Source organism: Mustela putorius, unplaced genomic scaffold (assembly GCF_011764305.1).
Source record: "Mustela putorius furo isolate JIRA1106 unplaced genomic scaffold, ASM1176430v1.1 tig00000151_pilon_pilon_pilon, whole genome shotgun sequence".
Taxonomy (NCBI): domain Eukaryota; kingdom Metazoa; phylum Chordata; class Mammalia; order Carnivora; family Mustelidae; genus Mustela; species Mustela putorius.
The window spans coordinates 11,149,688-11,726,403 of NW_025421296.1; the positions used below are offsets into that span (position 1 = coordinate 11,149,688).

Sequence of the window (576,716 nt, forward strand, 5' to 3'; positions counted from 1 at the left end):
TATGACAAACACGCAATTATAGGCTGTCCATAGGGATTTAAATGTAAAGACAGATTAATTAAAAGAATAAGAAAAAATATACTGTGCAAACACTTGAGAAAACTGATGTGGCTATCAGACAAGCAAGAACTCAAGAAGAGTGTTACCAAAGAAAAAGAGAACTATTTTAGATGATTAAAGGGTAAATTCAAAATCACAAAAATCCTAAATATGTAGGTACTTAATAATAAAGTTTCAAAATATATGAAGAAAATTGACATAAATAAAAGAAGATAAAGATATATCTGTAGTTGTAACTGGAGAGTTTATTTATTTTTTAAAAAGATTTTACTTATTTATTTGACAGAGAGAGACAGAGACAATGAAAGAAGGAACAGAAGCAGGGGATGGAAGATGGAGAAGCAGGTTTCCCACTGCTGTGCAGACAGCTCCTTGTGGGGCTCAATTCCAGGACCCTGGGATCATGACCTGAGCTGAAGACAGATGCTTAATGACTAAGCCATAACTGGAGAGTTTAACACCACTTCTCGAAAAAAAAAAAAAAAATCAGTGTGAAATCAATAGTTTTGAAAGCTGTATCAAATGACCCAATTTTCATTTACAGAATACTATATGCAATAATGACAAAATGTACATTTTTTCAAGTGAACTTAATATATTCAGCAAGATATCATATGCAGAGTATAAAATGTCTTAAAATACTGAAATATTGTAGAGTACATTTTCTGACTACAACAAAATTAAATTAAAAGCCAATAACAAAGAGATACCTAGAAAATCAAAATTTGAAATTTGTTTGGAAATTAAACAACACATTTTAAAATAATTTATGGGTAAAGAAGTCACAGTGGAAATTAGAAAAAATTTTTCAGTTAAATGATAATGAAAACACATATAGCAAAATTGATGTGATGCATTTAAAGCAGCAATTGGAGTGAAATTTGTAGCTCTGAAGGCCTGTATGAGAAAGAGGAAAGATGTAAAATCAAATGTTTCCAGAAATCAAAACAAAGAAGAAACAAAGAAAAGCGACAAGCCAAAATCAGTTATTTGAAAACATTAATAAACTTAAACTCTAATAGAGACATATAGAAAAGAGAGAAGCAACACAAATTGACAATTTTAAAAATGAAAGAGGGGAAATCGAACCAGGAGACAAGATGGCGGGCAAGTAGGAGGAGGCGGCGTTTCAACCTGTACCCTAAAGTGAGCTGATTACCTACCAAAGAACTCCGATCACCCATGAAATCAGCCTGAGATCAGAACTATACAAGTCTGGATCTCTACAGGGGCAGAAGATGCCAGTGGGCAGGTAAAGCAGAGTGGGAACGGCAGACTGATATCTGAAGATAAACAAAAGGGGGAGGGAGCCACCAGAGGCCACCATGTGATGGTAAGTAATACCATGGAAAGTAATACCCTTAATACGAGAGTGCCCTGCATCTGGGGACCAGCATTAATTTGGAGACTTGTTGAAAGCACTCAGAAAGAGCAAAGGATCATGCGGAGTGGGGGGGATTGTGGGAATCCGGGCGGCTACAGATAGGGGCTTAAGTCCCCAGACCCAGGACAGCCTCCCCTGGCACTGAGCCAGAGAGAGTGCGGAGGAGAAACCAGGTCTTGGTCCCTGAGCCGCCTTCTGGCTCCTGTGAGGGGCTGGGAGCCTTGCCAGCCGGCAGAAGGCCGAGTCGTGCTACAGAGCCTGAGACGAGCTCGCCCCTCACCCTCCACTGAGAGAGGTGTGGGAAGACCCAGCCTGGCGCTCTCGGACCCCCGCGTGCTACCAGAGCCTGAGGTGCGCTCGTGACCCACAGCCTCCCCTGAGAGAGGTGCACGCAAGCCGGGAGCTCTTAGACCCAGAAAGACCAGGCACTCCCAGCTCGGGCCCACGGGAAAATCTCAGTGTGCGATCGCTGCTTGGAACCTCTCTTGCGGTCTGGAGCTGCCCAGACAGCCACCGCTGCTGTGGTTTTGGGTACAAGCAGAAGATCCTGTGTCCCCAGAGACCGCGACGGGGAACCTGCTCTGCCAGAGGCCAAGGGGGAATTTATATGCAGCACCCACAGGGTACCAGGCTGAGGCTTCTCTCTGAGAGGGAGGTCAGGGTGCGGTTTGCTTTCCTCTAAACCCACAAAAACCATCAAAAGCAGTCAAGGCGAGAGGAAAAAAAAAAGTGAACAAACATAAAACCTCCAGAGAACAAAAGCCTGAAAAAAACTGGTTTCCTCAGAGCTCACCCCCTTGAGGGTGGCGGAAGGACTTAACTAAGGGAACATCATTGACTGAAAACCCACGTGGCAGGCCCTTCCCCCAGAAAACAACCAGGAAAGAAAAAGAAAAAAAAAAAAAGAGAATGCAAGAGAACAACCACCACTACTTCATAGGACAACTTATATTTTTAACTTGTTCCCACTATTCTGGTTCATTTTTTTTTATATATAGATAATTTTTTAACCTATTTGCCATCACAGTGAGATGTCCAGTATATCAAATTCCATAATACCTTCTAACCTAAACTTTTTGATACATACACCTGTTTTTCTTTTGCATTTCTATTTTTAAATTTTTTTCCTAAATTTTAGTTTAGTTTAGTCTAGTTTATTCCTTTTTTATTTTTATTTTCTAATATTCATATAGAGTTAAACTTCAGGGTAATCCCCTTTCCCCAATCAATGCTACCCCTATAGGTAAACCAATTTTTATTCCTTCTTTATCTTAGGAAAGTTGAGTCCTTTAACAAAGATATCAAGATACATCCAGGAAGAATCAAAACAAATTTCCTCACCCACACTGAGAATTTATAACCACTCTCCCATCTTTTGCTTCTGCCAGTGTTTCTGTGTTTGTCCTGATAGTATATAAATCTTATACTTGGGGTTCTTTTTGATGAGGTTCTTCCTTTATTTGCATATATATATATATATATATATATATATATATATATATATCTTGTCATATACTTTTATCAGTCTTTTTGTTTGTCTGTTTTTGTTTGTATACTTCATCAGTCTTACCTTGGGGCCCATTTGGGCTGAACATTCTCTTTTATCTTCCCTTTTTTTCCTGTCTCTCTCTCTCTCTTGCTTTTTTTTTCTTCTTCTTCTTTTTCTTTTCTTTTTTCTCTCGTTTGGGTGGGGAACCCTGATTGTTCAGAAGTGTTCCAGGGTGCACCTTGACTGCACCACGATCGATACATCCAGCTACATTCTTTCAGTCATCTCTCACCAAAATGACTAGGAGGAGGAATGCCCAACAGAAGAAAAATACAGAGGATGGGCCTTCTGCAACAGAGCTAACAGCTATCAACATAGACAATATGTCAGAAAGAGAATTCAGGCTAACAATTATCCAGGCAATAGCTAGGTTGGAGAAAGCCATGGATGACCAAATGGAATTGACTAGGGCAGAACTGAAAGCGACCAGGGATGATATTCACAATGTTAGGGCAAAACTGAAAGCCACCAGAGGTGATGTTTACAATACTCTCAATGAGTTCCAATCTAATCTAAATTCTCTAAAAGCTAGGGTAACTGAGACAGAAGATAGAATTAGTGATCTGGAGGGCAAACAGATAGAGAGAAAGGATCAGGAGGAAACCTGGAACAAACAGCTTAGAAGCCACGAAAACAGAATCAGGGAAATAAATGATGCCATGAAATGTTCCAATGTCAGAATTATTGGAATCCCTGAAGGGGAGGAGAAAGAAAGAAGTCTAGATGATATACTGGAACAAGTTCTTGAAGAAAATTTTCCCAATCTCGCGAATGGAACCAGCATTCCTGTAGGCCAAACAATCTCCACCCAAGATTATAGATTCCAAAAAAAATCAAGGCACATTGTAGTCAAATTGAGCAATCATAATTGTAGATACAATCTCTTAAATGCCGCTAGGACAAAGAGGCTCCTTACTTACAGAGGAAAGCCTATCAGAATAACATCAGACCTGTCCACAGAGACCTGGCAAGCCAGAAAGGGCTGGCAAGATATACTCAGGGCACTAAATGAGAAAAACATGCAGCCAAGAATATTTTATCCAGCAAGACTGACATTCAAAATGGATGGAGAGATAAAGAGTTTCCAAGACCCGCAAGGCTTAAAAGACTATGCAACCACTAAGTTGACACTGCAGGAAATATTAAGGGGGGGTTCTATAAAAGAGGAAAAATCCTAAGAATAGCATTGAATAGAAATATAGGGACAATCTACAGAAAGAAAGACTTCAAAGGTAACACAATGTCAATAAAAACATACCTATCAATAATCACTCTCAATCTGAATGGCCTAAATGCGCCTATAAAACAACATAGGGTTGCAGATTGGATAAAATGACAGGACCCATCCATATGTTGTCTACAAGAGACCCATTTTGAACCTAAAGATACACCCAGACTGAAAGTGAAGGGATGGAGAAGCATCTTTCATGCCAATGGGCCTTAAAAGAAGGCCGGAGTAGCAATTCTAATATCAGATAAATTAGATTTTAAACTAAAGACTGTGGTCAGAGATACAGAAGGACACTACATAATTCTTAAAGGGACTATCCACCAAGATGATCTAACAATTTCTATGCCCCCAATATGGGAGCAGTCAATTACATAAGAAAACTGTTAATCAAGATAAAGAGCCATATTGATATGAATACATTAATAGTAGGAGATCTTAACACACCTCTCTCAGAAATAGACAGATCATCGAAGTAGAAAATCAGTAAAGAAACAAGAGCACTGAATGACACATTGGACCAGATGGACCTCATATATATATATATATATATATATATATATATATAAAACATTCCACCCTAAAACAACAGAATACTCATTCTTCTCAAGTGCACATGGAACCTTCCCAAGAATAGACCACATATACTGGGTCACAAATCAGGACTCAACCGATACCAAAAGACTGAGATTATTCCCTGCATATTCTCAGATCACAATGCTTTGAAATTGGAACTCAATCACAAGGAAAAGTTTGGAAGGAACTCAAACACCTGGAACCTAAAGGCCACCATGCTTAATAATGCTTAGATCAACCAGGAGCTCAAAGAAGAACTTAAACAATTCATGGAAACCAATGAGAATGAAGACACTTTGGTCCAAAACCTATGGGATACAGCAAAGGCAGTCCTAAGGGGGAAATACATAGCCATCCAAGCCTCCCTCAAAAAAATTGAAAAATCCAGAATACACCAGCTGTCTCTACACCTTAAAGAACTGGAGAATCAACAACAAATTAAACCAACTCAACACATAAGAAGGGAAATAATCAAGATTAGAGCAGAGATCAATGAGGTAGAAACCAGAGGTACAGTAGAATGTATCAATGAAACTAGAAGTTGGTTTTTTGAAAGAATCAATAAGGTCGATAAACCACTGGCCACACTAATCCAAAAGAAAAGAGAGAAAGCCCAAATTCATAAAATTATGAATGAAAAGGGAGAGATCACAACTAACACCAAGGAAGTAGAAACAATCATCAGAAGTTATTATCAACAGTTATATGCCAATAAGCTTAGCAACCTAGATGAAATGGATGCATTCCTGGAAAACCATAAACTCCCATAATTGAACCAGGAAGAAATTGACAACCTGAATAGACCAATATCTAGTAACGAGATTGAAGCAGTGATCAAAAACCTCCCAAAAAACAAGAGCCCAGGACCTGATGGATTCCCTGGGGAATTCTACCAAACTTTCAAAGAAGAAATAGCACCTATTCTCCTGGAGCTGTTTAAAAAATTTGAAGCAGAAGGAAAACTTCCAGACTCTTTCTATGAAGCCAGCATTACCCTGATCCCCAAACCAGGCAAAGGAGAATTTCAGACCAATATCACTGATGAATATGGATGCTAAGATTCTCAACAAGATACTAGCAAACAGGATCCAACAGCACATTCAAAAGATTATCCTCCATGACCAGGTGGGATTCATCCCTGGGCTACAAGGATGGTTCAACATTTGCAAATCAATCAATGTGATAGAACAAATTAATAAGAGAAGAGAGAAGAACCACATGGTCCTCTCAATTGACACAGAAAAAGCATTTGACAAAATCCAGCATCCATTCCTGATTAAAAAGCTTCAAAGTATATGGATAGAGGGAACATTCCTGAACTTCATAAAATCTATCTATAAAAGACCCACAGCAAATATCATCCTCAAAGGGAAAAAGCTTGCAGCCTTCCCGTTGAGATCAGGAACACAACAAGGATGCCCACTCTCACCACTCTTGTTCAACATAGTATTAGAAGTCCTAGCAACAGCAATCAGACAACAAAGAGAAATAAAAGGCATCCAAATTGGCAATGAAGTCAAACTCTCTCTCTTTGCATATGACATGATTCTTTATATGTAAAACCCAAAAGACTCCACCTCCAAACTACTAGAACTCATACAGCAATTCAGCAATGTGGCAGGATACAAAGTCAATGTACAGAAATCATTGGCTTTCTTATACACTAACAATGAAAATACAGAAAGCTAAATTAGAGAATAGATTCCATTTACTATAGCACCAAGAACCACAAGATACCTGGGAATAAACCTAAACAAAGAGGTAAAGGAACTGTACTCGAGGAACTACAGAAAACTCATGAAAGAAATTGAAAAAGACACAAAAAGATGGAAGACCATTCCATGCTCTTGGATCGGAAAAATAAACATTGTTAAAATGTCTATATTGCCTAGAGCAACCTATACTTTTAATGCCATCCCGATCGAAATTCCACCAGTATTTTTCAAAGAGCTGGAGCAAATAATCCAAAAATTTGTATGGAATCAGAATAGACCCCAAATCGCTAAGGAAATGTTGAAAACAAAAATAAAACTGGGGGCATCATGTTACCTGATTTCAAGCTTTATTACAAAGCTGTGATCACCAAGAGAGCATGGTACTGGCATAAAAACAGACACATAGACCAGTGGAACAGAGTTAGAGAGACCAGATATGGACCCTCAAATCTATGGGCAAATAATCTTCAACAAAACAGGAAAAAATAAATAGTGGAAAAAAGACAGTCTCTTCAATAAATGGTGCTGGGAAAACTGGACAGCTATATGTAGAAGAATGAAACTCAACCATTCTCTTACACTGTACACAAAGATAAACTCAAAATGGATAAAAGACCTCAACGTGAGACTGGAATCCATCAGAATCCTAGAGGAGAACATAGGCAGTAACCTTTTCAATATCAGCCACAGCAACTTCTTTCAAGATTTGTCTCCAAAGGCAAAGGAAACAAAAGCAAAGATCAACTTTTGGGACTTCATCAAGATCAAAAGCTTCCGCACAGCAAAAGAAAAAATGAAGAAAACAAAGAGGCAACCAATGGAATGGGAGAAGATATTTGCAAATGACAGTACAGACAAAAGGTTGATATCCAGGATCTATAAAGAACTCCTCAAACTCAACACACACAAAACAGACAATTATATCAAAAAATGGGCAGAAGATATGAACAGACACTTCTCCAATGAAGACATACAAATGGCCATCAGACACATGAAAATATGTTCATCATCACTAGCCATTAAGGAGATGCAAATTAAAACCACATTGAAATACCACCTTACACCACTTAGAATGGCCAAAATTAGCAAGACAGGAAACAACATATGTTGGAGAGGATGTGGAGAAAGGGGAACCCTCTTCCACTGTTGGTGGGAATGCAAGTTGGTGCAGCCACTTTGGAGAACAGTGTGGAGATTCCTCAAGAAATTAAAAATAGAACTTCCCTATGACCCTGCCATTGCACTCCTGGGTATCTACCCCAAAGATACAGATGTAGTGAAAAGAAGGGCCATCTTTGCCCCAGTGTTTATAGCAGCAATGGCCACAGTCGCCAAACTTTGAAAAGATCCAAGGTGCCCTTCAACGGACGAATGGATAAGGAAGATGTGGTCCATATACACTATGGAGTATTATGCCTCCATCAGAAAGGATGAATACTCAACTTTTGTAGCAACATGGACGGGACTGGACGAGATTATGCTAAGTGAAATAAGTCAAGCAGAGAGAGTCAATTATCATACGGTTTCACTTATTTGTGGAGCATAACAAATAGCATGGAGGACATGGGGAGATAGAGAGGAGAAGGGAGTTGGGGGAAATATGAAGGGGGAGGTGAACCATGAGAGACTATGGACTCTGAAAAACAATCTGAGGGTTTTGAAGGGGCTGGGGGTGGGAGGTTGGGGGAACCAGGTGATGGGTACTAGAGAGGGCACGGATTGCATGGAGCACTGGGTGTGGTGCAAAAACAATGAATACTGTTACGCTGAAAAGATATAAAAAAAAAAGAGGGGAAATCATTACACATCCCATAGATATTCGGATTAAATAATAAGGACATATTAAGAAAAATTTTATGCTAGTAGATTTAATACTTGTAATGAACCAATATTTTGAAAAACACAAACTACCAAAGCTCACTCAAGAAGAAATAGAAAGTTTAGTTCTATAATTATTAAATAAGTTAAATCCATAACCACAAACCTTCCCAGAAAGAAAATTTCAGGTCCTGTGCCTTAGCTGATGAAATCTATCAGTTACTAAAGAAGAAAAACAAGATAATACCGGTATTACAAAGCTCTTTCAGAAAATAGAGGAAGAAGCACATCCTAATTCATTTCATGAGATCATCATAAGCCTGATATCAAAACCTGACAAACATACTAGAGCAAAGAAAATTACAGATTGATATTCTCCATGAACTTGGGTGCAAAAATCCTTGACAAACTTTCAACCAGTTTCTTCTAACAATATATAAAAATGACAACACATCACGAAGTGAGGTTTATACCCAGAATAGAAAGGTGATTCAAAATTAAAAATATCAATCACCTTAATTCATCGTATTAATAGGATGAAAGAGAAGCACTCTGTGATCATTGCAATAGATGTAGAAAAAGTACTCCATAAAATTCAGCACACATTTATGATAAAAATTCTCAGCCATGTGAGACCAGAACAGATATTTCTCAGCTTGATATGGCTAACATCTTAGTGGTGATATATTGAACATTTTCCCTCCAAGACAGGGAGCAAAGCAAGGATACTCTCATCATTTCCATTCAACACTATTTTCTAGCAAATGAAATAAGGGAAAACAAAAAAGCACATAGATTGGAAAGCAAAAAGTAAAACTATTTTTATTTACAGATGACATGATTTCATATACGGAATATCATAAGGAATCTATCAAAATAAAATCCTCTCAAAATTAACAGGTGAATTTAATAAGGTCAAAGGATATATACAAAATTATCAATCTGCAAATCAGTATACAAAAAGTTAGTTATGTTTCTATGTACTAGCACCAAATAATTGGAAAATGAAATAACAAACTGCTTTCATAACAGCACTAAAAATCAGTAAATACTTAGGAATAAATGAGCAAAAGATGTACTTCCACTTGGGAAATTATCTTCAGGCTATCCCAAAGGTAACAGAACAAAATGGCTCATAGGCTAAGTTAAAATATTAAATTAAAGCTCAAATCACATAATCTGGGAGTTCTGGTTTCCAGTTCTGCATGTAAGGAGCTAGGAAGGTGTCCCTGTGTCCTAATGACAAGTGAAAGCTTAACAGATTGAAAAATTAGCAATCTGAAAAAGACTACAAAGTGTATGATTCCAGGTATATGATATTCTGACAAAGCCAAAACTATGGAGACACTAAAAAATCAATCAATCAATCAGTGGTTGTGAGGAGTTGGTGCAGGAGAAGGCTGTAGGAGAAGGAGTAGGTGGAACACAGAGGGTTTCTAGTGTAGGGAAAATACTGTATGAAACCATAATGATGGATACATGTCATTATACATTTGTCCAAACCCATGAAAAATGTACAACACCCAAAGAGAAACACAGTGTTACTGGACTTCAGATGATTATGATGTGTCAATGTAGATTCATCCATTTTAACAAATGTACCACCTTGTAGGGGAGACAATGCAGGTGTAGGGGTAGGGAGGCATATAGGAAATCTTTGTATCTCTCCCTCAGTTTTTAAAACAGCTCTCAGAAATTGTCTCAATTACAAAAAGAAAAAATCCCACAAATCACATGGTTTACAAAATCAATTAACAATACGGTGCAAGAAAAAAAAAAGATAAGGGTATTTTAGCACACTTTGGAGAGTGCGCAGGCAGGTGGAAGGGCCCCATCCTGGGCCATGTTATGGTCACTTGTCCTATCCCTCTGCCTCATCGGCCTTCCCCACTGAGGGTGTGGGTATAAGGACAGGAAATGACGTTTGAGCCAGAGGATTCAGACAAAAGGTATCCTGGGCCAGTGACGCACCTAGGTCAATGGCAGAGAGGTAGGCACAGTAAAACCTGGCCATAGGTGTAGCTTGCTGTTAGCTTGTCAAACAGCCATAGGTTTGTTTCTTTTGAGGCCAGCATGGATGTCACTGACGGGTGGCGAATTAAGGCCTTTTGAATATTGAGTACTCATAAATATTTAGTGCATCCCGAATATGTTGAGCTTCTTATATATTTACTACTATATATGCCTCATACATGTTTAATATATGATGAATATTTAGCACCTCCAGTGTATTTAGTGTATTATGAATATTTAGTATTCAGGTGCTGCATGAACATTAGGTATTTTTTGCTCTTTGCATCCTTTTTACCTATCTTTAGCACGTACATGCTTTACCTAACACGTTTTATGAATCTTAACATTTTGTGAAGTGTCTGTTCTAACAAAGATTTTGCTTACTAAGTTAACTATACTTAAAACATCTTTAAAGTTTTTGCCAGTATTTGACAAATTACAAGCACTTTCATCTTTTATAATGTATTGAACATTTTCAAAATTTAATGGACACTGCTTGTGTAAGACCACTAGGCTGAAGTTATAAAATATTGTTGGGAGTAATTTAAACAGGTCTATATAAATGAGTAATTTAAACAGGTCTATATAAATGACGTTTTGAAAACGTCAGTATTGATAAGTTATCACATCTCCCCAAATTGATTCATAGGTTCAACATTGCCAATTACAGAGATTCCAACAGAATTTCTTTCAAGGGGGGTGGTGGGTAGAAATCCATAGTCTGATTCTAAAATCGATACGGAAATGCAAACTTATTTTGAAAAGGGAAAGCCACCTGGTTTCAAATCTTACTTCAAGTGAAACAAAACAAAACAAAAGTTACTTCAAGACTGAGGTATTGGGTACATGTGTAGAATAGAGTCTGGAAATAGATTCACACATACATGGTTAACTGATTTTCAACATGGTACCTAAGTAATTCAATGTGGAAAAATATAATATTTCTATAATTGGAACTGGTTTAACTGGATTAAAAAAATTGCATTGCAACCCACACCTTACACTATATATAAAATTTAATTTGAAATGTATTCACCATAAAGTAGAGGCTAACAAGGAGAAAATTGCAATTGCATTTCACATTCTTAGAAATTCTTGCTTTCTTAATTCACTCTCTTCTATTTTTCCTCTGTGAGATTACATTTTTCTGATTTTGACCCTATTTCTCAGATTGTTTCTTTTTGCTTTCCATGGGGTTCCTCATTGCTTCAAGAAATACTGTTTGTCCTCAGGGCTCCCTCACAGGCTCTTCTCTTTCTCTCTCTCTTTCACCTCCAGTTGGAAGTATCTTCTGTATATCTATATGTCCCACCCATATCTGTGTCCTCAGCTTTATACTGGATGTCCAACATACCATACTTAGTTATGCCACAGGCTACCCATCTCAAAACACACTAAGTGTTTTATATGCCTTTGCTTCAAACTAAACTTGCCAGACCTCTTGTTTGTCCTTATCTTGAAAAACCAGGGATCACCCTCAACAAATTGACTTCTCTTTAGATGGTCTCCCAGAGGGTTTGTTGGCTTCCAGCAGAGCTCCATGAAAGCTGGCTATGGCCCAGTTCTTGTAGCATTTGGTCCTGGGAGGGTGTCCAGGTGGTGAATGGGGAGGGAAGCCCTGGTCTACCGTGTTATGCAGTTACAGCTATGTGGACTTTACTGTCTGCTTATTTCAGGAAGACCTTGAAGATTCACAACAAAATAACTGAATGAAAAAGAATCTGGTATAATAAGAAAAATAATTTAGTTTCCAAACTGATAAATACCTCATTTTGAGCTCTTAGAGATGAGAATAAATATAAAGGAAGGGGAGATGGCCCAAATAGTGGAATTGTTTAATTCAATTTCCCTCTCATTGTTCATCGACATGGTTCATGGATTTCCAAACTAATCTCAGAAAAAAAGTAAGTTGTCTTGTTGGGGAAATATCTCACCCCGGGCCTTTTGTCATGTCAAGGCAGCAAAGCAAAACATCTGTCTAAACATAAAAGGAGTTAGAGAGACCACAACTATAGAAATAAAACTACTAGTGTTTATAATGATGGTATAAAGGAACCGTAGAAACCCATCTGGTCGAGAAGGGAAATGAAGAACAACTCAGGACACACCTGGGATGCTTATAAAACTGGGAAGAAGGGAGCCCAAGACAGTTATGAAAATTATCAGGCACAGAGCTCAAAGAGATGAAAAATGAATATTGCAAAAACTGTCTCAATAAGGAGTTTTCAAATCACTGAATACAATACAGATAAAAGATAGTATGTCTTCACCAAATTGGTTTTTAAGGGCTCATTTCAGATTAAAAAGGAATGCTAGAGCAATGAAATGGTTACTTTGCATTTGTTTTAGAAAGGGGACAGAGAGAATTAAGATTTACTTCAGATCAAAAAGTCAGTGTTCTCCAGGAGCTATGGAAACAGAACTAAACAGGGCTTAGAGATAACAAAGCGATTGATGCTAAGAGAAATGCATTGTTTTGTTTCCATTTTCTTCTGACTGTGGGTTTTAGAGCAAAGCATTAGTGAGTTCATTAGAGACAGGGCTAAGTATGGAAGTAAATATGGAATGATGGATTTTCATCCTGGCCTTGTTACTGAAGAGGTCCTTGATCTTGGCTAAATCATTTCAACCCCCTGTGTCTCCTTGTTTTAAATCCACACACTGAGATTTGTTTTGTTTCTTTAGTAAGCATTTATGAAGCCCCCATTGTGTGCTAAAGCCTTATGGCCTTGGATATCCTTACAGCTATGTCTTCAGCAAGAGACTCTTCAGGCTGGTACGAGAGACTGTTTTTCCTTCACACACTTTAAAGATGGCGTCACCTGAGACCCAGAAAAGTTAAGCAAGCTGGTTAAGATCTGCAAGCTAGGGAGAGAGCCGCTGGAGGACCCTGGCCTCCTGCTGCCAGAACCCCTCGCCCTGCTGCAGGCTGTATAGTGGAGGCTCCACTGATTCCACTTCCTGAGACATGGGAAGTTCCAGGTAACATGAAGTTAAGGTGGATGGAGCGAAAGCTCCTATACTTCAGGTGGTAGAAAAATAATAACACTAAAGAGTTATTTTCGGTTTTAAAATGTGTCACAAAACCTCACTGCCTTCCATTGTGGTAAAATATAGACCTGTCAGAGGAGATTGGATACTTTAATAGAACTAGTTAATATTTGCTGAACATGCCTCCTGTGTGCAGAAGGGTATCAGTTCTGCGTTGCATGCAAAGCACTGTCTTGTGAGGTCGGTACCAGGCCTGTGAGAAAACAGAGACCCAGAGAGTGAAGGAACCTGTCTTAGTCATGAGACTGCCCCTTGAGGATGTCTGTGTTGTCTACTGTGTAAACCGCCGGGGCTCGGAAAGATGTGGAGGGGTGTCTGTAATTCCAGAACACAGCTCCAGTAGGGAGAAGGAGTTTAACCATGGATTGACGGGTCGAGGATGGAAGTGGGAAGAAAACGGAGCCTGGGAGGTGGGGATGGATGCTGAAGAGGCCGTGGAAAGGGATGACCCGGAGGACCCTGGGGTGAGGGGTGGCAAGCCAGGATTTGAACCTACTCTGTCCCATCCTGGGCTTATAGTTCTTATATCCCATTCCTCCTTCTAGAGGGACACACATCAGTCCCCTCACAGTCCAGGAAAGACTATATCACCCACCTGCGGTAAGAGTGGTGGAGTAAAGAAGAAAGGGCAGGTAAAGCCTGGAAAGAGATTAGAATCAGCATAAGGTATTTAATAGAGAGATTCTCAGTATGTCTTCTTGAAGCTTTGAATGTTTGCATGTGAAGGACCCTGGAGATCAGTGTGTTTGGGGAGTCTTGGCAGCCCCCAAGTTGTTCCCGCGCCTACCAACCTTCCCAGCAAGAACCCCTGAAGTTCCAGGTTGCCCACGGCTGCCCTATCCGTCTCTTGGGTTACAGAGGTAAGCACCAGTGATAAATGGTATTGAAGGAATATCATGGTGTCCCTGGGGAGGTTTGCTTTCTAGTAACTCGGTGTTACCCTGGAAAAGCGATATGCCTTTCCAGAGCCTTCCTGTAACCAGCCCCCACCTCTGCCCCCAGTAGGAGGAAGAGGTTGAGGTGGAGGACCAGGAACCATTTTTCCAGCTTAGCAAAGTAAGAATGTTAACTCTGCGGTCTCTGCCTTGACTGTCTTCTGTGTGATCTGGAACTTTTAGCTTAACCCCTCTGAGCCTCAGTTCTGTCATCAGTAAAATGGGAATAATGATTTCTACCTCACAGTGTTATTGTGAGGATTAAATGAATCTTGCCAGTCCGGTGTTTTCTATCTCAACAGTCACTTAAATTGCTCAAGTCAGAGGCTGGGGACTCACCCTTAACTCTTTCCTCTTTGGCACAAATCCCATTCCTCATCCTGTCCCTACCTGTCTCAGTGAGAGTCCCTTCTCTCTAACCTCAGGACTACTCCTGCTTCTCCCCCCTACTCATTGACTACTTTGCAGCCAGAGCGGTCTTTCAAAAATGCAATTTTGAATATGCATTTTTATAATATTTTAGTGAGTGCTCACTTCTCTTGAAATGGATCTGGAGACTGCAGGACGTCATACCCTCTGAGGCCTCATGTCTCCTAGTCCCACCCTGATCTCTCTGCTCTGGTCGGACTAAGGATCTCTGAATTCTTGTACCTCCTATGACCCCTCTGCTGAGGTCATCTGATTGACCTTCTTGTCTTCCTCCTCTTTTGGCACCTCCCCTTGCATGGAGCATCTCCTCTTGGAAGAGTTCACTTAGCCCCAGATATGGTCCCTCTGGACACATGTCACATGTATCAGAGCTGCCTGTTTAGTGGTCCACATACCCCACTGAGCAGTGAGCACTGTAAAGTCAGGGCTGGTGTCAGACACAACGATCTCCAGCACCTGTGGTGCCCATAGGATAGAATGGTACTTTGTAAATATTTGGCTTAACATAAATATGAAATGCCACGGGATGGTGCAGAGAGTAGGTGCTAAATAAATGGTAGTGGTAATTCTTTATTACCCCAACTCTAATGTCCTGGGATCAGAGAAACCTAATTGCATAGCTGACATCTGGGTGGGATTGATCTTACTTCTATGAGCCTCCAGATTGATCTTACCTCTATGAGCCTCCAGATTTGCCCCACCAGGGCAAAGAATTCCCACTTACAAGTGGAGACATGCCAATGGTGTGCTGATGATTGGATGTGGAGGTCTGTCCCGACAGTAACCCCCTGTGGCTTACACTGTGCCCCTGGGCACCTGTTGGGCGATGTGATGCTCTCTCTGGTGTGCCTGCTCCTTCATGTGCCCTGTGTTTTTCTTCTCTAATTGTCAACCCATGATTTGTGCCCAAGAACCTTTCTTGATTTCCAAGCTAGGCATGATTTTCTCCATGCCCAGAGCACCTCTCCTTGCAATGCATTTTTATATTGGCAAGCTACAGCAAAGACAATTGGTGGGTACTGAACTCCTGCTAGTCTCTCCATGCAGTCATGAACATTCTGTGTCACATATGGTTTGCATGTAATCCCAACAGCAACTTTTGAAGAGGATACCTTGTTTTCTGCCCTTTACAGATGGGAAAACTGAGGCTTGGACACTTGCTCAGACATAGAAGAGCCCTGGGTCTGTCTTGAGCTAAGTTCCATGAGTTTCAGCTCTTCCGTAAGACAAGGTTGTTTATCGTCTTCCTTCCGAGTAATAGGCATAGTTTTATTTTATTTTTTTTTCTGTTTATTTTTTTTCTGTTCAAATAATTGAAAATTATTTAATGCAGTTGAATTCCTTTCCCTCCTTTAATTAATTAATTTTTTAAAGACCTTCTCTCCCTTTTAAATGGCTCCTGGATGTTAAGTCTTTATTAGAAGAAGTCTTTTCCCCTTTGGGATAATGAAACAGTTTCCTAGGGTTTCCTCTGGCTCTCTTATAACTGTTTCATTTTTTTTAAGGGTTGAAATCTTTCAGACATCTGGAATTTATTTTGGTATAAAGAGGGAATTAGAGCTCTAACTTATTTTTTCCCCAATAGCTACTTTTGATGCAGATGTCCATCTTGTCCCCACTAATATGCAAAGCCACCCTCGTTCCTAACTAAAGGATTATCTGTAAATGGATTTATTTCTGGATTCTCTCTTCCCTTCCAGTCTCCTATCTATCCATGCAACATTACTACACTGTTAATATTTATAGCTTTGTAACATATGTAACTCTTTGGAGGGCTAGATGGCCCTATTCTTGTTTTTAGAAGAATTTTCCTCACAATTTTTGCCTGTTTCTTCTGTAGTTCTTCCTTTTTTGGGGTCATTTTAAAGAGGTTTTATTTATTTATTTGAGAGAGAGATGAAGAGAGAGACACACTCACAGAGGAAGAGGCAGAGGGAGAAGGAGAAGCAGACTCCCCACTGAGCAGGGACCCCAATGCTGGGCTCCATCCTAGGACCCCAGGAACGTGACCTGAGCTGAAGGCAGATGTTTAAGTGACTGAGCCACCCAAGCGCCTCTCTGTAGTTCCTCCTTAGAACTTAACTCTACACAAATGATGCATGCATGTACACATTAAGCACACTGATGGCTTTGCTTTGGGTTTCTGGATACCCATGTGCTGCCTTTAAGCTGTAATCTGCTTGCAGGTAGAAGAGATGCTGTGTCTGCTCTTTCTGGTGTGGAATTCAGGGCAGTTAACCAAGGAACGGGGACTGGAAAAAGAGACCAATCCACAATTGCTGGAGAATCAAGAATATGAGAGTTGGAAGGGCTTCTAGAGATTAACTTCTCACTTGATAGTTGAGAAAGTGGAAATATTTGGCATTAGTGTAAGATCTTACAATTCTTTGGTGGAAAAATCAGGAGGATAGCCCCCATCTACTGTCTATTAGTTGAATCTGCTTTCTACTGCTCTGTGCATCACCCTCTCTCAAATCATTAGCACAAGGTTTTTGTTTTTAAAATAAAAGTGGGGGAAGACTTCTGTTCTTTCTAGTCTCTCTCCTTTAAATTGCCTACAAAAGGTACATATTAAAGAAAATGTGCCAGGTCTGAAAACTGCTGGATTTCTTTTCATTGAAAGCCTAGTTAGCAAGTGTTGAAGCATGAAATGAAAATGGAATTCTAGACTTCTTTTCCTTAACCTGAATTAGTAACATACACTTTATAGAACTGTATACATCTCTACCTCTGCTTTTTATTTTTTTTCCCATTGATAAAATATCCTAAACCATCTGGAGAGAGCTGGAGCTTAGTTTCATTTCTGTTCAGCAGAAATTAGGCTTTGGGCTGTGAGGGAGGAGAATGAAATGTCTCTGGAGTAATCATTTCCCTAGCCAATGATGCTAGGTCTAGAGACAACTTTATGTTTTTCTCTACAGTGATGGAGCAGAAGTTTGCAAATGGACCCCTCTGAGAGCTTGGTTGGAGAGAAAGGTCTCCCAAATGCATACTCACTTTGCAAGAAAAAAAAAAAGGAATGATATTTTCAGAAGGCCAAGAGCAGAAATTGAAACTGGTGAAAAATAACTGAGTGGGCAGCTCAGTTTATCTTCTAGGGTTAAATGTGAATAAAAAAAATTAATCTCTGCATTTCATGCTTATTACTTGGGTGATATATCTCTGTGTTAATTATTTTCTATTTATGTGAAGGGAGGTTTAAAATGTGCTAAAATGTAAACCAAATGCAAACAGCTTTTCTTCATTTGAGCCAATTTTTTTTATGCTCCATTTTCCAATAATATATCTTATTTTGGGAAGAAGTCGAGATATGTGGCCAGAGTTAAGTATATTGGATATTAACTGTCTGTGAGTTGCATGTGGCTATTTATAAAATGTTCTATTTTTGCCGTCTGTTTCCACATTCTCTTGTCTCATTCTATGTCCTTCTTTTCCTAAAGTGGTAGCTATGGCTCTTAAATTAATTTTCAAGTCCTTTTTTTTTTTTTTCTTTTGGCTAAGGTTTCTTTTTGATATTTGATATCATTCAGGGATTTTAAAATACAATGTTATTCACTTTGCCCAACCCTTAATTTTATACCTTTGTTTTCATCCTTCCTTCCTGGAATGTCATGGAACCTCTCCTCTTTGTTTACCTCAGACCCAGGTTGAGCTGGGGCATACAGGGGGCTGCCGGAGGCCTCTTCCTGAGCTGGAGAGCCATGAGGACAGTCGTTCTTTCTGCTTCTCTTCCCAGGCCAGGCCTAACTGCTTCTTAAACAATCCATTTTTATTTTTATTTATTTATTTTTGATTCTTTTAAAATTTTTTTAATCTATTTATTTGAGACAGAGACAGGGGTGGCCGAGGGAGAGGGAAAGGGAGAAGTAGACTTCCTGCAGAGGCCAGAGACCCCAACCCAGGGTTCCATCCCAGGACCCTGGGATCATGACCTGAGCTGAAGGCAGACACTTAACTACTGAGCCACACGGGCGTCCCCTAAATCCATCCTTAAATCACTGATTTCAGAAGAGTATTTTCTTAGAAATCACAAAATAGAGTCTATCCATTTTATGGATATAGAAACTGAGACTTAGACATGGTACATGTTTACAGAAGGGTACCTGAGTATTGATAGAGTAGAATAATTTAATCTGTAGATTTTTACTCCATGTTCATGACAGATTTAGAACATATAAGTGGAAAGTAAGATAACAAATCCTACAAACCAATAATAGTGAAACTCATGAACCTGTATTTATCCTCACAATAATCTTATATATTAGTTTGCTAGTGTTTCTATAACAAAATAATGGGGACCAGGTGACCTACACAACAGAGGTTTATTTTCTCATAGTCCTAAAGGTCGGGTTCAAGATCAAGATGTTGGCAGGGCTGGTTTCTTCTGAGGATAATCTCCTTGACTTGTAGATTTTGGCCTTCATACTGTGTCTTCACACGGTTTTTCCTCTGTGCACTCATCTCCCATGTTCCTTAGTGTGTCCAAATTTCCTCTTCTTATATGAGAACACCAATTAGATTGGATTAGGGTCCACCTTAATAGGCTCATTTTAAATTAGTCACTTTTAAAAAGACCTTACCTCTAAGTACAGTCCTATTTTGAGGTATTGGGGATGAGGACTTCAACATACGAATTTTTGGGATCACAATTCAGCCCATAACACCCTGTTAGGTCAGGATTATCAATATTCCCATTAAATGATGATGAAAGAATGACACAGAGATGTTAAGTAACTTGCCCAAGGTTGCACAGCAGATATATGGTGAAGCCAGGTTTTGACACAGACAATCTGGCATCTGAAAATCTGCTGAGAATGTAGTTCAGTGCTCAGAGTCCTTCTTAGAAAATGTTCCAAAAATATATTGTTATAATCTTAAGAATCTTCCCCTGAGCACTTTGTGCAACATAAAGATATTTTTCTACAAAGGATATTTTTTGTTCATTTGCCATGACTTATTCTAGTGCACTTAGTTCCTCACTGTATATAAGAAGGTCAGGGTCTTTGTCATCCAAGGAGTGTATAAACACAGCCATGTTACCTGAGACTGCATGAGGAGGCATAAAAATGTACAGGAAACCTTCAAAGCAGATAAGAAATTTTCGTCAAACACCTAATCTTAGATCATCCATAACTAATTACATTTGATATGAAGGGTGTATGAATAAGTAATTTTAATTCCAAAATTATCACTAAGGATACTTGACTATACCTTCATTTTGTAGAAGTTTCCTATAGCCAATTATCATAAGAAATAGAAGTGGTCCTATAATCTGGAGAATATCTCCCAAGGAAATTCAATAACACAACCAAAGGAGACTTGAATATCTATTAAAGAATGATTTTCTCTATGGGAAAGCTGTAGACTCACCCTCATTCCTGGTCATCCTGTCAAAACCCTTCTTAATTGTAACTTTGACACATTAGTGACAGAAATAGCTGTCCTTACTTCTTCAGATCTTCCGCAGGAAAAATGACCTGCCCGGGCCCTGCTATTATAAAATTTTCATGGTTTCTGTCGGCTGGATGAGCTCCTACAACATAAAGTGAAAGCTCTGAAGAAGGAGTCAAAGCCTTTTACCTTCACTTAACACTTATTGTTGAAACAAGATGAAAAATGCACACAAATTTATGCAACAACAGGAAATTTTATAAAATAAAAGTAAGGTCTTTATCAGCCATTAATTTCCAAAGCTCTTAGGGAATTAATAAGAAAATACATTTGCAAATGCATTCAAGTTTTAAACCCTCTACTTCTCGACTTAGATGGTTAAGTGCAATATTGCAAAAGAAAATGTAAGCCTGTGCTACGGGAAAGCTGTCCATGGCAGACAAATTGATGTTTTATTTCCTCATTAATAATGGAATTTCTAAAATAAAGCAGGGTATAAGTATGTGTAATATATGTCTCCATTTTAATGATTGAAGTCTAGAAAAATTAGTTGTCTCTCCTTCATTGTTTTCATTGGTTGGCTTCCAGCTCTCTGAATGAGATCTAGCCTCCCCACAGACCCTATACAGGACCATAGGGATTGTCGCATCAGATTTCTAATTTGTTTATAAAAATTTTATGACCCAGAAATTTAGACTCAGAGTGTCTAAATCACACAACTCCTGCTAGATGCTGGTAGAAACCCTACAATTGGAGAATCTGACCTCCCTTGTCAGCCCTCTGTCCACATCTGTCTTTATGGGAAGATAGTAATGGAAAGTGGCACAGAAACACTTCCCCCGGCACAAGAACTTTATTGTCTTTTAATCTTAGAGAAATTATGATCCTTGTCCTAAGGACAGTTTTATCTAAGGTAATGATATCATCTCTAGGTACTTCCATTAAGCCCCAAAATATTTTCCCCTTGTTCCTAAAATCACATTCATGAAGATATTTACAATTCTAAAACCAGGTGCGGCTTTTATATCTTGCACAATAATTAAGTATGGGAAGCAATCTGAAAAATCCCAAAGCGTGCAGGTTTTACTGCAGCTGCAAACTTGTAAATAGAGTGAGTGAATACTTAAACACAATTGCAGCTGATTAGTGAGAAATGCCAGCACACTTCTTTCTAAAAAGGATTTGAAGAGCAAACAAATACCTGCCCATGTAGAAACTTCCACAGAAAATAAGAGACATTTATGACATTATTAAGATGGTGCCTTTGATGATAAAATAATGAAAGGTAGATTGGATCTCTGCATAAGACCAAGATAGGTTTACAAAAATGCGCAAGCTCCTCGCATAAAAACCTGAAGTATGCTAGTCATCTGACCTTGATGTATGGCCTTGAGATCAGGCTACAATTCCACTTAGGGTTGTAGAGACCAGAACTAGCCCTTGGAATCTGCCCCCTGAAGCCTGTGCAGAATGAGATGTTTGACAAGAATGGCTAAACCTTTCCTGATTGCCCAGGTCTGTTTAAATATTGTTAATCGTCCATGGGCTACTTGTGGAAATGGAGCCATGTGCAATTAGATTATTTGGAATTTGAAGGAAGAAGAGATTCTGCATGGGAGTACTGGGGAAATAGCTACCCAGCTGGAGTTTGAAAGATTGTCCTTAAGGATGAATCTGGAGTGTTCAGTCAGGCAGAGCAGGGATGTCAGGGAAAAAATGGGGGGGCTTCCAGGGAGCAAACTACCTGGGAAAGGCATGTATGTGTTACAGTGCAGGGGCTGGTCAGCGATGGCAGGGGGTGGGGGCAGAAGAGCACAGGTAGCAGAGAATAAGGCTGATTGGAGCTAGCATGTAGCAGCCTTCCCTTGCACTCTCATGGTGCACCCAATGGGGAGGAGGCCACCAGGGGAGTTCCCACTGGGTTCTGTGATATCACTGTCTTCTGGTTCAGCAGGTGTCCTTTCTTTTATGTAGGTCTGGAGGCCATGAATCAAATTACCAAGGATACTCAGACCCTGTGGCAACACACATTTCAAACTAAAGCCACACCCGAAACAGAAAGTGAGTTACCAATGGGCTTTCTGTTTGAGGGACACAGTGGTCAGTCTTCTGCAGAATGTACCTCCTTTCTAGTTATATGTGAGTCTAGGAGGTGAAATCATTGTCTTCTAGACTTTGGGTTCCTGCCCATTTGGATCAGGATCTCTGCATTGAGTGATTGCAGAGAACACTATGACAGGCCCTTTGTAGCTCACAGAGAATATCTATATCCACATATATATACACATGAAATTTATAGCTATATCTATATCTTTATTTCTATTTATCTTATTACTTATCTTTCTTTGGAGAACTCAGACTGACATACTTCAATACCTCGGAAAGTGACACTTTTTGGAAATAAGGTGATTAAAGATATAATTGGTTAAGATGAGATGGACCCTAGTCCAACATGACCAGTGTCCTGATAAGAAGGGGTTAATTTGGAGATAGACATGCACACAAGAGGAGAAAGCCAGTTGAAGATGAAGACAGAGAAGAAAGTAATGCTTCTCACAACATGGACTGCCAGAGGTTGCCAGCAAAGACCACTTGGGAAGACACAGAGAACAAAATCTCTCCCTCACAGCCCTTGGAAGGGTGTAGCCCTACTGACACTTAGATCTGGGGCTTCTATCCTCCAGAACTGTGAGACAATACAGTTCTTCTGTTTAAAGCACTTGTTGTGGTTCTTTATTATGGCAGCCCTAGCAGATGGATAGAGGTCTACCAAGTAAGAAGGAGACCTGGCCTGGAGGAAATACCCTCAATGGCACAAGGGGTGCCTTGAAAGATTGTTCGTGGAAAGAGGCAGTAACTTCCATATGTTGTTATTTTTTTCCCCCCATAATCAATTACAGGACCCCTGCCTTCTCTTTGTGGAATTTCTGCTGTTACATTTTATCCATTTTATATGTCAAAGTCCTCTATGTTATGGAGAGGTTGGTTAATTTCAATCAAAGTCTGAACTGTGATGTATTTTTGGTTATTGTTTACTTTTCTGTTGCTGTTGAGAATCTGAAAATTTCCTCATGTTGTCTAAACTAGAGCAGTAGGTCTAAACTAATTAGAGTAAAGGTTAAACTAGTTAATTCTTTATTAAAACTGTTATTGCAGGGACACCTGGGTGGCTCAGTTGTTAAGGGTCTGCCTTCGGCTCAGATCATGACCTAAGGGTCCTAGGATGGAACCCTGCATTGGGCTCTCTGCTCAGTGGGAGGCCTCCTTCTTCCTCTCCTGCTTGCCTGCTTGTGTTCCCTCTCAGGATGTCTCTCTCTGTCAAATGCATAATTAACAGAAGAGGAGAGGTGACAAAGTAGTGGGGAACTACTAAGTCAAATCTAAGAGTAAGTTGACCCTTTAACAAGGAGGACAACCCTCCAATTCTTCCCCTCACTCCCAAGCTCCAGTGGAACTGAATAATAGCACATGATCTAATCAGAACCAAGGCGAAATATTGTATTTGGAAGGGTTTGTATACTATTCCTTGGATTATCTTGGAACCATGAGCCATGAGGTATGACCACTATTTAGCATATGTAAGGGGAGGACATCCTAGAATGGTGCAAATAGTAATAAGGTGGATCTAAGAGAAACCAGGTTCTGGAGGTTTGTTTGTTTGTTTGTTTTTTAAGATTTTACTTATTTATTTGACAGAGAAATTCAGAGAGCACAAGCAGGGAGAGCAGCAGACAGAGAGGGAGAAGCAGGCTTCCCACTGAGCAGGGCTCTATCCCAGGACCCTGGGTTCATGTGCTGAAACAAAGGTAGGTGCTTAACTGACTGAGCCATCCAGGCATCCCTGAAGATCTTTTTAAATCTTGTATGACACTGTGTCTGGAGTGTGTTCAGTTACAAAAGGGAATATATCCCCTCCTTTGCTAAGTTGGTTTTGGTTCCGTTTTATCTCCCATATAATAGAAAAATCTTGAAATGGGAGGCATCTTTGTGATGGAGATACAAGTCACGATTTGGATGGGGTAATTTTTAAGCTGAATGACCAAGGACAGAGATCTGAGAAATATCTGCCTTTAGGCTCTAGGAAGAAAATGGGAAGCTAAACATGAGGAACAGCCTCTTAGACATCAAAGATATGAATCTGGAGCTTCTCCACAACCAAGGCAGAAGAGGAAGACATCAGCAGTGCCAATTCATGACTCAAGGACCATGAGACAAGTGTGTCTGAAGACAGGGTGGGGGTGGGGTCATTGGTAACATTTGGGAACACCTTCTCAAGGTAGTCATGTGAGTGACAATCTGACTTCCAAAGCTCAGAAACACATTGGAGGAAAAAGGGAAAAACAAAACAAAATGAAACAACTTTCTTTCTTTATGTTGGAGAAAAGAGGATTGGTGAGGGGACAAGAGTGCCACTTTGGGCAGGGCAGCCAGAAGGGAGGGGGTTGAGGTTGAAAGGAACTTTTTAAAAAAGAGAACACATGTAAAAAGTCTTGTATAGATAGACAACAGATGAGAGATACAAAACAGAGTAATTTAGTGGAGAAGCTTCTGGAAGTGGCTACAGGAAATGAGACCAAAAAGGAAGGATAGGAAAAGGAAGGACAAGAAACAAAAGGAAGAATAAAAGAGAGCTCCTTCTTATCTGGAGGCAGGGATAGAGGTGGGATGGAGCCAGGAGCAGTGAGGGGTCCACTTGTGCTCATTACATGGAGGGAAGACCTGGTGGAAATGAACGCGACAGAAATATTAACCAGAGGGACATACATGCACTGTCAGTTCTCAGGCACTGGGAAATAAAATATTTTTCGAGGAGATAGAGGAGGGATGAACGGTTACTTAGAACTCCACTGTTTTGGACAATGGTACAAAGGGCTCTTGTGGAGCTCTGGGCAGCCGAAAGGGGCTGGTTTGCCTTATCTCAGGTCTCTCCTCACTTGCCTAAGTGCCTGAGGAGGCAACCCTGGTACTTGTTTTCCCAAGGGGAGTATTTTTGTAGGCAAGAACCAGGCTTAAGCTTCTTGAAATTCTGTTAGTGCGCTCTTTGGGAGATACTAAATACCCACTTCCTTATAATGGCTTCCACTGGCTGCAGGTCCTTTCCATTTTCACTGGAACTTTTTGATAATTCCACCTTCAGATCCAACTAGGTCCTTTCTTCTGATGGGACAGTATCAGAGGGAAGCGCTGTCTTGATAGGTGAATGCATGCCAACACTAGCAGACCAATTTGGGTTTCGGGCAGAGGCTGCTGTGCCCCTATGTTTCAAAGTTCAGTTCCACAAGCAACGTAAGAACTCCTCATAATGCAAGATGCACAATCAAGGAAGAGCTCCTTTTTGCTGAGACAAGTGACACCATCCGTGTGCCACCTTCTGTGACACACGCTGTTTTTAGAAACACATTAGGGTGTGAGCTCTGGGGAATATTTCTATCTACATCTAAGGCGATGCTAATGTTTGTAACTGAGCATCTAGCTGTGCAGTACGTTTTTATTTATATTCCTGGTTTTCAAAGGGTGCTGGGAGGAGCTTCTTTGGAAGCTACAGTAGGGAAAGAGTGAGGAAGGAGCTGGGGAAGGGGCACTGCTGTTTCATAGGGAAGTTTTGGCATCTGAATAGCATTTTATTTAAACAAAGCTTCTAAGGGGGGCGGGGGAAGAAAGCCACTATTTTAAATCAACCAAAGCCCGTTACCAAGTACATTATTAGCAATTAAGCAAGCAGACTTTTTTTTTTTTTTTTTTTAAGGGCAGCTATTATCCTGGTCTTTAAATAAGAACCATATTGGATAATAACTTAAGAATGTCAATGCCATTAAAAGCAAACTGCTTTTTTTGCAGTTTAAAACCTTAGTGAACTCTCCAAAGCTTCATCTTTTCTAGCTGTTAAGATTGTACTCATCTTTTAAAGATATTTCTTACCCTGAAGGCCTTGCCCAAACACAGCACTTTGAATGGCACATCTCAGATCCCCAAGCTATCATTAATTCTTTCCTCTCCAGTCTTTCAGCAGCCTTTGTAAGTATCTATATTACTCTACGAGTCACAGCACACACCTTGCCTAAGGTTTGCTTGTGGTTGTCTTTTCTGGAAGATTCTGAGCCTTTGGAGGGTTCTCATTCATCTTCATATTCCCCATTGCGCCTGTCTAGGTGTGGAGACTTGTAGTGAAGAAACCCTTAATAAATGTTTGCTTTCCTGAATTCTCAGCAGTCATATTTTTTTTTCAATAAGATAAGGTAGCTGAGCAAATATTCATCATAATGGAAATGAAATTGCTGCCCATAATAATGAAAAGTATTTAGAGGAATGTTCTCACCTATTTAGAGATGTCATGGATGACAAAAATCACTGTGGTAAAGAACAGGACGGAATCCTATTTAGGCCTAACCTCTCTCGACTATTCTGTTTCTGGAAAGTGCAAAAGTATCTAGTATGACATGTACCAGGGTACCTCAGGTAGAGTTGACCTCTTCAAAGGACTCAAGGGCTTTAAAATATCTTCATCATCTTGAGTCATTGTTGACCTTGTTGACCAGGTGCTTATTTTCCTGTCTGTGTAACTCAGATGATCTTTGATATCCTTTCTAATTCTAGGTTTTATGGATATCTGCATTCTATGTCTCTCACATCTTTCTTCACCTTTTAAAAAAGATTTTAATTTTAAGTAATCTCTACACCCAGTGTGGGGCTTGAACTCACAATCTTGAGATCAAGAGTCAAATGTTCTACTGACTAAGCCAGACACTCTCATTTTGATTTAGGAAGAAAGTCTTTGAAATTGTTTGAATAGCTGAGCTTGGAGATGAAAGTACAATATATTTGTATAAAATTTTCATTATGTAAATATGTGTCAGACAGATCATTTGTCAATGATGAGAAATCCTTGAGCTGGCTTTATTTTCCTATGCTTGTGGAGCTTTGATAACATGTAAGAATCATTAACTTGTTTCAGTTGTGTCTATATTAGATTGGGTAGCAAAAGACTCTTGGAACACTGGTGTACTGAATAATGGCCACCTAGGGATGGCCACATTCTAATTCCTGATACCTATGAATATCTCACCTAATATGGCAACAAGGACTTTGCAGATGTGATTACATTAAGGATTTCGAGATAGGGAGATCATCTGGGATTATCCATATGGACCCAGTGTAATCACAAGGTTCTTTATAAGAGGAAGGCAGGAGACCAGAGTAGGTAATAGGGGATATGACGATGGGAACAAAGATTGGGCTCATGCAGTAAGGCCGTGATCTGTGGAGGGTGGACAGCCACTAGAAGCCAGAAGAAACAAGGCATAGATTCAGCTCTGGAGCCTCTAGAATGAACCGGCACTGACCACACCTTGCCTTTAGCCTTGTGAGACTCATTCCAGGCTTTTGATCTCCAGAACTGTTAAGAAATGAAATTTGTATTGTTTGAAGGCACCAGGTTTGAGGTAACTTGTTATGGTAGCTCTAGGAATTATGTGTACACACAATTCATTTGAAAGTTTGTTATGGGGTTGCACCATATATGTATATATATGTGTGTGTGTATGTATGCATGTGTGTATACATTCCCTGTTACTTTTCCCTGAAGTAAGTTCACAGACCAAAACCTAAGAAAATGGAAACATATGAATATCATAAGTTTAGTTTTTCTTCAAAGACCAGAAAAGCACTGGAAGTGAGACATACTGGCAAGTGTAAAATATATATATATATATATATATATATATATATATATCCTTGTCTGTATCCCTTCCTTCCATTAGACTTCCTGTATCTTTGATGGGAATGTTCCAGTTGTTGTTGGAAAACAGGTGCTAATTAGAAGCCTTACTCCAGAAATAATACAGAACTCTTGGTAGAATTGTTGATGTCATCACAGGATGAAAAAAAAGTGGGGGCACTTTGACATTTTCACAAAGGAGTGTGTTTTATTCAGACTATTTTGGTTACAAAAGACACAGATTGTAGATTCAATCAACTTAGATTGTAGAGTTAGACATTTTTGGTAAGTGGAAGTGGATTGTTAAGTATGGCAAGTATAAATTTTTTTCACAATGCTGGGATGAAGGAAATTAATATTTTCTAGTTTTTCTAAGTCAGATAAATTTGGCTTGATCCTCACTTGCCTGAGTTGGTAGGAAATTTACAACTAGTCATGGTTGAACTCTTCTTTCTTTCCCAGAGTTCCAAGAATCTGGGAAAGAGTCCCAAGAATACAAATTCCAGTGTGCACAACTGTCTCTGCTTGCATCACACTGGTGTCTCATTGCCCAAAGTAGTCATACGGCTGGGCCCAGAGTCCAGTGAATAGAAGGTATTACACAAGTCCATAAACACTGATTGGTGGTGTTTGTTGGAGGGCGTCACACTCTAAACATTCAGCACAGACTGACCTAGTTCATTCACTTAGACTAGGTCACTTCAGGTTAAATTTCTCTGTCATGCATTTTTTTTTTTTTTTTTTTTGGCCCTTGGGGCCTATTGTCTTTATGTTTTATTAGACTGTGAATGCCTGAGGTAGAAACCATACGGGTTTGGTTCAATGCCATATCACTACCAAAAAGGCACAGTGCCTGGAGCATCACAGGAAGAGGTCCTCTTGACCCAGTAGAATGTGACCATGTAGACTATAGGTGACACAAAAATGTCCCACTAGATTGCCCTATAAGCAAGTTTTCCTTAGACCTAGCAGTCTCTGGAATGGGCACTTCGAATACAGAGAGCTTAGGAAGAAGTTTGGGGCAATAAGTCTTCAGCATTAATTGAGGGAGCTCAGATAAGGTTACAGGAGAATCAAGTCCTAGGGCAGACCAAGTCCCATAGCACTTTACCAATCCCCCCTATCAATAACCATCACATCCATAAAACAATTCTTGGATGCTTATTTGGTTCCCCAATGGGTTCCCAACTAAAAAGAAAGATTTCCCTCTTTATCAAGTATTATGTCCCTCCTCCCACATACAAATCAGTGTCATATGGATTAGTTGATACAATCAATTCTCCAAACTTGACCAATGACTTGTGGTTGGGAAGAAGCAAGGTAGAGCAGATTGAGGCTATGTATTAGAGTAAGACAACCCAGGATGTGAACTTGGGTTCTGCTGCTTCTTAACTGCCTGGTCTTGGCCAACTTGCTAAACTTCTCTGGGTCTCAGTTTCACCAGTTGCAAATGGTTATAATAATAGCTTCCCATTAGAGTTTTAATGAAGATGAAATTAATGACATAAATAGAACTACCTTCCTCCCCATCCCTTTGCCTTCCTTTCCTTTTCAGTTTGTCACACATTGACAGGTATTAAGGATTCTTAGAATGACAGATACAGGCCTTGAGAAGACATATTGTGGTATTAAAGTGGGGACTGAGCATGAAGCATTTTAGTATACTTGATTAAATCAGCTTTTTTAAAAAAGATTTTATTTATTTATTTAACAGAGGGAGAGAAAGAGAGAGAGAGAGATCACAAGTAGGTAGAGAGGCAGGCAGAGAGAGAGGAGGAAGCAGGCTCCCCGCTGAGCAGAGCCCGATGTGGGGCTCATCCCAGGACCCTGAGATCATGACCCGAGCCGAAGGCAGAGGCTTTAACCCACTGAGCCATCCAGGCACCCCTGATTAAAACAGTTTTAATCGTAGGGAAGAAAAAAAATTAAAATAGTTTAATTTTATAATCATTGTGAAGGCCCCAAGCCAAGAACAGGGTTCCCTATTTATTAAGTTAAAAACATGAAATATGAAGTAAGAATAACTTAAAAGCTTCTATGTACTGACCTGGGGTGATTAAGTACTCGTCTACATAAGTATTCTGTGCCTTTCTTGTAAGTGGTTGTAAAATATAGATAAAATTGGAAAGAGACACAAGTCCCACTCATACGAAGGAAAGGAGTGTTATTTTGGTATGGAAAACAACACAATGATAATTTTTAGATTTTTATTTCAGTTTTTATTGAAGAATAAAATGGGAAGATTTTATGCTCAATCATCTTTTGAAGCTGATGGTTTTAGATAATGCATAAGATGTTCAAGATCCAAATGGCAAAGTAGACATGAATTAGAATGATGGCTGAAATTCTCTGAATGATTTTGGAAAAAATCCTTTTTTTAAGTGCTTTGTCCAGATGCCTCAAAGTTTGTATCATCAGGGAAACCTTCTACTTGCACTTATTCCACTATATTGCTGCTCATATAGCTTTAAGAACTATTGTTTAGTTTAAATAGTTTCTTCCTCACATTTAGACTTGCATTTCCATGAACTTCTTTTGATATCATTTTCTTCAAGTTGGAGGAGTTTCTAATGAAACCATCACTAAACTATATGGGAATTATGTTATAAAATCACTGGAACTCAAAATGAAAAAAGAATATCCAATCAAAAATATTTTAGAAACATTTTTGGAAGAAAGGATTTACAATGTTCCCAGAGCCTCTGTCTTTGCTTCTTATGCATGTCATTAGTTTTCTATTAGATAACTTTGCCATTCTAGATAATTCTTAGTATTTTCTAATATAATGTACTTATCTTCATGAACTACATATAGGTTGATCAATTTTTAAACTCTTTCTTTAAAAATTATTTATTTCCCCTGCACTATGATTTATGCCTGAACATTTTATTTACTGTCCTGTTCCAGCAAATTGTTATGGTGGTAATGGACAGAATGAGCTCTGTCCTACTCCACCCCACCCTCCATGATGGTTTAGGAGGAGGGGCCTTTGGAAGGTAATTAGGTTTAGATGTGATCCTGAGGGTGGAGCTTCACCATGGAATTTATGTCCTTATAGGAGAAGGAAGAGGGCTCTCTTTCTCTTCCATGCGAAGGGACAAGAAAATCAACTGTTGCAAACCAGCAGAGGCCTCTCATTAGAAACGTAGGAAGTCAGCACTTTCATCTTGAACTTCCCAGTCTCTGAAACAGAGAAATAAATGTCTGTTGGTTAAACCACCCAGTCTGGTATTTTGTTATAGCCGCCAGAGCTGAATAAGACATGGATTTTCTCTCCTTTTAAAGAAAGCTGGATTTGCTCAGCTGCTTGTTAACCATCCTAAGTGGAATGTAGCTGATAAACAAGGGAAAATGTTAGTTCATGAAGTTGTCTAGCCAGGTGGGAAGAGGAACACAAGGTTAATACACACCAATGAAAGTTTGCTAAATATAACGAGTGGATGATGTGAACATTCCCTGATAAAAACCTGAAGAATGATCCAGAAGTAATGTATCAAAAAAACACAATATTTTTTTCTCCAAATTAATGAGCCATCCTATTGTTTTGGTGTCACCGTCATGGCCATTTTAGTATCTTTCTATGATTGATGGTTTCATCATCATTTTGCAAGTAAATTTTTAAAAAGTTGTTATATTTGATACACTAATGAACTTCTAAATGAGAACATCTGTTGTTTTCCTGTTATTCACAAATTCTGTTAATCTTAAAAATAGAGCTATCGAATTTGTTGGAGATGGTTTATTAATTTTATGAACTAGTGGTATTATTTTCTTATTACTTTGATATCCATCGGTAGGCTCCAGAGAATTAAATCAAAAGACTGGAAAGCTCTTCCCTCCTCCCTGCTTGCCTGTCTCTTCCATTATTATTACTGTGTGGTCAGTAAGGTCCAGGGTCAGCAATACTAAACTCCCTTATAAATCTGAAAGAGATATATATTGATTTCAACTGTCTGGAAATACATCTTAAGAATGGAGATAAGCAATGAAAGGACAATTATTAAATAGTCAATAATGCCATTCCCTTGGATAGCAAACTGGGAAAAATCCCCCTTGGCTTATTGCAGAATTTACCACTTAACATTATGTGTTTGTGTTGATAAACGACTTCAGCCCTGTATTTTCCTTTTTGATTCACGCAGTTTTCCTGGAAGGAATGAACTACAGGGGAGGCAGGTTTTCCAGTTGAAAATTCCTTACAGTTGAAATTTTACGAGAATCTATAGTTTGTGCAAAAGTGATATAAACCATAAATAGTGTGTACCCTTAGGATTTGCTGGTGAAATAAAAAATAGGAAAATCACCTTCAGAGATAATTTGTTGCTGATGAGACCAGGAAGAAAGCCTTTTAAATCATATGAAAAAATTCTCCAGGAGATAATATGAATATAATTTAATAAACTTGGTCTAATTAATGATGACATTTATTATTGTTGAGACAGGAGGGTGATATTTTGCATGGAGATTGGAAAAGAAATAAGGAGGAGGAGGAATTTTTCAATATTTCTTGAGTATAGTACAGTTCCAGGTGACTCAGGAAGAAATATTTTTCCTTAGAGCAGAGAATCAAAATTTATCATGAAACTATATATCTTACCAGTTCCATTGCCATTGTAAATGCATAATTTTGGCTTTTTGGTTTCCAAATACGGATCGTGGTATATTAATCAGAATCCTCTTGTGAGCAAGTGGCAGAAATCAACTCAGACTAAGGCAGAAAGAGTTCGTATGGGCTCCTTCTGCAGGCTTCATGCATTTGTGACCCCGGACTGATGCAGGTCCCACACTCAGGAGAGCCGTGCCCTTGGCGTGTAACGCTCTGTGGTTGCCACTGATATTCTTAATAATTTTACCTTTGAATTCGTGTTTGTAAATGAAACCTGATGCGGTAATGGAGCCTGGGCCAGATGCGTGGAGTTTTGGCTCACGGGTACCTCTACCTCCCCAGGATGAGATCTCCACTGCTTCCTTCTCTGGTCCCTGGTGCTCAGGTCTGGGATTGCCAAATTTAGCGGAAATAAACCAAAACCAAAATCAAAACAGGATGCCCAGTTATTTCTGAATTTCAGAAAACAATGAATCATTTTAAAATGTAGGTATGTCTCAAATATTGCCCAAGACATAATGCAGGATGATCTGATATCCAAATTTCACTGGGTGTGCAGTATTTCATCTGACACCTCACTCCTGCCAAGTCACCCACCAGGGCCTCAGCCACAGGCAGGCAGAGATGGGGAAGGGGGAGGGGTGGGGCAGGCGCGGTCCGTCCGTCCGCTACCGGCTGGCGGCGCTGTGCGTTCCTGGTGGTGAGCTCGTCGCTCACCAATCCTTGTGATACCCGGTGCGTCCTGGCGCGGAAGTTGCCCTTTGAGAGTCCCCCGCTTACGGCGAGACGGGGAGATCTGAGTTCGTTTACTGTGAGATTGGGGTGTGACCCTGGACCTGAGTTCAGGCTCAATAGCCTTGACGGTCAGGGCTGGCTCGCCCGGATCTCTGCACCCCTCCCCCGACCCCCCGAAGAGGAGAGTGCGACATTAACCACCAAATACAAAACAGCGTGACGGATCCAGAATGAGACTGCGGAAGAAAGGCAATTGCGCTATATTTTAGTACCTTTAATGACACGTTTTTCCTGCTTTTGAACAAGAGGCCCCGTAATTTTATTTTGCATCATAGCGGGTCCTGGGCTCTTTTCACCGGGAGGAGCTGTGGTATTTCTGAAATTTACCGCAGGTGGAGACAACATTGACAGATTTTCTCCAGCTCACTTTCCTGCTTCTTTATGAATTTACGGTTTCTTCTTAGAGCACAGCTGCCATGACCTTACTGACTCTTAGAGCACAGCTGCCAGGACCTTACAGCTAGGACCAAAGGAGAATGGTCCCCTTGGACCATTCAAGTGAAGTGGCAATTGCACAGCCCTGAGTCCTGCCTGAGGTCATCTCTCTGTTAGCAGGAGAGCACTGGAAGAAGGGGTCGAACCAACTTAGTTATTTTAAGAAGTCACTGTGAGGGGCGCCTGGTGGCTCAATGGGTTAAGGCCTCTGCCTTCAGCTCAGGTCATAATCTCAGGGTCCTGGGATCAAGCCCTGCATCAGGCTCTCTGTTCAGCAGGGAGTCTGCTTCCTCCTCTCTCTCTGCCTGCCTCTCTGCCTACTTGTGATCTTTGTCTGTCAAATAAATAAAATCTTAAAAAAAAAAAAAAGTCACTGTGAGGTTATTTTTCTACTCTAATTTGATTTTCCTACATTTAGTTAAAATGACTCTCTTTCCTAGGGCTCTTTTACTGCCGAATTAATTCATACAATTAATTTTTTGAAAGTACAAAGTTTGCAGCAGGATGCCCACCTGCTATGACATAACTAAGTGCAAATGTCCTTTACAGCCCAGCCAGAGGAAACTTCTGCAACTCTAACTGTCTCTTAAAAACTGTATACCTTGGGGGGCGCCTGGGTGGCTCAGTGGTTTGGGCTGCTGCCTTCGGCTCAGGTCATGATCTCAGGGTCCTGGCATCGAGCCCCGCATCGGGCTCTCTGCTCCGCAGGAAGCCTGCTTCCCTCTCTCTCTCTCTCTCTGCCTGCCTTTCTGCCTACTTGTGATCTCTGTCTGTCAAATAAATAAATAAAATCTTTAAAAAAAAAAAAAACTGTATACCTTGGGGGCACCTGGGTGGCTCAGTGGGTTAAGCCTCTACTTGCGGCTCAGGTCATGATCCCAGGGTCCTGGGATCAAGCCCCACATCACATCTGGCTCTCTGCTCGGCGGGAAGCGTGCTTCCTCTTCTCTCTCTCTGCCTGACTCTCTGCCTAATTGTGATCTCTGTCTGTCAAATAAATAAACAAAATCTTAAAACAAAACAAAACAAACAAAAACCCTGTAAACCTTACATTTAGAGTTCCTCTAAAATTACGTTTGGGAGGACCCTCAGATGTACAGATTACTATTCACCCTTCCATCTATCCTTTCATTTGTCCATTCATCAAATACGTAGTTTAAGCCAAAAACAAGTCTTGGGGTTGAAGCTTACTTGGAGAAGAAAATTCTGTAAACTGATAAATTTTATGAAAACTATTTAAAATGTCTCCTAAGACCACAGCAGAGGCACCAAAGACAGGTGGAGTGCTTATACTTTTCCCCTTGCTTCCTTCCTGCCTTCCTTCCTTCTTAGGATTGAAAGAAATGGGCTTTGGATCTGAAGTTAGAGCTCAGTCCAGCTGTTATAATTATTGACATTTTCTAGGAGGTGTGTGGAGGAAGAGGAGAAACTTTGAGGGACTGAGTAGTGTAATTGTGCAGTTGCCATGGTGACTTGTGGCCAGGAAGATTTTTCTGTGTTGGTTCCATTGCACCAGATGTAGGTACAGCCAAAAGAGCATAAATCAGTTTCCTAGAAAATTATTTTAAAGGCATGTCCCTACTGCAAAGGAAGTCAAAGGCAGTTTTACTTTTCTGTGTCTAAGAGGGCACATTTCTTGCTTTTTCTTATGCACACATATAATGGCTCATTATTTTTGCCAGTCCTTTGCACACACACACAAAACAGGTAATACTTTGAGGTGTGAGAAATGTCGAATGGATTTTGGCTGACAGTTACTAAGGTCAGTCTCTTTCAGCTTTTTCATTGTAAAGAAAAAAAATACTTTTGACCTCAATTTAACTTGAAACTTCCCTGTGACAGTTACTGGATCAATTTATAAAGAATAAAACATTAATGACAAGGTTCATCTCAGGGCAAGGTGCTACAAATAGTATTTTCCTTTTTTTGAGTGCTAATGTAAATGGTATTGTTTTTCATTTAAAATTTCCCTTGTTCATTGCTGGCATGTACAAAAATGATTTATTTTTATTTATTAACCTTGTATCCTGACTCCTTGCTATAATTACTCATTAGTTCCAGGAGACTTTTTTGATCATTCTTTTGGATTTTCTACATTGATGATCATGTCATTTGTGAGCAGAGTTTTATTCTTCTTTCCTGTTATGGACTGAACATTTGTGTCCCCCCAGTTTCATATGTTGAAATCATAACCATTACCTCTCTCCCCGCCAGACAGTGGTATTAGGATGTGAAACTTTGGGAGGTAATTAAGTCATGTAGGTAGAGTCCTCATGAATGAGATCATTGTCCTTAGATAAGAGACTCCAAAGAGCTTTCTAGCTCTCTTTCAGCCATATGAGACTACAAAAAGACAGCAGTCTGCAAGTGGGAAGAGGGTTCTCACCAGAACCTGATCCTCTGGGACCCTGAGTTTGGACTTCCAGCCTCCAGAATGATGAGAAATAAATTTCTGTATTTTGATAAGCCAGAATACCCAGTCTCTGGTATTCTGTTTAGGAGCCCAAACTAAGACACTTCTCAATCAGAATACTTTTTCTTTCCTTTTCTTGTCTTATTGCATTAGCTAGGATTTCCAATGTGATACTGAAAAGAAGTGGCGAAAGAGGACATCTCTATGTTGTTTCTGACAGTGAAAATTTAAAGTATCATTTCAGAGGTCATCATTTAGCTTGATTTAAAAAAAAAACTATTACGTATTCCATATTGACAAGGATGAAAAGATAATGCCCAAGTTTGGTGAGAATGTCTGGCTAAAGGTATTCTGTTACTCTCTTCATGAGATTACAAGCTGGTAACATTTTCAGAAGACTTCTGATTTGGACTGTCTTCCCACATTTGAAATTTAACCATTAAATTTCTAGGCAATGCTCACACAAGTGCAAATATTTAAGAATAAATATTGCAATATTGTCTTTAGAAGCAAAGAATTTGAAACAACCCATCATCTGTCATAATAATGGATCAAGTAAATTATGATATATTCACACAGTGGAATATACTATTCAGCTTTTAAAAAGAATAATAGATTTCAACTATGTATTGACATTGGGAAGATGTTAGTAAAATATGTTATTGGGTTAAAATGCAATTTTCTGGACACTATATATAGTATGATTCTATTTGTATAAAAAAAGGATGTTTGTAAGTATGCTTATATAAGCACAGACAACATTTAGTACAACTTATAAGAAATTGTTACAATTAGTTACCTCTGATTGGGAATGAGTAGATCACTGGAAAAGAAAGAAGACTATTTCTACTCATTTTGTATTTTCTATATGTCAATGGAAATTATGTAAAATATTTTGAGTGGGTAAAAAAAACCATTGTAATTTAAAAATTGTAATATATTTATGAAACATTTGAGGCCTGTGCCTTGTAAATTACTAACAAAATATTCTTTCTCTACTGATTTGCCTCTGGCCATTTAAAATAGCAAAATATTCTTTTTATGTATTTTGAAATCTTATATTCCCTCATCAGAGCTTAGAAAGGATTTTTTTTTGGGGGGGTGACACAGTAATATATATTAAAACATCACGGAGGCCTCCAGATATTCATTGGTATTCTTGTTTGTTTTGTTTTTAAAGTCTGTCAGGTATATTTAATCTGTTTTCCCTTTCTTTTCTTTGAGGGGGTTGACGAGTTGAAGGACTTTTTCCTTTTTTTTAGTGGGGGGAGGCTTAAATATGCTTATCTTTAGGGGAGAAAGAGTAAGAAAGAGACAAAGATTAAAGATTAGGGTAGAATCCCAAGAATGGGTGAATGAATAAAGGCAGAGATTTTTTGGAGTGGAGAAAAGCAGAGAGAACTTTGGTAGATGATTATTCATCTGCTACTTGGGGTTCTGGCAGCTGTGGGAGCATATGAGGTGTGTCTGGGCAGACTTATGCCTGTAAGTATCATACAATGGGCTGTCTGGGGAAAAGTGTCCTGACTGTACTGTTATGCCCATCTCTGAGGCATTAATGTCCCCATCAGGGACAATTTCAGGATACTAATGGTTTAACAATGGGTTTATCACATTCCTAGAGATTTATTAAACAGAATTCATGAGCTGGCAGACGGGTGGAAGACATGAGCAGACATTTCTCCAAAAAAGATATACAAATGGCTAACAGATATGAAAAAATGCTCAACAGCACTTGACATCAGGGAAATACAAATCAAAATCACAATGAAGTACCACCTCACACCAGTCTGAATGGGTAAAATTAACAACTCAGGAAACAACAAATGTTGGTGAGGATGCGAAGAAAGGGGAGCTCTCTTATGCGGTTGGAGGGAATGCAAACTGGTGCAGCCACTCTGAAAGATGATATGTAAGTTCCTCAAAAAGTACCCTACAGCCCAGCAATGCACTACCACATATCTATCCAAAGGATACAAAGAGTGATTCGAAGGCACATACGCATCAAATGTTTATAGCAACAATGTCCACAATAGCCAAAATATGGACAGAGCCCAGATGTTCATTGATTGAAGAATGGATAAAGAAGATGTAATATGTATAAGCAATGGAATATTACTTAGCCATCAAAAAAATGAAATCTTGGCATCTGCAATGACATGGATGGAACTAGAGTGTATTATGCTAAGCAAAATAAGATAGAGAAAGACAAATAACTTTCTCTCGTATGTGGAATTAAAGAAACAAAGCATATGAACAAAGGGGAAGGGAAGGAAAAATAAAATAAGATGAAAATAGAGAGGGAGGCAAACCATAAGAGACTTTTAAATATAAGAAACAAATTGAGGGTTGCTAGAGGGGAGGTAGGTAGGGTGATAGGGCAACTGGGTAATAGGCATTAAGGAGGGTACTTGAAGTAATGACCACTGGGTGTTATATTTGACTGATGAATCACTAAATTCTACCCCGAAACTAATAATAATAATAGTAGTAGTAGTAGTAATAATAATAATAATAAATATATATATATATGAACTTTGGAGGAACCCAACTCAGCCTATAAATCCATATCAATGAAGCAGAGTTGGCAGTGGGGGCTTAGGATGAGGCTGGAAGGGAGAGAGACAAGGTTGAAGCAGACATTGATTATTTTGTGTTGTCCTCCTTGCCCTGCCCACCCCTACCTCCAGCTTGCCTAGACTACCCCTCATCCTACCAGGTGGTATGGTGCCTGGAGAAACTCAGGCATAAAAGGTACAGAATTCCAGATTGAGTTTATGCATCAGCAAGGCAGGTTTGGCCATGCTCAAAATGAGGAAATCTGGTAAGACAGGTAGAAAGCTGACAGGTGCTTTATTTTGATAGAGGTCATGTGAAGGTTTCTTTCTAAACTCTTCTCTGCACATTTTCTCATTGGAAATCAGCTGCACACATGAAGGTCACAGCAAACCACAGAATCCCACTGGGTTTCCAGGCCCCCATATCTGCTCTCCCATCTCAGTAGTACTTCTTCAAGTGTTGCTTTGCATGGAGAATGGCAAGAATCAACATTCATCCTCTGTAAGCCCACTTGAATATATTTTCCAAAATATCATTGAATATCTGATTCTGTTTGAAATTATCGTGAGAGTAAATTTATAAATAAAGGAGTTGCTATTTGCCAAATGTGGCTGCATTAAATTGACTTGATACTGAAGTACATATGTTATGGGGGAATTAAAAAAAAACATTTTATGTGAATCTCATTTGAAACATTTTGGGATCAGCTGCTTTGAAGTGTAATGCCTTTACCTGTTACGACATTTCCAGGACATTATTTTACCTGTCTTTAAAAAATTTTTTTAAATCAGTTACTGCTTTTAGCAAAGACTTCCTTACTTTCTAATTGCCCTAAATTTCTTTTCTTATTGAAGACATGTTTAACAATTGAATTCATTATTTTAGAAATTAATAAGACTTTCGTTTTTTAGCAACTGCCCATCATGGCAGAGCTCCCACGGAAGTACTAATCCAAAGAAGTCTGTAAAAATGTTATGTATCTAATTAGATTCAGTGAATAGAGAATAAAATTTCAAACTTGAGAATGGAGGGCTGTTACAAATTGCTGGAACTGAACTGTATAACTCCCAAAATTCATATGTTGAAGCCCTGACTCCCAATGTGATAGTATTTGGAGGTGGGGCTTTTGGGAGGTAAGTGGGGCTAGATGAGGTAATGAGGGTGGTGTCCTCAAAATGGGATTAGTACCCTGAAAGAAGAGAACAGAGCTTGCTTTCTCTTTCTCTAGGGCTCCTGAAGGGTCATGTGAGCACACAGAGAGAAGACAGTAGTCTGTGAGTTGGGAAGTGGCTCCTCAGCAGGAATGGAATCTGTCAGCACCCTGATCTTGGATTTCCCAACTCCCAGAACTGTAAGAAATAAATGTCTGGTGCTCAAACCCATTCAGTCGACTTTGTTAGAGCATCCTGAGCTGATGAGGACACAAATATTCTTACATGATGATCATATCTGATAGCATTCTGCAGTTCCAAGCTTTCTGAACTTCAGGGTGAGGAAAGCGTCCAGTCCATGTAAACACTCTGTTCCTTATTAGCTCAAATGTAAATGCTGATCAGTCTGTTTGTTCTGTCATGATCCCATTAGCATCCCCCAAACAGGAACAAAGTAAAAAACATGAATCAGCAATGTGGCATTGAGATTTCTTTGTGTTCCATGCGTCTAGCCTTCTGTGAGTCACTGGGCATGCAATGGTCAATAAGACAAAGTGGTCCCTGATGTTGTTGTGCTTATATGCTTCTTGGGGAGATAATGAGAAAATAGACAATATGAGGACAATTGTTCTGAAGGCAGAGGAACTGGATGTAGTGGGAGATTCAAGAGCTCCTAGAAGGAGTATACAGAAAAGCTGAGATTAAATGTGGTCAGGAGCAGGAAAAGTTAAAGGGGCAGGAAGAGTTCCAGGCAAAGAACTATTTGAGAAACTGAAATAATTTCTTTTTGACTAGAACAAAGTGAGGAGAAGGTGAGGAGAAAGATGAACCTGAAAAAATTACTCCCTTAGAGATGATGCTGATCTTTCTAAGCCACAGGAGTTTTATGTTATTTTAAGGGCACTGATGAACAACTGAAATTTAATGGCAAAGACTTGATCATATTGGCATTTTAGAAAGGTCCTTCTGGTTTCTATGTGAAATGGATTGGACCGGAAGAAGAAAAGAAGCTAATGATTCCCAGTACCTGGAAAAGTTGTTAAAATCAGGATGGATGATAGAACTGGGCAGAATTTAGAGATATTTAGGAGGTAAACTCACTTTGGTAATAGGATGCTGGATGAGGTGAGGAAGAAGGAGAATTTAAGGAAGACATATGGATTTCTGACAATTACACATAGATCAAATAAAGGAAAACAATAACCCACTGGACTTTTTAAAAGGTCTATGGGGACCTTGTGAGAACCAGACTGAAATGGCCTGAGGAGTTAGGGGGAAGTGAAGAAATGGGGTTAAGCTGTGGGGGGCATTTTTCATCAGAGCACTGTTCACTAAAACCCATCATTGCCTACTTGCCACATAGTATATAGCTGGGAAAGAATGATGTGGGGGAATACCAAAATATCATGTTTCTATGATACAGGGCAGATGGATTTCTAGAATTGGGATTCTGTGAATTGATGATATTTCTTATGATATTCTTCTAGGTTCTGGTGAAGTTGGGACAGGGATTTTTTGACAGGTCTTTACTCCTGTCATTCCAACACTACCATGTTGATTAGAGTGGTCCAACTTAATGATTGTTTACATTGAAGCCAGAGACCCCAAATCACTGTTTATAACTCTCAGTTTAATTGAAAATAAAAAGATAGATCCTGGTTGAACATCTGGTCAACCAATTCTTTTGGTCTGATCGTAGGAAGGGTTGGGAAGAGGTATGATTTCCTCTGGCTTCCCAAAGAAGTAACACTGTTTGCTCAGAGAAATTTCAAAAGCCCTTACTCAATGAAGAGTCATTCGTTACAGTCTCAGTTCTTCTAAGACTGGAATGGGTATCTCAGAGGGAAGCTATCCTAGGTAAATTTCTCGGGAAGGAGTCAAGTTCTGCCTTCCGACATGCCCCCCTACCTTTTTTTTACCCCAACCCCTTTCTCTGCCTACACAGTCCAGAGCTTGGCAGACACTTCCATTCCTTCCTCCAACTCACCAGTCCTGATGAGGTTTCTTTATGGTGCATGTTTTCCTCCTCTGGCCTGTCAGGCAGGTCCTCCATTCAAGTCACTTGTCTTCTAGTCACTAATTCAGTGTGATCCCAGTCCGCACCACCAACTGTGGTATTAAGTTCTGCTCTCAGGTTTTTTTTTTTTTTTTTAAATATTTTATTTATTTGAGAGAGAGACAGTGAGGGAGAGTATGAGTGAGAAGAAGGTCAGAGGGAGAAGCAGACTCCCTGTGGAGCTGGGAGCCTGATGCGGGACTCGATCCCGGGACTCCAGGATCATGACCTGAGCTGAAGGCAGTTGCTTAACCAACTGAGCCACCCAGGCTTCCTCTGCTCTCAGTTTGATGGTACTGGCATGTGTCTTTCTGACTCAATTTTGATACTGTTCCCCTGGGGTTGTCAAGAACACACCCTGCCCTTGCCCATGCTTTGCATCTCTGTGGTCAATTTGTATACTGCTATGTGGACTGTGGGGTTTCTGGAGACTTTTGTGACTGACATGATTTGGGTTTGATCATATAAGAAGATGGAAAGTTGTCTAAACCAATTAACTAGAGTTTAAATAAAAACTTGATATGTTAAAAAAAAAAACCCAAAAAACAAAAATAAGATTTATGGTCATTTAAGTTTAAAAAAAGAGTGATCTAAACAACATCTTAGTTTTCTTAATTTACCTATTTATTTGCTAGTTTTTTATTTACCTATTTATTCACTCATTTCATAATCATAGATTGGTGAGGGTCAGACATATCAGTTAGATGTGTTTTTGAAAGTTCTCTGCAGTGTATTTTAAAAATGCTCACATGAGGGCTTGGAAGAGGGTTAGTTAGCCTGGGGAACTCAAACAAAAGTCAAATTAGTAGTTCAAGTGAGAAGTAAGAAAGAATCAGTTTATTTGTTTATTTGTAAAGATTTTATTTATTTATTTTTGTGAGAGAAAGAGAACAAGCACCAGCAGCAGGGGGAGTAGGGGGAGAAGAAGAAGCAGACTCCCTGCTGAGCAGGGATTCCCAGGACCCCAGGATCGTGACCTGAGCAGAAGGCAGACACTTAACCAACTGAGCCACCCAGGTGCCCAACAGTCATTTTAATAGTTTAAGGTGAGAAATGATAAAGATGTGAAGTAAAGCAGCTGGAATAGATTTGAGACATTTCAGTGCTATATTCAGCAGGACTGGGTGACAGAATATTGGGAAAGAGGATACAAATAGTCGAAGACAAAAGAGGTCTTTAGCTTGATGTACCATTTACAATGGTGCTAACTGAATAGAGAGGATCTAAATGACAACGACTTAAGTTCTTTACATGTTGCATTTCAGTTGCTTATGGAAAGATTGAGGAGTAAAGTCTGGCCAGCAATCAAAGTGATCTGTATACAGTCAGGAAAGATAGTTCAAGGCTAAGGATTAACATTAATAATTTATTTCATTTTTTGTTTTTTACATATTTACTTTTGTTTATGCTTTCAAATTTGAAAATCAACCAATCTGAGACAGTTTGCAAAGATACCGACACACCATTAAAAAAAAAATTAAAATGAGAAATTTTCAGAGTGGATTTGTCAATAGACAACTGAAATGTAAGTTTTGAAAAAACCTAGAGTCTGAAGTACATACCATACACACACACACACACACACACACCCCTTTACATATTGCTAGAGGTAGGCTTCACTGAATTTCCTATGACCCATTGCATAGAGGGAAATATTTGATTCACCATATAACTAAGACAGAAGTGCTCTCTGGTGTTATAACTATCCTTGGACTGAGGTCTGAAAGACAATTCTTCTGCGTTCTCTAGAGAGAACAGTATTCTTAATGATATCCACAGAACAAATTTAATAAGTGATCTTATGTTTTTTTTTAAACCATGTAAAATAGTCCCGTGGCATAACACAAAAAGACAGTTTGTTCAAAGTGACTGCTTATGGAGAAGATGATGAAATCCAGGTTTACAAGCTGTCTGGTTTCAACAATAACAACAAAAAATAAAATCAAGATCTAGAAAGATCACAAAAGGTTGCCATAGACCATATCTGGTTAGTAGACATTGTTTTTGACATGTAAAATTTAGAAAATGGAATTATATGAATTATTTAAAAGATCATCAAGGATTTTCAGATTAAAATCTATATGATATGATATTATATGATATGATATATTTTGTTTCTTGCTTCTCTTGAACCATTAGAAGACCTTGTACCATGGAGTCTGCTTCCTGTATGGCAGCCACTGGGTAGCTCTGTCTTTAGATGAGGAATGTGTTTTTTATTCAGCCATAGACCTCATTCATTTATGTTATTTACCTGCCCCCACAGATATGAAATTTGCAACTTTTGCTACAGAGAAAGATGTAGACTGCATGCCATATAGGCAATCCTTAATGTGCATTATTCATTGCAACTTTAGATAATTATTGTGTGACAGAGACTATAAGGTTATATACTATAATAAAAATTTGGAACACTGGTAGTACATATATCATTTTTTTTAAAGCAGAGCTATACATTAACAGCCAATTGCAATTAATTGTTTTGGATTCCCACTGACGTAGGAAGAATTATTGATGGAAGTCCCAAATGTCTAGGTCTGATGATGTAGCCTTAAATACATTGAAGTTGGTGTTCTACCCAAAGAACCATAATTATGTTTAATGTAATTTCTTAATGAACCCTCCAATTAAGCAAATTGTATCTTAGATAATTGAATATATTGCTTGCTAGATATATTTACATATTGCTTAAATTTAGAGGAATATTTACAACATTTATGATCTGGATGTAGAAATCTCAATCTACTCAGTCAAACACTGATTAGCTAGACATTAGGTTTTCTGTAAAGGCTTGACCTAATTCCTGCTAGTAAGATAATTTTATCAGCACATAGAATGTTTCTTTCCTATATTAGAGTTGAGTTGGAAGAAAGGGAATGTACTCAGTTCACCCAAAATGAGTATCAAGTCCTTAACATGCGAATTAACGAGAAAATATAGGGGCAGAACACATTCTTGTTTCACCCACTGGAAAGACTCACCAAATAATACTTGATAGTCTTGCTGTTCACAGTATTTTTGCCTAAATCTCAACAGAGATGGAAGAAAATTGAGTTTATACAGGGTATGAAACCAACAGGTAAGCCAAGGTCAATAATACTAACAATCTTATGCGATTCCTAACACGTTTTTCCTGAAGGCAATAGAGAATGGGACAGAAATCAGTAGTCAAATAACTAAACCCCAAATTTCTGATTTGTTTGGAAATTTATTCTGGGTAATTCATTCTTGGATCATTTCAAAAAGAAAATGGGAACATATTTGGGATGGCATATCTAATGAGTAAATGGTTCTAAAATCTGAGGGAATAGATGCTCTTTTATTTATTTTTTAAATAGGAACTTACATGTCTGAGCCTACTGAGTTGAGATATTGTTAGTACTCTTCTATGTACAAGAGTCATGAGAGCCTTAGAAGTGGCCCAGGAGCTAGCCTTAAGACAAGAAGAGGGCTGAGGAAGGAGCTTCGAGAATCACCACATTTCAGAGAAGTCCCACCAAGAGAGGAAGGGGAGAACACTGAAAGGTTGAAAGAGACTCAGTGGGGGAATCACACCCTTACTTGCAGCCAGAAAAATCAAGTGGTAGATAGAACAAAGAGGTCATTGAACTTGGGAATAAGCAACCTATTTAGATTTTTGAGACTTAATTCAGTAGCAGTAACATCTTACCTATTACTAAGTTACAGCCACTGAACTGGTTGATTTCTTTACAGACTTGACTACCACCACCCCTTAAATGAAGAAAATTAGGTTGCAAGAATTTAATGAATTTATTTGTCTCTGGTAAGGTTCATTTATTCATTCCATCAAAACCCAAACCATGATGTGATCTCTACTCTGAAGGAATTGACATTTTTAAAAATTTATTTATTTTTGTTTTTGAATGAATAAAGAAAAGGGAGAAGATAAGAAGAGGAGGAAAAGAGAGAGAAAGGGAAGGAGGGACAAAAATTAAGGTTTTAGTTTTGTCTTGGACGATTTTGACATGATGGTAGACAGAATGAAAACAGTCCCAGAGAAGATGTGAAATACGGGGTAGAGGAGTTGGAGTGATATCCTATAAATGAAATAAAAAGTCATGGATTCGTAAAACACAGGGTGAAGTTTAAGTCCTGGGAAAAGACATAGGGGTATCTTTTTGAGACAGTGGCAAGGATAGTTGTGAATACAGATAGATTCTGATTTTCAGGAGGAGGGCCAGAGTTTATGTCTTTTACTTGTCTGTGAGTTAGAAAGGCAGAGAGGGTTTCTGTTATGTGAAGGGTAGGTGCTACTTTATTTTGACACTACTGAATAACCACAAGTGGTTTCTTTGCAAGTCTCCTCCAACAATCCTGGCTTCCCACACGCATGTTCCTTCTCAAGGTGACCATTTCTCATCTCCTGTCTTTTTTATTTTATTTTATTTTTAAAAAACAATTTCTTTATTTATTTGACACACACACACACAGAGAGAGAGAGAGAGAGAGAGAGAGAAGACAAGCAGGGGGAGCGGAGAGGGAGAAGCAGATTTCCTGCGGATGCCTGATGCCAGGACTCCATCCCAGGACCCTGGGATCGCTACCTGAGCCAAAGGCAGACACTTGAAGACTGGGCCACCTACGTACTCCCTCCTTTTTAAAGAACTTACTCTGATTGTCTGAAAAATGCAGACTTTTCCTAAAGTCTTTCCATTCCTAATCACTTTTTGTAAACCAGCTCTCAGCACAAATAGTTCTGACAAACTTCCAGTTGCTGTCCTACATGGTTACATCTTTCTTTTAAAATTCTGTCAAATAAATTCAATTCACACTTAGCGTAGCTGCCAATTTCATAGTCACTGATCACGTGGTGTGTCAGACAAGAATATTCTCAGGTAGCTGCATATTTATTTAGAGCCAATTCTCTCCTTTCGATATTCTTTTCTCATTATACCATTATTTGCTTGGTATTCACTGCATTTTTATTTATGGTTTACCAAGACACTTGTTTCTTTGTTCTTTACTTTCAAAATGAGGTGTTAATAATTGATATTGTTATTGAATACAAGAAAGATATTTTACAAGTATTTTTTATTTGTAGTTGTTATAGCATATTTCATTATAAGGATACACCATAACCTTTTCCCAATTTTCCCTGTTATAAAGATCTTTGTATGTCTATTTTAGGATATTTGTCCAGTCTAGTAGGTTCAGTATTTTTTTTTTCCAGTTGATTTTTGGAAAACTGTGTTCTTTCTTTAAGGGAAGTAATGGAAATATATATCTCCTTAGCCTATTTCCTTATTGCTTATAATCTTGTTCTCTCTTTCTTTAATGAAACTTGGAAAATATTTGCCATCTCAGGTGACATTAATATACTATTTTGTAGTTTTACTTTTTCAGAGTCCTATATTTAATATGTATGATCTGATTTGAGAGTAAGAGGTGTCCCTAGTAGTGAACTGGTTATTCTAAGACCACTTATTGAAGGGGCCATCATTTTTCTACTGATTTAAAATTATCATTAGCATGTACTAAATTTACTTATATAATATGTACAGATTCTTTTTCTGAACTTTAAAATATATTCTTTTGCTGGTTGTACACTGTTATTGTAACTTATAACAGGTTGGGAGGGCAAAGTTCCATCACTACTCTTATTGAAAAAAAAATACTTGGTTATTTTAGTGCTTTTACCCTCCCATATAAGGTTTATGATCATTTTGTGAAGTTTTATAAAATGTATTTTGTAAAATATAAAATATATTGCTTAGTGGTTCTGTTTTATGTTCAGTTATGTTTCTAGCTTAATCAGAGGCAAACTTCATTTTTCACCAAATTTAATTTTTACATTTAGGAATAGAACATGTTTTTCTTTTTAGAAAATTTCCCCTTAAATGTAAATCTTATTTGTTTTCAGATGATAATAACAATACCCACTCATTGTAGAGAACATAGAAAAACACAAATAGCCATTTCTTTTCCTCCTTGTTTTTTTTTTTTTAAGATTTTATTTATTTATTTGAGAGAGAGAATGAGAGAGAGAGAGCATGAGAAGAGGGAGGGTCAGAGGGAGAAGCAGACTCCCTGCCAAGCAGGGAGCCCAATGCAGGACTTGATCCTGGAACTCCAGGATCATGACCCGAACTGAAGGCAGTTGCTCAATCAACTGAGCCACCCAGGCACCCTCCTCCTTGTTTTTGAAACTCAGGTAGGGAGTTGAGCTAATTATACTCATGACTGAGCTAACTGTACATTGCTGGTTCATGGAACACTCCTCTAAAAGTCAGATAAAGCTAACTGCTGAAACAAACAACCCCAAATGTCAGAAGCTCAATCCAGTAGAAGTTTACATATTGCTTGTTTCCATTTTGGTTCAGGTAGGGAACTCTGCTCCATCTGCTCATTCAGGGATCCAGGCTCCTTCCTTAGTGTGACACCCTCCCCGTCCTATCTTCTTGCAAGCCGTGTTAGATGCTCCTGGCATAGTCTGTGCAGAGCTTTACTTTTACTACCAAATAATGTATAATTAATGTATCTGGACTTATTTCCCTATCAGACTGTATCCTTTAAGAAGATTATGCATTTTATTCATTTTTATAACCCCAATACCATGCATGTCAATGGCTGTGATTTTCAAAAATACTTGTAAAATCACAGTGTAAAAAATATAAATTCTTACAGAAAAGACTAGAAAGAAGTGCATCAAAATGGATTTGTATTTTTACATTTAGCACATGTTACTCTTATAGTAATAAAGACAACTAATAAATTACTCTGAAAAGAAACAAGTGAATTCTTGAAATTTTTTTCATTGTTCCTTCTAATAGTTTTATCTGCTTCTCTTTGGTATTGATAGTAGTTTCTACACATATAGTTAGAGTTCATGCTCTATTTCTGTTTTGTAAAGGAAGACTTTTATTTCTTTTTAAAAGATTTATTTATTTATTAGAGAGGGAGAGTAAGCAGGGGAGGAGCAGAGGGAAAGGGAGAACAAGAGAATCCCAGGCAGACTCCCCAATGAGTGCAGAGACCCATATGGGGCTCAGTCTCATGGCCCTGAGATCCTGATTTGAACTGCAACCAAGAGTCAGATGCTCACCTGATTAAATCACCCAGGTTTCCCTAGAGGAAGGCTTTTATAAACCAGTAGAACTCTTACTGAACTGTATAGAAAGTAGAAAATTTCCTTAAAACAAAAACATTACACTATTTTAAGAAAAACAATTATATAAAGCATAAACTCTACTTTTGTAGAAAAATCAGGAATTTAGACACATCATCTTTTTTTAACAGTACTTTTGTTAACTGACAGTTTTTCCTTTTATTAATGTTTAGAAAAGTTATTTAGATTTTTAACCCTCTGTGATCTGAAATAGCTCTTTGCTTTTTTAGTGGTTCTAGAGAAACATTCTTTAGCAATTTTCAGAAATAAGTAAGTGAAACATATCTTAGAAATTGATATAATTTCATTTTAAATTTATTTCAGATTCAACAGAATTCAGCTTTGTTTATTTTCAGGTTTAAATCATTTTATCTTGAGACTATACCTGAGAATATGGTCTTCTTCCCCATCTTCCTGCCTTAGACCTGCAATGACTGCTCTCTTCCTAGACTTAGAAAGAATCAAGAACTCAGACATCTGTTAAAATGACCACAGTGTACTTTATTTAATGATTTTGGTACCTTGTGTTGCAATAAAATAAAAAAAAAATCTACAAAATCCAAATATATAAAATTTCAAGTTTTTTTTTTAAAGTTTTACAAGAAAAAATCATGTAACCAAGGAAATTTGTTCATTATGAAGCACTACTTTCCACTTCATTTCATCACAAATTGCAACTTACTTAACAGACCAAAATAACTATGGTATTATAGTACATCAAATACTCCACACACTGTGCTTTCAACTAGAGCACATGGGACCATGGCCTGAGACGGCGGCCTCCAGCCAATAAAGACACTCTTACAATCTGAACGCTAAAGGAATGTTTGGATACATGGAGTTTGAATATATATATTTACAGGAAAGAAAAAAATTAATAACTAGTTTAATTCTTCATTTCAAATAAAATTCCAAATACATTTGTACAATGTTTACAAAGTAAAAGCACAAGAAATGCCAAGGTTATCATTCGGGTCCAGGCACTGTGCTCGTACTGGGGGAAATGTCTACACCGTTCCCTAAACACACACGTTCGGTCTCTCAGACCTTCTGGAATGGTCATGGGAGAGAGAAGCACAGGAATGGCAATTTTGCACAATCAGAATGTCATGCAGAGTTGAAAACAGGGAACTGAGAAATGATTGGTCCATTCTCTTGTTTGATGTTCATCTGCCACCTGTTACATTTTCTTTTCAGAGATAGATTTAGAACAAACAAAAAAAATTGAACAGGGAGAGGAGCACAAAATTTTTAAGGCAAATTAAGCAAATATAGAGCAGCTTCTCTTCGTGTTACGTGGAAACGAGATTTTACCCCAATCGAACTTAGAAACAAACAAAATTAAGAACAACCTCCTGAGGTTGGGTTTCTTATATCATATACAAATTTTTGAAAATTGCTTTGCACCAAGTATCCTTTTGAAATTTTAAATGAAAAACTTATTGGTTACAAAGTGCATGATTTCATATTTCTAAATAAAAGAACGGTAGCTGAGGTAGTTAGATGTGAAAATTAGTTACTTAAAATAACTGCAGAATGAAGAACAAATGTCAGTAGCAAAAATCCTTGCCATTTGGAAGCAGTTTTATATTGTGCAATGGTTTAATGCTGAGCAAAATGCTCTTTTTTTTTTTTAAACTAGATGTTATTAATGAAATCAGAATATTAAGTAGTATTTGTTTCCAATTTGCTAGGTAAGGTGTCACTACAGACCAAGTCTGTATTCCTGGTAGTTTTGTTTGTGACTCATGTTTTCACCATTTCTGCATTGAAGCTATAACATAAAATGGCATTACTTATCATTACTAGAATCTTCTGATCTAAACTGTAAAAAGAATTCAATAAAAACCAAGGAAAGAACCAACAGGAAAGATGATGTTGCTCATGCTTTACAACGTTTGTTTGTTTGTTTGTCTTAGCCCTAAATTCCATGTACTATTTGGTTTCAAAGGTGTGGTAACCTCTGGCTCCTTGGTTGCCCTCCTTGCTCTGAGAATGGGAAAAATCCAATTTGCATGTCTTACATCATCTTGTTTTCCGGGCTACTGAGCTGTCTGGTAACTGAGAAGAAAAGCAGAGACAGTTTAATAGAGGCAAGGTTCTTACCCAAGTCCCCTCTCCTCCTGCCACCTTCACTAAAGAGAAGCTTCAGGTGAGACATTCAGTAAATAATTTGCTGAAAACATTTTTTAGCTATCTCATACCATCTAGATATGAAAGGAGCTTGGTGATAATAATATACCAGGGATAAGAGTGGGTATAAATAAGTTGGCAGGCATTACTTTGGAGCAAAAGAGAATTTTCTATGTGTTTTCTGCCACATGTTATGAGATAGAATTAATTAAAAGTAATAAAAGTTGACAACTGCATTTATGAAGCATCACATACATGATAATTACATATTGGTTGGTCCATGGCAGTATAGTCACATGTATCTTTGCTAAAAATTTGTTTCCTTATTAAGTCTACTATTTTCAGGGAAGACTGGCCAGTTTCATGTGGGCTTTCCAGACTTAAGGGTCAATATAGGGGGCTCAAATTTCCCTTTTCCCAGTAATTAGATGTATAGTTTCTGTCTAATAGCATGTTGTCTCCACCTGTTTTTTCATCTCTTTGGTGAATAATTTCATTTCTATCATTTCAAAGAGCTGTTCAGTTCTACTACTTTTAGACTCTGTTTTGTGCCGTTGTTGTAAAACCTCCCAATTATGAGTTATCCCCACTGCACCTGGCCAACCCCCCTCAGAGGCTGCCACACCTCTTCTTATTTGCATACCCCTGAATCTAGTGCAGTTAACTTCAGTTTTCTTGCACAAAAATAATGGAAAGACATGTATATTTCCCTTTGAAAACAAGGATATTCTGCTGCACTTTTGGTTTGAAAAATATTGATGCTTGGGACTGGGAAAAAAGATCAGAGAAATTCAAATAATCTTGACTCACTATTCTCATATTTTGAGTCTGAAAAATGGTATTTATCTTAAGTCTGATGTGGCAACATAAACATTTTTTTAATGGATCAGATAATTGCCTAGGTTAAATTCATGCTTCAGAAAATTTAATTCCATGCATTAGAAATGTTTCACCAATCTGAAATTTTAAGCTATATACCAGAAACTAGATTTTAGAATCCAGAAGAGATTATGTTGAATGTGTACGTTATGTTATCTCCAGGCACAACATGATTTTAAACCCACTTAACAAGATAAACTTTCTGAAACCTTAGTTCATATTTTTAAAAGCATGCATTTTTTTTGGCAAAAGAATATAATTATTAACTAAGGGCACAATGACAATATTTATGTACATAACTTTCTCCTGTGAAGTCACATCTTTCAAACACTACCTGAATGGTTAGTATAGTTCCATGATTGTATTCCTACTTTACAATATTGCCTCCATGACTCAAAAATGACAAATATTTATAACCCCAAATTATGTTATTTAGCACTAGTTCTTACCAGGACTAAATATTTAAGTAAGAAAAAGCATTTACTTTTGGGAGAAGTTGTATAGGATTTTCCCTATGGTTGTTTTCCCACCATCTCCTTTGTTCTATAGTTGTACACTCAGATCTATGCATGTGTAAGTATACTTGTAAATCACTATATAGAAGCCCTTGTGTAAACACTTCTCTGAAAAATTTAAAATTTATTTATAATCTGAAAATAAACCAACTCAGAAGTTCCAGGAAGAAATAAGGCTTCACATTCTTTTATTGGGTTGCAAAGGGAGAGATGTACCATCTTAGGGATGAAAAAGAATGTCACCGTAAACAACAAAATCTAATCCCAATAATATCTATTAAAAATGTTCCCTCCTGGTAGCGGATTCCAGAACACCCCTTGGCAATCATTAGTCCTGAACTCAGGTATTGTGCAGGCATTCTGGAAAATGCAAGTTGGGATCAGGCATGTGAATCAGGGATTAGGCATCAGAAGGAGCCCAGTCCTCTGGATATATTTAATAAATATTTAGCAAAATGCAGTTTGGCTAAGAGGAAAATTGCCATTCTATATGAAGCTTCTCAATGTTTGTATGAAAGGAGTTCCTTTTTCTCATTAAAAAGCTGATAATTAAAAAAAATATATATAGACCTTTGAAGAAAAGGTTTCACTTCTGTGAAGTGACCATGAATAATCATACTCTCTGCCTTGGTGACTTATTGCTGTCGTGTTGCTAGACTGTCTCCACCCCCCCACCCCACAGCCTTTTCAGGGCTGCACACAGGCCTCCTTTGTGCTGATGCTAGTTGTCAAGTGTCAAAGCACTTTATCAACTTAGTTCATCTTCACAACACCACTATGAGGTAGGTAGATAAAGATTCTCTCTCTTTTACATATGGAACAAAAGAGGCTGAAGAGGAGTTTCTGAGGCTGAAGTGACCAACCAGGAATGAGGACTCCAGTGACTCAGCTTCCAGGCCCCTGTGTTTCCACTGGTGGACCAGGGCCCCTCCATGTTCTTGTCTCCAGAAAGGAACAGACTTCATAGTGTAAAAGGATACTGCTTCAGAGAATATATTTCAGTATATTTAAAAAAGTCATTATATTCAACACAGGGATTTTTAGCTTTCTACTAAACCATTAATTCTATTCAATTACTACATAATAAAAGATAACTGAAACAAAGTGCTTGATGTTTTTGTAGTTGCCAACTGATGGTTCCCTCTTCATTGCCAGCTGACTGAAACATTGAACTAAATATCCTGTCGGTAACATGAAGGTACAAAGATTTCTAAGAGGATTGAGTGAAGTACAAATCTCAAGGAAAAAGGAAAGCGGAGCCAAATCAGGTTGGTATGTACATCTGTGACAGGAACTAGCAGCTCTCTTGGCCTGGAAGGCTTTCACAGGTGTGGGACTAGCAAACCGTCCAAAGGAGCATCCAAAGAGCACCCAAAGGAGCATGGACAAAACACAGCGCAGAGCAGTGACACCTAGCGGCCGGAAGCCCTTGCTACACAAGGTGGAGCACCCATTTTGATTTCAGGGAAACTTCTGCAACTAATGGGAGGAGGGAGCCAACAAGGGTGAGGACAACTTACCCCATGAAGTCATTCTAAGTTGGCGCGGAAATGGAGAATTTGACACAATCAAAACACTACCTAAGAATGGACAAAACAAATATTTAGATTTTCTCCGGAAATCCTCTCATGACCTTTGCATAGCTGCATACCTTCTGTGTGCCTGCTTACAGTTAATGCCTCAGAGTGAGTTCTGCAGCATAAGCTCACAGAAAATAAAATCAGTCTGAATGACTTGCCTGCGTTTCTCTCCGGCTTCAGAACAGTAAATGGGGTAAGCACACGATTTGAGGAAATACACTCACCAATCCAGAGCCCAATCAGATGAAACAAGGAAGAAAATGTCCACAGATAATCACAAATACAAGAGTCGCGTGACTATCGCAACCTCCTTCTTTCCGGAAAGTGAACTTCCCTTTGATGACATTTTCTCTTTTCCATGATTACAAAGGAAACACTAAGGTTCCAATATGTATAACCAGAGAGTCCTTGACAATCAAAAGGACATCAACAAACCAAACAACAACAACAAAAATAAAACCAAAAAACGCTTTTACTTCTATCAACACCAAAACATGCACCATAAAATAACTGCATTGAGACATTTACATTATTTTTCTGCTTGAAAGATATAATCCTTAAAATGAAAACTTCCTATTTGAAGAATAAAAAGTTAACAAACTTGCATTTCTCCTGAACAGTTCTGTCAAGTAGACTTTGGGAACAATGAAGATTATGTGAAGAACAGGGGGCAATTATAGAATGAGAAAGGATGGAAAGGAACGGAATAAAAAGTTTCCTTGGCAGGAAGAAGCAGAGTGGCAGGCCTCCAAAACAGTCTTTCTGAAGGAGGTCTGTGCCATAATCACATCTAAATACCCCTGGGACAACCTCCCAAACCTCTTCCATTCACGTGTTTGCCAAAAGTAAATAAAAATCAAATAGCATTTGCTCTGCATTATTTATTCCTCTTTGCACAACAAAGAGATTTTGAGCAGCAGAATATCACCAGCAATAGATTACTGCACGAGAAAGTTAAATCTCATTACCTACAACACCTGAGCATTTTCTGTCTATCTAGACAACACCAGACAACCAGATGAAAAATTCTATCATTCAAACACATGGATTTTCCTAAGTATTCAAATGTTTGATGTCACAAAGACCAAATTTACTGCTTGAGTGACTTACTTCTTCACTTTTCATTGGATATTTGCTTTCATGTGTACAGTCTTTATTTTTTAACAATGCCATAGTGTCTACTTCAGTTTAGTGAAGATGGTTCAGCGATCATTTGGAAAATTCAGATGTTGAAAGCCCTAAGTAAAAAGAAACTTACTCATGAGAAAAGAGAAAAAAATCAGAGCTTTAGGGCTATCAGCACTCTAGTGGTTTCGTGGATGGTGAAAAATTACTCAACTGTCCACTTTTTTTTTTTCACTTCCATTATTCTAAAGATCATTCTCAAAAAATTATTTTTTTCCAAATTGGGGATAGATACACAGACCTAGGACATGTAAACCTGGTTTAGTGAATTTGAACACAGAGGCTATCATGATGTCATGATATATTTACAATGGGATGATGTGTAAGGCCATAGTAACCCTGAATCTGGTTGCTGTTGAAAAGGAGGGCTAATTCAGTGGTTCATGTTCTACAAGCAAGAATACTTACGATACCTTTAAATATCTCATCTTGTAGTCCATCAGAAGTTCTTGGCATGCAGAGCTAGCTAGCAGCATAGGGGCCAATGACCAAGGAGAGCTGTTTTCTTAAAGACAGAGTTAGTCTCAGACATGAAGGCCCTGATATCTTCTCTGTCTTCTGCCTTGGCCCTTCATATATGGATGTATCTATCCTCATAGTTAGGGAACGGCAGGGGCTACTTTGAACCTCTGCTCTATAAAAAGGCAGATATTCCTGATGAGCAACTGGTAGACATCCTCTTCAATCACCTTCTGTCCCAACACAGCTTATAGCCTCTCACTCATGAGCCGTGCTTAAGAGGATTGTTTATTGCCCCTGCGTCCCCACAGTCAACCAGCTCATTGTATGTTACAGAGTGTCTTTGTGCCCATTTTGGCTTTGGAGTTCAGGAAATTAAATTTTTCTTCAACTTATTAGTTTTCATTGCCTTGCAATTGAAAATAAATTACATGGTAGTAGGCCAGTTTTTGCCATTAAATTTCAGTGCTGGTGCCAAGAGTTAGTTCTGAAAAATGACTTTGACAGAATAGAGTATGCAGCACAATACTGACACTTCTAACTGGGACTACCATTCAGTAGCTCTCAAATCACTAAGATGGTCACTTAGCAAGGAGAAACGTCTTTGAAACCCAAGCAAAAGGATCCCTGCTTCTTTTCTAAAATTTTTCTGCTAGGTTGCTCTTTGGATAACCCTGATGACTTTCACTCATTGATCTAGGGTTCACTCCTGAAATTGTTCTACTAGAAGGTTAGACAGAAACTTTATAAAAACATAGGGCAGCCTGATACTTGCAAACTCTGAGACAATGATGTGAAAGTATATTCATTCTTATCTTGCAACTCAAATCTTTCTTGGAAAACAGAGAAGCAAGTGGGAAAGAACCATGATTTTTTCAAATTATGAGACTATTAGTTTACTTTGAAATGAACATTTAGGCAATAAGAATCTCTACTTGATCTCAGAGTTTGTAACTGATGTTTGGTCAGGACTCAGAAACAACAGGAGGGCCAATACTGTAAACTTAGGTACCTCAGTTTGAAACAGGCAATGTCACCACCCAATTGTAGAAGGTTAATTGCAGGAAGGCGGGAATCAAATTACTTAACAGTTACATCCGTGCAGATTTTACCTCTGAAATGGAATTACAGATTCAATTTTCATAAATTTGTTATTACAATGCTGACAACAGTACTCTCAAGAAACCAAGTGAGGGCAGCCACGGTACTCAGACAGATCAATCATTAAAGAGATAACAATGACTTTTTTTTTTTTTTTTCATTTCCAAACAAGTAGATTTGTATTCATTTAAGGATTCTCCATGACCCAGAACCTATTCTCTGAGCTATGCAAGCCCCAGGAATCCATTGACACTTTTTTTCTTTCAAAGCAGCGCTTACTGTCAAAAACAAATGAAGTAGATGAATATTCATTGCATGAATGATGAGGAAGCAGGTAGCACGAATTCATTAGTGCTCTACTTCACAGAGGTCTTTCTCTTCAGGCCTGGGTACAGCTCAGCACGGAACGAGGGCTCCTTCCCACTAACTGATTAATTTTCCCTCGCGGTAGCTTGGCTACAATATTACAAGTCAAGAATTTGCAAGATTAAAGGGTCTGTTGCATTAATTAACGCAAATCACCTTCAGTAAAGCTTGACAAGTTCCAAGATGTTTCTGTAAAAAAAAGAAGGGAATCGATACCATCAGCAACATACATCTTTGTGACAGTCGAGCTCACATTTCTGAGTGACTGGCTTGTCCCCGTTCCCTTTCCTCGTGGCACTAGAGAGATTTATTCCTCTTCCCAGGGCACAAGCCTCTGATTCAGACCAAGGCAAAGGCTACACTCCAGGATTTCAGAATATATTTCAGCGATCCATTTCCTTTTCTATGTACAATACATTAGAAAGGTTAATAAGGAAAGTTGAATATTTGAGTTCTTTGAAAGAGGGATATAAAACGACAATTCTTTGACTAGCCGACAAATCTCCTTTGGTTACAGGATGGTGTGCTCTTGCTCCCAGTTTCAATAGAATAAGAACTCACAGTGGGGCCCACAGAAAGACCAGGTCAAAGGTTAATTGCTAACTTAACGTAACAGAACCCGACACACTCATTTTCCAGAATCACAATGGACTGAAATGCTGATGTCAATTAAGACAACGTTTTACTGGTTTGTAATCAAAATAGGAATTTCACACAATGATAGAAACCTGAACTATATTTTCAATCCACTCGGGGGTGATGTAGAACTTACTGATAAATGGATTAATTTGGAATAATAAGAGTGTTGAGTTGATACAACCCCATATCAGAATGCCACTAGAACAGTTAACTTAAATTAGCTCAAACACAACATCTCCATTTGTTAATATTTGTAGCACTTAAATGAAATAAGAATTTGATTAATTCCATTTTAATGCAAATCAAGCAGAGAGAGGAGAGGGCCACTAGCTTCATCTGATAGATGGAAGTATAATAAAAACATGAAACTTTACATTTTTTGAAATTCTAATAACAGAGTTAGGTGACAGGTTTTAATAAGAACATAAGAAAACATTTTGTGTTGGTACTAGGCTGGTAATATTTACTTATCAAATTGATTAATTAGTTTTGACATTGATCTGTTTTATTATTATGATCTTTGCTCTGCAAACATCATATCAACAACTGTACTCTTCTTGGCTAGTGCAATGGCTAAAATAGCAGTAATCACAGTAATGAACTACTTATAGTGGCTTGAACTTAGAAGCCATGCCTCACACTTCCCACCGTTATTACACCAACTGTTATATTGAGGCTTAACAGGACTCACCAAGGAATTCTTTGAATTATTATGCCTTATACAAATTTATCTTTTTTTTTTCTCTTTCCTTTTACTCCTTAGAGAACCTTTGGGTTTATGCATTCCCTGATCAGAATTATTTCACTTGGAGCAAATTAGTTATGCAAGTTAATAGTTACCTTGAAGCAATATACTTCCTGCATCTGTGGGGAGCCAACCACCTGGCCATATTGCAGGGAGAGACATGGTTGCGTATGTCAGGATGGTTAATGAGGTGAGTCTGGCTGTCCTGACTTCTGAATGTAATAGGCACAGTGTCGCTCTCCTGGGCATGGGAAGCATGGCTTTAGACCAACCTCTCAGGTTGCAGTAATGGAGGCTTAGTTCTGAAAATGTGTTATTCCTAAATAACTACTATGCTGGAAATATAGCATAGGTGCTAATGAAGGGTATTTCTCTGGAAGATCAGAGAAGTAGCCTATTAGAAAAGTCTTCAGACTCTTCCTCATTTCATGCCTCTTGTTAAAAGGAATATCTCCAAAGATTATTCAGTTATGATTGCTTCGAGTCAAGTGCTGTGTGCCAAAAAAGTATTTCAATTTCTTTTTGTTGCTTTGGGACCTTGATTTAAAAATGTCTAGTATTGAAGAGACATAAAAATAAATCATAAAATTACTTTTCTCTTTATAGACAGTCAACCATTGTCATCTTATCTTTATATGTATATCATGATCTTATGTTTGTCATTGTGTGTGGCCATTGTTTATTATGAAGCTTCCATAATATAATATTAGAAAAGCTATGTTACTTTTTTGCTCTAGTATGGAATTAAATGTAGATATTAAAAATAGAAGCTGTGTAATAGAGCAAAAGGAGTTGAAGTCTGAAGACTCTATTCTGCTACTAATAATCAAGGTAGAAGTGAGAGACTCTTTCTGCACTTGGCTGTGTTTTGCCTGGCAGTGTTAGTCCTGTGGGTGATGCTTACGGAACAGATGAGTGAAGGAATCCTGATTACAAAAACTACCTGTTCTCTTTGGATCTTGGTAGTCTTATCCATAAAAGAATGTGTTGAAGTAACACTTAGATCTCTTTTAGATGCTACTGTCTATAAAAATTAGTAACTTCTAATTCAACTTATCTTCATCAAGATCTGCTTAAATCTTATCAAAGTAGGAAGAGAGATTTTGTATTTTTCATACATTAAAGTCAGACTGATCACTGTATATTTTTCTAATATAAACACCAAGGTTGAGAAAATTTGGGGTTTATTACTGGCTATTTGTTTAGAAACAATTCATTCAACATCACACACAACTTTCTATACAATGTCATCAAATGGGTTTTGATTGTCATCCTGTAGAACTCAGACATATTACATCAAAAGTGAGCTGGGAAAGGACACATCAGTCATTTTATAATCAATTCGACAAATATTTGGTAAATGTTTGCTTTATTCTTTACACCTAACCTTTCAATCTTAGCTAAGATTCCTCAATTTATATGATGGGTCAAGCTAATGGTATAATAATCCTTTTAAATATTAAATTTTATGAACTGCAAGACATAAAATTTAGAGAAAAATCATAGCAATGGGATAGAATAATGTCACTTCAAATGTTTGTTCATCTATCTTTCCTCCCTCCTCCCTGCCTTCCTTCCTCTATCTCTTTCTCTGTCTCTCTCTCCGTCCCAGCGTCTAAGTAAGTACTGGAATTTGGTTATTTTTCCATGTGCCTGACTGGATGCCAGTATAGCACATGAATAGAATACAAGAGAAGAACCATCTGGCTAATTTATATTTATCTCTTACTTGAGTGTAAATTAGGGCCATGGAGGAGGTCAGTTGTCCAGAATGGAAGGATAGCACATATCTACCTACTGTGAATTAGGGAGTGGCAGTAAAATTCAATTACAAGTGATAGCAATTTCCATTTCTCATCACTGATTTTTATTTTTAACTTTTCATCTCGGAAGACATATTTGACTTTAAATGCAATTTGCTCTGGAAAATTTCATCATCAGACCATGATTTTATTTCTCCTGAAAACTTGCCAAATCAGAAATTGATGTTGGTGGGAAAATATTCCTGGGTCTTCTAGAAAAATTAGCAGTTGTTAAAAGTTGTTATAAGTTGTGTTCAATTCTCAGCTCCACTATTTCCTCGTTGTGGAACCTCTGGCGATTTGTTTAGCATCTCTGAGATTAGGTTTTGTCATCTGTATGTGGTACTTAACTCATAGATGGTTGTGAGGACTCAAAGAGATCATATAGGTTAAGTTCTATAGCCCAGCACTGAGCATATGGTAAGTTCCTAGTCATGGTAAATTACCATCAATATGGGGAACTGAACTACAAGAAAATCTAAGGGTAAAAAAATAACCAAAGAAAAAATTTGAGTTTGTCAGTATTTTTGACATATTTGTCAGTATACTATTTGCGAGTAAAATATTTTAGCAAAACAATGAGGCATTTCAAGGACATGAAACCATTCCTTACTGAGCAGAACATAGACCACAAAAGTTGACTGGAGTTTTTTTCGTTTTGGGTTTAGATCACTGCATGCCATGTAACAAGAGTCTGATTTCTTTTCTTATGGGATCTAGAAAAAGGGCTTCAAATGGATGATCAAACAACATGATACCTTAAACACTCAAGGGAGCATTTCCGAACCCCTCATTTCTGTGGGCAAATGGCTGCTTGCCATTTCTTCCACTTGGCTTTCTGCTGTGAGCACAGAGGCTGTGTTCGAGCTAGCCTAATTGCTACAATTAACAAAATTAAATGGCTCATTGTGTTTTTATACAATTCCACCCACATTTTTGAGGAGTTTTCCTGTTGAATGAGTAATCCTACTGTTGAGACTATTGATTGCAGGCCCAAATGGAGTCTTTCTGTATGCCCATTTCTAGGATAGCAACTGGACCAGACATAGATCCAGAAAGAAAGCTCTGTGGTGGACAGTGAAGCCTGCTTGAGTGATCAGGGGAGATTCAACCCAACCTGAGATCACTTCACAGCCTGAGACAGGCCAGGGCCAGAGACTTGGAAATGGAGGTATGGTGCAGGGGGTGAGTAGGCGGTAAAAGGAAATGGTCCTTCCTCAGCCATGTTGAAATGCCTTAGCTTCAGATGGGGAAGAAGGGTGTTATGAGTCACAAGCTGGCTAGAAGTAATAATTTTGATTGTTTTAGAAGTGACACTGGACTGTTGAAGATAAATGAACATGAGTTGATCTGCATCCATCACTGAGTTTATAGGAACAACTACCTCAGATCAGCTGTGTTTTAACCATGGACTTCAAGCATCCTCTGAGCTCTATTTCTGAAAGACAGTCTGAGCTATTTTTAAAAAGGCTTTAAGGAATTCTCCTTAGAAACATAAAAATGCAGACATCTCATCCAAACTTTATATAGAAACAGTAATGGCTAATGGCAAAGATGTATGCAAGTGCAGGGGAGCATATATTTAGTCTAGAAAATGGTTCATTAAAAAAAAAATGGATCCTTGTCTAAACAGTGTGGGAGAACCTATTCCACTCAATGGCATTTGGTACATTGAAAGGCGAACATGTAGCCTTACACAATCCTGCTAAGAACACAAGAGTTTTTCTTGGCTCGATTCAACCAGTTGGAAGAAACCGAAATGATTCAAAACTATCCTATTCAACTGTTTAAAAGATGAAAATTTTAGGAGTGATTCAGGTTATTTAAGCTCAAAGTGCTAAGTTGCATCTAGGTATTTCCCATCTTATAAGTATGTGGATGTCTTATAGACATTGACTGTAAGCTTGGGCTGAAAAGGAGGAGAAAAAAGCTTTTCCACTTAAATTCTTGTGTCGGTAACATACCAGTTAATATGCATGGAAGGGCAGTATATACTTCATCTTTTTCATCTCTGTTCCTTTAGTTGTGTGTGTGTGTATATATATGTAAAATATACATGTGTATTATATATACATACATAACATATATGCATGTCACAATATTTTAAAAAACAGTCATTGAGATTTCAATGATTCCCATTCAATTTTAAGTGGTTAGTGCTATCACCCCATTTATTCATTGGGCAAACTAGATTGTGCATTTAGGAATTAAGCATACATATGTCATTATACATTTATCTTCGGGTTATCTTTGTATTTTATTGTGCTATTTTATTGTGTATTTTATTGTGCTAATACTTGAATTGCGTGTTCTTGCCAAGTCAGTAAGAAATCTATTTCATTTGCTGGGTTCGTGGCATTATCATAAGTGGATAGTAACTGAGTGTCTGCAAAGTCAGTGTTATCTAATGAGACAGCACATAGTTAAGTAGGACAATGTTAATGGCCAAGAGAATTTAAAGTACAGTCATTATGGGGGAACCAAACTTTGATTTACAAAGAAAAAAATTTTTTTCCTCCACACAAATACTTAAAAATCTCAGTATGGTTAAATATATATGTTCTTTAAGCTTAAATATGGTTTCATTTTAAAATGCTAATTTGAAAGTGAAAAAAAATGTTTAACATTTTCTGTCAGAAAATTTTATGGTCCTGTGCAAAAAGTGAGTGCTAACAGCAGGACCCTCTCCTCCCCCTCAGAGAATCCAAGTAGACTCAGGCATGGGAGGTTGGGTCCCACAGAGGAAGAATCCAGCATTTCCAATCTATATGTTAACCATAGCATGTTCTTTTTGGATTTTCCGGTTACTGTCTGTGAAGGGTTTCATAGCAGATTGAAAATGAAATCTCAGGAAGAACTAAAACACAAAGACAAAAATCAAACCTTGTTCCTTCGTATATTGACAATATCTTTTTAAATCCTAATACTTTAAACTCTCTGTTATCTGTGTACCTAGAAACTAATAACGGTTCTCATCACCACATCATCTGAGGACAATGAAGTGATTTTCTGAATCATGGAAAGAAGATTAGGTCACGATTTTCCTCAGAAGTAAATGTTCTTTTTGGTTCTTATAATCTTGAGAAAGTTTGGAATTTATGGTGGAAATGTCATTTCCTTAGCAAGAATTTTTGACTAACTGAAACACCAGTCTTCAAGTATGTTGGATAACAAAGTATTCACAGTATTTGGGAAATCACTGAGAAATGCAAACGTCTTAGACCCTCCTAACTGTATTCTTACCTCCAAGACAAAGCGCAGAACATTATTGTTTATTCATACAGCACTCATTTCCATTCTTCACATGTTAAATGAGGGATCAAATTGAGAAATAACTCAGGACTTACATGATTGAGGCATGGTGGGGCCTGCTGAGTTTGTGTTGATCGATCACTCTATCTGTAATCTGGTATTTACTCATGGAATCAAAGGTATAGTTCAACTGAGCCATTCAATTTCCAAAGATCATCAATTAAAAGTTTTCTTGGAAATAAGGAAGCTAATAACTCATGGTCCTGCACAAAAGTGAAGAATTTCTGCCAATATAATAATTTTTTTCCTTCTACAATGGGGGTGCAATGTTTTCACCAATTGCTGACAAGAAGAGCGTCTTCCTGGGCCTCTACTGGCGACTAGGTAATCTTTTCACATCCGAACAAGAGGTTATTATTTTTTAGTGGAAATCTTGCTTGGAGGATCAAATCATGGAGTACTAGGAAAATATGTCTACTGATAAAAAACAAAAAACAAAAAACAAAAAACAGCTATTTTTAAAATATTGCTCTGGGGCTTTGTACCAAAGGAAGTCATAGGTTGAACCCTCTGCCATTTCCTGTGGATGTGACGGGGACAGCAGTCTCTATGACATACCCACTACAGCAGGTGGCTATTGAACATGACTAATTTAAGTGGATTGTACAGTCCAAATAACCGAATAATTAAGCTAAATGGACTTTTTCTCTTCTCTCCCTCATCATTTTTTTTTTTTTTTTTAGTGACTTGACTAATAGTTAATATATAAGTTGGGTTAATATAAAACCAGGGAAGGAAGTTTAAGACATCTTCCACTGTGGTCAGATTTGTGAGAATGGATGGATGAAAGTAATCATTTATAGCTTTCACATCCTGGGAAACATTGGCCAGTCTTGACAAGCCCTTTCTAGTTAAGCTGATTCTCTTGTCACCTGATATTCTGATAGCACCCCTGGCCAGGTTCCTGGGGGCACCAACATTGCAAAATTGGGTGATCTTGCAAGACACAAGCGTTCTTAATGTGCTGAGGCAGGCTGACGAAATTTGTGGATCAGTTTCTGACATCCCAAGTAATTATGATGCTTAAAGTATTTTAAACAATTCCAGGTCTATAAAAAAAGTGATGATGCCTATATGTATACCCTATATTTTTATTACAAAAATATTGAAATAATCCATGAGTTATTCCACTCTGCACCAACTATAAAAAAATACTATCAAAGTTTGACCGGCACTTTTAATGCAACAAAAAGCACCATGACCGAGGACACTGGGAACAGAAAGCAGGGAACGTTTACTTGCTGTACGGAGGTATTTAAAACCCAGAAGTTTGTTGTAAGAGTGCGACTTTACAAATGGTTCAAATACAAATCTTAGCTGGATCTAGTGATAAGCCCTCAATCAGTTTGGAAGGTTTTCTCATAGCATATTCACTGCATTGTCTGCTTATACTTACTAAAAAGTGTCCCAAAGCCTCTAAAAGACACATCACTTTGACCTTGGATTGGGGGGGTTAGCCTGTACACAATGGGGAACGTGATGGTGTGCTCTCACGTCCACGTTTGGGGGGCTCATGCCGCTCGTTCTTCGGTGTTTGGGACTTCCACGTCAGTCCTGTGGTTGGATGCTATTTGGCACTAGGAGGGTGTGGCATGGCATGCTCCGTAGCCGTCACACAGAGCCACGCTTTTCTGTGTCTCGAAACACCCAGTTCAGCATGTTTCTCTCCTGCCGCTCTGCGCCTCCTTGCCCCGGTGAACTGCGGCAGGCTGGGAAGTCAGATGCTCGTTGTTGCCTTGTTTCCCTGCTTCCTCTTCATGTACTTATTAAATTTTTGCAACTGAATACTGAACCATGATTTTCATTTAATTTACATCATGAAATCACTGAGCTCCTTGGTCTTGTCGAAAGCCATAGATGTGCTGCATAGGATTTCTGTCAGAAAGGATGTTCTCGACTGAAATTTAAAATAAAAAACAAATCCTGAAATGTGTTGAAAATGAACCATTCCATTGATTTGAATACATATGTAAACGACAGTTGAGTTTGCTGTCCGTGGTAGGATTTGAACGCATGGTAGTGGTTTCCAAATGAGAATGGTCTATGAAATTCTTTTCTAAGTAGTACTATTTTTTGTTTTGTTTTGTGTTTTTCTGGAGTCTTGAAGGATATATTCTCTCTCTCTTTGTTTTTATATTCAGAATCAGAGCTTTGCATCTAGAAAAGAAATCATCTAAGCTATTTTGACAGAGGACTGGTGCCGTGTGTGTTAGCATGTGTGTGTATGTGTGCATGTGTGTATGTGATTGAGTATATTTTTATGCAAAGATCAGTTAACTCCATCAAAACACCCTATTGATTGGAGGCAATGTTTTCCGTGCTCATAGTACCCTCTGGTGGACACGCTAAAAGTGGGCAGGAGGGGCTGGTAGCAACAAGGAGTCCTACTGAGCAGGCACGGTTCGGTTCGGTTCTTTCCCTTCAGCTGCTCTTTTGAAAGGAGGCCAGCAGCAGGCGGTCAGCTGACGGAGGGTCCGACGAAGCACATTACAGCCCGTTGCCCTATTCTAGGACAGTTTCATTATTGCCACGGCCCTGCTGTTACCCCTTCACTGGAGGTTGTGGCTCCTCCGAGGCCTTCTATTTTATAAAGTGGTTTCATACTCCAACCGCTCCTGAATAAGGGCATCATCTTTGTACTGCAGCCTTGGAGGAGACGGGGAACATTCAAAGGCTAGAATGGCCTTTCGAAGGCTTCGGTCCAAAACGTGTCTTTCCCACGCCGGGTACCTATTCCTGAACAGGTCAATTTTAATGACAGATTCTTCAATCCGTGGTGGGCGAGAGGATGGTGTGGACGGGGCAGTGGGCCTCACCTGAAAGACAGGGACGCACCCATCCCGCTCTGCGAATTTCTGGTCGCGGTCGCTGGCGACGCTGCGGTTGTTGGAGATGGACCGGAGTGTGCTCGTGGCCACTTCTGGAGGCAGAGTGAAGGCAGCGACTGGGTCCTCACAAGCACAACTTGGTGACTGCCCGAATCGGGGTCCATTGGGGTGAAAGAAGGCATAGTACATCAGCATAAAAACGACGCCAGTTAAAAAGCTGCTGAATACCACACACAGCGCTGGGATGGCAAACGCATCTGCAATCTGGGGAGCCTTGTAGAGGTACCAGAGGGCACTCAAGGCTGTATTTTCCAAGAGGATCACAAAATAGTAAATGAAGAGCCTGCAGCGTGTCCTGCCTTCCTTGACATTGAACCAGCTGAAGATGTAGATGATCCCCACCACCATGTCGAACACAATCTCTTCCCATTTGGTGATGCAGAATTCTGTCTCACAGTGGACGATCCAGAAGGTCATGATGCACCAGTGGAGGACGATGAAGATCCCAAAGTACAGCTGGAAAACCGAGGCAAAGAGGGCGAAGGTGATGACTCTGGCGGCAATGGTAAAGAAGTGCCAGCAGAACTGGATGACAACCGCCATGTAGCTGATAGGCTTCTTGTCATCTCGAGAGTCCCGGAGGGCCTTCTGGTAGGAGGCCAAGGCCCAAGCCAAAGACACAAGGGAGGCTGCTGCTGTGAAACCTACAAAGGCAAAAAGGAAGACATTCTGTCAAAAGTGAGATGCAGTACTGTCCCCTGAAAATAAGGCATGTGGTACTGGGGGCTTGGGACAGGCTAGCTGTGACCTCAGCAAAGCTCTTTATTTCTCGGAGTTCTATCTCAGATGGGGTTCCTAGTGTCTGTCCTCTGTGGGCCCAACCATATGGAGAAGTCATAACATTAAGTGGGAATGCTGCTCATAACACACATGGGGGTGTGGGATCAGGAAAGCAGGTGGGGGCTGAACTTTCTGTGTATATGGTGGAAATAGATAAACTTAGCAGGTGGTTTTGTGGAATTTGAAAACGACCATGAACTGGAGGTTGACACACTGGGTTGCTCTGTCAACTCTGTATGACGTTGGACAGTCGTTTAAACTGGTGTCCTCATTTAGAATGGGGATGTTGTGCAAGGTTCCTGACAGCTTTGAGATTCTATGGATGAAAGAGATAAATAATCACCAGAAACATGAGGGGCTAGCTGGTTTACCTTTCTGCTTCTAAACAAGAATAAATGCACTTCATTCACAAGAGAAAGTTTATTCTTCTTACAAATAAGAACAGGAGGCCATAAAACCTCCTTGGCGATGTTTCTTGTCTTACCTGGGATGTAGTTTGTCCTGCTATAATCTGAACATAATTCTTCCTGCAGCTTTTGTCTGTTCCTTACTGCTCTTCCCTTAGAAGAAGGTCTGTCTGCACCATCACTCACCACTTACTCTTTTGTAGGGGAAGATTGTACTTCTAGAGAAGTGTGTTTACAAATTTTGGGAAAGTAACTTTTATTAATTCCCTCCACTTTTCCTCCCTCTGTGGTGTCTGAAGCATCACTTGGTTGGTCCAGACATGGACTTGGTTTACCTGAAAACACACTGGCCTCCTTTGGGAGAGAGCTCGTATGGAGAATTCACTTTGCCACAGAAACATTAATCAATCTGCATACTACGCAATATGCTGTGACAAGACTTATCAAGACTAAGAATAGGTTTTATGTTTTAAGGTCCAGCTGGTTTTCCTCCACAGATACTAATCATAACCAGGCCACATTCTAGTCTTTGGAAGAGAAGGGAAAAAGTAGAGGGAGGATTGCCAAGAACTTGTGGTGGAACTGGTACTTTGCTTTTATATTTTGATAGAGAAAATCTGTTGTCTATGATCCTTGAAAAATGAATTGGAAAAAAAAATTACTCTTGTGGGAACGAGGCACACTAATTGATGGAAAAAACAGTCAACCTCAACAATCATTTCTTACACATTCTCCTTGAGTGAGGTGAACTCCAAAAGACAATATTGACAAGAAAATATTTTCCAATGGCCACTTCTCATTTCCACCCCCAATCAAGCTAGCAGAATGCACACATCTTACTCTGGATCTTTCTGGCCAATACAAAAGTCTTCCATTATCATAATTCTCTAGTGGTTATGGCAATATTTTAAGTCAGTTAGAGATCAGGACACAAAGGAATTTTTGATAATATAATTTCTTTTCTTTTTCTTGTGCTTAAAATATTTCTCTCTTTTGTTGTTGTTGTTATTTTTAATGGTAATATAATTTCTATGGGGTGGAAAACACTGACATCAGTTGTAAAGCAAATTTGGAAGTGAAAAGAGAAGGTAGGAAGAAAAATTAGGAGAAAAAAGGCGAGACAATGGGAAATAAAGGTCATGGAATAATGACTTTGAGAACCATAGCCTTATTTTCAGTTTAGAACATAAGAACAAAAGGTGGTGCTATTTTAATCCCAACACCTTTGAGTGGCATAGGAGCTGCTCATGACCTTGTTCTTTATCTGTACCATCTTTTTCCGTAGCATTTGCTCTTTGGATTGTTCTGAAGAATACCCTGTCCTCCGTGTGTGTGTGTGTGTGTGTGTGTGTGTGTGTGTGTGACCCCAGCGTGGAGACGACAGGGGAAAACCCCTTCCTTTTCAAACCCCATGTTCTGGGGACGTGCTCACGCACAGCGCCATCTTCAGGAAGATGGCTGCATTGCTGGTCAGGTGGATAAAGCATGAGAAGTGGTCATAATCCAGATGGTACCAGTTTTCACAGGCAGACCTTATTAAAGACTGTTTTTCAAATCAGTGACAAATAGTAAAAAAAAAAAAAAAAAAAAAAAAAAAAACAACCAACCAAACAAACAAACAAAAAAACCTTACATACACAGCATCATAAGATCACCTGTTGTCTCACTTAAAAGAATTGGAAAATTGGCTTAGTCCAGATTCCTCTGTATTCTTCACCCCTTTTATTGCATGTCCTAAAAAAGTAATTCAGCCTGCTCCAGGACACTCTAGGAACTTGGTAAGACAATATCCTTGCAGTAGAAAAGGAGAAATTTTCTATTAGCTTTGCTTTCTTTGTATCTTAAAATTTACAAAGTCAATTTTTTCCTATAGCCAAGGCAAAGTTCATGTCCATTGATGACCATCTCCTTTGTGAATTCTCTGCTTTAGCAACAATTAGAATTTCCCTGATTGATTTTACTTTCCCCCTTCTGTTTGGCAATTAATTTTTATAAGACAAACATATGCCTGACCAGAAAATGTGGACAATCTTAGAGTTATTCTTTATTACAAAATCACATTACCACAAAATGCTTAATTTTTTGCTTGCTTACACAACTTATATCAGCTTAGTTGCTTCAAGAAAGAGTCCCTCAGTAAGGCACTGCATTATTGTTAAAGTAGAATTCTCTGGAACTTCTGGGGCTAGCACATGAACTCTAAGCACCACTTTAGCTAACAATGTATATTTTAACTTTTTATTTGAAAATAATTTCAAACTTAGCATAAGAATTGGAAGAATTTTAAGAAGTACATTGAACACCTATGTACTCTTTGTCCAGATTATCACTTGGCCTCCTTTGCTTTATGACTGCCCACCCCCGCCTTTTTCTCTCTCAACCATTTGAGAGTAAATTGCATACATCATGACAACTATGGCCTGAATGTTTCTGTCCCCTTCCATTCATATGTTGAAATCCTAACCCTTAAGGAAGATGGTATTAATAGAAGGGGCCTTCTTAAATTATGAATGGGATTACTGCTTTATAAAAGAGGCCCCTTAGAGCTCCTGATGCCCCTTCTGCCACCTAAGATTACAATGACAAGTCTTTAACCCAGGAAAGAGCTCTCACCAGACCCTGCCAGTACCCTGATCTTAGACTTCCAGCTTCCAGAACTGTGAGCAATATATTTATGCTATTTATAAACTACACAGCCTATAATATTTGTTATAGCAGCTTAAAAGGGCTAAGACGATGGCCCTTTACCTTAAAATATATCAGTGTCTATTTATTAGGAAGAGGTATTCTTTTAGATAGCTACAGTAAATTTATCAACTGTAGTCAATTTAACATTGATATAATACTTTTTTCTTATCTTCTGTATCCACTATCAATATTCCAGTTTCATCAATTGACTTTAACAGTGTCCATTATAGTATTTTTTCCTGTGGTAGAGAATTGAGTCTGGAATCAGATATTGCATTTAGTTGTCTTATCAGCTTAGTTCTCTTTAATCAGGAATATTTCCACCAACTTTTTTTCTCTGCCTTTTTGACATTGGCATTTTTGGGGTGAGTACTGTACCAAAAAAAAAAAAAAAAAAGAGTGTTCTTTGTTTTGGATTTGCTTGTTTCCTCATGGTTAGATATTCAGGTTACATATCCCAAGCTGGAATATTACACAAGTGACACTGAACAATTCCCCCCCACACACCCTTAAGATATCAAAATAATAAGGGTTCTCTCAGCAGTTCCAAGAAATATAGGATGTGTCCCTCAGTATTTTGCTTCAAAATAATGAATAGCATATGAGTTACAAAACTTCATTCTAAAATCAAACTCTCAAAACAGCTATGGAGGACTCAGTGAGATTCTATTATTTATTAAAATGTTAAAATAGATAAGATCTCAAAGCTTATCTAGTGCAACGATCTCATTTTATAGAAAATAAATCAAGTCTCCCTTAGAAGGGTTACATGATTTTCCCTCTTTTCTTCCCAAAGCTTGTTTCTGATGAAAATTTTCTTTCTACTTCAAAGCTAACCCTCTGCTTCCTGGAGAAAAGACCCAGTCAGTTATTCTCCTGTGTCTGTATACCAGCTTTTCCTCCGCAGGAGCTACCTCCCTGGGGATTACAAACTCCTTTTACCCCAACAATTGTCCTTCGCTTGACTGAATCTCTTATCCTTTATTTCAGACTTGTTGTTTTCCCGTTTTTCCTTCTATTTGTTTCTTGTTTCTCCTTTATCTGCTCATCCTTGAGCTACTGGCATTGGTGGGGATGTTGCTCCGGGGCTCATCCCCTCGAGGCCTCTCCCTGGGAGATTCCCTGCTCTCCTGCATCTCCACCCATTTCATCCACCTCAGCACTCAGTGAAACCATCCCTGCACCAGACTTCTCCGACCCCAGAACTGTGTGTCTAATTATCTCCCTGAGAACCTACAGGCCTACAGTCTGAGTGCTTCGTGTACCCTTGATCCGATGCCTCAAAAAACTCTGGCTGTAGATGACAGTGCTGGCTTTCTTGTGGAAAGAAGACAATTCTTCTTCCTCTATGCCCCTATTGTTAGTGTAATACCCTTCTCAGAATGTGAGAGAACATGAATTTTTGGGTAGGCTGCCACAGTTCTAAGAAGATGATTCGGTAGGCAGCTTGACAGACTGACAAATAACCAGATTGTAAATCCATCCAAATCCAAGTGTTCACAATATGTGCCATTCGGTTGCGTTGCATATGAAGGGGTCCAGAATAAACCACTGCGGAGTAAAAATTATTTTGAGCCGAAGGCATTTGAGTTCCTGGAATCTCTTATCTGCCTAAAATCAGAGCATCTTAAAAGAATTCGACTGTCATAAATGCTCTCCTCCCCAGGAGCAACTTGAATCTTCTTGGAAAGGAGAAGTTGGCACCAAACCCAAATAGACTATCACGAAACTATTATATCTCCCATCTACTTTCTTAAGTGCTTTACATTCCAAAAGTCTTTTGTTTTTCCATAAATGCCCTTTCTCCACTGCTTTCAAGAAGTCATTTGTTCTCCCAGAAGTGTCCTCTACCCCACTACATCCCCAAAGATAAACTCCAAAATCTAATGACCTCCTTGGGGTCACATTTCCCTGAAAACTCCTGTGTGTATATACATAATTACATACATAATTTACATATTTATACACATGATTACACACGTGATTATATATGTAATTAAGTCTGTATTTTGTCTTGCATTATATATGTAATTAAATCTGTATTTTGTCTTGCTAATCTGTTTGTCGATTTAATTTGCAGGCCCTCAGACACAGAACCAAGAGGATAGAGGAGAAGTTGTTCCTTCCAATAAACCCCTGCCACTGAATTGAGTTCAGCTGACCCCAGGTGTTTGTTTTTGTTTTCGCATGGCAGCCCAAAAAATTGATCTGACTTTGAATAAGATAATTCAATGACCATAAAGTCAGGGTGACAGTTTATTCTATCATTTTGAGCTGAATATCTATATATTTGGATACGGTTTGGTAAGGGATGTAATACCTTTGGAAATATGATCCAAGAGTTTTCTTTAAAAACCTCTAAATGGCGTGGGGACTACTTCTAGCTTCCAAGAACTGTTATAGACATTGCTTACTAATTCAGAGACTAGTTCCTCAGAGGAAGACTGAGGTATTTTTCCATTTTGAATAAAGATTTTTTTTCAGAATGAGGATTTTGAGTCTAATACTAGCTAGTCAGCTAATTAGCATTTCAAGGGAAACTGATGGAAATCAATATCGTGTGGTCTAAGTGAACAACAAAGTTTTTACTTTTTTCCCTCTTTTCTCCTTACTTCTTATATATGTCTTTTCCCCTCCTGGTGTTTCCATGTCTCTTTTATGTCCTCTTCCTCCTTCTCTTTCTTCTCCTGTCAGTCAGTCTGTCCTTCTCCCCTGCTTTGCTTCTGCTTTGTTCTTCTTCACTTTTTCCCCCCTTTCTTGGGGGAACATGACATGGGGTAGAATTATTTTTTAAACAGTAGTTGTATTAATGAACTAAGGTTTGATGTTGCCCAAATGTAACCTTCCAACTGTTCCTAAAACTCAAATAAATTCAGAATGAAAAAGGAAGTTACTCTATTTCAATGTCCATGGTCTGTTCTACCTGCTTGTCTCCAGCCCTTACTCTGAATCCCATGGCTTTGATCCAAATCCAGATTTGCCTTCAAGGAGTTCCCATTGAAAGGTTTCATCACTGTTAACTTTTTTTTTTTAATAATAAGTGACTCGTTTTCTTATAATTTTGCTCTAAGTTGGATCTAAATGTAGTTTTTTTTTTTTTTAAAGATTTTATGTATTTATGTGTCAGAGAGAAAGAGAGCACAAGCAGGGGGAGCAGCAGGCAGACGGAGAAGCGGGTTCCCTGCTGAGAAGCCCTATATGGGACCGGATCCCAGGATCCTAGGTCATGACCTAAGCAGAAGGCAGAGGCTTAACTGACTGAGCCACCCAGGGGTCCCCTGAGTGCAATCTTAATGACAGCTGTAAAATTTTTTTCACATTTTGTTTAGGACAAAATAACAGCTTAGAGTATGGTTGATGGGGGATATGGGAGGAGGTTGTGGGTAAAACCTCACCATCTCAATTTAAACATTTCCTTTCTGAAGGAATGGAAAGAAAGGGGGCTGATATGGGATATAAGAACTTTGAAAATATTATCATGCAAGAAACTGTTTTGATTTGGGGACCTCTAGACTAGGAGAGGCTAATTCTGCCTCCTGAGTGTAAATTCATTCTCTCTACAAACCATGTTTTTTTTTTTTAAAGATTTTATTTATTTATTTGACAGACGAAGATCACAAGTAGGCAGAGAAGCAGGCAGAGAGAGAGGAAGGGAAGAAGGCTGAGCAGAGAGCCCAACGCGGGGCTTGATCCCAGGACCCTGGGATCATGACCTGAGCCAAAGGCAGAGGCTTTAACCCACTGAGTCACCCAGGCGCCCCCAAACCATGTTTTCATATAAGGTATGCCATACTCTTCTTTCAGGGCACATATCCTGGTCTAAAATTATGTTTGATTTTGTGCTTTAATCTATATCATGTTAATGTTAATTATTTAACTTAAATTTAATTTAATTATGGTGTTGCTTGCTAGAGTGGACATTCAGGTAAAGATGAGTACTCTGCTTCATTTACCTTCCTGTCCCCTAGTGCCTGGTATGGTGTCTGGTATATCATGTTAAGAATTGGCACTTCGAGGGGCGGCCTGGGTGGCTCAGTGGGTTAAGCCTCTACCTTCTGCTCAGGTCATGATCCCAGGGTCCTGGGACTGAGCCCCACATCAGGCTCTCTGCTCAGTGGGGAGCCTGCTTTTCCCTCTCTCTCTCTGCCTGCCTCTTGGCCTTCTCATGATCTCTCTCTGTGAAATAAATAAATAAAATCTAAAAAAAAAAAAAAAGGAATTGGCAATTGGCACTTTGAGAGAGAGAAAGCAAGGCAGAAGGAAAGGTAGAAAGGAAGGGAGAGAGCAAGAGAGAGGAAGAAATAGGGAGAGAGAGTATTCCAAATATAAAGCTGGAACCACAGAGAGAATGAGCTATTCAAAAAATGTGCACAATTCTTCATTGCTCTCCTCTGCCTTTTTGCAATTTCAATCTGAGCTGCAAATGCCAAAACACTGAGAAATAAAGTCTGTACTCCTGTCGTGTTGTTTGTGGTCTGGGTGTAAACAATTCTTGGAAATCCCCAGAGAATGCTTCATAGGATTTATAGCCCAATTCTCCAGATGTAGGAGGTTCGGGGAATTGAACCAAGTACTCTAACTCTGATTCTTCAACAAACAGAATGAGCCTGTCTCTTTTCTCCTCCTGATGGAGGGCAATTGCAACCCTTCCCCTGCAAAAGGCCAGCCCAAGTTTCGGGTCTCAGGGAAACACCTGACCACTGATATATGCTTAGAACCAAATTGCCACTGGTAAGAAGGGGCTCTTTTATTTTTAACTTAAAACATTCATTATTATGCAAAATTTCAAGTATCTACAAAAACAGAGGGAATAATACAATAGAGGTACCGTCTCTGGAGAATCAGTAACCATCACCAGGGAAGATGAATTTGGCCAGCAGGGGACGCTTCTGGACGTCCCCTTGAATCCGCTCCTTCTTGAATGTGAATCTTCCTGCGTCCTCCCTTTCCTGAACGTCCCTTTCCCTGTATTGACTAAGACAGAAGGCCAGAAGGCAGAAGGACTGAGCTAGAAACTAACTGGCTGATCCCTGATGTTTTACCAGCACATTTTGGAAAGCGTCGCCCAGTAGCTCTCAAGACCACCCGACCTCCCTGTCTCATCCTGTCCCCTCTCCATGCTTCAGATAAACTGCCTTGTCTCCATTCTTTACATGGTAAAAAAGACTGCATTTTCAGGTGCCTGGGTGGCTCAGTCAGTTAAGCGTCTGCCTTCAGCTCAGGTCATGATCCCAGGGTCCTGGGATCGAGCTTTGCTTCAGGCTCCTTGTTTAGGGGGGAGCCTGTTTCTCCCTCTATTCCCCACTTGGGCTGCCCCTTGCTATCTCTGTCTCTCTTTTGCAAATAAATAAAATCTAAATAATAATAATAATTTTAAAAAGATTGCATTTTCTTCCTAGAGACAGGAAATGCTGGGTGCCTTCTTGAAAGCTACTTCTTCCTGCATCACTCCTTAAGAAAATCTTTCCTAGCCTCCAACTCAAATCCTGTTACTTGTCACCCAAATCCTGTCATCTTCCATTTGTTCTTCGTGCTGCACCCCAGCATACCTGCCGTCGTTATATCTTCGTGTGGTCAATGACGGACATGTCTACCCAAAAGGGCTGGATCTGTGTCCGATGGCTGACCATTGTCCCTGACATCTGTCTCTCTTTTGTGTATCAGTTTCTGAAATTAGTGCATTTGTCATCCAGTAGGGGCTCTCATATTATGTATTTGCCTATTCTCTTGATTTCACACATCTTGATTTCCCTTCCTTTCATCCCATTTTTTCATCTTGTCAATTTCAACATTTTTGATGGAAATTTAAGGTAGTTCCTCACCAGTAATTTGGCAACGGATGACTTACAAACACCACCCTTCTCAGCTAAGCAGGTGAGATGATCATTTAACAATTCATACCATGTACTATTTTACCATCACTAACACAACTTTTTCTCCTAGAAGTTCAGTCCCTAACCAAACAAAGGAGACATTGAATTTTAGATGGCCATATAATATTGATTTCCTGAAGTCAAAAACCATTATGGTTTCCTTAGCACATGTGAGGCTCATAATCATCAACAAATAAAGGAAGAGCAAGCATTTTTTGGGCCCTTGCTTTGTGCACTGGGATGTGCTGGGTATCTACATCCTTTGTTGCATCTGAAGTTCACGATAACACTTTGAGGCAAGTGCTGTTTTGCACTCAGGGAAACAGAGATGCAAAGTGTTAAATAACTTGCCCAAGGAGGGCAGGCAGTGGGACTCACAGATTCTAAACTCTGTCCACTATGAAGACGGGTATGGCTATCTGCAACAAGGATGTGAGGTATGAACGAGTGACGTGAGCTCTCAAATCTCTCACGGATGACAGCATGGAGAAATGGACACGACCCTGGAACAGTGCCACCTCTTCAGGCAGCGGGCTCCCACAGGGTTCCTACCATATCTGCTCCATCAGGCTCACAATGACCGTATTTGTTCCCAGGCTAAAGGATCCCATTTTGGATTTTTTTTACAAAAAGGATCAGAAACATGAGCACTAGGAGGAAAATAACGCTTTTCTTTCCTTTCCATTTTCTGGACTAAAACAGCGCTCCTGGTTTCCCTGCATTTTCACCTGAGGAAAATCGTTTCCCAATTTCAGTTGATTATATGATCTAAGAGTAGGAGGTCACAAAGTGAAGATCCACACCCAGAGTGGTTTCCTATTTCTTTAGCATGCTTATAATTTGCCTTAGTTATAGATATAAAAGCAGTAAATCCACTTGGCTGGACTCATGTTGAATTCACATGGTCGGAAGAATGTGATAATTGAAAAAAGTGGAAAGCCCTCTGTGCTCTGATCTTTGCTGAGTACAGTGAAGGCAGTAATACAAACTCCACTGGGTCTTGGATGTTCCAAGTCTTACATTGAAACCATTTATCTCTGTCTTAAACCTTGTAATAGTTCTGATTAAAAATATTTAAATGCTTAATATGTTTAGTTTTGGTAGGGATATGCATACTTCTTGTAATCCATTCTGAGGATTTCAACTTCTTTGCAAGGCAAATTGTAAAGCTGCTAAGGTGTTGATAAGGGAAACACTGAACTGAAATTTAAAAGAGTGTTTTAATATGAAAGTAGTTGAAGAAAGTTGTTAAGAGAAACAAAGTGCCTTAACAAATGTAGGAAGTTATTTCTTTCTGATCAGAAAAAAATCCGATGATTTCACATAGCTCCATCCACTTGATAATTTAAAATTCTGTTATTTTTAAATTTTTACTAATATTTCCCCAAAAGACAAACATTTTATGTGGGGTACTTTGAAAACATCTCATGCTTTATCTAGGAAAAAAAGTTCTGTAAATAAGAGAAGGCAAGAAGTCACCATTCTCTGTACAATATTGCAAGTTGCATGGTTAAAGTTATACTGAAAATAAAATAATGATAGAAATTACTACTCAAAAGACATAAAATAAGTAACCTGATAAAATTCAACAGGATTGCATTTTTCTTTAGGTTTATTTTCTATCCCTTTAAAAATGTTTTAATCACCACACTATTTTTTTTTCTTTAAATTTTTCTCCTTTGGAGGGTAGGAGGTGAAATGGGGCAAAATGAAGAGAAATAGAGAGGGAAACAGGGGTAGAGACAGACATCTCCTACCCATCAAAGAGGGACCTGGCTGGACAACAGCAAAACTAAAATAATAATTTAAAAAAATCCCAGCATGTATCAATCATTGCTATGTGACTTTTGTCACAGTTATTATCTTATTTATTTCTCTCAGTATCACTTCTTTGATGTATGTGATTTTGCCCATTTTACAGATGGGGAAACTGAGAGGGGTGAAATGATCTTATCGGGCAGATGGCAAACTTTTCCAGTGAAAAGCTAGACTGTCAATATGCTGGGCTTTGTGGGCCACAAGGGTCTCTGTCACAATCATTCAGCTTTGTCAGTGTAGCAGAAAAGCAGCCATAGACAATTCTTAAACGTATGAAAAACTAGGCAGTGGGCTGACTTTGGCCCATGGGCCTTCATCTCTGGGTACTCCACTAACCCATGGGCACATTTTTAAAAAGTAGCAGAGTTAAGATTTACGCCTACATTTTTCAGACTTTAAAGCCCTTTCCTTAAACTCATTTGAAATATTCTGGGCCAATTATGAGACCCAGTAACGTTGGGAACGCTTTTTTAGGTGGTTACAGGGTGAGCTACCAACCAAATGAACAGACAGAATTGTAGGAAACTTCTTGGTCTCAGTGTATTGAATGCACAGGGTGAAGTTGGGTCATGAACACGATTTTGCACCTGGAGTGATGTGATGAGAAGCACAAATGCCACACCTCAAATGTTTCCTCTGTCCTTTCAAGGAAAGCAGGTAGCATTTGCAAATGAAAGGGCACATGGCCCGAGGGCAGTTTGGGCTGGTCTGGAAAGGCCAGCTCCAGCATGTGGCCTGGACAGTCAGTCACACCAGCAGAAGCATCTAAAACAGGATCTTTTAGTTGTTTCTCTTCCCTTATGTTCCCAAAGCACCTTTGTGGTCTGCCATGTGTGCGAAGTTGATGGCTCACATCACCTGCGAGCGTCCCTGGTATTTACAGTTACCAGCCTACTTAGGGGGGTCCGGGATTCAGGGCCTCTGTGGGAGAAGGGCGATCTGAATTCCTGGGGTTTATAACCAAGTGTTAACTCTAATGGGGACTACTGTCTAGTCCCCCACATATATAGTTATTCTTGCTCAGAGGACTTGGAAGGGACCCAGAAGATGGGTGCCAGACACGGAGGACACCAATGCAGTCCCTAGAGGAAATGCAAATCAGTGTGGGAGACAGACACAGAGTCACAAGCCCATGATTATGACTTGGTGAGCAGAGTGTGGAGAAGATAGAAGAAACCGTCTTTGCCTAGAGGTTCTGTCCTGCAGGGGAAGCAGCCCAGGAAGGGGCAGGCAAATGCTAAAGCTTCCAGGTGTGGTGAGGGGCTTTGTGGGGAGTCTGTAGGAGGACCGTGGACACAGTGTACCAGACATAAGGATTTGTACCCGGACTGCAAAAAAAAAAAAAAAAAAAAAAATTTTGTACCCTGGAGGCAAAGGCACCTATATGGCAGGGTGTGTACTATCCCTGAGGGGCAAGGTGAACTAGACTGGGGGGAAAGCTCAGGCAGGTGTGGGAGGCTTTGCCACATATCTGAGGAAGGCAGCAGTGTGGATGGGGGCTGCTATAACAGCCAGCCGTGGGACTCTGGGCAAGTCACTTGATTTTACTTATTCTTCATAGGCTTTAGCAAGGATCAATGAAATAGTGTCTATCCCAGCATTTTGTGAGCAGAAAAAGTGCTATATAAAAAAATAAGCCATTCTGAATCCTAGCTTTTCTCCAGATTTTGCTCCCTTCTGCTCATCTCCTGTCTCATTGTGCCCAGGAGCTCTTCTATACCTGAATTCAGAGGAAGTTTTACCAGAGGAGGTTGGCTTTAACAGAATAACAGGACAGAGAAAGAACAGGATTAGAAGTAAAATCTGTAGGATAAGGAAACATTTTTCCTCCTCTTTATAGATAATAAATAATTTTTTAACAAGATACAATTTCTAAAAATCATTTCAAAAGAGGAAGAAAAAATAATTAGTATTATTTACCTAACTGAAATATGTACTTCATTTTATTTGGATTAAAGGGCAATAAAGCAGAGGCCACTTGGTTACAAGGAAGGAGGGGGCACAGAAGAAATGGTTTCAGGGTTTGCAGAAAAGTAGGAGGCAGGGACAGATTTTGCTGTCATGCTCTTGGGAAAGCCCAGGTCACTGGGACACTGTTGGCGCACAGGATTTGTCTGAATTGGATACATGAAAAGAGGGTTCTCCAAAAAGGGTAGTGCACAGGCCCTCTGGAACCCTAGCAGATCTGGGTACCAGCTGGGTCCTTCCTAAGACTGGAGAGGAGGTAGTGGAGACAGGGCAGAGGCAGCCAGCTGGAGTAAGACAGGGAAGGAGAGGAGATGGTTGCCCCCAAAGCATGTTGAGGTCCTTGGGAAGTGCAACATACACTTCATTTTGTAAGGACTTATTTAGCAAGAGGCTTTCATTACAGTTAAACTGTCCCTGCTCCCCTTCCCCCAGGGGATTTACTTGGAGACAAGTCCCGGAAACCCGCCTCAGGTAACAAAGCTCAAATACAGGGGTTGGGCAGGCCAGGTGGAGACATCTGATCAGTGGGGGGATGCATACTGTCTCCCTAGTTACCAGGGAGTATGGGCCCCACCCTTTGGGAGCCTTTTGGACGCCAATCCCAACCAAGGGGATAGGCTGGGTCAAATGTCTACTAGGGTAAATTGTAACTCAACTGGTCACCTAGCATCACTGTGGAATTTCCTGTGTGTGTTATAATCTCATGGCCACCTGTGCGTGGCCAGGCCCAACCACATAGCCTTTGCCCTTAAAAGCTAGTCTGTGAAACAGAGAACGGTCACCCTCTCTTGTAAGAGGTGCGTCCCCGAACGTTCAGTTAGATTCTTGATGCTTGGCACGAGATAAAGCTTTGCTTGACCTTTGCTTTGTATCGGTCTTGCTCCTTTAATCATGGACCCATTATTGGGGCATAACACATTTATCTGCTTTTGATCACTTATTTTTTTGGTTTCATGCCTCAATTTCAGCACAAATGGATATACTTTAAAAACACCTTGCCTTTTTAAAAATTTTATTTTTTTATTGGATGTAGCTTTCTCTAATTCTCTCCAACCTCTGATTGTTTCCTTGGCTGGCAGGGTGGGAGCAGAGCAGGAAGAGGCCATGTGGGAGGTGGAGGGGGTGGGGGTTAAGGGTGGGGGTTAAGGGTGGCTTCTGCCCTATTTTCCAGTGTCTTTGCCCTTTGGGTTGCCTCATTTTTATTTTGTCAATAAAAAAGACAATGGCTTGCTGCTGGGACCATTTAATAATGCAGCAATAAATTGTGCTTTCAAGTCCCGAAATGCTTTTCTAGGTGATTTACAAAGAATGACTCAATACCCTGAGGCCACGGATTTGTAGCATTATCTGTTCTTATGGTTGGACTGGCTCAGAGGAAGCTCACCCTGGGAGGAACCCTAAGGGTTCACAAATGGCACAAAGCCAGGGAGCCTGGGTTCAGCCTTCTCAGCTCCCCCTCCCTTAGTCCCTCCTCATGCCCTGGGACCTGTGTCCTTTCTCCTCTTCTCTTAGGGGAAGGGGCTATCAGTTGGCACACCCCTCTGTGAGACGCTTATATCTTTGGGACAAGAAAGATGAGTGTCTCAGAGAAGGGCTTTGAGAGCATCTAATAAGATGAGGAAGTCTGCCCAGGAGAAGGGGGTAGCTGGCTGCTCTATTTCCAGGAGCCCCAGCAGGTTTTGGGGACACTCCTCTGCATCCCCACCTGCCCCTCCTCACTGGGCACAGCCTCCCACCTGGCCTGGTCTCCAGTTCTCCACTCCAGTGGCTTTATTCACTTTGTGGATGAAGTGAATTGGCTACAGTGTACATCTGATCATCTTTCCTGCTGAAAATCCTTCAAGGCTTCCTCTTGCCTCACAGGATAAATGAAGAAGCAAACTCGTCCAGAACCCGCCCTTTTCAGTCCCTTCCAGGTCTTCGTCATTTCCTGCCTCACCCACTCAGACCCTTCCTCTCTCTTGCTTGGGTCTCTGTGTCCCCTCTTCCAGCCCCCCTCCCCCGAAGGATTCATGCACCAAGGGCCCCCGTTCCTGGCTTCCTGGCTGGGAAGGCTGCCTGGTCGCTCCCCATCACCCGAGCATTACCTTCCTACTACATCTGTTATGGCCAGGGGACCTGCCCCCCTTCCCCGCAAAGCCCTCATCCCTACCCCTCATCTATAAGACAAAGAGGATGGTGCCATTCTGCCTGTGGTGTGTGGGTGCTTCTGTAGATAGGTTCAACTCCCAAATCCCAGGCCTGTGGCTAGCAGTAGGGACAGTGGCTTTGGAAAGGCTTTGTAACCTGTAAAGATTACTGAGAGATATTGTGAACATTTTAATACATCTGTGGGTATGAAAGAGGCTTCCCTTCCCAAAAGGATAGACTGTCAGACCTTTCAAGGATCCTTCTCCGCTAAGTGTCTTAGACGACAAAATGCCTGGTACTTTGAGTGTCCTCAAAAACTTGTGAGTGATAACTGGCTTCCAGCTCCTCTGTGCAGGGGTGCTGAGACCAATGGAAACATCTTTTCTAGTATAATCTTACTTTAGAAATAAGTAAACCCTTCAAGAGCTCAGACAAACTAGTTTTATTTGTACCTTATGTGATGATGGCAAGGTTCCTCACAATAGTCCCTCCTGAGAATACAGGGAGTTGCCTCTAGCTGATCGGTCAGAGTCTGAGGTGCTTTGTTGGTTCCTGCATGTCTGAACCTCAAAATTTCATTTAGGAAGACACATTTACTTGAAATTACCTACATTACTGCTGGATTATGGAAACTGACTCACAGAATCAGTAAAAAGGGGGAAAAAAAAGAAGAAGAAGAAGAAAAGGGAGGTAAAGAAATTTAATTCAATTTAAGAATTATTCCTGGAAGTATGAGTTCTCCTTTCAGGTTTAGGACACACAACCCCAAAATGTGACACCTGGACATATTGTTTGTTTCAAGATGAAAGAATTGTTGAAACAGCAGATACAGAAGGGATTTTCTGACCTTTCCCTGAAGCTAGTCATAAAACTCTTTGGTGAGAGGTGTCCTCCCTCTACCTGGAGGAAATGAACCTCCTTATTTCTGAAGACGGGGGGACTCGAGAGGAACCTGAATGAACAGGTCTTGCTAAGTTTCCCTCAGTTTACTAAAGACCCCTAACTCCTCCCTCCTGGCTCCCTTTCCCATTTCCCCATGACTTTCCCATTGCCATAAACCTAGAGTACAAATATGCAGTTTTATTTCTTCTTTGGTTTTCCATTTCCTCAGAGAGATTCGTGTATCATGTAAAACTTTTATTAAATACATATGCACATTTCCCCTTGTTAATCTTTCCATCTAAAAAAATTCAGAAAGGTAGGAAAAAAAAGATGTTTTCCCTCTCTTATAGCTCCTAAAGTCAGCTTTTTAAAGCAATGTAGTAAGTGGTTACAAAGATTGATAGTAGCAGGTGAGAACCTGGGTCATGTGACATGGGGTGTCCTGAAAGCGCCCGAGTCCTGTCCCTGCAATAGGCAGGATCTTCATCAACGTGGGAAGAGGGGGGAAGCAGTGCTCCTGAAGCTGTCCTAGATGATGAAAAAATGGTGACTAACATTTCTTAGTCTGTGGATGGTTTGATAGTCTGTGACTAAATGGAGTCAAGTGGCATGAACAGACATTGGAATATTTCATCTCCACCCCCAAAAACTTATATATTGAAGGTGGCTTTCAAAATTTTTTCTATTGCCTCCTTTCATTGAAAAAAAATGGAGGGTTGCTTTTATGCAGAATTTCTTCAAAATCAGGTCGATACACTAATCCCCAGTTTAAACCAGTCTGCAGCTGAAAGTGGAAACCATTTAGAGACTCAGTTAAGTCAATAATGATCACCTGCTAGTCAGTAGTTGTCATGTGCTTCTTTTTAAATTCCTTCATTTTCTCTTGTTCAATTCCATAGACATTTACTGGGCTAGGAAAGTTCCCAGCTAGTGCCTGGACCACTAATCCCCCTCTCTTTTGAAACTTTTTTTTTTTTAAATGTGTATCATGTTTTCCTGACTACTCTGTGATGTCTGAGCCATCCTCTTTGGGACGTTATCCTACCGCCTCTCCACTGGTGGCCAGAAGCTCCTCTTCTTGTTCCCTTACTTACCACCTCATGTATACCTTTATTTTATTTTTAAAAATGTTTTTATTTATTTAATAGAGAGAGACACAGCAAGAGGGAACACAAGCAAGGGGAACGGGAGAGAAGGAAGCAGGCTTCCTGCTGAGCAAGGAGCCTGATGTGAAGGGGCTCCATACTAGGACCCTGGGATCATGACCTGAGCAGAAGGCAGATGCTTAACAACTGAGCCCCCCAGGTGCCCCCACACCTTTATTTTAATTTTCAATTATTAGCCTTTCTTTTTTTGTGGAATTTGTGGAAGTAGAGATTGAATTTTATTCATAGTTATATTCCCAGAGACTCAGAAGATGCCTAGTGCACTTGATAATTACTTGATAAATTGCACTGAATTCAACTGAACTGAATTTGGAGATGTTCTAAATTGAGGTATTGCTTGGATGTTGTTGTTGGCTATAATAAAGAGATACAAATGACCTGGATCTGGGACTATTTATTAGTGTCCTGGGGCTGAGGTAGCCTGCAGGGACGGACTCTATAAAAACACAAATTATCAAGATTCCAATGTGCGTTCCTTCCCTGACCCAGACATGTTCTTAATAGGACAGAAGTAAATTAAATGCATGCCACCACTAGGTGTAAAAGTTTTTCAATTAGGATTTTGTATGCTAGCAAGCAGTAGAAGAACAGTAATTTCCCAAGACAGAGACTTTTAAATGGAAATGACCAACTCCAGATTCAAAACTATCTCTAAATCTTCCAAAGTTGACCAGAATAAATTAGTTTAAGCTTTCTAAAACACAGATAGGGGCGATTTTAATTGTATGAAGAGAAATATAAGTCTGAGTTCTCATCAAAAACTCTGGGGTTATAGATGTCTCAGGATTTTTTGATTAGTACAAAACAGGAACTGTACACTTTGGGGCTACTGATATCCAAAAAGGACTTGAAGCAAGTATTTGTAAAATAAACATATCTAAGTAAGTTATTAACAGAGAATAATGATAATAAAACAGGTATACCACAACAATAGAGAAATATTATTATTCTATCAGAGCATGGAAATTTATGTCTAAGCTTCCAAGATGCTAATTAAAAAAGAAAAAAATATGGGTTAAATTATTTTCATTGTTGGATAAAAACAGGTCATACTTGTCCTGGTAAAATACTGTGTAAGGAGTGAACAATCATAGTCTCTGTAGTTTTCATGTGTTCAATCCTGGCTGGGCTCACAGACTATTGTTTCCATTATAAAGTTCCAAAAATCTAAGCCAGCTCGGATACACAGTAGGTCTGTTCTGCATGTGCTTTTCCTTTCAGGAATGACACATAGGACAGGATGGACCTAAAGTGCATTAAACTGTGCACGAGGGGAGGAGTCAAAATGGCGGAGAAGTAGCAGACTGAGACTACATCAGGTAGCAGGAGATCAGCTAGATAGCTTATCAAACCATTGCAAATACCTACAAATCCAATGGGAGATCGAAGAGAAGAAGAACAGCAATTATAGAAACAGAAAATCCACCACTTTCGGAAAGGTAGGACCAGTGGAGAAGTGAATCCAAAACAATGGCAAGATAGACTGCGGGGGCAGGGGCCGACTCCCGGCAAACGGTGGAGCAATGGAGCACAAAATCAGGACTTTAAAAAGTCTGCTCCACTGAGGGACATAGCTCCAGAGGCTAAACCAGGGTGAAGCCCATGCAGGGCCAGTGTGGCCCCAGGTCCTGCGGAGTCACAAAGGATCAGAGGTGTCTGAGTGTGGCAGAGCTTGCAAGTATTAGAGCGGGGAAGCCGGCTACACAGACATAGCCGAGGAGTGAGCTCTCAGCTCAGGGTTACCTTGAACTGATTGCAGCTGGGTGGGTGAGCTTGGAGAGTGGCCAGAGGCCAGGGAGCCGGGAGTGATTGGGATCTTTTCTCTGAGGGTCCACTGAGGAGTGGGGCCCTGAGCTCTGGGCCCCTCTGGGCTGGAAACTGGGAAGCTGCCATTTTCATTCCCATCCTCTGGAACTCTACAGAAATCGTTCAGGGGACAAAAGCTCCCGGAAGCAAACCTGAGCAGATTACTTAGTGCGGACCCTGGTAAGTGCAGTCCTATTCCACCTTGGGCAAAGATGCTTGAGAATCACTACAACAGGCCCCTCCCCAAGAAGATCAATAAGAAATCCAGCCAAGACAAAGTTCACCTACCAAGGAGAGCAGCAGAATTCCAGTGGATGAGAAAGCAAAGCATAGAACTCATGGCTTTCTCCCCATGATTCTTTAGTCTTGCAGTTAATTTAATTCTTTTTCTTCTGCTAATTTATTTTAACTTTTACCCTTTTCTTTTTTTTAGCTTTTTAAAACTAGTTTATCTAATATATATATACATATATTTTTTCTTTCTTATATTTTTTCTTTATTTGTTTTCTTTTTTAAATTTTTTTTTCTGAACTTCTTTGTATCCTCTTTCTCCCTCCCATGATTTGGGGTCTCTTTTGATTTGGTTAAAGTGCATTTTCCTGGGGTCATTGCCACCTTTTCAGTATTTTATTTGCTCCTTCATATACTCTTATCTGGACAAAATGACAAGGAGGAAAAACTCACCACAAAAAAAAGAACAAGAGGCACTACTGAAGGCTAGGGACCTAATCACTGCAGACATTGGTAATATGTCAGATCTAGAGTTCAGAATGACGATTCTCAAGGTTCTAGCCGGGCTGGGAAAAGGCATGGAAGATATTAGAGAAACCCTCTCTGGAGAGATAAAAGCCCTTTCTGGAGAAATAAAAGAACTAAAATCTAACCAAGTTGAAATCAAAAAAGTTATTAATGAGGTGCAATAAAAAATGGAGGCTCTTACTGCTAGGATAAATGAGGCAGAAGAAAGAATTAGTGATATAGAAGACCAAATGACAGAAAATAAAGAACCTGAATGAAAGAGGGACAAATAGCTACTGGACCATGAGGGGAGAATTTGAGAGATAAGTTACATCATAAGACAAAACAACATTAGAATAATTTGGATTCCAGAAGAAGAAGAAAGAGAGAGGGGAGCAGAAGGTATATTTGAGAGAATTACTGGAGAGAATTTCCCTAATATGGCAAAGGGAACAAGCATCAAAATCCAGGAGGTGCAGAGAACCCCCCTCAAAATCAACTAGAATAGGTCCACACCTTGCACCTAATAGAAAAATTTACAAGTCTTAGCGACAAAGAGAAAATCCTGAAAGCAACCCTGGAAAAGAAGTCTGTAACTTACAATGGTAAAAATATTAGATTGGCAGCGGACTTATCCACAGAGACCTGGCAGGCCAAAAAGAACTGGCATGATATATTCAGAGCACTAAATGAGAAAAACATGCAGCCAAGAATACTATATCCAGCTAGGCTATCATTGAAAATAGAAGAAGAGATTGAAAGCTTCCAGGACAAACAAAAACTGAAAGAATTTGCAAACACCAAACCAGCTCTACAGAAAATACTGAAAGGGGTCCGCTAAGCAAAGAGAGAGCCTAAAAGTAGTAGATCAGAAAGGAATAGAGACAATAAACAGTAACAGTCACCTTACAGGCAATACAATGGCACTAAATTCATATCTCTCAATAGTTACCCTGAATGTTAATGAGATAAATGCCCCAATTGAAAGACACAGGGTATCAAAATGGATAAAAAAACCAAAATCCATCAACATGTTGCCTCCAAGAAACTCATTTTAAGCCCGAAGACACCTCCAGATTTAAAGTGAGGGGGTGAAAAACAATTTACAATGCTAATGGACATCAGAAGAAAGCTGGGGTGGCAATCCTTATATCAGATCAATAGATTTTAAGCCAAAGACTATAATAAGAGATAAGGAAGGACACTATATCAACTCAAAGGGTCTGTCCAACAAGAAGATCTAACAATTTTAAATATCTATGTCCCTAAAGTGGGAGCAGCCAACTATACAAACCAATTAATAACAAAATCAAAGAAACACGTTGACAATAATACAATAATAGTAGGGGACCTTAATACTCTCCTCACTGAAATGGACAGATCATCCAAGCAAAAGATCAACAAGGAAATAAAGGCCTTAAATGACACACTGGACCAGATGGACAACACAGATTTATTCAGAACATTTCATCCCAAAGCAACAAAATACATATTCTTCTCTAGTGCACATGGAACATTCTCCAGAATAGATCACATCCTGGGTCATAAATCAGGTCTCAACCTGTACCAAAAGATTGGGATCATTCCCTGCATATTTTCAGACCACAATGCTCTGAAGCTAGAGCTCAATCACAAGAGGAAATTTGGAAAGAACCCAAATACATGGAGACTAAACAGCATCCTTCTAAAGAATGAATGGATCAGGGGTGCCTGGGTGGCTCAGTGGGTTAAAGCCTCTGCCTTTGGCTCGGATCATGATCGCAGGGTCCTGGGATCAAGCCCTGTGTCGGGCTCTCTGCTCTGCAGGGAGCCTGCTTCCTCCTCCTCTCTCTCTCTCTGCCTGCCTCTCTGCTTACTTGTGATCTCTGTCAAATAAATAAATAAAATCTTTAAAAAAAAAAAAAAGAATGAATGGGTCAACCAGGAAATTAAAGAAGAATTGAAAAAATTCATGGAAACAAATTATAATGAAAACACAACTATTCAAAATCTGTGGGACACAGCAAAGGCAGTCCTGAGAGGAAAATATGCAGTGGTACAAGCCTTTCTCAAGAAACAAGAAAGGTCTCAATACACAACCTAGCCCTACTCCTAAAGGAGCTGGAGAAAGAACAAGAAAGAAAGCCTAAACCCAGCAGGAGAAGAGAAATTATGAAGATCAGAGCAGAAATCAATGAAATAGAAACCAAAATAAAAAAAAATAGAACAAATCAATGAAGCTAGAAGCTGGTTCTTTGGAAGAATTAATAAGATTGGCTTATCAATCGGCCAGACTTATCAAAAAGAAAGGAGAAAGGACCCAAATAAATAAAATCATGAATAAAAGAGGAGAGATCACAACTAACACCAAAGAAATACAAACAATTATAAGAACATACTATGAGCAACTCTATGCAAACAAATTTGACAATCTGAAAGAAATGGATGTGTTCCTAGAGACATATAAATCACCACAACTGAACCAGGAAGAAATAGAAAACCTGAACAGACCCATAACCAGTAAGGAGATTGAAACGGACAATAAAAATCTCCAAATAAACAAAAGCTCAGGGCCAGGCAGCTTCCCAGGGGAATTCTACCAAACATTTAAAGAAGAACTAATTAGTATTCTCCTGAAACTGTTCCAAAAAATAGAAATGGAAGGAAAACTTCCAAACTCATTTTATGAGGCCAGCATCACCTTGATCCCAAAACCAGACAAGGATCCCATCAAAAAAGAGAATTACAGACCAATATCCTTAATTACAGATGTGAAAATTCTCACCAAAATACTAGTCAATAGGATTCAACAGTACATTAAAAGGATTATTCACCACGACCAAGTGGGATTTATTCCAGGGCTGCAAGGTTGGTTCAACATCCACAAATCAATCAGTGTGATACAATACATTAATAAAAGAAAGAACAAGAACCATACGGTACTCTCAATAGATGCTGAAAAAGCATTTGACAAAGCACAGCATTCCTTCCTGATCAAAACTCTTCAAAGTGTAGAGATAGAGGGCACATACCTCAATATTATCAAAGCCATCTATGAAAAACCCACCGAAAATATCATTCTCAATGGAGAAAAACTGAAAGTTTTCCCACTAAGGTCAGGAACATGGCAGGGATGTCTATTATCACCACTGATATTCAACATAGTACTAGAGGTCCTAGCCTCAGCAATCAGACAACAAAAAGAAATTAAAGGCATCCAAATCAGCAAAGAAGAAGTCAAACTATCACTCTTTGCAGATGATATGATACTATATGTAGAAAACCCAAAAGACTCCACTCCAAAACTGCTAGAACTTGTACAGGAATTTAGTAAAGTGTCAGGATATAAAATCAATGCATGGACATCAGTTGCATTTCTCTACATCAACAACAAGACAGAAGAAAGAGAAATTAAGGAGTCAATTTCATTTACAATTACACCCAAAACTATAAGGTACCTAGGAATAAATCTAGCCAAAGAGGCGAAGAATCTATACTCAGAAAACTATAAAGTACTCATGAAAGAAATTGAGGAAGACATAAAGAAATGGAAAGATGTTCCATGCTCCTGGATTGGAAGAACAAATATTGTGAAAATGTCTGTGCTATCTAAAGCAATCTACATGTTTAATGCAATCCCTATCAAAATCCCACCCATTTTTTTCAAAGAAATGGAACAAATAATCCTAAAATTTATATGGAACCAGAAGAGACCTTGAATAGCCAAAGGAATATTGACCAAGAAAGCCAAAGTTGGTGGCATCACAATTCTGGACTTTAAGCTCTACTACAAAGCTGTCATCATCAAGACAGCATGGTGCTGGCACAAAAACAGACACATAGATCAATGGAACAGAATAGAGAGTCCAGAAATAGACCCTCAACTCTATGGTCAACTAATCTTTGACAAAGCAGGAAAGAATGTCCAATGGAAAAAAGACAGCCTCTTCAATAAATGGTGTTGGGAAAATTGGACGGCCACATGCAGAAAAATGAAATTGGACCCTTTCCTTACACCACACACGAAAATATACTCAAAATGGGTGAAGGACCTCAATGTGAGAAAGGAATCCATCAAAATCCTTGAGGATAACACAGGCAGAAACCTCTTCAACCTCAGCCACAGCAACATCTTTCTAGGTACATCGCCAAAGGCAAGGGAAGCAAGGGCAAAATGAACTATTGGGATTTCATCAAGATCAAAAGCTTTTGCACAGCAAAGGAAACAGTTAACAAAACCAAAAGACAAGTGACAGGATGGGAGAAGATATTTGCCAATGACATATCAGATAAAGGGCTAGTGTCCAAAATCTATAAAGAACTTAGCAAACTCAACACCCAAAGAACAAATAATCCAATCAAGAAATGGGCAGAAGACATGAACAGACATTTCTGCAAAGAAGACATCCAGATGGCCCACAGACACATGAAAAAGTGCTCCTTATCACTTGGCATCAGGGAAATACAAATCAAAACCACAATGAGATACCACCTCACACCAGTCAGAATGGCTAAAATTAACAAGTCAGGAAATGACAGATGCTGGTGAGGATGCAGAGAAAGGGAAACCCTCCTACACTGTTGGTGGGAATGCAAGCTGGTGCAACCACTCTGGAAAACAGCATGGAGGTTCCTCAAAAAGTTGAAAATAGAACTACCCTATAACCCAGCAATTGCACTACTGGATATTTACCCTAAAGATACAAACATAGTGATCCAAAGGGGCACGTGCACCTGAATGTTTATAGCAGCAATGTCTCCAATAGCCAAACTATGGAAAGAACCTAGATGTCCATCAACAGATGAATGGATAAAGAAGATGTGGCATATACATACAATGGAATACTATGCAGCCATCAAAAGAAATGAAATCTTGCCATTTGCAACGACATGGATGGAACTAAAGGGTATCAGGCTTAGTGAAATAAGTCAATTGGAGAAAGACAACTATCATATGATCTCCCTGATATGAGGAAGTGGAAATGCAACTTGGGGGGTTGGGGGTAGGAGAAGAATCAATGAAACATGATGGGATCGGGAGGGAGACACACCATAAGTGACTCTTAATTTCACAAAACAAACTGAGGGTGTTGGGTGGAGGAGGGTTGGGAGGGGGTGGGGTTATGGACATTGGGGAAAGTATGTGCTATGGTGAGTGTTGTGAAGTGTGTAAACCTGGCGATTCACAGACCTGTACCCCTGGGGATAAAAATACATTATGTGTTTATAAAAAAATAAAAAATAAAAATATAAAGATGAAAAAAAAAAACACAAAAAGCTGCACGAGACCAGCTTTTATTGACTGTTAGTAAGGAAAGAGGATGGCAATCAGTGGATAGATAATGGACTAGTGTGCACATAAAATGATCTCTGCTTTGCAAACATGATGAGATTTTGAATAAAATCAGTGTTCTGTGCAAGGGGAAAGATGGGGAGTTGGCTTTCCTAGGGCTTTGTCAAGGTTCTTGATAAGGCACTAAAAAAAAAAAAAAAAAAAAAAAGAAAAGAAAAGAAAAGAAAAGAAAAGAAGAGAGAAAAAAAGCGGAAGACTCAACGACATTGCCACTGACAGGTGGTGACTGGGCAAGGCATTGGAAGACAAGCCTGTTGTGCATGCCTGGCATCCAGTTGTTCCTCTTACAGAGGTCTTAATGGGGCACATGGGGCTGGTGTGTGATTTCTATTGTCAGCCCTTCAGCCACATCTATTTGGTCTCCAAGTGGTAAAGATCTCAAACCGACTCAGGAGGTTTTTTTTTTTCCTGCTTTATCCAATTGCTTAAACTTTTTAAGGATGCTGATAGAAATCATCAGTTGAGTTGTACCTGTATTTTTTGCCTTCATGGGAGTGAGGAAAGCCCAAAACCTCTATCAGAATACAGATTGTGCACTGAGAGAATTCTCTTCTGCCCTTCCATTGGGCCAGGTCTATGGAATGGTGGCTACTGGTCTGCTGAAAGCAAAAGTCAATCCACAAATCCATAATTGGGTAAGGAATATACAATATAACCATTATCACAGCCCTGGAAAAAGTTGCTTCAAACATTCAAATATACATATTTTTATATAGGAAGATTATTTAACAGGTAGTGGACATGTCCTGATTTGGAACAGATTATTTAAAGTATTTTGGTGTTTTCCTTAACTTCTTAACATTTTTAAAAATATTACATACAAACAATAAGAAGACCAGCAAGGAAACAGAGGACTTGGAACAATATGTGCCAATTGGACCTAACATACATATACAGTGTATTCCACCCAATAATATCTGAATATCTATTTTTGCCAAAGGCACATGGACCATTTTCTGGTATAGACCATATATCAGGCCACTAAACAAGTCTCAAACAATTTATAAAGATTAAAATTATGCAAAGTATCTTTTCTGCTTATAATGGAATTAAGGTAGAAAGCAATAATAGAGGGAAACTTGGAAAATTCACAAAGACATGGAAATTTAAAAATACACTCTTAAATAACCTATGTGTCAAAGAAGAAATCACAAGGAAATTAGAAAGTATCTTCAGAGAAAATGAAAACAAAAATGCAACATACCAAAAATCATGGAAGACAGTAAACCAGTGCAAAGAGGGAAATTTATAGCTACAAATTCTTACTTAAAAAAAAAAAAAGAAAATTATAAATGGAAAAATCTGATTTTACACCTTAAGGGACTAGAAAAAGAACAAACTAAACCCACATGTAGCAAAAAATAATAAAAAATTATAGCAGAGGCCTACAAAATTGGCAGCCCTTTAGCTGATTTTATGGAAATAAAAAGGATTGTTAAGAGACTACTGTGAACAATTGTATGCCAACAAAGTGGATAACCCAGATGAAACAGACAGATCCCTAGCAGCACACAACCTGCTAACACTGAATTATGAAGGAATAGAGAGTCTGAACAGACCTATATAACTAGCAAGAAGATTAGATAGTGATCAAAAACCTGACAAAAAAGAAGCCCTGTACTAGATGGTTTCATTGTTTAATTCTACCAAACATTTAAAGAAAAAATAACACCAGTCCTTGAAAGCTTCCAAAAACTTGAAGAAAACACTTTCTACTTCATTCTATGAGGGCAGCATTACTCTGCTACCAAAGCCAGACAAAAACCCGACAAGAAAACTACAGGCTGATATCCTTGATGAATATTGATGTAAAAATCTTCAACAAAATACTAACAAGCTGAATTCAGCAGCATATTAAAAGGATTATGCACCATGACCAAATGGTATTTATTGCTGGAATGCAAGGATGATTTAATATATGAAAATCAATCAATGTAATACATCACAGTAACAGAACAAAGGAAGAAAAAACCCCACATGATCATCTCAATTGATTCAGAAAAACATTTAATGAAATTCAACACACTTTCATGATAAAAAATAATTTCAACAAACTAGGAATAGAAGGAAACCATCTCACCCTAATAAAGGCCACATAACAAAAAGCCCACAGCTAACATCATACTGACTGGTGAAAGACTGGAAACTTTTATTCTAAGATGAAGAACAAGACAAGGATGCCCACTCTCACAACTTCTGTTCAAGATAGGATTAGATGTTCCAGATAGAATTATTAAGCAAGGAAAAGAAACAAAAAACAACCAAGTTGGAAAGGAAGAAGTAAAAATCATCTCTGATATTTATACACACACACACACACATTGTTGGAATTAGGAAACCAGTTCAGCAATGTTGTAAGGTACAAAATTAACAAGCAGAAATCAGAGACTTTTCTAATAGTGGCCAATCTGAAAATGACATTAAGGTAACAGTTCTACTTATAATAGTGTGAGAAAGAATAAATTACTTAGGAATAAACCAACCAAGAAGGCAAAAGACTTATACATTGAAAACTACAAAGTGTTGCTGAAAGAAATTAAAGAAACAAATAAATGGAAACACATCTTGTGTTCTTGTATTGAGGACTTAATATTGTTAAGGTGGCAATACTCTCTTAATCTATGGATTCATTGCAATCCTATCATGATCCCAGAGATGTTTTTGCAGAAATGGAAAAATCCATCCTAAAATTCTGAAAGGGCCCTGAAAAGCTTAAACAGTCTTCAAAAACTGTAAAGTTAGAGGACTCACACTTCCCACTCTGAAAAGTTACTACAAAGCTATAGTAATCAAAAGTGTGGTACTGACATAAAGACAGACGGAGAGAAAAAAGAGCCTGGAATTAAACTTTCAAATATGAGATCAAATGATTTTTTAATTGTTTTTAAAGACTTCATTTATTTATTTGACAGACAGAGATCACAAGTAGGCAGAGAGGCAGGCAGAGAGAGAAGGGGAAGCAGGCTCCCTGCTGAGCAGAGAGCCCACGGGCTTGATCCCAGGACCCTGAGATCACGACCTGAGCCAAAGGCAGAGGCTTAACCCACTGAGCCACCCAGGCACCCCCGATCAAATGATTTTTAACAAGGATGCCTATACCATTCCATGATGAAAAGACAGTCTTTTCAACAAATAGTGCTCGGGGAAACTGGATATCCATTAGCAAAATAATGAAATTGGACCTTATCTTACATCATGTACAGAAATTATCTAAAATGAATTAAAGTCCTAAATGGAAGAGATTAAAAAATAAAACTCATAAAAATGTTTAAAAATGTAGAATTCTTAGAAGAAAACATAGGAGATAATCTTTATGACATTGGATTTAGGGATGGTTTCTTAGATATGACACCAAAAATGCAAGCAAAAAAAAGAGAAGGCAAGATAAAAATTAGGCTTGATCAAAATTTAAAACTTTCATACCTCAAAGGAGAACATCAACAGAGTGAAAAGGCAATCCACAGAAGAGAAAATATTTGCAGTCTGATAAAAGATCAATACCCAGAATGTATTAAGAACATCTACAACTCAATAACAAAAAATCCCCTCAAAATCCACTTAAAATGGGCAAAGAACTTGAACAGACATTTCCCTAATTTCTGTAAAGATGTACAGATAGCCAATGAGCACATGAAAAGTAGCTGAACATCACTGATTAGAAAAAGAAAAGTCGAAACCACAGTGAGATACCACTTCACATCCATTAGAATAAATTTTACCAGAAAAACAACAACAACAACAATCCAATGAACAGAAAATAACAAATGTTAGCAGGAACATGGAGAAATAGGAGCACTTGTGCCCTGTTGTTGGAAATGTTCAATGATGCAGATGGTATGGAAAACAGTAGAACAATCCTTCAATATATTAAACATAGAATTGCCTGCCATATGGTCCAACTACACTTCTATGTGTATACTTAAAAGAACTGAAAGCAGGGTCTTGAACAGACATTTGTCTGTACACCAGTGCTCATTGTAGTATTACCGATAAGAGTCAAAAGGTAGGAACAAAGCCAGTGTCCATTGATGGTTGAATGGATAGCAAATGTGGTGTATCTATACAATGCTATATTATTCAATTTTAAAAAAGAAGGAATTTCTGACTCATGCTACAACATGGATGAACCCTGAGGATGTTATGTTGAGAAAAAGCCAGTCACAGAAGGACAAATACTGTATGATTCCATTTTTATTAGGTACCTAGGTTCATTAAAGTCTTAGAAACAGAGAGCAGAAGCGTGGTTTCCAGGGGCTAGAGGAGGGGGGAATGGAGAGTTAGTGTTTAATGGGATGATGAAAACATTTGGGGGTGGATGGTGGTGATGGTTGCACAGCAATGTGAATGAGCTTAGTGGCATTGGACTGCACACTTAAAAGTGGCTAAGATGGTAAAGTTTATGATTTGTCTGTTTTACCACAATAAAAACCATCGGGTGCTGCTCCTAATAGTTAAAGTAGAAGTTGCACATTAATACTGGGTATGATTTTGGCTCCAAATACATTTAGATTTCTACACTGTTTTTTAAAAATACATTTGATTTTGTTGCTTTATATTGACAGGATCATCCAACCAGCCATAACTCCAGAATTCCATACTGTGTTATGTCTTGTCTGTTTCATGTAGCTCATTACCTGCTGGGGCCCCAAAGTTATATGGGTTGGAGACCTATGGAACTCCACCTTGCATCTCTTATGTTACTATCAGCTTGCCAGCACAGATCTGTTGGGTGACTAGCTCCTCTGAGTTACTTGCTGGAACGTGTGGTAGAATGGCATGAGATTGGATTTTGGACTTTAGCTTAGACTTAGAAATGAAATCTAGCTCTGCCCTCATCACTTCTATGGCATGGGGAACTTCAGTTTTCTTATTTGCAAAACAGCATCGACAGCATTAATTTAGTAGCATTTTGGAAAGAATGGATGAGATTGTAAACACAAAAACACATAACACGTGTCTATCAGGCATCAAAGGGTCCAGCAAATGTTGGTTTCCTTCTTCTCTTTGCCTCCTTCTTCTTTTTGCATCTTTCCTGTAAAAGGAAATGGTGTTGGTGCCATGTAATTCTCATAGATTAGTGGTAGGAGACCACATGGAGAGTGGTTTTGGGATTTTGCATAACGGTCTCCTGTAGTGAGCCCAACTACAAGATCCTAGAGACAAGGACTGGCCATCCTTGTGTTTCAGTTAGGGGACCAACATGCTGCTTAATAAATGTGTAGAGAATAATGATTGAATTTTGTCAACTTGGGAAAAATAAACATCAAAATGGCATTCACCTCAATTTGATGACAATATCAGAAAGAATAAAAATAGGTCATTGGACCTTTGGGGATAGAATATGGCTTTCAGTACTGGGGAAGATAATGTTTTAGGCTTGCAGAAATCTGAGAAAAATTAAAACTAGTTAAAAAGAGAGAGAGAGAGAGAACTCAAGAGTTACCAGCTTATTATTTCTTTTTTCCTTTTTTTTCATTTTCATCTCCATTTTTCTCATTTCTTTAAGTCTTTTGGCCCAATTTACTTTTTGCAAAACTTTTGACCAATTTGCTCCTATATCTATCTGCCCTTCCTCCCTGTAGCACAGAGCATCCAGGGGACACATTTTGGGCAGTAATGGTGTTTTCTCTCACCTTTTCTCTCAAACTCTAGAGAAGAAGGAAGGACTAAATGAAAGAAGAAAATGAATGTTATCAAGTTTTTGACACCAGCTATTAGTTTTCTTCCCTTACTTTCAAGAGACACACATGTTCTATTTCATATCAAAACAAGGAAGGCATAGCTAGTGATTGATAAAATCACAAACTGCAGGAAAGTCTCTGGACTCCATCCTGAATTCCAGCTGTAGCCCAAACAAAACAAAAACAAAATGAGAAGGGAGAACTGTGGGCTAAAGATGGAGCAGTAGTGGACATTAAGTCAACTACTGCATAAATAAATAAATAGAGACCAAATTACTGTTATTAGTGCATGATGGCTTTCCCTGTCAAGCTGATGCAATCAGTTGCTTTGAATTCCCCCAACCATCTTTGAAAGTTTCAGCTCCTGGACCTGATGGGCCCTGGGGGGCTGGCTCATACTAGGTCTCTCAGCTTACTAACAGACCACATTGCTTGCATACTTTTCAAGTTCTTAACTTGTAAATTCACAAAAAACAATATGAGAAATGACATTTTACCATTCTTTTTCCAAAGATGAAGTCCTCTGGAGCTGAGAACTTGTTTCCCAAGGTTGCAAGGACTAACCAATGTGTCACATGGTAGGTGGGAAATGATTTTCAAATGGCAGGAAGAATGACCTTGAGAGAAAGTTGCTTTAATTTAAGGAACATGTTAATAACCCATTTCTTTAATGGACCACTATACTCTAGGCATTTTAAATAATGATAATGACCCCTTGATTTCAAGTAATGTAGTAGTATTTCCAAAGTGTTTTTTCGTACATTAAAGTATAGACTATGGTTTGATATTTTTCTCATTTAACATTTAACTTTGGTGCCTATAGTCACCATAAGAGTATTATCTACAAGTCGGTCAATATTCCTGGATTCTAAAGATATTTGTTACATTTTCTCATCTAAACAAGATGGCATTTTGCTTTATGTTTGATTCAAATAACAGCAGAAAAATTTGTGGATGCCATATTTATTGCCTGTCTTCATTCCAAGTTTTGCCACCTAGAAAGACACTTGAATAATCCAGCGTTTGGTCAAAGCAGGGCCTTCAAGTCACACTGTCTTGATTTGAGTCCTGGTGCTATGACATTAAAGAAGTCACTTGCCATCTCTGAGTCTCGATTCCCTCATCTACAAAATGGGAATTTGGCTATTCAGCAAATGTTCCAGAACTCCTACTTGCAAGTATCCAAAGCTAGGGATGTAGAAGTGAGCAAAACCCAAATTGTCCTTGCTATCCTAAAGTGCAATTTTTGGAGGGAGGAAGCAGTAAACAAAGACCCATGAGGGTGACGGTATTCTGAGGAAAATTACATTGGGCAAGGGGGCCAGAGATTGATGGGTGGGGAGCACTAGATCTCTGAGATGAGTGTGAAGCCCCTATAGGATGACATTTGACATAGCCCTTAGCGAAGGGGAGATGAGCCCATACAGGTCTGGGGAGTGACTGTCGCATACGGAGTAAGCTGTCACTGCAAAGTCCTTAAATAGGGCCAGAGTGCATGTTAGGGGAAGGCAAAGGAGGCCAGGAGGGCAGAAACCAGAGCAGTAGGAAGGTGGGGTCCTGGGAAGGAGGGTGTGACAGAAGCGTTAATTTTGCCCTCCCAGCGGCCTCGGACACCCAGCACTGCAGACAGTGGAGGCCCCGGAGGCTGAAGTCTCCGTTCCTGCCAGCTGACTGGGATCAGAACCTGTGCGATGCCAGAGGGGTGGGCAGGGGGCGCCTGAAGATCAGGGTGCGGAGGGCAAGGCTGAAGCGTGGTCTTCCACAGGCGCCAACCTGGCTGGACCATCGCGTGCGGTGCAGGCGGGCCCCCAGGGGCTGGGGGCTGAGTGGAAGCTCCTTGGAGAACTGGATCAGCTCTACGGGTCTTCGCTTAGCTAACACACAGCCAGAGATGAAGTTGTTACACTAACAGACAGTGACTCAGTGCGTTAACCCCCCAAGCAGGGGGCCCTGCACTGGTGGTGCCCAGAGCAGCAGACCCTGGGGGGTGTAACAAGGGGGGACAGTGAAGAGGAACCCTGCAGATGCTTGCGGGCCAGCGCGGGAGTTGGGGATTCTCTCTGCAGGGCAGGGGGATCTCAATGGGGCTTGTACTTTAAAAGATCTGGATGTAGTGAAAAGAAGGGGCACCTGCACCCTAATGTTCATGGCAGCAATATCCACAATACCGAACTATGGAAAGAGCTCAGATGCCCATCAACAGATGAATGAATAAAGAAGATGTGGTACATATAATGGTACATATAATGTGGTACATATAAAGATGTGGTACATACAATGGAATATTATTCAGCCCTCAGAAAGGATGAATACCCACAATTTGGATTCACATGGAAGGAACTGGAGGGATTATGCTAAGTGAAGTAAGTTAAACAGAGAAAGACAATTATCATATGGTTTCACTCCTATGCAAAATATAAGCAATAGCACAGAGAACCACAGGGGAAGGGAGGGAAATCTGAAAGGGGAGAAATCAGATGGAAAAATGAACCATGAGAGATTATGGACCCCAGGAAAAGAACTGAGGGTCTCAGAAGGGGGGTGGGTAGGGGAAGGGGCAACAGGGTAGTGGTTATTGAGGAGGGCACATCTTGTGACAAACACTGGGTATTATACGTAACTAATGAAGCATTGAACACTACATCAAAAACTCATGATGACCATGCAGTGGCTAATTGAACAACAACAACAACAAAAGATCCCTTTGGCTGTTGTGGTCACTAGACTTTGGGGGATAAAGAAGGAAGCGGGGAGGCCAATTTAAGAGGGAGTCCTTGGAATAATTCAGACTGGTTGGGAAGAGAAAGCCATGAAATGTAAAGATTTCAAATTTGCAGTTTGCTAATGGATTGGACGTGTTGGGGGAGTGAAGAGAAAAATCAAGGATGATGCCAAGGTTTTTGGCCTGAACAACTAGAGGAATAGAGTGTGTGTTTTCTGAGGTGGGATCTTCATCCCTACTGGGATGAAATAAAGATAATAACGGGACCTACTATGTTGGATTGTTTTGAGAGTAAAAAGTCAATAAAGCAAAAGTTTAGAATTGACCTATAATAAACATTCAGTAAACACTATTTTCCCCCAAAGCTATAGCACATTAAAAACCACAAACAAAAAGTTAAAAAAAAAGCTCATATTTATTGCTGTGGTCTATTTAAAAACATATTAAAATAATAAAATTCCCCCTTTAGCAGTTTTGTAGGATTATCAGTGACTTTTTCATAATTATATTTTGATTAGTACATACAACTTTATAGTCAGTTTCTCTTTTGACTTTCAGTGTTCAGGTTAAGTACTAAAGTAATAGGGAAATAGCAATTTGAAAAATGGACATCTAAGAAAAACTACTCAGAATCTTGATTTTAGAACTTAAACATATTTTTCACTGATCATTGAAGATAAGAGAGACACTTTCATGAAGGAAATGCATTCATAAATTGGTCTCCTTATCTGGTGCATATAGAATGAAAGCATCTACTTAAATTTTAGCTACAGGTTTGGGGAAATTTATGGGCAAGCACTTACAGGTTTCATTTTGAGATGGAGATCACCTTGGAAGGAAGAACAGAGTGGGTGACTGGCATGAATATTTGCCTTAATTTCCCCCCATCCACAACTATTCAGATCTACTAAATAAACCTTATTATATGAAAAGCTGTTTTATCTTGGGATTATAATTTTGGTTGAGGTATGTATGACACATAGATATGCTAATAAAAATTACATTCAAAAACCATAAAGATTGCTTTTAGAGTCTAGCTTTCTGCTTTAGTTTGTAAGGAGGATAAATGATAGCGTTACCTATAATAGGTTGGTTTGATAATAAAACTGTGCATTGCTTGTGTAAGAAGTACTCTGCAACCTGGAAACATTATTATCAATGCCCCTAATTTTAAGATGAATAATCTGTAGCTCAGAAGGCTGACTGTCTTAAGATCCCACTCTTTGGAAGAGACAGAATCAGAATTTGAACCAAGGTCTCTGGCTGGCTCAAAGACTGATACTTTTCTAAAAAACACAATAAAATTTTCTCTTCTTTTTTTTCCCTCTCTTTCTTTCTCTCTCCCCTTCTTTCCCTCCCCCCCCCCTTCCTTCCTTCCTTCTTTTGGCTGCTTGTTTAGTTTAAAGAGATGACTTATATTATCATTCCTTGGTCCAGGAACTGGCTGAGATGCTGAATACGAGAGTGATTCTGGTGGATATGGAAAGGTTTCCAGAGTCTTAATCTTTATCCATCAAACATTAGAGCTTAAAAGATTTCTCCTTAACCCGAACAGCTCCATCCACTCAGTATACCAAATCCTATTGCCCTCATTACTATTACTTAGTGCATATCAAATGCCTACTGCTGCCCTGGGTTCCTTAAAGAACACATTATCAAAGCTTCCTACTGCTGGCCAAGCTTCCAGACAGCCAGCAGGAGAGCACTGATTGAAAAACTGAATTAATTTGTAAACAAACGTTTTTGAATTCATATTCTCATGTTAATTTGACCTCAATGTTAAGCCTGTGGCAATTTTTCTTAAATATTTCTCATAGGGTGATTTTGAGGTGTGAAAACTCATGCATTTGATAAAGAACTTGCTTTACAGTGAATAGATGGATACAAAGGTTATTAACTTTCACAGTGTTTGGGGACCGTAAGTAATTAATATCATGGTGAGTGGGAAATCAATACAATCTTTGCTTTATCCTTCCCTGAATGGAAAAATGAGAACTGTGTGGGTGGGTGGCATTCTTGGATAAAGGGCAAAATCAACTTTACAGTTTGCTTTTGCAAGATCAGTCTAGACATAAGTTGGCTTTTCATTCTATTGTTTATTAATAAATATAAAAACTGCAATGATTTAGTGTGAACTTCCTATGTGCCAGACACTTTTCCAAGAGCTTAAAAACTGTAGATTCTTTAATTCTTGCAGTAACCCTATGATGAGGTTATTATTGCCATTGTTAGTTTATGGATGAGAAGGTGGAGTAGGGGGCCAAAAAACTGTGGTAAGTATTGTCTGTTGACGAAACCCCATACTTGCTTTTTATACTCTCTTCTAAACCACTGTGGATGGAAACTTGAAAACTTCATTTTTCAGACTCCCCGCTTAGCTGGTGCCCAGGAGAGGCAGTAGGAGGTAGTCATAACTAATTAAATGTAGAAGGAAAATAGAAACTATCCCATTTCTGGCAGTGACAGTTGGCTGCAGACTAGCGCAAGTTGCCAGCAGTTCTGTAGCACCTGACCATGAGCATGAACTCCTGCAGAGGCAATAGCTAGCAAAAACCTAAGTCTTCTGAGCCCACATGCTGTGTTAGGGCAGAGGAGTGTGGGCTCAGGGGATTATTACATCCTTCTAGGATGCTATGACTTTCTGGAGTTTCTGATCTCTGAAAACCACCAACTTTCTCATTTTTTGTTTTCAGCCCCCAGACTTGGTCTCTTAATTTCCTAATTTAAATAACTTTCTGTTTGAGACACCTATGGTGGTTTGTATGTCCCCAAATGAACCAATATCATCTCCATTTGCCCTATTTTATCTTCTCGTGCCTTCTCATAATCTCAGTGTGGAGAGGGAGTGCCTTGGCCAGTCTCAAAGAGCTGTGGCTGGCATATTCACCATTGCCTTTCTACTGAGGATCTCATCTACGCTGTCTGTAGCACCACTCTTTCAGGTTGTGCAAGGGAAGTGTTTGTAAATCTGTGAGGCCCTATGTCAACAGAATTTCAGACATGAGAGCTGCGGTTTTGACAAAGCCACGTGAAATATCCACAATCCAGTTGAATATCAATATATCAGTTGTAAGTCTTGAGGCTGAATTCCATAGAATTTAAAGACTTTTTTTTAAAGACATAAAGATATGTATATCTATATAGATCCGAATTTGAACCCAGGTCTCTGGCTGGCTCATATATCTATATATCTGTACCTATATATCTGATATATCTATATAAAGATTTATATCTTAGGAACAAAAAAAATGCAGGATCTGATTAATTGATTCACCTTCACTGGAGCTGTGGACTTCTGGGAATAGACCGAATACTCAAGTCATGTGTCTGTTATGAATCTAGGGTTGTGGGCTAAGTGACACTTTTAAGTTGTGGTTCATTCACATTGAAATTATAAATAAGACTCAGTCAGTCTCATCAGCCCTGCAAACAAGAATAGTGTTGTGTTTAAGGTCTGTTCAACTCAATGGAATGGCCATTGTCTTCCTTAACAGGTGAGAATCTTTCAAACAGGAATAAGTATAACAATGGCTAAGTGAAGTAAAATGGTGGCATTAATATTTCAGGCATACTTCGGTTTGAACTTGATAAATATTAGCTGTTGTTATTCTTGTTACGATTATTACAACTATCATTAACTGTTAATTGGTTTCAGATTCAGTGGTAACAGAGGGTTTGAATTTTTTTCAAAAATCACATTAGTTCCAGGTGTATAATGCAATTATTACGCAGTTGTGTACACTGTGATATGATCACCACAGTATGTCTAGTCACTATCTACCACCATAAAAAGTTACAAAAACAGATTATTATTTTTTTCTTGTGATGAGAATGTTCAAGATCTACTTTCCCAGCAACCTCCAAATATGCACTTACAATACTATTGGCTACAGTGACCATAAGGCCCACCAGACCCCATGTCTCATTGATCTCATGTTGGAAGTCTCCCCCTGACCTCCCAAACCCCTCTTTCACCAGCAACAATCATTCTGTTCTTTGTATCCACAAGTTTTATTTATTTTTGTTTTGTTTTTAAGATTACACATGTAAGTGAAAGCATGAGGTATTTATTTTTCACTATTTGACTTATTTCACTTAGTGTAATATCATCTGTGTTTTACAAATAACAAGATCATTCTTTTTTATGGCTGAGTTGTATTTTTCTGTGTGTGTGTGTGTGTGTATTTTTTTTTTTTCAGTGTACAGGTGTCCCACCTTTTTGGTTAAATTTATTCCTGGGTTTTATTCTTTTGCTGCAACTATAAATGGGATTGTTTTCTTTATTCCTCTTTGAGATAGTTTGTTTTTAGTATATAGAAATTCAAGAGATTTTTGTATGTTGATTTTGTACCCTATGGCTATACTGAATTTATTAGTTAAAACAGTCTTTTTGGTGAAATCTTCAGGGTTTTCTATATATAAAATCATGTCATCTGCTGATAGTGACAGTTTTATTTCTTCCTTTGCAATTTGGATTCGTTTTTATTTCTTCTTCTTGCCTAACTGTTCTGGCTAGGACTTCCAGTACTATGTTGAGTAAAAATGGCAAGAGTGGGCATGCTTGTGTTGTTCCTGATCTTAGAGGAAAAGCTTTCAGCTTTTTACTATTGATCATGATGTTAGCTGGGGCTTGGCATTTATTATGTTGAGGTACATTTCTTCCATACCCACTTCACTGAGTTTTAATAAAATAAAGTGATAGTAAATTTTGTCAAATGCTTTTTCTACATCTATTGGGATGATCACATGATTTTTATTTTTTATTTTTGTTAATGTTGGGTATAATGTTGATTGGTTTGTGGATATTGAACAATCCCTTGCATCTCTGGAATAAATCCTACTTGATTGTGGTGTATTTCTTTGTAAAGTCTTATTGAAATCATTTTGCTATATTTACTGAGAGTTTTTGCATTTACGTTCATCAAAGATACTGGCTGTAGTGTGTGTGTGCCTGTGTGTGTTTGTGTGCATGTGTGTGGTGTTCTTGTCTGGTTTTGCTATCATGGTAAAGCTGGCCTCATAAGATGAGTTTGGAAGAGCTTTGTCTTCTTCAGTTATTTGGAAGAGTTTGAGAAAGATAGGTATTAAATCTTCTTTATATGTTTGGTAGAATTCAACACTGAAGCCATCTGGTCCTGAATTTTTGTTGGGAGGTTTTTGATTACTGATTCAATCTCTTTACTAGCAATCAGTCTATTCAAATTTTCTATGTCTTCATGATTCAGTCTTGGAAGATTGTATGTTTCTGGGAACATATTCCTTTCTTCTAGGTTGTCCAATTTGTTGATGTATAATTGTTCATAGTAGCCTCTTACTATTCTTTGTATTTCTGAGGTACCAGTTGTAACTTCTCTTTCATTTCTGATTTTATTTATTTGAGCTCCCTCTCTTTTTTTCTTGGTGAGCCTAGCTAAAAGTGTGTCAGTTTTGTTTATCTTTTCAAAGAACCACATCTTAGTTTCATTGATCTTTTGTTTTATCAGACTTACTGTTTAGTGTACTTACAATTTTTAAGAAAAATGACTTTGTAGAAAGACAGTCTTACACCTTAAGTATGTTTCCAAAATTTGACAGACTACTCAGAATTGGATTTTCCTTCTTGCCATAAATGACTAAAAACCTAGACAAAATATATTAGACAGGTGTTTCAGGTACTGGACAACAGGTAACACAGGTCTATAGCCTAGCTAGAAAAGAAAGAAATAAGACAAGACCAACAATTGCTCTGGCTTTTTGCCTGGAGGCACTTTTTAAAACCAAGGCATGGGAAGGGGAACTCAAGTATAGTGCTGCTCTGAAAGATGTATTAGCATTCAGGAAAGCTGACATGGCTGGAATTTGTGGAGGAAGAATACTGGAGAAAAGAGAATGATGTAGAGAAAGAGTTCCAGAAATCTGCGTAGGCATTCCCTCGAGTTTTTTGCTGAATACTAAGCCACATGTGCATGAACCAGACAAAAATAGACCACAGGGGAATTGGAAGCTGAATTATTCCCAGAGGTTATATGGGGCTAGGAGCCTGTAAATTCTGACCAGTCAGAAATAAAAGACCTGAATAAATGCTTTGAACATACAGAAAAGATACCAGAATGGACCCTTATAAAAATAACGCTCTACCAGCCCCAGAATAATGCATTCTCCAGACTTGGTCGAACAGTGCTTAAAAACAAGCCCTGAAAGTATCATTCTCATCCATAGGTAAATTAATTGCCTGCCAGGTCAAAGTTCAACATTCTTCAAAGAAGATAACAAAGTTCAGAGTCACAACAATATCCTGCATCCAATAAAAAATCCCTTGCCATGTGGGGCACCTGGGTGGCTCAGTGGGTTAAAGTCTCTGTCTTCAGCTTGGGTCATGATCCCAGGGTCCTGGGATCAAGCTCCACATTGGGCTCTCGGCTCAGCGGGAAGCCTGCTTCCTCCTCTCTCTCTCTCTGCCTGCTTGTGATCTCTGTCAAATAAATAAATAAATAAAATATTTGGGGGAAAAAATCACTGGTCATGTAAAGGTACAGAAGAACGTGACCCATAACAAGGATAGAAACCAGTCAATAGAAACAGAACCCAAAATGACAAAGATGTTGGAACTAACAGGTGCTAGCTTTAAAAATGCCATTATAAATTGGCTTAAGAATAAAAGAAAACATGAGCAAGCTGAAGGAAAAATGGAAGACATATAAAACACCCACATGAAACTTTAAAGATGAAATATATAACATCGGAAATAAAGAAGTACAGCAATAAGGTTAACACAATATTAGGCCTTGAGAAGATAAAAATTAGTGACCTTGAATACATAGCAATAGAAACCATCTACTGGAAGAACACACACACACACACACACACACACACACCCACCCCATAAACATTCACCAAAGCACTTCACAGTCAAATTGCTAAAAAGCTGCGATAAAGGAAGAAATTGTAAAAACTGTCAGAAACAAAAGGAATATTATATGGATAGGAACAGAGGTAGGGATGAGTGCTAGCCCTGGAAACAACACAAGCTAGAAGAAAATGGAATGCCATCTCTAAAGTGCTAAACGAAAAGAAAAAAGCAATTGACAAATTAGAATTCTCTATCTAGAGGAAATTTCTTTCCAAAATGTAGCCAAAATAATGACATTTCAAATAAATACAAGCAGAGAATTTGTCAGCAGTAGACTGGCACTATAAGAAATGTGAAATGAAGTTAGAGTGTAGGGAAACAATATCAGATGAAAAACTTGGATCTGCACAAAGCAGTGACAAGTGCTAGAAATGGTAAACATTTAAGTAAATACAAAATGCTTCTCGTTTTAAATTTATTTAAAAATAACCAACTGTTTAGACAAAAATGATTACAATATATATTGTGAGGTTGAGAACACAGGTGGAAATAAGTGTTGATGACAATAGCACAAAGACTTGGGGGGGGGTAAATGCAAGCACCATTGGAAGATTTCAAAATATGCATAATTAGGCAGAAAACATATCATTCTAATCTATTTTTAGGAGAGTAAAATGAATCTTCTTCTCCTGGTTAGAAACAAATCACAAGATAAATAAATGTAGGTGAGGTGGAAAGAACCTTGTTAAGGAGACAGAATTATGGTCATCTCAATCAGTGCAGAAAAAGCATTCTGTAATGCTCATTACTCAGTCCTGTTTAAAACAAAACTCTAAGCAAACTAAGAGTCAAAGGGATTTTTTTAACCTCACAAAGTCTTAAGATAAAGTTTCCTGCAAATGGCAAAATAAAAGAAACAGTGGCTCAATAATCTATTGCTTACTCAAATGAATGTGGGCAATCCCTGGCCAGCATGGCACCCCCAGGAGCATTAAACACCAAAGCTGCTTCTGCTGTGATTTCCTATCATCCTTCCACGTTAGAGTTCAAGATGGCTGTTTTACCTCAGCTATCTAGAATGTGATACTATCAACAGAAAAGACTAGGAAAAGGAAAGACAATAACATTCCCCTTCCCTTTAAGGGCATCCACCACCTCTAATTATACCTTACTGGCTAAAGCTTAAAGATTACTATACCTACTGAAAGCAATAGATACTGAGAAATGTAGTATGCATCTTGGGCAGCTCTATGATCAGCTAAACTTCTGGTTTTATTTTTAAGCAGAACTCTCCATGGTTTCTTATTGTAAAAGTATTTCCATAGTTTTGTTTTGTTTGGCTTGGTTTGGTTTTACAGAGAGAGTGTATGTGGGGGGAAAGGCAGAGGGAGGGGGACAGAATCTTAAACAGGCTCCATGCTGAGTGCAGAGTCCAGTGTGGGGCTTTATCTCACAACCCTGGGATCGTGACCTGAGCCAAAATCAAGAATTGAACTCTTAACTGACTAAACCACCCAGGTGCCCCTCTCCATGTTTTCATTATAAATATACTTAACTGATAATAAGTACTGAAACCTTCTATGTGGAAAAGTCAGTAAGAACATTTTTAGAGGGTGACACTGTTACTTTATATATATATATATATATATGCCATATATAAGACTAAAATACAAAATTAAAATATAAAAAATAAAATTTTTTTAATTAACATATAATGTATTATTTGTTTCAGGGCTACAGGTGTGTCACTCATCAGTCTGTTACTTTATATTTTTTAAAAATGTAGTGGATTTGATATTTTTGAGCAGTTTTAAGTTAATAGAAAAATTGATTGGAAAATACAGGGAGTTTCTTTAAGCATCTCCCACTTCAAGTTTCCCTTGTTATTTGGAGTGGTATGGAAATTTGTTACAACTGATGATTCAGTATTGATACATTATTACTAATTAAAAGCACATCATTTACAATGTAATTTACAACATGGTTCACCAGCAGTGTTGTACATTCTGTGAGTTGTGACAGATGTGTAATGACATGTGTCCACCATTATAGTATCAGAATGCTTGCATTGCTCTAAAAAGCCTGTGCTTTGTTATTTATTCCTGCCCCCGCCCATGACAGCCACTGGTCTTTTCACTTTGTCCACAATTTTGCCTTTTCCATATGTCATATGGTTGGAATTATACAGTATGCAGGATTTTCAGATTGCCTTCTTCCACTTATTAATAAGCATTTAAGGGGCGCCTGGGTGGCTCAGTGGGTTAAGCCGCTGCCTTCGGCTCAGGTCGTGATCTCAGAGTCCTGGGATCGAGTCCCGCATCGGGCTCTCTGCTCGGCAGGGAGCCTGCTTCCCTCTCTCTCTCTCTCTGCCTGCCTCTCCATCTACTTGTGATTTCTCTCTGTCAAATAAAAAAAAAAAAAAAAAATAAGCATTTAAGGTTCCTCCACGTTTTTTCGTTGCTTGATAGTTCATTTCTTTTTAGCACTAAATAATATTCCGTTGTCTGGATGTACCACAGTTTATCCACTCACCTACTGAAGGACATCTTGGTTGCTTCTGAGTTTTGGCAATTATGAATAAAGCCACTATAAACATTTGTGTGCAGGTTTTTGTGTAGACGTAAGTTTTCAGTCTATTTGGGTATGTACCTGGCGGTTTGATGGCTGGCTCATTTGATAAGACTAGGTTTTACTTTGTCATCAACCTCCAAACCCTTGTTCAAAGCAGGTGGACTACTTTGCATTTCTTCAGCAATGGACGTGAATTCCACACCCCTCTCTACCCCTGCTGGCTGCATCTTGGCCAGCATTTGGTATTGTCAGACTTCTGGATGTTGGCTAGTCTCATAGGTGTGCAGAAGCAACTCATTGTCTCACATGACCTTTTAAATGTTCTTTACTTACATGTGACAAACCACGTGATAGGATTATATTCCTGCATTGTGACCTCAGGTTAGTAACTTCTGTTCCACCTTCCAGAGGCAGGATTATTGAAAAAGAGTGGATAATCAAAGGAAAGGGCCTGAGATTCTGAGCTGGCAGGGTTGGGTTTAGGGAGAGTGATGTCACTTGTTTTAGAGAAATGAGGTGTGACATAGTGGTCTGATGGTCACCTGAAATGCTTCTTCTCTCTGTTCAGGCCAGCTTGGCACAGATCTCTCCAGCCAGATGGGTTTGAGTACTATTAGAAAATAGGCCATTTCCCTCTTTCGTCTTTGCAGCTTCTTACAAGCTCTGACCTGTTTTCTCAGCTTGACTGCTGGAAGGTGGAATGGGTTCTGTTCCAGACCAGGACAGTGGTTTGTTTTCCTATCCTGGAGCTTCCTTCTGCTCAGCTTCTGGGACCACAGCAGCAGCCAGCCCCTGCCCTGTGCCCCAGGCACTGTCTGGTTATGTAGTTGGAGAAAAGGGCAGGGAATACAGCAGTCAGGTCTGTAACTAACGGGAAAAGGAATGTTTTTTACAGCTTTAACTAATAAATTATAAATTCACTGGCTGTCTTGTTTCACCCTACAAAGGCAATCTTCCATAGGTTAAATGGGTGCATAATTCTGTTGTTCATGAAAGTTTCTCAGCTTGGTTCAGATTGTTTTACTGGCTAGAAGCATCCGTGTGCCCTGCCTGCCTGGAAGGATATATCCAGTACTGCACAGAGTCAGGGAGAGCCTTGGGAGAGTTTTCCCAAGGTTTCCCCCTCGGCTCGGAGGACTCCAAGACTTGCCCTTTCTCTCCTCTTGAATACCCTTTCGACTCTGTCTGGCAATCCCTCTGAACCGATTTTCTTAATGCTAAGTAAACTATTTGTTTGCTTATGCTAATCCTTGTGTGGGCATTATCATTTGTGTTTAATGAACTAGACAAGTACTCATCATTTGCAAGTGTCCCTGTTCAATTTCTTACTCAAAACAGCCTTTTCACAGTTCTTTCCTCCACATCCAGTTTGGTACCGAACCTTCTCTTCACCTCCTCTCCTCACCGCCCCAGGATGGGGAGGTCTCTCTTCATTACCTTCTTTAGGTCCTTCCCTCCATTGGTTGATTGATTCATTTATTTAACAAGTATTGGACTTCTGCTTTGTGTAAGACAGTGTGTAAGGTGCTAACAGCGCACAGGACTGATGGCAACTCTCATGCTTTAGGGTTGCCAGCCAGTGGGGAGGACCTCGGGGGCAAGCTGGTGATGAGGGCAAGGGTTAATTGCCTCTGTGGGAGAAAGCCTTCTTGGAAAGAAACATGGCAAAGTTGATACCCCAAAGATATAAATGGGCAGACAGGTGAGGAGGAGAGTCCTGGCTGGGAGAATGTACCAGCAGAAGGGAATGGCTTGTGGGGAAACCTGGAAACAGGAGTGTTAAGGACCTGAAAGGTTCAGTATAGACAGAACATAGATGACAGGAGAGAATCCTGAGGCCCGGGGAGTGTGGGCACAGTGACGTAGAGTGTAGTACATCATTGCTGTTTTAGCTTTACCTTGAGATTAATGGTGAGCCCTTAAAGGGCTTTGAGTAGGCCTGTGCTATGACTGAGTTCATGTTTTGGAAAGACTTACTGTGGAGTATGGATTAAAGAGGAAGAAGAACATTTAAGGAGATGGTTCAGCAATCCAAGTGAGTGAATGAGTACAAATCAGAATAAATGCTGATTTATGGCATACAGGACGAGAAGGATGGAGAGACAGTGACAGATTCCAGAGATACTGAGAATGAACTGGTGCCCCTGGTCATTAATTTGCAGTTAGGAGAGAGAGAGGAATCAAATATATTGCTTACATGTTTGACTTGGGAAGCTGATTAGACAATGGTACATTCACTGAGATGGGTAATAATTGAAGTAGACAGACTTTTAAAAACAATTAATAAACTTTATTTTTTAGAGGAGTTTTAGGTTCACAGAAAAATTGAGAGAAAGGTAAGATTCCCGCTGTCCCCACAAATGTGCTACCTCCTCCCCCATCGATGTCGCACACCAAAGCAGTACATTAGTTACAATCCATGGACCTACACGGACAATTATCACCTAAAGCCCACAGTTTACACTAGGGTTCACTCTTGGTGTTGCATACTCTCTGAGTTTGGACAAATGTGTAATGATGTGTAGCCATCACTATAGTATCAGACACAATAGTTGCATTGCCTCTGTGCTCTGCCTGTTCAGCTCTCCCTCCCCCCAACTCTGGCAACCACTGATCTTTTTACTGTCTCCATAATTTTGACTTTTTCTGAATGTCACAGAATTGGAATCATATAGTGTGTAGCCTTTTCCAACTAGCTTTTTTCACTTAATAATATGCATTTAATGTTCCTCCACGTCTTTCCCCATTTAAGTAGCTAATTTCTTTTTAGCATGGAATAATAAACCATTGTCTGCTGTACCACAGTTTGTTTATCCATTCAGCTACTAAAAAACATCTTGGTTGCTTCCAATGCCTTGGTAATTTTGAATAAATTTGCGGTAAACATTTGTGTGCAGGTTTTTGTGTGAACATAAGTTTTCAGTTTATTTGGATAAATATCAAGGAGTATGATTGCTGGCTTGAATGGTAAGACTGTTGAGTTTTGCAAGAAATTGCCAAACTGTCTTTAGAAGTGGCAGTACCATTTTGCATTCCCATTAGCAATGAATGAGAGAATTCCTAATGCCACAGCATTTGGTATTGTCAGTGTTCTGGATGTTGGTCTTCTTCCTTGGAGAGGTGTCTGTTAATGTTTTTTGCTTATTTTTTAATCAAGCTGTTTGTTTTCTTATTATTGAGTTTTAAGAGTTCTTGGTGTATTTTAGATAATAGTCCATTATTGGGTGCATCTTTTGTAAATATTTTCTCCCTGTCCGTGGCTTCGTTTTTCATTCTCTTGACACTGCTTTTGCAGAGCAGAAGTTTGTAATGTTAATGAAGTTCACCTTATCAATTATTTCTTTCCTAAGTCATACATTTGGTACCAAAGACATAGTTTTGAAAGAAAGTTGAGTTCAATTCAGTACTCGTGGGAGTTGAGTCCCTTTTGGATGTCCGTGTAGACAGGCCTCCCTTGGACGTCCAGCTTAGGAGACAAGGCTTGGTCTGTTCATTAGGGTTTTATTGTCTCCTTGCCTTCTTCCCCAGCATTGATATGCCTGGATGGCAGCTTAGCCACACAAAGACACAGTAGTCCCCGTCACTGTCTCCTTTGGAGGCCTCCTCTTCAAAACTAGCAATGTAGTATTCAGAGACAGGAAAAGGCTCCTGTTTCCATGGCATTCCAGGACAAGTTTTCTGCTCTCTGCCATTTGGGAAGAAAAGGCTTTCTATATGCACTGTTCTCTGGGGAGAAGTTAGGCTTTACAGTAAGAGATTTTTGGCTTTGGGTTCCCAGATAGGTTTTGGGAAATCTGATTTTCCATTCTGAGATGGTAAGTGAGAGAAATGGTTTAATTTGGATTCCCAAGGAGCTTTGCCTAGGATGATCCTGAGCCAAAACCTGCTGAACTGATCATAGATTTTAAACCACAAAGAGGAAAAATGCAGCATGTGACAGGGCAGCATAGGTGACGAAAGACCCCCAGAATATCCACAAGGGTTTAGTGCTTTGCCTTCTGTTTAAATCTAAGGAAAGAGACCATCTCCTGGACTAGCCACAGTGAAGCACACACAACCACATGGTGGTGAGACCTGTTTGTATCATCAGTTCTTTGACCTCTGGATGGGAGTGTGCCTAAACTCAGGCTCTAGGCCAGATCAATTAAGAGCAAATTCTTCAAGATGAAACAGAGAAGGCCCTCTGATGAACCACTCAAACAGATGCCTCTTCAGTGACACCTGGACAATGTTAGGTATTAACCCTAGAAATTTCCATCACCCCCTGGGAGAATTCTGAATCTGAATTAATATTTATCCCAAATAAGGCAGCTCTTAAAACAGCAGGACCGGAGTTACAGGGACAAAGTGGGGTAAAGATGTGTTTCCTTTTTCTGTTTCCCTCAATGCAAATCCGTGCTCTCGAGCCAGTTAAGATCTGGAGACTAAAGTTCCATTTCTGTACAGCTGACGTAGAGTGTGAGAGTTTTGCATCTTCTATACAAGCCCCCGTGTCACTTCTGGAACATGAAGCTCTTTCTTTGGTTCTGAAAGTCTGTACTGTCCAATTACAGTATCTTTTCCCTAACTTTGCTGCTATGACATCCTGTTCAATAATAGCCCACCTCTTCACACCAGCTTATGTTCTTCCTCTTTACCTTGTTTTCTGACAGCATCTCTAGCCATTTGAATCTATTTTGACGTCCGTGGTGGCCTTTTGTTAATGCCTTTATTTAGCCTTATGATTCCTTCACCTTCTCGGCATGAAAATCGCTACCTCCTTAAAACAACCACAAAGCAATGGCTTCTTGTTACAATACTTGCTCTGCTTGCAAAAGCTAAGAACTGGCATGGCCCTCAGCCCTTCCCTTTCTACAACTCTGATGCAGGCTTGGTATATAAAGCTATCAATTTACACTATTCAGTAACCTGCTTTTGGTCTCATTTACTTTTCTGTCTAATGTAGATACCACGGTCAGTTATTTTAACTCTCTTTGTTAGTACTCGAGGCCTCACTAAGTATTCTGCCATGTTGAATTTTCTGTCCTTGCTGTTTTCATTTCTGCTCCTGGGCCACAGATCGTTGCCAAAGAAAATGCTGGGACTTGGCCAAACTGATTGACGACATATTCATGTTAACTTCAACGGGGCACACATTCCTGCTCATCAGTTTCCATCAGTTCATGTCTTTTCATTTCCCCAGAAGACCACAAAGATCTTCTAAACTGGAGTACATCCTAAAATAATTTGGAAATCTACGTACATCCTTGTACATTTAAAAATGGACATACACACGTTTTCAGCAAAGATTTAAATAGTTAACAAGTATGCACTTTCTGGTTTATTTTAATATCAACACTTTAAAATACAAGTGTTGCATCATTCCTTTAAATTAATCCAGTGTAATAGAAACACTATGGTAATTTGACACCTGGCATTATCCATTTGAAAAACACACAAAGGTTTTTTTTTTTTTTTTTTAATAGACAGAGATTTTATATTATTCCTTTTATTTCTTGAGCTCATATTCTGTTCTGCTTCCCCCACATTTTATCTCAGTTAGTTTTATGCTCAATGTCATCACTCTGTCAGATTTCTCCACAACAAAATGCATATAGAGTTAATTTATTTAATTAATTTATTTTTATTTACTGTGACTACAGGATTTATGTGTTAAAACATTTCTTTTGTATTCAGTTAGTGTGAAAATTATTTTAAGTATAGAGTTGCTCAAAGCATCATAAATACATAGCAGTTTGAAAAATATGTATTAAACAAACATTTTATTGGAAAGGAACGAGAATCTGATTACTTAATGAAAGGAGCTATTGAGTTTTTTTGTGTGTGGTGAACCTGAGATATTTACACCCAATGTCTGGGATGGATGAGAGATTTGTCTGTTTTTGAGAAAGTGGAGGAGGGGAGAGTCGGGGGTGGGGAAAGAGAGACTGCAAGATGGTTCCACCCTCAGGGCTACCTGCAGCCTGTAACAAGGAAGAAGAGGACCCGGAAATCCATTCCACACCCTGAGCTACCTAGGTTCCTGGGATCCCACTTAGAAGACCAATGTCCTGAGCTTCCCTCTCCTCAGGCCCCAGTCCACAAGCAGTGAGTAAAGGGATCCAGGGAGACCTTGGTTTTCCATCCTCCCTTCGGCAAGTGATCTCCCTGTATCTTGCCTTTCTTCCACCCTTTTGGGATATGGATCCTTGAGTGTAAAGTTCACGTATTCCTTCCCACATACGCTGTTTTGTCATGTTTTTGATTGCATCCTCTCTCTCACAACCACCTTCAATTTTTTTCCTTCCAGATGTTTTTCCTTCTGCCAACACACTTGTCAGGTCTCTCCCATTTGCGTGTTTTAAAAAAACACCTTTAATTAAAACAAACAAACAAACAAACAAACAAACAAACCAAAATCTCTCAGCTTGATTTTTCTGTTTTGTCAATACATATGCTATTTCCATTCTCTTTGGAGCCACAATTCCTGAATTGCATATTCAATTTCAGTATGTCTCATTTCTCTCAATAATTTTATCTCCTACCCTCCCCTGCAATAATCACCCCTGACACACCTTCCTAGAGGTTTTTTGGGGTTTTTTCCCCACATTGTCCCATTTCCCTAAGAACATGGACTTAGATTTTCTACCTTGTGGATGCCAACTAGTCTGTTTCATTTTCCAGTTACTCAGGTGCTGTCTCCAGATGCACCCAGACTGCTTCTCTTCCCAAGAGCCTCACCACATCCCTCATGATGCCAGTACTCTCCTCCTATTGGGGATTTCAGACTTGCTCTGGAAGTCTGCCCCTTGTTCAGAAATTCAGTTAATGAATTTTTAAAAATTTCCCATGAGTCTTCATCTTTGGCCCATTTTTGAAGTGTACTGTTTCCCTTCCAGGTGTTTCCATTTGGCCTCCACTGACCATGCAAGCGTGGAGGGCGGGGGGGCAGGGAGTGTTGACTTGGCTTCTAAATACTCCTCTATCAATGACACAGTTCCACTTCCCATTGCTGCTTGTAACAGAAACCCTATCTCCAGCCCAACTTAATGTACCACACCACTCTCTCACTCAGTATTACATCGGGCCTTCCTTGATTTGTGTTTTTGCTTATATTTAGAATTCTTTGATGATCAGGTATTATTTTGTTCATTTTTTTTAGCTTCCCAAACAATGGTTGCAAAGTCATTTTAAGTTTATTTTATTGCTTAGTTTAGGAAATAATTGTAGGTTGAAATTATGGAAATATAATAAAGAGTGGTTATTCTGGGGGAAAAAGAGATACCCTAAAAAGTTTTTATATTAGTGTCCAGAGTTTGGGTTCCTAACTATGTACCCAATTCGCTCCCAAACAATATAGAATACCATGCCTTGAGAATATGTGATGAATTTCTACCACCATCTGAATGAACAACTCCAGTCAATTTCCACTCATATTCATTTGCTCTGAGAATTTGAGTAAATTCCTCATGTTCTTTGAGTTTCTTTTGAACAGAGCTAATAAGGATTCATTTGAAAAATGCCTGGGGTAAGAAGATCTCATATCTGCAAAGGTTTTTTAAAAATACATAATTAATAACAGCATCCATGAGGTTTCATAGAATATTATTATAGCATTTAATCTGAGGGAACAAATACATCTAATTGAGGCCTGTTAAATAATGAAGAATACACAATTATTTTTTCAGAAACCCAAAATGCATTCAATGAAAATTACCAGGTAGCAAATGTAACACAAATAATTCAATTTTATTGTAACGGTTTGAATTTAGATTGTACTCCTTTCTAAGGTCAAAGAATTTAATTAAATGATTTTTTACAAAACCCAACATATAATCTTCTAGTCAAATCTATTGGTTAGTAAATGAATCCTAGAACAATACTTTTCTACGTAGGTTTGTACATGTGTTTGTAATTTCTAACATGACATTTTATCAGTTAAAATGCTATCAGTTTCTTGCTCTTAGTGGCACTTTGACATTTGGTGGGATCATTCTAGAATTCCCCCTCCCCCGCTCTGTGTATAGCTCATAATAGTGGCCAGGAACACACTGAGTCTGTTACTGACATCCCCATGTCCAAACATGGGCTGGTCTTAGGTGAGCACCTTTGCACTGCAGCCCTTGAACTCACACTGTCATGGGCGACATGTGAAAATACAGTTTGCCAGGCTCTACTCCAGAGTAGAATGTCTAACCACAGAGTTAGAATATCCAAAACTGATCCTGGAATCTGCTTTTCTTTTCTTTTCTTTTTTTTAAATCACTGCAAGACAACCCAGAGCTCATTAAAATATATGCATTACTGATGTGAAACAAGACAATCTATATTTTCAGGCATGGAATTTCTCTGCACATACCATAATTGGCTCACTTCCTACACCCCGGGACCATGAGATATAGCATGGCCAGTATTCTTCTGAATATTGCTTCTGGGTGCAATTTTACATTACCTTTGCATCAGCTGGTGGGGATGAAGGCCACTACATTAGTCTTCCTGTATCAGTGCTCATCATCCTTACCTTTCGCTTTGTTACTGTGTGCTATTTTGTATCATTGAATATGTACTATATTATTTTGCATGTATTTATAGGTTCTTAAGTTATTGTTTTTTTAGTTGGATAACTCATGTGTACTTTGAGTCTCCCCGACCAGATTTCAAACTGCTGGAAGACAGAGAGAATGGTTTCTTTCTTTATTATTCTGGACCACTGCCTTGCTCAGAGCTCTGAGGCCAGCAGTTGTTCGTTAAATGCATTTTAACAGACTGGTTTTCTGCATACGCATCTTCAGTTTGAGAAGAACAAGTAGGGCCTGGAGCTCTATGATAATGTAGTGAGTGGATAGCCATGTATAGATTACCTAATGATACGTACAGATACAGCATTAGATACATGGCTCTTTTGGCACCTCTCGAGAGGGAAGGGGCCATTTTGGTATCATCTTATTAGCATCCAGGAGGGATTTGTGATTAATTAAAAATGTTAGTGATCATTAGTGCCCGAGAGTCAGGGGAGATGGTTATTCAGCATCTGCTCTAATTATAACTTAAATGCTAAAAAAATTGCCTGTATTCTAGTCATTTCAATGTATAGTTATTCCAGGAACATCTTGGAATAATAGATGACAGTTCACTTAAGCAATTAGCATTCTTAAGAACTCAAGAATGCTTTAGTTTCTTCTTCTGAAAAGAACTCTTCTTATTAAATGGGAGAGAATGTGTGTGTATGGGTATATACAAGTGTGTAGTAACTTAGCAGGGCCACCTGATTTTTAGCTCTAATGAGGAGAGAGACTCTTTTATGAATACATGCTAACTGGTGCATAGCATTTAGCCACAAGTCTGAAAATTGAAATCCAGCCTACAATGTAAGGTTTTGTATCTTTGTGGTAACTCTCCATCAATGATCAGTAAATTAGTACGTGTGCTTGTGTTGATAAGTCAGTTTTTAACTTAAAGATTTAAATGAAGTTTTACTAAAGGGAAACATTAGAAGTCGCCATATGAATGTTTCACTGCCTTTGTTTCTAGAAATGCTCTCTATGTGTGGATGTAGGTCTGAAAGTCTCTTTCAGAACTGAGGCAAGGAGATATTTCGGTTCCTCTGAGAAACTGGCACACTTAACTCCTTTATGAAAATAGGAGCTGGATATTTGACAGTGTCTGCCTTTTTGTTTGTTTGCCAAAATCTTAGAGCTAAATTTAAAGATCAGCTATGCCAATTATGTAGAGACTTAACAACTGAGTATCTGTGTTCTTTTATCATCTTGTCTTGATGTTCTACTCTCACTCAATTTTTTTCCTGACACCCCTACCTGGAATCCTTCATGGAAAAATGAGGAATAAATACACTCATAAAGTGAAAGGGGATTGTTTCTTTGTGATTTATTTAGGGGGGAAATAGTCACAGAACCTCAGTGTTCATCTGCAAAAATAAGCATATTAATATTTTCCTTCCTACTTCCCAAGATGGCTGTGAGGACTAATTTAGACCAGGTCAGTTGTGAGGAACAGACAAATGGTATTTTTGTACAGAAGGTCCCAGCTTTGAAGTTTAAGCTATATTTACTCTGAAGATTCAGGATCCTATGTTTTTAGAATATGTGGGGCAGGCCAAGCAAGACTAAGAAGGATGAGAAGAACACTAGAAAAGAACTCGTCCTCGCTGAAGGGAGGATTAAGGTGAACTGAGTCATTGTCTAGGATCAATATGAACAGGTGGAAGATTTTATGTCCAGTATTCTGGCCCTTTCATGTCACATTTATGCCAGGGCCTTGGGAGAGAAAGTGTGAAAATTAGATGAGTTGTTTCACTAACATCTCTGTAAGGTATTGAGAATGTAAAGTGACTCTTTTATAACCACAGAACAGGGCAAAGCAGAAATCTACATTTGCTTCCTGCACTTTTTCACCTCCTGTTTTTGTCTTGGACCCCTTTGATCTTCTTAGTTGTCCGCTGAATCATTGGCAGCTGCTCTACCGAAATGACTGAAGCCTTTAACAATGATTGCCTAGAAGTCAAGTCCGTGGTCTCATCTTACTGGTCTCCCTAGAACATGAGTGTTCATCACGTTACTTGGGCAGTTCTCTGACAGGCAGGACAGGATCCTGTTACCTTTCAGACCACTGTCCTCCCCTCTGGCCTATTCCTTTGTTGCCGCCCACTCTCTGGGATCAGAGAGCTGGATGTCAGCCCTTCCGGCTACCCTCTTCACACTACACACGGTTCATACTGTATTCATCCTGTTTGACAAGTTGTATGAACAAATAACAGAACCACAATGTAGGTTAATTAGTTCCATTTAAGACTAGAATACATTCACATCTGTCTGGCCAAATTTGCATTTGAGATGCCTCCCTGAATAGGAGAAAAAAAGAACCAGGATGTAGAGAATTGCTTCTAAATCTAGACATACCCCTCAGCATATATAGACACCTATAGAAATATCATTTGTGTAGAGAAAAGAATTGGGAGCTACCCATGCAATCCATTCCTGGCTAATCTACCCCCCTGAATTCTGACAACTCTAAATCCGTGTCTCCATTCCAGAATTTTCTCCATTCCAGAATTTTCTCCATTTCTAGACTGACACTTCTAATAGGATCACAATACTTGAGTGTTTCTCGGGAACTCAAACTCAAACTCATTATCTTGCCCTTGAATATGTTTCTCTTTCTATACTCACCAACCCACCTGGAGTTATCCTAGATTCATTCTTCCCCTGTCTACCTGACAGCTGGCCAAAGTTGCTTGTATTTCTGCACCATATTTTATAAATCTGTCCCTTTCTCTAAATCAGTGGTCTTCACACTTCAGAGATGGTGGATGACTTGATGCTGCTGGATGAGCATGTAGTAAAGGGCAAATTACACTCTGGAAATCACTGGTTTAAGCCTCTGCTATTACAGCCTTATTTTTTTCTCTAATACTCTCTCACTTGTCCTAGGTAATGGCCTCTCTATGCTCCTTTCCCCATCTTTCAAGACTCCAGTGCATCCTCTGTACTAGTGCTATGCAAGAGAAGTTACTGTGATAATAGAAACATTCATTCTGTGCTGTCCACTGAAGTAGCCTATAGTCGCATGAAGCTACCGAGTAATTGAAAGGTAACAACTCTAACTGAGGGACTGACTTTTTAATTATTATTATTTGATTTTCAATGTGACTAGTGGCTACTATATCAAATGGTGTAACTCTATTCCAAGACAAGAATCCATTCATATTTCTTTGTTTAAAATATTTTAATGATTTCATATGGTCCACAGACTAAAGATGGATTATAGTGTAATTCATGTTCAACTTTGAAATCAGGTGGACCTGATCAAAGCTTGGCTCTAATACTTAATATCCACATTGCTTTCAGCATGTGAATTCATCTTTGATTCTCAGTTTCTTTGTCAATGTAAGTAACTTATTACAGTGATCATAGCAAGTGATCAGTGACTAGACTCTAGTAATTATAATAATAGTAATGTAATAATGATAACAATTATTGTTCCAAACCCTGTTGCAAGGCACATAGGTCCCTTCACACTTTGGAGCTTGCCTTGCTTTCCAATTTTAATTTTGATATGTCTCTTGTACCTTAACTTTCAACTAATTCATGTTTTTGTACCTTCAAGTTGTTTTGGTTCCTTGCTGGTCTACCCTGGTAAACACATTTTTTAAATTTTGAGCTCAAGGGGTTACCTTATCTATAAAATCCTTCTGCTTTCCCCTGTCATAACAAGTGGAGCTGATTACCTCCTCCTTTTAGGCGGAACAATGCACAATTTCCATCATGGAACCGATCACTTTTTATTACATTTACCTGTCCACATACATCTCCTCCTCCTAGATTGTGTTCCTAGAAAGCAGGGCTGTTTTCCATTCATGTGTTCCCAGGACCAGCATGTGATACACTGCTGGCACTAAATACCTCTTTGTTGAGAGAATGAGGGGCCTGGTCCGATAGAAAAAAGGTTTTTGATAGTTCCTTGAACTATCGAAAACTGTTTAAATTTTGGATCAAGATTTGTTCTCCAGTAGCTACATGACTTCAATAACATGCCCCCTCCTTTGATCTTTACCAGTGTGGGAAGGGAAGTTTGGAGCGTACTCTTGAGAACTCAACCCTCAGTGTCTGCTTTTATTTTAAAATTCTATTGTATCTCACTGATTTGTAACATTTTTTTGGCCCCAAGGAAAATAAATGATTGTTTTTGAATGGAAATGAATATTTAAAGTTAATACTTTTATTTTTTTCTTGTTTTAGGTAAAGTGAATATCCCAAATTTGCAGGAAGTTTAAACACTGAAAATAAGAATTCAGAATCGAACTAAAAAGGCAAGGAAATAACAAAATACAAAATGTATTCAAGAAATAGCAAATATTCTGGATGGCTAAAACATTGGGCATCAGCTGGGGTGTGAAGAAACAGAAAGGAAAGTCTGGAAAGCAAGGCTCTACAGGTTGCAGAGGGGGCTTCATTGCGAGGCTCTGTAGTTTGTTCTTAATTCATCAGACAAAAGAGAATGTTGGGAAAGTCAATGTGGCTACAGTGTTTTTGTAGTAATCATATCAAAAGTGAGAAACATTGAGTTTCTCATTTCAACATTGAGTTCTGGAATGACATTCTAGGAGCCTGACTTAATATGTTGAGAAAAGTTGTACAAAGGTTAAGGAGACAAACATTGCTGTGGACAAATATTCTGGCTTTGGGTTCTGACTGACTGTGGAGAGAGTGAAAGATGATGAAACATGACCCTTATTTCATGCCTGCAAGGAGAGTGGAAGAAATCCCAGGAATAGGGAAACCCAGAAGTTTGAGGGGGACAGCAAGTGTTTGTTTTTGGATATATTGACTTTGAAATGATGATAAGGCATTTTATAGGAATGTGTAATAGAAATCTGAAAATTAAAAGGGGAAGAACCTGAAGGCACACTTAGGACTGGGAGTTTGAAAGGGCCAAAGAAAGAATAAAAGTAGAAAACCTTGAGTCAAGTGTCAAGTAGAATCTAAATGTTTTATTTGAGCAGGACCTCAGAGATCTGCCAGTTTAACTTTTGTATTTAATAGATGAGGAAATGTAATTCCTGAGACTATAAGGAAGGCTTATGGAACTTATATCCTTCCATTATGATTTACTCATCTATAAGAAGGAGGGACTTGAGGCGAGTTTTTTAAAAGATAAATCATACAATGATTGTGTTTCTGCCAAACAAATATTTCATCATTATTGTTTTCATGCAGCCAGGAGAAGTGATCTTGCCTGAAAGCCATGCTCTCTTGGTTATCCAAAATGTTTTATATTTTTAAAAAATAAGAATAGTTTTAGGTCTGAGATTGAAATGGAGATATTAAGTATAATACAGAATTCGTGCTTAGAGATAGGGATAAAACTCAAGACCAATATTAAATGTTTTAGAAGAAAGCTGAGCTCATATCCTTGTTTGTTTTTAAATACTCTTACTCTAAGCTGTGATTTGATCGCCTAAGGACAAGAAATAAAAAAACAAAAACAACAACAACGAAAAAAAAACATGGAACTCAACCCTGGTGTCCTGAACAAATAATAGACCAATGTACTGATTTCCCTGGCCAATCCTTTAGAAGGAATGATGCATTCATCTTTCTGGCTGAACAACTTAGGTTAAGAATTGGTTTACATAACAATTAGAAGACCAATGGGTGCTACATTATCAGAAACTTCATCTTCGTATATATTCACCTAGTCTAGAATCCCTGTCATCTGAGACAGAAACTGGAAATCCCATGTGACTTCTTCTTGAGAAATAAAATGCTCAGAAAAACATGGCTTAGCATTAAACAAAGAAAAGAAACTATAAAAGTAGGTCTGATTTTGATAGTTAATTTTTCCCCCATGGTGCAAGGCACTATAACCAATTTAAAATGAAAATGTTTCAAGAGAAAAATACTTGCTATATGGACCATTAATATTCTTAATATTAAAAAATAAGATTTCATATCTTCTGCCCATTTTTTGATATGATTGTCTGTTTTGTGTGTGTTGAGTTTGAGGAGTTCTTTATAGATCTTGGATATCAAACTTTTGTCTGTACTGTCATTTGCAAATATCTTCTTTCATTCTGTGGGTTGCCTCTTTGTTTTTTTGACTGTTTCCTTTGCTGTGCAGAAGCTTTTGATTTTGATGAAGTCCCAAAAGTTCATTTGGCTTTTGTTTACTTTGCCTTTGGAGACATATCTTGAAAGAAGTTGCTGTGGCTGATATCTAAGAGATTTCTGCCTATGTTCTCCTCTAGGATTCTGATGGATTCCGTCTCACGTTGAGGTCTTTTATCCATTTTGAGTTTATCTTTGTGTACGGTGTAAGAGAATGGTCGAGTTTCATTCTTCTACATATAGCTGTCCAGTTTTCCCAGCACCATTTATTGAAGAGACTGTCTTTTTTCCACTGTATATTTTTTCCCGTTTTGTCGAAGATTATTTGCCCATAGTGTTGAGGGTCCATATCTGGGCTCTCTACTCTGTTCCACTGGTCTATGTGTCTGTTTTTATGCCAGTACCATGTTGTCTTGGTGATCACAGCTTTGTAATAAAGCTTGAAATCAGGTAGCGTGATGCCCCCTGTTTTATTTTTGCTTTTCAACATTTCTTAGCGATTTGGGGTCTCTTCTGATTCCATACAAATTTTAGGATTATTTGCTCCAGCTCTTTGAAAAATACCGGTGGAATTTTGATCGGAATGGCATTAAAAGTATAGATTGCTCTAGGCAGTATGGACATTTTAACAATGTTTATTCTTCTGATCCAAGAGCATGGAATGGTCTTCCATCTTTTTGTGTCTTCTTCAATTTCTTTCATGAGTGTTCTGTAGTTCCTTGAATACAGATCCTTTACCTCTTTGGTTAGGTTTATTCCCAGGTATCTTATGGTTCCTGGTGCTATAGTAAATGGAATCAATTCTCTAATTTCCCTTTCTTTATTTTCATTGTTAGTGTATAAGAATGTCACTGATTTCTGTACATTGACTTTGTATCCTGCCACATTGCTGAATTGCTGTATGAGTTCTAGTAGTTTCATTAGCCCTCAGGGAGATTCAAATTAAAACCACATTGAGATATCACCTTACACCAGTTAGAATGGCCAAAATTAGCAAAACAGGAAACAACATGTGTTGGAGGGGATGTGGAGAAAGGGGAACCCTCTTACACTGTTGGTGGGAATGCAAGTTGGTGCAGCCTCTTTGGAGAACAGTGTGGAGATTCCTCAAGAAATTAAAAATAGAACTTCCTTATGACCCTGCAATTGCACTCCTGGGTATTTACCCCAAAGATACAGATGTTGTGAAAAGAAGGGCCATCTGTACCCCAATGTTTACAGCAGCAATGGTCACAATCTCCAAACTGTGGAAAGAACCAAGATGCCCTTCAACAGACGAATGGATAAGGAAGATGTGCATATACACTATGGAGTATTATGCCTCCATTAGAAAGGATGAATACCCAACTTTTGTAGCAACATGGACGGGACTGGAAGAGATTATGCTGAGTGAAAAAAGTCAAGCAGAGAGAGTCAATTATCATATGGTTTCACTTATTTGTGGAGCATAACAAATAGCATGGAGGACATGGGGAGTTAGAGAGGAGAAGGGAATTGGGGGAAATTAGAAGGGGAGGTGAACCATGAAAGACTATGGACTCTGAAAAACAATCTGAGGGTTTTGAAGGGGCAGGGGGTGGGAGGTTGGGGTATCAGGTGGTGGGTATTATAGAGGGCAAGGATTGCATGGAGCACTGGGTGTGGTGCAAAAATAATGAATACTGTTATGCTGAAAATAAATAAAAAATAAATTAAAAAAAATGAGATTTCAAAGCAACAAATATCAGAAAATTATCTATCTATATATATGCAAATATATGTACAATGGAATATTACTCAGCCATCAAAAAGAATGAAATCTTGCCATTTGCAATAATGTGGATGGAGTTAGAGAGTATTATGCTAAGTGAAATAAGTCAATCGGAGAAAGACAAATGCCATATGATTTCATTCATATGTGGAATTTAAGAATCAAAACAGATGAAGATGGGGAAAAAAGAAGCACATCATAAAAGACTGTTAACTATACAGAACAAACTGAGAGTTGATGGAGGGAAGTGGTTGGGGGATGGATTAAATGAGTGATGGTATTAAAAAGGGCACTTGTGATGAGCACTGGGTGTTGTATTTAAGTGATAAATAACGAATTCTACTCCTAAAACTAATGTTACACTGTATGGGTAGGAGAAGAATCAATGAAACAAGATGGGATTGGGAGGGAGACAAACCATAAGTGACTCTTAATCTCACAAAACAAACTGAGGGTTGCTGGGGGGAGGGGGTTTAGGAGAAGGGGGTGGGATTATGGACATTGGGGAGGGTATGTGCTTTGGTAAGTGCTGTGAAGTGTGTAAACCTGGTGATTCACAGACCTGTACCCCTGGGGATAAAAATATATGTTTATAAAAAATAAAAAAAATCTTTAAAAAAATTAAAATTGAAATTAAAAAAAAAAAGAAAAAAAAATGAATAAATAAATAAATAATTGGGACAGGGGGAAAAAAAAGAGAGTTACCTCTAGAGGAAAGCAAATAAATGGATAGATCTTTTAGAAGGAAAAATAAAAATTGCCTAAGATCATAATAATCTTTACTTTGTTTATTTTTTTGTTTTAGAAAGAGAGAGTATGGGCAGGGTTGGGAGGGGCAGAGGAAGAGGAAGGGAGAGATAATCTTAAATAGACTGCATGCTCAATGCAGAGCCCAACATGGGGCTTTATCTCATGACCCAGAGATCATGACCTGAGCCAAAATGAAGAGTTGGACATTTAACTGACTGAGCCACCCAAGCACCCCAAATGATAATAATCTTCATACTAATGAAAAAACGTAAGAGTTATTCTCTCATTTCCAATCCAGTGGTCCCAATCCAGCAATATTTGCCTGTCTTTGGCAAAGATAAAAAAATAATGATAATAACCAGCCCCGGGGAAACTAGAGTTCAATTGGTGGTGATATAAATGTTCTTCAGAAAATTTGGCAATTTGAACCATAATCTTAACAAATACACAAATTTTTATGAAGGGTAGACTTCTAAGAGCCTCTAGTTTTCCTGCTTTCTGTTCTATATATTTGTACAGTTCCCTCTCTTTGAGTGAGGATGGGACTGTGAGTATAATGGGACAGCACTCGTGTGATTAGATTACAGCATATTACCAAAGTGAAGAAATTTTGCAGATATAATGAAGGTTACTAATCACTTGACTTTGAGTTAACCAAATGAGAGATTATCCTCAATGGGCCTGACCTAATCAGGTGAGTCTTTTAAAAAGAGTCTGGAGTGAGTGACAAGAAGCATCAGAGGTGCTCTTCTGTTGCACTTGAAGAGGCAAACTATGTTGCTATAAACTTGGCTACATGGCAAAGAACTGTAGGTTGTCTCGGTGCTGAGAAATAGACCTTCAACCACAAGGAACTGAATTCTGCCAATAGCATTGAGCTTGGAAAGAACCCTGAGCCTCACATTAGATTGTAGTTTTGGCTGACACCTTGAATGCAGCCTGGTGAGGCACCAAGAAGAAAATCCAGCTAAGCACTGCCAGACCCCTGACCCACAGAATCTGTGAGGTAATAAGTGCATTATTTGAAGCTGCGGATTTCATGGTAATTTATTCCACAGCATTAGAAAAGTAACACATACTTTGAGTAACTAAGTCTAACCTTGGGAATTTATCCTGAGGTAATAAATTAGCACTCAAGCAAAAATATGTGTATAAGGAATGTTTATGTTAGCATTATTTATTGGTGGAAGACTTGAAATAAACTAAGAGTCCAATAATAGTGGACCAATTAAACACATTCTAGTATATCATGATTATTTGGAGGAATATAAACCAAGGTGGTAACTGATTAAGTGAGTAGTTAGAGAGTGGGTCAAGAAATTTATCTTCCATTTTCATTTTCTTTTTTTAAAAGATAGATTAATTAATTAATTAATTATTTTTGACTGCGAGAGTTACAGCAAGAGAGGGAACACAAGCAGGGGGAGTGGGAGAGGAACAAGTTTCCTACTGAACAGGGAAACTGAGCCCCGTTGTGGGGCTCAGTCCTAGGATCCTGGGATCATGACCAAAGCCAAAGGCAGATGCTTAACAACTAAGCCACCCAGGTGCCCCTTCCATTTTCATTTTCCTTGACAGATATCTATTGGTTTCACAAACAGCCTTATTAATGTATAATTTAGTACCATTAATATCCATTCATTTTAAGTGCATGATTCAATAACTTTGAGTGTAATCGTCACCATAATCCAATATAAGAAGACTCTATCACCCCAAAATACTCTCTTATGCCTGTTGGCAACAGTCCTCACTCTCACTGCCAGCCTCAGGCAACCACTGATCAGCTCTCTGTTTCTATGGTTTTGTCTTTAGAATTTTCATGTAATTTGAACTACATAGAGTCTTTGTGTATGGCTTCTTCTGCTTACAGTATTTATGAGGTTCATCCATATCTCTTAGTAGTTATTCCTTTTGTATTGTTAAATAGTATTCTAGTATCAATATGCTTTATCTTGTCTATGTATTCATTATTTGATAGATACTTGCTTTTTGTTTTTTTGGTGTTTAGCTATTATAAAGGATGCTACTATGAACATTAGTAGAAAAGTCTGTGTGGACATATATTTCCATTTCGCTTGAGAAGATATCTGGGAATGGAATTGTTAGGTTATATGTTAAATATATATTCAACTTTTCAAGAAACCACCGAACTATTTTTCAAAGTGACTCTACCATTGTACATCACCACTAGCACCATATTATGTTTCTGAGTTTCTTCACATTCATGCCAACACCTGCAACTTCTGGTCTTTTATTTTGCAGCCATTCTACTGGTTTGTGGTTTTTTTTATTTTATTTTATTTTATTTATTTGACAGAGAGAGATCACAAGTAGGCAGAGAGGCAGGCAGAGAGAGAGGAGGAAGCAGGCTCCCTGCCGAGCAGAGAGCCCTATGTGGGACTCGATCCCAGGACCTGAGATCATGACCTGAGCCGAAGGCAGCGGCTTAACCCACTGAGCCACCCAGGCGCCCAGGTTTGTGGTTTTAATTTGCATTCCCCTCACTATTAAGGATGTTGAGGATCTTTTCACATGCCCATTGGCAATTCATATACCTTTTTTGATAAAATGTCTGTTCAAATCATTTGTCCACTTAAATGAAAATTGGATTGTCTCACTAAGTTTTAAGTTGTTTATATATTCCAGATACAAGTTCTTTAACAGATACGCAATTTTAAAATACTTTCTAGCCTATGCTTCTCTTTTCATTTTCCTAAAGTTGTTTCTGAAGAGCAAAAATTTTAAATTTTTTTATAAGAACCATGTTCCAATGTTTTCTTTTATGGATAAGGTTTTTGATGTGACACACATTGAATACATTTTTGCCTAAACCAACATCAGATAGATTTTCTCCTATGTTTTCTTCTAGAAGTTTTATAGTTTCAGCTCTTATATTTAGGTCTGTGTTCTATTTTGAATTAGCTTTTGTGTCTAATGTGAACCAAGGATCTGTGTTTATTTTTTCCCTCATAAACATCCAACTGTTTTAGCATTGTTTGCTGAAATAATTCTCCTTTTCCCATTGGATTGTCTTGGCTTCTTTGTCAAAACCCTGTTGACCATAAGGATGAGAGTTTATTTCTAGACTCTACTTTGTTCCATTGGTGTCTGTTTGTCCTTACTCCAATTATTGCTATACTTTCTAGATTAGTATAGATTTATAATTAGTTTTGTGATTAGTTTTGAAATAAGTTAATGCACATTCAACAAATTTGTATTTATTAAAAATTGCTTTGACCCTTCTAAATCTTTGCATTTCCATATAAATTTTAGGACCAACTTGTCAATATCTCTGAAAAATGCCTGCTGGAATTTTGATAGGAATGGAGATGAAGCTATACCTAGAATCTAGGGGACAACTGCTGTACTAACAATAATGTCTTCTAAGCCAATAATGTGGTATGTCTTTTTTCGTTTAGATCTTTAACTTTCTCTCAGCAATGTTTTGTAGTTTCCAGTGCATATATCTTGCCCTTCCTTTTGTTAAATTTAATCATAAATATTTTATTTTTCAATTCAATTATAAATGGAATTGTTTTCTTAATACTTTGAGATTTTTGGCCACTAGTATCTAGTTGATTTTTTTTTTTTAAAGATTTTATTTATTTATTTGACAGAGAGAGATCACAAGTAGGTAGAAAGGCAGGCAGAGAGAGAGAGGAGGAGGAAACAGGCTCCCCGCCGAGCAGAGAGCCCGACGCGGGACTCGATCCCAGGACCCTGAGATCATGACCTGAGCCGAAGGCAGCGGCTCAACCCACTGAGCCACCCAGGCGCCCTCTAGTTGATGTTTTTAAAACATCTAGTATCTAATTGATGTTTTTAAAAAATCAACTTTATTTTTTTAGAGCAGTTTTAGGTTTACAAGAAGATCTGAGTGGAAGTTACAGAGATTTCCCATTCAATTGACCTTATTTTTTTTTAAAGATTTTATTTTATTTATTTGACAGAGAGAAATCACAAGTAGTCGGAGAGGCAGGCAGAGAGAGAGAGAGGGAAGCAGGATCCCCGCTGAGCAGAGAGCCCGATGCGGGACTTGATTCCAGGACCCTGAGATTATGACCTGAGCCGAAGGCAGTGGCTTAACCCACTGAGCCACCCAGGTGCCCCTCAATTGACTTTTATACATGGATCTTGCATCCTGTGATCTTGCTAAATTCACTTACCAGTTTAAATAAATTTTTTGGTAGATTTCTAAGGACTGTCTATGTACAGATTGTGTCATCTATGAATAAATTTTAATTTTTCTTTCCAATCTGTGTACCTTTCTTTTTCTTTTTTCTTTTTTTAAAATTTTCATTATGTTCAGTTAGCCAACATATAGTACAACACAAGTTTTTGTTGTAGTGTTCAATGACTCATTACTTGCATACAACACTCAGTTCTCAACCCAACATGTGCTCTCCGTAATACCCATCACCCAGTCACCCCATTTTACAGCACCCTTCCCTTCTGTAACCCTCAGTTTGTTTCCCAGAGTCCAGATTCTGTCATTGTTTGTCTCCTTCTCTGATTTCTTCCCATTTGGTTTTCTCTCCCTTCCCCTCTGGTCCTATGCTCTATTCCTTATGTTCCAAATAAGTGTGAAACCTTTATTTTTTTGGTTTATTGTACAGGCAAGTACAATGTTGAATAGAAGTGGACATCATAGAGTAGACAAACTTTGTCTTGTTCCTGTTCTTACATAAAAATATTCAATTTTTCACCATTAAGTATGAAGTCAGCTATTTTTTTTAAATACATGCACTTTTCAGATTGAGGAAATTCCTTCTATTCCTAGTTACTTAACAGTTTTTATTGTTAATGGTTGCTGAATTTTTAAAAACTAACATCCTCTTTTGGGAAAGATTAAGAATCACAGTAGTTCCAAAAACAGTGCAGAGTTCTCACTTACCCTACATCAAATTTCCTCCAATTCCAATGTTTTACAGAACCCCTGTGCATTGTCAAAACCAGAAAATCAATGCAGGTACAAAATCATTAACCTATGTACAGAAGTTTTATTTGGATTGACTAGTGGATATTAAAGACTTTTTATGCATAAATTGAAGTGATAATGTGGTCAGTCTTTTTTCCTAAAACAATCCTCATTTAATCATTCTCCAAAATTTTGCTTATATTTTGTTAAGGAGTTTGTGTCTATGTTCATGTCACATATTCTATAACTTTCTTGTGATACTTTTGTCTGTTTTTAATATTAGAACAATACTGGTTGATAAAAATGAATTCTGAGTGTTTCCTCTTGCCTAAAATTTTTTGAAAGAACGAACGTGAGTGTAACATTGGGATTATTTCTTTCTCAAACATCACCAGAGAATCTGTTAGGACAGAGAGAATCTATCTTTTTATTTGTGGGAAAACTTTATAATACTAACTCAATTTCTTTATTTGAGGTAGTAGGAAGAATTAGAAAATGCTCCCAAGATTTTTGCTTAATGATATACATGCTTTGCCCTTGAGTGAAGGGAAGTGTATGAATCTGATGGGATGTTATTCCTGTGGCTTGATTATGTTATAACAAGAGCAAGGATGAAGGGGGTTTTAGAGGCATAATTAAAGTCTCAAATCAGTTGGTTTATGGTTTTGAAAGGGTAAACATGAAATAATCAGGAGAAAGCCCTTAAAATAGGAAGAGGGTCCTTACTGAGGAGAGATTCTGTTGTTACGTTAAAGAATTAGTTGCCATGTTGTGAGTTGCGAGAGGCTGTGCGTGAGGACAACATGGCATGGGACTTCATGCTTCCTCTTGGTGTTACTTCTAGCTGACTTCCAGCAAGAGATGAGCCATCAGTCACAGTGTAGTAAGGAAATGAATTCTGCCAACAACTTTAATGAGCTTGGATGTCATCTTTTCCTAGTCAAGCCTCCAGATGAAAACCAGCCCTACTGCCATGTTGACTACAGCCTTGAGATTCTGAGCAGGGAACCTGGCTAACTGTATCTGGACTCCTGGCCTATGGAACTCAGATAAAAAATGGAGATCATTTTGAGATGCTAATTTTGTAGTAATTTATTACAAAGCAATAGAAAACTAATATATTTGATATGGATCTGTTCAGATTTTCTATTTCTTCATGACAGAGATGGGTTAAATTGTGCCTTTTAAGGAATTTTGCCATTTAATCTAATTTTTTTGGCATAAAGTTGTTGATAATCTTTCCTTATAATCTCTGGTATGATCTATACCTTTATTCCTGATTTTGGTAATTTCTGTCTTCTTTTTTCTTTATCAGTCTTGGCTTAAATGTTTTGTTGGTATTTCAAAGAACCATCTGGATTAATTGATTTTTTTTCCTGTTGTATTATTGCTTTATATTACATTGCTTTATCCTCTGATCTTTATTATCCTTTCTGCTTAATTTATTTTTGATTCCATTTTATTTCTCTACCTTCTGAAAGTAGAAGCTTTAATTACTGAAGTTAGATATTTTTTTCTAATAGAAAATATGTAAAGCTGCAGATTTCCCTCTAGACAATGATTTAGATATACCACATAAATTTTGACATGCTGTGTTTTGATTTTCATTGAAGGAATCTCCTAGATACAGATACCATTTTGGTATCTGTTTTTGTCTTGTACACTTTTTATTCCTCTGTCCCTTCTATGCTACCTTTTTTGTGTTAAATATTTTTTAGTGTATCATATTAATTCCTTTGTTAACTTTTTGAATATTTTTTGAATTACTTTCTTATGAGTTACTCTAAGGAATGAATATACATATTTAACTAATTGTGGTTTACCTCAGGTTAATGCTGACTTAATTCCAGTTAAGTATAGTAACTTTGCTAACAATATATAGCTCCATTTGTCTCCTTGTCTTTTGTGTTATTTACAGATATATATATGTATACACACATATATTTCATTTATATATATGCACACATATATATTTTATTCATATATTACATACTCAAAAATAAAGTTTTACAAGTATTTTAAAGTTTGTTTTGAAAGGAAATTAAGAAAAGAGTTTTTGAATTTACCTACATATCTGTCATTTCTACTGTTTTTCATTTCTCCTTATGGATATTAGTTTCTGCTTAAACATTTTATTGGGCCTGGAAGGCTCCTTTAGTACTACTTGTAGGTTAGGTCTGCTGGTAATGGATTCTCTCAGTTTCTGTTTACCTGGGAACAAGCTTATTTTGCCTTCATTTTTTGATAAATAGTTTTTCTGGATTCAGAATTCTTGGTTGATGGATTTTTATTTTTGTTATTTATTTTTGTTTGTTTCTTTAAATCAACATGTCATCTTATTGCCTTCTGGGCTAGTAAGTCAATCATCAATCATATTATTTCACTCTATATAGTCACTTTTTTCTCTTGCTGCTTTTAAGATTTTCTCTTTGGGGCGCCTTGGTGCCTCTGTTATTTAAGCCTCTGACTCTGAATTTTGGCTCAGGTCATGGTATCAGGGTAGTGAGATTGAGCCCTGCACTATGCTCTCAGCACAGTCTACTTGAGATCGCTTTCTTCCTATCCCTCTGCTCCTCCTCCAGCTTGTGCACGTGAAATAAGTGCACACATTCTCTCTCTCAATAAATAAATAACATACTAAAATTAAAAAAAAAGAATCTTGGAACACTGAAAAAATAAAAAAATTATCTTTGTGTTTCAGAGGCTTGAGTATGGTGTGTCTAGGTATAAATTCTCTTGTTCATTTTACTTGGAATATATGGAGCTTCCAAGATTTGTAGATTATTTTTCACCAAATTTGGGAAGATTTTAGTGAGAATATCTCCACATGTGTGTTTTTTTCCTTTCCTTCTCATGGCACTCTCATTTCATATATGTTGGGATGTTTAACATTGTCTCACATATCTCTATGGTCCTACGTTTTTTTTTTTAATACCTTTTTTTTTTTTAAGATTTTATTTATTTATTTGACAGACAGAGATCACAAGTAGGCAGAGAGGCAGGCAGAGAGAGAGGAGGAAGCAGGCTCCCTGCTGAGCAGAGAGCCCGATGCGAGGCTTGATCCCAGGACCCTGGGATCATGACCTGAGCTGAAGGCAGAGGGTTAACTCACTGAGCCACCCAGGCGCCCCTATGGTCCTACTTTTTAAAAAAATATTTTGTTTTTATTAGACTGAGATAATTTCTATAGTTCTATCTTCCAATTCACTGTTTCTTTCTCCTCTCAAACCTGCTATTGAACATAACAAGTAAATTTTTCATATTGATTATTATACTAGATTCTAGAATTTCCATTTGGTTCTTTTTCATACTTTGTGTTTCTCTACTGAGAGTTCCTATTTGTTGAGTCATTGTCATACTTTTTCTTCTTTAATTCTTTGAACACAGATTTTTAAAATAATTCTTTAGAGATACTTACAATAGCTGTCTTAAAGTCTAAATCAATTGGAGCTACTTAGAGTCAGTTTCTATTGACTACATTTTTTCCCCCAGTAGCAGCCACACTTTCCTGATTGCCTAAAAATTAGAATTTTAGGTAGTATATTGTAGCAATTCTGAATTCTGATTAACTTTCCCGAGGATTTTGTTGTTGTCTTTGAAGTAATGTCCATGAACTTAAACTTATAATATTTATTTCCCATGACATGCAGCTACTGAGATTGACCCTGTGTCTGCATGGCATAATGGTCAGTTATTTAAGATTTAAGTGGAGAGAAATAAACTCAAGCATATAAAGCCAGCTGATAATTGATAATGGAGCCAGGAATGCTCAATGGAGAAATGATAATCTTTAAATAAATGGTGGTGGATGATTTAATATGAATATTTAAAAGAATGAAACCAGACTCCTATCCTATACCACTCACAAAAATTAACTTGAAATAGATTAAAGACTTAAATGTATGACATGAAACCATGAAACTATGAGAAGAAAACACAAATAAGACCACTTGACATGGGTCTTGATAATGATTTTTTTGGATATGACATCTAAAGCACAAGTAACCAGATAAAAATAAGCAAGTGGGGGGTGTCTGGGTGGCTGAGTGGGTTGAGCCTCTGCCTTCAGCTCAGGTCATGATCTCAGGGTTCTGGGATCGAGTCCCGCATCGGGCTCTCTGCTCTGCAGAGAGCCTGCTTCCTCCTCTCTCTCTCTCTCTCTGCCTACTTGTGATCTCTCTCTGTCAAATAAATAAAATATTTAAACAAACAAACAAACAAAAACACCTGTTTAAAAAAAATAAGCAAGTGGGACTACATTAAACAAAAATGCTTCTGCACAGCAAAAGAAACCACTAGCAAAGCGAAAACACAATCTACAGAGTGGGAATAGATATTTGCAAACTATATATCTGATAAGAGTTTAATATTCAAAATATATAAGAAACTTGTCAACTCAATAGAAAAAAAAGTCAAATAACCCAATTAAAAAATGGGAAAGGGACCTGAATAAACATTTTTCCACAAAAATATTCAAAAGGCCAACAGATATATAAAGAGATGCTCACTAGTCAATAGCGAAATGCAAATTAAAACAATTCAAGATACCGCTTCATGTCAATTCAAATGGCCATTACCAAAAAGACAAGAAACAACAAATGCTGATGTAGATATGGGAAAAAGGAAAACTTTGTGCACTCTTGATCAGTTGTAAATTGCTATGGAAAACAGTATGCAGGATCCTCAAAAAAGTTAAAAATAGAACTGTTATATGATTTAGCAATTCCATTTCTGGGAATATATCCAAAAGAAACAAAAACACAAACTCAAAAATATATCTGCATCTTCATATTCATCGCAGCATTATTTACCATAACCAAGACATGGAAATAACCTAAGGCCCACCAATGGATGAATGGATAAAGAAATTGAGATATACATATTTTACACACACACACACACACACACACACATACACACACACGAACATCATTTGGCCATAAAAAAGACCAAATTCTACCATTTTGGGACACCATGAATGGAACTTCAGGGCATTATCCTAAGTGAAATAAGTCAGACAGAGAAAGACAAATATTGTATGATCTCACTTACACAACTATTCTAACAAATAAACAACCCTCCTCCCATCCCCAGCTCATGGGAAAGGAGATCAGACATGTGATAGCCAGAGGTAATTGGAGGAAGAGGTCAAAAGGTACAAATTTCCTGTTACAGGATAAATGAGTAATATAGGTGTACCATACAACATGATGACTACAGCTAACACTGCTGTGTGATATATAAGAAAGTTGCTGGAGGGGCACCTGGGTGGCTCAGTGGGTTAAAGCCTCTGCCTTTGGCTCAGGTCATGATCCCAAGGTCCTGGGATTGAGCCCCGCATCACATCGGGCTCTCTGCTCAGCAGGGAGCCTGCTTCCCTCTCTCTCTCTCTGCCTACTTGTGATCTCTGTCTGTCAAATAAATAAATAAAAAGTTGCTGGAGAGTAGATCCTAAAAGTTATCATAAGTATTTTTTTTCTTTTTTCCCCATTTCTTCTTTATATTGATCTTTTTGAGATGATGGATATTAGCTGAACCTATTGTGTTAATCATTTCATAATATATGTAAATCAAGCCATCATGCCATGCCCCTTAAACTTATATAGCAATATATGCCAATCATTTCATAGTAAAACTGGAAAAAAGAAAAGATTTGGGTGGAGTTTTTTTCAAACACTTTGAGCTGGTAAGACTTTCCCCTCTGATGATCAATCTTTCTGTGGGTCAGAAAGCCCATTTAGAATTTTATCATTCTCAGCTCTGCCTTAGCTTTAACTTCCTACCAGGACCTTTCAAGTCACTACGAGATATGCATTGGTTCCCAGTAGGCCAGGAATGTGTAATCCTTACATGGATCTCTCATATTCAACATTTTCCTGTTTAATTTCTCTTTGGTTTGTCGCCTGTCCCAACTAGGATTGTAAATTTAGCCTGCAAAAGCTACAAGTTTCCTCTTTTGTTTCCAAGTGAGTTTGCCAGTTTAGTGGACAAAATTATGAGATTTTTAACCCACCTACTTCCATCTGAATCTGGCACCAAAGCTGATGGTTTCTATGTCCAACCTCAGGCTGGTAAAACTGTTGTTCTCCCTGTCTGAACTAAAAGGAGGGATGAAAGCAGTCTCTGTGAAGACTTCCACTGCATTAACCTGGAGCTCTACAAAATTTTCAAGAATAAATAAATATCAACTTGTGTGTGACTTTAGTTCATTGCAGAGTCATAAAATGTTGTTTTCATAATTTTTCAGTTTTATACTTTTTTTTTTTCCTGAGAGGATTTGCTGAGTTCTTAACACTACCATGTCTGGAAGTTGAAGTTATTACTGATATGAAGTTGGATATTAGGGTTACTAGATGAGCCAAATGTATAGCACTGTTTCAGTTCTATAAAGTCCTTGATCACAGATCCACAGAGAGTTACATATCCTTATATTGTTACTCTCTGATTTCCTGATCTGTATACATGGATGGCTCACCACAGTTTTTTTTGTAATGTTATGAGCAAGATATAGCATGCACGTTTGGTCTCAAACCTTATCCTTAATACATGAAGCAAAGTTTCAGCAAACTAGGTTGGCCACATTGCATTTCAGTTGATTAGTGTTGTGCAGGCTATGTGGAAGGTCTATGTAGTAGTAAGGTAAATGGTGGGCAAGAAACCAGAAAACCAGGAATTACTATCATATTAAAGAATAGAATCTTAATACAAGAAAAACAAATAATATGTACTAGTTAGCAAACCCTACCTGAAGCTTGTTCTCTGAACCACCATCTATTCACTGATTAAAATCTTACTTATAAGCTAGACATTACATTGATGAATAGATTTTGGTTTAATTAATCAAATTTTAGTAGCATGGATTTGCCTGGATTCATTCTATGCTATGATCATATGCTATGATCCCTTCAATCAGTGACTTATAAAAGAAATATTTACATTTTCAAGACTAAGTTTTATTTTGCATAAAATGGTTTTCATTTCATTGACTGTTCATTGTACAGACTACATCTTGTTTTCTGGCTGGAAGTCCAGGTGTATGGGAAGATGAACATTTTATTGAGTCACTCTTTTCTAGAGCAGTGACTATTTTATATGAATAAGATGAAGCTTAATAAATCATCTGGTAATGCTAGGCTTATGAATAGAAATGTATGAAGCATAGAAAAGAAAACTGATGTCTGCCAGGCTAAAAATACACTGAAAAAAAGACAGGAACTGCAAAATTGTGCAATCTTGGCTGTTCCTACTTTTACTGTTCTTTTTAGCAAAATTGACAGGCATCTTGCTTGCCAGGGAGCTTTGTACCCAAGGCTGACTCAATATCAGGAGTGAGAGTGCAGTTTGGTGTTCACTTGCTGACCGATATCCTACCAAGAGTATCTGACAGACAGGAGCCATTCACCATGAGGGGTTAATGTACTCTCCTTCAGAATGGATAGTTTAATAAACCACACATCAAAATGGAATTAAGGAAGTCTTCAATTTCCAAATCTTGAACTTCCAATTCTTTTGCTAAAAAGAAAACACACATGGAAATGTAAGGACCTTATTGACTGTCCCTTTAAGGTCTACAGGTTAGAATAAATCTTAAGAAAAAAATCTTGCCTGAATTTTACTGCCAGCTGCAAAATGACTGCTGATGACAAGCAGTTTCTTTCCTGTGAAGGGATACCTATGAGGTTGTCTTTTAGGTAGTAGAGGACAGGTGCCATGAATGGCACTCAACAAAAATTCTCAATGAAAGAGTAATAATAATGGTAGATAAGGATACTAACATAGTGGTAAAGAAAATACTGTAAAAAAAAAAAACCCCAAAACAAAACTTGTCCAGTGGAGTCTTATTTTTTCCTTTCTTTCTTGGCTAACCTTCTTAGAAAACTAGTCTTCATGGGCGCCTGGGTGGCTCAGTGGGTTAAGCCTCTGCCTTCAGCTCAGGTCATGATCTCAGGGTCCTGGGATTGAGTCCCGCATCGGGCTCTCTGCTCAGCAGGGAGCCTGCTTCCCTTCCTCTCTCTCTCTCTGCCTGCCTCTCTGCCTACTTGTGATCTCTCTCTCTGTCAAGTAAATAAATAAAATCTTTAAAAAAAAAATTAAAAAAAAGAAAACTAGTCTTCATTTGCTATTTTCACTTCCTTCCCTCTAAGCCCATAACAAGAGTACTGGGAGTAAGAGTACATTATCTGTCTTCCATGATTTCAATCTTGGAATGATGCATGGATTTGGCTTTCACTATATATCTGATTCAAGTCATATCTTTTTTCCACTCTTGCCACATAAAGTGGTTTTAATATTTTTCTTTTCTCTACGGTCTTTCAACTATTAGCACATTCCCAAGTTTAGCTTCGACTGTCTCATAACTGGCTGATCAGACAGATCCTGTCCAGAGAGATGGTCCACATAGGTCGCCATCTGTGCATTTTATTGTTAGGGACTTTATTCCCCCATTTCAACCCTTGCTATACTTTTTCAACCAGATAGGATAACATCATTTTTAAAAAACTGGGTGAAAGACTGTCTTCCCCAAAGTTAATAGAAATTAGATTTTTTCCTATCGAATTTTTCACAAAAAAGGGACTGAAGATTTTGGCAATAAAAATGTAAATGGGGAATGAAGTAAACTTAAAAAAAAAAGATTTTAATTATTTATCTGACACAGAGAGAGATCACAAGTAGGCAGAGGCAGGGAGAGAAAGAGAGGGGGAGGCAGGCTCCCCACCGAGCAGAGAGGCCGATGTGGGTCTCGGTCCCAGGACCCTGAGATCGTGACCTGAGCCAAAGGCAGAGGCTTAATCCACTGAACCACCCAGGCACCCCTGAAGTATACTTTTCTATAAGGGCCTGCTTTCTAGAAGTTCTCTGCCTTCCATTTTGTAGGTGTTGATTGATCCAAATAGGTGGTCTTTTCCCTAGATAGTTAAAGAAATCGAGAAGGAAGTGGAATCTTCTTCCAAAGGGCTTGGTTGGCAAAGGGCTTGGTTGTCACTGAATAGGTATTTGTTTGATGGTGAATCACTTTTATTTTTTAAGTTACTGCTTTTTTTATTTTTGCATTCATGTTCATTAGAGATGTTGGCCTGTAATTCTCCTTTTTAGTGGGGTCTTTGTCTGGTTTGGGGATCAAAGTAATGCTGGCCTCATAGAATGAGTTTGAACAGCTACCTTTAAAATTGCTTTTGTTATTCGTCAAAGGTTTTTGGTGTGTTGGGAGAGGGAGAGACCATTTCTTCTGATTTGCTTAATTATCAGGCTAAGTGGGAAGGTGTCCTATTCAAATCTTCCTCCTTAGCCAGCATGTGATCACTCTATTTATGGTCCAAAAATCTACCCTGGAAGAGGTAATTTCAGGACAGAAATTTGAATCCATGATTTCCAGGTCTTTGTCTTTAAGGGGAAAAAATATTTAGTAAGCCTTCTTTTAGTTTAGTAAAAATCTCATATTAATGGGGGCAGAGATAGCCACATTGTCACTTTATATTAAATTAAATGTATGTAAAATAATCAGAGTATAGTGCCTGTATCTGTGATTTGGTTCTCTCCACTCAATATTACATTTTTAAACATTATCCATGTCAATATAGTGATGGTTCATTCATTTTTGTGGCAATATATAGGATTTCATGATATATTTATTTAACAACATTTATTTTTCCTCTTTAAAATAAATGGACATTTGTGTTGCTTCATCATAATTATAGATGCTACTACAGTATATAGATGAATTATACATATATATAATATACAGATGAATAATCTTATACTTATCTCCTGGTATGTGTGCAATAATTTCTCTAGTGTAAATGTATAGTAGTGGAATTTCTGAGTCTTTGGACTGCATGTATCTTAAGCTTTAATAGGGATGTCAAAGCTTTTGTTTTCCAAGGTGGTAGTATGATGTACATTCCCATTTGCAGTGTATGAGAGTTCCCATAACTCCACATAATCACCAACTATTGATACTGTGAAACTTTTGAATTTTTGTTAATGTGCTGAGTATGGTTTTACTGTGTATTTCCATGAATTCTACAATATTTGGAGATCTTTGGCAAAGTTTATTAGTAATTTGTATTTTATGTTCTGTGAAATGAACAAATGGCTCATTTTAAAAATTGATTTGTAGAAGTTCTTTATATATTTGGGTTACAAATCCTTTGTCAATTATATATCTTGCAAACACATACCACTTCTCTACTTGTCTTATTCTTTTTCTGAGGCCTTTTCATGGAAAAAAATCACTCCTTTCAATGTAGTTGAATTTGTGCATTATTTTCTTTACGGTTTTCATTTTCTGTATCTGTAAGAGATATTCATCCATACTTTTAGAGCATAATGATTTCATCCTATATTTCTTCTAAATTTTGCCTTTCATATTTTATTTCTTCATTCATCTGGAATTGCTCTTATTTTATGTTACAAGGCATGAGTCCACTTTAATTTTTTCTTTGTATATTTAATCCCTAAATTACATTATATCTATATATTGTATGGGGATAACATCTCAACAACATCAAATCTTTCTATATGGGTTTTTCTATATTAAGTCTTCCAGTGTTTCTGAAGTCATATTCTTAATTATTACATACTTTTACTCTGTTTCTAGTTATAATTTTTTTTGCTACCTTGGATATATCATCTCTCTGTGAGAACTTCATTTTCTAATGATTGTTGCTAGAGGGAAATAAAATTAAATTTTGCACATTGCTTTCATATTTATCAATTTTATTGGACTATGAATAATGAATAATTTGTTCATTTATTTTTTGTGTTTTTATTAGATGTAAATAATCATAAATCTGCAAATACACAGTGTTTTTTTTTTCTTATCCTATGTATCTTGTTATGGAATGAAAAATAACATTCAACCACCGAACATGATCCCTGCTGTGGAAATTTATTCTTTTCATCACCAGTAATTCTTGAATTTTATCAACAGTTTTTCTGCTTCTGTTGTCCTTCATTAATCTGTTAATGTGATATATTATAATATGTATTTTCTAACTTGATATTAACTTGATATTGGTCTTTGAACCTCGAAAGTTATCTTATACATTGCTAGATTCAGTTTTCTAATACTTGTTTATGATTTCTGTGTCTATGTTCAAAAAAAAAAAGAAACTCCTATAATTTTTCTTTCACATAACCTCTTTGCTGTTTTATAGATCATCATTATACCAGTATGATAAAATGAGTTGCATAGCACTTTTTCACCTTTAAGGAGTTTGTTAAAGACATAGAATTCACCTATAAAACCAAATGAGGCTGCTGTTAACTTTGTAAAAAAATTTGACTTTACCAATTAATATCTTTAGTGGTTATAGGAACATTCAAACTTTCAAGCCTATTTATTGAGATATAATTCACATGTCATAAAATTTTTCTTTCTAAAGTGTGCAGTTCAGTCTTGTGCAATCATCCCACCATCAAACTCCAGAAGATTCTCATCACTTCCCAAAGAAATCAATTCCTATTAGCTAGCAGTTACTCCCTATTCTCCTCTCTTCAGCCCATGACAACCACTTTCTGTCTCCTTTGGACATTCCATATGAATGGAATCATATAATCTGTAACATTTTGTGTATGGTTGCTTTTATTTAGCATGGTGTTTTCCAGGTTCATCTATGTCATCAGATGTGTAACAGTACTTTATTCTTTTCTAAGGCTGAAAAATATTCTGTTGTAAAAGTATTCTATAGTTGATTTTTTAATTTATAAATCCATGGACACTTACATTCCCTCATCTTTTGTCTATTATGAAAAATGTTGCTATGAATGTTAATGTACAAGTTTTTGTGTGTTTTCAATTGTTTTGGATATATACCTAGGAATTGTTGTGTCATGAGATGCCTCTTTTTTGAATTTTTGAAGAATAGTAAAACTGCTTTCCAAAGTGACTGCATCATTTTACATTCCCATCATCAGTATATGAGGGTTTCAATTTATCTACATCTTATCAACACTTGTTATTGTCTGTCTTTTGGTTTTAGCTATCCTAGTGTGGAGAAAATGGTGTGTATTCATTGTTGAATCAGTAATTTATATTTTTAGAACTTTGTTCATTTCAACCAAGTTTTCAAGTTTTTAGGCATAGTAATTCAGAATATCCTTTTCTTCAGCAAATATATTAATAAACCTTTTTATTCCTTTAAAAATTTTGTGTTTCCTTCATTTTGACCAAAATTGATAGATATCTATCAATTATTTTTTTCAAAGAAATAATTTTTTCTTGATATTCCCTATTATTTCTGTTCTTACATTTATAATCTCATTTTTTATAATTTCCTTGGGATTATTCTTTTTTTTTTTTAACTTCCTAATTTGGAGGGTTAACTCATTAATTTTGAGCCTTCTTTTTCTAATACACTTTTCTAAAATTTAGTATTTCTTTCTATTTTTTAAAAGATTTTATTTATTTATTTGACTGAGAGAGTGAGAGACATCACAGAGGGAAAGGGAGAAGCAGACTCACTGCTGATCAGAGAGCCCAACGTGGGGCTCCATCCCAGGACCCCTGAGATCATGACCAGAGCCAAAGGCAGATGCTTAACCAACTGAGCCATACAGACACCCCTAGTATTTCTAAACATTGTTTTAGCTATATCTCACAAGTAATAATATACAATAATATACACTCAAATTATTTTTCAATTTCCATTGTGGTTTACACTTTCACTCATGGTTGTTTTTGTTTTTGATTTTGTTTTTACAGACTGATATCTTTATTTATTTTTTTTATTTAAAGATTTTATTTATTTATTTGACTGACTGAGATCACAAGTAGGCAGAGAGGCAGGCAGAGAGGCAGGCAGAGAGAGAGAGAAAGAGGGGAAAGCAGGCTCCCCGCTGAGCGGAGATTCCCAATGCAGGGCTCAATCCCAGGACCCTGAGATCATGACCTGAGCCAAAGGCAGAGGCTTTAACCCACTGAGCCACCTAGGCGCCCCCAAACTGGTACCTTTAAGCTGATAAATACTTATTACGTTATGTTTTTTACTGATTTATACCGTTTTGTAGTCAGAGAATTGTAATCCTTATAAAACCAACTCTAAAATATATTGAAACCTGATTTATGGTCTAGAATTTGGTCAGTTTTCGTAAGTGATCCAGGCATATTCTAAAGGGTATGTAACCTTGAGCTGAGTGCAATGTTTCATATATGTCTTTTATCAACCCAAGCTTAAAAATTTTGTTTTTCAAATACTCTATGTATTTCCTCATAGTTGTCTACTTCCTCTATTATTTACTGAGAGCTGTGTTGAAGTCTGCTTTGATGATGGGTTTGTCAATTTCTTTTTATATATCTGAAAATCTTTACCTTTTATATTTTGTTGTTATATTATTGGATGTCCATTAATTTAAAAATATTATGTATTCCTGGTGATTTGTTTACTTTTAAGTGCAATTACCTTCTATTGCTTGTGTTTTACTTTAAAGCTTCTATCCCCCCCCCGCCCCCAGTAACTGGATAATTACACCAGCTATATGTATGTATATACTTATTGTGTTTTTACTCTTTAACTTTTTTGAGACCTTAAATTTTAGGAGTATTGTTTTTGTAGAAAAAGTCTGAAAATTCTTGTGTTTTAACTGGTGATTATATAGTCCACCTACCACCACCACTGTTATTTTCAATATATTTATATTTATCTCTACAATGTAATTTATGCTTTATACTTGCCCTACACTTTGACTCTTTCTGCTTTTCTTGTCATCATTCTGAATGATTAATATCTCCTCCTTCATTCTGTTTTTCTTACTAGTACTAATTTGGATGTTATATACTTTTTATATTCTTATCAGAGGTTGCCTCTTAAATTTCAACACACATAAATCTTATTTAAACCTTAAGTTTAAATCACAATCTTTGCCTTCCTTTCAAATAACTTCCATACCACAATTTCTGATCGCCCTATCCAGATATATATGCTATTATTTTCCCATGATTTTAGTTCTGTCTCAAAATCTGAAATCCTCCAAATTAGACATTATTTCTTTCTTTTTTTTTTAATTTTTTTTTTAAAGATTTTATTTATTTATTTTTCAGAGGGAGAGCAAGAGCGAGCACAGGCAGACAGAGTGGAAGGCAGAGTCAGAGGGAGAAGCAGACTCCCCATGGAGCAAGGAGCCCGATGTGGGACTCGATCCCAGGACGCTGGGATCATGACCTGAGCCGAAGGCAGCTGCTTAACCAACTGAGCCACCCAGGCGTCCCTAGACATTATTTCTTAATATTTAATACCAACACTGTTTGCTTATATTTACCTATGCAGTGACCTCTTTTTCCACTCCCTCTCATTATTCCTTGGCACATCTTACTTTTTTTTTTTCTGGAGTTATTCTTGTTCTACTTGAAATTCTATCTATTTTATGAATTCTTTTAGTGGAGGTCTGTTGATATTAAAATTTCTCTTTTCTTTGTATAAAAGCATCTTTATTTAACCCTTGTACTGAACTATATTTTCACTAGATAAACACTTCTATGTTGACAGCTTTTTTGCTCTCTACACTTTGATGATACTATTCTAACATTGTCTGACTTCCATTTCTGTTCTTGAGAACCCAAGTGTCTTAAAACTGATTTCTTTGTAAATAATCTTTGTTCTCCTTCCTCCCACCATATAGCTCCTTATATTCCACTATTTATCTTTGTTTCTTTGGTGTCTTGGAGCTTCAGTAGGTTGTTTCTAATAGTGTCTATGTTTATTCTGCTTAAGGCTAATTATCAGGTTTGACATCAGCCACAGCAACTTCTTTCAAGATATGTCTCCAAAGGCAAAGGAAACAAAAGAGAAAATGAATTTTGGGGTCTTCATCAAGATCAAAACTTTCTGCACACCAAAGGAAACAGTCAACAAAACTATAAGGTAACCCACGGAATGGGAGAAGATATTCACAACTGACAAAGGGCTGATATCCAGGGTCTATAAAGAACTCCTCAAACTCAACACACACAAAACAGATAATTATGTCAAAAAATGGGCAGAAGACAAGAACAGACACTTCTCCAATGAAGACATACAAATGGCTAACAGACACATTAAAAAATGTTCATCATCACTAGCCATCAGGGAAATTTAAATCAAAACCACATTGAGATACCATCTTATATCAGTTAGAATGGCCAAAATTAGCAAGACAGGAAACAACGTGTGTTGGAGAGGATGTGGAGAAAGGGAAACCCTCTTACACTGTTGGTGGGAATGCAAGTTGGTGCAGTCACTTTGGAGAACAGTGTGGAGATAAAAAAAAAATAAAGAAAAAAAGACTAATTTTTAGGCTTCTTGAATATAAAGATAGACATATTTGATCAATTCTGGAATATTCTCAGGCATTATCTCTTCAAGTATTATCCTTAGTTTTCTTTAGTTTAGTCTTCTGAAACTACAATTAAATGTAAAGTAGCCCCTTTTTACTCCAACTTCAATACATTTTAATATTTAAAAAATATTTTCTATGTTTTTGTCTTCTTGTGCTGCATTTCTTCAGATTTCTCTTCTACTTTACTGTCAACTACTTCTTTGGGTATAATCTGCTGTTTAACCCATCCACTGAAATTTTAATTTTAATTTTTCAGGGTTTCCAGCATTCTGCTTAGTCCTGCTTTACCTGATTGTCTCTTTTTTATGCACAATGCTTTCATATTTTGAAAATATTAAAAATCCTTATTTTATATTTTGACTCTGGTAATTCCAGTATCTACTGACTTAGCAGATCTGTTCCTGAAATCTTCTGACTCTCACTCATGGTGGCTTATTTTCTTGTGTGTTTACAGAATTTTGGCTGGGAGGGATCTCATGTTCCCTCGGATTTTATATGTGGGCATTATTTGAGGCATGGATTTAAAGTGCATTTGTGTTTTCCTTCTGACAAATGCTTGCCCCCACATATCAACCTATAGCACTTGCAATTAAATTTTTAGCTTGAGGATTTTCAGGTCCCTCAGGTAATGTAAATTTAAGACACATGTCCATGTCAGATTGAGCAGGTTGTTCAAAGTTCTTATAGGAGACATGATAGTCATTTTTGCTGCTCTGCTTAGAATCTGGACTAAGCCAAACAAGCTTCCCTATGCAAGATTCCACCCTGCCCCTCCCCCCCCCCCATTTCCTACTCTCTTTCTGCTCTGCTTTTCCCACATTTGGGATTCTGGCTTCAATTGGAGATTTCTGATTTGGCCTTTTCACGACTTGGACTCATTAAAATTCAGGTTCTTTGTCACTAGGGATAAGCAGATGCTCTCAGAATAAAAACTGATTTCATAGTCACTGCTTTGGTTCATACTTTCTTCTTGTTTGTAGGCTCTCTTGTTCTTATGTTCCTGTCAACTCAGCTATGCCTCAGTATTTAAAATGTATTTCATCCAACATTTTATGAGTTTTTATACCAAAGGGTTTTCTTTATTTGTATAATAGGTCCTATTGCCTGGCATGGAAGACCACCGATCCCTTCTTTAGATTGATTTGGACAGGTTCGTTTCTTGGCATCTTCTTTTATAAGCTTCTCTCTCTCTCTCTCTCTCTTTATGTTGCTTCCTATTTCTATATTTTATTCACCTTCAGGCCAGGAAGAAGGCTGTTCTGAGTCACTGCTCACTGAACATGCAAAGCTATTTTGGTGCATTGCTTTAGGTGTTCCCCCTTGAATTAAGTTCAGACCCAAGTTAACTTTTTCATCTGGTAATGTGCCCCCAGTGTCCCAGCACTGAGTCATTCTGGATCAATCTCTTTCTCTTCAGCTGCTCCAGACATCACACCTTCTGCTATGATTACATCCAGGACCTTTTCAGTTTTAATCCATTCATTTTTTCCTGCCCCTTCCTAGTTGAAGGGAGGTCCCAAGGTTCTTCACATTTCTGCGTGTTTGCTCTTCATAACTCACTTAACATTTCCTTAAGACATTTCTCATTCCTGTTGAGATTTCCTTTAAAAGTTTCTCATTCTTGTGGTTCATTCACACATCAAAATTGCCTATCAGGCCTATCTATAAACCACATACAAAACAATTTTTAGTCATTAATTTTTGATACACATACACCTATTATTTGCAAAATTTACCTGGGTATTTTCTATATTCCAGGTCTCGGTTTTATCGCTACACAGCATTATCTTATTTAATCCTCCCAACTATTTCAAGAAGCAGATGTCATTTAAAACTCTCATTTTGGGGCACCTGGATGGCTTAGTGGGGTAAGCCTCTGCCTTAAGCTCGGGTCATGATCTCAGGGTCCTGGGATCTAGCCCTGCATCAGGATTTCTGCTCAGCAGGGAGCCCACTTCCACCTCTCTCTCTGCCTGCCTCTCTGCCTACTTGTGATCTTTCTCTCTCTGTCAAATAAATAAATAAAATCTTTAAAAAAATAAATAAAATAAAACTCCCATTTTATAGACGAGGAAATTGAAGTTTATACAGATTAACAAACATGCCAACATTTTATTGTTATTGAATAGTATAGATGGATTTGACAGTTGATTTGGACAGTTGGACAGTTGATTTCAGAGCCCATATGTTTGATAGTATAAAATATTGTCTTCCAATAAATTTTTTAAAAAAATGTATGTATAGTAAGTAGCCTTGTCCATATTGCACAGTAGTCAGTCAACAAGTGTTTGTTCCTCTCCTTATCTCCTTATCTCCTAGTCCTCCTTGGGGGGACTAGTGGGATTTCTTTACAAAAAGTTTCTAATGTTGACCATGTAAGTAACTGGTAACCTGATTACAATAAAGGAAGATTTGGAGTCATGTTAGAAACCCTTGAGATTAGATCAGAATCTCTAGACCACTGTACTGTCTATATTGTTACTGAACACAGAACATGTAAAAAAAAAAATCACATGCAACCTTCTAAATATGATTTGGGCTAGAAACTTCCCTCCTCAATATAGAAAATTGGATAAGCTGCTTGCTAAAATCTTCTGATTTAGGTTGGGTATTAGAATCCTGATATCAATTTCTTTAGGCATGACTAAACTTCCTTTACAAACACCACCTTTTTTTTTTTAAGCTATGAAAAACACACATTCTTCAATCTCTGTGTTGAATTCTAAACAGAAATAACAAATTTCATAACCTGTGTACCACAGATTTATTTTCTTTGTTTAGAAAACTAGATATGACAGAAATAACAATGGAAATAATTTAAAAGGCTGAGCACAGATGTATGTGGTTGACAGTCCACTTGGAGAGCACAGACCCTGGGCTCAGCTGACCTTCCAAGGTGTTGGAATCAATCAGCTCTTCAAGCTTGGACAGTCCATGATGTTAATCAAGCCCAACACCTTTACTTCGCAGACACCTTTACTTTGCTAAGGGAGAAATAGGGACTCAGACAAGATTAGTAATCAGCAGGTTGGTCACCTCTGAACCTATGTCATGGAAACATGGAATCAAGCCATCTGGAATCACTGCTGGGTTCTAAAGCAGCTGTATTTGGTCCATTATAATATATGCTACTTTAAAAGTGCCACAATTTATTGCTTAATCATATTTGAAAAAAATTTTATTTTATAGTTATACAAAGTTACCTTTTTGGCTTTTAGGAAAAAAACATGTTTCCTTTATGTCCTACGCATTGATAGGAATATAAACAATGTTAAGGACCAGGCCATTTCTGATGACATGTACTGGGCAATAAATTGTCAGTGTGGGAGTTTAGAGGTCGAAAGATCATGTGAAAAAAGTCTTTGAGTTTAAGAGAAAACTGTGGCCCAAAGAAGCCAAAATGTCTTTCTAAAGTAATGAGAAAAGACTTTTGAGGTCAAATCTGAACACACCTCAGGAATGTTTCAGGATAAACTTAAACGTCTGTGCAACACCATTCTAATTTGGTTGTGGTAAATATAGGCTTCTGATCAGCAACTTGTCAAATACATTTATTTTTAAATCCCTCTTTACTTAAAAGCACATCTGCGGACTATTCTTAGCAGAGCTGTCACATCCGTGACACACTCGTTTCTTAATTGACTGCAGCAATGAAGGACTCTCAAGGGTTAAATTTTAGTTGGCTAAATATCGTTATTAAAAATAGCAGTGCCATAAAGTAAAGCACCTATGCATTCTGGGAAAATCAGGAACCTGCTAATTTGTCTTAATAAGAAAAATACTTGTGAGTGAATATATTACATAGTTCATTTCAAAACCCAATCTGTATAACAGCTTGTACATTAAAGATCAACACAGAGATTACAGCTATGACTGTGTAGGAAAATGGTGTCCTTGATAAACATGTAGCATTTGTGAAAAATATGCTGTGCTGAAACGTGATTTGTAATAGGGCAGCTTGATTTGGGCAACTCAACATGCAGAAAATTTCACATTACATTTTCCCACAGAATACTAGTAGCCTTTTGAGGATCAGCTGGAAGGTTTCAGCTATAAGCAACTTATCTCTAAGGATATATTTTAAGTGGATTAAAAAGGTAGGATGTCTGTTAGGTATAACTATAGGCAAAATGAGGAAATGAGCAAATCTGTCTGGAAGTCCCTTTCCTTTGACCACAGTCATATGCAGTGCCCTGCTCTGTGCTCCACCCTCGGGATCCAAGAAGTGTCCAAAACTTAAAAGTGTCTTCTCCTCGGGAATGCTTTCCTTTATTGTACTCCATTTTAAGGAAGGAGACCCCTTCTGTATCTAGGGCACAAGGGGTATTAATATGTCAAAAATTCAAACTAATCCTCCTTCCTGTGTCATCAAACTGTTATATTATCCCCATAAGCAGACTGAGTGTTTTAGCCAAGATACAATGCATGCATCTTCTGAAAGCCCTGAGCAAGTGACACTCAGGCTGGGATTGGTGCATACTCTGGAAGACTGATGGGGTTGTGCTTTGACCAGCTAAGGCTTCTGATACCATTGTGTGTGTGTGAGTGGCTCTGTTTTTGAAAGCATGAATATACCTTTGACTTAGAAGTGCTTGAAAGCTTAAGGTGTTATGTATAGTGAACTCTTACTGATTGTTGTAAGATTAGGAGTGTATGATTGGTTGCAGGATGAACCCCACTTAAATTCACTTAAATTGCCAGGAAAAGGAGAGCAGGAAATATATATCCCCGCTCCCCCGCCCTCCCTCCCCCACATAATCTTGAAAGCCAGGCAAGGACAGCACTGGGCTTAAATAAACAGGCACAGTAGAACTGTGCAAATAATTTTTGAATCAAACTGTCCTTCCACTCAACAAATGAAAAAGTAGTTAAGTAGAAACACAATGGGGTTAATCTTCACCACACTAAGTGGGTGGAAATCCCATTACCATGAACAGATTTATACACGTAAGTCCAACACATTCACACGAAACTGTTTGCAAACACTGTATGATGAATAATAATGATAAAACCAAAATCTTAGGACTATTTATTCTGTGCATGTTAATGAGCTTTTGTCTTCATATCACCAATCCCAAGATGAAATTGCATTTTCAACCTAGCTTGTATACTGTGATTGGATTTTATCCAATTAACTAATATCTGAACAGTTTGAATGACATTTGCATATATATATGCAATGTCATATATAAATGTCATATTATATGCAATATATATTATATATATATTTACAGACAACAGTTTAGTATCAAGCAGAAATAGCCAAAAGGAAGGTTTTTGAATTTACATTAAGTTGTTTCATGAGATACTTTCAAAGATGCATTTAATTATTTTTCATTGGTAGGATGATTCAAATTTACAAAAGTTTAGCTAACAACGCTCCCTTCTTAGCAAATTTATGTCATGTTACAAGTTTTAGAGAACAGAAATTATACTCTAGTTTTATACTGTAGTTCACTGTTAAATTTATTTAGCATATCTATAAATTGATCATATTTCACATGAGATATATATATATATAACACATATATATGCATTTTAAAGTAAGTAAACTATTTTTTTTAATTTTTTAAGTAAACTACTTAAAATAAAGAGGAAAACACACAATCTTGAATTAGGTTTTTTTCTAGTAATCGCTACTTATTTAACCAACTGGACTCTCGTTTTTTATCCCTTCCTTCCACTCTTCGGTTACCAATCTTTATTGTCTACTCTACAGTAGATAATTAGCTCCCTTTTCTCCTCCTCAGTCCTTTTAATTATGTCTGTTTAACCAAAGGATTTCATTCACTCAAGGAATGATGCTCCCATTGGAGAGAGGACAATGCCTCTATCTCTGGGAGGGGAGATCCGGAGGCATAGAAACTCAAACTTCTCTTTGATTTTAAATGATCATCGGTAGACCTGTAAGACCATATGTCTCACTTAAATTGTGGGTCTTAAAAATAAGAGCATTAAAAAAAGGTAAATAAAGCTTGAGTTAATGATTTTTGATTGTCTGTTCCTTATTAACCATTGTTCAGTAACACTTGAAGTAAAGGGAACTCCTGGATTTCATAGGCAGATAACTGTAAAATGCCACCATTAGTGAATTCTGTACAGATTCACTATTACTGTATGCCATTAATGAAAACAAAAACTCCCTCTCTGATGTGTTAGAATTCCAAGGCAAAGCTTGTTTGTTAACTAATGTTTAAGAAATTATAAAGCAATTACATTTATAAATATTTAGCTCTGTTCCTCTGCACTACAGTTTTGTCTCAATATTTTGAATGGAAAAAATAATTCCTGGGTTGGAAACAAAAACCTGCTGCTGTAAGAATAGTACCATATATAGTTACAAAAATAAATTTGTTTTCCAAATGTAAATTTTAAAATATTTTAAATAAATGAAAAAAGCAATGCTTCGTCAAGAGGCAGTTTGTCTTCCTGAAGATTACATGGGGTGGGCAAGCAGTCAATAGTTATTTAAATCTATTTGTTACTTTGTTGAAAAGGGGCTTTGGAGAAGCCCAGAAAGACCCATATTGAAACATGAGTTTCATGATCTTCCTTTTCTTTGCACTTCTCTGATTTCAGTGGGGAGGTAAAGTCAAGGAGAAAAGGAGATTTTTTTTGTTATGGAAAAGTTGATGGAAATAAGGTCAAGGTAGGGTGTTAGATAAGAAGGCTTTTTGGAAGAAAGGGGAATAAAGGAGATGTAAATAACACAATTTCTCTGATAAATGGAATTTTCTGAGAACTTCATATTTCTCCCAATGTTCTCATAGCCACAAAACAACATAGAACATGTATATGTGTTGAACTACCCATCACTACCTATTAAAATAAAGGTTTTTTTATTATTATTATGTTCTGTTAGTCACCCTACAGTACATCATTAGTTTTTGAGGTAGTGTCCAAGATCATTGTTTATGTATAACCCTCAGTGCTCCATACAATACGTGGCCTCCTTAATACCCCACCAGGCTCACCCATCCCCCCACTCCCCTCCCCTCGAAAACCCTCAGTTTGTTTCTTGGAGTCCACAGTCTCTCATCATCTTCTCGTCTGATTCCCCCCCTTCACTTTTCCCTTCATTCTCCTAATATCCTCCACGCTATTCCTTAAGTTCCACAAGTAAGTGAAACCATACAATAATTGATTCTCTCTGCTTGACTTATTTCAGACAGCATAATCTCCTCCAGTCCTGTCCATGCTGATGCAAAGTTGGGTATTGATTCTTTCTGATGGCTGAGTAATATTCCATTGTATATAGGGACCACATCTTCTTTAACCATTTGTTTGTTGAAGGAGATCTCAGCTTTTTCCACAGTTTGGCTATTGTGGACATTGCTGCTATGAACATTGGGGTACATATGGCCCTTCTTTTCACTACGTCTGTGTCTTTGGGGTAAATATCACAATAAAGGTTACTGCTAACACCAATGAATCTTCCCCATGCTGCCCCTCCTTGTCTACTCCTGGCCCCCTAACAGTATATGCCTCTTTCTAACTGGAGACAAAGCCAGACTGGTTACCAGGATTATACAATACTAAAGAGTTTACCATAGCTCAGAGGTGAAAAATATTCACTTACACAGTGCTTACTCTGTTCCAGGTGCTGTTTCAAGAGCTTTACAAATATTTAATCTTCACAAAATCCCTAGGAGAAAGGTACTATAGGTGACCTCATATTACAGATATGGCACAGAGGAGTTAAAATAGTTGTCCGAAGTCACCCAGCAAATAAATGATGAAGCTAGGATCCCAACTCATGTGGTTGGGCTCCAGAGCTCATGCTCTTAAACATTGTATTTTTCAAAGATAAATAATCCTCCTCCTGCCCCTCAACCCACTACACACTCAAATCAATGTTTAGATTGTGATGAACTTCCTCCTGGATGAAATTTAGTCTTCACAACTAAAGACAGGTAGCATTTTGAAATATAGGAAGAGCCAAATGTTATAATCTGTAACATCATTGGGGTGTGTTGGATTAACCATCATAAAGATCCATGAAGAAAGAATCAGATACCAAATGGTTCATTTAAGCAACTCCAAGAAATGCATCTTCTGAGACAATAGTGAGTTTTTCCTGAGTATTTTGTGAACTTCTCCAAGAATTCATTTAAGGAAAAATATAGAAGAAAGTATATGAAGAAGAAGAAAACTGAATGCAAAAGTGTTATACCAGGAATTGTAATGTACAATTTCAGATTACTCTGTGTGATGATAGTACTCAAAAAAGTTCATAGGGTTGAGTTGCACACCCAATCTATCAAACATTAGTGATGAATGCTAACAAAGCATTCACTTTGACAGCATAGACAGGCATGCACACCTAATGCTCAAAATAATAGGAATAATGGGAGGAATTCTAAGGTTAAAAAGGAACCTGCTTTCATTGAATCTCAGCAGCCAAAGTAACTGATCTTTACTTGTAGTTACTAATATTATTGAATACTACCATTTAAGAGAATTTTGAACTTTGATCCTGAATTCCTTTGACTTAACTTGAATTTGTATTCAATCTATACATCGAGTTACACAGTCTAATGGGGTTTGGGGTATTAAAGAAATACTGTCAATTAAAGTGACTTAATAATGTTTCTCTCTAAATAAGCAAAGTGCCTCACTTAGATGTTCCTTCTCTCTTCTTTTCTTTCTTTTTTTTTTTTTGAAGATTTTATTTATTTATTTGACAGACAGATCACAAGTAGGCAGAGAGGCAGGCAGTGGGAGAGAGAGGAGGAAGCACCCTCCCCGCTGAGCAGAGAGCCCGACGCAGGGCTCTATCCCAGGATCCTGAGATCATGACCTGAGCTGAAGGCAGGGGCTTAACCCACTGAGTCACCCAGGCGCCCCCCTTTTCTCTTCTAATAGCATTTTGCTTTATCTCAGGGAGAAGACTAAAGCAGCCCTAATTATTTCTCCACTTAATCAAGGTCTAGTCACTCCCACTACATTTGACTTACTACTTAATTGAACACCTTCATGAACACTTATTTATTTTTTAAATTAAACTTTTCATTTTGAGATGACTGTAGATTCACATGCAGCTAGAAAACAAAAACACTAATTCAAAATAATGTATTCGTCCCTGTGGTTGTTGTAGTTTTACTTCCAATAGCCAAGATCTGGAAGTATAAATTGAAGGTGAACAGATAAAGATGTGGTGAACACACACACTGGAATATTGCTCAGTCATAAAAAGGAACGAAATCTTGCCATTCATGACAACATGGGTGGACTTAGGGCGTATAATGCAAAGTGAAATTAGTGAGGCAAAGAAAGACAAATATATGATTTCACTTATATTTGGAATCTCAAAAAGAAAACAACCAACCAGAAATAGACTCACAAGGAGAAGAATCAATGAAACAAGATGGGATTGGGAGGGAGACAAACCATAAGTGACTCTTAATCTCACAAAACAAACTGAGGGTTGCTGGGGGGAGGGGGTTTGGGAGGGGGTGGGATTATGGACATTGGGGAGGGTATGTGCTTTGGTGAGTGCTGTGAAGTGTGTAAACCTGGTGATTCACAGACCTGTAACCCTGGGGATAAAAATATATGTTAATAAAAAATAAAAAAATTATAAAAAAAAATAAATAGACTCACAAATACAGAGAACAAACTAGTGGTTTCCAGAGGGAAGAGGGTGAGGGGATGGGTGAAATAGGAAAGGGGGATTAGGAGGTACAGATTTCCAGCTACAAAATAAGTCATAGTGATGAAAAGTATGGCATAGGAAATATAGTCAATAATGTTGTAATGAGTTTGTATGGTGACAGATGGTGACTTCATTTATCACGGTGAGCACTGTGTAGTGTATGTAATTGTTGAATCACTATGTTCCACACCTGAAATTAATATATCATATGTCAACTGCACTTCAGTTAAAGTTTTTAAAGAAATAATGCAGAGATTCTATATACCCTTTACTCAATTCCTCCAAAGATAACACCTTATAAAACTGTAGTACAAAATCACAACCAAGATATAGACATTGATGCACTCAAGATATTGACATTGATGCAATCAAGATAGCAGAACACCAGGTTCCCTCACATTGATCTTTTCCAGCTATACCCTCTTCTCTTTGTCTCTACCCTCTCCTTAACCCTGGGCCACTAATAATCTAGTCTTCATTTGTAAGATCTTGTTATTTCAAGGATGCTACATAAATTGAATCATATGTTTGTTTAGCCATTCACCTATTGGAAAAAAATTGTGTGGTTTCCGGTTTTTGAGTTATGGTGGATAAAGCAGTTATGAACATTTGTATACAGCTCTTTATGTGGACTCTAGCTCTTTCTGCGTACTGCTTTCTCCAGGGTAAATGCCTAGGGCTGCAATTGCTCAGCCATTTGAGATTTATATAATTATTATTTTAAGAAGGTGCCAACCTGTTTTCTAGGGTGACTGTACCATTTTAATTCCCGCCAGCAATGTATGTGGGATCCAGTTCCTCATTATTCTTACCAGCATTTGGTGTCATCACTATTGTTTATTTTAGCCATTGTAATAGGCATGTAGTAATATCTCATTGTGGTTTTCATTTATATTTTCCCAAAAGCTAATGATGTTGGGTATGTCTTTGGTAAATCACTCTTTGTGCCTTTTACCTATATCTAAGTTGGTCTGATTTTTTTTTTTTAACTGTTGAGTTTGTTTTCTAAATACTATTTCTTGTCAGATATGCGGTTTCCAAATATCTTCTCCCAGTCTGTAGCTTGCCTTTTTATTCCCTTAACAAGGTCTTCCACAGAGCAGAAGTTTTTAATTTTTATGAAGTCCAATTCATCAATTTTTCTTTCTATAAATTCACCTTGATGTTAGGCTAAGAATTCTCTGTCTAGCTCTAGCTCTCAAGATTTTCCTTTATCTGTACCATTTTCTAATGGATTTGTAGATTTGCATTATATATTTAAGTCCATGATCCATTTTGAGTTAATTTTTGTATAAAGTTTGAAACTTAGGTTGAATGTTTTTTTCCCCTATGGATGCTGAGTTGCTCCAGCACCATTGGTTGAAAAAGCTGTTTTTAGTCTATTGAATTTCTTTTACATCTTTGTCAAAAATTAATTGGTCATATTTGTGTGCGTATTCTGCATTCCATTGATCCAGGCACCTGTCCTTCCACCAATACTGCACAGTCTGAATTACTGAAGAATATTATACATCTTAGAATTTCATTGACTAATTCCTCCCACTTTGTTCTTAATTTTCAAAAATTGTTTGAGATTTTCTAGTTTTTTTTGCTTTTCCATATAAATTTTAGAATAAATTTTGTTTGTATGTAGAAACAATCTTGTTAAGACTTTAATAAGAACTGCATTAAACCCATATATCAATTTGAAAACAACTCTCAGTTTTACAATGTTGAGTGTTAACACTGATGAACATAGTAAATCTCTCTATTAGTTAGATCTTCTTCGCTTTCTTTCCTGGATGTTTGTAACTCTCAGTATAGAAGTCCTGCACATGCTTTGTCAGACTTACACTGAGGAAGGAGGACTGTTTCACTACCGCTGGGTGGAGGTAGAATTCCAGGTCTCTATTGACATGGGGAGGGGTTGAGTGGAGGGAAGTGATTACTGTCTGGTGGGGGTGGAAGTCCAGCTTCTCTACTCACCTTCTCTAACACCACTTTAATGGGGTTTTGGGCAACTTTTTACAGCCTAACTAGTGGGAACAGCTAGACTCACTACTCAGTTATGCTGGAAGGGTAGGAGTGGGATGACAGGGGTGTGTGTGTGTGTGCGTGCGTGTGTGTGTGTGTGTGTGTGTGTGTGTGTGTGGTATTTGGCTGGACTAGAGCAGTTATTATCTAAAGTCTTTCTGTCCTGCTAGGATACCACTCACATGGTCTTCTTTTTTGGGGTCTTTCTTTCTTTCTTTCTGTGCCTATTGGCATTCTAAATTGCTAGGATTAAATTTCAAACCTGGGAAGTATGAAGCAAAAAGAAAACTCAGGGAATTCACTGCTATGTTGTTCATTGGATACTGAGTTGTCTATTGAGTCTGGCTTATTCTCTCTACCATTCGGAATATTTTTATTTTTGTTTTATATATAATGTCTAGGATGTTTAGTTGTATTTAGTAAGAATAGGGATATATATATATATATATATATATATATATATATTCCATTTCCCAGAAGTAGAACTCCTGAAAATATATTGAAGACACAGTAAATTATCTAAACCACATCTAGCTCCCATAGGCTAAAAAAAATTACACAACATTCTATTTGTCTCAATAGAATTCAGTTCCCACAGATGATAACCGACACTTAGAGAATGCCTATAGCAGTCCCACTATAAGAATCTGAGTATTTGTGTCTCAAGTAGCCCATCTGCAAAATCGGGAAAATGACTCCAAGATGCAAGAAACAGGATCATGCTTCTCTTTCACAATTATGAACCTGGAACACATACCGAGGAATTAATAAACATTTGTTGAAAGAATAAACAAATGGCATTTCTGGGATGTATAGTTATTGAGTAGGTAGAGACTTTTGGAGATAAGACATTTGTTCAACAGCATTTGTTTGAGAACCTATTATTTAGCTGGGGATAGCTAGTTCTAAAATTAAATATAGACAGTTCCACAAAGCTCATTATACAGAGCGTGTATGATAAAAGGACCTTTCTATCATGCTAATTTTATAGAGAGAAAGATAATTTTTTCTCCCTTGTGTCACAAACCTGCAGGTAACCACAATTTTAACTTATAGTTAAAACCTGATTCCAAGTAATACCATAAAGACATCAACTTTGATCTAATTTTCTTTTGTATCCAACCATGGATAATTTAGAGAGTTAAACCTTTTTTAAAAATTTTCAACCACTTTGGTAATAATCATCTAATATATTTTTCCTTTTAATACATCTTTTCCAGTTATTGGATGTCTGCTCTATATACACTGGAGCATTGCTTATAACTGTTTTGAGATCATTGCTGAATCTCAAATTCAATAATGCTGCTATTATCAAAATATATGTTTATTATAGATGCAAAATGGAGTATTACAGTAATAATCTAAGAGACTGTTACTAACAATTACCATATGCTATATGTAGCACTGACCTAATTTGCTTTTACTACCTGGAAATTCTGGTAAATAATTTGCTGTGAATGGCAACTGTAGGCAGTGGTAGGAAGTCATTATTCCACAAATGTGATTACATCATCTATGAATTTACAGAAAGTCAGTCAATATTAAAAGATCAATTTATCTCTGTGATAAAGGGATATTCTTCCTTTGTCTACAAATACTGATACATTTGAAAAAAAGAAAAGGTGCCCAGGTGCTTAACTTTTCAGTGCTGTTTGCATTGGTTTAAAACAATTAGGGAGGTAAAAACATCATCTGATTTTAAACTGGTCATTTGAGTTGCTTCCAGCTCAATTTAGCCTAAATACCAAACTCTGTTTTAGTGTCTGATCCACATTTAACTTTTCATTATTTGTTCATTCATTCATTCATTCATTCATTTAGTAGTTTTGAGCTAGTCTGTGCTTGGTTCTGGAGAATCGAAGAAAAATAATACGTAGTCTTTCTCTTTAAGCAAGTACACGTTTAGGAAGGGAGACATAAATGAACAAAGTAATTAAAGTATGATATATTAAGTTCCATGGTGAGTGTATGGACAGACCCTAAAGGGAGCATACATTAAGAAGGTCAGACTCAGCTTGTATGTGTATGCGTGCATGTGCACATACATATGTGTGAGTGACAGGGTGGGAAAGGTTACAAGTCTCAGGAAAGGTGTCCAGAAGCAGTTACCTGAGCAGTGTTAAATACAGAATAAGAATTAGCCAGGCAAAAATGGAGGGAAGAAAAAGAATTGAATTAGCATTAGTGAAGCAAGATAAACTCTGTGATTATCCATATCTAACTTTGAAAGATCCAGTTCTTTTTGACTGAACAGTAGACTTCCATTGTTATGTTTGTGAACAAATGTCTATGAAATATCTACCTATTTGTGTTTATATCACCCCAGAGATCACTCCAGTCATTAATTTTGTATTTACTCAGGGAACTCGAAGCCATTTGCTGTTGCTGATGAACCAAAATGGAAGAAAAATGTGGTGGGGATTCAGTCTGGAGATGGGGGGGGGTGGGTTGGGGTGGAGGTGCTGAACACTAATGGTCTCTTTGCTAGAATAAGGGGAAAAAAACCTCATTGATGGGTTTTAGGCAGTTGGAGTTACTCAGTTACATTCAATTTTTAGCTTGATCACTCTGAAGTTTCTGTGGGGTGGCTTTGGAGGAGCACTGGACATCAGAGAGACTGTTACAGAGGATCAGATGGAAGCTGTAAAGATCAAACAAGGAAGCAGCAGAGCAAAGGGGAGAAGGGACAATGGGCCTGAGAAATATTTAAGTGATGTAGTCTCAGGTCTTAGCATTTGCATGTGATGAGATGAGGGGGAATGTAATGAGATACCCAGATTTCTGCTCTGAGCATCTAAGAGGATGCCACCAACATAAGCACCAGAGGGGAGGAGATTACAGAGCAGGATGTACTTTCAGGCTTGGACATTCTGAGCTGAAGGGGTCTACATGCAGGTGGAGATATTAAAGAAAATAGTATACGATCGCCCGAAGCTCAGGAGAAGGGTCAGGACTGGACATTTCCATTTGATAATCACCAGCCTTAGGGTGGTCATTACAATTAAGATAGCAAGAGAGGCTAAGAGGGCATGAACAGAAAGAAGGGAGCAATGGAGTAGACACAGATGACAGGAAGACTAATTTCCCCAAGGGTGAGAGATCAACCTGCAGGTGAGAACACAAATTCCAGAATCGGCCCCGATGGTTTTCTTGTGACTTCTTGAAATTATGGATGACCTAACTCTAGGCTGGGATCTCAGTTACCCTAGATCTAAGCTTACTGTATGCCTCCAAGGGTCAGGCAAGTAACATAATCAGTAAAGCTACTTAGCTTAGCTGTAGCTATTGAGGGCATGCATGCTGATTTAAAGATAATAAGATGTGGTGGGGATTAAGGCAAACTGGATTGTGTGCCTATTGAAAGAGGGCGACCACAACTCACCTCAGTTGTCTTCATTACAGAATACAGGTGAAATTTGCAAGATCTTCCAGTTTTTCATGGGAATCAAGAAATCCAGATTTTTATATAAAATAGTCCACTTTTTCAATCTTGACAGCTAATCAAAATGTACAACTATGCAGCAATCAAGGGGGGAAATAAAAATGTCTGTGGTCTACAGCTTTGTGCTCTCTGCTATGCGTAACTTGAGTTGGAATGACTGAGAATAATGTTGAGGGTCAGAAAGTTGTGATGTTCTATTCACAGGGACCGCACTCCATCAATAAGTACTTATGTTGTGCCCAATATGTGCCAAGTTCAAGGGAATTAGTGGTGAATAAGAGAGTCAAAACTCTTGAAAAATGAACTACATATACGATTTCTGCCCTCTGTGGTTATTCTATTTGTGATATTGACATGTGGTGGAAACACATCTGGGTGGTTTTGGTAAAAGATCAAGGCATGTGCCTGGCTGCTGGTATTGGATGGGTTCATATTTAGCTCTGCCACTTATTTGGTTCTGCAACTATTATTAACAGACCCTGGGAAGGTTTTTGAATTCTCAGTGCTTCTGTTTTCTTTCCTGTGAAATGTGTATAATGATAATATTAACTAATAGAATTAATATGAGATTAAAGAGATAATATCTGAAGTGTTAAGCCCATGTTCTGCACATGTTAACGATGACAGAGGTCAGCTATAATAATGCTTATGATGTTTGGCTTGGCACCCCACCCATGTGTCTAAAGTAAGTGATTTTATAATGTATAAGCAAGCGTTATATCCTATAAAGAGTGGAAATACGACTTCTGTTCATGAAAGTATGAGTAGCTATTTGAGAGGCAATTCTGCTTTTTCAAAAGTTGTACTTGTAAAGAAATTGATTCCTGGAGTACAAGGAAATGCCCTGAAATGATCCCAAGCAGGTGCAAAATCAAATTAATGGCCGGTCAGTTTCATATGTTAATAGAAATAAGATCCCTTGTGCTGAGCTCCTGGGAGGGCACAGATGTGTACTTGGATCCTATAGGAATTGGGGGTTACTTTCGACAATGGAATTGACGGGGGAAAGATTTGCTCCCCTTACCACAAACTGACAGTTCTTGTCCTTCAGGTGAACCAATCCATAGCCAATTGGTCCTGACCCTCTATGGCCAGGGGGTATAGCTGACCTTATAAGACAGAACCTGTGCGTTTGATTGGTCCTGACAAGAATTATGCATTTCAAAGAGTCTGTCATGAACTATGAAGCATTTATTACTTCAGGGAATATTAATTAAACATTTCCTATGTGCCAGGTGTTCAGCCAGGCTCTGGGTTATGAGAACAAAATGGACAAATCCCCAGCCTTTGTGTAGTTGATAGTCCAATGAAGAAGTTAAGTTATTAAGCAAGACATAGGAAAGGTTCTGGTTCCTTGTACAGTTCATAAAAGGACCACTTCACTTAATTTGAGGATAAACAATGACTTCCCAAAGGAAATGATGTGAACACTGACACCTAAAATTGAATAACAGAGTAAGCCAGATAAGGAAAGATGATGAAAGCTCCAAGATGAGCCTTTCATTACAAAGTCAAATAAAGTGACTTTCAGCTCAGCTGGTCACCATTTTTAATTATGTGTCAAGATTTGGTTTTAAGATAATTTTCAAGGCATGCATTGTTTACTTAAGAGATTACATTACTAAAGTACATATTGCTTTGGAGTATTGTCTTGGACTTAGTGCCATTTAAAACTGAGCATATTGCCTGTCAATTTCATAGATCTCAAAGACATTGGTAGTGACATCAGCATTACAGAGACAGGCAATCATCTCCTATCCGTCCTCTGCCTCCCATTGTCACTTCTCACTTTCACATCTTGTTTCTTCTTACTGAGCTAGTGTAATGTCGTCTTTACTGATTTCTTACCTCAAACTTTCATCCCGCACTTCAACCCCTTTTACACTTGGCTGCAAAATTACATTTCCTGAGATACAACTCCAATACGGTCACTCCCATGCTTGCAATTTCTCACAGGGTCCCCACAGCCTGAGATGTCAGTAGGAAACCATTCAGCCTGACACTCAGAACCTTCTACGTGATTCCAGTCTACCTTCTTAGCTGCTCTTGTGCTAGCCTGCTCCTTGGGAGTCACCACAGATGGCTTTTTGGACTGCTTTCCTGCTTCCTCATTGTTTGCTCACAACATCCTTCAGTTCCCCATGTACATGCCCTGCCTGGACACACTAACATGGTAACTTCATGGACCAGCTCAAATGCACTCCATTGACTGTGAAGTCCTTCCCCACTTCCTCACTCATAATTGTGATTCCTCCTTCCCCTAATCCCCAGTACCATCCCCACGTACATGGTACAATGCGTCTGTCTTTTGCATTACACTTGTAAAATTATGCCCTATCAGTGATGTATGTGTATATATTAGGGGTGAAGGCTCTGTATTCCTAAACTTTGCATCTTTTAGATCTTTTACCATGGGGTTCTTCACGTTGTAGGTGATTAATATTTATTGAAGTCTAGCAATTCTATGAGTTATGCTAATTTTATTTGAGTTGAAAAAGGCTTGATTTTATGTACTTGCATTTAATGTGGTCTGAATTCATGGAGGCATTAATTTTTTATCTTGAATATGTGCAGAACTTAGAGTTCATAAATGGTTCCATGTTTATTATTTTATTTTATGCCTTAAGGCTCATGGGACATTAATACATGTATCAATATAGCATCTTTCCTGGCACAAGTGCAGAAAGGCAAAAAGGCTCACCGAAGCTCACTAAATTAGCAAAGAACAGAGGAGGGGCTGGAACCAAGTTCTTTTTGTTCTGGGCCCTGCCATTGACCACCTGCAACTGCTTCCCTAGGGTCTCTTTCTCCCTTCTGGAGACCCAGGTAAATTTCAATAGTGTAATGGAAGATGGTATTTTCTCACTATACACAGATGTCAGTTAAGACTGAATATGGCTCCTGCAGTAGCTGGAGAGGAAAATTTGCAAGGTAGCCTATGTGGGTAGTCAAGTGCCTGGCCTAAAACCCAGGTGATTAGCTCAGATTATTCAGCTTCTATTCTTTCAGCCTAAGTTCATTAAATAACTACCATTTCTTAATTTTCAATGAGTATTGTTGCAAACAGACTTGTTGCCGGTTGACTAGACCCTGAGAGAGAGGGAGAGAGATTTGTGTGGAAATGGTCTGGCTGTTCCTTTTTGAGGGTGCTGTTTTTTGCTGTTACTGCATTAGGGCTCCAATGAGAGGTGATCAGAATCACTAAATATATCTAGGCCTTCAACGATGCCCACTGGTTGGGTCTAGTTTCTTCCTACCTTCCTTCCTTCCTTCCTTGACCTGTCTCCAATAAGTGGGCTGTAAGTTAAGGTAAGAAGAGCCCTGAATTTAAATTTCAAAAATTTAAGTTCTAGAGCTACAGGAAGTCTTTATCTTTCCTGTAGCTCTACCATTAATTGCTTTGCAATCTTGAGCAAATTGTTTAAGTTACCAGAGGTTTGGTTACCTAACCTCAAAATGAAGTTATTGTGAGAATCAGACAAAATAATTTATGGAAAATCACCTTATAAACTTCAAAGCACATCATTAAATTGAAGAGTTATTATTATTACTAAAAGAAGGAAATAAAGCAAAACTTTGAATTAAATTGTGTTAAAGAGTTTGAATTAAAAGTTTAACCAACTTACCTGCTAGTTTTTTTTGTTTGTTTGTTTGTTTGTTTTGTTTTGTTTTGGAGCTGGGAGAAGTATTTTATAAAGCCAAGATAATGTAAAGTTTGCTAAACATTTCTTATTACTTAGAGGTACTTTGTATTTTTCATCTTTATTAATCAGATTTAATAACTGAATCACAAGGAATGAGTGGTAACTTCCACACTGTAAAAAAATAATCAAATGTAAAAGAAAAATATGGTTTAACAAACAATCTAAACAATAGTAAAAAAAATACTTATAAACATGCTTATGGACTTTTCTTGCTCTAGACTGGAAAGATAGCATGGCTTCCTTTTATGTACAGTCTTTTAAAATTGACAGAAGTTGGTTCCATTTATTGTTCTTTTTGCATTCTTAGAGAGAAAAATTTAATCTGAAAAGCAAAAGCAACAGCAAATCTAAAGCAAAGCCAAACCACAGCAAAACAAAACAAAGCAAAATGGGCTTTCTATATTTGTGGTAGTTCTTCACTGAAAATACCAAGGCTTTTTATTAAAATTAATGGAGTGATTCTTATTTCAGAAATCAAATAACAAGACTTTCATGGAACTTCTAAAGGACTTTGTGTTATTATGTTATTATAGGAGCTGGATTTAAGAGAAGGCAATTGGAAGAAGCTGATAAAAATGAGAGAAGACCATTTCTTTCTTTTTTTTTTTGTTTTTTGAGAGAAGACTATTTCTAAAATTGTCTTCATTCTACCATCTAATTCTCTTATGTATCCTGAGTAAAAAACAATAATCAAACCAAACCAAAACCAGAAAACTTCCTTGGGGTTTTGCATGATGAAAAGAATGGTCAGCCGTTGAAAGAATGAGAAGCTGGGCAAGACTGAAGAACAAATCGATCCATTATTAATTTGTTAAGTAGTAGACACTAACTAGGTCTCAGGAGACCATTTTATTGATTCATTATCTACTTAAGCATCTACCTTTCCCTTTAGAACCCCCAGGGAGTTTTCTCAGTTCCATCATGCATCAGAAATATTTGAATACCCAGCAGTGATGGGACCAAAGCACTATAATGAAGATTGTTAGAACTGGTGGTGCATATTGAATCATGGAGTCTAGAATGGTCAGTTTTAGAAAATAAGTCCAATGGATCAGAACTCCAATGACATGCTCTCTGAGTTTTGCAATTCAATGTCTTCTTGTTGATTTCTGTCCTGGTTAGTTAAACTTGAACCCAATGCCAGGCACGGTTCCAGGGGCTTGAGATGTTCAGTAAACAACAAGAGAAAAAACCCCTGCCTGTCCTAAGGAAGTTTATATGCTATAGGTAAAGACAGTCAATGAACACATCAAAAAGGAAAAAAATGTGTAAGGTTTGATGGTAATAAATGATACTGAGCAGAAAGGAAGATAAGGGCTGGAGAGGTGAAGTCTCAGAAGGAAATATGGCAAGAAAGCCTTTTTGAGAAGATGATTTCAGTATAAAACCTTGAGAAAGTGGGGAAGCTGGCTATAGGTGTTGGGAAGTTTCATCCAGGGAGAAGGAACAGCCGGCCCTGGAGAAGTTGGGGGTAGTGAGGGTGGGAGTGGCTAGTGCCAAAGATACCCCTGGCTAAGGTTGGAGTGTGCACACTTTGGTGTGCATCAAGGAGGGCCTGAGAAGACGTAGAAGATAATAGAAAATCTTGAGCAGAGGAGTGAAGTGATTTGGGTTTCCATTCAGCCTGACCAGTTTGGGTGCTGTGTTGAAAACAGACTAACGATATGAGGGCAGAACAGTGCCGAGGTGGACCAGTTTCTTGGGTTGTTGTAAGAATTGGACCAAGGTGTCAGATCAGAATGATGGCAGCAGAGGGACAGAGATGCAGCTGAATTTTGGATCTATCTTAAAGTGAATGGCAACAGGAGTTGCCGATGGAACAGATGTGGTTGAGACAAAGACAGAGTTGAGGATAGTGGCAAGGCTTTTAGCTTAAACAACTGGAAGAATGAATTTGCCATTCACTAAGTTCTGGAAGTCTGGAAATTAACAGGTGTGAGAGAATTATCAGGAGCTCATGTCAAATGGCCACTGCTACTAATGGCTTTAGCTGAATTCCTCTCTGGGCACTTCTGAGGGCACTGCCTTGCCAAGGTTATGCCTCCTCCATGAGGCAGCCCAGATCTGGTCCAATAGCTACTCACTGTGGGGATAGGGGTCTCATCCCCTTGTCTTAATGAGGGTCCCCTGAAAGGCTCCCTGGCATTGGCTCTGGCCTCTGTGGCAACTATATTACGATTCAGCTGCCCCCTCAGCCTAGTCCTGGCCCCCTACTCCTCTGTGTTGTTCCCAGGGGTGTGTTCCAATAAACTTTCTGCACCCGAACATCAGTCTGTTTTCAGGATGCACACCTTAAAACATCTTAGGTGGACACCCCAAATCCGAATTATGTCTTTCCTTTTAGTGCAGCTGATCCCACCCAGCTCGCCTCAGCCTCTGTTTTGCAAATAACCATAATGATTATTTTCTCAGCTAGATCATAATAGGTCTAGCTCTGCATTAGACTTACATCTATACTTTGCTCCTAAAAGATGTTGAATATTGAAAATATATTATGTGGTTAATAGATAACTGTGATGCCCCTGGGCAGAAATTAAAAACAAGAAATTAAAAATGAAAAACATGTTTTGAAACCAAATCAAGATATGTCTGTTTTCCTCTCTGATTCATGCATGTTGACAAAACCTTAATTCCCTATAGTTGTTGCTTTCTTGCTAATAGTCTGTTAGTGTGATGACCACTTTGCAATTAATTGATTTTCCCTCAGGCCTCTATCCTATGTTTGGATCTGCTTTCTATCTAAAATCTCAAAGCAAACAACAACAAAAAAAAATAGGCAACTATAAGCAGTTGTTTTTATTTATATTGTACCAGAGAACATCCGATTTGAATGTATCTTTTTGAATGGACTAATCTGAGAAATGAGCTAACCAGTTTATGAATTGTTTGGCCATTTAGAAAGCCCATGAAGAAAATAAAAGAAAATAAAAGAGAAACATTTTTCGTAAACCCATGCACAATGGACTGCAAAGCATCATCTAGTTCATTCTCAAGATGCTCACTAGGGAAGCTCTTTTGATTCCTGAAAGCTATATGTAGGGGAAAAAAGGAAAGTAGAGTTTATTGAGTGCCTACTGAATGCAGGTAACTTTGTGGGCGTTTTCTTCTGTCTCATCCACTTCCACTACAGGAGTGGTTCTCAGCCTTGGCTGCTCACTCAGTCACCTGGGGAGACTGCAAACCTCTGATGCTTGGGTCCTACCCCCAGGGACTGTCAACTAGTTGGTCTAGGGTGTGGTCTGGGCAACAGGATATTTTAAACCTTTAACTGAAAACATCCCGAGGTGATTCTAGGGTGCAGACACGGTTGAGAATCCCTGCTCTAACAGGTAAAATACATTTCTGGTTAAAAACAATGGCATGGAAAGCATCTGGCTAAAAGCAATTGTGGAAGTGAGTTGCCTGATACAGTCTGGCCCCTGGCCCCTGACAGTACCCCGCTCCTGTCACCCCCTTGCACATGATCCCCCAGCCATGCTGGTTTTCTGCAATAAACCAGGCCCTTTCTGCTGCCAGTTCAATCTATCCTAGATCGCTTTCAGCCTATTAATGCTGACCAACTTTCTATCAACAAAATCAATCTCAGCCAAATAATTTCCAGTCAGATCCCAGAGCCTTCTGCTGTCACTATCATCCACATACAAGACCTGGAAGCTACGGTTCATCCCTGTTAAGAAATTAGCAAAGTAAGACGTGGGCATGTAACTCAAACCTACAACCAAAATAACTTTGCAGAGGATTCTATAACATCTGTGTTAATCCAGAAGTTTCTTCTATAATACAATCTCAATGAAATGAATAACAAAGCAGCTGTTATGTATCCTAAATTAGACTCCTCCACCAGCTTTTCTTTCCCACGCTCTCTAGCTTCATTTCATACTGGTTTTTCTGATTGACCCGGTTTTCCAGCCCTTTAATCACTTTCAGCGCATTCCTCCAGAGAGCTCCCCCACTTCTACATATTCATTTAACTTGCAGGGTTCCAGACTGAGTCTTTAATTACAAATTTAAGAATTATGGCAGGAGCGGAAACATAATAACCTCATACAGCTTAGTGCTCTGCTTGCTCCTAAAGACAATGTTACTCTGTTTCTATTGCTTTAGCCCTGGTTCCAGTTAATCTAAGCCATCAGTTATAATGACTTTATCAGTGTGATTATTATTAATAAGAATAACTATAGGGGCACCTGGGTGGTTCAGCTGGTTAAGCGTCTGACTTTGGCTCAGGTCAGGATCTCCGTTTTGTGAGATCAAGCCCCACCCGCGTCAGGCTCACCACTGTGTGGTGGGGTCTGCTTCTCCCCCTGCCTCTGCCCCTCCCCTGCTTGTGCTTTCTCTCTCTCTCATACATTCTCTCTCAAATGAATAAATAAAATATTTAAAAAGAAGAATAACTATATAGTTACTCTGTGCTGAGTACTGTGCTAGAGGATATGATTTACTTAGATCATTTTACTCTCATAACTATGAATGTAAGCCTTAGGTCCAAGGCCCCAGCTTTGAACTTGCAGGGCCACAATCAAATTAGGTCCTCTTCAATAATCTATGAGTTTTCACTGCATAATCATTCTGTCCTTAAAGTAATTTTCTAATGAGGTTTTCATTATATGGAACTTAGGTAATGTACAAGCTGTGGACCAGGAATTCTTTGGTGATAGAAGCCTTTATTCGAAAGCACCTATAATGGTTCCCAACTATGAAAGAGGATACTGGTTTCTTGTAGCAAATACTGTTGACATATGTTCATTTTTTTCCCTTCCTCTGCCATGGATTCATAATAGGAACTTAATAAATGCTTACTAAATACAAGGTAAGGCCTAACGGGTTGATTTTTATCCCCAGTAGTATGTGATGGAAACTCAGCTATTAGGTACTTTTCTTCTAAGGTACTCATGGCTTTTTACAAGTGTGGTTTTTCTAACTAATTAATAAATTCTTTTTTCCAGGCCCCTCCCACCTTGTCTAGTGCTGGCCCTCCCTCCCCTGTTCCAGTACGGTTCCCCAGCCCTCTTTGCCTCACAGAAAATTAACAGGACAGTCAGAAATTCGGAAGGGTAAAGCTTTTCCTTTATTCCTGACCTGAATAATCAGGGATAAAATCATGAGTTTGAGTAGACAGTACATATTGTCTGGCATTTCTTTGCTAAGTTGTCTTTAAGATTTTGGTTTTTTCTTCTGCATGATCACAGACTGTTAGCTATGCAAGATGAGCTCTGCCTGTTTTGACAGATCTAAACATTCTGAACAAGACACGAGGAGAGGAGATGTGTAAAGCTAGACACCTAGGTCTCTTGTCCTGGACGCACTTAAACACTGCCTTATTTTCTAACATGTAAGTTGTTTGAGATGGCTCAAAAAATAAACATTATGGTTCTTTAATAAGATACAGAAGGCAGAAGGAGAAACACACGTTTCTCTCCTTCCCAGCATTCTTATTAGGCTTTTGATTTAAGATGCATTTGGAAAATTGAATGGACATCTTCAGACACAGCACAGTAAATCTTGTCCTGTACTAGCATTTGAATAGGAAAGATAGGGCGCCTGGGTGGCTCAGTCAGTCAGTGTCTGCCCTCGGCTCAGGTCATAATCCCAGGACCCTGGGATGGAGTCCCTCAGACTGCTCAGTGGGCAGTCTGTTTCTCCTGCTCTTTCTGGACCTCCCTCCTGCTCATTCTCTCTCAAATAAAGAAAAAATCTTTAAAATAATAAACCAATAAATGGGAAAGATAGTGTGTTTGTGGTCAGTAGCTTTTAAACTGGTCTCCAGTGATTGCCGCTTCCTGGTCTTCATCCGCTCTATCCGTGAATGTGGGCTGGAATTAGTGAATAGAGTACAGCACATCTGTGATTAGGTTACAAAGAACTGTGACTTCCCTCCCGGGTGCTCCATCTTAGACAAGTTGCCATGGAGAAAGCCAGCTGTTCCATCATGTGGCAGCTCTACAGAGAGGCCCACAGAGCAAGGAGCCGAGGCTGGCCAACAATCACTTGAGTGAGCCTGGAAGTACATACACCCATCCCCAGGACAGCACAGTTGAAACTCCAGATGAGGCTGTAAGCCACCGCTGACCGCTTGACTTTCAGTTCATGAGAGAGGAACTTAACTCAGTCATACCCATGTTGCTGTGCAACAGTAACTAGGAGATAAATATTTATCATGTTAAGACTCTAAATTTTGGGATAACATTGAACGGCAGTAGGTAACTTACATATGAAGAAACAAAAGTTTTCCCTCTACTACACTCCTGTTGCATTTTCTGTCCCTTGTCCTTTGTAATAAAATACTAACGCATTGCCTCGTGGCGTTCACCACTTTCTAACCTACATCAGAGATGTATGTGATTTCTCTAGCTTGTCTATAAACTTCCAGGGAAGAGAAACTTATTGCTATTGGCTTTTTAATTCTTCTAGGTCTTAGAAATGAACGTCATGCATAGCAAATGCTGATTAATAAATATGTGAATAAATCTTGCCTTTAGTAGCCAAGATGAAGCTGGGTAACTTGATGTTAGACAAGGCTATTTGACCTGCTAATAACTTCCTTGATTCTTCTTGCATCTTAGCATATTAATAACTGACTTTCAAGCATCATCTCTGCTGTGATTTCTCTTTCTACTATAGAAGATGTAATTAAACTTTGAGTAAATGATGTGACTTCATTATTTCTTTATGGTGTAGGGAATTTATAACATGGAACCATAAATCACAGCATAATCTCTATTTCTACTATCAAAAAGACAGTTTATGTAGGGGCACTTGGGTGGCTCAGTGGGTTAAAGCCTCTGCCTTTGGCTCAGGTCATGATCCCGGGGTCCTGGGATCTAAGCCCCGTATCGGGCTCTCTGCTCAGCAAGGAGCCTGCTTCCTTCTCTCTCTCTGCCTGCCTTTCTGCCTCCTTGTGATCTCTGTCTGTCAAATAAATAAAATCTTAAAAAAAAAAAGACAGTTTATGTAAAAATGAGTCATCATTTGAGGGTACATAGAAAATGAACTTGTCTTCATCAGCAATGTGCAGGACTGTTACTATATAAGTGGTAAAGCAATAATTTCACTTAAAAATTTGCTCTTATATTCTCCTCCTACAATGGTATTATTATATTTTAATATGAAACATAACTGGTACAGGGAGTAGAAGAGGGTCATTGAGACTGACTTGGAGAAGTGGAAAATATGAGTCTGAGACACATTGATGTCACTTGTGTTACTAAATATTCCACTCTGGTTATTATGCAAATTGATAGAAATCAGACAGAGTTTTGAAGGACTTTAACAGAGCAGGACATTTAAGGGATGCTCTTTTGTGGTCATCAAAAAGGAAGTAATAGGAAAAGAGAATTTAATTAAATGAAGATTGTCAGAAGTAGGTAAAGACCTGTCATTGTCACAGGATCAATATGGCAACTGACTTCTTTATCTCCATTTCTTCTCACATAAAGAGAAGAATAAAATGAATAAAACAATGTCATATATATATATGTATGTATATATATATGATTATATATACATATTCCATATATAATATGCATATGTGTGTGTGTGTGTGTGTGTGTGTGTGTGTGTGTGTATGAATGATCTTGGACTAAATATCACTACCTAAAGGAGCTGGAAATGCCAATAAAATGGTCTAGGATAAATCTGGTTTCATCTTCTGATTTCTGCCCTTCTGCTTAAACCATCACTGTCAATGACTTTGTTATCTAACTCAAACATGAGGAGAGTTTGGCTGGTGGCTTTAATTAATTTCTCATCAAAGTCCATTGAACAGTTCCAGAAATTTCTTCTCTGTCTCCTAGGCCACCTTAAAAGACAAATGATTCCTCCTTCTGCTGTGCATCAGAAATGGCAGGAAGTCATTGGTTTAGCCAGCTTTGCCGGTTTCTTTAGGAGCTGTTTGTGCATGGTGGCAACAGAGGTGTTCTGGAGTCTTCTCACATACTTAACACAGTTGTTTCTTCCTGAACCAAGATTCTTCCATTCAAATCAGGCTGACTAGGGACAAGGAACTCAATGACTCTTTGTTTCAAATTGTTTCAAATATCTTTCTTCAAATGACGTTTTTGAGAGCTTAACATGTTTCAATTTCATCTGTGTTACATGGTCCCTTGTGTCTAAAGGAAGGGGACAAGATGTACTGGGTGACCAAAGCGCATCTGGTACAAATGTTGCAAACAAACAAATGGACCAGAAATCAGAGCCCTGGGTATTAGCCTTGGTTCTGCCATTAGAACTTCATGGATTTTGCATTTTTTAAAATAAGAAAGGTCATTGTTTCTGCCTTTACTTAGTAGGGAACTAGGTACTGGGATCTTAGGGTATAGAAAGATAACTTTGGCCATGAAAAAGACTTTGGAAATCATGTTGTCCCCCCCGACCATCTCAAATTCACTGAGAGGTGATTTCTCATTTTCATGGTTGATCAATGAATACCAGAGTTTGCTAGACAGCTGGTTCAGAACCCTGTCCACGAACCACCTGGCACCTGCTTCTGTTTCTTTTCTACTTCTCAGTGACTGGTCAAGAGATTTATGCAAAACTCCCATGAACTTCCCTGCTGCACCTTTCTGCCTGCCAGCCACAGATCTGAGAGCTTCCTACAGTCTAGAGCCCTGTGAGATTGATTGTTCAACTGCTTTAAAAATGTTTCCTGAGGAGCCTCTCTACCTGGTTTTTCGTAGACTCAATATGAATCTCCTAAGATGGGTATCTTCTGGGGAAATAGGCTTTTCAGGGAAGCTCTTTTCCTGTCCATGAGCTGATTACATGTCTTGTCACTGTACTTCACGGTTGAGTGCAGCCTGAGAGTCATCAGGCAGTTCTGGGACTGGGGGACTTGGGCACCCACTGTGATTGACTATTACTGCACCTGGGTCATTTCATGACACTGGTGAAGGAGTGGCAGTATCCTCTATCAAATTCCATTTCACTTGGCTTGAAGAAAGACACTGACTGTCAGGAAAACGGAGGAGAATGCTGACCTATTTCAGGAGGTTGAGCCAAGGGGCTTGGGTCTTCATTTTCTAGCTTGCTCTTCCATCTAGCACAGAGGGTTAGATGGGCAAGTGGTCCACTGACCAAGAGCTAGTCGAGACATTCTAACCCCACAACACTCTGAAATTGTCTGAGTCCCCAGATAGAACAATTTTTTTTCCTGTGGAAGAATTCCAATTCTGATAACTTACTGAATGCTTTTCTACTGCTCTGGGTACAAAATGGAGGAATAATAATAAAAAGCCCAAAGCACACATTTATGGAACATGTATTATTCCAAGCTCTGTGCTAAGCACTTTACATATATTGTGACATTCAGTCCTCCCAAGAATCTGATGAAGTAGGATCAGTTATGATCCTCATCTTACACATTAGGAAAGTGATGTCAAAGTGCTTAGGACACTGGTCCAATAGTCCATATCTAGTGGTCATTCTCCAGGGCCTGGCTTCTTAACTACCACCCAGGATTCAAGATACTTGCAACCTCCTTGAGAATGACACTAAAGAAAAGTCTAGGCTCATTGGGGATGCAAATAGCTAATATTCAGTGTGAGATAAAATTAAATAATTGCTAGATAGTGATAAAGGCAATGCAATGCTGAAGCACAAGGGAGAAAATGTTGGTTTTGACTCAGGGTGTTGCTGGCTGAGGCATGAGTAGAGGATGGATTAAGACACAAAGACCTGGAGGGGTGTGTTGTGTCTTAAGAATGGGAGTGCACTGTGTGCCTGAAATATGTATGCTCTGTGGAGGCCTAGGGTAGAAGAACAACTAGAATACAATTTGGAACAAGGGAATGAATGGGTTTGAATCCAAAGCAATCATGTGGATTTTAATCCTGCAGACGGTAGGTCCCGACTTTAAGTTTTATAGAAGAGTACCATGAGCTATGCTGCATTTTAGGTGTTAGTAGGTGGATTCAAGTTAGAGATCAGGCAAGAAAGCCTATCAGGGTCCTGGGGAGAGGCGGGAGAGGCTAAAGTAGAGCAGGGACAGGTGGAAATGAACACGAGGAGAGAGAGAGTCACGGAACTGGAAGACTGGTAACAGCTTACACATGCACAGGAAGAGCCCCAATTACCAACCTGGCAGAAGCTGGAGGAACATTGGCTAAGACAGGGAGACCCAGGAAGGAGAGGTGGTGGGAGGTGTTTTGGGGCAGCCTAGATTCTTGTGCATACATGGGAGTTCTACAGCTCACCTGTGTGCAAATACCCAAAGTAGGTGCTCGGAGCCCAGGGAAAGATCGGGGCTGGAATTATTAGTGTAGAGATGCTTGGCAAAATCCCTACCATGGGCAGAGAAGCAAGGAAAGTAGTGGAGCAGAATTTTCCCCAGTGGGCTGCAGAGTAGACCTGAAAGATGTTCCTAGAAGGAGGCTGCGTCAAGACAGGAGAGGAGAGACCTTCAAGAAAGAGAGCTCTATTTCCATTTCAAAAGGCTTCATTATTTTATTTAGAGGCAAATGATAGAGAGGAGTCAACTAGCATGGCAACCCGAAATAAGGCAATTCTCCATCATCTCCCAGTCAGACTGCTCAAGACAATTTATTTCAAACAGATGAAGATGCATTTCAATGTAGCTGGGAGCAGTCAATTAAAAAGAGTAAAGGCAGAAAAGCTACTGCAGCAAAAGTATTTAAGTTTTGGTTTCTTCGGCAGCTGTGCTTTCTCCACTTCTCAGCAATCAGAATTTCCTTACCCTCTGTTCTCTTTGGCAGTGGGACTGAAGGAAGTTATTTCTTTGGCTCCTTCAGGATTTTTTTTTTTTCCTTTTAAAGAGATCTTAGGATCTCTAAATTTTCATTATTTCCACTATTTATATTTTGTATATTTTCCAAGTGTTTGGCTATTTTGCTCAGTTTCATTCACTTTAGCATGCATAAAGGACTCATCCCTTGAGTCCCTGTTTGTAGCTGAGCACATCAAAGGTAAAGGTTTTCCTGAAATAAATATTGTAGGTTACACCAGCTCAAAACAACCCGAACTTTTGTTTTATGTTCCATTGACTTCTCCAGACAAATTATGTTTCAGTATCTATTCTTGTTGATTCCTGATATTACAGACCTGGAGACTTAAAACTGGAAGGACCTGGGGCACCTGGGTGCCTCAGTCATGATCCTGAGATCAAGCCCAACATTGGGCTCTCTACTCAGTGGGAAGACTGCTTCTCCCTCTCTCTCTCCGCCTACTACTCTGTCTACTTGTGCTCTCTCTCTCTGTCAAATAAATAAATACAATCTTTAAAAAAAAAAAAAAAAAAAAAACAACAACCAAAACCTAGAAGGAACTTTGGAAACCATGCTCCACTCTTTTTTACTGACTGAAGTTTACTCTGGATAAATGACTTACCCAAAGTCCTGTGGTCAGAGAATTTTTGGGCGTCATCTGTAAAAACCCGCAGCTTTCATAGCTGAAGCATCTTTCTGCCTCCCCTGCAGGCTCAGTTCCACACCCAGTGGGGAAACTTGACTTGGGCCAGAGAACTTTGAACAAATTCTAGTAGGCAGGTCACTCATGCTGGCTGCCAGGTCCTCCATGATGTATAGTTTGGGCCTCTTCCTGAGAGCAGCAGGGCCAGTTTTGGTGCCTCAGTTTCCATCTGGGTCCTATGTATAGTCCCTCCTGGAAAAAAGAACCTGCTTTTCCCCCCATCTTTTACACCAGCTCTATCTTTGGGTTCTGGCCGATACCTGAGGTCCTGTCCCCTTTCTATAAACTGGGAGTTTGGACTGCTTGTTTCTCAGCAGCCAAACTTTACCAACCCGTCAGGAGACCTCAGGGCTCTCTCAGGACCCTTGTGTCCACATCCTCTGGCAGCACTTCTGCCTGACTCCCTGGACTTCTGCTCTGTTGTGACTGTTTGTTTCTCTCACTGGGAGGAGATGTCCTTGGGGTCCTGCCCCCATACCTCATCTTCTCCATCCTGCTGCAGTCCCCTTGGCCATGTTCTGAGACATTACATAGAACTAGTACATAGCAAAGCCATGACCACTAACTTCTGAGATAGTTATTTGTTTTTTTCATTAGATCATCTTTCTCTTTCATTTCCTGTGTGACTTGGGTCTGTCATTTGCCAGCAGTGTAAATTTGGGCAAACCCCTCCACTTCTTTGGACATCATTTTCATTGGATGAAAAATCAGGATGATGATGTTAATTTCCCAGAGTTCTACGAAGATTAAATGAGATTTAAAAAAAAAAAAAAAAGCTTGTGGCCCCTCGAAAAGCATTTTATCTGAACTGAAAGCTGTTTTTTTACCTCTCATCTTTTTTCTACTAATTACCTGCTTTCTCAATAATGTAACAGGGAGTTTACAACAGGGCTGAGGACTACATTTGTGGATATGTATGGGAGCAGCCATATCGATTGAGCTTTATCTTGGTTTGCTACTGAAGTGCTCATCCATGGCTTCACTTACTAAGCCACTAATCTGGGCAAGTAGTGGGGCTGTTCTTGAATGTTGGTACCATGTCTTGGGGTTAGCTACCCATGGACAGTGAATAAACATATTCGGAAATGGAATCCGTTAGCCCTATTTCCAAGTTCCTACCAAAGCATTTTCTTGGTCTATTTTCATCTTTCAGGAAAGAATGGGCAAAATGATGCTCTTTTGTGAAAGTGTAAAGGCAACAATAAAAGCAAAAAAATCCCATACAGAACAAAATCAAATGAGACCTCTTGACTAAAATATTTCACAAGAAGAAGAAGCCTGTGTGGTTCTTGATCTCCTTAGGAACTTCTTACTAGCTTCTTGAGCACCGACTGGTGCCTGGCACTCTGTATGTTATCCTGCTTAGTCCTGACAAGAGCCCTGGAAGAGGATATTTTAAAACTCATTTAAGCAAAAAAGGGAAACTAAGTTTAATAAGGACTCTGAACCTTCCCCAGTGACACAGGAAGTGAGTAAGAGATGGAGCATTTGAGCTCAGGTGCATTTGTCCTGAAGGTCCACTGTGTGCCCATGCTCTGATGCTGCTTCTCTGATCAGCCCACCCATGGATATGAGATGAGGTCCATGACCCTAAGGCTGACAGTTGATGACAATGGGGCTATAGGTGACTCTGAAGCTCTTCTAAGTCACTAATTCTCAAGTGGGACTTGAAAATCATTTTAATGACCATTGTAACCCTATAATCAGATGCCTGGAGTTCCTTTTGCTCCTTCCACAGGGTGATGGTTTACGGGAATGAGTATCAAAAGCTCAGCTGGAATCCTGACACTTTTCTGTTTTCCCTGGAGACTTCTTCTGCCCCTCACCAGGACCTAAACACCTTTTAAAAGTCCAAGTCCTGTTCACTTGAGACTGACCACTTGTGGTCTTTTCTGACTGTTGTCCATGTAGGGTGGGTGTCAAAAGTGACCCATGCCTCTCAGGCTCCCTACAGCTTGAAGTCTCTCTACTTGTGTTTCAGACACCCCTGGACCTCCTTGGAACCCTTGATCAGTGGTGATGAGAGTGTTTCCAGGCCAGAGACGCCAAGAGAAGGATAACTGCGTTTTGTCATCTTTCTGGTTTTCTGGCTCCAGGATTTTGAACATGGGCAAGTACAAAAAAGGATGTGAATCCTTTTTTGACTATGAACTACTCTAAGCTATTTGTTTATTTCTAATAAAGTCCTTATTGAATATTTTTGTCACAATGATTCCATGTCTTCATCCCTGCCCTCTCTATTTACTGACTCTCTGAAAGAGGAAAAGGAATTAGTAATCAGAGGCTCATTCATTCATTCTCTCAATTTATTCCCTCCATAGACATTGAGTGATTTATATGAATCAGATACCATATTATACTCTATACTTCCCATTTCACCCTTCCATCACTGGGTAGGTATTGTGGTCCCCATTTTATAGCTGGGGCAAATTAGCTTCAGAAGCATTAAATAATTTGCCCCAAAGCACAACGCTCATGAAAGACAGGGCTGGGATTAGGGATTAAATGCTTTTTGGCACACACGTTAACAGAAGTTCCATAGCAGGAGAACAGAAAGTAGGTAAGATCTAGTTCTGACATCCCTCTCTGAGTTGGAGGTTTTATATATGTATATGTATATATATATATGTATATGTATAGATAGATATACATACATATATATGTATATATACACACATGTGTATATGTACACATATATGTGTGTACACATGTATGTGTGTACATATATTGACATCATGGGTTTTGGTCTCTTCTGCATAATGAGATGGTAGCAGCACTGTCTCAGAGAGGCTCTGCAAGGACTGAGGGATGCATGTGCAGCCTTGGGTACTGTGTCTATACAGGTAGTCCTCAGATGTGGTAGTGACTGTTTTTCTTTTCTTTTCTTTTTTTTTTTTTTTAATCATTATTGTCAGTACCAAATCCAGAGGCTGGAAGAAAAGATACAATCAGGGAAGAATTTGATTGTCTGCGTTACAGTACTAGCTAAATGAGTTCTATGAGTCTTATTACTATCTAGTAAATCCCTTCCAAAAGCCATGACCCTAACCAGATGTCCTACACCCAGAGGCTGGGGAGGGAAAGAGGCAATATCTCATTGCTGAATCGAGGCACAGCTGATCAATTGCAAATTGGTTAAAACCATAAAATCCACATGCGTTTTAATGACAGTTCAGAACCACATGGCTGTGATGGCATTCACCTCTGTGCGGTCCAGATGCTGGTCAGTCCTGGATACAAATGGAAGGGCTCATTTAGAAAGACACTTGCCACAAAGCAGCAAAGGTCTCTATCCACTGTACATGCTTTCCTTCTGTGGAGGCAGAAGGACACATCACGTAAGTGGCAGCAGTGCCATTATTATTGTAAAACAACTCCATTTTCAGGAAGTCATACTGTTCTTGGACTAAGATTGTGCCTCTGAACCTACTTGCTTGTCCAGATATCTTGTAATAACCATTATCCAAAATGGAAGGATTTGGGAACAGAAGAGCATGAAGACTGTGTGGGCCATCGGCACCTCCTGTGGATTCCTCACTAGCTCATCAGAGCCTGTTGAGTCCTTCTGAGAGTCAAATCCTGTATAAGTCATGAGTCATAAAGCCTTTCCCTCTTAACTTGTTGCTACATAACTGATAGAATCTTGGAAGCAAGGAGGTGATGACATGCTAGCATCTTTCAGCTCTCCTTACCATAAGAAAAGTGACAGGTTATTGGAAGTTTCAGGAAGCAAACAGCAGAGCCAGCTAGCAGTGCTTTCTTGATGATAGTTGCCATCATAATGGTAATTTCATCTTTTTCAGGGGGGACATCCCAGTGCAGGCAGTGGCTTTACTGCCTCCTGTGATTAGATTCCCTTGTCCTTCCTCTGGCCCCTCTCTGGGCTTTCCTCGGCAGGCTGTCAGGACTAATTCACAACTACACACGTAGGATAGGACCATTACAACAGTGATAGCTTGACTTCAAAAGAAGATCAGGAGTTTCTCCCATGGTCCAGAGAGTGTCAGGAAAACCAGAATATCACTGATATTTCAGGCAAATAGCTCTTCCTTCTCACAAAGCAGAGAAACACTCTAAAAGAAACAGCTAAATCACCCAGTGTATTAAGGCATCAAATTCTTGCACAAATTGTAACAGACATTTTTTTCGTTGTGGAGAGACAGATTTTGCGAAGATGTCAAATTGCATAAAGCCTCAGCACAACACGCGTCAAAGATGTAATCTGTGCTTGTCGCTTTGTAAGGCGGGAAGGCAAGAAGGCATTAATATAGCCCTTGAGTGAAGTGGATCCAAACACAGTTTATCCTCTGCCATGATGAGCAGGTGAATGCCTTGCAAGAGTTATTGCCATTCCTTCTCCCACTAGATTTCTACTTTTTTCCCTTTCATCTATAGTGCAGCCAGCAAGACAGGCAGAAACCAAGAGCCCTATATATTAAGAGCTTTGGCCAAAGTCTTACTGTTGAGAAATGAGCTGGGCTTGGACTGAGGCAGTTCAGGCCAATGAAATGTGTAGCTTGTTGTATACTGATCGCAAAAATTAAAATAAAAACAAGATTAGGAAAATAAATGGACACAGTGGCATCTCTGTAGTGAACATGGAAATAAATGTATGTTTAGTTAATCTCTCTTCAGACAGGAAGCTCCTGGGGGAACGACTCTACATAAGACACAAGACAACAAGGTTTGCTGTTCATCATGGTTGCTAAGTAGGACTCTAGCTTAATTCCTCCCATCTCTAATCATGGAACAAAGTGATTGTGCTCTAAATATGTACCTCTGTCTACCTATCACCTAACTATCTATCATCATCTATCTCTATCATCTATCTATATTTCTATACATCTTATTTAACCATCCTAAAGTTAATAGCTACCATTAGAAAATGTTAATATTTTGAAATAATATCAGGATACTATAAAACAGAGTTTAAAGTAATCAAGTACCCACACACATTCATGTACACTGTCTTTCAGAAACGACTCTAGTGACTACTCTCTGCTCTTTTCTTTCTTTAAGTCTTCAGCAGGCTAGGTCAAGGGCATCAAGGGGCCCCAGAAGAGTGGGTAATATAGGCTGGTGTTGGCATCCAGGGGGAAGTGGTGCAGCCATGTGGGCATGGGCAGTCTCTAACTTCTGAGATGGGGTATTTGCCAGGCATCTGTAGTGAACACCATAAAGCTTTTCACCGGTGGGAACAAAGCCAGAGTTCCTAATGATATAATTGTTCTTATGATATGTTTTGTGGATAAGCAAGGGAGAGAGGCAGGAAAAGAAAGAAAGAAAAAATTTGGTAGGGGCGAGGCTAGGTGGAAACCCTGGTATAGAGTCTGTTGTGAGCCCTTAGAAGACAGGTAATGTTAATTGTCTCAAAATGCGACTTGACCTCCAAGGTTGGACCCTCAGTACAAGCTTGCCGGAGTCATACATGGTGGTGAGACCAGTGGGAACTCAACTTTTTAATTGTTTAACTGCTGGCCACAAAGTGACAGCTGACTTCGAAAGGGCTAATGTCTGTGACAGGATGACGTTTTTCTAAAGTAAGCCTATTTATTTTTTATTTGTCCCTCGCTGGCAGTTGTTCATTGTTTGAACAAGTCATCTCTAATTTACTTATCTTATTTAAATTATAAATTGTTCTTTCATAAGCAGCCTAGCTATAAAGTCAGAAAATGTCAAAAAGTTAAGACAATTATTAAAAGCCCTAGTAATAGATAAAAGATAATTTTGGATCTTAAAGGTAAAATTTGTAAAGTTAATGGAAACTGTACTTCAAAAAAAATGCCCATAGAAATCTTGAAATGCTCAAAGCTGATATGAAATCTTGTTTTTAAAACGTGAATAAAATTTACCACTGAAAAGTTGAATATAAAGAAAAAGTATCCTATTATAAAATGATGTTCAATATATTCTGTGAGGGCACTCCATGGCCTCAGGTGCCATAACTGGCAAATCAGCACCTTAATATCTGAGAAGCCTCTTGATGTCAACATAGCGCTTTAGGATGGAAGCCAAACCCGAGCACATCCTTACGCTTTCTGATTCTGATTTGTGATGCTCCTGACATTGGGCTGAGCAGGCAGGTGTCTGTTTTCCTGACCTTGACTGTGCCACCTGAGTCTGACTGGTGGGGCTGGCCTCCCTTCTCTTCTGCTGAATTTGCCTGCTCTGTCCTCATCTCCATTCATCTGGCTCCAGCTTGTTAACCTGACTCTGGGCCCTGTCTACTTCCTTCATTTGAGGCTTCAATTTGATGATCATTATCCTGAATGCTTCCTGACTCTGCATCATTCCACTGAAGGGAAAAGGCAGGTGGTGCCCGCTGTCTCACCTCATGACATATGAAGGTTCGTATTTTCACAGTGAAAAGTAAAAGCGACACTTTGTAGTAAATGCCTCTCATCATTTTGAATGCAAAGGGCAGAAATTGTTATTTGGAGGTTGGGTCTTATGGCTAGGTCAATCTGGTATGGGTGGACCTGTGTATGGCCTCTCATGGTGTGGGCCCCCACTTTCTAAGAAACACAGCCTTCTTAGAATACCATGAATACCATGTTACTCTCTTGGGTCCACAACAGCAAATGAGAAATTGTCTCATCCCTAGAGGAAGCCTTAGCTTTGAGATATTTAAGGCAAGGTTTCTAAGACCTGTATGCACAATTGTTCATGATCTAAGTGATAGGCTTGCTTTGGTGATGGGTGTTCCAGAGTAACACAGCCAGGGGTCCTTCATAGGGTAGACCCAGCCTCCAGTTCAATGCAGAAGGGCATGCTGGAGTGCAATGATTTCTAAAGTGTGGTCTGGAGACCCCTCGGGGCATTGATGCCCTTCCAGGAGGTCTTTGAGGTTAAAAATTGTTTTCAAAATAATACTAACACATTTTTCACTCTTCTCATGAGTTATCCAGTGGAGTTTTCTAGAGGCTACGTGATGATACCACAACAGATTGAATACAGAAGAGGATGTAAGAATCTATTAGCTAGACATCTAAGAGATTTGCAAACATGTGAAACAATATCATCCCCATTAGTTTTTTGTTGTTGTTGTTTTGAATACTAATGTCATGTTTCATAAAATGGACTACTTTTGTTAACATGTAATGTTAATTTTATTGTTGTTTATGTTTATTTTCATTATTAATCAATAAATGCACATTTACAATTGTTCTCAATTTTAATTTCTAAATATGTGTATTTATTATACATATACATATACACAAATATGTGTATGTGTATATATACATATAACCAACAAACAAAGACCTTTTGGGGGTCCTCAGTTATCTTACAGAGTGTAAAGTGGTCCCAATAACAAAAAGCTACAAACTGCTGCTCTACTTGGAAATACATGGGGTTTACAGTCAAAAAGACCTGGGCTTACATATGAATTTGTCCCTAAGCGTCCAGAACTTTGGCAAGTTTCCTACCTTCTTTATGCTTCTGTTTACTTCTCTTTGGAGTGAGGGAGACCCTGCAGATTTGTTGAGGTACAGTGTGGTAGCAGCAATAGCCAGCAGGCACTCCAGGAGTGGGGAACTCTGTGTGAGTTTGCAGCCAGAGCTGTGTCCACAGCCATCCCCCAGGTCCCTTAGCCTCTGGCTGGGGAGGTGACTGACAGTGTTTGCCACTTGGTCCTCAGCCTGGAGCAAGGAGGAAACTGCTTTTGGTGAACTTTAAGGATTCGGTTTGAATACTCATGTGGGCTCCTTCTCCTTTCTTCTTTATCTTGTCCTCTCTTGAAGATGCATGATAATTAAAATGCCTCCTGCTCACTCTGTGCTTTGGGATACCAGATGGTAGGAGATGGACCATTTCACTCTCAAAGGGAGCCACCCTCAGGACAGCCGCGATAAATGCCAGCTCAGCTGGTAAAGTCTCTTTGTTGCAGGTGGAGCAAGTGGAGCACAAAGCATCTAATGGACACCTACAATAGGTGAGGAGTTGGGGCATCCATGATGCTTCCCATTGTCTCTACAGTCGGCTGTTGGCCCTCAGCTGCTTGTGCTTTCCTGGGACAGATACCAGGCACCGATCTAATCAAGTGCCTACCTGCATGGAAAGGCACAGCAGCTGTGAGCCTGCGGGTTGGGAGCTCAGTATGTGAGGCTGGGTTACTGCATCACCCACTGTGTCCCCCACTGTCTGCCTTTAAGACTGTGTTTTCAAGGGACGCCTGCGTGGCTCAGTTGGTTAAGCAGCTGCCTTCGGCTCAGGTCATGATCCCAGCGTGCTGGGATCGAGTCCCACATAGGCTCCTTGCTCGGCGGGGAGACTGCTTCTCCCTCTGCCTCTGCCTGCCATTCTGTCTGCCTGTGCTCGCTCCCCCCCCGCCCCAATAAATAAATAAAATCTTAAAAAAAAAAAAAAGACTGTGTTTTCAAAGTCTTTCTCTGGGAGATTCCACATGGTACTCAGGCCTTCACCAGTCATCTTGGAGAGAATGTCTCTCAAGACCCTCATGAAATAGTTTCGCACATAGGCAGGCAAGCTTGGGAACACAACATTGAATGGGAAATGCAAAGCACTTTTACTCTAGGTTTAGAAAGCAATATGCAAATATATCCAAGTTCTATGTCATTCAGGAAGCCATTGTTCATCCATCTTGCAGAATTCTGGATCTTTTGCTTCACTAGTGCAATGGAAAATTCTCCAGATTTGGATAGACCATGGATTTGGAAGCGTGGGGAAGAGTCTGACTGGGTTGTGAATTCTCATTTGTGTTACTCTTGTTCCTCTGCTTCAACCCTGCTCTGATCCCCAGGACCATCCAGCAGGGCTGCTTCCTCTGGCCTTTTCCCATGACCTCAAAGAGAAAATGACCCCACAGACACTGTGTGTGCCTCATGGTCTCTGTATTATTAAGGTGACATTTCTCCAACAGTGGTTTAGTGATCACCTGCCTTCTTAGGATCTACCTCAGACTGGTTGCAACAGAATGATCATGTTGGAGAGGAATCATTACAAGACCCTATGATGGCTTTTAGATTATCCAAATTTAAGGATAATTACATAATAATATTATATATTTTCATATTGTGACCTTGATTTAGAAGAGGTTTTAAGAGCATACTTGCATGAGCCTATGGGTGAGGTCTTATCTGGGTGTACTCACAGGAGATTCCAGAGGCTGATGACTGGGATTAGGGAGAAGTGAATGATTTTGGAGGTGTATCAAGTTGAAACTCAGTTATGAATAGGGCATCAGAAATTGGAATTGGGGAAATTTTGGAAATCTAGGTCTGAACTGGATTTCTTTTCCTTTTCTTTTCTCTCTCACTTTCTTTCCTTCCCTTTTTCTTTTTCTTTTCCTTTTTTCTTTTTTTCTTACTATTTCTTAAAAAGAAATGACATCAGGCCGGTCACTTCTATGGGACGGGAAGCAAGATGTCAGTGGCTGAATTTAAGGAATGGAATGGAAATTTGAGGCAGTCCGTCAAGGGATAGAGAATTTAAGTCTAGAAAAGTTCTTTGCTACTCCTGTTCGTTTCTTCAGGACCTGAAACCTGTAATTTGGAAAGCTGACCCATGGGTTGGCTATATTCTCTGAAATTTATTTCCTCTTCACTCCCTTTCAGTGTTTATAGGTGTTAGAGACTTCCAACCTATCTGAACTATGCTAAGGACAAAGGTACAGATGAATTCTTCACTGTCTCTGAGTGTGAGTTTTTATGAGACTAGTGTATGCTTGGCAGGTGTGGGACAGTGGGAAAACCCAACAGGGTAGGAGCAAACTGGAGACACCAAAGCTCTTTGATGTCTCCCTTCCAGAGCCCTATGTGTGTGTTGGGCTGCTCTTGTCTTGACAGTTTTGTGCTCTATATCCTTACAGCCTCCCCTGACTCCGTAGTCTTCTCCCTCTCTCTTCTGTTCTCTTGTCCACTCTGCTTACCCAGCCCTCTGCCCAGGAAGAAGTTACCATCCCTCTGATGGACCTGTAGCTGTCAGCTAGTCAAGCTCCCTCTTTCCCAGTAGATTGGCAGGCAAAAGCACCCATGTTAGACAATGGTATGAACAGTTTCCTTTTCAAGGACAACTGAGATTACATATTTAGATTCCTATCTGTGCCCTTATTCTAAGATCTCAAGGCCTCAAGTGCATTGCTACACCTTTTAAGGGTGAAGGTGGGAATAAGAACATGCGTTTTAAATGACAGAAGTAACAAAAGAGGTTTAATAAAATCAGGTAAAAATCAAGACTACAGGGTCTATTCTTTCACAGAGTGAACCTGTAACATCAGAGATGTCATTGGGAAGAATTTAACTCGTAAACCTATTGCTTAGCTACTCACTTGTTCCAGAAAAAGTGGCTATAAATGTTACTTGTACTTTAGACTAAATTGTATCTTTTCCCCTTTGGTTCTTTCTGCCTCCTTCCATGTCAGACATCCAACTTCCATACATTTGGACAATAATGGGTGTAGAAAATGTTAGGCCTTGTGAGTCTGAAGTGGCTTTGGCAGAGAATCCCCTCAGGACACATGTTGTGCAAAGTCCAAGTTCACTACCATAAAGTCAAGGTCCCAAGGCAGACTCCAATTCCACTCTGAATAAATCTCTTTCCTTGGGATAAACCAAGACAACAAACCAATAACTCACCAATTCTAGAAAACTTGTGTTGGTCATAGAAAAAGGAACAGGAATGATCTCACTGATATGAGGAATCTGAGAAACAAGACAGAGGATCATAAGGGAAGGGATTTAAAGATGAAACAAGACAAAACAAGGTACACAAAACATAAGAGACTCTTAATCTCAGGGAACAGACTGAGGGTTACTGGATGGGTGCGGGTGGGAGGGATGAGGTGGCTGGGTGATGGACGTTGGGGAGGGCATGGGCTATGATGAGCGCTGTGAATTGTATAAGACTGATGAATCACAGACCTACACCCCTGAAACAAATAATATATTATATGCTAATTTAAAAAAATTAAAATTTAAAAAAGGAATGGCAAATACTGTGCTTTTGTGTACTATAGTATTGCCATAATGCATAATAAACTTTTGAATTTATTGAGAAACTTAACAGGTGCATGAACTTTTATTGAAAAACTGTTACTGTTTCTATTAAGCCTCAAATACACCAAAACATTATTTTTTTCAGATTTGAAGGCAACAAGAAGTTTTCAGACCCTCTCGTGAAAGGGTTGCCCTGGCTGCCCTTGCAATGAATTTGCCAACATATTTTTACTTGGATTTGAAAATTTAAATATAAATATCTTCAGGTTGCCAACAAGTCCTATTTCCTTACTCCCCTATCTTTCCCCTCATTTTTAGTTTCTTATCTCCTCTTGATGGTTATGAATATGATGCTGGATTTTTTTTCCAGTGTCTTCATTTGAATGACGAAGCCCAGAGTGGTGATTTGCCTACAGCCGTAGAGACTACTCAGACCTAAGCAAAGATTACACTCCATCCTCCACCATTTCGACTATGTTCTTTCATCATGATGCTGACTTGCTTTAATTTGTTTAATCCAAACAACAAAGAAAAATGTTTTCTGGTGCATTTTTACACAGCATGCCATTTTGGACTGATATGGAAATTTACAAAGACTTAAAACAACATCCGTGGAAAGATAGTGCTGGACCCAATCTAAATAATCTCTAAAAAGGGAGCTTCCCACCACCAACCAGCTTTCATTTGCTCCCTAATCTGGCCAGGTGGGGGCAAGGAGAAGGCTGTGGTGGCCAGTGGAAGTCACTGTCACCTTCCTTTCTGCAGCAGCTCTGGTGTGGGGTGGCTGGCCCAGTGTGCCGATGAGGGAGGGCCAGCATCACTCCTGGGCTTAAGAAGGGTGTGTGTGTGTGTGTGTGTGTGTGTGTGTGTCTATGTGTACACGCATGTGTGTGGTGGGGTGGAATGTCAGGGAGGAGTCTCCAGAGATGAGAAGAAAGTACTGTTTCATTAATGGCATAGCCCTGACAATGGCAAAGCCACAGCCCGCTAACCACAGTATTGATCATGTTCTCCCCGCCCCTTCCATCAGCCACCTCTTACCTTCAGGTCACAGGTTTCCAACCCAAGCTAACCCCCCACAGACAGAGATGCTTATTTTAGCCTCACGTACTGCTCAGAGATTAGAGCTGACAGCCTTCTAAACACAGCCATGTGAAGGGGTCTGGCTTTCCTTGCACTGTTTCCTGAAAACTTTCCCACAGAGATGACCCAGTAGAGCCAAGAATTACTGTGGTGAGAGCAAGTTTCAGTGCTCTCGCGTTATTTACAGACATGTAGGGTCTGGCATAGAGTTTAAGTGAATGTCCACACAATTCACCTCTTAAAAATGTTTCCATTGGAATAAAGAGAATAGTTGAGGCACAAAGTTACTTTTGTTCTGATTTATCTAGAATACCACCTTGTTTCTCACTTTGTATGTACAGACACAGAAATTAGGTGAACCAATCATAGAGAAATGATGGGGAAATGCCATGAAAAAAGACAGAATTTGAAAATTTCCCTACATTTCCTTATCTCATACTGTTTCGGGGCTAGAGATACACATATTACTCCCTACTGAAAATAAAAGGTAAAGATAGTAATTCTGATGGTGGAAAATATATTCAAAGAGATTTCTTAATAGTTTGATGCTCTACTTACAAATGACACCAGTACAACTCAGCTCGCTGTAACAGCTGAAAAATCCAAAGTAAATACACATCAATTTTTTAAAGCATAAGTTTACTTACTGAAGTACAGTTAAACTTCATTAATTTATTCCAAAAAGCCATGGCTGGAATGGGGATGTAAACACACACATGTGCTTTCAGGATATAGCCCTTGTTAAGGAAATTAACAAAACAGGTTCAGTTTTGCTTTTGGCTGCCACCCTGAAGTCAATATCCAGGAATGAGGAGTGAAGATGGACCAGAGGCAGATGCTGGCTTTATAGATGACTGTAAAGCAGGTGAAACCTTTCTCTGGGTTCATCTCCTGTGCTGTTCTTGTTCTCTCCCCCCTGGGGCTCCTTCCACCAGCTGAGGCTCTCAGACTGACCCCCAATTGCCCCGAATTTTCTGCAACATTGATTTCATCCCTTGCAAGAGACCTTCCCCCTGCCCTTTATCCCAACAAAATTTCTGCAGGGTATCTGTCTTGCCCAAGTGATAAACTAGTGAAAATGAGGTATAGATTTGCTGCTGTAGATTTTCTCCAGCCAAACAGCACATGCATTTCAAAAGAGGCCTTGAGTGCTATAAGAATTGAGTAATATAAAATTCGTCAGCACTCTATCATGGTCAGGAGGAAAATATTTTGTGAAGGCCAGCTTTCTCCACTGCCCCTTAAATCATACTCTTAAAATGCTGCATGCTTTCTACTGAGACCTAAGAGAGGAACGATGGATCTGAATATACTGTTTAAAAACTGTCCTGACAAGGCACCTGGGTGGCTCAGTGGGTTAAGGCTCTGCCTTAGGCTCGGGTCATGGTCTCAGGGTCCTGGGATGGAGCCCCGCATTGGGCTCTTTGCTCAGCAAGGAGGCTGCTTCCCTCCCCCCACCTCTGCTCCTGCTTCTCTGCCTACTTGTCATCTCTCTCTCTCTCTGTCAAATAAATAAATAAATAATTTATTAATTAATCTCATCTCCTGCTTCTTCAGCAAGAAGTAACTATCCTGGAGCACTGAGGTCCAGGCCACTCTTCTCTCCAAAACCTGCCCTGGATTCCCACTGGCTACCAAATGAATTCCAAACTACTGTTCTGACCTTCTAGGTGTGCTCATTCTAGAAGATGGAGTCTTTCCTGCTTTCCTGACCTCTTGAATGATTGCACCCTGGCAGAAATCCTCTGATCTCATGGTATCCCGCTATGGATTTCTCATACATCATAACAATACCACTTCATACGGCAGTAAAATATTATTAGTAAATCGACCAATTATACAATTAGCTCCCCTTAATCATGCCTCCCTGGTTAATCCTAGTGTCTCTTTTGCTGGAATCTCTTGGTCAGTCTTGCTGATTTTTGGATGGCAAAGTGATTATGAAGTGAAGGTGAAAATCTAGGAAGTTTCATGATGAAGGGTGATGAAGCGGAATGTTAGGGAATTCTGAATCACCGGCAAGATAAACGTGTGTCAGCAAATGAAGATTAGGTAATTGAGGAACAGAAAATCAAAAATGATAATTAATGACACGATAGGTGTTTCTAGAGAGAATGATTTGAAGAGAACTGATTAGGAGATGTTTAAGGGAAAGCTGGTAGAAACTATATGTTTTTCTAACTCTCTTTAAGATCCCTGAAAGTCAAAGAGGAAATAAAAGGTATTAGGTCATGCTGTTATATAATTTGTTTGGAAGAATTATGCCCACACCCTCCAGCATCATGTGTAACTTTGTTCTGTGAATTGGTGCATGGTGCAAATGTAAACTATGTGTTATTAAAATACAATGAAACATTTATTTTCATGGTGTTTGGTTTTATTTTGTAAGATGAAGACTTAAAATTTTAGATCTTCATCTCTTCTAGAAAGTTTTGGTCCTTATTTATAAGCGCTATTTGAATGTGTCCTTTTCTGGTATCAGTTTTCTTCAAATAGTAAACACCTCCAATAGTTACACGTACAGATGTCCAAAGACTTTATGAGGCAGGAAACATCTTGCTGGCATGAACCCTGTCTTCATTCTTGTATTTACAATATGCAGTCCATATTCAAGGGAGACTGAATGAAGAGGAAGCTAGTTAAAATGAATAGTGCATGTAAAAGATAGGTTGGTTTTCCTTGCTTGGAACTGTGCTGAGAATGGGATTCTCTTGAGCTTTAGAAAAGAAGCCTAGTCTCATAACCTTGGCTACCAAATCAAGAAAAGGACATTTTAAAAATGTCCATTTCTTACATTTGTTGTATGTTACCAGTTAAAATTCCTCATAGTCAGTGGCTCCTGGGTGGCTCAGTCTGTTGAGTGTCCAACTCTCTGTTTTGGCTCAGGTCATGATGTCAGGGTCATGAGATCTAGCCCACACTGGACTCTGGCTATAAGCAGGGAGTCTGCTAGAGATTCTCTCTCTTCCTCTCCCTCTGCCCTTTCCCAACTCATGCACATGCACGAACGTGCATGCGCACAAGCTCTTTCTCTCTCTCTAAAAATAAGTAAACAAAACTTAAAATAAATTCCTCATGGTCAGGATCTGTGTTATGTTGTAAATATTTGTGTTCCTGTTAAATTCATATGTTGAAATACTAATGCTTTATGTGGTGGTATTAGCTTAAGGTAGGGTCTTTGGGAGGTACTTAGGTCATGAGGGTGCAGCCCTCATGAATGGGATTAGTGCCTAATAATAAAGGCTCCAGAAGCTCCCTAGGCTCTTCTATTATGTGAGGACACCGCCAGAAGGTGCTGGCTATGAATCAGGAAGGAGATCCTCACCAGAGAATGTGACCATGCCAGTGCCTTGATCTTGAACTTCCATCCTCTAGAACTGTGAGAGATAAATTTCTGTTGTCTATAAACCACCCACTCTGTGGTATTTGGTCACAGCAGCCCAAGGGGACTAAGACAACCTACTTTGTTTTAATCTTCACTGTGCCAGCAATGTATTAATCTGTATGCAGGACAGAAACTGTTCCAGGCAGTGACTAAATTGCTTGGGCAGAAAGGAATTACTCAGGTAGGCTCATGGACATGACCTGAGCTGAAGGCAGATGCCTAACTGACTGAGCTGCCCAGTTGTCCCTCAAAATGATGATTTTTCTAATTCTATCATTCTTTCCAGATTTATTAACTGAGATTCTTTTCGAGCAAAAACTTCCCTTTATTAGTTGGGGCCACATAACTACCCTAAAATGCAATTCTTATAGGAAAGATAAGATAAACACTTAGTTCCTTATTTTTTATTGCCAACTTTTGGAGTAAGAAGTTGGTGTCCTAATTTTTTTCCTGGTATTTAAAATGGTTTTTCTCTCCTTTGGGCTTCTCCTCTTTTATTTGTGACTATCAATTCAAACATTATATATATATATATATATATATATATATATATATATATATGCATTTCAATTTTATTCATTATTATTTTAATTAAAATTGTTTTATCTTTTGTCAATGGAAGTCCCTTCATGTTGGCTTTGGTTTCCATTTAATATGACCTGAAATTCCTTGATAACTTTTTTGCCTTCTATCCTGGACAACAGGAAACTCCATGCTCATCTTGGATATTTCCACCCCAGACTGGAATAGGTCATCTCTCCAAGGCATTCTCTTCAGTAAGAAATGATATTTAGACTTGACAGTCAGGGCTTTGGTATGTTAACTGCACTTGAGTTTTCATTTCTTCTGTTTTTTTTTAGAAAGTCATGAGCTCATAGTGATGTCAAGTAACATGCTTTTTACTTGTCTTCTTTTATTTTATATTTATAACTCTTTTCTCTTACACTTGATAGTTTTGTTTCTTGACAGCATTAATGTAATTATGTTTTCATCATTCTGCACCCTCTATAGGATTGTTTCAAAAGGACTGGTAATAATAGGACAACTACAAATTTGACTGTTAATGTTTCAGATTTCTATGCAGTTCTACTTTTCCATAGACTATGTTCCAGTAAGTGTAGCCAAACTAACATTTTAAAGACATTTGAAATAAATCTTTTCTTTGTACTTGTTATTAACTTGGTCTATGGATAGATTCATTCATATATTTATTTCTATTTTTTAGGTAGTTTTATGTTATTTTATGCTATATTATTTTCAAAGTCAAATCTCTATTACAAGGTATATGTACAAATCACACATATGTTTAAAATTTTATAGTTTCTAACAATATATCCTGGATATTGCTCCACCTAGAACATAGTTTAATTTTTCCTTTTTTATTTTTAAAGCTGAATTATGCTCCATTGTGTAGCTATATCCTAATATATTCAACCAGTCCTTTACTGACAGACATTGGGCTGATTCTAATATTTGTTACTATAAGTAAATGTATAATGAATAAATTTCCTAAACATTGTTTCGTATTTGGGAGGTGTCTTCAGGGTAGATTCTAGGAAATGGGGTTTTTGGGTCAAGGAAAAAAAATGCAAGGACAAATTTGTTGGATGTTGTTAAGATCCACTCTATAGAATTGTTCACCTACCATCAACGCCTGAGGGCTCTTGTTTCTCCAAGCCTCCCAACAAAGAATGTCATCAAACATTTGGAATTTTGTCAATGTTCTAGGAAAGAAATGCTACCTCAGTGTGCACTCTCTTATTGTAAGGGAGTAAACCATTTTTTCATGTTCATATGCCAACAAAGACTGTGGTCAACTTCTGTTTTTTGATGGGGGCGTAGAAAAAAGCACCTAATCAAACTTACCATGTAAACTGCCAATTTGAAAGCTCCAATTTATTTTTAGGTTTAAAAACTTGGTACAGGAGAAGAAAAAGATGAGAGTGAATTCCAAGTTCCTTTTCCCTTTAATTATATTGGGGGTGCTCCCTCAGATAATTAAATCTCTCAGTGTACCTGACAATGCCAGAAGGAGGAAACTCATTGTCAAGGTCACCAAAATGCCCTGGGGAAGTAGCCAGCAGCTCCAGATGGCTTAGGGCCAAAATTTGGCATATGCAGAACAGCAGCAGGGAGAAAACAAAACAACATTTTGCAAATCAATACATGAAGAAAGTGACTCAAACACTAAACCCAGGTGCTCAGCTTTGAGCTTGAGAGAAACAGGATTCTAGTCCCCATCCCCACAGTCTAAACTGATTCAAATATGGATTCTAATGGAAGGAGAAAATTCCAAAGACTCCATTTTACAGGTATTTACAACATCAGGGTCTCTGCGTTAGAAGAAAAAAATCATTTTCTGTGAAATGTAACATATGTTGAGGAACAAAAATGCAGCAGTTCCTTTGTAAAGAATCCTTGCCAGAAACCTCTAATGGGAGAGCAAATGATTGAGAGAAAAGACTAATTTCTTTTCGATATTAAAACTGTATTTTTTTTTAATCAAGGCTTTAGATGACTAATCATAAACTTTAGATTGAAACTGACTAATGATATCATTAACCTAACGCCTTCAGTTTTTGGTGTGACTCACAAAAACATCACTAGAAATGGAAGGCCAAGAAGCTAACCAGAGGAAGAAAGAGATTTTCTTTTTGTTTTTAAATATACCTTTGTCAGAAGCCTCCACATGCTCACAAATGAGTTGTTAAATTTATCTCTTGACCCACAGGCAACTTTACTGGAAATTGAGATTACCACAGGCCAGTTTCCATTTGTCAAAATTTGGTTCTTTCCCTTAGCGTTTCTTCCCTGGGATCAAAGGTCACTTCAGAGGCCTTGTACGACTCGCACATAACAATTAGAACATAGAAACCAGCCCTTGGCAGGGACTTTGACTGTGAGCCTTGTGTCAGACAAAGGGAAAGAGAAATACTAAATGTATGGGCTCTTGCATGCATCAGGAACCTGAGGACACATTTCCAAGTGACTGGAAATAATAACCAAGCAGAGATGAGAGTGGGTTGCCAGGGACTTAAAAATAGGCTTACAACCTCACTTTATTTCCACAGATATTTCATAAGCATCGGGACTAGAAGAGCCAGGCAAAGGAGAGGCACTCAGTAAATATTTGTTAAATGAGTGAACAGTTGTGAAACCCTGGAGTAGACTTTCCAGGAGATGAAATCTAGCTCTGACTTTATTTTTCTTACATGCGTGGTGTATCCATGTGACTTCTTTATTACCTGCCAGTTGACTTATTTCATCTTCCCTTGAAATTTCATATTAAAATGCACTACTTCCTATGCATTTTGCTATGGATTCTATGAAACAGACAGTATCCTTTAGTCATCTTCTTGGGGTAGTCTTCTTATATTGCTCTTTATTTTAATGAATCAATTTTATAATAATCTAGGGTCTTCTAAACACATAAACTCTGGTGGCTTACAGGTGACTTGGAATGGCACACTAATGCAAGAAATCATTTTCCATTGGTATGAAGATGGTAGTATTAGTTTGCCAGGGCTGCCGCAACAAAGTACCATAAACTGAGTAGCTTAAACAAAAATTATTGTTTCCTGGTTTTGGAAGTTACAAATTGGAAATTAAGATGTTTCCAAGACCATGTTTCCTCTGAGCTACCAGGGAAGGTTCTGTTCCAGCCCCCTCTCCTAGTTTCTGGTAGTTTCTTTGCTCGTGACAGGGGAATTTCAACCTTCACGTGATGGTCTTCCTGTGTGTGTCTGGTCCAAGTTTCCTCTTTGTAAAAAGTAGATAAGTCCCATCCTAATAGATGGGGCCCATCCTACTGACCTCATCTGAACTGATTACATTTGCAACAATTCCGTTTTTCAACCAACTTCATTGTCCGAGATACAGGTGGGTGGTTAGAACTTCAACCAAATATTTTTGGGTGTCACAAATCAACTCGTAACAGAGATCTTAGAGGTGAGATCCTCAGTGGAAATTAATAGATTGCTATTAAATGCATGAGTACAGTCTTAGGCTGATGGATCTTAACATGGGATTTGTAGAACCCATTATCCTTTCTCATCATCTTGTGAGGCGGACATAGCTAAGGAACCCTGTCAATATGGAAAATTTAAGAGTCACGAACTTTTCTTTTTTCTCTTATTTCAGAAGAAGGCTTTTGAGAGTGTGCCAGTAAGAAAAAAAGTTGTGTCTTGGCCTAAAGGAAGTTATCTTATTTGGATCCCAGAACACATTATTAGAATTTATGAAGCAACATCCTGGTTAAGTGATACTCTTCCGATCTGACAGTAAAATGGATAAATGTTTAGATTGCAATGATTATAAAAATTTAGAAGTAAGGAGATATTGACCTCCTAGATGACAGGCTTTGGAGCTGGATAGATCCTATCTCTAGTGAAAACATCTTTTACCTGCTGAAAATTATTAAATAAGGCAAAGCAAACAAGAAAACCTCTTAAGTCTCTGAAAATTGTTTGGAGGGACTGTACCAAATAGAAAAGCACCTATTTAAGAAAATCTACTACATTTCTGTAAGAATAGCAAAGAACTATGTTATTCAAACTATGAGCTACTCATGTTCACTCCTACCTAACTCCAGCTCAGTGTGGCAGAAGCTCTATTCTGGATGGTATGGCTAAGTAGAGAGGGCTCCCTCTCTTTCTTCCTTGCAGTTTAGATATACAGTTTTGCCACAGAAGGGGTATGTTAGTGGCATTCCTCCTCACCCCAGCTTATAGTTTTGTATCCATGTGGTTATAGCCAAGAGGACAGGGCTCCCTTCCCCAACTGATTAGAGACAAAGTTCTAATCCAGACAGAGAATGAGAATGCTAGGCTCTGGTCTCTTCCCCAGGCTCACTCATAAGCCAGAAGATCCATGCTGGCCTGGACAAGTTGAGAAGACAAGGTACCACCCCTACCCAGAGACCCAGTAATACTGCCAGGGTGTTTTTCTGAGAGAAGTGGGCTGCTGATGCCAGTCCCAGCTTTGGTATAGAGGCAACATGGTTCTTCCTTAGAAGGAGGGGCAGGCTTGAAGAATACTCCAGTGTGTCTGAATAAAAGGGACTGCTTTTATCAGGAACAAAGCATGGGGAAGTTCCTGCCAAAGGGTCATTGTCAAAAACAGTAGATATCTTGGTGGTGAGCAATTAAGAAGGGGAGCCATTGTACATATAGCAAGAGTGAAATAGTAGATCAACTAGAAGTTGAACATAGAGAACCAAGGAAATAGACAGCTGAGAAGACCCCCTCTTGTTTTGGCAGTGCCCTGTCCCTAGAAACAGAGTACAACTGAATAGGATCAGATATGGGGCAATCTATGCCACAGGGTGTGGTCAAAAACAATAGAGCACTCCATTAATAATAAGTGGAGGCTAACAGCCAGTCCTGATACCAGACCAGCCAGAAGCCTAATGGGGGAGATCAGAGAAAGAGACCAAGAAAACCCTACTAAAGCCATCCTGAATTGCCAAATTAAGACCAAAATTCGAAGTCTCTGACCTCAGATGGTATTTTATACAGTATATTGTGATGGCAATAAGATATTTGCTATGAGGTATATGTTAGATCTGAATTTTTAAGAAGGGAGGAACTAGGATGTATAATACATGTTATAATGAAGTTTCTTCCTAGGAAAAAATTGAAAACCAAATGTGTTAGAATTAAGAACCCTATTGATTCAAAATGAGGTGCATTAATTCCAATGGCTTGTACTCGTACCTTAGTACGAGTTTGTGAAATATGGGGATCCAGAGCTTTTCCCATTTATCCAGTTGCATACTTATCTCTTCTTTGCTATTATATACCTCCTTGATATATTAAAACCAAGTTGCTATAGAGACAACAGGAGTGGCGTCACCTTCACTTTCATTTTTGTCAGGCATGGATAGGACTTCAGCAACACAAGAAACTTCTTATAGAATTAGCAATTAGAAAAGAGTGAACACATTGCAAAGATGTCAGTCTGCTTGGCCATTATTTGAATGAGTGCCTTTTTGGTTCAGCTATATCCAGACCATTAAATGGGATTTTTTGAAAAAGACTTTAATCAGTGCTTTGTGAGGTGTGCTAATTGGCTTCAGGAGACAAGCAGCCACCATGAAAGATCAGGGCCAGAACTCCCTTTGCAGGGACAGTCAGGCTTCCTGCATCCTGTATGAAGGTCACATCTGGCATGGAGCTTTCTGGGACAGGCTCAGGGGAGGCCCTACAGACTCTCAAGGAGTGGTGAGGCAATATATTCCCTGATCTTTGTTGGGGGTCCCTAAGGATTTGAAAGTTACTCAATTTGTCATCAGGAATGTTTCAGCTCATGTTGGTGATTATTTGCTCCTCCTTAGTCCTATAAAAAGGATAAGCATTTTGATGTCTTGACATTTCATTAAGCATAAGTATATTCTATTTCAGACAGTAGTGGTTCTGTTTTCAGAATCTTTATAAATAGGGTTTGAACAAAATGACTAAAAGAATTTTTGAATATGGTACATATGGAATTTCCAAGCAACTGATAGAAAAAAAATAAAGGCAGCCCAGAGAAGTTGAAGGCATAAAATACATTCACTACTATTTCTTTTGGGATTCTTATTGTTGGTACAATAAAGTGTGTCTCCTCTTGGCTCCAATGGGTTAAGCACAATATGCTCATGAATGATGTTATGTACTCTCAAAAAAGTTGAGACTAAAGATGAGTCCATTTTTAAAACAAATATATCACAAAATATACACATGAATGCTAGAATTATTTATTTGTCAAAATAATTTTCTGAGAGCACCCTTCTATCTCCTCTCTTCTATGATGCAACTTTGCTTAACATTCTCTGGAATTGGCTTATTTCATCCACTTCTTCAGCAAATGTTCATTGAGTACTCATCATGTGCTGGGTACTCTATAGAAGCTACAGAGATACAAAGACAACCAAAACACAAGTCTTGACTCCAAGAAATATAGAGCTTAGTGAAGAAGGGGGAAATAAGGTATATGCCAGTGGATGTGTGTTCTACTCATGGTCAAGGATGGCTTCACAATAAGGATATAGGATCTGAACAAACTCTTAAAGGGAAGGACTAAAATGGAAAGATATCAGAGTTGAGTCCTTATGAAAATCAAGCGAATAGGCTGGAATACTGAAGCTTATTAGCTGGTCTTCAGGTAGACTGTGTCTCTCAAGTAGGATACAACTGGAAATGCAGAAAGACTTGGCCAGCCAGCAAGCAGAGCTTCCGACAGAATAGCCTTTAGTCAATAATGCCCATCTCTTTCTTTGCAACTACAATTTTTGTTGACCCTAGAGAATATTGCAAATTTGAAGCATCCTTTTTTGTCAGACTTAATTCTGTCATTTTTTTTACATATTCTCCGAATCACAGTCAGTCTCAAAGAAAAACAATATGTTATTAGTTGTATTAAAGATACTCAAAAGAATTGTCACCAGTCATGATGGCAATTCTTAAAGAGGGGTCCTTGGTGTCCTTTTAGTTATGACAATAACTCACTAAGCTCACCCATGTAATCTGTTTTGGAGGTAACAAAAATCATTTGAAATTTATATGTTGGTGTACTTGCTAGAGAATCAGACTTATTACCTTATAAACATGCCCTGTGTGGACTGATAGATGTTTCTGGGGGCACGTTACTCTATACTATTGGCTTCCACAGGTGTTCTTGACAGCCTGTCTTTATTGTCATTATGCCTAACTCTCTGTTTATTAATTTGTAGGTAAATGTCATAGAGGTGTTGTCCCATCTCATTGTTTTCAGGGATCTTCTCATTCAGACAGGATAAATTTAACTCTTTTGCTCATTCTAACCAGTGGTTCAGTTACCCAAAGAAAACAAAAAATACTGAGTCTTCACAGGGAATTGCCACTTCTCATCCTGTCTTTGGGTTATTATTTTCTCCCTTGGTAAAAATACGTCAGCAGTTCCAATGGTAAGTTACAAGGCTACTATTACTAGAACTTTATTGCTCTGCCCTTGCCGCCGTCTTCACTCTAACCATGATCTGACAAGTTGAACAAAGCCAACAATAACAACAAAAAATATGAAATACCTAACACACTTGATGTCTTACAAATTTTTCCCAATGTACACTCACTTTACCTCCAGAAAAGTGAAGTGTTTTCCTGGAATGGTTCTGTTTGTGCCTTTTCCTGCCTTCAAGGAAGACTTGACTCCAACCTGCTTCTCTGAACTTTGCCCGCAATTCTTAATCATCAACCCATCTGTCACCATTGGGCACATAAAACAATTTGCTATTCCTGAAATATGCCCTTGTGCCCCATCTTTGACATGTGCTATTTCTTCCTTTCGAAAATCCCTCCCCTCCAGATTTACACTTGCTGCAGTCACATTCTGCAGGTCCAGGAATGATGCACTAATACCGAAGACAACTTGTAAGGGAGACTTGTGAATTAGAGCTCAGAATTCTTGCTTGAGTTCCCTCCTCACTAATTATTTACTAAAATGCAAGACAACATGAGACAATTTATGGGTAAATATGGCTGGTGGTGTAGTAGACTCGTCTATTGGCTGACTCTGCAGCCAGATAGCCTAAATTTGAATCTTGGTTCTGCCCTTTTTCCTTCCTGAGACCTTAGATGGGTTAGTTTTCCTTTCAAGTAACACTGGGATAAGAAAGTGCCTACTCAGTCTTCTCACACTCAGGTGTAAAATTGTGATAATGTTAGAATTTTGAAGGCTATTGGGAGAATTAAAGGAAATTAATACATTAACAATTAGAACAGTGTTCTAATTATTAGAAAGATAAGAATCACTTTAGAAATCTTAACTATTTAATACTTGTCATTTAGCAAATGCCAAGTCATCAAATCACCTAAAATATAAATTAGTAGGACCAGAAAATTAAAAAAAACCAAACCCCAAATTTCTATTCTTTTAAAGCCTAAGTTGAGAGTGTCTCAATGGTTCCCTTTGCTTTGTTTAAGTGGCTTACTCTCTTTCTTCTCTCTTCAGGCACTTAAACAGTTCCCCTGGCTCTTTGCTGTGTGCACTGAGTCTCAATAAAGTGCCTGAGACTTCAAGTACATGAACAGACTCTTCTGTAGGTGAGAGTTTGATGAGGTAGGACAAAGGCTGGGTGAGCATCTGTTTGGTTTGGAGCTTTGGCACTTTCATGCACTTTCATTTCCTCACCCCACCCATGCCCTGGTCTGTGGTGTGTGTATCCACACATCTCTTTTCCCACCACTCGGACTCTCCACTGGAATATTTTTTGCTAATTAATGAGACTTTGTGCCTGAAATCCCTTGTGATAAAGAAAGAGATGCTAAAAAATATCCTGTAGTAATATATGAAACTTCCCTCCAGAATACAAGCTCATAAAGCTTGGTATGAGTTGGGCACTCAGCCAACCTTCTGTAACAAAACAATTTTTTAATAAATGAATTTTCCACTTTTAGGATGCTGTAAGTGTCAATGGAATCAATACCTAATTGAAACCTTCCAGAATCAAAGTTCTGACCTTCCAAATGCCCTCTCTCTCTCCTTCCTTTAATGGCTTCTCTGCAGTACTCTTGGCAACATTAAGAATCACCTGATTACCTTTATTGCTATAAACTCTAAAACAAACCACCTCAGCCATATCAGCCAAAATAGATCACCCCTCAATAACTCAGTATCATATTTTATTCTGCTTCTCAAAACCTAGTAGCTGGCATTTTTATTCTTTGGAATATATTCACAACTGCTTTTAAAAAGTGGTTATCTGAAAATAAATGCTACCACTTTGTGTAATAGTGTCATGTTCAAAGTGATCTCGTTCCAGGTCAATGACTACTTCCATTCATTATGGCACATTCCCGTTGGAATAGAGTTAGATACATGGCACACTCTGAGTTCTGGTAAAATATCAAGCCTCAGCAGCAGGCAAATAATAATTGGTGTTCTTGACCATTTAGGATGAGAAAAGTGGGCAAAGGCATCTCCAATTATAATGTTACAAAAATTTAAAGAATAACTCTTTCTTTTAATAGTAGTCTTTAGAATTTGCATAATATTTAAATATCTTTGAGGAGTTTTATCATAAAGTCTTAATGTAACTGGAAGACAGGATACAAGTGTCTTTTTGACTCTGACTTGACTTTTTCTTTTTTCCTGCTGTTTAACCTTCTGGATCTCAGCTTCCCACTTGGAAAATGGGAGTAAGAATACAGATTCTAACTGTGGAGAGAGAAAGCGACCTGATAGAGGTAGAAATGTTTTGATGAGAAGGTGTCCTATAAATGTTTATCACTGGAACATCTACTTAATTTGGAAATCTATTAAATATCCATGAGGAAATCATATTTAGAAATTAAGACACTTTATTATTGATTATGAATTATTTTTTTACCTTGGCAACAAAAATGAAATATTTCTCAGTTAAGAAGAAAATGCAAAGGAGAACGATTTGGAATCAGCAATAAATAATCAAGTAAGAAAGCGGAGACCTGAAATATATCATATTCAGAGTAATTTTATTTTTTTCCTCTTGAAAAGAAAATAATCACCTTTTTATCAATGTGTCTAATAAATTTGGTTTCTCTTATCTGGCTTCATTTTTAACTATATGTATTATATGCATTCGATGTTCAATACATCAGCATTTAATTTAGTTTTAGATTATGAAATGATTTTAAAGGATAATTGCTACCTTCATATAAGAGCCACCAAAAAAGATGAGCAGAATATCCCTAAAACATTTTCTGGGAGAAATAAGCATGATTTTTACTTATGTTGAATATCTTGGATTTAGAGATGGTACAGTTTGAGAGTTTCATCAGATGTATTATTAATCTCCATCCATAGTAGTTTGTGGAGGACCTACAGAGTAAATAACTAGTTGGCACTAAGCACAGAGCAGCTGCTAATGATACCAAAGACGCATCATGAAATCAAGAGAAGGAAATCCTGATAGCACATAGAAGGTGGTTAGAGACCTGGGCTCTTCTTTTGCTGACTTAGTGGACCAAGATCAATTTCTCTGTGTGCATACGGGTTTAAATCCCACCTAATAACCCAAAAGAAATCACTGGGTAGTTCCTTGAATATATGGCCAACATGAAAAATAGCTGGGAATGAATAAAATGAGAAAAATACAGCCTCTGAAATTTCACATAAAATATTATGTTTCTGTTACCGTGTGGATGTTTGCCTAAGTGGAAGAAGGCCCCACACTCAGTTAGATTTAATTTCCTGCGGCTTTCCTTTGTCTTTCAAAATTTAGGATGAATTTGTCTTTCCTTAATAATTTTATTATAGGAATGGTTTGTACTCTTTTACATGTTATCACAGAGATTGTGCAAACTTTTCTTAATCAGTCTTATGCTAAACTCTTATTGAAGGGGGTTGAAGTAAGAAAAGTGGCCAAATCACCTTCAGGTAGTCTCTTGAGGACATCAGTCTTCTGATTTTGCTTCCCAAGATGTCACAACACATTTGGTACCTAGCACTGCCCCCTTAATTTAAGTGTGTGCTTAAATTTGATTATTTCTCAAGGATGCCTGGATATATTTGAGAGAACAGGATGCCACCCAATTCCCTTAGCCAGGCTCTCACTGTAACCAACAGAGCAGGAAGGCAACAGGCAAGTCTCCTGAGGATAGAAGCTTTCTTTTTGAAGCATGACTGTATATTTAATTATGTGAGAACAGTAAGAGGAAGCATATGTGATTTTTTTGAGTGAATATGAAGTTGCCAGGCCTTGTGCTCAGTGCTTTATGTGTATGAGACAATATTTCTTGTTCACAATGCTCATGATAAGTCCCCATTTCAGAGTGAAAAAATGGAGCCTCTAAGAGGTTAAGACATTTGCCCCAGTTCTCAGAAGTTGGTATTCAACCTTAGAACCCAGGTAATGGGTTCTTCCATAGCCTCTCATAGGGTTCTGCCTGGGAACCACCACGGGATGTTTGGGCAGCACTGTTCTCAGGATGGAGGCTAAGGGTCTGTTCAGGACCAACAAGAGTACATTCTGACTTGGTTGACATTGGAGCCTGAAACAAAACCAGAAGTGGAAGGCAGCAGCCCAGATCTATCTATTCTCATTTGACACACACATCCAAATGAATATGAGTGAATACCAGGGCCTGGAAAATTTGCTACAGTGCCCTGGGGCACATTTGTAATAATCACATCTCCTATCTGTGCTTTGAAATTAAGTAGGAATCGGCAGTCAGCACAGAACTTGGCCCACAGTAGGCACCCTATAAATATTTGCAGAAAGAATGAGGAAAGCAGATGTTTGCACTCTTCATTCTGCAAACACAAAGAGAACATTTCCTTGAAACCCTATTGGGGCAGTGATTAGCCCCACCCAGAAAAGCACAGGTAATTTTTGGTAATTTTGGGGAAAATCTGAAGCACCTGAGAGCATTGGATGACCATAAAATAATTAGATAGCTCTTGAGTTCAATATATTGCTATCTTATGTTCAGAGAAGCTGACAAGGTGAGGTGACAGAGAAGTGTAGAGTGTCAGTGTCAGAGAGGACTTCTGACTCCCACATTGTAAGCCTCGTGACTGACTCCATAATAACTTGCTTTGTAAAAAAACTCCAAAATTCTCCTCAAAAATTAGCAGGATTAATTATAGGGGCTCACCTGGGATAAGAGAATACTGTACTTTGCTAATTAAACTGGCATGGATGACTGAATGGTAACTGTAGGATATTTTTGGTTTTGTATGATGGAAATAATATTCCCCAACAAAATTAATAGTATTGTATTCCATGTGACAATAACTGAGTTGGACAGTATTCAAGCCGGAAAGGAGTATAATGACCATTTAGCATGCCTTATTTCACAGATGAGAAAACTGAGCCTCAGCCCTGGTGATATGCAAATCATTTAGCAACTCAGTAGTAGAGTCAAGACTCAAAAATAAATCACTGTCCACCATCCATTGACTTGCCATATTTTATTCTCTATACCTCTAAGAAAATTTTTGTTGTGACTATATGCAATGTCTATGTGGCATTCCAAGTGAAATGAAATGCCTTTCAACTTAACAAATTGAACATTATCAATGGCTATGAACCCCCGTTTCCCCTACACCTCACTCCCACGGGCATCCACTTCCTGAATTTCAAGTTAATCATTCTCCTGTTTTTCTCCATAACAGGCTACCTCTCTTGATTTGCAATATTTCTTTTATTATGAGAGCCAAATGCACAGATGTTCCCCGAAGCACAGTGGATATTTTATAGCTCTAATATAAGATAAGAATTTTAAAGCCATAAAAATAGCCACTTAGGCTTCCAGATCAATTTTGCACTTGCACCCCATTAGTCACTGATTCACTCTCTTTGGCTCTGAGATGACGTCGCTGCTTTTGACCATTAAGAACTCCCTTTTTGGCATTTCCACATCCTTTGATAATGTAAGCGTATGAGAATAATGAGCTCCTTTGGGGGATTCTTTTATCTTTAAACTTATTGCACTATTTCATATCACTCATTTTAATGTACTATTGTTTTAAAACCGGAAAACAACAACAGCAAAAACAGAACTAGACCTCTTCTCTGTCCAGCACTAACACTGCTTATGGGGACAAACAGAAACAGTTACACTCAAACATTGTCAGTTTTAATTCCTGTTCCCAGATGAAGACAAAATCTGATTGGTACCATGGCAACATGTTGCCTCGAGCATCAAATAGGTATTACTCGTATTCAGTCTCGCTCACAAATTCTCTTTATAAGTGTTAGGAGAGGTGTGATCTTCTCCTAGAACTCACTAAATTAAAAAAGGCTGAAGAGAATCTAATTAGTGTTTCCAGAAGTGCCTTTCTAGGGTCTGATAATGTCAGATTACAGTTTCATATGTTTTGCCTCCCATATCCCTGAGGTACAGGTGCAGCACATAAATGTCCTGGCAAGCATCAGGTAAGTAGAAAATTAAGGCAACACCAGGGCATGCAGGTACAATAAACTCATGAAGTTCTAGTGATTCTCTTTTGACTTCTGAATTTTCATATTGAGTTTTTCTCTCTTCCTTCCTTCCCACCCCCTTTCCTTCCTTCCTCCCTTGAGGGAAAAATACAGAGATGTATTCCTAACTAATTCTCTGAGTTATTTGAAGTGCTGCCTAGCTGGTAAGGTTGATACCTTGGTTATACATGGACTGCTGCATGTTGAATGTACTGACACATCAGAGTTAAATACTCCCCATGGAAGAGGAAACTTCCTGAGTACCTGCCATATACCAGGTATGATACAGGGCATTTGCCCTTCACATTGTCTCAACAAATTCTCACAGGTGCCTGCCCTATGAGGTAGGGCATACTTTCCCCACTCCTCTGATAAAGAAATAGATGCGCGGAGGTAAATAAATGAGCCACAGCTCAAAGTTTTTGGTCATGAGTCAAGATTCACAACAGCCTTTTAAAACTGAATTTTCTCATCATTATGCTCCTTGAGTGGACAGCATGCATTCCTCTTTCATTCTCTGGGTGGTGGTTGCGGGGGACAAGTGTCATTGCCATTAGGGATTGGTACTTTCAAATATTGTGTTACAGTTTGACAAGCAGTGTGTGTCTGTAATCGCAGGTACATTTGTATTTCTCTTTCTGTGTGTGTGTGTGTGTGTGTATGCACATGCTTGTACACATGTATATATTTTGGGGTGGGGGAGGGAGAGAGAGAAGAAAGAGAAGGGTGAGAAATGAAGAAATGGAAAGAAATATAATCACTCGTAATGATTCACTTATTAGACTAATGCTTTTCACTGAACCTGGGCTGCCTCTAACATTAAGAAGATATGGCAAGAAAGGAAGTAAAAAGCATACAAATTGGTAGAGAAAAAAATAAAACTATCTTTGTTCACATAAGAAATGATTATAGAAAATCTGAAAGAATCCACAAAAAATACTTACTCTTGGAACTAAGAGATTATAGAAAGGTAGTAAGATACCAGGTTAACATGCAAAAGTCAATTGTTTTCCTACATGTTAATAATGTTAACATGTTAATGTTAATAATGAATAAGTGAAATTTGAATTTAAAAACACATACCATTTATATTAACATTCTCCAAAATGAAATACTTAGGTAAAAGTCTAATAAAACATGTACAAAATCTGAGAAAAACTACAAAACGCTGATGGAAAAAAATCAAAGAATTTTTTAAAAAATGGAGAGATATTCCTTATTCATGGGTGGGAAGACTTAATACTGTCAAGATGTCAGCTCTTCCCAACTTGATCTATAAATTTAATATAATCCCAATCAAAATCCCAGTAATTAATTTTGTGACAATTGATAAACATTCTAAGCTTTACATATCAAGCAAAAGACTCAGAATAGCTAAAACAATGCTGGAGGAGAAGAACAAAGTTGGAGGAATGACACTACCCAACTTCAATACTTAGTATAAAGCTACAGTATTCAGTGTATGGTATTGGTAAAGACATGACAAATAGATTAAGAGAACAGAATAGAGTCCAGAAATATACCCACATAAATACAGTCAACTGACCTTTGACAAAGAAGCAAAGGTAATAGAGAAAAGATAGCCTTTCCAACAGAATTTCCTGGAACTACCAGACATCCATATGCAAAATAATAGATGAAAATACAGACTTTATAACCTTCACACAAATTAATTCAAAATGGATTGCAGACTTAAATTAAATGTGAAACTTTAAAACTCCTGGAAGATAACACAAGAGAAAATTTTTGGTGATGACTCTTGAGATGCAATACCAAGGGCATGATCCATGAAAGAAACAATGGATAAGTTGGACTTCATTAAAATGAGAACCTGCCAAAAATATTATCAAGTGATCAAAATAACCACAAATTGAAAGAAAATAATTCCAAAAGACAGATCTGAAAAAGGATAATATACAAAGGACTCTTAAAACTCAACAATAAGAAATACAGCAACCCAAGTGAAAAATGAGCCAAAGACCTTAACAAATACCTCATCCAAGAAGAAGTACAGATGCCAATAAACATATGAAAAGATGCTACACATCATATGTCATCAGGAAAATGTAAATTAAAACAGCAAGAATATACTACTACATGCTATTAGTTGACAACATTGACTGCTGGTGAGGATGTGGAGCAACAGGAACTCTCATTCATTGCAAAATGGTACAACCACCTGGAAGACAGTCTAGTGGTTTCTTATAAAACTAAACTATAATGTAGCAACTCCACTCCTTGGTATTTACCTAAAGGAATTGAAAAGTATGTCCACATACAAACCTGCATAGGAATGTTTATACAGCTTTATTTGTAATTGCCAAAATTTGAAAGCAATCAAGATGTCCTTCCGTAGGTGACTCGATAAAACAAACAAGCAAACAAACAAACAACTATGGTATATTTAGGTAATAATATATTGCCCAGTGCAAGAAGAAATAATCTATCAAGCCATGAAAATATACCAAAAAACCTTAAATACACATTACTAAGTGAAAGAAGCCGTACACACTGTATGATTCCAACTATATGGAATACACACTGGGTACACACTGTATGATTCCAACTATATGACATGGAAAAGACAAAACTATGGGGACAGGAAAAAGATCATTATTTTCCAGGGGCTAAGAGGAGGAATGGATGAATATGGGGAGCACATAACATTTTTAGGGCAGTGAAAATACTCTGTATGAGTTTGTCAAGACAGACACATGTCCTTATACATTTGTCCAAAACCAACATATATAATAGCAAGAGTGAACTCTAATGTATACTATGGACTTAGAGTGATAATGATGTGACAATGTCAGTTCATTCTTTGTAACAAATGTACCATTCTTGTGGGGAACATTGATAACAGAGGAGCCTAATGTATCTGTGGGGACTGCAGATATAAGGGGAAATCTATACCTTCCTCTCATTTTTTGCTGTGAACATAAAACTTCTCCAAAAAATAAAATCTACTTAAAAATGAAGAAAATAGGGCCACCAACTTTAGGAAACCAATACTTTCCTAGGACTGAAGAAAATATCTGAAAGTGTTCAGATTAACACTTAGCATATAAATGCTAATGAGCTTGTGGGAAACAGATTATTTTCAATGTCTAATAGGGCGAAGACCATGCACTTGGAAACTTTAAAGATACTGCACAACATTTTCTCCCCAAATATGTATTCTTTCAAAAAATCAAGGCTAAATGTACTTTGTGCTAAAAATATAGGTCAGTGGACAGATCAAAGCCTAAGTGGCATTTGCTGGAAGATTTCTGAGGTCTCAACCCCTCTGGGACAACTGTGAGTTCAAGAGACAAGAACACAACAAATGCAATCAGCATGGGCTCTGGAGGGCATGTGTAACCTAAGGCCAGGCAGGGAACTCTGGGTTGGGAGGAAGGGGAGACCAAGTCAATATTTTACTTCAAGGTGAGGTAAAATGAGTTCAAATTGGTCTACATCCACTTAAAAGAGAAATAAAATGTGAGTTATGAAACCTCATTTCATAGCAAATTTAGAAACAGGCTGAGGGTGTTCTTCCCCTTTCCCATTTGAGGTAGGAAAGAAGGAAACAAGAGGATGGCACAGGTAGATAGCCAATCACCTTCACTGCACCAGCCAGGACGTTGAGGTTCTTTGTGTTGTTTATTTGATCCTAACACAACATTGCAATTTAGATCATTAATTTTTTTTCCGGTCAGAGATGCTAATGTTCAGTGTGGCTAAGTAACACACATACGGCTATAAGGTGAGTGAAAACATAAAATACCATTCCATGATGAAATTTCTCCATGTTGGGGTCCTTTATCAAAGGGATAGAACCTGGAATCCTGGATTCTGGTCATCTTTTCCTGTTACTGGTGGTGTCACCTTTGTCGACTCACAGTAAACTCTCTTAACTACCAGAGTAGGAGAGCAACAACTGGATTCAAGGAAGATTTTATTTTGATTCTGCTTCTCAAGTCTATTTTTTAGTGGTTTCTTCAACACAGTCTTATGTTTATGTCTCTATCCTGAAACTTGTGCTCCTAGCCACTTTTTATTCATTTTATTCTTCCCTTCCTAGTCTAGAAATCCCTCCCCTTGCTACCACTATTTCTTTTCTTCTAATTCACATTCTTCTTCTTTCCCCCCCCCCCCAACATTTTACTTATTATTTATTTGAGGGAGACAGAGCTAGAGTGAGAGAGAGAGAGAGTGAGCAAGCATGGGGAGGGGGGAGGGGTAGAGGGTGAAGGAGAAGCAGACTCCCTGCGCAGCAGGGATCCTGATGCGGGACTCAATCCCAGAAGCCTGGAATCATGACCTGAGCTGAAGGAAGATGCTTAACTGACTGAGCCACCCAGGTGTCCCTAATTCACGTTCTTCTTTCCTAAGGTTTGCACTGCTACATTCTGGGATATGTCACAGTGATGTCACAGTTGTCAAATCTAACTCTATGCAGTTCAGTTCTCATCTTGACTGGTCCCTCATGGACATTTGTTTTGAAATGGCTGCCTTAACTACATATCACTGTGCTCTTCTGATCTTCTCACATCTCTTATGTCCTTCTGTTCTACTGGCTGTCCTTCCATTCTAGACTCTTAATAGGTGATAACCCCAGGATCCTGTTCTTACCCTTTTCCTCCTCCACTGATCTCTCCCCAGGTAATCTCTTCTATTTTTACTGCCTTAAACTATCAGCTTAGTTCAAGTTGAAATATGTATAAAACCTTTCTCATCCTTTCCAGGTAGAGATGGTGACTCCCTTCTTTGGGTCTCCACTGTCCTCTGGGTCTGTTTTCATCATGGTGCATTTGACAACATTTACACTTAGTTGTCTGTATGTTGCTCATCATTACTAGCCTAGAAGCTCTTTAGGGGTAAATGGTTTTAGTGATCATTATTTGCCTAGTATCCAAATCAGTGTCTGTCATGGATGGGCACTCAATGAATGTGTATTGAGTAAATGAATATAATAATTAATGAAGATTCCCTTAGGCCTTAATTAAGACACTGCAACCTATTGTTGAGAGATCTGTTGCTGGACCTTAGTAACAAAGAGTGGTTTTGAGGCTCCTTGAGCTTCAGGATCTTATGTTATTCCCTTCCCGTTTCCTGGGGTTGGCAGTGTGATAATACATATGTCTCATGCTCTGGTTTCCACTTCAGGGCCCAGGAGATCTCCTAAGCATTCACAATAATTTCTCTCTCTCTCTCTCTCTGACTTTTTTTTTTTTTAAGAGAAGGAGAGAGATAGTGGAGGTTAGGGGAGGAGGGAGAAAGAGAGAGAGAGAATCTCAAGCATGTTCCAAGCCCTGTGCAGAACTCCTCAGTCTCACAACCTTGAGATCCCGACCTGTGCTGAAAATCAAGATTCTGATGCTTAACTGACTAAGCCACCCAGGCGCCCCTCATTTCACTTATTCTTTAAGATCCAATACTCCATCTTTCATGACATTTCTTACAATTCTTGAATTTGAAATTAATGACTCCTTCTATGTTCACAAAACATTTCAAAAATGCAATTTATTTCAAGGGCATCTGGGTAGCTCAGTCAGTTGAATGCCTGACTCTTGATTTCAGCTCAGGTCATGATTTTGGGTTTATGAGATTAAGCCCCACATCAGGCTTAGCATAGAATCTACTTGAGATTCTCTCCCTCTCTCTCTGGTCCTCCTCCCAATCATGCACTCTCTCTCTCAAATAAATAATAATAAAATCATTTTAAAAGTGCAATTTACTTCAAATGGTTTTTGTAGTTACTTTACTTTTTTCTGTTGATTTTTTAAAATCTGTGATATTTACAGCCTGTGCATTTATTGACTCAGTCGTTTATTCTTAAAGCTTAGATCAAAAATATTTGTGCCCTATTTACATTATAGAAGCTATGTTTTACATTTTTTATGTTTGAATTTAATTTAGTGTTTTAGCTCACAAAAATCTGGAAGTTCTGGCTTTTGCTGAAGCCTACACACTGGAAACTCCTACGTTCCAACCCCATACTGAGAACTGGAGTGCCATAGACTTGTCTAAGTGTTTCAATTGATAATCTTATGAATGGTTAAAAAGTTTTGGAGTTTTGGAGTCTTGTTCATCTACCAGGCTCTCAGACTTTTCCTACAGCTGAGTGGAAAGCTTGGAAATTTAGGATCACAATGAAAGTGCTGACCAAACCTCAGGCAGGCAGCACTCTGCGGGCCCTATCCTTCTGCAATCAGTGGCTCATTGTGAGCTTTAAGGAGTAAGTCTCCCCATAGTTTTATAGGGAGGACCGTTTACATACCAATTGAATCAGTTGCTTCTTTTTCCTCCTGCTTGCATCTGGCTCTGACAGCATGCAGGGCTCTGGATCTCTCATACATACACAGTCCTATGCACTAGTGGGACATTAAAAAAAAAAAAAAAAAAAAGCCTTCCTTGCACCATTCAACTGGAAATGATCATAATTCTTTATCCTGCTGAGTCATCAAGAAAGTATTAATTTTCATGTCTAAGATATGCTTTAAGAGTCAAATTCCAATCTGCTGAATACATGCAAAATGCATTTCTAGATTGGAATGCATGCTTTGGAATAGCAGAAGTTTGTACACAAAGAACAGGTTTCATCAGGAAAACTATTCAAGCCATTGTGGGAGCTTCCCTCATCTACCCACCCTGTCAGAATTGAGTCAGGAAATCTTGATTTTCAAACTTTCTGTGGCTTCCTAGAAAAGAAGAAGAAAGAAAAACCATTTGGGGAAATGCCATAGTAAGGCACTTGTGAATTTTGTATTAAGTTGACCTTGCCTTTTCCCTGTTCAGTCAGGGACTATTTTGACTATTCACAGTAGTCATTTTTAGTGTTTAGAAATAATTACAGTATGTTGACAGTCAGTGAGAGTAAATACATGCTCTGGGTTTGGGCTAAAGGTCAGGTAAATGGGAAATAAACATGGACTTCTGCGTCCTTGAAGGTGTGAAGTGTTGAAACACTACTGAAATTTGGGGGAGGTTGAAGGTTGGCAAAACAAAGCTGTGAGAAAGGCAAAGGAGCCAGGGTTTGGGGACACTATTCACCACAGAACCCTTTTATTTATGGATGCCTCTTTGTTCTAACAGGGTTATAACAACCGCTTTGCGCATCTCTCTGGGTATCTTCTCATACATGCACAATTATTATTACCTGTTGACCCCATCCATATCCCCGTTTGGGATACTATGCCTGAACATGCATACAAACTCACTCACGTCTCACGGGGAAGGAGAGAGGGAGAGAGAGGGAAGACTGAGTGGAAAAATACCAAGATTTGTGCTTGATTATTGGAGATAATTAAGTAGAACCTAAAAATAGTCAGGCCCTTATTTCATATTATGTTCAAAATGATTCAAATTGAAAACTATTCACAGCTGTGCTGGGCGCTGATATACCATACAGAGTTGATTTCAAGCACTTGAATCAATGATAAGCAAATGAAGCAACTCTTTTCTTCTAAGTATAACTTGGGGAGGTACCATGACTCAGAGGCTATTGAATGTGAAATAAAAAGATCGATAATATCATTACCCCCATGATTCTCATCATTTTTTCTGCCAATACTTTTCAATAGGGTGGAGCAATAGGGTCGACACGTCACGTCAGTTTTGTTACGTCTCTCCCTACAAAGTAGGGATAGTCTTTAAAACTTTTTTGATAGTCTTTAAAACTCAACTTCTTGTTGTATCAGTTAAGCAGACTGGAAGTTTACTATTTTATTGATTTATCTATTGAGAATCCCAAGTAGTGAACAATGCAAAAACTCAGGCTGAAAAGTAAGAGATAGAGGAAAATAGGCTGTATTTCTTTAAAAGCATATATGCAAGGACTTACCCTGCTACTAGAAAGGATGAGAAATGAATCTTAATCCTGTGCTATAAATAACACCAACAATCCCACTGCTTTGAGGGGACTAGTATCACCAACATTACTGAACAGACAGGTATAGACAAAACCATTAGCCTCCCCGTTGTGGTTTTGTTCACATTTTAATTTTATTTTTTTAATAGAGTATGAAAACAATGTTAGATATTGTTTGTGACCCAGCTCAGAGGCCATTCTTTTCATGAAAATTTCCCCGATTCTTCCAATATTCTTTGATGTCTCTTTTGAACACAGACAGTAAGCATGGAAATTCTGCTTCCTCTGTATCATTCTCCATAAGAGATCATTCTGTGTCACCAAAGGGTCTTAACATGGCCACAAACAGAACGTAGAGTATAATAGAGTTAAAATGGCTTTTTGGTCTTTCTTTTCCAGTTGGCTGGATTCTTTGAAAGCCGGGGCTGTGCCATTTGTTTTTATATCAATCACACCTAGCACAGGGCTCTGTCACAGAGCAGGCATTCATTCTTCATTTTATCCAACAAATGCCCATTGATTGTCTAGTATGTGCCAAGTGTGGTAGTCCATGCTGCCAGGAAGGAAAGTGTAATAGCCTTTGAGTGCGGGCATCATTGCTAACCTTACTGTTGTTCTTGGCAGCCTCTACTGTGTTTGTCAGCACCTGGAAGGAAGGACATGCTGCCTTTTATTTATTGTTGTAAATATCCAACAGGTGTTGCACCAAATGCTATTGCATAAATTCCGTATGCTCATAAAGCCAAAAGAGATCACAACTGTCCAGTGTAGAGGCCTCTGCTTTGTAATTTTTGTATGGTTTAATTCTTAACAAATTTTCTTTGGTCAGATTTTTGTCATATATTTTGAGGAACTTGCGTCTGCTTTTCTTACAATTTTGGTTCACATCAAAAGTCTTTGATGAAGCTGTTCTTAAAGTTTTGCTTCAACAATGAAGTGCTCCTGCCTAGATTTAATAAAGTTTAGAAAGATGGATACAATGAAGTAACAAGGGAAGAAATTAGGACACTTCTTGGAATTAAGCCCCTCACATTCAAACAGGCACTTTTAAGAGATCTTTCCTACATATCAAGAAATTTGCCTATTTCTCAGTCCTTGTCATGATCATTGTCCTCACTGACTTCCTGTGCTTATGAATCAGAAACTTGAGACCTTGCAGAATTCTTCTTAAGAAGTGTACTTTAAAATTGCCGCTTTGACATTACATACCAAAAGCCTTCAAACTCTGTCTGCCCTTAAATCCAGCAATTTCACTTTTACATATTTATCTTTAAGAAACAAATAAGGCTTTCTGCAAAGATTTAGTTCTTAATATAATTTGGTAAGTCATAATTTTAAAAACAGGGAATTAATAGAAAAGAGAAAGATAATCCATGTTAGTAAATTATGAACTTGTTAGAATCGAAGTAGAAACTATATACACATAATTATGAACATATGTTCATGGTCTGTTGCCACAAAAAGGAGTTATAAAATAGTATCCATTTTTAATTCTATTTTAATAAAATATATACTAAAATGTGAGAGAAGTCCATAAGAATAAGTAAAAACATATAATCACTAATTATTTCTCAGTGGCAGGATTTTTATAACTTCTGTCAGGAAGACAGTCTTGATTTTCTTTGTGTGTATTTGTGCTTTTCATTCTATCTTTAATAACAGATGCAATAGAGAATTAAAAGGTAATATTTTAAAATTTCCAAATTTGTAGAAGTCTTAAAAATACAAGTATTTTAGGGCATCTTATATTATGTCTCTCGTTCATGTAAAATAGTACTATGATTTTCCGTGGAAACTTAACCAGCACTATATACTGCGTAGTCCCATTGAGAAACCAGTGAAAAATAAAGTAGATCTTGAGCATGGTAATTACATACTAAATTCTTCAGCTAAATACTTTTTGAGTGCTTTCTATTTTTCAGTCTCATTGCTACATTGCTTGTTCTCATGCAGCTTGCCCTCCAGTAGGGATGACAGAGAACAGTAATAACAACAATTCATGTGAGTGAATTAAATTTCAATTGGCTATGATGAAAAATAACACAGAGTAAAGACGGAGGGAAAGAGAAAGTCTATTGGTGGGGAAGATGATGTGAGTTTTAGTAGTGATACTTAAGTGTGGTCCTGAGTGAAGAGGGTGAGTGTGAAGACCTGAGAGAGTAAGAAGGCAGGGGAACAGCAAATGCCAACAGGGCATGTATAAGAATTAGTGGGTCAGTGCTTCTGGACTGAGTGAGTAGAGGAGGAGTAGAGAGGTGTGGAGGTACCAAACCAGGGCACCTTGTCTTACACTCATTACAAAAATGTTGAGCTTGTTTTAATTGCAATAAAGACTCATCAGAGTTTTAAAGAAGGAAGTAACGTGATAAACAGATACAAAGATCACTATGACTGCTGCATGGCAAATCGACCATGTGGAAGCAAAGATGAAGCAGGGAGAGCAGTTCATTAGAAAAGTCTAGCATGCAGCACTGGGTGTGGTGAAAAAATAATGAATACTGTTTTTCTGAAAATAAATAAATTGAAAAAATTAAAAAAAAAGAAAAAAAGAAAAGTCTAGCTAGGTTGTAACTTGGATGAGGGTGCAGTGGAGCTGGTGTATGGTGATAAGCTTTGAGATGTATTTTGAGGGTGGAGCAGATAGAACTTGTTGATGGATGGGTAAAAGGTGTGAAGAAGAAGAGAAGAATCAATGATATTTTTTAGCTTGATCATTATTAGAAAATGCAAATGAAAAACACATTGAGATCCTACTCGTGGCTAGAATTAAGAAGACTAATGAGGCTTAATTTTGGAGAAGATTTGGAGTAATCAACAAAAACACATTACTCTAGGAATGACTATGAATTGGTATGACCACTTTGGAAAATACTTTGGCATCATCTACTAAAGTTCAGTGTGCCTGTACTCTACGACTCAGTGGTTTCACTCTTAGGTCTTAACCTAAGAGAAATATGTATGTATGGGTAAAGGCATATAAAAACCATCCACAGTATCAAAATTCATAATACCTCCAGATGGAGAACAAACCAGGCATCCATCAACAACAGTAGATCGGATGAGTAAACGGAGATTTATTGTTACAATGGATTATTTTAGAATGATGAAAATGAGTTACAGCTACACACATAATACTGAATGAAAAAAAAACCAGAAACACACAGATGAACACCCATGCACAATAATGTATGATTCTATTTGTAGAAAGCTCAAAAAACTGGAAAAACCATTTATCAGAAGAGTGATCCCACTGAGGGAGAACGGAGGAGATGCTGGTGTGGATGTGTGAAGCACAGAACTTCTGTGATTCTTCTCATGTTTTTCTCTTGGTAGTGGTTTCTTATGATGATTGTGTACTTTCCGGTATATGTTGTATACTTCAAAAATAATGTCTTAAAAATTATAAAACAAAAACAGATATAGAGAATAGGAAGTGAGGAAGAGGAGAGAAGGCAGACAAATCTTTCAAGGAGGTTGTGAAAGCAAGAAGTTATGATGGTAATAGGTGATAAGGGGCAATTTTTGTCTTTAATAAAGATGAAAGTGATTATAGGATGCTTGGTTATAGGTGCTGGCGACAATCCAGTAAAAGGAAAAGTTGATAATGCAGGAGAGGAAGAGAGGCTAATTTCACCAACTAGATGCTTGAGTAGGTGAGCAGGGATGGAATCTAGCACAGAGGAGGGGTGGACAGATAGGCTTGTGCACAGTTTATCCTTGTAAACAGAGGGACCCCAGGTAGACAGGCACAGAAATAGATATAGTTAGAATGGTAGAGTGATATAGTTAGAATGGAAAATAAAGCAGCTGGGTTGACTGCTTCTGTTTTCTCACTCAAATAAGAAGTGAGGCCAGCAGTTCAGAGTGCACGATGCAGAGCATTGTGAAGATGAGGATGCAGTGAGTTTGGGGGGCAGGACAGTGATTTTCAAGGAGAAATCAGGTAGGACTGCTAGACACTGCTGTGTGGCCACTTGAGCTCTAGGGGTCATACACTGAAGGAAGACATATCAATTGCCAAATCTGGCTGCTTGGATATCTTTCATATGACACAATCTCCATGATCTAAAGTCTGTGCATTTTTCCCATACAGTGGTCTCTCTGGCTTTCACAAGCTTGGTTAACATTTCTTTTTTTTTGTTTTTTTTTTAAAGATTTTATTTATTTATTTGACAGAGAGAGATCACAGTAGGTAGAGAGGCAGGCAGAGAGAGGGGAAGGGAAGGAAGCAGGCCCCTGCTGAGCAGAGAGCCCGATGCGGGACTCGATCCCAGGACCCTGAGATCATGACCTGAGCCAAAGGCAGCGGCTTAACCCACTGAGCCACCCAGGCGCCCCTTGGTTAACATTTCTTAGCCAAAAGCAGGCATAAGTAACAAAGCAGCATGGGGAATGGGTTACCTCTTGCCTGAGAAATGGGCCTGGGCCTGTGGAGGTTTCCCCAACACCCTGACCAGCTGGTTTCCCAGTAAGTTCTGCTGAGAGGTAGCAATGGCAGCATGTTAGGAGGTAGGAGGAGAGGAAAGAAGACTTTTTTCTGGATTCCTCCTCAGATCAGCATCCTATTCTCACTGGCCTCTAAAGCTCCTGCTTCCTGTCCCCAGCTTCTTTTGGCTTGCAGCCACACAGTCTCACCATGTCCGGGGGCCTTGCTTGATCCTGGGGGTTCCCCAGGGCAGTCTCAGTAGCCCCTATGCCCTGCCCCTTTGTCACCCACACCCACCAGGCTATGCCATCCCCAGAGATCTGAGCATTTCCTCCTTCATTCCCCTAGCCCTAGGGAGTAGGGGAGAGCGTCTCCCTTTAATTAGGAATCTCTTAGTTTGATCACATCTGCTTTTTGTCCTTTCAGCATCCTAGTACCCATTGAAGTGGATCTCCTGATTTAAATCTCTTCTTTAGGAAGATCTAACATGTTCTGCATTCCTGATGAGGGATGGCACTCTAATTGACATATCATCACAAAAAGAAAAAAAAAAAAGACCTCATATTCAGAGATACAGTACTAAACCCCATGGAGTCATCCAAGGATGATGGAAGCAAGTGCATACAGCTATTAGCTAGCCTTGAACAAAGGAAAACTGGTGGCTACAGAGATCCGGGTGTAGCCCACACGACCCACAGCCAATTCTGGGGACCACAAACTAATTCTGAGGACAAGACAAGAGGTGACAAGAGAGGGGTCCTGACACTTTGATGCTGACTGGTTAGGAAATCACTGTCCTGTTCTGGTCTGATCCACTGTTCCTGAAACTGTCAGCACCAAATTCGTAGAAACAGTTCCTTTTTCCACATTCTGATTTTATCAGTTCATATGCTAGCTAATTAAACTAAGAGGTCACAAGAACAAGGCAGTTAAAATGAACAGCTTCAGAAGTCCGAAATGATTCCTGTGAAGTGTTTGACTCAACTAGAGAAGGCAATTGTGCCCATGGACTAAAAGTAACCTGTTTGGCATGGATATTCAATGGACTAAGGGCCTCAGGAAGAACATTCTACAGAGAAGATGGGGTATTATTCGGAGAGGAGAGCTTTGGCTTATCAGACTTACGATGATGAGTCTCCTTCCTGGAGAGATGGTGAACCCTGACATTGAATGGAATGAGCGAAGGCAGAACTGATCAGAGATACACATGTCAGGTAGAGTGACAGGCTAAATGCCTGGGAAGGCCTTTTCCAACAGAGTCTGTGATTCAATCACAAGTACCATATAATGAACAATGGGCTCAAGCAGAGGCTCGGTGACCCCTCAATTGGGGAGGGTAAGCTAGATATGTTCTAACGGTTCCTCTCATTTAAAGTACCCCATCTAGACAATGGAATACTCTAGAATACACCCAGATAAATTAGGTGTTTCTAAATATGTATTGTGATGTTGTTTATAATGTCACATTATAAACTTTTAATAAAAACATGAACTTTTTTTAGGACAAATTTTGCAGAGCTTCACACACCATCATTCACATAATAGACATTCGATAAATGTGTTAATTAATGAAAGAAAATAGCAACTGCAAAGTAGACAGATCTAAAGGGATGTGGGACACAGTCCCACTCACAGGCTGGCACTGTTGCCTTGAAGAATCCCAGAGGTGGAGCCATGCAGAGGCAGGTATCTGGCAGAGGCACATGCAGAGACAGGTATCTGGCAGAGGCACATGCAGAGACGGGTAACTGGCAGAGGAGGAAGGCCCTGATCCTGACCTGAACCTTCTTCTCTGACCTGAACCATGTAAACCACTGGGGTGTGACTCTACCTGTTTGACCCTGAGGGTGAGTGACTGCACATCCCATGTTTTAGGTCTTGAAAGTCCTCATCAGGTCATGACAAATGAGGTGTTTTTCTCACTTTGGGGACGTCTTAGTTCCCTGAGTTTTCTGGGCACAGTACCAGATGTTTGAGGACCGCCCCTTTACTTATGACTTTCCCAGGGGTCTCATGGGAAGCGAGACAGGAAAAGAATAACTAAAAAAACTTCTCCCAGCCTGCTTTTTTCTCTTCTTTTCATGAAATATTCAGGATAAACTGTTGGCAAAAGGGGCAGCATGTGGGGTTTGGGATCTGAAAAATCAGAATCGAAGTAGGAGTTGGTGTTTTTCTTGCTCAACAAAGCTGTCCTGGACACATGGCCTATGGGGAAGGCATTTGTTTGTCATTCACTCTGCACATCACAGCTAAGTACATGTCAAGTGTAAAATGAGATTTTCTAGTAATGACAAGTAAATGTGGAAATTGGAAATGAAGAACTGAAGGCCGCTGAAAAAAGTGGAAACATTTGGGTTCATAGATTGACATCCAACTTATATCTCACAAAGTCCTGATTCCTTCTGGTTTACCAAGATGTTTCCTTATGAGATATCAGTGTTCCTTCATGATGGTTTCACTGGTGGGCATGCACACCTGGCTGCCAGAGCCATGTGTCAGCCTGGGCTGTGGCTTATACACAAACACACACACACACACACACACACACACACACACACACAGATAAACACACACACTGGAAAGGATAAATACATGGTGTGCCATAATCGTGCACAGCATTCTCTGGGCTGCTCCATGGAGCATGGATCCAGGCTCTGAGCAATGCTATATCACTTGGGATGGCCTGTGGACTCTTATTTGTACATGCATCAATATCTTCTCCACCACCTCGGGAGGCTACACAACCCAAACCAAGTATTCAGAGAATCACACTCACAAAACTCAAAGTGACTTAGAGACTCTCCAGGTGCAGCTTGTTTACTTTACATCCAAAAGGCCAGGTAGGGTGATTTCTTTCCACAGAAGGTAGGCAGTCAACTGCTTATCTTTCCCTGTACCATTTAGTTATAATCCAAGGCCCAGGATGGGCTTGAGATGGTGCTTGAAAACAAGACAGGCAGGCCTCGGACCACATCTTTACATCTTTTTAAAAAGATATATATATTCTTTTTTGAAAGATTTTTATTTATTTATTTGACAGAGAGAGAGAGAGATCACAAGTAGGCAGAGAAGCAGGCAGAGGGTGGGGGAAATAGGCCCCCTGTTGAGCAGAGAGCCTGATGTGATGTGGTGCTCCATCCCAGGATCCTGGGATCTCCACCCAAGCAGAAGGCAGAGGCTTAACCCACTGAGCCACCCAGGTGCTCCTACATCTGAGCATCTTTAACACCAAAAACATGGTCCTCAAATTAAGATGAACAGGTGCACCATTGCCCATCTTGGTTTACCAACCAGTCTTTCTCCCTCCCTCTCTCTCTCTCCATCCCTCTTTCTTTCCTTCCTTCCTGCATTTCTCTCTCCCTCTTCCTCTCTCTTTCTGTATGTCTCTTCTTCTTCTGGCAGGGATGTAGAATTGGATTGCAAAATCATAATGAAGTGTATACTGGTAACTTCTGCACTATCTGTCACCTTAGCTAAGCATGTACAATTGGACCCTCTTGAGTGTTTCTTAACTTCAGAGACAGATTTTCACAGGAAAACTCCAGATCCAATGAAGGGCAGCCGTTGTGTCTAAGGTAATAACATGGAGTGAAAAGACTGGATGTTCTTCTTCAAGTTTCTGCCTTATTCTGATTTCTGGTCTCAGGGCAGGAGCCAAATTGTCCTTCCTGGGATAGTGCCAGCTGAGAAACCATGACACTTTACTTGCATGGTTCACCATGGAGCCTGTCAGCCTCATCCGATGAGGCACCTCTGACTTAATTATTCAATAAGTAAGGAATGCTGAGAAAGGATTTTCGTAGCTAACAGAGTTTTAAGGTGATGCCAACTTTATAAGGAAAATGCAATTTTTAAACATCTATTTTAAAATGTCACATCTTTTTGATTTTCTTATTGGTTTTTAAAAGAGTGTCCTTCAGAGAGTAATAGATGGTTGAAATTGGGAGAAAAAGGCATTATTGTTTCAATCTTAAAAACCAATAATTCTAGAGAGGCATATACAAGAATTACAGGCAGACTTAGGACCACTCTTTACCTGCTAAATAGGAATATTTTACAGATTTTAATTCAGAGCTATTTGCAAATACTTCAGAGGGTTCATGCCATTGATTATTTGCATCTATTGGAGAAAGTTTTTTTTTTAATATATAAATCCCAAGAATCTTTTTTTTTAAAGATTTTATATATTTATTTGACAGAAATCACAAGTAGGCAGAGAGGCAGGCAGAGAGAGAGGGGGGAGCAGGCTCCCCGCTGAGAAGGGAGCCTGATGTGGGGCTCGATCTCAGGACCCCGGGATCATGATCTGAGCTGAAGGCAGAGGCTTTAAACCACTGAGCCACGCAGGCGCCCCAATCCCAAGAATCTTTACCATAAATGTATATGAAAATATATGTCAGACTAACTTCTATCACTTTTATTTTTCTTCTCCTAGAAGGGAACATCTCTGTTCCTGTAATTTATTCACAACATTTAATTTATAAGCTTGTTCATTTTAAGTGGGATCACCTGTCAGTGGAAGGTTGAATTTGGAAGCTCACTCTGAAGAGAGGTTTCTCCACAAAATGCAAACTGATTTAGTGTTTCCTGGGCTCATCTGCATTTGTTGGAGGTTTTGTGGTTGTTTTTTGTTGTCATGTATTTTCCACTGCTTGGTCTTTTGACATAACTTTCTGCCCACTTCCCTTGTTAAAAAATGGCAACACCAAGACCCACCCAGAAGACTAATTCCTCATCCTGCACTCAGTGACTTGCATTGGTCCTAGTGAACTTTGAGTCAGCCTGTCTTTTGACCACCTTGGGAGTGATACAGAACACATTTCCCTACAGCTTTCTAATTTTGACAGCATGGCTTGCCTTGGCCAAGGACAGGGAGGAGGTCTGGCTCCCATAGGAAGCCTCATGCAAATGTGAGCCCAACACATAAGCTGGGGACACCAGGTGTCAGTGAAGAGCCACAACTCTGTGAAATAGAAATTTTGATTCCTAGACTTAGAATGAATAATCTGAGAAAAAGTAAGGATTGATTTCTATTTCTTTTTCTATAAAGCTATATAAAACTCTCCAACCGAAGTGATCTCATTTTCTTAGGCCCTCTCTCGCCTTTCTTGCTCTATGTCCACCATCTTTAGAATAAAAACTTCCTTATGATTTTCTAAATCTTTTAGAAAACCAGGAGGTACCCTGAGTAATCTTGGGTCACAAGAAGGCAGCTTGCAACTCTCCACATTTGTGCCTGGGTTTTCCTTTTGTGTAATTACTATTATTATTTTTAAGATTTTATTTATATATTTGAGACAAAGAGAAAGAGCACAAGTGGGGAGAAGGATCAGGGGGAGAGGGAGAGGCCGACTCCCCATTGAACAGAGAAGGCCTTGATCTCAAGACCCTGAGATCATGACCTGAGCTATAAGCAGACGCTTAACCAACTGAGGCACCCAAGTTCCCCTCCTCTTGCATAATTATGCTAAGAGGCGGCCAAGTTGTTCTGGAGATAAGTACCAGATTCTTTGATAGAGATTTAGTTTGATGCTGCCTCCAAATTTGTGTCCTCATTTACAGACCATTTCCTAATACATATCTCTGGCCCTGTAATGCTGGTTACTGGGCATTCACTGATGCAAAGATGGAACAGAGCTCCAAGGAGCTTGGAGATCATCTAGTTTCCATGGTGACCTTTACATTTGAGAAGTGGGGGCCCAGAGACATTAAATGACCTGCACAAGGTCTCACAGCAAGGAAGTGAGTGACCAACGCCAGATCCTCCCTCTGTAGCCTGTGGTCTTTCACCACTAAAGACAGTCGTCTGCAGCTAATTTATACATCTTGTTTTCTCCAGGCTTTACTCATCTGTTTCTGTGCTAACACACCACTTTCTCTTTCTTCCATTTTGCTTTCTAGCATTTGTGAATCACACACTATGGATCTCTTTGACCCTTTTCTCAAACTCCTTGGACCAAAGCTATTCTAGTGCAGAACCAGGATTGGCCAGACATTCACAAAGAAACGGGTTCCTGGCTCCCAGTACACGCTCCATTTTTCTTTTCCTCTAATATGCCCCCCCCTCTCTAATTAATGTGCTCAGTCTAAACTAATGTGCTATTTGCTATAAAATGTTATAAGGACACTGTAGAGATTCCTGGACCAACTAGATCAAATCTCAAGTTAGAGCATGGCCCAGAATGGGACACCGACATGCATGCACATAGGGAAAGACACAGCCAAGGCTCTAAATGAGATCAAACAAAATGAGCATGTTATAATATGTTAACTGATTCACAAAATCTATTTAGTTATAGGATAGACAAATTGCCAGGAAACTGCTTATTTAGAACATGGCTATCCATCCACCCATTCATGCACCTCTGCACCCACTGGTCTGTCTGATCTTCTTGCTGCTAGAAAAGATTTGAATAGCAGAGCCTAAGGAAACATCTGGGCAGATAAGCGACAGTCTAACTGATGAGGTTATCAAACAAGACAGCGAAACACAAAAATATTAATCTGAAAATATTCGTTATGTAAAACTTAGTAGTACATAAACAATGTATTATTAAATATTGACATTTTTTCTTCTATGATTTTAAAACCAATATTGTAGTAATCTACCATTTCCTTTTAATATCTCTCTGTTTCTTAATGTCAGAAGGAAATGATAGAGATTACCCTCATATTCAAATATGTGTACGAATATTATTAGAAAGAGAGAGAACTAGGATTTTTTTTTTCAAGGTTTTTGAAAGTACTCTATCACACAAGCCAGAAAAACCCGGTTGCCTCTATTTTCATTCTGACCAAACGTAAAATCATCGAAATATTTTTCCTACTCAGATAGCAGCTTGAAAGCAAAAAATAAAATAAAATAAAATAAAATAAAATAAAATAAAATAAAATAAAAAAAATTGTCTCTGCAAATTAGCTTTCACAAGTAATCGTGAAGAAGAAAATATTCATCATTCACAAATTCTCATGTCAAAGAGCAGACACAGAATAGGGACCACCATGGTCTCGGTCAATAAAGGGCATTAGCACAGTTTTTGGATTGCGACACAAACAGCCAGTCTCCCCAGAGTCAGAAACCAAATTGCAAGCCCTTACCTTGGAGGGCCTGTAAGCTATGAGTCTGTACGATAATGCAGAGCTGCAGGACCAGCTGTGGCGCACTTTCCAGAAAGGTGGCTAGCAAGTGCAGCATACTCACATCTGCATACTCATACACCATTTTCCAGTAAAACCTCCACCGGTCATTCTCCCCACTCTGTCGACTTCGAATGCCTAAGTAGATGGTGTGGAAATATCTAGAAAGAAAACATGGAGGAGAAGAAAGAAATGAGTGATCATTTATAATTCAAACACCAAGGCCGCTTTTCTTTTCTGCAAGCCACTATACACAAGCACCCAAGAAACAGTTGCTTTAGCGGCTTATGCATGTAAGACCCAAAGAGAACGGCTTAGCAAGTACCCTTTTTCTCAAATGTGCGCTTTGAGAAGTCCTTGCAATCTTCAGCTTCGTTTAAGGCAATCCACTGACCTGAAATATCAAGAGTGAGGTGAAATGTGTCAGAAACTCAGGTATTGGCGCACCTGGGTGACTCAGTGGGTTAAGCCTCTGCCTTCAGCTCAGCTCATGATCTCAGGGTCCTGGGATCGAGTCCCACATCGGGCTCTCTGCTCGGCAGGGAGCCTGCTTCATCCTCTCTCTACCTGCCTCTCTGCCTACTTGTGATCACTCTCTCTCTCTGTCAAATAAATAAATAAAAACTTAAAAAAAAAAAAAAGAAACTCAGGTATAGAAGGGATTTGCCACTTCAACAATCTACACACGCCCTTTCTGTTCAGTTTCTTTATGTGCTCAGTGGTACTCAGGAGATGGATTTCTCTTAGGGCACAATGCAAGTCTAAAGTATTAGAGTGCATGTGCTTTTAAACACTCTTGATGTCTTCTAAAAACTGTTTTATTATTAAAAATTTCAAACATATACAAAAAGAGAAAAAATAGTGTATTGAGTTCACTATATGCATCAACCAAATTAATTATTGATACATGTATGCACAATACATACATTATTTTTTATTTATACCTTCACTTACTCACTGCCACCAGATAATCTTTGTTTTTAAAGATTTTATTTTATTTATTTGACAGAGAGATCACAAGTAGGCAGTGCAGCAGGCAGAGAGAGAGATGTAAGCAGGCTCCCTGCTGAGCAGAGACCCTGATGCAGGGTCTGAGCCCAGGACCCTGAGATCATGACCCAAGCTGAAGGCAGAGGCCTAACCCCCTAAGCCACCCAGGTGCCCCCCCACCAGATAATCTTGAAGCAAATCCTAAGCATCATGTTATTCCATCTGAAAGTATTTTATTTAAAATAATTGACAAACATAAATGCAATACCATTATAACATTACAAATAAGTATAATTTAATATTATAAAAAATACCCAGTTTTCATATTTTCCTGATTATCTTATTTTCTTTAGAGTTTATTTGAAATACTTTCCAAACAAGACCTATATGTGATGATTATTTGATATGTATCTTAAGTCTCTTTTACACACCATTATTCCTCTTTCATTTTTTTTTCCCATTTCCCACCTATTTCTCACTGTCTTGGTTTTGATGATTGCATACATGTGGTATGGTTACATTCGTCCTTTCTGTTTTCTTCAGTTAGTGTTGGTCAGATTCAAGTTTTTTTCTTTTATTTAATTTATTTATTTGACAGCAAGAGACACACAGAGAGAGGGAACAGAAGCAGAGGGAGTGGAAGAGGGAGAAACAGGCTTCCCCATGAGCAGAGAGCTGATATAGGGGTCGATCCCAGGACCTTGGAATCATGACCTGAGCCAAAGGCAGATGCTTAGCAACTGAGCCACCCAGGCTGCCCCCGATTCAAATTAGATCATTTTTTATTAGGTGATGTTGAGTACTTTCTTGAGGAGATCCTAATATTCTCCTATATGATGTCATCATCCACTAATGATCATTTCCTAGATCCATTCATTAATTAGTGGTTGTGAAATGGTGATATTCTGAGTCTACCACCCTTTAAAAATTTTTCAAAGTTTTTGTGTAAATTTCAGTTAGTAAACCTACAGTATAATATTAGTTTCAGGTGTACAACACAGTGATTCAACAATTCCATACAATACCCAGTGCTCATCACAACAAGGGCACTCCTTAATCCCCATCACCTATTTAGCCCATCTCCCCACCCACCTGCCCCATGGTAACCATGAGTTTGTTTTCTATAGTTGAGAGTCTGTTTCTTGGTTTGTTCCTCTCTTTTTTTCCTTTGCTCTGTTTCTTAAATTCCACATATGAGTGAAATCATGTGGTTTCTCTCTTTCCATGATTGACCTTTTTTTCTTAATGTAATACTTTCTAGCTCCATCCGCATTTTTGCAAATGGCAAGATTTCATTCTTTTTTATGGCTGAGTAATATTCGTGTGTGTGTGTGTGCAAATGATATATATATATATATATATATATATATATATATATACACACTTATCACATCTCCTTTATCCATTCATCAGTCGATGGACACTTTGGTGTAGATAATGGTGCTATAAATATGTACATGTATGCCTTTGAATTAGTAGTTTTGCATTCTTGGGTAAATACCTAGTAGTGCAATTGCTGGATCATAGGATAGTTCTATTCTAACTTTTTGGGGAAGCTCTATTCTGTTTTCCAGAGTGGCGGAAGCTCTATTCTGTTTTCCAGAGTGGCGGAAGCTCTATTCTGTTTTCCAGAGTGGCGGAAGCTCTATTCTGTTTTCCAGAGTGGCGGCACCACTCTGGAATGCACCAGTTTTGCATTCCCAACAATAGTGGAAGAAGTTTCCCATTCTCTGCATCCTTGCCAACACCTGTTGATTCTTGCAGATTTTAGCCATTTTCTGTGAGTTTATAGTTTAGATTTTCATTTCCCTGATGATGAGTGATGTTGAGCATTGTTTCATGTGTCTCTTGGGCATCTCTTTGTCTTCTTTGGAAAAATGTTTATTCATGCCCTCTACCCATTTTTTAATTGGATTATTTGGTTTTTGGGTGCTGACTTTTTTAAGTTCTTTATATATTTTGGATACTAACCCTTAATCAGATATATCATTTGCAAATATCTTCTCCCATTCCATAGGTTGCCTTTTAGTTTTGTTGATGGTTTCCTTCACTGTGTGAAAGCTTTTTATCTTGATGAAGTCACCATAGTTTGTTTTTGCTTTTGTTTCCCTTGCCTCAGGAGACATATCTAGAAAGAAGTTGATATGGTTGATGTCAGAGACATTACTGCCTGTGTTCTCCTCTAGGATTTTTATTGTTTCATCCCTCGTACTTAGACTTTAATCCACTTTGAATTTATTTTTGTGTATGGTGTAAGAAAATGGTCCAGTTTCATTCTTTTGAATGTTGCTGTCCAGTTTTCCCAACACCATTTATTGAAGAAACTGTCTTTTTCCCATTGGATAGTCTTCCCTGTTTTGACCATATAGTTGTGCGTTTATCTGTGGGTTTTCTTTTATTGTGTTCCATTGATCTATGTGTCTCTTTTTATGACAGTATCATACTGTCTTGATTACTAAAGCTTTGTAATATAACATGAAGTCCAGAATTGTGTTGCTTTCAGCTTTCTGTTTCTTTTTCAAGGTTGCTTTGAAATAAAGCTACTCATATCACTTTTGTTGTTGTTGTTGTTGTTGGCTGTTATGTCAATGACTCTGCAGTATGTTTGGTGGTCTGAAGCTTATTCTCTAGTAGATCCACTAAGAAAAGGTGCATTGGAACAATATTCTTAGAATTCTTGCATATTTATAACAGCATGCGGTTACCAATCTTGACTTGCATGGGGATAAGTTTTCATCTACTAAGAGGACCCTGAAGTCGCACAATTTTTTATGAAAATTGGTGCCCATTTCTAGAACTTCACCTACCAGATGTAAAGGTTTTGTGATACCAAGATGAGAGGATGAAAAAAGCAGAATATCTGGGGAAATCTTTGCATTGGAGAGTCAGGTTGGATGGCTGTAAATCCATGCATATTCCATATAAAATTGAAGATCTGCAATTTATTTATTTTAGTCTATTAAATCTATTATTTCATTGCTTACTAGCATGAAGTTTTGTCATGGAAGTTTGATAAAAATCTAATATTCTTTCTCTTGTAAAGAACTTGAATTTTTGTTTAGATGTCTCAGGAATATTTGGTTCTTTTTGAAGACCTATGGTTTTCTTAGGATATATCTTGATATGGGCTGTTCTGCATCAAGTTTCCCTTTATTATGTAGTTTCAAGTTTCAATATGTTGTTTCAAGCCTTCTTTATTTATAGTATTGAGTATTGTTGTTGTTGTTGTTCCATTACTTTGGTATTCTTCTTTGAGGACTCCTATTCTTTTAAGTTGCACCTTCTTTATCTTCTGTATTAATCAATTTCCCTGAATGCTTTTGATCTTAAATAGCTTACTGATGTAATTTGTTCCCTTCCTTTCTACTTTCTATTTATCTTCAAGCTATGGTATTTGAGGGTCATCACAGTCCTACTAGTAGAGTTGTCATTTCTGAGCTTCTTTTAAAAAAATTAGAATTCTATATTGGGTTATATCATCTTTCTTGTCAAATCTTACTTTTTTCTATACATTTCTTTTAAATTTTTTCTAATTCTAATTTATACTATTCTTTCATAACTTTTTAATTCTCCTAATTTCTTTCAACTCATTTTGAAAAATTTGTTTATGGTTTTTATCTGTTTTCTATGTATTTTCTTGGTATGGTTTCATTATCTGTAAGAACATCGTCATTTTTTTTTTTTTAAGATTTTATTTTATTTGAGAGAGAGAGAGAGAGAGCATGAGAGGAGAGAGGTCAGCAGGAGAAGCAGACTCCCTGCCAAACAGGGAGCCCTATCTGGGACTCGATCCCGGGACTCCAGGATCATGACCAGAGCTGAAGGCAGTTGTCCAACAAGCTGAGCCATCCAGGTGCCCTCATCATTATTTTTTCTATTCTCTTTTCCTTATAATAGTTTTGATTTTTTTCTCATTGCTGAGTTTAAAAATGAGTTAGTTTAGTTTTTATATAGTTTTAGGAGGTGTAAGGGGGCCAGGATGGTGTAGCTCTTGTCATAGCTCCAGAGGTCATTCCTCTTTTATTCTCATGAGTGACAAAAAAGAATATCACTTGTCAATTTTCTGACATCAGCTGCCTCTGTTCTCCTGCCCCTTTCTTTGAAGTTGGACCTTCTCCTTTATTTCTCATGGCTGTCCTTGTCCTGCTCAAGTTGGAGTCTATTCCCAGCAGATTCTCTTCAATGTGGAGCCTTGTTTTGGAAGGGTCTTCAGTCTGTGTGTAATGAGACTGCTCCAAAAGCTTCAGATGTTATTTCATTACAGTCCCTGTGGACTCACACTTGCATTGGATCATTGAGAACACATTTCTAGGTCCTTCTTCTAGAGGGCACACTGCACTTTCCAGTGATTGGCTGTTGGGAATTTGTAGTTTTTTTCTATTCTCAAGTCCTTCCCTCTGCCACTTCCTGCATAGTTGCCGACAGACATCACAAGGCTCTTAAGAGCTGTCCCTCATTTGTTCCTTGGTAATTAGGGGATATCTCAGCACTGAGTTTTATTTGCAGGTATTGTTCATGATCCTTCAATTTTGTTCTATTTTAATGGGATCATTTTGGTAGGTTCAAAAACTATGCTGCCACTGCCACTGTATTTACAGAACAGGAGCATTTTAGAACAAAACAAAACAAAAACAGATTAATCATTCCCTTGGGTCTCAGATTGCGCTCTGTCAATTATAAGATGAAATTTTTAGAGTGCTGTTTACAGGAACTTTTATGAACAGATCACTGTGTTCTCACCACTCCACTGCTGCAGCTTGTGATCACCCCAGAGCAAACTGCTGGCACATCCTTTCTTAGACTTCCATACATTTTCATAAGCACCTTTTTTTCTTGGAATATCTTTTCTGCTTCTTTGACTGGAAACTCATTTTTGAACTGACAGTATCTGTTCAGTCACTATCAATAATCACTCCCTCTTTCCATGCTCTCCCGGTTTGTATTACTTTGCTAGAACAAAGTATGACAAACTGGTAGCCTACATATCAGAAATGTATTGTCTCCCAGTTCTGGAGGCTAGAAATCCATGATCAAACTGTTGGAAGGTTTGGTTCCTTCTGAGGCTGTGAAGGAGACTCTGTAACATGACTTTCCCTTAGTTTCTGGTAGTTTGCTGGCACTCTGTGATATTCCTTTGATTGTGGATGCATCACTCTGCTCTCTGCTTTCATCTGTGCATGGTGTTCTCCATGTCTGTGTGTCTGAGTCCAAATTTCTTCTTTTCATAAACACACAGACATATTGATTTAGGACCCACCTTAATGACCTCATCTTAACTTGATCATCGGCAAAGACCTTATGTTTTTAGATTTTATTTATTTATTTATTTATTTATTTGACAGAGAGAAATTACAAGTACACTGAGAGGCAGGCAGAGAGAGAGAGAGAGAAGGAAGCAGGCTCCCTGCTGAGCAGAGAGCCCAATGCGGGACTCGATCCCAGGACCCTGAGATCATGACCTGAGCCGAAGGCAGCGGCTTAACCCACTGAGCCACCCAGGCGCCCCAACTTGATCATCCGCAAAGACCTTATGTTTTTAAATAAGACTATATTCACAGGTACAGGGTGTTAGGAATTCAACATCTTTTAGGGGAACACAATTCAACTAGTAGCACTCTTCTATTGATATTTGATCTTGTTTACCCTATGACCTCACCTCCCCTGTTCCAAATCTGCTTGTTCTGCCCTACTGAGATCCAAACCTGTATGTCCATCTTCTTTCTTGTATGCCTACATGCTTTCCAGATTTCCAACAGGCATATAAAAACCAATAAATTTAAAATGTCTTATTATCTTTTCTTCTAAATTTGTCCCACCATATACATAGTGATCTACACAGCCATACATGAGTAATCCAAGCTAAAAGCCTAGCAAGCATGTGAGGCTCCTATCCCTCATTCCTTTACCCCTTTCATTTGATAATAGACTATGTTCTGGAACTTTATCTCCTTAATACATTTTCTCCTCTGTTTTCTAAAGTCTGATTCTCTGGATTTCTATTTCTGTTCTGTAACTACTACGGTATGACTTTAGCCTTGACTTCTCTCTGCCTTAGCTTTCCATTTCTAAAGGGAGATGAGAACAGTACCAATTGCATAGGCTGATTTGAGAATGAAATGAAGTAAAAGTAAAGGACCTAGCACAGAGCCCAATAAATAACAGGCATTCAATAAAAGTCAGTTCTTACTATTAATCAACTTTGAATTCTCTAATGGACCCTTCCCAGTGCTTCTGGATATATAAATTGAATCTAATTTCTCCATCTTAAAAACCTTAGTGACTCCCCATTGCTTGGAAGATAGACAGTAAACTCAAGCAATGAAATACAGACATTTAAGGCTTTGAATGTATCCTTTCTAACCTAACTTTTACCCTCTGAACCCTCCTGCCCCCTTCCATCTTACGTCCTGTGTCTTGCCATATTGAAGCACTTGCTGTTCTTTGGCTATGATTTCAGACCTCAATTTGTTCCTGTGGTTCTCTTGTGTGGAAAGCCTCTTTCTACCCTAACATCCTGGAATTTCTACTATTTTATGACTCAAATCCTTCACCTTCTGTTACCAACCAGGGAGAACTGGCCATATCATTGTTTGTACCCAAACTATTTTTATTTAGGTTTTGACCAGAAAAAGTTAATATTATTTTTGTATTCATTCATTTGTGAATTCACATCCCTAAATAAAAACCTCTGGAGAGAAAAGAATGTCACTGTCTTTGTGCCCCTATATCAAGCTCAGTTTCTTGTGATTCATAGGCACTCACTGAATTTATGTCATTTTATTCATTCAATGAGTATGTATTGAACACATGCAATGTTTGCAATGCTGTGTTTTTCTGTAAGGGGGATGGAAGCTGCTGTAGAGTTTTGAGCAAAAGGGTGAGAAATCTAATTTGTATTTTAGCAAAATTGGTTATTGTATGAAATGTAGGGGGCAGGAGGGCAAGGGGGTAGATAGGGAGATTAGCTGGAAGACTATTGCAATATTCTGGATAAGAGAAGATGCTGACATTAACTAAGACTGCCAGAGCTATTGGTGGTAAAAAGGCATCAAAACTGGATAATTGTGAAGACAGCAATGACAGCCTTTGCCTTTTGAGTGAACAAATTAATTATTTTAATGCTCAACTTCCTTGCAACTATCACAGAAGTTTAAAATCCAGGACCCCCATGACATCAAAAAAGGCACTAAGCTTCCACCTGAGGAGGAGATTACGTATACTCTAAGTTCTCCAGCCACAGGCTAAAAAGCTACAAATGGATCTCCCAGGTCTGTGGTCCATGGGGACTTGAACTCTTGTGGTGCAGTACTTGTTTCTGGAGCACAGGGAGCTCATAGTTAACCTGATGATAGTGGTAGGTTTGTTCCTAAGGAATACAACAAAAAAAGCATCTGGCATTACGGAGTTTGTTTACTAGAACACAAAACCAAGTCTTCCAGTAATGCACATACAGAGTTCAAACACCTAAAAACCAAGAATGGTAAAAAACAAAACAAAACAAAACAATTTTCAGGCCAAGTGAGCTCCACATGCAAAGGCAGAAAGATGGGGTGCGATAACCCTATTTTCTGATATGATAATAAGTGCCTTTGCATATGTAGTTTTCTACGCCTGAAAGTATTTTGCACATTCATGTTAACTTTTCTTAGAATGGCCTTCCCTCTTTTCTCTACTAAGGAAATTGTTTGTGTTTCAAAACCCTAGTGATATATCTCACGTCAGAATACCATCCTTGGGAATCAGCAACCAAGAATTCTTCCCTACACCTGACTTTGTCGTTACCTTTAATCCTGCAGGTATCTCACTGCACTGCAATTATTTGCTTGCATGTTGGCTTCTATCCCAAGCCCTCCCAGGCTGGAGTGTACCCTTTCATCATTGAAGCTATCCCATTTAGCACTACTTTTGTTCATGCAGGCTTTCAAAAGTGTGTATTGAATTGAATTGGGGAAAAGAAAATATCTAATTGTATTTCTTTATAGTTCGTTACTTCTATGAGATTGATAAATAGCCTATGTCATATCGATTTTCATTTCTGGTTGGAAGAACACAATGGTTTATGATATTTAGTTAATATTAGTGCTGTCCCAAATATTATGCAATATCAGGACGGTTTTCTACTTTCTCTAAATTAGCAATGATAGACCTCAGGATTCTTTTACCCATAACTTAGTCATGAGGAAATGTTAGCTTGGATTTTTTCCTCAAATTCATGTTCTGAAAAATGGTAAGAATAAGGAGGATTTGCAATCACAGTTGGATTTCTTCCATCTCATCAATATGTTAATAATATAATACATTTTGGCCATATTATTTTTTAACTTATTTTTCATCTGCTACCAGAAGGGGAGGTTGAAATAGAACAAATCAATGAACATGAGCATAAACATGTACTATGTGTAACACTTTCCCGTTTATTCCTCATGGTGTGATAAGAAAAATTTGCCCCTGATGAATGAGGGATGAAAACATAAATTTATATTTCAGTGTCTTTCTTTCCCCTCTGCTACCTCCTATGTGGGTTGTGTTGACTCCTGCCTTCCTGATGTAAAGCAAGCCCCCAAGAGAAGTCTTCAGCTCTTCAGCTTTTACTCAACATTTGACCACCTTTTGCTTCCACAGATCATATGGCAAGTTGTTTGACTTCAGGGAGATCTGATTCTATAAGGATTTACTTCTCAGGACAGGAAATTCTGTCCATGTTGACAAAAAACCCCAAATAGCACTCTACTAACTGGTCATATCACTTGTTCTAGAGAAAAACCATCACTTATTTGTGGAGCATAAGGAATAACAGGGAGGGCATTGGGAGATGGAGAGAAGTGTGCTGGGGGAAATCAGAGAGGGAGAAAAACCATGAGAGACTGTGGACTCTGAGAAACAAACTGAGGGTTTTGGAGGGGAGAGGGTGGGGTGTTGGGGTGTGGTGAGTATTAAGGTGGGCACATACTGCATGGAGCACTGGGTGTGGTGCATAAAGAATCAATTTTGGAACACTGAAAAAAATTAAATTAAATTAAAAAAATGCAGAAGAAAAAGGAAAACTGGTACTATTTACCATTCAATTTTAACAAAGGGGTAAAGATGCTGAATCATTCAAAGAAACTGGACTTCATTATGTTTTTTTAATCTAGTAACTGCATAGGAGATTGTGAAGTAAATACAGAGAAACAGACCCAGAAGTTCCTTTTCTACAGAAGTGTAGAATGACATGATGAAGGGTTTGTGTTCCAATGAAAAGTAGTTGTATTCCTGAAACAGAAGCAAAACTTTCAAGTTTACTCTTCCATGGTGGTGCTTTTGTTTGTTTGTTTGTTTGTTTGTTTTTTATCTACCACCCCAAGAGCCTTGAAGTTACTTCCTATGTTAAGGACCCTTAGGCTGTAGCTGGGTTTCTAAAAAAGAAGAGGTTTTCAGAATTAGAGGTCTTCTGTAAAGAATTACAATCCCTTTGGTGAGACCTGAGGATGTGCTACATGTGAGGCCTCATTTCTGAACTGAACCCCAGGAGACAAAGAGTTCCTGACTAGGGGTGGAAGTACAAGATCACTTGGAATCACAATAGGAACAGAAGAAACTTGAGAGGTGCTGAATTCCACCTGTCTGTCTTGGACAGATGTGATGGCAATACTGGCCTCTGTTGTTGCCAGCCCATTAAGGACCCTCACTGTTATGGCCTTTAACATTCACCCTACTGATCTGACAAATGCTTCCCCTGTGCTCTGTTCAGCTCAGAATGCTGTCAGAGATACACAGTTGGGTGCTCCAATCACTGAAAGCTTGGCCCATAAGATACCACAGCTTAGTTTTGAATGGTTCTTGGAAGCAAGCAAGTGGGTAGACATAGCAAAGAAGTTCACGGTCATGAGCTACCCTTTTAGTCTAATCCAGATCTTTCACACTGCCTTATAACCACATGTCTACTCTGACACTGAGGAAGAGGATCTTGGCTAATGCCGTGTCCCTGAAAAATTACTCTTTCTGTATCTGAAGGCAAAGGCCAAACAGTCTTGTCTCCTTGGCATCTGTGTTATTATTATCTCACTGGAAAGCATTTTCTCCCTCTGATTCTTACAGCCACTTAGCTTTTGAACCAAGTTTTGTATCTAAAGACAGAGGTAACCATCCCTCCTGACAAGTTGCTAAGAGGGGTGAATGAGAAGATGTGTCTTACACGTGTGCCTGACTCACAAGAGAAATGTTGCTACTCTTCAAGGTTATTGATATTCTGGGTTCTTCTAGAATAATCATATTCTTAATCCTAATAACCGAAGGTAGTTTTTTGTCTTCAATTCTTCTCATTTTCCTTCAGAATTTTATTCTAGAGAGTGTTTCCATAACATTGAATGTAGCCTTTGCGTGGTCTTCCAGAAGGGCAGATGGAAAAGATTGCCACTCTACTGAGAAACATGGCAATTTCTAGACCTTCTGAGTATCAAAGGAATTCAGGTTGAGGTCCAGATGAGGAGTAGAAGGACTCACTCAGATTTTCTTCTTGGGTTTTGGCTTTTCTGTATTGATGAAAGAAAGATTATCTCTGAAAGGGGCTTTGGTGACCAGGGAAGTACATAGTAATGAAAAGCCTCAGTTTTTTTTAGATATTCATACACACAGCAGGGAGGACTCATAGAAAGCCATATTTATAGTTAAACATTTAGCATAATTACCAGAGTTTCATGTAAGAGGGGAAAAAAGTTTCAAAGCTTTAGTATTGAGGATGAAATATGCCTTGAGCAAGAGAGCAGTGGCTTAACTAAACAGCTCTCATTAGTGCTAATGTGAGATGTTCCCAATTAAAACCCACTTGGAAATATCAATATGCTTCACCTCCTCCTTTGAGGTAAATATGTCCAGATGACATTTGCTGCTCTTACTGTATGACTGATATCATAAGAAGATAGGGTCATTCTTCTTATTTATTGCCTTAGGAAGTACACTAATGGAAGATATAATTTTCCTTACATCACAAAAGGTCACCAGGAGTTCTGTACCAACTTTGTCAACATAATCTCACTCTAACAAAATATTTTCTTTTAATTCTTTTTATTTTTTTAAAGATTTTATTCATTTGTTTGACACAGAGAGAGAGAGAGAGAGATCCCAAGTGGGCGGAGCAGCAGGCAGGGAGGGGGGAAGCAGGCTCCCCGCTGAGCAGAGACCCCCGATGCGGGACTCGATCCCAGAACTCTGAGAACATGACCTGAGCCGAAGGCAGAGGCTTATCTCACTGAGCCACGCAGGCACCCCAACAAAATCTTGATTTTGTCATTTCCTCAGCAATTTTGAAGCTGTGAATACAAACGTACCTACCCAAATCCCACCATGCTGTGCACACAGACACCCACACATAAACCGCCCCTCCACACACCTGGACACATATTCAAGTCCATTGATTTTTTGAGGATTTTGATTGAATTGAAATTCTTAGCTCCTTTTCATCATTATTTTCCAAGTGTCAAGAGCAACCTGGACTAATGTCACAGGGTCTCACATTACCCACTTGAGACCCAAACATAGCACGACAAAAACAATAAACTTGAGAGGAACAGTCCAAACATGGACTCATCATGTCGAGCATTATATATGTGTTTAATCTGAAATTTAATGTGACTGAGATAATCTTTCAATTACTTGTGAGGAAATGAAGTGTGTATTACTGTTGTTTCAGGTAGTTCAGTCCTTAAATAATATTTAATCAAATGCTCACTACTGACATGTCAAGAGCTGAACCAGAAATCATTACTAGCTATGAGGATATAATGCATACATATTCTAACACTAAGTTCTTCCTCTATTTTCTAGCACATTAAACATATTAGCTGTTGACTGTTTTTATTTTTATTATCTGAAAAGTGCTGAGTAAAATCCATACAGAAGAGTTTCAAAGAAACAACATTAATAAATAGTAATTCCAGCAAGTTGTGTTTTGTTGTTGCCTGGCTACAAAGGAAATTTTGCACTATGTATGTATACGCATCTATGATACATACACCCACGTGTGTCTACATTTATCTCCTCAACAGTAGGGACTGATAAGTAACAAAATAGTATGATTTGTCATCCTAAGAAGCCCTTTATTGGATATGTTGAGGAATAAGAACACAACAATCACTTTTTTAAACACCAAACATCAGGTCTCAGTTCATGCTGAATGATAACCAAAATGACTAAAACTTGTGGCCTACATTTCCATGGTGGAAGATTTTCCTAGTGGCAATTGTTTCAAAATTAGATTCTATGTCCCATCAATCATCCAAAGGGGGGGAAAAGTGTGTGTTACAAGGGAGAGAATAAATTGGATGACCTTGCACTTGAGAAACAAGAAGGGTCACAGCTATGAGAGGATAGCCTGGGCTGCACCTCACCCTGAGAAGACCCAAGTGAGCTGTCACCCCCACTGCAGAGCCACCTCCTCACACCACTCTGCTCTTCATTATCACAGAGCCCTGGGTGTGCCTTCTCTCACCAGAAGTGTAAGAGCACACCCAAACCCATGAGCATGTGTGGCGTGCCTCTCAGCTACATGATAAGAATATTTGCAGTAAGAAAAATGAGAGAATATACTCAGGGTCTCCCAGGAAATCCTTGAATGGGACAAGAGCATGAATACTTTCTCCTCATTTACCACACTTTGTTTCTTTCCCCCGAAGGGCAACACTGTCTCTCAGACTAACAAGGTTGTGGATTTCTACACATATATTTGACCTGTGAGCTGTATTTCTGTCACCTCTATCTCCTGTTCAGATAATTAGAATGAATGTGGGTCCTCTGAGAAGAATAGTACTCTACTAGCTGCATATCATGGTATATGATATTCTTACATAGTATGATCTTATGCAAAGCAAAATCGCACTCAGTGTGATTGATAAAAGGCCTTTTTTTAAAAATTTTTATTTTTTATAAACATAAAAGGCCTTTTTAATTGTTTTTAATGTTCTGTGAAAATAAAATTTATGTGTGGGATATGGTTATTTTTGTTTTGTTTAATTTTCATGCATTCTTCTCATATACTTAATGCATAAATAGGTATTTTTCACATATTTCCTCAAATCTAGAGTAGGAAATCATAGAGTTTTTTCTTTTTTCCTCTACCAAATAATTTTCCCTGTAAAGAGCAGCATAGCCAGAGCCTCTTAGGAGACATGGTACATTCAGCTGAAACAAGCAAGAAAGCTGTTAAACTTGCAAGGAAGTTTCTTTACTCTTTCTTACACCTCCTACCAGGTGGTACCTAGTCCTCAGAGAGAACAAAAGATGCATTTCTCCCCAAATGACTTTTTTCTTTAGAGTTCTAATATACTAATATAGTAATAGTAAATTATGCGTTAAATGGAGAAGAGTGGCTCAGAGAAAATGTAGCATACTATTGGCATAGTATAAGTTAAATTCAGACCTTCCAATGATTAAGACTACTGGCAGAAATTACTAACCATATGTTTTTTAAAGATTTATTTATTTATTTTAGAGATAGTGTGTATATGTGAGCAGGGGGAAGGGCAGAGGAAGAGAGAGAATGGATCTGGAGCAGACTCCCTGCTCTGCATGGAGCTCAATATGGGGCTCCATCCCAGTACCTGAGCTGAAATCAATAGTTGGATACTTAACAGACTGAGCCACCCAGGTATCTCAGAAATTATTAACCATATTAAAAAAACAAAACAAAACAGGTTAACAGAATATTTGTTTTTACTCCTCAGGAAATGTGATTGTGATGGAATCTTCATCTTAAACCCTGTTGGATTGATTTTATGACAAACAAGGAAAGTTCTGTGTGTATGTGTGTGTAAAATGTTTGATTCTTTTTAAAAGATAAGATAATGCCCTGCAGCTTTTAAGTCCTTAGGTTTAGCAGACTTATGTACAATTACAGTTTTAAATGCTAACTGAGAAATCCATAGGCCAGGGCATCTGACCTGTTACATCTACTAGATGGCCAAGTAGTGTGGAAGGAGAATGAGGAAGCAAACCACAGACAGCTTATTACCATTCAGGGTGTGCAGTGATCGTAGGTGGCTCTGGAGTCCTGTCTGAGCTGTCCACAAGCAGACGTATGTGTTAGGGATTGGTTTCAACATCGCCATTGAATTCTTAGAGCTATTCAGGTCCAGATGCAATCATTTTGCATTGTCTTTAAGACACATTATATTGGGGTACCTGGTTGGCTCAGTTGGTTAAGTATCTGCCTTCAGCTCATGTCTTGATCTCAGGGTACTGGGATTGAGCCCCCATCGGGCTCCCTGCTCATCAGGGAGTCTGCTTCTCTCTCTCCCTCTGCCCCTCCCTGCCCCACTCATGTTCTCTATCTCTCTCACAAATAAATAAATAAATTCTTTTTAAAAAACAGATATTATTTTTATTATAACTTGATTATTTATTTATTCATTCATGCAGAATCTTGGCAGAGTTCGATAGCATAAAGTATAGTGCTATGGAAAGATAGGGGAACAAAAGAACTGCAGGTCTGGACGGAGTGAGTCTAAAGTATTTCATTGCTTGTGCACACAAGACCTTCGTACGTGAGCTGACAGGCTTCACTTTCCCCTGAAGCCATGAGTTTGTGCCCCATATAGAAAGATTCTGAGAGGAGAACATAAAGTGCTTGCCTCCGCCAAGCTTACATTGGTCAGTTTAGTCTAGAGTTTATCACAGCTTCACCCTGAGCATCTAATTCCCGAGAATGAATTGCTGAAAGTCCCCACAGGCCAGAGTTGGGAGGCTGTGATATTAGTTCAGCAGGAAAAAAAACACAGGAGCTTCTTGAGACTTGGAAGGTTGCCTTCTGGGGGTGGCTGACATGTAGTTCGGGGTGGTTCACGGCGATGAGTCAGGAAAGGGGGAACACCTTTCTCTAAAATGACAGACGTGATTGCTTCCTTCTCCCATTTGTTCAGCAATCTGTGTTCTCAACTGTTTTTTAATGCCCCAGGGAAAATTGTCATAGCACAATTGGTTGTATGAATTTGGCAAATGGGATATGAGAAAACAATATGCTAACCATGGCAGGGGGTGATCCTTTATCCAAATAATCTGACAGCATGTAGAGTCCTGTTCAGGAGCGCTGCAGCTGAAGCTTCCATGACCACCTACAGTCTACTAACTAGAGAAATTGTTCTCTAGGAAATGTGCCTGCAAACAGTAAGTTCAGCGTTGCCAAAAGGAACATCCCCTTTGCCTAAAATAATGAATTCAGCAACTCATTCATTCATTCAGCAAGTATTTATTGAACACTAATTCAGAAATAGGCACTCATTTTAACTTTGGGAATATAGTTGGGAATGAAATATGTATTTACATTCTGGTGAGTGAAGACAGGTGATAAGCAAAATAAACAAATAGAAGATAAAATATATTTAAAAAATTCATGCTAAGTGCCAAGGGAAAAATAAGCCAGGAGGGAGAATAAGGAATGTTGGGATGCTTGTCAATGTAGTTATACAGCCAGGAAAATTTACTGGAGAGATGAAATCTTAGTTTGAATTCAAAGAATGGAGGGGAGGTAAGCCCCCTTCCCTTAAAATCTGAGGAAGAACATTCCAGACAGCAAGAACAGGAGGTATAAGGTGTTAAGGCGGGCATATACCTTAGTCTATTCCAGGATCATCAGTAGACAAAAATGAGAAAGCTGGGGAGTAGTAGGAGATGAGATCAGAGAGGAAATGGGACAGTTGGATCATGCAGGGCCTGCTGGGCTCTGTATAAACCAAGTGAGACAAAAAGCAGTTTGAGGGTTTGAACAGTGAGAGATGTGATCTGGCCAGCATCTCACAAGGATCTTCTGAGAGCTGTGCTGAGATCTGGATGAAGGGAAGCAAGTATAGAACCAGGGGGGTTATTGCAGTAACCTTGGCAGGTGATGATGGCTCTTTGGACCTGCATAATAGCAGTGGAGAACTCCGTGGACTCTGGGTGTTTGTTTAGAAGTTAGAGCCAATGGAATTTGCTACCAGATCAGATGTGGGTGTGAAAGAAAGAGGAAGCGATGTTGATTCCAAGAAGCTTGCCCTAAGCTCCTGCAAAATGGAGCTGCCATTTACTGAGATGAGGAAATGGGGAGGAGCAGATTGCCAGAGGATGATGACGAACTTCGGACATGTTAGCTTTGAAATCCTTCCTTGATATTCAAGGGGGGATCTTGAGTAGTCCATTGGGTGTATCAGGTTTTCAAACCCAGTCTAAGAAGGATTTGGAAGGCTATAAGATAAGATCATCCTCATAGTGAAGTTGTTCTAACTTAATAATTTGGTGTGCCTTCTCACTAGGCCTAGGTTTCATGCCCATCCTGAAAGAGGGTTTTACTTTAAAAGGCACTATACCTAATGCATCAGGTGACCTCAGGGGTGGGGAATCCAGTTTCTCTCAGGAAAGTGGGAATGCTTAGGAAGTCACTTCTTTCCCAAAGCCTGGAGTAGGAAAAGAAGCTACCTAAGGGGGCAAAAAGGTTGTTTACCTAAGAGGCCACAGGGTTATTTCAAACTGCTAGAAGAAAGTTGAATAGTGTGAGTTTGCAATTAATGTTATGATAAGGTATATATGATGTCTAAACCTAGATGCAATTCTGGTCACATTTTTTTCAATGGATATGCTGCTGAGAATGACACAGTTATATTCAGAAAGTTGTTCCTTAAAAAGTAGCCAGAAATGGCTGGGCTTCCCCTTAATTGACTAGGAAGGAGAGAAAACAGAGAATCTAAGGCACCATCAAGGCAAGTGTGGGCTGGCATGTTGATGTCCTGCCCATGGTCAACTTGCCACCCATACTCTGGTACATGCTGAGGTTTTCCCCCAACCCATATGCAAGGTAGGTTGGAGGGGATGAGGAGTTAATGTCCTCGGTCACTGCTCTATTGATGACAAAGCAGAATGGTTGGATAAATACCCCAGCTGCTTCAGGCAATGTAATTCTGAAGTGAATTCACCACTGCATCAAAGATTCCCTGGTCGTCTTGTGTCCCAGCTTCCCACAGTGGTTACCCATTCATTCCCACACATACAGCCTTCTCTTCCCTGTCCTGCTTCCCCACTCCTATGAGTGCTTCCTGGAATTGCCTTCAAAGCAACCATTTACACACAAACCCCCTTAATTACATCACGTGTTCAGAGCAGCACCCCCAGTGATGCATGTTCTTTCTTTGGACATCAGTCCTCCAAATATATGATGGGCATCACGTCAGTGACATACTCGGCATCCCAAGATGGCTTCTGATTTTCCTACTGTTGTTGATTCCTCTGCTAAACCCTCCACATTGCATCTTACCAGGTACAACTTCACAGGTTATCTCATTGCATGGGAGTGCAGATGTGACCCATGTAGAATTCTTTTCCCAGCCCTGCATGACCCCTTTCCTTCCTCCCTGGGTGATTACTCATATTAGTTCTCTCTACACAAAGTGCCCAACCAAATAAGTGCCATTCCTCCATGCTTAGCTCAGGCTTTCCCAAACTGCTATTCCTACCACAGTGATTCTTATCCTGAGATGTTACTGAACTCTCTCAGGACCAGAAGTATTGTTACCCAATGATCCCTAATCTATGCCTGAAAAATACATTTCTGTTTTGCATGCTATCTCTGATCTACTGGAGGTAACTGTATTGAGAAGGATTCTGAGCTGGTCTTTGGGCTTCTTGGTAGTAGCAGCAGCTGCCTTTCGATAGGCAATAGCTAAAGCAACAGGTATTTGCTCAAACTCTTTCATGTGGTATTTAGTCATGACTCATTAAATTATAAGCCCCTCAAGCTGGTCATTCTGTGGTACTTATATTCTCCCTCCTTTGAGCCTATCCAACTTATCAGTCTAAATGTAGATTCATTAATCTAAACTTAAGCTGAATTTTGAGTTTCAAACTCATACACACATAGAAACACATTGGGTATGTCAAGAACCAATGTCATCACCACACGCAAACATACACCCAACAGGCTCAGCTGAAAATGCATCTCCGGTGGTTGGCAGTTGAGTATTATGTACTCATTGAACATAGGAATTTAAAACCAGTTTTTCTTGTCTTTGAGCATTCTGCTACACAGACCTACCTCCTCTACCACATCACATTATATTTTATTTTCTTAAAGGTTTTTAGTTATTTATTTGAGAGACAGAGAGCATGAGCAGGGGAAGGGGCAGAGGGAGAAGCAGACTCTCCACTGAGCAGGGAGCCCAATGTGGGACTTGATCCTGGGACCCTGAGTTCATGATGAGCTGAAGTCAGACACTTAACTGACTGAGCCACCCAGCCTCCCTCATATCACATTTTATTATCAGCTAATGCCTCCTAGTCAATTTTCTTTAGAATCACAAAATAAATCAAGAGAGAATGGGCATGCACACTCATTCTTTCAGGGTATAATTTGAGCTGTTCTGGTAATTCATAAACTGAAGTTAGACATTGTGCTTTGGACTCGATTCAGGAACATTAGTGGTCAGTGAGAGTTAATTTTGTGTTTTACATCATAGATAAAAATCCAGCTGACTTTTTGCTTTACCTAGAGAATGGCATTAGTTGAAGAAAAATAACGCTAATAAAAATCTAACACATTCTTATAGATATTGCCTGAGCTTCCATTGTGGTTTATGGAAATGTGATTCATGATGATGTATTAAATATTAAAACACATGTAAGATTTAACTGAAATTTATAGGGCAGCTTTTCTTAATTTACTGTCTATCGCATAATTTTTAGCATGCTGCATAAATAACAAAAGACTGCCTACATCCTTCTGTTGTTTTACCATAGCCCAGAATTAAAATTAAACTTGCTGACATTAAAGAAAAAGGAGGGTGCCATGCCACCCAGACTTGAATTTGCAACTTGTTTTTGAACAGCAGCTGAGGGCCAGTGCATGGAACTTGTCCAGGAGAGGTATGACAGTGTATGTGAGCAGTTTCAAAGTTTCTTTCTGCTAGTCAGCCTTCTAGAATGAATGCACATGATCAAGCAAAGCGAATTAACTTTCTGCCTAAAATACACAGGCACTGGGTAAAATGCTTTATACAAATTTTCTTAGTCTTTCCAGATGCTTTATGAAGTGGTGTTACTTACTCTCTTTGATCCATGAGGGATCCTTGCCAGAAGAGGCTTAGGTCATTTAAGAACATCATACAGTTAGTGAGCAGTTGAGCTGATCATAGGCACTATTTTTCCAAGACCCATGCTATCAAGACATAACCAGATCAACTTCCATAGAATCCTACATTATCAAACAACCTCAGGTTTCTGGTCCAGGAAAATGTGTCAGCCACCCGTAACTAAATAGCTACTTGGTTTTCATATCATCAAATGTATTTGGGCAGAACTAACTAGTTCTTTTAATATAGAATTGAACCTGATATACTGTGTGGTTCAAAGAAAACTTTGAGTTTCTAGAAGGCAAGGCTGGGATTCCGATCATGGGTCCTGACACTAAGCAATCTGCTTGTCAACAGATATGTGAGACTATTCAATTGATTGATTGGTTGATTGATTAAATCTGTCACAGATAAGCAAAATTTTTCTTGAGCCCGTTTTTTAACTGTATAAATCCAAAATATCCAAAAATCCAGCCATAGGGTTTGAACTGGTTGAGGTCCTCCAGACTTCAAGTGTTGAGAAGTGATTCTGCTGGACTCTGCATGCCTCCTGGCTTCCAGGACAACTGTGACTTAGCCATGGCTGAGTTACTAGTGTTGCACAGGATAACCAAATAGCACCTCATCAGAGCTGCAGTCCTTTCCCACCCTTGGGCCCACATTTGGTTAGGGAAGATAACCAAAGCAGTCATTGGATAAAACTCCCCCTCTTCTCTCAGCTGGATGTACCCAGGTACACTTGTTCGCAATAGTGGTCAACTTGACAAAGTTCTCTCGGCTCACAGTCCCTGCTTTTTTATGTCTCCCACTCACACTCCCTGGGACCACATCCCCAAATAAACCCCATGCACTCTAGCTCTTGTCTAGGGCTCTGCTCTCTGGGAGTCCAGGCTAAGACATTTACCATAAGTGAATCCAGAGCTTTATTGTTTTCTTCAAGGACTGTGCAGGATGGAGACTAGGTAAGTGACAATTGCCCAGACTAAAGATGCAAATTTTGTAAAAAAAATTTGGGGAAGCAATTAGCATTTTTAAAAGATATTTTTTTTCATTTTTCTGAGCAGATCCCTTTTTTAAATCCATGTGACTTTCCATTTTTACAACACCTGACAAAATTCTTGCATTTTCACTTATTGCTCAATTAAGTTTGTCATAAAGGCCATGCCAAACTAGCCTATTTCTGTAGTCAGTTTTTGTTTCCAGGCAGGTCAAGCAAGAGACAATACTGGAGACATGCTGTTCATTGTGAAAGGAAGACACTTCATATCGAATATGGCAGCATATGGCAGTAATCAAACATCACAAGTTTGATTTTCTTATAACACGCAAGGAGAATGCCCTGCCTTTCCTATTAAGAATAAGAAAACCACTTATCCTATTCTCAGAAGGACCACTGGATTCAGAGTTGAGACAAGCTAGCAAAGGGTCTTTAGAAAACATCCAAAGTACATTGATGTTGCAGATCATGAGCCACTCCCTTTGTATCTATTGATTTATGGAAACAACAATTTGTTTTACTATTACGCTTTCTAGCACATGCAAATTCTCTCTCCCATCCCTTCCCTTCTTCCCTCTCTTTCTTTTACTACTTCAGACTTTTTTCCATGTCAGTATTAAATAAGCTATGCCCTTTCTAGATGTTTTTACTCTTTTACAGAATAAACTGAAAATGAAGAGTAAGAAAACATGCCTTGGTGCATTTCTGAGCAGCCTTCATTATACATTTAAGGCCTGCAATTACTAGGTGAGAAATATGGCCTCGATTCATAAAATATTATAAAGGAGTATTAAATTATAGGCAGGCACCTCTTAAGGTAAAAGAAGAGCATGAAGAAAACAAGAAAACTTGTGAAACAAAAAAGGTGGTTTGATCAACGGGACATTCTAAATTCAAGAGTCCATCTTGGGTTCCAGAAATCACCATGTTGACATTTCTAGGAACTGTAATTTCTTTTCTGCTGAAAGGCAAACTTTGGCAGTAAGAGACACTCAGACCCTTAGTAGTGATGAGAACACATTGGCTCCCCATCTGCTATTTCCCACTGAATTCTCCAGTTTATTGATGGCAGTCCCATTCCCTTTAGGGTAAGAGGTGGGCATGATATAACTGCATCACACAGAAATGTTTCAGAACCAAATATAAAGCATAATAATTAAAGAGTGTGTGCACAAAATGTCAACATTAACCCCAACAATCACTTGCACATTTAGGATTGTTTGTTTTATGGAGCTCAGTGATGAAATGGATATGTTCACTAGTTCTTTTGTTTAATAACAGAATGAATATTCATTATAAACCATATATATATATAATATATTTATATTATATATATGTAATACATACATATATATATATATATATATATATATGTCATGAAGAGACATGAAAATTACTAGTAAACAGTTCTTGACCTCATGGTGTTTATAATTTAGTAATAGAGAACTGAACTTTACCCTGAAAATTACAAATCAGGTAGTTAAATATATATTGGAATCCCTCTTTCCCTGACACTCTGGTACCCATTCCCTTCTTCCTATAGGCAATCATTAAGATGAGTTAATATGCATTCTTTTAATTGAAATTTGATGTTTTTTTTTAAAGATTTTATTTATTTATTTGACAGAGAGAGATCACAAGCAGGCAGATCAGCAGGCAGAGAGAGATAGGGGAAGCAGGCTCCTTGCTGAGCAGAGAGCCTGACGTGGGCCTCGATCCCAGGGCCCTGAACTGAAGGCAGAGGCTTAATCCACTGAGCCACCCAGGTGCCCCTTGACATTTGGTCTTAAAACAACTTTTCATTTAGAAATAATATTAGACTCATATAGAAACTGAAAAGATATATGAAGAATTCCCATGTGACCTTCCCCTAGCTTCTACAAAAGGTTACATCCTACACAACCATGGTACAGTTATGAAACTAATATTGCTATTGACATTGGGACAATGCTATTAACTAAGCTACAGACCATGTTTTGGCTTTTACCAGTTTTTATAAGCATTCTGTTTTTCTTTCTTTCTTTTTTTTTTTTTTTTTTTTTTTGTATATAGGTATATAGTTCTGTTAAATTTTATCACATGTGTAGATTCATTTAACTATCACCACAATCAGGATAATATCATCCTAAATAAACTCACTTGTGTTAGCCATTTACAGTTATACTTAACACCAACCCTAACCCTAGCATCCACTGATCTGTCCTGCATAGCTATATTTCATATAAATGGAATCATTTTTTAAGATTAAGTTTGTTTCACTCATTTCACTCATTCACTAGTGCTTTTCCAATCCATCTAAGTTGTTAGATGAATCAATAATGCATCTCTTTTTATTGATGAGTAGTACTCTTGTTTTAGAGCTATATCATAGTCTTTCCATTTACCCTTTGAAGGACTTTTGTATTATTTCTAGGTTTTGGCAATTATGAATATAACTGCTGTAAATATTCAAATACAGGATTTAGTGTGAATGTGAATTTCTTTTCTCTAGAATAAATAACTGTAAGTGGGATTGCTGGGTCACACTGTAAATGTAAATGAACATTCTAAGACACTGGCCTTTTTTACTGTATTTTTTCTGCTGGCATGCATTTGTTTATTAAGTGGCATTGTGTTAAAAATATTTTGCTTTTCTGTTTCACCTAATACTATGTTTTTAAGATCCATAGGTATAGCTCTGTGATTATCTAATTCCCATAAATGTTATTCCTTTAATTAATGCCTACTATTGCAAGGAAGTTCTCTACCAAAGAATCATATAATAAGTCATTTTGTAAATCAAATGGTTCTTTGGAATTAATATGCCCCATAAATAATTTGTTCAATGAATTTAGGTTTCTACTTATTGGGTTTTCTTAAAATATTGTGTCTCTTTATTGTCTTTGGGTTTGCTTCATGGTTTTGCATATTAATGAAAACATTATCAGGTACTAATAGTAATTGTCTAAGTTTGGATCCAGGTCATACATACGGTAGAGTCCCTATGTTGTCTAAGAACTTTCCAGAGTTCACAGCAGCAGAGTTAACTGCCCATGCATGGAGCAGGTCCACAGACCCATGCTCTTTCTTAGGTCACTATCAAGCTCAAAATGACTGATCTTAGGATTTATGGATACAAAGCCTATGGCTGAAGTACCTGGAAATGACAAGAAGTAATCTAGGAGCAGTATCATCATTAACAAAGGACCCTGAATAATTAACTACAGGCCTCAAATACATGATTTTCATACAGGCTTTAGGGGTTACATATCCTTAGTCCTTCAGATACACACAATAGTTCATTTTTTGACTTAGCTTTCTTATATAAAAGGCAATAACTCTAGGAAGGGCCCACAGGTTATCTGTATGTTTATACCTATATATATGCACATTCTCAAGTAATCAGACCATTAGTTCCTTTATTAAAAATACTTAAAAATTCTGGAAGGCAAAGATACCCCCAAGGTACCTGTGGGTACTTATGGGGGGTTGGGATTAGAGAAAGGGACCTGAGAGATTGCTGCAGGTTTGATCAACTCAAACTTGACTGTGATCAGAATCAGCTGGAGAGACTATGGACTCTGAAAAACAATCTGAGGGGTTTGAAGTGGTGGGGGTGTGGGCGGTTGGGGTACCAGGTGGTGGGTATTATAGAGGGCACGGATTGCATGGAGCACTGGGTGTGGTGAAAAATAATGAATACTGTTTTTCTGAAAATAAATAAGTTGAAAAAAAAAAAGAAGTCACTGACTCCTTACCTATTCAAAGTTTACATTGACTTACCTTATTTATTTTATGTTGGCTTATAAATTCTCAAGTTCTGTTAGCTATAGAAAAAACAATTGCAATGTGCTTGTAGATAAAATAAAATCTCTTAAGATTTGTCTATTAAAAAAAAAAAAAGAATCAGCTGGAGGGCTGATTAAAATACAAAGGGCTGAGAACTTACCCCAAAGTTTCTGATACACACTAGATCAGAGGTTGGGAACTAGAATCTGCTGATGGTGCCAGTCTGGGGACCACATGTTGAGAATTTCAGCTATAGATGGAATGGGACAAGGATCTAGCCTTGAGCTTGAATTATGTCTGGTTTTATGTACACTTGTGCCCATCATCATTTAATTTATATTCTCTGACTCACAAAAAACCTCCAGAAATGTATCTGTGAGGTAATTGACCCTACAGTTAGATTCTCACGCAGCCATCTCTGCTCCCCTTCATGGTCACTTCATTGTGATTACCAAACAGTTGAGGTTCAATGTTCCCTTTTCTCCTCTCAACCAGTCATCTCCCCTCAAGTAGTGCTTTCTTTGCTCACATATTAGAATTAAGTAGGAGATATTATTCTTTCCTGTTTCTTTCTTTTTTCTTCATTAAATATAGTGAGTGGTGTCATCGAGATGGTCACCTAGGAAGCTCCAGGAACTGGCTCCCCAAAAGACACATTAAATAAACAATAAAGACTGGCTTTAATAACTATGGATCTAGACCAACCAAGTGAACTCTCAGTCAAGAAAAAGTCACTAAAATGGTAGGAAATTTCATAACATTTTTATTCACTCTTGCTCCATCCTCTCCCCAGTATCATACAGCAGGTTTTGAAGGAAGGAGTGGCCTGATCCCCAAGTCCCTTCTCCAGGAACCAGGGAAAGCAGAAGCTGAAAAATCTGCAATTTTCTAACCTGTCTAGAGGAAGCCCAAAGGCTTGGTATCTGTATAGTTTACCTGGAGCACAAATGGCTAAAGGCAGTGCAGCTCAGATTTCAGACTAGTGGAAACCATGGGAGACAGTTGTTATGGATCTAGAAAACTGCAAGGAGACTCCAGACCTATAGATGCTGCAACAAGAGATTACTGATTGAGGAATATGATAGAACAATTAAGGCCCTGAGAAGAAGCAGGATTAATAGTTCTAGGGAAATTGAGACATTTAAAAGTAATCATGCATACTAAATCAGAAAAAAAGCACTCAGATACCACACCCTGATCAGGGAAAATACATACTCAGAAAAGGTTTGATACCTTAAGTCTTCACACTTGTCTGATTAGTGAAGGTCTCTGATGAGTGGTTCCTACATGGAGCCAGTCATTAAAAATGGGGAGAGGTGGTTGTTTTTGTTTTTGTTTTTCAAATGCCAAGTTTTCAACAAAAACAAGGCATACAAAGAAATAGAAGACAGTCTCTTCAATAAATGGTGCTGGGAAAATTGGACAGCTATGTGTAAAAGAATGATACTCGACCATTCTCTTACACCATACACAAAGATAAACTTGAAATGGATGAAAGACCTCAACATGAGGCAGGAATCCTTCAGAATCCTGGAGGAGAACATAGGCAGAAACCTCTTAGGCATCGGCCATAGCAACTTCTTTCAAGTTAGATCTCCAAAGGCAAAGGAAACAAAAGTGAAAATGAGTTTTGAAAAATTTACTAGAAAGATTCAACAACAAACTCAAATAGGAAGATGAAAGAATCAGGAAACTTGAAGTCAGGTCATTTGAAACTATTAAGTCTGAGGAACAAAAAACCAAAAAGACTGAAGGAAAAATCACAGTCTCAGGGACTTATGAAGTCATTGTCAAGTGGACCTATATATGTATTATAAGCATTGAAGAAGAAAAAAGAAGGAAAAGGAACAGAGAGAATACTTGAAGAAATAATGGCAAGGGACTACCCAATTTTTAGAAAAGATATATACACAAATACAAGTTCAACAAACTCCAAATAAATAAACACAAATAAACCTATGCTGACACATAATCAAACTGTCAAAAGTCAAAGGCAAGAAAGAATCCTGAAGCAGAAAAGAAAAAAAAAATCATGACTTCTAAGATTTTCAGCAGATTTTTCAGGAGATCCCTTGCAGGCCAGAAACAGAGGAATTGTGTGTTTAAAGTACTGAAAAAACAAAACAATGACCTGTCAACTGAGAAAGCTATATCTACCCAAACTGTCCTTTAAAAATGAAAGAAAAATTACGATACCCCCAGGTAAACAAAAGTTAAGGGAGTTCATTGCCTCTAGACCTGAATGAAAGAATGTTAGGCAATAACTCAAAGCCATATGAAAAAGAAAAATTCTCTAGTAAAGGTAAATACATAGACAAATGTACAAACAAGCATTATTATAACTTAGTTTTTAACTCTAATTTTTATTATACAGGATTTGAAAATCAAAAGCATAAAAATAAATATAAACATTTGTTAATGGGTATGCAAAATATAAAGATGTAATTTACTATGTCAATAACATAAAGTGGGAGGTGCAGTTGTAAGGGAGCAGCTTTTATATGCAATCAAAGTTAAGTCGGTATCAATTTAAAATAGATTATTATAATTTTATGGCATTATGTGTAGTTCTTATGGTAAGCACAAAGAAAATAGCTATAGAATATACACAAAAGAAAATAAGAAGGTAATCAAAACATGTCTACAAAAAATTAAATAAAAAGGAAGACAGGAGTTAATGCTGTTAATGAAGGACAAAAAGCTATAAGACATACAGAAAACAAAACAAAAAAATGATAGCAATCCTTCCTTATCAGCAATTATTTTTTAATATAAATGTATTAAAGTCCACTGAGAAAAAGACATAGATTGGCAGAGTGGTTAAAAAAAAATAGGATCCAACTGCATGCTATGTACAAGAGACTCACTTCACAGCTAAAGATATATACAGATTGATAGTGAAAGGACAGAAAAAGATATTTCTTGAAAATAGTAAACCAAAGAAACACTAATAACAAAGAAACTTTCAGTCAAAAACTATCACAATAGTCAAAGAAAGATACTATATAATGATAAAAGGGTCAACTCACCAAGAACATATAATAATTTTAAACATATATGCACCAAACATAAGAGCTCCTAAATATATGTAGCAAACACTGACAGAAGAGAAGGGAAAAATAAACCTTCCCACAATAGTAGATGGAGACTTCAATATCCCACTTTCAATAATAGAGTATAAGACAAAAGATTAATAAGGAAACAGAGAACTTGAGCAACATTAAAACTCAATTACAATAACATGTATATACAGAATTCCACATTCTTTCTAAGTGCATATTCTGCAGAATAGACTATACGTTAGGCCACAAAACTTACAATAACATGTATATACAGAATTCCACATTCTTTCTAAGTGCATATTCTGCAGAATAGACTTTACGTTAGGCCACAAAACAAGTCTGAATGAAAATTAAAAAATTAAAGTCATGCAAAGCATATTTTCCGATTATAATGGAATAAACCTAGAAATCAACAGGAGAATGAAAAGTTGGAAATGCACAGATACGTGGGAAATTAGAAAAACTTTTCATACAAATAAAATGAAACCACGACATATCAAAGTTTATATGATCCAGCAAAAGCAGTTCTAAGAAGGTAATTTGCAATTGTAAATCCTTAGATTAAAAAAGATTTTTGAAGGGGCAGGGGGTAGGAGATTGGGGTAACCAGGTGGTGGGTATTAGAGAGGGCATGTATTACATGGAGCACTGGGTGTGGTGCAAAAACAATGAATACTGTTACACTGAAAAGAAATAAAAAAAAAAAAAGATTTCAAATCAACAATCCAAATTTACATCATAAGGAACTAGGAAAAGAAGAACAAACTAAAGCCAGAGTTAGCCAAAGGAGAGAAATAATAAAGATTTTATTGTATAGATAAATAAAGAATAGAACAACAGTAGAGAAAATCAATGAAACAAAGTTTGTTTTTAAAAGATCAACAAAATCGAGAAACCCAGAGAGATAGAATAAGGAAAAAAGAAAAGACTCAAATTAGTAAGATCGTAAATAAAAGAAAGAACATTTGATTTCACAGAAATCAAAAGGATTATAAGACTATTCTACAAACAACTGCACACCAACATTTGGAGATAAAAATGAAATGGATAAATTCTTAGAATCACAAAACCTACCAAGACCAAATCATGAGGAAATAGAAAGTCTGGACAGATCAATTAATGGTAAGGAGATTGTGTCAGTAACGAAAAAACCTCCCAATGAGGCAAAACCCAAGACCAGATGACCTCACTAGTGAATTCTACAAAACATTTCAAGAAGATTTTACCCTAATCCTTCTCAAACTCTTTCAAAAACATGAAGAAAAAGAAACATTTTCAAACTCACTATACAAGGACAATCACCCTCATATCAAAATCAGACAAAGACACTGTAAGGAAGAAAACCACATCCACTTCCCTGATGAATATTTATGTAAAAAATCCTAACCCAAATAATAGCAAACTGAATTCAACAGTATATTAAAAAGATTATATTCCATGATCAAGTGGAATTTAATCCTGTCACGTGTGAATGGTTTAATATGTGAAAATTAATCAATGTAATACACCATATTAATAAAATGAAGGATAAAAAACTACAGGATCTTCTCTGCTGATGCAAAAATATCATTTGAAAAAATTGAACTCCATTTATGATAAAAAATATTCAACCAACTAGCAATAGAAGGACATTACTTCAACATAATAAAGACTACATAATAAAAAGGCCACAGCTAGCATTGTACTTAATGGTGAAAGACTGAAAGTTTTTTCTAAGACCAGGAACAAAAGAAGGAGATGTTCTTGCCATCTCTATTCAAAATAGTACTGAAAGTTCTAGGCTGAGCATTAAACAAGAAAAAGATATAAAAGCATTTAAACCAGGAAGAAACAAATAAAATTTTCTCTGTTGCAGATGGCATGAAATCTTTAGGGTAGAACTCCTAAAGATTCCACAAAAAACATATCAAAACTAATAAACAAATTCAGCATAGGTACAGGATAAAAAATTAGCATGCAACTATTGGTTGATTTTGTATAAACTAAAAATGAAAAACCTGATACAGAAATTAAGAAATAGTTCCATTTCTGATAGATCAAAACCCACAAAATGCTTAGCAATAAATCTTTCCAAAACGATAAAGGACTTGTGCACTGTGAAACTACAAAATATTGCAAAATAAGAAGACACACACAAATACAAAGACATCCCATGTTTATGGATTATTAGGCTTAGTATTGTTAAAATGTCAAAACTATTCAGAGCAATTTAAAGATTCAATTTCATCTTTATCAAAATCCCAACGACTTTTAAAATTAACATATAATGTATTATTTGCCCCAGGGGTACGGGTCTGAGAATCATCAGTCTTACACAATTCACAGCACTCACCATAACACATACCCTTCCCAATGTTCATCATCCAGCCACCCCATCCCTCCCTCTCTGCCAGCAGCCCTCAGTTTGTTTCCGGAGATTAAGAGTCTCTTATGGTTTGTCTCCCTCCCTGTCCCATCTTGTTTCATTTTCCCCTCCCTTCCCCCAATGAATGCTTTTCTGAAGAAATAGAAAAATCCATCCTAAAATTTATATGGATTCTCAATGGATCCTACACAGGAAAAATGATCTTGAAAATGAAAAACAAAGTTAGAGGTCTCATGCTTCTTAATTTTAAAACTTCACAACAAAATTATAGTAATGAAAACAGTGTAGTATTAGTATATGACAGATATATAGACCAGTGGAATAGAATAGAGAGCCCAGAAAAAAAACCCTTGCATATATGGTCAAATGATTTTCAACAAGAATGGCAAGGCCATTTGATGGTGAAGGACAGTATTTTCAACAAACAGTGTTGGGAAAATTGAATATCCACATACAAAAAATGAATTTAGACCATATGCAAAGTTAAGTCAAAATAGACCAAAGATTTAAATGTAAGGAGCTAAAGCTAAAATACTCTTGGAAAAAAACAAAGAGGAAGCCTGCATGACATCAAGTTTAGAAATTATTTCTTAGATATGATATGACAAACACAAGCAACAGCAAAAAGAAATATTGGACTTCATCCAATTTAAAACCTGTGAAAAGACCACCCACAGGATGGGAGCAAATATTTGCAAATCATGTATCTTTTAAAGAATTAACATCCAGAATCTATAAAGAACTTCTAAAACTCAGCAGTAAAAACAAACAAACAACGAGCAAACACACAAACCAACCATTTGATTTAAAAATATGCAAGTGACTTGAATGGGTATTTCTCCAAAGAAGGTATACAGACACTCAAAACACACACACAAATGTGCTCAACATCACTAATCATTAGGGAAGTGCCATCAGAATCACAACTGGATACTACTCTACACTCATTGCTATAGCTAGTATTGAAAAACAAACAAACAAACAAACCTGAAAATAACAAGTGATGGTGAGGACGTGGAGAAATTGAAATCTCTGTTCATTGCTGTTGGGAATGTAACATGGTACAGCTGTTGTAGAAAACAGTATAGCAATTTCTCAAGAAATTAAAAATACAATTACCATATGATCCAGTAATTCCATTTCTGAGTATATCTCCAAAAGAATTGGAAGCAGGGACTCAAACATATTTTTTCACCCATGTTTATAGCAACATTATTTACAATAGTAAACCTTGTAAGTAACCCAAGTGTCCACCAATGGATGAACAGATAAAGAAAATGTAGTATATACATACAATGGACTATTATTCAAACTTAAAAACATGGATAACTTTTAAACACATTATGCTAAGTGAAATAAACCAATTACAAAAGGACAAATACTGCATGATTCCACTTGTAGGAGGTACCTACAGTAGTCAATTTCACAGAAACAGAAGTACAATAGTGACTATTTCTCCCCCTACATTTCAGGGGATGGGAGGAAGGCAAAATGAATAATTAATAGAGATGGGGTTTTGGTTTGGGGTGATGAAAATGTTCTGGAGATAGATGGTGGTGATGGTTGCATGACAATATGAATATACTTAATTCCAAAGAACTGCACACTTAAAAATGCCTAACATAGTAAATGCTATTTATGTATATTTTACCAAAATAAAAAAAGTTTATATAACATGCAAATTGTGTCCATGGACTCAAAACCTTTGCAAAATTCAGATCTTCCTGCACATTCACATATAAGCTAGTACTTTATAGTCTTTTCCCACCCTGCCATCTTGTTCAGGTCAGCAAGAGTGGTGAGTGGTTGAAGGAAGAAACACTTCATGATGAGGATGTTCGTGACCCCCAGTGAGGAAGATGATGAGCCCTACCATGGAGACTAATGGAATATACCTGGATATGGAGGAATGAGGGATATGGATGTGAAGTTTCAGGAAATTTAGGATCTCAGCAGAAAGCTTAGAAGAAGCACAACTTTACTACTGCTGAACTCAGTCACTTTGGTAGAAGAAGCAACCTTTCAAAACATTGCATTAAGAGGATTTAAGTGGCACTTAATTTATTGTGGATCGTATTACATGTGTTTACAGGACAGCATGTCTTTCATAATCATTTCCTCTGACAGAATTCAGTACTAATACAAATGATAATTGACTGCTATCATGTGACAGATATCACAGATATCATATTAAAGCCTTATTTTCTCACTTAATCATCGTTTCTGGCCTCTGTGGTAAAGACAATTACCTCATTTTTCAGGTGAGGAAACTTGATCTTAGTGAGATTATGTAACCGAAGAGAAGTCACCCAGCTGATAGTAGTGCAGTTGGGATTTATGGTTGAGGCTGTTTGACTACAGTGTTCGTACTCTCAACTGTTTACCTATGTTGCCTCATTTATTTTGTGACAGGTTCTTCAGGAAGAAAAATATTATATGCCAATTTAAAAATCACCAATAATGCCTTATCTGGCTCAAAGATGATGATGATAATAGTATACCTTCATTTATAACCATATTCAATTCATAAAGCCTTTAACATATTCTGTCACTACATCCTAAAATTAGTTCTGTGATTTTGTTATTTTCCCCATTTTTCAGATGGATTCTGAGGCTTGGTGAGGTTAAATGAAAACCAGAAAACAGGGGCACCTGAGTGGCTCAGTGGGATAAGCCTCTGCCTTTGGCTCAGGTCATGTTCTCAGGTCCTGGGATCGAGTCCCGCATCGGGCTCTCTGCTCAGCGGGGAGCCTGCTTCCCCCCTCTCTGCCTGCCTTTCTGCCTACTTGTGATCTCTCTCTGTTAAATAAATAAATAAAAATCTTAAAAAAAAAAAAAAAAGAAAACCAGAAAATGGTAGAGCTCTTATATTTATTTATTATTATTTTATTTATTTAGAGATGGTGCATGCGCATGAATGGTTGGAGCAGGGACAGGCAGAGGGAGAAGGAAAGAACTAAAGTGAAGGCTCTATGCCCAGCTCAGAGACTGAGGTGGGGTTTGACCTCATGACCCTGAGATCACAACATGAGCTAAAATCAAGAGTCAGACACCCATTCCTCTGAGCCACCCAGGTGCCCTGGTAGAGCTCATATTTAAATCAAACCTCTGTATTCTACATTTAGTATCTTCCATTATATCATGCTGTCTCATGTACTGGGGTGAGTACACTTTTGGTAGTTGAAAATGGGCCCAGACATGGAAATTCAAAGCAATAGTCTTGATTAACAAAATAATAGGATTTATTTTCGTGAGTGAATTGACAAAAGCTTTATCATCTTATTGTCACCTTTTGTACCGAACTGTTGGGAAACCTTAATGCATTTTAGAGAAAAAGCAGGAGAAGAAGATCTTGTAAAAAGTCTAGGAAACACAAGCTAGTCAACAGAAATTAAATCTTTAAAATACATGATTCTTAAAATATATCATCTATGAATTCTACCATTTTGGAGCAGGGCAGAAGCATGAGAAGGTTTAGGAACCTCACCTTCCTGGTTGAAAAGAAAATCATACTATTAAATCAGGATTATTATGAACATCCCCCACATGTTCCCTGAGGGTCTACTTTGTTCCAGGCACCTATCTGAGCACTGCAGGCAGAACTATGAACAAGAGGGTCTGGGATATTTTTCTCAGGATAACAAGGTTATTGTTGAGGAAAGGCCTTGAACTAATATACAAATAAGGTAATTCCAGGAGTAATAATTTCCATGGAGAAAAGAAAACAAAGAGAATATATGTGTGATGGGTAAAACTGATTGAATAGTTAAGGAAGGGTTCTCTTAGGAGGGGACATTGCAGCCAAAACCTGAATGGGATGGCAGTGCAGACTTCAAGAAGATTCAGGGAAGGAGGCTATAGGCAGGAGGATGATGAGTGCAAAGTCCCAAGGTAAACATGGATTTGGCACAGTCAGAGAGTAAAAAGAAGACCATGTGGTGGGATTGTCATGAGTGAAAGATGATGGTGCTAGAGAGGGAGCTGGAACAGACGAGGCAGAACTGAGTTGCCTTAGCAGGTGGCTGGTTCTTCCTCACTGAGCAGTGTGAACATACCTCAGTGCTACCATATGAAAATGGATCACAGTAGGGCACAGGTAAAGGCTGCTGAGCTTATCAGGGAAGAGATGATGGTGGTGAGTTAAAAAAGCAGTAGATGGGCTGACACATATTCTGGAAGCCAAGCAAATGGCACTTTCCAAAGGGTTAGATGTGAAGAGTAAGGCAATTTAGAAAATCTGAAACACTATTTAATTATTTCATTTTTACTTCATTATTGGTGACATTATCTGGGACATTGATGTTATGTTCTGGAAAAAATAGTCTACCTGAAGACAAGAACTGTCCTTCCTTACTTTCCATGTGCTATTCCGGTAACATTTTGTGCCTTTCACTTGAAGCCTATGCATGAAAAACTCAACCCATAGAAACTGGAATGTGAACTTCTCTAAGATTTGGTGGACACCATCACCATCTGTATTAGCATTTTGATTGCAAAGCTCTACCTCATTTTCTGTTGCTCAAGTTAACCATGTGAGTTCGGCAATTGGTTTCTTATTTGCTCTGGCTGAAAGGTCAGGTGGACTTATTTTTCTCCTTTTAAAATGTCAAAATTATTGTTGGCAACATTTGTTTTTACTCCCTATTTTGACAAATTCCGTGTCAAATATGGTTCTTTATGACTAAAGAATGTTAATGAAGTCTGTGGTGATCACTGAAAAGATACTATGCTACATTTCTACTTATTAAAGGACATAGATACTACGTGATTGCAAGGTCTCATTCAACAATGGCTTCAGCAGAGTACCACCTTGAAGCAATTTAAACCTATAATGACCTTAACTATCATGTAGTGGGGAGGCTGATTTTAACTCCAGTTTGACTTCTGTGCCAGCTCCAGCAGTGCATCAATAATATTGTTTGTTAGAAATTAAAGGGGAAAACTGTTTTACATGTAATACCAGGGCAGTTTGTATGTTTTATAGGCAGATTTCCCTTCCTCTTGATCTGGGCAAAGTATAAAGAGGTTTTCAAAGCAAGGGGTGGGTTTTGAGCATATATTGTGTAAATAATTTATTTTTCCAAATGGGGCAAAAAATCTAGGAAAATCAATAAAAGTGTCCTGGCATAATGGCCACTTTTAGTCAAATTGTCAAGTAAGTCGGCATTGCTATCATTCCCTGCTTCCTTCATTTAGGTGCCGAATGACCTCAGGCTTTGGCTTCTGGGCAACCTAGTTAAAACCTTTTTGTCAGAACTGATCTGACATATTTCATATATGCCTTAGATGAACTCAGCAGAGTGAGTTTCTTCTCCTGGGGCTACTGGCAATGTAGGTCTTGCCTTTTCTATAATGACTTCAAGCGTGCCAAAGCAAGTGAGATGAGATTCCCCCTTGTTCTGAAATCATGTGTACTTGACTGTTGTCCATATTTATTTTCAGGCCTCTGTTGGTCTCTTTGGTGCTTGAAAATTCAAACCATTTATGTTTAGAAACTCAAATATAATTTTTCAGCCTATGTTCATAACCCAAATCTACCTGTCACAGCTTCCAAACCAGTGGAAGGTAACATTGTGTGGCATATCTTAGGTCCGGAGGGACTTGGCATATACTCTCATTAAACAAATTCCACAATTGCTGGGAAACTCTCTTCATCTGTAAGATGAAGACAACAATACAGATTTCGCTAGGTTATTGTGAGAATTAGAAGTAATATATATTAAGCTTCCATGACAAGACCTGGAATAGTAAGCATTAAACAAAGAATGGTCATTGCTAGTACCAATATCTTCATCCAGTGATATATAGTTTCCTGCCTGGACAATTGCAGTCTATCCCTAACAGGCATGCCTGCCTCCAGTTTCTTATCTTCTGTATTTATGCTCTTAAATACCACTTACATCAGGTCATTCTGTAACTCAGGCATATTCTGGTTTCTTTTGACTGCAGGATCAAGTTCAAATATTTGGTTTGGTGTTCAAAATCACATGCTACACAATTTGACCAGTCCACACTTCATCTTTATCTCCACTCTAAACCTTGGCATGTTTATGCTATGGATTTGAAATTTATCATATTCTACCTTGTATAATATTTTTTTCCTTATGAACAGGACCTTATCTCCCCAACTATATATGAATTTCTTAGAGAGGAATTACCGTGTCTTATTCTTTTGTAAGAATATCCCCATAGAATGTATTTGTGTAGTCTCTCTTATACAGAAAGTTCCTAAAAAATCGTTCCTGACAGTGTTAAGATGGTAAGCCAGGAAGACAGGCAATTATGTCTAACAATGATGAGGAAAGTGAACAATATTTTAGTAACCACTGCTTTTGTATTCTGTCACCTCTTCTTGAATCCTTCTGAAAGTAATTAGGAAAGAAAAATAATATTTAAAGTTGAAATAAAGGGCAGTTTACATGAAACTTTTCGTACAAAGTCTTCAAAACTCTTTATGTTTGAACACATTTTATTTATATTCAAATGAGAAATTTTTTCATCTTAAAATTAACTGCAGGCCCCGCAGAGTAAATTTTTTACTCATGCCTACACAGTAAGTCAGTGGGAGATTTGGGATCAGAATTAGATTTGTCTAGCTCACTGTCTAGATCCTCAAAACAGAGATTAATGGAAGGAAGTCCTGAGCTCAGGAAGCCCTAAAAGCAGATTCAAATGTTAGTGCAGCATATATGATCAAACCTAATCCATTGAACTCAAAATAAATATATAAGAAGGCATATAGGGAACATGTTTTTAAACATGTTTTTCCCTATTTTTATTTTCTGATTATGTTATTTTTATTTTACTGTGATTATAGCATCACAGTACTAATATCTCCCAAATGGATTACTCTTTGTGGCTGTTAGCTAGAACGTAGCTGAAAGTGTGTCTCATATTTTCCCTATAACTAGGATTATATCTAGTTGCCCCCCATCTCTAATATGCATTTATTTTGTGGTATATAAATCTTATGGTACATAAGAGATGTTATATATATTTTGAGAGATACATAAAAGAAATAGAAGTATCTGTTTTGACTTCCAAGAATCATTTTTACTGAAGAAATAAGATATACATTAGTCAATGACCAGATAAGATCATGTGCTAAGAAAGGTGGTAAAATATTTGTATAGGAGGCCAAATTCAAGGCTTCTAAAGTTTTATATTGTAAGAGAAGTCTTCATGAGACTGTGAAAGGTAAAGGAACAGGTATCTGTAGGAGACCTTGTAGACCTTGAATCCTGGTGCTGACTCTTACTAATTATAAGCTCATAGAAAAATTATTCCTGTTCCCAATCTCAAACTTTTTCTGTATAAATCAAGCATAAAAATATCCACTTCATTGGGGCATTGCTTTCTAATATAAGGTCTAACACACACTGGGAACTCAACAAATGATAGCTTTCTTATATATTGAGTTAAGCCATGGAAAAATGTGACTATGTAGAGATGAGAGAATAGTATTAAAATTTAGTAGAATACTCAGTAAAACTTCAAGGTCAGAGGAAAGTGGCATATTTTTATAATAACAAATACTTTTCCATTTGAGCTACAGAGCCATGGGCAATAATGATTGGTAGATAGGAGCAGTGGTGTGGGGGAACTTGGAGATTTTGGATTTGTAAATAACAGAGGAGGTATTAGGTTATTCAGTAGAATCTTTAACATTTTTATATTAAGATATAACTGAAAGCTCATAGGATTAACTCCTGTTCCTTGTCTGTTTGAGATTAGTTTGCTTTTCCTAGATTCTTTTATATCTTGTGTGGAGGAAGAGTGGAGTTGCTGTAAAAATGAAAAACAGATTTGGCAGAGAAAAATCCAAGGGTGCATATGGATGAGAGAAGATAAGAAAATAGCTTTGTAGCATTAGAAGGAGGAGATGGAATAGACTGATAAGCTAATGAGAGAAGAAAACAGATTCAAGAGATATTTAAATACTGTCATATTTAAATCATGGTTTGGTTAAACTGGAGGGTGAGGGAGAAGGGAGGTATCCAAAATGGCTCCTAGGTGTCTACACAACTGGACAGGTGTTATTGAACATTCACTGGGAGAAAGAATTCTAGATAGAAAATAAGTTAGTGTGGCACTGCAGGCCAAGTGTTGAGTTTTAGACACTGAGATTTAGAAGGCCTTGGGGCATCTGTATGTAGAGGTCAGGTAAGCAGTTTAGTACTTGTACTTGGTCTTAGCGCAGTGGTTCTCAATCAGGAGGCAATTTTGCTGCCCTCCATCCCCAGAGGACATCTGTCAGTGTCTGGAGACATTTTTGTTTTCATAACTGGGAAGAAGTGTGACTTGTGTCTAGTATAATAGTGGCCAGGAATGCTGCTAAACATCTTACAATGCACAAGATGGCAACCATACCATATCACTGCCACCTGAAAAATTATCCTCAAATGTCAATGATGTTAAAGTTGTTGGTTCTTTGGAAGAAAAAAATGGAAGAAGGAAATCCCCTGATTCTGTGTATGAAATCAAAGTGTCAGGCTGTTTCCTGAGCTGTGTATGCAAGAAAAAAATGCAAAGCATATAATAAAGATTTTGAGGACTGAATTAATATTTAGACTACCTTCCAAATTCCAGAGGTATTCCTGTGGCTTTTCACAGAGACTTTGAAAGCTGACCTGAGATTAGAATTGCCAACCAAAGAAGCTGAGATATAAATTGTGGTCTGAATCAAACTGGATATATTTCCTCTCAAAAGAACAATGAAATAAACATTAACATACTACAGATGACAATAACAGGGTCAAGGACACAGTTCAGTATTAAGTGACATATAAGAACAAAAATATGTGACATGGGTGCATGGGTGGCTCAGTTATTAAAGCATACTACTTTTGGTTTCAGCTCAGGTCATGATCTCAGGGTTGTGAGATCGAGTCCTACTTTGGGCTCTGCTCTCAGTGGGGAGTCTACCCTTCTCCTTGCTCATGCTCTCTCTCTAAAATAAATAGATAAGGGCGCCTGGGTGGCTCAGTGGGTTAAAGCCTCTGCCTTCTGCTCAGGTCATGATCTCAGGGTCCTGGGATCGAGCCCCACATCAGGCTCTCTGCTCAGCAGGGAGCCTGCTCCCTCCTCTCTCTGCCTGTCTCTCTGCCTATTTGTGATCTCTGTCAAATAAATAAATAAAATCTTTAAAATAAAATAAAATAAATAGATAAGTCTTTTTTTTTTTAAGTGACAATTCTTAAGGATAAAGACAACCAAGAAATGTTAACTTGAAGACACCAGATACTGGAATAGTAAAAAAAACAAAAACATTAAAGCAGCTATTTTAACCAGGCTGCCTATAAGATAGTGGTAAATACGCTTAAGTGGCCAAGTAGAAGTTTTTGGCAATGAACTAAAAGCTATAAAAATGGTTTAAATGGAAATATTAAAACTGAAAAATATGATTTCTGGAATTTAAAAAAAAAATCATTTCCTAGATGTAATAGAGGAACAGTGTTGACAGAAGAAAGTCAGTGAACTTGAAGACAGATCAATGGAGATTATTCAATTTGAAGAACAAAGTCAAAAGAAAATTGGAAAAAATGAACAAAACATCAAGAATGTATGGAACTATGTCTAGCAGTCTAACACTATGACCTATCAATCCCATTAGGAGAAATAGGAATTTGGGTTTATAAAAATATCTATATAGTGGTTTTACCCCAAATTGCCAATAACTGGAAACAACCCAAATGTCCTTCAACTGGTGAATGGATAAGCAAATGCTGCATCCCCACAATGGAAAACCATTCATCAATAAAAAAGGGACAAAATACTGATAAACTCAACAACTTGGATGAATCTCAAATCTCACGTGAAATAAGACTGCTTCAAAAGCTACATACCATATGATTCCATTTATATGACATTCTAGTAAGAGTAAAATTATCAAGATAGAAAAAGAGATGAATGATTGCCAAGGACAAGAGGTGGGATTGGCATTGACTTCAGAGGAGTAGAATTAGTGAATATTGGGATGATGAAATTGGTCTATATCTAGATTGCAATGGTAAGTAAAGGACTATGCATTTGTCAAAACTCATATACACCAAAGAAGTGAATTTTACCATATGTAATAATAATATTAATAAGTATTCACCACAATAATAAAGGAGCAAGATAATATGATTATCTCAACAAACACAGAAAAATAACTTGTGATAATACAACATCCATTCGTGATTTAATTTATAATAATACTTTAACAAACTAGGACAGTAAGAGACAGTTCTTTAAGTTCTGTTCTTCTTTTTAAAAATGCTTTGGCTATTCAGGGTCTTTTGTGGTTCTGTACAAATTTTAGGATTATTTGTTCTAGTTCTGTGAAAAATGCTATTGGCATTTTGATAGGGATTGCATTAAATCTGTAGACTTCTTTGGGTAGTATGGACATTTTAACGAAATTCATTCTCCCTATCTATGAGCATGGAGCATCTTTCTATTGGTTGGTGTCATCTTCAATTTCTTTCATCAGTTAGTTTTCAGAACACAGGTCTTTTGTCTGCTTGGTTAAGTTTATTCCTAGGTGTTTTATTATTTTTGGTGAAAATATAAATGAAATTATTTTCTAAATTTCTATTTCTGCTGCTTTATTATTAAGGTATAGAAATGCAGCATATTTCTGTATCTTGATTTTGTATCCTGCAACTTTAATGAATTCATTTATCAGTTCTAGTAGTTTTTTCTGGTTAGTCTTTAGGGTTTTCTATATATAATATCATGCAATATCTGCAAATAGTGAATTTACTTCTTCTTTACAAGTTTGGATGCCTTTTATTTCCTTTTCTTATCTGGTTGCTGTGGCTGGGATTCCAGTACTATGTTTAATAAAAGTGGTGACAGTGGACATCCTTGTCTTGTTCCTAATCTTAGAAGAAAATCTGTTCCGGGACTCTGGGATCATAATCTGAGCTGAAGGCAGATGGTTAACTGACTGAGCTATCCAGGCACCCTGTAAATATAATTTTAAAAAATAACATGTGCAAATTAAGACCTAAATGAGATACTACTCCACAGTCATCTGATTGGTGAAACTTTAAAAGTCTGACTATATCATGTTTGGTAAGATTATAGACCAAAAGGAGTTCCTATTATCTAATGGTAGAAGATTTTTAAAGAAAAATTTTTTTTTAGGAAAATAATTTGGTAATATTGGACAAATTTATAAATGTTCATGCTTTATGGTCTGGTAATTTCAAGCAAAAGTATATTCTAGAGATCTTTGCACATTTGTAACAATCTGAGGGTTTTGGAGGGGCCAGGGGTGGGAGGTTGAGTGAGCCTGGTGGTGGGTATTATGGAGGGCACGTCTTGCATGGAGCACTGGGTATGGTACATAAACAATGAATTTTGGAACACTGAAAAGGAATTTAAAAAATAAATAAATAATTTAAAAAAGAGAACAAATCAAGACTTAAGGAGAATAAAAATAGGGAGATTTAGAAAAAAAAAGGTGACATGCATATGAATGCTCAGTCACTTTGTTTTTACTAGAAAATAACTTGAAATAAAATTTTCATCAACAGCAGAATGTAAATAAAGGATGGTGATATCCATGCACATATGTACATTGTAACACTGTATAGGTGAAGACAAAGAGGTTATAGCTACAAGCAAGAACACAGAGCAGTCTTAGAAATATACGATTACATGAAAAAGGCAATTTAAGAAAGAATATTTATAATCAGATTCCATTTATACAAAATTCAAAGGCATGCTAAATAAAGCAATCAATTGCTTAGGGATAAAAGTATGTAGCAAAACTATAAAGAAGAGTGTAAGAACAAAACACAGAATATTTAGAATAGTGATTATTACTGAGGAGAGGGGAACAGAAAGAATGGAATTGGGGAAAGTCAAGAGGGGATTTCAGATTATGAAAAACATGCATTTTTAGGGAGCGTGGGTGGCTTAGATGGTTAAGTGACTGCCTTCAGCTCAGGCCATGATCCCAGAGTCCTGGGATCCAGTCCTGCATCAGACTCCCAGCTCCACAGGGAGTCTGCTTTTCTCTCTCACCTTCTCCCCTCTCATGCTCTCTCTCACGGTCTCTCAAATAAATAAGAACTTTAAAAAAGAAAAAAGAAAAATATGCATTTTTAGTAGGTAGTGGGCTCACAGCTGTAAGCTGGATCATTATGTTTTATACCACTCATCAATTTTATGTACATTCTTCTGACCCTTTGAACACTTAATAACAAGCAAAGTAAAAAAAAAAATCTATGGCAACTATCATATGATCTCTCTGATATGGGCAATTTGAGAGGTAGGGTGCAGTTTATAGGGGGAAGAGAGGGAAAAATGAAACAAGATGACTGGGGAAGGAGAAAAACCGTAAGAGATTCTTAATCTCAGGAAACAAGCTGAGGGCTGCTATGGGGGTGGGGGGTTTGGGGGAAATAGGGTGGCTGGGTGATGGACATTTGGGAAGGTATGTACTATGGTGAGTGCTGTGAGTTGTGTAACACTGTTGAGCTGTACCCCTGAAACAAATAATACATTATATGTTAATAAAATTTTTAAAAAATGTAGGTAGGGAAGAATGAGTCTACAAGGAGCTCAGAGAATAGTAAAAAGAGGAAAAATAAGAGTATAATGTCACAGACACCAAAGTCACTGTCAACAGTCTCAAATGCAACTGAAAAGCTAAGAAAATGAGGACCAAAAACGTTTCCATTGGGTACACTGTGGAAAACAATATCAAGATTCCTCAAAAAATTAAAAATAGAAATACCATATGATCCAATAATTCCACCACTGGGTATTTAGCCAAAGAAAATGAAAACACTAATTCAAAAATATATATGCACCCCTTTGTTTATTGAAGCATTATTTACAATAGCCAAAACATGGAAGCAATTGTAGTGTTCATCAATAAATGAGTGGATAAGGACGATGCGCTATGTATACACAATGGAATATTATGCAGCCATAAAAAGGAGGGATCATGCCATTTGTAACAACATGGATGGACCTACTGATCTTATTCAGAAATAGAAAGATAAATACCATATGATTTCACTCCTATGTGGAATCAAAAATGAATAAACAAACAAAAAGCAGACTTAGACCTATAAATATAGAGAATCAGCTGATGGCTACCAGAGGGAGAAGGGCATGGACAAAATCTGTGAAGGGGTGTGGAAGACACAAGATTCCAGTTATGTAGTGAATAAGTCATGGGAATAAAAGACACAGCATAGGAATTATAGTCAATGATATTATAATAGCATTGTACGGTGATAGATGGTAGCTACATTTGTGGTGAGCATAGCAGAGCATATAAATTTGTCAAATCACTATGTTGTACACCTCAAACTAATGTAACATTGTGTGCCTACTATGCTCAAAAATTTTTAAATATGGCATGTAATACATACCTTATGAAAATAATAAATAAAAAATAAAATCCAAATCCACCATTTCTACTTTTGTGAAATGAAGCCCAACCCCTGTAATTTTTCATAGCATTTACACGAAAAGCAGAATGCTCCTCTCTCCCCCATCCTTTCCCCAAACAACCAACCCCTATTGTGTGGAACTCCTGACTCCAAATTTGCACATGGGTTCAGTTGGCTATTTTTTTTTATATTATGTTGAGTGACCTAATCTACACAGAACTCATATCTTTTCCACCACTCTGGATAGTTAGTTAAGGCCTAGGTAAGAACATTAACTCCTGAAAATGATCAGGGCAACTTCTGAGCCCAAAGGATGAGATACTGAGGTTATGACAGATATTGAGCAAGTGTTTTAGCTTTTCTTTGTCGCTAAAAATATTCATTGTTTGAGCCTACTGTTAGTTCTATTGTTTTTCACCATTAAAGTATCTTTTTTATGGCTGTTTTTCGGATCAATATATAATAACATTTTCCAGCCTGCCTAGTTCGATACAGCCCATTGCAATGAACTGGCTCCTGAGTTCTTAAGCCCATGTGTTCTGCAAGAAATGGCACAAGGAAATTAAGTGCAGAAATGAGACAGGGCAAAGGGAAAAGTCAGTTTCTCCTTTCCAGCAAGAAATTGGAGGAAAAATCACAATAACTGCTGTTAAGTCTCACTTCATTTTGCTGCTTCAATTAATGCTACCTCGTCTTGATCACACCACCTTGCTGAGAAGTACTAGTTATGGGTCTCACAATCATACAGGTAGGAATTTCATTTCTGCCACTGCCTAACTGGGAAAACTAGAAGAAATTATTCCATCTTTTCAAGTAATTTTATCTCTTAAAATAAAAATAATGTGCTTCCTAGGACTGTACAGATTAAGAGATGAAAATAGCTTCAGTTAATGGAGGTGCTTAATACTTTGCTATATTATATTATGTGTATTTTGTAGAACTTACTGTGATATACCTTGAATTTTACAATTAACTGTGCTTATGCTAACGCTCCTAGTAGACTGTAGGCTCCTTAAGAGAAGGGATCATGACTTATTCATCTTCGTAGACCAGCTGTACATATTTTAGTTTCTTGCTCATAAATTAATATAAATTGGAGAAAGGTTATTTTCACATTTTTATTCTTACAACAGGATGGGCTTTAGGAGCATGGCAAATGACTTCAGTGTACTAACCTTTTGGTATCCAACAGCGCATACAAGAGTGATACATTTGATATGCAAAATAAATTTAGATACTTATATATCATGATATGTTACATTATTGGTTAAGGAACAATGCTTTTGCTTTTCTGAAGTAAAACTAAAAATCAGCAAAGAATCACAAATTGCCAAATGTACTTTACCTCTGAGCCTCAAGTAAAACTTTGAATCTAGGTTTTACTTTTCTTTTGAATGTTTCTTAGAAAAAATTTCCAGAAAAAAAATAAATGAGTTGCTTTGATCTGACTTGATTATGATATTTTCCTCAGTGTATTTCTGTCTTTTCTCTGTCACTCTGTAAAATGGGATGTCACAATGACCTTAAGAGTTCTTCATGGAAAAAAATCAGATGCAGAGAGAGCAAGCTGCCACAAAAAGAAAAAAAAAATGAGCAAAAATCAGACAATTTACAGTTTCTTGGGAGGCACTTCTCCTCTGTTTTGACAACCAGAACTAGAACATCTTTATCCTACAATTTTAATACTGAACCCAAAATCCATTACCCCCAAATGCTCTTTTTTGTTGTTGTAGATCTATATTGCCCTACTTGATAATTTGTCACATCTGATAATAAAGAAACTTAAAACAATTCTTTTAAGAAGCACTATCTTGTATGAAATGCTATTGTTGAGGTCAGGTATCTGATGGGAGGAGACATGTTCATTCCTAGGGAAATGTCCACTCTATGTGACCTCCCTTTGAACTGTAAGTTATTTCAAGCCAGTAACCATTCTACAGTCATCTTTGCATCCCAAGAGGCTGGTGTGATGCTCGGCACATAGTAGGTTCTGAGTACATTTTCCAGATGGTAAGCATAAATCCCAGTTCCCAATTCTGAGATTTCTCATTTCACAAAAAGACAAAACTGCATTTTTCCTGCTCTTAGGGTTGGGGTCAGGCAATGGAGAAACAGCTTTTTGTTCCTGTTTGAGGTTGGAACAGACTCCTAAAGAGAACAGAGGACAGGCACTGAAGACAACATTGTTTTGTTTCTGCCTGTTGTATATCTTTAGGAACATACGAATTTGAAGATATATTTGATGTGTTTCAAATCATTGCTGTTATTCTTATTACTGGTCCCATTGTTGGCCAGTGGAGTTCTCTTCAACATGAGCCCTGAGTCCTTTAGATATGGTCCCAGAAAACTTTGAGAGAGTCTTTGCTCTCTGATATTAGTTGTGTGATCTTATACACTTCTTGCCCCAGCTCAGGAATTAGCCATTTCTCCAAGGAGTCCTGGCTTTTTTTTTTTTTTTTTTTTTTTTTTTTTTAGTATGGTATTTAGTGTCTGAAATTTGGAAGCCTTGGCAAGACTTTCCAGAGGACAGACCAAGGAAAGACTTTGTTTCGATAGCAGGTGTTCAATAAATACTTGTTGATAGGAATAGAAAAATTTCATTGGATTTTAATTTATCTACGAACAACCATTTATTGACGATTGAGGTATTTACAATGTTACTTCTGGCTTCACCAGATTCAGGATTATCTATTCTTTTTGTACCTATTTGTCATGATTCATATAAGCTGAAAGAAATGGGCCAGTGAGTCAGGCTAGTCAGGGCAACTTTTTAAGATGTTTATGAAAGAGAAGATCACCCTGCCTGTCTTTCAGCTTGAAATCTAAATGTCAAACCTCCAGTGGCAGCAGAGACATAAACCCCAGGCAACAATTAAAAGAACTTAATACCAAGCCAACTTTATACAGGTTTCTGTCTGACCCTAAGCTTACTTCTAGTAAATGGGACTATTACTTTGTCCTTATGAATAAATTACACCCTGTTACTACATTTTCAGGAAATGGCTTCCTATCTGCTTTTTGTTTGGTTTTGTTTTTGTATTTTTCCAAATTCTTCAACTGCTTCTAGATTGTAGTCATCATCCTGGGTTCAGGGCCTTGTTCTGAAACTCAGTCTCTGGGGCAAGGACCTTGCTACTTCCTGGAAACCTCTTTGCCACCAGTCAGGTCTATACTGTAAGTGATTCCCACAATGTTTTTGTCCTGATCACCTGCTGCTCAGGTGGTCCCCAGCAGTTTCTGCCTCTCATGGTCATGGAGTGATCTCCAGATCCTGAGACTTTCATCATTGTAAGGGGCCCAGAATGGATATGATCAAGGTCTGTCATGATCACTGGCTGGAAGGCTAGGGCTGACCCTAACTAACTCTGAGCTGAGTACTCCCTAATACCATTCCTTACCCATAAAGATATCACAGCTAAGCTGGATATGGAATATGGAAATGCATATGACATGAATCCTGCTTTCTTAGAAGTGGTATGAAATATTTTTTTTCTAAGAAAAATGAAATGATGGGGAGGTGTTTTAACTTATCAGTCTTGTTCAAAGAACTCAGACTAAATTCCTAGACTCAAAAAAGACACAATACATTTGAGGTTAGAGAAATTTGAGGCAAATTGTAGGGAGGAAGTTGGGGTTTTTTATTTGTTTATCTGCAGTCCATCTTTGAGAGACATCTAGATGCAAAACAGATGAGTTTCATGCTACCTTAGATGTAAAAAATGGTTTTGGCCTCTCATTACCTATGATAGTATGCCAAGTAATTCAGATAAATATTTGAAATAGAGGACTATAGAATCTTGCAGAAATGAGCAAGCTAAAGATGATCTCATTTTTTGTAGTATATAAATTTCCAAAACAGATGTCTTCATATGCTCTGGGATATGAGATTTTTGTTATTTTAGAGGGTCATGGAAGTGCTAGCAGTGGTAAGCCATCTAGATGTGAAGAACGGAAGAGAAAATAAACTCTAATGTAATGTTTAAGCACAATTAACCATGTTTATTCTCTTCAGGTACTGCACCATTCTGCCCTGCATATTATAGGAACAATAACTATTTTAGAGTGGAAGAATCTGACAGAACAAGACCATGGACATTTTCCTAAAGACAACCTTAGGAAGTTTTACAGGCAACCTCTTCACTTTGTACACAGGAAACTCAAGACCATTAAGATAAGTGAGAGCAAGGCATCACAAAGTAGAATTCAGATCTCCAGAGCTTTATATAGATTCTCTCTCTGCCATTTTACTAAAGAGTTATACATACATACATTTGGATACATGTCTTTGGGGAATTATGTCAAGGTCTGTTGACAAAACATCCTACTTCTGGTAAATCAAATGTTTCCATTCCTAAATTCTGTGCAGGACCCACTCAGTTAATGAAATTTCAAGGATAATTTGTTTTATGGAAAATGGCCCCCAAAAGAAAGGACATCAAAACAGAAGAAAACTGTAAAGTGATGTGACCCAGGACAGAAGGTAAATGATGCTTAATGCTGAAAAATTTTAAAGGTAATAAGCAGGTGTTTTGAACAAACAAAATTCCAGAGAAGTCCAGAGTTGAGGTATGTACAGAGCACCGGCCAACATTAATTCATGTCTTCTGGCAACTATTCTCTCTCTCTCTCTCTTTTTTTTTTTTCTTTAAGACTTACTTATCTGTTCTAAAGTGGGGAGGGGCAGAGGAAGACTGAGACAGAGAATCCGTCTCCTCTGAGTGTGGAGCCCTATGAGTGCCTCGATCTCACAACCCTTAATTACCTGAGCCAAAATCAAGAGTCCAACACTTAACTGACTGAGCTACACAGGCTCACACTGAAACAATCATTTTATGGGAGATACTGGTTCCAGATTCAATTGACCAAGTGCCTCTGACATGTAAGGAAAGCAAGATAAGTTGTTCACTATCACAAGCAAATCTAATCAATCTCTGGCTATTTTTAACAAAGGCTACAATCAGCCCCACTCCCCTCCCTCCTTCCAGCAGCCTTATTTTTTAAGTCATAGAAAGTAAATGTTTATTAAAAGCTTCCCAGCCAGCAACTCCTTTCAATTAGTAGTCCCCTTAAGATCCGACATCCTTCTGCTATTCCCTTAAGAACCATTTTAGCTGCAATCTGCACTTAATATTGAATTTGCATCCGAGAAATTCATTAGATACAAAGAGTATGAGAATTCCTTTTATGTATCCATTCTTTTAATTCAGTCCAAGCTACTGTGCCTCTGAGTCACGTCAGAGGCACTTGGGGGTTGAGGTAGAGAATGGGTGGAGTGAAATAGGACAGAGGGGAGAACAAAGTGAAGAAAGGGGAGCTAGCTGGGACTCAGAGAGGTTAGCTGCCGAAAAAACGAAATGTAAAGCAGGACCAGAGGAAGGGGCCAATGACGAGAGCCAGGGGAGGGATAGCTGCAACACAGGGCAGCTGAATTTTGTAAACTATCCTTCTAAACCCAAAGCAGTGTGGTTTTCTTTTAAAGCCATCTCTACATGATCAATCTCAGGAGGACAGTTTTAGTTTTAAATAGATTTCTGCTACAACCAACTTTGCAAAGGGGGTTAGTTTGACAACTCACAACTTGAATTCAGACTCAAAGGTAGGTGTTGTGTCCCATGTACTACCATATATCAGGACTTGTGGGCTGAGGAGGGTGGCACGCAGGGGGTGAGGCTAGAGCTGGACTATGACTGTTGGCTCCTTCACAGTCTGAGATTCAGGGCTGCTGTTCCTAGGAATGAGGGCAGGAAAGATTCAGTGTTTGGGCAATGGAGGTAGGGGGGTAGGTTCCTGCCACAGATTTGCAAAAATAAGAAGAGGAAATGCATATGAACTTGATTTAGAAGTTGTGAAATATTAGCATGAGACTCAGCATTACTTTGGAGGGGGTTCACGTAAAATGATTCATCTGGGGGATTTTCTGGACTAAAAGGGCATGCTGAGGTGGTTTTGTAGAATAAACCATGCTTTTAATTTGAATGGGCTCTAGGTTCTTCCTCAGAATGGCATAGCTCAGGAGTGGGGTCACCAGCAGCAGGTATCCCTCAGAAATCAGGTTAGGTGTCCTTGCAAAGCTTTGTTTATTTTATTCTGCAACATAGCCCAGAAGATGCCCCTTGTTGACACTGGCCAATGCTGGACAGGAAACTCAGGCATTTATTGCATTCCCCAAAATTCCACTGGAGCCATTGGACTGTAAGCTCCTGACAGTTAGCACCTGGCTTACTCATCTCTGTGTCCTTGGAGCCCAGCAGAGTGCTGGATATGTAACAGCTGCTCCATGAATGAGTGCTAAAGCTAATTGCTAATGAAATTAGTACCTGTCACTTAAAATAGGTCTCCCTGTCCCTTCCACTCAGGTCTAATGTTGGCACATTGCTCCATCCTGGAATTGCTGTCACGAGAACACTTGGGAAATGCATTTTTAGTCTTAAGGATTATGTAAGGAAGACTGTGCCATAAAACCACTTCGTTCTGGATGGCAAGTGCAGGCATTTTGTTCTCTTTCTCACTTCTCCTGTCCTTGCTGGTCCATCATCAGGTCCTTCCATGTGGACTTCTTGGGCCTTCAAGCCTTCTCCATGCTGAGCTGGCCCTGCCGAAGGACCCACCTTCTCTTCATCTAGTTTATCCTCGCCATTTTATGGATAGGAAAGCTGACGTCCAGAATTAGAGGTCTCTCCCAGCAGTAAGCAATGGGGAGAGAGGAATAGCTCCCAAATTTTGGCAGGTTGTTAAGCATTGTGTTTTCTCTCTCAAATCCTTACCACGTTTTAGAGGAAGAGTAGGAACATATGGGTTAATAGAAAAGGCTAACTTTGCAACAGCATACATCTTCTCCTATAATCATGGGCAAAGTAGGGGGGGGATTGACTTAAAATTTCTTAAGAAAATGGAGGCTTGAAATTATTTCATAAATACCATTCTGGCTACATACTCACTGACATACAAAAAAATACCTTTCCTTAATTTATTGATGTGGAGAGATTTGAGCATATGTGAGTTTCTGCAATGCTCCCAGGATCTAAAATAATAATAATAATTAATAGTGGTAGTGAATTTTAAAGGCAGAATACTCAATGCTAACAAGAAAACAATATGGTCAAAAATGCACCTCCTTAAAGAAAAACATTTTCTCCTCAAGATCTTATCAGAAATACTAACCCATCCTCCACTAATCTCTTTGTAATAAACACAGTAAAGGCGAACTTGGCCATGAAAAGTGCTTGCGTCAGCACGGCAGTTTTCCAAGGGGCTGAATGTCAGAACAAATGGTGCCCACCTGCTGTACTTCAAGGTCAGTGCCCCAAAGACGTGGGCTTGGGGGCAAAAAGGGCATCCGGGAAATTTTCCATCCAAAGAGGACCTATTATGACTATCAGATCTCCTGGGGTCAGAACCTGCAGTCTGGGGTTAGTATGTAATTGAATTACTTCTGGTTCAGGGAATAACATCCCTAACCTATATTCAGGGTATCTATCTGCAAGCTTTTGGCATCCGTTTGGCTCATAATTTGACTCACATTTTAAATCTTAATTGCTGTAATAATTGAGTCTGCCAGGTTCACCAGTCGGCCAAGGTCTTGGAAGAATTTTAACCAAAGGATGGGACTCCCATCTGGTGTTGGCTGAATCCTGAAAGCACTGTGCTCCTGCTCCTGCTCCTCCTTTTCCAATTCATTTATTGAAGGACTGACCACATTTGGAGCTCACCTATAAATCACAAGTTAACATCATGATTGGTGGCCGTCACTGACAAAGATTCCTCTCGTCATTGGAAAGATAGAAAATGGTGGGGATCCAGAGTTTAAACAACCAGCTCAGAATTACTCAGAATTGTGAAGAAAAATGAGCAGAATGCTGCTAATTAGTCATTCTGCATTGGTTTCTCAGAGGAATGGTAACCTCCTCAGTCAGGAGCCCCAAGGATCAGAAGATCTAGTTGGCGTTCCTTCTCTAGTCAAATCGCTGGATGCAGAAGGTGGCCACAACAGCCTTGAAGTTAGTTTGATGTTCAGCACCTTTCCCTTTCTGTGGGGAATGGCATGAAGGAATACGGAGTTCATCTCCTTGTTAACCTTTATTTCTTTGATGCCAGCTGGCTTATGGGGTATTTGACCAGACTGACTAAGTAGACACCCCCATCTAGTGGCTTCCACAGCAGCACGCATTCCACAGCATCTTGGGCCACTTTTCTGCCCAAACATTATGCTGTCGCAGTGTTGCCTGCGCAGATATTTGAGCCAGAGTGCATTCAGGAAACTGCCAAGGGTACTGCCTCCAAAGCCCTAATGCCACTTTGATCTTTTTCCGAAGTAAATTTTAGCAAATTAGCGCTCCCTTCATTTCACCCATTACTCTAATAGCATCCTCAGGATGGGTTGGACACTAAGCTTGTACAAATCAATGTTACAGCTCCTTGCCAATTACTGTTTATCCTACCCTAAAATATTCCTCCTACTCATGACAGTAATGTTGTAAAAAGAACACAATGCATATAGCAATTTTATTTCGAAGAATGAATTAGGAAATCTATCAAAGCACTAACAGACTGGGAAATGCATAATAATAACACTTTTTACTTCCATGGGTTCTATCCACGAAGGGAATTATGTATGCTTTATATAAAGCACAAGATTAAAACAGCAATTAAAATGCTATAAACCCAGAGAAAGGAAGGAGAATAATGTAACCAAACAACTGTGTCATGTGAAGCTCTTTAAGAAAAACTAATCAAATGCTCTGTCTTGTTTAAAGAATCTAAATGCAAAATCATCCTAAGGGACAAGACCGAAAGATCCCACAACAATCTGAGTCTTGTGTCTTTCTTTTTGTCTTGATCCTACCTATAAGCTGAAGATGATAGGAGGGATCTCAGGTTGCATCTGGGTTTTGATTCTAGTGATCTGAACTTTATCAGAAAGATTTAAGTTAGTTCCAAAGCAGTGAAAAAGATGTAATCTCCATTATTAAAAAAAAAAAAAAAAGATACTTAGGCAATTCATGAAAAGAGAATACTTCTGAACAAGATCCTGATGAGCATTAATTACACTGGTGATGTAATAGCAGGAATACTGGTATCTACTTTAAGTTCCAATCATTATCCTGTAAAGTGCCTGCCGTTTAAACAATTTAAAGAATTACTGTTTGAATCCCACCAGAAGTGCTAAACTGTGAACCTAGGATAGAGATCTCTCAGGTAGTAGGTTTAATCACAATTTGTCGGTTTGAATCAACTTGTTAAATATGCAAAGCAATTATAATGCTTTTGTAATTGATCAAATAAATAAATGAATCAAACATAAGATTTTACTTAAAAGTCTCATGTAATGATGATTGAAAAAGTACAAAGGCTTCGTTGTAGATTGGAAAGTTATGAGTTATTGCTATTACCTTTAGCTAACTTGATGAAATAGTTCAGTAATCTGTATCAACAGAAATATCCAAAATTCCATTTTCAGTCAAAAGTCTCTAGTTTTTTTTTCTATCAACAACAACAAAAACAAAACATAGAGTGGGCTCAGCAAAAACTTTATCATATCCACATCTAAAAACCACAGAACAGGTTTAGAAGTGGCTACATTTGCAACTAAAAATCACAAGAGGCTCACGGCTAAAAGCTTTTTGGAATAATTATCCTCATTTGACCATGAAATTAAATTGTGCTAGAACAGGCTGTTTCAGAGCAAATCTAAACGAAAATCTACAGATTTAATTCAGTAGATGGTAGACCACTCTGGACCACAAAATGAGGAAAATCCATGACATTATTAACATAATCAACCATGGAAGCTCTTCCTGTGTTTAGTTTTAGTTAGTTAGTTTTTTAAGCTAAATTACAGAGACATTTTTAGTCTCTCTCTCTCTCTCTCTCTCTATATATATATATATATATATATTAATATATATATATTAATATATATAAATTACAGAGACATTTTTAGTCTCTCTCTCTCTCTCTATATATATATATATATATAAATTAATATATATATATTAGCTTAAAATTATATATATATATAGCTTAAAAATTAATATATATATATATATATTAACCCTCTGGCATGCAAAGGATATAAGAACAATTTTAAATCTACCTAGCTTCAATTCTTTAAAAATAATGGTATGTGATTTCTTTTTCTATGACCCATGGGTATTAATGGTAAAACAGGATGCAGTTTACAGGTAATCATCTCATTGTAAATTGAGAAATTTAGATCCTTTTTTCAGCTGTGACTTGTCCCTACTCAAACTGTTTATATAATCAGAAGAACCTACAAATTAACTCACGTGTTTCTCTTTATGATCCAGCTTCTCACCTTCCAACCTCACCTTCAGCCATGCCTGTCCCCTTTTGTCTGGTTATACAGGGCTGATTTTAATTCCAGGAATGTCACATTCTCTAGAGCTGGTTGGACCACGCTCACCTCTCCCTGCTTCCCTGTTTTGCTTGACTAATTCTCTTCCTTCACTTGCTCCTAAAAGTCCTCCGGAAGCTCCTCCCCACCACCTGAGTCTGAATTAAGGCCATCTACTCTGTGTTCGTCAACACCTTCTGGGTGTCTCTCCCCTTCTAATTGTGTGGCCACTTGTCACTTTCCCCCACTACATTGTAAGCGTCATACAAGGGAAAAAAGCTCTACCTTGCAGATGCTGTCAATACATTGCCCATGCCTCCTTCCATCCGTTTCACGGTTTCAGATACACCTGCCCCCAGTAGGCTTTCACTCCCCTAAAAGTGAGTATTTGTATATTTTATCCTAAGGTAGTCAGAATTTGCTTTGCTGGCTCTTGCACAGAACAAGTAGCACCTGGGAAGTTGTAGAAGTGTGACCTGCCTTAAATAATAAGCAACTGGTATGGGGTATAAATATCACAGTTCTCTGGCCCCTGGTGGAGAGCTGCTGGGGCTGATTTACATTGTTTCTAGCACTGTCTGAAGGATTGGCCCTAAGCTACCCTTTGCAGGTCTCAGTTTGAGTTTTTTCTCTTCTCTGTCTCTCTTCCTCAATGCCCCCACCCTCCATTTTTTCCTGGGTATTCCAGAATATCCCCATTCCCATGAATCCCCTGTTCATAGTTTGCTTCTGGGGAACTCAACCCAAGAGCCTAAGGGACACCCTGTAAATGCTTGTTGAGTGAATTAATGCATCCTGATAACCACTGCAGACACGGAATCATTCCAAATCACAATTTGACCCTTTTATTTTATGGATTGAGACTCAGAGACAGTGTGATTTGTCCAAGCTTCTCTGTAAGTTAATGGTAGAGCAGGTCTTCTAACACCAATGTTTTTCCTACTAAATTATTTACCTTTTATTCTGTTATTTAGTAAAGTTCCTTGGAAAAGAAAAATCGTAACTCTTAGTTCTTTCAATTTTAATCATAATAGTCACAACACTAGTAGGAGTTAATATTTACTGAGTTCTTATCCTATGTTGTATTCATTATTTCATTTGAAACTCACAATAAATAACCTCTAAACAAGGAGTCTTATTTTTCCCATTTCACAGATGAGAAAACCAAGGATTAGAAAGAATAACAAACTTGTCTAAGGTCACACAGCTGGTAATGGACATTTGGGACTTGAAACTTGTTAGTCTGACCCCAGAGCCCATTCTCATAAAAATTGTGCATGCTTTCTCACATTAAAAAAAAAGATGCAATTGCACATAGCATTACTTTAAATAGCTCCAAATAAATATATTTTTAAAGTTCATGCTTAGTGCATTTCTAAGGACCTTATTTCTGAATTATAGGACTGCAAAGTTTGGAGGTAATGGTACTTGATCTTTATTTTAGAGGGGTAATGGAACCTTTTGAAAATTATAGACTCTTTTGAAAGTTGTCATACATTCACATATAATGTTGAATACAATTTCCGGTGAAGTAAGTACCCTCTGAATTCACAGAATTAAGTTAACATTCCCGGCTCTAAGGTACATTAATTCTGACATATTATCATTAATAAAAAGCATCTCAATGATTAATGGCATATGTTGCTGAAGGAGCTCATGTAGAAAAGTAATTAGATAGTCTGGCCCCTACCTTCTAGATTTTAACGGGACAGTTCATAGTCATGGTTATACTAAGCAGCATAGGTAACGATTTCTGACAATTGTTTTACTGGAAGTTTTACTGGGATAATGGTAGATTCATGTGCAGGGGTAAAAAATAATAGAGAGAGATTCCTTGTGTACTTCATCCAATTTTTCCCAATGGTAACATTTTGCAAAAGTGTAGCATAAGGTCTCAACCAGAATATCGAGGTTTACCAATCCACCAATCTTATTCATATTTTCCACTTCACTTGTACTTATTGGTGTGTGTGTATTAAGTTCTATAAAGTTTAATCACCTGTACAGTTTTGCGTATACATCACTACAGTCAAGATATCTAACAAGCCCATCACTACAAATACTGATTATGCTGCTCTTTTGTACAAACCCAATTTTCCTCCCATGAGCTCCTCCCATTCCCATTCCAAACTCTTGGCAACCACTAAATCTGTCCTCTTCGTCTAAAGTGTTTTCACATCAAAAATATTATCTAAATGGGGCGCCTGGGTGGCTCAGTGGGTTGGGCCGCTGCCTTCGGCTCAGGTCATGATCTCAGGGTCCTGGGATCGAGTCCCGCGTCGGGCTCTCTGCTCAGCAGGGAGCCTGCTTCCTCCTCTCTCTCTCTCTGCCTGCCTCTCTGCCTACTTGTGATCTCTCTCTCTTTGTCAAATAAATAAATAAATAAAATCTTAAAAAAATATATTATCTAAATGGAATCAAACAGTATGTAACATTTCATGGCTGGCTTTCTTCACTCAGTTTCATCCTCAGGAGAGTCATCCAAATTGTTGGTTTATCAATAGTTCATTCTTCTATTTAGTAGTATTCACAGTATACATATTAGTTTTCTATCAGTGATGGAGCACACTCTCATAAATTTCATGGCAAAATAAATATATTGTCTTATGGCTGCGTAGGTCAGAAGTCTTATATGGATTTCACTGGGTGAAAGTTAAGGTGTTGGCAGTGCTGTGGAGATTCTAAGGGAGAATCCATTTTGTTGCCATTTTTATTTTCTTGGGACTGCCTATACTCTTTGGCTCATGATTCCCTACATCCAACTTCAAAGCCAGCAAGAAGGGGTTACTATATCCCTCCAACCTCCTCTTTGTCTCTTCCACGTCTTTTTTTTTTTCTTTTCCCCCAGGATTTTATTTATTTATTTGTCATAGAGTGAGAGAGAGAGAGAGAGAGAGAATACAAGCAGGGAGAGCAACAGGCAGAGGGAGAAGCAGGCTCCTGACTGAGTAGGGAGCTTGATGCGGGGCTCGATCCCAGGACTCTGGTATCAAGACCTGAGCTGAAGACAGATGCTTTACTGACTAAGCCACCTAGGTGTCACTCCCTCTTCCATTTCTAAGGATAGTTCAGATTAAATTGAACCTACCCAGAAGATCCAGGATAATCTTCCCATCTCAAGGTTGGCTGATTAGCAAATTTAATTCCATCAGTAGCCTTAATTCACCTTTGCCATGTAATATAATATATTCACAGGTTCTGGGAATTATGATGTGAACACAGATTGTTTATCCATTCAACTGTTGAATCGCTGGGCTGATTCCAGTGTTTGGTTATTTCAAACAAAGTTCTCATGAACATTCACATATAGGATTTTTTGCAAAACTATGTTTTCATTTCTCTAGTAAAATTGCTCAAAACTGGTATCTTTTGTCTAATTTATAATTGGATTTTTTTAACTGATCAAGTTTGGAGTGTTCTTTGTAACTTCTAGATACTAGTCTTGACTGGTATGCAGTTTGCAAATATTTTCTCCCAGTCTGCAGCTTTTCTTTTCATCCACTAAATAGGGTCTTTTGCAGAGCAAAAGCTTTAAATTTTTGATGTAGTCCAATTTATCAATTTCTGTTTTTTGAACCATGTTTCTGTTACCAAATCTTTAAAAACTTATTGAACTCATTGTCTAGTTTTAGGTCCCAAAGATTTTTGTCTTTTTTTCCCCTAATAACAGTATAGATTTAAGTTTTACATTTAAGTCTATGAGCCACGTTGATTTAATTTATGTATGAAGTGTGAGGTTTAGGTTGAAGTTCTTTTCTTTTCTTTTTACTTTTCCTATCTTTTATTTCTTTCCTTCTTTCCTTCCTTCCTTCCTTCCCCCCACCTTATTTGCAAATGGAAGTCCACTTGCTACAGCAACTTGAAGGGAATTTGGTTTTTGCCTATAGAAGTCCTATTGTCCCAGGACCAATTGTTCCTGCTCTAACGTTATCATTCCTCCATTGAGTTGCCTTTGTACCCTTTGTTGAAAATCATTTGAGCACATTTTTGTGAATCTAGAATCTCTTAACCACACCACGCTTTCTCATATATCATTTCTGCACTGTTTTAGGAGCTGATTTTCTTCATCTTAGTTATATTTAGTCTTCACCATGTTTTCTACTTGCAAGTTGAATAGCTACCTACAGGAAATGCTGAGTAGCAGAGTACAATATTACCTCAATCAGCATTTCCTTAAATGAAGCCAGCCTACCATCTTTTTTGGTGTTTATAAACCATGGGAAGTTTATCTGCCCACATGCACAGCTTTCTGTCAAAAATGCACACAGTTTTTATTTGTCTCTGTTTAGGAGTAAGTAAATATACCCCATTTTAAACAAAAATGTGGCATGGGAAGTCTGTCTTCTCTAAGCATCACTACCCCTTGCCTTCCTTGCACTCTATTCCCCTAAATCCTGCAGCCCTTTCTTCCAGTTCTTCATAGTCAGAAAAATAAGAACTAAACTATTTGCATTTCTTGATTGAATACATTGAAATTCAGCTTTGCTTAAATGTTATACCTGCCATTCTTCTATACTTCCATGTTTTTGCTGTCTAATTCATGTAGTGTTATTTTTTTTCTATATAGACATTTCATAAGTCAATAAACAAGTCAGAATTTTTTTGTTTTCCTTCAGTGATTTGAGAGGGGTACTTAATTTGGTTGGTTGGAAAGGGAGATTGCTGGCATCTTACCAGGCTTATTTCCAACATTACTAGTATTATTCCTAATGTTTAAATATTGTTGTGTTTTTTAAAAATTTATTTTTTATTTATTTTCAGCATAACAGTATTCATTATTTTTGCACCACACCCAGTGCTCCATGCCATCTGTGCCCTCTATAATACCCACCACCTGGTACCTCAACCTCCCACCCACCCACTGCTTCAAACCCCTCAGATTGTTTTTCAGAGTCCATAGTCTCTCATGGTTCACCTCCCCTTCCAATTTCCCCCAACTCCCTTCTCCTCTCTAACTCCCCATGTCCTCCATGCTATTTGTTATGCTCCACAAATAAGTGAAACCATATGATAATTGACTCTCTCGGCTTGACTTATTTCACTCAGCATAATCTCTTCCAGTCCCGTCCATGTTGCTATAAAAGTTGGATATTCATCCTTTCTGATGGAGGCATAATACTCCACAGTGTATATGGACCACATCTTCCTTATCCATTCGTCCGTTGAAGGGCATCTTGGTTCCTTCCACAGTTTGGTGACCGTGGCTATTGGTGCTATAAAAATTGGGGTACAGATGGCCCTTCTTTTCACGACATCTGTATCTTTGGGGTAAATACCCAGTAGTGCAATTGCAGGGTCATAGGGAAGCTCTATTTTTAATTTCTTGAGGAATCTCCACACTGTTCTCCAAAGAGGCTGCACCAACTTGCATTCCCACCAACAGTGTAAGAGGGTTCCCCTTTCTCCACATCCCCTCCAACACATGTTGTTTCCTGTCTTGCTAATTTTGGCCATTCTAACTGGTATAAGGTGATATCTCAATGTGGTTTTAAATTGAATCTCCCTGAAGGCTAGTGATGATGAACATTTTTTCATGTGTCTGATAGCCATTTGTATATCTTCATTGGAGAAGTGTCTGTTCATATCTTCTGCCCATTTTTTGATATGATTGTCTGTTTTGTGTGTGTTGAGTTTGAGGAGTTCTTTATAGGTCCTTGATATCAACCTTTTGTCTGTAATGTCATTTATGAATATCTTCTCCCATTCCGTGGGTTGCCTCTTTGTTTTCTTGACTGTTTCCCTGTTTTTTAAATTAATAAGTAATACTATACCATATTTAAAATTTAATACTCATGGCCATTGAGAGGTATTGTTATACCCAATTTAATTAGTAAAGTCTGTAAAGTAACATTCTCAGAGTACCTACATAAACCTGATTGAAGTCTCATGATTTCAAATCCAATATTCACTATACTCTAAAAGTACAAAGGAAATTTTAAAGTAAGAGATGAGACATGGCATAGCTTTCCTGTCTCCATTCCTTTCCTCTAGATTCTTTAGAACAATGAAGTGTGCAGGAATCTTCACCTCAAGTCAGGATGCTCCTTCTAGAACAGCACTGTTCAATACCACATTCTACAATGACAGAATGTCCTGTATCTGTGCTGTCCAATATGGTAGCCATTAGCCATATGTGTCTATAGAATGACTGAAATGTGATTAATGCTAGGAAGAAGTAAATTTTAATATTAATTAATTATAATTTAAATCTGAATAGCTATATATGGTTAATGGCTACTGCATAGGACAACATATTCTAAAACTTTCCACTCTCTCTCTCTCTTTCCATCTTCTTGGGGAAGCACAGTTTGGGTGCCTGTTTTGTTTTGTTGTTGTTGTTGCTGTTGTTGTTTGTTTTTGTGTTTTTAATCTCCTCTCATCCCCATTATTTACTGAAGTCTTTGCCCATAGACTTACTTTCTATCCCACGATCCAAATGCCATTCAGGTGTTTTCATCACCCACAGGGACAACTTGATTGCCTGACATTACTTGATCCCCTTAGGATCAAGGACTTCCACTTCACTTCACTTTAACTACTGTCTTCCAACTATCCTTGACCCGGTCATCATTCAAAAGTATACTTAAGACACTCCTTTTTTTTTTTTTAAGAATTTATTTATTTATTTGACAGAGATCACAAGTAGGCAGAGAGGCAGGCAGAGAGAGAGAAAGGGTTCAGAAGCAGGCTCCCTGCGGAGCAGAGAACCTGATCCCAGGACCCTGGGATCATAACCTGAGCCAAAGGCAGAGGCTTTAACCCACTGAGCCACCCAGGCACCCCTACTTAAGACGCTCTTAAACACAAACATTCCAATCCTGATTTCTACCTCCTATATAGAACTCCCTTCTTTTCACTCAGAGCTGCTGGGTCTCTTGTTTGAACTATATAGTCTTCTAGGCCCAACACTCATGGTTCAGCCTCCAACCAGCATTTCTTCTTTCACGATGCAGCTTGGAGTCTGCTGTCTATCATTTCAAATATATCATTTCAAATGCTCATTTGCCAATAGTCCTCACTACCTTCCTTTACTGTTCTCTGCCACACCCACCTGGTTTGTTTGAAATGTCTGCTCCCCATTTTCATATACCTGATCTATGATGCATTGCTGGAAAAGGCACCTTGTCAACATATTATTGTCTATGAATCCATGGTCCTTCTTCCTCAGTGGGCCATCAGTATTGCCAGACTTTCCTGTGTGCTCCCTAGTCCCTCTCCATCCCCTTCGCCAGGCAAATCTCCAGGGAGATCTTCTCATGGCGTCAGTGACGGTGAATTGACAGCCCCCAAATCTATGTTTCCGGCACAGATCTCTCTCCTAGGGTCCTCCCCCAGACATCTCAAGTGTGCCCTATCCAAAATGGGATCCACAGGTTACCTGGGTGGTTCAGCCAGTGGAACCTCTGACTCTTGGTTTCCGCTCAGGTGGTAATATAATTGGTCATGAGATATAGCCCATCTCAGGTTCATGCTCAGCAGGGAGTCTGCTCGAGATTTCCTCTGTCCTTCCCCCCACTCACATGCTTTCTCTCTTTCTTAAATAAATAAATCTCTTGGGATCCAGCCTCTTCCTCTATCCACAGAGCTTCTGCTTCTTGTGTTTTCAGTCTTAGCAGATCATACACCTGGCATTTAGCACACACAACAGAATTTAGAAGACTGCTGACCTTCCCAGGCTTGACTTTTTATATCACATCATCAAGTACTTTGGATTTTCTATGACATTAGTCTCAACATGTTCCATCTTTTCTCCCCCCATTTTTACTTCAGTCCAGATCTTGGTCATCCTAACAGAAATCTCACCCCTTCTTCTGTGCTCCCAATCAGACTGATTCACTAAATTATCTTTAAAATATTATCTTCCTAAGAAACAAAGATTATTATGTCCTCGACTGAAATTCCCTGACCATCTCTATTGCCTTCAGAATCAAGTTCACATTCTAAGCCCTTTTTCAGCACCTGACTGGATTATCTCTCTAGTCTCTCTGTTTGCTTCTTCCATTCACACTTTTAACTCCACAAATGACAAGCAGGTCATACCAGGCCTCTTTAATTTCCTCATCTATGATACATGCTCTCTCTTGCTCTCTTTGCATTAGGCTCCTCATGCTGCCAGGAATATCTTGACTTACAATTTTATCCTAGTGGGTATTGATTAGCACCTAGTTATTAAAATTAGCAGGGGCAGATGAACTCATTTGGAGAGCCATTCCATAAAATAAGTAACTGTGGTTTCCAAAATGCCAATGTAAAGAGAGATAAAATAGAGCTATTCTAGACTGAAAAAAACTAGAGATGTGACAATGAAATGCAACAGAGGGTCCTGGATTGGATCTCGTGTTGGAAGAGAAAAGACATAATAAGGACCGAACAACTGGAAATAGTAGAATTACAGACTCTAGACTAGATAAATGTTTTATATCAATGTTAATTTCCTGAATCTGATAACTGGACATTGGATGTAACATCTATTGTTATGTTACATTTTTACATTGTTACTGCTTTGGGAGTATTAAAGAGCAAGAACATGATATACTCAACTTATTTTCAACTACTCAGAATGAATACATTTTATGCCCACATATTCATGATGTATATATGTATATGAAGATTTATGTATGGTGATAGATACATATGTGTATGTACATGCATAGAGGCACACATGGAGGAGAAAGAGATAAAACAAATGTAGCAATATGTTAAACTTGGTGATTTTAGGAAAAGGGTATAGGAGGTCCATATATTATTCTTGTAACTTTTTTGTAGGTTTGAAATTATTTTACCAAAAAAAAAGTTAAAAAGGAAGTTCTAGGATTTTTGATTTCCAGTTTTGTAACTGTTGTCAAGCAAATGTGAGAGCTTCTGTTCTCATCATTATTTTTGGTATATAAGAGCTAAATTTAAAAGATGTTATAGAAATTCTTACAGCATAAAGTATTTTATTAAAAAAAAAGCTGGCCACAAACCAGAAGAATAGACTGTAAGTATATGCAATGTTTAGAAAAATTCTGAGTATATACAAAAAGAACATTATCAATGGATGATGGAATTGTTGATGGAGCTTTAAGTGATTTTCTTTTCTTCTTATTTTTTTTAAATTTAATACAGTAAATATGTGTAAATTGATTAAAAAATTAAAAATACATCTAAGGTGCTTTAACAATGAACAGAAAAAAAAAAAAGAAAAGAAAGCAAATAAGTTTCATTTCCCCATAACTTTGGTTTGATAAGATCTGGAAGCAAAGCACATTTAGACAGAGCCCTCTTTAAGGGCTTCTTAGGTTACTTGATTATCTGTATACCTAAGGAATCTAAGTATTCACAAAAGTATTCATAAAAGGAGAAGAAAGTCTTCACAAAAAAAATTTTTTTAAAGATTTTATCTGAGAGGCAGGGCATGGGGTCGTGATGGGTAGGGAGGGAAAAAAATGAAACAAGATGGGACCTATGAGGTGGACAAACCATAAGAGACTCTTAATCCCAGGAAACAAACTGAGGGTTGCTGGGGGGATGGGGAGGAGAGAAATAGGGTGGCTGGGTTATGGATATTGGGAAGGGTATGTGCGATGGTGAGTGCTGTGAATTGTGTAAGACTGATGATTCACATACCTGTACCCCTGAAGCAAATAATACATTATATGTTAATAATAAAAAAAAGATTTTATTTATTTATTTGACAGAGAGAGACAGAGTGAGAGAGGGAACACAAGCAGGGGGAGAGGGACTGGGAGAAGCAGGCTTGCTGCTGAGCATGGGGCACAATGCAGGGCTCAATCTCAAGACCCTGGGATCATGACCTAGGCCAAAGATAGTAGCTTAACTGACTGAGCCACCCAGGTGCCCCTCACATAAATTTTATAGGCTTAAAATTTGTGACAATCTTTCAAGTGGTTTTTTTTTTCTCATTTCCATCCCTTTTCCAATAAAATGATAACCTTGCCCTTTGTTCAATAAAGACATACTCGTATCACAATAGATCATAACCAGATTTTATACTGATATTTCATGCCAAATCCCCAAACTCCAAAATTCTAGATCTTATGTGTGGATGTTTTCAATTGTAGGCTTTTTGAGGACAGGGATGCTACTTATTTCAACCTCTAGTAAGTACCCTGCACACATTAATTTTTAACAAACATTTTGTGCAGAAATCCCACTATCTTGTTATCTGAACTACCTGAACATTTCCCACTTCTCTTTTGACTGCCAGTTTCAATTTAGTATTGGATTATAATTATAATTATAGTTAAGTATTCCTCATTCATCAAATCTGATGGTTCCAGTCTGAATTCAGAGCCTCTTGTATGTTCTCCAAGCACCTGATACCTCTCCCTGTGACTGCATTAGTCAGACTGCCTTGCGATGGTCTGTTGACTAGTCTACACCATGTCCCATGTCCAACCCAAGAGAACATAAGCTCCTTAAGACACTTTATTCATATGTCTAGAATGTTGTGTGGCACAAAATGGGTTTTCAAAGACTATTTTGCATTGTTGATAAATATAATTTGACGTATTTATTTTAAGATAAAGAAATGAAGACCTTGTGGTTTAAACATCTCGTTCAGGACCACACAGCTAAATATAGACAATAATAAGAACCTGGACTTCTTCATTACCAGCCATTGCTTTTTCTTTTATGATATAATTCTGTTCTTGCTTTTAGACATCTGCATATGTTCATAAATATGTAATATTTTGGTCCAAAACAGAAGCCGTAATGAGTGTGAAATTGTGGATTTTAGGTCATCAGTCAGCTTGATTGCCCCAGTCTTAAGGTCCCCTCTGATCCTGCCTGGTCTTAGGCAATTTCTTTATATCTAAAACTGTTACTTCCATCTTCTGATCTCAAGAGAAACTCAACTATGACCTTTTATGTATGCATGAGTGGTTCATTATTGTTCATTAACTCTCTAAATTTTCCCTGGAATTGGATTCCAATGACGAGTTTCTGTGTGGTATCTGCGTCTGTTTTCTCCATAAGAAGGAAAAAAAAGTAGTGGCCAATTAGGCAAATAGATAAAGGAGCATAAAGCCTCCATTGATGACACAACTTGCTTGTATTAACAGATAATTATGATAGAAATCATTAGCTCCTGCCCAACTTTTAATGGGATGCCACAGTTTAGTTGGCCATATGAACATTCAGCCAAAGACTCCATTTTGCAGTTGCCCTAGTAACAGCAGCTGAGGGTAGCTATATGACCAACTTCTAAACAGCAGAATGAAAATGGAAGTGATATGTGTCATATCTGGTTCATTCCTTTACAGGAAAAGAATCTGCACCACCTTTCTCTCTTCCCCTTTGTGCTGGCTGGAATCCTGGTATGTTAGTGTAGAGCAGAAGTCTTCAACCTGAGGTGGAGGATGTGTGACAAGGATGTCAGAGCAAGAAGATATAAGAAGCCGAAATCCCTGATGATTATCCAGCCCCATACCAGCCTTAGACCACTTGTCTTCCTTTTGTATGAGAGAGAAATCAACTTCTATCTTATCTATGTCACCATTATTTTGAATTTCTCTATTACATCAAGCAAACTGATAGCCTATGAAATATAATCTTTATTTAATGCTATTCAATCAAAGTCTTAATAGATTTCTGGAGTATAAAATAATAAAAAGGGAGTAAAACATTAATGGAAACCATTTGAACATAAAGTGAATACATATGATCAATAAATATACTGATTTGTAAGCAATCAGGGGTAAGCAGATAATAAATATTTATACTCTATTGGGCATTTTAATTATCTTTTTTTTTTTTGCAATAAGACAAAATTCTAAGAAGAAGGCTGAAATCCAGTGAATATCAAATAAACATAAACTTGAAATCAGCAAGTGCATATTCTTACCTGAATGATTTCATTTTACACTTGTGCAGGTTTTACCCCACACTTGCCACCTCTTCCTCACACAACTAGGTGCTCTAGCTAGCCTGAATTACTTGCATCTTGTCATCACACTTTGCTGTTTTGTCAATGCTACCAGCACATAGTAGGCACTCTATTACAATGTATCGAAAGAATGGATAAGTATTTTTTTCATTGTGGAATGCCTGCCCCCATTTCCAAGAGTCTTGGTCCTATCAAACCTCAAGTACGAGCCTCAAAACCTATCTCTTCCAAGAAATTTTCCCCAATGCCCTTAGTTGGAAAAGATCTCCTCTTTCCCTGAATTCTCATAATACCTTTTCTGTATCTCTCTCATGTCACTTATCACTCCCTTTTGTCACAGAAACTTATCTCCTTTACCCTCCTATTTAGAGTTTGAAAGCAGAGAAAGGAGAGAACTCATTCCAGAATCACTTCTCCGTTTTTTTTTTTTTTTGGTTGTTGTTTGTTTGTTTCTTTACACAGGTACCATAGTGCTTACACTTAGCTCTGGTAGTAGTAATACACATATTAACACATAATATGAGATACATATATTTTGTAGATATATTTTTATCATGAATTATCTCAAGTGATTTTGTTCATTAGGCATAGAGAGAGAACAATGAACAGAAAGAAAATGAGAGAGATCTATTAATTTAATAATCTTCTGTTGACTTCTTAAGGAGTAAAGCAATACTGGATTAAATGAGGTTAATTATAGAAATGTGGCTGGGTAACATTTTCAAGTGGTTTTATGTCAATTTCCTCACTGGTATCCTGAGGGCTTCATCTTTCCCTGAAGGCATTAAGAGAGAACCAGAAAAAAAGGCTGCAAAAACACAGCTATTAGGCTACCAAAGCAGGTAGTCCAAGTGAGAGAAGAATGTTAAAGAATACTAGAAAAATAAATTTTCCAAACCCTGAGTTACAGATAAACAGATTGAACAGACCTGGAAACAGAGAAAGCAACAGAGCAAACATAAACCATGCCAGGAAGTTGTAGGGGTGGTGTCAGCAGCGAACTTCCCCTCTTGATGCCATCTGTTGAAGATTACTAATCACCCAGATGTTGCCCACCAATGTTCTAGCTGGAGAGATTCTCATTTGTGTCCAGGGCTCTTCCCAGTATTATCCCCCACCCCACATCATCCAACGACTCCAGAGAAGATCACCACTCTTGAGCCAAGGTGGAGAAATTAGTGTATGTTGGGGGGTAAAGTGGGAACATGGTTTTCTGAAGTGATGATGGCATAAAGGAAAAACATGCATTGACCGACACAAGAATAGTTAGTTTGATATTTAGTGCTAAGTTGGTACGGCAGGGGGTGAAATTTTCTTTTCAAGAGGTTCTTAACGAGGATGAATTTTACATTAAATTTTTGTGAAGATGGTAAAGAAGGCCTGAAAGGGAATTCCAAAATAGAAAGCAGGCTGGCACGAATGAGTAAATCATGAGGCAGAAGACCATTCATCAGTGCTGTGAAATTGGTGACAATGGTGGATAATAGGAAGTAAAATTGAAGATGCAGTGAGGTTAAGTTGATAGAAAGCTTTGAAGATTATGTGTCAGTCCAAATGTTCACATTCCCGTGACGCACTATATTGAATTTGGAAGGTCTTAATGGGTTAATGTTTCCAGAAATCAAGCTTGGGTATTGATGGAACTTTCAAGAAGTTTATCTGATGATAATGTAATGGATAGCTTAAATTCAGATATAAACAAATCAAGAATTAATTGATATTTTCCCTGAATATTTTATCTCCCTACTATTAGTCCAGATTTGTCATATCAAACTGATTATGACAGAATGAATCAAATCAATATCCTGAGCCCAGATTTTTCATGCAACACTGTAAATGCCCATCTATACAAAGAAACAAACAAAAATGTGCACGTTTAGCACATAAAGATATCTTTAGGAAAACAGCTTAAAGTATTGTATTCTCTTAAGAAATGGATAAAGCTTTTCCAGTGTCTTCTTAAGATAAAAGTAAAAATTTTGCTTTACTTAACTACTAAATTTTTGATAAGCAATACATATTGTTTGAATAACATATAAATCATTTCTCATAATTTAAGCATATATGAGGATGAACTTTATGATTTGTTTACATTTTCCTTCCCAGAATTTAGACAGTTTGTCATGTCCAGAAAAAAGAGAAACTCTAGTAATTTTATCTTGTAAGAACTATTGAAAAAATTATTAAAAATGAACATTTACAATTTCACATTTGTTCCTTCTTCTTACATAAGAGCTTATTTTAAAACATTTGGATTTTAAAAGAAAACAGAAAAAAATGGCACTTGGTGACACTAATGAGTGTGTTTTCTAACCACAGTGGAATTGTCTAGAAGTCAACAGAAAGAGAAGAAAATCTACAAACACATAGAAACTAAGCAACACAGTGGTAAGCAATCCATGGGTTAAAGGGGACATTTCAAGGGAAATTAAAAAACTTATAGAACTCATATGGTAACTTGTATGTGGAATCTAAAAAACAAAACAAGTTAATAAAAAGGACAGACAAAAAGCAGAATCAGATCTACAAATACAGAGAAAAAACTGATGGTTGCTAGGAGGGAGGGGGAGAGGGATAAGCAAAACGGGTGAAGGGGAGAGGAAGGTACTGACTTCCAGTTATGAAATGAATAAGTCACAGGATTTAAAGTTCAGCATAGGGAATATAGTCAGAGGTATTGTAATAGTGTATAGTGCATACACTACACGCAATATATAGTGACAGATAGTAGCTACATCTGTGGTGAATATAGCGTAACATTTAGACTTTTCAAATCACTATGTTATACAACTGAAACTAATGTAACCTTGCATGTCACCTATACTCAAATTTTTAAAAATAAAATAAAATAAAATACTTTTGATAGTCATTATTTGTTATATATTACATATATATATGTACCCATAATTGATTAAAAGTGGACTACAATATTTCAAAATATGTGGGGGCACAGTTAAAGCAGCACCAAGAAGGAAATTTATAGCACTAAAAAACCCTCACATGAGGAAGGAAAAAGAGTTTCATATCAATAACTTATGTCCCATCTCAAGAACCTATAAAAACAAGAGAAAAATGACCAAAGCAAGCAGAAGGAAGGAAAAAAATGAAGATTAGAGAAAAAAAATCAATGAAATTGAAAACAGAAACAATGGGGAAAATTGTTAAGACAAAGTTTTTTCTTTTAAAGATTGATAAAGTTGGCAAAATGCTATTCAGCCTGACAAAGAGAAAAAAAGAGACACAACACAATTTACCATGATTACAATGGTAAACAAACTGTGAGGTATATCCCTGGCATATAATACTACTCATCAATGAAAAATAACAAACTATTGCAACACAGAGTAGCTTGGATGCATCTCCACATAACTATGCTTCATGACCAAAAACTAATCACCAAAATTCCATTTATATCACACTCTTAAAGAGAGAACAGATTTGGGGTTCCCAGGTTGAAATTAGGGGATGAGAATGGAAAGAAGTGAGTGTGGCTATACATGGACAACATGAGGGTCCTTGTCAGTGGAAACATTCTTGACTGTATCAATGTTAATACCCCAGCTGCAATATTGTACTCAGATTTTGCAAGGTGTTCCACTGGGGAGAACTAGGTAAAGAGTATGAGGATCTACCTTTTTGCTTTATTTCTTTTTTTTTTCTGTTTTATTTCTTACAACTGCATGTCGATCCACCATTTTCTCAAAATTAAAAAAAATGAATGAAATAAGTCAAGCAGAGAGAGTCAATTATCATGTGGTTTCACTTATTTGTGTAGCATAATAAATAGCATGGAGGACATGGGGAGTTAGAGAGGAGAAGGGAGTTGGGGGAAATTGGAAGGGGAGGTGAACCATGAGAGACTGGACTCTAAAAAACAATCTGAGGGGTTTGAATTGGTGGGTGGGTGGGAGGTTGGGGTACCAGGTGGTGGGTATTATAGAGGGCACAGATTGCATGGAGCACTGGGTGTGGTGCAAAAATAATGAATACTGATATGCTAAAAATAAATAAAAAATAAATTTAAAAAAATGAATGAAAAATACAATAGGAAAAAAAGCAGTTGGAGGAAACAATGAGAATTTGATTTTTAAAAAATTGCTTTGTCCTGAGTTTCAATATTCCCTGAATATAAAATTCATTATTATTTGGTGCACTAGGAAGATGAGACTGAAATTACTTTTACAAGTGAATTGTGAAGTCTAGTTTCATGCCAGAAAGTGCCTTCAGGATCTATTGTAGAAGCTAGGATTTTGAAGTTTTTAAGCCTAAGATTCTTAAGTGAATTAAATTAATTTTACATCCCTTAATTTTCTTGGCAACACCTTTAGCTATTAATTTTTAACTACCACAAAACGGCAAAGCCTGAAATTAAGTCACAAGGTATTATACCCTTCACAAATAACAGGGCTCTTTCCCTGAGTCCTTGAAAACTCAGTTGCAATCTTTGTGTGTGACTAGATCCTGAATGTCCCCCCAGTGGGGACACACCATCCCTAATACTGATAGAATTCCTCATAATCTTAGATACTTGAGAGGAAAATGGAAGGGCGAATATGCCTTGTGCAAGGAAAATTTGCTCAGGTTCTAACAGTAAGTCAGTGACTCTTCTTCCTACTAATTTGAGTTAACAATGCTCAGAGAAAGTGTTTTTGAACATTTTAGCTTAGCAAGTTTTTGCAGCCATATGCTTCAATAGGGCTTCTAATTCCCACAAAGAAAGCCCCTTTTCAATTTTACCCTCCTCTCCGCCCCTGGAATCGAATTCTGTGTAAGACCCTTAGGGAGAACAGGGGTAGGAAAGGAGGTGGGTTGGTTGCCGCTCTCCTCAAAAGAGTGAGCAACTTTGAGTCTGCAAAGAAAGCCTTTTTGTGAGCCCACTGTATTTGATTCTGTTAGTAGAACAGGGCCTGATGAGCCCACAGCACATTTCAGCATCCGTTTCCAAGATCCTCCATCCACCCCATTAGGTAAAAGACTTTCTTCTGCTTTGGGTTCCTTGACTGAAATACTAAAGCTTCTTAGAAGTTGAAGCATCTTGGATATTGAGAAATATATTTGTTGATTCCTAATTCCTATTCTCATCAGCACTACAGACTTAGTAGGTGCACCTAAAGTCTTTAATATGCAAATATACTTGGATCTAAACTGATTTTCTAAATATGGCCTTGAGCTTAACAGCCCAACACAAGACTGCCCTTTTGAAATCTCCAGTGACCAGTATCTGATTGCTTAGTATATGGAGTGTATTCAAACCTTTGGCACAGTTAATGTGCCTATTTACATTTTGATTTTTTAAAAAATATTTTATTTATTTATTTGGCAGAGAGAGCGAGCAAAACCAGGGAGAGCAGCAGGCAGAGGGAGAGGGAGAGGGAGAAATAGCAGGGAGCCCGATGCAGGGCTGGATCGCAGGACCTGGGATCATGACCTGAGCTGAAGGCAGACACTTGACTGAGCCACCCAAGCACCCGTACATTTTGATATTTTGAAAATATAAATTGGCTGAAATGTTTGGTGATTTGTTCTTGTATGTATATACACTCACACACACACATGTGTGTGTGTGTCTGAGTGTATACATATATTAACTTAAAGCACTTCCTGAGTTATTAGAGATTTTTTCAATAAACATTTGAAATACCTTGTTTTGATACTACAGTTTACAAGTGTAGCTTTCTCTTCTGTACTTCAATGGTCTACAGAAAACCAAAAGAAGAGAATCTCTAACCAGCCAGATCTGTCTGCCCTGTTTCACTTAGGACAGACATGCAATGTACTAGAACTAATTTACCTTACTAAGAATCTATAAAACATGGAGAGAAAAACAGGGATGCTAAAAATGAAAAACAATGTAAGTCAAGAAGTATCCCAAATCTGTGCTGTATTTTTGCAAGTGAATAACCCCCTAGACTAAATACCTTTATTGACTAAACTGTAGTTTAAATGGCAAATTTTCTGGAGGGCATTAATTTGGTTCTGAGCAAAAATCTGTCAGGTCATTTCACGTATCTTTCCCTGTAATATAGATTCTTCAATATTTGAATCTAAATATTTTTGAGTCTTGCTGTTTTGAAGAAGGGGTCTCCTGCTTGATGGGAGGTGGGTAATAACCACATCTGAGGAAGTCCCCTATCATGTACCTTTACTGAAGGAATAAACTCAAAGATTCTGTGATCCATGAAAAGAGGAAAAGATCATAACATCCCAGATGTCATCAACTTTCAGCTGAGGGCTTATTGCTAGAGAGGTGAGCAGATCTGTTTCCTAGATGACACTGGCTATTGGCCTCATACCCAGGGACCTGTGTAGCCCTGCAGTTGGAGGTCTCCCTTCTTCAAGGACATTCATTCCTGCCTCTGTGGGCACACCATTCAAAGCACAATCCTCACAATCCCATGTCCTTGCGAAGCCAGAACACAGGGCTTCCTAGCCAGTGTTCCCAAAGCAAAGAGGCTGCCATTTAGCACAATGCTTTTGACAGATGTCTGTTCTGTACACTTGGAGGAATATGAAAGGATAAATGCTGCCTAATGTCTACTAGTGGCTCTGAAGATGGAATGCTTCCTCTGGGTGTCTTCTGTTTCTTCCCATTTTTGCAAATCCCATGTCCCCTTTTGCAGCCCTCCTCCAGTCTCTCCATCTTTTGACTTTTCCAGACAATCCCACTGTGGTGTGTTGTGACTTCTCTCTTTTTCTGTGTCATTTCCATTCTTGGAACTAAAATAATTCATTCTGCGATTTTCATCTTGAGATAGGAGCTCAGGAGGGCCTGTGCTTCTAACTCCATGGGAGATGGATTGTCTTGACTGGATCAACTTTAACAGGATCCATCTTGACTGCTACATTGAAAATAGCTTGAATGCTCGGGGAGCAGGGAGGGCAAAGCAAGAAGTTACAGTGACTTAGACAAGAGTAGCATTTGAGTTAGTAGCAGAAGGTTGAATTCTGGATTTTTTACAAAGACAGCCAATAGGACTCCCAGATGGATTGGGTGTGGACTGTAAGTGGAAAAAAAAAAAAAGAGTTAAGGCTGTTGCAGTAGTTTAAATATATTACCACACACCCTTAACAATCCTCTTCTGAGAAGGTAAAGACTAATAAGCTCTTCCTTCAGTGTGGGTTGGACTTAGTGACATGCTTCAAATGAATGGAAAGTGATAGAAGTGCTGATGTGTGACTCACAAGCCTAGAACATAAAAGGTCTTATGGTTTCCTTCTTCGTGCTCTCCCTCAGACACTCACACTAGGTGAAGCCAGCTGCTATGCCATGAGGACACTCAAGCAGCCTTACTGAAAGACCCATCTTTTGAAAAAGCTTCTTTCCACAGCCGTATGAGTTCAGCTGTCTTGAAAATGGATCCTCCAGCCCCTGTCAAGCCTTCAGGTGATACAGCCCTGTATGACATTATCTCAGCAACTTCCTGAGACATTCTGAGCCATAACTGCAAAGCTCTTGAATCTCTGACTTGTGGAATTATTTTTTAAAATATGTATTTGTTGTTTAAAAAAATAAACAGGTGAATCATTCAAATTCAATAAAATCATATTTACAAATACTAATAAGGCTTCAAATTACATAATTTGGTACGTTTTTTGATATATTTCCTGACTTTTCTCACATAATAAATAAGAATAGAAACCTATAAACTATCTTGGCTATCACCTCATAGTTCAAGCCTCTGTACGTCTATTATTTTTTTTAAATGATAAATAGATCTCTAGGCATCAGTAAGAAAAAGGAGAGGAGAAGGCATATACTTTGTACCTATGGGTTAATCATATTGTTTTTACTGTGATCTAGCCTTCACTGAGAAATTGTGGCAGGGTTGGTAGGTCAAGTGATGGCTTTATAGAACTACCATTGGCCATCTAGTTTAAAATATTACCAAAGGGTAAAATCCCCATTATGTCCTCTCTCTCTTCAGCTGTGAAACAAGCTGGCCTCATATCAGACCTGAGGGGAATGGGTGGGAGGTACAAACGGGCTTCAGAGAAAGTCCCTTGTGAAACTACAATTCTCTTCATTATTAATACAGAAAAACATGTACATTTGGATGTGTAAAAATAAATATTTTGTTAGCTATCATTTTATTGGAACTTATTTATAAAAAGAAGCTTCTGGAATGCTTTTTCAACTTGAGGAAAAGTTCATTGGCATTCTTCTCCACACAAATAGCCAAAGATAGGATGGTAACTTCCATTCCAACGTTCATTTACTGAATTAACTTGAATCAAAGTCACAGCTGACATTTGGATAGCACTTTACAGTTTATACAGCACTTTCATATGTATGAAGAGATTTGTCATCTACATCGCAGCCCTTGAAGGAAGTGTGGATGTATAAGTTGACAGATGGGATCCTGATTCTCAGGGAAGTTTGGAATTGCTTCAGGCCATGGAGCAGTTGGTGGCAGAGCTGTTATTCAGAAGCAGGTCTTCTACTGTTAGGCCCACTTCTCCATAGCTACTTCTCCAAATCACCCATTGTCATTAAAATAAAGCACTTAGCCCCATACCTGGGATGTAACACTAGTGCAACAAATGATTGTTATAGTTAAAGGAACCAAGATGATACACTCCTCTAAGAGAGAACCATGGCATAACTCTTAAACTGAATCAGTATAGAATATAGATCTCTCTCTAACACCATCCCAACAGAACAACCCCATGAGTACCCCATCACTGCTCAAAGTTGACACAGGGATGTAGCTTCTCAGAGTTGACACAGGGATGTAGCTTGTGCTGCCCATGCCCTGGGCAGAAGCTTGCAGCCACAGAAGGTTTTTTAGTGAGTTTCAAAGTTACTCAACCAACTATTTGGGAATAACACAGGTTTAGCCAAGAAAGAGCAGATTCTGACCTGCTTGTCACTATGTAGTCTGATAGTTATGCTTGATGTTTAGATATACAGTTCTGAAAGAGACTTTTCTTGAAGAAAAGCATACTAAGAAGTTCACTTGGGGATTTTTTTGGATGGAGCATGACAAAGCCCAAAAAAATATAAAAAGAAAAGTGATTAAAAAAAAAAAAACTCCCTTATCATCATCAATCCCTCACTCCCCCTCAAATCAAGAATGAGTCATAATAAGTCTTCCTCCTGACGTGTACATTTTTCTATTTTCTTACAGGTTAGTAAAACTTGATATTGGCTGACAATTCAGTGTGAGTGGCATGTACAGTTCCTAAATTTTCTTCTGAAATAAATATTTTTCTCATCCAAGTTTTAAATTTAGAGATTTCCCACTTCCCATCCTCAACCTCAAGAATCCCTCCTCTCCCCTTTCCTCCGTTCCTTTGTGAGAAGATACATGGCATCCGCATCTCTGAGCAACTAATACTTTTGTAGAATAAAATAATCAACTTCACTGAATGGTAAGTGCACCTATTGATACACTCAGCCGCGATCAGAGGATGATTGTTGAGGGCAGACCAATATCATCACGAAACTCATCCTTTTTTTTCCCCCAAAAGAATAATTAATATTGAAATCTCTTAAGAAAGTCATTGCCCAACTCTTAAAGAGAGAAAAACTCAAACCCCAAAATGTTCTATAATTATCCTAGAGAGAAATGAGGATTTTGTTTTTCCACTGGTATCGATTATCATTAGAAACCTGAAGCACCACGAAAAACTGGTCTTTTCTCCCAGATACAGAGCAGAAGGAGATAGAACAAGCAATTCTTCATATAGCACATTTTAACACAATCCTTAGTTCAAACTCTGAATAAAATCCTCTTAGACCAATCTAGAACTGTTACTTAGGAGATTTTATTTTGATGTTTAACAGAAAATGGATGGATTTTTTGTCTTGAAATCCATATGTAATTATAATATTTTCATATATATACAATGGTTATTATTTACTCCTATAAATAATAGACCAATGTCATCATGAATTAATAGAATTCCAAAATTCTATTAATTGTATTAAAACCATTGATGACTCACATTATCACTCAATGACCTCTGAGTATTTTATTTAATAATTTATTTATTTATTTGAAAGTGGAGGGGAGGGGAAAGTGTTAAAAGGAGAAACAGACCCCTCTCTGAGCAGGGAGCCCAACGTAGAACTCGATCCCAGGACCCTGGGATCATGACCTGAGCCAAAGGCAGACGCTTAACCACTGAGCCATCCAGGTGGCCTAATTTTTACTTTTATATCTAAAATCAAATATTTTCTAAAAATCCCAAATATCTTACTAATTCAAAGTAGCTGTAACTCCTTTAAAAATTATTATGAATGATCATGCTGAAGTAAAGAGTTAATACTTATACATATGCTCACTAAAAAAATAGAATAATCAAGCAAAGTATAAGCTTAAGCTGTCCCTTTCATTTACATGGTCTTTTTTCCAACGTCATGAGAAAACGAGGGGACAGATAGCATGCATGATTAGAGAGCTACAGGAAGAAAACTACTTTCTTCTCTTGTAGTAATGTGGTTATCGACAAGCTGATTATGGCAAGAAGTTCAGAGCCAAATGTTTGTGTTTAAGAAACAGAACACTCTGGGGCACCTGGATGACTCATTCAGTTAAGTATCTGACTCTTGATTTCTGCTCAGGTCATGATCTCAGACTCCTGAAAGCAAGCCCGATATTAGGCTCCCCACTCAGCATGGAGTCTGCTTTCTCTTTCTCTCCCTCTGCCCCAAATAATAATAAATAAATAATATCTTAAAAAGAAAAAGAAACAGGACACCCTGAGTCAACAGAAGCTTACCTCGTGGATTTGCCTATTTGCACATTTACTAAATCCCAACAATACTCTCAGTTCTATGTGTGTGGTGACACCCCTACATACACAGAAAACTCTGTTTTGTGCCAGATGGAAAGAGGAACATGAGTTTAACAAACATAAAAACACTCTGGGTAATTCTTAGGCTTGAAATATATCACTGGGTCAGGGACACTGGAATGCTTTTCTATACTCTCCTCACACAGACCTTATAAAATGACTTTATTTTTATTTCAAAAATGAGCAATCCTCTAATCAGGTAGATTTCATGTGACTGAAACACAAAAATACATGGCAAAACCAAAGGAAAATGACTTGATGATCATTAATGATATTGTTACCTTTAGAAATGTGATGCATCTCTCCTCCAAGACCAATTAAGAAAATTTTTCTACTTATGCTTTCATTACTACTAGTTCATATCTGAGAGAATAGCAAATGCATGGCTTTATTCTGCAAAAAAATTATAAATACTTTCCATCCACATCTAGTTATTTCTCTGTAGGCCTCCAAAGGATAAGTATCTTAGGGAACAGTGTCTCAGGCAATTGGCACCATTCTGGAGGGATCAAGCATGACTTCATGATGAAGACTTGGTCCCACTGGGTGATGAGGTTGAGAGGAAGAGCAGTCCCCAGCACACCACCCTGACTTGCTCTTCTAGCATTTGAAGAGGTGGCCCAACCAGAAAATAAAGGTTCTTTTCAGACAGTGACGGCTTTCAAGCCAGTGAAATATGACAGTTGGTTTGAAATAATATCCTGTCTACTAAACTATAGAATTTGTTGCCCTTATCACTTACAATATATCAAAATATAGGAGATAGGATAACAAGTTTCCCTCAACACAGCTGGCCCACTTAAAAAGTGAGCAAAAGGGCACATCACAATTCAAACAACTCAGGTGATTTCTGCCAAACTGAGAGCAGAGCCACTGAAAATGTTGTCACATGAGCATCCTTTGAAAATTTACAGACATCCCATGGCAGAGATCAATGGTGGAGAATCAGTACCTTAGAACATTTTAGAAGTGGGAAAGAAGAGTGTGTGTAAGTCCTGCATTTCACACATACATTCGTGGTTATCATTTTCACACTTCAGCGAAATACTTTCCTACATGGCTTGCCTGTGTTCTCTAGACAAAACGAGACCACAGATGAATGCCTTCAAGTATTGTGTTATATTGCTTCCAGAGTTGATGTTATTAGGTGTATGGAAAGGATTGATGCAGTGGAATTCCTTGGGTAAGAGAAAAGAAAAATGAATTAATCGTCTAGTCCTTTATCTTAGAGGGCATGGACACAATAGGCTCTTGGATAATAGAGAATTATTGCCCACTAACTACTGAAAGTCCATTTCTTTTTTCCTCTCCTTCCTTCCTTCCCTCTCTCTCCCTCCTTCTCTTCTTTCCTTCCTTGCTTTCTCCCTTTTTATCTCCCTCTCTCCCCTCTTTTTTCCTTTCCTCCCTTCTTGCCTTCTTCTCTTTCTTTCTGTCTCCCTGTCTTTTGCCTTTTCATGTTCTAATTTGTGGTTCCTGAGATACTCATGAAGTAGTATAGTATCTCAAGAATTGCCCATAAAAGCTGAAGAATATTTGGAAATATTAAACAAGTCATCATACAATTAAATTTGTATGTAAATAGGTGTAGCTGTAGAGAGAAGTGCCAGGCCAGTTTTTCTCTCCCTAACTATATGGATTCAGCAATTATTTCCAGAGGGGATGAAAATCAAACTTTCTGAAGGTAATTTATATGTTAAATTAAAATAATTTGCAATATTCTAAAAATAATGGTGGCATACATGACCCATTATAACATTTGATTATGAACATGATTTCTGAATATAAATAAGTATTGCTTTAAAGTTTCATTGACATTCCCAGATATAATAAGTGCTTGCTTATTAGAATGAAGTTTCTATAAACTGAAATGAATGAAAAATATATATAAAAATTACAATAACTCAAGAAAAGTTGTTAATTTGATCATTTTCTTTAGAACAAGAATTGTGTGCTAATATGGCTTATAGTCATCAAATTTCTTGATTGTTTTAGAAAAAAGTCAAGAAAAATAGTATTTTTGGAATAAACATGTAATATTCTGTGAGTTACATATGCTTTATTTTATTACTTAGGAAATGCTGTTGGTCCATAGCCTAGTACTTCGACTTGTGTATTAATAAATACGCTCAGTCATCAGTGATATTTTGATGACTTTCAGTCACAAATAAACAATAGAAGTAATATTTGCACATTTTAAATTTTGATATTTTGAAGGTATATTTACCAAGGTAGGAGAATGAACACAGTAGAACATATTTCATTCAACAGTTTGTAAGATTAATTTATGACTTAGAAATATTTAGACATGATACATGGGCCTCCATCTGTATTCTTGCTCCATGGCCCCTGGAAATGTTTCAGGAGGTACGTGTTGGTTAGGTTATGTATGTATACTCACAGAATAGTTATCAAATAGCATATCACTAGATATACTGTTCTATTCCATTTGTAGAACCTTAGCAAAATGGACTTTTAAATGATGTAGAGGAAACAAATGATGATATCTGAGAGATGCATGCAATTGAACAAAACTCATTTGGAATATGACATGTCCACAGCTTATATTGACCTCCATGGGAACTGAATGAGTGTTCTCAAGGGCAGGATCTGGACATAAATCCTGGGAGGCAGTCATTCTATCAAGTCTTGCTCAATAATCCAACCTGGCTTTTAATTGGCTCTTTCAGCCTTGTCAGGATCAGCAATTCAGAGGCAGCAGATGAAGCCTAGGCCTTCAGTTTAAATCCTCCATAAATAGTTACAAAAAACAAATGTTCCATGGTAATACTGCAGTTTACATAGCTTTGCCTAAAATAGAATTTATTTTTTTCTATTGTCTGACTGGATTTATTTTGTTCTTTCCTTTTCTAGTTGAGATACTAGATGTGGATGTTTCTCTGGAACTTGCAAACATAAAATTTCCTTGTTAAAAAAATTATTGCAAAATGTAATAACCATCAAAGATTTGTTTCTGTCTTGACATTTCAAAAACAGCAATTAATGTGTCCAATATTTACTGAAGTAGTATAAAAAATTTTTATATGTAATCCCTTATTTAGAAAACAGAAAAAAATGGTTGGCTATTTCATAGCAGGACTCTCAGAAATTGTGGGGTTCTAAGGAATGAATGAATAGGAAGTAGAAATTACTTTAGATTGGATCTTTACATCCCCATCTACAAATTGATGTAAAGAATTGCATTATGGTTTATGGGTGTTCAAAATGCTAGTGGAAAAAGGTAGACGATGAGGAGTGATTATTGTTTCTATATGAAGTTATTTACTGGTTATTACTATTTTTATATTTGTTCTCTACATTATGACTACTCAAACAAAGGAATTAGAAAGGTAAAAGCAACCTTCTGGTGCATTTGTCAGACCATGGGAATAATTTTGTCCCAAATATGCTGTTTGAGAAGGAGTAAATTTTATTGCTCAGAAGTTTAATTTCCTCAGGTAAAAAGCACCAAACCAATGTCTTCAAAGAAACTAAGCATTAAGAGTATTCTGTTAATTACCATCTAAAAGATCTGGGAAAATATCGGCATTTTAACTGTTGTGTGAAGTGTAATTCAGTTACTAGGCGTGCACAGAATAGAGTGATTTTGGACTTTCTAGTGGAGGAAATTTTTCTTACTGATTTGTCAGAGGCCTTAAAAATCCTACCATTAGCAACACGGTTAAGGGAGGTGTGGAAGAATTAATATGTCAATGAGCCGTCTAAATGTTAGTATGAACAACCTTCAACTTTCTAATGAGATGAAGTAGAATATGGAGGAAGAGAACATCTTAGAAATGCTACACCAGGTGGGATGGTTAGATGGTCCTCCAGTGAGGATGAGGTATTTTTAGGGGATTTTGGCAAAGGGATTAGCACTTCACAATTTTACCGAGGACCAACCCTCTACACTAGGGTCATTTAGACTAATTAATTTAAACTAGATAAACTCGGAGTGAACTCAATAAATTGATGAGCACATGAAATTTTCTGAGCTGAGCAAATGCTCAAGAAGAAATTAATGAAGAGTACAAGCAATATTCTGTTGAATTCTTACAGAAGCTTGGAGAATTGCAGAGGCTCCTGATATATGTATATTAGAAATACGAAAAGGCATTTTTTACAAGATTTTATTTATTTATTTTAGAGGGAGAAAGAGAGGCCCTTCCCAGACATTCTCTAGCTTGGTTACACCCAAAACCAAAATGCTACTTGTGTTATTCAGCCCCAAATGAATATATTTATTATACAATATCTTAGAAGAGTCAAACATATCCATGTGATTTAAATTTACCTTCCTAACATAATTAAAAATCAAGTTTCATTATCATATTCCTTTTTTCAGATATTTAAACTGAATTATTCTTTACGTTTATCACTACAAAATCTATTCACACTGTCTTCCAAAATAACAGCATATAAGATAGCCATGTGATGTTATATTTTAAAATCACATGCTTTAAAATAGAAATATGAAATGATGAATCCTTTTGCTTTCCAAATTAAAATGATTTTCCTTAAAACCGAAACATCATATTTGTCTTTCAAATACTTTGTACAGAGATTTCATAAGAAAGATTTTCTGCAAAATACATAAACTTACTAAATTTAAAATAAGATTTTAAGAATTCCAATATTCTCATATTTCCCTAGGAAACAAGATGTAATTCCAGATTAGTTTCAATACAGGAGTCCTATTTTTACCTTGAGCACACAATGAAGGAGCCTACTTTTACTTCAAGAGGAACTTGTTATAGGCAAAAATGTGTCCCACAAATTCTTATGTTGAAGTCCTAAACCCCCAGCACCTCCGAATGTGACTGTATTTAGAGACAGGACTTTATAGAGGTAATTAAGGTAAAATGAGTTCATTTGGATGGGCCCTACTCCAATATGCCTGGTGTCTTTATAAGAAGAGGAAATTAGGACACAGACATTCACAGAGGGAAGACCATGTAAGGACACAGGACACAAACAACCATCTGCAAGTCAAGGAGAAAGCTTAGAAAAAACCAACAGTACAGATCCATTGATCTTAGGCCATGGCCTCTAGAACCATTACAACCTAAATTCCTGTTGTTTAAGTCACCAGTCTGTGGTATTTTGTGATGCAGCCTTAGCAAGCTAACACAGCACTAGCCCTCTTATTTGTGATAGTCACACTGACATTTTTCTGTTTTTCACATTTCTGGATTCATGACTCCCATGATCATCCACGGCATCTGCATCTAATTTATATGAACCTGAACTTGTTCAATGCCCTCATTTCAGTCTGCAGTTCTTATGCATGAACATAGGGAAAGAAATGACTCCGGGCAAACAAGCTTTATTCCTGGATTCCTCATCCTCAGGGGCAGGAATTCAGAATTAGAAACTGTGGCATGTAGCCTCTCCTTTGAGCTTCTCTAGATGATACTGTCTCAAAACAAATTTGCTAACAAAGACACAATTAGTGAAGGCATGTCAACACACACACACACACACACACACACACACACATACACTCTTCTTTTCCTGTTGTTATACTGCTTTCATTCTATTCTATTCTTATTATGCTTGTGGGAAAAATTCAGCTAAGATCTATTATAGGTCTTTTCCCTATTGAATGTGATTACATCACCTTGGTACTAGAGCCAGGGGAAGTGATTTTAGGCATTTTTGCTTAAACCAGTTCAGTTAACTGCTCCAAAGTGGGCAGTGGTATTATTTATCAGAGGAGTATGTCTTATAGTTTGGCTATCTCCAGATGTGATTAATTAATAGAGAAAAGTAAGTCATTCTACAACTAATTAAAATGTATTCTGCATGTAATTCCTGGAATTCTTTAAAGGGCAGAAGAGAGTAACCACTCACCATCATTGTAGCTAAACATAGAGGTGTCATCTGCAGGAAATTTTAAGAGAATGAGAACGTTTAAGCATAACATAGCTCTTGTTGTGATTGCTGAGCTAGCCTGACTTCGGGGGTAGTGGAGACAGAAGCTAAGGGAGAGGCAGCATGACACCGGATCATGCAGGCGCAGAAGACAGATTTGGTGAGAGATCCTGGAGGCAGAACTGAGGCTGACAGATGGACAATTAACAGAAATCTGGAATGAAGTGCTGAGACCCTGTCAAAAATGTTCCAAAGCTGTAATCTAGGAAGAAGGCTTCCATCTAAAACTGAGCATTGCTATGAGCTCTGTGGCTCATAGCATAAATTCTGTGGACTGTCTTCCCTTTTGCTCCTGCTTTCATCCGGCTCTCCCATGACACGGTGGCTTTACCTGGCATCCTCTGAAAGACACCGCTCACGCTCACATGTTCTAAAGTTTATTCATTATTTGCTTGCTTGTTACTCTTGAGTTACTCACTTACTGTGAATCTTTATTTTAAGAGCAAAAGGCATCCATTCTCTACTTGCCCCAGTAATGGAAGGACTTGACATATTCTTGTGTGGAGATGCCCCCCGACCTCACCACGTTCGTGCTTTGCTTATATTATAGAGAATCACATCATTTCTTTTTTTTTTTTAAGATTTTTATTTATTTTATCTGATAGAGAGAGAGAGAACACAAATGGAGAAGCAGCGGCAGAGGGAGGGACAGAGGGAAGCAGACATCCCCCTAAACAGGGAGCCTTGATGCAGGGCTCAATCTCAGGATCCTGGGATCATGACCTGAACCTAATGCAGACACTTAATCAAGTGAGCCACTCAAGTACCTCAAATTACATAATTTCTTATTGCTTGTTCTGTTAGTTGCTTCTCTTAGGGTGTATCACCCCCCAAACACCTCTGTAACCGACTTTCTCTCCTATTCCCTGCCACATCCATGCTTACACACAAAACAGCAAACTCGGGTCACATCTCTGTCTTGGGAAATGACACATACACATAAACAACATACAGGTAACACATATAAATACAGAACTTCAACTCACAACCTGCAGCAACCTGCCTCAGAAGCCAACCCTTGATTGATGACAAGCGCCCCCCAGGATGCCAGCATGCTCTCAGTCTCCCAGGAGGCCAGATTGCCATCTCTAGTGACAATCCAGAAAGCTAAACAGTACCTTCTGTAACATTCAGTCTCAAATGGCTAGGACTTGATTAATATCTGACAGCTGCCCTGATTTTTGTCCCTGTTTCCAATTTAGGACCAACCAGAGAAAGCCACAGATGCTTTCCTACCAATCACTGAATAGCTAGACCAGTTGTAGCTTTCCCATACACCAGCAGCCTCCAATCAGTGCATACAACCCTGGAAAGTCTCTTTTCGGCACAATACAGTTCCCACTTCTCTCTCTAGCTTTAGGTTTTTGCCAAAATGCCTGTATGGCTGACCTTATTGTTACAGCAAGCTCGAAATAGTCTTTGCTTCTCTCATCTGTTGGCCTTCATTTATTTCTATATTCTTCTTCTCCACCTCTCTATTTACTGTTACTCTTTTTGAGTCCTTAAAACAAAAACCAGCCATCAAAAATATGTCTATTAGCCTTGACTTCCATGATTTTATTTCCTTGGATGGGTCAAAATGTTTTTAGCAAGAGTTGCTACTGTCATACTGCTTTCCAATTCCCTCCTTCTCTTAGCTTTATATGAATTAATGATTAACTTTGAGAGATTTTGTTCTCTCAAGAATATGGGACCTAATGATTTTCTAGGTGGCAGGGTATGAGAAAGAAGACTTAGCGGTCAAAGGTACTGTGGCATTTTGAAGCCCAGTGACAGACAAGACAGTCATGGCATTAAAAAGCAAAAAATGGTTGTCTGGAGGACGGGTCCACCAAAATGTAAGCTTTCCATTCTTGAGCAGGCAAAGTAGAACTTTGAAACAAAGAGTAAATTATCTCTAAATGAAGACCAGATGAACTTGCTCCAAACAAAGTCAAACACTTTTGAAATAAATGTTGTATGTACTGGCAGCTCTGGGACTTCTAGTCATTGGGTTCTTGTTTGTTTTCTTTTGTTTCATTTTTTTCTCTCTCCTCTGGCTCTAAGTTGTGAATTGAATAATTACTTTGTAGCATGAATGAAATACTGTTACATATGTTGCAAGAAGAAAACAATTGCAATCCTTCACTTGCTGTGATCTATAAATAAACAGTTCATAACCTGTGCTAAGTAAGGGTTTATTCTGAATAAACCTATGAGCTGTCACTTGAAGGATGACTAGAGAGTTGCCAAGTGGTCAAAGTCTCAGCAGAGGCAGAAAGGGGAAGTGGGGATACAGAAGACATAAATGGATGTTGAGGCACAGCATGGCCAGGCACAGAGTAGGGAACTGCCTAGCAGGCAGGTTGACTTAAGAAGTAGCTTCATCTAATGCTTATCTGATGCACCAACTTCCCATAGCCTCCCAGGCATATGGCCCCATCCTTCTAGAGGAATAAGCAGAGTGCAGGGAATTCACTGCTACAAGAAAGGGTCCATCTTCTATAGAATATGCCTAAATGTAGCTTATTTGCACTTATACTGAGTTAAAGCAAGGTGTTGGTGACATAGTGAGAATGAGAAATTCATATTTGGCCAATTGTTATAAATAAAAGTAAAGATAATGACAGCCATGCCGTGACTCTCAAATGCCACTTCTGAAAATGCTGAGCAGTTGTATTATCATCAGCTTACCACAGTGAACCACTTTATGACTTATTTGTCCAGAACTTACTCACTGACATTTCTATAACAGGGGTCTCTAGGCTTCCTCATTTACCAATCTGCATAGGGTCCTTGAACTCTACTATCAGAATGAAAACATGCGGAAGTCCACTATGGATAAAGCTTTCGTGTTTCAGGATTCCTTCGGGCTTTTGTGGACTCATCCATGCTTTAGGGCAGCTAAAGATGGGATTCTTGAAGGCTAATAGTCCTCTGACTGGCTACTGCCTTTATGAGGAGGGCCAGCTTCCCTGTACCTGGCTCTGAGGCCTGCTATTACCCATAATGTACCCTTTGGATGACAGCTGTCATTCCAATCCCTCCTGTCCTCATTCTTTGTCCACTAATACATGCAGCATTCTGGGGCGATTGAATACACACCTTCCCCCACTCTGGTAATATCACATGAATACTGAAGTACATTTTTGACATGGAAGCTAAAACCAAAGGATTTCAAAGCCATACTGATGATTCCAGATTAAACAATTTATAACCTGGGCTAAGGATCTGGTGGTTATACATCACAGTAAGTAAAATATTGCTGATGTTTTCTTCTTACAACACATGTAATGGTATCTCATTCATGCTACAAACTCACCGTTCATTTCACAGCTTAGAACGGGAGGTGAGAAATACAAATCAAAACCACAATGAGATATCACCTCACACCAGTCAGAATGGCTAAAATCAACAAGTCAGGAAATGACAGATGCTGGCAAGGATGCGGAGAAATCCTACACTATTGGTGGGAATGCAAGCTGGTGCAACCACTCTGGAAAACAGCATGGAGGTTCCTCAAAATGTTGAAAATAGAACTACCCTATGACCCAGCAATCACACTACTGGGTATTTACCCTAAAGATACAAACGTAGTGATCCAAAGGGGCACGTGAACCTCAATGTTTATAGCAGTAATGTCTACAATAGTCAAACTATGGAAAGAACCTAGATGTCCATCAACAGATGAATGGATAAAGAAGATGTAGTATATATACACAATGGAATACTATGCAGCCATCAAAAGAAATGAAATCTTGCCATTTGTGACAACATGGATGGAACTAGAGCGTATCATGCTTAGCGAAGTAAGTCAAGCAGAGAAAGACAACTATCATATGATCTCCCTGATATGAGGAAGTGGTGATGCAACATGGGGGCTTAAGTGGGTAGGAGAAGAATCAATGAAACAAGATGGGATCGGGAGGGAGACAAAACATAAGTGACTCTTAATCTCACAAAACAAACTGAGGGTTGCTGGGGGGAGGGGGGTTGGGAGAAGGGGAGTGGGGTTATGGACATTGGGGAGGGTATGTGCTTCGGTGAGTGCTGTGAAGTGTGTAAACCTGGCGATTCACAGACCTGTACCCCTGGGGATAAAAATATATGTTTATAAAAAATAAAAAATTTAAAAAAAAAAAAAAAAGAACGGGAGGTGAGACCAAAAAACAAACTAATGACTGGAAGTCCCAGAGCTGCCAGTATATACAACATTTATTTCAAAAGTTTATGACTTTGGAGCAAATTCACCTAGTCTTCATTCAGAGATAATTTACTCTTGTTTCACACATAATTCTATCAATTTGGGTTAAGCAAATCTAGAGATCCTGAATTTTTTTCATTTATCTAGAAATGTATTTATGTAGAACAACTTATTCTCTGGCAGAGCTGGATGAACTCTCTGATCCTCCCTTTCTCCATCTATAAAATGGAAATAGAAACATGGCACACTTACAGGGTTGTTGTGGGGACTCAAGATTTGTGATTCAATGCCAGTAAAAACACTTCGCATAGTGCTAGGCACATAGGAAGAGCTCAACCAACTGTTGGCATTATTGTTGTTGTTATTATTATTATTATTATTGAGTGTGAGTATTGCCTTCCAAATTAGATCATCTCCTTTTTTGAAGTCAAGAACCATATACTAAAATTTTTATTTTCTGTACCTCTTAGGGCAGAGCCTTATTTTTCATAAATATGTAGTAAATAGCTGTTGAATAATAATAAAAAACCCTGATTATGAATACAGTAATTTGACATACCACACATTAAAGGATCTATGAGAACACAATTAAAAGTATCAACATCACTTGCAAACCACTTTCCCCTTACGGTGTGAAATCTCATCAACATTTTATCTTGAGACTACTATGGTTATCATTATACTTATTTACTGTTATGATAGAAATACATTCTTTTTAGAGAATTACTTTATAAAGTTCTCATATGCTAGATCTCAATTCAAATGCTGAAAATATGACATACTTTTTCTTTCCCAAAATGAAAATGAATGACTCTAATTTATGCAAAATCTTCTTACTCCTCCATTCATTTTAATCTCACAAAGGTAAGAGAATAATGTACTCATGATGGCAAAATCAATAGCCTTGTGTACTGTTTCGACAATGTCTTTTCATAATTATATATCATCCATTAGTTGTCGTAATGAACATCCAATATAGGGCAGAGCCAAGCTGCACTGTTTTCTTTCTCTAGTTAATCTCTCAATCTCATTTCCATTCATGGCCTTGCTTCCTCTTCTATTTCTCAGCGGGGATTTTTTTTCTAAATTGATATCATTTAATAGAGAAACAAGGTTGTCTCAGTTTATACACAACGACAAATTATTCAATGGGTCAACAAATGTTTCATGAGAGCACTCTCTTCCTGTGGGACATATATATTCTAGTAGAAGAGACAATGCAATGAGAAGCAAAAGGTAGAAAAGACTCTTACATGGGTCTGTCATCCCAAGTTCAGAAAGTGATGAACGGGTCACCTTTTGTAAATTATAAATAGTCATAAAAATAATGAAAATAGTCATAAAAATAATATTCCAAAGATAGGAAAAAGTGAGAAAAAATAATAAAATCCATAAGTCCACCAAATTATCACAACCCTTGTTAACAAGTTACAATTTGATGCTCAAAATCTCTTAGTTATGCTGAGGCTAATTCTATCATCTATCTATCTATCTATCTATCTATCATCTATCATTTTATCTATCTATCTATCTATCATCTATCATCATCTGTCATAAGGAATATGCTTCTGTTTATTAAAGCACTTCACTTTGGGAGCCATTTATTTCAACAGTTAGTATACATGACCCTAAAAATAATTTAATTTTATTTTTTAAAAATTTATTTTAGGGAGAGAGAGTGTGTGAGCAGGGGGAGGGGTGGAGACACACAGACTCCCCGCTGAGTGGGAGCCCCACACAGGGTCCCAAGATCATGACCTGAGCCAAAATTAAGATTCCAGCATTCAACCAACTGAGCTCACACCCAGGTGCCCCCATGATCTTCACTAATACAGGTTCTGTGTCCTAGAGACAGTAACTTAAGTTTTTCTGGGTCCCATTTCTTCAACTGTAAGGTGAGGATACTTCTACTGGGTTGTTGGGAAAAGAAAGTGGACATGATATGCAGAGATTATTTGTAACCTGTACAGTGTCACATAAATATTATTCTAGCATTTAGTCTCCTTGTGTGCTCAAATTTCATTTTTGTGTCATAACTGATAGACACTGAGCGTCTGCTATATAGTAACCCACATACTTTTAGTCTTTAGTTCAAATAATCTGTTACACTTTGAGTTTTGCCAGAGCCTCACATCTCACCCCACTGATCTTTAGCCTCTCCTCCTTGCCCTCCTGTAATCACTTCTTATCTTCCCCTCTTCATGCTCTGGTTATACTAAAACATGCACAATGCTTCCATCTCCATCCCCTTCCAAGTCCATCTTCTTGTTCTGGCAGTTATTAAATATCACCTCCTCTTTGATATATTCCCCACATGATGGGAGAGGATGTAGCAAATGCATTTTGACAATCACTGTTTGTGCAGGCAAGTCTCCTAACTCCTCTTGCTGGAGCACGACCTCACACAGAACATAAAATTCATTCCACAGGCATGTGATGTTGATGCTCTTTAGTCATGGTATCAACTTCTTAATCTGTGCCATCTACCTGGTTTGAATAAAAGAAACTCAGAGAAACAACAACAACAAAAAAACAACAACAAAAAACCAAAACCAAAACAAAACAAAAAGTCATGTCTCTTTAAGGGGATCAACTGGCCTGGGGAAGAGATAGAGGTTGGGGTTGATCTGGTGAGAGAAGAACAGATAGATAGATACATGTTTGTTCTGGTGATAACTGTGACAGAGAATCTCAGTTCCCTGATCCTTTAATAGCAATATACGGCCACACCACCCACAGTCACAAACCTTTACTTCTGACTCTGTGTTTGAGCAAATTCCTTTTCCCCTTCTCCCTATATTTGATACTGGTTGAAACTGACTCTGGTTTTCAACTTTTTTTTTTGGTTTTCAACTTTTTCAAGGGTATATTGAATTTCTATATTCTTTTCAAAGAGATGAACACTCCTTCTTTCTGGGGGTCCTGTCATTAGTGTTACAGGCATCCTTTCTGCTCTATTGTTCTATTTGCGAATGAGATCTGTGACCACCCTCACTGTGACCTTTAAGGCAGGTCTGTCCAGGTATACGTGACACTGTGGTGTGTAGAGAAGTAGCTTAGGAGTGCAGGCCACTGAAATGCTGGGCTTGCCCTTGTCCCTCTCTTCTGCCTTCACTCCTGACAACTCGGCCTCATAACTGCTCCCAGGGTTGCCTCATCAGACCAGACCATTAGAGTTGTAATTTTCCATTTCTTACTCAAAGCTTGAATATGGTTTTTCTACTCTTTGAAATTGTTTTTCTACTCTTTGAATTTATTTTCCCTCTTTCCTTCTCGGGGTAACTCCCTCCATTCTTCAAACCCAGCTCTGTTCTTTGGAAGGTCTTGTTGGGATGGGCACACTTTGAGACCAGTCTTGGTGCTGTGTGGGAGCATAACTTATAGCTGCCTCCAAACAGCATAGAGGCAAAACTGGGTTTGGCCCTGAAGTAGGCACACATCTAACATATGTTTTAAAGCAATTGTAGATCTCATGTGACACAGACTTCTTAGTCCTTACTGCCTGACATGTTGGGAAATTACTCATCAGAGATAACAATCTGCCAGTGGGCTCTATGATGATGGATCTCTACATTCAGAATATTCTCTTTCTCTCTCTCTCCATGTGTGTGTGTGTGTGTGTGTGTGTGTGTGTGTGTGTGTGTGTGTATGTCTTTTTTCCCCACAGAACTGAGAGGACCACCAGATTCTGGTCTGGAATATAATTTATCTGTCAGTAGTGAAGCCCTGCTTGCTGTAATACCTGCTGCTTGATGGACCAAAGATAGAAACTGGCTGTCAATACAATAGAAGAACAAATGTCCTATGGTGAGCACCAACATAGTGGTCAAAAGGAATGCTTCAAAACCATAATTTAAGACAATACAGACAGCCTGTGGAATTCTGGGAAGCAGATGGAACCATCTGGTAGCTGACTAAGGGACTTCCTGCGGCAAAGGCTGAGACTCTCCCTGTGTATCACCAGGTCTCAAACTGTATCTCCAAAAGCAGATACAAACTATGAATGTTTTATATGTGGATATGTATCCATATATTCTGACTCTATTCTGTAGAGATAGAAACAATCTTACACAGGCATGATGATATATAATGTTCACTTTCATGTGATTACTTCAATTTGTACACTAGTAATATACAAGTTTCTGCCTGGATGACAACTTGTAGACCATGAGACTATCCTCCCTTTATATGGTTTCTAGTTAGAATTATAAATATTATGGAAATCCCAACATAGTTTCATAACTAAGGTACTAATTATGGCTGAACCCTTGACTTTAACAATTTGCCTTAAATACAAGCAGCTAAGAACTTGTGTAAATAAATGTACTGATGGTTCTAATTACACCACAGAGGTTAGTCAGGGGCTGTTTACCTACATTATTGATTCCTTAAATATTTATGGAAGGCCTCTACATTTTGGCACAGCTCCAGGCACTATGGGACACAACAGTAAAACAGTAGACAAAGTCCCTGCTTCCATGGAGACTGTATTATGAAAAGAAAAAAAAAAAACAATAAACAAGCATAAAGTCTGCCAGAGACAGATAAAGGCAAAGCAGCCAACAGAATAGAAGTGCAAAGATCCTGGGGCCAGATCACACCTAGTATATTCTTGAAACAGAAGGAGGCCGGGTAATAGAATTGAGATAAGCAAGGGAGAGGGTGACAAAAAATAGCAAGCAAGGTCAGGAGGCAGATAACATGAAATCTAGAAGTACTGTGGCTCAGCCACAGTGCCCGTTATGGACAGCAAAAAGTAGCATGATTTTACAAAACAACTCATGTATGAAGCTTGCTCTTGCCTTCAACACACTGATTATTACTACTTTCCAAATTTCAATCAAGAAAATGACAAGTGGGGCGCCTGGGTGGCTCAGTGGGTTAAGTCGCTGCCTTCGGCTCAGGTCATGATCTCTGGGTCCTAGGATGGAGTCCCGCATCGGGCTCTCTGCTCAGCAGGGAGTCTGCTTCCTCCTCTCTCTCTCTCTGCCTGCCTCTCTGCCTACTTGTGATCTCTCTTTGTCAAATAAATAAATAAAATCTTTAAAAAAAAAAAAAGAAAGAAAATGACAAGTGGCCCTAATAGGACTTTGGCGCATTTCTGCACTTGAGTGTGGCTTGGTGGTCTCACTTATTTAGGCATTTGCTACAGCTGAGCGCAGAATTTTGATCTGTCATAGAAAAGGCTTAGATTCTTGCATGTGGTATCTATGTGAAGTACATAGCTGTCTATATTAAGTCACTCAACAAATTAACTAGTGACTGTGTGGAAGGTAAAAGAAAGAAATTCATGATTTGAAACAGCATTTATCACACAATTTAATGGAAGATGGTGAAGATTAGAAAGAGGATATCTGTAAACTGCTTTGCCATCTTTGTGTGTTATATAAATAGCATTACCAGTGATTATTTTAAATATGCATTATTTGCATTTGCATACAATTTCAGTTTCAAAACCTTAATGATCTATTTTTGTATCGATTTCTGTCTTTTTACCTAGAAAACATACCTGCTTACTGCATGTGGCTGATCCTAAGGATGGAAGAGATCTTAGAATCCAGGGGCGGGACTGAGGGATTGAGGGAGGGATTGAGGGAAGGAGGATTAAGAAGGGAAGGGACCGAGAAGAATGGCCTCTGTCATGAAAGGGAGGCATAAAGCATGGGGAGCAGGGCACAGCCCAGTGTCACCTTGTGATTGGCAATATTTCCCACACTGATACTATCACACCCCCCACCTGTTTTTATGGTGGGACAGTGACACTGCCCCACTGGACCTCGTACCACTGAAGGATTTAAAGCAGGAAAGTAACATCAATCGTGTTTAGTTTTAAAGAGATGTCTCCAGGGTTAAGATGGACTGAAAACAGGAAGACTAGTGGGGAGAGAAGCCTCAGGACTAACGCAGGAAGGTCAGGCTGGTCAGAAGAGACAGCTTTGAAGTAAGGTAAAAAGGGAGATGCTACAGGGCACAGAGCCTGATTCTGCCCTGGCAGGTGTGGGAAAGAGGGAAACCTAGGAAGGCGTCTCCCACTTTTGGAGATTCTACTTTGGTGAAAAAAGAGTTCACGACCATCAGGTGCTAGCTGCTTGAGCTGTAGCTATCCAAAGTCAGTCCTTAGGGACATCCATCTATCCAATCAGGGCCCCTTTGCCCATGACAGCTTCCTGATTCCATGTCCTTGTTGGTGTGGACTCTGAAATCTAAAGGACTTGGGCTACAATGCCAACCCTACCAATGTCTTAGTTCAGGTTGCTGGATCCCATACCACAGATTGGGGGCTTAAACAATAGGCATTTCTTTCTCACCATTCTGGAGGCTGAAGAATTCAAGACCAAGGTGTTGGCAGATTTGGTTATTGGTAGTATTTTCTTCCTGGTTTGCAAATAGCCGCCTTCTTGCTGGGTGTGCTCATGGAGAGACTAAGCTCTGATCTCTCTTCCTCTTTTTTATTTAAATTTAAAGATTCTATTTATTTATTTGACAGAGAGATAAAGAGTACATGTAAGCAGAGAAGCAGGCAGAGGGAGAGAGAAAAGCAGGCTCTCTGCTGAGCAGGGAGTCTGATACAGGGTTCAATCCCACAACCTGGAATCATGACCTGAGCCAAAGGCAGCCACTTATCCAACTGAGCCACCCAGGTGGCCCCTCTCTTCCTCTTCTTATTAGGACACTAGTCCCATTGTGGGGGCTGTACTCTCTGAACTTAATCACCTCCCAAGGGCCCCACCTCCTAATACCATCACACTTGGGGGTTAGGGCTTCAACATAATAATTTGGTGAGGGTGGAGGGGAACCACAAACTTTATCTATAACTACCACTTATTAACTATTTGGTCATAGGCAAGTTACCTAATCTTTCCCATTAGTTCAATAGGAAAATAATATCTCCTTTACCTATTTGTAGCGTGGATTAATCCTGGCAACTTATATGAAGGATTTGTTCAGAGAAGATGACTAATCAATGTCAGTGGCATTCTATTTACCATGCTTCATTAATAAAATAATTTATCAACAACCTGCATGTTTATTAATATTCATAAAATATTTACACGTATGTTCTCCATTAAGACTATGCGAAATCAAACTCATTTTAAAATTTATCTGAGGCCGTTTTCAGAAGATACTTGGGGAATGTTGGTTTTGACCTTGCTTTTCAAATTTCCCCAACTAGTGCTCTCATGATCTCTCATTTTAATAACAACTATCTTCCAAGAGATGGATAAAGATTGATTACCATCTAAAAGGAGATACTTTAGGCACACCTGGGTGGCTCAGTCAGGACTTCAGCTTTGGTTATGATCCTGGGGTCCTGGGATCCAGCCCTGGATCTGGCTCTCTGCTCAGTGAGAGTCTACTTCTGCCCCTCCCTCTCCTGTTCCTCCTGCTTGTGCTCTTTCTGTCAAATAAATAAATTAAATCTTAAATAGATAAATAAATAAATGGAGATACTTTATACAAATATATCTTTTTTTCCCCCTAAATTAAGTCTTCTCTTCTGCAATGGAGAGAAGTTAATATTACCAGCAATGTCTCATATTCCACGAGTGAAACTTTTGCCTATTAATAACCAAAACCTATTTTTAAATTCCTTGCATTTCCCATCCCCCATGGAGAGTCAGTGTAGTATTTACAGAAGGAAATCTGCTCAGCTGCTTGTTTCCAAATCCCCTAGTTTCAAACCAATTTTATTTTCAAAGAAAGCTTGAGTCTTTATTTTGCATGTTTTGCATGAGCCTAGAGAAAGAATCTGAAAGGTTGCCAAAGGCCAACTTCCATCAATTTTGAAAAGCTTGACAGTTTTGTTTCTATTACTCCTCAGAAAATGAAGGGTTGGCTTAGGTGCAAAGGAACTCAAAACAGAAAATCTTTAAGTTAAGCCTTGTTGGATCAATACTTACACTTGTACAGGAAGACAATCTTTTTACCATCACAGAAAGAAGTAAACCTGAAAAGTGTCCCTGACATTCAAAAACACATTTTGAGTTATCTTGAGAATGTCAGACCTGGTTAGGTCTGTATGGGGTAAAACCTAGAAAGTTAGACCTTTAGAGAACGTTCAGGTCATCTGTGCTGACCCATTTATTTCCAAAAGAAGGAAACTTAATTCCAAAGAAGTACTATGAAGGTTTCCCAAAGTCACATGTCCAGTAATTATCAGTATGAGGACCCAAGTACTCTGATGCCTGGTCCACAACCCTTTCCTCTTTATCTTTCCTTCCCTTTCCTTTTCCCCCTTCAAAATAGTCTGGTTTTCCTGAAGTCTCAGCTCCCTAGGTATAATGAGAGAAATACTTAACGTACTTTTCCAAACCTTTTGGAGATAAAAATTCAACATTTCTAAAGCAAAACTGACCTGTATTATTTATTGGCCAGTTTAATTGAGGTCATAATTGGTGGTGGAATAGAAATGAAACTCCATGAAGAGCTTTTAAAAGACAACTGTAAGAGGGGAAGAGTACCAGATCAGCTGGAGAATTTTGGTTCTGTGGAATAGTCAGGCCAAAGAGTAAACAGGTGTAAGGAAAATGGTAGGAATGCTTTACCCACTTTTTGGCAAGTATTCACTGTATACCGATGTCTGTGGCTTACACCGTAGAGGGAGAAATAGCCAACAAGATAAAGAAGTAAATCTAGAGAATCCCAGATAGCAGTGAGTGCTAAGAATGACACATGAAGAGGGGAAGGGCAACAGGATATTTCATACATTTGTTGAGGGTGTGTGTGTGGGTGTCCTTTGAGATTGTTTATAGGCCTCACAGAGATGTTGTTTGAAAAAGCTCTGACAAGAATGAGGTTAAATTAAGTTTAATAAGAATTTCTCATTTCTAAATAATATAGTGTGTTAGAATTCAGAACTATTAACTAGTCTAAGCCTTCAGATTCTACACTAAAACGTGACATACAAATGACCAGATAGGTGGATCAATAGGCCTAATGATTTTTTTAAGACTTCATTTATTTACTTGAGAGAGACAGACACACACAAGGAGGGGGAGGAACAGAGGGGAGAGAGAGAAGCAGACTTCCCACTGAGCAGGGAGACTGATGTGGGACTTGATGCCAGGATGCTGGGATCATGACCTGAGCTGAAGGCAGACACTTAATCCCCTCAGCCACCTAGGGGAATAGGCTTAGTGATTTACACCATTGAAAAGCCTTGGAAGAAATAAATTCCCACCTTCAACTCTGTACATGTTTCATTCTCAGGCACATCAAGGGGGAGTGCTCTCCTACTCAGGGCCACTGTACTGCCTCACAGCCCAGGTGTGTCTGAGGAGCTCTGGGCCAGCAGGGGGGATGGTGTTAGAATCAGAAAACGTGAGAACAAACCCACCTTGCCTCTTCTCTAATAGCTTCATTACCTTGGGCAGACTTCACTAATTCACAGCTCAGGGGACCACACTAGCACTGGAAAGGCCTGGAGGCCTTAAGGTCCCTGGCAAGAGCTGCAAGCAGTGCAGAAAACACCTAGAGCATTATGACTGTCTTTCTTCTGCATCATGACATTTCAGTCTCATTGTGATGAAGACATTCAGTTTGCTGTCTGGCCAAGAGAAGGTGATGGTCTTCAGTTTGGGCAATTCTAAACCAGTCCGTTTTTACCATGGCTTGCCCCATTCCCTGGGGACTGCACATTTACCTCAAGAGTTTGCTCAGTCACTGAGCCTTGGAGTTTGGGGTTCATAGGGGACAGCAAAGAAGTGGCATATACTCTGGAGGCCCATTCCCCATAGGAGTTCAAGTAATAGTAAGGTATAAATGATCATTAATTTAATAGTATAACTATTGCTCAATATGGAGTGTTTACTCATTGCCAGACATTAGGCTAAGTGTTTAACCCACATCTTTCTCGTTTTGCTTACCACAGCTCTGAGAGGTACATGAGACATTGTCCTGGCTTTGGTTTTGACACCACTGACACAAAGCTGTTAAGGTGACTTGCACGGGGTCATCAGCTCAGGACCCAGTGTTGGGATTTGAACCAGACTTGTCTACTCCTGTTCAGAGCCTGGGGCCTGAACTGTTACAATGACCCCTCCTTAGCTTGTAGGGTTTCTGCTAGGTGCCCACTAGTGGCGGAATGAAACCTAGTGGCCCATGGAAAGGATACCTTAGAGGAGAGAACAAAGATTGGGTATAAGGAAGAGAAATATGACCTGAGAAACATTTTAAAACTCAAAGAAACTCAAAGGCAACACAATAATGTTAATAGTTTCCTTCTTCTGAGTACTTCATTTGGAAGTGACTCACCAATGTATCAATTCAATATTAATAAGGTGTCACCTACTTGAACACACCCTTAAGAGCTTTAAATGGAAACCCATGTGTATTTGATGTGTACATTTAATGCTGATTCTGTACGTATTTGCATACAAGTTTAAGTTTTCCCACTTGAAGAACAACAGAAAGGGACCGCTGTAGGATTTTTCGTCTATTCTGCAGACGAGAGGCTGGGATCATCTTCAGATTCTCATGAATAGGAATTCTTTCTTCTTCCGTGAGATCTCTGGCCTCTCTGCCTCTGCTCTCCTCTTTTCCTTCTACTCCCCTCTTTCTTTCCTTTTTTAATCCCTATTCTCTCTCTCTTTAGAAAATATCTGATTTTCAGATATTAAACTGTGGATATACATTTATTGAATGGACTCTTTTGATGCCATTCTCTATTTTAAAAATTGTGGGTTGACTTCTTCTTCTAATTCTCAAAGAAAGCCCCAGGAAATTCAAAGCGGTTATATATAGGCCCGATCCTACCTTCATTGGGTCAATGTCCTACTTATGTTATATAACCATGTCAACTGGTCATTGTTTACACCACAGGGGTATCTCAGAAGTGAAATCCCCAACCTTCCTGGTACAGGTGACCCCATCTCTCTGGTCTAAATCTCTTCTCTGAGACTTAGGTTCAAATATGGCCAGCATCCATTCCTCCAGTGGCTAAAATCATCTTGCTACTAGCCATGCAAGTTAAAATCTAAAAATTTTCCTAAACATCTCTCTCAGCTAAATTCCAACATCTCACTGCTTACCAATTTCTGCCAATACTGTTTCCTAAGTATTTCCCAAATTTCTGCCCTTTATCCCAACCCGCATGGCCCTGGTTTCCAATTTTTCAGATGACAGTTGACCCTTGAACAACACAGGTTTGAACTGTGCTGGTCTTCTTATATGTGGATTTTTTTTCCCACAAATACAATACAGTACCTTATATGTGTTTTCTCTTCCTTATAATTTCAATAATTTCTTTTCTCTAACTTACTTTAAGAATATAGTATATAGGGACACCTGGGTGGCTCAGTTGGTTAAGCAGCTGCCTTCGGCTCAGGTCATGATCCCAGCGTATGGGGATCGAGTCCCACATCAGGCTCCTTGCTTGGCAGGGAGCCTGCTTCTCCCTCTGCCTCTGCCTGCCATTCTGTCTGCCTGTGCTTGCTCTCCCCCCCCCCCGATAAATAAATAAAATCTTAAAAAAAAAAAAAGAATACAGTATATAATACATATAATATAAAATAAGTGTTCATTGACTGTTTAACAGTCAACAGTAAGCGATTAGTAGTTAAGTTTTTGGGGAGTTAATACTTGTGGGTGGCTCCCACAAGTACTGGTTGTTTGAGTACTGGTTGGTTGGGTAACCAACTCTTGGTTTTGATTCGGGTTGTGATCTCATGGGTTATGGGATTGAGCTCTACATTGGGCTCTGTGCTCATCAGGGGAGTCTGCTTGAGGATTCCCTCCTTCTTCCCCTCCCCAACTCATGCATACACTTAAGCTCTCTCTCTCTAAAATGAATAAATCCGTCTTTTATTTTATTTTATTTTTTAAAAATATTTATTTATTTATTTATTTATTTGACAGAGAGAGACACAGCGAGAGAGGGAGCACAAGAAGGGGTACAGCAGAGGCAGAGGGAGAAGCAGGATTCCCACTGAGCAGAGAGCCCAATGTGGGGCTTGATTCCAGGACCCTGAGATCATGACCTGAGCCAAAGGCAGATGCTTAATGACTGATTCACCCATGTGTCCCTAAATAAATCTTTTAAAAAAAGGTTTTGGGGAGTCAAAATTATGTTTTTTTAAAGATTTTATTTATTTATTTCACAAACAGAGAACACAAGTAGGCAAAGAGGCAGGTAGAGAGAGAGGGGGAAGCAGGCTCCCTGCTGAGCAGAGAGCCCAATGCAGGGCTTGATCCTAGGACTTTGGGATCATGACCTGAGCCGAAGGCAGAGGCTTTAACCCACTGAGCCACCCAGGTGCCCCGGGGAGTCAAAATTATATGTGGATTTCAACTATATGGAGGGTCTTTGCCCCTAACCACCACGTTATTCAAGGGTCAACTATAATTGCCAACATGGTCCCTCAATGGTTGCTCAGATCCAGTCCTGGCTTCCTCAAATCCATTTCTCACACAACCATTCATTCAAAATGCAGTCTGCAGTCTGACCATGACACTCTTTGTTTTAAAGTTGGAGAGGGCACTAATTATCTATGGAATAAAGTTAATCTCATTAATAAGATCCAGAGGGGCCAAGTCTTCAACAACATAAGGCTCTATGATGTCTCCACACAATTTTGTTGAGTAATTTTATCCTGAGATGTCTTTACCCTGTTGTCTACTACCCAACACTCCCCTTCCACACTCCCCAACCTCCCTATCCCTCCTAACGCTCACCTACCTTCAAACTTCCCTGACCTACTGACCCTTCCACTCTGACTCCTTTCACTGTGCCTAGGGACAATCCCTCCCAGAAACCATGCCCTTCCCCACCCTCTGCTCCATGCACCTGTGGTGTCCTGGGCACATCTCCATCATTGCATTTCTCTTTCTCTGTTGTAATTATCTGACTCTTTCTTACCATTCACCTGTAAGCTCATTAAGGACAGGAAACATCCTTCTTATACTTTCTGTCTCTAGCACCTAGAATTTATCTGGCATATAATGAAACTCATTTTTATCTCTTTGGCTCTCATTACAGGTAATCAGACTATCACAGCTCACATAATTGATGATTTCATACACTTAAAATCAGAACTACTCCTCTGATTCGTAAGGTCAGAATCTCCTATTCATGGAGGTTTTGCTTAGTGGTTTACTTTAGTATTTAATTGTGCATTTATACATATATAGCTGTGTATATTATAATTATTATCAAATAATAAATTACTTATTACTATACATTACACTTCAAATTTAGTATTTTTCTATCACTGAGCATTTACTGATTGCTTTCTTTATGATTAGACAACACTGTCACTGTGGAGAATCCAAAAATGAAGACTCAGTTTCTGCCCTCACGATGTTTACAATGAAGTATTTAATTATTAATTTGGTAATTCAGTAAAAAATAAAAATTGTTGGAATATACTCTAGGAAATGTGGAGGAAATGTTGGTGGTAGTTAATGAATGATAAGTAGATCATATGAAAAATGTTACATTCACTAATTGCTCATTATGTAGCAGACACTGTTTTATTTATTTATTTATTTATTAAATTTTTATTTTTTTATAAACATATAATATATTTTTATCCCAAGGGGTACAGGTCTGTGAATCAGCAGGTTTACACACTTCACAGCACTCACCAAAGCACATACCCTCCCCAATGTCCATAACCTCAACCCCCCTCCCCCCAGCAACCCTCAGTTTGTTTTGTGAGATTACGAGTCACTTATGGTTTGTCTCCCTCCCAATCCCATCTTGTTTCATTTAGCAGACACAGTTTTAGATACTTCATTTATTTTCTCTTCAGTTCTTACTCTGAGAAGTAAAATAACTTATCTAAGTTAGCAAAATTTAAAACCAGGTCTTACCAGATTTCAAAACACAGATGATTCACTATCCAAAACCAGAAAAGAAAACATGCCCAGATCGAAGTTTTCTCTGAAGAGTTCATGAATGCAATGGTGGAGACGTGCAGGTAATAGAAATGTCACATTTATGCTCAAGCAAGTTGTGCAGAATAATTAAAAACTTAATAGATGTGCTTGGTTTTGGCTTAAATTTTATAAATTGGATGTGGCAATGCTGGTTCTTTCATGGCACTCAGAAGCTCAACTTGGATGTTGTGCATGATCCTGGCTAGTAGAGAATATGTATCATGACTTCCTTTGGTAGAGGAAGTCTCTCAATATTGGGGGCTCATGGGAAGAAGTAGTTAGAGGAGCCCTTGGTAGTCAGGAAGTTTGTAACCATTGAATAAAGCAATTGAAGGTTGTGGGAAATCTCCTGGAGCCTGGACTTTGCTTCCTGGGGCAGGGACCACAGCATGGGCCCCGATGAGGGGCAAGGAGCTAGGAGGCAGAATGAGTGGCTGACATCAGTTAGCATGGGATTCTCAGGCTCATAGGAACAGATTTGACTCACCTCTTCTCCAGCTTCTAGAGTAATCTGAGCCCCAGTACCAGGGAAAGACTGTCTTTTCTGCTACCAATGTTTTTATCAAAGCATGAGCATTCTTTTCTATTTTGGAAAAAAAAAAAAATCACTTGTCCCATTAAATTATTTGGCTAGGCATTGAAAGGCGGTAATTTATAGATTTTGCTTGGTAAAAGAAAAGTACTTAAAGTTTGTACTTTGTTCTCTACTCGTTGAACTGTAATACACCCAATCCATGACAACTGTGTGTAATGGAGAGGAATATACCAAAGGTGACAGGATTACAGACACTGATTATTTGGTTGGAACAAGTCGTTCCAGTGTGTTTAAAATTTGTTCAGACCCATTCTTCCAGGCACCGTGCAAGAGAATAATAATTTTTCATATTTGAAAAGGAAGAGAATCTGTGAGAGCAGAGAGATCACACCTCATCTCCTTTCCCTCTCCCTCCTCCTCTCTTTCTTTTAACATGACCCAGAAGGAAGAAAGACTCAACTGAAAAATGTAATCTATATCAATTTAACAACTTCACTGCAGGAAGCACTTTCTCTTGTTGAAGAGAAAGATAAGACCAAGCGAAAATGGTAAAAGAAAAACAAAGTGTATGTGAGAACATAAGATGAACTTTGAGAGATCCTAGCCAAACACAACACTGTGTCACAGAGAGTAACCCCTCCACTCCTGGCCTTGATGCTCAAAATAAAAAGTGCTTGCTGCCTGCATTAAAGTTCATCATAAACATTTGAGGGAAGACTCTTGGAATAAGATGCAGTCTAGACAATGCCTGGGAACAAATATTATAGAACCATGCCGGCCTTTCTTTTCCTTAATGGTCAGTCTGGGGAAAAAAAAAGACAACCCAACAGGGTGTTGAATATTATTTTCCTAGTACTTTAATTGTTGCTGTAAAAATAAACACAGTAAAAACTAACATGACAGTTACCAAAAAAGTGTGCTTCCCTACCATCTATGTAATAAATGGTATAAATCCATCGTGTTAGAATAATGAGTTCATGCTCATTCTGATCTTCCCAGGCTACTGCATTAAAATCAAATAACGGTTAATGTACTTGTTTCATGGGTTAGAGATGTAGGTCTTGATTTTTTAAACTCATTTGTAGATTTTCTTCCAAATCATCAAGCTTCTAAATCATTAATAAGAAATAGCCACTTACTATTTTCCAAAGATATATGGGTCTATAGGACCCTTTCATTCCTAGCTCCATAACTACTGATCTCATTCAATGTTATTTAATGTCTAAAAAGAGTTAACAGGTTGAGAGTGGCAATGAAGACAATACTCTTTATAAAACCTTGCAGCAGAGCCAGTTACTACTTAAACACAATTTGAAATTCAACATCCTCTTTAATATTCAGCAGCTGAAAACTGTTTCTGACTCCATTTATCTTGACCTGAAATGAATGCGGATTATTTCCAGAAGTCTGGATAACATCAGGAAATGATAGCATTGGTGGGAGCCAGTAACAGAAATGGACCATACTTATGTCTACACCTATACTTATACTTATACTTATAACTGTACCTATTTCTATTCTTATTCTAATTCCTATAGCTTCTTACGGGTATATCTGGTTCTCTGTTGGATCCTTAAAACTGCCACAGTCTTCTCAATAAATATTGTGGAATCTATGAATATATCATTCTCCCAGAATTAAGAATGAATTATGATGACCACAGAAAGTGGCATATTACTAATTTATTGTCACAGTGCCTGATAACAAGGTTTGAATTGTCTTAAGGGAAAAGATCATTTATTATCATGGGTCACCTAGTATGTACTAAGTCCTATTTTCATTTCTATTTTAATTGAACAACCTAAAATTGACTTTTGTTGTTGATACTGCATTTTGGCCGTTTCAAACAGTATGATCAGAAGTCAAAGGATGTATTCAGATATTAGAGAGTAAAAATGATGAAATTATACCCATTAACAATCTTTTCTAATTTAGGAGAATCCATAGTTAGTAGAACCCAGAAAGGTATACTAGCTGAACTGAGATCTGGGTCAGGCTCATGCAAGGTGAGTCAAAGCATCTTCACAGGAGTTAGGGCACTCATCTAGCATCTTATGAAGCTCTAAATTAGACATCCAAAGATACAGAATCAGGGCATCCAGAGACAGAGTGTGAAAAAGCAAATAAAAAAGGGAGAGTCAGATGACCCGTTTTTGTAGAAATTTCTTGGGATCTATGGATTTCTTTACAATATAAGTGAGTCATTCTGTCACGTTATTGTTGGAAGAGAGATAATTTTGGTTTTATGTGTGGAAACCAACGTGCTGCATTCTCTCTGAAAAAAAAAAAAAGTGGGTTCTTTGATTCACATGTAGTTATCTTTAAGCTGTCTCTAACATTCACACTTTTATAAAAATATCCATAATAACTCTCTAGTCAAACCATCAGAAACTTAAGACACTTTCTCTAAAAGAATTATGAAATTTTAAAATGACCTTGAAAATGTATATTAACTTAAATGCTATTCATATTTTAGTGGATAAAAAGAGCATCATGCCACTTGATAATCTTAGAAAAAAGAAAGTTAACTTTTCAGATAATTTCCCTGATCCAGGAGATAATAAGAATTAATAAGTAATTTTCTGTAGTTACTAAAGTGGTTTAGTTTCCCACTCACATTCTTATATATTAGATTATATCAAGTCAAATGGTGCTATTTAATGATGTGTAATTCCATGGACAAAACAAAAGTAGCCAATATGGTTATGAAATAAGTATCACAGAGTTGACACATTAAGTTTATTTCACCTTTTTATAGGTCTCTGTGGACATTTTCTGGCACATCTTCAACTAATGTTTAATATGATGGATATGTCAGACAGTTGAAAAGAACAAAACCTATTATGAAGGAAGTCCCAAAGCTTAAAACTCAAATGGCAACTTGAAATTGTCAATCCATAAGCTGCATGAGTGGCATCAGACCCTTGGTCTAGGGATGGAGTCAGCCCACCGGGTGAATGGGACAATCATGAGAACCAGGCACTCAGAGACTCAACTGGATGGTCACATAAAGTAAGGCTGTGGCAACCATCTTGACTATGTCTAACTTGAGTGGACAAAGCCAGTCTACAGAGAGAAGAGTGATGCTTTGGTGAATGCCAACAACAACAGAAGACACAAAATCCCATTAGGTTCTAGCAAAAGGGGCAAAGGGGGAAAGCTTTATCTCTAATGTCTTCCCAGTTTCAGATTTAGCTCTTTAGGGATATTGACCATGCTCACATTCTTGAATGGTATGACTTGGCCCTTTCATCAGTTTGAGTTAGTTTCATTTTATTATAACCAAATAGTTCCTGACCAGGATATGAGCTTCATGAAAGTGGAGGTATTACCTGTTTTGACAATGACTTAAGAACCACACTTAGCGGGTCACCTGGGTGGCTCAGTGGGTTAAACCTCTGCTTTCAGCTCAGGTCATGATCTCAGAGTCCTGGGATCGAGCCCTGCATCGGGCTCTCTGCTCAGCAGGGAGCCTGTTTGCCCCCTCTCTCTCTGCCTGCCTCTCTGCCTACTTGTGATCTCTCTCTCTGTGTCAAATATATAAATAAATCTTAAAAAAAAAAAGAACCATACTTATCAATCAACAAAGATTGTGAATGAAATGACTACATAGAGAGAAACAAATTGCACCAAAGGAATCTGAGAAGGATAAGGAAGTGAAGATAGAAGCGGAGAAAGGCTTTCAATACTGGGTAGGAATTACATAACAAGAGAGAAATTTTAGGCCAAAGGTGACACCAGTCAAGTGTTTCAGATTTGTATTTAACCAATCTTTAGTGTGTGCCTATGATCCAGGATTGGTACTAAGTGATTTCAGACATAATTAACAGAAAGATCACTTTGCTGTTATGTCTCAGCGCCTTAACCATACCTTAAAAATACTACCTTCTTTTGCCAATTTTAGGTTCCAGAAGGCCTGTCTTTATGTCTCTTCTGAGACATGACTGTAAAGTGGCATATGGAAAAGAATAGCTCACAAGACAGTATGGGATAACATTGCCCAAGGCCACCTATTCTGAAATCACAGCCTGCCTACCTTGGTCATTGTAACATTTTATATGTATTTCAAATTAACAGAGATAGCAATGAATCTGGAAAAAGCAGAGAAAAGAGGAGATAAAACTTTAGCCTGTGTGAAGGAATATTAAGTTTAAAAAATGCTAATCCACATACCTACTTGTATTAGAACATTTAAATTATTTACATGCAGGTGCCCCTATGAAACATGCCAAAAACCCTGAAAATAAATGAAGCAGAGAAAATATACGAGTACTTTGTGAAGTAAAAGGGCTCTATATAAACACAAGGCACTTTCATTGTTATATATTACTTTGATATACAATAAAATATTCATCACTGAATGAGAGACATGGAGGGAAAAGCTGTGTAATGCAATTTGACTTTCAAACTTGGCTGACATATCTGCTAGTCCTGAGCTATGTTGTTAGTAGCAGCAATCACACGTATGTATGAATGTCAAATAACAGAAATTAAATTACAGAACAGAGGATGAATGCTGTTTGGTGGGGATGAATCAGCTCTTTAGAAAGCATATATAGAATTGTATGCCAAGAAAAGGAAAGATTAAAAGCATTAAGAGAAACTGGGCTTCAGGTGAAGGATGACAAGCGTCCCAGGAAGAGACTTCCAGGCTCTCTCCATCAGATCTTAGGTAGGGGTAAGTAAGAAGGAAGAAAACAATGTTAGTAGTCTCATTCTGGTCCCTCAGAGTAGCCCAGTAGCTCTCTGGCTCATAAGAGAAAGGGTAAAGCACTGTGCTTGTAATTGGAAACTGCAGAGAGGCTAGATCTTCCATCTGGCAGAGAAAGCAAGGTGAATGGAGGCATAAAAGAGACTGAGGAGTTTCAGTACCTTTTCTTTGAGTGGTTAGTTAGTCAGGTCATGTTAAGGAATAGGGGACTTAGAGTTGGAGGATCCAGGGTTCCACTTGACTCTGTCACATGTCGGCTGTATGAGTCCAAGAAGGACATTTAAGTTCTCAGACGTGGTTTCTTCATCAGAAAAATGATAATAATAATGCCTTTCACCCTAAGTAAGGAATCTGAAAGTCAAAAGAGCTAAGAATGTTGGAAAAATATTTTCAAAGTGGGTGTTATAAAATCCGTCATTAAATAAAAACCCTTTGAGGAGTCCCAGGGCAAGTTTGGGGTCAAGCAGTTTGGGATGTGGCAGGAAAAGGGGTCATACTCCCAAATAATTCCAGAAAAGCTTCTAGCTCACAGCCCGTCCATCTTCCCATCTACAATAACCACTTGATGAACCTCAGTCTTTATTTGCCACTTGAAAGCACATTTTCATTTTTAGTACTCTCCTCATTATTCATATTAACTCGATTTTTCCTCCTTGGCTTAAAAATATCGGTGAGGGGAAGGGAAGGAGGAAAAAGACAACAGCAATACTTAGGCAATTTTTCTTGGCCTTGGTCTCCAAATGATGTCCTTGCCTTAACCTTACACTCTTGGCTTGGACTTCATGTAATTCTCTCCAGACAGGAAGATGTCTTAACTCTCCTTCTGAAGGTCTGCACTCAGCTCACCCTAGGGAATCTCCTCCCAGAAATCCAGAGCACAGTGAGTAAAGAGGAATCCCCTTGGTGCCCTGCATGGTGAATGTGGCATTTCTCATTCTTGTGTTTCAAATCAAGAAGTTTGGAGCTAAAAGATTGAGTGACTGGTTCAAAGAACCAAGCTCTGAGTCACTACGAAAGTTGAAAATGGAATCCAAATCTCTTCAATCTGGACTCAAAGTTCAACAAAGTCTTCCTGAGGCCCAGAAACTTCCCAGAATGCTCATTAGTTTCAATGGTTATTGGAGGGATTCGCTTTGTATATCCCAGTTTGAAGAACAGAGGAAAATTTACACATCCAATATTAATAATATGCCTGGTGGATAGAAGAAATCCTTTCAAGGGATTAGGATGAAGAAATCTTCTGTTCTAGAAGCCACAAAGTCAAGAGATGACCAGTCCATTTGGTTTGTCTGCAAGTACAACTGACCACAAATAGATAGGACCAGGATATTCTTTCATCCCTTCCCCCATATTATGTTCTGCCTGGGACATCTGGGGGAAACCACACCATATTCTCTTTTCCCACTCCCCCTTGCCCTCTCTGCTTCCCTAATGATCTGTCTCAGATTGTGTCCACTGCTATTGAACATCAGAAGAGTCTCCTCCCCATCAACCTGGCCCTGAATCCTCCTGCAGGCCCTCTTCTGTGTCCTCACTTCAACAGTATATACCAGATACTGTTAGGTGCATGGAATGCAACAATGAACAAAATTGGTACAATCCCCAAATAAAAATGTGAAAGGTAGAGGCTATCAAGGGGGGAAAAAAGATAGGGGTCAAAGGGTCTGGGGTGTGTGTGTGTGTGTGTATGTGTACGCACATACACATGCAAGCTCACATGTACTATTTTAGATAGGGTGATCAGCAAAGATGAAAGCTGAGTGGACACTAGAGAAAGCAAAGGAGTAAGCCAGCTGGAGTAAGGGCTTTCTAGGAAGACTTATGCATTCCCAACACAGTGGTACAGACAACACACAGTGGACCACAAGGCTGGAGAACCATGAGGGAGGCTGTCAGGGGCTGGTTGCATGGAAGGCGGAGAGGATTGTGCAAGGCTTTAAGGACTTTGCATGTCATTTGGGAAATTCACATTTCAGATGGGAAGCCATTGTGATATGGTTTTATGGTTTGTTTCCCCCCAGTAGTTGGCTTTGAGCACAGAAAATACGATCTGGCTTTTATAGAAATACTGTGACTACAGTGTGAAGGAGATAGAAGCAGGAAGACCAGTAGAAGTGGTCCAGGTGATGTAAGATGGTGACTTGGACTAGGGTGTTCAAAGTCAAGACAGTGATAAGAGGCTGAGTGGGGTGTTGTTAAGATTGAGCTAACTGGAGTTGATGACAAGTTGGGTGTGCCATGTGAGAGCAAAAGCAGTGCCAAAGGAGGACACAGTAACTCCTCCTCTCTGGCAGGGATCTTCAGTCCCTCCCTGAAAGTGGGGCACTTCGGGGGCAATAGGTCTCTGTGAAAATTCAAGAACTCTGTTTTGGAGCTGGTTGTGCCTGCTCAACTACCAAGGAGAAATGTCATACAGGCATCAAGAGCAAGAGAAACGGCCAGCAACTAAATCTGAGAGGTGCGATCAGGGAGCTCAAGAACAAGTGAGACCTGGGATTAATTAGCTGGGACACATGTGAATCGTTTATTTTAAGTTGCTGTACAGGACTATAGGATGTTTTTTTTAATATAAAGGAGTTTTTTCCTTACTCCAAAAAGAATATAATGTTGTTTTTTTTTTTAATTATAAAATACCCAAAAAGGTAAGATAGGAATCAGAATATTTAATATTCAGTTTACAGTCATTGCCTTTTTTTCTCCCAAATGTTCAAGATGCAAATGCATATGTAATAATTATTGTTATTATTAGTGTTTATTGAGTGTTTATCATGAGTGTGGCAGGCCCAGTGCATGCATTTGTACGCACGTCTCACTTCTCACCACTGTGTGTCCAAGACAGCCTGCAATCGCCCTCCTCCTAGAGTTGTTTCTCCTAGAGTAGAGGTATGACTAGAACTCAGGATTTTTGACTCCAGAGCCTGGCTTCTGCCTATGACATTCTTAACTCTTACAGAATTGCCATTAATGTGTCCCTTTTGCACATCAGGAGCTCCCATTCATTGCTGGCAGGAATGCAAAATGGTGTAACCACTCTGGAAGACAATCTAGTGGTTTCTTACAAAGCTAAACATACTCTTACCATACAACACAGCAATCAAGCTCCTTGGTATTTACCCCGATAGATTCAAAACGTTCGTCCATACAAGAACCTGCATGCAGATATTTATAGCAGTTCTATTCATAACTGCCAAAACTTGGAAGCAACCAATGAAAAGACAAGGAGGACATGGAAATGTATATTACTAGGTGAAAACAAGTCTATCTGAAAAGGCTACATATTGTACTATTCCAACAATATGATGTTCTGAAAGGCAAAACTAGAGACTCTATAGAGATCAGTGGTTATTTGTGGTTTGTAAAAAGGAGGGATAAATAGGCGGCACATAGGGAATATTTAGGGCAGTGATATTATTCTGTACGATACCATAATGGTGATATGTGTTATAAAGCTATAGAATGTAAGAGCACCTGGGTGACTCAGTCTGTTAAGTATCTGCCTTTGGCTCAGGTCATGACCTCAAGGTCCTGAGATTGAGCCCTGCATCAGACTCCCTGCTCAGCAAGGAATCTACTTCTCCCTCTCCCTCTATTCCTCTCCCCCACTCATGTGCTGTCTCTTTCAAATAAATAAAATCCTTTTTTTAAAGCTAATTAACAGTAAATGTGACCTTTAATATAAGCCCTGTGATTATGTCAATGTGGGTTCACTGATTATTACAATGATAACCACATGGGCAGAGCCTTCCCAGAGAGCTGGGGGAGCCTGAAAGGCAGAGGATAGGACCAAAGAGGATTACTCTCCAGCCTCAAGACCTAATGGAATTTACCTTGCTCAGTTTTGGACTGTGGTTTGAACACTTTCCTTCTTTCCTACTTCTCCCTTCTAGAATGGGAAAGTCTATCCTCTGCCTGATCTATCATATTTTGGAAGAACCACAGCTATCTGCTTTCACAGCTTCACAGCTGGAGAGGAATTCACCTTCAGGATGAATCATACCTCAAGCCTCATCCGTATCTGACTTAGAGATATTTCGATGAGACTTTGGACTTGGGACTTTTTGTTGAAATGTCTTAAGATTTTGGGCAGGAGGATGTTGTGATGGAATGAATGTATTTTGCATGTGAGAAGGGTTTTGGAGGGTTGGGGCGGAAGGCTTTGGACTGAATGTTTGCATCTCCTCAAACTTTGTATGTTGGAAGGGTTAACTTCCAGTTGTGGTTGTATTGAGAGATGGGGTCTCTAGGAGGTAAGTAAGGTTAAATGAGGTCATAAGAATGGGGCATCTGATAAGATCTGATACGATTCATATCCTTAAAGGAGAACTGTGTGTGTGTGTGTGTGCGTGCGCACAGAGGAAAGGCCATGTGAAGGAGAAAGAAGGTGGCTATCTGCAAGCCAGGAAGAAAGTCCTCACCAGGAATCAAATCATCTGCACCTTGATCTTGGACTTCCTAGCCTCCAGAACTGTGAGAAATAAATGTCTGTTGTTTAAGCCACAGAGGGTGTGACATTTTGTCACAGCAGCCCTGGTGGACTAATGCAGTGTCCAATATATTTCATTGAGGTCCGAAGTGTTGGAAGGTACATTTGTAATTATTTTTTAAATATATGTGATGGCATTTGGATATGGGGCCTTTGGGAAGTCATTAAGGTTAGATGAGGTCATGAAGGCACAGTCCCCAAGATGCGATTAGTGTTCTAACAAGAAGAGACACCTGAGAGCTTGCTCTCTCTTTCTGAATGCACAAGGAAGAGATCATATGATCACACAGCAACATGGCTGCCACCAACGTGGCAAGAGAAGAGGTCTCAGAATGAAACCTAGCTTGCTGGGTCTCTGATCTTGGACTTTTCAGCCTTTAGAACTATGAGAAATAATGTCCGTTGTTTAAACCAGCCAGGGGGTGGCATCGTGTTATGGCAGCTAAAACGACTATGGCACTCATTATGATTTTCCTCAAGTAATGGATACCTTTATGTAGAAACCTTTTGATAACATTCATAGAATAAATTCTTAGAACTAAGACTGCATGCATGCAGTGCTCACTGTCAACCATCCTCTAGAACACTGGGATGATTTTGAAGTCTTGACGCAGTGCAAATGCATGTTCTTCCCCCTGCATGTGTACCAAGGTTTTGAGTTATTATTTTTTAAATTATTACCATTTTGAAAGTGATAATGGCATCTCATCAGTAATTCTATTTGCATTTCTTTGATTATTAATGAATGTTTAAAACATTTTTATTTTCTCAAAAATCCCATTCCTTTTTGTAATCAACTGTCTAAGTGACTAAGAATCTAGACTGCACATCTTCCAACACTGTCTTGTTAAATATCTCATCTCATTTCCTCTCTCACAGATGATCTACCCAGTCCTGGGGTCAGCCTATCTCCTTCTAAGACTCACAAGACAATCAATGCTGACACAGTGGGGATGGAACTGGGACAAAGCTCCTGCAGGCTGGCTGACCCACCCCCACCCCAGATCCTTTGTATTCATAAAATTATACACAGTAGAAGGACATCAGGGAGATGCTGATGTTGACTTCTACTCCCAAGTGGAGTCTCTGAAGACATGCATGCCAGTCAGGACAGGAGCAAAGCTACAGAGCCCTCTGGGGGACTGAAGAGAGATTCTGATGGGATTAAGTCGAAAGAAAGTAAGAACAAAGCAAGTGTTTAATAAGTGAATAACTGAATGTGCGGAAGTTGGTTTTATCTTTTGGCACTTATATTGGGCACTAAGGAGTTTAGAATATAGTGAGGCTTTTTTGTTTGTTTGTTTGTTTGTTTGTTTTAAAGAGAGTCTATTTTTTAAATTAGTAACGTTTTTAAAAAAGACAACAACTAAAAGTTTAGGACTTAAAGATTTGGAAATACATTTATAGCCATAATTTACTATTGTTGTCAGCATTGCCATTGTTATACACAGCTAGGAAGTTAGGATCACCTTTACAGTTTAATCTACACTCTAGTTTTCATAATTACATATTAGCTATAATAGCTATCATTTATTAAATATCTACTACATGTCAGACGTTAAGTACTTTATAAACATTATCTCCTTTGGTTAAAATCTACCTTTGGAACCCTGAACTATCAGGGTAGGTGGCGGGGGAAGGATTTTCATCAAGTTCCTTCAGCAAAATATGAGAAATAATGGAGCCCTTGGCTGAATGACCACAACTCCAAAATTCTGTCTTTAAGATTTTGAAAAGAAGAGAGTATAAAGTCAACCGAGCCTCTGAGGGTCAGAAATCCCCCTGAGGTGGGAAACAAAATACACACCACAGACACTGGCTGTCTTGGGAGTATCTAGGCCACTCCCCAAAGGAACTGTGTTCCTAGACTGAAGGGATTGCAGTGGAAATAAAGGCTAGCTTTTGAGGGCTTCCAAGAAAGAATTCCATTCACTCATAGTTAAAGCGTTCATGCAAATTTGAGAAAAGAAAGCACAGCAGCAGTGCAAGGACAACTGAGGGAGCTCCAGGGCAAGCAAAACAGCCACTGAGTGGGAGTCCTAGGGCTCAGGTCAGAGACACCCAGGGAAAGAGGATGGACTGGTGTGTAACTTCCACACAGGCAGGGATGCACAGGGAATATACAAATGGCAGACATGCAAATATACAAAGAAATATAAATAGGGATAAGTAGGTACTCGATATATTCTTGTTGAAAGAAAGAATGAATGGGAGTTCTAGTGGCAAAAACATGATGAGTTAAGAGTCTAAATCCACTGGACCCTCAAAACCTACTGGACATTCATTGCTTAGGCTAAGCCAAAGTCAAGCACACCACTTTGGAATAAATTCCTTTTCTTTAAGTAGATAGAAGCATAGCAGTTTAGAAGGCTTTATCCTTAAAATGGGGGGATGCTTGGTCCCTGCTGGCTAAGACTCAGTCTGATTGGCAAGAAACTGTCTGTTCTTAGAGGGCCAAGAAGTTTCCTTCTCGTGGTTTGTACATGGCTTACCTATCAAATAAACCAGAGCATAACAGTGGAAATAGAAAAAAAAAAAAAAAACTCCCTCAAATTGCCATTGCTTTCCTTACTGAGTGTAACTCAATTATTGTTTTATTATTAAGCTCTGTGAGTCTTGGGAAATGACGTGGTCATAAACAGAAGTGAGTGTGTTGTCTTGTGAAATGATGATTTATTATAAAAAGGTTTTGTTTAGTTTTGTTCTGTTTTTTAATTATGGTTGCTCTTTTTAAACCATTGGCTTCCAGAGTCTTGGAGCTAGTCCCCTTGTCTGGGGTTCAGTTTCTATCATCTTTCTTATTATGGAGAGGTTCAAATATTCCCATACCCCTAGGTTTACTCTACCAGTCCTTTTAATCATGTTCACCCTTGCTCTTTAACCCTTATTTTTCATTTCCCCCACCCTAGGTTTATCCTTTCCAGCCTTCAAACCACCCAGAGCAAATAGCCACCCCCAAATTGGGTCTTTCTTATCCGTCTGCCATGGCAGGTACATGTCATTCTTGGGATTGCTATCAATTGTCCCAAGATTGATCATCCTAAACGATAAAGCCCTTCAGCTCCAAGTCTTTAAATACTTTATGTATCAGAGAACAGGTAGACTACTTCGTATTTGAATGTTACCTCTGGTGTCCATTATCTTTCCTTCCCCTTCTCATTTTGCTAAGATTTTCTTTTTTTTTTTAATTTTTTTTAAAGATTGTATATATTCATTTGACAGAGAGAGAGAGAGAGAGAGAGCGCGCACAAGCACGGGAGTGGCAGGCAGAGGGAGAAGCAGACTCCCCACTGAGCTTGGAGTCTGATGCAGGACGCCATCCCAGGACCCTGGGATCATGTCCTGAACTGACGGCAGATGCTTAACCAACTGAGCTACCCAGGTGCCCCAATATTTAGTTTTCTACAGCAGTTTTAGGTTCATAGCAACGTTGAGGGGAAGGCACAAAGATTTCTCATATACTGCCTGGGCCCAAACAGGTAGAGCCTCCCCTATTATCAACATTTGTTAAAACAAATGATTACATAGACACATTATAATTACAGAATGTCCATTAGTTTACTGCATGGTTCACTTCTGGTTTTAGACATTCTGTGAGTTTGGAAGAATGTATACGTACATGTAGCCACTGTTATGATATCATTCAAAATAGTATCACTGCCCAAAAACCCTCCTATTCATCTGTCCCCCCACAGAATTTGATGGTGTGTGTGTTCTGGATTTTGGCCATTCTAATAGGTGTATAGTGGTATCTCATTATTGTTTTAATTTGCATTTCTCTAATGACATATGGTCTCATTATTATAATATACCAGGAAGAGTCATGGCCGGATATATAAATTTGGAAGTTTTTCAAATTATTGAAGAAATGGGAATGAATGTGTTTCTAAACGAGAACACTCAGCATGAGAAGAGTTTCAGGGCAGAATGTTAGCAGAACGTCCACATATAGAAGCCAAAGGAGGTACCGTGGCACAGGGAAACCAGAAGGTGGAGCAGGAGAAGAGCAAGGGCAGGGCAGGAAGCGAAGCGTGGAGACATGCTCCAGTTCTTGGGGGTTGGAAATCTGCATAAAGATGCTGCTTGCTTTCAGAGAACCAGAGGCCTTTCTAAATTGCTCTGGGCTGTAGGCAGTATGTCTTTTGCATATAAAAAAGCATCATATGGTAGAGCATAGGGTTTATTGATATTGATCTGTGGTCTTCCTTTTCTTCTGAACACAATTTGAGCTATCACCCATGACCAAACAAGAAGACACTTCGTGTATCAAGTGACATGAATTCATGACATCTCTACCTAACACAGAGCAGTGAAGCTAAACATTAAAAGAGGCCAAATGATTACATTTTTCATATATAGATTAATATGAGAAAAAATAAAAGGTGCTAGTTAACCATGGACATTGGAAAGATAATCTTAAAATTTACTCACCAAATGCATCAGTAACTAGTAGAGTATAGGGAAACATATAGGTTTCGAAGTCAAACAGATTTAGGATTGGGTCTTAACTCCACCATTTATTTATTTGCTACTTGTATGGCCCTAGATAAATTATTCATGTTCTCTGAATCTCATTTATTCATCCTTAAAGTGCAATCAGAATAGTTTGGTTGCCAACATAATTAGACAATATTTGAGGTTTTAATTTAAGTTGTTTTAATTTTTTCTTGTATGGGGCAGACCGCTGACTGGGCTCTGATATTAATTCTCTACTTCTCCTTTTAATAATAGAATCACATCTTTCACAGGGGTTTTAGCTAAGCTCCTGGCAGCCATCTCCTGGGCATACCTTGCCTGTCATGAAGCTAGGAGTGGCCGTATTCACTTCAGGACAAAGGGAATGAGCAGAGGTGGTGTGTTTAACTCCAGGTCATCACCTTAGCTGTGTTTACCCTGAATTCTGCTTCCTTATCCCTGCTAGCTGGAAAATAGCCTAGCTGGATCTTGGACCCAGAGATGGAAGCCTCATGTTCTGGATGGTACCACTGACTTCTTAGTGCACAGCTGTATACATTTAGCTGGGTAACCTACCTATATTTGAGTTGTTTTAGGAAAGAGATAGAAACTTCTATTTATTTAAGCTACTGATTTGGGGGTTGTTCTGCCTACTGATTCTCATTTTCATCTCTGCTCCCCCAAATCACACTAGTTCATAATATCATTGATTCAGAGGAAATTTGTGACCAAGTCTTTTTTTTTTCCCCCCCAAAGCTTAATTCTTTAGAACTTGGAAGATTTGGGGAGGAAGCAAAAATAACAAAAAAAGGATTCTTTGGTAGGGGAAAAAAAAAAGGTGTCTTGAAAAAGCAGCAGGAAAGTGAGTTGTCAACTCCTCTTCCCACCCTCAGCCAAGACTAAAAAATATTTCTTCTGGGTTTGGGGGAAGAAAAGGAGATTTCTAGCAGCCAAGGTCATGACATTAGGGCTGGTTTCTTTTTTTTTTTTTTTTTTTTTTTTTTTTTAAAGATTTTATTTATTTATTTGACAGAGAGAAATCACAAGTAGATGGAGAGGCAGGCAGAGAGAGACAGAGGGAAGCAGGCTCCCCGCAGAGCAGAGAGCCCCATGCGGGGCTCGATCCCAGGACCCCGAGATCATGACCTGAGCCGAAGGCAGCGGCTCAACCCACTGAGCCACCCAGGCGCCCCTAGGGCTGGTTTCTTATAGCCTTCTGGGGAGAAAATAGAACCCCATAGTAGGGGAGAGAGATAGAAACCATACCACTGCAAGATTTGATGTCCAGAGGATGGCCATGAGCAAAAGAGTCTGTTGGATCTGGAAGGCTACTTCAAATCATGGAAACAAAAGATTAAACAGATTCTATGTCAAACAGTTACCCAGTAGTAGAGGCCCCCATCCTCCCAGGCCCAGCACTCTGGTGGTACCTAAGAGCTAGAAATGGATACTACCATGGGGATTGAGGAGAAGGCCACACAGAGCATGACAGGTTAATTTTCTACCAGCCTAGAAGCATGACAGGGTCAGTTAAATCAGGTAGAGCCATATCAGAGAAAGGACTTATTTATCTCACATTTAATATTGATAAGATTTCAACATCCTCCACCCGGATAAAATGAATTAACAAATGTAATATGCACTGTGCAGTGTTCATTCTCTCTGAGTCTTATGCTGATCATCTACTTTACACTAATGAGCAAAGTATGAAAGTGTTTGAGATACTTTCATACAAAGTATGAAAGTGTTTGAGTGTCTCTGTTCCTTCATCTAAGGAACTCAGAACAGTGAAAGACAGCAAAATGGGTACAAAGTTTCCTATAAAACACTGTGGACTCAGAGAAGAAGTTAAAAACACCTCTGCCTTGGAGAGTTGACCACTTCAAATCTGAGTGATGTTTCAACTGGACCTTGAAGAGAGAAGTGTAAGCAGAGGGGACAGGAGGAGAGGATGTATTCTCTACCCTGTTCAACAATACACAGGTGAAAGGTGGCCATGGGGTTCTGAAGACCATCACCAGAGAAGTGGCAGCACCATGATTGAAAACAATATTGGAAAGAGAGAGAGATGGGCAGAGAACTAGTTAGCTGGTGGCCTGGTCTCCCCACAACACTCTACTCCATGAAAACCTAGCCTTACATGTGCTTTAAAGATCAGTAGAAATTGTCCAGGTGGGAATTGGAGAAGGACAGATACAAAGATTAATAAGGACAAAACGCCTAGTGTTCAGAGGATGGTGCGCAGCCAGGGTATGGAGGAACTAGAGCCAGATGGGGAAGGACGGAGGGAAAGATGAGGGGCAGGTGGGAATCACTGGTCCACTCAGGGCACTGCATTGATTTTAACCAAAATCAGCAGTGGTTATCCACAGCTCAAGAAAAAATTTTGTTAGTCATGAAGGCTATATTCATAAGGGGTCAACCCAAGGCCTCCTCCACGTACTGCCCACTTGATTATCTTTCCTCTGGACCAGTGGCTCAGGGGATTCCTTCCACATCTGCTTTTCAAAGGAACTCCAGTTTCATCTGAATGGCACTAGAGTCAGAAATGATTGGAGGGATTACAGGAAGTGCGCACATGGCTAATATGAACTGCTCATCATGTAGACTAGGAGACACAAGGCCAGAAATCATTAGAAATCAGGGCCAGTGGGGGACTTCATGCAGTCTTGTAGGGCCCCACTTTCACAATATTTTCCATACAAAAGGAAGAAGGAGAAAGACAACAAAGCACCGTGTTCCCGTGTTTCCTTATAGCCTTTGTACCCCTCCACACCTTATATACACCCCAGCTGATCTTGTCCCACAGAGGCTGCCCTGGGCAATTTGACTGGTAGCATCTGTGCTTTACAATCAGCACAAACCAGGTCTGATGCCTACACCACCCAAATGGGCCTACAGTGAGTCAAGCTTTGGGGTTTGAAATACAGTCAGATGACCACAATTTTATGCCAAAGGCCTGAGCTGCCTCGCTGCAGAGCCAGACTCAGTATGAAAAGTCACAGCCAGAAGCTCAATCAGAGGCAATTTAATTAAAGTGAGTTGGTTATCTAGGCCCAGCCAGGCTTGCCAGTTTGTAACTTGGCAACCAGCAGCCATGTGTCTTTTTGATGAATTTTTTGTCCTCTGTCACACAGGATCAGGTTGTGGATTGGTTTGGCTTTCTTTCCCTTTCCTATTGCTGTGGTAGCATTTCACACCAAAATGTGCCTTCTGGTTTTCTTTTCTTTTTTCTTTCTTCTATTTTTTTTTTTTTTTTTTTTTTAAGCAATGGACCATTTGTAAAGAAAGGACAAGGGAGGGAGGGAGATATTTGGTGTTTGGGGAAAGGTCATGGTCTTATAAATGTACCTGCAAAGGAGTCTATGACAAATAAAAATGAACTTATGCTTATTGGGTTTAGTGTGGTCTTTTTATCACAAGTTCAGTGAAGAGCTAAACATACACACTGCTTACCAGGTGCAAAGTACTGTTCTAAGCACTCTACCTCCATTACAACCACCTCCGTGGTTGGCAGCCACACTTTACAGTTGAGACAACTATACTGGATTGAAGTGTGACTCCCTCCCCTGAATTCATATCTACAAGGAACCTCAGGAGGTCACCTGATTTGGAAATGGGGTCTTGGCTGATGTAAACTGAAGGTGGAGAAGAGAGGATATTGGATTAGGTAGGGCCATATTAAGACGGTGTTAGAGACTGCAGAGATGCAAGGGCAGGCCAAGGAACACAGGCCACCACCCAGAGCTAAGACAGAGGTAGGCAATGGGTTTTCCCTCAGAGCCTCCAGAAGGAACCAACGACTCCTTGATTTCAGACTTCTGGCCCTGTGAATCGTGAGAAAATAAATTTCTCTTGTTTTATACTGCCCAGCTTATAAAATTCATCATGGAAGCCATAGGAAACCAATACAGCCATGAAAGTCCTTGCCCTTGCTCAAGGACACCCAGTGATAAGTGCAGAGCCAGGCAGTCTGGGACCACAGTCCATGTTCCTAATCACCAGGCTGCGCTGCCTCCAGAGCCAAAGGGATGTGTGGGTGTCCTGAGAGGTTCCTCAGAACCATCATACCTGGTTTCCACTGTGTGTCTATAATGCATTTGATTATTACAGTCTTGGTGATAAGCCATTCAATATCCCTGTATTTGCTTCACTGGCTGCCAGATTACAATGCCTGTTAAAATAAATATGCTTCAATTACCTTAAAATCACTCAACATCACCAGTGTTCCTACTGATATAAAACTACTGGAGTGATACAAATTTTAACAAGAGTTTGAATTTGGAAGTAATAAGGTTTTGTGATATGTGTAATGCAGAGTGATTCCAGCAGAAGACATTTAGAAATGTCTGGTTCAGACTGAAAACACTTAAGTTCAGAGGCAGTCTTCAGACTTAGCCTCAAAGGTATTTAATTTGGAGTAAATGAAAAATCTACGCCTCTTCTGTTTTCATTAACCATTTTGTTCAAAATTCATGTTTGTTTTTAAGGAAAAGTATTTCCAAGATAGCTATGAGTGGACAAGGATGGAAAACAAAAATGTTGTTCCACAAATCCGACTTTGTGTTGCCTTAAATACAATAAGAACAATATTCAAATCTATAAGTTAGGCACAAGCCTGACAGCATTTGCAGCACTCAGGAGCTATTAAAATTACACCACTGTGAAATTGAAGGCTGCATCTATATGGGTAATGAAGTCTTCTCCATTCCTGGTCCATGCAAATTACATTTGCTAATGTCATCCTTGACCACAGTTTCCTAAATCCTTTGCTGTATTAATTCAGACTCCAGGGGATTGATAATGGCATTGGCTCTGGTACACACTCCTCCTGGCTCTGATACATGTTTTCAGCATTTCCCATTTAGTATAGGTTTTCCCATCTAATGTTTGTCTTTCATCTCTAAGTCCACAAATGTAATAATCACAAACTCTGAAATACTGTCTTCTGCTCCTGAATTTTTTCATGGTTTATTCAGTGTGTTTGCAACAGGTAAAAGCTTATTGCATTTTCTTAGCCCAATATTAAAGGAGAGGGTTTCAATGGGGTTAAGCAAATAAGGGGCTAAAGCAGATGTGGAAAAAACCTACAAAAATATGCCAGATTTCCCAATTTTGCAATTTTTTTTCCTTAAAGTCCCAGCTCAGGAAGTTGCACACTTTCCCCCTCCCTACCAATAAATTCTGTGACTGGGAAATCTGGTCTACGCCACTATAGCAGGTATCATGGCTCTGGGTTATGTATTTACATACATACTTCCTGCCTTTCTGGAGCTGGGTGTTACCGCTTTCCCTGTATGTCTGAATCCTTATATAACAGATTTCCCTTTCCAACTGAGTAATTTTAATTTACGATGAATTGCCTGAATCAAAACATGGAGTAAAAAGCAACCCATGAACAGAACTTTTCCCAAACCAGTCTGTGCAGTCTTCCATATCCACTTCTTCTCTTACAGATATACTGTCCCTCCTTCCTGTCCGTACTCCACTCATTGTGGGCAGCAAAGAGGGACAAACACAGCCTAAAAAATGCAGGCACAGAGAGGTCTGCTGGAGACAAAGGATCACACAGAGCTAGAATGCAGAAAGTGGGAGAGATCATGATGCACAAAGCAGAGAGCACCAGGCCTATGATAGACTATGGGTAGCTCACAGACACTCACTGGTAGATGCTGGTGACACGAATTTATGTGTCAAGTGGACTGGGCCTACAGGAACCCAAATTAAACATGATTTCTGGGTGTGCCTGTAGGGGTGTTTTGGATGAGATCAGCATTTGAATCAGTATCTTCAGTAAAGCGATTTGCCCTCCCCAGCATGGGTAGGCACCAGCTAATCCATGGAGGGCCTAAACAGAACAAAAAGATAGAGAAAGGAGAAATATGCTCCTTTTTGCTTCCTGCTTGCTTATATAAGCTGAGACATTGGTCTTCTGCCCTTGGGTTGGGATTTACACCACTGATTTCCCTGGACTCAGAGGAGGTCTTTAGACTCAGTATCAAACCATACCACTAGCTTTCCTGTGTGTCCAGCTTGGAGAACAGCAGATCATGGGATTTCTCAACCCCCATAATTGCACAATCCAATTCCTCATACTAAAATTTCTTACTTGTTCTTAATGGTTCTTATTTGTTCTGCTTCTTGAGAGAACCCTGACTAATGCAATCTCTTACCTCTCATTGAAAATGCCTAAAAATGAGATGGGAGACACAGAGGACAAAAGAGATGTTCTTTGGGCTACTTTGTTGGCTCAATTGGTTAAAGGTCATGGTCCTGGAATTCTAGGATTGAGCCTGCATTGGGCTCCCTGCTCAGCGGGGAGTCTGCTTCTCTCTCTGACCCTCTTCCTCCTCATGTTCTCTCTCTCAAATAAATAAATAAAATTTTAAAAAATAATAAAGAGATGCTCTTTTAAGATCATGGAAAGCAAGGATCCTAACATTTTGATACATCATTATTGTGGTTATTTTTTTTTTTTAGTTTTTTATTTTTATTTTATATTTTTTATAATTAATTTTTTATTTTTTTATAAACATATATTTTTATCCCCCGGGGTACAGGTTCTTGAAAAATTTTTGAAGTATGGGTTTGCATTTAACAAAATCCTATTATGTGGGAAAAGTCAAGCTTACGTATGGTTTTCTATATGTTCATAAACATAACAACATTTAGTCATTCATCTGATGTTTCTAAACAACCTCCATATATACCTAATGTATGGGGAACCTGACCACAATTTTCATTTCTCTTCTGTCTTTTTAGAATTTCGGGGATAAAGTATCAAAGTGATTGTGGAATATGACTCATCTTTGCTGCTTTCCAAGCCATCTGCAAGATATTGAGAGATGTACAATTTCCAGGCTGTGAACCTATAGCATGCTCCACATTCCAAACCACTGCTGGCAGCTGGGTGCTAATGGCCTCTTCCCAGCAGTGCACCCAGCTAATGGTCTCTTCCTGACATTCGGTCAAGCATCACTAATGACCAGCACACTGCCTGCCCACACCAAAAGTGAGAATTCCACTTCAGCATTTGGAAAGAACTATCCAGGGGTCCCTCCTTTCGGCCACAAGAACCAGGGGACTTGGATGCACAGTGTAATAGGAAATGACTTTTAAGAGGTAAGATGTGATCTGTGGTCAGGAGTTTGAGATGGGGTTCAGTTTTAAACCAACAATGCCTTTGTCAGGGAGACATAAAACTGGAAAGGACAAAACATCTTTCTTTTATGAATCCATCCATCACTTTGATTCTGATGTCAATATCAAAGAAGTATTTGTGGAACTCTCCATTACACTAAATAGGTCTGAAGTGATAATTGGCCCTTGGGCTTGGAAATCCACATGTGATAATATTGCAGTTATGTATTTCAAGCTCAAAACCCTGCTCCTTAGGTACATGGAAAGGTAGGGAATCTTTCAAAATAGGTCAGGTGAAGTGGAATTTATAGAGTTTATAAGTACTTGTGTTCTGCAGGTGTAGACCCTGTGTCCATATTTGTCTGCACTCGTTTTTCATTTACGTCTTCCTGGATAGCGCTGAAAGTCTATGGAATAGATTCATGAGATAGCATCCTTCTTCCAAGAGTAGGGATCACAAGCTTCATAATTCCTCTGCCTAAAAATATGGATTGGTCGATCACCGCCCCCCCCTCTTTTTTTGGTCATGGATACCTCAGTTTGAGCCCTGCCTCAGTCAGAATGGGAGAGTAAACAAAGCCAAATCAAAGGATTAATAACAGTGTGAGTTAAAGTAATGATTCTTTCATAGCTAAGTGAAATGGGAGGGTAGATAATCTTTTATATCAGTGATGGTTTCATTTTACTTCTTTCCCCTCACACTAAACTGATGTGTATTAAATGAGTATTTTCATCATCCTGTCCCATTTCACTCATGATATTCCCTGTTTTCCTAATTTACAGATATCAAGCTAATCAAGTGTGAATAAGGAAGTTTTAATCTTACACTTTGATTTACCCCTCACCCTCTGATGGGAAAATCCTTGCCTATAATCCTCAACATTTTAAGTTTATGTACACAGAAAACCAGAGTTAATGAATACAGCTATTACCTTTGATTAGGTAAATCAATCAATCAATCAACAATATAGACTTTAGGACTGGAAGAAACCTCATTATCGTCAATTTCAAAGTCTCCATTTTAAAGAGGAAGAAGCAGACCTAAGGTAATCGGGCAGCAGGTCATATACCTTTCAGGTAAAATGGCTAGGGCTCAGACATGATCAGACATGATCAGGGACCATGTGACCAACAGTCCAAGGAATATAAGATGAAAGTGACCAAGGGTGTGAGCTTTTCATAAGAGCATTATTTCCTGTTTAAAAAGTTGTATTCTGAATGGATAAAGAATATACGGTCCATATATACAATGGAGTATTATGCCTCCATCAGAAAGGACGAATATCCAACTTTTGCATCAACATGGATGGGACTGGAGGAGATTATGCTCAGTGAAATAATTCAAGCAGAGAGTCAAGTATCATATGGTTTCACCTACTTGTGTTGTATAAGGAATAATACAGAGGACATTGGGAGATGGAGAGGAGAAGTGAGATGGGGGAAATTGGAGGGGGAGACGAACCATGAGAGACTGTGGACTCTGAGAAACAAACTCAGGGTTTTGGAGGGGATGGGGGTGGGAGGTTGGGTGAGCCTGGTGGTAGGTACGGAGGGCATGTATGGCATGGAGCACTGGGTGTGGTGCATAAAGAATGAATTTTGGAACACTGAAAAGAAATAAAATAAAATAAAATGAAAAAGAAAACGAAAATTTGTCTTCTATTCCAAGATGGTCATTCCCATTTTTTTTCCCCCCGTTAAATATGGCCACTTTTACTGAGATTTGGATTACTCTAAGAATATGTTAAGACAAAAAAAAAAGAAAGAAAAAAGAATATGTTAAGACAGAAAGATCTCTCCATGATATCTAATATAACATAAGCTTTACATCAATAAAATTCCACAATAAAACCACAACATAGGTAGCTTATTAGGCAAATGTTATCCCACAAACTACTTTGTCCCTTTTTAGGATTAAAACATCTTTTCCTAAATGTAATGATGGCTACTACAAACTGTGATTTTTAAAATGACTTTACTAAGAGAAATAAGAGATTTTCCTCCCTGAATTTTTTTCTAGGTTTGATTTTTTTCCTAATTGCTTTATTTACTGCTCTATCATATCTAAAATTCTGGGAAACCACTGCCTTAAGCCATAATGAGTCATTGGAGATTTTTAAATCAGAGAGTAACATGAACAGAGAAGTAATTTGGGAAAATTAATTGTTCTTCAGTGGATAGTATCAACTTTAGTGGGAAGAAAATGGAGTTAGGAATCCTGCTTAGAAAACAATTGCTACACAATGAGCACAGAGTAAGAGGAAAGAGGGAGCTGGGGGCTGAGGTTGGGGTGGGGGTGCACAGCAAAGACCAAGACAAACAGAACCAGGAAAAAGGGAGCCAACAGACAAAGATGACTATGAGCTTTCAAGCCCAGGTTCACAAAAGGATAATGATATACATAGGGACCTGGGGAAGTTAGGGGTAAAACAAAAATGAAAACAAAAACTGATTAATTTGGGGTCCTGGGATAGAGCCCTGCATTCAGAATGTGTGCTCAGTGGGGAGCCTGAGGATTTCTCTTCTTCTCCCCCTGCCCCTCCTCTGACTTGCTTACATGTGCCTACTTTCTCTAAAGTAAATATATAAATCTCTTTAAAAAAAGAAGATAATTACAACTATGGGAGAGTATGAGAAATATAGATATGGTGTTACTCTACAAGAAGTAACAGTAGGGGGTCTACAATAAGAGTCAATTTCCTCATTTTGGAGATGAGCATGAAAGCCTTATTAAATTCTTTAATTTGTTACATGTTTTAAGTGATTTCTTCAATTAAATTGTAAACAATAGCATTGCACTGATTTTTTTTTTCCTTTGTGGAGATTTTGACTATTAGGTTTAATTATTCCATTTATATTTCACACATGTGCCCAAGGCTTTTGAACAATGAAAGTGCTGGTAGTAAGTCAAATAAATAATACAAAATAAATAAAATACATTCTCAAACAACTTTACATTAAAATTCAACTTTCTTAAAGATTATTTCCTGTAGGTTCATCCTCTTTAGGTGAAGAATTGTTCTTCTTAAGCAGCTCTTTCTGATTAAATATTTATAGCAAATTGTAGCAAATGAGTGTGTTGTAAGATTTTGGTTTTGGTCTTCCATGTTTGATTCTCTGTTCCCATATGACAGAGGTGCTAAAGCCAGTAATGGCGTTATGTGGTGGATACAGAACCAATGACAGTCATACAAGGAGGACGAGTCTGGGATGCATGTTCTGACCATGCCACACAGCATGAGGACACCTGCATGGCAAAGATTGCAGGCTGGTGGGCCTTCGGCCCATGTCCTGCCCTTCCACCCTCCCTTCCTCCTGTCTATCGCTTCAGAGTTCTCGGGCTGTTTACGCAGGAGTCCCATTGCAACTGTGAGTCAGGCAGCTCAGCCAGAGCCCTATCTAGGCCCATTGATTCAAACAACTAATTTTGTTTCCTTATCTTAAGGAAGAGACATTATTATTCTGAGTCAAAAGTGGAGAAAGCTCAATAAGATGGCAGCATCACCATCCTGACTTTCTACCCCTCACAAGAACAGCTAACATTAATCATGACACACTGAGAGAGTCTTAGCACATGGGGGAGGAGGGCGAGGCCGAGGTACCCCTTGCATCCCCCTGGACCAAACAGACCACACTGGAAGGTAAGAGAGGCGGCTACATGTTGACTTCCTTGCCACTCTCCCAAGCCAATGCACCACCACCCCGAATGTCTCTACAGAGTTTCTATTTCCTGCAGTGGGAGAAGAGAACCCAGCACTGTGGGTTGCTTTGTGGGAGCCACTACTTTGACCTCGCTCCATGAGGATCTCAGATGAATCTTCTCACCAACCTTGGGACTATGACTATGATGGAGAAGTGGGGAGGGGTTTGCAACAGCAAGCATGCAAATTTTGGCAGACCAAGTTCACACTTGCAGTGCCCAAGTAGTAATTCCAACCAGCACTTTTGCTCATCTGCAGAACCAAAAGCTACTGTGCACTCTGACCAGGCAACTCAGCAGGGTGCTCTTCTGCCTGATTTAGATCCACAGGTGAGGTTTGCCAGCCCTAGAGCCCAGTTTGCCTGTGCTCAGGCAGGGTGCTGAATCACTGCCTCACCACTGTGGAGAGTGTCTCCTACCCCCATCTGACCAGAAATACCTGGAAACTGTGAAGCCCAGTGGCATACAAGCAGAGAAATGGGTGAGCAGAACTGATCGCCCTCAGAGCACAGCCAGTATCTGGCATGGAATGTTCTAGTGTTATGAACAGGTAGGAGGATTAATTCATAGCCAAGGCTGAGGATAGCTCCCTCTCCCTCCCAACTGGAGATCCTGTTGGGGAAATTGAAAGTAGCCTGTAGCAGTCCCTCCCCTCCCCACCCAGGCAAGGAGGCTAGGACTTAGTAAGACATAGAAGGCTTCTGTGCCCCATCTGTTCAGAAGGCCTGGAGAAAACATCAGAAAGCTATGGCGTGGCAGTGTTTGGGCTGGGAAGGGCAGGAAGAGCCAATAGTTTGCAGAGCGAAACCAGTAGACCTATTTGGCCAGGGAACCTGGGCTATGGGTTGCCTTGAGTTAAGACAACAACACCAAAAAGCTTTACCAGTTTTAGAGCTATTTCTCTCACTGTGCCCAGACAGGGAAACTAATTCATACCTCTGCTCATTGCTGAACATAGCCTCCAGCCTGTCTGACCAGGGAACTTAACCAGAACACAAAAGAAGTTGCAGAGCCCATTCAACAGCCCTATATATAGTGCCACTTGAACAGAAAGCACAGACTATAGAACAAAACTGGTAACCTCACCTGATCAGGGAATTCAGTGAAAACTCTTGTCTGATTCCCATAAAAGTTGTACATGCCATAGATCTCATCCTGCTGCTCTACCAAAGCAGGGAAACTAGTTCATATTCCCTATATTACTGAATATAGTACCCAGTCCCAGTTATCTAGTAAGCCTAGACAGAGAATCCAGGCAACCACAGAGCTCATCGTACAGCTTCACTTGAATAGGAATGAAGCCAGCCATTCTATCTGACTATTCCCAGCTAGTCGCATATCGTCCATCCCCAACCTCAGAGCTCAAACAGTTGCCTCACCTAAAAATAGACTGTAATAGCAGGCACCACCTGCCCTGGTACATTACCAGAAAACACACCCAGAAACACAGACTAAGTTGACTGTTGAAGATCTGTCTCTGTCAAAGTAAACCAGAGTCTGGAAGAGGAGTCCCATTACTCAAATGTGTACACAAGGACTCTTGAATGAACAAACAAGAAGCTAAAAGTGTTCGGGGCCCCTGGGTGGCTCAGTGGATTAAGCCGCTGCCTTCGGCTCAGGTCATGATCTCAGGGTCCTGGGATCGAGCCCCGCATCGGGCTCTCTGCTCAGCAGGGAGCCTGCTTCCCCCTCTGTCTCTGCCTGCCTCTCTGCCTACTTGTGATCTCTCTCTCTGTCAAATAAAATAAATAAAATCTTTAAAAAAAAAAAAAAAAAGAAGCTAAAAGTGTTCATTACTACCAGGCAGAGCTTACAAGAAATGCTAAAGGGAGTTCTCTGAGAGGAAGTAAAAGGATGCTAATGAACATCATAAAACATAAAAAGGTAGTGTGAAACTCATTGGTAATAGTAAATATATACCCAGAGTTAGATTTCGTAATTCTATAATAGTAGTGTATAATTCACTTACAACTCCAGTTGAAAACTTAAAAAAAGTGAGCATAATAAAAAACAAAACAAAAAAACAAAAATAACCTATAATCAACTGTTATAATCTATATAGTATACAAAAATATGTGTACTATAACCACAATAACCTATAATATAGGAGGAGAAGTAGAAATGTAGAATTTGCAAATTCTTTTGAAGTTAAGTTGTTATCACCTTAAAATAGGGTGTTTAAGATGTTTTATGTATGCATCATGATAGCCATAAGAGAAAAGCTTATAGTAATTAAACAAAAGACCATAATAAAGAAGCCAAAGCATAATGACACAAAAAGGCATCAAAACACACAAAAAAGACAGCAGGATTTAAAAAAAAAAGGGGGGGGGACAATAGATCTACCAAACAACTAGGAAATAATTAACAAAATGACAATAAGAAGTCTTTACCTTTCAATAATTACCTTAAACATAAAAGGGTTAAATTTTCCAACCAAGATACATAGAAGAGCGAATGGATTAAAAAAAATAAGATCCAGGGATACCTGGGTTGTTCAGTAAGTTAAACATCTGCCTTCAGCTCAGGTCATGATCCCAGGGTCCTGGGGTTCAAGCCCCACATCAGGCTTGTTGCTCAGCAGGGAGCCTGAATCTCCCTCTGCCTGCTTCTCCCTCTGCTTTCTCTCTCCCTCGCTCTCTCTGACAAATAAATAATTTTTAAAAAGACTCAATGATATTCTGCCCGCTACAGCCTTGCATTTTAGCCTTATGCACACATAGACTGAGAGAGAAGGGATAGAAAAAGAGATTTCAAGCAAATTGTAACCAAAATATTACTTTCAAAAATCACTGCTTATTGACAATTTACCTGGTCACCGAGGAGCTCTGACAGACATAGACAGTGAGATTCATGACATTTTGCAACCCGTGGATCAAGGAGTAATTTTGACTTTCAAGTCTTATGACTTAAGAAATACATTTTGTAAGGCCACAGCTGCCATCTACAGTAATTCCTCCGAAGGATATGGGCAAAGTAAATTAGAATCTTCTGAAGGATTCACCATACTAAATGAAGAACAGTCCTGATTCATGGGAAGAAGCCAAACTATCAACATTAACTGGAGTTCAGAAGAAGTTAATCCCAACACTCACTGATGACTTTGAGGGGTTTAAGATCAGTAGAGGAAGTAACTGAAGATGGTATAGAAATAGCAACAGAACTAGAGTTAGAAGTGGAGACTGAAGATGTGACTGAATTGCTATAATCTCATAATAAAATTTAATAGATGAGGAGTTGCTTGTTAAGGATTATCAAAGAAAGTCATTTCTTGTGATGGAATCCACTTCTGAGGAAGATGCTGTGATGATAGTTGAAATGACAATCAAAGATTTAGACTATTACATGAATTTATTTGACAAAGCATCAACAGGATTTGAAAGGATTGACTCCCAATTTCGAAAGAAGTTCTACTGTGACTAAAATGTTGTCAAACAGCATCACATGCTAAAGAGAACTCATTCATGAAAGGAAGAGTCAATTGATGCAGCAGACTTCATTGTTGTCATATTTAAAGAAATTGCCACAGTCACCTCAAACTTCAGAAATGACCATCCTGATCAGTCAGCAGTCATGAAGGATGTAAGACCCTCCACCAGCAAAGAGATTACCACTCCCTGAAAGTTCAGATGATGGTTAACACTTTTAGCAATAAAGTATTTTTGATTAAAGTATTTACACTGTGTTTTTAGACATAATGCCATTGAACATTTAATAGACTACAGTATAATATTAACATAACTTTTACATACAATGGGAAACCAAGAAATTCATTTGACTCCCTTTATTGCAATATTCACTTTATTGTATTGGTCTGGAACCCAACCTGCAATGTCTCTGAGGTATGCTTGTATGTTAAAGGCCAACATGTATATGAAAAGAAGCCCAACATCACGAGTTATTAGGGAAATGCAAATCAAAACTATAAGGAGATATCCCTTCATAACCATTAGATTAGACATCATCACAAAGACGAGAGATAACAAATGCTGGCATGGGTGTGCGGGAAAGGGAACCCTCGTGCAAATTGATGCAGCCTCTGTGGAAAACAGATGGAGGATCCTCAAAAAATTAGAACTAGAACAACCACTAATCCTGCAATTCCACTTCTGGGTATTTATCTTAAGGAAATGAAAACACAATGTCAAAAAAAAATTAAAAAAGACACCTTGTTCATTGCAGCATTATTTACAATAGCCAATACATGGAAGCAACCTAAGTATTCATCAGTAGACAGATGGATAAATAAGTTATGGTGTGTGCATATACATGTATATATGTATGTATATGTGAGATTTTATATATATATATATATGTGTATACATATATATATGAAGAACATTCATATATATATATATATATATGAATGTTATTCAGCCTTAAAAATGAGGAAATACTACCATTTTTGATGATATGGATGAATTTTAAAGACATCATGGTAAGTGATTTGGCAATATGGATGGACCTTGAAGGCATTATGCTATATGAAATAAGTCAGACAGAGAAAAACACATACTGTGTGGTCTCACTTATAGGTGTAATCCAAAACAACAACAAATAATGCATAGGAAAGGAAATCAGATTTGTGGTTCCCAGAGGTGGGAGGTAGGGGGTAGGAGGAAGGGGAAGAAAGTGCTCAAAAGCCACAAACCTTCCACTTATAAGATAAATAAGTATCTGGGACATGATATAAAACATGATGACTACAGTTAATTATACAGAAAAGTTGTTAGGAGAGTAAATCCTAAGAGTTTACCATAAGAAGAAATTTTTTTTTTGTTTTCTTTTTATTGCATCTATATTAGAAGATGGATGTTAGCTAAACAACCATTGTGGTCATCATTTCACAGTATATGTATGTAACTCACATCATCATGCTCTACACCTTGAACCTCTATGGTGACGTGTGTCAATTATTTCTCAATAAAACTAGCGAATCGGGAGGAAGTGGAGAGATGGTGGGTTTGGACTGAGACCTGGTTGTTGCCTTGACTCTGGGACCTCAGTCCAGATGAAGACCTCCTTTTCCTTGTATGAGAAAGGAATGGTACCTCTTACTATCGAGTGTCATTGTAAGGTGAAGCATGCAAATGGGGGCAACACCATCAATACTGGACCGGCCTTGATCCCTCCGTGGTTATTTATTGAATGGAATCATGGTCTGGAAATTATGTATGTTGAATAAATGAAAATTCTTAAGTCTTTGTGCACCGTGTAGTGAGGCCCTGACAACATTAACATATAACAATAATATCAGTAACTTGTTGAAGTCTCTCAAATGGCAGAGCTGCTCATGGTCTAGAGAAGGACATAGCTAAGAAAATAGACAGTTGTGATACACATGAAAAAATGCCCTGAGAAAGTGATGTACGAGGTGGTCTAGCAGATGGTGGAGGGCTGGCTCCTGCCACACCCTGGGAGGGTGGATGGTGTTGGATTATTCAGAAAGGCCTCTTGAATAAGCTGTTCCCAAGAGTACGCAAAGATAAGTAAGAGTGAGCCAGGTTTATGGGGTCTATTTTACGAAGCAGTTAGATTGGAGGGGCAAGGTAATAAAAAATCCTCACATGTCTTTCTCAAGTTCATTTTTCTCTTGAAGGGGATGAGTCACGAATAAAGGATTCTGAATTACAGGATGAAAATCACATTTGTGTTCTGGAAAGATCACTCTGTCAGCAGTAGAAGTCTTCTACTGAGATGCAAGGAAACGGAGGTGGGAGGCTGCGATCTGTTCAAAGGTGACTTTGGTAGTTCAGGTAAGAACGATGGGAGGCTGAACTAATGCAGTGACAGTGGGCACCGAAGAAAGGTAGAGGTGGCAGCTATATAGGAAGTAAGACAGGTCATCCTAGATGATTTATTGAACACTGGGCGTTCTGAGAAAAATGGAAGGAATCTAGAAGGAATCTTAAAAAATGAGGTAGGAAGACATATCTTTCACCCAGTGGGAGGCATCTCTCCTTCCCTACCTTCAGCACAGGTGCCATTCTTCCTGACACTTGGGAGTAAAAAAGTCTTATTCTGTGAGTAGACAATCAATTCATAGATCATGGGCTATATGAAAGCCCTTCTTTGTCATTCTTGCAATTTCACACTTCACAAAATTTCTTCTTCAGCCTAATTTCTATGCTCAATTACCCTACTGGGTGTACATTTTTTCTTTTCCACGAATTAATGTGTGATTCCTGTAGATCTGAGGAAAGATTTATACTCTTGCCCTAATTTTTGAAGTTCCTTAAAGCACATTTCCTGCTTTTCCTGTCTCATTTCATGAATTGTTGAATAAATTATATTTTGCTGATCTTTGTATATAAAGATGATACTGACCCATTCCCCTCAGGGTATGTTGAGGTTATTGGCTGCATTTTGATGAACATTTTTAAAGTGTTACTATCCTGATTGTTTTAGCGTTAGTGGACCACTTTGTAGATGCAAAGTAGGTAGTCATGACAGAGGGCAGAGTTATCTGGTTCATATGGAGACATCGGTCCTAGGACTGTGGCCTTATCCACCCCTGCCAACTCTGATTACTAAATGCCTCCTGTTTTGCTTCACCTTTTACAAAGCAAAACAGAATTCCTTGCTTTAAAAAAGCAAATAGACCAAAATACTTGAGACATTAAAACAATACATCCATGTGGAGTACCCACTTTCACTTCCTGGTTGGTGCCTTTTTCTAACACTCTCTGGAGAAAAACAATTGTCAGCACTACACAGTGAAATGTAATTTATTCAAAAGAACCAGTTACTTTGCTGGAACAAGTTTGATGTGTATATATTCACGTGATGGTTTTATGAATAGTTCAGCCTTTGGCTCTGGCGGGATAGGACCAAAAGGAAAACATGAATCTAGGAGGTAGCATTGTGGATCATTGCTAAACCCACCCTCTGTCTCCATAGGAAGAGAATTGTTCCATAGACATTTCTAGGCATGGAGTATCATTAGTCCTCTCATTTGTTCCAATTCACCATAATGGGATCAATGATAACAATGATCCCATTTAGGCTATACAAAATACAAACAAGGTTAAGAGGCAGAGAACACCACACAGTTCATTACATAATCTATGACACCTAAAGTCTAGTATTACAATTGTGCCATACAACTCATGGGCCTCTCTGTAAGTAACTATTTGACTTGAAGAATTAATCATTATCTTTAAAAGAAAGTGTAAATTGTGAATTGAAACGCACTATACCCTACCAAAATAAAAAACAGCCAAACAAAAAGGTAAGAGTCATTCAAGCTTGTGAAATGTGGAATATGCATACCCACACAGTGGCACTTTATGTTGCATACATCCTAAATGAGACAGAGGTATTCTTTGTATAGATTAAGGAAGCACAAGAAAAGCTCAACAATTAGGGGGAGGGGTACAGTAAGTTTTAAACATGTTGTATTTGAAATATTTATAACATAGTAGTAAGTGTTATATTATCACATTTAATTCACTAGGTTGGGGGCACCTTAGGTGGTTCTGTCAGTTAAGCATCTGCCTTTGGCTCAGGTCATGATCCCATGGTCTTGGAATTGAGCCCCACATAGGGCTCCTGTGTGGAGCCTGCTTCTCCCTCTCTCTCTGCCTCTCCCCTGCATACTTATTTGCTCTCTCTCATACTTTCTTTCTCTAATGAATAAAATCTTTTAAACAATTCACTAGGATGTTACCTTATATCATAACCATACTACTTAATATCATAAATGATAGTTCGGTATCAGAAATCACCTCGTTCTTATTTTTTTTTAAGTGGCTTGATAGTCCCTTCAGGGCTTCTTAAATCATAGATGGTAAATGCCATTACTTGAAAAACAGTATTTCTGTAGAATGAGAAAATACCACAATGCTATATTTGGATAATCTAATCTAGCATTTTCCAAAATGTTTACACACAGTGATAAGCCTTTATGACTCTCTGTAGAGAAAGAGAAAAGAAAGGGTTGTTAAATAAGTCTCAGAAGTAGAACTACTTCCGACCTTGGCGACTCTCAAATGTTCTTGAGAAGTAAACATGTGTACTGGTTTGCCCCAGTACGTTCCTGGCCCATTCTCCCCACCAACCCCTATATTGAAACTAGGTTTCCATGCAGCATACTTTGGGAAGTCCTATTTTCAAAGGATTCTGTAGCCCCAATCAATTGTGAAGCATCAAGAATAATTAAAAGGAAACAACACAGTTGAGACTGAACTTAGTTATATGACAAAATCATTGAGTCAGTCCCATAGATTACACAATGGCCAAATACTTTTCCCTTTCATTTGCTATCCCAATACATTAGTTTGGAAATTCTAGAATTGACATTATGAAATTTGTATGTATTTTCATAGAGAAAGATACATACTTCAAGACACAAATATGATTATCCACATTGTTTATTTGAACTTTACCCACAATTTTACTTCTAAGGTTTGCTACATAGGACTCAGTTAATGGGGGGGGAGTCTTTCTATTTCACTAAGTGTAAATGAGCTTAAATAATTTTTTCTGCTAGTTCAACCTTTCCTTTTAGAGTTCTTTCTCACTTTTGATTCCTTCTTTTCCTACTGACAGATATGCATTCCTCCCAGGTGGAGTAAAGAGATGCATAGTGGAAGATCAAGGAGCTTAACTTTATCATGTCCCACACCGAGTCCCACGATCTCTCCGCACACCACAAAGTCTATTACCTTCCGATGGGAGGTCACAATACCTGTCCAAATGCCCACAACAGAAATCTAGCCTTTAACCTGAATGTCCTTCTCTACGTTATCCTTATATTAACTAAACTGACAACTCAAACGACTGTCCAAGGAGGTTTAGAGTGAAGGAAAACAACTATATTTTTCATTCTACTTCAAAGAATTAAAAAGAATTTCAGTTACTTCCCAAAAATGCCTTGGTAGAATTTGAGTTGCTTTCCAGAAAAGCAACATAGAACAAATGCCATCATTATGTTACAAATTTTGATACAATCCTATACTATATCACTTACTGAACGTGTCAAATGTCCTGACTCCCATTTGGACTATAAATTTCTATAGGGTAGCACCATGTCCCATTTTTACCTTATAAATTTCCAAAGTGCCTCATTTATTACTAAACACAATATGGCATCTTAAATACTTTTTCAATAAATGGATTAATAATAAAACAAATACAAAATCACAGTACAACAGAAGTTCTCCATGGGAGAGCTATTAGTTATAGGGATATTTGAAGAAGTAAAGGGTTTAAAAGACTAAGAAATATTATCTTAGGTCCTTAGCCACCAGGCTGTCCTTGTTAATTCTGGCAAGAATGTCAGTATAAAAACATGTGCACAGTAGACCTCATTGGCTTTGCCCAGATAGTCTTATCTCTGGTAAGAGCATCAGTTTTTCTTTGAGTAACTAAGTATACAGCATCACTGCATTCATTATATGTAATGTCACCTTCAAGAAAGTGCTCTGTCCTCTCCTACACAAGACAAGGACATGAGATACAAGTTCAGCCAATCAGATGCTCTTTTCTAGGAATATGAACAGTGAGTATAGATGATTTAACCTCATGATGTTGCCCTTAAAAGACAGTCTCCTATATCCACTGCCTTGATCCCTGAAGCTCCTGGGCTTCTACTCTTTCTATAGCATGAATCACCTTATAGTCTTCAAATGAAAAGAAGTTCCCTCCTTCAAAAAAAAATAGTAATAATTAGCTAGACTCAAGTAAGTAAAATGGACAAAGAATCAAAATGCCCCAAGAACCATACTTCCTTGTATATATGCATGTAGTGAAGATTCCATTCATTAATTCAACAATTCAGCTAAGCTGTGCTAAGGACTTAGTGTGGAGAGAATAGTGATGATAAGACCAAATTTACCCTATGTGGATTTTCATTTTAAGGAGACAGAAATCAGGACATAAACAAATGGACAGCATACATACAGATTGCTACAAATGCTATGAAGGGAAATAACAAAGTTCTATGACAAAAAGTATCATCAATGACCTATTTCGGATTCGGTGATCAGGGATGTCTCTATGAGGTGGACATAAGTGCCCTCACTAAAGAGACCATGGCAGAACATCAATAGCTCTCCATGAATAAGTTCTTAATACAGTATTTTTCAAACTGTGGGCTTTGATGTATTCATGGGTTAAAAAAAAAATCAATGTAGTGGGTTATGGCCATTATTTTTAAAGGGTGGAAAAGAGTAGAGTAGAACAGAAAATATCAAAAAGTAAAGTAAAGAAGAATGTTGAATGAAGCTTTTGTTTCTATGGGGTCAAAGGAGTTTGAAAAACAGGACTTAAAGAAACATTCTGAGGGGCACATGGGTGGCTCTGACAGTTAAGCTTCTGACTCTTGGTTTTGGCTCAGGTCATGATCTCAGGATTGTGAGACAGAGCCCCACATGGGGTTCTGCAATCAGCAGGGAGTCTGCTCAAAATTCCCTTTTCCCTCTCCTTCTGCCCCTCTATGCCCTTTCAATGTCAAATAAATAACTAAATCTTAAAAGGAGAGAGAGAGAAACATTTTGATTCCACAGCCTACAACCATCAGTATGAAGACAAAAATTTTAAGCAAGGATGGGCAGCTGGAACAAGGATGCCCCTAGCATAAGCAGGAACTCTTCCAGGGGTAGGAAAAAAGCAGTGTCCACAGATTCACCTTTCTGGCACAGGTTAACTCTTGGTGAGAAGAATCCATTCATTCTACATTCAACAAGAAAAGAATAAAGAAACTGCTTAGTGTCCGGTCCTCTATGCCTGGCAAGACAGAGGTGGGTTTTACCTACTCCATGAAGCTGAAGGTTACAGGTGATGGCTGCATGAGTCAGTTTATGGCCATTGGTATTACCCCAAATCTCAGCAGACAGAGAAGAGCATGATCCTGGAGAAGAGGCTGTAAGATGGTGAACATGTCTAAAAAGGAACCAGGATACTACAGTGTTGAAGGAGAGCATCTTCTTCCCACTGCATACCAGCACCACTGGGGAAGCTGGTGAGGAAAGTTATGGATGGCTAGAGAGAGAATTTTCAGAGCTCAGTCAGAGCTCTGAACTACAATGGAACTACAATGGAAAAAAAAGGTCACTGAAAAGTAGTGTGAACACTACACATTAAAAAAAAAATTCTCTAAGTAAATATAAACCTGAGGTGATGCCCACCTTGGTTTTGACCATCAGTAGCATCAGGGCAGCAAACCAGAGCTTTCAGAGTGTAGGGCAGAGAAACTACCATATACTATTTGCCAGAAGACTTAGAGGGTCTGCTAAACGGGAGGAATGAACCCTGTGGGCTTTTGCAGAATAAAGAAGATTGTCTGTCTCATTGGGTTTCTCAGAGCCGGAGGTGGTCATTATTGTTCTTTTGTGCCTTTGTGTGGCATGGTAAATTACTACCACACTTGCATGGACGTTAGATTGACAAAATTCACCTGCAACCTGGGTTCATAAAACACATTCTCACTTACCTGCTAGTATTGTGTGGCTTTTTATCCATAGGCTGACAAGCAAGGAAAGTAAAGAAAAAAAAAAAAAGACTCCAACCAACAAGGCTGGGCTTCTTGTTGGTTGGCCAGCTTTGCAAATCAGGTGTTCAAAGGCCAGATCATATAATCTAATCTTGGCTGGCACTGATATTCAAAATATTTGAGCCAATAAGGGTATAGAAGGAACAATAGGTATGCATTGTCAGAGGTGATAACTGAAGATGGATTGTAGGTAGAGGTCGGTCCATATTGGACTATTAGTAGCAGTAGTGTCTACCATCGATATAGAGTGTGCTATATGTAAAGCACTGTATAAGGTACTTTACATCTAATCCTTATAACAGTCCTATAAATTGATAACATCATTTTAAGATTATGATTAAAGATTAAAATTGAGATTAAGTAGCTCAAGATCAACTAGTTAGTAAGTTAGTAAGCTAGAACCAGATACTGGGAGTAGCAGATAGAGGTCTTGGCTCTTAGGGAAAGAGAGATCTGGAAGCAATTAGAGCCAAACTGAACTGTCCAGGGTTTAAGAGTAAAAGTGTGCAGAATCCAGTAAAATGTTCCACTGTGGAAGCCATGTGAGTCCATGGAGCTCTTTCCAGTCACACCAGGACCTTCACCACTTCCCCAAGAGTTGGTCTTGATGGATATTGGCTCAAAAGCTACCGGTTTCAGGCCATACAGCTAGCTGGTGCTGGGCAACAGGTATTGTTGAATCCTTTCAGCATACTGTAAAATTTTGTTTTCCATCTCAAGAAAATTAAACACTTACAATGCCATTTCCCTGGCATTGCGGCATTTGTATGGGGGTGTTTAATGTCCAAGAAGATTCATGTGTTTCCTTTGGCTTGTGGCATATAACTGAACACTTCAGAGTTTTTGCCTTTGTTACACTTAATATCTGTTTTTTTCTATTCATTTGTATATAAAAGCCAATATTCGAGGTCTGTAGTTTCCAGGGCTATCATAAATGTTTGATCTAGCAAATTAAGTACTCAGTCATCCAGAGGGAATGATCAATGTCAAATTAGATGCATATATTGAGACAATTTTCTAGGACTTCCTATTTAAGCAGTCAGTGGATTTGCTGTGGGTATGTAATACAGCATTTTATAAGAGGACAAGCTCCCAGTCATTTTTTTTTTTTGAGATTTCTTAATTTCAGCAATGTCTCTTTGTTGCTTACAACTTTAAGATTCTAGTTTCTGTAATTATCAGGACACTTAAAGAGACCTATTTTAAGGAATTGCTATAAGATTGCAATAAGGTCATAAATCAATTTGTTAAGCTTTTCTTTCATAATACACATATTAAGTGCCAACCATGTGCCAGCCATGGTGCACAGTGAGAAGAATAGAAAAAAAATATATATACTCCCAGCCTTTGGGAACTTATGATCTTGCAGGGATCTCAGGTAAACATACGTAAAAAAAAAAAAAATGGGTAAGAGGAATAAAAAAGGAACTTCCAATTCTTCTCTTTCCTTAAAACTCCCATAAAAGAGAATATATACATAAAGTTTAACTCTGTTTCTATGCCCATGTCACCAAAGCAAAAGAATTAGTAAAGGTTACAAGAAAGTAAGAGTTGATAAAATAGCTTATACACCTCTAAGATTCAGGTTTGGTCTTTTAAAAAGTATTTATTTCAATGGGAATCAATATTCAGCTGGTTGACTCTGAGAAGGGGTATGTTTGCAAGGCTGAGGTCTGGGAATTTTCTGGATTTATTAGAAATTGACTGAGGAGAGAGCATCATTCATTATGCAGAGACGTACAACCCCTTGTCAGAGTCCAGCCAAGATGACCGCAATATTTTAGCTTTCAGAGCCCCTGGGTAAGAAGATCAGTTTTGAGAAAGCTTGAACAGACCATTAAAGTCCACCTCCACCACTCCACCCCAGCCTGCTCTCCTGTGCAGAGCCCAGCTACACAGGAGCTATATAATCCAAGCCCATGGGTAAGCCTTGCCAAGAGTGAACTTCTAATCTCAGCATGAATTGCAAACATCCAGAGTGAAGTGGGAAGAGCCCATTCTGAATGGGAAAAGAATAAAGACTCATGACAGGACCATGAATGAATCAGCCATCCTTTACAACTTAAGCACCCAGCAAACAACAACGCTTTTGACAGATACTTTGGATAGTACTGCCTTTTCCTGTAACTACTTAACAATAATGGGAACTGAGCACCTTATTGCTTGGGGAATGGCTTACAGAAGTCCAAGCTCTGAGAGGCATCCGGGATGCTCCTTGTCTGCAGGATTCATGCCAGAATTAAGGACTCTAAAGAAAAAAAAAAAAAAGAAAGAAAGAAAGAAAGAAAAGAAAAAAGGACTTCTAGAATTTGCTATCAGGTGGATCTCACTGTCTCCAAGACTATTAAATATCTTTCTGAACCTGGAGGTGTTTGGAATGCCTGCTCTTGTGTCTCAGATGTGAGAACAATTTCTACAGAACACTAACGGCTCCTCAATAAAGCAGGTAATGACTGAACAAGATGAGAGGGATGCTTCTTTTCATGGAAATGTAACGACATCTCAAAAATCATTGGAATCGTTACCTATTGTTTGTTCAAATTTATACCTACTTCAAAGAATATGAATACCTTGCTGTAAAGGTGCCTTGTCACTAAAAACTGAAATGTTCTACACAAAGGGTTATATCATGAAGAAGAACGAGATCTACAGACCCACAAATATTGAGACCATTTTAAAATCAGTTTTCAAAAGGGATGTGAAATCCTTCTATTTCTTATAACTTAAAAGGTATTGGTTGCAATGATTTTGATACCAGATTTTACCCTTTAAATTTAATTCTGGTGGTGAATTTTGTTATTTTTAGTACTCAAAATCTATGCAGCACACATATATGTATAAGGTGGTGTGTCAGTCTATTTCGATATGTGGATAACTCCCACTTAACATTTAGGTCATCTTACTTCATACTATGTTTTATAAAAAGTTTAGTTTCTTGATTAAAGCAAATTCAAAGTCCTCCTCTTCCCAGGGAAAAATGTCCTTTGGTTCTAAAGGATAATAATTAAATATCACATGATATAATTGAATCACTTGCTACAAAAATGGCCCTTCATAAAGCACATGTGAATTCCAAAAGGAGCTCTGCCATTTTAGAACTATGTGATATCATGCAGATAATCACAGTTGACCCCTGAACAAAACGGGTCCACTTCAGCATGATTTTTTTTTTTTTATAAATACACTACAATTCTTTAAATACATTTTCTCTTCCTTATGATTTTCTTCATAACATTTTCTTACTTTACTATAAGAATACAGTATATAGGGGTGCCTGGGTGGCTCAGTGGGTTAAGCCGCTGCCTTCGGCTCAGGTCATGATCCCAGGGTCCTGGGATGGAGTCCCGCATCGGCCTCTCTGCTCAGCAGGGAGTCTGCTTCCCCCTCTCTCTCTCTGCCTGCCTCTCTGTCTACTTGTAATCTCTGTCTGTCAAATAAACAAATAAAATCTTAAAAAAAAAAAAGAATACAGTATATAATACATGTAAAATCAACATATGTGTGAATCGACTATTAGTGGTAAGTCTGGTCAACGGTACCCTATTAGTAGTTGTATTTTAGGGGGAGTCAAAAATTCTATAGAGAGTTTTGATTGTGTGGAGATTTGGCAGCCTTAAACCCTATGATGCTCAAAGGTCAACTGCATACTTTCTTGGCTTTAGTTTTCTCATCTCTAGAATCAGTAATGTATCATGTAGCTTACTGTTTCTTGTGAGAAGTCAACAGGAACATTTTTTGAGTGCTGACCCACAGTCTCTATCTCCTATCGCCTTTTGAAAGAGAAAGCTTTAAAAAACATTTAGTGAAAAATATTTAGTGAAAAAGGAATGATGGGGGCGCCTGGGTGGCTCAGTCGTTGAGTGTCTGACGTTGGCTGGGGTCATGATCCCAGCGTCCTGGGGATTGAGTCCTGCATCGGGCTCCCTGCTCAGCGGGAAGCCTGTTTCTCCCTCTCCCATATTCCCTGTTTGTGTTCCTTTTCTCTCTGTGTCTCTCTCTGTCAAATAAATAAAATCTTTGAAAAAAAAAAAAAGAAAGAAAAAGGAATGATGAACGGCTAAAAGATATCTGTTTGGTTTTCTTTTTGCTACGTAGAGTTAAGTCTTTTGCATTTATCTCTGGTTCTTCATTAATTCCCCACCCCCCCACCAGAGATATCTACTATCTTAAGGCTTGTGTTTCTGATTTTATTGTCATTGCAAAGCAGTCTTATGAGACTGTATTACTTATATTTATATCTATGTATCTGTCATATCTCTATCCATCCATCTTTCCCTCCATCCATCCATCCATCCACCCATTCTGCCTGGTTTTGCCCTATGTAATTTGATTTCTATTTTAAAAAAGGTATCATGTTTATATAGATTTCTGCAACTGGCTTACATCTACAACTCATTTGTTTATAGTTGTAGATGATTCATTTTTATTTCTGAATAATATTCTGTCATTTGAATATACCACAAAATTGTAGGCATATTTCTAAGTTCTTGACTCAGGAACGAAAATGATGAGGCCACAGAATATTCACAAGTTCACTTTTATGAGATAATGTCAAATTCTTTTCTAAGATGGTGATACTAATTTACAGTCCCATTGGCAGTATGTCATTGGTCTTAGGACTTCAAATCTCCCACAGTGTTTGCTACTACTGGATTTCTTAATTTTCATCAACCTAGATGTTATAAAATGGCATCATTTTATACTTTTATTTTAGATTTTGCAGATTGCTAATAGAGTTTAGCATATTTTCATCTGTTTATTAACCATTAATTTACCTTTTCTGTGAAAGGACTATTCATGTCTTTTCTTCATAGTTCTTTTGAATATTTTTTTGCCAAAGATTTTTTATTTATTTGCAATTCTAATGTTTTGTTATTTCTTTGTATGGAAAATACCTTATTCTAGAGCAGGTCTTGTTTTCCCATTATCTTTATGGTAATTTTATTAACAGAAATGACTAATTTTAATGTTGTCAAGCTCATCAAACTTTTATAGCTAACACTTTTTATTGCCTTGTTTAAAATCCATCAACATTTTATGGCTAACACTTTTTATTGTCTTGTTTAAAAAAAATTTCCTTACCCTGAGTTTATAAAGATATTCCCTTACAAAAACTTCTTAAAGCTATGCCTTTCATATTAAGTCTTTAATTCTTATGGAATTATTTTTCTTATTGTATGGTATTACAACTTTTCTATGTTAATATATAATTGATTTAGCACCATTTATTGAAGAGTTAGTTTTTCACAATGCCATCTATAGCATAATCAAGTGACTACAAATATGTAGGTCTGGTTTCTGAGCTCTTAATTCTGTTTCCAAAGTTTCTTCTTCTGTCCCGGCACCAATACCATAAACTCAATTACTATAGCTTTATTGTAAATCTTCATATTAGGAAGAGTATGTGCCTTCTTAACTCTTCAGGAGAGTTTTGGTTATGTTTGCCCCTCTGTCCTTCCATACATTTTAGAATCTCTTTGTCGACTTCCTTTGAAAGTATTCTATGGCTTTTGATTTGATTTCCTTTGATCTATCTACAGAGATTGACTTGTAAGGAATTGATAATGCAGGATTTTTAATCTTTCTAGTCATGAATCTGGTATACATCTTCACTTAATTGGTTTCCCTTTTAAAAACTTCCAATAGCTTATACCATTTTCCATGAAGGTCTTGCACATTTTTGCTAAATGTATTTTTTTCTTTAGTAGTTTATGTGTCTTTATTCTTCTGTAAATATTTATTTTTGGGAAGAGGAGGAGGAAGATAACTTCAAATGTAGATAATCATGCCATTTTCAAGGAAAGGCTTGGTTCCTACTTTTCTAATCCAAATAATTATTTAATTCATTTTACTTTATTTCATTAATCAGTACCTCAAAAGCAATCCTGAATAAAATGAACACTGGTGGACATTTTTGCTTTATTCTTCATTTTAAAGGAAATGCTACATTTGGGGGTGTAGAGGGAAAGGGAGAGTGAGACTCTTCAGCAGATCTGCATCTAATAAGATGGTAGTCTTTAACCTCTGTTTTTATTATGGTGAATTGCATTTGCAGATTTCTTAAGGTAAATTATTCTTTCATTCTTAAGATAATCCAATTTGATCCTGGTTGGATTCAGTTTGCTAGTATTATGTGTACTAATTTTACATCTGTATTCATGAATGACATTAGTCATTTTTCCTTTTCATACTGATTATTTTTTAGTTTTAATATCATATAATAAATTAGTGGGTGTTCCTTTTTTTAATTCTTTGGAAACAAAATTTAAAATTGAAATAATCTTTACCTTTTGCTTAATTTCAAAGAAAGCCTCATTATGCTATATGAGGATCTTCATTGGGCCAGGTTAAATTACATGCTCCATAAGTGTTTGGGCAAGTTATAATCTCAACAGTAAGCCATAAAGGGCTCCCTCCAAAGTGGTGGGATATGTAGGAAGAGTTCTGAACTACCCGTTATTGATGGAATACCCCTCATGAATTGAATGCACTTTAAGAGAAAAACAAACAGTCTGAGTTGTTTTTATAGTGTTTTCTAAACTTGAATCAGTTTAAGAGGCATATGATAATGATGTTAGAATTTACAGTATGGGAAATACTGAAATAATCACAATTTGCATTTTTTTTTTTTTTGTAAACAGCCTGAGAAATAATTTCTGGTATATTTTCTTTTGTGTATAGCCCTAAAACATGCATTTGATAAATCAAAATTCTCTCTGACATCCAAGAGAGATAAACTTGTTTAATAAATGATGCACTGTTTTGCTACTAGTCCCAGATGCAAGCACGAACCTCCTTTACAGAGTGAAATGGAAAGGTAGTTCTCCTTCCTCTTACTCCTCCACCCAACTACCTACAGATAAATAGGGAATGTCAGGGACAGTGAAACCCTGCCCTTGGACCTGCGAATTATACAACAGATTACCACAGGCATTACAGGATTCAAAACATCAAGTTCAGTGAGACTGAGGGACTTGCATAAATGATACTATGGCATTTTACATTGAAAAACCATCACACCTCAATATATTCTGGTAATGTCTACATGCTTGTATGAATACAATGACAGCTAAGCATTCATGAAAAATTAATTTTTTCATTCACTAATTTATTCTTTACTAGCATTTATCAAATGCTTACTGTAGTCAAGGTATTGGACTAGGTATCACATAGGAAACATATATAAAATAGTCCATGAAGTAATCATTTATTAAGTAACTTTAAGTACAAAACACAATGTTAAGCATTGTAAAATTATAAACTTAAGGCAGCATCATGGGCTTGGATGACCTTAGAAAAAATATTGTCCTTGATATACTTAAAATATAATACATTTATTTGCAATATGCTATAAAACCTTTGTAAAAACTATTATTTTTAGTCATTTAATTTTCTATTTGATTTTTCTGAGCCAATCCGTATTGAAAATAAGCATTTATTGATTGAACTCTACTTACCAACTCAGCAAATACATGGCTAATGGCAGCTTGCATAAAAAAGAGCCTGTAGCTGGGGAAAATGTTTGACATTGTCACATGAGAAGTCTTCTGGTAGCTTGATTTCATTACTGAGTGAAAGGTAAGAGTTGGAGGAATACATAAACTATAATGAGTTTGGACTACCATCAGGAAGTGACTCCACCAAAGTGTGTTTAAAATGCCTTCACTGGCAATCCCTTCATTGCCACATCATGTGAAATACACAAAGTCAGGAAAGAAGAGAGCATATCAGAGGATAGAGAGGACTGGCAGACACTTCACACGGACTAGGACCTGGATCAGGAGGAAGTTCAAGGCCAAGCAAACACACAGCAGCAGACACTGGGTGGTAGCATGGTAGGAGCCAGCATTATGCAGAATAAGATGAAAAGAGCAAATCTCAACAGGAATCACTTGATAAGGACTACCAGAAAGATGAAAAGATAAAGACCTCTTATTCCAGAGTTTTATTATTCTGGAATTTTCTTAAACATGATAAATCAGCACTCAGACCTGGGGGCCAGAATTTGGGTAAGACACTCAGAAATGAATCAGCAGAACTTGAAAAAGTTCTCATCCATTTCTATTGAGAAAGAATTAGAAATTTCCTAGCCTAAGTCTACTTAGTTGTTAGTGTTCTGTGTGTATATTTCTAGTTACCTAAAGTGTAATAAATAGTAAATTATCCTTATCCTACAGTGCACAATCATTTTCAGCAAATGACATTTTGGTGTTTTGCTAATCTTTCATAAATGACCTGCTTCAGTTATTGCAATAAGCTGTTGTAAAAACCGGGTGAGGGGCTTCTGGGTGGCTCAGTCAGTTGAATGTCTGACTCTTGATTTCTGTTGGGATCTGGTCTCGGGGTCCTGAGATAAGCCCCACGCAGTGCTCCCCACTCAGAAAGAAGTCTGCTTCCCCTCCCCCAATCCTACTGCCCCTCCCTATCATGCTCTCTTCCTCTCTCATGCTCTCAAATAAATAAATAATAAAAACTGATTGAACACCATCAAACAATTTGATCAAAAGGCTGTTGCTGAGACAGAAAAAAAAAAAAAAAAACGAAAAACAAAAAACAAACAGAAATGCAGGGCACTTTCCAGAATGTTGCATTAATGAGATTTACTTCCCTCTGAATTACATGAAGAGTGTCCACATGAGCCTCTGGATTTTTAAGGTCCAAACAGCATGGCAGTGAGGAATGGTTGAAGGAAACTATCTTTCCTTGTTTATAACTGAAACCAAAACTTGATTAAGCATGACAGACTTCAGACACAATTCTAAACGGCATTATCTGACCTCAGTGGAAGAGGAGGCACAAACTTTTTTTTCCAGCTTTATTGAGATGCAATGCACATATAAACACAAACACTTTTAGAGGGAGAGAACTAATGCCCAAAGTCTTTCACATCAAATTATCCAATAAAATAGTCTGATAATTATTAAAAGAGACAGAATTATTTTAAAAATTGAAATCATAGAACAAAATGAAAACAAAATTGAAATCAATATAGTAACATACTATGGTAAAGGGTCAGCTTGGGTAGGAAGGGTTAATACTCCCTTCTCACCTTGGGACATTCCTGCCAGGTACCTGTCAGAGGGGTTATATACGAAATCTTGGTCTGGGCAATGTTCATTTAGACAAAGTGCTTGACTTTAAACCTGATTAACTAAACTCCAAGCCCAAATCCAATTTGGGGAGGGACAACCAAATTTTCTTCTTCTTCAAAGTAGACATAAAAATAACGAAATGGTTAATATTTAAAGCTTTAGAATAAATAAATGTAGACACACTGTGAATGATGTTTGGATGTTTTAGGACCTTCTAATGATGTTGTGTCTGACCAATTAATAATTTAAGAACCCAATTTGAAGTCTCAAACATTTCCAGTGTTTCTTCCTCTAATTACTTACCAACCTGCCATTTTATTCATGGGAGAGAGATGAAAAATAAGTAAAAGCTCTGACAATTGTCATAGAGAAAGACTTAATTTGACCACAGTAGTTAATCTTGATCACACTTATGTGTGGCAAATTTGTCAAAGAAAACGCCAACTACAAGACTAGAGCATAAAAACGGAGAGAGTAAGGACACAAGACACTAGAATTGATGAAATCTGTGTTTGTTGGCCTGGTGTCCAACAGGAGTTCATTGTTCAACTTTTCCTAGCAAATCAGTGGATCTTTCTATAACCAGATGTGCAAAAACAGATGGTACCAAAGATTCTGTACTCTTGGGTCCAAAACACTTGGACTTGTGCCTAGAAAAAAATGTGGGCTTAAACAGAAAAAGACACAGGTTTTCTTATTGACCTTGCCATCTTAGCCTTACTGGGAAGGCCTACCAGGAACCAAAGCCACTCACCAGCTCCCTTTGGGGAGGGTCACCTCTGGGTGATGGGTGTGGCCCCGAGGGCCTGGCCTATTTTGTGCATCTGTGTGGTGCATCTGTGTAGTGAAGAACCACGTGCTGGCCTGCAGAGGAGAAGCAGGTACCAAGTGTATCCAACAGGTATCAAGTGGGTCATCCATAAACAGGACTTGGACTTTCTGCAATAAACCTGGCTTTCCCCAGCAGCATGTCTGCTGAGCACATCATAGTAGGCATGCAAGAGAACTTTGCAAACTCTCCAGTTGGGATTGTTATCTCTCATCCTGCCCTCCTTGCAAATCTACCTTAGCAAAGATATTTTTAACAGAATCAGATGGAGACTGCACAGGGTAGATTTTAAGAGCACAGACTCTTAAAGAAGACTGTGTGGTGTCAAGTACCAGATTGGCCACTCGTTAGCATCATACCCTAAGTAACTAGTAGACCAACTTACTGTTTGTACTCAACCTATCATCTGCAAAATGGGGATGATGATAGCAATGCTTAAGAGGTGGTTTTGAGGATCAATTATGCTAAGACATGCAAAGCACTGAGCTCAGTGTCTGCCCCTAGGAAGCGCTAGGTAACCAGGTGGACAGAAACATACACAAACGTTGCTCTCTTTTCCTGCTGCTTTCTCTGTCCTATAAGTTTCTGAAGAACCCCTCTCCCAAACCAAAAATACTCTAAGTGAAGGGAGTGAAGCTGATAAGTAGTATTTATAATCAAGATGATGCTTCCACAGCTGTCTGATTTAGCACATTCGCTTATATGCATTCAGGTAATATTAGCACTGGATCTCAGTGGAGCTGGCTGACTTCCTGAAGTTGCCCAGCCTGATATTGCACGGCCTTGACAGTGCCAAGTTACAAGCTATTGATAAATTTTCTTCTTTTTCTTTACATCAGATCTGTGATGTACATCTGTCCACTGGAAGTTTCCTGTTACTTATTAGCAAGGGGATTGAAAAAAGACAGCTTCCATATTCACATTTATCAGCACAGGCTTGTGAGGGGATGCAGTGAGGGGTTTCTACACCATAGTAAAGGATTTTAAGGTACCTTTCACAAGAGCAAACAAACCATAGCAATATACAAATTCACTGCTACTTAGTTCTAAAATAAATCTAAAAAAAATGTAATTAGTTATATGCTACTAATGAATCATTGAACACTAAATCAAAAACAAATGATGTACTATATGTTGGCTATTGAATTTAAACTAAGAAAAAGAAAAAAGAAAATAATGTAGTTAGAAATTCTCTTTTTATTTAAAGGTATTTTCATGAATGGGTAAGCAGTGCTTTTGAAAAAAAAATTAATATGAGGAATCTTCATCATGTCTCTATAACTCTGTGTGTCTAAGAACAAGGTGGTCTGGTTCTGTGAGTTCCTTCAACTAAACCAACATACTTTTGGATCTCTATGGACCGCTGGTTTCAAACACTGCTCAAATGGGCAGGCAAGTGGAAGTTGTGGGTCAAACATCATAGTAATACACGAGTGACATCTTTTTCTTTTTCTTTTTTTTTTTTAAAGATTTTATTTATTTATTTGACAGACAGAGATCACAAGTAGGCAGAGAGGCAGGCAGAGAGAGAGAGGGAAGCAGGCTCCCTGCTGAGCAGAGAGCCTGATGCGGGGCTTGATTCCAGGACCCTGAGATCATGACCTGAGCTGAAGGCAGAGGCTTTAACTCACTGAGCTACCCAGACGCCCCGGGACATCTTTTTCTAAAGCAGTTTATATAAGGGAGTTGAGGAAGAAGAGCGAGGGCAGGGAAACTCAGGGCCCAGGCAAGGATGGCACTGGGATAGGGTCTAGACACTGGACTGACCTCACTGGTTTGTTCAGATCTACTCACACTGCTGATGTGAAATTGGATCCCCCCTTCTTCTTCTTCTTCCACCTAGTTTCCTTTTCCAGTGTGACTTGAACCACTTTATGAGAAGTGAAGCAGGGATTAAGTACCTATTTACTCAGCATTCTACAGGGGCAGAGCCACTGTGTGGGTGTGTGTGTGTGGGTGAATTCTTTTTTTTTTTTTCCCCAGAAGAATGGAGGGAGCCGTAGATGGAGGAGGAAGGATGCAGTTGATCACACCTGCTACACAGAACTCAAAATATAATGGGGTTGACAAAAATGTCACATAAGAGAAACCTCCATACAAACACAGTGTGATTTAATCCTGGGGAACTGAGTTCTTGGAATAATTAGGGCAGGGAAAATGACTGGGGAAAAGTCCAGGGACAGAGGATGTGAGATTTACCAGCATCCTGAAGGAGAGCAGACTCAAGTAAGGGAGGGGAGGAGCAGGGACATCTCCATTTGTCCTGTGGTTCCTCAACAGAGGCCCAGTGAAAACAGTAGGGGCGTCAGGCACGTGACCTGACTGACGTCAAGTGGGCAGCCACTATCCTACCCTGCCTGACTGGCCCCGAGGAGCTCTGCATGTTGCATGCTAAATTATAACTAGCATACTTAGAAACTTCAGAAAGATGCCATCCTTAGTACCTAGTCAGGGATATCAAGAATGAGGGGAGCAAAGCATCAACTTTCCCCTCCCTTGCTCAGGGCACTTTCAGAAAAGAATGACAAATTTCAGCAAGGCTTTAGAATTTAGGGAGTGTGAAATCTTTCTTCCAAGACTCTATTCTTAGTTGAGATGCCATGAGGTTCATAGGACTCAGATAGCTGGATTTCTCTTGATTAAGCAGACTTATTCTGGGGCTGGATGGCATTCTGATATATGCCAGTTACTCTGTCGAACAAGACCAGCTCCGATTCCCCTTCTACAGAAATAGTCTGCACGCGAAGCCTTGGTTTCTTTCTTATAATTTACCTCCTTTCTGCAATAATTATATGGAATTTCCCTCACCACTTCCAATTTAAATCTTCACTCCTGACCATGCAAAGAAGTGGTCTCCAAAGTGCTTTTTTCCAGCAGAAAGAGACCTTTTCCCAAAAATCATAACTATGTCCAAAAAAATCAAATGCCTACTGGGGAGGACAATCCAGCTTCTTTTGTGACAATATTTGCAGTTCGTCTGGCAGTTTCTTTCTTTTTCAGGGGCTGGGATTTTTCTTTCTCATAGTTGCAAGGTTGTCCCTACTCTCATTTCTGGCTCATAGCAGACACTCGGTAAATATCTGAACAAAAAACCTCCCAAATTCTTACTGTGGGTTGTGGGCAAGGGAAATTTCACATCTTTCATATCCTATTCACATGTGTACCCCCAAGAGGACATGTCACATAATGTTCTCATCATGAGATGCTCCAGAGACAAATCACTTTTTTGAATTTTAGCATGTGATGTTTTATCAAACACAGAAACTTCATTGCAGATCTAACCTTTCCTTAAAATTACTGAATGCACTAATTTGCAATAGAAAGGAAATTAAGCAGTGTTGATTTCTCTTGGTCAAATTCGTCACTAATAAATTTTTCAAAAGATGTTGGAACACACATTCTTTGCCCAGGATAACCCTGTGCTCCTCTCTTTCTTGAATTTGCTATTTCCAGTTTGCTGACACCCTAAGTGCCTTTGTTCATTGAATATATAAGTCTTGTTGAGGCTTTCAGCATGAAAATAGAGTGGAAGGAACATTTCCCGCTTCCAACTTTGAATCTAATTGTGTAACAGGTGCACGTCAAATAGTAAGTATAAAACAAAATAAAACCACCTGAAGTGCGATATGCATATTTTATGACATGAAAGTGTTGAAATGTGGTCAGCTAGGCAGGAGAGCTTTTGGTTCCTTAAAAAAACAAAACATAACCAAAAAAAGACTGGGCTAAAAATCTTTATTCAAAATAAGGAACTTGGTTGTTGTTGCTGTTGTTGTTTTACTATTTGTGTTTTAGTAAATATAAGAAAGCGAAGAATCAAGTGGATGTTCTTCACTTTTCTGGCCATGTGGGCATTCATCAGAATACTTCTGGAAAGCCTTTTACAGAACTACCTTCACAGCTAGTTAGGGTGACTAGGAAACTGAATTGTTACACGGAACACATGTGACCCCAGGAAAAGTTGATCCCCAGTGTCCACCCAATCAGCCCTCCAGCCTATCTCCAGTGTGGCCCGATGGGAAGTTTTCTCGGAAGATATTATTTACCTTTGAAAACATTAACATGTATTACTGATCATTCTTACATTCCGTTTTGTTATCTCTGCTACTGTTAGAAACAAAGAAAGCATAGAAAATAACTTTTTATTCTCAGGGCTAAGTAGTTGTACGCTTGAAATTCTAGATCAAAATATAATTTCCAGGAATCATCCCCTCCTTACCCACTCCAGATTCTGATCTTTCTCTACTCTCGGTTCCTTCAGATGGCTATATTCATTTTTAAATACCATCTCCCATTGTGATTTCTTGCTTAAGGACTGTGAATTCACTTCTTGTACCTATCACTTCTAGAAAATCAAAGGCTCCAGAAAGAGAGGGAACTTCCTATCACTTAAAATAAGGCCACAGAGCTTACCATGAAGAGATCTATACAGAAACGTCAAATGAGTGCTTGTTAAGACACAGAACTTCCCCAACAGCCAGAAGCTCCTTTATGAGCTGTCCTATCCAGTTTGGGCACAGATTCAGATTACACGGGCAGTTATCAGAGCCTGGGTCCCGTCACCAAAAGTTATGAGTTAATGAGTCTGGGAATGGCCTGATCAATGGGATTTTTCCAGTTCCCCAGGTGATCTATCTCCAGCCAAGACTGGAGATAGGTTTTTCAGAGGTACACGTACTCTAACTTCCCTGAGAAGAATAGCCTTGAAAAACCTACTAACCGTACAGACTACAGAGCCTATCCTAACAACTTCAATCAGTCCTCCATATGTAATCTAACCATTCTGGAGAAATTTTTATCATCTGGGCATTTGGAGAGACATAGAAAATGTCTCCTCTAACAGTCACGAGGTGCACTATTGGTAATTGATGACCATTAATTAGTGCTATGTTATTTTCATCCACCTCTACATCCCCTTTCCCCAGTGAATGCAGACATGTGGCATGCTGAGATACAGTGTGGATGGCAGGGAGGCAGAGAAGGGAAGGACAGCATGGAATTTGTCCAAAGCCAAGTTGCAGCTTTTGGAAACAGGGGCAGCGGTTGGCAGGTGTTCATGTCTGCTGTATTATTACAGACAATGAGTCACAGCTGCTGCCAACTGTGACGCGCACACTACATGCCTGTCATTCTATCAAACACCCTGGTAGCTATTCTACACCAAGCTCCTTGCCCCATATTTTGCTAAGCCCGAAATTGTTTGAACTTTGCTAAACATGGAACAAGCATTCAGTGAAGTGGGCTCATCAGTCGTCTCAAATGCCTGCAACTTCAGGATAACCTGCGAGCTGTGGCTGGATTCAAAGGCTCTCCTAAGGGTCCGGGTGGGTGAGCAGGCAGAGCTGTTCTGCAGACCGCAATGATTTGGGAAATTGCCATCTCCAGCAGCTGCTCTACTAGACCTTGTAAAAAATAATTATTTTCATCTGAATTTAGACAAAGTCTCATTTCCTCCTTTAAATCTTGATCATGATGATACATTTAGCTCTTGTCCTTTGTTTAGAAGCAGAATTAGATCTTATCCCAATGGAGGCACTCTTATACCTAGAAAGGATTACAGATAAGCCGAGATCCCTGCATGCGGCATTGACATAGCAGGAGACCCCAGACCATGGGCATTTATGGCTGGGGGGTCATTTCCATGTGAGCTGGGATAACAAAATATTGGGAAGTCATGCTTGAGAGCCTCTCTGGTAAGTAAAATGTTGAGCAGTAAATGGAAGGTGCATGAGAGACATACAGATCACAACACTGGTAAATCCTGGAATGGTAATTGTTGGTCTGGAAATGTTTGGGAGGCACTGGAGATTCATTCAAAGTCTGGCAAGGGGACCCTTAAAGAGGTATCTTTTCAGGGTATTGCTCCCATCGAGAAAGGACACTGGTTAGCTCTTTCCAATAAACCTCTTAGAGCAAGTCCCCACCTTCCTCAGTAGCCACCCCACTCTGGTTCTATAAATCATTTCCCTTCTCGTAAGGCCTGAAGCCAATTGGCTGTAATGACATATTGAACCTTGCATCCCACATGCCCCTGGCTGATTATATATTCACTAGATTTTTAAAAGGCAAGTCCAAGCTATTGAGTATCCTTCAAATTTGGAACCAATTCCCTTGTTAGGATTTTGTCTTTATTAGAATCTGAATAGCTGTTGGCACCAGTTCTATTCTCTTCACACTGTCTACCTAAGTGAGCAAAATTCTCAAGTAGATACTATTCTTAAATGCAGGTAATACTGAGCAAAATGAATAGCAAAGCCTCCATTTTGTAAATAAGGAAATGATGTCTCCGTTTTAGTAGACGAAGAGTGATGTTCCTTTTTAATATTAAGAGGTCATCTGATTTAATAACACATTTCCCAAACAACATAAATAGAGGCCTCATTTGGGCAACGGGATATTGATTGGAAGCTGTCTCTTCCTATAAATGCACGGCCGATGTGGGCAGCAAGAGGCCGTACAAACTCAATGGGCAATCTCAGTACCTCTCCAGAGCCATCAGAGCACTGACTTGTGATTTGGTCGCGCAGTCATCCCTTATTTCACAGAACAATGGAAAATTCCTGAATCAGATCTAAAGCTTCATTCCTTCTATCTCCTGGTTACAAAGCTCCCTGTAGCTGTCTGCCTTGCAGGCTATCCTACAGACAGGGCGAGATGAGGCTGGGAGAAGGGGGAGGCTGCCTCCTGCCCAGCATCTGTGTGCTTCCCAGGGAACTGCAAAAAGTCTCTGGGTCTCAATTTTCCCAGACATTATAGGAGAAAAATTCCATATTTTAAATAACTCTGGGGTTCAGAGAGGACAGGTACATATAAATGTAGCATAGTATTCTCCTTACTGTTGAGGTTAAACTAAATTTGCATTATAACAGCATGGGCTCTGTCACCATACCAGTCGTTGGCACAGAGATGTCCCACGGACATGACAATTTTTCAGATGCATTGTCTCCTCAATTCAACTGCAGCCACAAGTATTTTTGAACACGTTTTATTTGCCTGCTTTGTCCTAGGATCTCAGACAGCAAAGCCCAAGTACTGATTAATCTTGATTTCTTTAAGACTTTCAACTAAGAGACACAGTCAACTTTATTCACTTGATTTACTTGTAGATTCGCAGTTGTTCGTTATCTGTTCAGGAGTCAATCCTTATTCTTAAAAAAAATCAGCAAACAACAACAGGAACAACAAAATCCTTGAAGAGATTCAGATGATCTTCTAAAAAGAAATACTACTCAAAAAAATCCTACCTCATTAATGGTTAACATAAATTAAAAAGGATATTTCAGTCAGATTCTGCTGTGACTCAGCTCAATACTGTGTTTACAAACATTTAGTTTGTCTTACTTTGTTACCTTATGTTTAACCTGTTTAGCCATTATTAAAACATTAGCAACATTGTCGTTACTGTTGGCCCCAGAAGTCAAGAAGGCTAGACTCTGATGCAGAGCATTTCATACAGCAAGTGGCTTCTCTCCCTTATAACTCTCATTAAAAAAGGCTTTCAGTTCTTCAATAGTAAAGAATTACACTAAAACACACTACTAATAAGTCAACATATTACAAATCTGAATTCAATTTTTAAAGATTTTTTTTTAATTTCTTTTTTTATTGAAGTATAATTAACATGCCATTTTATGTTGCTTTCAGGTGTAAAATATAATGATTCAATAATTAGATGTTTGGATTTTTAACTCATTTCTAAAATGCCTGAAAAAGCTATGATCACTTCTATTTCAGAAAACATTTTACTGATACCATTTTTATATTTGCTTTGTTGGCAAAGAGAGCAAATATAAACTTTAGGATTGCCTAAAATGTCTATCCAGTTTCTGAATATTATACTGTATTTGTAATAATTTCCCTGTCTACCTTTATCCTCATCATCTCTTCTTGGACATATGAATAGGGTACAGGTTTATCCACATGGTACTAATGGAGGTGAATTGATATAAGTGAAGTTGTTAGAAGTTGAAGATTCTGTAATCAGTTTGTATGTTTGGTATGTTCTTTGTTTTGTTTTGTTTTTTAAGATTTTGTTTATTTATATGAGAGAGAGAGCACATGAGAGGAGAGGTCTGCGGGAGAAGCAGACTCCCTGCTGACCAGGGAGCCTGATGTGGATTAGGATTAGGACCTGAGCCAAAGGCAGTCGCTTAACCAATGGAGCCACCCAGGCGCCCTGTTTGGTATGTCCTACAACTGGCCAGCTCCATGACTTCAAGAAAGCAACCACTGCAACCTTTAGTACCTTCATCTAAAAGATGAAGAAAATGATAGCATCTACCTCAGAAGGTTACTAGCATATTGTAGAGACCATCAAATTAAATATTTTATTTACTTATTTGAGAGAGAAAGAGGGAGAAAGAGAGCAAGGGAGAGCATGGGGGCAGGGCGGAGGGAGAGCGAGAAGCAGGTTCCCTGCTGAGCAGGGAGTGCACCTGGGCACTGGATCCCAGAACTCTGTGATCCTGACTGGAGCCAAAGGCAGACATTTAACTCGTGGAGCCTCCCAGGCACACCTGTAAGTTATTATTAATGGGTATTTCAGATAAAAGGAAATCATGATGAATTGATGATGATAACTGACAATTATTTTATTTTTACCATGAAGCAGACACAGTGTTAGCAGCACTTTAGATGTATTACGTCCTGTCCCTAAGTATAATCTGAAATTATATAAAGGGAGTTTTGTAGTTTTGCAATCTATGAATAGGTGAATTGCTGATTTTAACTTCTCTTCTTTTACCTTATTATTATTTTTTAAATTCAAAGTCTAACCCAGCCCACTGTAGTTTTGGGAAATGCCTTTGACCTTCTGTCCTTGTGTCATTAGCCCTACTTCTGTAATGGACCATTTTACAATGCTACATTAATATGTAAGAAGCGGTACTATGAACACATTTAATGCCTTAATCTTGTTGCCTGTATTGAGATAAGTTTGTAATAGCTTCTTATATGTGAGCTGAATACTTTCTTCATTTAAAAAAAAATTGCTATCCATACTCCTTCTAACTATTTATAGCTGGTTCAAAAGCTAGACTATCAATTTGTTAAATTTCAGGTCAGACTGTATTTTTTGTTGACATCTGTATACATAATCTCTCTCACCATACAAAAGAGAGGGTTGGGATGTGTTTTTTATATTTATCCTAATGTCATAAAATGGCTCTGGACCACCTACATTTGCATGATACACACAGTAGACATGCCATTCACACTATAATGATTATTTATTACAACAAATTTATGATACATATATGTTTCTATCATTTCTAAAATAGGAGTACGACTTTTCTAACAAAATCCGGATTTTACATCAATTTTCTATTTGATGACAAGAGTATTCAAAAGCGAAATTCACTTCTTAATTTACATGAAGGAACCTATATGGGTGGTACCTACATAAATACATATTTACATAATATGTATTTCCATACAATATACATAAACATATATACATACTTAGAAGGTATAATTTTTCTTGACCTTGACCCTCAATAATTTAATCCTCTGTATCAGTTTTAAGCAGTTATTTTATGATATTTATTGATTTTTTGATCACCTATACTATACTCCATGAAAACATTACTTATGTTCAGGAAGTTGTGTTTTTTGTTTTGTTTTGGTTTGGTTTGGTTTTTCTTTTTCAGAGAGAGAGAGAATGCACAGGGTGGGGAGGGGCAGAGGGAAAGGAAAAGAGAGAACCTTAAGCAGGTCCCATGCCCAGCATGGAGCCTGATGCTGGGCTCAGTCTCACAACCCTGAGATCACAACCTGAGCCAAAACCAAAGAGTTGGATGCTTAACCAACTGAGCCATAAGGGCACCCCAGGAAGCTGTGTTCTTGACTTGACACCAAACTGCAAATTATCTGGGTAAAGCAGATGAGAATTAACATCATTGTCATGACTACTCATGACTCTGATAAAATCCCTAAAATACAGGAGAGCACATCTCAGTCATCAACCCAGGCTAGCATAGCTCCATCATCGACCTAGTCAACATGTATAGGTGTTTTTACCCTTCAGTTTTTGGCTGCTGCATTAGGATCAATGGCAGCCATGAGAGCGATGTTCTAATATTTCACAAAAAACATAAGGAGTATGAGGGCCTGATATTGCCAATTAGGCAAGACCTTTGATTTTTCAGAAAAACACTTTAAGTTGAGCATTTATGTATTCTGAAAGTCTCAGGATTCTTAACAACACCATAAAATTTGACAGAGCTTTAGTGAAATTTCTTACTTCTTCCTACTATTAATCAGGGATCTTGGTCATAAAACTTCATTTTTAAAAATTTAGCTAAAGCCAGTGCTTTAGTGTTAGAGAGATTCCATTTAGAAGTTTCCAGTATAAAGCTCATAAGGAGCTTATTTTATCTATCCATCTAATTACATTCAAATTATCACAAAGTGAATACCTTTGGCCCCTAAAGTAACAAAAACCCAATTTTTACAAGAAGCCCATCAATGGCGGTTGTGATCAGGGGTACTTCTTACTGAATGTTATTAATACAATAACAATGTATTACCTAACAGGAAGATGGAGGACATACCTCATTAAAAGAGTCACAGAACAATAGAAAATCAGATTATAAGTATATGAAGATGACTGAGACAATGACTGAACTGTATCATCAAGAGTTGTGGTGGCCGGGGCACCTGGGTGGCTCAGTGGGTTAAACCCTCTGCCTTCGGCTCAGGCCATGATTCCAGGGTCCTGGGGTCAAGCCCCGCATTGGGCTCTCTGCTTAGCGGGGAGCCTACTTCCTCCTCTCTCTCTCTCTCTCTGCCTCTCTGCCTACTTGTGATCTCTGCCTGTCAAATGAATAAATAAAATCTTAAAAAAAAAAAAAAAAAAAGAGTTGTGGTGGCCTTCAACTTTATTACCCTAAAGCATCGGTGTCATCATCATAGCACCTGAAACCACAGTGTAAACCACCAAGGTGAGGGTTCTCCCTACTGACATCCATAACAAACAGAGGATAAAAAGGGGATACCGATTGTTTCCCCTCCACACATCTTCTCTTTATTCAGAGTCGTGTTCCTAGTTACTTAACTCACTTCAATTAACGACACCAGGAATGGCGATGGATGAGGCAGCCTACAAGTCTCCTATTGACTCTAATTGGTTCTGACTAACTCTTTCTGGAGTCTGATCCATAACATTCACTGTGTGCATGCCTGGGAAGCAACAAAAAGAGGACCACCCTACTTTCCTTCCATTTTATGCAGTCTTAAAGATTCTAACTCACTTTCATCTTTCTAATTAACTCTCATTTTTTAATAGAAATCTAGATTTTTTTGAAGATTTTATTTATTTACTTGACAGACAGAGATCACAAGTAGGCAGAGAGGCAGAGAGAGAGAGGAGGAAGCAGGCTCTCCGCTGAGCAGAGAGCCCAATATGGAGCTTGATCCCAGGACCCTGGGAACATGACCTGAGCCAAAGGCAGAGGCTTAATCCACTGAGCCACCCTGGTGCCCCAGAAATCTAGATATTAACACTGTTTTTTTATTCATTCTTTTATTCAACAAATTCAATTGTTCCCCCCCACAAGCACTTAAAAAACAAAGAAATAAACAAACAAAAAAACGCTTTTTTTTTCAAAAGTAAGCTTTACATCCAATGTGGGGCTTGAACTCACAACCCCAAGATCAAGAGTTGCATGCTTTATCGACTGAGCCAGCCAGGACCCCCACTGTAATATTTTTAAGATGCTCAATTATGACCTTTGAAAACATGGATTCAAATCCTTCGTGAAAGCACCACACTTTCATGTGGGATTTATTATATTTATTCTGAAAAGTAGGAGGAAACTACCTCTTATTAAAAGATTGTCATGTATCAGGTAGTATAATGTCCTCTGAACAGCCTAAGAAGGCCTTCTGGGGCCCAGAGATGGGAAATACTTTGTCTCAGGCCATATAATCAGCAAGTGGCAGAACCCAATGCAGGCACAGTTCTTTCTAGTACTAGTGACTTCTCTCTTAACTTCACCTGCTGCTTCCCTGATACCTCAAATGGTAGCATAAGGACACCACCCTCAGCTCCAAAAACTAGAGAAGAGAAGTTTTGCACAAAGTCTGCACAGTTTATGTTGTGTCCTTGGTGCCATAAAGCAGTGGACAGCAAGCCAACGAGCTGGCTGATTTGCTCAGAGATTTATAAAACCTTAACTTCCTGAGTCACATAGCCAGAGATCTGATTAGGCAAGTTTGGGGGTGTAGCCAGAGCTTTGGTATTGATAACATGTAAAAATACCTCAAAGTGGTTTTCATGGGTAGTCTCCTTTATTTATTTATTTTTTTAAAGATTTCATTTATTTGACAGAGAGAGAGAGCACAAGTAGGGAGAGTAGCAGACAGAGATAGAGGGGGAACCAGGCTCCCTGCTGAGCAGAGAACCCATGCGGGGCTTGATCCCAGGACCCTGAGATCATGACCTGAGCCAAAGGTAGAGGCTTAACCCACTGAGCTACCCAGGTACCCTGGGTAGTCTCCTTTAGAACCATGGTCAGTGTCTTAAATAGCAGTCTTCGTAGATTTATTTGCATTCTTAAAAGAATTTCAAGAACCAGACACACCCTCTGATGTTTACTGAAAATCTAATTAGGAATGGAAAACAGTTCCTAGAAGTGACCTACTCAATTTATTGTATTCTTTTCCATCTTACGTTCTTAAGCGCAGTCATCTGTCATGAAATGTAGTATTTAATAATCTATCACCCAGGGTCAAATGGGTGGCTCAGTCATTAAGTACCTGCCTTTGACTCTGGTCATGATCCCAGGGCTCTGGGATGGAGCCCCTCATCGTCCTTCCTGGTCAGTGAGAAGCTTCCTTCTCCCTCTCCACTCCCCCTGCTTGTATTCTCTCTCTCGCTGTCTCTCTTTCTGTCAAATAAATAAATAAAATAATAAAAAAAAATCTACCACCTGAAAACTTCCCTAGATTCTCCTTCCATTTTGTGAAAGTGAAGAACTGGAAACCCAACTAACCAGCTATGAGGATCTGTTAGCCATACTTAGTACACACTCATTAGTAGCACTGACTTCTTTCAACAACAGTACTGAATTATCCCTTTGCTGGTGTTTGAGTCCCAGGCACAACACATTAGTGTTCTAAGTGGGTATGTCTTTCTTTTATAAAGTTGGAAAAGGGGTAGTAAAAGAGAGAGGTGTAGATTAGTGTTAAGACAGTGCCTAAGGAAGTATATTATCTGAAAACTTCCTGAGCTCATGAATCTTGTTGAAAGACATCCTGTTTCTCCAAAGTTCCATTCATTGCATTATAAACATGGCTGCCTTAAAGTATCCTGAGAGTCTCTGTGTGACAGACTGGTGCCCATGGGGTAGCTAAGGAAAGAATGATGTCAGATAATTGTGACATGTACCTAAAGCACCTCAAATCTGAATCCCTGCTGAAGAGAAGAGATGGTTTGTTGCCTTGCTTGTGAGGACTTCTAAGTGGGTCAGCACTGAGCCCTTATGTTGCACCTAAGTCATTCCTTGGAGAGGGGGCATTATCTGAAGCAGTCAGAGAGAGAGCACTGGCCTCCCATAGTTGTCAGGGTTTATGAGGAGCTGACCAAAAATATTCCGGAAACATCTGCTGAGGAGAATCACATGTCATTTCAGCGGCTGTTGGGGGCACCAAACTGCCAGTCTGCAGAACAAGCAGATCATTCAGTGGGGATTAAGGAACCACTCTTTCTCTGAGACATCAGGAAAACTGACCTGCCATTTGGTCGCTTAGTTCCTCTGAAAGAGGGTCGCTGCTTGGTGGTGCAAATCCTAAACAAAGGTGAGAGCTGCATGGTATCTAGGGCTCCGACCAAAAGGTAGCCACAGCTAGGAGCCTATAGTTCTTGGCCACTGTGGTTTAAGTTTGGGACAGTGTTTGATTGAGTGGCCAGCATACCTGATCAGAAGCCCAGTGTCCGTACTTCTCATACCCAGAGTCCCAAGCACGAACGAGGGACACAGCTCTCTGTACCAGCCCCAGTGGCCTGAAAGGACCTCCCACCCCAGGATTTCTAAGAAAATAACAGGTGGGCTCTGCATTGTTTCAGGTGTTTTCCAGCCTGGGGGCTCTTGCTTCTGCAAACAAGCAGTCACTATAGGAGAGTACTCTAGCAACTTGTTCCTGGGGTGGAGTGCAATCAAGAAAGGAGCACAGGTGCATGGACCCTGGAAATATGACTAAGGAGCCCACAATGGGACTGGGTCACCTCAGAGAGCAGCTGTGGTAAGAGAACTAAGCCTCCAAAGGGATAGAGGTTAGGGCACAGGGAGTGTGAGAGATGTGGTCACCCACCTAGCAGTACTTTTTTTTTTCTATTCAGTGTTCCAGAATTCATTGTTTATGCACCACACCCAGTGCTCCATGCAATATGTGCCCTCCTTGATACCCACCACCAGGCTCACCCAACCCCCCACTCTCTCCCCTCCAAAATCCTCAGATTGTTTCTCAGAGCCCAGTCTCTCATGGTTTGTCTCCCCCTCCGATTTCCCCCCAACTCACTGCTCCTCTCCATCTCCCCACGTCCTCCGTGTTATTCCTAGCAGTTTTTTTTAAGAAAAAGGAAGGGAGACAATGCAGGCTTGATGGGAAGACAGGAGGAAGGCAGAGGGATGGGGGTAAGCGAGCAACAAAGAAACCCTACATAGACAACATGAAAGGAGAACAAGATGTGTGAAATTAAAAAACAAAACAAAATATCCGTAAGATTAATCACCACAGAAGGGTTGGAGGTAAAAAGGAGGAAAAGGAACATAAATCAATCCAGGTATTCACCTCAAGGCAGCACAGTCTGATGGCTTGAGGTAGGGGGGATGCAAATGCAGTTCTAAACAAGTTCAATATATTTCATCTTGAGATGTCAAAACAAGGACTTTGCAACAATTGTGTTAAAAAAATAATAAAAAAAGAAAAGAAACTGGAAATGAAAGCATATCCAAATCCTAAGTGTCTCGTGTGTGTTTACGGAGCAGTTGTGTGAGTTCCAAGCAGACCTGGGATCCTGCAGTCCCATTCCCGCCCATTAACCCCTTCAATAAAGTACATATCACGATAGTCAAATGATTTTTTCCCCAGTGAATACCAAGTTTACGTTTAAACTATATTGCAGTCTATTAAGGGTGCCATAGCATTCTGTCCAAAAAAACTAAAGTACATACCTTACTTAAAAGCTATTTTATTAAATAGAGCTACACTATGACCCTACAATTGCACTATTGGGTATGTACCCCAAAGATACAGATGTAGTAAAAACGAGGGCCATACGTACCCCAATGTTCATAGCAGCAATGGCCACAATCATCAAACTGTGGAAAGAGCCAAGATGTCCTTCAACAGACGAATGGATAAAGAAGATATGGTTCTTATATAAACTGGAATATTATGCCTCCATCAGAAAGGATGAACACCCAACTTTTGTATCAACATGGAAGGGACTGGAAGAGATTATGCTGACAGTTAGTTATCATATGGTTTCACTTACTTGTAGAGCATAAGGAATAACATGGAGGACATTAGGAGAAGGAAAGGAAAAGTGAATTGGGGAAAATCAGAGCGGGAGATGCAGCACGAGAGACTGTGGACTCTGAGAAACAAACTGAGGGTTTTGGAGGGGAGGGAGTGGGGGGTTGTGTGAGCCTGGTGGTGGGTATTAAGGAGGGCACATATTGTGTGGAGCACTGGGTGTGGTGCATAAACAACGAATCTTGGAACAGTGAAAAAAATTAAATTAAATTAAAAATAACTATTTTATTGGTTAAAAAATGTTAACCAACATCTGAGCTTTCAGTGACTTATAATCACTGGTCACAGATCATGATCACAAAAATAATAATAATGAAAAAGCTTAAAATATTGTGAGCATTACCAAAATGTGACACAGAAGCATAAAGTAAACAAATTTCACTTCAGTGTTGGAAAAATGGTATCAAAAGACTTCCTTTTTCTGTGAGGGGTGCACAAAACTTCAGTTGGTAACAACTCCAGTATCTGTGAAGTACAATAACGTGAACCAAAATAAAACAAGGTATGCCTGCATCAACAGTGATTTACTTGGACACAAATTCACTGGACCCTTTTAACAAATACATGTGAAAAGAACAGGCAGATGCACAGACAGCAGGTCATGATTTTTAGTAAAAGGCAGGTCTAAGGCAACAGAAGCTCTAAAGGTATAATGGCAGGGTTCTGGTTTCATATAAAACCAAGTGACTGAATCAGTATGTATAAATTGAATGAACATGATAAATGCTCAGAAAGCTGGCCACTGTGCTTAAGCTGGTTCCAGGATGGTCACAGGATTTGGGAGTGAGGAGCAGCAGTCCGTACTTAGAACAAAGCCTACAGGGCCTGGTGTAGCTAGAAGCAGAGTCAGGGATCTGCACAAAAGCTCAGTGTATGGAAGACTCATGGGCACTCATGAAAAGACTCAGCTTCTTCGAGACCCTACCTATTCACCCAGGCTTTACAGGACAGGAGATTTTTTACCACAGAGCTACTGACTAAGGCAAATTCCATTATAAATTCGGAAAGACCAGAGAGGTGTTGTTAATCCAAATACTACTTGTTTTAGTTCTCTAGGGCTCTGTAAGGGGCAGACGCTTAAATAAAAGCTGATTTTGATTCCAATGCCCCATCTTCTCAATTTCAGTAAAGAGTGGAAACCCTTTGCTAACACACAAAAAGTTGAAATTACCAGTAGGTCTAGTCCTTACAAGACGAAGAGTCTGGAGAGAGAGAAAAAACCTTAAGCCCGCATTGTTTCAAAGACTGAAAAAGCCCCAATTTCAGTATCTTCAAAAATAAGTCTCAGATTTGTCAAGGCTGTACATCACTTGTATATTTTCATAATAGCTCTGAATTCTGGTGTTCAACTCTTTTTGCTGTTGGCCCAGATACAACCTATTGGAAAAATACTCAAAGACTCCTGTCCTCTGTTTTAGTATATCAGATGTTATTTTTCAAAAGTTATTATTATTCCTTGCCACATACACTTTCATGCTCTTATTTTTATTTAAGCATACATAATAGCGTCTCCTAAACTTAAATGACCATAAGAATCAGGTGAGTTCTTAAAAATAGAAATCCAAACCCCCATTTCCTGGACATTCAATTTGGTGGCTGTCTCAGAAAGCTAGATTTGTAAAGTGCCAGTGAGAATTTAGGAAAATTTTTGGAAATATTGTGATAAAGAATTGTTGAATTAAACAAGAACTCCTTTTTCTAGCTCATACTTTTTGCAAAGAAATAGTTCTTTTCTTTGTCATATAGCTATGGCTCCTGGCAATGAATTGCTCTTTTCTTATTGTAAGTCTTTGAAACTCAATAATTACTTCCCCCTTATCATTCACTGGGCATAGGAAATTCCACTCGGTAAGAAGAATCCTTGGCAGTGCTTCTTGCTCTGAACTCAGCCATTCTACCCTTCTGCCCCTGCTCCCAAATACTTGGAACAAGGAAAACACACAAGCAGCCACAGACGGCAAGCCTTCATAGGCAACCTTCATAAACATGGTCTTATAAAGAATGATTTCAAAAGCTTCCAAATATAGTTACAGGGTAAAGACAATCTGTTGTTGTTTTTTTTTTTAGAAAAAAATTTTTTTTTAAATTTTATTTATTTATTTGAGAGATAATGAGTGAGAAAGAGCATGAGAGAGAAGTTCAGAGGGAAAAGCAGACTCCCCAAGGAGCTGGGAGCCCGATGCGGGACTCGATCCTGGAAGTCCGGGATCATGACCTGAGCCGAAGGCAGTCGCTCAACCAACTGAGCCACCCAGGTGCCCCAAGACAATCTGTTTTAAGTCGATTTGGAATTTTTTAACCCAGCAATACACTTCTTCAGGTTTGTCTCTCTGGACAAAGGGGTCATGATTCTTTCCACAGCTGTAAGTTTGATCTTGATTCATGAATGTCTTTCTAACAGAACAAAAGTCCTATAAGAACTCTAGCTTCAATTTATTGAAATATGACAGAAGTGACTGCGATGTGGATTTTCAGATTATATGAATATCTATTTCTGATTTTCTCTTCTTTTCCTAACATGAGACTCAAACTCAGCATAGATTACATCGAAATCAGATGGGGCAAAAAGAAAACTTTACAATGAACAGGAAACACAAGTCCTAATACAGCTCCTGTGATTTGGCAGATAATTCCTTAAGAAGTCTCAGTACATTTGTATCTTTGAAAAAAAGTTTAAAAAAGATCATCAGCTGACAGGAAAAACTCTTTTTCAGATGATGTTAACCTCTTTTACTAGGGTACATATCTAGATACACTCATTCTGAGGGGAAAAATGCTGAAATAAAATAGGTTAGACAGGAGTCACAATTCCATTAGAATCACAATTAAACTCATCATTGTGGGAGGGGAGGACCCAGTAGAGCAGAGGGAGCAGTTCAAGATCCTAGTCCTGTGTATCTAAACTTGTACCTTGAATTATAATTGTGTGTTCAGATTTCCAGCTCCCAAGAAAGATGCCAGAAGAGATTTGTGTCAGTGAGCATACACTTATGTTGAGGAAATAATAACTGACATTAATTCAACACTTACTTTAAGGACTTGAACTTACAACATCTCATTTAACTTCCCTACTCCATAAGTAGGTACTAATAATACCGCTATTTTATGGATGGGAAAACTGAGACTTAGCAAAGTTAACTCACATAGCCAACAAAGTTAAGTAACATGATCACTAAGCATTGTCCCTTACTTGTCATCTGTCTAGGAAGTGGCAGAATAAGGATTTAAACCCTAGCAATTTGATCCTAGACCCACAATTCTGTAGCATTTCTTCATACTCTTTTATAGATGCCAACTCACTTGGGCAATATTAGGAATTCAGTGTCTGTATTTAAAAAAAAATAAAAAACTTCAAAAAATGCTCCCCCCCCCCTTTTTTTTAAAGCTTCATTTATTTTTTTGTAGATAGAGAGCATGAGGCAGGGAGGGGCGGAGTGAGAAAGACAATCTTGAGCTGATTCCACTCACTGAGCGTGGAGCCAGACCTGGGAGCTGGTTCTCACCACCCTGAGATTACAAGGTAAGAGTCAATGTTTAACCAACTGTGACACCCAAGTGCCCCAAAATATTCTCCCCTTTTTAAACTTGGAGGGTTAATGAGACCAGATCTGTTGAACTACTGAACTATCTTAGGAAAATGTGCAGTCAGCGTGGGGTCTTATTCTTACTATTTGACTGCTGCTTCTTCTTTTTTTAATTTGGCCTCTTTTAATCACTGAAGATTACATTACTTTGGACAAACTGTGGACTATTAAAAAGTCTCAAAGAGTTGTGAAGTTGCTTTTTTTCCTAAGGGAAATGAGTATTTTCTTGATAAGTTCAGTTTCTACAATTATAAAGTAATATTAAGAATAAATTAACTCAGACTGATTTCATGGTTAAGGCTACAAGCTTAAGACAATAATGTGACTATGTCTCATGAGGCACTACTAAACAACTGTGAAATGTTATTTGCAAGATATGTTCTATAAATTTAATTCTAGCTATTATATATATATATATATATATATATATATCTTAATATATACAGTCCTATACATTTCTATGAATCCAGACCCAAGTATCTAGTTCAATATCTGTATTCCTGAAACAAAATTAATAGCATTCTTTTAGTAAATTATTTTTATATTTTTAAGAAAATCCTATCAGCACTCAGAAAAAGTTGTTTTGAATTCTTTCTTCATTGGAAAAGGCAAAAAAACAAACACACACTGAAGAAAGCTCTTAAATTTCAAAGAAGACTGAGAAAATTCGATCTTTACATGGATGCCAAAGAGCAGTTCTCATACTTCATTTGGATTTTAAAAGAACAGAAAGTTTTTACCAAAAAAATGACAAACCTCCTGAACATGTTTCATGAGAGTTCCCTGCAACTTTTGACCCATCCTAGTATTTCCAACAATTGGTAATCTGGTCTTGTGTAACTCCATTTCTCTGAGCCTACCATAGCTCTCACTCAGTATACATGCAGAACTAATACACACATGGAATATCCAGGATCAGAAAAAAAAAACAAAAAACATACAACATGCCCTAAACAGAAATAGATAGGAAATAACAGGTTTGAGGTCTATTTGAAATACAGGTATTTTCGCTAAATAGAGCTTTGTTTTGTTTTGTTTTTGTTTTTAATGCTGTTATCTCTAAAGTAAAATTCTTGTGTTCCACTGTACCAGTTAAAATAAGATCTTGATGATTTAAAAAAAAACAACACCACTACCTATGTCTAGCGAGGTCACTGTAGCCCCATACTACTCACAGGGTCATGTTCTAAAAACTTTGAGAATTTCCAGATTTGATCAGATTTCTTCTGTATGTAATTTCCCCCAAGGTTTTGTTTTCCCATGTGTTTATGACTGTCTTAGTCCTTCTGGCTGCTGTAACAAAATACCACAAACTGGGTAGTTTCTATACAGTAGAAATTTGTTTCTGCCAGTCCTGGAATCCTGAAGTTTATGATCAGGGTTGGGTGAGGGCTCTCTTCCCAGTCGTATGGGATGGGCCAAATGGGCTGAGGAGTTCTTTAAAGCCTTTTTAATAAGGCACTCATTGCATTTGTGAGGCTTCCACCCTATAACTTAAACATCTGCCAAGGGCCCTAACGACGAATACCATCACTTTTGGAGTCAGATTTCAACATCTGGGGTGCGGGGGACACACATGTTCAGACCACGACAGCTATGTTCCCTTAGCTCGGTCACTGCGGACTGCAGCTATTTTTATCTTTTTATCCTGGACCACAGAACTTTTCTCGCTAGATGAGAGACCCCACAGGTCATGACACCAGGGTGCCATGCCAGGCGGTCTAGAATCCTGCCCAGAAATCTTGAGCAAATGATTCAAATCTGTGCTGTAGACTAGTGAAGGTAACCCACCATCCTTCAAACTGTCAGTCACTAGGCTGAAATCGAGAACATCAAATCCACGAACACCAAGACTTCGTGAATGAAATTGTGCTTGACAGATGCACATTCTCTCAGACCTAAACAAACATCCTCTACGGATTAGGGACTGTGTTATGTAAATGCCAGTCTTAAGAGAAAAAATTTAAAAAAAGCACAACTAAGAGGGGTTTATCTTTCATCATAATTACTTCTTTAGTAATCATAGCTCATATAATTGCTTGTTCCCTAGATACTGGCCACTTATTTGGTGACTACATAATTACTGATTATAAATATAACAGTCTATTATTTCATCACTATTATTATCTTAATCTAGAAAGCATAGTAATTTCCTTCAAGAAAAGCAGGATATATTCTGAAGCATATTTGAGGGTGAAAAATATATATATACTATGTAAAAGAATTATAGCTGGTAATCTCAGATGGATCACTTTTATTTGGATTCTGAAAGCCAAATCTTGTTTTCAAACTCGTATTGGTATTGTCATCTCTTTGGCATAATTAAGCACTTTGTCAACATAAATGGGTCCACAAGTCTGCAGACCTCAGAAAAGCAGAGTTTTTAAGTCTAAACTATTATTTCTCTGCCCTTTAGGGAAAACACAAATCAGCAATTTTGTTACGAGGGTCAAGTTTATGCTCATAATGATCTTTTGCATTATTTTGAGAGGTGAAACAGTCCATCATCTGTGAGAAGGGGAAACAGAGATTACTGAGTTTGCAGTTTGCTTTTAGTACACTCTTCGGGGCATCATGAGTATCTGGAACCTTAGAAAGACCCTTACTGATGTAAATATGAAGCTCTTTCCAAGAAGAAATATAACTCATTTAGCAATCACCAACCATTTTTGATGACCAGTTTTATGTTTCAGTTATTTCATCAACCTCATTGGCTTTTTTGTGCCTAAGAAGTTCACAGGGGGGGTCCCTGGGTGGCTCAGTGGGTTAAAGCCTCTGCCTTTGGATCAGGTCATGATCCCAGGGTCCTGGGATCCAGCCCTGCATCAGGTTCTCTGCTCAGCGGGGAGCCTGCTTCCTCCTCTCTCTGCCTGCCTCTCTGCTTACTTGTGATCTTTGACTGTCAAATAAATAAAATCTTTAAAGAAGTTCACAGGAACTTAACTATAACTTGGCTGCATTAAAGCCTGGGGGTAGGCAAAGATGACAGGGTAGTTCACAGTTGATTCACCTCTCAGTGGAATCAAACTCTTATACTCTCTTTTGGAAAATATGTACCATCTATTAATGAATTAATAAACTAAGATTTTCGTGACAGCCATCATGCATCTACTGCTCCAGCTAGAGCTACATATTTTAACCAGGCAATTTTTACCTAACCACAGAAAGTGATAGCAAACCCTTAAGAGTGAGAGTTCTTAAATTCTAAATAATGCTTAAATATCTGCAACAGAGGCACCTGGGTGGCTCAGTGGGTTAAGCCTCTGCCTTCGGCTCAGGTCACGATCTCGGGGTCCTAGGATATAACCCTGATCGGGCTCTCTGCTCAGCAGAGAGGCTGCTTCCCCTCTTCTCTCTCTGCCTGCATCTCTGCCTGCTTGTGATCTTTGTCAAATAAATAACAAAGTCTTAAAAAAAAAAAAGCTTTTCATCAAAAGTTCACCTACTTCCATTCTTATTACTCTAAATATTAGACTAGTGGGCTTGGCAGCAAGAAGGCTTTTCATTAGCTTCTCAAGTGTCTTCATTATTAAAAGGTCATTCAAATGTGGTGATTTTTCTGTTTGTGTGCATTAGAAAACCCACTGGATATGAAAAATAGTTGCATGAAAGGAAGTGTGTGTACAATGGATGTATAAGGGAGTTAAAGGAAGGATAAAGCAAGCAATGGACGGTGACCTTTCAATAAGAATTATTGCTTCAATGCCATAAGGTAAAAGCAGGATTTCTAAATCCAAACATACCAATACTGAAAAAAATTATTCTAGATCATTTACATAGTGATAGATGGGCTTTGGTTTGAAATGGTTTTGCAAATGAGATTGCCTCAAGCAGTGAAAACAGAATCCCCATATTTCTCTGACCCTTTTTCATCAAACCAAACTATTAAAAAATAAATTTGTTTGTGTCACTGCTTATCAACACGATGTTCCAGATCAGCTTATGAGCAAAAACTGCCTGTTCCTTATTTTTTATTTTTTTACAATTCTAAACTCTATATCAAATAACAAGATTAGATGAATGATAATTAATGATTGGCATTCATTATTGAATATTAAGATATTGGCATTTATACCTTTTTGGAGTTAAGTAATTTTTCAATTGAATATTACTATGCTATGACTAATAAAAATCTACCCTAAAGAAGGGAAAACAGAAAATATTCCTGAGAAAAATGATTTCTACTACCTAAACAACACAAATACAGATTAGAAGAGAGAAGAGCTGAGGCTAATGCTACAGAAATATTGCTTTGGAGACTGTAAAAGTGAGTGATGTTTACCACAGTTTTCTTTGAGATTATCATTTCCCTTATTTAATACATTCTCACCAGTGAGCCCATCCCACAAGGCACAGAGATTTATAAGTAGTTACTTTCCAAAAAAACATCAGTGTAATTGTACAGATACACAGAACAGATACATGTAACTATAGAAAAGAACAGCAGAAAAATACAGTTGACCCTGAAACAAAGCAGAGGTTAGGGGTGCTGACTCCCCATGCAGTTGAAAATTCATTTTTAATTTTTGACTCCCCAAACTTAACTACTAATAGTTCACCAGATGTCTTATCAATATTATACAAAATTAATCCATATTTCATATATTATATGTATTACATAATACATGATTATAATAAATTAAGCTAGAGAAGAGAAAATGTATTAAGTCATAAGGAAGAAAAAAGAGATTTACTATACTATACTGTGCTTACTAAAAATCCATATATAAATGGACCCGTGTGTTTGTTCAAGGGTCAACTGTACACAATTTTCACTGTGAAAGTCAATGCTTGGAAGAGTCCAAAAAGATTTAAGTAATATTCTGCCAGCAGAGAGCTTCAGTGGACCATGATTCCTAGAAACGTAGGAAATCAAAGGGCAAAATAGCACGAATTTCTATCTAAAAAAATTTGTGAGGTATTTAGTTTCAACTTGGAAATGTGGAGATGTCACTACAACCTTTCCAACCAAGAAAAGACTGAACAGCAAATGGACAACTTCTCTTAAACCTATGAGAAAACTAAGATTGGAGAGCAATCAACCATAATGAAATCTGGAGAAAGAAAGTATCTACAGGGAACAACAAAACCCATGCCTTTGCTTTCCTGGGGTAGACTGTTGGACACCACAGAAGCTGGTAAGAAGATTAAGATGAAAATGTTTTTAACAAATCACTAAAGGCTAAGTGTGGGTTATCATCAGGGATCAAGTCCCTCGAGATGCAGAATAACAGGATTGTGATCTCTTACAGGATTCTTCTCTATGAACCCTGCAAACATTCAGGCAAGTTTGGTAAGAATCCTAATGAAGTTTCCTTAAAGAAGCTAATGAGGGAAAGAAGAATAACCATCCTAAGTGTATACACACCTAACAGATATTCAAATGATGTGAGATAAAAATTATTAACAGAACTGAAAAAGGAAATAAATCCATAACTATAGTTGAGACTTTGCTCCTTTTCAGTAATTGATAGAACAAGTAGGCATAAAATAAGTAGGGATGTAGATGACCTGAGTAACACTATCTTTCAACTTGATTTAAATGGCATTTAGAGAACTTTCCACCCAACAATTGCATAATGGACATTCCCCTCAAGTGTGTATTCTGGAGCATAAAACAAACAAAAAGATGTATGGAAAATCCCCAAGCATTTAAAAGCTAAACAGCACACTTGTAAAATAATCCATGGACCAAAGAGGGAATGTCAAGAAAATATTTTAAATATTTTGAATTTAATAAAAATGAGAATACATCATACAGAATTTGTGGGGCACAGCTAAAGCAGCACTTATAGGTAAATTTGTAGCATTAATGCTTACATTTATAAAAAAAAGTTTTCAAATCATTCACCTAAGCTTCAAAAAGAAATCAGAGGGAAAAAAATCAATTTAAATCCAAAGCAAGCATAAGAAAGGCAATCAAATAATTTATTTATTAAATTTTATTAGAATGGAAATCAATGAATTGAAAATAGCAAAAAAAAAAAAAAAAAAATTAAACCAAAAGTAATTTCTTAGAAAAGATTAATAAAATTGACAAAACTAGTCAGACTGAACAAGAAAAAAGAAATAAAACACAAATTACCAATACTGAAAATGAAAGAGGGAATACCAGTATTGACCCCATAGACATTAAAAGGAGAATGATGGGGAATTACAAACAATTCTATCCTCATAAATTTGACAATTTAGGTAAAATCAATAAATTCCTGAAAGATAAAAACTACCAAAAGTCAATCAAGAAAAAGAAATAGATTATGTCAATAATCCTGTATCTAATAAAGAAATGAGATTATAGTTTAAAATTCTGCAAAAAAGAAATCCAGCCTCATATGGCTTCACCAGTCTATAACTAATCAGTGAGTTTAAAAAGGCCACAGAATAGAAGGTCAATATTCAAAAGTAAGTCTTATTCCTAATGTTAGCAGTAAGAAATGGAAATTAAAAACAAAACAAACACCCCCCACAATCACACACACACACAAGCCATCAAAAACACCATTCACAACAGCAATGAGGAGTGGGCCCAAAACAAAGCAAATGTACGAGAGAAGAAAATACATGCAGGATTTACATGTTGAAAACTACAAATGTTCATTAAGAAAATTTAAGTCTTGAATAAACAGAGAGATATATACCATATTCATGAATTGGGAAATTCAATATTGTTAAAATCTCAATTTTTCCCAAATTGGCCTATAGCTTCTGTACAATTCCCTAAAAAAATCCCAGCAAGTATTTTTTGGTAGTTCTTGACAAGTTGATTCTAAAATTAATAAGAAAGGCAAAGGACCTAGAATAGCCAAGCAGTATTTTTAAAAATGAACAAAGTTGAAAGACTCACATTACACAATTTTATAACTTATTATAAATTTATACTAATCAAAACTTTGGAATTGGGAAAACCATAGACACATAGATCTATGGAACAGAATAGAGAGCCCAGAAATAGATGTACACCAACGTAGTCAATTGATTTTTGACAAAGATGCAAAAGAAATTCAATGAAGAAATGAAAATATTTTCCATAAATGAAAAAATTAGATATCCATATGCAAAAGTCCTCAAGGCTTACCTTATACCTTATGCAAATAAAGATTATAATTGAATAGAAGATATAAAACTATAAAACTTCTAGAAGAAAATACAGGAGAAAATACACGATCTTCACTTTTGTAATTTTGGAGTTTTGGAAATACACCATAAGCATGATACATAAAAGAATAAATTGATAAATTGTGTTTTAGGAAAATCTAAAGGTTTTGCTCTGTCAAACAGGATGTTAAAGAGAATGAAAGACAAGCCACAGACTAGAGGAAAATATTTGCCAATAACATATCTGATGAAGAAAAACTCCTTACCAAAGTATATAAGAAACTCTTAAACTTGAACATCATAATGGAACTCATCAAAACTTAGGTATTTACCCAAGTAAGTTGAAAACTTATGTTCATTAAAAAACCTATTAACAGCTTTATTAATAATTTCAGCTTTAATCACAGTTGCTCCAAACTGGAAACAATTCACATGTCCTTCAGTAAGTTAATGGGTAAACTGTGGTATGTCCATTCATATGAAAGAATATTGCTTGGCAACAGAATGGAATGAACGATTAATTCATGCCCTGACAGGAATGAATCTTAAATGTATTTTTCTAAGTGAAAGAAGTTAGACCCAAGCAGCTATCTGTCATGATTCTATTTATACTACATCCTGAAAAAGTCAAGATGTTGAGATAGAAAAACAATCCCTTGTTACTGGTTGCAGGTAGAGTGACTACAAAGAGGAAGCATGAGGGAATTTGGAGATTTACAGAACATGTAAGATACAATGGCAGTAGATATATACACTCTGAATGTTCATAGCTGTATATTGCAAAGAGTACATTTTACTCCATTTAGATAAAAAAAAAAAAGTCATCCAAAATGTGGGAAGAATCCAAGATGGAATGCAGTCTGTGACAAATAAGTCTAATTGTACTACATGCATATACATAACCACAGTAAAGATGATAGAGAAGAAAGTTGTTGACCTAAGCAACTTTGGAAAACAGAGTTTTAACTAGATGTTGTGAGGCAAAGGACAAAAAGAACTGTACACAGACACTGCATTCTACTTTGTACCAACTCTAAAACAACTTTGCATACACACAGGATTGAATACATATGGAAATATATTGTATATAATGTGAGTCATGGTTTCAACTTTGCAAATAAAGTTGCAAATAAGCAACGAGGGATGCTACAGTCAACTCTGTGATGCTGGATTGGAGTTCAATCATCACTATAAACTCATGTTTATTTTAATAAGTAGGCAGGTAGGTAGATAGATGATTGATAGACATGGAAATACAGGTAAGTACATATATATGCATTAGTATTGATATAGGTATTTCCAAATGGTCTACTGAAAGGTACTAGAAGCAGTGACCCCAAGGAGCAACCAGCACATCTTTTATCTGGATCCTGGATTCTAAATAACATTCTCCAGTAAAAGGAATCAAGGCTCCATGGAGAAAATGCTAATTTTAGAACTGTGACAGAGAAAATACTAGATGGATCCAGAGCATCTTGCTGTGCCAAAAACTAAAAGAGTGTACACCCATACCAACCACAACCCTGCCCAAACAACAATAATGACAACAAAATATAAACAAACAAACATAAAAAAAAAAACAAGCCATGGGTCATATGAAAATGACACAGAGGCTAAACAAAATATGTTCCCGATGGGTAAAGCTGGAATAATTTTAGCAATAAATCAATGACAGTTCTGGAATCAAAACAAAGAATAAAATAAAAATCCAAGTCTATGCAAATATAAATAAGATGGAATAAACAAGCAAATGGAGGAGAAGGGAGAAGTCTTCCTTTTGGAAGAATTCCAATCAATTAATGCATAAAAAACTAGAAAAACATAAAATGACCATATATCACTATGACAATAGTCCCTGAAAGAAAAAAGAATCTATTGATGAGCATTAAAATTAGTGACTTTAAGGAAAAACAGGACATTTGCATAGCCTCAAATTAGCTCCTTCAAAATATTAATTACTGCAGTGGTTCTAACATATGTCTGCAAATTATTTGACATTCCTTCCTCCCGGAGGCAAAGGCTAAATCCCTTTCTTTTGAGAATGGACTGGACTTAATAACTTGTTTATAAGGTATAGAGTATGAAAAGGGGAAATAATAACTTACGATGGAGAAGGTATACCTGGTAGATGCCACTTTAACCAAGAGATCAAGGTTAACATCACCAGTAATAAAACATAATGATGAAATTATGAAAATACTCATGAGATAATGTGACAACAAGGGGACATATCCTTTGGGATATTCCTTCCCCAGATCCATAACCTTGGGTCACTCATGAGAAAATATCAGACAAAGCCAAAGTGAGGTACATTCTGCAAAACAGCTGGCCAGCACCATTCAAAAGCATCAAGATCATAAAATAAAATGGATGGAAGAACTTTGAGCAATTGGAGAAGATTAAGAAAAAAAGAAAGGAATTTGTGGTATCCTAGATTAGCTCCTGGAATAGAAAAAGAAAATTAGCAGAAAAACATGGAAAATATGAATCAGGGGTGCCTGAGTGGCTCAGTTTGTTAATCATCTGCCTTCAGTTCAGGTCATCATCCCTGGGTCTGAAATCAATCTGAATCAAGTTCATAACTTACTTAATAGGAATTACATTAATTATTGATTAATTATATTAAATCATTATGTATATTATATTATTATAATATATATAATATATTATATACTATTATACTATACTATGCTATAGTATACTATAATTATACTATATTATATACAGTATTTTATATACTATATTATATATACACTATATTATATATAGTATTATATACTGTGTATTTTATATATATACTATCTTATACATACACTAAATCATATACAGTATTCTATACTATGCTATATTATATTACACTAAATTATACTATATTATATATCAGTTAACATAATTGATATATATTATGATAAATACATATGTGACATATATGGTATGTAAAGAATATATGTGATATATCATATGTGTATATATATCATATGATAAATAATATAATTAATATAAATATTAATTATACTCTACTAATTTTACTGTTATACTATACCATGTTAATAGCAATTTACTATATTATTGCACTATACTATATATATTACATTATATTAATATCAATTTTTAAGTTTGGGTAATTATACCATGGTTATACAAGATGTTAGCAGCAGTAGCAGTAGCAGTAGAGAATTCTAGGCAGAGGAACTCATTCTACTATCTTTGAAATTCTTAAGTTTGTCTAATATCATTTTTAACAAAAAATTAAAATATATTCATAGGCTACTCAAGAATTCTGACAGTAGACTGAGAAATTCACAGAAGTGGAAAGTATCTTTATTTGTAAGAAAATGTAAGAAAAATAACCAGTATGTACAACAGTAAATAGGGTTTTGATGCCCAGGTATCTGTGGAGTAATTGTGACCCATCAGTGGTCATGCTGCATGTGGAAGATATAGCAAACCACGTACTACAGCCTCAGACTTGAAGAAATAATAACACTTAGATGTTTACAATCAACAAAACCAAAATATTTCAATTCACTATAAAGTTATGTAAATCAAAAGAAAGGAGCAATTAATTTGATTTGAAGGAGATTAAAAAAAAAGATTACTGGAGGAGAGGTCAGGACTTTTAAGCTGGTTAGATTTAAATTATCCAATGAAAATAGGAGTTCTCATCTCTTCTCTGCACTCATGGCTTTAATGTACACCTCCCCTTCCCCAACAAATCAGTCTCCACGTTCTGTTTGTTCTACCACCCAACTTCCTCTCATCCAGTGTCTCCTCTACGCTATCCTTAGAGTCAGGTCCTCATCATCTCTGGCTGGCATGGATACAGCAGGCTCCTAATAGGCTTACCTGCTCCCCAACCTTCATGCTGCTGCCCAGGTGACCTTTCTAGAATGAAGATGGACTATTCTTCATTCAATGCACAAACCTTTACCTAAGATCCACTACTTGTCAGTAGTGGGCCCTTAGCTTGATTAAGACATTTCAATAAAAATCCCTAATAAGTGTTCCTAGAAGGAGAAAGTAAAGGAAGGAAGAAAAGAAGGGAAGGAGGTGAGGGAGAAAATGAGCAAAGGGAGGAGTGCAAAATGCAGACACAGGGAAGCAGGCAAAAAGCTTGTAGAATGGTCATCATGGTGACCCACATATCGCAGACATGGGGAGTGCCAAGAATGACACTGCTGATGAGTTTAGGGCCAGAACAAGACATATGAAGAGAAATACAATAATTTTAAACCCACCTAATTAATGCTCACAAAGAATGACGTGGAGAGTATAGACGCTCCTTTGACAACCAGGACCAAATACTAGAAGAACGACATCAGAAGCCAGAGTAAGGATGATAAATAAGACTTCCCTTGCCTTGGAATTGTAAATTTATTCTTTTTTTAGACATAGTAGGTACTTCGATCTATTCGTAGAAGATCTGCCAATCAGACTCTAAGTACAAATTTACTTTAAAGTTTTTATTCCACAGTTTCATCCATCAATTTGCATTGATAACATCAAACATCAGCATCATTCATCAATATTACTCTTGAGTGAGTTTGTTGTGGTCTGTGTCAGGTGGCTTCTCATCATATGAGAACAAAGTGAATCTCTCTTTTGTAGACAATGAAGTCTGGGGAGGGAGAAATAATTACACAAAACAGCATATTTTTACACAGTCATTTAAAAAATATCACTTCCAGGGGTTCCTGGGTGGCTCAGTTAGTTAAGTGTCTGCTTTCAGCTCAGGTCATGATCTCAGGGTCCCCAAATCGAGCCCTGCAGTGGGCTCCCTGCTCAGTGGAGAGTCTGTTTCTCCCTAAGCCACTGCCCCTACCCCCGCTTGTGTGCTCTCTCTTTCTCTCTCTCTCCCCTTCTCTCCCTCATGCTCTCTCATAAATAAATATATAAAATCTTTAAAAAACATTAAAAAATGACTTCCACATTCTTTTGGTCACATTGACTTCTGTGAGCACAGGGAATGAATTACCTCTTGAATAAAGTAGGCAAGTCACTTTCATTGCAGCTATGAACTCTGCTTATTCATTTCTTTACCAAAGACTTTGATATTAACAGGTGCAAATCCATCCAATTCACACTCATTCACATATAGGTATATTTGCATGCACACCTCTCCACGAAGCAGTGCCTGTACCAATGACCACTGAGAGATTAATGATCAGCAAATGCTGAATACATCATGCCATGAATGGTCTTTATAAAGTACCTTCTGACTCATGAATCTTTTCAACTACCCAATCTTAGATGATTTAGTTCATTAGAACTAGTATTTAACTGAAATGTAAAGGTTTACAATTCATGTGTTGACATCAAGATATAGCTCATTAAGCATATAATTATAATAACACTGTTAAACATCACTGCACAAAAAGAAAGACTGTAATCAGGCTCTTCTAAGAGAACACTGGATATTCTACTTTCTCTTAGAGAAGGAAGAAACTCTTCCATAAAGCTTCTCAAAAATTTCCAATTTTCATTAAAAAGAAAATATGATCATATTTAAGTAAATTAGTAATTTTTATTATATTATGATATTATTAGAAATAGCACAGAAGACAAATAAAAAAAGGTAAAGCTGAACGACTTCCTACAATATTCCATTATACCAGCCACACTTCGCTGTTTATTACAATTCTGTACTATTGCTGTGTGTCCAGGAAGCCCAAGCAAAGCCGTATTATTACCTAGGCAACGAAAATAGATTCACACATTTTCTACTGAAAAATGTAGAGAATAAATACCCTACTTCAAGCTAGCCATGCCTTTGACATTTGCAGATCTGAATGCAAAGCTGAAACTCCCTCAATTTTTTCAAAAAGTTGATTTATAAAACAGATTTTTTAATTCAATATTTTTTTGGCTCTATATAGTTTTCTAATGATCAGCAGGGCAGCACAAAAGCAGTGATTAATTGGTAGAAATCCACAGATGGAAATCAGTCTGTAAATGTGAGAGAGGATCTGTTCGGGGTCAAAAAATCCTCTCTTGCTAATACTGGAGAATCTTAGGACTGAAAGGATTTTGAGAAGTCATACGTATCAGCACCATATACAGCAGGTGCTCACTAAATGTGTGATGAATGAGTGAATGAAGAGGCGGAGTGTCCTCAAACTCCTGCCATTGGGCAGAGCAGTTGTTAAATCATCTCAGAAAAGGAGTGGCTGGGCTAAATGTCTGCCTTTGGCTCAGGTCAGGATCCCAGGACCCTGGGACTGAGCCCTGTGCAGGCTCCTTGCTCAGCAGGGAGCCTGCTTCACCCTCTGTCTACCACTCCCCCTGCTTGTGTTCTTTCACTCTCTCTCTTTCCATGACAAATAAATAAATAAAATCTTTAAAAAAATCATCTCAGAAAAATTAACCTGTTTTATTTTAGAGTTTCTAAGGTAGCTATTTCAAATATTGTTTGGCAATTGCATTTAAGGCTATAATGTCAGGATTTTTTCTACTGACAAACTCAAATATCCCATTATGTGATGCCAGTCTCTGATTCTATGATTTCTAGTTCAATCTGCTGCATTTCAGCTCCTTCCCTTGTCTAATTTTTCAGAGAAAATAAAGAAAGGGCTCTAATTATCACTCATATTTCCCCAGTGCTCAGATAAATCCACTTTACTGCACCACACTCCACTAACAAGAAGCAAATAAGTGAACATTCTGAGCTCTCTGCTACGTAGAGGAATAGGATTGGATTATTCTTTGGGGGAAACTGAGACAGTTAGAGCCATGGTAATAACCAATAGCTTAAAGCAAAAAAGAGGGTATATCAGGGTGGTTATTTTCATATTGGTACACCCAGAACTGTTAGAGATGACAGTGTGTAAATGTTTTTTTGTTTTGGTTTGTTTTTAATTTCCTAGTCCTTAGGTTATGTATGAAGAAATGGAAGTCAAGCTAGTTGGATTAGCTTATTAATGTCACACAACTGGTTAGTGTTCAGATGGGTTTAGAACATGGGTTTGCTGATAGGGCTGTAGGGCTCTATTCTCTACCTTAGCACATAAACCCTGGTAGGATATTTTATCAAGAGAACATGGCAGAGGAATAGAAGAAGCCCTCTGCTGGCTAGGGTCAGGAGAGCTGTTTTAATAATACTACTAGTAGTTTTTTTTAGATGGAACACCCTTTGCAATATGACAGGCACTGCACCATACATAGGCTTGATGTTCAGTATTTTTTTTTAACCTTCATAACAACACGGTGAATTAGGTGCTATCACCACTTTCCATGTTACTGATGAAACGGATGCACTGAATTCAAGCTGTTGGCCCGAGATCACACAGTATTGGCATTGCTTGTTGTTATGAGTGACCTAACTAGGTTATTGAACATACCTCAGCTATGACATTGTCAAGACAATGAGGGATTGAATTCTAAGGCCATATAGTGTGAAACGAATGTAAATAACATTTTCTGCCTTGTAGCCATTTTTCTGGAAGCCTCCAATGCATCATACCTCTGCCTCCATTGGTATGCCTATAAGCATGAGAATGTCTACAACCTCAGTAAAACCAGGGGCCACACAAAAATTGCTGATGATGTTTTTCCTTCTGAGATATCATTACTATTAAAGGTTGTTGTTGTTTTTTTTAATTAATCCTTGATAAGACATATTTTAGAGCACCTTCGTAGGGCAGTGGGTGAGCCACGGCTTGTCCTGGCAGGGCATTGGTCCTTGCCTGCCTATGTAGTTCTTGCCACAGGAGCTGTGGATATCATACTTTTTAAAAACTGGCTTCCAAAGGAGAAAGAGCAATAATGAGAGATGCAGAGCAAATCAGAACCATAGCAAAGTCCATAACTGCCATGCAATAAAACCAAGCCCTCTGGGAAAGAAGCAATGTGACATTTATAACTTCAGAACAATCATCTCTTCAGTTGGTATCAGTAAATAGTACCTACAAGGAATGGCAAAGAAAACGCATCTTTTCCCAGCAGGAGGGAATCTGCCAGATCTCATGGGCCACCTCCCTGTTAACCACAAAGCTAACAGGAGTCAGGGAGAATAATCTTCAAAGCCAATAGGATATTCTGGGATGGTTAGCTTTATGAGAAATGTGCCTAATAGGAAGGATATTCAAAAGTGGGCACGTAGAAGGTTGTTGAGGGAAATTGGAAGGGGAGGTGAACCATGAGAGACTACAGACTCTGAAAAACAATGTGAGGGTTTTGAAGGGGCGGGGGGGTGGGAGGTTGGGGGAACCAGGTGGTGGGTATTAGAGAGGGCACGGATTACAGGAGCACTGGGTATGGTGCAAAAACAATGAATACTGTTATGCCGAAAAGAAATAAAAAACAAACAAACAAACAAACAAAAACAAAAGTGGGCACATGCTCAGGTTTTGCCTGCAAAATCAAATGCACTTGAGATGGCCCCTGAGTCTGTTATTAGGTTATTAGGTTATTATTAGGGTTATTAAGTTTCCTAAATGTAAGAATCAATCAAGGAGCCGTATGTTGTCTTCTAGCTAAGAAGTGCAAACCATTGGCATTTATGAATTGAACATTTCTGCTGTGGTTATTTGAAAATCATCAGGCAATTACACCTATTAGTTTAGAATTTGGCTGAGCACAAATTTGCCTTGTACACTCTGAGATTGATGTTGGCGTATAGAAGCGAGTTAGCCAGGGCATGAGATGACTTTTCAATGCTTCCATAGCTCAATCCACTTCCATCATCCTTGGTTCCAATTCTCATGAAATCATCTCTCACCATTATTTACTTGTGAAAAGATAAATAAATAAAATGGCCATCTACTTGGAGAAAATGTCAACAAATGTGAAAAGTATACGAAGGTGTGCTGTAAGCCTTATGAATAAGAAACACATGACTCTCAACAAAAACAAGGTCAAACCAAAGTCTGCCCATATTTGGGAATCTGGACATTTACAAAGGTTTACAGAGACAACCCTTGTGAACTTCTGGCGTCCACCATAAACTGAATAGATTTCTTTCAGAAATCTTTCAGAAATTTTGCAGTGCTTCTAAAACCAGAGAGAGAATAAGAATTAGCTGAGGGAGAATTTGTTTTCTACAAATGTACACACATGCATTCACACACACCAGCCCCTAGCTCATGAGCAGGAGTCCCTAGGAGTATAGGACTATACATTCAAACATGTCTTTCTCGAGCCCATGGTTGAGGGCTGGTGCATAGAGGCCACAGAGCTGGCAGAGCTGGTCCTTTTGTGGGCCCTTCTAGCCATGAAGGGACCTAATCTGTCTACATTGTCGTGTAACTCAAGCCAACTCAAGCTGCTATATTTATAGGAAATGTACTTCTGAGCTCCTTGAAAAATGATGTAATGTAAGTTTTCTATTGGAGAGATAAATATTAGCGGCTGTGTTCAATTTGTTCTTAGGTTCTGACAATACAGACCTGAATTTTGTCACAGGCCACCTGTATCTCTATGATTTACTTTATTAGTTAACTTAGAAAGAGGATGTGTGCTTATCTCAGGCTTTAGAAGGTAGTCTCAACTTCCCCTCTGTCGAGTACAGGGAGAAAAAATATCTCACATTTTCTCAGACACTAAGAATTTCATTCCACAGAGTGTGGAGGGACTATTACATTACTCAACCTATTTCTCCTTGTTGGTAGAAAGGGGTCATACCTTCCCAAACATTTAAATGCCTATTCCCTAAGACTTGACTACATAATTGATATTTGCTTGTTATTTTTTTATTTACCATTTGGCTTAAATATTTATTTTTTTAAAAGTTTTCATTTATTTGAGGGAAAGAGAGGGAGGAAGAGAGTGTATGAGCAGGGAGAGCAGCAGGCAGAGGGAGAAGCAGACACCCTGTTGAGCAGGGAGCCCAACTCGATGCTCAATCCCAGGACCCTGGAATCATGACCTGAGCCAAAGGCAGGTCATGATTTGGCAGATGCCAAACCAAATGAGCCACCCAGGCTCCCTTGGCCTAAATATTTATGCACACTGGTATGTGCTTTCCTATCTACAAGTGACTCAAAGGCAGGTCATTTCTTTTATAAAAGGAACCTATAATAAAGCTTAATCAAGCATAATGTTTTATTTCTATTAGAATGGTGCTAATGCTTTTTGGTGCTTTTATTTCCAAGACAAAGGCCTAGCTATTAAGAAAGCTGAAATTCTGAATAGGATGCTTTTTTCATGGACCTAGCATCCTGACATAACTCTGAACATGTAGTATAGTGTTAAAAAGACCTCTTGAGTCATTAAATGACCAACCATAAATCTTGATTATTTAGGCAGGAATTTGTAATTACAAAACTGGACATTTAAAAAACAACTCAACATTCATCATTGGTCAGGTAGCTGCAGATCTTAACCATGGTTCCAAGCCTCTGGAAGCTCAAGCTTATATTATTTTTGTATTATTCATAATCTGTCAAATTGACTCCATAGCAACAAAAATATTGGATACAAAACTGCTTTCTGACAAAGCCAATTTGTATTATAGCTTTGAGTTACAGAACCTAAGCTTCTCATAAAAAAATGTCTTAAAACCTCTTCAACCATCAGGTGAAATTATGGTTTTAAATCTCTTAATTATTTGCAGTAGACCACCATCTCCTGGGTTTCCTGGCAAATCTCATATAGATGATAACAATGTTCAAAATATTATGTTATCTTTGGGTATATTCTGAGCCAATGCAGCACCATCCTATTACTTGTTATTTTGAATTATACTATTTAACATGTGTATGTAGTATAAAATTCAGAAGTTTACTAATGACATTGCTTTCTTTCCTGTTACCACTAAAAGAAATCTAGCCTGTGGTCACATGTCATTGAAGGGGAACTTAAAACTCTTTTTTTTTTTTTTTTAAGATTTTATTTATTTATTTGAGAGAGAGAAGGAGCCAAGAAGGCACAGAGGGAGAAGCAGAATCCCATTGAGCAGGGTCTCCGACATCAGGCTTGATCCCCGGACCCTGGGATCATGACTTGAGCCGAAGGCAGCCTCTTAATGGACTGAGGCACCAAGGCACCCCTGAACTTCAGACTCTTAATGAGATCCTGGAGAACAGCCTGAGACAAAAAGAAATTGTTGTGATGGTGGGTGGGAACAGTCATGCCCTACCACAGGCCGCTCTGTGGGAGATGTTTCTGGCTAAATCATTACCCATCCCAAACCTCTTGAATAATAAACAATCCCTGGATTATCTTTAACTGATATATGATTATCTAAGATTAGTCACTTAGACTAGTTAGATTAATTAACTACTCCAAATAGCTGGTAAAACAGAGTAGGATCAAAGCCCTAAGTCTTGAGTATTTCCCTATGTACTGCCCAACAGCTTATAACAAGGAACCAGTCAGTCATAGAGGAAGGGTAGTAGGAGTGAACCTAAAATCAGAAGATGATTGCTGTATTTTTTTTCCTAAAGAAATTGTTCAACTAGATGTTCGAAGAGCATTACTAACTGTTGTATACCAAGCACCATGTAAGTCCCTAAACACTCAGAGCTATAGATGTGGTCTCCATCCAACTATTCTAGTGCAATCAACATTCTTTTGTTCTCTGAAAGGAGTTCAGGGCAGGATGCAAAGAAATCAGCCTTACCCTTCTTGTAGGTGGATATAAATTCCATTTATAGTGCTGCTTTTACTGTAAATAGAAACTGACCTATAAAAGCCAGGTAACTTGACATCTTAGCCTGAGGAGTTTATGCAAGAAATCCAGAAGACATTTTTTACACATTTTTCTGACATGAGAAACAAAAACTTGTCATTAGATTAAACATCGATATTCTTAATCAGTGTTATTGCCTTATAAGCCAAGCATGTTTCAGAAAGGCTATTTTACCAGGCCCTATAACCATGTTAGTTATATTAAAAAAAAATTTACAGTATGCTTGGACTGTGCTAGGCAGTGTGTTGCAGAGATGAGGGAAACTGTAAGGATAAAAGTCAGCTCCTCTGTGGGGAGACCAGAAAAAGCCCTGGAAGAATAGAGGATACAGGCGATCCTCTCTCAAGATGAGAGGACAACACAATTAAAGGCACAAAGCATGAGGCACTGTCATATGTTCTGAGTCTAGACATGTTTTTAGATCAATGTGGCATAAAGTACAAGACAATGGAGAAGGGGAATACTTAGAAACAAGGCTAGAGAAGTCAGGAAGGGCAAGGCCATACCAATAAACAGCAACTCTAACACACGTTACTGAGCCGAGGGGACATGCTAGGAATTGCCCTCAGGATGCCTGCATTCACCCATCTACTCCTCACTGGAGGGGCTGGGCTGGGCTGTGCTGGGCTGGGCGCGGAGGGTGGGTGCAGGGCGAGTTCCGGGTAAACTCCTCACCAAGTGCCCTGGGGTGATGAAGCAGGACAACTGCTGGGGTGAGCATTTGCACCAACTCAAAGCCGATGACTAGGAGAAGTTGTGAAGTGAGCACCTATAGCACCTGCCCAAGCAACAAAAGTTATCTGCTCCAGCTGCAAAACTGTGTAGAAGCAACACGGAAGCAACATGTTTCCCTGCTGCCATGATGAACAAGCGTCTTCTATCATCTGAGGAAAAGAAACAATCAGATTGTATGCTGAAACCAAATCAACCCAAGCAAGAAACCAAAAACCAGGGTCAACCCATCTAGTTCTTGCTCCCCAAATAAACATTTGTTTAAAATTCATTTACTTAGAGAGAGGACAAGCAGGGAGTGGAGGACAGAGGGGAAGCAGACTCCCTGATGAGCAGGGAGCCCAATGCAGGGATCAAGTCCCAAACCCTGGGATCATGACCTGAGCCCAAGGCAGATGCTTAACCGACTGAGCCAACCAGGCACCCTTCTAGATCCCCAAACAAATGAAACTTTAAACATTTAAACATTCCTATAAATTGCCAATACCCTAACAGAAGCCATTTTGCTCCTGGTTTTTCCATTGCTGATGTCTGGGAGGGCGTCCTGGACTGTGTGGATGAAACTGACTATTCTTCTTGATGATTAGAAAACTGTGAACTTGATAAATATGATAACTGTAGGTGTTTTAAATACCTGTGCTATTTTAAATTTGGCCAGCCCCCTTGTACTTCTGCACAAGTTAGCTTCTTTCCTTTTTTTTTTTTTAAATATTTTATTTATTTATTTGACAGAGAGAGATCATAAGTAGGCAGAGAGGCAGGCAGAGAGAGAGGAGGAAGCAGGGTCCCCGCTGAGCAGAGAGCCCGATGCGGGACTCGATCCCAGGATCCTGAGATCATGACCTGAGCCGAAGGCAGAGGCTTAACCCACTGAGCCAATGTTTTTGACTCCAAGTCTCTTTTTTAGTGTAAGAAAGGGAGAATTTTTTAAAAAAAAACTATTTATTTATTTGACAGAGAGAGAGAGATCACAAGTGGGCAGAGAGAGGGGGGAAGCAGGCTCCCTGCTAAGTAGAGAGATTGGTTCAGGGCTGGGTTCCAGGACCCTGGAATCATGACCTGAGCCGAAGTCGGAGGCTTAACCCATTGAGTCACCCAGGCACCCAAAAAGGGAGAATTTTAAAAATTATATATATATTAAAAAAATTATATATATATATATATTTATTTATTTATTTATTTATTTCACATAAAGAACCTGAAAGGACAGGAAGAAGATATAAAAATTTTTGCCCATTTAGAGCAGAGGAACAGCACTTTGAGTGCAGCAAATGCAGGAGTAAGATTTTTTTTTGCACTGGTTTGACTCTTGACCCATGCAAATGTATTACCTCCTTAAAAATAGATTTTAAAAGTGTTATAAGGGTTCATATTATCATTACCTCCATTTTAGAGATAAGCAAACCACAGCAGAGTAAAAGCAAGTAACCACCCAAGGCCCTTATCCTGCAGATGAGGGGAATCCTTCTAGCACTTCATGAGCGCCATGTGCCTGCTACACAGGTCTCATCAGGACAGAGGGAAGTCTGAGCAGAGGGCGCTAGAACTGGAGACAAGGAGGTCAGCCAGGGAGCAATGGCAGCAGTTCAGGTGAGGGGCTGAACTCAGGAGATACAGAGGGAGAATGGGCAAAGTGGCTGAAGGACAGTGAAGGCAACGTAAATGGAACTGGTTTCTGATTGACAGGCGAAGGAAGGGAGAGTGTACAGCAATGCTGGGGTCTGTGGCTGGACAGCAAATAGGGTGTAGTGTCCCCAAAAAAGATAAGGGAAACAAAGCCAAGTGCAGATGAAGATCTTAGCCACATTAAGCAGCTGTGAAGAGGGCCATGTCAGAGCAGGGAATAAACAGGGCAACCTAAGTGATGAGCAGGTGAAAGTCCACAGTGAGCCTATGAAGTAGGGTCTATGCTGTCTCATTTCATAGGTGGACCTAAGGAGGCCCTATGCTCTGGAGAGACTTTCAGAAGGTCTATGGTTAAATACTGGGTGTGAGATTCAGACCAGGCTTGTCGGGTCTCACGCCCCATTTTTCTTCCTTCTTCCCTTCCTGACTTCCATCAGATGCTCTAACAGATGCTCACAGGGACACATTCCCATCAAACGCCTCACAAACAAAATTCAGCATCATCACCTTAAAAATATTCTTTAATTATTCAGAAAAGCATTTTTATTTTCTCTGTCATAACTACTAAAAATCATCTTCATTATTTCCTGATCTGTTTCTTCATGGTACAGTGTATATATGTGTAAGAATTTTGATCCATTTTTCTGCTCTTCACTAAGGAAATACAATCGATGAGGTAAATATATTAGCTATTTTCAGTAAATATTAACTTCTAGAAGATATTAATAATCCAATACCATAAATACCACAGAAGAATTGACAGAAAATTATTAGCAATACTGCCAGGAAGCACAAAGTTCACTGCTGAAGAAGGAAGTGTGGAGAGACTTTGACCTTATGCTGTTTGACAGGGAAACAATGAGCTATGTGTCCCACCTTTCCAGTTACCACACACTTGCTCATATCCACAAAGTCAGAGGAAAACTGTAGTCCAGAAGCTTAAACTATGGAGGGAAACGCTACCACCTCAAGTGCTCACTGGCTGAAATGTTTCCACAGAGCCCATCATCATGGCCTTTATGCCTTTCAGATGAAAATGAATACAACCAATAAATATAGAAAGTGATGAACACCTATGTCTCATGAGTCCCTGTATTAATTTCCCACTCCTACTGTAACACATTATCACAAACTTAGTGATTTGCAACAACACAATTTAACTTTCTCTAAGTTCTGCAGGTCAGTAGCCAGAAATGGGTCTCCCTGGACTCCACTCAAGGTAGTAGCAGGGCTGTGGCCCTTCTGGAGGTTCCAGGAGACAATGTGTCTCCTTGTCTTTGCTGGCTTCCAGAGGCTACTCACATTCCCTGACTCATGTCCCATCCCTCCATCTCCAAAGCCAGCATCTCTCTCTGATCCTTCTCTAATCCCATCTCCCACTTTCTTCCTCTGCCTTCCCCTTCTACTGTAAAGGAGTCTTGTGGACCCTGGACCCAACTGGATAATCTAGGATACTCTCCTACTTTAAAGCCAGCCACTTAGCAACCTTAATTCCATATGCGTCAGGAAATCCCCCTTGCTTTGTAGCCCAGCATATTCACAGGTTCCAGGGATTAGGATGTGGACATCTTTGGAGGGCCGTTATTCTGCCTTCTGTGGTATCTGCCATACTTGACTAGTTCACCATTCATAATCCAAAATGGTATGATGGGAATATGCTGTAAACTTTGGTTGATGTAGATGCATATGAAAAATGCAAATATGAATATAAATTTGAAGAAGGGCAACTACTGTCTGTTTCACGATCATGTAGGACCATAAGTTACTTTCATAACTCATGACACATGCGGCATTATTCAATGGCAGATTAATAAAAATTAGACCAGGTTTAAGAGGATGTTAGCTCACTCTGATAATTCTTACAAGAATCAGTATTGGTTAGGAGGAGAGTAAGAGCTCCTTACATCCAACGATCCCTTTTTATTGGGGAGTCTCTTAGCTATGTAAATATCCTATCCAAGTTTTGAAACTTAAACTTTGGAATAATAGACATTTCTATTTTGGTTCTACAATTTTAAGTTTTTACTTAATGGAAGAAACAGCTCGACAACACTTTATCTGAAATCAATAAACTTCCGTTGGATGGAATAGAGAGAAATGAATTATTTTGGCACTCTATTGTTTCTGAGTACAAAGGAGGGAAGACTCCCAATCCTGCATGTCCATTCAGCCATTATGGTTTTGTGAAAGGAACAACCCTGCTGCTGGACCATTGTCCACTGATATTATGTTGGAAATGGAACATAAAACACAGAAGACCTTGAGAAAGTAATGAGTCGGTGCCCTTCTATAACCCTGAATTGATAACTTTCATATTGGCTTTGGCATTTACTGTTCAAATTCAATCTTCACCAAGCAATGAAACCACTGATGGGCATTATTGCCATTTTACCCACCAACCCATCTTCCTCCTTGGAGTGCCCAGTTGAAGCAGGCTTGTCAGACTCCACCAGCAGCAGAAAGGCACAAAGAGCAACAGAGTTTTCTCTAGCGTAAAGGTCATGGAAAATAAGATGAGTTTTATCTTTTAAACTAATAGACATTAGTTTGTTTGTTTGTTTAATTATTAATTTTTATTATTAATAAGACCTTAGTAAATGGCACCAGGTATAAGAACTTTGGACCATGCCAATATCTCAACGAACACATGTTAAAAACGTAACATGTTAAAAACTTTCTATTCAAGGTCCCACTTGTCCAGAACAGCAAACGTAACAGCTTGCTCTTCGGTATTTAGCATGCAACATGTGTCTTAAAAGAATAAAAACAGGGTCAAAAAATATCTTTAAAGGAACATGATTTGAAAAAAATAAAAGGAGATTTATTTCTGAAATGCTCATTAAGAAGTTGCGAAGTGGCTTTCTGTGGGCCTGCAGTTTTTGAGGACTGTTCCAAGGGACCACAGTTAATCAGTTAATTGGATACCGACAGACTGGTAAGCTCCATGTTCAGTGTATACACTTCATAGTTAATTGCCATGCCCTTGTTTTTAACTTAAAGTCAAAATGTCTGGAATTCTTCACTCATATAAAGGAAAAGAATATGATCATTGAGGGAAAGCTGAGAAGGTGATTTGGAAAAAGTCTCCAAAAGTGTAAGGATGACCTGAAAACATTTTAACATAATTTAACAGGAGAAGAAACACTGGAGAGACATATGAGTTACATGCAATAAAAAAAGAGATGAAAATTCAAATCAATAGATGAGATGGTGCAGGGGAAGAGACAACAGGCATACATTCTTCTCACTGTCATTGCTATGACATCATAGCAATATTGCCAGAGTGACTTTCCTGGCTCATAAAGTAAAGCACAGTAAAGGAGGGAAGTATACAGAAGTAGAAAAAATGAATGTATTTAGAAATCATTGTGAAGTCATAACCTACCCACCTCTCATGTAATTTGGAAGGAAACCAAACAGGATGAAGGACTTGATGTTTGTCACTCGTGTCCCACTTCCCAGTTTAAAACATCCACCTTTCCTCTATATCCTTGATGAAAAATAACACAAACAAAACACAACAAAAATGCAGTGCAATTGAAAACAACTCTTCTATGCAAAGTCCCACTTGTCCAGAAATGAAGAAAAATGAAAGCTTGGCCTATAGAAGAGTTCCAGGTTCAGGTGGCAAATGAGAAGTGATTTTTTTTTCCCCCTGGGCTATCATTTAAAACAACATATTTTTCTATATAGTTATACGATTCTTCTCTTCTTAAACAATGGGTATTGTTTTTAAAGAGGCCAGAGTTTCCTAACTGCATTATATTCACTGTAAAGTTATCTTCTATCCAAAAGTACCTACACGTATCATGAAAAAGGCCCATTCTTTACCTTACTCCATTTACCCCCCTTGAAATTCTGCTTTACACTGTGTCTGAATATCACACTCTCCTGCTTGCCCTTACCCAGGCTATCCACTCTCTGGCTTCTATGCTGGGTCATCCCTCACCTCCATGATCACTAAATATTGGAGTCCTCAAAGCTCAACAATTGGGTGTTTTCTCTTTTCTTTTTTTTTTTTTTAAAGATTTTATTTATTTATTTGACAGAGAGAAATCACAAGTAGACAGAGAGGCAGGCAGAGAGAGAGAGAGGGAAGCAGGCTCCCTGCTGAGCAGAGAGCCCGATGCGGGACTCGATCCCAGGACCCCGATATCATGACCTGAGCCAAAGGCAGCAGCTTAACCCACTGAGCCACCCAGGCGCCCATGTGTTTTCTCTTTTCATTCCACACTCATTCTCTTGGGGATTAAACCCACTTGCATGACTCTGAAACACATCTACCAGCTGCCGACTCCCAAACATATATGCCCCAGTCTGGATACTGCACTAGTGGGTGTAATACTGGTATCTACAACAGATAAACCACCGAATCTTAAGGCAACAAAAGCTTATTTCTTACTGTCAATCTATAATAAGCATCCCTACTTGGCAAGTGGCTTTAGACCAAGTCTCTTCCTGTCTTGTGGTTCTTCCCTCCTGTGCCAGTAGTCCTTAAGGATGGCAAAGAGACTGGATCATCATGCTTGTGAGGTGTTCGCAGCCTGTGTTCACAGCCTGTGCCTGGAAGTGATGATTATCACCATGCTCACATTTTCAGGCCAGAATTACCCACAAAGACTAACTGCAAGGAGGCCAAGAAATACCTGGATGCCATGGAGGAAAAAGAAAGCCTAAGAAACACCTCAATCTGAGCATGTCCAAATACAGAACTCCTAATATTCCTCCTCAAAACAGACCCTCTTTTTTTTTCCTGAGGTCTTTCTGACCACATTAAGCAATGACTCATTTCTTTCAGTTGCTCAGGCCAAGCACAGTATATTGTCTTGGATTCTTAACTTTCTTTCACATCCCACATCCAGTCCACCAAGAAATCTCGTGATTCTTCCTTCAAAATATATACAGAATCAGATGACTTTCCACCACTTTTGCGGCTTCGACCCACAGTCTAAGCTTCTATCCTCTCCCCCTTAAAATCATGGCAAAAGATTTCAACTTCTACCCTTGCCTTCTTGCCATCTATTCTCAACACTTAGTCTGCATGAAACTTTTTAAAAATATGTTATTTATTCATTTGACAGAGAGAGAGGTAGTGAGAGAGGGAACACAAGCAAAGGTAGTACGAGAAGGAGAAGCAGGCTCCCTGGTGAGCAGGAAGCCCAATGCAGGGCTCCGTCCTAGGACTCTGGGATCATGACCTGAGCCAAAGGTGGACACTTAATGGCTGAGGTACCCAAGCTCCCCAAAACTTTTAAAATATTAATCTGATCATGACTCTGCTCAAAACCCTCCAATGGCTCCATGTCTTACTAAAACCAAGACCATATTTGTTCTGGTCCACCAGGTGGCACTGGATTTGGGTCCTTATTCCTGTTCTTCATCCCCTCACTCACTTGAGATTCAGACATATTGACCTTCTTGCTGCCCTTGAACATGCTGTGCAAGGCCTGTCTTCGATCTCTCCAACTGCATACCCCTCAACTCTTACATAGTTCACTACCACCTTCTTAGGCAGATTTACATCATTCCCCCACTTCATTGAGAACTTCCTGGGTTAACTTCTGCTTTACTTTCTTCTGCACAGCACTTACCATCCTTATACATATTGTATGCTTTAAGGCACAGACTTCTGTATATTTTTTGTTTGTTTGCTTTTGCTGCTGTATCCACAATACTAAGGAGTGTTGGTCACATGACAGATGCTGAAGATGTTTTTTGTTTTTTTGTTCTTGTTTTATTTCCCCCAATGAATAAATGAAACATTTATCCTTAAAGACTCAGGCAAGATGCCTATTCCTACACCAACCAGCCAGTCTCCTGCTCCATCCTCTGGATGACCATAACGCAACTTCTCTACAGATCCAGGGTCCAAATGTCCCTAAGTATTACCATAGTACAATGCATCATGGCAAAAGAAAAGAAGATACTTTTTATGGCTGAACACAGAGACAGCTGGATTGGTTAATTATTTGTTGACTAAAGCATTTGTTGGGCCATAGTTTGGGCCATGGTAGCACTATGACTCCCTCCCAGCCTCAACTCACCTGCTTGATAGAGACAGCCAAAGCTACACTTTGCTACATGTACATGTTTTCCCTACTCCCCACTAATTTTGTTTAAAGTAATGCCCAAAGTCATTTCTGAATACATCACCCTTGACTCTGAGTGGGAAAGATACAAAAACGGGAAAGGTCAAAAGTATCCCAACTCATTTTATTTGTACTTAAGCAGTTTCTTTCCCCCCTTGGAACATACAAGCATTAACATCCTATTTTCCCACAAATTTATTTGACTCTCAACTGCCACATTTTATGAGCTCTCAGATGAAGAAATGAAGATTCAGTTACTTTGATTTTGAAATGCCTCTTCACTGACATTGATTATGATACCAAAATTAACTGTAGAATTTAGAATTTAGTGACTTTTGTAAACTATTTTTAGTTTTCTTTCCTTTTCTTTCTTCCTTCTTTCCTTCTTTCCTTTTTTTTTTCTTTCTTTCCATATTTCATGATACTTGCAACTTTAGTACTTCCAGAATTTTATATAAACTATTCAGGCAAAAATATTTGCTGGTACTGATGATTAATGTTTTATAACATAGGAAAAATTAAAAATATATAATTGTCATAAATAGTAATGGTGCATAATGTGTATGAAGGTCATTACATGGTCAAGGAAAGATCTTAAAATAGCTGGCATTTTGATTAGCCCTGATTCTTTTTTTGTCTTCCTGTACATGGGTTCATTAATACACCTCTAACATATCATTAGTCTCACGTTGAGAGGTTCTTACAAATCAGCACTTTAATTTCAAATAAAGACCAGTTAAGCTACTTTGTACCTTCAACCAAAAAGGAACCATTAGGGAAAACAAGCATGTTGAATTTTCATTGTCTCACCTTCTATGGGAGCTGACCATCTTCCTTCCAAGGGCCATCCTACTTCCTCTGTGCCACTAGGCCATAATTTCACAGATTTTGCCTTTTGACAAGAAATGAACACCTTGTCTTCATGTGAATTCAAAGCACTGATCCTGAATACCAAGTCTGAAGGATGTTAAAGAGGTAGGGGTGAGTCAGGGAGTCATCTCTGGGGAACTGGAAAGCAGAACACACCATTTTCTGGTATGAAAAATGAACCTTATTTTTGACCTGAGCATTAGGGAATATACATCAGCTTGTGTTAGGATTGTGTCAGGATTTGGAATAAATCACAAAATAACTTAACAAATTGGTAATGCTGCTTATACCTAGATCAGACTCGACTCAGTCCTATTCTTTCCCTCTCTCTCTGTAGTCTTTAAATAAAACTTGTGTTAGAATATGACCCACGATCTCCTTCCCCCTTCTTCACAGTCTGGCCATCACAAGGGCTGGTCTTGTAAGTACCTGTGTTGCTCATACGTACCACCTTCAGAGCAAAAATAATTCTTAAACATTTTCTGAAGACTAGTCTGGTCAGGGCATTGTGCTAGCAGCTGTGGAAAATACCCAGATAAGAAGTTTCAATTTTTATACCTAAGGTGTGTTAGTTTTTTTAGGGGTTCACCAGTAAAATACACATAGTTGCTTGATAGAGGCTGGATCTCTGAAGATAGGGAACTTATCTCTATTCCTGAGTAATTTACCCCACCAAGCAGCAATGGATCTTAAAGCAGAAGAGTGTCAGGGGAAGAGAGAGAGAAAAAGAGGGGTAGGACCCAATGCCTGCGGACTACAGGAGGGTGCTGAGGGGTGGGGGCACCAAGGAAGAAATTCTGTGTGCCCTGCCAGAGACGGTCAATGCGTGATGCTCAGGGATAGCTCCTGCGGGGTGGGTCTGAGCTGTGGCCTGGAGAGGATGGAAGTCTCTATGGGGATCACAGAAGAGGGTGAAGGAACCTCCTGAAGCAATTGTGTACATGTCTGAAGTGTGTGTGCCTATGTCCACACTCATGTTTGAATATGCATGCAGGTGTGAGTTTCTGGGCACTTACTTGGCTTTCTCACTCTATTTTAAAGAAGATTTATATACTATTTATAATTATAATGACCCTGGAACAACATAGGGATTTGGGGCATCAATCCACCCCTTGTAGTCAAAAATCTGCATATAACTTTTGACTCCCCCAAAACTTAACTATTAATAGTCCACTATTAACCAGAAGCTTTGCAAGTAACACTTAAGAATCAATTAACACATATACTATATGTTATATACTGTATTCTTACAATGAAGTAGTAAACTAGAGAAAAGAAAATGTCCTTAAGAAAATCACAAGGAAGAGAAAACACACTCATAGTACTATACTGTATCTATGGGGAAAAAACCTGTGTATAAGTGGACCCACATTGTTCAAACCCATGTAGTTCAAGGATCAACTGTATTTCTAATTATGCCAATTATTTAACATTGTTATTTGAGCTATGGAATCAAAAGACCCAGAATCCATGGGGATAAACTAAGAATAGATAGAAGGTTATGTTGAAGTGAAATCCTAATCGGAACCACAAAGGTCATCTATAAAACCCGAGCTGCCCCTTTGGCCATTTATGTGCTCCTTTGTTTCTGTGTTTCTCTCTTGAGACTATAGGGTCTTAACTGTCTCTTCCAGGGGGTCCCTACCTAAACACGACTTATTTTAATAGAAGAAACTGAAAGTCACTCACACTTAAATTGCAAACGACAAACAATTAGTAAAAGTCTTCTCTTCCAAGAGTTAAGTTTAAGGAATTCAGCTTTAGATGTTCCACAAGCTATACATTTACTGGTTGAGGGGAGGGTGGACGTATCTTAGGGAAGGAGCATTCCCATATTGCTGAAATTACAACATAAATGCTCTTGCCTGGAGACCGGTAAGGCCAGGACTAGAAATGAATTCTAACCCTTCTGTATACTGTGAGATTAGCGGAAAATATAAAGCATTATACAGAATTATATATTTGTAAAATATGTATTTCACACATTGGGTTACTACATTTTTTTAAATTGTGCCTGTGTTAATACATACTATTGAGTTCAGATATTCTGCAGTTTAGTTCAGAATAACCATTTTATATAGATAGATACAATATAATTTTTTTTAGGAATTTTAAAAAGAACTTCTAGTGTGGAATTTGGACATTTCAAACTGAATAATTAGAATTTTAAAAGGGCACAAGTAGTCTAATTTCACATGATAATGTCCAAATTGTGCTCTTGAGACCTTACTGATGAATGTGCTTTCTGTGCATCTAGCTTGCTTTCAAGGCAGGGATTCTAGGTAGTAGGTGGAATGAATGATGATTCTGCAAAAAGACTCTGGCTTGAACCCTGATTTTAAAAGTAATGATCATAACAATAATACCATTTATTCAGTGGTTACTGTGCACCAAGCTTTGAGTAAAGTGTTTAAATACATTCTTTTATTTAATCTTTGCATTTTTATACAGAAGATATTATCTTCATTTTATAGATGAAGCTGTGATTTTAAAACTTAAGGAACACAGTTCATTTGGCTACTAAGTTATGAATGTGAATAAGTGAACTCACTTATTTCAAAAGGTCCTTCTTGCTCTCAAGCCTGGTGCTCAGCCTAGAGCTGGGAGTTGTGCAGACAAAGAAAATAAGCCATGCTTTGCATCCTTAAGGCCCTTCCAGCTTTGTCAGGGACCTGGCCCTGCACTCCTGAGACCACAGTAGACCGTGATGAATGTCATGTGAGGGTGAAAGAAAATGTTCTCAAGGGCTTAGGGGAGAATGTGCACAGTCAGACTTCCAGGTAGGTTAAGGAGGGCTTCCTGGAGGAGGCAGTGCTCAAAATGACCTCCAAAGGTCAAGTAGAAATGATTTGGACAAGGATGGCCAATTGGTAAAGAGAAAATCATGTGAAAAGATCTTCCTAGAGTTTTTAAAGCACTGTCAGATCAAAGGTGTATGGTGGATAGAAGAGCAGAAGGGGAGACCGGGGAGGGGGGCAGAGACCAGATTATTGAAGAATTTATCTAGAAAATGTAAGACGCACAGCAGGATTTTAGGAAGGCTGACAGGAACAAATTGGTTTTTAAGACATTGGAAAGTTAACTTTGTTAATTTCTGTTTTGTCACCTATAAAATGGACAAAAGGATTGAGTAATGAGTAAATGAATTAATACATACAAAACAGTAGGTGACACCTATCCAGAGTGATTGCTCAGTGACAAGTAGAGAAGAACCAGGTGCTTGTAAACACTGTCCAGGAGGTAACCCATCTTATTGATTTTAGCCATTCTGACTGGTGTGAGGTGATATCTCATTGTGGTTTTGATTTGTATTTCCCTGATGCCAAGTGATGTGGAGCACTTTTTCATATGTCTGTTGGCCATCTGGATGTCTTTTTGCAGAAATGTCTGTTCATGTCCTCTGCCCATTTCTTGATTGGACTGCATCCTGAGGAATGGGAACTACTCTTCATCCACCTTTAGTCAAAGAAAGCAGATGGAGGAAGGATTGAATATTGCTTACCTACTCTCTTCTGACTCTAAAGATGCTGGCTGTGAAAGACTCATCATTGCCCATCCCACAGCAGGTCCTCATGGGCTCCATGTCCCCTTCTGGCCCTTATGGAGAATCCGGGAGTTAGGATGTATACCATGATGTTGAGGAAGAAACCAACCAAATTCACTGCACTGAAAAACATCCTTTATATATTTGAATAAGTCTAAGTCTGTGTCTTATATTCTAAGAAATATGAAATGAAATAAATATGTCTCCAAAAGCAGATGAGAGCAACCCATTTTATGACATCTGCTTTGTACTTGTGACTATAAAAAAGAGATTTGCAGCTGTGGTGCCTTCACGAGACTGCCATCCTGTCTGTGTACCCAAGTAACACAGAAGCACTGACTGTAACCATTTCCAAGTGCTGGCAAGATCCCATGAAAGAGAATCACCAGTAAAGCAAAAGTATGGGACACAAGTCCTAGTTGAGTTATAGGAGCCATCACACTACTTGCTGGCTGCTGACATGTGTCCAAAAAGCAATCTTGTCTTTTCATTAAATCACCCATATGCTGTTGGAAAAGTGGAATATAGCATATGGCACCTTCAAATTTTTGTGTATGGGTCTTATTTACTGAATTCTATTTATTTATTCAGAAACATTTAATGAATCCCAATTATATGAGAGACACTATGATAAGTGCTAGAAATAGAAAGTTAAATATAACATGGCTTTCAAGAAGTTAAGGCTAATGAAAAAATATTTGGTTGAACCATATGAAATTGCCCTTTTTACTGGCAAATGAATTCAAATACTGGTTGATGGCAATAATGAATAACACATACTTAAAGGGAATTACAGAAATGCGAAGTGAAGGACAAGAACTTCCATGAGAGAGTTAGGGAAGGCTCTGCCAGAAACTGGTTTGCAAGATGAGCATATTCTGCACACTCTTGCCTTTGAACTCACTCTAGACCTTGTCATTGCCAAGAGCTGCAGCAGTAACCACTCTGAAATCTCTGCCCCAAGCATACCACTAATGGAATATCACCTCTTCTCCTTCTAGTTCATACCTGAAGAATGTCAACTCCAACCCTACTGCAACACTTGATCCATTGATCCTACCACCTCTTCACTGTCCCTTACTCTCTCCCCTTCTTTCCCAGTTATACTGTATATCAACCAATTTAACCATTCCTTGCATTGCATAAATATTGCTGCACTGTTCTCACTTAGAAAATACCACATCCTGATGAAATCAAACTTTCCATCTAATTCAGGTCTGTACCCATGCCTGGAGTAGAAGCACAATCACCAAAGATGGCTTCATTTTACATCATGATCACAACCTTACTGCTTCTATACATTACTATAGCTTCCTTGTTCACTCATTCTCTACATTCCTAGATGGCTCTTCTACAACTTCTCTTTTTTACTCAAATCCATAGCACCTCATTCTCATCATTACTTTTAGCCAATTATTTCATTTAAAGAAGCAATCAGAGAAAAACTATATCTACCATCATATCTATTCACTGACCACATTGCCACCTGAATTCTTCAACAATGTTACATAGTCTAGTACTATACATGATGTGGCACTGTACATAGCTCAAACCAACTCCCTGTTAGTGCCTTCATCCCTTCATCATCAATTTCCCCCTCTTTTGGATTATCCCCATCAGCTGTCATTTCCGCTGTCTTAAACAAACAGAATCATATTTTGCCTTCTTTTGATGCTCAATTTTGCATCAAAATTGTTTTGAAGGTTCATCTACATTTGACATTTCCAATTAGTTCCTCCCCCTTCTCTTAGTCACAGGCTTTCATCTTTACTGAACTACTCATATCAAAGACAGCATGACTTCTTCGATCTTTGCTTAGATGAAATATCTTCATAGTATTAAAACTGCAAGCTTCCCCAAAACCTCTTCATAACTCCGCTCTTCATTAGATTTTATAACATATATTGCCTTGAATCATAAAATATATATGCATGTGTGTATATATGAATATAAATAAATCATTTATTTTGTTTAGTGTCTCTTGTCTTGCCCACTAGAATTTAAGCTCTATGAGGTCAGGAATCTTTGCTTTGTTCACCACCATATCTCAAGTGCTTTGAAATGCATGGCATATTTATGGATCAAAAGAGTATTTCCAAAAAAGTACTGAGGTATATATATTTTCCTCACACTTTTAGGAGGATAAGCATACTATTAAGAACTGAAATAATGACTATAAAGATGAGGGTCCATATCTGGGCTCTCTACTCTTCCACTGGTCTATGTGTCTGTTTTTGTGCCCGTACCATGTTTTCTTGGTGATCACAGCTTTGTAGTAAAGCTTGAAATCAGGCAACATGATTCCCCCAGTTTTGTTTTTCTTTTTCAACATTTCCTTAGCAATTTGGTGTTTCTTCTGGTTCCATACAAATTTTAGGATTGTTTGCTCCAGCTCTTTGAAAAATGCCAGTGGAATTTTGATCGGAATGGCATTTAAAGTATAGATTGCTCAAGCAGGAAAGAATATACAGTGGAAAACAGACAGTCTCTTCAATAAATGGTGCTGGGAAAATTGGACAGCTATGTATAGAAGAATGAAACTCGACCATTCTCTTATACCATACACAAAGATAAACTCAAAATGGATAAAAGACCTCAATGTGAGACAGGAATCCATCAGAATCCTAGAGGAGAACATGGGCAGTAACCTCTTCGACATTGGCCACAGCAACTTCTTTCCGGATATATCACCAAAGGCAAAGGAAGCAAAAGCCAAAAGGAACTTCTAAGACTTCATCAAGATAAAAAGCTTCTGCACAGCAAAGGAAACAGTCAACAAAACAAAGAGGCAACCCACAGAATGGGAGACAGTACAGACAAAGGGCTGATATCCAAGATCTATAAAGGACTTAAACTCAACACACACAAAACATATAATCACATCAAAAAATGGGCAGAAGACATGAACAGACACTTCTCCAAAGAAGACATACAAATGGCTAACAGATACATGAAAAAGTGTTCATCGTCACTAGCCATCAGGGAGATTCAAATCAAAACCACATTGAGATACCTCCTTACACCAGTTAGAATTGCCAAAATTAATAAGAACATAAACAAAATGTATTGGAGAGCATGTGGAGAAAGGTGAACCCTCTTACACTGTTGGTGGGAATACAAGTTGGTGCAGCCACTTTGGAAAACAGTGTGGAGATTCCTTAAGAAATTAAAAATAGAGCTTCCCTATGACCCTGCAATTGCACTATTGGGTATTTACCCCAAAGATAAAGATACAGTGAAAAGAAGGGCCATCTGTACCCCAATGTTCATAGCAGCAATGACCACAGTCGCCAAACTGTGGAAAGAACCAAGATGTCCTTTAACAGACGAATGGATAAAGAAGATATGGTCCATATATACAATGGAGTATTATGTCTCCATCAGAAAGGATGAATACTCAACTTTTGTATCAACATGGACAGGACTGGAAGAGATTATGCTGAGTGAAATAAGTCAAGCAGAGAGAGTCAATTCTCATGTAGTTTCACTTATTTGTGGGCATAAGTAATAACACGGAGGACATGGGGAGATGGAGAGGAGAAGGGAGTTGGGGGAAATTGGAGAGGGAGACAAACCAAGAGAGACTGTGGACTCTGAGAAACAAACTGAGGGTTTTGGAGGGGAGGGAGTGGGAGGTAGGGTGAGCCTGGTGGTGGGTATTATGGAGGGCATGTATTGCATGGAGCACTAGGTGTGGTGCATAAACAATGAATTCTGGAACACTGAAAAGAAATTTAAAAAAAAATTTTTTTTTTCAGAAAAACAGTATTCATTATTTTTGCACCACACCCAGTGCTCCATGCAATCCGTGCCCTCTATAATACCCACCACCTGGTTAAAAAAAATTTAAAAATGATTGAACTAATGGTCTAAGTTACTAAAACAGACCACATCTCATCTTGCCCTCTACAGATGACACTGAATTCCTTTATTATTATTCTTTTAATCCTAAGGGGAAAATACTCTTTCAAAGCAGGACACTTCAGTAATCAAGTTACATACTTGAACTATTTATGACTATGTAAACTCCATGTTCTATTCATAGATAAACATACTCAAGAAGTCAGAACTATGTAAGCTAAGTTCAGAAAATAAATTATAAGGGTTAGTTTAAACATATAAAGCAGCAGGTTCTAGCTACTATAGTAAACAAAGTTGAACACCAATCTTTCACACAAATGGTTATATGTTATAATAATGCCATACAATTGCATTGTGAGTAGGCATCACGAATATTTGCTGAAGAGTTTATAAAATTGGGGAAATACTGTTTATTTTGCTAAATGAAGAATATAAGATACAAAGCTCTATGCACAGTGGGATCAGAATCATACAATAATGCAAAAAAAAGAGAAGTTGGCATTAAGTGGTATGACTATGGATGATTTTTAAACTTTATTGTGACTTTTCTTTATTTTCAAATTTGTTTACAATAAGTGTACAGGAAATTGAAATAGAAAAGAGATACATTTTAAGTTTTTTATACTTCCCTTTATGCCATTTAAAAGCAATTAACAATTTCCCTTCTACTCATGCATCCACCAGCTAAGCATTGTCAGCAGTCCCTTGCATAAGCACTTACAAAAAGGGTACCTGAAGGTTCATTCTGGGACTGTCAGCTCTTTCAGCTCAGATATATTTACAGAAAACTTCAGGTCTGATTAGGCCAGATTTCTTGTACCCTTTGATATATTAAGGCTTCTTCCTTCTCTCCCTACCTACTCCCTATAAAAACATGCTGAAAGGATGATCTTGACCCCTCCATGAAAGAAAGGAAAAGAATGTCTCTTAAATAGGTTTGAAGCACTCAAAGCAGATACTCTTAGCCAGCCTTACAGATTATGTTGTCCTCTTTAGTACTCCTAGTTTACTGGTCCCAGCAGCTCATGGTCACCCCTGGATTTAGTTCACTGTAATCCAATGTGTACAAGGACAATAATTCCCAGGAGACATTTCTGAGTGATGAAACTCCAACTGTGACTCTTATATATGATCTCTGCTTGTGGGAACCCTAACACAACCCTCTCCCTTGGTAGATTGATGACTACTGTTCTTCTAACTGAGACCTTGGAACAGCACCAAGAGTGGAATCAAACTCAAAATCTTTAGGCATCTTCCTGACCAACAGGAAAAGGAAAAAAGAGAGGACACCAACTCCAGATTGGTAAACCCAAATCCCACACCAGAGCTATCTGAAATACCTAAATCTGAGAAGAATAAAAGCAAGAAATGTTAAGAATTTCCCAATTTCTCTTTTGTCTGGATCATACTGATCTTCTGTATCATTCCAACTTCACAATGACCACATAAGTTCTACTTGTAAGCTTCCTACTACTTCTATTTTTAAACCTATTCATAAATATCTCTATAAATTATGTAGGATGTGAATCCATGTTTGCTTGACAGATTAAAAATAAAGTCAGCAAAGTTTATGACTTGCCCAAAGTCACACAGTATAGATGGTGGTTTGATCCAGAATTCTGTAGGATGACTGGGCCATGGAAAGTTGCTTTAGAAGGTATAGGAGCAGACACCAATATCCAGAGTAGGACTGGGATAGGTGACCAATGATAGAATGTTCAATATGAATGTGGTGATAATAGCATCGATTCTGACAAGAAAGGAAACCAGAAGCCAGTGGGAAAGATTTCTCAGGGTACATGTGGCAGGAAAGGTAATTTGGGATCTTAGTAAGTCAGCATAAATCTGTGTATTATCAACAGAAAGAAGCCAGTACAGCATCATACAGAATGGGATAGTCCAAAAGTAAGAACCAAGTTGTCCTTGGTGGATGAAGTAGTTAGTTACTTATTTTTACTTTTCTTTATTTCCCTGCAAAGTGGGCAGAACACACATTTTAAGTGGCATGAATCTGAAGATCTGTCAGGAAAGACCAACGCGGGGGAAGGAGGGATATGCCTGGGTTAAGCCTCTGTCTTCGGCTGAAGGCATGATCTCAGGGTCCTGGGATAGAGCCCCACATTGGGCTCTCTGCTCAGCCTGCTTTCCCCTTTCTCCCTGTCTGCCTCTCTGCCTACTTGTGATCTCTCTGTTTGTCAAATAAATAAATAAAACCTTAAAAAAAAAAAAAGGAAAGCCCAGTGGGGAAAAGACCAAATGTAGGGGAAAAGCCTAGGAAATGGATCTTGCACCACATTCTAACATGCCAAAACTTCAGGATGAACCAGCCAAAACCCTAAAACCGCCCATTCTGAGAGAGCAGTAAAGAAGCCAACAGTTCACTTGGTTAACCAATAGAGGGATGATTTAATTTTCCAGTTCCTATGCTGTAGGTTTGAGTTAAGATGACAAAACAATGAATTATCTGGGGGAACAGCATGCACCTTAAAACACAATGAAAAATGATTATATATATTCACTGAGCACCAATTTAGAACATGATGTGATGTTCCCCATGTGAAAAGTTTGCTTTATATCTTATGGTCTGTTACTACATTTAGAATTCTGGATATTCTCTTCAGCTCCATTGCTAGCATTCTTCTTGGAGACCAGATTACTGAGAAATATCAGAGAGACATGTCCTTAGTGTAGCCTTGAACACCGTAATATGGGTCCTCCTATGGATGGACCGTGCTCCAGTGTAAGGGGGATGTAACATGATTTTGACTCTCTGAACACTTCCAGGATACCATCCTTTTCCTATCTCTCCATATTTTTAAGGATTTTTAAACTTTTATTGAATTTTAAAACTCTATCATTTCCAAAAAATCAAATAGTTTTAAGAGATTTGCATTTGGAAAAAAGGCATGCAGTCTCTATTCTTTTTTTAGCTTGGATGTCCAATCCCACACCCCAGAGATGAATACTTTCAACCCTTTTAGGTCTTTCTTCAAACATTTATCTCCCATCTCTTTATCTTTCTATTTGTTGTCTTATGAACTTTAGACATGACTACAGAATTAACTATCCACTAAGGGAAAGAGTCAACCCTTCAATCCTACCCTACTTCTATCTCTCCTTAACCACCTCACTTTGTGATGATGTAAGCATCATCTTCTTCTGTTCAGTAAGTAATATCCTTACAAATATTTATCCAATTATTTGAATTTACATGTATTTGTCTTCTTATATATCTACTGCTAATTTCTTCCTAAGCATTCCAGCAGATTTGCCAAAGCCTAGCAAGATATTTTCCCAAATGTACAAAAACAATAGCAAACAGCCTACCCCTTGTTTTCCCCATGGAGGGTCTCCTCACACAGTTAAGCTTCTCATGTCCAATCAAAATTGTAAACAACTCTTCTTGCTTACTCCTTACAATGTGCACCAGTGACATTTTCTGTGTTACTTTAAATTTTACAAGGATCTTTATCAGTCAATATACATGCTCCCAAATCTCCATTTAATTGACCTGTTTTTCTCCTCAATAAATAAGCTGCTTTTAATTAATGATAACTACTTTCTACTGAGACATTTTAAGTGAGTTTAGGTTATTTGCAGCTGTGAATAACCTAATGATGGGAATAAGTTTCTTATCTCTATTCAAGGGCAGTGTCCCTATGAATAAGCTTTTGGCCCCAGTATATCTCCAGTAGAAAGATTTTCAGAGGGTTTTGCCTCCTACAGTGAATATTGAAAGGATGCAGTGAGGTCTGAGGCCTAAGGCAAGCCACAGTAAGCTGGTTAGCCATTTACTATCCAACATTGCATATGGCTTGGGAAAATGTAGTATCTGATGTCACTGACATTTAATACTTTTTTCTCAGGAATCTTTAATTTTTAATAGAAAAATTTCCCCAAATATTTAGAAATATCAATATTTGTTGGGTTTCAATATTGGAATACATAGGACAGATATCATACATAGAAAATATCAAAACACAAGAATGGTGTAAAGCTTTTTCATACAACTTTTTCAAAATTTCATTTGCATAGAGACTCAAAAACTATAATTGGAATGGTCAGATTTAAAATAATATTATTAAAATATTTTAAGAGTTACAATAAAAACATTTCTTGAAATAATTGCTGAATTAGTTACGGAGTATGAAAACAGATTTACACATTCTAAAGTGTGTTGAGACCAGAACAGAACTGCTGCTAACCTTCCTTGTGTATATAGGGAGAGGGATTCAATCTTCTTTCCTGTCATTAACAGCCCTAAATGCAATCAATGGGCCATATACTTTCTAATCTATGCCTGGGGCTTTAAGAAATGTCAATTGAAACTGTGTTGGAAGATCAAGGGCAATGAGTTTATCAATGTGTTTACCCTTCCTGGGAATATACTCTCATCAAAAGCATATTCTAAGCCAACATGCTTTGTCAATTCCTCAATATCTTTGAATTGCCTGTATGCCTAATGTCTTCGTGAAGTGACAAGCCTGGTTTTCCTTTTTTCCAAGTGGATTTGCATAGACTCAAGATAGCACCGAACTTAGCAGTGGCAGAGGAAATATTTGATCCATCTACACCTAAAGGACTCAATTCCTGTTTCCATGCTCAGAAGTGTAGCAGAACTGGGTACTTCACAGTAAAGATTTGGTGTTAGAACGATCCTTTCAAAGAGGTAGAAACTGTTATTAATTTGAGTATGTTGCCCTTGTACTGCAACTCAATGGAATGTTCTCAAGATCCACCATGTGCAATAAAGTATGAAGTTATAAGTGATTCAGCCTGACCCACATCTCAGGTGTTTTATTTTTATCATTAAAGTGGATACTCATCTGTGAAGGTAGTTCTTCTCCTAGCAACAGCACTGTTAATTTCCTCCTGGTCTCTCTGGAAGGCTGAAGTGTTGGTATATATGCTTTTTGAAGGTCCACAGGTCACAGAATAGTCTTTGAATATTTTCTCCCATTAAGGGTCCAAAGCTTTCAAAAATAACTGGCTCTTTCTCCCTTACATCTTCCCTTGGGGCAGAAACGAGAAGGTGAAAGCACGGAAAATGTCAATTTTTATATGTTTGTTCCAGGAAAATTTTTCTGTAGCACACTTGGAACAAGAATTGTCTGTAACCTGAGCAAGTACAGATAGCCCATCATATTTTAAAACTGGGAGATCCTTGAAAGACAAACTTGATGCTGTAAATTATGTGACAATTAAGGAAAACTCTAGTGTGGACTTTGAGGGTCAATCCTCAAACAAAGGAAGCACAATAAATTCAATCTAGGGTGAACCCAGACCCTCCCAAGGGTGCACCAGGAAAATTCTGTTCAAAACACATCCCCTGGAATAGGAGTTATTGTCTCTATTCTTTAGCATGTCAATCCCAAAGCCTTGAGGTAATACTTATAAAGAGCTTGTAACACATTTTGAAGCCTTCCAGTTATGCTGCATCCTCACACTTCCAAGGTGAATAAGTGAGGTGTGCAACCTGAAGTAACTTACCTAGGGTCAAACCTAGTTAAGAGATGAGCTGGAACTGCATCTGTGTCTCAGTCTACAACATTGTGTGATGTGTCCATGTCTCTGATAAATATCACTTCTCATTTGGACCTGATTCAATTGATTGAACTTACAGCAAAATAAATCAGTTGACGTTCCCCTTCACTTTATCAATGATCTAGGTGTGTCCAACTCTATAAATTGACAATATTAGTAACTATTTTCATTTTCTTTTTCGATGAGTACCATCACTAGATTTAGCATATGATTTAAATTATGCAAAAGTTGGAAATATTCAATTAAGCAGGGCTCTACATTTTCTAAGTATAAAGAATTTAGGACTCTAAATGACTGACCATTCATTTACCATTCGTTGGAAACAAAATGGAATTTTTCAAAGCCTGTGTAAATTTTTTTAATTTTTGCCTCATTAAAAGTTCTGTATAAAACCTGCCATTTTTGGGTCACCTGGGTGGTTCAGTGGGTTAAGCCTCTGCCTTCCACTCAGGTTATGGTCTCAGGGTCCTGGGATCGAGCCCCGCATCAGGCTCTCTGCTCAGAGCCTGCTTCCCTCTCTCTCTCTGCCTGCCTCTCTGCCTACTTGAATCTCTCCCTCTGTCAAATAAATAAATAAAATTAAAAAAACAAAAACAAGAACAAAAACAAAACCCTACCATTTTCTTGTGAAGGAAAGATAAATGGCACATAACAAACATCTTACTGGTTTTCAAATCAGGCCTTAAAATCTTCTCGAGAGTCCTCCAAAAGTACATAATATCTCTTATCTACCTTTAAACAGAGGATGGAGATGAGAAAGATAACAAAACTTATCAAAGTTCCTTCCTCATTAACTTCTGGTGAATCTGAGATCTATAGCCCTCTTCCATAAATACAGCTAATGTTAAAAGTACTTTATTTTGTTAATATTCTCCTCTCTTGGGAAGTTTCATAGTTTAGGTTAGTTCAAAGCTACCTTTTTTTTTTTTTTCCTATTGTAAAGGTGGGAATTATTTTCACTTACACAGATTTTGTTGTGATTAGAAAACATGTAAGGTAAGATGGACAACTTGCCCTCATGTCAGGAGCCTTAAAAACCTTCATGTTTTGACACAGCAATTAGACTTCTGGGAATTTAATTGAAAAAAATACACACAGAAAATTACTCACAAGACTTTTCATTGTATTTTGACAATAGAAATAGTGGAGACATTAGGGAAATGGTTAAATAAATTACAATAAATGTACTCACTGAATATTAATAAGGCATTAAAGTCATGTTTTTGAGAGCCATCTAATGATATGAGGAAATGCTCATAATGAAATGTTAGGAGAAAACAGGATACAAAAACCATTTACATCTTGATTCCAGTTCTACGTATGGGTCGATCACTCCATCCTTAAGTTCAACAAAAATACTGATAATGAGTGGAGGACACAGAGTGATTTAAATTTTATTTTTTTATACCTTTCTAAATTTTTACAGGAAACATGTATTATTTTTATGGTCCAAAAAAACAATATCAGAATTTTTTTTAAGTGCACTCGATGGTAATTACCTATTTTTTGTCATGTAACAAGATACTTGTAGTTAAGAAAGAGCACAGCACCTGAATTTTTAAGTGTGACTGATCTGATCAGTTTGTGGTCGCATCATGTACGAGACAACAAGGAGAGACACAAGTTTGCAGAGCAACAGGAAGCATGTCTTGCAGATGAAGTGGGTGATAGAAATTCACCTCACGTTCCTGTTGCATTTCCCTCAGTCTCACTTCTTTCACCGTCAGATCTGATAACGGGCCAGATAAGTTTTTAAGGTCAGACATTGTCTTTTCAAAGTACTTGGGAATTTTACTTTGCAAACTGGAAATTTAGGCATAAATTCTAGATTTCATAAGACAGCGTTATTCTTGTTTGTAAACTATTAATATACTTCCTGTGTGAGAAGGGCTGATAGGCCATCTGAGCTGGGTTTGTGTACGAATCATCTGCAGCTTGAGAGAGGGTAAGCAAAAAAATTAAAAAATAAAAGATCCTCTCACAGACAAAAATTACTAAGATGGTCCTATTATTAAACTTCCTTTAAATACTGAAGTTAGGAATTGCTAAATCAAACACTGGTATCTTCAACCAATTCTAACTTGGCAAAGCTTCTGTTCCGTAAAGAGCTGAGATGCAGTGGGGAAAGGAATATGAGCTCTCTCACTTGCTGACACACCCTGAGACAAATACATTCGTTCATTCTCCATTAGCCATCCACATCTTCACTCTTCTGAGCAATGCCTGTTGGCACCTTCTGAACATCAGAACCGGGAGATCTTTATTTAAAAGACACCATTCTCTTCTCATGGATCCTACAATTTATTGGAGGATAAAAACCACATAAGTAGTTGTGATATAGTAATAATTACATGAGAGATAGTTAACAATGGGTTGTGCAAATCCAGAAGAAAAAACATTTAATTGTCTAGTAACTGCTAAACTGGGATGTCCAGGTTAAGGAGGAGTTTTCTGAGCAAGGAAAGGGAAGAGGGAGAGAACACAGAGAACATGTCAAGGGCAGGGCTCAGTGGTGTGAAGACATATGGCTTGATAGAACCGTGACTGTCGGGGTGGGATATGGTCTAGAGGCAGAGGGAGCATGACTCGGCCTGAGGAATGGGGATGTTAAGGTATGACTTGCATGACTTGCTAAGCATGACTTGCTAAGCATGAGTGATATACTTACAAAGATTATTCCATAATTGTTGGATGCTAAAATTATGTTTTATCTACATAGTCTGGAATAGCTAAATCTAACCCTCTATTAGCAACTTTCTCCCTCCCACTTCCTTCTTCAGCAACTCATACCATATACGAAAACATACCAGCATCAGTCTGCAATAAATCTGCTGTGTTTAACTTATAAGCACAGATTTGAATGTAAACTGAACCAAAACAAGAAGAGAAAGAAATGGCATAAAAATGCAGTTTCAGTTACAGTTACCCAGAGTGTTTGGGTACAGTTACAAAAAAGTGTTTGATGATGAAACTATTGCTCTCATTAATTTCAAGACTCGGTTCTGTAAATCAATGATGATTTCACTAAGGAACCCATGAAATGGTGTCCATATCATCGTAGAGCTATAAAGCACAATGATGGTAAATTTTAATCCATCCACATTTTACAGATGAACAAATTGAGGCTTTTCGCTGACTTGTCCAGGAATATACTGCTAGGGGTAGAATGGCCAACCCTGGGTCTATGTCTCTGGGTCCACAATGCAGGCTCCTCCTACTGCCCCATGGTGCACCACTGAAAGGCAGGTATTTCCAAGATAAATAACAGGTCAATACAGTTTCCCCTTGTACAAGATTATTATCAATAAATAACCAAGGTGCCCTGGAAGAGTTTCAATAAGCAAGTCTTCGCAGACCTCTCCCTAATGCTGCCATGACAGGTGCTCATGGATTGTGCAGTAGGTCTCAAAAAACCAGGCTCACATCCAGCAGCTAGTTCTCTCCTGATCCGGGTTGGCTGGCTGCGGCTCAGCCATGACCCCAGCCGAGCTGTAAATACTCCAAAGAGCAGAGCTTGGGGCATCTTCTAAAGCGCTCTTTCCAGCTGATGACCACGATGAGAACAATCATTCTGTTAGTTATCAAAAACGATCCCCAGGCTGCCAAGAAACCCTGAGGAACATTAGGTAATGTCTAAATTTAAAACTTCTCTTAATTCCAAAGTTTCCCCCACCACCTTTCCAGGCCTACTTCTTCTCTTCCTTTCTCTCATTCTCCTACTTGTGTGTGAGTCAAGTTTTTCAGATGCATCATCTCTGTACTCCTGTCTCCACCTTCTGCCTCCCTGTGTCTTTTCTGACGTCGCATGCTTTGGCAGCTCTCTCTGATGATATTAGAGTTTTCCCCCCTCACTAGCGCTTGGACAAAGGAAGTTCAATCAAAAAAGAGACCTAGATGACTGAGGTAAGTGAAGGGAAACATTAAGTGATTCCTTGGCTATCAGAATACTCAGATAGGTCAAGCATGTTACAAAGAAGTCTCAGGGACTCGAATGAGAAAGTCCCAGCCAGCAAAATCTGCCTGCCTGAGATCTAGGGCAAGGTATACTGCCTGCTATCCAAATAAATTAATACTATTCCTGGGCAAAAACTAAATAGGACCGTGTCTTAGGAGCCCAAAAATGTTTCAAATTTATCCTAGCCAGTATATTTTGAGAGTTCTCTATTTAAGCCATGGGAACTTTTGCCTTATTTGTACATGTATCTTGATAGTAGCTTCATTTTCAAGAATGAAAGGGTTAATAGCAGGAGAGCAAATGATTAAGAAAGGAAGTCCATTCCCTACTAAGAATTCCTCTGTGATAGAGTCAACGAAGTCTATAACCCAGCTTTGAGCCATAAATCACCAATTTTAATGTAGATGCATATCATTTTAATTTGCCCTTTAAGCTTACTGACCACTTCATTGGGCTAGGTTTGGGTTTTACCTGTGGAAGGAAATAAAGGAAAGAAAAGAAAACTCTTTAATTATTTCAATGACAAATAATAAATTACAATCTTCTAGATAATTACAGTGTATGGAATTCGACATGGGGGGGGTGAGAGAGGCCAGTATATGAGTATTTTATGCCATTGTATATTTTACATTATTTGGCCTGATGATTTCACAGTGACATAAATGAGAAAGCTCCACACGCACCTTAGCTCTGGACATGAGACACACATCTTATTAAGGAGATGGGGACCCTCAGTTCCTGGTCAACCTAAGCTCTAGGATAATTCTTAAGAAAAGGAAGCTATATGCCTCTGTGAAATGTTCCCTTCTTAAATCCAAACCTCTTAAAATTCATATATCAAAACTCTATTTCTGATACACTTAAGCATGCAGTGTTCATGCATTAATGTTACAACATGAGCCAGTGCACAAGTGAAGAAGCCCACATGCCCCCTACCCTTTTTTAACGGGTTAGAGAAGTGAAGAATGAGAGCCCAAGGCCACCAGAAGTTCCAGTCCCTGTCCCTTCCCTATAGGACCCACAGTCCTGTTCTCCAGAGTCAAAGAGAGCTATGGCTCCACAAAGGCCCAAAATGTTGACTCAGAAATGTAGTGGCTCTAATTTTCTTAGTTTATTTTACTCATAAGGTTTTATTTTCCCTTTTGGGAACAATTTCATATTTATGACAGAAAATTAAATATAAAATAAATAAATATACAAATTATGACCAAAGAACAAAGGCCTGAAGAACCTGTGGTTTTACTTCTTGCCCATTATTGAAAGTTTATCGACCTGCCATCGCACGTTTACTGAGATACTTCCAAAGCCTGGATGTCAATGCTCTATGAAATGGTACATTTTAAGACAAACGCACAGGGCAATTGGGAAAGGGGCAAGTGATCGGTGAGACTCCCAACTCTTCTCAACAGGAGTTTCTCAGCCACAGGCAAAGCCCCTCCATTCTGCATCTTAGCACCCAGAACATGAATAAGCCACATATTCTTCTCCTGAAGTATTGGAAATAATTCAGTTTGTCTATTTAAGAGTTTGGAGAATCTGTAAAGCATGTAAATCTGAATCACGAGGCTCAGCATAAAATAGGATGTTCCTCATAATTAAAAGATGAAAGAGGTCATTAGATCTCTTCTCTAAAGGTCTCTAAAAATAGGAGAGAGATTCTTCCCTTTGAGTGTTCCCAGCCCACTGGTGAAGCCGGTTTAGCTAACCACTCGGGGCTTTCCCAATCTCTTACTTATGGTATTGTACTGTTTGATAAGCTGCTTTGTTTGGTTATTTTGTGACCAGTAAGTTTTTCTAAATGAAGCTTCAGTCTCTTTCTAAATGAAAACAGATGTTAACTGAAGCTATTAAGATATGAAATGAAGCAGATGTGAATCTACTTTCTTGCATACCTGCGTCTCATATTTCCTGGGACACATATGCTGAAAAAAAGACGTTTGACTTGAAAGATTCCTCAAACTAACTTTAATGATAAGAGTGAATATGTTTAATACTGTGACCTATCAAATTATATTGCCCTTGACTTTAATAAAATGCCCAAGTTACTTTCAAAAACAGCATTTTAAAGTATCGGGTACAGCACGTCTTATCCTACGGAATGACTATCTCTAAACCCTGACACCTGCTGCACTGAAGGAGCCTGGCATGGATGTCCCCTCACTAAGAGGGCAGCTGTGTCAGAGGCACAACAGAAGTCTTGGCTTTTCTCCCTTGCCCAGTGTCAGCCATACCTTCTCTGCCTGAAGACTTCACCTTGAGAAGTGAAAAAAAGCAAAGAACTGCATTGAAGATAGTGTTCTTGACCCAAACAGAAGAATAAAATTAGTTTAAGCCTTTCTAAAAGACAGGAAAAGATCTATTTCTCTCCAGAACTACACTGTCCAAAATAGTAGCCACTAGTGGCTATTTACACTTAATTAAAATTAAAAATTCGGGGGTGGGATTATGGACATTGGGGAGGGTATGTGATTTGGTGAGTGCTGTGAAGTGTGTAAACCTGGTGATTCACAGACCTGTACCCCTGGGGATAAAAATATATGTTTATAAAAAATAAAAAATTAAAAAAAAAATTCCATTCCTCAGTCACACTTGCCACCTTTGTTGTACTTCAAGAGCTCTGAAGCCCTATGTCAGAAAGCACAGATGCAGAACATTTCCATCACTGCAGAAAGTTCTGCAGTGGAAAGTGCTACTCTAGAAAATTTGGTACTCTGTAAGAGAATGGCATTTATCACATTGGAAACTAATTTGCACCTCATTGTAATTATTGCAAGCTATTAATACTGTTTCAAAAGTCTCCTTTCTTAACCTCTTGGAAACGAGAGGCTCCTATTTCTCATCCCCAAATCCAAGCTGTTCTTCCTGCAGGTTGTCTCTGCTAAGCTTATGACAGCTTAGTGAAAGTACTCCCAGTGAAAGTACTGGCTTTTCCTTAGAAATTTCAATCTTATTTTTGGAGGCGGTAAGGAACACATATCCTAGAACACTTGTGGTCAAGTCACTTTGTTGCACCTAAAAGGCTACCAGAAAACAGTGTAGCCTTAGATCACATTTCATGCTCTGTGGTGTCTTAGGTTACAATGTTATTTCATTGTTCACCTTTGCAAAGCATCAGCTTTACTTCACAGCTTAGCCAACTAATAAAAATAAGCTCAAGATAATATCTACATTGTCAACTGAGCCTGAAACATTTTTTCCAAATCTAAGTGAGTGATAATGTCTTTGTTTCACAAAAAATTCCACTTGTAATAATGAGACTATTCAAATCTCTTCATGAGACTGCAGGAGTCAACTATCCAGCCAACATGTATTCATTTTGCATCTATTGCCCACAAAATATATGTGATGGAAAGACATAAATAGATGGCCCTGTTTCTTAAGTATTTCGCAAGGGAAATGCACTTTCATGAGTGTACATATCATTAAATTCACTTATTTCAAAATCCAGACTATTTAAATCTATTTCATGTTTTTTAAAAGCAAACAAAACATCTTGAGTTAAAGTATGTATGCATGAGGGCACCTGGGTGACTGAGTCAGTTAAGGGGTTGCCTTGGACTCAGGTCATGATCTCAGAGTCCTAGGATTGAGCTCCACGTGGGGCTCTTGGCTCAGCAGGGAATGCTTCTCCCTCTGCCCCTCCTCCCTGCTTGTGCTCTCTCTCTCTCTCTCAAATAAATACAATCTTTAAAGAAAATAAAGTATGTGTGCATCAAAACTAACTGAATAGTTGCTAAAATATTATAATCATTTTAAAGGGTTGTAGACTAAATTTTATGTAATCAATCAGACAAACAAAATAGGAATTAAGTACTCCCTACATGCCTCAAATTTCAAATGCTGCTGGGGGGAGGGGCACTACAAAATGAATCTAAAACAGGAAAGCAAACAACCCTGTTAGGAAAATTAAATTTTAAAAGATGTTTTATGGAAATGGTGGTGTCAGTCATTTCAGATACAGAGATTGAAAATCCTTTCAGAAAAAGGAGAAATCAGGGTATCCTGAAATTGTAAGAATGGCTTGATAGACAAAGTAGGATGTCAAGTGAGCTTTAAGAAGAGAAGGAAGTGGGATGGAGGGTGCCAGGGAGCATGAGTCAATTTAAAATTCAAAAATTGCCAAAGGGACAGCCAGAGGAATAGGTGGATGTGTTCTCTGAAGAAGGTAGGGGAGGAGCTGAAGCTGAGCATATGGGTTGGTGAAATGGAAAATAACAGCAATCGCCATGGTGGCCTCACTACTGAGGGCCATGATTGCATGATGGAAGTGCATTTAATGTGTTTCATAAAGGGCAGAACTCAAATGGGCAGCCAGGGACCACACTTCACATTGTTGTGGTTTTAACTTACAAGTTTTCCCCAAAACACTTGGATTAGATGTCAATATCTCAACTTAAGGAGGTTTCACAGAACAAAAGCAGGCTTTCCCAATTGTTTTGAAAACCTGGAAGACGTAAAAACACTGGGCTACAATCCGTTGTGGCAACAATTGCCTAAAGCTGAATAGTTGCAGACCGCCATCTGTAATTGGGGATTCCCATCACTATTTTTTAGTTGGGCTGGTGCTGTTGGGTTTTCTCAGTGTAGGGTTATAAGGCAAGTGATTTTTTCATGTAGTATTTTTCAAATCAGGAAAATGAAAAACCAAGAGGTCCTTGGATTTCAAGGGATATGGAACAAAGCTTAAGTCTCTGTGGACATAATGAACATTATTAGATGTATGATATGCAAAGGTCATCACTTGGCTTTCTACATGTGCATGCATTACGTGACCCCATAGGTGTATGGGTGTGTAACTCCTTTTGAAGCCTATTGACCTAAGAGATGCAAAAGTAATGTGTTGTTTTATAAAGGCTAATCTGATCAGTAACATGATCAGAAACAGAAATGCAGTTGAAGAAACCAGCCAAAATGTTTTGCAATCATTCAGTCCTGGAATGATGAGGGTCTGCATTAGGGGGAAAGTAAAGAAAAGTGAAATGAAAAGGATCAACTTGGTATAAAATTAGCTATTAAACATAAAATTCAGAAAAAAAAAAAAGTCAAAATCACTCCAGCAAAAAATACTATAGGGATTTGTTTTGCACTAAGGATTAAGCTCCTGAACTACAATATTCTTTTCTGCCTTCACTCAAAATTCTCATATTAGTGTTATTAGCTTAGTGTTCTGACCTGCCAAACTTGCGTGTAGAATTCGATGACAATGAAAAACTCATGGGTCATATAAGGGACTTGGAGCAAGTTCTGCTCTACTGCTCCTTGCCGATGTGACTTGGTATCTTCAAATTCTAGGGAATGTGCTTTGTATCTCAAATGCCCTAGATGACCTCTATAATCTCTTTTAGTGGAAAGTTCTTATCTCTCCTACACTGTCTCCTTCTTTGTATAATGACTCCTACTCTTCCATAGGTGAACAAATGCAGTTTTTACGTTATAAAGATATTAATTCTTTTTAATTTTTTTAATGTTATGTATTTATTTGAAAGAGAGAGCAAGCATGAAAGTGGAGAAGTCAGAGGGAGCAACAGACTCCTTACCAAGCAGGAAGTCCCGATGCTCTCCCACTGACCTGACCCAAAGACAGTTGCCCAACTGACTGAGCCACCCAGGGGCCCAAGATATTAATTCTTTTGAGAAAAATCTGAAATGCAGTTATTACCTTGTAAATATAGTAGCTCTTTTGAGAAAAACTGAAATTTTATCAGAGGTTCAATATATATATATTTTTTTACACTTTTAAATTATCATTAAGAGGTAAAACAACTTTCAGTGCCTACTGAAGTGGAACATACATATTCACCAAGACTCACCAATTCCACTCCCGGTCATCACCCAAGATAAGTGTGCATATATGTTCACCAAAATACAGGCAAAGCAATGATCATAGGAACACTCTCTGTAATAGCCCAGATTGCATACAAATTTCAAACATCCAGCAATAACTGAATGATGTGGCAAATTCGTAAGACAGAATAGTACATGGCAATGAGAATAAAGAAACTATAACAACACACAAGGACAGGGGTGTCCCCAGTTTAATGTCAAGTGAAGGAAGTGAGACAAAAATGAATATGTATCATACTGGTCTATTTATGTGACATTAAAAAAACAGACAGAACTAATGCAGAGTATTAGAAGGCTGAAGGACTGCTGGCCAGTGGAGGCAGAAAAGGGGCTGCTAGGCTCTGCTTCTTCATTGGGGTGTTGGCCACATGGGTGGGCTCACTTGCTGAGCATTCACTGAGCTGTATTTCATTGTACATATGTGTGCACCCATGTTAGACTTCTTACATCCATATGAAAAAAGCTTACTAAAACACAGAAGAAAATGTCAACCCCAAGTGCATAGCTTCAAAGTTCAGAAGATTGGTAAATTTACTTCCTAAAATTGGGAACTTTGACAGAAAAAAAAAAAGTTTATTGAACACTAGCACTTAATATACTTCTAGGCTTTACTATTTTTTTTTTTTTCAAATTGCTCAATATTTAAATCTCTGGAGGTCAACTGGCCAAATCTAAGTTGTGAAAAAAACCCTGCTATGATACACCTGAAATTATGTTTTAAAATATACTTGAATTTTAAAAAATGAATGAATACTTAAAACTGTGGAAATCTTTTCATTTGGAATAAGCTCTTGGCCTTCCAAGAGAACCCAAGAAGATCAACTGGACCTCTGACACCTCAGCAGCTTAAGTGAGACCCAGGACAAGAGAAAGTTGGGAGCAGGGGGAAATGGCCCTTAGTAAGGACAAGGGGGTAGGAAAGGCAAAATCATCCATAGTGTGAGGAGAGCACAGTGCACTCCACCCCTTTCATTTCCAGGGGAATAGTGACAACTTTGACTTTTGAGAAAAGTGGAGAGAAAAAGGGGAGGGCAGAGAGTCAGTTTTGATAACATAAAATTCTCTAATTAGACTAGCAGATGGATAAACAAAAAGTGTTCAAGTGAGCAACAATGAGTCACTATCCTTGGTCCCCTGTGGTGGAAGAATGGACGTAGGGAGGAGACAATAGCTTGTTAACAGCTCCCCAGAAGCCAGGAGAATCTCCAGGGGGATGCCAAGGCCAGTCCTCTGCCTGTCAAGACAGCCAGGCTCAGGTTCCAGCTTCTCATCCCTGATGGAAAGTAGAGCTGGGGAAGCATCTTTGAGGAATGCTGGGCTAAGAAAGCGGTGTTGGGGCCAGCATGTCTGCTCCCTGAGCCCTGCTGGCTCCCTTCCTTGGAGGCCAGCCCCTGCTGAGTATGTAACAGTAGGAGACCCCACTCTATATGCTTCCCTTATAACTGACTGACCATAATTGAGATTTAGGGATTCAAATCTATGCCAAGTTGTTTTGGGGACTGTTACTGATTGACTAGGAAGAAATGGACCAGAGGTGACCATTCCACTAAGGAAACCAGAGAACAAGGGTAAAGCTATAAGAAAGGTAGAAAGAGAGCCCTCCAGCCCACTCAGACACAGAGAATGATCAGTACCATCACCTCCCGCTGCCCAAGTCCCCAGACCCACGTTCCTCTGGTCTTCCCCAGCATCTCTCTCCTTCAATTATGTCAGTTTCAGTAGGTTTCTGATTTGTGAGACCCAACATTTCTTCAGATATGTGGGTTTGGGGCTCCAATGGGGATTGAGCAGAAGGAGGAGGAAGTGAAGGAGGAATCAGACATCCCCACTCTGGTGAGCAGGGACTTCAGGTGATGCCAAAGCATCAATAGGGCGGAAAGGATTCCAGGGGGAGTAACATTAATTTGAATGCGTTCTCGAGATTTATGATTTTAGCTTTATTTTTCTCCCTGATGGAGATTCTTCTTTCAGGAATAGGCTGAAGTCCACTGGTGGGCCATTCTTTGTCTCTCTAGCCAAGGTCCCACCTCACCTATGACAAAGATGAACACAGGCTGAGGAGAGCAACGAGCACAGAGGTGCTGGGTGAGGAGTTTGGGAACCTCTGCCCTCATCCATGAGATGAAGCCATTCATTGAACTGAGATCATCAGGGGTGGATATAGGTGGCCCCCCAAAACAAGAACGTCCCTTAATAAGCTAAATGAAGATGTTTCTCTGTCATATGTGTCATCATAATCCCTATATCTTTATAATGGTCTGTGAACGAAACCATGGCCCAAATGCAAATATTTTCACAGACATCCACTAAGACCACATTCCTCCATTTTCAGACCTTTCTTCCTAAGAGTTGAAATGGACTCCAGGATCTGAAACTGATTATTATTTATTAGAATCTGCAGAGGAAACTCAACTTTGAGATAATTACATTGGAGAAGTTACTCTGTCAAGACGGTACCAATTCAGAAAAACTGGGAGAATATTCATTGTAAAGAAAGACTTCACCTTGTAAAATGGTCTAAAAAAGTAAGATTTTTCTAATTTAATAAATAAACTATTTTTTTCTTTTTAAATTTAATTTTTTTTTGGTGTTCCAAGATTAATTGTTTATGTACCATATCCAATGCTCCCTGCAATGCGTGCCCTCCTTAATAGGATGTGAACTTTTTCAGTAAGATTCTCCCAATTTTTGCTAGCTTAAAAGCTAACTGTTAGCTAATTGAAATGGAAAGGAATCAATGATTTGTAAATACATTAACTTTAATTATGCATAATTTGGTAAATTAAGGCCATGGCTTAATGGTGTACATATTCAATTAAGTAAAAAGGCTTCATTATTGTTTTTTATTGATGAGGATGATAGAAATAATGACTAACCATTCCTGAGTACTGTAACTATGCTAGGCACACTTTAAATTTATTAGCTCATAAAATGCTCAAACAAATCTTTTGAAGTAGCAACTATTATTATTCCCATTTTGCAAATGAGAAATTGAATGTTTTAGTCCAGTATTTTTTCAAAGATAATTGTACTAAAAGATTATTCTCTCTTTAACATTAGATTTGTGGGTTCTAGGATCTTCATCTTGACAATACAGCACTGATGTGCAGTATACTTCTTCTGAGTAACGTGTTTTAGTAGAACTTATTTCAATTAGGGCTCAAACACATTAAACACTATTGACTTCTTTTCCTTACAAGTTCTTTCTCATCAACAGAGCAGACCCTCTTGGGACAAAAATGACTGTCCTCTTCTCACAGAAGATAGAACATAGTGTAAAATCATACGGCCATGTGGGGATTAGAATTTGGGATTTCAGAATCTTGTCTCAACACACAAAAAATACACATAAGAGCACCATTTACACTTTCACTCTCCACGATGCACAGATTAAGTGCAGAATTTGAAGATTTCAGACAGAAAAGTTGCCTCATTTCTTGTTCAAGGATACACACTTAATACAGGTTCTTGATCTTACTCCCTCCACTCTATTTTAAGACTTCCTTCAAGAGTTAGTTTTTCTCTTGCCTGCACATTCAATTTATCTTCTTGCATGAGTCCTTCCCAACCAGTTCCAACTCCCACTCATCTCCAATAAAATAAACTAAGCTAGACAAACAATAGAATCAACTCCCTAGAAACTTTCCTATCATTTCCCTCAGCACAGTGCCTAAAACATTACAGACTCTCAACATTATTTGTCAAATAAATGAATGAGGTGAAGGCAAATCTCATCTCATAAGAGAAAATGCTAATTGAGTTATCTTTAATTAGATGCACAGTCTTTGTGCGATGGAGTTTCACATCAATTCTCAGACACCATGTCTTAGAAATATCTAGGTAGTCTTTACCAGTTAGAACATCTAAAAAGACGACTTCATTTTTCTCTATGATATTTTTTCTAGGAGATTCTCTGAATATTTTCCTGTAATTTAACATTAAAAACTTTTCTCTCCACTTTACCCAGAAGTTTTCTCCTTCTCATCCTCCCCTCAAGCCTACACCCCAGGTTACCCATTATTAGAGAGGAAGAATAAGATGGTACCTACATTGGCTTTGATCTCCTCCCCCTCGGTGTCTTTCTAACTAGCTTACTCAGAGCTAGTAAACTTGCTTAAGTGAGCTAAATGTCAGCAAAGAAGTAATTGGTGAGACAACCCTAAAACAAAAAAAGCATCCCTTGAACTGAGGAGCCATAAACAGAAACTTGCTTTAGAACCAGCCCCCTCAACCCCCTCGTACCCATTTTAAGGCACAAGCAATGGCAGGGTTTAAAGACAATGAGCCAGCCTCCTTCTTCCTGCCTTTGCAAATGTAGAAATCTGTGTCTCCACCCCCAAAAGTCTTAGCCTAGAGATCTTGCCCCAGTATTAGACTTTCCTTAGGTATGTGAGATTATAAATTAAATATGCAGAAACAGCCATTCTTTCAGGATACCAGAACATACTAATTAACACCATTATGTCTGCCCTCTACACTAGATATTATCAAATACCCTATCCAAGTTATTCTGTCATTCAAGGTTGGTGCTTTCCTCTGCTATAATTTTCTGTCAAGTGTCTATCCCTCTTATCATTCTTAGTTTTGGATTATTAGCTATTCGGATTATTTGGGGTATTTTTATATTTTCTCTCTTTAGTTACATAATGATCCCTTAAAGGGCTTGAGAAAACCCTCTTTCTTTATATTCCTCTTTGATTTAACTAAATGTCTTGATCAAGGTGTTCAAAATATAATTTGATTGGTTAATAACGGACAACTGGAGTAATCCCCTAAAAGGTTAATATTAATATTTCTAGGCAGAAGAGGCCTGGAAGGAATTTCAGAAATTCTCTTACATATCTCCTTTTTCTCCCCTCTCCTCTCTTTTCTCCCTACATCCATTCCCCAGCCCCCCCCCCAAACTTTCTTGTGACTTTATATAAATTCTTCCAACTTTTTTTTCTAGAAGATTCTCTGGATATCTTCCCAGAAGTTGACATGAGAGTCTAGTCTTAAATATTATAAATATAAAATGCTCATACTGTGAGTTCAGTTTCAGGACCTAAAAACTGTTGTTCTCACAAATGTTTGGCATTATCTTTTCTTCTGTGGATAAGGCCATAGGTTCCAGTTCTATCCGCAGTGGAAATGACAATTATGTTACATTGCAATTAGCTCTCCATTCCTCAAAGACAGGTGTCTTTTCAAAGGTTTCTTTTTTCTCCTTCCTTGGAAATATCTGTTGTTATGAATTCAAAACTATAATACATAGGAGGAAAATAAAATATATATTATATACATATATATTTATGTAATAAATATATAATACAAACAGTATTTGAAAAACTATTTTAGGAGCTAAAATTGTTTGAAACTAAGCTAAAATGATTTAATAGTTTTCTTATTTCTTTGTACAACTACCATTTTAAAGTCCCCATCACTAATTAAAGAAATATTTGTCAAAATATATCAATTTGTTAAAATATATAAGATTTATTTACAATAAAAGGAGAACTTGCAATTCATTTATTACCAAGGAATAAAAAATATCAAGACCTACATAGGTTTGAATTACTCCAATTACTATTGTTAGATTATTGGCCAAAGTTTCTGATAATGCAACCACTAAAGGCTTCTACACTATTCTTGGGAACATGCATTTTATACTAAATGTACAATTACCTTACTTACTACCACTTACTCAAAACTCTCATACGCATAACACTTTGTTGGTGTGAGAAAGAAAATTAAAACATAGGATCTTTATTTTAAATGTATACATTCACAGAAAGCCTCAAAGCATTATTGAAAGTAAGGAGATACTTGAAGGGTAATTCATTCAGCTTCAATCCATAAGGGAAATTCTATATTGCTCTCAGAAGGAAGATATATCTGCCACTCCAACACAAGTTCCTACTCACTTCAAGCATAACCCATAATATACCCCAATTATAAAATAACAGTGCATGATTATATTGTGATTTCTTTTCAGTAAAGAGAAACTCTTAAACATGTTGAAAAAATATAAAATAATAAAATAAAATAATTATATTAATCTCTTCTTTGAGAAGCCTTCCCACCTCCTAAGACAGGTAAGAATAAGTACCCAACAGGCAGGAAGGACATGAGTACCCCTGCCTAGTGGGTCTGGGATTAGGGAGGTAACCAAAGAAGAGTATGAGATTAGATTCCCTTCTTGGACTCCACAATCCCATTTCTTTTTCTTGACTGTGAGGTTGTCAAAAGGAGTCACCAAAGAACTGAAAACTGATATTATTGGCTATAATGAGATAAATGTCAAAACTCCAGTTGTGACTTTACTCTCCTGTCCTTTGAAAACTCAACTCTCTGGCTAATGCACCTGCCCTGGGTTTCCTTTCACTAGATTGCTTACATGATGGTGGTGCAGAAAGTCATGGTATCTTTAAATTGTGCTTTTTGTTACCAAAGTTAACATTACAAGAGTTTAAAGGAAAAAAAGTGAATATTACAAGTGATTAAAGATTTAAGGTTTGGTTCAGGTGAGATTTTCAGAGGATCTGCAGATTTCATTATTTCTCTTCATTATTCATGAAACATTAAACAAATATGTATGCATATACATACACATAAATTAGAGACATACACACACACAAACACACATATATGTGTGTATTTGTCATGTCTGTACTGATTCACAATGTACAACGTATATCTTACTGTGCATACCATTTAAGAAAAAAAAATGTTGTAGATCCCTGCCACCAGGGTTTAAATACCAGTCTCTTACTTGCTAGTTTTGTGACTTCCAAATTCTCTGTGCTTCCTATTTTTCACCTGCTAATTAGGGTTTGGGTTATAAGAATTATATGAGATAAAGTACCTAAAATACTTAATATGGTGAATATGCATATGCTATTTTAGCAGAAAGTATGAGCTAATTTCAGAAAATTTGCTTCATTTTGTATAAGAGCCTGCCAAGAGAGGGTTACAGATAATATTACCCTCTTACAAATGAAGAAACTACAGCTCAGAGATTACAACTTGCTAGTAAAGGGCAGTGGGAAAGCTAGACACCGGATCTATGACATTCCATTCCACCCCAGTTGCCTCTTGGCTACCCACATAAGAGCCGCCCATGCAAATGGCACACATCTTCATGCTGGGAGGGATGAACAGGGAATGAATGAGGAAAGGAAGGGATAAATGTAGATAAAATCTGGACTGTTTCTCTGCCTTTCTTTGGTCCTTTCCTAGGCTTTACATGAAAGTAGCATAGACCTTTTCTTTTTCAATGTTGCTTTCTTTACCTTCACAAAGAACATACTGGCTATTGCCATCTCCATAAACATACACAATAGTTTCCCAACATCGAAGAAATATTTTTAGATAAGTCTAACTTATTTTGAAAAAAAGAAAGAAATGTTCCATTCTAAATAGCATCCACCAATCTAATATTCTCCTACTTTCTCTTCTAGAATTCATTTGAACTCATCTGGTAGCTCCCTTTCAGAGAAAATCTTAATACATAACACATAGCAGTATATCTGAGCATGGTGGGGACAGTATTCTTCTTTCCGTTCAGTTCTTATAGTTTTTGACATTCCTCTAATACTCAATAAATGGAGAAACTTTGAAATTGATTTCAGAGAAAAAAATTCTATCTAGAAAGAAAGTTTTCCAAAGCATCTCAAAAGTCAAATTTGTGGGCACCTGGGTGGCTCAGTGGATTAAGCGTCTGTCTTCGACTCAGGTCATAATCCCAGAGTCCTAGGATCCAGTCCTGTGTCAGGTACCCTGCTCAGCATGAACTCTGCTTCTCTCTCTGCCCCTCACTCTGCCTTCATGCTCTCTCTCTCTTTCTCTCATTCACGCACTGCCCTCTCTCTTAAACAAACAAACAAATAAATAAAATCTTTAAGAAAAAAAAGGTTGAATTTCTGCGTTTCAAGTCTCTGTAGCTATTGCAGACTTTATCATGTTCTAGGCAATGCATAACTGAAAGGGCTCCCACAATATTAACTCTGTTGCATCTCCCAGAATGTCAAAATATCTCTTATAAATCTTCATCTCCATTATTTGTGATTAAATATTCAGACAAAATTAAGTGCACCAAAATTCTCCCTATCCATCTCTTCTTTTTAATTGATGACAGTTACTGAGGGGAGAAAACTATATCCATTATGTATCAAAATACCTAATTCAATACTTTGACAACTTTGACTAGTAAATACATTCTCAGTTTTCCTGTGCCCTAGAGTGTTAACTTATTATTCAGTAATCTTTAGTCTCAGCCGCTCTAAGAATGTGTCACTCTCGTGTTGATTCACAGATACCAGATACCCCAGCAGGCAGGTCCTGCCCACAGAGCACCTTTTCACCCCATTCTGTTACACCAACCACTGAGCTACATCTTGCGGATGACACACTTATTGCCGGCAGAACTGAATTTGTGGCATTCAATGGAAACTGCATGTGTGAGTCTTAGGCAGACTCCCATGTCCTCTGCATTGAATCATGTTTATCCATGCTTCCGCACAAGACATATGCATGCCTGTCGTTATCTGGTCTCTGCACACAAGTGCCAACCAGAGCAGATTGTTAAATTACTTTCACCCCTGCACTTATCCTTCATGGTAGATTTCTAATATTTACCTCTCACCTCTTTCATCACCAACTTTTCCATAAATTTGTGTGGTTTTCCAGCAACCATTCTCATTTTTAAAAAATATTTTATTTATTTATTTGACAGAGAGAGAGAGCACAAGTATGCAGGCAGGGGACGGGGGAAAGCAGGCTCCCTACTGAGCAGAGAGGCAAATGCAGGGCTCCATGCCAGGACCCTGAAATCATAACCCAAGGCACCCAGGTGCTCCAACCATTCCCATTTTTAACTATATACTTGGAGAAAGGGAAGAAGCAAGGCAAATAAAGCCCTTTTCACTTAGGCATTGACGCATTTCTCCCTTTCCTCCCAAATGTGTCCAAACCTTTTCATCTTTCAAGGACCAAGCTGGTCACTTACATCATTTCCCACACACAGGATTAACCCCACCCCAGCCAGGACCTAACTGAACTGATTATCATACACTCCCAGCCACACTCAACAATCAACAATGGCTCCCCATAAAGTCATACAGGGATCTGGGTGCTGCTGGGGCACTCAGTGAGGGTAACTGGATGCCTGCCTTTTTCCTAGACCTTGGCCTCTTCCCTGTTCCTCTTACTATAATTTTATTCAGATATCATTCCTGGATGCACCACTTCCACCTTGCACCTGAGTATTCACACTCAAGGGCTCCTCAGGAAGCAGGTAAGCTCTCCATTCCTAGCAGCCACACCTCCTTGAAGTGAATAGTCTGCCGCCTCAATTTCTGACAAGTGGTTCTAGTGCAGTGGTTGATAATACATCCCTGGATTCAGGTACACCTGAATTTGAAGTTTTGCTGAGCCTGTTAATTATGCCATCTTGAATAAGCCCATTTAACTTCTCTTTCAACCTCTTTATAAAACGGACAAATAACAGTGCTTATATTGCAGGGGTTATGAGAACAAAAGAGGGTCCTTTGTGCAAACCAAGAGGCCTGGTGACAGTACTGGCTCAATACACAGAAGCCATTGTATTCAGTCCCTGCCATCATGTTCTGCCCACCTGTATGGATGTCCATTTGCTTGGAGAGGCCCCAGGCTCAGGTGATGATATGGTAGTGCCATACCCCTCGGGCCCTGTGCTTGTCCTACCCCAAAAAATTGCTCAGCCAGGACGGAAAAGTGATCATTTTATCCCCAGAATGATTTTCCTGAATGCATGTACAAAGCCAAGTGTTCATAGCACTTGTCCTGCATATCAGGAAGATGCTGGGAAATCTTTATAAATATGCTTTTGAAAAGTATACAAATCATGCAGTATGACTTATTTAACTCAACTAAATGCAGAGAAAGCTAAACTGAGACATTTGATGTAGCTGAAGTGGTCCAAGCTTCAAGGGAAGAGGACTCTTATCTAGAAAGACAAAAGGATATGGATTTTAAAAGGTAAGATGAAACAGAAATGGTTTCCCATTACACATGTAATTAGAAGATGTGTGCTCCACTTTGTAACAAAGTAATTACACAAATGTTTCGACTTTGTTCAAAGAAAGTAGAGAAGGCCTCTCAGAACGTGCTTGGAAGGATCTCAGAAAAATGATCTGAAGTAGAGGAAATTAAAACCTTCCAGTTTTTTTGTTTGCTTATTTTTTTGAGGACCTCTCAGGCAGGACTTCTCAAGTTTAATACACACACAAATTACCTGGGGATCTTGTTAACAAACAAATTCTGATTCTAATCCATTAAATTTAAGGTGTGGTCCAAAGGTCTGCATTTCTAACTAGCAAGTGGGTACTGAACTTGGGTTCGGAGGCCCTGAGTCTCACCAGCGGCAGTGCAAAGTCAACTACAGATCCACTCTGGCAGGGACTAACTCCAACTTCCCTTTGCCAAGGGAGCACACACATGGCATAAGTTTTGTGAACTCTCTCACAGATGATTCAGGGTCTAGTCATCTGGTTATCCATACTGTGGAACTGGAGTCTAGAAACAGGGTCCAGGGCAAAGCTAGAGCAGTGTGCATAGACATGGTCAAGAGGCTCCTGAGTGACCATTAGAGAAAATGTGGGGGACCCCTGATTTAGGCGGTCCACTCCCATTCCTGCCACTGAAGGTAATTCAGCCTGAGGAGAGGGCGCTGCGCCATGTCAGTGGGCTCATGGGCCTCCTTCACCCTCATGACCCTAAGTTCAGCTGAGTAGTGTCACTCAGTACAGTGTGGGAAAGATCGCAGTACATCTCCTCTGCACTACCTCCAATGCCATTGACCGCAACCATTATCTCCTATGCCACTGATCGCAACTGCCTGACTTTCCAGATGACTTCTTCAAATTCCATCCAGGTAAATGTCCCTCAAGGTCACAAGGTGTGGCAGTCCTGGACCATTTCACTTTTCCTCTCCTCTTCCGCCCTGCCCCCTCCCTGTCCTGTCCTCTTTTGACAGAGCCTTCTCAACCATATTCAAACAGGTTTCAGGCTGACTCTCCTATTTTAAATGTAACATCAACAAGACAACAAAAAAGACAAGGAAAGAACAGAAAAGAAAAACAGAAAGGGAAAAAAGTTTCTCCATTCCAGGACCCATATTCCTGTGCAGCCCCTCTTTCCAGGCCTCACGGCCATCTTGTTTCCACTTGTCCACCCTCTCCTCTGCCCTCCCCTCCTCTACCCCGCTGATTCAGTCCTGCATCCACAGAAACCCACCATGCTTCAGGAGAACTGCCCTCACTCAGTCGCCAGTGATCAATTACCTCATTGCTAAATCCAAGAAACACTTTGTAGGAAAGTAACAAGTAAATATCCACATAATTAAGGTCAAACTAAGTAGTTAGTGAAGACTGAAATCTTTTAATGGGGAGGGGGGTGTCACTTCAAAAGAAGGTACTGCTCTGAGAACACAGCAGTTTTGCCTCCTGGCACCAGACTTACAATGGTGTTTGAGATAATACAAGATTAATACAAGATTTCTTTTATTGGAATTTGCCCAGAGGGGAGAAGTCCCTGGAGGGCATCACTCCTTTATCTTGGAAAATTCTTTTCCTGACTTAGAATATAGGCTCTTGGAATATAATGTGGGTAACCAGCCTTGTAACTGCAAAGAAAAAAAAAATTTCTGAGTTTTCTCTCCACTTTCAAAACTCAGTAGATATTCATCTCTTCTCAGGATTTTGTGGGAAAAGCCTATTTCTTTTCTTTTCTTTCTTTTTTCTTTTTCTTTTTTTGGCCATGAAGTCAATATTTTACTCTTTAAAAATCTCCTGAGTTCAGCTGGAATACTAGAGTGTTTGTAGAAGCCTCCAGGTCATTCCATGGTGTTGCCGATGAAGGCTTCAGGACCTATCACTATGGATGAGATGATCTTAGAAACAAACGTTTCCTAAATTCCAGTTCTCAATCCCCTCTTGCACCCAAGAACCCATGTTTCAGGATCCTGAATAAAGGTACTGCTGCATGAGTAACATTTGGCACCTTTTTCACTTTGGTTACCTGTGCCCTTCATTTTTTTGGAGAGATTTTTTTCCTGTAAGATCTCTCCCAAAAGAGAGAAATTGGGGGTCTCCTTGTGGCACAGGTCAAACATAAAGTGTGGACATGGAGAAACTGTTGCACGTTCAGTTTGATTGTCAGCCAGAGAAAACCTCCAGGGCCACACCACAAGCTTTTTTCTTTTTCTTTTCTTTTCTTTCTTTCTTTCTTTTTTTTTTTATTCAATTTAGTAAGTTTTAAATGAGCCAAAAGTATATACAGTCATCCAAGATAAGCTCAACCATGATCGTTCTTAACTTGGTCACCATGAGCATGATGCTTTCTTAAAATGAAGTAACTTTATGCAGTCTGCGCATGCTTGCCTCTAAGACAGACTTGACTCCATCTTTCAGAGATGAGTGAAGGATGGTCTTGGCTGGAGCAAAGTCACAGAGACCTCAGCAGCCTGGGGGTGTCTTCAGTTACCACTCCCTGAGGCCCTTCTGGCATCCACAGGCCAGGGCCTGGCACCCGGGAAGGGCCAGGGGAACACTTTTCTAGCTGCCTTGTTATAGAATGGTTTCAAAAGTAGAAAAATCCCAATGAGTTTGTCAACCAGTTTCTTGCATTCCTCTGTGTTCTCACAGCACTGCCTACAACATACTGATTGTAGGACTTCTCTTGAGGCATGGTTTAGACTGCTTTGTTAATCAGTTTATCCAACTGGATGAAATTTTCCTGCAGTTGAGAAACCATGTCATGTTCATCTCTGAATTCTCTCTCTCTCTCTTTTTTTTAAAACAGGATTCCTGTTAAGATTTTTTGAAAATAGCAAGTTATCACTTGGGTTTATACATGTTAAGGAAAAAAATAAATTGCATAAATCAAAGTATGCCTGAATTCTATAATTGTGGTTAATTTGGCGAAGCACTTGATTGATATATGTTATTTGACAAAATGAATAAGAAAATGTCTACAAAAATAACATTTTATGAGATTTCAATGGGGAGAACCAAAAGTCAATGAAGCTTTAATTTACAGTGTTTTTCAGCAGCGAAGTAGCTAGAACTGAAAATCGAATGGAAACTTATCATAGAATTTCTCTTGGTTTTGATTGGTAGGTTAATTTATGTACCTATTTCTCCCTCCATCTTCCACCTCCAGTCTCGAATTAGGAAAACACCATTTTACCTTTGAAATGCATCTGTTGAAACTCTGCCAGATGGTTTAAGTAGAGAAGGATTTATTACAAGGTATTAGATCACTGCAAGAATTACTGGGGTGATGAAGGGAACCAAGCCTGGATGTTCTGTGGCCAGGAGCAATGCAGCTGGAGAGTGCCTTACCACATCCTGAGACCTTTCTTCCAGCAGCTCCTTGTGGCTACCACCTGCTGCTCAGCATCAAGGGCTGAAGAAACAGGACACTCCTATCTATCACAGTTTCCCCAGAAGGACAATACACTTCCCAGCACACAGCCTGCACCTTGAGTTGCTCACTTCAACATTCCAAATTACCATGAATGCAACTTTTTGCCAGAACCTGGGTTTTCTAGTCTCGTGAAAGATCGGAAAAATTTGTCTTCCTCCCTCCTTTTCTCCCTCCTTCTTTCCTTCCTTCTTTTATTTTTTTTTTTTTTAAGCTTTCCAGTTTCCATCACATAAGACACAGTAAGAAGGGAGCTGGGAAGGGTGCTTGGTGATCCAATCTATGATATCTGCTGCCTAAACAAAGGGATAAAAAGACCCTCAACCTCAAGTTCTCCTTCATGGTTGTGCAACCTGTGCCAAATACAAAGCCCTGTACTTGCTTTCAAGAGACAAAGGGCGGATTTTATATATTGACCAAATGCATCCAGAGCTTGCAAATAAAGATGAATTTCTCTCATTGTAAGTGTTCATTTTTTTGTGTGCTAAAAACATTTCTTTTCTGTGAACCATCTACACATGTTCTTTTTCCAGTTTTAAGTGGTGAGGCTTATTTCTTCCTATTGATTGATGAGAATTTTGATATTAGGAGATACACCCCTCTGTCAGTAAAATGTAATAAGTGGTGCAAAGGTATTTATCCAGTGTGTCATATGGAGTTTGACAGGTTTGGCCTGTGTGTGTGTGTGTGTGTGTGTGTGTGTGTGTGTAGAAGGATATTTTACATTATTGGGTATCTACCAATATACTTGTAAAGAAATGAAAACCAGCAAGTTACTATTGGTAGGCAAATAGTAGATCTTATAGTTTTCACACACAATCTGTAGCCATCTGAAAAACACCTGTTAAATTGGATTTCTTTATTGGATGACATTGAGTGTGTTTATTTCTCCCATCAACATTTTTCAAGAAAATGGCTTCATGCTAAGACTTATAATTGATGAGTGAAAAGAATCTTCATGGGATTAGCAGAGAGGCTAGGTGCTGCCATGAATGGTTGCCTAACGTTGGGTAGGACCTTAGTAAGCACTTCTAATGAATTCTTGACTACAATATTTCAAGCATGGATAGATTAATTATTATTGAAGAAAATGATGGTGACCTTGTATTATGTTTAGAAACTTCAGTGTAGCTTTCCAGTTAAAATTAAGGATAATGAAAATAAGTTGGATAGCATTTATGTCTCTGAGAAGAAAACAGTAAAATCACAGTTAAATTTCTCTGTTATCCAGATGTTGAAAACTCTTCTAAAGAGTTTCAACACTGCGGCATCAGGGTGGTTCAGTCATTAAGCATCTGAGCCCCCCGAAGGGCTCAGGTCATGATCCCAGGATCCTGGGATTGAGCCCTGCATTGGGGTCCCTGCATGGTGGGAGCTTCTCCCTCTCCCACTCCTCCTGCTTGTGTTCCCTCTCTCACTATCTCTTTCTGTGTCAAATAAGTAAATAAAATCTTGAAAAAAAATGTTTCTAATACTTAGTCTGATGTGATAGAAGAAATTTTCACAGAAATACACTTATCCTGGGTGGCTTAGTTGGCTAAGCATCTGCCTTGCATTCAGGTCATGATCTCAGGGTCCTGGAATCCGGACCCTCCCCACATTGGACTCAGCGGGGGGTCTGCTTCTCCCCCTCTCTCTGCCCCTCCATGTCTCTATCTTGCTCATTCTCCTTTTCAAATAAATAAATAAATTCTTTAAAAATACATTTAGCTCTAAAAGTTTGTGAGAATGTTTTGAAAAAGACAAAAGCTAAACCAAATGAGAACAAGGAGACACCATATTGTGGAACTACTACACTGTCAATGTCATTAACACAGTGGGCTTTAAGTCAAGTAGCTTCCTTGGGGTTCAGAACCAACTATAAAGCAAGTCGGGAAGAGGGCTGCTTGGTTAAACTTTTGCCCTGCTTTGGGAAGGGATACAGTAGGCTCTGCAGGAACAAGAGGCTGAGAAAAGGAAGGTGGATGTAGCTTGTGCTCACTTCACAAGAAATGCTAAGGAGGCAGGACAGTGATGGGACAGGCAGTGACAGCAAGTTCATAACCAAGGTGTACTGGAAAAGTGACCACATTTAGAGAAAGCCTTGTGGTCAGGGTGGGGAAGTAGACCCAGCCTTGCAAGCTGGCAGGAGTAAGTCAGGAGAAGCATTTGGGAACCATCTCCAAGTTAGGGTGATATTACTGGGGAGGGAGAAGAAGAGAAGGATGGAGGACAAATAAAACACATGAATTCATCTGGTTTTCTAGAGAGTGGCAAAAACAAATAGACTCCAAAGGATTGGTATAAATAAATGGGCTTTACAGTGACAGGCAAGCAGGCAAAAATGATGTGATACTGTGATTACCCTTGCCATTTGTTTTTGTTCCATCAGAATTGTTAAGTGTAAAATGTAAGCTAGGGTCTAAGGAAATAGTGCAAGTTGTATCTCTTGCTCACTCCCATTCCACAAGACAAATTAAGAATGGGACCACCTGGGGTCCTAAACCATGGCTGTCACTAGGAAGCTCCAGGAGATCTACCCTGTGGGACACACACTGCAGGAACCTATTATGCAGAGACAAGTTTCTGAGGCTGTTTTCTGGAAAGGGGCAGCATAATCAGCGGGACCCCAGTTTCAGTTTTTTTAAGGGCCAGACTCAACTTGAGTCGGAGATGGAGGACATGAAGTTTTCTCAATGGGCAGCCATTCCTCAGATGTTCTCAATGAGTACCCACAGGCAAACTTAACCATGCAGTGTCTTTACAGCCCAGAAGCTCTCAGGTCCTGGTGCCTGCACTTGGGTCAAAATCAGTCCTGACTCTGCAGAAATCCCATCCTTCCATCCACTGGCCTGGTGGAGGCTACTGAACCCCATTTCTGGCCTCAGGGCCATCGGGAATGCACAGGGCGCATGGGGTGTATGCAGCCCCCTGTGCTGCAGGCTCCCAGACTCGCCTTCAGGGTGCCAAGAGCCACTAGTGCTCAGGAGTGCTTTTACAGGGCTGAAGCTCTGTAGCTACGACCCATGAAGCAAGAAACGCCAGCAGGAAGCTCCAAGTCTGACCCAGTCACCTGAGACGTGGGGGTGAAGGAAAGCCTAGCAGACACACAGCATGCGGACTGCACCACAGAAGGAGAGGGAGGGAAGGCCAGAGCCGGCAGGGCCTCCAGCTGTCCAGCCAGAACCAGGACATCCGGCCCAGGGGAGTGCACGCCACGGGGTGCTGGCCCAGGCAGGGGGGGCAGAAGTCAAGGGGCCTCAGAGACATGGCTCCCCCGCACCCCCAGGTGGAGGCCCGCTGCACACACATACCAGGTTAGCACCCGTCTACGTGGAGATTTGGTCACACTGTGAGGAGAGCTCTAGCTACATGGAGGGATGGGCTTTTTGCATTCCATGACACAAGACTGCAAAAGTTAACTGCAAAAGTCACTAGGGAGGGCACCAGGCATGCTAAAAAGGGCCTATTTGGGCATTGTATACTTTTTTAATTTATGGATTAAATTCACAAGTAAAACAGAACAAACAGAGATAAGGAGTATACTTGTCTTTCATTGGAATAAAAATAAAATCCTCTAAGAATTTGCTGGTTTTCATTTTATTCACCAAATCAACAAATATACATTAAATGACAATGTGCCAGGCACCATACTATATGCTGGGGACACTGCAAAGAACAAATCAGCTTCTGCTCTCACAAAGTGCGCATTCCAGAAAGGGCCAGAAGGTATAAATGAAACTAACTAGTGTGAAGATGATAAAACCAAGCATCAATCTTGTAATAACTATTTTCCAAAATAAGCAAGTGTTGGGGAAGGCCATGGAAAAGATATGACGACAAACTGACCGGTGAGCTGGACCCAGGAGAGACCTCCCCATCCCCGCCCCTTTCCCTGTAATGTGGGTTCCACCTGCCTTTCTGGCTCCCAGAGCCTGCTCCAAAGACACAGCCCGGAAATAATGATGAAGTGTTGAGAAAGCCTTCACAGCATACTTAACTCAACCTGGTTAAGGCCTTTATACAAACTTTTAAGATCTGGCAACTGGTGCAAGGATCCACTTACCTTGCAGCAGCCCCAAGACAAACCTCTTACATTCAAGCTCACTCTGCTCACTAAAACTGCCACCTACCTGTCTGACGTGGTCTGCCTCTTTTTTCCCATCTCTCCCTGCTCCTCATGTTCCAGGAACCAATTCCTAATTTCATCTGGGAAGCTCCAGAGGGTTGCAAACCAACAGCCAGAGAGATCACTGAAGCACAAGCCAGTATATAAATACTGGGCCCAAGTGAGTTTTACAAACACCTGATCCACAACCTGTGCCTCCCGGCCTCTGCCATTCTTCCAGTTCATCTTGCTCTCACTTCCCTGGGAGGCCCCCATGTGACTACAGGAAAAGCCTCGGAGGACTGCAGGTTTAATTATTTCTTATACAGAGAAAAAGAGAGACAGCACTTTGCTGCAAGTCACGGCATTTAGACTAGAGTTCCTGTGAAACTCACTTCTTTTTCTGTTGTTGTTGTATTCTCTCCTTATTCCTCATTTGGTAGATTTCAGGGCTTTCATGTCTAAATCAGATTAAAACTTTGTTCTTCCTTTCAAGCACAGGAAAAAGTGATTTTTCAGCATTTCTCTGTTAATTGCAAAATAAACAAACAAACAAATAATAAATAAGTGCCCATGCACAAATTATCCCATTCTAATCTACAGGCTTACATTTATACTCCAGACAGAGGAGCAAACATCTCAATTCTTTTCAAAGCTTAGAGATCTCAACAGACAGACTGACTGATGCTATTTAATGAGCTTAATAAAGTTTTAGTGTCCTTTTTAGCCAGATAGTCTTCCTAGAACTGTCTTTACATACCATATAAGATTTTCAGTTTCACAAAATTTGCATATAATTTTAAAATTCAAAAAGGTGGAGATATGGAGACAAATTTAAGAACCCATATTTAGGCATAATGCATAGACATTTGACACTGACATCTAGGTTGTTTTTACATAGTACAGAGGGAAAAAGAAAATTATCTGATTATATAATTTAGGCTAACAAGGATTAACATGTTGATCTTATTTGTGCCTTCAGTTGAATAGAAGAGAACAAAAATTTCAATTCATTATCTGGTTTAAAGAATTACAAAAATTAAAAAGAAGTAAGTAAAATTATAAAAAAGAATTACAAAAATAATTCCACTCAATCTTAGCCAATACTGTCACTACTCAAATAAAGATCCTGACAAGGACTTTTAAAAGGTAGAGAAAACAATTTACCACCATTTATTTGTGTACAATTTCCATTCAAGTCCACTGAAGGCAAAAGGCAAACTGAGCAAAGGTAAGTGAATCAGCTGCTCTGACCCAAGGGTAATTTTTTTAAGTCTTCAGTGGAGCTCCCAAATATATCAGAAGGGGTGTGTGTGTGTGTGTGTGTGTGTGTGACATGTGCTCTGCATTTTTTTTTCTGAAAAACAGAAAGCATTTACCTCATAGTTAGAGTTTTCAAGAAATAATTACTGAACAAGTTTTTAAATTCACGAAAATCACTAATCCTAAGGGTACATTAAAAAAAAAAAAAAAAAAAAAAAACAACAACAAAAAACACTAGTGTTGTTCTAACAGTTTTTCTCTCATCCCTGTGAAACCAAAGTTGGTACCAGAACCCAATATCTCAATGTCTGGTCAGAATAATTTTATAAAATTACTTAAGTGCATCATTGGATTAATTGTAGTATTTTACTATAATTTAAATGTTTATTATATTACCTATTTCTCATTTAAGAATTATTATGTGGTACATACTATAAAGCAGAGATCCTAATCAGGAAACCACTCCAACATTCTGGTTTATCTATAACCTGGACAAGTGCATGGTATCTTAACTCTTTCTAGAATAACATTCTGTGTCCTGGCTCACTCACTTTGTACCCTCAAATGAGAGGCATCTGGCACATGGTAGGTACTCAAAAGTTGTTAAGTGTGGGAATGTAAAATGATACAACCACTTAGAAAATGGTTTGGCAGTTTCTTATAAAATGAAACACAATCTTCCCATGACACCCAGCAATTGTGCTTCTTGGTATTTACCCAAATGAGGTGAAAGCACATCTACACAAAAACCCACACACAAATGTCTCTAGCAGCTTTATTCATAATTGTCAAAACTCAGAAGCAACCAAGACGTCCTTTAGTAGGTCAATAAATAATTGTGGTACATCCACACACTCCAGTATTACTCACTGCTGGGAAGAAAGAAACCATCAAGTCACAGAAACATAAGGAAGAACCCTAAATGTATATTGTAAGTGAAAGAAGCCAGTCTGAAAAGGGAATGTACTACATGATTCCAAAGACAGGACAGGACACTCTGGAAAAGGCAGAGCCACGGATAGAGTAAAAAGATCAGTGGTTACCAGGGGCTGCGTGCAGGGAGGGATGAACAGGTGGAGCACAGGGGGTTTTAGGACAGTGAAATGATTCTGTATCATACTGTAATGGCAGACAGATGCCAGTATACATTTGTCGAAACCTATAGAATTTACTAGATAAAAGGTAAACTCTAATGTAAAGTATAGACCTTAGCTAATGACAATGTATTGTATTGTATACAAATTCTCTCCAAGGTACCATATAAATATATGTCAGTGTTTTAAAAAATGGAAGTGAGGGGAAAGACCCAAGAACTCTGTACTTTCCATTCAATTGTATTTATAAACCCAAAACTGCTTGGAAAAAAAAAGTTTATTAACTAAAAAGTAAAAGTTAAAAACTTGCTTAGATGTGTTAAGTGAAGATATACTGAAATAAAAGAAGTCGGTTGGGTCTCAATAGTACCTTCCTTCGAGGAATCGTCACTGAGCTAAGTACCAAAGGTGGAGTGTTCACTGTACCCTAATGAACAATGAATGACCCAGTCCATTCAGGGGATGCTCCCTCACTTACAGAGGCTTTTTTTGGGTTGGAATTCCCCTACCTACAAAGAAAGCAGAAGTTCATTTCCTAAACTAAGGAAGGTAAAACCTGCTAAAAGCTAAAATAGTGTCTAGAGCCAAGGGAGCTGAGGGAAAGGAGAGGGGAATTTATAACCAATCTCCTTTTTAGGCTCAATAAGAAAGCTATGAATGAATAGCGGTGGGTCACCTTTGGCTCAGGAGGTTAACCAGCAGGCTCCTTTACTGGGAATCCCTAATTAACTTCTGTGGGGAAATTTCCCAGCTAACTGGTGTTGATTGTAAATACAAACCCTCCTTCCAACATGCACAGATGTTAATGTGCTATTTTAAAAGTTCAGGGTACTTATTACTGAGTTGTCAAAGGCCCATTAATTATCCACTATACTGTATTTAGCTTTTCTCTGGTAAATCTTTTTTAATTGCCCAGTCTGCATTTACAGAGCATCTTTATTTAACATGCTCCCAACTCAGTTTATGTTTATGCCTTTTCCAATAGCTCATTAAATGGAGTTCTTACCAGTACTATCAGAATCTTCAGTGAGAACTGTCCAAGCCCACTTAAGGGCTTTCATTGCATTCCCTCATTACACAGTATTTTCAAGTTCCAAATATGTTTCAAGTATACCCTCATTCATATCTTTTCCCTGCCTCTGAAGAGTACAGGATATCTCCTTCTCCAGTATTTCCAATATTTATGCTATTTTATAAAAGGTAACCATTTGGTAACCATTTGAAAATGCATCCCTGACTGTGTTCCTGAGCTTCCACTCCCCAGTAAAATTAAGGCCAAATTCCTCAGGAAAGCAAGGAGGTCCTGGTTAGTTTGGCCAGAAACTGGAAACTCATCTGTTGATAGTCTTTCCCTCACACCTCCCATTTCTATGCTTTACAGAACACACCATGAAATATCTTTGTCCCTTCTTTTCGTTCTTCTTGGAACTCTCTTAGGTCTTACTCAAAAAATGTTATTTGGGCATTCTTATTCAATTTTTATGAAGGCTTTTACTCCCAACCATCTGAGCTTTATTAAATTATTTCTGCTCTTCCCAGCAGCTCCTAACCTACATAATTACATGATCAGATGTAAACATAGAAAAACCCTAACCATGATAGAGATATATATGTTTCTTAGAACATATTACCTCAGACAAAAAATCCAGTAAGTCAGAATCCAATTAATGTCAGGAACATCAAAAAATATTTGGAAATTGTCAGTCTCTCTGGAAAAACTACATTTTGCAAAGATACCATTGAACTAAAAGGAAAGACAGCACTGCGTGTTTTTCACTGAATGCCACACATACACCAAAAGCTCCCCCCTGCCAAAAAAACTATTAAAAGGACCAAGCCCTTCCAAAGCAAATCATATCTACTTGCAGGGGATGGGGAACATCTTTTAAATTGGCAGAGGGGAATTATTTTTTGTTTTTTATAAATAAACATCTGGAATTGCCTTTATAAAAACTAGTTCTGTCTGATTCTGAAGATTCTGAATTGCATGAATTAGGGAATGAATTTTCTAGCACTTGCATATGCTAGACTTTTATAGAGTTTGTCCTCTGAGATAGGTCTTAGGAGTTGAATTTGAAGTCATGTCACATAAACGTAAATCTCGCTGGTCTCAGAGAAAGAGATGTGACTGACAGAGGGGCTCTGCCTTGCATGCTTGTAGCTGAATTCATAATTCATGAACATATGTGGAAGAGAATGCTGGTATATGCAAAGCATGACTGCGTGCAAAATGAGGATATAAATACAGGTTAATTACACACTATTCACATGAGGCTGGAGCCTACTCAGTATTCATTAGTGTCATGCATTTCCCAATGGAAAGAACATGTATTTTACTAGTAGGTTATCAAATGAAAGTGACTCATTATGGATAAAATTGATCCATAGTCTCTGTTTTTGAACTTTCGTGTGAAATATCAATCAATTTGGAATAGTTTATCAGAAACCTAGCCCTGGTCAATAAAGCAAGAATATTAGTCCCCATATGAGTATTCAATAAGATGTATAAAAAAGAGTTGATAAGCTACACGTAGGTACCAGGTTTCACAGAGTAGAAAGGGAAATTATCAGAAATATTCAGAAATTATCTAATGTAACTCCCACCCACCATTTTATAGTTGAGAAATTAAGAATCAAGTGGGGCTTCTCTCCTTGGAGATGTCTCTTTCTTGGTAGCCAGAGCAAAATCTCAAAACTGGTCCTAACTAATTTCCATGGATGACATGGTAAAACTGAGCCCGTTGCAAGTTTCAGCAGTTGCCAGTATGAGAGGGCAGGAAATACTCCTCCCACTGGTTCTCTTGGATTAATCAAATAGTAAGCTAGTGTGGGAAAAGCACAAGACGTGGTAACTGAAGTCATGATTGTGAGTGCAGATGCTTGCTAATTAGCAGCTGTGTACACTTGGGCCAGTCTCCTACCTCCTCTGAAACCCAGGGAGTTCACCCTCAAATAAGAACAATAGTAATAACTACCTTGATAGACTGAAGAGAAGATTGAATGGTTTAATATGAGCCAATGTATTTGGCAGGCTGCAACAGCACTTAACAAAGATTTAGTCCTTATTGTCATGATCAAATACTATTTATTAAACCACCAAATAGGCACAGCATGTCACTAGGCCTTAAGCAAAGCAGAAAGCAGGGAAGACAATGGGCTTTATTCACATTAGGGGTTTTATCTCCCAAAGAGTCAGTTTTTACCAGCAGGTAATCTTATTTGTAAAATCCATTAAGTCAACCTGCTTCTGCAGTGAAATAACCCACTGCTCTTTCTCTGGTAACTTCTGGTAAATTTTTTTCTTAGTATTTTGAGACATTTCACTTAGGATTTTGTTCTTACTTCTTGAGAACTAAGTTCTGCATATTACCTAAAGCAGTTCTGCCCAAGAGAAATAAAGTTCAAGCTGTGTATGTAATTTTAATTTTCTGGTGGTCACATTTATAAAGTATAAAAAGTAACAGGTGAAATTAATTTTAACAATATATTTTATTTAACCCAATATATCCAAAATGTTATCAGCTCAAACATATAATCAGAACAGATAATATTAGTGAGATGTTTATCACCCCCCCTTTTCTTTTCCACACTAAGTCCTCAAAATCCCCAGGGTATTTGACACTTATGACGCACATCCATGGGGAGTAGCCACATTTCAAATGTTCAACAGATATGTGCAGCTCATAGCTACCATTTTGAAAAGCCAGCCATGAGGGTCTAGAGCCCTGCAGGGTGACCACATCTACTGGTAGTGCAGACCTAGAAAAATTAACTTAGTAACTCTCCATGGAAACACTTAAGAACACTGATGGAAACAATCACATTCTAGCACATAGATGGGGGAAGGAGCCCTAGCAACATAAGTGACAGCATAGCAACACCAGCTGTTGTACAAAAGGGAAATTAGAATACTATTACTTTGAAAAGGAGCATTTCTGGGAAGGCCATCCTTTTTCTACTTTGTTGAACATGACCTCAGGAAACTGGTAACACCTTTACATGAATATACATTTGATAAGGTAACATTCTCATTACCTTCTTATTCTACAACCCAGACACTGACATATTTTGTCACAATGTTGACTATTCTACTTCTCACTTAGGATGGCAAATAATAAAGCATGAAATCTTCCCAAGATGTAGCCTGCCCTATGGGTCTTAGGGTCATTGGGAGGAGCTGAACTGTATGGAATGGGTTGGTCATCAGAAATCTTTCCATATCATTTTATAAAAACACCCTGGGAATTCCTGGCCAGGGCCTAGGCTTTCAGTCTTGGAAGCCTAGTTCCAGTTCCTTCTAGTCTTCCCTTGAGTCCTCCTTCCCCTTGCAGCTACAGAGGCTGCTTGATCTATCAGACTAAAAGCTGGGGTGAAAGATGCACAGAACCTGACTTCCCTCTCAACCATTTCAACAGCTAGTGAGAATGATGTCTTTTGCTCACCCTGAGGGATGCTGCTTTTTCAGAAGCTTATGAATAGGAAGGAACACCACCAGCAGCCCAGCTGCATGTCTCTGAGTAAAGTCAGCAATCATGACGTCTTGGCCAGAATCACCGCCCTGCATCCCTCTCCCTTTTCTCTCTCCTCTGTCTGCGTACTCTGAATCCAGTACTTTCCTTAGTGTCTGTCTCCCTCTCTCATCACACCCTGTCCACTCCATTCCAAGTACTGAATGTCATAGGCCTGAGTACCTATAAAACACCGAGGGGCACCTGGGTGGCTCAGCCAGTTAAGCATCCAACTCTTGGTTTCTGCTCAGGTCATGATCTCAGGGGTTGTAAGATCCAGGCCCCTGCTGGGCTCTGTGCTCAGTAGGGAGTCTACTGGAAGATTCTCTCCCTCTGCCCCTGGCCCTATGTGTGCATGCTCTCTCTCTCTCTCTCTCAAATAAATACATAAATCTTAATAAATAAATAAATAAAACCATAAGAGGTGGGTGACTAATGTCCTGAACTAATTTCCTAGAGATCAGTTGTGAACAGCATAACTGTAAAGTAATGGATTTTTAATAAAGATTTTATTAAAACTTTTCACTTTCTTTGTCAATGGAAGATTTCATATCTTTGCTTATAGCATTGCCTATAAGGAGATCCCACTGTTACCATTTCTAAGCACCAGCCCTTGCTTTCATAGTGGGAGTGCTGACTGGAGTGAGAAAGCTAGTGAAAACATCTATACCAACCTTAGTTTCCATTAATATTCAGCTGAGTAACTTTCCCTGACCATTTCAGTTAAGAGGGATTGCTCTCCCTCTGCTTCTCAAACATCAGCGTGCATACTAATCCCCAGAGGATCTTGTTCAACCATAGGTAATGATTCACTAGGTCACGGTGAGCCTGAGATTCTGCATTTCTGAGACACTTCTGAGAGGTGAGGACGCTGCAGGCTTCAGATCCTACACTTTGAGTTGTAAGCCAATGGCTCCACTCTTAACATCACAGACAGATTTGGAGGTATGAACGTGACATGCCTCCTTTCCTCGACAATAAACCTTTTGAGAGCATGTTCTTTTTCATATATGCTCCTTACAATAACTTGAAGCAGATGTTTGTGGGATCCATGATTAAAAGGTCGCTTATTTTTGTCATTCTATTCTCAGCAACTGATTACAGTGACCCAGTCATGATTTAGTCAGTGGACTGTTAAATTTGCACATATCAACAGCCATTGAGTAAGAACCTACCTGTGATCCCTGCACTTTGCTCTCCACTCCTTGGAATCAGAAGCAGACCTCCAGGCTGAGGCCTTACTCTTAATAGCTGATCAGGCAGAAATTGTATAATGAGAATATAAAAAAGCAAATTTCCCTTCAGTTTTATATCATGAAGCATAGTGTTACACTTTGCTTTCATAATGCCCTTGATTTCAGATTCTCACTTACCTTTACTATTAGCAAGTTTGTTCCTGGCCCTCCCTTGGATTCCCAGGTTTCTATTATGCTATATTTGTGATGGCCACTGACTTTTGATCTGTGTACTAACACAGGACTCTCAAGTCAAACACCTCCAAACTACAGACCCCACTGGTCCTCTCAATATCAAATTGAGCTAAACCTAAGAATTTTCACAACTGAAGTTTTTCCCCTTTGTTCCTAGAACCAATTAATCTAATGAAATCTTGGCCTGGCTAGTGAAGGCTCGCTTTCAGCTTTGCTGTGATGAGTTTTATAGTGGGTGTCAGTACAATTTTCCCATTCATACTAATAAGAATTGAAATTTTACCCTCTGATTTTGGAAAAAAAAATTCTACAGTTTTTTTCATTTCTCTCATGCCCCTTCTCTCATGGCCAGATTTTTCTCCCTCGAGCTAATGAGTGCAAGCCTTATTTACAATACCTTCATCTTCTATGAGCAGATCAAAGAATGGAACTCAGTGATAGTTTCCAGGGTATTTGTTCACCCTCCCTTGAGAGAAACTTCAGGTTTCCTTCCTCATTAATTTGAGTCCAACTTTTATTTATTTATTTAGTTAGTTAGTTAGTTAGTTAGTTATTGGGGGAAGGGAGCAGAGGGAGAGAGAGAATCTAGAGCAGTCTCCATGCACCCAGTGCAGAACCAGACATGGGGTACAATTGCATGACCCTGAGATCATGAACTGAGCTGAAACCAACGGTGGGATGCTCAACCAAGTGAGCCACCCAGGTGCCCCATGATTTCAACCTTATCTTAAAGTAGGTAGACATTATGTCCTTAAGTGACCTTAACTACTGACTACTTTTCAAAAGTATGAACACCGATAATATTTATGCCCTTCTTAGAAAACTGTCACATTACCTGCTCCTGTGTAGATCTCAATGTTTCAAACCCAACCATCACCAAATCAACAAAATTCATATAGGACATCTGGGACTACTACTCTTAATAGCACATCCCCTGGAAATATGAAACCCTACGGGACATACTTCCTAATTTATATTAAAATAACAGATCCAAGTACTGCAAATCTCTTTGGAGAGTCTTCAGGAATTGACCTACATTTAAAAAAAGTAATTGTTAACAATTTTACTTTTGTAAAGCAGGAAATTAATTAATGAGCTGCAAATCTACCAAAACAAAGAAATCTTTACAAATCCTTTCCCCTGCTTTGCTAAAGGATCATTTCTTCTTCATTGTTACTGTTACACTGATACAGTGACTGGGCCATAAACCAAAGATGAATGTAATGGACAATTTTGCTTTGATTCCTGATACAAGGGCTACCTTTGTTTTGATTATTGACTCTCTGCTACCGAAAAGAGAACTGAAAAGTAAAGAATCCCCATATCTTTATTCATGACTATTATCTAAGCTTCAGAAAGAAGTCTAACAGCTTTAAACATGGATGAAATCTCTCAGATTGTTCAGAAAGGTGACTTTGTCCTTCTTAAATATAGTGTACTTGATGGGAAGACAAGTCAAAATCAACCCAAGTCTTCTAAGACTCGTAGTCACTGTAGATCTTACTTTTTCTATATATGCATGATTTTCTGTTTGACTAATCCTCACCCACCCCACACACTGCCCACTGCTCTGTTTATATAAAAGGATTTCCCTGACAGGAAAACAGGGCATGTGCATAAATTAAACAAAAGAAGTAGAACTGATTCAAACAGCCTACTTATGAATCATGAAGATGAAAAAATAGTTTGACACACTTCAGATCACTTTAAAATAGATGCTTAAATTTTTTTTAAAAATTAAATATCTGAAATTCGTCATGGGGTTGAAAATTGTTCAGCTTCATGACAGATGTCTAACATCCTAGAGATCCAGACAATTCCTATCCAGCAAAGGTTAATGTGCTGTTCTCTTGTTCTAGCAGAGAGTAACAGATCCCTATTCCTTAATGAGTACAGGCCTGGAGATAGTCTCTGTATAGAGCTTAAATTCAATTTCTAGCATACTAAATCAGTGACAATGTAACCCAGGACAGGCTTTTAATTTTAAAGCAAACCTAGCTCTGACAACACCCTTCTCATTGGCATTATGGATAACTCTTTTTAAGGTCATGCAGCACTGTTCTTATTTGCTAATCATAGCACCCCAGTGGTGCATACCTCACTACCTGAAATAGAAATGGTAATTTTGGCTTCCTAGGTCTACATGGTAGATATCTTAGCATAAGTGATATGGAAACATTTTCCACATCAGCTTCAAATACTTAGATATGGGTTTTTGTGAATATAGTGTTATTTGATTATAACTAAAATTCAGAAATGACACAAAATAAGTTACATTACGCAAATAAGCTTAAGATTCTCTCTTCTTGTATGAAATCATATCAGTTCCTAGAGGTTAGACACTAATGTTATCAACTCTGGAAAGTCCCTCATAGACACCCTTTGACTTAGGTAACCAGAGAAATGCTATAATGATGGTCTTGGAAGAACATGTACAGACTCTGTGGTTGATGCACGTACTCTGGGGACTGGTCAAATAGAAAGAACTGTAAGAAAAGCGAAATCAGCATTTGGGACCTGGAAAGAACCTTGAATGTTACTTTTGACCACCCATAGAAAATGAAGACTCAGAAGAAGGAAACCAAAAGTATATGTAAACTTTGCCAGAACCCAGGATCTGTGCCATGTCACCTTGCTTCCACAGGTAAGAGAGCTCTTGGGTGATGTGCCTGGGCTCTGAGCTACCAAACAGCCAAGTCATCTCTTCTAACTTCTCACATACTCCACGTCCCCAAAGGACAGCTGCCTTTGTAAAGAAGAACCATCACTGATGGTCTAATTTTGACCCATCATTTTAGAATTGGAAGAGATCTACTATTATCATTCAGATTATTGCATCTAGAAAATTTCTGGACTGACTTATTTCCATTTTAACCCTTCTTTAGTTTCTTTTGCAATTAGTAATCTATATTAGCTCTGTATGTATACAAGGCAGGTAATTACTGTTTCATGGTGTTAAGAATTATGGTATTGATGGGAGTGTTAGTAGTAACAGCAGATGCTACAAACTTTCCGTGCATAGACAAATAGAAGTACCAGAAATACAAAAATCATCCCATACATAAATATATATTTAAATTATAAATAGAGATCCAAAAGAGAGAGAGAGAGAGTGAGCGCTGGGGCCATGGGTATATCTTTTCTAGGTAACAACACCCTTTATGATTCACTGCACCCTTGGAAACTCAAGAAGCAAACAAACAAGCAACACGTTCAGCCCTTTCTCAAAAGAAGAGAGAATAATGCCTGGGCTTCATTCCCGGGTCAGCAAATATTCACTGAGTATCTCTTCTTATTTCATGTAGCTTTCACAACTACTAGAGGAACTTTACAAGGACTTGCCTGTGGTCTTGCCTCCTGACTGGCCATGCCATCAACTACCAGCGACACCAGCATATAGCTAGAAGGAAGTCACTCGGTGGTGGTCAGAATTAGGCAATGTCATTCAAGAGAATTTCTTTTTCCCTGATATCCACCAACACATTAAAACTACTGTATAAAATTACATCTGATAAGCACTTTCTCATGACTAGTAGCACACTGCATCATATATATATATATATATGATAATGCATAAGAATATAAATCCAATTAAATCCAGGCCTAATCCCTAAATCTTGCTTCCATAGACCTAGTTAGTGCACCATTCAAATTCTAAAGCAAGACACTGGATTAGCCAGTGAGTCCATATAAAGGGGATTCATTTTGTTTATCTGTTACTCAGTGATTGGTGCTATTTAATATCACAGGTAGGCAATTTCATCTGAAATGTAAAGTACAGAACATGTTTAATAGCAAGTTGTGTACTTGGAATATTCAAACATTAAGACGTTTTTTGTAAGTGAGTGAGCAAACACCTTCAAAGCTACTGACCCAGGGATTTATGGATACTGTTCAAAAATAACAGCATCCATTTGTATAGATATTACTTTTAACTGCTCCATGAAGGAAGTCTGCAGTTCCATCAGAATATAAGAAGCATTACATTTTTTTTTCACCCTTGTGAAGTAAACAGGATATAGTTCAAGTGAATGGAAAAAATATAACTTTTGCACTAGTTATTACAAAGATACTGAAATAGGTATATCGACCACACAGATTTATGCATAAATTATTCCAACTCATATAGAATCCCCAGTAAGTGCACAGAAGATTGCCTACTTTTGTGTGGATTTATATCTGTTAGGTAACTCAGAGATTTAAATACCAAGCTCAGCACTCAAGGAGGTTACATAGATTTGTGATGCTCCAGCAAAACACCAGGTCCATAAACCTATGAATAGATTTCAAAGTAACATAACGGCAGCATTTCAAGCAAACTCCTACTTCTTTCATCCATGAAAAGCAAAGGTTAGTCCACTATGTTTGGAGCAGCACATAATGATGGAAACTGTCATAAAATCTCAAGGCCAGAAGATGATCTTCTAGTTCAACCTTCTGCGTGATACTTAATTTTTTTTTTTTTCCTGCAACTCTGCCTATAGTTTTGGAAACTATTCCAACAGTGGGGAACTCACTGCTTCTAAAGAATTATTGTTGATCTTTGGGTGCCTTTGACTAGTTAAAAAACGTGTCCTTACATTGATTTAAAATCTCTCCTGTAACTCCCCTGCATCTTGTCCCAGAGGCCCTACACAAAAGTCCAAGGCTTCCTTCTCCTTACAGACCTTCAGTACTTACAAGACAGCATTGAACTTCTCAGCCTTCCTTTCTACCTCATGATCCTCAATCTCAACCACCTCTCATGTTGTTTTTTTTTTCTCCCACATCAATACTGAACTCTAGCTTAGAATCGGTACAGAACCCTATGGCCTGAAGAGAAAAACACTTACCAGTCTCAGTCTCAATTTCCACATTTGCAAAATGGAAGATCTACCTCAAATATCCTCAAAGAGGATCAAATAAGAAAGACATGGAAGTCCTCTGAAAATTGAGAAATGTTAACAAAAGAGAAAGACAAGTTTCTAAGAACCAAGAAACCTACATTTCAATAAGCTGAAGACCATGATATTTAAGGAAAATCTCTTCAAAAAGTAGCAGAAAATGAATTGTTTTACTTTAGTGTAAATCAATGAAATATTTCAACCAATCTGTTTTTCAGAAAAATCACTCCCCACTCCCTTGTTGGACCTTTGTTGGGCCTCTTTATATACCCCAATTCTATCTAAACTTTAAAAAAAACAAATTTTAATAAATGATGACATGTCTTCTGAAATTCAACTTTGTCCCATCGTTTTATCCAAATATTCACTGAGTATCTCTTCTTATAGAGATGGCTCTTAGACTCTTCCAAGGATTCCTCTATGCTTTCAGGATAAAATCTAGGGGTGCCTGGGTGGCTCAGTGGGTTAAGCCTCTCCCTTCAGCTCAATCTTAGGGTCCTGGGATCAAGCCCTGCATTGGGCTCCCTGCTCAGTGAGAGCCTTCTTCTCCCTCTTTCTCTACCACTCCCCCTCCTTGTGCTCTCTAGCACTCTCGCTCTCCCTTGCTCTCACTCCATCTCAAATAAATAAATATAATATTTAAAAAAAAGAATAAAATCTAGATTCCTTTCATTGTAGACCCAACGAATTCTCCCTCCTCACCTCTAGCTACTATGTCTCCCTCCCTCTCTATTCAAATCACACACTTAACCCGCCTTGTTCTTCTTGCCCCTCTCTACCCTGTTCCTTTACACAAAGTCATATCCAAGGCTCTGAGGTCAATGTTCCACTTTAATTCAGACAGAAGATTTTCTCACCATTCAAACCTTCACTCAAACATCCCCTGCTCCAGGGTCTCACCTGAATCACTAAGATGGTCTGGGTTTTTTATTTCTATCATAGCGTTTATTTCGTGGTATTGAAATTGTCTGTTTACTTTTTTGTCTTCCTCACCAGACAGTAGAATCCCTGAAAGGTGATGTGTATTTTATCCAGCTTGGGGTAGCTGGCAACTAACCCAGTGCTTTGCATAGAGTAGGGACTCACTATATGTTGAATGAATAAATTAATTAATATGTAGTAGAGGGAACACAAATATACAAGAAAGTGACCACTGATCCTACCTGACCTATATCAGAATTCAGAACTAACTCCAAATCAATAGAGTACTTTTTCAGTACCCAAAGGTATAACCTAGATGCTATTTCTCTACCCTCTTTATCACCTGCAAAGCACTTTCCACATGTGCACATACATTCCGCCATTTAATCACTAATGGCACTGCAAGGCCATGTTACTGCGCTGGGATTTAATGTAACAAGCTCAGCATGTCCACACAGTGTAACTGGCCTTAAGATCAGAGAAGCTGCGGCCTGGTTGCTATCCTGCCAGTTGACTAGGTGTTACTGGATAGATCTCCTATCCTGTTGAAAAGGCAGTTCCTCTCCCACTTTGGCATGCTTGGTGAATGTAAAGTGTCATTGTCATACATTGCTGTCATTATTATCCAAGTTGGCAGTTCAAGGTAAGCTAACTGATCCCAAAAGAACACAAACTTTAGGGTAAGGTGGGCCTGGCTCCTAACTGTATCACATAAGGGAGAGTGATAAGTGACAGTTACTGAATCTCTCTAAGCCAGTTTTCTTATATAGAAAGAGATACTAACGTTTTTCTCTTGGGTTACTGTAAAACTTAGATGATATAAAGAGTATAAAAATATTTATGAATTTTATAAGTGCTATATAAAATTGCTATTATTATTATTATTATTGTTTGGTCAGGTTTATGAATGACTTAGAACAATGTTTCTCGAAGTTCCCTAAGTGCCCCATCATCACAAGAGTAAAAAAGTATACCTTAAAAAGTTATTGATAACTGCATACCAGCTTATTAAAGATTCTGAGAAGTCCTGCTGTAGAGAGATCTGTTTAACTCCATTTAACCTGCCATTTTCCAATTTACTGGAATAAGGGACATATATTAGACCTTAGGGACTATCAAGCATGAGAAAAGCAGAAATGTTCTTTCACCAAGTGTTCTCCACAGGACCCTCATGATAGTAAAATAAAATAAAATAAAATAAAAATAGTAAAAAATAAAAAAAAAAATCCCCCATTCTACCATCCACTGACTCATTAACTTTTTTGCAATATGCCTCTTTGCCTTTAGAAGACAAACAAATATATACACACTACACATACACAGGAAAAATTAAGGTAGAATTTTAAGAGTGAGTCATAAATTCTGAAGGAAAAGGGCATCTAGATACAATTGATCATGAGTGTGAAGACTAAAAACTGTTCTGATGGGGCATTTGAGATTCCCACTGGTTGAACTGCCCTCTTAGTAACTTCCCACTGGCTGAACTGCGCTCTTAGTAACTTCTGAAATCATATGAAATGAACAAGAAAAAAAAAAGTACTTTTTCATTTGAAGGCACATTTCCTTAAAAGTCATAATTGCTCATTTCACATCGTAGCAAAAGTTGACTTCATTATTTCAAATGGCTCTTTCTCAGAATCAACTCCTGTGACTTTAAAAGCTGCCATTAATTTCCCATTGGTAAACCTTAATTAAAATGAATATGTAGCATTGCTTTCAGCAGTTGCATTTGTAATAAATGTATAAATACATTCAAATCTTGCTCAAAATGTTTCAAATAGCTATTTATGAACAAGCAAACACTTTGATGTTATTTCAAAGGATTGTATCTATGGAGGCTTTTAGAATCATGCTCTTACCTAAAATAACTAGAATTTCATGGAAATACAAGGAAAAGTTACCAACCTAGCAAAATCTATTTTATTGATCTTAGAAAGTAGCATGTTAAAACATGAATAATGACCTCAGAGCTTTGAACCATTCAGAACCTTGGTGTTTCTGCAACATTTGTGTATAATGTGTGGAAAAGAAAAGCTAGAAGAAGCAGAAAGGTGCTCTAATTTAAGGCACCTCATGGTCTAAGATAATGGTCTGATACAATAATCTGAGATGAACTGCATTTCACCAGCTTATCATCTCAAAGATGCATCTGCTACCAAGTTTCATTCCAATATTCCACACTCAGAAAAGCTGAAACAATTCAGAATGCAACTGAATTCCATGAACTTTCTGATCCCTTTCTCATGTCCTACATTAGGCTAAAGTTTGTTTGTTCATTTGTTTAAACATATTTCATAAAGAGAAAGTGAGGCTGAGTCTTAGATCATATTTCCACCAAGTTACCCCACTAGCCTCCAAATATCAGTTAGATTAGATAATTCAGACTTACATATGAAGCATATTATTCTGAAAATATAGATAAGTATCTGAAAATATTTTCAACAATACTTCCTCCTAGACAACCAAACATTAGCAGGAAAAATTTCAAAACCTCTAAGGAAAACATTGTAGAAGTACTTAACAAAGAGGAGTCATGTGTGAACACAGTTTCTCCAAGGGTTGGGTTGGTTAATGCATTTGTTGGACAGCCTGTGCTTTTCCTTCTGCATGAAACCTTACCCTTCCATCTCTCCTCCCCCTTGATCAGTTTCTCAATATGGCCAGTTGACCCAGTGGCTATGGTCTCATTGACATGTATTTAGGCCCTTCCTTTCCTGAATTATTTTTCACTTCCTGCATTTTTATGTCCTGAGATAACTAAATGTCATTTTTCCACTGGGAAATACAATGTTAATTAAAATTATTTTTCAGTTTACAGAATTTGATATGATATTTTTCACAAAGTAGTAATCTGTTGGAAGCAATGGATAGTTCTTCAGTTAATATATTGAGAAGTGTTTGCATTATTGGCATAAATGTAAACATTTTAAATGTGATTGAAAATAAGTGATTTCCAAATCCTGCATAAAGTTTGCAAAACTTAATAAATTGAATGTTAATCTTCATTTTCCACATTATCAGATTAAAACTACTAATCATATACACCTAGCCACTAAACAATTCAGTAATTAACACAAACATTTGAGTTATTCATCAAACTTGAATAAGAGAATCAAGCTGTAAATCTTCATAATATTCATTCATGGAACATAACAGCTATCACATTTAACTGACATTTCAAAGTCCTTTTAGTCCAAAACATGGAGGTTTCCAACATCAATTTGTCTAACTGCATATCATACACCCCTTTCCCAGAAAGTATATGTTTGAAAAAAAAGTTTCACATCACCATCTAAGACAATGTTCTCCCTGCTTTATAAAGCAATGGTCTCAGGAAAGTTTGCAAAATAACCACATTTGCTCTTCTCAATGAAAACACTACTGTTCACCACAAATAAAAAGAAGTATTTAGTCTCATTCCACAAATTCTTTGATTCCTTTCCATATGGAATACCTCAGTAGAGTTAATAATTTCTAATGTCTTTATCACAAAGGTTACTATGAATGAAATTGAAATGGACACCAGCCTAGCAGCATCTAGCCCCACACTGGTGCACTTACGAGGAAATTTTCTCATTTTACTTAGACTACACACTTATCAAGTCATTAGAAACCCCGAAAGCTCTGGAATGTTAACATTTAAATGCTTCAATACAAGGAACTTTTGTAGGTATAAAATATTGCTTCAAAAAGCCATTAAAAACATATAAAAGTTGGTGAAACATATTTCTGAGCAAACTGTTTCATTATATTCTTAAATCTAGGCAGTGACTGCTCAAATGACAGCTCTCTCTGCCCAGAGAGTTTAGCCTTGTATTCTAGTTTCTAAGTGGAAGTGATATCTGTGTGAAAAGACTTGGTAGATTAGATGACAAGTAGCAGAGCAACCAATAATGGTGCCAAGTACAATTAAAGTTTGTAAAACGCACTACTCCTTTTCCAAGGGCTCTCAGTTGTTTGAGAAATCAGAATATGGGGATATGGCAAATAATCACAAAGTGCATCATAAAGGTAAGTCTGGGTCCCATAAGTGTACTTACTCATATTTGGAGATAGATATAAATATAGATTATAGACAGATACAGGTATAGGTGTTCTCCAAGAAAAAGACAAGGCTTCTACCAACTAAGCTTTTTATGTGGAGTGCAGTACTTCTCCAACAGTGAGAATTAAAAGGTGGGTACCTCACAGCAGTAAGAATTCCCATATAACTAGAATTAGCAACATGGAACAAAAGAAGCCATCCAAATTGCAATATACACCTAGAATTCGACATAATAAAAAAGGATTTTTAGAATATGTGACAAGAATCCTCTCCTACTCACTGAAATAATATCACTAAAAATGGGAAGGGGGTAGCATATAAACATAGAAAAGCTAGTAAAGCAGAGTTGGAACACAGAAGGGATAGGTTGATCAAAACCACTTTGCTGCCTGTCCCTTGTTTCTCACTTCCCTCCCACCCTAGGATGTGATCACAAATCTTCAAAATGCGAAACCCAGTTTAAGAAAAAGGAAAAAAAAAAAAAAAAAAAAACTCAAAGAGTGTGCCTAGGGTTACTATCAGAGCAACCCTAAACAATTTCCGTGCAAAAGCAAAGCAGTGAGGATGTAGTAGCAGCAGCACATCTCCCTCTTCCCCACCCCTGATACGGTACCTCCAGATTTGACCGAGCTGCAAGATGTGGATGAGTGACTGCAGGAGCCAGATGCAGAAGGAGCAGGACGCAGACCTGTGTTTGCCGCTGGCCCGGGTGGCCCCGCTACTGTTGCTGCCGCTGTTGGTGGCGGCAATGTTGCTCTTACTGGCGTTGGATGCTTGCCTTTGCGGCGTGGAAGGACGAGCCTCGCCTTCCGCGGCTGCAGACCCACTGCTGGCCACCGTCTTGCAATCGGCTCCAGGCTGCGTGGAGGCAGCTGCGGTCGTGGCGCTGTCCTCGGTGCTGAAATCGTGCACAAACCAGCGGAAGCTGAACACTTGCACGGAGAGCGAGCCGAGCACCACGAAGAAGAGCGTGAGCCCGAACCACCAGCGCTGGCCGCGCAAGTAGTAGTCCACGGCAAGCCAGATGTCCGTGCCCACGTCCGCGAAGTACACGGCCACCGCGGCCAGGATCCAGAGGCAGTCCCACAGCGAGTAGCGCCGCTGCTCCCTGCCCAGGCGCAGGCACAGCGCCGCCGAGCCCGCCCCGCTGCTGCCCGGGCCGCCAACGCCGCCGCCCGGGCCGCCCAAGCCCCCGGAGCCGCCGCCCGAGCCGCCGCTCCCAGCGCAGCAGCAGCAGCAGCGCGAGCAGCCGCCGCCGTCCGGGCAGCAGCCGCCCCCGGCCGCCTCCTCGTCCTCGGCTCCCGACCCCGACGGCAAGCCCGGAGCCAATCCCTGCACCGAGCCCGAGTGGTCCGAGTTCTGCAGCGGGGTGAACGCCACGTCGCTGCTCTTCTTCATTTTCAGCCTCCCGTCTGACTTAGCGGCCATGATGACTCCAAACCGGAGGAGAGCCCTCCTTTATCTGACACCTTTCCCCGCTGTCTCCTCCTCCCGCCACCTCCTCGCCTCGCCCCGGCTTCCCTCCCTGGCGGCGCGGCTCCCCCTCCTCCTGCTCCTGCGCCGGCTCGCCCGCCGCCGCCCGCCGGGCTGGGCGCTGGGCCGGGCTAGCGGCGCGCCTGGGGCCGGCAGGAGCGCCGCCTGGCTGCCTGCGCGGAGCCAAGCTGCTCTCGGCGCCCCGCGCGCGCCCCTGCCAGCCGCCCGCGCTCCTCGCTGTCCCAGCCCCGCGGCTGCCACCCGAGCCGCCGCCGCCGCCAGCAGCAGGAGCAGCAGCGGCCGCCGCGGCGCTCCTCGGACCTGCACATTCCTCTCCTCCCCTCGCGCGCGCCCCCTCCTCCCGCTTCCTCTCCTCCACCAGCTGACTCCGAGGGAGAGGATGACCTCATCCCTTCTCTTCCAGCTGCCGCCGCTCCCACCCCGGCTGGGGAGGGGCGAGGGAGGAGGAGGGCCCCGGAGGAGGGGCCGGGACCCAGACGCGCTGCTGTGGTGGGGGTGGGCGGCCAGCCGGTCCCGGGGGCCAGGAGCGGCGGCGAAGAGGTCGAAGGGGGACGGTCGAGGGCCCCAGCTCACGGGATTTCGGGGAACGCTGAGTGGATATTAATGACACAGGGGGAGGGGCAGGAGGGCGTAGAGAGGAGGGTGTCCCAGCGTCCAGCCCTCGCGGAGGTCGAAGAAGAGTGGGCACGAGCGGGTGTGGCGACAGCGAAGGCTCAGGGGGCGCAGGCCTCTTTGTATCCCGTTCTGATCTGCGGGTACCTGGAGAAGGGCTGGGTGTACAGCTAGGGCTGACGACGGTTGGGAGATGGGGTTTAACTCGGACGCCACGGCCCTGAATGCTGGCAGCGGCAGTGGGTGTGCCCGGCCTTGGAAGAGCCGGGGAGGGTGAGGGCGTGCAGGGCCCGCAAAGGCATCGAGTCGAGAGCAGAACCGCGAGCTGTGAGTGCTACGGCGAGTGGGCGGGTCTGCGGGGAGCCCCAGCCCGCGCCCTCGGGGGAAGGAGTGAGCCGGCGTTCTTGGGTGGGCCGGAGCGCGGGGCTCGCAGAGGCGAGGAGGCGGCCCGGGCCCACGCCTCCCGGTCACTTAGCCCCGCGCGCTCTCAGCGTCCAGGAAGCAGCAGAGTCAGGGGAGCCGCGGGCCAGGAGGCTGCCCTCGACCGTCTCCTTCCTTGAGTGGGAAGCGCAGCACCCCTGGCGGCTGCCCCGAGCGCCGCTGGGCGGCTGGGCGGCTGGGCGGGGTTGGCAACAGCGGGAAACTGAGTACCCGCGGGCGGGTGGGGAGCAGCGGAGCCGCGAGTTGGCGCCACCTCCCTTACTCCAAAGCAAGAATTGCCTTCTCTTAAAGCTATAGGAGTTACGGACTTGATGTGTGGTCCCACAATTCCAGAAATGATTCGAATAAATTAAATCCGTGATCGGAGTGTTTCACCAAATTAGATATAAAGAGGATACAGGACACTTGGGGTTTTGGAAAATTCTTAAAAACCCAATACATATAGGATTCTTTTTTTTTTTTTTTTTTTTTTTTATAACAAGAAAACTTAGTCCGATTTATCTCACTTAACTTTTGCAGTGTAAGAGACAGAGTGTAATTCTTTAATTACACTGTGACTCACATGTTTTAAGACCAGAGGGAAGTGAGGCAACACGTGTTACACTGCCATTAAGAGCACCAGTTGTGGTCTTCTAAATCTGGAAGCAAAACATAACACCCTCCCCTCCTTCCCTATTGTAGACACAGGCTCAGTTTGATCCAGTGTGTGTGCCATTCTTAATTAGTAGCATCATGAAGTAGAAGTGCACAGGAACTTTTGCATGTAGAAATAGCCATCCCAGACATCTGGTGCCAAACCTTATCTGCTGTTTTAGCACAAACCTGAACAAAGTGGAATTCTCCCCCACCCCGAGATGTGTCCTCCTTCATTCTTACAGATCTGTGCTGGGAGGGACCAGGTGGGGGGCGGCGCTGCCTTTCTTGGCTTTTCCTGACTGTGTGGCAGGAGGGTTTTGGGCCACAGAGCCCATAAACATGACGTGGCATGTACAGATCCAGAATTTCTAGCAAAAGCACGGCCAAGTAATGAAAAAAGGTCAATGCAGTACCACTGAGTGAGTTAGAATGCCAGGCAAAGGGTGTATTTTTAAATCTAGTTTTAAACTTGGATCCTCTTGGAGTAAGAAAATTCTTTCTAGAATAACACTCTGGTACTATTTCCCCAAGGTCCAAATCTAAGATTCCATCTCCAGGGCACTACAGCTGATCTTACTGTGTGCCAAACCATTGGGGAGAGGTATGATCTCTTAGGTGACCAGGTCCTAGGGGATGGAGTGTATTCTAGGTCAAATGTAGTGCTTTAAAAATACACCAGGTGTGAAAAGGACCTACAGAATATCTGAGGTTCTAAAGTCCTGGAGCTTACTGAAGGTTCCTTTAGACCAGGGATGTTTCTTGTTCAGTTGGTAACTATGCACCTAGCACAGCACCTGCACAGACTATTTGCTCAATAAATTATAGTTGGATGAATGCACAGATTTATAGAAAGAACATTCCCCAATAGGGAGAATGCCACATTCTGTACTATGTTCCCATGGAAACATAGGAATTATGAGACTTATCCTGTTAGGTTCTAAAAAAGAAATAACTAGTAATGGTTCCTTAATAATACATTTATTCAAAACTGTCTAGACTCTTTTTAAAGTCTCTGTCTAGACCATCGCTGGAAAGTGATGGTGGAAGGTAGTGGAAGGAGTGTTCAAGGAGGAGTTCAGAGGGTAAGTATTCACATCCAGGCTCTGCTACTTACTGGCCCCAGGATCTGGGCTAATAGCTTAATATACGAGGTTAATAGGAGGATTAGATGAGATAATGCATATTTCTGGTCTTTGTATACTGTATATTGTTCTCAAGAGTCTCTAATCCCATAAGTCTATTATTTACATCTCAGGATGCAGATTTTAATATCACCTGCTCTATCATAATCACTGCACCTGCCAAGGAAGATGGACATAATGGTTAAGCACTGAGAGTTCAAACTCAGACAGAAGCGTTCGTGGGCATGTTAGTTTACCTCCCTGGCTCTCATGTTCATCATCTATGAAATAGGGATGACAACAGTCTCTAGTGCCCACAGTCATTGCCAGGGATAAATTAAATGATACCGGTAAAATGATACCATGTCAAGCCCATTCAAACACTAAATACACAATATTCTGTTAATATTCTTCACGTTTCTTCCACTGTCTCATGTTTTCTGGTTTAACTCTAAAGTTTTATGTTCAATTTGTTCACTCTCCCTAAATTGGAATTTCCTGAAAACATTGTCCTTGGACCGCCTGCATCAGAATCAGCTGGTTTTTGATATAGTTTCCTGGCCTATCAGAACTGTAATCTCTCCTTTGATGCTCTTGTCTTCCATTTTTTATCTCAGAGGTTCACTTCCGTTGTCCTAATCTAAATTGTGGCATTACCCAATTGCAAGCATCATCTCCACTGCAAGCATACCGTGATTAATCGCTCCTAAATGGTTAACTCACTCCCTCAAGTACCCTTGGATTCAACCCCACTTCATTTTCATGCCCTTTAATCCATCTGGCCCTCACCTTTTTCCTTACATTGCTGAACTTCCATGTCAGTCACCATTAGCCCAGCCTTGAACACGTCTTCATCCCTGTCATCCCTCCTCCTTGACAAAACACCAAACCTGTTTAAGCCCCACTCTCCCCTGACTGTGGGTCTGAGCCCCTGCAACTGGCCATGGCCAGAGGAAGGGTAGAGCCATGCTGACTGAGCTCCTTGTAGATTCATCAAGGAAAGCCTGCAGCCGACCCCAGGCCCTTCAGCATCACACCATTCCTTCTTCATCCCTTTCCTCTTCTACTCTTCTAAATGATTATTTCTTTTATTTTCCCTTCTTAAACTTTTTTAAAAGGTTTTGTTTATTTGAAAGAGAGATATAGAGCAGGGGCTGAGAGCTGGGTGAGGGGCAGAAAGGGAAGGAGAGGCAGACTCCCCCTGAGCAGAAAGCCAGATGCCACGCTTGACCCCAGGACCCTGAAATCATGACCCGAAGCCCAAGGCAGGTACCACCCAGGTACCCCTCTTCTCAAATTTTAAATACTTCTCCCTTTACTCAGCGGATGCTTCCCATTTCAGTGAGAAAAATAAAAAAATCAGAAGAAAATGTGCAAAGCTCTCAGTACCTCTTGCCCCCTGGCCAACACTTGTACCCACATACTCAGCCTCCTGCCTGTACTGGGGGACCTCCCATCCCCTTTCACTGCTCAAAAGCACAATTCACACCTAACTTCAATAACCATGGATTTTTCCCTCTGGGGGAATACCCCAATCAGTATACAAGCATGGTGTTATTTATCCATTAGTTAAAAAACAATGCAAAACAAAAAACAAACAAGTAAACACACACACATACACACACACACACCCCAAAACTTCTTTTGATTCCAATGCCCTTTTAGCCACCTCAAAATTCCCCTACAGTCTTTCACACAGAGTTCCTCTAGAGTTGCCTGGGCTGGCTTTCTTCAATTCCTCTTCTACCCTCTTGCATGTGCTCAGATACACCCAGAACAGCCCCAGTGAAACTGCCCTTACTACGTGTGCACCATCCATCCCTACTTCACTTCTCATCTTCCTCGGGACCTTCAGCATCACTGACCTAGTTGACCATTGGCTTCCTGTTCTTCACTTGGCTTTCACTGTACCACACAGTCATTTTTTTTCCATCTCAAATTCTGCTTCTCTGCTAATTCTGGGTCCTTTGCTAATTCTTTCTCATTTCCTCTATCTTTAAATAGGCTCAGTCCTCAAATCTTTCTCTGTGTACTCTTGCTCCCTTGATAATTTCATGAAATCTTCTGTTTTAAAATACCATCTATATGGTGATAACTCCATATTTTTTTCTCCAGGCTGGATATGCCCTGAACCCCAGAATACACCAAACAGCTTTTTCAACGTCTGTACGCAGATGCCTAATGGACATCTCAAATTTAAATAGTCTGAAATTGCACTTCACATCCTCCCTCACCCCTCAAAATCTGTTCCTTCTTCCCCATTCCAGTTAATGGCAACTCTCTCCTTTTGTTTCTCAAACCAAAAAAAAAAAAAAAAAAAAGTAGAGTCATCCTTGGCCTCTTTGTTCTCTTAGGCACTATGTCTCATCTGCCAGAAAATACATTTTGGCTCTATGTTCAAAATGTACTTTGATTTGACCATTTTTTATCATCTTCCTTGATGCCATTCTGATTTGATTCGCAATTCTCTCCACCCTGGACTTCTTGCTTCCCTACTGGTCTTCCTGTTTGTTCCCTTGCTGCCCACAGTCAACAGAGTAGTCCGAGTGATCCTTCTGATAAGCAAACTGGATCATGTTATTCATCTGCTTAATCAGTTTTGGTGACATAATTTGTGGGGCCAGTACACAATGACCCTGGCAAGGGACAAGGAAGTCAATCTTCTTTCCCACAAGCCTCTGCTTCAGCCCACAGAGGACAAACAATCCTCAGACGGCAGCCTTTACGCTGAGACATGCTCAGTTCTTGGATCCTAGATGGGCAAGACACTCCTGGTGAAGGCTTCTGGGCCTGGCAGCCCAGGAAGAGGAAAGTTATCACCTTGCCTCACCCTGAAATGCCATGGAGCACACACCTGGCTCCAACCCTCCCCACTTCTGTACCCAGAGAACCACTAAAGGTGGAGGACAATGGTGTTGGGACACAGAGGAGGGTGTGGAGGGGGAGATCAGGCAGGGCTAGAACACAAGGAGGTAGAGAATAAGTAGCAGAAGATCTATCCAAAGGAAGCAGGGAGGTGAAAACAGAACCACTTGTGAGCTGAGGCTCCAAGCCTTTGGTGTGTGCTTCATTGTCCCATCAGAATTCACTTGCAGACCACAGATTCAGAGTCAACGTTGGCAAATGCCATGCAGTGAAGTGTGAGGCCCTTCTAAGCTTGGAGCCCTGTGTGCCTGCACTGGTCACACACTTATGATGCCAGCCCTGGGTTATCTTCATCCAACACCTTCTCATCTTTCACCATAGAAAAAGAACATTTTTCATCTTGGCATGCAAAGCCCTACATAATCTGACTCCTGAGCAACCAGTTTCCTTTAGACCCTATTCATCCGTTCCCTCCCTCCTCTGCATCTACCCTGCTGTCCTTATGATACCTCAAATACACCTAGAAAGATGTTCCCATGGTCTTTGAAGATGCTGTTTGTGCTTTCCAGGATGCTTTTCTCCAAGGATCCGAAAGGTTTATTTCATTTTCTTCAAGTCTTCCTCATTCATGAGACCCTTCGCCTCCAGCAAAGAATGATAAGGTCATCCTTATTTTGAATAGAAGTCCTCTCTTCACCTTACTTCCCTTAATCCTTACATCTAGGTGAAGAGAAAGAAGCCAGAATCTTTCGCCTCTCTAAGGCCCTTACCCAAAAGTCTGCTTTTGAACCTCTCTGAACCTCTCACTCAAGGTTCTACCTTTTTCTATGGAAGCTAGCATAGGAGACAGGCTAACCTCCCCATTCTGCGAAAAACCCACACACTTACCAGTTGGTACTGAGCTTATCCTATAGGTTTCAACTTAGAAGCCATATCAGAATATGCATTAATGTTAACGTGTGACCCAAAGATTCATATCAGGTGAGGGTGGAAAGCAGACTTCGTTAGGGTTTATCTGGAGTATGTGTCTTTCTTTCTTCCTTTTTTTTTTTTTTAGTTTAAATAATCTAATGTTAGAGAAGGAATACATGGACTCAGGAGAGATGTAGGGAGTAAAACAGAATCAATATTAAATATTTTTATTCAATTTATTTGACCTTGAAGAGATAGAGGTGAAAAATAAAGTAGACCCAGCTATTCCCAGCTATTCCCTATGGTCAGTCAGGAAAATCAGTGGTTAAATATTGATCAAATTAAGGATTCCACTTATGTTATGGTACAAATGGAATATTTGTCAACACCAGTCTGTGGTGCTATGTTCTAGCAGCCTGAGGAGACTCAGACAGGGTGATTATCCATACTTACACTCCTCTCTTGTATTTTTGTTTATTAATAAAAATTTTGTTTGAAAAAAAAAAGTTAACCTTATATTACTGAAGTAACTGAGTGTTATGGAGACAGCAGTCTTGATGAATAAGCCAGTGGTATATGTACTAGAACCTTTCTCTTGAATCTATTTTAAAAACTACCAAATTGAAGGTTTTTCACTTAAGTATCAAACATAAGGAGCTTTACATCCAGTTGTTTCAAATTAGTGCAGAACAGCTATTTGCTTTTACTTATTGGCCAACAACCCCTCCTATGTACCAGGACACCCTTCACTGTACCATCCCCCAGAGGTGGGGGATCTCCTCTCTTCTTCAAACATCTGAACTACATCTGTGCCCCACCACAAAACCCATTTTCCTAACTGTTGTCCATTCTTCAGGCTTCAATTTAATGAATAGAAAAACATATGGCTTTTAAATGTCAAAAAAAAAAAAAAAAAGAAGAAAGAAAGAAAGAAAGAAAAATAGAGTGTCCTGGTGGCTCCCTTTGTTAAGCAGTTACCTTCAGACCCCAGGGAGCTGTGATCAACCCACCCCCCATTACACTGGGATCCCTCTTCAGTTGGGGAGCCTGCTTCTCCCTCTCCCTCTGCCCCCCTCGCACTCTTTCTCTCTCAAATAAATAAATAAATAAATAAATCTTTAAAAAAAGAGAGAAAAAGAAAAAGAGAAATAAAATTATCTCCAAGCTTGTTTTTCAAACACATTTGAAGAGATGCAGACAGTCGTCTAACCACCATTTGAAAGAAAGTGTGTCAAATGAGACCCTGGGAGTTTGAAAGACTGTTCCTTGGTATCACAATTCTTATGGGATAAGCTAAGAAGATGTATTTTCCCCTAAAATTATAGAGATTTCTGAAGCCTTCAAGATAAAAAGAGTGGCATCACTAATTTTGCATTTTGGAATAAGCAGTCTAGTAGCGGAGTGGAGAATTAAAGAGAGACCTTGTAAAGGACACTTTATGATATATAATAGTCTACCAATCTTCCATGTACATACTCTGTGACCAGAGTCTAACACAATGTCTGCCATACTAACAGGCACTTGATAAATATTCTGGGAGAAACGTTTCCCAGACAAATAACCTGTACCTCTTCTGAAGACCATGAGAACAATTAGCGTGATTTTCAAAAACCTAAGTTCTAAAAGCCCAGAGACATCTGGACTGCTCAGAAATCAATAAAAATTGTTTTTTTAAGCAAATTTTGAAAAAGTACTATGGAAATTAAAGTTTAGAAGTAAGTTGGGGAGGGAGCAGATTAGTGCTAATGGATACAAGTACCAACAATGACTGCTAGAGGAAATTGGAGGGTCGCATTGCCCCAATATTTTAATTTCCAAATACGCATAGCAGCCCAAGCTGATTAAAAGCAAATACACAAGGATGCAATTTAGGATTTAAAGTGAAGTGTCTTAAGAGCTGAGAGCACAGGTTTAGATTTGATGTAGAAAAAAAAGAGGGAGACATGTGTTTTTTTCCATACTTCATAATAGCCTCCAACTGGCAAGGTGTTCTTTGTTTCTGAAGTACATTGGTGAGTCACTGAAGTCTTAAAATGCATTTTCCCATCAGAAAACAAACAAACAAACAAAAACAAATGGTGATTAAGTCCGCAAGCCAACCAACAAAAACCTGTTTAACTCTGACATAGTTGAAATGTATATCTGCAATAGAAAAGCAGAAAATGCATCGCATCATTCCCATCATTTTACTCACACAAATTTTAAAATTACTATAGTCTTGAATAAGAAAGAGTTTATTTTTATTAGATGCTGGTACTTGAGAGGAAAGTCAAATGAAAAAAGCAGATGACCCCCTTCAGGAGAAGGAAACGAATTCCCTCCCTTACCTTCCACCCTGCATGTGACCTGCATTTGGTGACTTGCTGCCAAACAATAGAGTATGGGAAGGGTGGGGTGTAATTTTCCAGTGGAGAAATCTGGCAAACATTCCCTTGGCTAGGTGATTTAGGTCAACATTCACAGTGATAAGTCATGTTGATAGCACATACCCCTAAAAAATGGGATGACACTTCTTGTCTGTGGTCTTCCCCCAAACCTACAACTCCAGTCTAAACATGAGGAAATCAACAAAGAAATCCTAATAGAGAAACATTCTTTGAAAATACTCAACCAATATACTTCAAAACCCTCAAAACCATCAAAAATACAAAAAAAAAAAAAAGTCTGAGAAACTGTCACAGTCAAGAGGAAGCTAAGAAAATAAAGATCAAGGATAATGTGGTATCCTGGATAGGATCCTAGAATAAAAATTAGTGGATAAATTGTTGCAATTTAAATGAAGTTCAAAGTTGGGTTAGTAATAATCTATCAGTATTGGTTTCTTAGTTGTGACCAAAGTAATGTACTGATGTAAGATGTAACACTGAATGAGAGGTATATATAGGAACTCTCAGTGACATCTCTATAACATTTTTGTAAATTTAGATTAGGAAAAAAAAAAACGTGTATTTTCTTATATAAGATATAAAAAGGGAGTTTTATAAAGATATTGAAGGAGACCCTCCCACTCTCAAGAGCATGAGAAATTGACAGCAAAAATTCTTTATTCTAATTTTACTTAAAAACTTATAGTCTTTGTTTTCTATGATGCAGGAACATCACTGGCATTTTTCTTAATATAAGACTTCAGGGATATAGAAGACAAGAAACAAAACTCATGTTAGACCAGGGGCATGAATAAGAAAAGAGAGGGACAAGATTTTGGTGAAGGCTCAGCTAAGGCATGCTAAGAGATAAGAACAAGAATTTTATAATAAAGAGATGAAATTGCAAGACTGAATAAAATAAAGCAAAGGAGATGAGCCACCACAGTGTGGGGGGCAGCCAGCCTTGGACAAGTTTGGTATTGAGGGTGGGCTGACCCTCTGGCCCTGAAGTTCTACAGGAAATTGAGACTCCTCTTTTAAGAAATTTATGTGCCATCTGACTTCACCCTGATACTTAGTGAAAAGAACAGCAGTTTTCAAAGTACCTATACTCTATGTGAAGATTTATTAGCTACCTTGAAAGCATTGCTGGAGGTATAGGAGAGAGTTGAACTGGTGGAGACAGAGGCACTGGTAGACACTGTTTTTGCACTCTCTACCTAGCTGGCTAGCATGGGTGAGCAATCTTGGATATGCCATCCTCCTGGTGCCTTCCTAAAACAGGCAGCATGATACATTCATGTCACAATCCCACCACCTTTCAAAAAACAGTGAACATGCCCTGATGCTTTTACTCTCCAGTTGCCTAGCCAAAGCCAGAGGTATGCACAAGCCACAAAGGGGACACTCTTTGATTGTGTGACCCTGGTGGACAAGGGGCTGGCATTCCTGAGGTCCATGGGAATGTAACAATTAGAAAGACAGTTCTTAACAAGCCACTCCTCCCAGGACACTGCACAGAGTGTAGACGAAAACACAACTTCAATACTCCTTTGATAAAGGCATATTAATCTGAAGCTTCAGCTTGAGGGACAGACTTCAGGTTTCCCACATGTCTACAGGTGAAGAAGGCCCTCCGGGGGAATATGAACAGGGAGACAAACATCATCTTTATACAACCCTTTGACCTCACTGCAGGTCAACAAGACCTCCAAGAAAGGAGCTTATACACTCATCTACTTTTTAGAACTGCCACCAAGGGACAACTCCTGACCTCCTGGTCTGTAGGCCAGCAGAGATGATGATTACAGTTCTACAAACTGTATATACTTGTATACTTTAAAAGTTGCCACCTGAGGGTCTGGCTTCTAATCAACCTGAACTTGATGCTAAATGAGATTCCTCTTGTTGGAATACTGACAAATCTTGGCACACCCTCAACAACAGGGTCATATCAAGAAGAAATCAAGTGGTTTAAGAATCACAAAAGTTCAAGAGGCAACCAAGAGATAGGCAAGGTTGAATGAGAAAATCGTCACCTACACAAGGTGACTTCTTCAAGACTGAGGAAGGTAGACATTTTACCTCACACATAGATATAAACCAGAGAATCCAGCAAAATAAGGAAACAGAAAACTATGTTCCAAATGAAAGAATAAGAACAATAAACAATGCCAGAAAAAGACCTTAATGATGTAGGGGCACCGGCGTGGCTCAGTGGGTTAAGCTGCTGCCTTCGGCTCAAGTCATGATCTCAGGATCCCGGGATCAAGTCCCGCATCAGGCTCTCTGCTTGGCAGAGAGCCTGCTTCCCTCTCTCTCTCTCTCTCTCTCTGCCTGCCTCTCTGCCTACTTGTGGTCTCTCTCTGTCAAATAAATAAATAAAATCAAAAAAAAAAAAAGATCTTAATGATGTGGAGATAAGTTATCTACCTGGTAAAGGATTCAAATTAATGGTCATAAAGATGCTCACTAAATTTGGAAGAAGAATGTGTAAATACAGTGAAAAATTCAATAAAGAGATAGAAGATATTAGAACCAAACTGAAGTCACAGAGCTGAAGAATAAATAACCAAACTGAAAATATACTATAGGGACTCAACAGCAGACTGGATCAAATGGAAGAATGTATCAATGTGCTGGAAGACAAAGCAATGCAACTCACCCAGATAGAGTAGCAAAAAGAAAACAAGAATTTAAAAAAATGAAGATAATTTAAGGGACCTATAAGACAATATCAAGTGGAATAATATTTGAATTATAGGGGTCCCACAAGGAGAAGAGAGAGAGAAAGGGGCAGAAAATTTATTTGAAGAAATAAGGGTTGAAAACTTTCCTGAAGAAGGAAATGGACATTCAAGTCCAGGAGGTCCAGAGAGTTCCATATAAGATGATCACTAAGATATCCACACCAAGACAAGACATTATAATTAAAATTTTAAAAGTCAAAGATAAAAAGAGAATCTTAAAATCAGTAAGAGAAAAACAAACTGTCACATTCAAGAGAAGTCGCATAAACCATCAGCATATTTCTCAACAGAAACTTTGTACGTCAGAAGGGAATGGCATTTCTTATGCAAGATGCTAAGAGGAAAAAAAAAATTCCAACCAAAAATACATTATCTGACAAAATTATCATTCAGAATTCCAGACAAGAAAAAGCTAGAAGAGTTCATCAGTACCAAACTTGCCTCACAAGAAACATTAAAGACTTTTTTTAAGCTGAGTAAAAATAGCACTTATTAATAGCAAGAAAACATATGAAAGTAAAAACCTCTCTGATAAAGGGAATTATATAGTAAAGGAAATGAATTAATTATTTAAATAAAGCTATTTAAAGGTTAAAAGACAAAGTAGTAAAATTAACAAAAACTACAATAATTAGTTAAGGGGTATGTAAAATTTAAAAAAATGTAAAGTATGACATCAAAAAAATAAAACATGGTAGGGGGGTTAAAATGTAAAATTTTGGAATGAGTCCAAATGTAAGTTGCCATCAACAAAATAGACTGCTATATACATAGGATGATACATGTGATCCTCGTGGTAAGCATAAAGCAAAAACTTATAATGAACACACAAATGAAAATAAGGAAGAATCTAAACAACATTAAAGAAAGTCATCGGACCACAAGCAAAGAGAGAAAAACTAGGAACAAAGAGGAACTACGAAAACATCAAGAGGATGATTAACAAAATGGCAATAAGTACATACCCATCAGTTATCACTTTGTTAATGAATTGAAACACATATATTTGCTGAATGGATAAACAAACAAACAAACAAAAACCAACAAGGCATACGTACATACTGCCTACAAGGAACTCCCTTAGTGGTAAGGACATGCAAAGGTTGAAGGTAAAGATATTTCATGTAAATGGAAACAACAACAAAAAAACTTGAGTAGCTATACTTATATCAGACAAGACAGACTTAAAAGACTGTAAGAAAAGACAAGAAAGGGGGCATTATATAATAATAATGGAGTCAAATTAGCAAAAACATATAACATTTATACATATGTACACCTAACATAGGACCATCAAAATATGTAAAGTATAAATTAATAGACCAAAGGGAAAACAATACAACAATAATAGGTTTCCATCAAAAAAGGTTCCATCAATGGATGAATGGATAAAAAAGAAACACCCATCCACCAACACCCCCACCAACACACAGTAAAAATCAGCCATAAAAAGGAAAGAAATCTAGCCATTTGCAATGACATGGATGGACCTTGAGAGAATTATACTAAGTAAAACAAGTCAAACAAAGACAAATACTATATGATCTCACTTATATGTGGAGCTTAATAAACAAAACAAACAAAACCTAAACTCATAGATGCAGATATTAGTTTGGTGGTTAGCAAAGGGGATAGGGTTTGAGGGTGGAATGGGTGAAATAGATAAAAAATACAAACTTCCACTTATAAAATAAGTAAAGCAAGAGGATATAATGTATACTATGGTGAACATAGTCAAAAATATTATACTAACTTTGTATGGTGTCAGATGATAACTAAACTTATTGTGATGATTATGTCAAATAACTATGTTTTATATTTAAAACTAGTATGATATATGTCAATTACATTAAAAAATTTAAAAATATTAAAAATTGCTTGATGATCTTTGAAGAGGCCATAAGGAGGCCAAAGGATTAGCTAACTATGTCTAAGTTGTTCAATATCATGTGTGGATTGTGACAAAAACTCATAGAGTAACAAAAGACCCTCAGTTTTTAAAATAGTACTACTTCATAACTCAAAATCAAAACAAACAAAAAATGTCACCAGAAAGCCACCTGAGTTAGATAGGACTCTCTCATTTCTTTACTAAAAATTTAACTTCGGAGAACTGGGTAGCTCAGTTGGTTGTACATCTGACTCTTGATCCCTCTCAGGTCGTGATCTCAGGGATGTGAAATCCAGCCCTGTGTTGGGCTCCATGCTCAGCAGGGAGTCTGCTGGAGATTCTCTCTCTCCCTCTACAGCTCCCCCTTCTCTTAAACAAATAGACTCTTTAAAAAATAAAATAAAATAAAATTTTAACTTATTTGGACTCCTACTTCAATTTCATGAGTTCAGATTATCCCTCTACTTTAAAATCTTTTTCCCTAAGAAAGAAAGATTTAATTTTTGCTGACATCTAGTGTGCTTTGGAATGTTAAAAAAAGGTGGCTGTATACAGATGTAGTGAAAAGAAGGGCTATCTGTACCCCAATGTTTATAGCAGCAATGGTCGCCAAACTGTGGAAAGAACCAAGATGCCCTTCAATGGATGAATGGATAAGGAAGATGTGGTCCATATACACTATGGAGTATTATGCCTCCATCAGAAAAGATGAATACCCAACTTTTGTAGCAACATGGACGGGACCAGAAGAGATTATGCTGAGTGAAATAAGTCAAGCAGAGAGAGTCAATTATCATATGGTTTCACTTATTTGTGGAGCATAACAAATAGCATGGAGGACAACGGGAGATGGAGAGGAGAAGGGATTTGAGGGAAATTGGAAGGGGAGGTGAACCACGAGAGACTATGGACTCTGAAAAAAAATCTGAGGGTTTTGAAGGGGTTGGGGGTGGGAGGTTGGGGGAACCAGGTGGTGGGTAATAGAGAGAGCACAGATTGCATGGAGCACTGGGTGTGGTGCAAAAATAATGAATACTGTTACGCTGAAAAGAAATAAAAATTTTTTTTAAAATGGTGGCTGTTTGAGTCAGGAACAGCCTATCTGATGAATACATAGATGTAGAAAGCCTTATTGACAGACAGATAGCTGGTCTACCAAGACAAGCCTCCTGTACTAAGACAATAGGCATTTTTGGAGAGCTGAGAAGAAATTCCTACAAGTCAAAAAACCTCCTGTTTCTAGTGTGTAATACTTAGTAGTATTTTATACTCAAACAGTTTTTTTGGAAAGAATATTTAGCTTGATGTCATTGTGCTGTACTGACACCAGGAATCAGTCTAATGTGGGCTTGATAAGAGCACAGAGGCATATTAAAATGAATTTTATGTTTGACCATCTTTAGTTTTACCATTACATAAAAGAAAAGGTCTTAAAGGCTGCAGGCAGTTCAGAGAAGTATTATTAAAAAGAAACAAAAAGAGTAAAAATATTCTACAGTAACAATGGAGCCAAAAGAAACACTTCATTGTTATTTTTATGAAATATAGATGATAAACAGTAACTGTTTAATTGTCTTATTGTCCTCATATTTTCCTTGTTGTACAGTGTTACATTTATTTATATTAAGAATATACAATATGAGTATGAAATTTAAATATCCAAGAGTTAAAATAAATTATTGTCAATAAGGACAGAAATATTGTTATATTTTCTCACATATCATTTAATTAGTCCTACTATTAAATACTACTACTTGCCTCTGTTAATTAGTCTTATTGTTTTATGCAAATAATAGTATGAATGTAATAGAAAGTAAATGATATAGATAGACATAATTTTATTTATTTATTTATTTTTTTTTGAGAGAGAGAGAGTGCACACATGTGAGAAAGGAAGGGGAAGAGGGAGAGAGAGAATCCCAAGCAGGCTCCACACCCAGGGTAGAGCCCCATGTGGGGCTTGACCGCAGGACCCAGAGATCATGACCTGAGCTGAAATCAAGAGTCAGATGCTCAACTGACTGAGCCACCCATGTACCCCCCAAAACATAATTTTAAATGAACATCTATTTTTCATATTTTATATTAAAGCAATAACACATGTATACAATTCTTTTTCAGTGAGAGTACCCTTCCTTTCAACAGACAGAAAGCAACCAGGAGCTAGATGAGGCAAAAACGATCCTCCCTATAGAGACTTCTGAGGGGATATAGTGCTGCAATTTCTTTTCTTTTACTTTCTTTTTCTTTTTTCTTTTTCTCTTTTCTTTTCCTTTGCAAACATGCAAAAATATATTTGGTCAATGTTCATCACACTCTGTGGACCAGTAAGTGCAAAAGGCTAAAAGAAAATTAATCCCAGGGCATCTGGGTGGCTCAGTGGGTTAAGCGACTGACTCTTGGTTTCAGCTCAGGTCATGATCTCAGGGTCAGACTTCTGTTCTCCAGAACTATGAGGATCAATTTCTGTTATTTTAAGATACCCACCTTGTGGTAAATTGCTAAGGTAGCCCTAGGAAAGTAGGGCTTTTCACATCTACCAAAAATATTCAGGAATGGGGTCAGAATGATATAATCATATTACTATCAGCCTTTTAAAATTCATCATGAATTTGTTATTGTTCCCCTCGTTCCAGGTGTCAGAACCTGGAATCCATCCTTCCTTCCTTCCTTCCTTCCTTCCTTCCTTCCTTCCTTCCTTTTACAGAGAGAGAGAATATGAATGTGGAAGGAGGGGCAAAGGGGGAGAGAGAAAGAGGATTTTAAGCAGGGGCTCGATCTCACAACCTTGAGATCATGACCTGAACTTAAGTCAAGAGTCAGATGTCTGAGATGTCTGTTTAACCAACTTTGCCACCCAGGGGAACTGGGGTTCATTTTCTTTTAGCCTTCTGCTCTCACTGGTCCACAGAGTATGATGCACGTTTGACTAAATATGTTTCTGCATATTTGCAAAGGAAAAGAGAAGTTGGAAAAAAGAAGGAAAGAGCGCAGTAAAGATGAAGAGAAAACTCATGTTTTAATAGAAGGAGAGGTACAAATGAGTGTATATGCATGGATGTGTGTGCATGCTTGTGTTGCACATCACTGCTTAAATCAGAGGTCATAAAACAAATTGGAAATAAAGTGACTTCCTTGTTGCATAAGTTTCTATATGGAACATACACTTTCAGAGCCAACCATATTATTAGATACAGTATCCTTATTTTATCTAGTACCAGGTTTTTTTTTCAGATCTATTTTGTAGGTCCTTTAAGGTTGGAAAAATGTTTTTACATGTTTTATGGACTAGTAAGAAATCATATTTTTAATGAAAGTAATTTTGTATAAAAAAAGTAACATGTAAAATAGACTTTGATGATCAACTGAAGGGAGGGTATTGTGGTCCTTTAACACATTTGTAGACTCTGTTCATCTATTTTTATTACACCTGTCCCTCTTCCTCTCCTTTCCCTCTTTCTTTGCCTCTCTGTTTTCTGTTCTTTTTGTATCTTCATATAATCAAGTGAAGTTATATGTGAGCTGTGTTGACCTGGCTCATGTAAGTAATATTCTATTTAGAAATTTTGTCTTCTAATTGTCCTGGGTACCAAGTAAAATTATCTTTAAACCCCAATGATAATTTCCTTCACAGAAAAGTTACTAAAATAAAAAAAAAAAACTAAGTAATAGAAAATTAATAATACTATTGTTAAAATAAATAGAGTATTTTTAAAAAAATTTTATTTTTCAGTTAGTTAACATGCAGTGTAATATTAGTTTCAAGTATACAATTTAGTGATTCACCACTTCATACATCACCTGGTGCTCAGCACAAATGCCCTTCTGGATCCCCATCAGCCATCCTCCCACCCATCTCCCTTTTGGTAACCAGCAGTTTGTTCTTTATAGTTAAGAGTTGGCTTCTTGGTTTGCCGAGAGTATTTTTAATAAAAATACAAAACTGGAATTTTAGTAAAGAAGTAACATCAATTTTTTTTAAATAGTCACTTTGGAATAAACTATTAAGTCTAACTCTAATTCATGAATAAACAAAAATATAGATCAATTGAATTCAAATTCAACAAAATCAATCTCCTTAAATTCTTCCTGCTTTTTGAGTCTGTCACTGTTCTGCATGGTTCTGAAAATACAAAAGTTTAAGTTTTTGTTTTTTGGTTTTTTGTTTTGTTCATTAAGTAGGCTTCACACCCAATGTGGGGCCTGAATTCACAACCCTGAGATTAAGAATCACATGCTTGGGGCACCTGGGTGGCTCAGCCTCTTAAGTGCCTGCCCTGGGCTTAGGTCATCATGCCAGAGTCCTGGGATCCAGTCCCTTGGAACCCCAGCTTCTCCCTCTCCCCTTTGTTCCTGCTCTCCCTCACTAGCTCTCTCTCTCTCTCTTGCTCTCTCTCTCAATTAAATAAATAAAATCTCTAAAATTAAAAAAAAAAAAAAAACATTGCATGCTCTTTTAACTGAGCCATCCAGAAGTTTCAATTTCATAACCAAGAGAAGGTCTAATGAGACTGAAGCATCTCTTCCCTGGGAGCCAGGAAGGCTGGGTTCTAAATGCTGTATAAACCAGGATCCCCTTTTATGTGGCTGTAGCTTTGGGGGATCTTGGTTAATAGAGAAAGAAGTGGACACAAGGTCTGGATCACAGAAACATAGGAAACTTCTGTGATGTCATTTTTCTAGCCAGCATCATGGGGACAAGGTATTTTGTTTGTTTAAAAGATTTTAACCCACTAAGCCATGCAGGTGCCTCCCCTTTTCAAAGATTTTTTTTTTTTTATTTGACAGACAGAGATCACACGCAGGCAGAGAGAGAGAGGAAGGGAAACAGGCTCCCATTTGAGCAGAAAGCCCAATGTGGGGCTTGATCCCAGGACCCTGGGATCATGACCTGAGCTGAAGGCAGAGGCTTGTTTAAAAGATTTTATCATTTATTTAGAGAGAGAACATATGAGTGGGAGGAAGGGCATAGGAGGAGTCCCATGTCCCAATGTGGGACTTGAACTCACAACCCTATGAAAATGACTGCGCCAAAATCAAGAGTCAGCGGTTTAACTGACTGGACCACACTGGTGCTCCTCATGGAGATAAGGTTTTGATGGTCTCCCAACGTTAGTCAAGTAAATAGTTTTGGCCATGGCTATATATTCACTCACCACAATATTCCCTCATCTTTTTCTAGTTTAGACTTTCTTTGCCCTCCCTGCATTGGCCTCTCATTGCCACAACAACTCACATCTGAATAGAAGTGACTTGAGCATTATTAAGAGAAAACACAAGTGTAACTTTAACTGCCAACTCTGCTTTGGACAACTCATCCCGTAATTTTCTTGTGAGTTCTTGTCATCAACATCTAGAGCAGAAATGTTTACAGTAGATCTGGTCTTATTCCCACTTTGGAACCAAGGGAGGTTACACTAGCTATCTTAACCTTCAATCCCCCATACTCAGAATCTAAGAGACATGCAAAGTCTGAACATGCAAAGGTAAAGGCATGATCTTCTACAACAAAACAAGGTACAGGTTATCAGCAGTTCGTCCTATTCAGTAAAGAAAAAAATACAGAAAAATGAAATGCTAACCTATGCCTACTGCTCAAGAACAGAGAAGTAAGTAATACTCAGGCATGTGTTGGTTAGCATGGCTCCACATCGTTAAGCCCAGATCACCACCAATTCTGGCCAAAGTTCCTTTACCAGTCCCCTCTTTGCCACTTGTTCTACAGTTAACTTGAACCATGTCCGCACATCTTGTGGATTCTACTCCACTTATGTGACCATGAGGGAGGTACCCTCAGTGTTTTGTGTATCTCACTCTTCATATTCATGCAGCTCCTACATGAGGGGGATTTCCTGGGGAACGAGAAATGATGCAATAGCTCTGTCTTCTAGGATCTATTACTTCTAGAAACTGGCATCTCTCTTTCTGACCAGGAACTGATCATCATGCACGTAGTACAAATCACCATCAAGCATGGTCTGTGTTTTTAAAATCAATGACTCCATTAATTCCACAAACACTGCATACATACTTTCTAAATGTCTGCAGGTGTGATCTGTATAGCAGTCTGCAGGATGTGAGAGCATAGTGGTACCTTAAGTGAGTCCAGACTTTAGGACTCACTCAAGCCATGATTAAGTGGGTGATTTCATTCTGGACTGGAATTCTGGGTGTTTCCCCTTGGGAATGTTGTTTTTGTGAACAACATTGCTTGAGCTCAGTTTCTTCACCTAAAAATAAATTGGAGATACTACAGCCTCTTTGTGTGATGGCTGTGAAACTGCTATGAAAATTATGGATAGTCACTTGATCTATCTATCTATTGATGTATCGATCTATGATGTATCGATAAATCAATCTATTGATGTATCTACCAGGGGCCAGGTTTAGTTGTGTGTGGTAACCTGGCCCCTGATATATGAGCATAAAAGATGGAGGATGTATGAATCATTCCTTCAAAATGCTTTAAATCTAGTGTAGCAAACCCACATAAATACCAGTAACAGGATGAAAAATTCATTAGTGGTATTTGTATGATAGAATCAGGATTTATAGTAGTGCATAATTAACTCTCTGGAATCAGGGATGGCTTTGTAGAGTTTGTTTGTAGAGTTTGTTTGATGAGTTTTCCTAAAAAATTAGTAGGAATTCCTCAGGCAAGCAGAGAGGGAAGTGCAGTCCAGGCAGAGCCAGCAGAATTTGTAGGAGAGAAGAGGCAAGAAATAGTATACCATATTTGCTTAACTATATGAAATTATATTTCACAAGAAGATAAGGATATAGGAACAAGAGAATTGTCAAAACTATAAATAAACTCAAGACAGCTAGTGAAAAATGGGTCTACTAAATCTTTGTTGTTGTAACATGTATGTTTCTGGTATTGATATGACTGAATTCTGTTCCACGGCCCTTGCTCCCCATTACCGTCAGTCCTCCTGTAGATTGGCTCCCTGGGCTTCCATCATTCAAAGAAAATGTAGAAAGCAGGTCCTGAAGTTCCAAGAGACCCCATGTTCACCTCTCATCTCCTCCTCCCAAATCACTTTGGCACCAGGAGCTCCCTTTGAAGTATGAGAGAGTACTGGGCCCTGTTCCAGAGGCTGCTGATTTCCTTTTTCCTAATTAAGTTTCCAAGTTCCTTGAGAAAGAGTATAATAGCAAACTGAGGTGATTAATGCATGCCTCAGAAAATATGAAGGTGTGGAAGACAGTGGAAATGGGAACTCCCTATTATTTATCTAATAAAACTGGAAGTAATTGAAAAACTCAATGGCTTTACATTTCAACTTAACTTCATAAATTATATGTAGATTTAAATTGTTCTTAATTATTCTGATAAAAATATATGAATAAATATAAAAATTAAAATAGGAAATACTGGACTAATTCCCTTTTCTCTTATACTTGAGCTTATATACATTTAAAAAATAAAAACTCAAACAAAAATAAATAAATAAATAAATAAATAAACAAAACCACCAAACTCTCTTCCAGAATTATAATAGGTATTTAATGTTTTAATGGTTCTGCTGCTTCCAAAATGCCCTAGTGCATGTTATAGATAAATTGTGGAAACATAATAAAATAAACCACTTTTCAGGAAGAATAAAGATGTGATAATCTTTTACATAAAACAATCTCAGAAGAATTTGAATTCAATTGAATTAAATTGAATCATGACAAATTTTTTAAGGTGATGATAATCAGACTTTTGTGAGTAAAACTTCCACCAAAATATATAGATATTATTTTGGACATTGGGCAAATATTAAGGAATTGCATAAATATATTCAAAATGTACAGAAGATTGATGTGAATAATTAAATTAAAGAGCATAAAAAGACTAACAAGATAATTCCTCTACTCCAATGCAGTTTTTATTTTCTAAATTTATCAAGGTTAGGTCTAACTCTCTGTTTCACATAGGAACAAGAACAAAAAGAATTGTAGTCTCTCATGAAATAATTCTCAAAAGGCAGATTCAGATGGGACACTTGGTTCATTTTACCATGCAGGAGACATGCAATGGATATTAAAGGTTCCCCAATAACTCAAAAGTTCCTGGACTTGATTCCTGAGAAAATGTTCCATAGTGTATTCGACACAAGTATGTTTTTGAATAGGCAAGTTATACACGAAATGGACATGTGCCTTATTCACATGGGTTCCAGTTCTAGTTGAGCAGGATATCATTGAGTCCAAGGGCACAGAGGTCAATTGGACTCTGTTTTTTGCAATAAAGGATTGGGTTTCCTGCTTCTGGGGAGTACTGTCTTCTCTGAATCAAGAAAATAAGGAGTTGACAGCTTTTTTCATAGGTGATAGGCATATGTCCAGGAAATACTTTGTAGAGAGGAAGAGGATCTGGCCAGAATGGGAATGAGGCAAGTCAAGAATTGTCACTGCCATGGTTCTGGGATCAACAGTGGGAATAGAGATAAGCTCTAGACTCCTGAGTGTTGGGTTGCACTTGAACCCTGAACCGTATGGATAATCAAAATTAGCTGAAGCCCTACAGGTACCTAATTATACCAAAGTGTTCTTGCCAAATCATCCTCAGGGATAGTTATGCTTCCAAGTGTGTCAGAAACATAGGTGTAAAGACCTGGGAGAAATACAGAATGTGGAGAAGAGGACAATGATCTTCACTCAGGAACACTGTATTGATGACCATGCAATTAGCCACTACTTGGGATCAGGACAGATTTACTCACTCTTGGCCAATAATGAAAGGGTATGTCAACACTTAAAAAAATAGGAATTGTCTATGGTTGTGTTTTCCAAAGAGGTGAGTAAGTTCAGATGAAACCAATGAGTGAAATGGACTTGTATTTTGAAATTTTAAAAACAAAAACCCAAGTATACTACTTAGCTTGAGCTGAAAGAACACTGTAAAAATCGTTGAAGGTGTCTGTACCATGGAACAAATTATTGACAAAATTTCACCATTAAGAAACCTTGAGTAGTAGTCAAATTTTATTATATTGGTAACAACTACAATATATCCAAGGTGATTAATTCAGGTGTGTATTGTTGAGAAAGACGAATTTTAAAGATATCCTACTTGTTTCTAGACTTATGCGGGATTCTTTGGAATGATTTATTTCCTAAAAGTCCCTCAGTTAAATATGTAAACACATATGTGACTATGTACCTCCCCATCCAGACTCTCCTATATTAAATATCTATATGAAGTGCTAGAAATTTTGAAAGCAGAAAGAGAAATGCCCTTTTTATTTGTTAAAATTGGATACCCCATTCTTCAGTTGGTGCCTTCTGTTCCCTTTACAGATAAATCTTTTCTAGTTACTCATTCACTTGTTCTTCCCAACACTCCACTCACATAAGCGACATGGGAATTACTCTCTTCTTGAAAAGCCTGAAACTATAATTCCCAAGCACAATCTCTAAAGTCAGAGAGTGCAGTTGGTACCCTCACTACTTGATCAAAATGAAAACAATACATTTGAAAGGGTGTAGAGGACAAAATACATTCCCTATGTTGTTGATCATCTGGGGATGAACACACTGATCAGACAGACAGGTGTGGTGAACGCGAGCTCCCCTGCCTCCAGAAGTAATAAGCCACAAAAGGAAAGCATTCTTTATCAGTAGTGGGAAAGAAATAGATTAGTTAGGGCTCATGTAAGCCTGAAAATCAAATATGGTATGACAGAGAATTAATATTATACACAATTAATGGGAAAACCTGGTAATGAAACAGAGCTGATAGCTAGTCACAATGAGATGGTTTAGGATACTGAATATTGATACCAAATAATCAGACTATACTCTGGGATTTGAGTTAAAATCCATTTCAGGCCCTACTGTAACAGTACAAAAGGAAATTATATTTCTGAAGAACTAATATTATGTCATTATTTGTCTACTTGGATTCTTTAAGGAACCACTTGAATTATTACATTTTGGGACACAGAGAAACAAAGATAAACTTCTGAAAGGACTGTATGGTTTTCTGTTGGAAAATATGGAACATGGTTAGTCAATAATCACTCCTGAATCTGATTTTTAAAAGCAAAAAGGTTTTACTTCAATTCTGAAATTAGCATCATTGCAACATATAGACTTTGTACTAAGCAAATGACTACTATGAAGATAAGACAAGTCGAGACAAACATTTGGTCTACAAGGAAACATCAAGAGAGCTTGGGCAATATCAGGGTCTGGATCTGACATTTAAAAGCTCCCATGTGTATGTAGAACTAAGACTTTTCAGGTTCATTTTTCTAGTTAATTTTCTCCAACCTCTATACTTTTTATTTCTGATCATAGCAAGAGGCAGATGCCAAATCTTATAAGAAAGGCTGTTCACAGGGTATTTCTAGCCTGTCTGAAAATAGGAAGTGCTAGAAATTTCATAAGGAAGTCAGTTCTTGTTAGCTTTCAGATTCAATTTTTGCAGACCAAAGTGATTTGGATAATTAAAGCCTGGGATAAAACAATAAAATCATAATTATTAGCAAAGGTGGCACTAATCAATGTGATGAGGCAGTAAAGTGTAATGAAAGACCACTGACCATGGATTAAGAAACCAGGAATTTCCTTTAAGTCTGAAATTTGCCATGAGATCTTGGACAAATCATTTAACTTCTTTTAGGCACAATTTTGCAATCTTTAAGATGAAAAGTTTAGACTAAACCAGTGGTTCATATATTTAACTGCATAGTAGCTTATTCAAAATAAATATTATGTGGACATCAAGTAGTAAAAATGGATAAAAATGGAAGCACTCTTTGAAGAGAGGACAGTTGTTACATACTATGTGTTCATTAAATTCTTGAATGACTCTCAAACTCCTTTAAGAGGCAAGTGGGAAACCCCACAGAGTATCCCAGTTAAATTATTTATGAAAATTTGGATAAGAAGTTAAGGCCTTTCTGACATAGAAATATCCAAAGGGAAATATAGAGAAACCTTGGGAAAATTACTGCTAAAATGGAGTATATGTATGATCTTTCTTAGATAACTAGAAGATTGCAGCCATTAGCATGCTTTGGTTGCCAGAAACAGAAAGCATGAGGCAAACTGATTTGAGCAAATTGAGTAATATACTGGTTAATGTAACTAAATCATAGAAGACCTAGCTTCAAGAAAGGCTTAATCCAGAAACGGATGCTGGATTTTGTCAAATGCTTTTCTGCATCTATTGAGAGGACCATGTGGTTCTTCTCTCTCCTCATATTAATTTGTTCTATCACATTGATTGATTTGTGAATGTTGAACCATCCTTGTAGCCCAGGGATGAATCCCACCTGGTCATGGAGGATAATCTTTTTAATGTGCTGTTGGATCCTGTTTGCTAGGAACTTGTTGAGAATCTTAGCATCCATATTCATCAGTGATATTGGTCTGAAATTCTCCTTTTTGGTAGGGTCTTTGCCTGGTTTGGGGATCAGGGTAATGCTGGCTTCATAGAAAGAGTCTGGAAATTTTCTTTCTGCTTCAATTTTTTGAAAATTCAGCTTCAGGAGAATAGGTGTTATTTCTTCTTTGAAAGTTTGGTAGAATTCCCCAGGGAATCCATCAGGTCCTGGGCTCTTGTTTTTTGGGAGGTTTTTGATCACTGCTTCAATCTCGTTACTAGATATCGGTCTATTCAGGTTGTCAATGTCTTCCTGGTTCAATTTTGGGAGTTTATAGTTTTCCAGGAATGTATCCATTTCATCTAGGTTGCTTATCTTATTGGCATATAACTGTTGATAATAACTTCTGATGATTGTTTCTACTTCCTTGGTGTTAGTTGTGATCGCTCCCTTTTCATTCATAATTTTATGAATTTGGGGTTCCTCTCTTTTCTTTTGGATTAGTGTGGCCAATGGTTTATCGATCTTATTGATTCTTTCAAAAAACCAGCTTCTAGTTTCATTGATACGTTCTACTATATCTCTGCTTTCTACCTCATTGATCTCAGATCTAATCTTGATTATTTCCCTTCTTATATGTGGAGTTGGTTTGATTTGTTGTTGATTCTCCAGTTCTTTAAAGTGTAGAGACAGCTGCTGTGTTCTGGATTTTTCAATTTTTTTGAGAGAGGCTTGGATGGCTATGTATTTCCCCCTTAGGACCGCTTTTGCTGTATCCCATAGGTTTTGGACTGAAGTGTCTTCATTCTCATTGGTTTCCATGAATTGTTTCAGTTCTTCTTTGATCTCCTGGTTGATTCAAGCATTTTTAAGCAAGGTGGTTTTTATCTTTCAGGTGTTTGAGTCCCTTCTGAACTTTTCTTTGTGATTGAGCTCCAGTTTCAAGGCATTGTGATCTGAGAATATGCAGGGAATCATCTCAGTCTTTTGGTATCGGTTGAGTCCTGATTTTTGACCCTGTATGTGGTCTATTCTTGAGAAGGTTCCATGTGCACTTGAGAAGAATGAGTATTCTGTTGTTTTAGGGTGGAATGTTCTCTATATATCTATGAGGTCCATCTGACAAAATCCAGCATTCGTTCCTGATTAAAACGCTTCAAAGTATAGGGATAGAGGGAACATTCCTGAACTTCATAAAATCTATCTATGAAAGACCCACAGCAAATAACATCCTCAATGCAAAAAAGCTTGCAGCCTTCCCGTTGAGATCAGGAATATGACAAGGATGCCCACTCTCACCACTCTTGTTCAACATAGTATTAGAAGTCCTAGCAACAGCAATCAGACAACAAAGAGAAATAAAAGGTATCCAAATTGGCAATGAAGAAGTCAAACTCTCTCTCTTCGCAGATGACATGATTCTTTATATGGAAATCCCAAAAGACTCCACCCCCAAACTACCAGAACTCATACATCAATTCAGCAACATGGCAGGATACAAAGTCAATGTACAGAAGTCAGTGGCTTTCTTATACACTAACAATTAAAATACAGAAAGGGAAATTGGAGAATCGATTCCATTTACTATAGCACCAAGAACCATAAGATACCTGGGAATAAACCTAACCAAAGAGGTAAAGGATCTGTATTCGAGGAACTACAGAACACTCATGAAAGAAATTGAAGAAGACACAAGAAGATGGAAGACCATTCCATGCTCTTGGATCAGAAGAATAAACATTGTTAAAATGTCTATACTGGGGTGCCTGGGTGGCTCAGTGGGTTAGGTCGCTGCCTTCAGCTCAGGTCATGATCTCAAGGTCCTGGGATCGAGTCCCGCATCGGGCTCTTTGCTCAGCAGGGGGCCTGCTTCCCTCTCTGTCTCTCTCTCTCTCTCTCTGCCTGCCTCTCCGTCTACTTGTGAGCTCTCTCTGTCAAACAAATAAAATCTTAAAAAAAAAAAGTCTATACTGCCTAGAGCAATCTATAGTTTTAATGCCATTCTGATCAAAATTCCACTGGTATTTTTCAAAGAGCTGGAGCAAATAATCCAAAAACTTGTATGGAATCAGAAGAGACCCCGAATCGCTAAGGAAATGTTGAAAAACAAAAATAAAACAGGGGGCATCATGCTACCTGATTTTAAGCTTCACTATAAAGCTGTGATCACCAAGACAGCATGGTACTGGCATAAAAACAGACACATAGACCAGTGGAACAGAGTAGAGAGCCCAGATATGGACCCTCAACTCTATGGGCAAATAATCTTCGACAAAACAGGAAAAAATATACAGTGGAAAAAAGACAGTCTCTTCAATAAATGGTACTGGGAAAACTAGACAGCTATATGTAGAAGAATGAAACTCGACCATTCTCTTACACTGTACACAAAGATAAACTCAAAATGGATAAAAGACCTCAATGTGAGAGAGGAATCCATCAGAATCCTAGAGGAGAACATAGGCAGTAATCTCTTCGATATCAGCCACAGCAACTTCTTTCAAGATATGTCTCCAAAGGCAAAGGAAACAAAAGTGAAAATAAACTTTTGGGACTTCATCAAAATCAAAAGCTTCTGCAGAGCAAAGGAAACAGTCAACAAAACAAAGAGGCAACCCACAGAATGGGAGAAGATATTTGCAAATGACAGTACAGACAAAAGGTTGATATCTAGGATCTATAAAGAACTCCTCAAACTCAACACACACAAAACAGACAATCATATCAAAAAATGGGCAGAAGATATGAACAGACACTTCTCCAGTCAAGACATACAAATGGTTATCAGACACATGAAAAAATGTTCATCATCACTAGCCCTCAGGGAGATTCAAATTAAAACCACATTGAGATATCACCTTACACCAGTTAGAATGACCAAAATTAGCAAGACAGGAAACAACATGTGTTGGAGGGGATGTGGAAAAGGGGAACCCTCTTCCACTGTTGGTGGGAATACAAGTTGGTGCAGCCTCTTTGGAGAACAGTGTGGAGATTCCTCAAGAAATTAAAAATAGAGCTTCCCTATGCCCCTGTAATTGCACTACTGGGTATTTACCCCAAAGATAAAGATGTAGTGAAAAGAAGGTATACCCCAATGTTTATAGCAGCAATGGCCACAGTCGCCAAACTATGGAAAGAACGAAGATGCCCTTCAACGGATGAATGGATAAGGAAGATGTGGTCCATATACACTATGGAGTATTATGCCTCCATCAGAAAGGACGAATACCCAACTTTTGTAGCAACATGGACAGGACTGGAAGAGATTATGTTGAGTGAAATAAGTCAAGCAGAGAGAGTCAGTTATCATATGGTTTCACTTACTTGTGGAGTATAACAAATAATACAGAGGACATGCGGAGATGGAGAGGAGAAGGGATTTGAGGGAAATTGGAGAGGGATATGAACCATGAGTGACTCTGGACTCTGAAAAACATCCTGAGGGTTTTGAAGGGGCGGGGGGTGGGAGGTTGGGGTACCAGGTGGTAAGTATTATAGAGGGCACAGATTGCATGTAGCACTGGGTGTGGTGCAAAAATAATGAATACTGTTATGCTGAAAATAAATTAAAAATAAATTTAAAATAAAAGGCTTAATTCAGAGGTCCTGGTTGTTAAGCTTGTGCTTTCTTTTGTTGCATTTCCTTGACATTGGCTTCCTTTATGTATTTTCATGATCTGGACCAACTCCCTTCCTGGTAGTATCATAGCATCAGTTCAGATCTTAAATCTACAGCACACCATGTAGAGAAAGAAACTACCTTTTTCTGGTAGTCTCCAAAGAAGAAGAGGCAGTTTCTTTTCCAGAGGTCCCTCAGTAAGCATCTCAGTCTTATTGGCCCAAATGCTAACATGTGTTCAGTCATAGAAAATCCCAGAGAGATGGAGCATAGCGATGGAGCTAAGTCAAGGCTCACCCTTTTGGTGGGGCATGAAGGCAATCCCACCCAAAGAACACAGCTGGAATTAATAGAGAAGAAAGAAAAGTCTTTCAACAAACATCCAGTCCAGTTTAGCTATTAACATTATTAATTTAAGGCATCACCATGTTTCTCCATATAGATCAAGTGAAATATTTTTTGGAGGAAAAAAATGTATCCCCACATCTGAACATTATTCTCTCATGTCATCTTATTGAAAGTCAATATGGACCATGAGCCATTGAGTGGAAGGACAGGGTCTTAATTCAAACTACTTAGGAGCTAACTTGAGTGTATCAAAAATATACACAGACTACAAATTCACAGCATAAGTCTTTATTTGTTCTTTATTTACATAACATTCTAGCAAAGTACTTAGTATTATGAATGAATGGATTACATATTAAAGAGCTTTAAACCCATAATGTTATTAATGTATTGTTTTGATATTCTTCATAAATAATTATGGGACCCTCATAATTTCATGTGAAGAAATCTGGGAGATAAAATTAGCGCTTACTGAAAAAAAGAGAAGTACATGGAGAATAAATGTTGGGATAAAAGAGTAGATTCACTGGCAAAGCTTCATAACAAGGAGCTCATTAACATCACACTCTGTCAATCACCTGTGTGGAGGAGAGAAAACACATGCTGGCCTCAGGAACAGCCCAGCAGAAGTCCAAGAGGCAGTTAGTAAACATACTCACTAATTCTAAGGACTAATCCCCACTTTATAGGAAACCCAATCAGCTTGCTCATGCCCTGAAGATGAACTAAATTGGGATTTTTAGTTACACTAAAAAAAAAAATAAAAAAAAAATCACGGGTTACTAAGACTTTATCCAAACCACACATGCAAGAGATAACTCGTTGAAAACCTGCCTTTTTCTCTAAGTTTTATTAGGTGATGTGAGAAAGTCTAAGGGTGAGTTGAAATGTGAAGAACTTTATTTTCTTTTTTGCAAATATGATATGTTTGGTGTAGAATTCGACAGCAGAAATAAATATCTGGCTCCTTGAAGATATTAATTGGTCTTATTATGTAGGAGAATGGCAGGTACTGATATAGGAACTGTTGTTAAAAATCTATAGACAATGTACACACTTCTTTGAATATGTAGTTCAAAATAGTGAGAAAGTCTTGAACTGCGTGGCGGCAGAATGCCGGAGGAATATACAGAAGCATTATGCCAGAGAGAGGGGCAATGGTCCTTGGTTGGAGAACTTTAGAGTCCCTGGAGGGGCCAAAAAGTGCTCATGAGCATTGGGTACACCTTGGTGATAATAGGTGATGAGTAGGGGGCCTGGTGAAGCCCCCACAACAAACCTGCTCCTCCTCTAGAGAGGGATGTATTCTGACCTAGGAGGGATTTAAAGCTTTGCTAAGGCTTGCTAAGAGACTTTGCCCTATTTTAAGTGACTAAAATCCTGCACATTTCAATATTACATCATTATAAGCAGCAGCACAGGTAACCAATGCAGAACGTGAGACCCTGGTATCTCAGCTGGCTCCTTGACTGACCAGTGAGTGAGTTCCACAATTAAATCTTTCTGAGGCTTGGTTTTTCTATCTGTGTAGTAAAGAGATCAATACACTGGCTGCAGAGTTTTCAAGCTTTTAAATGAAATGCATGTAGAGTATCTGACAGGATATCTGGTGAAGGGCTATTTGGAAAATGCTCATTTTCTTCCCTTTCCACCTGTATTTCATTCCAACATAGATTACTTTCTGATTTTGAGCCAGTGGTGCTGGGTTGAGAGGATTGAGAAATAAAGCTGAAGATAAAAGCAAAGCAAAGAGCCCAGGTGAGAGATTTATTATTTCATTTTTGGGGGATGGATTATTTGGATATTTCAGGACAAGAGAAAATCCCTGCTTTATGTTTGCTATAAATGAGATAGTTCTTGAGCCATAGGCTTTCTTCCTGGTTCATAAACCTCTTGGATGGCAGGCAGAAGAGCCGATCAGAGAGGATTTGGGGGTGACACCAAAGCCAGGAGGACAGCTTGAAGAGGAACATTTCAGGTTTGAGCAGTGGTTCATATTCTGTACATGCAGAAAGCACTACTCAAAAAGTTAAAACTGAATAACACTACAAAGAAGGGCCCCTTCAGGGTTAGATGGAGCATAAATTCCCATGTCTGCTTCGTCTGGTGCCAGATCCCTCAGTAGGGCATTTTGATTCATGCAGCAAACAGGTACTAATCAGGAAGGCTAAAACTATCTTTATAAATTGTTATTTAAAGAAGGAAAAAATTCTTATTTTATTTGGATTGGCCTAGGTTATAGACTGAATGTTTGTGTTCCTTCAAGATTCATGTGTTGAACCTGAAGTCCTCAGTGTGATATTTAGAGGCAGAGTCTTAGGAGGAATTTAGGGATGACCATGACATTGATGGTAGGGTCAAGGTTCAATGCGATTAGTGTCCTTATAAGAAGAGACTCCAGAGAGCATTCATTCTCTTTTCCCCCTTCACTCCCCATTTACCTCCCTTTCCCCCTACCCCATCTCTCTCTTTTTGTCCATGCACATGTGCTGAGGAAAAGCCATGTAAGAGCACAGCAAGAAGGCAGCAGTCTACTTGCCAAGAATTGAATCAGCTGGTGCCTTGATCTTGAACTTCCCATCTTCCAGACCCATGAAAAATAAATTTCTGCTTGTTTGTTTGTTTTGTAAAGATTTTATTTATTTGACAGAGAGAGAGAGATCACAAATAGGCAGAGGCAGGCTGAGAGAGGGGGAAGCAAGCTTCCTACTGACCAGAGAGCCCGATGCGGGGGTTCCATCCCAGGACCCTGAGATCATGACCTGAGCTGAAAGCAGAGGCTTAACCCACTGAGCCACCCAGGCAACCCTTAATTCCTGTTTTGTAAGCCATCAGTCTGTGGTGTTTTGTTATAACAACTTAGGAAAACTAATACAGCCTATCTACTTTGAGAATTATAATAATAGGAAATCTCAATTTCTAAAATGTATGCTACAAAATTTGAACTGTTCAGTTTTTTTGGAAATGTATAACAACCAGCTGTATGAGGTCCATTATATTCAAAGTCCTTAGCCTGACATGATCAGATCCCAAGTGACTTTCTAGCCCCATTTCTCCCTCCGTCCCCTCTGTGTTCCAGGCAAGCCAGGGTGCTCCCTCTCCTCCTCTCCCTCTTCATGTGTCCACTTGCTCCCTCTGTTCTCCATTAGCAATGCCTTTCTCTCATATCTGGCAATGCCAAGCCTACCTCCTTGCAAATGCCCCCCCCCCTTTATAAAGCCCTTCTTTACCACCCCAAGAATGTTGGTAAAGAATGTAAGGATATTTTACATTCTTTATATGTATATGTATATGTATGTATATTTTACATGGGTGGGTACCCAAAGGTAAAATATCAGTCAGGTGTCTGCCTTCAGCACAGGTCATGATCCCAGAGTCTAGGGATCAAGTCTGCTCCCCATCCCCACTCCAGGATCTATCTACTCTCTCTCTCTCTCTCTCAAAAATAAATAAAATCTTTAAAAAAAAGTCAGAAAAGAACAAACATTGATTTTGGGGTTTGCATTTCATTCCATCTTTTCTAGTCTAATGTTCCATGATGATAGGTTCATCTTTCTGTGAAAAAAATCTTGTCTAGCTTGATAAAGGTTAAATGATGTACATTCCTTGTGCTGCACACAATATATGCCAATTAGGAGGGGCTCAACAAATAAATACTATTCCTTTCTTTGCTTTGCTTTTTTCCCCTGAAGTCTTACCTTGGAAAAACATTTCAAATGCTTGCTTTCCACTTCCTTAACTCCTTCTTAGAAGAATACCAATGTATTAACTCTCACCACCCCCTGCAGGAAAAACAAACAAAACAAACAAAAAACAAAACACCCAGGAAAACAAGACAAACTAAGGAAATCTCCTGCTGGACAAATATTGTCCCTGAACTAAGAGACAGAGAGGGAAGGAGAAGTTGGAGATAAACACTTGAGTAGAGTTATCAGCAGAACAGGGGAGGGTGTCTGTGACTAGGTCATGTGTCCCCAATGTAATAAGGGAGCAGAAAGTCGGAAGCTTACTGGCAGAACAAGAAAAATGAAGCAAGCACATAGAGAGAAGCTAAGAAACCAAGAGACAGGAGAGGCAGAGAGGCTAGTCCCCAAAGCCAACTTGCAACTTGTATCTGCTCTTCACTCAATCATTGATTTATCCAATTATTCTACACATATTTACTACGAACTTTCCATGAAGGAGTCTAGATGAGAAAGGGAAGATAAACAAACCTAGGAGCATATACAAGTTGAGATGTTGGTAAGTGATGTGAGCAAAGATAAAGTAGGGTAAAGCAAATAGGTACAAAGAATAGGATAAGTGTTACTGCAGAGCAGGTTTCAAGGAGGGCATCTCTGACAGGTGACACTGAGCAAAAGCCTGAATGGGGAAGCAGCAAGATGCAATATCTGGGAAGGAATATTCCCTTGTTTCAATGCTTTGAGGCAAGAGGGCACTTAGCAAACTGGCATTAGAGCCAGGAGAATGACTAGACCTGGAGTCAGAGAAAAGAGACAATTCTCTGTGGTCATGTGGGGTCTGTGTCCTCAGAATGTTTTTTTTTTCCCCCTGACCCTGGGTTCTTATAAGACCAGTCTGACCCCTTCAATAGGAGACTTTATTGCTTTAATTGAGCAGATTTAAATAGAGTTTGGATCCTTGAAACAAAAGGTATTTCTATGGAAACATATATTTCTTTAAGCTTTTTCAGCTTTTTCAGTTTCTATTGTCCTGTGACTTTGTCTCAGTTCACAAGTGCTACTAGGCTTTGTTTGGGTTTGTTTTCCCCTCTGGATAAGGCAGGAGGGCCAGGTGGGGATGGAGTTGGCTGTTTTCTCTTCTCTGGTGAGTGAGCCTCTGATAAAACCCCAATAGTTTAGGCTCTGGTGATGGTTTCTCCTGAGGAAAGGGCTTTTCAAGAATAGAAAGTTCTGGCATATTTCAAAACAGTTCCTTTTTTTCTTCTCCTGACGGAAGCATGAGAGGTTTTTTCTCTAGTCTTCACTGTGATAAACTGGTAGAGCTCCTGGAGTTAAAGCTCAAAAAAGTGTAGGGGTTTCTCATGATTAGGTCTCTCCAGAATTCTTAATTCTCACTTGGAGCCCCCAACATCTGTCAGTTATGGCTTAGATTTCCTATCCTGGAATTGGTTCCTGGTGGCTTCTGTTCCTGAGCTTCCACTCCACTAAACTGAGATTCTCAGCATTGCTAGTCTGTCTCTAGAAGCACAGGATAGAAGTTTGGCCTGTAACTTCAGTTCTCTGGTAAATCTAAGAAAAGTTGTTGATTTCCAGTTTCTTTAGCTCTTTTTCTTCTGTAAATAGGACAGAAATGAAATGGACAAATTACTAGAAAGACACAAGCTACCAAAACTAACTCAAGAAGAAATAGAATATCTAAATAGACTTGCAACAAGTAAATAGATTGCATCAGTAATAAAAAAAAAGTTTCAAAAAAAAAAAAAAAAAAAAAGCCCAGGGCTTGATGGTTTCACAAGTGAATTCTATCAAACTTTTAAAGAAGAATTAATACGAATACTTCTCAAACCCTTCCTAAAAATAGAAAGAACAATTTTAATTCATTCTTTGTGGTCAGTATTACCCTGATAACAAAATCAGACATCCATTTTAAGTTTGTATTTGTTTTAAAACTGGGTAAGAGGTATCTCCCTCTGGGTTCGAGTGAAATAGTCCTCCTTGGAGATCATATATATCAGCCTGTGTGCCTCTTCTGAGGACAATATTGTTGGGTTCAATGAGTAAGTAAAATCTATATAACATTTCTTTGGTTCATACATTTATGTTCTGAATTTTGCATGTGTATGTAGGGAAGAGAATGGCAAAAAATCTAAAGGTAAAAATTAAATAAATAAAAATAAAGAGTCCAGAGGACAGGTTTGTGATTTCATCTCATGGATGCCTCTTTGGACATTTTTCAAAGCTCAACTCTATGTGTTTGATGCATATGTATTTGCTGCTCCTTCAAGAGACCTTTAAAACTCTTCCCTAAAAGAAGGTGAGAATGTCAGAGAGAATGGGAGGAAGGTGAAAATTGGGTTTAGAGTAATAATTAAAAATTAAATCCCAGTGTCTATAACAGATAAAGTATTTTACAGGGTGATATTTTGAGTAATTGGATATGTAAGTTAAAATTTGGGGATTTTGAATGGGAAGGGGAATAAACTAAGTGAGCAAAATAAGTCAGCATTTACAGAAATCCCTTAGGGTATCCCCTTCCAAAGGTTAGAAATCTTAAAGATCAAAGAGAGAAGTTAATTTGATTTATTTCTAAAGTAGATATTATTATTTCTTTTTTCCTTTCTTGAACTCTTTAACTAGTAAGTGTTGCCTTTGGGCAAAGACAAGCTGTTTTCTTTTACCAAAAAGTGCAAGAAGTTTAAAAAAAATAACACTGGTTTCCTACTAGTCCTAATCAGTCAGATTTTATTTTTCTCATCCCAATCTTCGGCTTGTTCTTTCTTTCACTCGGCTTCTCCTCCTTCTTCTTAACTTTTCTTACCTCTTTTCTCTGAAACATGTCACAGCTTGCCAGCTATTATCACCTTCTGAGATGATCCCTGGCAAAAATGGTCTGAAACTTGGTAACCTAATAAGAATTCTCAAGGTGTTCTCAGGCCACTGCCCTTACCCATTATGCTGTCTGATTAGCAAGGCCATACTCAGGCACATGCTGGGCTCTCAGAAAAATAGGTCTTTACAGTGTGATATAATTAAGAGAGAACAGAACTTGGAGTCAGAAAACCCATGTTTGAATCCTATGTCTGTGACTTTACCAGTTATGTGACCTGATAAAATCACAATCCCACTGAGTTTCATCTTCCTCTACTAAAAACTGGATATTAATGACGTCTAACTCAGTGGGGGCTTTGGAGACTAAATGAGAGAATACAAAACTCTTGTATGAGACAGTTTTGTGCACCTACATAAAAAGGTGAATATCAATCATTGTAACATTAAGCTCTTCATGGGCTCTTCATTGGGATGGTGGAACCTAAATCATTACTCTTCATTTCCGGTTTGAGAAGCAGAGGAAATAACAATAATAATACTAGTAATAATAATAATTTTCTTGATAACAATATTGCCTACTGATTTTTTAATAGCTTGCTTGCCCCACATGTTATGCCCTATATTTTACATATATTATTTCAGTAAATCCTCAGAAGAATCCAATGAGGGTTCTCATAGAAGCTGAAGCTCAGAAAAGTTAGGGTTGCAAAGCCAATGCATTGTCAATTGAACCTGTATCTTCTCTGACACTGAAGCTTGTGTTTTAATAAGTATATAACCTGTTTGCTGACAGCCATTCTGTTTTCTACCAGATGCACCTTTGAGATCTACTTCTGTCCATTGGCAGGAAAGCTGCACTCACCCTTACACATGCAGAAAGGAGAGTGGGAGGCTTGTTTAAGGGACAAAGACTAAAGAATACCCCTGTGCTGAGGAAGTGGTAGTGTCTCCTCAGACACAGAAGGGGGTAATCATTAGTAATAGCACCACATTTTGTCTGTTGGATGCATGGGTCTTATCTTTAGGCTACCCCAGGTGAGAAAGCTAAAGTCAAGTGTGCCAAACTATGATAGCTGTCATTTTTGGTCTTCCTAGAACATTTTCCTACACCTTTTCTTCTGATTATGACATCCTTTTCTCTTTGCAGAATTCCTTCCCATTCCTTGAGGTTCTGATGGAGCTATCATATGGAAGCAACCCAAATGTCCATTAATAGACGAATGGCTGGAAAAGTAGTATATGCATACAATGGAATATTATTCAGCCACAAAAAGAATGAAATTTTGCCATTTGCAAAACATGGATGGAATTAGAGTGCATTATATTAAATAAAATAAGTCAGTCAGAGAAAGATAAATACCATATGATCTCACTCATGTGTAGAATCCAAGAAACAAAACAAATAAGCAAAAGAAAGAGACAAACCAAGAAACATACTTTTAATTATAGAGAACAAACATGGTTACTAGAGGGGAGGTCAGTGGTGGGGAGGTGTGGTTGAAATAGCTGATGGGGATTAAAAAGTACACTTGCTATAATGTATAAGATTATTGAATCACTATATTGGGCACCTGGAACTAATATAGCACTGTATGTTAACTATACTAGAATTAAAATTTAAAAAAAAGTAATTAAAAATGAGTATACAAGTTATAAGATGTTTCCACTCCAAGACAAAACAAATTTGTATTGCAAATAAAGGACTGTATTTTCTCCCTGAACTTCTATAATTGCTACTTAAAAAAAAAATTCAGCCATAGCTATTGGAGAAAAATACTCAAATGAGAACATATTTTAATATGTTAACCATCCAGATATAGATAAAGAATCTCTGTGTACTTCTTCTTACCATTAGCCTGAGGGTTATAGAGAAATCCTGCTTGAGAGGTATTTATTATTCTCCCCAGATCCCACGCCAGAAGCCATAGCATAAAGCTTACAGATGTTTTAGAAAGTTATTTAGTGGTGATGGTGGGGGTTATAAGGATAAGTCTCAAAACTCTGCAGATGAGTTTTGATCTCATTTAAAGTACAGTCCAAACAGCAGCTTAGTGAATCACATCAAATTAACAACATGAGGCAACACAAGACCAATTTCTACATTTTAATTTTTCCTGCTCCCATGGTGAAATGCTATTAAAGAATGCTGTCAGAACCTAATGATGTAGATCTTGATGCTCTGGCCAGGTAAGACAGCAAGTCATGGGAGATTTTACTTTTTCTGAGAAAAATAGAGGTTTACAGAGTAGATTAGACTTAAAGAAGAGAACTCACACCATCACCTTCAGACTTTAGACTCATCGAATATATCAGAGATTTTGGTAAGCATATAACAATTTCAGGTTTCCATTTTGAATTCTTACTACTAACTGTATTTTCTGTTCTTAAAGGCTTCTTTGCTGACTTGGGCAGTTGCAGTGGGAATATCCATGAATTTGGTCAAAAGACAAAACTAGCTCCATGATATTCACCTCTTTGATCTTCACTCACTTCATTGATAAAATTACAAGTCACTTATCCAGTTTCACTAAACCAAATTTCTGCTAATACAAATACCAATTTGTATTGGTATTTCCCAAAGAATGGCACTTTGTATTCTTCTCACTTGTACAGAATCAGCTCATTCTTCATTAACATTTCAGCATAGTTCTGGCATTTAATAAACATGAGTGGTTGTTTTCTTGGCCTAAGTGATCATGACAGTCTAGTTGATTTGTGTTCATAAAATATAAGAAATATACTTTTCTACCACTATTCCAAGGAGAGATGCTGACATGTAATTCATTGATTTGACTTATGACAAAACACATGAAAAAAAAATAGACTCAAGCATATTTAAGTACATTTATAAACGCTCAGTGAAATTTGATTGAAATGTATGGATTTTTGCATGCTAATATTTTAGTAAACACTATTATATATACAGATATTCATTTCCAAAGTTAGACAGTCTACCCTAATATTTTAAAATCATTGGTAGAAGAGGATACCTATATAGTCTAGATATTTTTCCCATGACCTTTACACTGCTGAAGAAAGATAAGGATTTCTTCAAAATCTCAACCAGAAAGGGAAGGGTGGATAATAAAAAACTGATTAGAGCAAATCATCTATCAACTCTTCAGTTCTGGCCAAATCCTGACCAGTTAAAAACACGCTGCACAACTATGGATTTGGTAGATCTTATAGATTTTTACAAGCTGTACATAAAATTGTTTATGTGAATGAGAATTTTCCATAGCTTAATTCATTTATATTTGTTTGTATAAATTGCATTTATAGTAAGTCACTTAAGTTTCATAGTAACTGGATGATGTAAATACTATTGTTATTATCATCGTCCAGATAACTTTACTAAAAGAGAAAAAAGACCTTTCAAAGTCGTAAGCTTCAAGGTACAGAGCCAGACAATGAACCCAAGTCACAAAACTCTAGCACCACACTTGTGACCTTGAGGTCATGGAGCCTCTCACCTTGAGGAGGAGATCTAAGATTGACTTTGGAGGATCATAGTTTGTAAGTTGGATATGAATATTTTAGAATGATTTCCATTGAGTGTTGTATAAAGGGAGATACTATAAAGTCTTTTCTTTCTGCTAGGACATCCCTCGTGGTTGGGAAGAATACGGCTACATATAGAGGCAGTAAAGATTTGAGCTGCCTGGCTAAGGGGAAATGGGCTCAAATGAACAGAGTATTCTAGTGACACAGGAGGATCCTGGTGGGTAGAAGTATATGGTCTTAAATGTCAGTGAATGTAGGCCAGGGGCATAAATGTCTAGAGCCTAGAGATTATGCAAGAAATTGTGTCCCATTGGTCAGCCACAATGACAGAGAGTAAGTTCATGGGAAATAGATGTTATGTATTCATCTGCAAGAAGTCAGAGATTTTCTTCACCCATTAAGATCCAGAAGCAGTCATCACATTCTGCTAGAGGGGACAGGTTAGGCCAGATGTCCAATAAGTGGATCTCAGGGCACCAATCAAGGGGATGGCCAGGCTTGTGAAGAAGCTGGTGGGTAAAGTGAAGTCAAGCTTTAGGAGGTCTAAAAGCCAATGGGATCAGGGGATTTAAAGTCATGTGGCATGGAGACTTGGATTCCCCTCAAATTTCACATGCATCATTCTGGGTGGTTTAACCAGTGTCACACGGGAGCCAACACCCATTAATGAATTCCTAGATGCAAACAAAAAAAACCTAAAGCTCTGGAAAGCAGCCAGTGATCTGGCTCTACTGAAACCCTGCTTGCAACTTCTCTGATACTCCAGATGTGAGGCTAATACATGACCCGCAGATTCAGTACACAGGAAACACAATAAAGTGAATTGAAAGTGGGGAACAGAAAACCTAAGAGTATATGCTGCTTTACAGTTCTGAGCCTCAGGAAAGATGGCTGGAGCACAGCTGGACATGAGGACTACTAGGGACAGTGTGACTTTCCAGTTCTTTCTTTTCTTTGTCTTCTTTTTGCAGAAAGCAGGATCAAAAATAGCAACAAGCTCAGCAAACAGCATCCACAGCTGCTAAGGAAAGCACAGCCTTAATTCAAATGCACTGTATAAAGGACAGCTGCTCACACTGGTCTTTCCAGCCTTCCTCGCCCACATATTTAGCAACAGAGTCAGTGGCAGTATCTTTGAATATAAAAGACACTGATAGATATCTGGGATTGCTCCAATTCAGTTACATTTTCCTTAAGGAAAATGTACTGGGTCCTTTACCATTATGCCTGAACATAATTCTCTCTAGTTGTCCCAGATTTCTTTTTGTTTTAATGTGGACTGCCTCAGTCTTTAAAATAGAAAGAGATAGGGCTGTTAAAATAGAGAGAAGTCAGAGCACTAAAAATTGAGGTCTTGGAGCGTGCCTTGGTGGTTCAGTGGTTTAAGCCATTGACTCTTGGTTTCAAGTCATGATCTTGAGGTCATGAGGTGAAGCCCCCTGTCAGGCTGAGCAGGGAGTCTTAGATTCTCTCTGCCTCCTTTCTGTGCCTCTCTCCCTACTTGTGCACTCCCTCCCTATCTAAAAATAAATAAATAAATTTTTATTTAAAATATATATTTTTTAGTATGTTATGTTAGTCATCATACGGTAACACCCAGTGCTCCATGCAAGATGGTCCTTCCTTAATATCCACCACCAGGCTCACCCTTCCTTCCACCCTTCTCCCCTCTAATATCTGTAGTTTGTTTCTCAGAACCCATAGTTTCTCAGGGTTTATCTCCCCCTCCAATTTCCTCCCCTTCATTTTCTCATGCTTTCTCCTAATGTCCTCCATGCTATTCTTTATTGTTCCACAAGTAAGTGAAACCATATGATAATTGACTTTCTCTGCCTGACTTATTTCTCATAACATAATCTCCGGTCCCATCCATGTTGATGCAAATGTTGGGTATTCATCCTTTCTGATGGCTGAGTAATAGTCCATTGTGCATATGGATCACAGCTGAGGTCTTGGGGGGGCTGGGTCAGATTTAGGACTGCACCATATAGATGGATGTCAGGATGTTTTGTGTCTTCTCTCGGAGTTCATATTCTCCTTTTTAAACATTGAGAAATGTACTTTCTAAGTTATCAACTGACACATCTTAATTTTGAAGTGGGGTCAATAGAGCAATGAGGTCCCCACCCAGTCATGATCTGACAAGTGCAGTCAGCAAACAGGCATTTGGTGTCACCAAAGTCGTACAGTCTGTAGTGTTAGGGCCTGCAGAGGGCACCACACAGTAAAGACACCGCTGTTCCCCTAGGAGGTATGTACACTCAGACATGGGCTGAGCCAGCACACAAAGCATTTGTAACATAAGGCAGCAAGGCAGAGTAGATGAAGTGTGCACACATGGAGACACAGGCAAATGCTCTAAGGGGATAGAAAGAGGAAGAGTTTACATCCAGGAGAGGGAATCACGAAGTGTCTTGGAGGTGGACCTTAAAGAATTAGCAGGATTTTGACAGAGTAAGATTGATTGGTAGCATGGAGGAGGAGTAAACTTGAGAAACCACGAAGTCGTCTAGTTTGGATATAAAAGAAAAGCCTAAAGGAAAGCTGAGTTCTCTCTAAAAGGATTTGGATAGTACTGTGAAGGCTTTGGAGCCAGAAAGTGACATAGTTGGAACTGCAGTTTGAGAAAATGTCCATGTACTCAGATATTTTCCTTGTTATTATTGTTGCTCTGGGAATACAGGAAGAACAGTGACAGGAAAGGATAAAAGAGAGTAACTGCTTTGCATTTGGTCATGTTGGTCAAACTCATCTCACTTTTCAGTCTGGAGATGTGAGATTCATTCTCATACTCTAATAGTAAAAATATGGGAATATATTTCATATTAAAATCTCTCTTCTGAAGTACTGTAAACATATCAACAAGAAAAAAGAAGCACAATCCCATAGGCTGTCCTGATTATAGCAATTAATACAACCCATTCTGACCAAAGTTGGGCAAGTGGTCATTATCTTGCTTTTCATCCTCAGGCATCAGACCCTGGTGCTGTCCCAACACCACTTGTGCTCTTCCCTGGCTTCCGTCAACCCCCACCACATTCCTTATGTTCCTTCCTGGCCTCTTTCTCCAATAGTTTGTTCACTGGAGTTTTGACACTTAAAAATATATAATATATAAATATTATATAAAAATATAAAAAATAAAAATACTTTAGCAGGGTGAGAAACCCTTCACCAGTCTTTGCGTCTGTCTTCCTTCCTAGTCTATTTTGGGAGAGATGGGCTTCAAATATGGTTGTAGGGTAAACATTTCTTATTAGGGAAGACAATCTTGAAGGATTTGGAAACTGATTGGCAATTTGATGTGGGAGAGAAACCAAGAAAATATCCCCAGAAACTTCTCAAAGACCTGTGTGACTATCACAGCAACTGCTCAGGAATTAAGGACAGAACAGGACTTGTGCCACTGGAGCAGGTACCAAAACACATGGACAGTTAACTCTAAGGGTCCAGTGTGAACCCTCACCATCACCACGATATTCTATCGTGCCAGTCAAAACTTTGTCCTTTTTACCCAGTCTGTTCTTTTCCCTGTACTCAGGTACCTACTTCGGTGACCAATATCCTATTTCTTAAAAAAGGAAAAAAATAGTTGACATAAATATCAAGCATTACTCAGATTTTCTTTAAAACAGAAAATGAGGGATGCCTTGGTATCTCAGTAGGTTAAGCAGCTGCTTTTGGCTCAGGTCCTGGGATCAAGCCTCCCATGGGGCTCCTGGCTCAGCGGGAAGCCTGCTTCTCCCTCTGCCTGCTGCTTCCCCTGCTTGTGCTCTCTCTCTCTGACAAATAAACAAATAAAATTTTAAAAAGAGCATATATAAAAATAAATGAATCATAAAATGAAGAGAATGATGGTATCTCTGTGTATGATGCTAATTTCTTTATGACGACGGGCTTACCAACACTCATCATTGGTCTTTGGAAGGGTCTGAATGGTCCTGCGACCAGGGACATGCAGAGGTTCAGATGAGTTCTCTTTCCCAGTCACCGCTTCCCATGCCTTCAGCACCATTTGCATACACTTGAATTTCATACCCAGTCACAGTGTGCCCAGGTCTTTTGCCTTCTAGGTATTAAGAATGATTTCAGCACCAGAATCAGCTCCTTGTTCTTATCAGTAATGGAGAAAGCAAGGTTTTTGTTTTTGCTTTGTTTTTCTTGAATTTCAGGCCTTTCAGTGTTCATAATGAACTTTCTGACAAGTAAATCAATATAAAAATAAGATTTGTTAGCACTTTAGCTGGAAAGAATCAGAAAAGCAGGTTAAACTCAGGTAATAAGCTAGAAAATGTGTCTTCTGAATAACACCTTGTTTTATTTTAAAGATCTTTATTTACTGGAAAGAGAGAAAGAGAGACAGAGATAGTGAGAGAAAGTAGGAGCAGGAAGGAGAGGGAGAACCGGCTCCACCGAGCAGGGAGCCCCATGTGGGACTTGATCCCAGGAATCTGGGGTCATGACCTGAGACAAAGGCAGGCACTTAACCCACTGAGCCACCCAGGAGCCCCAGCCCCCTGTTTTTATAATAGGACTAATCCTTCCCCTACCATGGGGGAACAGAGCTCAAACATTGTCTTCTTGACTTAGTGGAATGCATGAGTCATCTTTGCTTTATGCTGAACCATGTCCACCTAAGAGAAGGGCAGCCTTGCAGTACCTGGGTGTGAGGGGGAAATCTCTTTCTTCCACTGCAAAACCAGCTCCCTTTTACAAGAGACAGTCTCTTTCCTGCTCAAGTAGGTAGCTGTGCTCTCTTAAAACTGAGTCACTTGTGCCAGAAAAGAGCCACCTGACTGAAAGGTGCAGTGCTCAGATAGAAGTGGTAAAGGATGTGTATTCTTTTTGGAGGTGTTTTAATTAAAAAAAAAAAAAAAGTCTATTGTAAGTAACAATTGTTCCAAAATGATGACTCTTAGCATAGAGCTACAAGCACCTGGTTCTTGGGGTTGAGTGGGGTGGTTAGGAGGTGGGGTTTTCCATTAGCTCATAAATCATACCACCTCAGTCTCCTAGTAAGCTCAGCCCATTAGGATCCACAGACATTTTTTAATTTATTTGAGAGAGAGAGGGAGAGCGTGTAGAGGGAGGGGCAGAGGAAGAGGGAGAGAAAATTCCAGGACTCCACACTGAGCACAGAGCCCAAGGTGAAGCTCGATTTCATGACCCTGAGATCATGACCTCCGCAGAAATCAAGAGTTGGCTGCTTAACCTACTGAATCACCCAGGCACCACACATCCACAGATATTACTGACTCCTAGTTATCTTGTCAAGGGGATTTTCTAAGAATGGGGTGAAACAATGGACAGATATGGGAACTTTCCATTTAAGCTCTGACTCTCACTGGTTCTGTGACCTCAAGATGGTAAGTGTGTCTCCTCAGCTTCGGTTTCCTAATCCATAAAGTGAAGATAACAGCAATCATTTTTACTACAGTGATGACAGTGCAAGTGTGTACTATTAGTTATATGTCCTCACAGGAGTAGAAACTCTAATCCCTGCCCCTCTCTCACCACGATCCTTTGTTAGAAGTCTTACATGGGTTAGGAGCTCTGAGGGTACAGTTAAGATGAAACATGAGAAAATCACATTTCTACTTGAAAACCTGTTTTGGGAGGTGCCTGGGTGGCTCAGACCTTAAACATCTGCCTTTAGCTCAGGTCATGATCCCAGGGTCCTGGGATCGAGCCCTGCATCGATCCCTTGCTTTGTGGGGAGCCTGCTTCTCTCTCTCCCACTCCTCCCGCTTGTGTTCCCTTTCTTGCTGTGTCTCTCTCTGTCAAATAAATAAATAAAATCTTTTTAAAAAAAGATTATTAAAAAAAAGAAAAGGAAAAAAATCTGTTTTGGTGGGTCCCAAGACTTTTGTATCTCTAATTTAAAAAAATTTTAATAATTCTCTTCTAGGATTATAAAGGGGCTTAGCATGCCTCTTATTTGGAAAGAAGAGCTCTCCTTCATTCTAAGTCCTGCCCACCTAAGAACAAGAAGGAACAACAACAACAAAAAAAAAGCCAGGAAAAAGTCTAAGAAACAGGCATCTTAGGTGTATTCTTAATCTACTCCAAAGTTGTGAACAGCTCTCCTCTCCTGTGCCACAGCTGTTACATGGGGAAGGATTCTGACTGAGGTTGTGATGGATTATCAGTTTTGGCAGGGGGCATCTCATGGGGCTGCAGAACACGCAGGCCATGAATTCGCTTTCCCAGTCTACTTAAATACCACCAGGCTCACAAGGGGACATGTCCAGATAGAAATTTGAGGCTAAAGCTATGGTTTGATAATACAGCATACACTTTTGCCTTCCCTGCCCTATTGTGTTAATTTTTCCCAGGAACATTCTGTGCTGTGGCCCTGTTAGCCCATCCAGGATTTGGGATCCTGTCTTCTTCCTAAATCCCTTTTCCTGATGACAAATCTGGCATTGCTCAGCAAACCGAAGTTCAGCATGGTCCCCGGAGGCTGGGTCCCTCGGGATCCCCAAGCTGCAAAGGCAGCTGTGCAACTAATTTACATACTTTTGTTGAGGAGAGGAAAGCTTCCGAGGGAAGCTGGTTCACAGGTGGGCGGAGGCAGCCTTACTGTACATGCCTGAAGTTGCAACCTGGCAGACTATAGGATCAACACATCTAGCTGCAGCAAAAAGAGGGACTCTTCTGGGGCCTGGCAGGCTTGCTACTGAAGAGGAAATCCTGAGGCTCAATCCAGTTGGGCCTTTTGGATATTGGTGAATGAAACATTGTTTTCTTTTCCTTTCTCTCTCCTTTCCCAGGAAATGCAAAGCCCTGTTTCTGTTACAAATACTCACAGGAATAAAGAGTGTTCCAGACCAGACGTCTATTTCAACTCAGGATTAAGGTATCAAGAAAGTAGAAGCTAAAGAGAGAGGTTAAAAAAGTGTTCTTTAAATATTTATTAAGGATGCTAAGGAGAATAAGAAGGCCTTGGGGAAGACCTGAGGGCTAGTGTTGCCTCAACTTAAAATTTCTAAAGTTTGTCAGAAAAACAGTGTTTCTGAAGATGGTCTCCTCAGTTGAGGCAGTCTGCACAGTTGTGGGAATATTTTTGCAGTTAACCTATTTATGGGAAATGTCCCCCAAATGCATTTTTTAAATTCACTGGTGAGAGAGTCTAGATAACTGGGATAAACAGAAAGGAAAATGCCTTTCTTTTTTTCTCTCTCCCTTTTCCCCATGCACCTCCTCCTACCAACACTGCCTCCATTCTCCTGGACAGCTAATCATGGCATAAAGCTCTAGAAGGCAGCATGGTTTGGCTTCTGGGAATAACCCTGTGCTGGGGAGACACTATTGTATAAGGCTTTGTTTTTTTTTTTTTTTTTTTTTTTTTCTTTTCTCTTCTCTTTTCTTTCCTTTTCTTTTCTTTCTTTTTTTTTTTTTTTTTTTTTTTTTTTTAAGAGAGAGAAAGAGAGAGAGCAGGTGAGCGCACCGCAGTGGAAGGCAGGGCAGAGTGAGAGGGAGAGAGAATCCCTAAGCAGGCTTCATTCTCAGCGTGGAGACCAACTCAGGGCTAGATCTCAGGACTCTGAGATCATGCCCCGAGCTGAAATCAAGGATCAGACTGGGTACCTGACTGAGCTACCCAGACACCTTTATAGGGTTCTTCTTTATAGGGTTCTTCTATGCACCTGGGATGTTGCTACTGTGGAGGTCCCATTAGGCTCTGGGATTTGGGTCTTCTGACATCTTATAGATGTAGAGTAGTGGTTGTAATCTACTGCAGTGTTCACAGAGCTCCAGAAACTGAAACACTGGAAATATAATTATGTTATTGTAGGTTTATTCTGCCTTTTAAAAAGGATTTTATTTGTTTATTAGAGAGAGAGTATGAGAGAGAGGGATCACAAACAGGGGAGAGGGGCAGAGGGAGATGTAGACTCCCCACTGAGCATGGAGCCCAGTGTAGACTCAGTCCCAGGACCCTGAGATCATGACCTGAGCAGAAGGCAAACGCTTAACTGACTGAGCCACCCAGGTGCCCTGACTTATTCTACCTTTGAAGGCACACAAAGAACTGGAAAATTTGAGTGGACACTGACCCAAATTTTAGCTACTGAGCCAGAGATCTCAGATTGTGGGGGGGCGGGAGGGGTTAGAACGGGATCCTTTGACTAGAGCTGAGCAAAAGGAAAATATGAGAGGGGGAAAAGCTTTGTACGTGGCTTGGAGCAGTCATTTCTCCAAATTAATCAGAGGGAGTCAAAAGGATTCAAACGAATTAATTCGATCTGACTAAAAGTTTATCAGATGATGGGAAATTTAAGCAACTTAGATCATCATTATTCTATCTTATGGACAGGGTTAAAGTCCAGTACACATTGCTCAACTCCATCTGGACTTTGTGGGTTGATCCAGCAGAGCATAACTCGTTAACAGTGATAAGAGTGGGTTCCTGGCCTACGATGTGATCTAAGGGTATTTTTTTTTCTTTTTCTTTAATTTCAGTATAATTTACTGCACAGTGAAATGCATAGATCTCAATTTTACAGTTTCATGAGTTTTGATGAATGTATGCACCTGTGTAATTCACATTCTGATTGAGATACAGACCTTTGGGAGATCATAGAAATACTCTTACTGTAGAAATACTACTCTTACTACATAGAAATACTCTTACTGATCATAAAATGTCTCATACTGGTCTCTGTCCCTGTTTCTGACACAAGGCTCCCAAAACCATTGCAAATTCCCAGGCATGTTTTGCTCCTAATGAGGCAACCCTGAGTGGGCTCCTAGAGGGCACCAGGATGTGCACTGGCCACCTGAAAACCCAAGCCATGATTAGAAGCTTGGTATTTTCACCCCCAATCTCCCAGGGAGGGAAGCAGAGTTGGGAATGGAGTAAATAGTTTATCATGCCTGTGTGAAGAAGCCTCTATAAAAATCCCAACAATAGGGGTTTAGAGAGCTTCCAAGTGAATGAACACACCCACACTGGAAGGGGGATGCAACCCAACTCCACAGGGACAGAAGCTGTTATGTTCAGAATTTGCCCAGACCTCTCCTTATGTATCTCTTTTGGTTCTTCACCTCTATCCTCTATCACATCCTTTAATAAACTGGTAACAGTAGGTGTTTCCCTGAGTTCTGTCAGCTGCTTTAGTGAATTAATTGAACCCAAAAAGTAGATCACTGGGACCTCTCATCTACACCCAGTTGGTCAGAAGCATAGGTATGCTCTAAGTGTGTGTGTGTGTGTGTGTGTGTGTGTGTGTGTGTAGAGGGAATGTTGTGGGATTGAGCACTTAACCAATGAGATTTATACTATCTCCAGATAGAAGCTTCAGAATTGAATTAAATTTTAGGACTCCCACCTAGTGTGGCAGAGAATTGCTTCATGTGGGGGATAAACCTCCATACGTTTGCCGACCAGAAGTAGAGTTTTATGTGAATGGTAAAGGAGACACACATGGAAGAATCATATAGTAAGGAAGACTGGGTTTCCCTATGTAGGAGGAAAAAGCCGTGTTTTACATTTCAACTATCAGCCTAGAAAGTCCCTTTGTGCCTCTTTCCACTAAACATGTCCCCCACAAGAGGCAAGCACGTTCCTACTTCTATCTCTTTAAATAAGTTTTATATGTTCTTTAAAATTCACATAGATGGAATCCTGCAGGATTTATTCCTTATATGCATGCTTGATTTGCACAACATGATGTTCTTAAGGTGGCACACATGTACTTGCTGTGCATTCTTTCTATTATTAAGAAGTATTCTTAATACTTAATACTGTTGTATGAATATGTTGTAATGCATTTCTCCATTCTCCTCTTGATGGACGTTTATGTGACTTTCGGTTTTAGGAAATTATGATGGTCATTTGTGTGACTTTCCGTTTTAGGGAACTATGAAAAAAGCCACTATGAACATCATTAGTCCCTTCTTGAAAATAAGGGCACGTGGTTCCACTTTGTCCTAGTAAAGTTCTGTGTTTAGATGTGCAAGAATCTGGCAAATTGCTTTCCAAGATGATTGCACCATTGTATACTCACACCAGCAATACATGAGTTCTAATAACCACAGTTAGGGATTTTAGTCTTTTAATTAGTCATTCAGGTGGGAGGGAATGGTATCTCCTTGTGGTTTCAATGTATCTTTCCCTCAATGTATCTTTCCTTTTTTTTTTTTTTGCTTTTTTATTTTTTATTTGAAAACAACTTAAATTTTTAGACAAATGATTTTAGTATATAAATTTGATTTTGTTTTTATACAGAATATAAAGATTTCCCTCATTAATCTTCCACGTGAAGGGTATTACAAGCCTGAAAGGAGACTTTTCTGCACACATGTGTGTATCTTACACACAGGGGACTGGAAACCAATGGTGTAGTGCTTCTACACATAAATTAGGTCAAGGGACATCACATAAGAGAAATATTCTAGTTAATCAGATTCAAGAAGCAAATAGGACACAAAAACTGTGCAGATAAGACCAAGTCAGTAACTAGTTAGGACACTGCGGGTTATACTGGAGTAACAGGTCTGCGAGGTGATCATGGGGACCACATTGGAACAGCAAGGAAAAGCTATTTATATAGAAAGGCTGGAAGGAGGGATTTTCACTAAAGCAAATTAACTTCTTGTCAACTGCCAAAACAAAACCAAACCAAACTGAGCGTATGGGTGTTAGTATACCGAGGGCATGTTATACCAGTTTTTGTGCGGCATGCTGAGAGTTAGTTAGAACTTCTTCACTGGTGCTCATGACTAACGATATTGAGCATCTTTGCTCAATATGCTTTGCCTATGCTTCTTGGCCATTTAGAGATCTTCTCTAAACTATCTGAGTCTTTTGCCATTAAAAAAATAATAATAATTAATGTGTGGGGGAGGAGAGGCAGAGAGAGAGAGTTATAAGCAGACTCCATGCTGAGTTTGGAGACGGTCACTGGCTCGATCTTACGACCCTGAGATCGTGACCTGAGCTGAAATCAAGAGTTGGATGTTTAACCAACTAAGCCACGCCAGCATGCATTTGCCAATTTTTATTAAGTTTTTCTTGTACTTTTAACTTAAGTACCTTTTTTTTACTCTTACATTACTTTTTACTTTGCTTTTACTAGTTTTTAAATATAATATAGATACCAATCTTTTCTCAGATGCAATAATTGCAAATATTTTCTGCAGTCTGTCATCAGCCTCTTGATTTCTTTATGGTATTGTTTGAGAAACAAATTTCTTAATTTTGATACAGTCTAATTTATCCATTTTTTACTATTTTTTTCTTCTTTGTTCTCAGTGTTCTAGGAAATCTTTACCTACTTGAAAGTCATAAATGTATCATCCTATATTTACTAGAAGCTATATCCTTAAAAAAAGATTTATTTATTTATTTGAGGTGGGGGCAGAGGGAAAGGGAGAGAATCCTCTAGCAGATTCCCTGCTAAGCACAAACACTGACAGGAGGGGTCTATCCCAGGACCCTGAGATCATGACCTGAGCCAGAAATCAAGAGTCCAATGCTTAACTAACTGAGCCACCCAGGTGCCCCTAGAAGCTATCTATTTTTTGATTTTGCATTTAGGTCTATGCTTCTTATTGAATACATGTATTTATTAAGGTGTGATGAAAGTGTCAACGTTCACTTTTTCCATGAAGTTAACCAGTTGTTCTAATTTTTTTAAAAGATTTTATTTATTTATTTGACAGAGATCACGAGTAGGCAGAAAGGCAGGCAGAGAGAGAGGAGGAATCAGGTTCCCTGTGGAGCAGAGAACCCGATGTAGGGCTCAACCCCAGGACCCTGAGATCATGATCCAAGCCAAGGCAGAGTCTTTAACCCACTGAGCCACACAAGCGCCCGCAGTAGTTCTAATTAAAAAAAAAAAAAAAATCCCTTTCTCCATTGAATTTGCTTTGATGCTTTTGTGGAAATAAATTAACTCTAAGTGAGACTATTTTCAAGATCTATTCCGTTCCACCTATTTGGCTAATATTTCACCAAACATACATCCTATGGGTCATTGTAGCTTTATGACGAATCCTCAAATGAAGTAGTATAGATCCTCTAAACTTTGTGGGTTTTTTTCTTTTTTTAATATTTAAAGATTTTATTTATTTATTTGACAGAGTGAGAGAGCACAGGCAGCAGGAGCAGTAGAAAGAGAGGGAGAAGCCGTGCCTTTTTCTTTTTCAGGCTTACTTTGGCTTTTCTAATTCTTTTGCTTTTCCATATATATTGTACAACCAGTTTATCAATTTCTGCAGAAGTGCCTGCTGCTATTTTGATTGAGATTGCATTGAAGCTATAGGTCAGTTTAGGGAAGATTGACATCTTAATAATACTGAAACTTCCAGTCAACAAATATACTGTATCTTTCCATTGATCTATATTTTCTTTAATTTCTCTCATAAATGTTTTGTAGTTTTCCATGTAGAGGTTTACACATCTCTGATTTTTTTCTTGTTTTATGCCCCTTGAAGCTGTCATAAATGGTTTTATTTGAACTTCATTTGTCCAGTGTTTGCTGCTGGTACAGTGAAATAAAATGAATTTTGCATATCAATTTTATATCTCATGACCTCGATAAATTCAACTATTAATTTTAATGAGTTTTTAATTTTTTGGAATATTTCTTTGTGTTTTCTATATACACAATTGTATCACTAATAAATAGAATCAATTTTACTTTTCCATTCCAGTTCAGCTTTATGCCATTTATTTCTTTTTCTTATCTAATTGTACAGGCTAGGAACTCTATTACATGTTGAATACAAGTGGTAAAAGAGGAATGTTTTTGACTTGTTAGGGGATGTGATGGTTAATTTTATGTGTTAGCTTGACTAGGCCACAGAGTTCCCATTTATTCAAACATTATTTTGGGAATGTCTGTCAGGGTGTTTCTTGAGATTAACATTTGAATCGGCAGACTGAGTAAAGCATATTGCCCTCCACCTGTTGATAGGTCTCATGCAATCAGTTGAAATCCTGAGTAGAACAAAAAGTCGGAGTCTTCTGTGAGTAACAGCTCTTTCTTACTCCCTGACAGCCTTTGAACTGGGACATCCAATTTTCTTACCTTTGGATTTGGACTGGAATTTCACTATCAGGTCGCCTGGGTCCCTAGCTTACATACTGCAGATTTTAGAATTTAACCTCTATAACTGCATAATTAATTCTTATATAATGGTTCTATTTCTTTGGAGAGCCCTGACTAATACAGGGAAGAAAATACAGTCTTTACCATTAGGTATAATGTTAGCTGTAGGCTTTTATCATGCTCATTATCAAAATGACAGTCTCTTTTATTTATAATTTATTGAAAACTTGTAGGATGAATGGAACTTTCATTCTGTCAAATGCTTTTTCTTCTCTTTAGATGATTACATAATTTGTCTCCTTTATTATGTTAATGTGGTGAATAACATCGATGGATGTTTCACTGTTAAGCCACTCTTTCATTCCTTGTTAAACCTTATTTAAACATAATGTATTTCCTTTTTATATATTGCTATATTTAATTAGCTAATACTTATTAAAGGTTCTATATGTCTAGGTTCATTATAAATGTTGGTCTTTAATTTCTTTTTTGTAATGTTCCCTGTCAGGTTTTTTTGTTTTGTTTTGTTTTGTTTTGTTTTGTTTTGTTTTTAGGGCTGTGATAAAATCATTAAATGAGTTGGGAAGCAATAACCCCTCTGTTTTCTAAAAGTTTTTGTCTAAAATTTCTGTTATTCAAAGTAGCCATTTGGGTTCAGATTTTTCTTTATGAAAAGGTTTCTAATTAGAAATTAAGTTTATTTATAGACAGCTAGTCACATTTTCTATTTCTTTGTATGTCAGTTTTGATAATTTTGTCTCTCAAGGGATTTGTCTATTCTATATAACCTGTAGAATTAGTGGCATAAAGGTGTTTATAATTACTTTCTTTTTAATGCTTGATCAATGGCTATGTCTTCTATTTCACTCTTAATAAATAAATAACTATGAGCTCTACCAGGGTCCCTGGGTGATTCAGTTGCTTAAAAGTCTGACTCTTGACTTCAGCTCAGGTTATGATCTCAAGGTCCTTAGATGAAGTCCCACAAATTGAGACCACAAATTGAGTTGAGCGTGGAGACTGCTTGAGATTCTCTTTCTCCCTCTCCCTTGGCCCCTTCTCACCCCAAGGCATGTGAGTGTTCTCCCTCTTTCTCTAAAACAAAACGAAACAAAAATGGGAGAGAGAGAGAGAAGTTGTCTTTTATATTATATACATACATATATACATTTTCCCCTATACAGTCAGGTTTCCTTATGGTATAATTTCTTTCCATCTGAAATACTTAAAGTGCAAAGTGTGCTGATGATAAATTGTCACAGCTTTCATTTATTTGAGAATGTCACTACTGTACCTTAATGTTTGAAGGATATTTTTCCTTGATAATAGAACAGAATTCTGGGTTGTTAATTACTTTTTCCTTTAACATTTTAAAGATGCTGTTCCATTATCGTCCAATTTACATTCTTTCTGATTAGAAATCTGCTATAATTCTTATTGTTATCTCTATGAATGTGTCATTTCCTCTTGCTACTTTAAAGTGTGTTTTTAAAAAATTATTTTTATCAAAATTAAAAATTTTCTTTTTTTTAAATGCTTTCAGCTTGACACCTAATTGGGTTATAATTTTTTATTGAGATATAATTGACATACAATATAATATTAGTTTCAGGTGTACAACATACTGATTCTGCATTTGTATATATTGTGAAATGATCACCACAATAAGTCCAGTTAACATCTGTCACCATACATCATTGCTATCAGTGTTCCTAGCCTATACTCTAAGGTTCAACTGAATTTTTTCTCATTTCTGAAATGCCTCTCTATGTAGAGTTAACCAATTCCACCTGATGATGTCAATATTTAGGTACCTGGCCTTATTTATGGAAGCTGCCATTGTTTGGGGCTGATCTATTAAGAGCTTATTTCTTTCCATTATTTCAGTATATCCGGGCTCACTTGTGTGCACTGTTTCTTGCTAGCTCTGTAGGAAACATGTTCATAGTTTAATCTGGGTTATTTTTGTTGTTACTGAGGTAATAAGGGTTTCTTACTTCTGTTTCATATCCTAATTAGAAGCACATCTTTAAGAGATGAGTTGGGGCAATGTCAAACTGGTATAACATGAATACAAACATGACAAGACAAGTTCAGAAAACTGGCCTTTGAGGGATACAGAGATTTTCTAAAAATTTGGTGGTTATCTTTTTTTGTATGGGACATTGGTGTCATTAAGATCTTCCATGCATGAAGAATGTCAAAATCTTCTCCATCTTATTTCTGTGGAAATTGCTGAGATAGATTGCTGCCAATGAATATTGGACAGAGACACTAGAGGTGGCACTTTGGGAGAGAGAATATATTTCTTGACTTTGGAATTGCTGACACTGGATGATCTATTTCTTTCCTGGTCTTGTTTAGACTCCATATTTCCATTTTGAAATATTTTTATCTCCCACAAATAATCTTCTATGTAACCAGTGATCTAAGGTTCATCTGAGTCCTCTTCGCACTTGAGAACAGATGAATTTACCTTCCCGTGATGAAGTGAGAACAATGGTAAGATCAGGGGAAAGGGGATTAAAAGAAGAAAGACTGAAGGTTGGTTTTGGTCCAGCCTTATTGGTCCAGCATGAAAGATCATAGGGGATTTGGAACCAAAGCATAACATAGTCTTAGACTTTTTCTTTGCCTAGAGAATTTTATGAAGCCATATCCTTCAAAATATATTGTGATTATAGACAGATGACCAAGAATTCCTTATATGGGGAGTTTGGCTAAATGTTTCTCCTCTATTATGCATAACCTTTATTCCCTGAAATCGTTGTGAAGTACATTAGCTATAGTATAGAAGAGGGCTTTTCAAATATACAATCTTCCATGAAAAATAACCACTTACTTTATTATTATTATAATTTTATTTCTGTAAAGTGAGAAATTGGCTGGGCCACATCCATTGAGAGATTGCTGGCTCTCCATGTTAAAGGGAGAGAGAGCTGCCCTCATGGCACAGACTTCTAGTCATAATGAGTTTTAGCAAGGCATCCAATGTCTCTCTTGGGTTTTAGTCACAAAAAGAATGTGAAAAACAGAAATAAATCTATAGCCAGGGATGGCTTGTGGCTCCAGTTCTTTTTGCTACAAAATGGTTTGTGGTTCTCTCTTAGTCTGCACTTTCCTTGACAATCGGAGCTGGGTGTTGCTGCTTGTCACTAGGTGACCCTTGCCTGGGCTGGGGGCTGGGAGCACTGTGGACCCCAAATAGCAGAGTTGAGTGTCGAGGGCAACTGGCTTTCTATCCCATTGCATGTAAATAAAACTTCATCTCGTACCTTCTTCTTGGGCACTGAGAAGAATCTATAGGGTTTATAATCCTGAAAGTTCTGCCTTGTGTTCTATGTGCTCTATGAAAGTAATTACAAGGGTTGTTGAAAACAATCCATAGTTAGGGGTCTAGAGGAAAGTATCTTTAAAAGCCTTAATCATTTTTAATGCCTATGTCATAGGCAGCCTATGTCGTGTGAGAATTCGTCTGTTGAACTCCATGGACACATTTGACCCTTCATATGACAGCTTGCTTTTCTCACATATGGAGGAGATTAGAAGTCTGCATATTTGCTAAAAGGCCTTCCCCCACATCCCCTACACCAGATTGTCTAGTGAGTTTTGAAGATCAAACTTACTTATTCATTTCAGAAACATAACTCAGCTCTCTTCTTTGGGTTTCCTTCAGATGGAGTGCTGTAATTCCTAATGTCATAGCAAAAGAAAGGATAGAAAGGAAAGTAGCACTGCCTTGAAAAGCTTATCCTGAAAAATTAAAAAACAAAAACAAAAACAAAAAACCTTATATTGGTTCCTTCTCTGAATGCTGACTTTAAGCAGACACTTTGTGTTCTCAGGGCACCCCAGTGTGACTCAAGGTTCTGCTTATCCATGTTCTGAATAATTCACATTCTCAAAAAACAAACTAAGAAATATTATCCATCATTATTATGATTCCTTTTGGCTATGAGAAACTTCATTATCCCTATTTGATACAAGTAGCAATTGAGGTTGGATAACTTGCCAAAGATTCAAAGACTGCTAAGTGATAGATGTTCAAAATACAGAGCCACATCACTTAGCTACACATGCTGCCTCTTGTCCTCCCAATGAGTAACTTTCCAAGGATTACCGCACTGGTCAATAATGCAACCAGGATTCAAACTAAGGTCTTTCTGACTCTGCAGCCCCTGTTTACCTGCTTTTAGGCCAGGCAATGAAACACAGATTGCTAACTCCTTCCTCAGAAAGCAGAAGCTAGGATAGTTAACATCTTTTCACATATTCATTTACAAAATATTTTCAAGTGTTCAATGCTTTCAATGCTTACAGTAACACTGAGATGCAAGAATTCTTATTTCCATTTACATTTGAGGAAGCCATAGTCCAAGACTCAAACCATTTGCCCAAAGTCATTGTGTTCAACTCTAATCCACCTCGTTTGGCTTCAAACTCTTTATTTCTTCCAACACACAATTTTGCATAAACATTTTACCCTTGGGAAAGTTAAGTTCATTCTTCATTTTGAAATGTCTCAAAAAGAATAACTGTACCTTTTGTGAATGTGAAATTTGCACAATGACAAGGATTTTTTCAACTTTAGCTTGGTCCTTGGGACTCTCCTTTCCAAAGCAGAACTTTGATCCTTATCTGAATTACCTCATTATACCCTACATTGTGTATAAGTGGATACATACAGGTACATATGACACAGCATATGATTAATAATTAATTTCCTTTTCTCTTATATGAATTCTTTTGCTGGAACTTCTGTACACTGCTTTCCTCAGCTTTTCACAGAAAATGGACAAATAAATCCACCTAAATATGTTCTGCCCCCCAGGGGAATGCACAATAGGGAAAGTGGCTCCCATCACACTTCCCAGGATTTCTGGGGTGAGCAGGGGTAGAATCCAAGGAGAAGAATTTGGCTTTCATGCCTGGGTGATAATTTTTCTTCCTGACTTAAAAGCTGCCCATGTCTCCTGATATCTGTGTTGGATGTATTTTCTTTCAACTCTTTTAGCTTACATTTGATTTGCTGATAAAGAAGATAATGTGATGCCATTTTGACTGAGAGAAGAAAGCAAGCAAGCAAACAGATAAACAAACCCCAAACAACAACTTGAGAACAACAACTAAAACATCCAGGATCATGATCAAGCCATTGAAAAAAAAATTGGGAAACATTACTAATTCAAAGACAAATGCATTTCCTAGAGAGAATGAAGGATGGAATGCCTTTCTGCCTTTCTCAAGACTTGCTTCTGATTAGAGAGAAAGTCCCTATGTCTTTACTGGTTCTGAAGGTGAAATTTTTAAGGTAAACTCAATTCCTCAGATCAGGAAAATGGCTAGAGATCAGGGTCAACCGACAGTTAAACACTGCTATGTGATAAGAAGAAAAATAAAACAAAAAAGCCCAAAACGAACAAACAAACAAAAAACAACAAAAAAACCCCAGAAACACAGGGGACTATGCTAAATATAACTTAGAAATTTGCTTTTAAAAGAAGACATTATCTTTTCATTTTAAAGTAACATGTCCAAATACAAATTGAAACAACTGTCACAAAGTAGTAACATGAATTTCAAATTTTCACTACAACTTTCATGATTGTAATAGAATGACAATTACAAACTAAGTATGTCTTATTTCAAAGATCTAAAGATGGCTTCATGTATGTTTTTGGTATAAGTATATGAATGTATATGTTATAATATTTATGTTCTATAACTATAAAGATAACTGTTTCTTCCAATAAAGTATATTTTGATACTTGAAGCTTTAGAGAACAAATCATTTAAGGATTAATCGATTCTGAGATATAGACGCCAATTAAAAGTTTGTAGCAAACATTTAATAAGTTCATAAAGCATGGATGTTTTATGTATTAATTCATAGCTATTCAGTATTTATTGAACCTCATCATTGTGTTACACACTGTATTTGGTGCTAAGGATACAGACTAGTAGGCTGAACCAGAACTGTTATTTTTTTTTTTTAAGTTAAAATAGCTAATGGCAATTTAAACAGCAATTTTGCATGATTTAGCCTAATAAGTAAAACCTGCTCCTTGTCTTCATGGGGCTCAGTCTGGTAAGGAAAGCAAATTTATAAACAGACATGTATAGGTACAGGGTGAATAACTGGAGTGGATTTTTAATGGTAGGCTCTTTCTCTATATATACATAATATATATTTTATAGTATTATGTTATATATAGTATATGTAATATATATATATACATATATATGTATATATATATACACACACATATTTTTAAGTAGGAACAAAAAGGGTTAGAACGTTGGACAGGGGTGGAAGGAGAGGACCTGGGAAATGCAATGTGTTGTTGTTTAAAGGTTGCCTATGAAGCAGAGATCATCTGTTGTAGCTGGGGGTGGGTGTGGCTCAGGGCATATTTGTTTGCTTTTCTCTTAAGAGAAGAGTGGGAAGTCTGTGCTGAGAGGGGAGAGGAGTCAGGAGGAAGGTTATGGAGCGTGACCCTAAAGATGCCCGACGGGAGGGTTTCTGGTGCTATTTATTTGAATCATGTGATTCTATGTACCCTGCACATGACTTAGTAAGTAGGAGGCACACAACAAATGTTTCTTGAACTGAAATAAAAACCGTGCTGGATTTTTCTGTATAATTTTTGATGGCCCATTGTTCTCCAGGGAAAACAGCTGAGAGTCACTTCTGGGGAAAAGTCTTGCAATTTCATTTCTAAACGCTTTAAGTAAATAATGTTACAAAGAAAAAAGGAAAGAAGAGGCAACAGTATTTTGAAAGACTTTGAACAGAGCCCAAAGCTTCGTAAAAGAACAGTTTGTGATAGAAGCAAGAAAGAGGGGTGCCTGGGTGGCTCAGTGGGTTAAAACCTCTGCCTTCAGGTTAGGTCATGATCCCAGGGTCCTGGGATCAAGCCCCGCATCGGGGCTCTCTGCTCAGCAGGGAGCCTGCTTCCTCCTCCCTCTCTGCCTGCCTCTCTCTGCCTACTTGTGGTCTCTGCTGTCAAATAAATAAATAAATTCTTAAAAAAAAATGCAAGAAAGAGAGCAGTCTCACATTCAGAACGAATGAGCCGTGCGTATGAAGGATTAATTAATGAAGACCTGGATAAGAAAAAGGTATTAAAGATGAAAAAAATATTATGAAAACAAGAGCAGATTTTTGAAGCTCAAAGCATAGTATTCTAGAAAGGCAGCAAGAAAATTATTAGTCCCCGTTGACAGAAAGAATGTTGTTATTAATTACTTGGTGGAATATAATGGCTCCCTTTGTCTGACAGAAAGCTAGTCCATGTAATATCTGAATGGAGAATTAGCAAACCGTTGTATAAAGCTGTGCTCTGCTTGGAAGGTAAAATTTAGAAGGAAGTTCATAGTCAGGACGAGGGGTAGGGTTAAAGAATCCCACTTTCTATGGGAAAGAGAGGAGAGAGAGATAACATACTATATAGTCACAAAATAGAAGTATTTCCAAAATTCTGAAGTTAAACAATTGTGTATCTGTCTTTTTATAATCCATGATTAGTTTCCAAATATGTCAAGCTAATTTAATTCTGATGTCAAAGGTTTTTTCCTCCCCAGAGTACTCTTTAAAGGACAGATTGTCTACATTATCTCTAACTGTACACAGAGGGACAAGTCCGTTCTCCTCTAAGCTGGCTGGATCTCTGAGTGCCCCTATTCCAATTCTCCCTCCTCTTCAATGTGTCCCTTTCTCCACCCTCCTGTGCGTTAAGACATCTCCATGTATCTCCACTTGAAAACCATTCTGTAACTCGGTCTCTTAAAAATGATCCTTGTATTTTTATAAAGATTTTCTTTCTTTATTTTTTCAAGAGAAAGAGCATGAGAGGAGGGTGGGGGACAGAGGGAGAAGCAGACTCACCGGTGATCAATGAGCCCAATGTTGGACTTGATCCCAGGGCATTGGGACCATGACCTGGGCTGAAGACAGATGCTTAACTGACTTTGCCACCCAGGCGCCTTGATCCTTGTTTTTGAAAATTCTATTTACTAGGGGTCAAAGTACCCCTTCTAAACCCCAACTCCTCATTCCCCTTCAAATCTCACCTCTGTTATCTTTCCCGGAGATTGTCACTACACAGGCAGTAAGTGTGCACTGGGTACTGGGTGGTGCTAAGTGTGTGTCTGAATTAGGCTTGTTACTACTTCACAAAGGGCCACCTATGCCCCCAGTGTCCCTTACCTTGTCACCAGTAGGAGAACAGACTTAATAAAAGTTTGAAACCCAAAACATCTATGTATCTGACGCCCCAGAGCTCAAAGACAAAAAAATGATCAAGTAACATTTGGACATTTGTATGAGTATGAACTTCAACTCAGGTGAATCTAGGTCCAAATCTTAATAATAGACATTAGTGGCCAAGAGAGCATAGCAGTGACTTCACCTTTGAGTCTCAGTTCCGCCAAATGTACAAAGAAGACAGTAATCCTTATAGGTAGCAATGATGTATTAGAAATGATACAGGTAAAACTCCTAACACTATTCTGGCCTCAGAGAAGCCCTTCAATAAATAAAAAGTAATTTTAATATTATTTTTATATGCCCTATATTTTCTCAATGTTTCAAGAATGTTTAAGTTCCCAAAGACTGTCCCAGTGCAACATGGAGATGAAATGAGTTATGATGTGCAATTTATCAGAGTTAGTGTAATGTATACACCAGAGTTGCCTGCTTAAGAACACACTGAAGGCGGTCGATACTCCTAGCCCCAAAACTTCCCTGTCATAACATTCTACTTAAACAATCAATAGACAAATAGGAAGACCTTAATGATTTAGCATATTATTAGCATAATGCAGTGTCTGCTTGGAAGGCGACTTTGAACTGCAGTTGGAATTTGAAGCAAGTGTTTTTATTTAAAGGCCACTCTGCTTTTTTGGCAACTATCCATTGACAGCATGTTACTTTTGCTTTCTTTGTCAAGCACAGAAAAACAGGAAGCACAAAATCAGTTTGGACAGGGGGTGGGGGTGGGAGGGAGCTGGCAGAGAAGCACGTTGTTTCCCACAGTGGGGTTTGGTCCACATGAGGCTCTAAGAGATCACTCAGAACTCGGCCTGAGTATCCTTCTGTGCTGCTCCTGCAAGCATTTTTTGGACACACAGAGAAATTCTTCTGTACATGTGGAATTTCTGGATGTCTCGACGAGGACCTATTTTGTATTTCATCTTATTTTATTTTAATTTTTCTTACATTCCTGCTGTGTGTATAAGACAGTGGAGTAAATGTGGGACAAGAAGACTGAGGTATGGACTCAGACGCAGCTCTGCAATGAATTAGCCATTTGACCTTGACAAAATAACTGAATATCCCATTTGGGCTCTGTTTTTTCATCCATTAGAACACTAAACAAGGAGGAAGAGTTTCACACTCAAATTTCAAGCAAATTTCAAGCATTGTGGGAAGGCACTGGAGGCCACCCAGAGAAGTGAGCTGGGCTGTGGCCAGTTGGGGATATCCTGTGCCCCATCCAAAGACATTCAAGTCCTGTTAAAAAATAGTCATGCTCCAAGAGAGAATACTTTCTTGCTACCAATTTGAGACCTCTGGACCCGATGATGTGGAAGGTCTTTCTTCATTCTATGGTCCAGCCTCCGTGGCACAGGAAAGTACCACCAGAGGATGTTGAAGTAGTGACTTGCCAAATAGCATTTAGCTATGCATTATATCAAAAGCTTAAAGTGTGTAAAAAATAAACTTGCTCTAGATATACTAATTCTAAAGCAAAAACTAAATGAATTCTGACTTAAATAGAATTAAATCTGGGATTAATAAATGGCTTTCAGGAATTTTTAAATATACCCAAAATACTACCTTGAAAAAAAATGTATTAGATGATGGACATTAGCTTCAGAATCATTTACCATATTCTATGCAACTAGATATGCATGAACCAGACAGTACTTCCCTTAATGGCCACTCAGTAGGGACTCAATCCATCTGTCTCCATTAAAAGAAAGAGGAAGTGTTTTATATATAGAACAACTAAAAGTATCCATTGTTGCTTTTTTCTGCATTATAAAATTATGAAGAAACACAGATGCTGCTTCCCAAACTTATCACCTCAAGTGGGACTTCTTTGATCATTCTTTAGTGAAAGGGGTAAGAACCTAGAAGGAAGTGACCCAAATTATCACCCGGGGACAAGTCTCTCAATAAAAAAATCACATATACTTTAAAGGGTTCCTTGATTCTGCCACACGGGGCGTCATTTAGACAGCGAGTTTCACAGAGCATCAGAGGCAAATTAGGATTTTTTTTTAAGGCGTCTTGTTTTTGAAGTAAATATAAGTTCATAGGAAATTGCGAAGATAGCACAGAGAGGAACTACATACCTTCACCCTGTTGCCCCCACTGGTTACCTGTTACAAAGAGCACAATCTCAAAACTAGGAAACTGACACTGGAACAAAGTGTGTAGATGGTTCTGTCATGGGGTTGCATGTGTTGATTTGTGTAACCACAGTGCAGTGAGATACACAACTATTGCATCAAGGCAAAGTTCTCCCACGGGGTTCCCTTTTGTAGTCACACTCGCCTCCTTACCCCACCAACTCTAACCCCTGCCATGAAAATTTTCTCCATCTCTGGATTTTGTAATTATAAGTGTATTACACAAATGAAATGACATGGGAAATTATAAGATAAGATTTTATGCTGGATTTTTTTCACTTGGCATATCCTTGAGACTTATTTGGGTTGTTCCATGTCTTTTCATTTGTGTGCACTCCTTTGTATTGCAGAGGAATACTCCATGGTATAGGTTTGTTTAAACATTCACCCATTTTAGAACATTTTTAGCTTGTGTTAGATAAATGCCCCAAAGGGGAATTGTTGGGTCACATGTTAAGTATGTGTTTAGTGTTTTGTTTGTTTGATTTTTAAATATTTTATTTATTTATTTGATACAAAGAGAGATCACAAGTAGGCAGAGGCAGGTAGAGAAAGAGGGGGGAAGCAGGCTCCCCGCTGAGCAGAGAGCCTGATGCAGGGCTCGATCTCAGGACCCCGAGATCATGACCTGAGCTGAAGGCAGAGGCTTAACCCACTGAGCCACCCAGGTGCCTGTGTTTAGTGTTTTTAACAAACTTTCAAACTAGTTTTTGACACGGCTGCACCATTTTCAATCCCCACCAGCCATGTATGCGTGATACAGTCTCTCTTCATCCTCATCAGCATTTGGTATTGTCACTATATGTTTTATTTTAGTTTCTTTAATGGATGTGTAGTGAGATCTCACCATAGTCTAATGGCTAGTGATGCTGAACATCTTTTATGCCCTTATTTGTTCTCCATATATCTGCTGTTTGACCATTTTTTAATCGGTTTTGTTTGTTTTCTGTTTTTTTACTGCTGGGTTTTGAGAGTTTTTTATATAGTCTAGATATGATTCCTTTAAGAAGACATGGCTTGCAAATATTTGTTTCACAATCTGTAGTTTATCTTTTCATCATCTTAAGAGGTCTTTTGCTGAACAGAAGTTTTGAACTTGATGAAGCCCAGTTTATCATTTTTTTTCTTTTATAAATTATGTTTTTCATGTTTGAGAACTCTAGTGAAACAAAAGGTCCTGAAGTTTTTCCTCTAGTTTTTCTTTTCTTCTAAACATATTATAGGGTTTTTTTTTTTTTTTAAGATTTTATGTATTTATTTGAGAGAGAGAGTGAGAGAGTAGGAACACGGGGAGGGAGGAGAGAGAGGTAGACAGAAAAGGAGAAGTAGGGCTTCCAGTGAATAAGGAGCCCGTTGTGGGGCTCGATCCCACGACCCTGAGGTCATGACCTCAGCTGAAGGCAGACATTTAACCCACTGAAGCCCTCCAGGCGCCCCTAGGCATATTATATTTTTATATTTTGCTTTTAAATAGATGATCCGTATTTAGTTATAAGGTATTTATAAGTTATAAGGTATTATAAGGTAAGTTAAAGTCCACACATTTTTTTTTGCTTATGGATGTCAAAACTTCATTGCCATATGTCAACAAGTCTCTTATTCCTCCATTGAATCACTTTGGCACTCCTGTTAAAAATCAGTTGGGCATATGTGTGTGGGGCTATTTCTGGATTGTATGATCTGTTCCATTGTTCGAGGTATCTGTTGCTTGACCCATGCCACCCAGTCTTGATTACTCAAAGTCTTAAACCTGGTAGACTGATTGCTCACAGTTTATTCTTTTCCAAAATTGTCTTTAGCTATTCTAGTTCTTTTGTTTTACCATACATTATTTTGGAATAATCTTTTCTATATAAAAAATGCTATGAATTCAATAGGAATGCATTAAACCTGTATATCGACTTAAAGAGAATTGATATCTTTGTTTTTTTTAATTTTTTTATTAAATTTTTTATTTTTTATAACCATATATTTTTATCCCCAGGGGTACAGGTATGTGAATCACCAGGTTTACACACTTCACAGCACTCACCAAAGCACACACCCTTATTAAATAGAGTTTCCCACGGGGTGCAGATTGTAAGTGATATTGTATTTTTAATTTCAGGGTTCATGTGTTCATTGTTAGTGTATAGACATGGAATTGGTATTTTTGTATTGATCTTGAATCCCATGATGAGGTTCAATTCAACTACTACTTCTAAAAGTTTTTTTCTTTCTTTTGGTAGATTTCTTGTTTGTTTGTTTGTGTTTGTTTTAACATATATGATCATGCTCTCTGTGAATAGGGAAGGTTTTCCCCCGTTTCTTTCTAAATTCTATGGCTTTATTTCTTTCTCTTGCCTTATTGAAGTGGCTAGCACTTCTAATATTATGTTCAAAACTGGTAATGAAACTGATCTTCCTTGCTTGTTACTTGTTTCTCCCAGCTTAGGGAGAAAACATTCAATTTTTCATCATGAAATATCATGTTAGTTATAGGGGGTGTTTTGGATGTTTTTTGTCAGTGAAGAATTTCTCATCTGTTCCTAGTTTTCTGATATTTTAATCATAAATAGGTGTTGAATTTTGTCAAATGATTTCCTTCATCAATTGATAGAATTATGTGATTTTTTTTATGTTAATATGGAAGACTGAATTATTAATCTTTAAATATTGAACTGGTCTTATATTCTTCAACTAAATGCCATTTTGTTAAGATATAATCATTGTTCTTTCTACATATTGCTAAATTATACTTACTAATATTTTATTAGGCATGTTTGCATCTATAGTTGTAAGTGATACTGGTCTTTATTCTTCTTTGTTTTGTACTGTCTTTGGTTTTGGCATCAGGATATCACTAGCTTCGTAAAATGAATTGGAAAATGTCACCCTTCTATTTTGTGGAAGATTATATTGTGTAACACTGATACTAATTTTTCCTTATTCTTCTTTAACTCAGTTCTCTAGTAGGACTGTCTGGCCTGGAGATATCTTTTCTTTTTAGATGGTCTTTAATTACAAATACAATTTCTTTGATAGTGGCAAAACTATTCAAATTATCTAGTTCATACTGGGTGAGTTGTAAGACATTTTTTTTTTGAGGACTTACTCCATCACATCTAAGTTGTCAAATTTGTGTGTATAGAGTTGTATATAATATTCTCTTATTACATTTTTGATGTAGGGTCTGCAGTGATACCCTATTGCTTCATTCCTGGAGTAAGCTCTGACTCTCCACTACTCTTCCTCTGATATCACCTCAGAGAAGAAGAGGAAAAGGACCTCATTGCTACCAGATGAGATGGAAGTTCAGGATCCTAATACACTCTAAACTAACACTCCATGCAAGGAAGGGGTCTCTTTACCATCCAGCAGAGGCAGAAGTTTTGTTTCTTTCTTTCTTTAAAAACAACAACAACAAAAAAAACCCAAAAACTTTACTTATTTATTTGTCAGAGAGAGAAAGAGGGGGAGAGAGAAAAAGCAGGGGGAGTTGCAGGCAGAAGAAGCAAGTAGCCTGCTGAGCAAGGATCCAGATGCGGGACTTGATCCCAAGACTCTGGGATCATGACCTGAGCTGAAGACAGATGCTTAACTGATTGAGCCACCCAAGTGTCCCAGAGGCAAAAGTTTTGACTTGCTACTCATTCTTTTCTGATATCACCCTGTCTAAGGAGCTTGAGGTATTTACATTCTGGAGAGTGTGAGTATCTAGACTTTCCATTCAGTCTTTGGTAGGAAGGGTAGAAGAATTGCATATCTTTTTTTTTTTTTTTCCTGTGGTCTTGGCCAAAGTAAAATAGTTATTGCTTGGAAAATTTTCTGTCTTGGTATACTGTCCTTTTCCTGCCCATGTGACCAAAAAAAAAAATAGGATTTTTTAAATTTTATATTTTATTTTATTTTATTCTTAGTCTGTGCCCATTGGCATTTCTCCACTATTCAGTCTGGGATGTATGAAGCAAAAGAAAAGGCAGAGAGTTCATTTTTACATTCATCTTCATCAAGTCCCAATGTCCACAGTCAACCTTCTTTCTACCTTTTAGTCTCCTTTTGTTTGTTATACATATAATGCCCATACTTTTATGTTGTACTTAATGGCAGGAATATAGAATAGTATTACAACTTCATTTATCTGAAGCAGACATTCCCTCAAATAAGAGATATTTAGCCCAAATTTTTCACATTCGTGTGCTGGTTCTTCTGGAAACTTCAGGCATATTTTCCACATATTTTGTTTCTTTCTTCTTCTTCTTCTTTTTTTTAATGGGGGAGAGGGGCAGATGGCAGAGAGAGAAGGAGAGAATCTTAAGCAGGCTCTACACCCAGTGCAGAGTGGAGCAGAAAGCTTGATCTTACAACCCTGATATCATGACCTGAGCCTAAATCAAGAGTCAGATCCTTCACCAATTGAGCCACCCAGGCAACCCTCCACAAGCTTTCTGACCAAATTATATAAGGAGAGATATAATAAATGTAAAATAAACATTGTCTTCATTATAAAAACTGTGATAGCCAAAAAAATTCAGGTAAAGGAAATACATTTCACTTTATTTCAATCAAGGACTTATCTGGGCAGCATAGCATCCAACAAAGTATAATTTCCAGTGTTTATATTGCTTCTACCTGAAAGCAGAGAGCCAGGCATTTAGGGAAAATGAGCTATTTTTGAAAACTTCTATATTTCTTTTGGGGCTAACTTACACCAGACGGTAACTTAAGGACCAAAAAGAAGTTAAAATAAATTAAAATGTGTATTTTGACTGGATAATGTACTCTAAACATATCTCCATTTTTGAGTAACACAGGAAAATGTAAAAAGACTTCCCTGGAAAAGGCAATTCTCACATATATAATAACAGCCAACATATGACTAGATTTAAATGACCTGACACGATACTGGTGGAGGTGACATATGCCTCACCTGATTTCTTATATTGGTATCTTAGTGACAAGGCATTTACATTTCTGTTTTCATGGATTTCTAATTGAAAAGGAGATTGAAATCCAAATTAATGTTTTGGCAAAACAGTATCTAAATGATAATGAGCATATGTATTCATTTGTGGTTAGGCAGTTGAGTATCATTTAGATTAAGATTAAACTGAGAAGTCTACAATGTGATTTTCTACTTAACTTTACCCTCCTAGACACTCTTGCATAATGAGCTGGTTCTAGAACACACACAATGTTTTGAAAAGCTTTAGATCTAGATACTCACTATTTTTCATTTTTAATTATTTATGCTTCATTTACATAATTATTGCTCTCACTGGTTTGGATGTGTCTGAATTAATCAGATACTTCTAACACCAAGGCAATTACTTAAATTATAATGAGATACAACTGTATACAACAAAATGCAACTTTTCCTCTCTTGATTTTGTGATAAAGTCAGCAAAAGTCCTTTGTGATTCCGTAGTTCACAAAATACTTTGTATCCAAGTTTGTAATAGCCATTGTGTTAAAAATTACTTTCTAAACTATTGATTTATTCAAGATTTCTAATAGCATTGTTAATAAATTAATTTGCTATAAGCAGATGACAAGGATTCACATCCTTTAAAAAAAGGTAATAAAATAAAAGCTAGATAATCAAAAGTTAGATAACAATGCAAATACTAACAAACGCTAGCAGACCACATTATTGTCCTATGGCTATAATGTGCCTATCCTGTCCTATGGCTATAATGCAAAGCATCAAAATACTTTCTTTTTTTTTTCTTATAATATAAATAAATCATAAAATCGAAGAGGCAAGCCTATTGCTATTTGCAATTGGATCACAATGGGACTTTTTGAATGGATCTAATAAATTTCCAGACTTAAATTCCAATCGCGTTTCCTAATTAAACGAGATAAAATGCAGGAAGAGTCTGTTTTGTGTGTGATGCTTGGCCTTGTGATAAGTTTTACATGCATGGATCATCCAATTAGACCTCACATGACTCTCAGTTGCTATAACTCAAAGAATCTAAGTTTTGCTGTTGTTGACGTGTCTGTATTATCTCTTTTCCCAAGTTCTTTCAATAAGTAAGCTCCAAAATTGGAAATAAAAATCAAGTTCTGCTGACTGTAGTTTTGCCTGTTATGCTGAGCCTAGTCCAAGCTCTTCTGTTTGCTATAAAATGGAAATAGTTATGATGTTCTCCAAAAGCAATGGCAACAAAAATGCTTGGCTAGACCACTTCTCTTCAAAAACTATTTTAGAAAAATATTAACAAACATAATAATTATAGGAATGATTTTTTTTTTTTAAAGGAAGAACAAACCACTTGTGCTTTTTAGTGTAACCAGGGAATATTCTGTTCTGTTGCAGAGCAGGTCTGAGGTAGAAACCACAATGCCTTTGTGTTCCTGGATCCCTCCCTCAGAGTCAACCTTTTCAAATGCTAGCAAGGCCTTGCCCCCTTTTCACATCCGACGTTCACAAAGGCACAGAGACAATTTCTTCCATCCTAAACACGTCCACGTGCTAGAGGTTATGTCCTGGTTAGCAACTATGAAATCCTCTTCTGCACGCACCCTGAGAGAAGCCAGACAAAACTTTCATTCTAAGAGAAAGCGCTGACTCAGCTACAGCTGAGTCGTAAGTTCCAACCTCCTCTCTTTGTTAGATAAACCTGACAGCTTCTGTTAAAACCATTTTATACATCGGGGTGTATAAGTCTTTCTAAGAGGGGCATGCTTGAGTAAGGTTGCCCAGAGTTTCCATGATGAAAAAAACTTGCTCTAAACACGAGAACCTCTCAGCATAAATCCCCTGGAAGAGGTGCTTTCCAAACCAAGAAAACCACAATTCAGTGCATTAGTTGTTTTTCCTTTTACAGTATCCAGACAGATGGTGGGTCACCTAAAATGAGGATGCAAACACCGTTGTTATCATATTCTGCTAATCTGTACTTTATTTTATTTTATTTTTTATGATTTTATTTAATTAGAGAGCACACAAATGGGGGTAGGAGGAGAGGGAGAGGGAAACGCAGACTCCCTACTGAACAGGGAGCCCAAGGTGAGGATCCCAAGACCCCAGGATCATGACATGAGCCGAAGATGGGTGTTTAACTGACTGAGCCACCAAGGTGCCCCTGCCAATCTGTATTTTAATCTAAACAGTTCACAGACTCAGATTAATCAGAATAAATTATTGTCAGGAGAAAGAAGAGAAAAATGAACAAATATGTTTTGAATGTCACTCTGTACCCGTTTTTATCTTTTAATCCTCACAACTTCCCTGTGAGGCTGATTTGATTTTCTCTCTCTGGCTAGTGAGCATACAGAGATTCAGGTAAACAGTTTGCCCAAATTCACAAATCTGGTAATTGACACATAAAATAGAGAAATTACACAAAGCATTTCTAATTCTTAAGCATCTAACACTACATATTTTTAAATTTTTTTATTCGAGTAAACTTAACATACAGTGATATATTAGGCTGAAATGTATAATATAATGATTCAACAATTTATGTATTTCTCAGTGTCATCAAGATTAGTGTACTCTTAATCCCCTATTTCACTCATCCCCCGACCTTCCTTCTCTTTGACAACCACCAGTTCTCTGTGTTTGTCTATTTTTTGTCCCTTTTTTATATTTTAAAAAAATGTATTTATTTGAGAGAGAGAGAGAAGAATGAGAGAGAGAGAGGGTGGGGAGAGGGGCAGAGGGAGAAGCAGGCTCCCAGCTGAGCATGGACCCCAATGCAGGACTCAATCCCAGGACTCTGGGACTACGACCTGAGCCGAAGGTAGAAACCTGATGGACTGAGCCACCTAGGCATAATAAAGGATTTTGCTATTGTTTTTATGTGTAGGCTTGGGAGTAGCTTGGGAGTTTGGGAGCAAGGAGAGAAGATCGAGATCTCTTAGAGTAGGATAGGAGTTGCAACATGGTAGTGCAGAAATTACCACTAAGGGATGGTCTGTGATGGACCATGGCCAGTAATCTTTGGGAGCAGTGATAGCTGGTCAGGCTGGTTAGCTTCCCCCCACCTTCCCTCTTTTAAAATTTCCTTACGACACACATTTCCAGAAAACGATTTAACCAGGCCAGTTAAGTGTTCCTCTTTTTCTGAGAACTAAAGAGAAGGTTATACACAGGTGTTAGATCTCAGCACGATGAGTGAGAGACAAAACAACACAGAGATAGTAGTAAGTTGGCAAGAAGTGACTGAGGAGGGGATTCTAGGAGAAGCAGTTTGGAATGAGCGATAATAAATGATAACGAGGACAAGAAATTCTCAGAAAAATTTGAGAAATAACTGAAAATTTTTATAGTCACGCCATATGGAAGCCATAAAGTACTTTTGTTTGGATATTAAAAGGAAGTTATCATCAAAGATTATGAAACAGGGTAATCACAAAGAGAAAGAATAGCTCGACATTTTCAAACACTGATAGTACCTGTGTGTTAAGCCACTAGACTCAAATATGTTATTCCACTGGCAAGATAATCAAAACTGTGGAGATTAATGCACCAAACTATCTTAGTCTGGTGCCATTAAATATTCAAATCACTTATTGATTTTCCCTTGATCTGACTCCATGCTCATCCAGCAAACTTCTGATTATATCTGACTTCCCACATAGAACTAACCAAGAGACATTGCCCTTCAGTGTGTATGACAGTTCATTTCTCACTGTGAATTAGTAAATCGATGTTCTGATTTTATCCATCGACCACATGCATGCATTTATCTTAAAGACGAAACCACTCTCCATTTGTTGTTGGAATCAGTTTCCAAAGTTAAAAAGATGAAGAACTAGCCTCAGTACCATGAAAGGTCTATCAAGGAAGTGTCCTCCTTCGGTATTCTTTTCCCTAATAATCTCTTTTCCCACTTGAGCATTTTCTCTGTTAACATCCTATGTACAAGGATCTGTGTTAAAAACAACAACAACAACAACTAACATTTATTAGAAAAATAAGTATAAAGATGATCCCTCATTTTGAGACTTTATAGCTTTTGGGGAAGAAGAATCTTCACAAACAACCTCATTCAGTCAAAGTATTTATTGATTGAATAGTACTATATATTAATTATAAAGAAAATAAGTACTAGAATAAATAAAATAATTATTTTAAAGATTTTATTTATTTATTTGATAGACAGAGATCACAAGGAGGCAGATAGGCAGGCAGAGAGAGAGAGAGCTGAGGAAGCAGACTCCCTGCAAAGCAGAAAGCCTGATTCGGGGCTCAGTCCTAGGACCCTGGGATCATGACCTGAGCCGAAGGCAGAGGCTTTAACCCACTAAGCCACCCAGGCACTCCAAATAAAATAATTTTTAAAATAAAGTAAAATAATTACATATAAGATTTAAAAAATTAATTCCTCTCCAGCTAGAGAAATCAGGAAGAGCTACATGGAGAAAGTGAGCATTGAATCAGACTTGAAGGTTGTGAGAGTCTTCAATAGGAAGATTTTTAGGAAAGCAGAAAAAGCAAAAGGGAGAGCAGAACAGGGTGAGTTTGAAATCAGAATAAAACAATATCTCTTGTGTTGAGTTGAATTGTCCCTCTTCCCTGCTCCCTCCAATTCTTATGTTCAAGTCTTAATCCCAGTAACTCAGAATGCGAACTTACTTGGAAATAGCACTGTGGCAGATATAATTACCCAAGTTAAGATGAGATCATTAGTGTGGACTTGAGTCCAGTAGGACTGGTGTTCTTATAAGAAGGGGAAATTTGGACATAATAGAGGGCACATGCCATGGAACATGAAGATAGCTTTCCTCAAACCAAAGAAAGAAGCCTGGAACAGATCCATCCCTCACAGTCCTTAGAAGAAGCCGACCCTGCCGGCACCTCGCTCCAGGACATCTAGCTCCACAACCTTGACACAGCTCATTTCTGTGGTGTAAGCCACCCACTGTGTAGTAATTTGTTATGGCAGCCCAAGCAGACTAACATACCATTTTTGTAATAAGAGTTCCAGACATGAAGCTCATAGAATATAAACCTGGATAGGTATTGGAAATGTTTCGCTTTGTTTTTGTTTTTATTTTAAGAGTCATAAACATTAAACAGAGTACATGTTATCTTGAAAAGGTTGGAAAAAGGGACAGGAAAATAATTATTTACTAACCCCCTACCAGTTAACAAGTATTGTTAAGTAACTTTAATTCATTTATTTCTCAAAAGAAACCCTGGGAGAAAGTGTGATTAACACAGCTACGAACTGAATACCAGTCATCAGAAGTAATCAATAAATGTGCATTAAGTGAATAAACAAGCAATGGTACTTTGCCCTTGCTTGGGCCCAGCCACTATAAAGTCTTAGCATAGTGTTTTCTGCTTCGTACGTTTCTCATAATATTTCTTAAGTAGGTTGCCAAATGTCCTGAATCTCTCCACAGTTCCTATTAAATGTGAGAAATAATAAATTTCCTCCCTGGTTTAAGGGTTAGTATCTCAAAGAGGAAGATCCATTTCCTCCTTCTGAATAGTGAGTTCATATGAAACAGAACAAATTTTAAACTGAAAAACATATTTGCAGAACTATAGCTCCTTATGTGCCCTGCTTACATGTCTTAACCTCTTTTTAAAGATTTATTTTATTTGACAGAGAGAGATCACAAGTAGGCAGAGAGGCAGGCAGAGAGAGAGGGAAGAGGAAGCAGGCTCCCTGCCGAGCAGAGAGCCTGATGCGGGGCTTGATCCCAGGACCCTGAGATCATGACCCGAGCCAAAGGCAGAGGTTTAACCCACTGAGCCACCCAGGCACCCCTCTTAACCTCTTTTTAAAGAAAATCAGTGCTTTGGTTTCTAATTCTTATCTCTCACTAGGCATGGAGAGTAGAGCAACATGGCTAGTCTAAGATACTATCCCCCATAGTCCTTTGCATTTTTCTAAGACTCCTTGATTTTTCTTAAGCTTGTTTTTCTAGAGACAGTTGTAGTGTAGATATGCCCAAATCACTGTAAATCCAGCTATAATCAAATAAGAAGAGAAAGCCCTCACCCTTAGGAAAGGAAAAACATGGACTTTACACCCCTTTCTAAGAAGCTTCATGGGACTCTGTGGCCCAGTTGATGTAGCTCACCTATATAAGGCATATTTCTCAGTAATGCTGGGGAGAGGGGTGCCTGGGGGGCTCAGTCATTAAGCACCTGCCTTTGGCTCAGGTCATGATCCCGGAGTCCTAGGATTGATCAAGCCCCACACTGGGATCCCTGCTGGGCAGGAGGCCTGCTTCTCCCTCTCCCTCTGCTGCTTTCTTGCTTGTGTTCCCTCTCTCACTGTGTCTCTCTCTGTCAAATAAATAAAATCTTTAAAAAAGAAATAGTGCTGGGGAGAGAGCGTATCCAAGACAGAATGGCAGGTAAGTAAGCACTTTCAAATAAAGAGCCAACTTGAACCCAAGTTGAACCCTAACTTCTCAAATTTTAGCCCTAGCTGTACCTGTGGAAATCTGGTAGGAAGTACCGTCATATGAGAAAAAAAAAGAATTCACCTCAAGGGTCTTCCTCTTGGAAGTGACGGTGCCAGAAGCTTAGGATCCCTGAGAGGAAAGGGCAACTTGAAGTCAGGCATGCTGCCTTCTCTTCAGCTTGTCTCCAGGTGTGGTCACCACATGCTCTAACTGAGTCCTGGGGAAAAAGGACTGCCTAACAAGAAAGGCATGAACAAGGAGCTCTACTATTGTCACCCTGGCACTGGCATAAGTAGTCGCTGTAGTGACACCAACTCTCTTCCTTTTGGATCTCAGGGGACACCCCTTCCTGGGGACTCCACCTCTGTCTGGGGGGTGCCTGAAGCTGTGAGTTCTTCTGAAGAGCATGTGGGTGGTAGATTAGACAAGTGCAAATTGGTATTAGCCTGGCCCTCACTGCTCTACCACTACACTGGACTTCTGTTCCTGCAAGATGGTGGGCTGTTCTCTCTGAAGAGCCTTTGCACCTACCCTCCCCTGGAAGTTTATTCTTCAGGTCTTCGGTGGCTGGTCTCATCATTCAAGTCTCAGCTCAAGTGTCTGTCTTTCAGAGCAGCCTTCCCTGGGTTCTCCATCGACCACCCTTGCCCCCTTGTATGAGGACTGCCTCATGTGCTAGTCCTCACATCACTTACACATATAGCATTTTAAATGAACGTCTATTATACATGTGCTGCTCTTATTTATGATTGTAGTCCATCACCCATCTCTCCCCTAGGAATTTAAGCTCTGAGAAAGCAAAGACCCTGCCAATTCTATCACTTCTTTATGTTTAGTGCTTCAAATAGTATTGGGCCAAAGATAAGCTCTCAGGAAGAACCTGTTCCCCGCATGTGTTCTTACCCTCAGGAGTGCAGGAAAAACATGAATACAAATGTATGGCAATAAACTTATTTTATTGTTATCTGGTTATAAAGTAAGCATCTAGAATAATCCTTGGACTCAAATTGAGGAGGAGTCTTAAGGACAAGGCAGCGTTGTTGGTGATCAGAGGAGTCTGTACTCAGGTGAGGGGACTAAGGTACAGAGGCTCCTCTGCAGCCATCCTTCAGCCATTTCTCAGACTCCCACAGTACAGAGTGATGGTGGTATTCACACCTCTCCTTGTTGCAGGGGTCCAAGAGCAGTCGGGCATGTAGCCTTGGCCAGACAGGACCTTTCATCCCCCTCAAGTGGCACTAAGTAAGCACCTCCTCAGAGTACGCCTGCGCCTCCCTTGCCAACATTTCTTCGTGCAGCAGTTGCCATGGCACCGACCTGCCTGGTTGACGTCTAAATATAGTGATAAAAGATTTCATCTGCTCTCAACTACTAAAAGACAAATCTGAGGAGCAAAGAAAAATAAATGTTTCTGTGCCATTATCTTTTGAGGGGGGAGAATACATTTTAGCCTTTTTTGTTGAAATATAGGAAGAATGATTTATACTTTTATTCATATTTAAGAGGTTATTTGTTACATTTTTATAGTGATGTATTAAAGTTTTTTTTAAAGATCATAAGTTTTTCTGGAAGTGGGGGGGTGATACATAAACAATGATGTTCTAGAATGACTATTTCAGTAATTCTGAAGTAGGTATGACATACATGGAAATAACTCGGGAGAAACACCTTGTGATGACTTAAAAACATTTTAGGCTAAGGGGAGAAAATGCATATTAAGAGGAAAAAGAGAGAAGGGAATTTATTTATCCAAAGCTATGACCCAAAGACAAAGGCAACACTGTATAACTTCATGGCCACCGATAAACTTTCCATGTATTACAAGATACTTCAATTTAGGACAGCCAAGATGACAATCCTTTGCAATGGTTATATTTATTAAAAGGCCTTTGAATACATTCTAAGAATTTGTTCCCCTTTCCAGAATAATAAGCAAAAGCTTGAACTTTGAGGGAACTCACACAATGTAAAGCATTCAGGGAAAAAAAGAAAAAGTATTAAATCATAAAAGTACCAGTTTGACTCCGGAGTCTTAAACTGTTTGTTCATGTTAAGCAGACTGATTTATTTTAAAACAAGCCACTTTGAGCAACACGGCAAATAAGTTATCTCTTTCTCTAGGGGGATTCCTTCCTCTAGACTTGGTTTGCACTGGAGCTTTGGGTGCAGAGTTGGAAGCATGCATGCTACTGGCTGTGGCAGGGGGTTCTGTCTGCTCATCCTTCATCCCTGGGCTCACCCAGAGCCTGGCACATGGGAAGGACCCCTGTAAGCCAGTGTGGTTCATTGGCACACTGGATGGATGCTGACAGAATCTGGAAGTTGTCCCTGAAGCTAGTATCCTGACAGTAAAATGGAGCTTGGCCAAGACTGAATGAGTGTCTTTGAACACCACTTGGAGGACTTGTTAACTCAAGCTGTGTGCCCTGGAGAGACCAATTTCAAATGCTTGGACATGAATGTGGTTTCAAAGGTAGAGAATGGGCTGTGAGCCATGTCCATCCACAGGGCAGGTATGAAATAACCCTGAGAATGTGCTGTTTGCTGTCAGGGCTGCCATGTCTCAGAGCAGCACTTCTGTCTGCTGCAATACAAAGTCTGAGAGAGGGAGCCATTGGGTACCAAGCTTGCTGGTGTCTAATGGTCCATATGTTGTCTTCCAGGTGCTCTTTTAACACAACACCCATTTAAAGTGGCTGCCTCCATGGTGAGTTGAGTAAGCACAGTGTTCATGTGAGGGCCCGATGCTCTAGACTCACTGGGTTCCCCTCACATGAATGAAGTGAGTGACGAAGTGAACGACTCCCTCAAAATTCTTTCTATAACAACAAAAAAAAATTCTGAAAAATTTATTTCCACTAAGATGTTAATCACTTAGTATAGTTCAGCATCAAGGAATATTTATTATAGAACAAATAAATGAAGAAACAGGATAATATTTAATACAAAGACCTAAACTGATAACTCCTACTGTAGTTGTTCCTCAAAATGTGCACATAGTCATTAAACTCTTATGTAAGCCAAGAATGAGTGAAGGAATTAGTCGTATTAACTTCAGCCGGAGGAAAGTCATGTGGGACAAAATGAATGAAGCCAATGGACTTGATAAAGAGTGAAAACAAACTTTGATGGATGTTTCAACAACCAGCACCTTCAATTCCATATTTTTTTCTGTAGTTTATGATTTAGTGCATCATTGATAAAGCCAACTGTACCTCATTGATTGTCTCATGACTTTGAGATAACACAGTTTCTATTTTTGGGGAGGAAGGGACAAAGAGAGAAGAGGCAGAGGTAGGTGAATATGAGCAATGTGTTGAGCTCCTTTTCAAACTCTTCTACCAAATCTCTCCAAAATCTTCTACCAAATCTCTTCAGAAGAGGAGTTAACGGGGTCCAGGGAAATGTGTACAACTTAAACTCCATCAGACCCGTGCTGTGGTCCATATTTTGAGCAAAGGTGAGGGCTCAAGAACAACATCTGCTCTAAATGCTCTGGGAGCCAAAGGGTTAATCAGGTCCAACACAATCTTTTTGCTCTGGTCAGCTCTTCTTCTTTCCTCGTAGGCAATTCTCATCTCTATCTTGAACCATTTCCACACTAAAATGCCTCCCCACCAGATGGCTTTCATTTGGTTTCATCCACTCAGGCTTAATTCCATTCAAAACCTGCTTCAAGGGGTACCTGGGTGGCTCTTGATTTTGGCTCAGATGATGATCTCAGGGTCCTGAGACACCTCACATTGGGCTTTGTGCTCAGTGGTGACTCTACTCCTCCCTTTGCTAATCTAAAATAAATAATCTTAAAAAAAAATTAAAAAACCTGCTTCAAAAACTACAGTTCAGATCACCCATTGTCCTTAATTGCCATAATGTTCACAATGCAGTCAGAGAATGTTGTCCTTTTATATAATTCTCTGGTTTATGTTTCATGTTTTGTGTCTCCGTTGCATTCCAAGTGTCCTTGAAGTCAGGAGTCATTCTTTCCTTTATTTAACAAGCACACACCCTAAAAGTTCCTCTCCCTTACCAACTGGAGGAAAAGACACTGAGCAAAAGAACATGCAAATAGATATCTGATTATAAATTATGACAACTGAAGAGGGAAAAAACAGAATATTGTGAGCAAAACGGTTATTGATGAAGCTTAGTGATTGAGGAGGAAATTGATAGGAGATGATGTAACACCATTAGTCAGGACAGTATGCATGGAGGGTCTCAGAAGTCACTACCAGGAATCTAAGGATTTATTCTGAGGACAAAGGAGTCCAATGAAAGAATATAGGCAAGAGAGTGATTTGGTGTTATATTCCAGTCACATATTTCTATGAAGCAATCAACCCAACTTTAGACACACAGTAAAGTTTATTATTCAGTCCGTGTGGCAGAAGGAACAGAGTAATGCTGATTGAATTGAGTCGGCGCTGACATACTTTCAGGTAGACAAGTGCTGCAGTCACCCTCTACTGTGATAAAGGGGAAAAAAAAACACCAGAAAAAGCCACGACTTCATGTGTTACATTCCTTTTTTCCCTTTCCACTGGAAATCTTATCATCTTAAATAATCTGGCCAATTTACATAGATGTAAATTTAGAGTCCAATCACTATTCCTGAACAAATCTTATTTTGGAGAGAAGTTTTTTTATCAAGGAGTGATTTTTTAACATGTTTAGATTCTTTAATGAGTTGAAGCAACTTATGTCTCTGTCAGTTGAGAAAAAAAAACCCAAACACATAAAAAGTACATTATCCTCTCCATATGCTCTTTGAAGATGCAGCTTAACTAAAATTGTGTAGTATAGATCATCAATATCTTGAAATGTATCTCTGGACCTACTGAAACATAGACATCAGCTGGGATGACTTCTTTCTTTCTTTCTTCAATCAATAAGTAGGTATTAAGCATCTACATGACATGTGAGGGCCTGCTCTAAATGTTGTTGGGGCCAAATCCTGGGGATGGACAGAATCCCCAAAATGCAGAGTTCTACTATCTCTTTGTCTTATTTATCTGGCCTCTTGTGGATACCAGATTTGATTTCCGTTGTTACTGTGTTTGAATATAAAACTAAATGTTAGATTTAATATCCATTGACCTACAGCTGGTGTTTGGCTCATAAGGGGAAAGAATCTATCATTTTCTAAATGAGCTTTCAGTTCATGGGAAATCGTTTTGAATGTTGATGTTTTCCATTTTCCTTTGCACCTAGCCAGTCTTTGGGGTACAACAGACCTAATATTTGTGTTCTTGGCAGTCGTATTGCTAAGTAACTAATTTAATATTTTGACAGCACTTTATTTCAAAGGTAAAAGATAGATGTTTGTTTGCTGGCATCTTTGAGGCAAGATAAAGTCTTATAAGAAAAAAAGAACATTTTTAAGATTGTCAATATAACTTTAAAAATTAAAACCCCATTTTTTGTTACTCTCACAAATACATTTTCTTCCAATCCTAGACTAGACTGGAATGAATGACTAGAGCATTAAATGACTAGAGCATTTTTCTACCTGAAAACTCTGTGGAATTTAGGCATAAATGATAATTACACCTTTTGGATGCCTTCTTCATTACACTAGCTCAAAACCATAATATTTGGTCATTCGCTGAATTCATCAATCTATTTAATGAAATTGTCTTATTTTTCATTATCAGGTAATCCCTACCTATTTTGTTTTCTATTGAATGCTTTTGCTAGGCTCCAAATAATATTAATGATCGTATAACAGTTCATTATAGCATAGGGGTTAAGAGAGTTTTCTGGAGACAGAGGGTTTGGGTTCGTGTTCGGGTTAGGGCTGAAGTTCAAACTTTGGCTTTTTATCTTCTATTTCTTCTTTACCAATTAGAGTAAGTTATTTAACTTAATTGTACCCGAGTTCCCTCATTGCAAAAAAGGATATTAATAGTGCTTGAATTATGTCATTGTTTTACCGATTAAATGCTCAAGTCATACCAAGTGCTCAGAAGAGCACCTGGCACAAAGGAGGAACTCAATCATTTTACTCTGTCAAATGAAAATCTGTTGACAATGCCAGCACAAGTCAGGATTTCTTGAAGGAAAAGAGTTATTTCAAAGTGTTCATAATGACAGAGCAGGGAGACTGCACAGCTGGGCAGGGCCTCCTCCTCTGCTCCCAGCCTGCCCCATCCCGAGCTTCAGGGCAGGTACCCTGGGGTGTCTCAGTGGTTCCCCCACCCACTTGAGAACACTGCTCCTGACCTACACAGGAGGGCTTGCTGAAGTGAGAGGAGGATTCTAGTTCAGCAGTAGGAGATTGAAATTTAAACCCATCAAGTGGCATTTAAAGCTTATGGGCTTGGACAGCTTGGGAGGCAAGGTTTTTCTGGGCTCCCTCGCTCTGAAGTACAACAAGCTTTGAACTAAAACCTGTCTTTGGATTCCAGTCATGTCCTTCATCAGCAACCACCGACCAGGCTGACATGTCTGATGGAACAGGGATTTGGAAACACATCCATAGGTATTGCTGCCACCTGAGATCCTGATGTCTCTAAAGTAAGACCCCAAGGGTCAACATCCTTACACTGGCATTCATTTCAAATTACCCAAAGAGCCCAAAGAAATTCAAAGTTAAACACATACACACTTACACACTGAAGAAAAGGAAGAAATAAAGAAAGAAAAAAAGAAAGAGAAAAAGAAAGAGTCACAGCAATGTTCTTGTCAAAACTTTTCTGACTAGACACTCTCTGTCCTGACAGTGTGCTCTGGGTCCTGTAGTTGTTCTTGGAATTGACCTCCTAAGGTTTGGGCTTGACTTGCATTTATTCTCTCTCTATGGTTCTCAGGCTGGGGGCCAGGACTCCTGGAATACACTGAGAACTTTCTGAGGAGGGAAACATAAGTGTCTGTCAAGATGGGAAAAAGGGGAGAAAATTTCATTTGTGTCCTACAGAGTTTTATCTAATAAGCTGGCATGCCTTAGTCAGTCTGTTATTCACTGTGCATTCCCTAGTTCCCCTAATGTCACCTAATTCTAACCAGTTATCACATATCAGGAAAAAAACTGTGTTCAGATGTGCAAACTATCTTTCTCAAAGGCAACATATTATCTTCAAGAGAGAAATCGCTTCTTGAATTTAGAAGTACCAGTGACCCTCAGGGCAAGGTGACTACTTAACTCAAGAAGTATCCTTCTGGGACTCAGATGCTTCTAAAGAGCCCAAGGTCATTTTCCAAATATCCTCTTAGGAATCAGGGAGGCTGACACTTAGGTTTTGAAGTAGTATGGTTTCACTTAAACCACTGGAGCTTTACTTTAATTAATGGAGCAGTGGACTATTTCTTAAAGAATGTGGCAACAATTTTGAAGAATTCATTCATCTTCAGAAGTAAGGAAAATGTTAAGTTGGTGCAACTCAAGTACTGAAAATAGCTCCTGATATAGTAATTACCAGCTTTAGTTTGTGAATGAGAACATTGAGGCACCAAACTTAAATTCTTCTGTGTAAGTGTTCAGGACTGTATTTCTTTCTTTCTTTCTTTCTTTCTTTCTTTCTTTCTTTCTTTCTTTTTTCTTTTAAGATTTTATTTATTTATTTGAGAGAGAGAGAGAAAGAGAGAGGAGGGGGCAGAGAGAGAGGGAGAAACGGACTCCCCACTGAGCAAGGAGCCCAAGGTGGAGCTTGATCCAAGGACTCTGGGATCCTGACCTGAGCCAAAGGTAGATGCTTAACAGACTGAGCCACCAATGTGCCCCCTGCATCTGTCTCTTACAGTGAGCATGGATGTGGCTGAGGGCCGTGACAATGACAACCCAGCTAAGTTCTGGGAAATGCTGGATGCTGTCCTGGGTGTTTTAGAGCACCCATCTTTACAAAAGCTCTAGAAGGTTGGAACAAAACTCTAGGACATTTTCATGTTTGTTTTATAAATTAAAAAAAAAAAAAGTGGGAAAGAATGGTCCAGTGGCAGAGGTGGATGGAACTGGGGCACCTCTCCATGCTGTCTGTATTCCTAACAGCTCCTATAGCACCAAGCCAGACACAGAGTTGCAGGGACTGCTCTTGAGTAATTGAGCAGGGAGGGAAAGGAAAGAAGAGATAAATATCAGGAGGCAGCAAATAAGTGGGAGAGTAACAGAAAGAATAATGCCTTCAGCTAAGAAAAATAAAGGTCTGTAGGGAGCTTACTAGAGCAAGTTGGAAGAGGCAAAACATGGAGACAGAGCACTGTCCTCCTAAGGCAAGATGCCTGGTCACATTTTCCACATTATAGCCACCAAGGAATGTAAGGGATATGCTCAGAAAATGATCAATAGCAGAAACACTGTCTGATTCTGTGAGGAAATAAGTTTCCTAAATTAATACCCTTATGCCTCCATGCAATTCTCCCCAACCCCAGATTCAAAGAAAGGAAATATAAGCAAAAGTCAGGAAATCTGCAAAAGTGTCATCCTCTTTTCCTCTTGCTGAGCAGCCTTTTCCCAGTGAGGGCTGAAGACCCAAGGCCTGACCCTAGAGGCTGTCCAGTAGGGATGGAAGCATGGCTTCTCTCCCTGGAGCAGAATGCAGTAGTTATCACAAAATAAACACACTCTTCATTGGCCCAGACCTAAACTGAGTCTCATGTGACCACTTGACCTGGTTTATTTCCATTTTCAGTGAGAGGGTTGAATGATGGCAAATCCAAGACTTTCCCATCACGTTCCATTTTACCATATGATTTGATGACACAGAATTCTTTACAACTTTGAGGTTGAATTTCACTGAAGATAAAAGGGCTCATATTAATTACAATGCTATAAATGGAAATTATTTATCTTGAAAAAATATCATTGTCTATGTGTCCAGTTATGTGTTTGGCCATGACACTTCCACAAGGGTCCCCGACCATGTGGGAAGGTGTTGGGGGTTTGTGCATGCATGTGTTTGTGTGGACAACTACCAGAGGTGATGCACGTGGAATTTTCCATGGGCTGGCATGATGGAGTCACTTATGGTCCAAAAAGGTAAAGAGGAATAATGGTCCTTGTGAGTAGAAGAAGTGTAGTCAATAACATATGACCTTATAGAAGTTATTTACATCTCCCAGTCTTGGTTATCCCATAGTTAAGAAAGAGCTAATGTCTACCTCATGGTGTCTGTGAGGAGGACCATAGAAGACACATACAAAGTGCTGACAAAAGCTCTAGTGCATAGTAAGTGTCCAAATGTTCACAATTATCTTGTAATTATTCACACCATCTGAGATTTCTGGCTCTACACACATACTTTAAAGGAAGTGTTAAGTTCAGCATTACTGACTGCGTTTAAGTTCTCAATAAAACTTAATTTTTCGTGAATATTTATTTCACTAAAACAACATTCTTCTGATGGAAGCATCGAGTATATTTTTTCCTTCCTTCTGTTGTAACTCAGCTGTTTGTTCTGACCTTTTCGTTCCTTTCAGTCAATGAGAAATTTTGAAGAGTAAAATGATCCTATTAGAGAATAAATTAGAGAGTATGTCTATTCAAACTAAGGTCTTACAACATTGGGAATTTGAGAATAGCATATGGAATATTTTAAATTAAAGCCCACTTATAAAAGGATGAGACATCAGAGATTCACAAAGCTGGACAATTGCTCATGATCCCCAAACCCTGTGGACTGAATACTTATCCTGAGTTTGGTCTCCTGTAACTCCCTTGAACACATCTACAACATTTGTGTTCAGGTGATAAATATTTATTAAGTGGTCCATTTTGAATAATCTAAAATTAGAAGCAGATTAATATTAGAGCATTATTCAAGGTTTTTGGAGACAGATAATTAAGGCAATTTCTTCAGGATCCCTTTTCTTATTTTTATGAAAATCTACTTAGCAAACTAAAATGCTCCATGGTGCACCACATTTCACCTGGCAGCAGATATTGTGGACCGATGGGAATGACATAGCATCTGTCAGCATGACTCACAGATTATATCTAGAAATGATCCATAAGTAATACCACATACATAATTGTTATCTTCATGAGGGCAATTTTTGGTTGTCATAAGATAAAGTGCAGAATTTTAGAACTGAAAAGAAACATAGATCCCATTTGTCCAACTCACTCATTTTATAGTTAGGGAAACAGAGATCTAGAAAACCTTAACACCCCACAAGTATAGACTTTGTATTTCAAGCTTAAGAAAAGGTACAGAAAACCTAGAACAGATGTTGAAGTCTATTGCACTGTACTCCTGAAATGTGGAAGGAAGAAAGGAAGGAAGGACTGAAAGTAGTAGCGGTTCACTCTTAACAAGAGCTCATTGGGTGACAGCTCCCTATTTTATATAATTTTAAATATTATCATGTAAAAGCGTGGCTTGACTTCTCAGCATTTTGTCTCAAAAGCATGACACATGAGATGAAGAGAAGGGGCTGGCCGTCAGAACTGCACCTTCAGCCACTGAGTATCCATTGGCATTTGGGAAGAGTTTCTGGAAAGGGGATCCTTTCTTCCACATTAATTCTACAGGCCTAATAACATTTTTGGAAGTTCCATGACTAGAGTCACAGTATCATTTTAAGTGAGCAATCAAAAAGATGGGTTGTAAAGCAAGTTTATCTGGTTTAAAAATGTTTCTACTATAAATATAAGTGTACAGAATACAGATATTTATGGAAAAAGATTTTACAATACCAGAAATTACTTTGTTTCCAATGCATATATCAAGAATTATGGACTCTTTTATTTTATTTTTGGTTTTATACAGTCGTTGTCCATTCTACTACTTCCCATTTATCATCCACAGGTATATATAATATTCTTCTAGTTAAGAGGACAGAAAATATATTGTCCCTTATCTCAAGGCACCTGTGTTTGCTTTTGCCAATAATTAATTGACTGGCATAGATGTCGAGTTTAATATAATCACCACCACCTGCCTGCTCATATACCTTGAAAACCAATTCACTGATGTGCCAAAGTCTACTGATCTAATGAACCAGTTGGGTCCCTTGGTAAGTAAATTCTACCAGAACAGCAATGTCTTTTTTTTTTTTTTAAGATTTTATTTATTTAAGAGAGAAAGAGAGAGAACATGAGAAGAGAATGGGGGTCAGGGGGAGAAGCAGACTCCCTGACAAACAGGGAGCCAGATGAGGACTCCAGGATCATGACCTGAGCTTAAGGCAATTGCTTAATCAGCTGAGCCACCCAGGTGCCCCCAGAACAGCAATGTCTTGATGATGATATTGCAACCTAATCAAAAAGAACTTAAAACCTTAATTTACACAGTTTTTTTTCAAAGAGTGATAACCCAGCTAAACCCACATCAGGATTTTTCAAAGTGATGTCTGAAGAAAAGGAAGCATAACTAAGCCAGCCTTTCATACAGAGATGCCATTTTACTCTCCACTGGTATCAGAGTGCTTACAATCCCCTGCAGATGAGGCTTTGTCCCACTTTTTGTTTTTGCTTATTCTGGCCTCCTCCAAAGTTGGGATAGCTTTCCCTCCCCTGAACTTTTCAAAACCATTTATGCTTTTAAAATTTAGCTCAATTATCATTTCCTTCTGATGGCTTTCCTTGTTCAACCCTGACCTCTAAACTGTATTGTTCTGTGTTTCTGTCTTCCCAGTCTCCTCTGCATACCTCTGCTGGAGCCCCTCCTCACTGTACCCTCAGTATTCTTCTCATGTCTGATTCACCCACTAGAGTTATGAATCCCAGTGTATGTTTCATAAATGAATACATCATAAACACCTAATTATCCTTAGGTGGGTTAGCACCTGAGCTAGGTACTAGCCTAGAACTAATAAAATACTATTTATTTACATGTGATTTAGTGATATTAGTGGCTTAACAGGAAGATATTTATTCACACTAAAGTTTAAGAATAATGCAGAAGAGGGGCATCTGGGCGGATCAATGGGTTAAAGCCTCTGCCTTCGGCTCAGGTCATGATCCCGGGGTCCTGGGATCGAGCCCTACATCGGGCTCTCTGCTCAGCGGGGAGCCTGCTTCTTCCTCTCTCTCTCTGCCTATCTGCCTACTTGTAATCTCTGTCTGTCAAATAATTAAATAAAATCTAAAAAAAAAAAAAGAAGGAATAATGCAGAAGACATTGTAACTTCATGAGGGCAAGAAAAATGACTTCATCTATATTCCTAGAATCTAAGCATAGTGGCTAGCACTTGAAAAACACTTGTGGAATAAATGAGCATAAGGGTAAAAGAGTCAAAACAACATAGAAAAGTAATATAAACAAAAGTTGGTTCTTTGAAAGATAATCAAGATTGACAAAAATTTAGAGAGGTTAAATGAATGGCTTAAACAATAGACACTTATTTCTCACAGTTCTGAAGACTGAAGTCCAAGATCAAGGTTCCAGCCAATTTGGTTTCAGTGAGAACCTTCTTCCTGTACAGATAGCTATCTTCTTGCTTTGTCTTCAAATATTTTTCTTTGGTTCCTGCACAGGGAAAGAGAAAGAGAGAACTCTCTTCTGGTTCTCATTTTAAGGATGCAAATCCTATCAGCCCAGGCCCCATCCTTATGATCATTCAAAGGTCATGGAGGCTGCCACTTCCATCATAGGCCCAGGGGGCAGGACTGGTTCATCTTCCATTTCAAAGTGTATGGCCACCCCTCCACTTTGAAGGAGAAAGTATACCCTTGCCCAATGCCCCAAATCCTCCTAGAAAGTCCTGTGGGTTTGCTGCTCCAAGAGCCCAAAGTGTCATGGCTCCCTTGAAAAGCTGCTCTGCAGTCTTGGGGGCGATACTGTCACCTCTGTGAGTCTGGTGGACAGAACATTGAATCAAAGGGAATTATTTTCAAGATTTACCATCTAATAGAATTTGCCTTGCTAACTTTTGGACTTGTTTAGGGCTGACAAAGCCCACCCCTTTCCACCTTCCAATTTCTCCTCTCTGGAAAGGAAATGTCTATAGTGTACCCAACCACCACTGTATTTTGAAAGTACATAACTTGTTTGGTTGCATAGTTTCACAGCTGGAGAAGAATTCTGCCTCAGGATGGATCATACCCAGAGTCTTAACCATATCTGATTTAGATGATATTTAGATAAGACTTTAGAGTTGATACTGGAATAAGTTAGACTTTGGGGGTTATTGGACTGAGATAGATATATTTTGCATATGAGAAGGACATGAATTTTGGAGAGCTGGGAGGAATATTTTGGACTGAATATTTGTGTCCCCTTAAAATTCATATTTTGAAGCATTAACAACCAGTGTGGCTATATTTGGAGATAGGGCTTTAGGAAATAATTAAGGTTAAATGAGGTCATAATGATGGGGCCCTGATCCAAACAGATTCATGTCTTTGTAAGAAGAGACATCAGAAAGCTTGTTCTCTGATGCAACATAGTGAGGAAATGGACATAGTAAGGAAAACCCATGTGTACACACAGTAAGAAGGTGACCATCTATAAGCAGCAGGGAGCTCTTACCAAAAACTGAATCAGCCAGCACTTTAGTTTTGGTCTTAGACTTCCTAGCCTACAAAACTGTTAGAAAATGAATTTATACTGTTTAAGCTACCCAGTCTATGGTATTTTGTTATGGTAGCCTGAGCACAGGTATACACCTAAATAAATAAATAAATAAACTGAAAACTTAAATTATAAAAATCAGGAATAAGAGAGAAATGGCTTTACAGAAACAAAAAAAAATGATACGAGATTATTATGAACAACTATATACCAAAAAATTGGATAGCTTTAATGAAACTGATGAATTCCTAGAAAGTCACAAACTATCAGGACTCAAGAAATAGAAAATCTAAACAGATCCATAAGTAAAGATTGAATTATCAATCAATAAATTATTTTAAACTACCCACAAAGAAAACTCCAGGCCTTACTGATATGAGTTATACCAAACATTTAAAGAATTATCAACTATACTTCACAAACATTTTTTTAAAAAAATTTAAGAGAAAGGATTACTTCCCACTTCATTCTATAAGGTCAGTATTACCCTGATACAAAACCCAGACAAAGATACATGAAGAAAATGAAACCACAGAATCTCCTTTATTAATTTGGTGCAAAATTATCAACAAAATGCTATCTAACTAAATCCAGCAACATATAAATAGAAATATATACCATGACCAAGTCGGATTTATCACAGGAATGCAAAGCTGGCTTACTAGTTGAAAATTCATTAACATAATAAACCATTTCAATAGAAACAAAAAGGGAAAAAGCCATATGATTAACTCAGCATATGTTAAAAAAAGCATTTGACAAAATGCAAACACTTTCTGGATTAAAACAAAACAAAATAAAAAACTCCATAAGCTAGGAATAAATAAAGAGAACTTCCTCAACCTGGTAAACAACAGCTATGAAAAACAGATCAAGCAGAGTAACTGATAGCGAGACCAAAATCTTGCCCCTAAGATCAGGAACAAAATAAGGATGCCCGTTCCCAGTAGTTCTAGTCAATTTTGCATTGGGGATTTAGTCAGGGCAATTGGCAAGGAAAAAATAAACTGACATCCAGATTGGAAAGGGAAAGGTAAAAATCTCTATTTGCATAGGACACAAATGTGTATATAGAATTATAAGAAATCCAAGTTAAAGAACTATTAGAGAAGCGATGTCAGGAAAATGCAGACGAGATGGTGCAAAGGGCCCGTCTCTTCACAGAAACCTCAAAACATCAGGCAAAATTGCTGGGATCAAAGTCGTCAAAGGTTCACAGAAACCCACCGAATGACAACTGAGGAAAAGACAATATAGAAAAGAAAGTTTTATGGCATTTTTATTTGCCTTTGCAATATTCTGTCGTCCCTGACTTATACGCAATGTATAAAAATGTAATTTGTGACTATAGCAACGTAATCACAAGATAGGATGGTAGATCTATTTATACGGAGTTTTTGCATGCTACTGAAGATAAATTGATATCAGTTCAAACTAGATTTATAAATTAGGATGTAGGTTGCAATTCCTGCAGTAACTACTAAGTAAGTAACTAAAAATAAAGAGGTTGGATCAGCAATCAAAAATTTCTCAATCAAAAAAAAAGTCCCAGACCAAATGGCTTTACTGGTAAGTTCTATCGACCATTTAAAGACGAATTAATGCCAATTCACAGATCCTTCTTAAATTTTCTAAACAAAACAAACAAACACCCCCAAATAAAAAAGAAGAGGAGGGAATAGTTCCTAACTAATGCCATAAGACCAGTATTAACCCTGATGCCAAAGTCAGAGATACCACAAGAAGTCTATAGATTGATATGCCTCTGACTATAGATTTAAAAATCTTCAAAAAATACTATAAGCAGAATCTAATATCATAATAAAATGGTTATACACCATTACCAAAAGGGATTTTTCCCAGAAATTCAGAGGTGATTCAACATAAAATATGTGTAATATACTACATAATTAACAGAATGAAGAAAAAAATGATTATTTAAACTGATGAGGAAAAAGCATTTGATAAAATGCAGTACCCTTTCACTTAAAAACATACAAACAAACAAAAAAACAAAAAAAATCAGAAAACTAAGAATAGAGGAAATTTCCTCAACATAATAAAATCAATATATGAATAACTAACAGCCAAAATAATGCTCAAGGGAAAAACATTGCAAGTGTTCGCACTAAAATCAGGAATAAGACAAAGACACCTACTTTTATCACTGCTATTCATATTGTATTAGAGGTCATGACCAGAAAAATTAAGTAAGAAAAAAGAAATAAAGCCATCCAAATTGGAAAGGAAGAAATTAAAGTATTTGCATTCACTTAGGATATGATCCTTTATGTAAAAATCCCAAGTGAATTGATGCCAAAAAAACAAAACAAACCAAACTATTCAAGTGAATTCCACAAAGTGGTAGGATATAAAATCAACACACAAAAATCAGTTGCATTTCTATATACTAATAATTAACTATCTGACAAGGAAATTAAAATAATTTCATTTACAATAGCATGAACAAGAGTAAAATATTTTGGAATAAATAGCCAATGAAGTGAAAGATTTGTGCACTGAAAGCTACAATAACATTTCTGAAAGAAAATTAAAAAGATCTGAATAAATGGAAAGACTTCCTGTTTTCATAGACTAGAATACTTAATATTATGAAACAGTAATACTGCCCAAAGCAATCTACATATTCAATGTAATCCCTATCAAAATTCCAATGACTTTTTTTTCTGTAGAAATGTAAAAACTGATCCTCAGATCCTTATGGAATTATAAGGGACCTAAATAGTCAACACAGTCTTAAGAAGAACAGTTGAAAAACTCAAACTTCCTGATTTAAAAACTTACTACAAATCTTTAGTAATCAAAATAGTTAATAGTCCTAGGATAAAAATAGGCATACAGTCAATGCACAAATAAACTCATATAGACATATAACCAGATGATTGCATTTATATAAAATATCCAAAATTGGTAAATCCATAGAACTGGAAGGCTGACTGGTGGTTGCCAGGTCCTGTGGGTAGATAGGGCTAGGATGTGACTCCTCATGGCACACATGACTTTATTTAGGGTGAATGAAAATATTTTAGAACTAGACAGAAGTAGTAGTCACACAACACTGTGAATGTACTAAATGCCATTGAATTGTACACTTTAAAAAGTCTTATGTGAATTTCATCTTGATAAAAAAAATTATAACAAATAAATGTTTATCAAGTTTGCAGGATCAAAGATCAATAAAAAATCAATTGTATTTATAACCACTTACAATGAACAATCCAAAAATAAAAGTTAGAAAATAATTATATTTGCAGGAATAGCAAGATCATAAAATACTTAGTAATAAATTCTAAAAAAGTCCAAAACATATAGTTTAAAGAATTCAAAATATTGTTCAAAAAATTAAAACAAATATAGTTAAATGGAAGGACAACCTTGTTCATGAATCGGAAAATGTAATATTGTTAAGACGGCAATATTCCCCAAAATTATCTAAAATTTTAACACAGTCTCTATCAAAATTTCAGTTGGCTTACAGAAATTGGCAAGCTGATCTTAAAATTCCTATAGAAATTCAAAGGACACAGAATAGCCAAATAAATCTTGAAAAACAACAAAGTTAGAGGACTCGTATTTACCAAATTCAAAACTTACTACCAAGTTACAGTACTCAAAACAATGTGAAGCTAGAATAAGGATAGACATAAAAATCAATGGAATAAAACTATGAGTCTAGAAATAAATCCTCACATTTATAATCAATTGATAATTGATAGGGCAAGACAATGCAATGAGAAAAGTCTTTTCAACATATGGTGCTGGGTTAATGAGATATCAATACACAAAATAATGAAGTTGGACCTCTATCTCATACTGTATATAAGAATTAATTGAAATGAATAAAGGACCTAAATGTAAGAGCTAACACCATAAAAGCTCTTAGAAGAAAACAAAGATATAAATCACCACGCCTTTGAAATAGACAATTATTTGTTAGATATAAAAACAAGAGCACAAGATATAAAAGCAAAAATTTAAAAAGTGGATATCAGAATTAAAAGCTTTTATGCTGTAAATGAAACCATTTAGACATGAAATTGTGACCCATAGAATAGGAGGAAATATCTGCAGACCATGTATCTGAGAAAGAACTTATATTCCGAATATATAAAGAAATCTTACAAGTCAATAAAAACAGACCATCCAATTAAAAAACGGGCAACAGGAGAGGAGTCAAGATGGCGGAGAAGTAGCAGGCTGAGACTACTTCAGGTAGCAGAAGGTCAGCTAGATAGCTTATCTAAAGATTGCAAACACCTACAAATCCAATGGCAGATCGAAGAGAAGAAGAATAGCAATTCTAGAAACAGAAAATCAACCACTTTCTGAAAGGTAGGACTGGCAGAGAACTGAATCCAAAGCGACAGGAAGATAAACCCCATGGGGAGGAGCCGGCTCCGGGCAAGCAGCCGAGCAATGGAACACAAAATCAGGACTTTTAAAAGTCTTGTCCACTGAAGGACATCGCTCCAGAGGCTAAACTGGGGTGAAGCCCATGCGGGGTCAGTGTGGCCTCAGGTCCCACAGGGTCACAGAAGGATTGGGAGTGTCTGAGTGTCACAAAGCTTACAGGTATTAGAACGGGGAAGCTGGCTACAGAGATAGAGCTGAGGAGTGAGCTCACAGCTCGGGGTTACCTTGAGCCGGTCGCAGGCTCGGTGAGCTCGGAGCATGGCAGGAAGCCAGGGAGACAGGAGTAAAAGGGCGCTGTTCTCTGAGGGCGCACTGAGGAGTGGGGCCCCGAGCTTTCAGATCCTCTGGGATGGAGACTGGGAGGCCTCCATTTTCATTCCTGTCCTCCAGAACTCTACGGAAAGTGCTCAGAAAACAAAAGCTCCTGAAAGCAAACCTGAGCGGATTACTCAGCCTGGCCCCCGGTAAGGGAGTTGCAATTCTGCCTGGGGAAAAGACACTTGAGAATCACTGCAACAGGTCCCTCCCCCAGAAGATCAACAAGAAATCCAGCCAGGACCAAGTTCACCGACCAATGAGTGCAGTTTCAATACCAAGAAGAGCAGCAGAATTCCAGAGGAGGAGAAAGCAAAGCACGGAACTCATGGCTTTCTCCCCATGACTCTTTAGTTTTGCAGTTAATTTAATTTTTTTCTTTTTCAATTTTTTTTCTCTTTTGCTTTTTTTTTTAACTTTTGCCCACTTCTTTTTTAACGTTTTTAAACTAGTTTATCTAATATATATATTTTTCTTTTTTATACTTTTCCTTCATTTGTTTTCTTTTTTAAATTGTTTCTTTTCTTTCTTTCTTTCTTTTTCTTTCTGAACCTCTTTTTATCCCCTTTCTCACCCTTCATGATTTGGGATCGCTTCTGATTTAGTTAAAGCATATTTTCCTGGGGTTGTTGCCACCCTCTTAGTATTTTACTTGCTCCTTCATATACTCTTATCTGGACAAAATGACAAGGCAAAAAAATTCACCACAAAAATAAGAACAAGAGGCAGTACCGAAGGCTAGGGATCTCATCAATATAGACATTGGTAATATGTCAGATCTAGAGTTCAGAATGATGACTCTCAAGGTTCAAGCTGGGATTGAAAAAGGCATGGAAGATATTAGAGAAAACCTATCCAAAGAGAAAAAAACCCTTTCTGGAGAAATAAAAGAACTAAAATCTAACCAAGTTGAAATCAAAAAAGCTATTAATGAAGTGCAATAAAAAATGGAGGCTCTCACTGCTAGGATAAATGAGGCAGAAGAAAGAATTAGCGGTATAGAAGACCAAATGACAGAGGATAAAGAAGCTGAGCAAAAGAGGGACAAACAGCTACTGGACCACGAGGGGAGAATTCGAGAGATAAGTGACACCATAAGATGAAACAACATTAGAATAATTGGGATTCCAGAAGAAGAAGAAAGCGGGAGGGGAGCAGAAGGTATACTGGAGAGAATTATTGGGGACAATTTCCCCAATATGGCAAAGGGAACAAGCATCAAAATCCAGGAGGTGCAGAGAATCCCCTCAAAATCAATAAGAATAGGTCCACATCCTGTCACCTAATAGTAAAACTGGCAAGTCTTAGTGACAAAGAGAAAATCCTGAAAGCAGCTTGGGAAAAGAAGTCAGTAACATACAATGGTAAAAATATTAGATTGGCAGCTGACTTATCCACAGAGACCTGGCAGGCCAGAAAGAGCTGGCATGATATATTCAGAGCACTAAACGAGAAAAACATGCAGCCAAGAATACTATATCCAGCTAGGCTATCATTGAAAATAGAAAGAGAGATTAAAAGCTTCCAGAACAAACAAAAACTGAAAGAATCTGCAAACACCAAACAGATCTGCAGGAAATATTGAAAGGGGTCCTCTAAGCAAAGAGAGAGCCTAAAAGTAGTAGATCAAAAAGGAACAGAGACAATATATAGTAACAGTCACTTTACAGGCAATACAATGGCACTAAATTCATCTCTCTCAATAGTTACCCTGAATGTTAATGGGCTAAATGCCCCCATCAAAAGACACAGGGTATCAGAATGGATAAAAAAACAAAACCCATCTATATGTTGCCTACAAGAAACTCATTTTAAACCCAAAGACACCTCCAGACTTAAAGTGAGGGGGTGGAAAAGAATTTACCATGCTAATGGACATCAGAAGAAAGCAGGGGTGGCAATCCTTATATTAGATCAATTAGATTTTAAGCCAAAGACTATAATAAGAGATGAGGAAGGACACTATATTGTACTCAAAGGATCTGTCCAACAAGAAGATCTAACAATTTAAAATATCTATGCCCCCAATGTGGAAGCAGCCAACTATATAAACCAATTAATAACAAAAACAAAGAAACACATCAACAATAATGCAATAATAATAGGGGACTTTAACACTCCCGTCACTGAAATGGACAGATCATCCAAGCAAAAGATCAACAAGGAAATAAAGGCCTTAAATGACACACTGGACCAGATGGACATAACAGATATGTTCAGAACATTTCATCCCAAGGCAACAGAATACACATTCTTCTCTAGTGCACATGGAACATTCTCCAGAATAGATCACATCCTTGGTCCTAAATCAGGTCTCAACTGGTATCAAAAGATTGGGATCATTCCCTGCGTATTTCCAGACCACAATGTTCTGAAGCTAGAACTCAATCACAAGAGGAAATTTGTAAAGAACCCAAATACGTGAAGACTAAACAGCATCCTTCTTTTTTTTTTTTTTAAGATTTTTATTTATTTATTGACAGAGAGAAATCACAAGTAGATGGAGAGGCAGGCAGAGAAAGAGAGAGAGAGGGAAGCAGGCTCCCTGCTGAGCAGAGAGCCCGATGCAGGACTCGATCCCAGGACCCTGAGATCATGACCTGAGCCGAAGGCAGCGGGTTAACCCACTGAGCCACCCAGGCGCCCAACAGCATCCTTCTAAAGAATGAATGGGTCAACCAGAAAATTAAAGAAAAATTGAAAAAAATCATGGAAACAAATGATAATGAAAACACAATGGTTCAAAATCTGTGGGACAAAACAAAGGCAGTCCTGAGAGGAAAATATATAGTGGTATAAGTTTTTCTCAAGAAACAAGAAAGGTCTCAGGCACACAACCTAACCCTACACCTAAAGGAGCTGGAGAAAGAACAAGAAAGAAACCCTAAACCCAGCAGGAGAAGAGAAATCATAAAGATCAGAGCAGAAACCAATGAAATAGAAACCAAAAAAACAATAGAACAAATCAACAAAACTAGGAGTTGGTTCTTTGAAAGAATTAATAAGATTGATAAACCCCTAGCCGGACTTATCAAAAAGAAAAGAGAAAGGACCCAAATAAATAAAATCATGAATGAAAGAGGAGAGATCACAACTAACACCAAAGAAATACAGATAATTATAAGAACATACTATGATCAACTCTACGCCAATAAATTTGACAATCTGGAAGAAATAGATGCATTCCTAGAGACATAAAAACTACCACAACTGAACCAGAAAGAAATAAAAAGCCTGAACAGACCCATAACCAGTAAGGAGATTGAAACAGTCATCAAAAATCTCCCAAAAAAACAAAAGCCCAGGGCCAGAAGGCTTCCTGGAAGCCTACCAAACATTTAAAGAAAAATTAATTCCTATTGTCCTGAAACTGTTCCAAAAAATAGAAATGGAAGGAAAACTTCCAAACTCATTTTATGAGGCCAGCATCACCTTGATCCCAAAGCCAGACAAGGATCCCATCAAAAAAGAGAACTACAGACCAATATCCTTGATGAACACAGATGTGAAAATTCTCACCAAAATACTAGCCAATAGGATTCAACAGTACATTAAAAGGATTATTTATTCACCACGACCAAGTGGGATTTATTCCAGGGCTGCAAGGTTGGTTCAACATTCGCAAATCAATCAATGTGATACAACACATTAATAAAAGATAGAACAAGAACCATATGATACTCTCAATAGATGCTGAAAAAGCATTTGACAAAGTACAGCATCCCTTTCTGATCAAAACTCTTTAAAGTGTAGGGATAGAGGGCACATACCTCAATATTATCAAAGCCATCTATGAAAAACCCACTGCAAATATCATTCTCAATGGGGAAAAACTGAAAGCTTTTCTGCTAAGGTCAGGAACACAGCAGGGATGTCCATGATCACCACTGCTATTCAGCATACTACTAGAAGTCCTAGCCTCAGCAATGAGACAATAAAAGGCAATTAAAGGCATCCCAATCAGCAAAGAAGAAGTCAAACTATCACTCTTCACAGATGATATGTGGAAAACTGAAAAGACCCCACTACAAAACTGCTAGAACTTGTACAAGAATTCAGTAAAGTGTCAGGATATAAAATGAATGCACAGAAATCAGTTGCATATCTCTACACCAACAACAAGACAGAAGAAAGAGAAATTAAGGAGTCAATCCCATTTACAATTGCACCCAAAACCATAAGATACCTAGGAATAAACCTAACCAAAGAGGCGCAGAATCTATACTCAGAAAACTATAAAGTACTCATG

The 576,716-nt window shown here is 38.5% G+C and overlaps 1 protein-coding gene and 1 long non-coding RNA gene across 3 annotated transcripts; one reads left to right on the forward strand and one right to left on the reverse strand.

Moving 5' to 3' along the window:
• Positions 1–56,962: 56,962 nt before the first annotated feature.
• XKR4 (XK related 4) lies at positions 56,963–480,605 on the reverse strand. 2 transcript variants are annotated; one of them, XM_045075784.1, is made up of 4 exons: positions 479,645–480,605; positions 226,288–226,487; positions 65,117–67,252; positions 56,963–57,411 (listed from the first exon to the last, which is right to left on the reverse strand). In XM_045075784.1, exons 1-3 carry the CDS (start codon positions 480,457–480,459, stop codon positions 66,306–66,308), a joined length of 1,962 nt encoding a protein of 653 aa, XP_044931719.1. In that variant the 5' UTR covers positions 480,460–480,605; the 3' UTR covers positions 56,963–57,411; positions 65,117–66,305. The 2 variants fall into 2 exon arrangements, with proteins under 2 accessions (XP_044931719.1, XP_044931718.1); XM_045075783.1 differs by having other exon boundaries at positions 63,756–67,252.
• Positions 467,119–474,358, forward strand: LOC106007438. The gene is made up of 3 exons (XR_001182184.2): positions 467,119–467,263; positions 471,739–471,826; positions 472,488–474,358. It is a non-coding gene; the product is annotated as an uncharacterized LOC106007438 (long non-coding RNA).
• Positions 480,606–576,716: the final 96,111 nt, after the last annotated feature.

Excerpts from the sequence above, each read along its gene's own strand:
- XKR4 (XM_045075784.1), bottom strand. The coding sequence starts at position 480,459 with ATGGCCGCTAAGTCAGACGGGAGGCTGAAAATGAAGAAGAGCAGCGAC. Across the intron at positions 226,488-479,644 it reads CAGCTCGGTCAAATCTGGAG|ATATTTCCACACCATCTACT; the intron begins GTACCGTATCAG and ends TTTTCTTTCTAG. Across the intron at positions 67,253-226,287 it reads TAGCTTACAGGCCCTCCAAG|GTTTCACAGCAGCAGCCTCC; the intron begins GTAAGGGCTTGC and ends TTGCCTTTGTAG.